The following is a 576716-nucleotide window of genomic DNA, read 5'->3' on the forward strand; positions in this document are numbered from 1 at the left end:
TCCATGCCACTTTTCATCTCAATGCTCCATGAACTCTGTAATCACAATGAACCATGCCCATCATCATGGAGACTTATCAATACATAAGTTTTAAGTTTCTTACTAGTCAGATATATACCTCTGCGGGAAATATGGGGTTTTGAGTCCCTTTCACTGAGGAAAGTGTAGATCTTTTCTATTCCATAGTTGGTTTTTGGAACGGTACATGTATTAATATAAAACTCTGGTTTTATGCATCACCCCACCTCTCCTTCCCCCTTAAGCAGGCATAAGAGTGTTTTCTATGTGTGAGACTCTGTTCTCTTTCCTAACTCAGTTCATGTGTAGCCATGTTTACAGGACCTTCATAAGTGATATCTTATGATAAGTTTATTTTTCTCTGTGACTTATTTCACTTAGAATCATCGTACCTGAATACACTCATTTTGCTGCTACTGGCCTTATGACATTGATTTCATGGCTGAGGGATATTACATCGTATGTAATTACCACAATTTTTTGAACCATTTTTGTCTTTTCTGGGATATTTAAGTTGTACCCAAGTTGAGGTTCTTGTAAGCAGTGCAGCCCACAATTTTGGGGTGGCTCTATCTTATTGATTTTCAGTTTTCCCAAGGTATATTCCCTAGACTTGAAGTGCCCTTGGCTCTGTAGCTCTGTTGTTTACTTGTTTTAGGGACCACAATGCACTCCTCCAGAGAGGCAGTTGGCAATTTACATCCTTCCCATCAGCATAACTAGGCTCCCTGTTCTCTATTGCCTGTCTTGACTTTCTGGCTTTTACAAATTTTGTGGATGTCCCTTTTGACCGGTGGGAAGTGATACTTCATTGTAGTTCAGATTTTCGTTGCCCGCTTGCTTGCTTGGCCAAAAAGGACGTACGGGTTTTCTCCTTAATATATTCAGGAGAAAACACATACGCCCTTTTTGGCCAAGTGCATCATTGTCGAAGTTGTGCCCCTCTTCCTGTGCTTTAAAGGCGATTCCAATGTACCTCTTGAAATCTGTTTCCTGCTATTCTGGCTCGCTTTGAAGACTGCCTCGTTGCCTTCCCTCAACAGATATTTGGACGATTGTTTTCCTTTATTACTCTGCCAGTTTGTGAATTCCTGTGCCCCTGAGCTCCATTTTTCAACTCTTTTTTGTGAGCTGACCGGAAGTCCAAAATTTTGGTTTAGCACCTATACTGGTTCCCGGTAGGTGGCTGAGACTTTGTTTAATTCTTCTTCCTGCCGGGAAATTAGAGTGACATGTGCCCGTCCAAATGCCTAACAGCTATTCTCTCATTGGTTCTCCCTCTTCCCTTTCATCCTCTGCCAAATTGGCAACTTGTTCGAACCAGGAGGTTAAAGGGGCTGTCTCTCCAAGTTGGGAGATTGATAGTAAAACAGTTGGAAATTCAAACCAGAGCACCAGGAGAGGGTCTATTAGTTGAGTTTTAGGAACGTTTTGTATTCACACAGTGTCCATTCTGTACGTTTCCCGTACCTGTTATAACTGTAGTACTATTCCCTACAACCTGGAGAGTTGGGACCCTTGTAATGTGTGCCACACATTATTGCTTTAAATGGTCTGCATTTGCTCACCAATCCTCTCAGTCCCAAGTGTCCAGCCTTATGCCACATCCAGCTGTCGTTTTACATAGGGTCATTCCAGGTTTCATCAGAGCCCCTGAAGGAATTTTAAAGAATTTCCATGTTTTTTTGTTTTCTTTTTGAAATTCGTTTTTATAATGGGTTTTAGCTGATGCTCACTGCCATGTTTATGCCAGTCTAGACACACTTGATTCCCTTACGGAGACATATCAATACATAGATTTTAAGATTCTTACCAGTCAGATATATTCCTCTGTGGGAAATATGGCGTTTTGAGTCCCTTTCACTGAGGAAAGTGTAGGTCTTGCCTCTTCCGTATTTGGTTTTTGGAACGGTACCTGTACTAATATCAAATTCTGGTTTTATGCATCACCCCACCTCTCCTTCCCCCTTAAGCAGGCACAAGAGTGTTTTCTAAATGTGAGGCTCTGTTCTCTTTCCTAACTCAGTTCATGTGTAGCCATGTTTAGAGGACCTTCATAAGTGATATCTTATGATAAATTTATTTTTTTCTGTGACTTATTTCACTTAGAATCATCGTACCTGAATCCAATCATTTTGCCGCTACTGGCCTTATGACATTGATTTCATGGCTGAGGGATATTACATCGTATGTAAATACCACAATTCTTTGAACCATTTTTGTCTTTCCTGGGATATTTAAGGTGTACCCAAGTTGAGGTTCTTGTAAGCAGTGCAGCCCACAATTTTGGGGTGGCTCTATCTTATTGATTTTCAGTTTTCCCAAGGTATATTCCCTAGACTTGAAGTGCCCTTGGCTCTGTAGCTCTGTTGTTTACTTGTTTGAGGGAACACAATGCACTCCTCCAGAGAGGCAGTTGGCAATTTACATCCTGCCCATCAGCATAACTAGGCTCCCAGTTCTCCATTGCCTGTCTTGCCTTTCTGGCTTTTACAAATTTTGCGGATGTCCATTTTGACCGCTGGGAAATGATACTTCATTGTAGTTGAGATTTGCATTACCCGCTTGCTTGCTTGGCCAAAAAGGGCATATGCGTTTTCTCCTGAATTGATTCAGGAGAAAACACATAGGGCATTGCTGGCCAAGTGCATCATTGTTGAAGTTGTGCCCCTGTTCCTGTGCTTTAAAGGTGATTCCAATGTACCTCTTGAAATCTGTTTCCTGCTATTCTGGCTCACTTTCAAATCCGCGTCGTTGCCTTCCCTTAAAAGATTTTTGGACGATTGTTGTCCTTTATTTCTCTGCCAGTTTGTGCATTGCTGTGCCCCTGAGCCACATTTTTCAACTCGTTTTTTGTGAGCTGACCCCAAGTCCAAAATTTTGGTTCAGGACCTATACTGCTTCCCGGCGGGTGTCTGATACTTTGGTTAATTCTTCTTCCTGCCGAAAATTAGAATGACATGTGCCCGTCCAAATGCCTAACAGCTACTCTCTCATTGATTCTCCCTCTTCCCTTTCATCCTCTACAAAATTGGCCACCTGTGAGAACCAGGAGGTTAAAGGGGATGTCTCTCCAAGTTGGGAGATTGATAGTAAAGCAGTTGGAAAGTCAAACCGGAGCACCAGGAGAGGGATTATTAGTTGAGTTTTAGAAACCTTTCGTATTCACAGTGTGTCCATTCTCTAGGTTTCCTGTACATGTTATAGATGTAGTAATATTCCCTTCAACCTGGAGAGTTGGGAACCTTGGAATATGTGCCATGTGTTATTGCTTTAAAGGGTCTGCATTTGCTCACCGAATCTCACCAATCCTCTCTGTCCCAAGTGTCCATCCTTATGCCACATCCAGCTGTCGTTGTAGATAGGGTCATTCTAGGTTTCATCAGAGCCCCTGAAGGAATTGTATAGAATTTCCCTCTTTCTTTGTTTTGTTTTTGAAATTCCTTTTTATAGTGGGTTTGAACTGATTCTCACTGCCATGTTTATGCCAGTCTAGACAAACTTGATTCCCTTACGGAGACATATCAATACATACGTTTTAAGATTCTTATCAGTCAGCTATATTCCTCTGCCGTCAATATGGGGTTTTAAGTCCCTTTCACTGAGGAAAGTGTAGGTCTTGTCTATTCCGTATTTGGTTTTCGGAATGGTACGTGTACTAATATCATACTCTGGTTTTATGCATCACCCCACCTCTCCTTCCCCCTTAAGCAGGCATAAGAGTGTTTTCTATGTGTGAGACTCTGTTCTCTTTCCTAACTCAGTTCATGTGTAGCCATGTTTACAGGACCTTCATAAGTGCTATCTTATGATAAGTTTCTTTTTCTCTGTGACTTATTTCACTTAGAATCATCGTACCTGAATACACTCATTTTGCTGCTACTGGCCTTATGACATTGATTTCATGGCTGACTGATATTCCATCGTACATAAATAACACAATTTCTTGAACCATTTTTGTCTTTCCTGGGATATTTAAGGTGTACCCAAGTTGCGGTTCTTGTAAGCAGTGCAGCCCTAAATTTTGCGGTGGCTCTGTCTTATTGATTTTCAGTTTTCCCATGGTATATTCCCTAGACTGGAAGTGCCCTTGGCTCTGTAGCTCTGTTGTTTACTTGTTTTAGGGAACACAATGCACTCCTCCAGAGAGGCAGTTGGCAATTTACATCCTTCCCATCAGCATAACTAGGCTCCCTATTCTCCATTGCCTGTCTTGCCTTTCTGGCTTTTACACATTTTGCGGATGTCCCGTTTGACCGCTGGGAGGTGATAATTCATTGTAGTTCAGATTTGCATTGCCCGCTTGCTTGCTTGGCCAAAATGGACTTATACATTTTCTCCTGAATATATTCAGGAGAAAACGCATACGCCCTTTCTGGCCAAGTGCATCATTGTCGAATTTGTGCCCCTCTTCCTGTGCTTTAAAGGCGATTCCAATGTACCTCTTGAAATCTGTTTCCTGCTATTCTGGCTCGATTTGAAGTCTGCCTCGTTGCCTTCCCTCAACAGATATTTGGAGAATTGTTGTCCTTTATTACTCTGCCAGTTTGTGCATTGATGTGCCCCTGAGCTCCATTTTTCAACTCGTTTTTTGTGAGCTGACCTCAAGTCCAAATTTGTGATTCAGGACCTATACTGGTTCCTGGCGGGTGGCTGAGACTTTGTTTAATTCTTCTTCCTGCAGGGAAATTAGAGTGACATGTGCCCATCCAAATGACTAACAGCTACTCTCTCATTGGTTCTCCCTCTTCCCTTTCATCCACTGCCAAATTGGCAACCTGTTCGAACCAGGAGTTTAAAGGAGCTGTCTCTCCAAGTTGGGAGAATGATAGTAAAGCAGTTGGAAATTCAAACCAGAGCACCAGGAGAGGGACTATTAGTTGAGTTTTAGAAACCTTTTATATTCACACTGTGTCCATTCTCTAGGTTTCCCGTACATGTTATAACTGTAGTAGTATTCCCTACAACCTGGTGAATTGGGACCCTTGGAATGTGTGCCACGCATTATTGCTTTAAATGGTCTGCATTTGCTCACCAATCCTCTCAGTCCCAAGTGTCCAGCCTAATGCCACATCCAGCTGTCATTGTAGATAATGTCATTCCAGGTTTCATCAGAGCCCCTGAAGGAATTGTAAAGAATTTCTCTGTTTTTTTTTGTTTTGTTTTTGAAATTCCTTTTTATAGTGGGTTTGAGCTGATTCTAACTGCCATGTTTATGCCAGTCTAGACACACTTGATTCCCTTACGGAGACATATCAATACATACGTTTTAAGATTCTTATCAGTCAGCTATATTCCTCTGCCGTCAATATGGGGTTTTAAGTCCCTTTCACTGAGGAAAGTGGAGGTCTTGTCTATTCCGTATTTGGTTTTCGGAATGGTACGTGTACTAATATCATACTCTGGTTTTATGCATCACCCCACCTCTCCTTCCCCCTTAAGCAGGCATAAGAGTGTTTTCTATGTGTGAGACTCTGTTCTCTTTCCTAACTCAGTTCATGTGTAGCCATGTTTACAGGACCTTCATAAGTGCTATCTTATGATAAGTTTCTTTTTCTCTGTGACTTATTTCACTTAGAATCATCGTACCTGAATACACTCATTTTGCTGCTACTGGCCTTATGACATTGATTTCATGGCTGACTGATATTCCATCGTACATAAATAACACAATTTCTTGAACCATTTTTGTCTTTCCTGGGATATTTAAGGTGTACCCAAGTTGCGGTTCTTGTAAGCAGTGCAGCCCTAAATTTTGCGGTGGCTCTGTCTTATTGATTTTCAGTTTTCCCATGGTATATTCCCTAGACTGGAAGTGCCCTTGGCTCTGTAGCTCTGTTGTTTACTTGTTTTAGGGAACACAATGCACTCCTCCAGAGAGGCAGTTGGCAATTTACATCCTTCCCATCAGCATAACTAGGCTCCCTATTCTCCATTGCCTGTCTTGCCTTTCTGGCTTTTACACATTTTGCGGATGTCCCGTTTGACCGCTGGGAGGTGATAATTCATTGTAGTTCAGATTTGCATTGCCCGCTTGCTTGCTTGGCCAAAATGGACTTATACATTTTCTCCTGAATATATTCAGGAGAAAACGCATACACCCTTTCTGGCCAAGTGCATCATTGTCGAATTTGTGCCCCTCTTCCTGTGCTTTAAAGGCGATTCCAATGTACCTCTTGAAATCTGTTTCCTGCTATTCTGGCTCGATTTGAAGTCTGCCTCGTTGCCTTCCCTCAACAGATATTTGGAGAATTGTTGTCCTTTATTACTCTGCCAGTTTGTGCATTGATGTGCCCCTGAGCTCCATTTTTCAACTCGTTTTTTGTGAGCTGACCTCAAGTCCAAATTTGTGATTCAGGACCTATACTGGTTCCTGGCGGGTGGCTGAGACTTTGTTTAATTCTTCTTCCTGCAGGGAAATTAGAGTGACATGTGCCCATCCAAATGACTAACAGCTACTCTCTCATTGGTTCTCCCTCTTCCCTTTCATCCACTGCCAAATTGGCAACCTGTTCGAACCAGGAGTTTAAAGGAGCTGTCTCTCCAAGTTGGGAGAATGATAGTAAAGCAGTTGGAAATTCAAACCAGAGCACCAGGAGAGGGACTATTAGTTGAGTTTTAGAAACCTTTTATATTCACACTGTGTCCATTCTCTAGGTTTCCCGTACATGTTATAACTGTAGTAGTATTCCCTACAACCTGGTGAATTGGGACCCTTGGAATGTGTGCCACGCATTATTGCTTTAAATGGTCTGCATTTGCTCACCAATCCTCTCAGTCCCAAGTGTCCAGCCTAATGCCACATCCAGCTGTCATTGTAGATAATGTCATTCCAGGTTTCATCAGAGCCCCTGAAGGAATTGTAAAGAATTTCTCTGTTTTTTTTTGTTTTGTTTTTGAAATTCCTTTTTATAGTGGGTTTGAGCTGATTCTAACTGCCATGTTTATGCCAGTCTAGACACACTTGATTCCCTTACGGAGACTTATCAGTACATAGGTTTTAAGATTCTTACTAGTCAGATATATTCCTCTGCGAGAAATATGGGGTTTTGAGTCCATTTCACTGAGGAAAGTGTAGGTCTTGTCTATTCCGTATTTGGTTTTTGGAACGGTATGTGTACTAATATCAAACTCTGGTTTTATATATCACCCCACCTATCCTTCCCCCTTAAGTAGACATAGGAGTGTTTACTAAATGTGAGACTCTGTTCTCTTTCCTAACTCAGTTCATGTGTAGCCATGTTTACAGGACCTTCCTAAGTGATATCATATGATAACTTAATTTTTCTCTGTGACTTATTTCACTTAGAATCATCGTACCTGAATACACTCATTTTGCTGCTACTGGCCTTATAACATTGATTTCATGGCTAAGGGATATTCCATCGTACGTAAGTAAAACAATTTCTTGAACCATTTTTGTCTTTCCTAGGATATTTAAATTGTACCCAAGTTCAGGTTCTTGTAAGCAGTGCAGCACTAAATTTTGAGGTGGCTCTGTCTTATTGATTTTCAGTATTCCCAAGGTATATTCCCTAGACTGGAAGTGCCCTTGGCTCTGTAGCTCTGTTGTTTCCTTGTTTTAGGGAACACAATGCACTCCTCCAGAGAGGCAGTTGGCAATTTACATCCTGCCGATCAGCATAACTAGGCTCCCTGTTCTCCAGGGCCTGCCTTGCCATTCTGGTTTTTACACATTTTGCGGATGTCCCTTTTGACCGTTGGGAAGTGATACTTCATTGTAGTTCAGATTTGCATTGCCCGCTTGCTTGCTTGGCCAAAAAGGACGTATGCGTTTTCTCCTGAATTGATTCAGGAGAAAACACATATGGCATTGCTGGCCAAGTGCATCATTGTCGAAGCTGTGCCCCTATTCCTGTGCTTTAAAGGCGATTCCAATGCACCTCTTGAAATCTGTTTCCTGCTATTCTGGCTCACATTCAAGTCCGCCTCGTTTCCTTCCTTCAACAGATTTTCGGGCGATTGTTGTCCTTTACTACTCTGCCAGTTTGTGCGTTGCTCTGCCCCTGAGCTCCATTATTCAACTCGTTTTTTGTGAGCTGACCCCAAGTCCAAAATTTTGGTTCAGGACCTATACTGGTTCCCGGCGGGTGTCAGAGACTTTGGTTAATTCTTCTTCCTGCCAGGAAATTAGAATGACATGTGCCCGTCCAAATGCCTAACAGCTACTCTCTCATTGGTTCTCCCTCTTCCCTTTCATCCTCTACAAATGTGGCCACCTGTGAGAACCAGGAGGTTAAAGGCGCTGTCTCTCCAAGTTGTGAGATTGATAGTAAAGCAGTTGGAGTGTCAAACCGGAGCACCAGGAGAGGGATTATTAGTTGAGTTTTAGAAACCTTTCGTATTCACAGTGTGTCCATTCTCTAGGTTTCCCGTACATGTAATAGATGTAGTAATATTCCCTTCAACCTGGAGAGTTGGGAACGTTGGAATGTGTGCCACGCGTTATTGCTTGAAATGGTCTGCATTTGCTCACCGAATCTCACCAATCCTCTCAGTCCCACGTGTCCAGCCTTATGCCACATCCAGCTGTCGTTGTAGATAGGGTCATTCCAGGTTTCATCAGAGCCCCTGAAGGAATTGTAAAGAATTTCCCTGTTTTTTTGTTTTGTTTTTGAAATTCCTTTTTATAGTGGATTTGAACTGATTCTCACTGCCATGTTTATGCCAGTCTAGACAAACTTGATTCCCTTAAGGAGACATATCAATACATAGGTTTTAAGATTCTTATTAGTCAGATATATTCCTCTGCGGGCAATATGGGGTTTTAAGTCCCTTTCACTGAGGAAAGTGTAGGTCTTGTGTATTCCATATTTGGTTTTTGGAACGGTAACTGTACTAATATCAAACTCTGGTTTTATGCATCACCCCACCTCTCCATCCCGCTTAAGCAGGCATAAGACATTTTCTAAATGTTAGACTCTTTTCTTTTTGCTAACTCAGTTCATGTGTAGCCATGTTTACAGGACCTTCAAAGTGGTATCTTATGATAAGTTTCTTTTTCTCTGTGACTTATTTCACTTAGAATCATCGTACCTGAATACACTCATTTTGAAGCTACTGGCCTTATGACATTGATTTCATGGCTGACTGATATTCCATCGTACGTAAGTAACACAATTTCTTGAACCATTTTTGTCTTTCCTGTGATATTTAAGGTGTACCCAAGTTGACGTTCTTGTAAGCAGTGCATGCCTAAATTTTGCGGTGGCAGTGTCTTATTGATTTTCAGTTTTCCCAAGGTATATTCCCTAGACTGGAAGTGCCCTTGGCTCTGTTGCTCTGTTGTTTCCTTCTTTAGGGAACACAATGCACACTTCCAGAGAGGCAGTTGGCAAATTACATGCTGCCCATCATCATAACTAGACTCCCTGTTCTCCAGGGCCTGTCTTGCCTTTCTGATTTTTACACATTTTGCAGATGTCCCTTTTGACCGGTGGGAAGTGATACTTCATTGTAGTTCAGATTTGCGTTGCCCGCTTGCTTGCTTGGCCAAAAAGGACGTACGCGTTTTCTCCTTAATATATTCAGGAGAAAACACATACACTCTTGCTGGCCAAGTGCATCATTGTCAAAGTTGTGCTCCTCTTCCTGTGCTTTAAAGGCGATTCCAATGTACCTCTTGAAATCTGTTTCCTCTTATTCTGGCTCGTTTTCAAATCCGCATCGTTGCCTTCCCTCAACAGATTTTTGGACGATTGTTGTCCTTTATTACTCTGCCAGTCTGTGCATTGTTGTGCCCCTGAGCTCCATTTTTCAACTCGTTTTTTGTGAGCTGACCGCAAGTCCAAAATTTTGGTTCAGGACCTATACTGGTTCCCGGCGGATGTCTGAGACTTTCGTTAATTCTTCTTCCTGCCGGAAAATTAGAATGACATGTGCCCGTCCAAATGCCTAACAACTACTCTCTCATTGGTTCTCCCTCTTCCCTTTCATTCTCTACCAAATTGGCCACCTGTGCGAACCAGGAGTTTAAATGGGCTGTCTCTCCAAGTTGGGAGATTGATAGTAAAGCAGTTGGAAAGTCAAACCGGAGCACCAGGAGAGGGATTATTAGTTGATTTTTAGAAACCTTTCGTATTCACAGTGTGTCCATTTTCTAGGTTTCCCATACATGTTATAGCTGTAGTAATATTCCCTTCATCATGTAGAGTTGGGACCCTTGGAATGTGTGCCACTCATTATTGCTTTAAAGGGTCTGCATTTGCTCACAGAATCTCACCAATCCTCTCAGTCCCAAGTGTCCAGCCTTATGCCACATCCAGCTGTCGTTGTAGATAGGGTCATTCCAGGTTTCATCAGAGCCCCTGAAGGAATTGTAAAGAATTTCCCTGTTTTTTTGTTTTCTTTTTGAAATTCGTTTTTATAATGGGTTTTAGCTGATTCTCACTGCCATGTTTATGCCAGTCTAGACACACTTGATTCCCTTATGGAGACATATCAATACATAGATTTTAAGATTCTTACCAGTCACATATATTCCTATGCGGGAAATATGGCGTTTTGAGTCCCTTTCACTGAGGAAAGTGTATGTCTTTTCTATTCCGTATTTGGTTTTGTGAAAGGTACCTGTACTAATATCAAACTCTGGTTTTATGCATCACCCCACCTCGCCTTCCCCCTTAAGCAGGCACAAGAGTGTTGTCTAAATGTGAGGCTCTGTTCTCTTTCCTAACTCAGTTCATGTGTAGCCATGTTTACAGGACCTTCATAAGTGATATCTTATGATAAGTTTCTTTTTCTCTGTGACTTATTTCACTTAGAATCATCGTACCTGAATACACTCATTTTGCTGCTACTGGCCTTATGACATTGATTTCATGGCTGACTGATATTCCATCGTACATAAATAACACAATTTCTTGAACCATTTTTGTCTTTCCTGGGATATTTAAGGTGTACCCAAGTTGCGGTTCTTGTAAGCAGTGCAGCCCTAAATTTTGCGGTGGCTCTGTCTTATTGATTTTCAGTTTTCCCATGGTATATTCCCTAGACTGGAAGTGCCCTTGGCTCTGTAGCTCTGTTGTTTACTTGTTTTAGGGAACACAATGCACTCCTCCAGAGAGGCAGTTGGCAATTTACATCCTTCCCATCAGCATAACTAGGCTCCCTATTCTCCATTGCCTGTCTTGCCTTTCTGGCTTTTACACATTTTGCGGATGTCCCGTTTGACCGCTGGGAGGTGATAATTCATTGTAGTTCAGATTTGCATTGCCCGCTTGCTTGCTTGGCCAAAATGGACTTATACATTTTCTCCTGAATATATTCAGGAGAAAACGCATACGCCCTTTCTGAACAAGTGCATCATTGTCGAATTTGTGCCCCTCTTCCTGTGCTTTAAAGGCGATTCCAATGTACCTCTTGAAATCTGTTTCCTGCTATTCTGGCTCGATTTGAAGTCTGCCTCGTTGCCTTCCCTCAACAGATATTTGGAGAATTGTTGTCCTTTATTACTCTGCCAGTTTGTGCATTGATGTGCCCCTGAGCTCCATTTTTCAACTCGTTTTTTGTGAGCTGACCTCAAGTCCAAATTTGTGATTCAGGACCTATACTGGTTCCTGGCGGGTGGCTGAGACTTTGTTTAATTCTTCTTCCTGCAGGGAAATTAGAGTGACATGTGCCCATCCAAATGACTAACAGCTACTCTCTCATTGGTTCTCCCTCTTCCCTTTCATCCACTGCCAAATTGGCAACCTGTTCGAACCAGGAGTTTAAAGGAGCTGTCTCTCCAAGTTGGGAGAATGATAGTAAAGCAGTTGGAAATTCAAACCAGAGCACCAGGAGAGGGACTATTAGTTGAGTTTTAGAAACCTTTTATATTCACACTGTGTCCATTCTCTAGGTTTCCCGTACATGTTATAACTGTAGTAGTATTCCCTACAACCTGGTGAATTGGGACCCTTGGAATGTGTGCCACGCATTATTGCTTTAAATGGTCTGCATTTGCTCACCAATCCTCTCAGTCCCAAGTGTCCAGCCTAATGCCACATCCAGCTGTCATTGTAGATAATGTCATTCCAGGTTTCATCAGAGCCCCTGAAGGAATTGTAAAGAATTTCTCTGTTTTTTTTTGTTTTGTTTTTGAAATTCCTTTTTATAGTGGGTTTGAGCTGATTCTAACTGCCATGTTTATGCCAGTCTAGACACACTTGATTCCCTTACGGAGACTTATCAGTACATAGGTTTTAAGATTCTTACTAGTCAGATATATTCCTCTGCGAGAAATATGGGGTTTTGAGTCCATTTCACTGAGGAAAGTGTAGGTCTTGTCTATTCCGTATTTGGTTTTTGGAACGGTATGTGTACTAATATCAAACTCTGGTTTTATATATCACCCCACCTCTCCTTCCCCCTTAAGTAGACATAGGAGTGTTTACTAAATGTGAGACTCTGTTCTCTTTCCTAACTCAGTTCATGTGTAGCCATGTTTACAGGACCTTCCTAAGTGATATCATATGATAACTTAATTTTTCTCTGTGACTTATTTCACTTAGAATCATCGTACCTGAATACACTCATTTTGCTGCTACTGGCCTTATAACATTGATTTCATGGCTAAGGGATATTCCATCGTACGTAAGTAAAACAATTTCTTGAACCATTTTTGTCTTTCCTAGGATATTTAAATTGTACCCAAGTTCAGGTTCTTGTAAGCAGTGCAGCACTAAATTTTGAGGTGGCTCTGTCTTATTGATTTTCAGTATTCCCAAGGTATATTCCCTAGACTGGAAGTGCCCTTGGCTCTGTAGCTCTGTTGTTTCCTTGTTTTAGGGAACACAATGCACTCCTCCAGAGAGGCAGTTGGCAATTTACATCCTGCCGATCAGCATAACTAGGCTCCCTGTTCTCCAGGGCCTGCCTTGCCATTCTGGTTTTTACACATTTTGCGGATGTCCCTTTTGACCGTTGGGAAGTGATACTTCATTGTAGTTCAGATTTGCATTGCCCACTTGCTTGCTTGGCCAAAAAGGACGTATGCGTTTTCTCCTGAATTGATTCAGGAGAAAACACATATGGCATTGCTGGCCAAGTGCATCATTGTCGAAGCTGTGCCCCTATTCCTGTGCTTTAAAGGCGATTCCAATGCACTTCTTGAAATCTGTTTCCTGCTATTCTGGCTCACATTCAAGTCCGCCTCGTTTCCTTCCTTCAACAGATTTTCGGGCGATTGTTGTCCTTTACTACTCTGCCAGTTTGTGCGTTGCTCTGCCCCTGAGCTCCATTATTCAACTCGTTTTTTGTGAGCTGACCCCAAGTCCAAAATTTTGGTTCAGGACCTATACTGGTTCCCGGCGGGTGTCAGAGACTTTGGTTAATTCTTCTTCCTGCCAGGAAATTAGAATGACATGTGCCCGTCCAAATGCCTAACAGCTACTCTCTCATTGGTTCTCCCTCTTCCCTTTCATCCTCTACAAATGTGGCCACCTGTGAGAACCAGGAGGTTAAAGGCGCTGTCTCTCCAAGTTGTGAGATTGATAGTAAAGCAGTTGGAGTGTCAAACCGGAGCACCAGGAGAGGGATTATTAGTTGTGTTTTAGAAACCTTTCGTATTCACAGTGTGTCCATTCTCTAGGTTTCCCGTACATGTAATAGATGTAGTAATATTCCCTTCAACCTGGAGAGTTGGGAACGTTGGAATGTGTGCCACGCGTTATTGCTTGAAATGGTCTGCATTTGCTCACCGAATCTCACCAATCCTCTCAGTCCCACGTGTCCAGCCTTATGCCACATCCAGCTGTCGTTGTAGATAGGGTCATTCCAGGTTTCATCAGAGCCCCTGAAGGAATTGTAAAGAATTTCCCTGTTTTTTTGTTTTGTTTTTGAAATTCCTTTTTATAGTGGATTTGAACTGATTCTCACTGCCATGTTTATGCCAGTCTAGACAAACTTGATTCCCTTAAGGAGACATATCAATACATAGGTTTTAAGATTCTTATTAGTCAGATATATTCCTCTGCGGGCAATATGGGGTTTTAAGTCCCTTTCACTGAGGAAAGTGTAGGTCTTGTCTATTCCGTATTTGGTTTTTGGAACGGTAACTGTACTAATATCAAACTCTGGTTTTATGCATCACCCCACCTCTCCATCCCGCTTAAGCAGGCATAAGACATTTTCTAAATGTTAGACTCTTTTCTTTTTGCTAACTCAGTTCATGTGTAGCCATGTTTACAGGACCTTCAAAGTGATATCTTATGATAAGTTTCTTTTTCTCTGTGACTTATTTCACTTAGAATCATCGTACCTGAATACACTCATTTTGAAGCTACTGGCCTTATGACATTGATTTCATGGCTGACTGATATTCCATCGTACGTAAGTAACACAATTTCTTGAACCATTTTTGTCTTTCCTGTGATATTTAAGGTGTACCCAAGTTGACGTTCTTGTAAGCAGTGCATGCCTAAATTTTGCGGTGGCAGTGTCTTATTGATTTTCAGTTTTCCCAAGGTATATTCCCAAGACTGGAAGTGCCCTTGGCTCTGTTGCTCTGTTGTTTCCTTCTTTAGGGAACACAATGCACACTTCCAGAGAGGCAGTTGGCAAATTACATGCTGCCCATCATCATAACTAGACTCCCTGTTCTCCAGGGCCTGTCTTGCCTTTCTGATTTTTACACATTTTGCAGATGTCCCTTTTGACCGGTGGGAAGTGATACTTCATTGTAGTTCAGATTTGCGTTGCCCGCTTGCTTGCTTGGCCAAAAAGGACGTACGCGTTTTCTCCTTAATATATTCAGGAGAAAACACATACACTCTTGCTGGCCAAGTGCATCATTGTCAAAGTTGTGCTCCTCTTCCTGTGCTTTAAAGGCGATTCCAATGTACCTCTTGAAATCTGTTTCCTCTTATTCTGGCTCGTTTTCAAATCCGCCTCGTTGCCTTCCCTCAACAGATTTTCGGACGATTGTTGTCCTTTATTACTCTGCCAGTCTGTGCATTGTTGTGCCCCTGAGCTCCATTTTTCAACTCGTTTTTTGTGAGCTGACCGCAAGTCCAAAATTTTGGTTCAGGACCTATACTGGTTCCCGGCGGATGTCTGAGACTTTCGTTAATTCTTCTTCCTGCCGGAAAATTAGAATGACATGTGCCTGTCCAAATGCCTAACAACTACTCTCTCATTGGTTCTCCCTCTTCCCTTTCATTCTCTACCAAATTGGCCACCTGTGCGAACCAGGAGTTTAAATGGGCTGTCTCTCCAAGTTGGGAGATTGATAGTAAAGCAGTTGGAAAGTCAAACCGGAGCACCAGGAGAGGGATTATTAGTTGATTTTTAGAAACCTTTCGTATTCACAGTGTGTCCATTTTCTAGGTTTCCCATACATGTTATAGCTGTAGTAATATTCCCTTCATCATGTAGAGTTGGGACCCTTGGAATGTGTGCCACTCATTATTGCTTTAAAGGGTCTGCATTTGCTCACAGAATCTCACCAATCCTCTCAGTCCCAAGTGTCCAGCCTTATGCCACATCCAGCTGTCGTTGTAGATAGGGTCATTCCAGGTTTCATCAGAGCCCCTGAAGGAATTGTAAAGAATTTCCCTGTTTTTTTGTTTTCTTTTTGAAATTCGTTTTTATAATGGGTTTTAGCTGATTCTCACTGCCATGTTTATGCCAGTCTAGACACACTTGATTCCCTTACGGAGACATATCAATACATAGATTTTAAGATTCTTACCAGTCACATATATTCCTATGCGGGAAATATGGCGTTTTGAGTCCCTTTCACTGAGGAAAGTGTATGTCTTTTCTATTCCGTATTTGGTTTTGTGAAAGGTACCTGTACTAATATCAAACTCTGGTTTTATGCATCACCCCACCTCGCCTTCCCCCTTAAGCAGGCACAAGAGTGTTGTCTAAATGTGAGGCTCTGTTCTCTTTCCTAACTCAGTTCATGTGTAGCCATGTTTACAGGACCTTCATAAGTGATATCTTATGAGAAGTTTCTTTTTCTCTGTGACTTATTTCACTTAGAATCATCGTACCTGAATACACTCATTTTGCTGCTACTGGCCTTATAACATTGATTTCATGGCTGAGGTATATTCCATCGTACATAAATAACACAGTTTCTTGAACCATTTTTGTCTTTCCTAGGATATTTAAGTTGTACCCCAGTTGAGGTTCTTGTAAGCAGTGCAGCACTAAATTTTTAGGTGGCATGTCTTATTGATATTCAGTATTCCCATGGTATATTCCCTACACTGGAAGTGCCCTTGGCTCTGTTGCTCTGTTGTTTCCTTGTTTTAGGGAACACAATGCACTCCTTCAGAGAGGCAGTTGGTAATTTACATCCTGCCCATCAGCATAACTAGGCTCCCGGTTCTCCATTGCCTGTCTTGCCTTTCTGGCTTTTACACATTTTGCGGATGTCCCTTTTGACCGGTGGGAAGTGTTACTTCATTGTAGTTCAGATTTTCATTGCCCACTTGCTTGCTTGGCCAAAAAGAACATATGCCTTTTCTCCTGAATATATTCAGGAGAAAACACATACGGCAGTTCTGGCCAAGTGCATCATTGTTGAATTTGGTCCCCTCTTCCTGTGCTTTAAAGGCGATTCCAATGTACCTCTTGAAATCTGTTTCCTGCTATTCTGGCTCGCTTTCAAGTCCGCCTCGTTGCCTTCCCTCAACAGATTTTTGGACGATTGTTGTCCTTTATTTCTCTGACAGTTTGTGCATTGTTGTATCCCTATGATCCATTTTTCAACTAGTTTTTTGTGAGCTGAGCGCAAGTCCAAAATTTTGGTTCAGGACCTATACTGGTTCCTGGCACGTGGCTGAGACATTGGTTAATTCTTCTTCCACCCTGGAAATTAGAGTGACATGTGACCGTCCAAATGCCTAACAGCTACTCTCTCATTGGTTCTCCCTCTTCCCTTTCATCCTCTGCCAAATTGGCAACCTGTGCGCACCAGGAGGTTAAAGGGGCTGTCTTTCCAAGTTGGGAGATTGATAGTAAAGGAGTTGGAAATTCAAACCAGAGCACCAGGAGAGGGACTATTAGTTGAGTTTTAGAAACCTTTCATATTCACAGTGTGTCCATTCTCTAGGTTTCCCGTACATGTTATAGCTGTAGTAATATTCCCTTCAACCTGGAGAGTTGGGACCCTTGGAATGCGTGCCACACATTATTGCTTTAAATGGTCTGCATTTGCTCCCCGAATCTCACCAATCCTCTCAGTCCCAAGTGTCCAGCCTTATGCCACATTCAGCTGTCATTGTAGATAGGGTCATTCCAGATTTCATCAGAGCCCCTGAAGGAATTGTAAAGAATTTCTCTTTTTTTTTGTTTTGTTTTTGAAATTACTTTTTATAGTGGGTTTGAGCTGATTCTCACTGCCATGTTTATGGCAGTCAAGACAAACTTGTTTCCCTTACGGAGACATATCAATACATAGGTTTTAAGATTCTTATCACTCAGATATATTTCTCTGCGGGAAATATGGGGTTTTGAGTCCCTTTCACTGAGGAACGTGTAGGTCTTGTCTATTCCGAATTTGGTTTTTGGAACGGTACCTGTACTAATATCAAACTCTGGTTTTATGCATCACCCTACCTCTCCTTCCCCCTTAAGCAGGCATAAGACTTTTTTCTAAATGTTAGACTCTGTACTCTTTCCTAACTCAGTTCATGTGTAGCCATGTTTGCAGGACCTTCATAAGTGATATCTTATGATAAGTTTCTTTTTCTCTGTGACTTATTTCACTTAGAATCATCGTACCTGAATACACTCATTTTGAAGCTACTGGCCTTATGACATTGATTTCATGGCTGACTGAAATTCCATCGTACGTAAATAACACAATTTCTTGAACCATTTTTGTCTTTCCTGGGATATTTAAGGTGTACCCAAGTTGCGGTTCTTGTAAGCAGTGCAGCCCTAAATTTTGCGGTGGCTCTGTCTTATTGATTTTCAGTTTTCCCAAGGTATATTCCCTAGACTGGAAGTGCCCTTGGCTCTGTAGCTCTGTTGTTTACTTGTTTTAGGGAACACAATGCACTCCTCCAGAGAGGCAGTTGGCAATTTACATCCTTCCCATCAGCATAACTAGGCTCCCTATTCTCCATTGCCTGTCTTGCCTTTCTGGCTTTTACACATTTTGCGGATGTCCCGTTTGACCGCTGGGAGGTGATAATTCATTGTAGTTCAGATTTGCATTGCCCGCTTGCTTGCTTGGCCAAAATGGACTTATACATTTTCTCCTGAATATATTCAGGAGAAAACGCATACGCCCTTTCTGGCCAAGTGCATCATTGTCGAAGTTGTGCCCCTCTTCCTGTGATTTCAAGGTGATTCCAATGTACCTCTTGAAATCTGTTTCCTGCTATTCTGGCTCGATTTGAAGTTTGCCTCGTTGCCTTCCCTCAACAGATATTTGGACGATTGTTGTCCTTTATTACAATGCCAGTTTGTGAATTGCTGTGCCACTGAGCTCCATTTTTCAACTCGTTTTTTGTGAGCTGACCGCAAGTCCAAAATTGTGGTTCAGGACCTATACTGGTTCCCGGCGGGTCACCGAGACTTTGTTTAATTCTTCTTCCTGCCGGGAAATTAGAGTGACATGTGCCCATCCAATTGCCTAACAGCTACTCTCTCATTGGTTCTCCCTCTTCCCTTTCATCCACTGCCAAATTCGCAACCTGTTCGAACCAGGAGGTTAAAGGGGCTGTCTCTCCAAGTTGGGAGATTGATAGTAAAGCAGTTGGAAATGCAAACCAGAGCACCAGGATAGGGACTATTAGTTGAGTTTTAGAGACCTTTTATATTCACACTGTGTCCATTCTCTAGGTTTCCCGTACATGTTATAACTGTTGTAGTATTCCCTACAACCTGGAGAGTTGGGACCCTTGGAATGTGTGCCACGCATTATTGCTTTAAATGGTCTGCATTTGCTCACCAATCCTCTCAGTCCCAAGTGTCCAGCCTAATGCCACATCCAGCTGTCATTGTAGATAGTGTCATTCCAGGTTTCATAAGATCCCCTGAAGGAATTGTAAAGAATTTCTCTGTTTTTTTGTTTTGTTTTTGAAATTCCTTTTTATAGTGGGTTTGAGCTGATTATAACTGCCATGTTTATGCCAGTCTAGACACACTTGATTCCCTTATGGAGACTTATCAATACATAGGTTTTAAGATTCTTACTAGTCAGATATATTCCTCTGCGAGAAATATGGGGTTTTGAGTCCATTTCACTGAGGAAAGTGTAGGTCTTGTCTATTCCTTATTTGGTTTTTGGAACGGTACGTGTACTAATATCAAACTCTGGTTTTATGCATCACCCCACCTCTCCTTCCCCCTTAAGCAGACATAAGCGTGTTTTCTAAATGTGAGACTCTGTTCTCTTTCTTAACTAAGTTCATGTGTAGCCATGTTTACAGGACCTTCATAAGTGATATTCTTATGATAAGTTTCTTTTTCTCTGTGACTTATTTCACTTAGAATCATCGTACCTGAATACACTCATTTTGCTGCTACTGGCCTTATAACATTGATTTCATGGCTGAGGGATATTCCATCGTACGTAAGTAAAACAATTTCTTGAACCATTTTTGTCTTTCCTAGGATATTTAAGTTGTACCCAAGTTGAGGTTCTTGTAAGCAGTGCAGCACTAAATTTTCAGGTGGCTCTGTCTTATTGATTTTCAGTATTCCCAAGGTATATTCCTTACACTGGAAGTGCCCTTGGCTCTGTAGCTCTGTTGTTTCCTTGTTTTAGGGAACACAATGCACTCCTCCAGAGAGGCAGTTGGCAATTTACATCCTGCCCGTCTGCATAACTAGGCTCCCTGTTCTCCAGGGCCTGCCTTGCCTTTCTGAGTTTTACACATTTTGCGGATGTCCCTTTTGACCGGTGGGAATTGATACTTCATTGTAGTTCAGATTTGCATTGCCCGCTTGCTTGCTTGGCCAAAAAGGACGTATGCGTTTTCTCCTGAATTGATTCAGGTGAAAACACATACGGCATTGCTGGCCAATTGCATCATTGTTGAAGTTGTGCCCCTGTTCCTGTGCTTTAAAGGCGATTCCAATGTACTTCTTGAAATCTGTTTCCTGCTATTCTGGCTCACTTTCAAGTCCGCCTCGTTGCCTTCCCTCAAAAGATTTTTGGACGATTGTTGTCCTTTATTTATCTGACTGTTTGTGCATTGTTGTGCTCCTAAGATCCATTTTTCAACTCGTTTTTTGTGAGCTGACCGCAAGTCCAAAATTTTGGTTCATGACCTATACTGGTTCCCGGCAGGTGTCTGAGACTTTGGTTAATTCTTCTTCCTTCCGGGAAATTAGAGTGACATGTGCCCGTCCAAATGCCTAACAGCTACTCTCTCAATGGTTCTCCCTCTTCCCTTTCATCCGCTGCCAAATTGGCAACCTGTGCGAACCAGGAGGTTAAAGGGGCTGTCTTTCCAAGTTGGGAGATTGATAGTAAAGCAGTTGGAAAGTCAAAGCGGAGCACCATTAGAGGGACTATTAGTTGAGTTTTAGAAACCTTTCATATTCACAGTGTGTCCATTCTGTAGGTTTCCCGTACATGTTATAGCTGTAGTAATATTCCCTTCAACCTGGAGAGTTGGGAACCGTGGAATGTGTGCCACGCATTATGGCTTTAAATGGTCTGCATTTGCTCACCGAATCTCACCAATCCTCTCAGTGCCAAGTGTCCAGCCTTATGCCACATCCAGCTGTCGTTGTAGATAGGGTCATTCCAGGTTTCATCAGAGACCCTGAAGGAATTTTAAAGAATTTCCCAGTTTTTTTGTTTTGCTTTTGAAATTCCTTTTTATAGTGGTTTTGAGCTGATTCTCACTGCCATGTTTATGCCAGTCTAGACACACTTGATTCCCTTTCAGTGACATAACGATACATAGGTTTTAAGATTCTTAGTACTCTGATATATTCCTCTGCGGGGAATATGGGTGTTCAGTCCCGTTCACTGAGGAAGGAGTAGGTCTTGTCTATTCTGTATTTGGATTATGGAACGGTACCTGTGCTAATATCAAACTCTGGTTTTGTACATCTCCGCACCTCTCTTTCCCCTTAAGCAGGCATAAGTGTATTTTCTAAATGTGAGACACTGTTCTCTTTCCTAATTCAGTTCATATGTAGCCATGTTTACATTTCCTTCATAAGTGATATCTTATGTCAGAATGCTCCATGGCTCTTGTCATCATAATGCTCTATGATGCTCTTCATCACAATTATCCATGGTCTTCTCATCACAATGCTCCACAGTCTTGCCATCACATTGCTCCATGCCCTGATCATCACAATGCTCCTTTACCTTTGTCATCACAATCGTCCATGACACGTGTCATCACAATGCTCCATGTTATTGGCATCACAATGGACCATGAGATATGTCATCACAATGATCCCTGACACCTGTCTTCACTATAGTCCATGACGTTGTCATCACAATGTTCTATGCTCTTTTCATCACAATGCACCATGCCCACTCTCATCACAATAATCCATGAAATTTGTGAGACCAATGCTCCATGCCCCTGTCATCACAATGCTCCGTGACTCCATTCATCACTATGCTTCATGATATTTGTCATCACAATGGTCAATGCCCTCGTCATCACAAGGCTCTGTGACCTGTGTAACCACAATGCACCATGAACTTTTCATCACAATGCTCCATGCCTTTCTCAGCACAACACTCAATGACACTTGTCATCACAATGCTCCATGCGCTTGTCAGCAAAATGCTCCACCAGCTTGTCATCACAATGCTCCATGCACTTCTCATCAAAATGCTCTGTCACCACTGATATCACAATGTTCCATTACTAGTCATCACAATACGCCCTCATCCTTGTCATCACAATGTTCCATGACCGCTGTCATCACAATACTACATGCCATTATCATCACAGTGCTCCATGACCCCTGACATCACAATTCTCCATAACCCATGTCATCTAAATGCTCCATGACCTTTTTCGTCACAGTGCTCCATGACCCCTTACCTCACCATGCTCCATAACCCATGTCATCAAAATGCTCCATGACATTTGTCATCACAAATCTCCATGACGCTTGTCATCACAATGCTCGATGCCCTTCTCATAACAATGCTCCATGCCCTTGTCATTACAGTCCTCCATGAACCCTGTACCACAGTGTTCTGGGCCCTTGTCATCACAGTGCGCCAGGCCCACTCTCATCACAATAATCCATGAAATATTTCAGACCAATGCCCCATGGCCTTGTCATCACAATGCTCCATTACCCCTGTCATAACAATGCTCCATGACCCCTGTCATCACAATGCACCATGCCCATCACCATAATATTTCATGCTATTATCATCACAATGAAATCAAAATGCTCAATGACCTCTGTCATCAAAATGCTCCAAACCCTTCTGATCACAATGTTCCATAACACTTGTCATCACAATGCCCCATGAGGCTGGTCATCACAATTATCCATGGTCTTCTCATCACAATGCTCCATGATCTTTGTCATCACAATGCTCAATACACTTAACATCTCAATGCCCCCTGACAGTTGTCATCAGTATGCTCCTTGAACCCTGTCATGACAAGGCTCCATGCATTTTTCATCACAATGATCCATTCCTTTTTCATCACAATGCTCCAAGACCCCTGTAATCAAAATGCACCATGTCCTTGTCATCACAAAGCTCCATGACGCATGTCATCAGAATGCTCCATTGCTTCTCATCACAATGCCCCATGCCCTTGTCATCACAATTCTTCCAAACCCCTGTAATCACAATGCTCCATGCATCTTTTCATCAGAATGCTCCATGACCCTTTTCATCAAAATGCTCCATTAACCCTGACATCACAATGTTCCATAACCCCTGTCATCAAAATGTTCCATGACACTTTTCATCAATTTGCTCCATGACCCTGTCATCACAATGCTCCCTGCCCTTCTCATCACAATGCACCACGACCTTGTCATCAAAATGCTCCATGACTTTTGTCATCACAAAGCTCCATGACCCTTGGCATCACAGTGCTCCATGCCATTTCATCACAATGCTCCACGAAACCTCCCATCACATTGCTCCATGCCCTTGTCACCACAATGCTCCATGACGCTTGTCATCGCAATGCTCGATACTCTTCTCATCACAATGCTCCATGACCTTGTCATTACAATCCTCTATGACACATGTATCACAGTGTTCCGTGCCCTAGTCATCACAATGCTCCATTACCCCTGTCATAATAATGCTCCATGAACCCTGCCATCACAATGTTCCACGGCCTTGTCATCCAAGTCTCCATGAGCCCTGTCATCAAAATACTCCATGAATATTTTCAGCCCAATGCTCCATGACCTTCTCATCACAGTGCTCATTGACCCTTGTCATCACAATGCTCCATGACCCCTCTCATCACAATGATCCATGACACCTGTCATCACAATGCTCCATGCCCTTTGTCTTTACAGTGATCCATGACGCTCTTCATCATAATTATCCATGGTCTTTTCATCACAATGCTCCACGGTCTTGCCATCACAATTCTCCATGCCCTGTTCTTCACAATGCTCCATGTCCCATGTCATTACAATTCTCCAAATCCTTGTCATCACAATGCACCAGGACACTTCTCATCACAATGTTATATGATATTTTCATCACAATTCTCCATGCATTTGTCATCGCAATGCTCTATGACCCCTGTCATAGCAAGCTCCATGCGTTTGTCATCACAATGCTTCATTACATTGTCATCAAAATTCTCAATGGCCCTTGTCATCACAATGCTCCATGTCCTGTCATCACAATGCCCCTTGACCCTTGACATCACAATGTTCCAAGCCCTTGTCATCAAAATGCGCCATTACCTTTGTCATCAGAATCCTCCATGACACTTGGTATCACAATGCTCCATGCCATTGTCATCACAATGGACAATGACATATGTCATCACAATGCTCCCTGACACCTGTATTCACAATACTCCATGAGCTTGTTATCACAATGTTCCATGCACTTGTCATCACAATTTGCCATGCCCACTGTCATCACAATAATCCATGAAACTTGTCAGCCCAATGTTCCATGACCCTATCATCACAAAGTTCCATGCCCTTGTCATCACAATGCTCTATGACCCCTGTCATCACAATGCTCCATGACTCCAGTCATCACAATGCTTCATGACCATTGTCATCACAGTGGTCCATGCCCTCGTCACACAAGGCTCTGTGACCTTTGTCACCACAATGCTCCATGCCCTTGTCATCACAATGCTCCATGCCCACTGTCATCACAATAATCCATAAAACTTTTCAGCCCAATGTTGAATGCCCCTCTCATCACATTGATCCATGCCCTTGTCATCACAATGCTCCAAACCCTTGTGATCACAATGCTCCATAACACTTGTCATCACAACGCCCCATGACGCTCATTATCACAATTATCCATGCACTTCTCATCACAATGTTCCATGACCTTTTTCATCACAATGTTCAATACACTTGTCATCACAATGCTCCCAGACACTTGTCGTCAGTATGCTCCTTGAACCCTGTCATGACAAGGCTCCATGCCTTTTTCATCACAATGATCCATGTCCTTTGCTTCACAATGCTCTAAGACCCCTGTGATCACAATGCTGCATTCACCTTTTCATCAGAATTCTCCATGAGACTTCTCATCACAAGGCTCAGTGGGCTTCTCATCACAATGCTCCAGGACCTTCTCATCACAATGCTCCAGGACCTTGTCATCACAGTGTTCCATTCCCTTGTCAACACAATGCTCCATGACCCCTGCCATTACAAAACTCAATGAACATTTTCAGCCCAATGATCTATGACCTTCTCATCACAATGTTCCATGACCACTGTCATCACAACGCTCCATGGCCACTGACAACACAATGATCCTGGACTCTTTTCATCAAACTGCTCCATGACCCTTGTCATCACAATTATCCATTCCCTTGCCATCCCAGTGCTCCATGACACCTGTAATCACAATGCTCCGTGATGCTTTTCATCACAGTGCTCCATTACCCTTGTCATCAAAATGCTCCATGCATTTGTCAGCAAAATGCTACATGACCTTGTCATCACAATGCTCCATGTGCTTGTCATCAAAATACTCTATTCCCATTGTCATCAAAATCCTCCATGAGCATTGGGTTCACATTGCTTCATGCCATGTCATGACAATGCTCCATGCTACTTGAAATTAAAATGATCCATGACCTCTGTCATGACAATGCTCCATTCTACTTGAAATGAAAATGATCCATGAACTCTGTCATCACAATGCTCCAAACCCTTGTGATCACAATGTTCCATAACACTTGTCATCACAACGCTCCATGATGCCTGTCATCACAGTGCTCAATGACCATTGTCATCACAATGCTCAATACACTTGTCATGACAACGCTCCCTGACACTTGACGTCAGAATGCTCCTTGAAACCTGTCATGGAAAGGTTCCATGCCTTTTTCATCACAATGCACCATGCCTTTTTCATCACAATGCTCCATGCTATTGTCATCACAATACTCCAGAAACTTGTCAACAGAATGCTCCATGCCCACTGTCATCACAATAATCCATGAAACATGTCAGACCAATGTTGCATGCACCTGTCATCACAATGCTCCATGCCCTTGTCATCACAATGCTCCGTGACCCCTGTCATCACAATGCTCCGTGACTCCAGTCATCACAATGCTTCATGACATTTGTCCTCACAATGGTCCATGCCCTCGTCACACAACGCTCTGTGACCTTTGTCACCACAATGCTCCATGCCCTTTTCATCTCAATGCTCCATGCCCACTGTCATCACAATAATCCATGAAACTTTTCACACCAATGTTCCATGCTCCTGTCATCACATTGCTCCATGCCCTTGTCATCACAATGCTCCATGACCACTGTCATCACAATGCTCCGTGACTCCATTCATCACAATGATTCATGACCTTTCTCATCACAGTGGTCCATGCCCTCGTCACACAAGGCTCTGTGATCTTTGTCACCACAATGCTCCATGAAATTTTCATCACAATGCTCTGTGTCCCTTGTCATCACAATGCTCCATGCCTTTGTCAGCACAATGCTCCATGACACTTGTCATCAAAATGCTCCATGCGCTTGTCAGAACAATGCTCCATGACACATGTCATCACAATATGCCATGCTCTTTTCATCACAATGCCCCACATCCTTTTCATCGCTATGCTCCATAAAACTTGTCATCACAATGCTCCATGCATTTCTCAGCAAAATGCTCTCTCACCACATATATCAAAATGTTCCATCACTAGTCATCACAATACTCGTTCACCCCTGTCATCACAATGTTCCATGACCACTGTCATCACAGTGCTCCATGCCCTTATCATCACAATGCTCCATGACCCCTGACGTCACAATGTTCCATAACCCCTGTCACAAAATGCTCCATGACCCATTTCTTCACAATGCTTCAGGACCCCTGACATCACAATGTTCCCTAACCCCTGTCATCAAAATATTCCATGACCCTTTTATTCAAATTGCTCCATGACCCTGTCATCACAATGCTCCCTGCCCTTCTCATCACAATGCACCACGCCCTTGTCATCAAAATGCCCCATGACATTTGTCATCACAAATATCCATGACCCTTGGCATCACAATGCTCCATGCCATTGTCATCACAATGTTCAATGAAATCTCTCATCACATTGCTCCATGCCCTTGTCATCACAATGCTCCATTACACCTGTCATAACAATGCTCCATGACCCCTGCCATCACAATGTTCCACGGCCTTTTCATCACAAGGCTCCATGACGCTTGTCATCACAATGCTCCAAGACCTCTGTAATCACAATTCTCCATGACACTTTTCATCTCAATGCTCCATGAACCCTGTCATCACAATGCACCGTGCCCATCACCATAATATTTCATGCTATTGTCATCACAATGAAATCAAAATGCTCAATGACCTGTGTCATCTCAACGCACCAAACCCTTCTGATCACAATGTTCCATAACACGTGTCATCACAATGCCCCATGAGGCTGGTCATCACAATTATCCATGGTCTACTCATCAGAATGCTCCATGATCTTTGTCATCACAATGCTCAATACACTTGGCATCACAATGCTCCCTGACAGTTGTCATCAGTATGCTCCTTGAACCTTGTCATGACAAGGCTCCATGAATTTTTCATCACAATGATCCATTCCCTTTTCATCACAATGCTCCAAGACCCCTGTAATCACAATGCTCCATGTCCTTGTCATCACAAATCTCCATGACACATGTCATCAGAATGCTCCATTGCCTTCTCATCACAATGCTCCATTCCCTTGAAATCACATTGCTTCAAATCCCCTGTAATCTCAATGCTCCATGCACCTTTTCATCAGAATGCTCCATGGCCTTGTCATCACAATGCTCCATGACACTTGTCATCGCAATGTTCCAAGCCATTGTCATCAAAATGCTCCATTACCTTTGTCATCACAATCCTCCATGACACTTGGTATCACAATGCTCCATGCCATTGTCATCACAATGGACAATAACATATATCATCACAATGCTCCCTGACACCTGTCTTCACAATAATCCATGACCTTGTCATCACAATGTTCCATGCCCTTGTCATCACAGTGCGCCATGCACACTGTCATTACAATAATCCATGAAACATGTCAGACCAATGTTCCATGCCCCTGTCATCACAATGCTCCAGGCCCTTGTCATCACAATGCTCCATGACCCCTGTCATCTCAATGCTCCTTGACTCCAGTCATCACAATGCTTCATGACCTTTATCCTCACAATGGTCCATGCCCTCGTCACACAACGCTCTGTGACCTTTGTCACCAAAATTCTCCATGCCCTTGTCATCTCAATGCTCCATGCCCACTGTCATCACAATAATCCATGGAACATGTCAGACCAATGTTCCATGCCCCTGTCATCACATTGCTCCATGCCCTTGTCATCACAGTGCTCCAAGACCCCTGTCATCACAGTGCCCCGTGACTCCAGTCATCACAATGATTCATGACCTTTCTCATCACAATGGTCCATGCCCTCGTCACACAAGGCTCTGTGATCTTTGTCACCACAATGCTCCATGAAATTTTCATCAAAACGCTCTGTGTCCCTTGTCATCACAATGCTCCATGCCTCTGTCAGCACAATGCTCCATGACACTTGTCATCAAAATGCTCCATGCGCTTGTCAGCACAATGCTCCATGACACATGTCATCACAATGTGCCATGCTCTTTTCATCACAATGCTCCACATCCTTTTCATCGCTATGCTCCATAAAACTTGTCATTACAATGCTCCATGCTCTTCTCATCAAAATGCTCTCTCACCACATATATCACAATGTTCCATCGCTAGTCATCACAATACTCGCTCACCCCTGTCATCACAATGTTCTATGACCACTGTTATCACAGTGCTACATGCCCTTATCATCACAATGCTCCATGACCCCTGACATCACCATGTTCCATAACCCCTGTCACAAAATGCTCCATGACCCATTTCTTCACAATGCTTCATGACCCCTGACATCACAATGTTCCATAACACCTGTCATCAAAATATTCCATGACCCTTTTATTCAAATTGCTCCATGACCCTGTCATCACAATCCTCCCTGCCCTTCTCATCACAATACACCACGCCCTTGTCATCAAAATGCCCCATGACATTTGTCATCACAAAGATCCATGACCCTTGGCATCACAATGCTCCATGCCATTGTCATCACAATGTTCAATGAAATCTCTCATCACATTGCTCCATGCCCTTGTCATCACAATGCTCCATTACACCTGTCATAACAATGCTCCATGACCCCTGCCATCACAATGTTCCACGGCCTTTTCATCACAAGGCTCCATGACGCTTGTCATCACAATGCTCCAAGACCTCTGTAATCACAATTCTCCATGACACTTTTCATCTCAATGCTCCATGAACCCTGTCATCACAATGCACCGTGCCCATCACCATAATATTTCATGCTATTGTCATCACAATGAAATCAAAATGCTCAATGACCTGTGTCATCTCAACGCACCAAACCCTTCTGATCACAATGTTCCATAACACGTGTCATCACAATGCCCCATGAGGCTGGTCATCACAATTATCCATGGTCTACTCATCAGAATGCTCCATGATCTTTGTCATCACAATGCTCAATACACTTGGCATCACAATGCTCCCTGACAGTTGTCATCAGTATGCTCCTTGAACCTTGTCATGACAAGGCTCCATGAATTTTTCATCACAATGATCCATTCCCTTTTCATCACAATGCTCCAAGACCCCTGTAATCACAATGCTCCATGTCCTTGTCATCACAAATCTCCATGACACATGTCATCAGAATGCTCCATTGCCTTCTCATCACAATGCTCCATTCCCTTGAAATCACATTGCTTCAAATCCCCTGTAATCTCAATGCTCCATGCACCTTTTCATCAGAATGCTCCATGGCCTTGTCATCACAATGCTCCATGACACTTGTCATCGCAATGTTCCAAGCCATTGTCATCAAAATGCTCCATTACCTTTGTCATCACAATCCTCCATGACACTTGGTATCACAATGCTCCATGCCATTGTCATCACAATGGACAATAACATATATCATCACAATGCTCCCTGACACCTGTCTTCACAATAATCCATGACCTTGTCATCACAATGTTCCATGCCCTTGTCATCACAGTGCGCCATGCACACTGTCATTACAATAATCCATGAAACATGTCAGACCAATGTTCCATGCCCCTGTCATCACAATGCTCCAGGCCCTTGTCATCACAATGCTCCATGACCCCTGTCATCTCAATGCTCCTTGACTCCAGTCATCACAATGCTTCATGACCTTTATCCTCACAATGGTCCATGCCCTCGTCACACAACGCTCTGTGACCTTTGTCACCAAAATTCTCCATGCCCTTGTCATCTCAATGCTCCATGCCCACTGTCATCACAATAATCCATGGAACATGTCAGACCAATGTTCCATGCCCCTGTCATCACATTGCTCCATGCCCTTGTCATCACAGTGCTCCAAGACCCCTGTCATCACAGTGCCCCGTGACTCCAGTCATCACAATGATTCATGACCTTTCTCATCACAATGGTCCATGCCCTCGTCACACAAGGCTCTGTGATCTTTGTCACCACAATGCTCCATGAAATTTTCATCAAAACGCTCTGTGTCCCTTGTCATCACAATGCTCCATGCCTCTGTCAGCACAATGCTCCATGACACTTGTCATCAAAATGCTCCATGCGCTTGTCAGCACAATGCTCCATGACACATGTCATCACAATGTGCCATGCTCTTTTCATCACAATGCTCCACATCCTTTTCATCGCTATGCTCCATAAAACTTGTCATTACAATGCTCCATGCTCTTCTCATCAAAATGCTCTCTCACCACATATATCACAATGTTCCATCGCTAGTCATCACAATACTCGCTCACCCCTGTCATCACAATGTTCTATGACCACTGTTATCACAGTGCTACATGCCCTTATCATCACAATGCTCCATGACCCCTGACATCACCATGTTCCATAACCCCTGTCACAAAATGCTCCATGACCCATTTCTTCACAATGCTTCATGACCCCTGACATCACAATGTTCCATAACACCTGTCATCAAAATATTCCATGACCCTTTTATTCAAATTGCTCCATGACCCTGTCATCACAATCCTCCCTGCCCTTCTCATCACAATACACCACGCCCTTGTCATCAAAATGCCCCATGACATTTGTCATCACAAAGATCCATGACCCTTGGCATCACAATGCTCCATGCCATTGTCATCACAATGCTCAATGAAATCTCTCATCACATTGCTCCATGCCCTTGTCATCACAGTGCTCCATTACACCTGTCATAACAATGCTCCATGACCCCTGCCATCACAATGTTCCACGTCCTTGGCATCACAAGACTCCATGACCCTTGTCATCACAATGCTCCAAGACCTCTGTAATCACAGTTCTCCATGCCACTTTTCATCTCAATGCTCCATGAACACTGTCATCACAATGCACCATGCCCATCATCATAATGATTCATGCTATTGTCATCACAATGAAATCAAAATGCTCCATGTCCTCTGTCATCACAATGCTCCAAACCCTTCTGATCACAGTGTTCCATAACACTTGTCATCACATTCCCCATGACGCTCGTCATCACAATTATGCAAGGTCTTCTCATCACAATGCTCCATGACCTCGTCAGCACAATGCCCAATACACTTGGCATCACAATGCTCGCTGACACTTGTCATCAGTATGCTCCTTGAACACAGTCATGACAAGGCTCCATGCCTTTTTCATCACAATGATCCATTCCCTTTTCATCACAATGCTCCAAGACCCCTGTTATCACAATGCTCCGTGACTCCCGTCATCACAATGCTTCATGACATTTGTCATCACAATGGTCCATGACCTGGTCACACAAAGCTCTGTGAGCTTTGTCACCACAATGCTCCATGAAATTTTTATCACAATGCTCTGTGACCCTTGTCATCACAAAGCTCCAGGCCTTTGTCAGCACAATGCTCCATGACCCTTGTCATCACAATGCTCGATGCGCGTGTCAGCACAATGCTCCATAACCCATGTCATCACAATGCACCATGCACTTGTCATCACAATTCTCCACATCCTTGTCATCAAAATGCTCCATAAACCTTGTCATCACAATGCTCCATGCACTTCTCCTCAAAATGCCTTCTCACCACTGATATCTCAATGTTCCATCACTATTCATCACAATACTCCCTCACCCCTGTCATCACAATATTCCATGACACCTGTAATCACAATTCTCCATGTCCTTGTCATCACAAATCTCCATGACGCATGTCATCAGAATGCTCCATGGCCTTCTCATCACAATGCTCCATGCCCTTGTCATCACAATGCTCCAACACCCCTGTAATCACAATGCTCCATGCCCCTTTTCATCTCAATGCTCCATGAACCCTGTCATCACAATGCACCGTGCCCATCACCATAATATTTCATGCTATTGTCATCACAATGAAATAAAAATGCTCAATGACCTGTTTCATCACAACGCACCAAACCCTTCTTATCACAGTGTTCCATAACACATGCCATCACAATGCCCCATGATGCTGGTCGTCACAATTATCCATGGTCTTCTCATCAGAATGCTCCATGATCTTTGTCATCACAATGCTCAATACACTTAGCATCACAGTGCTCGCTGACAGTAGTCATCAGTATGCTCCTTGAACCCTCTCATGACAAGGCTCCATGCATTTTTCATCACAATGATGCATTCCCTTTTCATCACAGTGCTCCAAGACACCTGTAATCACAATGCTCCATGTCCTTGTCATCACAAATCTCCATGACGCATGTCATCAGAATGCTCCATTGCCTTCTCATCACAATGCTCCATGCCCTTGAAATCACATTGCTTGAAAACCACTGTAATCTCAATGCTCCATGCACCTTTTCATCAGAATGCTCCATGCCCTTGTCATCACAATGCTCCATGACCCTTGTCATCGCAATGTTCCAAGCCCTTGTCATCAAAATGCTCCATTACCTTTGTCAACACAATCCTCCATGACACTTGGTATCACAATGCTCCATGCCATTGTCATCACAATGGACAAAAACATATATCATCACAATGCTCCGTGACACCTGTCTTCACAATACTCCATGCCCCTGTCATCACAATGCTCCAGGCCCTTGTCATCACAATGCTCCATGAGCCCTGTCATCTCAATGCTCCTTGACTCCAGTCATCACAATGCTTCATGACCTTTGTCCTCACAATGGTCCATGCCCTCGTCACACAACGCTCTGTGACCTTTGTCACCAAAATGCTCCATGCCCTTGTCATCTCAATGCTCCATGCGCACTGTCATCACAATAATCCATGGAACTTGTCAGACCAATGTTCCATGCCCCTGTCATCACATTGCTCCATGCCCTTGTCATCACAATGCTCCAAGACCCCTGTCATCACAGTGCCCCGTGACTCCATTCATCACAATGATTCATGACCTTTCTCATCACAATGGTCCATGCCCTCGTCACACAAGGCTCTGTGATCTTTGTCACCACAATGCTCCATGAAATTTTCATCAAAACGCTCTGTGTTCCTTGTCATCACAATGCTCCATGACACTTGTCATCAAAATGCTCCATGCGCTTGTCAGCACAATGCTCCATGACACATGACATCACAATGTGCCATGCTCTTTTCATCACAATGCTCCACATCCTTTTCATCGCTATGCTCCATAAAACTTGTCATTACAATGCTCCATGCTCTTCTAATCAAAATGCTCTCACCCCACATATATCACAATGTTCCATCGTTAGTCATCACAATACTCGCTCACCCCTGTCATCACAATTTTCTATGACCACTGTTATCACAGTGCTACATGCCCTTATCATCACAATGCTTCATGACCCCTGACATCACAATGTTCCATAACCCCTGTCATCAAAATATTCCATGACCCTTTTATTCAAATTGCTCCATGACCCTGTCATCACAATGCTCCCTGCCCTTCTCAACACAATACACCACGCCCTTGTCATCAAAATGCCCCATGACATTTGTCATCACAAAGATCCATGACCCTTGGCATCACAATGCTCCATGCCATTGTCATCACAATGCTCAATGAAATCTCTCATCACATTGCTCCATGCCCTTGTCATCACAGTGCTCCATTACACCTGTCATCACAATGCTCCAACACCCCTGTAATCACAATGCTCCATGCCCCTTTTCATCTCAATGCTCCATGAACCCTGTCATCACGATGCACCGTGCCCATCACCATAGTATTTCATGCTATTGTCATCACAATGAAATCAAAATGCTCAATGACCTCTGTCATCACAATGCACCAAACCCTTCTGATCACAATGTTCCATAACACTTGTCATCACAATGCCCCATGACGCTGGTCCTCACAATTATCCATGGTCTTCTCATCACCATGCTCCATGATCTTTGTCATCACAATGGTCAATACACTTATCATCACAATGCTCCCTGACAGTTGTCATCAGTATGCTCCTTGAACCCTGTCATGACAAGGCTCCATGCATTTTTCATCACAATGATCCATTCCCTTTTCATCACAATGCTCAAAGACCCCTGTAATCACAATGCTCCCTGTCCTTGTCATCACAAAGCTCCATGACGCATGTCATCAGAATGCTCCATTGCTTCTCATCACAATGCTCCATGCCCTTTTCATCACATTGCTTCAAAACCCCTGTAATCTCAATGCTCCATGCACTTTTTCATCAGAATGCTCCATACCCTTGTCATCACAATGCTCCATGACCCTAGTCATCGCAATGTTCCAAGCCCTTGTCATCAAATTCTCCATTACTTTGTCATCACAATCCTCCATGACATTTGGTATCACAATGCTCCATGCCATTGTCATCACAATGGACAATGACATATGTCATCACAATGCTCCCTGACACCTGTCTTCACAATACTCCATGACCTTGTCATCACAATGTTCCATGCCCTTGTCATCACAATGCGCCATGCCCACTGTCATCACAATAATCCATGAAACATGTCAGACCAATGTTGCATGCCCCTGTCATCACAATGCTCCATGCCCTTGTCATCACAATGCTCCGTGACCCCTGTCATCACAATGCTCCGTGACTCCAGTCATCACAATGCTTCATGACATTTGTCCTCACAATGGTCCATGCCCTCGTCACACAACGCTCTGTGACCTTTGTCACCACAATGCTCCATGCCCATTTCATCTCAATGCTCCATGCCCACTGTCATCACAATAATCCATGAAACTTGTCAGACCAATGTTCCATGCCCCTGTCATCACATTGCTCCATGCCCTTGTCATCACAGTGCTCCATGACCACTGTCACCACAATGCTCCGTGACTCCATTCATCACAATGATTCATGATCTTTCTCATCACAGTGGTCCATGCCCTCCTCACACAAGGCTCTGTGATCTTTGTCACCACAATGCTCCATGAAATTTTCATCACAATGCTCTGTGTCCCTTGTCATCACAATGCTCCATGCCTTTGTCAGCACAATGCTCCATGAAACTTGTCATCAAAATTCTCCATGCACTTTTCAGCACAATGCTCCATGACACATGTCATCACAATGTGCAATGCTCTTTTTCTCACAATGCTCCACATCCTTTTCATCGCTATGCTCCATAAAACTTGTCATCACAATGCTCCATGCATTTCTCAGCAAAATGCTCTCTCACCACATATATCAAAATGTTCCATCACTAGTCATCACAATACTCGCTCACCCCTGTCATCACAATGTTCCATGACCACTGTCATCACAGTGCTCCATGCCCTTATCATCACAATGCTCCATGACCCCTGACGTCACAATGTTCCATAACCCCTGTCACAAAATGCTCCATGACCCATTTCTTCACAATGCTTCATGACCCCTGACATCACAATGTTCCATAACCCCTGTCATCAAAATATTCCATGACCCTTTTATTCAAATTGCTCCATGACCCTGTCATCACAATGCTCCCTGCCCTTCTCATCACAATGCACCACGCCCTTGTCATGAAAATGCCCCATGACATTTGTCATCACAAATATCCATTACCCTTGGCATCACAATGCTCCATGCCATTGTCATCACAATGTTCAATGAAATCTCTCATCACATTGCTCCATGCCCTTGTCATCACAATGCTCCATTACACCTGTCATAACAATGCTCCATGACCCCTGCCATCACAATGTTCCACGGCCTTGTCATCACAAGGCTCCATGACCCTTGTCATCACAATGATCCAAGACCTCTGTAATCACAATTCTCCATGACACTTTTCATCTCAATGCTCCATGAACCCTGTCATCACAATGCACCGTGCCCATCACCATAATATTTCATGCTATTGTCATCACAATGAAATCAAAATGCTCAATGACCTGTGTCATCTCAACGCACCAAACCCTTCTGGTCACAATGTTCCATAACACATGTCATCACAATGCCCTATGATGCTGGTCATCACAATTATCCATGGTCTTCTCATCAGAATGCTCCATGATCTTTGTCATCACAATGCTCAATACACTTGACATCACAATGCTCGCTGACAGTTGTCATCAGTATGCTCCTTGAACCCTGTCATGACAAGGCTCCATGCATTATCATCACAATGATCCATTCCCTTTTCATCACAATGCTCCAAGGCCCCTGTAATCACAATGCTCCATGTCCTTGTCATCACAAATCTCCATGACACATGTCATCAGAATGCTCCATTGCCTTCTCATCACAATGCTCCATTCCCTTGAAATCACAATGCTTCAAATCCCCTGTAATCTCAATGCTCCATGCACCTTTTCATCAGAATGCTCCATGCCCTTGTCATCACAATGCTCCATGACCCTTGTCATCGCAATGTTCCAAGCCATTGTCATCAAAATGCTCCATTACCTTTGGCATCACAATCCTCCATGACACTTGGTATCACAATGCTCCATGCCATTGTCATCACAATGGACAATAACATATATCATCACAATGCTCCCTGACACCTGTCTTCACAATACTCCATGACCTTGTCATCACAATGTTCCATGCCCTTGTCATCACAGTGCGCCATGCACACTGTCATTACAATAATCCATGAAACATGTCAGATCAATGTTCCATGCCCCTGTCATCACAATGCTCCAGGCCCTTGTCATCACAATGCTCCATGACCCCTGTCATCTCAATGCTCCTTGACTCCAGTCATCACAATGCTTCATGACCTTTGTCCTCACAATGGTCCATGCCCTCGTCACACAACGCTCTGTGACCTTTGTCACCAAAATGCTCCATGCCCTTGTCATCTCAGTGCTCCATGCCCACTGTCATCACAATAATCCATGGAACTTGTCAGCCCAATGTTCCATGCCCCAGTCATCACATTGCTCCATGGCCTTGTCATCACAATGCTCCAAGACCCCTGTCATCACAGTGCCCCGTGACTCCAGTCATCACAATGATTCATGACCTTTCTCATCACAGTGGTCCATGCCCTCGTCACACAAGGCTCTGTGATCTTTGTCACCACAATACTCCATGAAAATTTCATCACAATGCTCTGTGTCCCTTGTCATCACAATGCTCCATGCGCTTGTCAGCACAATGCTCCATGACACATGTCATCACAGTGTGCCATGCTCTTTTCATCACAATGCTCCAAATCCTTTTCATTGCTATGCTCCATAAAACTTGTCATTACAATGCTCCATGCTCTTCTCATCAAAATGCTCTCTCACCACATATATCACAATGTTCCATCGCTAGTCATCACAATACTCGCTCACCCCTGTCATCACAATGTTCTATGACCACTGTTATCACAGTGCTACATGCCCTTATCATCACAATGCTCCATGACCCCTGACATCACCATGTTCCATAACCCCTGTCACAAAATGCTCCATACCCATTTCATCACAATGCTTCATGACCCCTGACATCACAATGTTCCATAACCCCTGTCATCAAAATATTCCATGACCCTTTTATTCAAATTGCTCCATGACCCTGTCATCACAATGCTCCCTGCCCTTCTCATCACAATACACCACGCCCTTGTCATCAAAATGCCCCATGACATTTGTCATCACAAAGATCCATGACACTTGGCATCACAAGGCTCCATGCCATTGTCATCACAATGCTCAATGAAATCTCTCATCACATTGCTCCATGCCCTTGTCATCACAGTGCTCCATTACACCTGTCATAACAATGCTCCATGACCCCTGCCATCACAATGTTCCACGTCCTTGGCATCACAAGACTCCATGACCCTTGTCATCACAATGCTCCAAGACCTCTGTAATCACAGTTCTCCATGCCACTTTTCATCTCAATGCTCCATGAACACTGTCATCACAATGCACCATGCCCATCATCATAATGATTCATGCTATTGTCATCACAATGAAATCAAAATGCTCCATGTCCTCTGTCATCACAATGCTCCAAACCCTTCTGATCACAGTGTTCCATAACACTTGTCATCACATTCCCCATGACGCTCGGCATCACAATTATGCAAGGTCTTCTCATCACAATGCACCATGACCTTTGCCACCACAATGCCCAATACACTTGGCATCACAATGCTCGCTGACACTTGTCATCAGTATGCTCCTTGAACACAGTCATGACAAGGCTCCATGCCTTTTTCATCACAATGATCCATTCCCTTTTCATCACAATGCTCCAAGACCCCTGTTATCACAATGCTCCGTGACTCCCGTCATCACAATGCTTCATGACATTTGTCATCACAATGGTCCATGACCTGGTCACACAAAGCTCTGTGAGCTTTGTCACCACAATGCTCCATGAAATTTTTATCACAATGCTCTGTGACCCTTGTCATCACAAAGCTCCATGCCTTTGTCAGCACAATGCTCCATGACCCTTGTCATCACAATGCTCGATGCGCGTGTCAGCACAATGCTCCATAACCCATGTCATCACAATGCACCATGCACTTGTCATCACAATTCTCCACATCCTTGTCATCACAATGCTCCATAAACCTTGTCATCACAATGCTCCATGCACTTCTCCTCAAAATGCCTTCTCACCACTGATATCACAATGTTCCATCACTATTCATCACAATACTCCCTCACCCCTGTCATCACAATATTCCATGACCCCTGTAATCACAATTCTCCATGCCCTTGTCATCACAAAGCTCCATGACGCATTTCATCAGAATGCTCCATGGCCTTCTCATCACAATGCACCATGACCTTGTCATCACAATGCTCCAACACCCCTGTAATCACAATGCTCCATGCCCCTTTTCATCTCAATGCTCCATGAACCCTGTCATCACAATGCACCGTGCCCATCACCATAATATTTCATGCTATTGTCATCACAATGAAATAAAAATGCTCAATGACCTCTGTCATCACAATGCACCAAACCCTTCTGATCACAATGTTCCATAACACTTGTCATCACAATGCCCCATGACGCTGGTCCTCACAATTATCCATGGTCTTCTCATCAGAATGCTCCATGATCTATGTCATCACAATGCTCAATACACTTGGCATCACAATGCTCGCTGACAGTTGTCATCAGTATGCTCCTTGAACCCTGTCATGACAAGGCTCCATGCATTTTTCATCACAATGATCCATTCCCTTTTCATCACAATGATCCAAGACACCTGTAATCACAATGCTCCATGTCCTTGTCCTCACAAATCTCCATGACGCATGTCATCAGAATGCTCCATTGCCTTCTCATCACAATGCTCCATGCCCTTGAAATCACATTGCTTAAAAACCCCTGTAATCTCAATGCTCCATGCACCTTTACATCAGAATGCTCCATGCCCTTGTCATCACAATGCTCCATGACCCTTGTCATTGCAATGTTCCAAGCCCTTGTCATCAAAATACACCATTACCTTTGTCATCACAATCCTCCATGACACTTGGTATCACAATGCTCCATGCCATTGTCATCACAATGGACAATAACATATATCATCACAATGCTCCCTGACACCTGTCTTCACAATACTCCATGACCTTGTCATTACAATGTTCCATGCCCTTGTCATCACAGTGCTCCATGCACAATGTCATCACAATAATCCATGAAACATGTCAGACCAATGTTCCATGCCCCAGTCATCACAATGCTCCAGGCACTTGTCATCACAATGCTCCATGACCCCGGTCATCTCAATGCTCCTTGACTCCAGTCATCACAATGCTTCATGACCTTTGTCCTCACAATGGTCCATGCCCTCGTCACACAACGCTCTGTGACCTTTGTCACCAAAATGCTCCATGCCCTTGTCATCTCAATGCTCCATGCCCACTGTCATCACAATAATCCATGGAACTTGTCAGACCAATGTTCCATGCCCCTGTCATCACATTGCTCCATGGCCTTGTCATCACAATGCTCCAAGACCCCTGTCATCACAGTGCCCCGTGACTCCAGTCATCACATTGATTCATGACCTTTCTCATCACAATGGTCCATGCCCTCGTCACACAAGGCTCTGTGATCTTTGTCACCACAATGCTCCATGAAATTTTCATCACAATGCTCTGTGTCCCTTGTCATCACAATGCTCCATGCCTTTGTCAGCACAATGCTCCATGACACTTGTCATCAAAATGCTCCATGCACTTGTCAGCACAATGCTTCATGACACATGTCATCACAATGTGCCATGCTGTTTTCATCACAATGCTCCACATCCTTTTCAGCGCTATGCTCCATAAAACTTGTGATTACAATGCTCCATGCTCTTCTCATCAAAATGCTCTCTCACCACCTATATCACAATGTTCCATCGCTAGTCATCACAATACTCGCTCACCCCTGTCATCACAACGTTCTATGACCACTGTTATCACAGTGCTACATGCCCTTATCATCACAAGGCTCCATGACCACTGACATCACAATGTTCCATAACCCCTGTAACAAAATGCTCCATACCCATTTCATCACAATGCTTCATGTCCCCTGACATCACAATGTTCCATAACCCCTGTCATCAAAATATTCCATGACACTTGTATTCAAATTGCTCCATGACCCTGTCATCACATTGTTCTCTGCCCTTCTCATCACAATAAACCACGCCCTTGTCATCAAAATGCCCCATGACATTTGTCATCACAAAGATCCATGACCTTTGGCATCACAATGATCCATGCCATTGTCATCACAATGCTCAATGAAATCTCTCATCACATTGCTCCATGCCCTTGTCATCACAGTGCTCCATTACACCTGTCATAACAATCCTCCATGACTCCTGCCATCACAATGTTCCACGGCCTTGGCATCACAAGACTCCATGACCCTTGTCATCACAATGCTGCAAGACCTCTGTAATCACAGTTCTCCATGCCACTTTTCATCTCAATGCTCCATGAACACTGTCATCACAATGCACCATGCCCATCATCATAATGATTCATGCTATTGTCATCACAATGAAATCAAAATGCTCCATGTCCTCTGTCATCACAATGCTCCAAACCCTTCTGATCACAGTGTTCCATAACACTTGTCATCACATTCCCCATGACGCTCGTCATCACAATTATGCAAGGTCTTCTCATCACAATGCTCCATGACCTTTGTCACCACAGTGCCCAATACACTTGGCATCACAATGCTCGCTGACACTTGTCATCAGTATGCTCCTTGCACACAGTCATGACAAGGCTCCATGCATTTTTCATCACAATGATCCATTCCCTTTTCATCACAATGCTCCAAGACCCCTGTTATCACAATGCTCCGTGACTCCCGTCATCACAATGCTTCATGACATTTGTCATCACAATCGTCCATGACCTAGTCACACAAAGCTCTGTGACCTTTGTCACCACAATGCTCCATGAAATTTTTATCACAATGATCTGTGACCCTTGTCATCACAAAGCTCCATGCCTTTGTCAGCACAATGCTCCATGACCCTTGTCATCACAATGCTCGATGTGCGTGTCAGCACAATGCTCCATAACCCATGTCATCACAATGCACCTTGCACATGTTATCACAATGCTCCACATCCTTGTCATCAAAATGCTCCATAAACCTTGTCATCACAATGCTCCATGCATTTCTCAAAATGCCTTCTCACCACTGATATCACAATGTTCCATCACTATTCATCTCAATACTCCCTCACCCCTGTCATCACAATATTCCATGACCCCTGTAATCACAATTCTCCATGCCCTTGTCATCACAAAGCTCCATTACACATGTCATCAGAATGCTCCATGGCCTTCTCATCACAATGCTCAATGCCCTTGTCATCACAATGCTCCAACACCCCTGTAATCACAATGCTCCATGCCCCTTTTCATCTCAATGCTCCATGAACCCTGTCATCACAATGCACCGTGCCCATCACCATAATATTTCATGCTATTGTCATCACAATGAAATCAAAATGCTCAATGACCTCTGTCATCACAATGCACCAAACCCTTCTGATCACAATGTTCCATAACACTTGTCATCACAATGCCCCATGACGCTGGTCCTCACAATTATCCATGGTCTTCTCATCACCATGCTCCATGATCTTTGTCATCACAATGCTCAATACACATATCATCACAATGCTCCCTGACAGTTGTCATCAGTATGCTCCTTGAACCCTGTCATGACAAGGCTCCATGCATTTTTCAACACAATGATCCATTCCCTTTTCATCACAATGCTCAAAGACCCCTGTAATCACAATGCTCCATGTCCTTGTCATCACAAAGCTCCATGACGCATGTCATCAGAATGCTCCATTGCCTTCTCATCACAATGCTCCATGCCCTTGTCATCACATTGCTTCAAAACCCCTGTAATCTCAATGCTCCATGCACTTTTTCATCAGAATGCTCCATACCCTTGTCTTCACAATGCTCCATGACCCTAGTCATCACAATGTTCCAAGCCCTTGTCATCAAAATGCTCCATTACCTTTGTCATCACAATCCTCCATGACACTTGGTATCACAATACTCCATGCCATTGTCATCACAATGGACAATGACATATGTCATCACAATGCTCCCTGACACCTGTCTTCACAATACTCCATGACCTTTTCATCACAATGTTCCATGCCCTTGTCATCACAATGCGCCATGCCCACTGTCATCACAATAATCCATGAAACATGTCAGACCAATGTTCCATGCCCCTGTCATCACAATGCTCCATGCCCTTGTCATCACAATGCTCCGTGACCCCTGGCATCACAATGCTCCGTGACTCCAGTCATCACAATGCTTCATGACAGTTGTCCTCACAGTTGTCCATGCCCTCGTCACACAACGCTCTGTGACCTTTGTCACCACAATGCTCCATGTCCTTTTCATCTCAATGCTCCATGCCCACTGTCATCACAATAATCCATGAAACTTGTCAGACCAATGTTCCATGCCCCTCTCATCACATTGCTCCATGCCCTTGTCATCACAATGCTCCATGACCACTGTCATCACAATGCTCTGTGACTCCATTCATCACAATGATTCATGACCTTTCTCATCACAATGGTCCATGCCCTCGTCACACAAGGCTCTGTGATCTTTGTCACCACAATGCTCCATGAAATTTTCATCACAATGCTCTGTGTCCCTTGTCATCACAATGCTCCATGCCTTTGTCAGCACAATGCTCCATGACACTTGTCATCAAAATGCTCCATGCACTTGTCAGCACAATGCTCCATGACACATGTCATCACAATGTGCAATGCTCTTTTCCTCACAATGCTCCACATCCTTTTCATCGCTATGCTCCATAAAACTTGTCAACACAATGCTCCATGCATTTCTCAGCAAAATGCTCTCTCACCACATATATCAAAATGTTCCATCACTAGTCATCACAATACTCGCTCACCCCTGTCATCACAATTTTTCATGACAACTGTCATCACAGTGCTCCATGCCCTTATCATCACAATGCTCCATGACCCCTGACATCACAGTGTTCCATAACCCCTGTCACAAAATCCTCCATGACCCATTTCTTCACAATGCTTCATGACCCCTGACATCACAATGTTCCATAACCCCTGTCATCAAGATATTCCATGACACTTTTATTCAAATTGCTCCATGACCCTGTCATCACAATGCTCCCTGCTCTTCTCATCACAATGCACCACACCCTTGTCATCAAAATGCCCCATGACATTTGTCATCACAAAGATCCATGATCCTTGGCATCACAATGCTCCATGCCATTGTCATCACAATGTTCAATGAAATCTCTCATCACATTGCTCCATGCCCTTGTCATCACAATGCTCCATTACACCTGTCATAACAATGCTCCATGACCCCTGCCATCACAATGTTCCACGGCCTTGTCATCACAAGGCTCCATGACCCTTGTCATCACAATGCTCCAAGACCTCTGTAATCACAATTCTCCATGACACTTTTCATCTCAATGCTCCATGAACTCTGTCATCACAATGCACCGTGCCCATCACCATAATATTTCATGCTATTGTCATCACAATGAAATCAAAATGCTCAATGACCTGTGTCATCACAACGCACCAAACCCTTCTGATCACAATGTTCCATAACACATGTCATCACAATGCCACATGAAACTGGTCATCACAATTATCCATGGTCTTCTCATCAGAATGCTCCATGATCTTGTAATCACAATGCTCAATACACTTGGCATCACAGTGCTCGCTGACAGTTGTCATCAGTATGCTCCTTGAACCCTGTCATGACAAGGCTCCATGCATTTTTCATCACAATGATCCATTCCCTTTTCATCACAATGCTCCAAGACACCTGTAATCACAATGCTCCATATCCTTGTCATCACAAATCTCCATGACGCATGTCATCAGAATGCTCCATTGCCTTCTCATCACAATGCTCCAAGCCCTTGAAATCACATTGCTTCAAAACCCCTGTAATCTCAATGCTCCATGCACCTTTTCATCAGAATGCTCCATGCCCTTGTCATCACAATGCTGCATGACCCTTGTCATCGCAATGTTCCAAGCCCTTGTCATCAAAATGCTCCATTACCTTTGTCATCACAATCCTCCATGACACTTGGTTTCACAATGCTCCATGCCATTGTCATCACAATGGACAATAACATATATCATCACAATGCTCCCTGACACCTGTCTTCACAATACTCCATGACCTTGTCATCACAATGTTCCATGCCCTTGTCATCACAGTGCGCCATGCACACTGTCATCACAATAATCCATGAAACATGTCAGACCAATGTTCCATGCCCCTGTCATCACAATGCTCCAGGCCCTTGTCATCACAATGCTCCATGACCCCTGTCATCTCAATGCTCCTTGACTCCAGTCATCACAATGCTTCATGACCTTTGTCCTCACAATGGTCCATGCCCTCGTCACACAACGCTCTGTGACCTTTGTCACCAAAATGCTCCATGCCCTTGTCATCTCAATGCTCCATGCCCACTGTCATCACAATAATCCATGAAACTTGTCAGACCAATATTCCATGCCCCTGTCATCACATTGCTCCATGTCCTTGTCATCACAATACTCCATGCGCACTCTCATCACAATCATCCATAAAACTTGTCACATCAATGCTCCATGCACTTGTCATCAAAAGGCTCCTTTACGCGTGTCATAACAATGCTCCATGATCCCTGCCGTCACAATGTTCCACGTCCTCATCATCACAAGGCTCCATAACCCTTGTCATCACAATTCTCCAAGAACCCTGTACTCGCAATGCTCCATGCAATTGTCATCACAAAGTTCCATGACCCATGTCATCACAATGCTCCATGACCCCTGTCATCACAATGCTCCATGACACCTGTCATCACAATTCTCCATGCCCCTTGTCATTACAGTGCTCCATGACTCTCGTCATCACAATTATCCATGGCCTTCTCATCACACTGCTCCACGGAATTGCCATCACTATGCTCAATGCACTGGTCATCACAATGCTCCATGTCCCTTGTCATCACAATTCTCCACGTCCTTGTCATCACAATACTCCATGACACTTCTCATCACAATGTTACGTGGTCTTGTCATCACAGTTCTCCATGCAATTTTCATAGCAATGCTCCATGTCCCCTGTCATAGCAAGCTCCGTGCGCTTTTCATCACAATGCTTCACGACGTTTGCATCAAAATTCTCAATGGCCCTTGTCATCACAATGCTCCATGTCCTTGTCATCACAATGCTCCATGACTCTTTTCTTCACAATTCTAAAAGAAATTGTCATCACAATGCTCCATTACCTTTGTCATCACAATCCTCCATGACACTTGGCATCACAAGGCTCCATTACATTTGTAATCACAATCCCCCATGACACTTGGCATCACAATGCTCCATGCCATTGTCATCACAATGCACCATGACATATGTCATCACAGTGCTCCTTGACACCTGTCTTCACAATACTACATGACCTTGTAATAACTATGTTCCATGCCCTTGTCATCACAATGTGCCCTGTCCACTCTCATCGCAATAATTCATGAAAATTGTCAGACCAATGCTCCATTCCCCTGTCATCACAATGCTCCATGCCCTTGTTATCACAATGCTCCATGACCCCTCACATCATAATGCTCCGTGACACCAGCCATCACAATGCTTTATTAAGTTTTTCATCACAATGGTTAATTCCCTCGTCATCACAATGCTCTGTAACACTTGTCATCACAATGCTCCATCCCATTGTCACCACAATTCTCCATGACCCTTGTCATCACAATGCTCCATGCACTTGTCATCACAATGCTCCACAACCGTGTCATCACAATTTTCCATAAACCTTGTCATCACAATGCTCCATGCACTTCTCATCTAAATGCTCTCTCACCACTGATATCACAATGTTCCATCACCAGTCATCACAATACTCCCTCAACACTGTCATCACAATGTTCCATGACCCCTGTCATCAAAATGCTACATGCCCTTATCATCACAATGCTCCATGACCACTGATATCACAATGTTCCATAACCCCTGTCATCAAAATATCCCTGACCCTTTCCATCAAATTGTTCCATGAACCTGTCATCTGAATGCTCCCTGCCCTACTCATCACAATGCACCACGCCCTTGTCATCAAAATGCTCCATTACATTTGTCATCACAAAGCTCCATGACCCTTGGCATCACAATGCTCCATTCCATTTTCATCACAATGCTCCATGAAACATCTCATAACATTACTCCATGCACTTGTCATCCCAAATCTCCATGACGCTTGTCATCACAATGCTCGATGTCTTTCTCATCACAATGATCCATGCCTTGTCATTACAATCCTCCATGACCCATGTATAACCGTGTTCCCTGCCCTTGTCATCACAATGCTCCATGCCCACACTCATCACAATAACACATGAAACTTTTCAAACCAATGCTCCTTGCCCTTGTCATCACAATGCTCCATTACACCTGTCATAACAATGCTCCATTACCCCTGCCATCACAGTGTTCCACGGCGTTGTCATCACAAGGCTCCATGAACATTGTCATCACAATGCTCCAAGACCCCTGTAATCACAATGCTTCATACCCCATTTCATCACAATTCTCCATGAACACTGTCATCAAAATGCACCATGCCAATCATCATAATGCTTCATGGTATTGTCATCAAAAAGAAATCAAAATGCTCCATGACATCTGTCATCACAGTGCTCCAAACCCTTCTGATCACAATGTTCCAAAACACTTGACATCACAATGCGCCATGACGCTCGTCATCACAATTATCCATGGTCTCCTCATCAAAATGCTCCATGACCTTTGTCAACACAATGCTCAATACACTTGTCATCACAATGCTCCCTGACACTTGTCTTCAGTATGCTACTTGAAACCTGTCATGACAAGGCTCTTTGCCTTTTCCTCAGAATGATCCATGCACTTCTCATCACAATGCACCAAGACCCCTGTAATCACAATGCTCCATGTGCTTGTCATCACAAATCTCCAGAACGCATGCCATCAGAATGCTCCATTGCATTGTCATCACCATGCTCCATGCCCTTGTCATCACAATGCTCCAAGACCCCTCTAATCACAATGCTCCATGCACTTGTCATCGCAATGCTCCATGACCCATGTCATAGCAAGCTCCATGCGCTTGTCATAACTATGCTTCACGACCTTGTCATCAGAATTCTCAATGGCTCTTGTCACCACAATGCTCCAAGCCCTTGTCATCACAATGCTCCATTACCTTTGTCATCACAATCCTCCATGACACTTGGCTTCACAATGCTCCATGACATTGTCATCACAATGCACCAGGACATATGTCATCACAATACTCCCTGATACCTGTCTTCACAATAATCCATGACCTGGTCATAACAATGCTCCATGCCCTTGTCATCACAATGCGACATGCACACTTTCATCACAATAATCCATGATACTTCTCATACCAATACTCCATGCCCCTGTCATCAAAATGCTCCATGCCCTTGTCATCACAATGCTCCGTGACTCCAGTCATCACACTGCTTCTGGACCTTTGTCATCACAATGGTCCATGCCCTTGTAATCACAGGGCTCTGTGCACTTTGTCACCATAATGCTCCATAAACTTATCATCACAATGCTCTGTGACCCTTGTCATCACAATGCTCCATGCCTTTGTCATCACAATGCTCCATGCGCTTGTCAGCACAGTGCTCCATGACCCATGTCATCACAATATGCCATGCGCTTGTCATCACAAAGCTCCACATCTTTGTCATCCCAATGCTCCATAAACCTTGTCATCACAAAGCTCCATGCACTTCTCATTAAAATGCTCTTTCACCACAGATATCAAAATGTTCCGTCACTAGTCATTACAATACTCCCACACCCCTGTCATGACAATGTTCCACGGCCTTGTCATCACAAGGCTCCATGACCCTTGTCATCACAATGCTCCAAGACCCCTGTAATCACACTGCTCCATGCTCTTGTCATCACAAAGCACCATGACGCATGTCATCAGACAGCTCCATGGCCTTCTCATCACAATGCTCCATGCCCTTTTCATCACAATGCTCCATGAACTCTGTCATCACAATGAACCATGCCCATCATCATAATGCTTCATGCTATTGTCATCACAATGAAATCAAAATGCACCATAACCTCTGTCATCACAATGCTCCAAACCATTGTGTTCACAATGTTCCATAACACTTGTCATCACAACTCCCCATGACCCTCATCATCACAATTATCCATGGTCTTCTCATCACAATGCTCCATGACCTTTGTCATCACAATGCTCAATACACTTGTCATCACAATGCTCCCTGACTCTTGTCGTTAGTATGCTCCTTGAACCCTCTCATGACAAGGCTCCATGCTCTTTCATCACAATCATCCATGCCCTATTCTTCACAATGCTCCAAGACCCATGTAATCACAATGCTCCGTGCCCCTTTTCATCAGAATGCTCCATGATACTTGTCATCACAAGGCTCCATGGTCTTCTCCTCACAATGCTCCAGGACCTTGTCATCACAATGCTCCATTCCATTGTCATCACAATGCTCCATGACCCATGCCATCACAATACTCAATGAATACTGTCAGCCCAATGCTCCATGAACTTCTGATCACAATGCTCCATGACCCCTGTCATCACAATGCTCCATGACCCCTGTCATCACAACGCTCCATGACACCAGACAACAAAATGATCCGGGACACTTGTCATCAAAATGCTCCATGACACTTGTCATCACAATGATCCATGCCCTTGCCATCACAATGCTCAATGAGCCCTGTCATCACAATGCTCCATGACTCCAGTCATCACAATGCTTCATGACCTTTGTCATCACAATGATCCAAGCCCTCGTTTTCACAAGGCTCTGTGATATTTGTCACCACAATGCTCCATGAAATTTTCATCATAATGGTCTGTGACCGTTGTCATCACAATGCTCCAAGCCTTTCTCAGTACAATGCTCAATGACCATTGTCATCACAATGCTCCATGCCATAGTCAGCAAAGTGCGCTATGAACCTTGTCATCACAAGGCTCCAAGCCCTTATCATCACAATGCTCCATTACCTTTGTCATCACAAACCTCCATGACACTTGGCATCACAACGCTCCATGGCATTGTCATCACAATGGGCCATGACTTATGTCTTCAAAATGCTCCCAGACACCTGTCTTCAAATACTGCATGACTTTGTCATCACAATGCTCCATGCCCTTGTCATCACAATGCGCCATTCCCACTGTCTTCACAATAATCCATGAAACATGTAAGACCAATGTTCCATGCTCCTGTCATCACAATGCTCCATGCCCCTGTCATCACAATGCTCCATGCCCTTGTCATCACAATGCTCCATGACCCGTTATCACAATGCTCCGTGACTCCTGTCATCACAATGCTTCATGACCTTTCTCATCAAAATGGTCCATGCCCTCGTCATCACAAGTCTCTGTGACATTTGTCACCACAATGCTCCATGAACTTTTCATCACAATTCTCCATGACACTTGTCATCACAATGCTCCATGTGCTTATCAGCACAATGCTGCATGACCCATGTCATCACAATGCACCATGTACTTGTCATCACAATGCTCCACATCCTTGTCATCACAATGCTCCATAAAATTTGTCATCACAATGCTCCATGAACCCTCTCATCAAATTGCTCCATTCACTTGTCATCACAAAGCTCCATGACGCTTGTGATACCAATGCTCGATGCCTTTCTCATCACAATGCTCCATGCCCTTGTCATTACAACCCTCCATGACCCATGTAACACAGTGTTTCGTGACATTGTCATCACAATGCTCCGTGCCCACTCTCATCACAATAAACCATGAAACTCTTCAGACCAATGCTGTTGCCCTTGTCATCACAATGCTCCATTACCCCTGGCATAACAATGCTCCATGACACCTGCCATCACAAGGTTCCACGTCCTTGTCATCACAAGACTCCATGACCCTTGTGATCACAATGCTCCAAGACCCTGTAATCACAATGCACCATGCACTTGTCATTACAAATCTCCATGGCGCATGTCATCATAATGCTCCATGACCTTCTCATTCACAATGCTCCATTCCCTTGTCATCACAATGCTTCAAGACACCTGTAATCACAATGCTGCATGCCCCTTTTCATCTCAATGCTCCATGAACCCTGTCATCAAAATGCACCATGTCCATCATCATAATGCTTCATGCTTTTGTCGTCACAATGAAATCAAAATGCTTCATGACCTCTGTCATCACAATGCTCCAAACCCTTGTGATCACAATGTTCCATAACACTTGTTGTCACAATGCCCCATGACGCTCCTCATCACAGTTATCCATGGCCTTCTCATCACAATGCTCCATGAACTTTGTTAAAACAATGCTCAATACACTTGTCATCACAATGCTCCCAGGCACTTGTCATCAGTATGCTCCTTGAACCCTGTCATGACAAGGCTCCATGCCGTTTTCATCACAATGCTCCAAGAGCCCTGTAATCACAATGCTCCTTGCCCTTATCATCACAAACCTCCATGACGCATGTCATCAGAATGCACTATGGCCTTCTCATCACAATTCTCCATGCCCGTGTTATCACAATGCTCCAAGAACCCTGTCATCACAATACTCCATGAATATTTTCAGCCCAATTCTCTATGATATTCTCATCACAATGCTCCATGACCCCTTTCATCACAATCCTCCATGCTCCTTGAAATCAAAATGATCCCTGACCTCTATCATCACAATGCTCCAAACCCTTGTGATCACATTGTTCCACAACACTTGTCATTGTAACGCTCCATGATACCTGCCATCATAATACTCCATGCCCGTGTCATCACAATGCTCCATGAACTTTGTCATCACAATGCACAATACACTTGCCATCACAATGCTCACTGACACTTGTCATCAGAATGCTCCTTGAACCCTGTCATGAAGAGCTCCATGCCTTTTCCATCACAATGCTCCATGCCCTTTTCTTCACAATGCTCCATGACCCCTGTCATCACAATTCTCCATGCACTTTTCATCGCAGTGCTCCATGTCCCCTCTCATAGCAAGCTCTGTGCGCTTGTCATCACAGTGCTTCACGACGTTGGCATCAAAATTCTCAATGGCCCTTGTCATCAGAATGCTACATGATGCTCGTCATCACAATTACTCATGGTCTTCTCATCACAGTGCTCCACGGTCTTGCCATCACAATGCTCCATGACACTTCTCATCACAATGTTACATGCTCTTGTCATCACAATTCTCCATGCACTTGTCATCGCAATGCTCCATGAACCCTGTCATAGCAAGCTCCATGTGCTTTTCATCACAGTGCTTCACGAACTTGTCATCACAATTCTCAATGGCCCTTGTCATCACAATGCTCCATTACCGTTTTCATCACATTCCTCCATGACACTTGGCTTCACAATGCTCCATGCCATTGTCATCACAATGCACCATGACATAAGTCATCACAGTGCTCCCTGACACCTGTCTTCACAGTACTCATGACCTGGTCATAACAATGCTCCATGCCCTTATCATCACAATGTGCCATGCCCACTATCATCACAATAATCCGTGAAACTTGTCAGACCAATGCTCCATGCCCCTATCATCAAAATGCTCCATGCCTTTGTCATCACAGTGCTCCGTGACTCCAGTCATCACATTGCTTCATGACCTTTGTCATCACAATGGTCCATGCCCTACTCATCACAGTGCTCTTTGAAATTTGTCACCATAATGCTCCATGAACTTTTCATCACAATGCTCTGTGACCTTTGTCATCACAATGCTCCATGCCTTTGTCAGCTGAGTGCTCCATGACCCTTGGCATCACAATGCTCCATGCGCTTGTCAGAACAATGCTCCATCACCCATGTCATCACAATGTGCCATGCACTTGTCATCACAATGTTCCACAACCTTATCATCACAATGCCCCGTAAACATTGTCATCACAAAGCTCCATGCACTTCTCATCAAAATGCTCTTTCACCACTGATATCAAAATGTTCCATCACTAGTCATTGCAATACTCCCTCACCCCTGTCATGACAATATTCCACGGCCTTGTCATCACAAGGCTCCATGACCCTTGTCATCACAATGCTCCAAGACCCCTGTAATCACAATGCTCCATGCCCCTTGTCATCAGTGTGCTCCATGAGACTTGTCATCACAAAGCTCCATGGTCTTCTCATCACAATGCTCCAGCACCTTGTCATGACAATGCTTCACGACCTCCTCATCAAAATTCTGAATGTCCCTTGTCATCATAATGTTCCAAGCCCTAATCATGACAATGCCCATTATCTTTGTCATCACAATCCTCCATGCCCCTGTCATCACAATGCCCCATGCCCTTGTCATCGCAATGGAACATGACATATGTCATCACAATGCTCCCTGACACCTGTCTTCACAATACTCCATGACCTTGCCATCACAATGCTCAATACACTTGTCATCACAATGCTCAATACACTTGTCATCACAATGCTCCCTGACACTTGTCGTCAGTATGCTCCTAGAACCCTGACATGACAAGGCTCCATGCATTTTTCATCACAATGATCCATGCCCTTTTCCTCACAATGCTCCAAGACCCCTGTAATCACAATGCTCCATGCCGTTGTCATCACACAGCTTCATGACGAATGTCTTCAGAATGCTCCATGGCCTTCTCATCACCATGCTCCATGATATTTCCATCAAAATGCTCCACTCCCTTGTCATCAAAATGCCCCATGACCCTTGTCACCACAATACTCCATGAACATTTTCAGCCCAATTCTCTATGACTTTCTCATCACCATGCCCCATGAACCCTGTCATCACAATGCTCCATGACCCATGTCATCACAATGCTCCATGAACCCTGACAACACAATGATCCGGGACTTTTGTCATCAAAATGCTCCATGACACTTGTCATCACAATGATCCATTCGCTTGTCATCACAATGCTCCATTACCGTTGTCATCAAAATGCTCCAAGCCTTTGTCATCACAATGCTCCATTACATTTGTCATCACATTTCTCCATAAGACTTAGCATCACAATGCTCAATGCCATTGTCATCACAATGCACCGTGACATACGTCACCACAATGCCTCCTGACACCTTTCTTCACAGTAATCAATCACCGTGTCATCACAATGCTCTATGCGCTAGTTATCACAATGTGCCATGCCCTCTGTCATCACAATAATCCATGAAACATGTCAGACCAATGCTCCATGCAGCTTTCATCCCAATGCTCCATGCCCTTGTCATCACAATGCTCCATGACCCCTGTCATCACAATGCTCCGTGACTCCAGTCATCACAATGCTTCCTGACATTTGTCATCACAATGTTCCATGCCACTTTTCATCTCAATGCTGCATGAACCCTGTCATCACAATGCACCATGCCCATCATCATAATGCTTCATGCTATTGTCATCAAAATGAAATCAAAATGCTCCATGACCTCTGACACCAAAATGCCCCAAACCCTTGTGATCACAATGTTCCATAACACTTGGCACCACAACGCCCCATTACGCTCATCAACACAATTATCCATGGTCTTCTCATCACAATGCTCCATGACTTTTGTCATCACAATGCTCAATACACTTGTCATCTCAATGCTCCCTGACACTTGCCCTCAGTGTGTTCCTTGAACAGTGTCATGACAAGGCTCCATGCATTTTTCATCACAATGATCCATTCCCTTTTCATCACAATGCTCCAAGACCCCGGTAATCACAATGCTCCATGTGCTTGTCTTCACAAAGCTCCATGACGCATGTCATCAGAATGCTCCATGGCCTTCAAATCACCATGCTCCATGCCCTTGTCATCTCAGTGCTCCAAGACCCCTGTAATTACAATGCTCCATGCTGCTTTTCATCAGAATGCTCCATGAGACATTTCATCACAAGACGCCATGGTCTTCTCAACACAATTCTCCAGGACCTTGTCATCACAATGCTCCATTCCCTTGTCATCACAATGCTCCATGACCCCTGTCATCACAATACTCCATGCACATTTTCAGCCCAATGATCCATGACCTTCTCATCACAATGCACCATGAGCACTGTCATCACAATGCTCCATGACCACTGTCCTTCCGGCGCTCCATGACCCCTCACAACACAATGATCCGGGAATCTTGTCATCAAAAATCTCCATGACACTTGTCATCACAATGATCCATGCCCTTGTCATCCCAATGCTCCATGACACCTTTAATCTGAATGTTCCGTGATGCTTGTCATCACAATGCTCCATGACCCTTGTCATCATACTGCTCCATGACCCCTGTAATCACAATGCTCCATGAAGATTTTCAGCCCAATGCTCCATGACCTTCTCATCACAATGCTCCAAGACCCCTGTAATCACAATGTTCCATGCCCCTTTTCATCTCCGTGCTCCATGAACCCTGTCATCACAATGAACCATGCCCATCAACATAATGTTTCATGCTATTTTCATTACAGTGAAATCAAAATGCTCCATGACATATGTCATCACAATGTTCCAAACCCTTGTGATCACAGTGTTTCATAAAACTTGTCATCACAACGCCCCATGACGCTTGTCATCACAATTATCCATGGTCTTCTCATCACAATGCTCCATGACATTTGTCATCACAATGCTCAATACACTTGTCATCACAATGCTCCCTGACACTTGTCGTTATTATGCTCCTTGATCCCTGTCATGACAAGGCTCCATGCCTTTTTCATCACAATGATCCATGCCCTTTTCTTCACAATGTTCCAAGACCCATGTAATCACAATTCTCCATGCCCCTTTTCATCAGAATGCTCCATGAGACTCGTCAATACAAGGCTCCAATGTTTTCTCATCACAATGCTTCAGTACCTACTCAACACAAGGCTCCATTCCCTTTTCATCACAATGCTCCATGACCCCCGCCTTCACAGTACTCCATGAACATTTTTAGCCGAATGCTCTATGACCTTCTCATAACAATGCTCCATGAACCTGTCATCACAATGCTCCATGACCCCTGACAGCACAATGATCTGGGACTCTTGTCATCAAAATGCTCCATGACACTTGTCATCACAATGATCCATGCCCTTGTCATCCCAATGCTCCATGACCCCTGTAAACACAATGCTCCATGACGCTTGTCATCACAGTGCTCCATGACACTTGTCATCAAAATGCTCCATGCCTTTGTCAGCAAAATGCTTCATGACATTGTCATCACAATGCTCCATGCGCTTGTCATCACAATACTCCATTCCCATTGTCATCAAAATCCTCGGTGAACCTTGGGTTCACATTTCTTCACGCCCTTGTCATTACAATGCTCCATGCTCCTTGAAATGAAAATGATCCATGACCTCTGTCATCATAATGCTACAAACCCTTGTGATCACAATGTTCCTTAAAACTTGTCATCACAACGCTCCATGATGCCTGTCATTACAATGCTGCATGAACTTTGTCATCACAATGCTAAATACACTTGTCAACACAATGCTCCCTGACACTTGTCGTCAGAATGCTCCTTGAACCCTGTAATGAAAAGGCTCCATGCCATTTTCATAACAATGCTCCATGCCCTTTTCATCACAATGCTCCATGCCAGTGTCATCACAATACTCCACAAGCTTGTCATCAGAATGCTCCATCACCCCTGTCATCACAATTATCCATGACACATGTCATCATAATGCTCCATTTCCCTTGTCATTACAGTGCTCCATGATGCTCGTCATCACAATTATCCATGACCTTCTCATCACAATGCTCCACGGTCTTGCGATCACAATGCTCAATGCCCTGGTCATCACAGTGCTCCATGTCCCTTGTCATCACATTTCTCCACGTCCATGTCATCACAGTGCTCAATGACACTTATCGTCACAAAGTCACATGCTATTGTCATCACAATTATCCATGCAATTGTCATCACAATGCTCCATGACACCTGTCATAGCAAGTTCCATGTGCTTGTCATCACAATGTTTCACGACGTTGGCATCAAAATTCTCAATGGCCCTAGTCATCACAATGCTCCATGCTCTTGTCATCACAATGCTCCATGACACTTCTCATCACAATACTCCACATCCTTATCATTGCTATGCTCCATAACACTTGTCATCACAATGCTCCATGCACTTCTCATCAAAATGCTCTCTCACCACATATATCACAATGTTACATCACTAGTCATCACAATAATCCCTCAACCCTCTCATCACAATGTTCCATGACCACTGTCATCACAGTGCTACATGCCCTTATCATCACAATGCTCCATGACCCCTGACATCACAATGTTCCATAACCCCTCTCACAAAATGCTCCATGACCCATTTCATCACAATGCTTCATGACCCCTGACATCACAATGTTCCATAACCCCTGTCATCAAAATATTCCATGACCCTTTTCATCAAATTGCTCCATGACCCTGTCATCACAATGCTCCCTGTCCTTCTCATCTCAATGCACCATGCCCTTGTCGTCAAAATGCTCCATGACCTTTGTTATCACAAAGCTCCATGACTCTTGGCATCACAATGCTCCATGACCCCTGTCATCACAATGTTCCGTGACTCCAGTCATCACAATGCTTCATGAACTTTGTCATCACAATGGTCCATGCCCTCGTAACACAAGGCTCTGTGACCTTTGTCAACACAATGCTCCATGCCCTTGTCATCACAATGATCCATGCTCACTGTCATCACAATAATCCATGAAACTTGTCAGACCAATGGTCCATGCCCTCGTCACACAAGGCTCTGTGATCACTGTCACCACAATGCTCCATGAACTTTTCATCACAATGCTCTGTGTCCCTTGTCATCACAATGCTCCATGCCTTTGTCACCACAATGCTCCATGACACTTGTCATCACAATGCTCCATGCGCTTTTCAGCACAATGCTCCATGACCCCTGTCATCACAATGCTCCGTGACTCCAGTCATCACAGTGCTTCATGACCTATCTCATCACTATGGTCCATGCCCTCGTCACACAAGGTTCTGTGATCTTTGTCACCACAATGCTCCATGAATATTTCATCACAATGCTCTGTGTACCTTGTTATCAAAATGCTCCATGCCTTTGTCAGCACAATGCTCCATGACACTTGTCATCAAAATGCTCCATGCGCTTCTCAGTACAATGCTCTATGACACATGTCATCACAATGCGCCACACACTTGTCATCACAATACTCCATATCCTTATCATTGCTATGCTCCATAACACTTGTCATCACAATGATCTATGCACTTCTCATCAAAATGCTCTCTCACCATATATATCACAATGTTCCATCACTAGTCATCACAATACTCCCTCACCCCTGTCACCACAGTGTTCCAAGACCCCTGTCATCGCACTGCTACATGCCCTTATCATCACAATGCTCCATGAGCCCTGACATCACAATGTTCCATAATTCCTGTCACAAAATGCTCCATGACCCATTTCATCACAATGCTTCATGACCCCTGACATCACAATGTTCCATAACCCCTGTCGTCAAAATATTCAATGACACTTTTATTCAAATTGCTCCATGACCCTGTCATCACAATGCCCCCCGCCCTTCTCATCACAATGCACCACGCCCTTGTCGTCAAAATGCCCTATGACATTTGTCATCACAAAGCTCCATGACCCTTGGCATCGCAGTGCTCCATTCATTGTCATCACAATGCTCAATGAAATATCTCATCACATTGCTCCATGCCCTTGTCATCACAATGCTCCATTACACCTGTCATAAAAATGCTCCATGACCCCTGCCATCACAATGTTCCACGGCCTTGTCATCACGAGGCTCCATGACCCTTGTCATCAAAATGCACCAAGACCTCTGTAATCATAATTCTCCATGCCCCTTTTCATCTCAATGCTCCATGAAACCTGTCATCACAATGCACCATGCACATCATCATAATGATTCATGCTATTGTCATCACAATGAAATTAAAATGCTCCATGACCTCTGTCATCACAATGCTCCAAACCTTTCTGATCACAATGTCCCATAACACTTGTCATCACAATACCACATGACGCTCGTTCATCACAATTATGAAAGGTCTTCTCATCACAATGCTCCATGACCTTTGTCAACACAATGCTCAATACACTTGTCATCACAATGCTCCGTGACACTTGTCATCAGTATGCTCCTTGAACACTGTCATGACAAGGATCCATGCCTATTTCATCACAATGATCCATTTCCATTTCATGACAATGCTCCAAGACCACTGTTATCACAGTGCTCTGTGACTTCAGTCATCACAATCCTTCATGACATTTGTCATCACAATGGTCCATGACCTCGTCACACAAAGCTCTGTGACCTTTGTCACCACATGGCTCCATGAACTTTTAATCACAAGGCTCTGTGATCCTTGTCATCACAAAGCTCCATGCCTTTGTCAGCACAATGCTCCATGACCCTTGTCATCACAATGCTCGATGCGTGTGTCAGCACAATGCTCCATAACCCATGTCATCACAATGCGCCATGCACTTGTCATCACAATGCTCCACATCCTTGCCATCAAAATGCTCCATAAACCTTGTCATCACAATGCTCTATGCACTTCTCCTCAAAATGCTCTCTCACCACTGATATCACAATGTTCCATCACTAGTCATCACAATACTCCCTCACCCCTGTCATCACAATGTTCCATGACCCCTGTCATCCCAATGCTACATGCCCTTATCATCACAATGCTCCATTACACCTGACATCACAATGTTCCATAACCCCGTAATCAAAATGCTCCATGACCCTTTTCATCAAAATGCTCCATGACCACTGACATCACAATTTTCCATAACCCCTGTAATCAAAATGTTCCATGACACTTTTCATCAAATTGTTCCATGACCCTGTCATCACAATGCTCCCTGACCTTCTCATCACAATGCACCACGACCTTGTCATCAAAATGCTCCATGACCTTTGTCATCACAAAGCTCCATGACTCTTGGCATCACAATGCTCCATTCCATTTCATCACAATGCAAAATGAAAGCTCTCATCATATTGCTCCATGCCCTTGTCAGCACAATGCTCCATGACTCTTGTCATCAAAATGCTCGATATACTTCTCATCACAATGCTCCATGCCCTTGTCATTACAATCCTCCATGACACATGTATCACAGTGTTCCGTGCCCTAGTCATCACAATGCTCCATGCCTAATCTCATCACAATAATCTATGAAATTTTCAGAGCAATGTTCCATGCCCTTGTCATCACAATGCTCCATTACCTCTGTCATAACAATGCTCCATGACACCTGCCATCACAATGCTCCTCGGCCTTGGCATCCAAGGCTCCATGACCCTTGTCATCACAATGCTCCAAGACCCCTTTAATCACAATGCTCCATGCCCTTGTCATCACAAATATCCATGACCCATGTCATCAGAATGCTCCATGGCCTTCTCATCACAATGCTCCATGCACTTGTAATCACAATGCTCCAAGACCCCTGTAATCAAAACGCTCCATGCCCCTATTCATCAGAATGCTCCATGAGACTTGTCATCACCAGACTCCATGGTTTTCTCATCACACTGCTTCAGGACCTTGTCATCACAATGCTCCATTCCCTTGTCATCACAATGCTCCTTGACCCCTGTCATCACAATACTCCATGAACATTTTCAGCCCAATGCTCCATGACCTTCTCATCAAAATGCTCCAAGACCCCTGTAATCACAATGCTCCATGCCCCTTGTCATTATAGTGCTCCATGATGTTCGTCATCACAATTATCCGTGATCTTCTCATGACAATGCTCCACGGTCTTGCCATCACAATGCTCCATGCCCTGGTCATCACAATGCTCCATGTCCCATGTCATCACAATTCTCCACGTCCTTGTCATCACAATGCACCATGACACTTCTTATCACAATGTTACATGATCTTGTCATTACAATTCTCCATGCACTTGTCATTGCAATGCTCTATGACCTCTGTCATAGCAAGCTCCATGCGCTTGTCATCACAATGCTTCATGAAGCTGTCATTAAAATTCGCAATGGCCTTTGTCATCACAATGGTCCAAGCACTTGTCATCACAATGCTCCATGACCCTTGTCATCACAGTGTCCCAAGCCCTTGTCATCAAAATGCTCCATTAACTTTGTCATCACAATCGTCCATGACACTTTTTATCACAAAGCTCCGTGCCATTGTCATCACAATGGACAATGACATATGTCATCACAATGCTCCCTGACACCTGTCTTCACAATACTCCATGACCTTGTCATCACAATGTTCCACGCCCTTGTCAACACAATGCTCCATGCCCACTGTCATCACAATAATCCATGAAACTTGTCAGACCAATGTTCCATGCCCCTGTCATCACAATGCACCATGCGCTTGTCATCACAATGCTCCATGACCCCTGTCATCACAATGCTCCGTGACTTCAGACATCACAATGCTTCATGACCTTTGTCATCACAATGGTCCGTTCCCTCGTCACACAAGGCTCTGTGACCTTTGTCACCACAATGCTCCATGTCCTTGTCATCAGAAAGCTCCATGTCGCATGTCATCAGAATGCTCCATTGCCTTCTCATCACAATGCTGCTTGCCCTTGTCATCACAATGCTAAAAAACCCCTGTAATCACAATGCTCCATGCACCTTTTCATCAGAATGCTCCATGACCATTTTCATCAAAATGCTCCATGACCCCTAACATCACAATGTTCCATAACCCCTGTCATCAAAATGTTCCATGACACTTTTCATCAATTTGCTCCATGACCCTGTCATCACAATGCTCCCGGCCCTTCTCATCACAATGCACCATGACCTTGTCATCAAAATGCTCCCTGCCCTTCTCATTACAATGCACCACGACCTTGTCATCAAAATGCTTCATGACCTTTGTCATCACAAAGCTCCATGACCCTTGGCATCACAATGCTCCATGCCATTTCATCACAATGCTACATGAAACCTCTCATCACATTGCTCCATGCCCTTGTCAGAACAATGCTCCATGAAGCTTGTCATCACAATGCTCGATACTCTTCTCATCACAATGCTCCATGCCCTTGTCATTACAATCCCCCATGACACATGTATCACAGTGTTCCGTGCCCTAGTCATCACAATGCTCCATGCCGAATCTCATCACAATAATCCATGAAATTTTCAGACTAATGTTCCATGCCCTTGTCATCACAATGCTCCATTACCCCTGTCATAACAATGCTCCATGAACCCTGCCATCACAATGTTCCACGGCTTTGTCATCCAAGGCTCCATGACCCTTGTCATCACAGGGATCCAAGACCCCTGTAATCACAATTTTCCATGCCCTTGTCATCACAAAGATTCATGACACATGTCATCAGAATGCTCCTAGGCCTTCTCATCAGAATGCTCCATGCCCTTGTCATCACAATGTTCCATAACCCCTGTTATCAAAATGTTCCATGACACTTTTCATCAATTTGCTCCAAGACCCTGTCATCACAATGCTCCCTGCCCTTCTCATCACAATGAACAACGACCTTGTCATCAAAATGCTTCATGACCTCTGTCATCACAATGCACCACACCCTTGTCATCAAAATGCCGCATGACCTTTGTCATCACAAAGCTCCATTACCCCTGTCATAACAATGATCCATGACCCCTGCCATCACAAGGTTCCACGGCCTTGTTATCACAAGCCTCCATGACCCTTGTCATCACAGTGCTCCAAGACCCCTGTAATCACAATGCTCCATGCCCTTGTCATCACAAAGCTCCATGACGCATGTCATCTAAATCCTCCATGGCCTTATCATCACAATGCTCCATGCCCTTGTCATCACAATGCTCCAACAGCCCTGTAATCACAATGCTCCATGTCCCTTTTTATCTCAATGCTCCATGAACCCTGTCATCACAATGCACCGTGTCCATCACCATAATATTTCATGCTATTGTCATCACAATGAAATCAAACTGCTCAATGATCTCTGTCATCACCATGTACCAAACCCTTCTGATCACAATGCTCCATAACACTTGTCATCACAATGCCCCATGAGGATGGTCATCACAATTATCCATGGACTTCTCATCACAATGCTCCATGATCTTTTTCATCACAATGCTCAATACACTTATCGTCACAATGCTCCCTGACAGTTGTCATCAGTATGCTCCTTGAACACTGTCATGACAAGGCTCCATGCATTTTTCATCACAATGATTCATTCCCTTTTCATCACAATGCTCCAAGACCCCTGCAGTCACAATGCTCCATGTACTTGTCATCACAAAGCTCCATGACGCATGTCATCAGAATGCTCCATTGCCTTCTCATCACAATACTCCATGCCCTTGTCATCACAATGCTTCAAAACCCCTGTAATCACAATGCTCCATGCACCTTTTCATCAGAATGCCCCATGACTCTTTTCATCAAAATGCTCCATGACCCCTGACATCACAATGTTCCATAACCCCTCTCATCAAAATGTTCCATGACACTTTTCATCAGTTTGCTCCATAACCCTGTCATCACAATGCTCCCTGCCCTTCTCATCACAATGCACCACGACCTTGTCATCAAAATGCTCCATGACCTTTGTCATCGCAAAGCTCCATGACCCTTGGCATCACAATGCTCCATGCCATTTCATCACAATGCTACATGGAACCTCTCATCACATTGCTCCATGCCCTTGTCAGCACAATGCTCCATGACGCTTGACATCACAATGCTCGATACTCTTCTCATCACGATGCTCCAGGACCTTGTCATTACAATCCCCCATGACACATGTATCACAGTGTTCCATGCCCTAGTCATCACAATGCTCCATGCCGAATCTCGTCACAATAATCCATGAAATTTTCAGACTAATGTTCCATGCCCTTGTCATCACAATGCTCCATTACCCCTGTCATCACAATGCTCCATGAACCCTGCCATCACAATGTTCCACGGCTTTGTCATCCAAGGCTCCATGACCCTTGTCATCACAGGGATCCAAGACCCCTGTAATCATAATTTTCCATGCACTTGTCGTCACAAAGATTCATGACACATGTCATCAGAATGCTCCTAGGCCTTCTCATCACAATGCTCCATGCCCTTGTCATCACAATGTTCCATAACCCCTGTTTTCAAAATGTTCCATGACACTTTTCATCAGTTTGCTCCATGACCCTGTCATCACAATGCTACATGACCACAGTCATCAAAATGATCCATGCCACTTGTCATCAGAATGTTCCATGTGCTTCTCATCCCAATGCTCCATGACCCCTGTAATCGCAATGCTCCTTGACGCTTGTCGTCACAGAGCTCCATGACACTTGTCATCACAATTCTCCATGCCTTTTTCAGCAAAATGCTACAGGACCTTGTCATCACAATGCTCCATGACACTTCCCATCACAATGTTACATGCTCTTGTCATCACAGTTCTCCATGCACTTGTCATCGCAATGCTCCATGACCCCTCTCATAGCAAGCTCCATGTGCTTTTCATCACAATGCTTCAGGAACTTGTCATCAAAATTCTCAATGGCCCTTGTCATCACAATCCTCCATGCCCTTGTCATCAAAATGCTCCATGTCCCTTTTCATCACAGTGCTCCAAACCCCTGTCATCACAATGCTCTATTAACTTTGTCATCACATTCCTCCATGAGACTTGGCATCACATTACACCATGCCATTGTGATCACAATGGACCATGACATATGTCATCACAATGACCCCAGACCCCTGTCTTCACAGTACTCCATGACCTTCTCATCATAATGCTCCATGCTCTTTTCATCAGAATGCGCCTTGCCCACTGTCATCACAATAAACCATGAAAATTTTCAGACCAATGCACCATGCCCCTGTCATCAGAATGCTCCATACCCTTGTCATCACAATGTTCCGTGACTCCAGTCATCACAATGCTTCATGACCTTTGTCATCACAATGGTCCTTGACCTCGTCATCACAAGACTCTGTGACCATTGTCACCACAATGCTCCATGAACTTTTCATCACAATGCTCTGTGACCGTTGTCGTCACAATGTTCCATGACTTTGTCATCACAATGCTCCATGCGCTTCTCAGCACAATGCTCCATGACACATGTCATCAAAATGCGCCATGCAATTGTCATCACAATTCTCCACAGCCTTGTCATCACAATGCTCCATAAACCTTGTCATCACAATGCTCCATAAACCTTCTCATCACAAGGCTCCATGCACTTCTCATCAAAATGCTTTCTCACCACTGATATCACAATGTTCCATCAGTAGTCATCACAATACTCCCTCACCACTGTCATCACAATTTTCCATGACCTCTGTCATCACAATGCCACATGCCATATCATCACAATGCTCCATGACCCCTGACATCAAAATGTTCCATATCCTCTGTCATCAGAATGCTCCATCACCCTTTTCATCACAAGGCTCCAAGACCCCTGACATCACAGTGTTCCATAACCACTGTCATCAAAATGTTCCATGACCCTTTTCATCAAATTGCTCCATGACCCTGTCATCACAATGCACCATGACCATCATCATAATGCTTCATGCTATTGTCATCACAGTGAAATCAATATGCTCCATGACCTCTGTCATCAAAATGCTCCAAACCCTTGTGATCACAATGTTCCATAAGCATTGTCATCACAATGCACCATGACGTTCATCATCACAATTATCCATGGTCTTCTCATCACAGTGCTCCATGACCTTTGTCATCACAATGCTCAATACATTTGTCATCACAATGCTCCCTGACACTTGTCATCAGTATGCTCCTTGAACCCTGTCATGACAAGGCTCCATTCCTTTTTCATCACAATGATCCACACCATTTTCATCACAATGCTCAAAGACCCCTGTAATCACAATGCTCCATGACCCTTAATCACAAAGCTCCATGATGCATGTCATCAGAATGTTCCATGGCCTTCTCATCACAATGCTCCATGTCCTTGTCATCACAGTCCTCCAAGACCCCAGTCATCTCAATGCTCTGTTACTCCAGTCATCACAAGGCTTCATGACATTTGTCATCACAATGGTCCATGTCCTTGTCACACAAGGATCTGTGACCTTTCTCACCACAATGCTCCATGAACTTTTCATCACAATGCTCTCTGATCCTTGTCATCACCATGCTGCATGCCTTTGTCAGCACAATGCTCCATGACCCTTGTCATCACAATGCTCCATGTGCTTGTGAGCACAATGCTCCATAACCCATGTCATCACATTGCGCCATGCGCTTGTCATCACAATGCTCCACATCCTTGTCATTACAGTGCTCCAAAAACCTTATCATCACAATGCTCCATGCACTTCTCATCAAAATGCTCTCTCCCCCCTCTCATCACAATGTTTCATGATCCCTGTCATGACAATGCTGCATGACCTTATCATCACAATGCTCCATGAACCCTGACATCACAATGTTCCATAACCCCTGTCATCAAAATGCTCCATGACCCTTTTCATCAAAATGCTCCATGACCCCTGACATAACAGTGTTCCATAACCACTGTCATCAAAATATTCCATGATACTTTTCATCAAATTGCTCCATGAACCTGTCATCAAAATGCTCCCTGCCCTTCTCATCACAATGCACCACTACCTTGTCATCAAAATGCTCCATGAACTTTGTCATCACAAAGCTCCATGACCCTTGGCATCACAATGCTCCATGCCATTTTCATCACAATGCTTCATGACCCCTGTAATCACAATGCTCCATGCACCTTTTCATCAGAATGCTCCATGAGAATTGTCATCACAAGGCTCCATGGTTTTCTCATTACAGTGCCCCAGGACCTTGTCATCACAATGCTCCATTCCCTTCTCATCACAATGCCCCATTACCCCTGTCATCACAATACTCCATGAACATTTTCAGCCCAGTGCTCCATGACCTTCTTATCACAAAGCTCCATAACCCTGTCATCACAATGCTCCATGACCACTGTCATCACAGAGCTCCATGACCCCTGACAACACGACGATATGGGAATCTTGTCATCAAAATTCTCCATGACCCTTGTCATCACAATGCTCCATGCCCTTGTCATCACAATGCTCCATGAAGACTCTCATCACATTGCTCCACACCATTGTCATTACAGTTCTCCATGATCCATGTATCACAGTGTTCCGTGCCCTTGTCATCACAATGCTCTATGCCCACTCTCATCACAATAATCCATGAAACTTTCAGACCAATGCTCGATGGCCTTGTCATCACAATGCTCCATTGCCCATGTCATAACCATGCTCCATGAACCCTGCCATCACAATATTGTACGGCCTTGTCATGACAAGGATCCAATACACCTGTAATCACGATGCTCCATGCTACTTTTCCTCAGAATGCTCCATGAGAATTGTCACCACAAGGCTCCATGGTCCTCTCATCACAATGCTCCAGTACCTTGTTATCACACTGGGCCATGCCCACTTCATCAAAAGGCTCTGTGAAATTTGTCACCACAATGCTCCATGAAATTTTCATCACAATGCTCTTTTACCCATGTCTTCACCATGCTCCATGCCTTTGTCTGCTCAATGCTCCATGACGCTTGTCAACACAATGCTCGATACACTTTTTATCACAATGCTCCATGCCCTTCTCATTACAATCCCCCATGACACATATATCAAGTGTTCCGTGCCCTAGTCATCACAATGCTCCATGCCGAATCTCATCACAATAATCCATGAAATTTTCAGAACAATGTTCCATGCCCTTGTCATCACAATGCTCCATTACCCCTGTCATAACAATGCTCCATGACTCCTGCCATCACAATGTTCTACGGACTTGTCATCCAAAGCCCCATGACCCTTGTCATCACAGTGCTCCAAGATCTCTGTAATCACAATGCTCCAAGCCCTTGTCATCACAATGATTCATGACGCATGTCATCAGAATGCTCCATGGCCTTCTCATGAAAATGCTCCATGCCCTTGTCATCACAATGCCCCTTGACGCTGGTAATCACAATTATCCCTGGTCTTCTCATCACAATGCTCCATGATCTTTGTCATCACAGTGCTCAATACACTTATCATCACAATGCTCCCGGACACTTATCATCAGTATGCTCCTTGAACACTGTCATGACAAGGCTCCATGCATTTTTCATCACAATGATCCATTCCCTTTTCATCACAATCCTCCAAGACCCCTCTAATCACAATGCTTCATGTCCCTGTCATCACAAAGCTCCATGACGCATGTCATCAGAATGTTCCATGGCCTTCTCATCACAATGCTCCATTCCCTGGTCTTCACAATGCTACAAAACCCCTGTAATCACAATGCTCCATGAACCTTTTTATCAGTATGCTCCATGACACTTGTCATCACAAGGCTCCATGGCCCTCTCATGACAATGTTCCAGGAACTTCTCACCACATTGCTCCATTCCCTTCTCATCAAAATACTCCATGACCCCTGACATCACAGTACTCCATGAACATTTTCAGCCCAATGCTCCATGACCTTCTCATCAAAAAGCTCCATGACCCATGTCATCACAATGCTACATGACCACAGTCATCAAAATGATCCATGCCACTTGTCTTCAGAATGTTCCCTGTGTTTGTCATCCCAGTGCTCCATGACCCATGTAATCACAATGCTCCTTGACGCTTGTCATCTCAGAGATCCATGACACTTGTCAGCACAATTCTCCATGCCTTTGTCAGCAAAATGCTACATGACTTTGTCATCACAATGCTCCATGCACTTGTCATCACAATTCTCCATTACCAGTGTCATCACAATCCTCCGTGAACCTTGGGATCACATTGTTTCATGCCCTTGTCATCACAATGTTCCATGATACTTGAAATCAAAATGATCCATGACCTGTGTCATCACAGTGCTCCAAACACTTGTGATCACAGTGTTCCATAACAATTGTCATCACAACACTCCATGATGCCTGTCATCACAATACACCACGCCCTTGTCTTCACAATGCTCCAACAGCCCTGTAATCACAATGCTCCATGCCCCTTTTCATCTCAATGCTCCATGAACCCTGTCATCACAATGCACCGTGCCCATCACCATAATATTTCATGCTATTGTCATCACAATGAAATCAAAATGCTCAATGACCTCTGTCATCACAATGCACCAAACCATTCTGAACACAATGTTCCATAACACTTGTCATCACAATGCCCCATGACGCTGGCCATCACAATTATCCATGGACTTCTCATCACAATGCTCCATGATCTTTGTCATCACAATGCTCTATACACTTGTCATCACAATGCTCCCTGACACTTTTCGTCAGAATGCTCCTTGAACTCTTTCATGAAAAGGCTCCATTCCTTTTTCATCACAATGCTCCATGCCCTTTTCCTCACAATGCTCCATGCCATTGTCATCACAATACTCCACAAGCTTGTCATCAGAATGCTCCATGACCCTTGTCATCACAATGCTCCATGACCCCTGTCATCACAATGCTCCATGAAACCTGTCATCACAATGCTCAATGCCCCTTGTCATTACAGTGCTCCATGACGCTCATCATCAAAATTATCCATGGTCTTCTCCTCACAATGCTCCACGGTCTTGCCATCACAATGCTCCATGACACTTCTCATCACAGTGTTACATGCTCTTGTCATCACAATTCTCCATGCACTTGTCATCGAAATGCTCCTTGACCCCTGTCATAGTAAGCTCCATATGCTTTTCCTCAGAATGATTCACGAACTTGTCATCAAAATTCTCAATGGCCCTTGTCATCACAATCCTCCATGCCCTTGTCATCAAAATGCTCCATGACCCTTGTCATCACAATGTTCCAAACCCCTGTCATCACAATGCTCCATTAACTTTGTCATCACATTCCTCCATGACACTTGGCATCACAATGCTCCGTGCCATTGTCATCACAATGGACCATGACATATGTCATCACAATGCTCCCAGACCGCTCTCTTCACAGTATTCCATGACCTTCTCATCACAATGCTCCATGCTCTTCTCATCAGAATGTGCCTTGCCCACTGTCATCACAATAAACCATGAAACTTGTCAGACCAATGCACCATGCCCCTGTCATCAGAATGCTCCATACCCTTGTCATCACAGTGTTCCGTTACTCCAGTCATCACAATCCTTCATGACCTTTGTCATCACAATTGTCCTTGAACTCCTCATCACAAGGCTCTGTGACCATTGTCACAATGCTCCATGAACGTTTCATGACAATGCTCTGTGACCGTTGTCATCACAATGTTCCATGCCTTTGTCAGCAGAATGCTCCATGACCCTTGTCATCACAATGTTCCATGCGCTTCTCAGCACAATGCTCCATGACCCATGTCATCAAAATGCGCCATGCAATTGTCAACACAATGCTCCACAGCCTTGTCATCACAATGCTCCATAAACCTTGTCATCACAATGCTCCATAAATCTTGTCATCACAATGCTCCATGCACTTCTCATCAAAATGCTTTCTCACCACTGATATCACAATGTTCCATCACTAGTTATCACAATGCTCCCTCACCACTGTCATCACAATTTTCCATGACTTCTGTCATCACAATGCTACATGCCTTATCATCACAATGCTCCATGACCCGTGACATCAAAATGTTCCATATCCTCTGTCATCAGAATGCTCCATCACCCTTTTCATCACAAGGCTCCAAGACCCCTGAAATCACAATGTTCCATAACCACTGTCATCAAAATGTTCCATGACCCTTTTCATCAAATTGCTCCATGACCCTGTCATCACAATGCACCATGTCCATCATCATAATGCTTCATGCTATTGTCATCACAATGAAATCAATATGCTCCAAGACCTCTGTCATCAAAATGCTCCAAACCCTTGTGATCACAATGTTCCATAACCATTGTCATCACAATGCACAATGACGCTCATCATCACAATTATCCATGGTCTTCTCATCACAGTGCTCCATGACCTTTGTCATCACAATGCTCAATACACTTGTCATCACAATGCTCCCTGACACTTGTCATCAGTATGCTCATTGAACCCTGTCATGACAAGGCTCCATGCCTTTTTCATCACAATGATCCATACCATTTTCATCACAATGCTCCAAGACCCCTGTAATCACAATGCTCCATGACCTTTAATCACAAAGCTCCATGATGCATATCATCAGAATGCTCCATGGCTTTCTCATCACAATGCTCCATGTCCTTGTCATCACAGTCCTCCAAGACCCCAGTCATCTCAATGCTCTGTGACTCCTGTCCTCACAAGGCTTCAAGACATTTGTCATCAAAATGGTCCATGTCCTCGTCACACAAGGCTTTGTAACCTTTCACACCACAATGCTCCATGAACTTTTCATCACAATGCTCTGTGATCCTTGTCATCACCATGCTCAATGCCTTTGTCAGCACAATTCTCCATGAGCCTTGTCATCACAATGCTCCATGCGCTTGTGAGCACAATGCTCCATAACCCATGACATCACAATGCGCCATGCGCTTGTCATCACAATGCTCCACATTCTTGTCATTACAATGCTCCAAAAACCTTGTCATCACAATGCTCCATGCACTTCTCATCAAAATGCTCTCTCCCCCCGTCATCACAATGTTCCATGATCCCTGTCATTACAATGCTACCTGACCTTATCATCACAATGCTCCATGAACCCTGACATCACAATGTTCCATAACCCCTGTCATCAAAATCCTCCATGACCCTTTTCATCACAATGCTCGATGACCCCTGACATAACAGTGTTCCATAACCACTGTCATCAAAATATTCCATGATACTTTTCATCAAATTGCTCCATGACCCTGTCATCAAAATGCTCCCTGCCCTTCTCATCACAATGCACCACGAACTTGTCATCAAAATGCTCCATGAACTTTGTCATCACAAAGTTCCATGACCCTTGGCATCACAATTCTCCATGCCATTTTCATCACAATGCTCATTGACCCCTGTAATCACAATGCTCCATGAACCTTTTCATCAGAATGCTCCATGAGACTTGTCATCACAAGGCTCCATGGTTTTCTCAACACAATGCCCCAGGGCCTTGTCATCACAATACTCCATTCCCTTGTCATCACAATACCCCATTACGTCTGTCATCAGAATACTCCATGAATATTTTCAGCCCAATGCTCCATGACCTTCTTATCACAATGCTCCTTGACCCTGTCATCTCAATGCTCCATGACCACTGTCATCACAGCGCTCCATGACCCCTGACAACACAATGATCTGGGAATCTTGTCATCAAAATGCTCCATGACCCTTGTCATCACAATGCTCCATGCCCTTGTCATCACATTGCTCCATGAAGCCTCTCATCACATTGCTCCATGCCCTTGTCATTACAATCCTATATGACCCATGTATCACAGTGTTCCGTGCCCTTGTCATCACAATGCTCCTTGCCCACTCTCATCACAATAATCCATGAAACTTTTCAGACCAATGCTCGATGCCCTTGTCATCACAATGCTCCATTGCCCATGTCATAACCATGCTCCATGACCCCTGCCATCACAATGTTCTACGGCCTTGTCATCACAAGGATCCAATACCACTGTAATCACAATGCTCCATGCCCCTTTTCATCAGAATGCTCCATGAGAATTGTCATCACAAGGCTCCATGGTCCTCTCATCACTATACTCCATGCCTTTGTCGGCACAATGCTCCATGACCCTTGTCATCACAATTCTCCATGCGCTTGTCCGCACAGTGCCCCATGACATGTGTCATCACAATGCCCCATGTGCTTGTCATCACAATGCTCCACAACCTTGTCAGCACAGTGCTCCATAAAACTTGTCATCACAATGCTCCATGCACTTCACATCAAAATGCTCTCCCACCACTGATATCATAATGTTCCATCACTAGTCATCACAATACTCCCTCACCCCTGTCATCACAATGTTCCAGGACCCCTGTCATCAAAATGCTCCATGACCCTTTTCATCATAATCCTCCATGACCCCTGACATCACAATGTTCCATAACCCCTTTCATCAAAATGTCCCATGACAATTTTCATCAAATTGCTCCATGACCGTTTCATCACAATGATCCCTGCCCTTCTTAACACAGTTCACCACGTGCTTGTCATCAAAATGCTCCATGACCTTTGTCATCACAAAGCTACATGACCCTTGGCATCACAATGCTCCATGCCCTTGTCATCAAAATGCTCCATGAACACTCTCATCACATTGTTCCATGCCCTTGTCATCACAGGCTCCGTGATGCTTTTCATCACAATGCTCGATGCTCTTCTTAACACAATGCTCCATGCCCTTGTCATTACAATCCGCCATGACCCATGTATCACAGTGTTCCGTGCCCTTGTCATCACAATGCTCCATGCCCCTCTCATCACAATAATCCATGAAGCTTTTCAGACCAGTGCTCCATGCCCTTGTCATCAAAATGCTCCATTACCCCTGTTATAACAATGCTCCATGACACATGCCATTACAATATTCCACGGCCTTGTCATCACAAGGCTCCATAACCCTTGTCATTACAATGCTCCATGTCCTTGTCATCAAAAAGCTCCATGACGCATGTCATCAGAATGCTCCATGGCCTTCTCATTCACGATGCTCCATGCCCTTGTCATCACGATTCTCCTAGACCTCTGTAATCACAATGCTCAATTCCCCTTTTCATCTCAAATCTCCATGAACCGTGTCATCACAATGCACCATGCCCATCATCATAATGCTTCATGCTATTGTCATCAAAATGAAATCAAAATGCTCCATGACCTCTGTCATCACAATGCTCCAAATCCTTGTGATCACAATGTTCCATAACACTTGTCATAACAACGCCCCATGATGCTCATCATCACAATTATCCATGGCTTTCTATTCACAATACTCCATGAACTTTGTCATCACAATGCTCAATACACTTGTCATCACAATGCTCGCTGACACTTGTCATCAGTATGCTCCTTGAACCCTGTCATGGCAAGGCTCCATGAATTTTGCATCACAATGATCAATGTCCTTTTCATCACAATGCCCTGTGACCCTTGTCATCACAATGCACCATGCATTTGTCAGCACAATGATCCATGACACTTGTCATCACAATGCTCCGTGTTCTTTTCAGCACAATGCTCCTTGAAACATGTCATCACAATGCACCATGCGCTTGTCATCACAATGCTCCATGCACTTCTCATCAAAATGCTCTCTCACAACTGATATCACAATGTTCCATCACTAGTCTTCACAATACTCCCTCAACCCTGTCATCACAATGTTCCATGACCCCTATTATCACTATGCTACATGCACTTATCATCAAAATGCTCTATGACCAATGACATCACAATGCTCCATAATCCCTGTAATCAAAATGCTCCATTACCATTTTCATCACAATGCTCCATGACCCCTGACATCACAATTCTCCATAACCACTCTCATCAAAATATTCCATGACTTTTTCACCAAATTGCTCCATTACCCTGTCAGCACAATGTTCCCTGCCCTTCTCATCACAACGCACCACGACCTTGTCATCAAAATGCTCCATGACCTTTGTCATCACAAAACTCCATGACATTTGGCATCACAATGCTCCATGCCATTGTCATCACAATGCTCCATGAAGCCTCTCATCACATTGCTCCATGCTCTTGTCATCACAAACTTCCATGTCGCTTGTCATCACAATGCTCGATGCCCTTCTCATCACAATGCTCCATGTCCTTGTCATTACAATCCTCCATGACCCATGTATCAAAGAGTTCTGTGCCCTTGTCATCACAATGCTCCATGCTCACTCTCAGCACAATAATCGATGAAACATTTCAGAACAATGCTCCATGCCCTTTTCATCACAATGCTCCATTACCCCTGTCATAACAATGCACCATGACACCTGCCTTCACAAGTTTCCATGGCCTTGTCATCACAAGACTCCATGACACTTGTCATCACAATGCTCCAAACACTGTAATCACAATTCTGCATACACTTGTCATCACAAAGCTCCATGACGCATGTCATCAGAATGCTCCATGGCCTTCTCATTCTCGATGCTCCATGCCCTTGTCATCACAATGGTCCAAAACACCTGTAATCACAATGCTCCATGCCCCTTTTCATCTCAATGCTCCATGAACCGTGTCATCACAATGCACCATGTGCATCATCATAATGCTTCATGCTATTGTCATCAAAATGAAATCAATATGCTCCATGACCTCTGCCATCACAATGCTCCAAGCACTTGTGATCACAATGTTGCATAACACTTGTCATCACAACGCCCAATGACGCTCATCATCACAGTTATCCATGGGCTTCTATTCACAGTACTCCATTATCTTTGTCATCACAATGCTCAATTCACTTGTCATCACAATGCTCCCTGACAATTGTCGTCAGTATGCTCCTTGAACCCTGTCATGACAAAGATCCATGCATTTTTCAACACAATGATCCATGCCTTTTCCTCACAATGCTCCAAGACCCCTGGAATCACAATGCTCCATGCCATTGTCATCACAAAGCTTCATGACTCATGTCTTCAGAATGCTCCATGGCCTTCTCATCACCATGCTCCATGCCCTTTTAAACACAATGCTCCATTCCCATGTCATCAAAATGCCCCATGACGCCTGTCATCAAAATACTCCATGAACATTTTCAGCCCAATGCTCCATGACCTTCTAATCTCAATGCCCCATGAACCCTGTCATCACAATGCTCCATGACCCCTGTCATCACAATGCTCCGTGACTCCAGTCATCACAAAGCTTCATGACCTTTGTCATCTCAATGGTCCATGCCATTTTCACACAAGGCTCTGTGACCTTTGTCACCACAATGCTCCATGAACTTTTCATCACAATACTCTGTGAACCTTGTCATCAAAATGCACCATGCCTTTGTCAGCACAGTGCTCCATGACCCATGTCATCACAATGCGCCATGCGCTTGTCATCACAAATCTCTATGAGGCTTGTCATTACAACCCTCGATGCACTTCTCATCACAATGCTCCATTTCCTTGTCATTACAATCCTGCATGATCTATGTATCACAGTGTTCCGTGCCGTTGTCATCACAATGCTCCATGCCCTTGTCATCACAATGCTCCATGACCCTTGTCATCACGATGCTCCAAACCCTTGTCATTAAAATGCTCCATTACCTTTGTCATCACTATCCTCCATGACCCTTGGCATCACAATGCTCCATGCCATTGTCATCACAATGGACCATGACATATGTCATCACTATGCTCCCAGACACCTATCTTCACAATACTCCATGACCTTGTCATCACTATGCTCCATGCACTTCACATCAAAATGCTCTCCCACCACTGATATCATAATGTTCCATCACTAGTCATCACAATACTCCCTCACCCCTGTCATCAAAATATTCCAGGACCCTTGTCATCAAAATGCTCCATGACCCTTTTCATCATAATCCTCCATGACCCCTGACATCACAATGTTCCATAACCCCTGTCATCAAAATGTCCCATGACAATTTTCATCAAATTGCTCCATGCCCCTTTCATCACAATGATCCCTGCCCTTCTCAACACAGTTCACCACGTACTTGTCATCAAAATGCTCCATGACCTTTGTCATCACAAAGCTACATGACCCTTGGCATCACAATGCTCCATGCCATTGTCATCAAAATGCTCCATGAACACTCTCATCACATTGTTCCATGCCCTTGTCATCACAGGCTCCGTGATGCTTTTTATCACAATGCTCGATGCTCTTCTTAACACAATGCTCCATGCCCTTGTCATTACAATCCGCCATGACCCATGTATCACAGTGTTCCGTGCCCTTGTCATCACAATGCTCCATGCCCCCTCTCATCACAATAATCCATGAAGCTTTTCAGACCAATGCTCCATGCCCTTGTCATCAAAATGCTCCATTACCCCTGTTATAAAAATGCTCCATGACACCTGCCATTACAATATTCCACGGCCTTGTCATCACAAGGCTCCATAACCCTTGTCATTACAATGCTCCATGTCCTTGTCATCAAAAAGCTCCATGACGCATGTCATCAGAATGCTCCATGGCCTTCTCATACACGATGCTCCATGCCCTTGTCATCACGATTCTCCTAGACCCCTGTAATCACAATGCTCAATGCCCCTTTTCATCTCAAATCTCCATGAACCATGTCATCACAATGCACCATGCCCATCATCATAATGCTTCATGCTATTGTCATCAAAATGAAATCAAAATGCTCCATGACCTCTGTCATCACAATGCTCCAAACCCTTGTGATCACAATGTTCCATAACACTTGTCATAACAACGCCCCATGATGCTCATCATCACAATTATCCATGGTTTTCTATTCACAATACTCCATGAACTTTGTCATCACAATGCTCCATGACCTTGTCATCACCATGAGCCATGCCCACTGTCATCACAATAATCCATGAAACTTGTCAGACCAATGTTCCATGTCCCTGTCATCACAATGCTCCATGCACTTGTAATCACAATGCTCCATGACCCCTGTCATCACAATGCTCCGTGACTCCAGTCATCACAATGCTTTATGACATTTGTCATCACAATGATCCATGCCCGCGTCACACAAGGCTCTGTGACCTTTGTCACCACAATGCTCCATGCCCTTGTCATCAAAATGTGCCATGCCCCTGTCATCACAATGCTCCATGCCCTTGTCATCACAATGCTCCATGACCCTTGTCATCACGAAGCTCTAAGCCCTTGTCATCAAAATGCTCCATTACATTTGTCATCACAATCCTCCATGACACTTGGCATCACAATGCTCCATGCAATTGTCATCGCAATGGACCATGACATATTTCATCACAATGCTCCCTGACACCTGTCTTCACAATACTCCCTGACCTTGTCATCACAATGCTACATGCCCTTGTCATCACAATGTGTCATGCCCACTGTCATCACAATAATCCATGAAACTTGTCAGACCAACGTTCCATGCCCCTGTCATCACAATGCTCCATGCCTTTGTCATCACAATGCTCCATGACCCCTGTCATAACAATGCTCCATGAACCCTGCCATCACAATGCTCCACGGCATTGTTGTCCAAGGCTCCATGACCCTTGTCATCACAATGCTCCAAGACCCCTGTAATCACAATGCTCCATGCCCTTGTCATCACAAAGATCCATGATGCAGGTCAGCAGAATGCTTCACGGACTGCTCATCACAATGCTCCATGCCCTTGTCATCACAGTGCTACAAGACCCCTGTAATAACAGTGCTCCATGCCCCTTTTTATCTCAATGCTCCATGAACCCTGTCATCACAATGCACCATACCAATCATCATAATGCTTCATGCTATTGTCATCACAATGAAATCAATATGCTCCATGACATCTGTCATCACAATGCTAAAAACCCTTCTGATCACAATGTTCCATAACACTTGTCATCACAATGCCCCATGATGCTCGTCATCACAATTATGAATGGTTTAATCATCACAATGCTCCCTGACACTTGTCATCAGTATGCTCCATGAACCCTGTCATGAAAAGGCTCCATGCCTTTTTCATCACAATGATCCATTCCCTTTTCATCACAATGCTCCAAGACCCCTGTAATCACAATGCTCCCTGCCCTTGTCATCACAAAGCTCCATGACACATGTCATCTGAATGCTCCATGGCATTCTCATCACAATGCTCCATGCCTTTGGCATCACAATGCTCCAAGTACACTCTCATCACAATGCTCCATGACTACAGTCATCACAGTGCTTCATGACATTTGTCATCACAATGGTCCATGACCTCGTCACACAAGGCTTTGTGACCTTTGTCACCACAGTGCTCCATGAACTATTCATCACAATGCTCTATGACCCTTGTCATCACAAAGCTCCATGCCATTGTCAGCAAAATGCTCCATGACTCTTGTCAGCACAATGCTCGATGCGCGTGTAAGCACAATGCTCCATAACCCATGTCATCACAATGCTCCCTGCACTTCTCATCACAATGCACCACGCACTTGTTTTCATAATGCTCCATGACCTTTGTCATCACAAATCTCCATGACACTTGGCATCACAATGCTCCATTCCATTGTCATCACAATGCTCCATAAACCCACTCATCACATTGCTCCATGCACTTGTCATCACAATTCTCCCTGAGGCTTGTCATCACAACGCTCGATGCCCTTCTCAGCACAATGCTACATGTCCTTGTCATTACAATCCTGCATGATCTATGTATCACCGTGTTCCGTGCCCTTCTCATAACAATGCTCCATGACCCCTGCCATCACAAGTTTCCACGGCCTTGTCATCACAAGCCTCCATGAACCTTGTCATCACAATGCTCCAAGACCCCTCTAATCACAATTCTCCATGCCATTGTCATCAAAAAGCTCCATGACGCAAGTCATCAGAATGCTCCATGGCCTTCTCATCACAATGCTCCATGCCCTTGTCATCACAATGCTCCAACACCCCTGTAATCACAATGCTCCATGCCCCTTTTCATCTCAATGCTCCATGAACTCTGTCATCACAATTCACCATGCCCATCACCATAATATTTCATGCTGTTGTCATCACACTGAAATCAAAATGCTCAATGACCTCTGTCATCACAATGCTCCAAACCCTTCTGATCACAATGTTCCATAACTCTTGTCCTCACAATGCCCCATGAGGCTGGTCATCACAATTATCAGTGGTCTTCTCATCACAATGCTCCATGATCTTTGTCATCACAATGCTCAATACACTTATCTTCACAATGCTCCTTGAAACTTCTCATCAGTATGCTACTTGAACCCTGTCATGACAAGGCTCCATGCAATTTTCATCACAATGATCCATGTCCTCGTCATCACAAAGCTCCATGATGCATGTCATCAGAATGCTCCATGGCCTTCACATCACAATGCTCCATGCCCTTGTCATCACAATGCTACAAAACCCCTGTAATCACAATGCTCCATGCACCTTTTCATCAGAATGCTCCATGACACTTGTCATCACAAGGCTCCATGGTCCTCTCATCACAATGCTCCAGGACCTTGTCATCACAGTGCTCCATTCCCTTGAAATCACAATGCTCCATGACCCCTGTCATCACAATACTCTATGTACATTTTCAGCCCAATGCTCAATGACCGTCTCATTACAATGCTCCATGACCCATGTCATCACAATGTTCCATAACCACAGTCATCAAAATGCCCCATGACCCCTGTCATCACAATGGTGCATGCCCTCGTCATCAAAAGGCTCTGTGACATTTGTCACCACAATGCTCCATGAAATTTTCATGACAATGTAATCTTACTCATGTCATAACTATGCTCCATGCCTTTGTCAGCACAATGCTCCATGACCCTTGTCATCACAATGCTCCATGTGCTTGTCCGCACAATGCCCCATGACCTGTGTCATCACAATGCGACATGCGCTTGTCATCACCATGCTCCACAACCTTGTCATCACAGTGCTCCATAAACCTTGTCGTCACGATGCTTCATGCTCTTCCCATCAAAAGGCTCTCCCATCACTGATATCATAATGTTCCATCACTAGTCATCACCATACTCCCTCACCCCTGTCATCACAATGTTCCATGAACCCTGTCATCACAATGCTCAATGACACTTTTCATCACAATGCTCCCTGACCCCTGACATCACAATGTTCCATAACCCCTGTCATCAAAATGTCCCATGACACTTTTCATCAAATTGCTCCATGACCCTTTCATCACAATGCTCACTGCCCTTCTCATCACAGTGCACCACGCCCTTGTCATCAAAACCCTCCATGACCTTTGTCATCACAAAGCTCCGTGACCCTTGGCATCACAATGCTCCATGCCATTGTCATCAAAATGCTCCATGAACCCTCTCAACACATTGTTACATGTATTTGTCATCACAGGCTCCATGATGTTTTTCATCACAATGCTCGATGCTCTTCTTAACACAAAGCTCCAAGCCTTGTCATTACAATCCTCCATTACCCATGTATCAGAGTGTTGCGTGAACTTGTCATCACAATGCTCCATTCCCCCTGTCATAACAATGCTCCATGACACCTGCCATCACAAGGTTCCACAGCCCTGTCATCACAAGACTCCATGACCCTTTTCATCACAATGCTCCAAGAACCTGTAATCACAATCCTTCATGCAATTGTCATCAGAAAGCTCCATGACGCATGTCATCAGAATGCTCCATGGGCTTCTCATTCACTATGCTCCATGCCCTTGTCATCACAATGCTCCAACACCCCGGTAATCACAATGCTCCATGCCCCCTTTTAATCTCAATGCTCCAAGAACCCTGTCATCCCATGCACCATGCCCATCATCATAATGCTTCATGCTATTGTCATCACAATGAAATCAATATGCTCCATGACTTCTGTCATCACAATGCTCCAAACACTTGTGATCACAATGTTCCATAACACTTGTCATCACAATGCCCCATGACGCTCCTCATCACAGTTAACCATGGTCTTCTCATCACAATGTTCCATGAACTTTGTCATCACAATGCTCAATACACTTGTCATCACAATGCTCCCTGACAGTGGTCGAGAGTATGCTCCTTGAACCCTGTCATGAAAAGGCTCCATGCCTTTTTCATCACAATGCTCCATGCCCTTTTCATCACAATGTTCCATGCCATTGTCATCACATTACTCCACAAGCTTGTCATCAGAATGGTCCCTGACCCTTGTCATCACAATGATCCATGACACCTGTCATCAAAATGCTCTATGCCCCTTGTCATTACAGTGCTCCATGATGCTCATCATCACAATTACCCATGGTCTTCTCATCACAGTGCTCCACGGTCTTTCCATCACAATGCTCCATGCACTGGTCATCACAATTCTACATGTCCTTATCATCAAAATGCTCCATGACACTTCTCATCACAATGTTACATGATCTTGTCAATACAATTCTCCATACACTTGTACATCACAATGCTCCATGACCCGTGTCATAGCAAGCTCGGTGCACTTTTCATCACATTGCTTCATGACCTTCTCATCAAAATTCTCAATGGCCCTTCTCCTCACATTGCTCCAAGATCTTGTCATCACAGTGCTCCATGACCCTTGTCATCACGATGCTCCAAGTCCTTGTCATCACAATGCTCCATTACTTTGTCATCACAATCCTCCATGACACTTGGCATCACAATGCTCCATGCCATTGTCATCATAATGGACCATGACATATGTCATCACAATGCTTCTTGACAGCTCTCTTCACAATATTCCTTGACCTTGTCGTCACAATGCTCCATGCGCCTGTCATCACAATGCGCCATGCCCACTGTCATCACAATAATCCATAAAAACTGTCATCACAATGCTCCATGCCCTTGTCATCACAATGCTCCATGACCCCTGACATCACAATGCTCCGTGACTCCAGCAACCACAATACTTCATGACTCTTTCATCAAAATGGTCCATGCCCACATCATCACAATGTTCCGTGACCTTTGTCATCACAATGCTACATGCAATTATCATCACAATGCTCCATGACGCCTGATATCACAATGTTCCATAACCCCAGCATCAAAAAGCTCCATGACCCTTTTCATCACAAAGCTCCATGACCCCTGACATCACAATGTTCCATATCCCCTCTCATCAAAATGTTCCATGACAGTTTTCATCAAATTGCTCTATGACCCTTTCATCACAATGCTCCCTGCACTTCTCATCACATTGCACAACGCCCTTGTAATCAAAATGCTCCATGACCTTTGTCATCACAAAGCTCCATGACCCTTGGTATCACAATGCTCCATGCCATTGTCATCACAATGGTCCATGAACCCTTTCATCTCATTGCTTCATGCCCTTGTCATCACAAAGCTCCATGACGCTTGTCATCACAATGCTCGATGACCTTCTATTCACAATGCTCCATGCTCTTGTCATTACAATCCTCCATGACCCATGTATTACAGTGTTCCTTGCCCTTGTCATCACAATGCTCCAAGACCCCTGTAATCACAATGCTCCTTGCCCTGGTCATCACAAAGCTTCATGACGCATGTCATAAGTATGCTCCATGGCCTTCTCATCACAATGCTCCATGCACTCGTCATCACAATGCTTGAAGGCTCCTGTAATCAAAATGCCCCATGCCCCATTTCATCAGAATGCTCCATGAGACTTGTCATCACAAGGCTCCATGGACTTCTCATCACAATGCTCCAGGACCTTTTCATCACAATGCTCCATTCACTTGTCATCACAATACTCCATGAACATTTTCAGCCAATGCTCCATGATCTTCTCATCACACTGCTCCATGACCCCTGTCATCACAATGCTCCATGACCACTGTCATCACAATGCTCTATGACACCTTACAACACAATAATCCGGGACTGTTGTCATCACAATGCTCCATGATCATTGTCATCACAATGCTCAATACACTTGTCATCACAATGCTCCCTGACACTTGTCGTAAGAATGCTCCTTGAACCCTGTCATGAAAAGGCTCCAAGCCTTTTTCATCACAATGCTCCATGCCTTTTTCATCACAATGCTCCATGCCATTGTCATCACATTACTCCACAAGCTTGTCATCAGAATGGTCCATGACCCTTGTCATCACAATGATCCATGACACCTGTCATCACAATGCTCTATGCCCCTTGTCATTACAGTGCTCCATGACGCTCATCATCACAATTACCCATGGTCTTCTCATCACAGTGCTCCACGGTCTTTCCATCACAATGCTCCATGCACTGCTCATCACAATTCTACATGTCCTTATCATCAAAATGCTCCATGACACTTCTCATCACAATGTTACATGATCTTGTCAATACAATTCTCCATGCACTTGTACATCACAATGCTCCATGACCCCTGTCATAGCAAGCTCGGTGCGCTTTTCATCACAATGCTTCACAACCTTCTCATCAAAATTCTCAATGGCCCTTCTCCTCACAATGCTCCAAGATCTTGTCATCACAGTTCTCCATGACCCTTGTCATCACGATGCTCCAAGCCCTTGTCATCACAATGCTCCATTACTTTGTCATCACAATCCTCCATGACACTTGGCATCACAATGCTCCATGCCATTGTCATCATAATGGACCATGACATATGTCATCAAAATGCTCCTTGACACCTGTCTTCACAATATTCCTTGACCTTGTTGTCACAATGCTCCATGCGCCTGTCATCACAATGCGCCATGCCCACTGTCTTCACAATAATCCATAAAAACTGTCAGAGCCATGCTCTGTGCCCCTGTCATCACAATGCTCCATGACCCCTGTCATCACAATGCTCCGTGACTCCAGCAACCACAATACTTCATGACTTTGTCATCAAAATGGTCCATGCCCACATCATCACAATGTTCCGTGACTTTTGTCATCACAATGCTACATGCAATTATCATCACAATGCTCCATGACGCCTGATATCACAATGTTCCATAACCCCAGCATCAAAAAGCTCCATGACCCTTTTCATCACAAAGCTCCATGACCCCTGACATCACAATGTTCCATATCCCCTGTCATCAAAATGTTCCATGACAGTTTTCATCAAATTGCTCTATGACCCTGTCATCACAATGCTCCCTGCCCTTCTCATCACAATGCACAACGCCCTTGTAATCAAAATGCTCCATGACCTTTGTCATCACAAAGCTCCATGACCCTTGGCATCACAATGCTCCATGCCATTGTCATCACAATGCTCCATGAACCCTTTCATCACATTGCTTCATGCCCTTGTCATCACAAAGCTCCATGACGCTTGTCATCACAATGCTTGATGACCTTCTATTCACAATGCTCCATGCTCTTGTCATTACAATCCTCCATGACCCATGTATCACAGTGTTCCTTGCCCTTGTCATCACAATGCTCCAAGACCCCTGTAATCACAATGCTCCATGCCCTGGTCATCACAAAGCTTCATGACGCATGTCATAAGTATGCTCCATGGCCTTCTCATCACAATGCTCCATGCCCTGGTCATCACAATGCTCGAAGGCTCCTGTAATCAAAATGCTCAATGCCCCATTTCATCAGAATGCTCCATGAGACTTGTCATCACAAGGCTCCATGGACTTCTCATCACAATGCTCAAGGACCTTGTCATCACGATGCTCCATTCCCTTGTCATCACAATACTCCATGAACATTTTCAGCCAATGCTCCATGATCTTCTCATCACACTGCTCCATGACCCCTGTCATCACAATGCTCCATGACCACTGTCATCACAATGCTCTATGACCCCTTACAACACAATAATCCGGGACTGTTGTCATCACAATGCTCCATGATCATTGTCATCACAATGCTCAATACACTTGTCATCACAATGCTCCCTGACACTTGTTGTCAGAATGCTCCTTGAAAACTGTCATTAAAAGGCTCCATGCATTTTTCATCACAATGTTCCATGCCCTTTTCATCACAATGCTCCATGCCATTTTCATCACATTACTCCACAAGCTTATCACCAGAATGCTCCATGACCCTTGTCATCACAGTGCTCCATGACGCTCGTCATCACAGTTATTCATGGTCTTCTCATCACAGTGCTCCACGGTCTTGCCGTCACAATGCTACATTCCCTGGTCATAACAATGCTCCATGACCCTTGTCATCACAATGCTCCATGTGCTTGTCCGCACAATGCCCCATGACCTGTGTCATCACAATGTGACATGCGCTTGTCATCACAATGCTCCACAACCTTGTCATCACAGTGCTCCATAAACCTTGTCGTTACAATGCTCCATGCACTTCCCATCAAAAGGCTCTCCCATCACTGATATCATAATGTTCCATCACTAGTCATCACAATACTCCCTCACCCCTGCCATCACAATGTTCCATGACCCCTGTCATCACAATGCTCAATGACACTTTTCATCACAATGCTCCCTGACCCCTGACATCACAATTTTCCATAACCCCTGTCATCAAAATGTCCCATGACACTTTTCATCAAATTGCTCCATGACCCTTTCATCACAATGCTCACTGCCCTTCTCAACACATTCCACCACGCTCTTGTCATCAAAACCCTCCATGACCTTTGTCATCACAAAGCTCCGTGACCCTTGGCATCACAATGCTCCATACCATTGTCATCAAAATGCTCCATGAACCCTCTCAACACATTGTTACATGTCCTTGTCATCACAGACTCCATGATGCTTTTCATCACAATGCTTGATGCTCTTCTTAACACAAAGCTCCAAGCCTTGTCATTACAATCCTCCATGACCCATGTATCACAGTGTTCCGTGCCCTTGTCATCACAATGCTCCATGCCCCCTCTCATCACAATAATCCATGAAAATTTTCAGACCAATGCTCCATGCCCTTGTCATGAAAATGCTCCATTACCACTGTTATAACAATGCTCCATGAAAACTGCCATTACAATGTTCCACGGCCTTCTCATCACAAGGCTCCATGACCCTTTTCATCACAATGCTCCAAGACACCTGTAATCACAATGCTCCATGCCCGTGTCATCACAAAGCTGCATGACACATGTCATCAGAATGCGCCTTCGCCTTCTCATCACAATGCTCCATGACCTGGTCATCGCAATGCTCCAAGACCCCTGTAATCACAATGCTCCATGCCCCTTTTCATCTCAATGCTCCATGAACCCTGTCATCACAATGCACCATGCCCATCATCATAATGCTTCATGCTATTGTCATCACAATGAAATCAAAATGCTCCATGACCTCTGTCATCACAATGCTCCAAACCCTTGTGATCACAATGTTCCATAACACTTGTCATCACAACGCCCCATGACGCTCATCATCACAATTATCCATGGTCTTCTATTCACAATACTCCATGACATTTTTCATCACAATTCTCAATAAACTTGTCATCACAATGCTCCCTGACAATGGTCGTGAATATGCTCCTTGAAACCTGTCATGACAAGGCTCCATGCATTTTTCATCACAATGATCCATGCACTTTTCTTCACAATACTCCAAGACTCCTGTAATCACAATGCTCCATGCCCTTGTCGTCACAAAGCTTCATGAAGCATGTCTTCAAAATGCTTCATGGCCTTCTCATCACCATGCTCCATGCCCTTTTCATCACAATGCAACATTCTCTTGTCATCAAAATGCTCCATGACCCTTGTCATCACAATGATCCATTCCCTTGTCATCACAATGCTCCATAACCCTTGTCATCACAGGGTTCCAAGCCCTTGTCATCACAATGCTCCATTATATTTGTCATCACATTTCTCCATGACACTTGGCATCACAATGCTCCATGCCATTGTCATCACAATGGACCATGACATATGTCACCACAATGCTCCCTGACAACTGTCTTCACAATAATCTACGACCTTGTCATCACAATGCTCCATGCCCCTGTCATCACAATGTTCCATGCCCTTGTCATCACAATGATCCATTCCCTTGTTATCACAATGCTCCATGACCCCTGTAATCACAATGTTCAGTGACGCTTGTCATCACAGTGCTCCATGACCCTTGTCATCAAAATGTCCCATGCATTTGTCAGCAAAATGCTTCATGAACTTCTCATCACAATGCTCCATTCCCATTGTCATCAAAATCCTCGATGAAACTTGGGTTCACATTGCTTGATGCCCTTGTCATCACAGTGTGCCATGGTCCTTGAAATGAAAATGATCCATGACCTCTGTCATCACAATGCTCCATGCCCACTGTCATAGCAATAATCCATGAAACTTGTCAGACCAATGCTCCATGCCGCTGTCATCACAATGCTCCATGCCCTTTTAATCACAATGTTCCATTACTCCTCACATCATAATGTTCCTTGACTCCAGTCATCACAATGCTTTATGACCTTTGTCATCACAATGGTCCATTCCCTCATCATCACAATGCTCTGTAACACTTCTCATCACAATGCTCCATGCCTTTGTCAGCACAATGCTCCATGACCCTTGTAATCACAATGCTCCATGTGCTTCTCAGCACAATGCTCCAAGACACATGTCATCACAATGTGCCACGCACTTGTCATCACAATGCTCCACAACCTTGTCATCACAATGCTCCATAAACCTTTTTATCACAATGCTCCATGCACTTCTCATCTAAATGCTCTCTCACCACTGATATCACAATGTTCCATCACTAGTCATCACAATACTCCCTCACCCCTGTCATCACAATGTTCCATGACCCCTGTCATCAAAATGCTACATGCCCTTATCATCACAATGCTCCATGACCACTGACATCACAATGTTCCATAACCCCTGTCATCAAAATGTTCCTTGACCCTTTTCATCAAATTGCTCCATGACCCTGTCATCACAATGCTCCCTGCCCTTCTCATCACAATGCACCACACACTTGGCATCAAAATGCTCCATGACCTTTGTCATCACAAAGCTCCATGACCCTTGGCATCACAATACTCCATGCCATTGTCATCACAATGCTCCATGAACGCTCTCATCACATTGCTCCCTGCCCTTGTCATCACAATGCTCAATGGCCTTTTCATCACAATGCTCCATGCAATTGTCATCATCATACTCCTCAAGCTTGTCGTCTGAATGCTCCATGAACCTTGTCATCACAATGCTCCATGACCCCTGTCATCACAATGCTCCATGACACCAGTTATCACAATGCTCCATGCCCCTTGTCACTACAGTGCTCCATGACGCCCGTCATCACAATTATCCATGGTCTACTCATCACAATGCTCCCGGGTCTGCCATCACAATGCTCCATGCCCTGGTCATCAGTATTCTCCACGTCCTTGTCATCACAATGCTCTTTGACACATCTCATCACAATTTTACATGCTCTTTTCATCAAAATTCTCCATGCACTTGTCATCGCAATGCTCCATGACCCCTGTCATAGCAAGCTTCATGCGCATGTCATCACAATGCTTCACGAACTTGTCATCAAAATTCTCAATGACCCTTGTCATCACAATGCTCCAAGCCCTTGTCATCACAATGCTCCATTACCTTTGTCATCACAATCCTCCATGACACTTGCCATCACAATGCTCCATGCCATTGTCATCACAATTGTCCATGGCATAGGTCATCACAATGCTCCCTGACACCTGTCTTCACAATTCTGCATGACGTTGTCATCACAATGCTCAATGCCCTTGTCATCACAAGGAGCCATGCCCATTGCCATCACAATAATCCATGAAACATGTCAGACCAATGTTCCATGCCCCTGTCATCACAATGCTCCATGTCATTGTCATCACAATGATCCGTGACTCCAGTCATCAAAATGCTTCATGACCTTGGTCATCACAATGGTCCATGCCCTCATCATCACAAGGCTCTGTGACATTTGTCACCACAATGCTCCATGAACTTTTCATCAAAATGCTTTGTGACACTTGTCATCCCAATGCTCCATGCCTTTCTCAGCACAATGCTCCATGAAACTTGTCATCACAATGCTCCATGGCCCTGTCAGCACAGTGTTCCATGACATTTGTCATCACAATGCTCGAAGCCCTTGTCATCACAATGCTCCATTACCTTTGTCATCACAATCCTCCATGACACTTGGCATCACAATGCTCCATGCCATTGTCATCACAATGGGCCATGACATAGGTGTTCACAATGCTCCCTGACACCTGTCTCCACAAAACTGCATGACCTTGTCATCACAATGCTCCGTGCCCTTGTCATCACAATGCGCCATTCCCACTGTCATCACAATGCCCCATGCCCTTGTCATCGCAATGGAACATGACATATGTCATCACAATGCTCCCTGACACCTGTCTTCACAATACTCCATGACCTTGCCATCACAATGCTCAATACACTTGTCATCACAATGCTCAATACACTTGTCATCACAATGCTCCCTGACACTTGTCGTCAGTATGCTCCTAGAACCCTGACATGACAAGGCTCCATGCATTTTTCATCACAATGATCCATGCCCTTTTCCTCACAATGCTCCAAGACCCCTGTAATCACAATGCTCCATGCCGTTGTCATCACACAGCTTCATGACGAATGTCTTCAGAATGCTCCATGGCCTTCTCATCACCATTCTCCATGATATTTTCATCAAAATGCTCCATTCCCTTGTCATCAAAATGCCCCATGACCCTTGTCACCACAATACTCCATGAACATTTTCAGCCCAATTCTCTATGACTTTCTCATCACCATGCCCCATGAACCCTGTCATCACAATGCTCCATGACCCATGTCATCACAATGCTCCATGAACCCTGACAACACAATGATCCGGGACTTTTGTCATCAAAATGCTCCATGACACTTGTCATCACAATGATCCATTCGCTTGTCATCACAATGCTCCATTACCGTTGTCATCAAAATGCTCCAAGCCTTTGTCATCACAATGCTCCATTACATTTGTCATCACATTTCTCCATAAGACTTGGCATCACAATGCTCAATGCCATTGTCATCACAATGCACCGTGACATACGTCACCACAATGCCTCCTGACACCTTTCTTCACAGTAATCAATGACCGTGTCATCACAATGCTCTATGCGCTAGTTATCACAATGTGCCATGCCCTCTGTCATCACAATAATCCATGAAACATGTCAGACCAATGCTCCATGCAGCTTTCATCCCAATGCTCCATGCCCTTGTCATCACAATGCTCCATGACCCCTGTCATCACAATGCTCCGTGACTCCAGTCATCACAATGCTTCCTGACATTTGTCATCACAATGTTCCATGCCACTTTTCATCTCAATGCTGCATGAACCCTGTCATCACAATGCACCATGCCCATCATCATAATGCTTCATGCTATTGTCATCAAAATGAAATCAAAATGCTCCATGACCTCTGACACCAAAATGCCCCAAACCCTTGTGATCACAATGTTCCATAACACTTGGCACCACAACGCCCCATTACGCTCATCAACACAATTATCCATGGTCTTCTCATCACAATGCTCCATGACTTTTGTCATCACAATGCTCAATACACTTGTCATCTCAATGCTCCCTGACACTTGCCCTCAGTGTGTTCCTTGAACAGTGTCATGACAAGGCTCCATGCATTTTTCATCACAATGATCCATTCCCTTTTCATCACAATGCTCCAAGACCCCGGTAATCACAATGCTCCATGTGCTTGTCTTCACAAAGCTCCATGACGCATGTCATCAGAATGCTCCATGGCCTTCAAATCACCATGCTCCATGCCCTTGTCATCTCAGTGCTCCAAGACCCCTGTAATTACAATGCTCCATGCTGCTTTTCATCAGAATGCTCCATGAGACATGTCATCACAAGACGCCATGGTCTTCTCAACACAATTCTCCATTCCCTTGTCATCACAATGCTCCATGACCCCTGTCATCACAATACTCCATGCACATTTTCAGCCCAATGATCCATGACCTTCTCATCACAATGCACCATGAGCACTGTCATCACAATGCTCCATGACCACTGTCCTTCCGGCGCTCCATGACCCCTCACAACACAATGATCCCGGAATCTTGTCATCAAAAATCTCCATGACACTTGTCATCACAATGATCCATGCCCTTGTCATCCCAATGCTCCATGACACCTTTAATCTGAATGTTCCGTGATGCTTGTCATCACAATGCTCCATGACCCTTGTCATCACACTGCTCCATGACCCCTGTAATCACAATGCTCCATGAAGATTTTCAGCCAAATGCTCCATGACCTTCTCATCACAATGCTCCAAGACCCCTGTAATCACAATGTTCCATGCCCCTTTTCATCTCCGTGCTCCATGAACCCTGTCATCACAATGAACCATGCCCATCATCATAATGTTTCATGCTATTTTCATTACAGTGAAATCAAAATGCTCCATGACATATGTCATCACAATGTTCCAAACCCTTGTGATCACAGTGTTTCATAAAACTTGTCATCACAACGCCCCATGACGCTTGTCATCACAATTATCCATGGTCTTCTCATCACAATGCTCCATGACATTTGTCATCACAATGCTCAATACACTTGTCATCACAATGCTCCCTGACACTTGTCGTTATTATGCTCCTTGATCCCTGTCATGACAAGGCTCCATGCCTTTTTCATCACAATGATCCATGCCCTTTTCTTCACAATGTTCCAAGACCCATGTAATCACAATTCTCCATGCCCCTTTTCATCAGAATGCTCCATGAGACTCGTCAATACAAGGCTCCAATGTTTTCTCATCACAATGCTTCAGTACCTACTCAACACAAGGCTCCATTCCCTTTTCATCACAATGCTCCATGACCCCCGCCTTCACAGTACTCCATGAACATTTTTAGCCGAATGCTCTATGACCTTCTCATAACAATGCTCCATGAACCTGTCATCACAATGCTCCATGACCCCTGACAGCACAATGATCTGGGACTCTTGTCATCAAAATGCTCCATGACACTTGTCATCACAATGATCCATGCCCTTGTCATCCCAATGCTCCATGACCCCTGTAAACACAATGCTCCATGACGCTTGTCATCACAGTGCTCCATTACACTTGTCATCAAAATGCTCCATGCCTTTGTCAGCAAAATGCTTCATGACATTGTCATCACAATGCTCCATGCGCTTGTCATCACAATACTCCATTCCCATTGTCATCAAAATCCTCGGTGAACCTTGGGTTCACATTTCTTCACGCCCTTGTCATTACAATGCTCCATGCTCCTTGAAATGAAAATGATCCATGACCTCTGTCATCATAATGCTACAAACCCTTGGAATCACAATGTTCCTTAACACTTGTCATCACAACGCTCCATGATGCCTGTCATTACAATGCTGCATGAACTTTGTCATCACAATGCTAAATACACTTGTCAACACAATGCTCCCTGACACTTGTCGTCAGAATGCTCCTTGAACCCTGTAATGGAAAGGCTCCATGCCATTTTCATAACAATGCTCCATGCCCTTTTCATCACAATGCTCCATGCCAGTGTCATCACAATACTCCACAAGCTTGTCATCAGAATGCTCCATCACCCCTGTCATCACAATTATCCATGACACATGTCATCATAATGCTCCATTTCCCTTGTCATTACAGTGCTCCATGATGCTCGTCATCACAATTATCCATGACCTTCTCATCACAATGCTCCACGGTCTTGCGATCACAATGCTCAATGCCCTGGTCATCACAGTGCTCCATGTCCCTTGTCATCACATTTCTCCACGTCCATGTCATCACAGTGCTCAATGACACTTATCGTCACAAAGTCACATGCTATTGTCATCACAATTATACATGCAATTGTCATCACAATGCTCCATGACACCTGTCATAGCAAGTTCCATGTGCTTGTCATCACAATGTTTCAAGACGTTGGCATCAAAATTCTCAATGGCCCTAGTCATCACAATGCTCCATGCTCTTGGAATCACAATGCTCCATGACACTTCTCATCACAATACTCCACATCCTTATCATTGCTATGCTCCATAACACTTGTCATCACAATGCTCCATGCACTTCTCATCAAAATGCTCTCTCACCACATATATCACAATGTTACATCACTAGTCATCACAATAATCCCTCAACCGTTTCATCACAATGTTCCATGACCGCTGTCATCACAGTGCTACATGCCCTTATCATCACAATGCTCCATGACCCCTGACATCACAATGTTCCATAACCCCTCTCACAAAATGCTCCATGACCCATTTCATCACAATGCTTCATGACCCCTGACAACACAATGTTCCATAACCCCTGTCATCAAAATATTCCATGACCCTTTTCATCAAATTGCTCCATGACCCTGTCATCACAATGCTCCCTGTCCTTCTCATCTCAATGCACCATGCCCTTGTCGTCAAAATGCTCCATGACCTTTGTTATCACAGAGCTCCATGACTCTTGGCATCACAATGCTCCATGACCCCTGTCATCACAATGTTCCGTGACTCCAGTCATCACAATGCTTCATGAACTTTGTCATCACAATGGTCCATGCCCTCGTAACACAAGGCTCTGTGACCTTTGTCAACACAATGCTCCATGCCCTTGTCATCACAATGATCCATGCTCACTGTCATCACAATAATCCATGAAACTTGTCAGACCAATGGTCCATGCCCTCGTCACACAAGGCTCTGTGATCACTGTCACCACAATGCTCCATGAACTTTTCATCACAATGCTCTGTGTCCCTTGTCATCACAATGCTCCATGCCTTTGTCAGCACAATGCTCCATGACACTTGTCATCACAATGCTCCATGCGCTTTTCAGCACAATGCTCCATGACCCCTGTCATCACAATGCTCCGTGACTCCAGTCATCACAGTGCTTCATGACCTATCTCATCACTATGGTCCATGCCCTCGTCACACAAGGTTCTGTGATCTTTGTCACCACAATGCTCCATGAATATTTCATCACAATGCTCTGTGTACCTTGTTATCAAAATGCTCCATGCCTTTGTCAGCACAATGCTCCATGACACTTGTCATCAAAATGCTCCATGCGCTTCTCAGTACAATGCTCTATGACACATGTCATCACAATGCGCCACACACTTGTCATCACAATACTCCATATCCTTATCATTGCTATGCTCCATAACACTTGTCATCACAATGATCTATGCACTTCTCATCAAAATGCTCTCTCACCATATATATCACAATGTTCCATCACTAGTCATCACAATACTCCCTCACCCCTGTCACCACAGTGTTCCAAGACCCCTGTCATCGCACTGCTACATGCCCTTATCATCACAATGCTCCATGAGCCCTGACATCACAATGTTCCATAATTCCTGTCACAAAATGCTCCATGACCCATTTCATCACAATGCTTCATGACCCCTGACATCACAATGTTCCATAACCCCTGTCGTCAAAATATTCCATGACACTTTTATTCAAATTGCTCCATGACCCTGTCATCACAATGCCCCCTGCCCTTCTCATCACAATGCACCACGCCCTTGTCGTCAAAATGCCCTATGACATTTGTCATCACAGAGCTCCATGACCCTTGGCATCGCAATGCTCCATTCATTGTCATCACAATGCTCAATGAAATATCTCATCACATTGCTCCATGCCCTTGTCATCACAATGCTCCATTACACCTGTCATAAAAATGCTCCATGACCCCTGCCATCACAATGTTCCACGGCCTTGTCATCACGAGGCTCCATGACCCTTGTCATCAAAATGCACCAAGACCTCTGTAATCATAATTCTCCATGCCCCTTTTCATCTCAATGCTCCATGAAACCTGTCATCACAATGCACCATGCCCATCATCATAATGATTCATGCTATTGTCATCACAATGAAATTAAAATGCTCCATGACCTCTGTCATCACAATGCTCCAAACCTTTCTGATCACAATGTCCCATAACACTTGTCATCACAATACCACATGACGCTCGTTCATCACAATTATGAAAGGTCTTCTCATCACAATGCTCCATGACCTTTGTCAACACAATGCTCAATACACTTGTCATCACAATGCTCCGTGACACTTGTCATCAGTATGCTCCTTGAACACTGTCATGACAAGGATCCATGCCTATTTCATCACAATGATCCATTTCCATTTCATGACAATGCTCCAAGACCACTGTTATCACAGTGCTCTGTGACTTCAGTCATCACAATCCTTCATGACATTTGTCATCACAATGGTCCATGACCTCGTCACACAAAGCTCTGTGACCTTTGTCACCACATGGCTCCATGAACTTTTAATCACAAGGCTCTGTGATCCTTGTCATCACAAAGCTCCATGCCTTTGTCAGCACAATGCTCCATGACCCTTGTCATCACAATGCTCGATGCGTGTGTCAGCATAATGCTCCATAACCCATGTCATCACAATGCGCCATGCACTTGTCATCACAATGCTCCACATCCTTGCCATCAAAATGCTCCATAAACCTTGTCATCACAATGCTCTATGCACTTCTCCTCAAAATGCTCTCTCACCACTGATATCACAATGTTCCATCACTAGTCATCACAATACTCCCTCACCCCGTCATCACAATGTTCCATGACCCCTGTCATCCCAATGCTACATGCCCTTATCATCACAATGCTCCATTACACCTGACATCACAATGTTCCATAACCCCTGTAATCAAAATGCTCCATGACCCTTTTCATCAAAAAGCTCCATGACCACTGACATCAAAATGTTCTATAACCTCTGTCATCAAAATATTCCATGACCCTTTTCATCAAATTGTTCCATGACCCTGTCATCACAATGCTCCCTGCCTTTCTCATCACAATGCACCACGCCCTTGTCATCAAAATGCTCCATGACCTTTGTCATCACAAAGGTCCATGACACTTGGCATCACAATGCTCCATTCCATTGTCATCACAATGTTCCATGAACCCTCTCATCACATTGCTCCAGGCACTTGTCATCCAAATCTCCATGACGCTTGTAATCACAATGCTCGATGCCCTTCTCATCACAATGCTCCATGCCCTTGTCATTACAATCCTGCATGATCGATGTATCACAGTGTTCCGTGCCCTTGTCATCACAATGCTCCATGCCCACACTCATCACAAAAATCCATGAAAATTTTCAGACCAATGCTCCATTCCCTTGTCATCACAAAGCTCCATTACCCCTGTCATAACAATGCTCCATGACCCCTGCCATCAAAAGGTTCCACGGCCTTGTCATCACAAGCCTCGATGACCGTTGGTATCAAAATGCTCCAAGACCCCTGTAATCACAATGCTCCATGCCCTTGTCATCACAAAGCTCCATGACGCATGTCATCAGAATGTTCCATGGCCTTCTCATCACAATGGTCCTTGCCCTTGTAATCACAATGTTCCAACACCACTGTAATTACCATGCTCCATGCTCCTTTTCATCTCAATGCTCCATGAACCCTGTCATCACAATGAACCGTGCCCATCACCATAATATTTCATGCTATTGTCATCACAATGAAATCAAAATGCTCAATGACCACTGTCATCAAAATGCACCAAAATCTTCTGATCAAAAGGTTCCATAACACTTCTCATCACAATGCCCCATGACGCTGGTCATCACAATGATCCATGCCCTTTTCATCACTATGTTCCAAGACCCCTGTAATCACAATGCTCCATGAGCTTGTCATCACAAAGCTCCATGACGCATGTCATCAGAATTCTCCATTGCCTTCTCATCACAATGCTCCATGCCCTTGTCATCACAATGCTTCAAAACCCCTCTAATCACAATGCTCCATGACCGTTTTCATCAGAATGCTTCATGACCCTTTTCATCACAATGCTCCATGACCCTTGACATCACAATTTTCCATAACCCCTGTAATCAAAATGTTCCATGACACTTTTCATCAATTTGCTCCATGACCCTGTCATCACAATGCTCCCTGACCTTCTCATCACAATGCACCACGACCTTGTCATCAAAATGCTCCATGACCTTTGTCATCACAAAGCTCCATGACTCTTGGCATCACAATGCTCCATTCCATTTCATCACAATGCAAAATGAAAGCTCTCATCATATTGCTCCATGCCCTTGTCAGCACAATGCTCCATGACTCTTGTCATCAAAATGCTCGATATACTTCTCATCACAATGCTCCATGCCCTTGTCATTACAATCCTCCATGACACATGTATCACAGTGTTCCGTGCCCTAGTCATCACAATGCTCCATGCCTAATCTCATCACAATAATCTATGAAATTTTCAGAGCAATGTTCCATGCCCTTGTCATCACAATGCTCCATTACCTCTGTCATAACAATGCTCCATGACACCTGCCATCACAATGCTCCTCGGCCTTGGCATCCAAGGCTCCATGACCCTTGTCATCACAATGCTCCAAGACCCCTTTAATCACAATGCTCCATGCCCTTGTCATCACAAATATCCATGACCCATGTCATCAGAATGCTCCATGGCCTTCTCATCACAATGCTCCATGCACTTGTAATCACAATGCTCCAAGACCCCTGTAATCAAAACGCTCCATGCCCCTATTCATCAGAATGCTCCATGAGACTTGTCATCACCAGACTCCATGGTTTTCTCATCACACTGCTTCAGGACCTTGTCATCACAATGCTCCATTCCCTTGTCATCACAATGCTCCTTGACCCCTGTCATCACAATACTCCATGAACATTTTCAGCCCAATGCTCCATGACCTTCTCATCAAAATGCTCCAAGACCCCGGAATCACAATGTTCCATGCCCCTTGTCATTATAGTGCTCCATGATGTTCGTCATCACAATTATCCGTGATCTTCTCATGACAATGCTCCACGGTCTTGCCATCACAATGCTCCATGCCCTGGTCATCACAATGCGCCATGTCCCATGTCATCACAATTCTCCACGTCCTTGTCATCACAATGCACCATGACACTTCTTATCACAATGTTACATGATCTTGTCATTACAATTCTCCATGCACTTGTCATTGCAATGCTCTATGACCTCTGTCATAGCAAGCTCCATGCGCTTGTCATCACAATGCTTCATGAAGCTGTCATCAAAATTCGCAATGGCCTTTGTCATCACAATGGTCCATGCACTTGTCATCACAATGCTCCATGACCCTTGTCATCACAGTGTCCCAAGCCCTTGTCATCAAAATGCTCCATTAACTTTGTCATCACAATCGTCCATGACACTTTTTATCACAAAGCTCCGTGCCATTGTCATCACAATGGACAATGACATATGTCATCACAATGCTCCCTGACACCTGTCTTCACAATACTCCATGACCTTGTCATCACAATGTTCCACGTCCTTGTCAACACAATGCTCCATGCCCACTGTCATCACAATAATCCATGAAACTTGTCAGACCAATGTTCCATGCCCCTGTCATCACAATGCTCCATGCACCTTTTCATCAGAATGCTCCATGACCATTTTCATCAAAATGCTCCATGACCCCTAACATCACAATGTTCCATAACCCCTGTCATCAAAATGTTCCATGACACTTTTCATCAATTTGCTCCATGACCCTGTCATCACAATGCTCCCGGCCCTTCTCATCACAATGCACCACGACCTTGTCATCAAAATGCTCCCTGCCCTTCTCATTACAATGCACCACGACCTTGTCATCAAAATGCTTCATGACCTTTGTCATCACAAAGCTCCATGACCCTTGGCATCACAATGCTCCATGCCATTTCATCACAATGCTACATGAAACCTCTCATCACATTGCTCCATGCCCTTGTCAGAACAATGCTCCATGAAGCTTGTCATCACAATGCTCGATACTCTTCTCATCACAATGCTCCATGCCCTTGTCATTACAATCCCCCATGACACATGTATCACAGTGTTCCGTGCCCTAGTCATCACAATGCTCCATGCCGAATCTCATCACAATAATCCATGAAATTTTCAGACTAATGTTCCATGCCCTTGTCATCACAATGCTCCATTACCCCTGTCATAACAATGCTCCATGAACCCTGCCATCACAATGTTCCACGGCTTTGTCATCCAAGGCTCCATGACCCTTGTCATCACAGGGATCCAAGACCCCTGTAATCACAATTTTCCATGCCCTTGTCATCACAAAGATTCATGACACATGTCATCAGAATGCTCCTAGGCCTTCTCATCAGAATGCTCCATGCCCTTGTCATCACAATGTTCCATAACCCCTGTTATCAAAATGTTCCATGACACTTTTCATCAATTTGCTCCAAGACCCTGTCATCACAATGCTCCCTGCCCTTCTCATCACAATGAACAACGACCTTGTCATCAAAATGCTTCATGACCTCTGTCATCACAATGCACCACACCCTTGTCATCAAAATGCCGCATGACCTTTGTCATCACAAAGCTCCATTACCCCTGTCATAACAATGATCCATGACCCCTGCCATCACAAGGTTCCACGGCCTTGTTATCACAAGCCTCCATGACCCTTGTCATCACAGTGCTCCAAGACCCCTGTAATCACAATGCTCCATGCCCTTGTCATCACAAAGCTCCATGACGCATGTCATCTAAATCCTCCATGGCCTTATCATCACAATGCTCCATGCCCTTGTCATCACAATGCTCCAACAGCCCTGTAATCACAATGCTCCATGTCCCTTTTTATCTCAATGCTCCATGAACCCTGTCATCACAGTGCACCGTGTCCATCACCATAATATTTCATGCTATTGTCATCACAATGAAATCAAACTGCTCAATGATCTCTGTCATCACCATGTACCAAACCCTTCTGATCACAATGCTCCATAACACTTGTCATCACAATGCCCCATGAGGATGGTCATCACAATTATCCATGGACTTCTCATCACAATGCTCCATGATCTTTTTCATCACAATGCTCAATACACTTATCGTCACAATGCTCCCTGACAGTTGTCATCAGTATGCTCCTTGAACACTGTCATGACAAGGCTCCATGCATTTTTCATCACAATGATCCATTCCCTTTTCATCACAATGCTCCAAGACGCCTGCAGTCACAATGCTCCATGTACTTGTCATCACAAAGCTCCATGACGCATGTCATCAGAATGCTCCATTGCCTTCTCATCACAATACTCCATGCCCTTGTCATCACAATGCTTCAAAACCCCTGTAATCACAATGCTCCATGCACCTTTTCATCAGAATGCCCCATGACTCTTTTCATCAAAATGCTCCATGACCCCTGACATCACAATGTTCCATAACCCCTCTCATCAAAATGTACCATGACACTTTTCATCAGTTTGCTCCATAACCCTGTCATCACAATGCTCCCTGCCCTTCTCATCACAATGCACCACGACCTTGTCATCAAAATGCTCCATGACTTTGTCATCGCAAAGCTCCATGACCCTTGGCATCACAATGCTCCATGCCATTTCATCACAATGCTACATGAAACCTCTCATCACATTGCTCCATGCCCTTGTCAGCACAATGCTCCATGACGCTTGACATCACAATGCTCGATACTCTTCTCATCACGATGCTCCATGACCTTGTCATTACAATCCCCCATGACACATGTATCACAGTGTTCCGTGCCCTAGTCATCACAATGCTCCATGCCGAATCTCGTCACAATAATCCATGAAATTTTCAGACTAATGTTCCATGCCCTTGTCATCACAATGCTCCATTACCCCTGTCATAACAATGCTCCATGAACCCTGCCATCACAATGTTCCACGGCTTTGTCATCCAAGGCTCCATGACCCTTGTCATCACAGGGATCCAAGACCCCTCTAATCATAATTTTCCATGCACTTGTCTTCACAAAGATTCATGACACATGTCATCAGAATGCTCCTAGGCCTTCTCATCACAATGCTCCATGCCCTTGTCATCACAATGTTCCATAACCCCTGTTTTTAAAATGTTCCATGCCACTTTTCATCAGTTTGCTCCATGACCCTGTCATCACAATGCTACATGACCACAGTCATCAAAATGATCCATGCCACTTGTCATCAGAATGTTCCATGTGCTTCTCATCCCAATGCTCCATGACCCCTGTAATCACAATGCTCCTTGACGCTTGTCGTCACAGAGCTCCATGACACTTGTCATCACAATTCTCCATGCCTTTTTCAGCAAAATGCTACAGGACCTTGTCATCACAATGCTCCATGACACTTCCCATCACAATGTTACATGCTCTTGTCATCACAGTTCTCCATGCACTTGTCATCGCAATGCTCCATGACCCCTCTCATAGCAAGCTCCATGTGCTTTTCATCACAATGCTTCAGGAACTTGTCATCAAAATTCTCAATGGCCCTTGTCATCACAATCCTCCATGCCCTTGTCATCAAAATGCTCCATGTCCCTTTTCATCACAGTGCTCCAAACCCCTGTCATCACAATGCTCTATTAACTTTGTCATCACATTCCTCCATGAGACTTGGCATCACATTACACCATGCCATTGTGATCACAATGGACCATGACATATGTCATCACAATGACCCCAGACCCCTGTCTTCACAGTACTCCATGACCTTCTCATCATAATGCTCCATGCTCTTTTCATCAGAATGCGCCTTGCCCACTGTCATCACAATAAACCATGAAAATATTCAGACCAATGCACCATGCCCCTGTCATCAGAATGCTCCATACCCTTGTCATCACAATGTTCCGTGACTCCAGTCATCACAATGCTTCATGACCTTTGTCATCACAATGGTCCTTGACCTCGTCATCACAAGACTCTGTGACCATTGTCACCACAATGCTCCATGAACTTTTCATCACAATGCTCTGTGACCGTTGTCGTCACAATGTTCCATGACTTTGTCATCACAATGCTCCATGCGCTTCTCAGCACAATGCTCCATGACACATGTCATCAAAATGCGCCATGCAATTGTCATCACAATTCTCCACAGCCTTGTCATCACAATGCTCCATAAACCTTGTCATCACAATGCTCCATAAACCTTCTCATCACAAGGCTCCATGCACTTCTCATCAAAATGCTTTCTCACCACTGATATCACAATGTTCCATCAGTAGTCATCACAATACTCCGTCACCACTGTCATCACAATTTTCCATGACCTCTGTCATCACAATGCCACATGCCATATCATCACAATGCTCCATGACCCCTGACATCAAAATGTTCCATATCCTCTGTCATCAGAATGCTCCATCACCCTTTTCATCACAAGGCTCCAAGACCCCTGACATCACAGTGTTCCATAACCACTGTCATCAAAATGTTCCATGACCCTTTTCATCAAATTGCTCCATGACCCTGTCATCACAATGCACCATGACCATCATCATAATGCTTCATGCTATTGTCATCACAGTGAAATCAATATGCTCCATGACCTCTGTCATCAAAATGCTCCAAACCCTTGTGATCACAATGTTCCATAAGCATTGTCATCACAATGCACCATGACGTTCATCATCACAATTATCCATGGTCTTCTCATCACAGTGCTCCATGACCTTTGTCATCACAATGCTCAATACATTTGTCATCACAATGCTCCCTGACACTTGTCATCAGTATGCTCCTTGAACCCTGTCATGACAAGGCTCCATTCCTTTTTCATCACAATGATCCACACCATTTTCATCACAATGCTCAAAGACCCCTGTAATCACAATGCTCCATGACCCTTAATCACAAAGCTCCATGATGCATGTCATCAGAATGTTCCATGGCCTTCTCATCACAATGCTCCATGTCCTTGTCATCACAGTCCTCCAAGACCCCAGTCATCTCAATGCTCTGTTACTCCAGTCATCACAAGGCTTCATGACATTTGTCATCACAATGGTCCATGTCCTTGTCACACAAGGATCTGTGACCTTTCTCACCACAATGCTCCATGAACTTTTCATCACAATGCTCTCTGATCCTTGTCATCACCATGCTGCATGCCTTTGTCAGCACAATGCTCCATGACCCTTGTCATCACAATGCTCCATGTGCTTGTGAGCACAATGCTCCATAACCCATGTCATCACATTGCGCCATGCGCTTGTCATCACAATGCTCCACATCGTTGTCATTACAGTGCTCCAAAAACCTTATCATCACAATGCTCCATGCACTTCTCATCAAAATGCTCTCTCCCCCCTCTCATCACAATGTTTCATCATCCCTGTCATGACAATGCTGCATGACCTTATCATCACAATGCTCCATGAACCCTGACATCACAATGTTCCATAACCCCTGTCATCAAAATGCTCCATGACCCTTTTCATCAAAATGCTCCATGACCCCTGACATAACAGTGTTCCATAACCACTGTCATCAAAATATTCCATGATACTTTTCATCAAATTGCTCCATGAACCTGTCATCAAAATGCTCCCTGCCCTTCTCATCACAATGCACCACTACCTTGTCATCAAAATGCTCCATGAACTTTGTCATCACAAAGCTCCATGACCCTTGGCATCACAATGCTCCATGCCATTTTCATCACAATGCTTCATGACCCCTGTAATCACAATGCTCCATGCACCTTTTCATCAGAATGCTCCATGAGAATTGTCATCACAAGGCTCCATGGTTTTCTCATTACAGTGCCCCAGGACCTTGTCATCACAATGCTCCATTCCCTTCTCATCACAATGCCCCATTACCCCTGTCATCACAATACTCCATGAATATTTTCAGCCCAGTGCTCCATGACCTTCTTATCACAAAGCTCCATAACCCTGTCATCACAATGCTCCATGACCACTGTCATCACAGAGCTCCATGACCCCTGACAACACGACGATATGGGAATCTTGTCATCAAAATTCTCCATGACCCTTGTCATCACAATGCTCCATGCCCTTGTCATCACAATGCTCCATGAAGACTCTCATCACATTGCTCCACACCATTGTCATTACAGTTCTCCATGATCCATGTATCACAGTGTTACGTGCCCTTGTCATCACAATGCTCTATGCCCACTCTCATCACAATAATCCATGAAACTTTTCAGACCAATGCTCGATGGCCTTGTCATCACAATGCTCCATTGCCCATGTCATAACCATGCTCCATGAACCCTGCCATCACAATATTGTACGGCCTTGTCATGACAAGGATCCAATACACCTGTAATCACGATGCTCCATGCTACTTTTCCTCAGAATGCTCCATGAGAATTGTCACCACAAGGCTCCATGGTCCTCTCATCACAATGCTCCAGTACCTTGTTATCACACTGGTCCATGCCCACTTCATCAAAAGGCTCTGTGAAATTTGTCACCACAATGCTCCATGAAATTTTCATCACAATGCTCTTTTACCCATGTCTTCACCATGCTCCATGCCTTTGTCTGCTCAATGCTCCATGACGCTTGTCAACACAATGCTCGATACACTTTTTATCACAATGCTCCATGCCCTTCTCATTACAATCCCCCATGACACATATATCAAGTGTTCCGTGCCCTAGTCATCACAATGCTCCATGCCGAATCTCATCACAATAATCCATGAAATTTTCAGAACAATGTTCCATGCCCTTGTCATCACAATGCTCCATTACCCCTGTCATAACAATGCTCCATGTCTCCTGCCATCACAATGTTCTACGGACTTGTCATCCAAAGCCCCATGACCCTTGTCATCACAGTGCTCCAAGATCTCTGTAATCACAATGCTCCAAGCCCTTGTCATCACAATGATTCATGACGCATGTCATCAGAATGCTCCATGGCCTTCTCATGAAAATGCTCCATGCCCTTGTCATCACAATGCCCCTTGACGCTGGTAATCACAATTATCCCTGGTCTTCTCATCACAATGCTCCATGATCTTTGTCATCACAGTGCTCAATACACTTATCATCACAATGCTCCCGGACACTTATCATCAGTATGCTCCTTGAACACTGTCATGACAAGGCTCCATGCATTTTTCATCACAATGATCCATTCCCTTTTCATCACAATCCTCCAAGACCCCTCTAATCACAATGCTTCATGTCCCTGTCATCACAAAGCTCCATGACGCATGTCATCAGAATGTTCCATGGCCTTCTCATCACAATGCTCCATGCCCTGGTCTTCACAATGCTACAAAACCCCTGTAATCACAATGCTCCATGAACCTTTTTATCAGTATGCTCCATGACACTTGTCATCACAAGGCTCCATGGCCCTCTCATGACAATGTTCCAGGAACTTCTCACCGCATTGCTCCATTCCCTTCTCATCAAAATACTCCATGACCCCTGACATCACAGTACTCCATGAACATTTTCAGCCCAATGCTCCATGACCTTCTCATCAAAAAGCTCCATGACCCATGTCATCACAATGCTACATGACCACAGTCATCAAAATGATCCATGCCACTTGTCTTCAGAATGTTCCCTGTGTTTGTCATCCCAGTGCTCCATGACCCCTGTAATCACAATGCTCCTTGACGCTTGTCATCTCAGAGATCCATGACACTTGTCATCACGGTGCTCCATGCCTTTGTCAGCAAAATGCTACATGACTTTGTCATCACAATGCTCCATGCACTTGTCATCACAATTCTCCATTACCAGTGTCATCACAATCCTCCGTGAACCTTGGGATCACATTGTTTCATGCCCTTGTCATCACAATGTTCCATGATACTTGAAATCAAAATGATCCATGACCTGTGTCATCACAGTGCTCCAAACACTTGTGATCACAGTGTTCCATAACAATTGTCATCACAACGCTCCATGATGCCTGTCATCACAATACACCACGCCCTTGTCTTCACAATGCTCCAACAGCCCTGTAATCACAATGCTCCATGCCCCTTTTCATCTCAATGCTCCATGAACCCTGTCATCACAATGCACCGTGCCCATCACCATAATATTTCATGCTATTGTCATCACAATGAAATCAAAATGCTCAATGACCTCTGTCATCACAATGCACCAAACCATTCTGAACACAATGTTCCATAACACTTGTCATCACAATGCCCCATGACGCTGGCCATCACAATTATCCATGGACTTCTCATCACAATGCTCCATGATCTTTGTCATCACAATGCTCTATACACTTGTCATCACAATGCTCCCTGACACTTTTCGTCAGAATGCTCCTTGAACTCTTTCATGAAAAGGCTCCATTCCTTTTTCATCACAATGCTCCATGCCCTTTTCCTCACAATGCTCCATGCCATTGTCATCACAATACTCCACAAGCTTGTCATCAGAATGCTCCATGACCCTTGTCATCACAATGCTCCATGACCCCTGTCATCACAATGCTCCATGAAACCTGTCATCACAATGCTCAATGCCCCTTGTCATTACAGTGCTCAATGACGCTCATCATCAAAATTATCCATGGTCTTCTCCTCACAATGCTCCACGGTCTTGCCATCACAATGCTCCATGACACTTCTCATCACAGTGTTACATGCTCTTGTCATCACAATTCTCCATGCACTTGTCATCGAAATGCTCCTTGACCCCTGTCATAGTAAGCTCCATATGCTTTTCCTCAGAATGATTCACGAACTTGTCATCAAAATTCTCAATGGCCCTTGTCATCACAATCCTCCATGCCCTTGTCATCAAAATGCTCCATGACCCTTGTCATCACAATGTTCCAAACCCCTGTCATCACAATGCTCCATTAACTTTGTCATCACATTCCTCCATGACACTTGGCATCACAATGCTCCGTGCCATTGTCATCACAATGGACCATGACATATGTCATCACAATGCTCCCAGACCGCTCTCTTCACAGTATTCCATGACCTTCTCATCACAATGCTCCATGCTCTTCTCATCAGAATGTGCCTTGCCCACTGTCATCACAATAAACCATGAAACTTGTCAGACCAATGCACCATGCCCCTGTCATCAGAATGCTCCATACCCTTGTCATCACAGTGTTCCGTTATTCCAGTCATCACAATCCTTCATGACCTTTGTCATCACAATGGTCCTTGAACTCCTCATCACAAGGCTCTGTGACCATTGTCACAATGCTCCATGAACGTTTCATGACAATGCTCTGTGACCGTTGTCATCACAATGTTCCATGCCTTTGTCAGCAGAATGCTCCATGACCCTTGTCATCACAATGTTCCATGCGCTTCTCAGCACAATGCTCCATGACCCATGTCGTCAAAATGCGCCATGCAATTGTCAACACAATGCTCCACAGCCTTGTCATCACAATGCTCCATAAACCTTGTCATCACAATGCTCCATAAACCTTGTCATCACAATGCTCCATGCACTTCTCATCAAAATGCTTTCTCACCACTGATATCACAATGTTCCATCACTAGTCATCACAATGCTCCCTCACCACTGTCATCACAATTTTCCATGACTTCTGTCATCACAATGCTACATGCCTTATCATCACAATGCTCCATGACCCGTGACATCAAAATGTTCCATATCCTCTGTCATCAGAATGCTCCATCACCCTTTTCATCACAAGGCTCCAAGACCCCTGAAATCACAATGTTCCATAACCACTGTCATCAAAATGTTCCATGACCCTTTTCATCAAATTGCTCCATGACCCTGTCATCACAATGCACCTTGTCCATCATCATAATGCTTCATGCTATTGTTATCACAATGAAATCAATATGCTCCATGACCTCTGTCATCAAAATGCTCGAAACCCTTGTGATCACAATGTTCCATAACCATTGTCATCACAATGCACAATGACGCTCATCATCACAATTATCCATGGTCTTCTCATCACAGTGCTCCATGACCTTTGTCATCACAATGCTCAATACACTTGTCATCACAATGCTCCCTGACACTTGTCATCAGTATGCTCATTGAACCCTGTCATGACAAGGCTCCATGCCTTTTTCATCACAATGATCCATACCATTTTCATCACAATGCTCCAAGACCCCTGTAATCACAATGCTCCATGACCTTTAATCACAAAGCTCCATGATGCATATCATCAGAATGCTCCATGGCTTTCTCATCACAATGCTCCATGTCCTTGTCATCAGAGTCCTCCAAGACCCCAGTCATCTCAATGCTCTGTGACTCCTGTCCTCACAAGGCTTCAAGACATTTGTCATCAAAATGGTCCATGTCCTCGTCACACAAGGCTTTGTAACCTTTCACACCACAATGCTCCATGAACTTTTCATCACAATGCTCTGTGATCCTTGTCATCACCATGCTCAATGCCTTTGTCAGCACAATTCTCCATGAGCCTTGTCATCACAATGCTCCATGCGCTTGTGAGCACAATGCTCCATAACCCATGACATCACAATGCGCCATGCGCTTGTCATCACAATGCTCCACATTCTTGTCATTACAATGCTCCAAAAACCTTGTCATCACAATGCTCCATGCACTTCTCATCAAAATGCTCTCTCCCCCCGTCATCACAATGTTCCATGATCCCTGTCATTACAATGCTACCTGACCTTATCATCACAATGCTCCATGAACCCTGACATCACAATGTTCCATAACCCCTGTCATCAAAATCCTCCATGACCCTTTTCATCACAATGCTCGATGACCCCTGACATAACAGTGTTCCATAACCACTGTCATCAAAATATTCCATGATACTTTTCATCAAATTGCTCCATGACCCTGTCATCAAAATGCTCCCTGCCCTTCTCATCACAATGCACCACGAACTTGTCATCAAAATGCTCCATGAACTTTGTCATCACAAAGTTCCATGACCCTTGGCATCACAATTCTCCATGCCATTTTCATCACAATGCTCCATGACCCCTGTAATCACAATGCTCCATGTACCTTTTCATCAGAATGCTCCATGAGACTTGTCATCACAAGGCTCCATGGTTTTCTCATCACAATGCCCCAGGACCTTGTCATCACAATACTCCATTCCCTTGTCATCACAATATCCCATTACGTCTGTCATCAGAATACTCCATGAATATTTTCAGCCCAATGCTCCATGACCTTCTTATCACAATGCTCCTTGACCCTGTCATCACAATGCTCCGTGACCACTGTCATCACAGCGCTCCATGAACCCTGACAACACAATGATCTGGGAATCTTGTCATCAAAATGCTCCATGACCCTTGTCATCACAATGCTCCATGCCCTTGTCATCACATTGCTCCATGAAGCCTCTCATCACATTGCTCCATGCCCTTGTCATTACAATCCTATATGACCCATGTATCACAGTGTTCCGTGCCCTTGTCATCACAATGCTCCTTGCCCACTCTCATCACAATAATCCATGAAACTTTTCAGACCAATGCTCGATGCCCTTGTCATCACAATGCTCCATTTCCCATGTCATAACCATGCACCATGACCCCTGCCATCACAATGTTCTATGGCCTTGTCATCACAAGGAACCAATACCACTGTAATCACAATGCTCCATGCCCCTTTTCATCAGAATGCTCCATGAGAATTGTCATCACAAGGCTCCATGGTCCTCTCATCACTATGCTCCATGCCTTTGTCGGCACAATGCTCCATGACCCTTGTCATCACAATTCTCCATGCGCTTGTCCGCACAGTGCCCCATGACCTGTGTCATCACAATGCGCCATGTGCTTGTCATCACAATGCTCCACAACCTTGTCAGCACAGTGCTCCATAAACCTTGTCATCACAATGCTCCATGCACTTCACATCAAAATGCTCTCCCACCACTGATATCATAATGTTCCATCACTAGTCATCACAATACTCCCTCACCCCTGTCATCACAATGTTCCAGGACCCCTGTCATCAAAATGCTCCATGACCCTTTTCATCATAATCCTCCATGACCCCTGACATCACAATGTTCCAAAACCCCTTTCATCAAAATGTCCCATGATAATTTTCATCAAATTGCTCCATGACCGTTTCATCACAATGATCCCTGCCCTTCTTAACACAGTTCACCACGTGCTTGTCATCAAAATGCTCCATGACCTTTGTCATCACAAAGCTACATGACCCTTGGCATCACAATGCTCCATGCCCTTGTCATCAAAATGCTCCATGAACACTCTCATCACATTGTTCCATGCCCTTGTCATCACAGGCTCCGTGATGCTTTTCATCACAATGCTCGATGCTCTTCTTAACACAATGCTCCATGCCCTTGTCATTACAATCCGCCATGACCCATGTATCACAGTGTTCCGTGCCCTTGTCATCACAATGTTCCATGCCCCCTCTCATCACAATAATCCATGAAGCTTTTCAGACCAGTGCTCCATGCCCTTGTCATCAAAATGCTCCATTACTCCTGTTACAACAATGCTCCATGACACCTGCCATTACAATATTCCACGGCCTTGTCATCACAAGGCTCCATAACCCTTGTCATTACAATGCTCCATGTCCTTGTCATCAAAAAGCTGCATGATGCCTGTCATCAGAATGCTCCATGGCCTTCTCATTCACGATGCTCCATGCCCTTGTCATCACGATTCTCCTAGACCTCTGTAATCACAATGCTCAATTCCCCTTTTCATCTCAAATCTCCATGAACCGTGTCATCACAATGCACCATGCCCATCATCATAATGCTTCATGCTATTGTCATCAAAATGAAATCAAAATGCTCCATGACCTCTGTCATCACAATGCTCCAAATCCTTGTGATCACAATGTTCCATAACACTTGTCATCACAACGCCCCATGATGCTCATCATCACAATTATCCATGGCTTTCTATTCACAATACTCCATGAACTTTGTCATCACAATGCTCAATACACTTGTCATCACAATGCTCGCTGACACTTATCATCAGTATGCTCCTTGAACCCTGTCATGGCAAGGCTCCATGAATTTTGCATCACAATGATCAATGTCCTTTTCATCACAATGCCCTGTGACCCTTGTCATCACAATGCACCATGCCTTTGTCAGCACAATGATCCATGACACTTGTCATCACAATGCTCCGTGTTCTTTTCAGCACAATGCTCCTTGAAACATGTCATCACAATGCACCATGCGCTTGTCATCACAATGCTCCACATCCTTGTCATCACAATGCTCCATGCACTTCTCATCAAAATGCTCTCTCACCACTGATATCACAATGTTCCATCACTAGTCTTCACAATACTCCCTCAACCCTGTCATCACAATGTTCCATGACCCCTATTATCACTATGCTACATGCACTTATCATCAAAATGCTCTATGACCAATGACATCACAATGCTCCATAATCCCTGTAATCAAAATGCTCCATTACCATTTTCATCACAATGCTCCATGACCCCTGACATCACAATTCTCCATAACCACTCTCATCAAAATATTCCATGACTTTTTCACCAAATTGCTCCATGACCCTGTCAGCACAATGTTCCCTGCCCTTCTCATCACAACGCACCACGACCTTGTCATCAAAATGCTCCATGACCTTTGTCATCACAAAACTCCATGACATTTGGCATCACAATGCTCCATGCCATTGTCATCACAATGCTCCATGAAGCCTCTCATCACATTGCTCCATGCTCTTGTCATCACAAACTTCCATGTCGCTTGTCATCACAATGCTCGATGCCCTTCTCATCACAATGCTCCATGTCCTTGTCATTACAATCCTCCATGACCCATGTATCAAAGAGTTCTGTGCCCTTGTCATCACAATGCTCCATGCTCACTCTCAGCACAATAATCGATGAAACATTTCAGAACAATGCTCCATGCCCTTTTCATCACAATGCTCCATTACCCCTGTCATAACAATGCACCATGACACCTGCCTTCACAAGTTTCCATGGCCTTGTCATCACAAGACTCCATGACACTTGTCATCACAATGCTCCAAACACTGTAATCACAATTCTGCATACACTTGTCATCACAAAGCTCCATGACGCATGTCATCAGAATGCTCCATGGCCTTCTCATTCTCGATGCTCCATGCCCTTGTCATCACAATGGTCCAAAACACCTGTAATCACAATGCTCCATGCCCCTTTTCATCTCAATGCTCCATGAACCGTGTCATCACAATGCACCATGTGCATCATCATAATGCTTCATGCTATTGTCATCAAAATGAAATCAATATGCTCCATGACCTCTGCCATCACAATGCTCCAAGCACTTGTGATCACAATGTTGCATAACACTTGTCATCACAACGCCCAATGACGCTCATCATCACAGTTATCCATGGGCTTCTATTCACAGTATTCCATTATCTTTGTCATCACAATGCTCAATTCACTTGTTATCACAATGCTCCCTGACAATTGTCGTCAGTATGCTCCTTGAACCCTGTCATGACAAAGATCCATGCATTTTTCAACACAATGATCCATGCCTTTTCCTCACAATGCTCCAAGACCCCTGGAATCACAATGCTCCATGCCATTGTCATCACAAAGCTTCATGACTCATGTCTTCAGAATGCTCCATGGCCTTCTCATCACCATGCTCCATGCCCTTTTAAACACAATGCTCCATTCCCATGTCATCAAAATGCCCCATGACCCCTGTCATCAAAATACTCCATGAACATTTTCAGCCCAATGCTCCATGACCTTCTAATCTCAATGCCCCATGAACCCTGTCATCACAATGCTCCATGACCCCTGTCATCACAATGCTCCGTGACTCCAGTCATCACAAAGCTTCATGACCTTTGTCATCTCAATGGTCCATGCCATTTTCACACAAGGCTCTGTGACCTTTGTCACCACAATGCTCCATGAACTTTTCATCACAATACTCTGTGAACCTTGTCATCAAAATGCACCATGCCTTTGTCAGCACAGTGCTCCATGACCCATGTCATCACAATGCGCCATGCGCTTGTCATCACAAATCTCTATGAGGCTTGTCATTACAACCCTCGATGCACTTCTCATCACAATGCTCCATTTCCTTGTCATTACAATCATGCATGATCTATGTATCACAGTGTTCCGTGCCATTGTCATCACAATGCTCCATGCCCTTGTCATCACAATGCTCCATGACCCTTGTCATCACGATGCTCCAAACCCTTGTCATTAAAATGCTCCATTACCTTTGTCATCACTATCCTCCATGACCCTTGGCATCACAATGCTCCATGCCATTGTCATCACAATGGACCATGACATATGTCATCACTATGCTCCCAGACACCTATCTTCACAATACTCCATGACCTTGTCATCACTATGCTCCATGCACTTCACATCAAAATGCTCTCCCACCACTGATATCATAATGTTCCATCACTAGTCATCACAATACTCCCTCACCCCTGTCATCAAAATATTCCAGGACCCTTGTCATCAAAATGCTCCATGACCCTTTTCATCATAATCCTCCATGACCCCTGACATCACAATGTTCCATAACCCCTGTCATCAAAATGTCCCATGACAATTTTCATCAAATTGCTCCATGCCCCTTTCATCACAATGATCCCTGCCCTTCTCAACACAGTTCACCACGTACTTGTCATCAAAATGCTCCATGACCTTTGTCATCACAAAGCTACATGACCCTTGGCATCACAATGCTCCATGCCATTGTCATCAAAATGCTCCATGAACACTCTCATCACATTGTTCCATGCCCTTGTCATCACAGGCTCTGTGATGCTTTTCATCACAATGCTCGATGCTCTTCTTAACACAATGCTCCATGCCCTTGTCTTTACAATCCGCCATGACCCATGTATCACAGTGTTCCGTGCCCTTGTCATCACAATGCTCCATGCCCCCTCTCATCACAATAATCCATGAAGCTTTTCAGACCAATGCTCCATGCCCTTGTCATCAAAATGCTCCATTACCCCTGTTATAAAAATGCTCCATGACACCTGCCATTACAATATTCCACGGCCTTGTCATCACAAGGCTCCATAACCCTTGTCATTACAATGCTCCATGTCCTTGTCATCAAAAAGCTCCATGACGCATGTCATCAGAATGCTCCATGGCCTTCTCATTCACGATGCTCCATGCCCTTGTCATCACGATTCTCCTAGACCTCTGTAATCACAATGCTCAATGCCCCTTTTCATCTCAAATCTCCATGAACCATGTCATCACAATGCACCATGCCCATCATCATAATGCTTCATGCTATTGTCATCAAAATGAAATCAAAATGCTCCATGACCTCTGTCATCACAATGCTCCAAACCCTTGTGATCACAATGTTCCATAACACTTGTCATAACAACGCCCCATGATGCTCATCATCACAATTATCCATGGTTTTCTATTCACAATACTCCATGAACTTTGTCATCACAATGCTCCATGACCTTGTCATCACCATGAGCCATGCCCACTGTCATCACAATAATCCATGAAACTTGTCAGACCAATGTTCCATGTCCCTGTCATCACAATGCTCCATTCACTTATAATCACAATGCTCCATGACCCCTGTCATCACAATGCTCCGTGACTCCAGTCATCACAATGCTTTATGACATTTGTCATCACAATGATCCATGCCCGCGTCACACAAGGCTCTGTGACCTTTGTCACCACAATGCTCCATGCCCTTGTCATCAAAATGTGCCATGCCCCTGTCATCACAATGCTCCATGCCCTTGTCATCACAATGCTCCATGACCCTTGTCATCACGAAGCTCTAAGCCCTTGTCATCAAAATGCTCCATTACATTTGTCATCACAATCCTCCATGACACTTGGCATCACAATGCTCCATGCAATTGTCATCGCAATGGACCATGACATATTTCATCAAAATGCTCCCTGACACCTGTCTTCACAATACTCCCTGACCTTGTCATCACAATGCTACATGCCCTTGTTATCACAATGTGTCATGCCCACTGTCATCACAATAATCCATGAAACTTGTCAGACCAACGTTCCATGCCCCTGTCATCACAATGCTCCATGCCTTTGTCATCACAATGCTCCATGACCCCTGTCATAACAATGCTCCATGAACCCTGCCATCACAATGCTCCACGGTCTTGTTGTCCAAGGCTCCATGACCCTTGTCATCACAATGCTCCAAGACCCCTGTAATAACAATGCTCCATGCCCTTGTCATCACAAAGATCCATGATGCAGGTCATCAGAATGCTTCACGGACTTCTCATCACAATGCTCCATGCCCTTGTCAGCACAGTGCTACAAGACCCCTGTAATAACAGTGCTCCATGCCCCTTTTTATCTCAATGCTCCATGAACCCTGTCATCACAATGCACCATGCCCATCATCATAATGCTTCATGCTATTGTCATCACAATGAAATCAATATGCTCCATGACATCTGTCATCACAATGCTAAAAACCCTTCTGATCACAATGTTCCATAACACTTGTCATCACAATGCCCCATGATGCTCGTCATCACAATTATGAATGGTTTAATCATCACAATGCTCCCTGACACTTGTCATCAGTATGCTCCATGAACCCTGTCATGAAAAGGCTCCATGCCTTTTTCATCACAATGATCCATTCCCTTTTCATCACAATGCTCCAAGACCCCTGTAATCACAATGCTCCCTGCCCTTGTCATCACAAAGCTCCATGACACATGTCATCTGAATGCTCCATGGCATTCTCATCACAATGCTCCATGCCTTTGGCATCACAATGCTCCAAGTACACTCTCATCACAATGCTCCATGACTACAGTCATCACAGTGCTTCATGACATTTGTCATCACAATGGTCCATGACCTCGTCACACAAGGCTTTGTGACCTTTGTCACCACAGTGCTCCATGAACTATTCATCACAATGCTCTATGACCCTTGTCATCACAAAGCTCCATGCCTTTGTCAGCACAATGCTCCATTACCCTTGTCATCACAATGCTCGATGCGCGTGTCAGCACAATGTTCCATAACCCATGTCATTACAATGCACCATGCACTTGTCATCACAATGCTCCACATCCTTGTCATCAAAATGCTCCATAAACCTTGTCATCACAACGCTCCGTGCACTTCTCCTCAAAATGCCTTCCCACCACTGATATTACAATGTTCAATCACTAGTCATCACAATACTCCCTCATCCCTGTCATCACAATATTCCATGACCCCTGTAGTCACAATTCTCCATGCCCTTGTCATCACAAAGCTCCATGATGCATGTCATCAGAATGCTCCATGGCCTTCTCATCACAATGCTCCATTCCTTTGTCATCACAATGCTCGAACACAACTGTAATCACAGTGCTCCATGCCCCTTTTCATCTCAATGCTCCATGAACCGTGTCATCACAATGCACCGTGCCCATCACCATAATATTTCATGCTATTGTCATCACAATGAAATCAAAATGCTCAATGACTTCTGTCATCACAATGCACCAAACCCTTCTGATCACAATGTTGCATAATACTTGACATCACAATGCCCCGTGACGCTGGTCATTCACAATTATCCATGGTCTTCTCATCACAAGGCTCCATGATCTTTGTCATCACAATGCTCAATACACTTATCATCACAATGCTCCCTGACAGTTGTCATCAGTATGCTCCTTGAACCCAGTCATGACAAGGCTCCATGCATTTTTCATCACAATGATCCATTCCCTTTTCATCACAATGCTCCAAGACCCCTGTAATCACAATGCTCCATGTCCTTGTCATCACAAAGCTCCAATACGCATGTCATTAGAATGCTCCATTGCCTTCTCATCACAATGCTCCATGCCCTTGTAATCACATTCCTTCAAAACCCCTGTAATCTCAATGCTCCATGCACCTTTTCATCAGAATGCTCCATGACCATTTTCATCAAAATGCTCCATGATCCCTGACATCGCAATGTTCCATAACCCCTGTCATCAAAATGTTCCATGACACCTTTGAACAATTTGCTCCATGACCCTGTCATCACAATGCTCCCTGACCTTCTCATCGCAATGCACCACGAACTTGTCATCAAAATGCTCCATGACCTTTGTCATCACAAAGCTCCATGACCATTGGCTTCACAATGCTCCATGACATTTCATCACAATGCTACATGAAACCTCTCATCATATTGCTCCATGCCCTTGTCACCACAATGCTCCATAACACTTGTCATCACAATGCTCGATACTCTTCTCATCACAATGCTCCATGCCCTTGTCATTACAATCCTCCATGACACATGTATCACAGTGTTACGTGCCCTAGTCATCACAATGATCCATGCCGAATCTCATCACAATAATCTATGAAATTTTCAGACCAATGTTCCATGCTCGTGTCATCACAATGCTCCATTACCCCTGTCATAACAATGCTCCATGACCCCTGACATCACAATGTTCCACCGCCTTGGCATCCAACGCTCCTTGACCCTTGTCATCACAATGCGCCAAGACCCCTGTAATCACAATGCTCCATGCCCCTGTCATCACAAAGATCCATGACACATGTCATCAGAATGCTGCATGGCCTTCTCATCACTATGCTCCATGGCCTTGTCATCACAATGCTCCAAGACCCCTGTAATCACAATGCTCCATGCCCCTATTCATCAGAATGCTCCATTAGACTTGTCATCACAAGGCTCCATGGTCTTATCATCACACTGCTCCAGGACCTTGTCATCACAATGCTCCATTTTCTTGTCATCACAATGCTCCTTGACCACTGTAATGACACTACTCCATGAACATTTTCAGGCCAATGCTCCATGACGGTCTCATCACAATGCTCCATTACCCTTGTCATCACAATGCTCCATGACCCCTCTAATCACAATGCTCCATGACACCTGTCATCACAATGCTCCATGCCCCTTGTCATTACAGTGATCCATGAAGCTCTTCATCATAATTATCCATGGTCTTCTCATCACAATGCTCCACGGTCTTGCTATCACAATTCTCCATGCCCTGTTCATCACATTGCTCCATGTCCTAAGTCATTACAATTCTCCAAGTCCTTGTCATCACAATGCTTCGTGACACTTCTCATCACAATGTTACATGATCTTGTCATCACAATTCTCCATGCACTTGTCATCGCAATGCTGTATGACCCCTGTCATAGCAAGCTCCATGCACTTGTCATCACAATGCTTCACGACGTTGTCATCAAAATTCTCAGTGGCTCTTGTCATCACAATGCTCCATGCCCTTGTCATCACAATGCTCCATGACCCTTGTCCTCACAATGTTCCAAGCCCTTGTCATCAAAATGCTCCATTACCTTTGTCATCACACTCCTCCATGACACTTGGTATCACAATGCTCCATGCCATTGTCATCACAATGGACAATGACATATGTCATCACAATGCTCCCTGACACCTGTCTTCACAATACTGCATGACCTTGTCATCACAATGTTCCATGCCCTTATCATCACAATGCGCCATGCCCACTGTCATCACAATAATCCATAAACTTGTCAGAGCAATGCACCATGACCCCTGTAATCACAAAGCCCCGTGACTCCAGTCATCACAATGTTTCATGACCTTTGTCATCACAGTGGTCCATGTCCTCTTCAAACAAGGCTCTGTGATCTTTTACACCATAATGCTCCATGAAGGTTTCATCACAATGCTCTGTGTCCCTTGTCATCAAAATGCTCCATTTCTTTTTAACCAAAATGCTCCATTCCCTTGTCATCAAAATGCTCCATGCCCACCGTCATCACAATAATCCATGAAACTTGTCAGACCAATGTTCAATGCCCCTGTCATCACATTGCTCCATGCCCTTGTCATCACAATGCTCCATGACCACTTTCATCACAATGCTCCGTGACTCCAGTCATCACAATGCTTCATGACCTATCTCATCACTATGGGCCATGCACTCGTCACACAAGGCTCTGTGATCTTTTTCACCACAATGCTCCATGAATATTTCATCACAATGCTCTGTGTCCCTTGTCATCAAAATTCTCCATGCCTTTGTCAGCACAATGCTCCTTGACCCATGTCATCACAATGCGCCATGCGCTTGTCATCACAATACTCCACATCCTTATCATTGCTATGCTCCATAACACTTGTCATCACAATGCTCCATGCACTTCTCATCAAAATGCTCTCTCACCACATATATCACAATGTTACATCACTAGTCATCACAATACTCCCTCACCCCTGTCATCACAGTGTACCATAGCCCCTGTCACAAAATGCTCCATGACCCATTTCATCACAATGCTTCTTGACCCCTGACATCACAATGTTCCAAAAACACTGTCATCAAAATATTCCATCACCCTTTTCATCAAATTGCTCCATGACCCTGTCATCACAATGCTCCCTGTTCTTCTCATCTCAATGCACCATGCCCTTGTCGTCAAAACGCCCCATGATCTTTGTCATCGCAAAGCTCCATGACACTTTGCATCACAATGCTCCATGCCATTGTCATCACAATGCTCAATGAAATCTCTCATCACATTGCTCCATGCCCTTGTCATCACAATGCTCCATTACACCTGTAATAACAATGCTCCATGACCCCTGCCATCACAATGTTCCACGGCCTTGTCATCACATGGCTCCATGACCCTTGTCATCAGAATGCACCAAGACCTCTGTAATCAAAATTTTCCATGCCCCTTTTCATCTCAATGCTCCATGAACACTGTCATCACAATGCACCATGCCTATCACCATAATGATTCATGCTATTGTCATCACAATGAAGTTAAAATGCTCTTTGACCTCTGTCATCACAATGCTCCAAACCCTTCTGATCACAATGTTCCATAACACTTGTCATCACATGCCTCATGACGCTCGTCATCACAATTATGCTAGGTCTTCTCATCACAATGCTCCATGACCTTTGTCACCACAATGCTCAATACACTTGGCATCACAATGCTGCCTGACACTTGTCATCAGTATGCTCCTTGAACACTGTCATGACAAGGCTCCATGCCTTTTTCATCACAATGATCCATTCCCTTTTCATCACAATGCTCCAAGACCCCTGTTATCACAGAGCCCCGTGACTCCAGTCATCATGATGCTTCATGACATTTGTCATCACAATGGGCCATGACCTCGTCATACAAAGCTCTGTGACCTTTGTCACCACAGTGCTCCATGAAATTTTTATTACAATGCTCTGTGACACTTGTCATCACAATGCTCGATGTGCGTGTCAGCACAATGCTCCTTAACACATGTCATCGCAATGCACCATGCACTTGTCATCACAATGCTCCACATCCTTGTCATCAAAATGCTCCATAAACCTTGTCATCACAATGCTCCATGCACTTCTCCTCAAAATGCCGTCTCACACCTGATATCACAATGTTCCATCACTAGACATCACAATACTCCCTCACCCCTGTCATCAAAATATTTCATGACCCCTGTAATCACAATTCTCCATGCCCTTGTCATCACAAAGCTCCATGACGCATGCCATCAGAATGATCCATGCCCTTCTCATCACAATGCTCCATGCCCTTGTCATCTCAATGCTCCATTCGCTTGTCAGTACAATGTTCCAAGACACATGTCATCAAAATGTGCCATGCACTTGTCATCACAATGCTCCACAACCTTGTCATCACAATGTTCCATGCACTTCTCATCTAAATGCTCTCTCACCACTGATATCACAATGTCCCATCACCAGTTATCACAATACTCCCTCAACACTGTCATCACAATGTTCCATGACTCCTGTCATCAAAATGCTACATGCCCTTATCATCACAATGCTCCATGACCACTGACATCACAATGTTCCATAACCCCTGTCAACAAAATATTCCCTGACCCTTTCCATCAAATTGTTCCATGAACCTGTCATCAGAATGCTCCCTGCCCTACTCATCACAATGCACCACGCCCTTGTCATCAAAATGCTCCATTACATTTGTCATCACAAAGCTCCATGACCCTTGGCATCACAATGCTCCATTCCATTGTCATCACAATGCTCCATGAAACATCTCACACATTACTCCATGCACTTGTCCTCCCAAATCTCCATGACGCTTGTCATCACAATGCTCGATGCCTTTCTCATCACAATGATCCATGTCTTGTCATTACAATCCTCCATGACCCATGTATCACCGTGTTCCCTGCCCTTGTCATCACAAAGCTCCATGACCACACTCATCACAATAATACATGAAACTTTTCAAACCAATGCTCCATGCCCTTGTCATCACAATGCTCCATTACCCCTGTCATAACAATGCTCCATTACCCCTGCCATCACAATGTTCCACGGCGTTGTCATCACAAGGCTCCATGAACATTGTCATCACAATGCTCCAAGACCCCTGTAATCACAATGTTCCATGCCCCTTTTCATCTCAATTCCCCATGAACACTGTCATCAAAATGCAGCATGCCCTTCATCATAATTCTTCATGCTATTGTCATCACAAAGAAATCAAAATGCTCCAAGACATCTGTCATCACAATGTTCCAAATCCTTCTGATCACAATGTTCCATAACACTTGTCATCACAATGCGCCATGACGCTCGCCATCACAGTTATCCATGGTCTCCTCATCAAAATGCTCCATGACCTTTGTCAACACAATGCTCAATACACTTGTCATCACAATGCTCCCTGACACTTGTCTTCAGTATGCTACTTGAAACCTGTCATGACAAGGCTCTTTGCCTTTTCCTCACAATGATCCATGCACTTTTCATCACAATGCTCCAAGACCCCTGTAATCACAATGCTCCATGTGCTTGTCATCACAAATCTCCAGGACGCATGTCTTCAGAATGCTCCATGGCATTGTCATCACCATGCTCCTTGCCCTTGTCATCACAATGCTCCAAGACCCCTCTAATCACCATGCTCCATGCACTTGTCATCGCAATGCTCCATGACCCATGTCATAGCAAGCTCCATGCGCTTGTCATAACTATGCTTCACGACCTTGTCATCAGAATTCTCATTGGCAATTGTCACCAAAATGCTCCAAGTCCTTGTCATCACAATGCTCCATTACATTTGTCATCACAATGCACCAGGACATATGTCATCACAATACTCCCTTATACCTGTCTTCACAATAATCCATGACCTGGTCATAAAAATGCTCCATGCCCTTGTCATCACAATGCGACATGCACACTTTCCTCACAATAATCCATGATACTTCTCAGACCAATGCTCCATGACCCTGTCATCACAATTCTCCATGCCCTTGTCATCACAATGCTCCGTGACTCCAGTCATCACACTCCTTCTTGACCTTTGTCATCACAATGGTCCATGCCCTCGTAATCACAGGGCTCTGTGAACTTTGTCACCATAATGCTCCATGAACTTATCATCACAATGCTCTGTGACCCTTGTCATCACAATGTTCCATGCCTTTGTAAGCAGAGTGCTCCATGTCCCTTGTCATCACAATGCTCCATGCGCTTGTCAGCACAATGCTCCATGACCCATGTCATCACAATATGCCATACGCTTGTCATCACAGTGTTCCACATCTTTGTCATCCCAATGCTCCATAAACCTTGTCATCACAAAGCTCCCTGCACTTCTCATTAAAATGCTCTTTCACCACAGATATCAAAATGTTCCGTCACTAGTCATTACAATACTCCCATACCCCTGTCATGACAATGTTCCACGGCCTTGTCATCACAAGGCTCCATGACCCTTGTCATCAGAATGCTCCAAGACCCCTGTAATCACACTGCTCCATGCTCTTGTTATCACAAAGCACTATGACGCATGTCATCAGACAGCTCCATGGCCTTCTCATCACAATGCTCCATGCACTTTTCATCACAATGCTCCATGAACTCTGTCATCAAAATGAACCATGCCCATCATCATAATGCTTCATGCTATTGTCATCACAATGAAATCAAAATGCACCATAACCTCTGTCATCACAATGCTCCAAACCATTGTGTTCACAATGTTCCATAACACTTGTCATCACAACTCCCCATGACGCTCATCATCACAATTATCCATGGTCCTCTCATCACAATGCTCCATGACCTTTGTCATCACAATGCTCAATACACTTGTCATAACAATGCTCCCTGACACTTGTCGTTAGTATGCTCCTTGAACCCTCTCATGACAAGGCTCCATGATGTTTCATCACAATCATCCATGCCCTATTCTTCACAATGCTCCAAGACCCATGTAATCACAATGTGCCATGCCCCTTTTCATCAGAATGCTCCATGATACTTGTCATCACAAGGCTCCATGGTCTTCTCCTCACAATGCTCCAGGACCTTGTCATCACAGTGCCCCATTCCATTGTCATCACAATGCTCCATGACCCATGCCATCACAATACTCAATGAATACTGTCAGTCCAATGCTCCATGAACTTCTGATCACAATGCTCCATGACCCCTGTCATCACAATGCTCCATGACCCCTGTCATCACAACGCTCCATGACACTTGTAATCACAATGATCCATGCCCTTGCCATCACAATGCTCCATGAGCCCTGTCATCACGATGCTCCATGACTCCAGTCATCACAACGCTTCATGACCTTTGTCATCACAATGGTCCATGCCCTCGTCACACAAGGCTCTGTGATCCTTGTCACCACAATGCTCCATGAAATTTTCATCACAATGCTATGTGACCCTTGTCATCACAAAGCTCCATGCCTTTGTCAGCTCAATGCTCCATGACCCCTGTCATCACAATGCTCCCTGTCTCCAGTCATCACAATGCTTCATGACATTTGTCCTCACAATGGTCCATGTCCTCGTCACACAAGGCTCTGTGACCATGGTCACCACAATGCTCCATGCCATTTTCATCACAATGCTCCATGCCCTTGTCATCACAATTCTCCATGACCCTTGTCATCACAATGTTCCAAGCCCTTGTCATCAAAATGCTCCATTACCGTTGTCATCACAATCCTCCATGACACTTAGCATCACAACGCTCCATGGCATTGTCATCACAATGGGCCATGACTTATGTCTTCAAAATGCTCCGAGACACCTGTCTTCAAATACTGCATGACCTTGTCATCACAATGCTCCATGCCATTGTCATCACAATGGACAATGACATATGTCATCACAATGCTCCCTGACACCTGTCTTCACAATACTCCATGACCTTGTCATCACAAGGATCCATGACCCTTGTCATCACAATGCACCATGCCCATCATCCTAATGCTTCATGCTATTTTCAACACAGTGAAACCAAAATGCTCCATGACCTGTGTCATCACAGTGCTCCAAACACTTGTGATCACGATATTCCATAACACTTGTCATCACAATGCCCCATGATGCTCGTCATCACAATTATCCATGGTCTTCTCATCACAATGCTCCATGACTTTTGTCATCACAATTCTCAATACTCATGCCATCATAATGGTCCCTGACCCTTGTCGTCAGTATGCTCCTTGAACCCTGTCATGACAAGGCTCCATGCCTTTTTCATCACAATGATCCATGCCCTTTTCATCACAAAGCTCCAAGTCACCCGTATTCACAATGCTCCATGCCCTTGTCTTCACAAAACTCCATGATGAATGTCATCGGAATGCTCCATGGCCTTCTCATAACAATGCTCCATGCCCTTGTCATCACAATGCTCCAAGACCCCTGTAATCACAATGCTCCATGCCCCTTTTTATCAGAATGCTCCATGAGACTTGTCATCACAAGGCTTTATGGTCTTCTCATCACAATGCTCCATTACATTTGTCATCACAACCCTCCATGACACTTGGCATAACAATGCTTCATGCCATTGTCTTCACAATGCACCATGACATATGTCATCACAATGTTCCCTGACACCTGTCTTCACAATATTACATGACCTTGTCATAACAATGCTCCATTCCCTTGTCATCACAATGCGACACGCCCACTGTCATAGCAATAATCCATGAAACTTGTCAGACCAATGCTCCATGCACCTGTCATTCCAGTGCTCCATGCCCTTGTAATCACTATGCTCCATGACCCCTCACATCATAATGCTCCATGAATCCACTCATCACAATGATTTATGATCTTTGTCATCTCAATGGTTAATTCCCTCATCATCACAATGCTCTGTAACACGTGTCATCACAATGCTCCATGCCTTTGTCAGCACAATGCTCCATGGTCATTGTCATCACAAGGCTCCATGCGCTTGTCAGCACAATGCTCCAAGACACAAGTCATCACCATATGCCATGCACTTGTCATCTAAATGCTCCACAACCTTATCATCAAAATGCTCCATAAACCTTGTCATCACAATTCTCCATGCACTTCTCATCTAAATGCTCTCTCACCACTGATATCACAATGTTCCATCACTAGTGATCATAATTCTCCCTCACCCCTTTCATCACAATGTTCCATGACCCGTGTCATCAAAATACTACATGTGCTTATCATCACAATGCTCAATGACCATTGACGTCACACTGTTCCATAACCCCTATCATCAAAATGTTCCCTGACCCTTTTCATCAAATTGCTCCATGAACCTGTCATCACAATGCTCCCTGCCCTTCTCATCACAATGCACAATGCTCTTGTCATAAAAATGCTCATTGACTTTTGTCCTCACAAATCTCCATGACCCTTGGCATCACAATGCTCCATGCCATTGTCATCAAATTGTTCCATGAACCCTATCATCACATTGCTCCTTGCCCTTGTCATCACAAAGCTCCATGACGCTTGTCATCACAATGCTCGATGCCTTTCTCATCACAATGATCCATCCCCTTGTCATTACAATACTCCATAACCCATGTATCACCGTGTTCTGGGCCCTTGTCATCACAATGCTCGGTGCCATTCTCATCACAATGATCCATGCCCTTGTCATTTCAATCCTCCATAACCCGTGTATCACCGTGTTCTGTGCCCTTGTCATCACAATGCTCCATGACCACTCTCGTCACAATAATCCATGAAACTTTTCAAACCAATGCTCCATGTCCTTGTCATCACAATGCTCCATTACCCCTGTCATAACAATGCTCCATGAGCCGTGCCATCACAATGTACCACGGTGTTGTCATGACAAGGCTCCATGACCCTTGTCATAACAATGCACCAAGACCCCTGTAAACCCAAGGCTCCATGTCCCTTTTCATCTCAATTCTCCGTGAACACTGTCATCATAATGCACCATGCCCATCATCATAAAGCTTCATGCTATTGTCATCACAATGAAATCAAAATGCTCCATGACCTCTGTCATCACAATGGTCCAATCCCTTGTGATCACAATGTTCCATAACACTTGTCATCACAATGCCCCATGACGCTGGTCATCACAATTATCCATGGTCTTCTCATCACAATGCTCCATGACCTTCGTCATCACAGTGCTCCCTGACACTTGTCATCAGTATTCTCCTTGAAGCCTGTCATGACAAGGCTCCATGCCTTTTCCTCACAATGATCCATGGACTTTTCATCACAATGCACCAAGACCCCTGTAATCACAATGCTCCGTGCATTTTTCATCACAAAGCTCCATGACACATGTCATCAGAATGCTCCTGGAATTGTCATCACCATGCTCCATGCCCTTGTCATCCCAATGCTCCAAGAATCCTGTAATCAAAATGCTCCATGCCCTTTTTCATCAGAATGTTCCATGAGACTTGTCATCACAGTGCTATATTCCCTTGTCATCACAATGCTCCAAGACCCCTGCCACCACAATACTCAATGAATATTTTCAACCCAATACTCCATGAACTTCTCATCACAATGCTCCATGACCCCTGGCATCACAATGTTCCATGATCACTGTCATCACAACGCTCCATGACACCAGACAACACAAAGATGCGGGACTCTTGTCTTCAAAATGCTCCATGACCCTTGTCATCACAATGATCCATGTCTTTGCCATCCCAATGCTCCATGACCCCTGTAAAAACAATGCTCCATGACCATTGTCATCAAAATGCTCCATGCATTTGTCAGCAAAATGCTACATAACCTTGTCATCACAATGCTCCATGCGCTTGTCATCACAATACTCCGTTCCCATTGTCATCAAAATCCTCCATTAACCTTGGGTTCACATTGGTTCATGCCCTTGTCATCACAATGCTCCATGCTCCTTGAAATGAAAATGATACATGACTTCTGTCATCACAATGTTCCATAACAATTGTCATCACAATGCTGCATGATGCCTGTCATCACAATGCTCCATGACCTTTGTCATCACAATGCTCAATACACTTGTCATCACAGTGTTCCCTGACACTTGTCGTCAGAATGCTCCTTGAACACTGTCATGAAAAGGCTCCATGCCTTTTTCATCACAATGTTCCATGCCCTTTTCATCACAATGATCCATGCCATTGTCATTACATTACTCCACAAGCTTGTCATCAGAATGGTCCATGACCTTTGTCATCACAATGATCCATGACACCTGTCATCACAATGCTCCATGACCCCTGTCATCACAATGCTCCGTGACTCCAGTCATAACAATGATTCATGACCTTTGTCATCAAAACGCTCCATGCCCTCGTCATCACAAGTCTCTGTGACCTTTGTCACCACAATGCTCCATGAACTTTTGATCACAATGCTCCGTGACCCTTGTCATCACAATGCTCCATGCCTTTCTCAGCACAATGCTCCATGACCCTTTTCATCACAATGCTCCATGCGCTAGTCAGCACAGTGCTTCATAACACATGTCATAACAATGCACCACGCGCTTGTCATTACAATGCTCCACAACCTTGTCATCACAACGCTCCATAAACTTTGTCATCACAATGCTCCATACTCTTCTCATCAAAATGCTCTCTCACCACTGATATCACAGTGTTCCATCACTAGTCATCACAATACTCCCTCAGCCCTGTCATCACAATGTTCCATGACCCATGTAATCACAATGCTACATGCCTTTATCACCACATTGTTCGATGACCCCTGATATCACAACGTTCCATAATCCCTGTCATCTAAATGCTCCATGACGCTTTTCATCACAATGCTCCATGACCCCTGACATCACAATGTTCCATCACCCCTCTTATCAAAATGTTCGATGACACTTTTCATCAAATTGCTCCATGACCCTGTCATCACAATGCACCCTGCCCTTCTCAACATAATGCACCACGCACTTGTCAACAAAATGCTCCATGACCTTTGTCATCACAAAGCTTCATGATCCTTGGCATCACAATGCTCCATGCCATTGTCATCACAGTGCTTCCTGAAGCCTCTCATCACATTGCTTCCATGTCCTTGTCATCACAAAGCTCCACGATGCTTGTCATCAAAATGCTCGATGCCCTTCTCATCACAATGCTCCATGCCCTTGTCATTACAATCCTCCATGACCCATGTAACACAGTGTTGTGTGACCTTGTCATCACAATGCACCATGCCCACTCTCATCACAATAATACATGAAACTTTTCAGACCAATGCTCCATACGCTTGTAATCACAATGCTCCATTACCCCTGTCACAACAATGCTCCATGACCCCTGCCATCACAGTGTTTCCCAGCCTTGTCATCACAATGCTCCATGACACTTGTCATCACAATGCTCCAAGACCCTGTAATCACAATGTTCCATGCCCTTGTCATCACAAAGCTCCATGATGCGTGTCATCAGAATGCTCCATGGCCTTCTCATCACAATGCTCCATGCCCTTGTCATCACAATGCTCCAAGACCCCTGTAATCACAGTTCTCCATGCCCCTTTTCATCTCAATTTTCCATGAACCCTGTCATCACAATGCACCATGCCCATCATCATAATGCTTCATGCTATTGTGATCGCAATGAAATCAAAATGCTCCATGACATCTGTCATCACAATGCTCCAAACCGTTGTGATCACAATGTTCATAACACTTGTCTTCACAATGCCCCATGATTCTCGTCATCACAATTATCCACGGTCTTCTCATCACAATACTCCATGACCTTTGTCATCACAATGCTCAATACACTGGTCATCACAATGCTCCCTGACACTTGTCATCAGTATACTCCTTGAACCCTGTCATGACAAGGCTACATGCTTTTTCATCACAATGATCCATGCCGTTTTCATCACAATGCTCCAAGACCCCTGTAATCACAATGCTCCATGCCCTGGTCATCACAGTGCTTCATGACGCATGTCATCAGAATGCTCCATGGCCTTCTCATCACAATGCTCCATGCCCTTGTCATCACAATGCTCCAAGGCTCCTTTAATCACAATGCTCCATGCCCCATTTCATCAGAATGCTCCATGAGACTTGTCATCACAAAGCTCCATAGTCTTCTCATCACAATGCTCCAGGATCTTGTCATCACGATGCTCCATTCCATTGTCATCACAATGCTCCATGACCCCTGTCATCACAATACTCCATGAACATTTTCAGCCCAATGCTCCATGAACTTCTCATCACAAATCTCCATGACCCTTGTCATCACAATGCTCCATGACCACTTTCATCACAATGCTCCATGACCCCTTACAACACAATAATCCGGGACTTTTATCATCAAAATGCTCACTGACCCTTGTCATCACAATGATCCGTGCCCTTGCCATCCCAATTCTCCATGCCCGCTGTAATCACAATGCTCCGTGATGCTTGTCTTCACAGTGCTCCATGAAACTTGTCATCACGATGCTCCATGCCTTTGTCAGCAAAATGCTACATGACATTGTCATCACAATGCCCCATGCGCTTGTCATCAAAATCCTCCATGAAACTTTGGATCACATTGCCTCATGCCCTTGTCATCACAATGCTCCATGCTCCTTGAAATCAAAATGATCCATGACCTGTCATCACAATGCTCCAAAACCTTGTAATCACAATGTTCCATAACCCTTGACATCACAATGATCCATGATGCCTGTCATCACAATACTCCATGCCATTTTCATCACAATGCTCCATGACCATCGTCATCACAATGCTCAATACACTTGTCATTACAGTGCTCCCTGACACTTATGGTCAGTATGCTCCTTGAACCCTCTCATGACAAGGCTCCATGCTTTTCCATCACAATCATCCATGCCCTATTCATCACAATGCTCCAAGACCCATGTAATCACAATATGCCATGCCCCTTTTCATCAGAATGTTCCATGATACTTGTCATCACAAGGCTACATGGTCTTCTCCTCACAATGCTCCAGGACCTTGTCATCACAATTCTCCTTTCCACTGTCACCACAATGCTCCATGACCCCTGCCATCATAATACTCAATGAATATTTTCAGCCCAATGCTCCATGAAATTCTGATCACAATGCTCCATGACCCCTGTCATCACAATGTTCCATGACCACAGTCATCACTACGCTCCATGACACCAGACAACACAATGATCCGGGACCCTTGTAATCAAAACGCTCCATGACACTTGTCATCAGAATGATCCATGCCCTTGCCATCCCAATGCTTCATGACCCCCAGTAATCACAATGCTCCATGACGCATGTCATCACAGTGCTCCATGACACTTGTCATCAAAATGCTCCATGCATTTGTCAGCAAAATACTACATTACATTTTCATCACAATGCTCCATGCCTTTGTCAGCACAATGCTCCATGACAGGTTTCATCACAATGCTCCATGCCCCTGTCAGCATAGTGCTCCGTGACCCTTGTCATCACAATGCTCCATTACCTTTGTCATCACAAACCTCTGTGACAATTGGCATCACAATACTCCATGGCATTTTCATCACAATGGGCCACGACTTATGTCTTCACAATGCTCCCAGACACCTGTCTTCACAATAATTCATTACCTTGGCATCACCATGCTCCATGCCCTTGTCATCACAATGCACCATTCCCACTGTCATTGCAGTAATCCATGAAACTTGTAAGACCAATGTCCCATGCCCCTGTCTTCACAATGCTCCATGCACTTGTCTTCACAATGCTCCATGACCCGTCATCACAATGCTCCATGACCCCTTTCATCACAATGCTCCATGCTCCTTGAAATCAAAATAATCCATGACCTCTGTCATCACAATGCTCCAAAACCTTGTGATCACATTGTTCCACAACACTTGTCATCACAACGCTCCATGATGCCTGTCATCACAATACTCCATCCCCGTGTCATCACAATGCTCCATGAGCTTTGTCATCACAATGTTCAATACACTTGTCATCACAGTGCTCCCTGACACTTGTTGTCAGAATGCTCCTTGAACCCTGTCATGAAAAGGCACCATGCATTTTTCATCACAATGCTCCATGCCCTGTTCATCACAATGATCCATGCCATTGTCATCACAATACTCCACAAGCTTGTCACCATTATGTTGCATGACCCTTGTCATCACAATTCTCCATGACCCCTGTCATCACAATGCTCCGTGACTCCAGTCATCACAGTGCTTCATGAACTTTGTCATCACAATGGTCCATGCCCTCATCATCACAATTTTCTGTGACCTTTGTCACCTCAATGCTCCATGAACTTTTCAACACAATGCTCTCTGACCATTGTCATCACAATGCTCTATGCCTTTCTCAGCACAATGCTCCATGACCCTTGTCATCACAATGCTCCATGTGCTTCTCAGCACATTGCTCCATGACCCATGTTATCAAAATGTGCCATGCGGGTGTCATCACTGTGCTCCCCAATATTGTCATCACAATGCTCCATAAAACTTGTCATCAATATGCTCCAGGCACTTCTCAACAAAATGCTCTCTCACAACTGATATCACTGTGTTCCATCACAAGTCATCACAATACTCCCTCACCCCTGTCATCACAATGTTCCATGACCCCTGTCATCACATTGCTACATGCACATATCATCACAATGTTCGATGACCCCTGACATCTCAATGTTCCATAACCCCTGTCATCAAAAACTTCCATGACATGTTTCATCAAATTGCTCCATGACCCTGTCATCACAATGCTCCCTTCCCTTCACAACACAATGCACCACGAACTTGTCATCAAAATGCTCCATGACATTTGTCATCACACATCTCCATGACAATTGGCATCACAATGCTCCATGTCATTGTGATCACAAGGCTCCATGAACGCTCTCATCACATTTTTCCATGCCCTTGTCATCACAAGGCTCCATGACGCTTGCCATCACAATGCTCGATGCCCTTCTCATCACAATGCTCCATGTCCTTGTCATTATAATCCTCCATGACCCATGTATCACAGTGTTCCTTGCCCTTGTCATCAGAATGCTCCATGCCCACTCTCATCACAATAATCCATGAAACTTTTCAGACCAATGCTCCATGCCCTAGTCATCACAGTGCTCCATTACACCTGTCATAAGAATGCTCCATGACCCCTGCTATCACAATGATCCACGGCCTTTTAATCACAAGGCTCCATGGCTCTTGTCATCACAATACTCCAAGACCCCTGTAATTACAATGCTCCATGCAGTTGTCATCACAAAGCTCCTTGACGCATGTCATCAGAATGCTCCATGGCCTTCTCATCACAATGTTCCATGCCCTTGTCATCACAACGCTCCAAGTCCCCTGTATTCACAATGCTCCATGCCCTTGTCATCACAATGTTCCAAGACCCCTGTAAACACAATGCTCCATGCCTCTTTTCATCAGTATGGTCCATGAGACTTGTCATCACAAGGCTCCATGGTCTTCTCAACACAATGATCCAGGACTTTGTCATCACAATGCTTCACGACCTTCTCATCAAGATTCTAAATGGCCCTTGTGATCATAATGTTCCAAGCCCTAATCATCACAATGTCCCATTATCTTTGTCATCACATTCCTCCATGACACTTGGCATCACAATGCCCCACGCCATTGTCATTGCAATGGAACATGACATATGTCATCACAATGCTCCCTGACACCTGTCTTCACAATACTCCATGACCTTTTCATCACAATACTCCATACCCTTGTCACCACAATCCGCCATGCCGAATGTCATCAAAATAATCCATGAAACTTGTCAGACCAATGCTCCATGCCCTTCTTATCACAATGCTCCATGCCCTTGTCATCACAATTCTTCATGACCCCACACATCATAATTCTCCGTGAATCCAGTCATCACAATGCTTTATGACCTTTGTCATCACAATGGTCCATTCCCTCATCATCACAGTTCTCTGTAACACGTTTCATCACAATGTTCCATGCCGTTGTCAGCATAATGCTCCATGACCCTTGTCATCACAATGATCCATGCGCTTGTCAGCACCATGCTCCACAACCTTATCTTCACAACACTCCATAAACCTTGTCATCACAATGCTCCTTGCACTTCTCATCTAAATGCTCTCTCACCACTGATATAACAATATTCCATTACTACTCATCTCAATACTCCCTCACCCCTTTCATCACAATGTTCCCTGACCCCTATCATCAAAATGCTACATGCCCTTATCATCATAATGCTCCATGACCACTGACATCTCAATGTTCCATAACCCTGTTATGAAAATGTTCCCTGACGATTTTCATCAAATTGCTCCATGACCCTGTCATCACAATGCTCCCTGCCCTTCTCATCACAATGCACAACGCTCTTGTCATCAAAATGCTCCATGACCTTTGTCATCACAAACTCCATAACCCTTGGCATCACAATGCTCCATGCCATTGTCATCACAATGCTCCATGAAACCTATCATCACATTGTTCCTTGCTCTTGTCATCACAAAGCTCCATGATGCTTGTCATCACAATGCTCGATGCCTTTCTCATCACAGTGATCCATGCCCTTGTCATTACAATCCTCCATGACCCATGAATCACCATCGTTCTGTGCCCTTGTCTTCACAATGCTCCATGCCCACTCTCATCATAATAATCCATGAAACTTTTCAAACAAATATTCCATGCCCTTGTCATCACAATGCTCCATTACCCCTGTCATAACAATGCTCCATGACCCCTGCCATCACAATGTTCCACGGTGTTGTCATCACAAGGCTCCATGACACTTGTCATAACAATTCTCCAAGACCCCTGTAATCACAGTGCTCCATGCCCCTTTTCATAAGAATGCTCCATGAGACTTGTCATCACAATGCTCCATGGTCTTCTCATCACAATGCTCCAGGACATTGTCATCCGAATGCTCCATTCCCTTGTCATCACAATGATCCATGACCCCTGCCATCACAATACTCAAGGAATATTGTCAGCTCAGTGCTCCATGAAATTCTCATCACAATGCTCCATGAACCCTGTCATCACAATGCTCCATGACCACTGTCATCACAACGCTCCATGACCCCAGAAAACACAATGATCTGGGAATCTTGTCATGGAAATGCTCCATGACCCTTTTCATCACAATGATCCATGCCCTTGCCATCCCAATGCTCCATGACCCCTGTAATCACAATGCTCCATGTCGCTTGTCATCACAATGCTCCATGACACTTGTCATCGAAATGCTCCATGCATTTGTCAGCAAAATGCTACATGACCTTGTCATCACAATGCTCCATGCGATTGTCATCACAATACTCCATTCCCATTGCATCAAAATCCTCCATGAACCTTGGGTTCACATTGCTTCATGCCCTTGTCATCACAATGATCCATGCTCCTTGAAATGAAAATGATACATGACTTCTCTCATCACAATGCTCCAAAGCCTTGTGATCACAGTGTTCATAACACTTGTCATCATAACGCATCATGATGCCTGTCATCACAATGCTCAATGAAATTTGTCATCACAATGCTCAATACACTTGTCATCACAATGCTCCCTGAGACTTGTCATCAGAATGCTCCTTGAACACTGTCATGAAAAGGCTCCATGCCTTTTTCATCTCAATGTTCCATGCCCTTTTCATCAAAATGCTCCATGCCATTGTCATCACATTACTCCACAAGCTTGTCATCAGAATGGTCCATGACACTTGTCATCACAATGATCCATGACACCTGTCATCACAATGCTCCATGCCCCTTGTCATTACAGTGCTCCATGACGATCCTCATCACAATTATCCGTGGTCTTCTCATGACAATGCTCCACGGTCTTGTCATCCCAATGCTCCATGACCTGGACATAACAATTCTACATGTCCTTTTCATCACAATGCTCCATGACACTTCTCATCAAAATGTTACATGCTCTTGTCAATACAATTCTCCATGCACTTTTCATCGCAATGCTCCATGACCCCTCTCATAGCAAGCTCCATACGCTTGTCATCACAATGCTTCACGACCTTGTCATCAAAATTCTCAAAATCCCTTGTCATCACAATGCTCCATGATGTTGTCATCACAATGCTTCATGACCTTGTCATCATGAAGCTCCAAGCCCTTGTCATCACAATGCTCCATTACCTTTGTCATCACAATCCTCCATGACACTTGGCATTCCAATGCCCCATGCCATTCTCATCACAATGGACCATGACATATATCATCCCAATACTCCCTGACACCTGTCTTCACAATACTGTATGACCTTGTCATCACAATGCTCCATGCCCTTGTAATCACAATGTGCCATGCCCACTGTCATCACAATAATCCATAAAACTTGTCAGAGCAATGCTCTATGCTCATGTCATCACAATGCTCCATTCCCGTGTCATCACAATGCTCCGTGACTCCAGTCATCACAGTGCTTTATGAACTTTGTCATCACAATGGTCCATGCTTTCATCATCACAAGTCTCTGTGACTTTGTCACCACAATGCTCCATGAACTTTTCATAACAATGCTCTCTGAACCTTGTCATCAAAATGCTCTATGCCTTTCTCTGCACAGTGCTCCATCCCCCTTTTCATCACAATGCTCCATGTGCTTGTCAGCACATTGCTCCATGACCCATGTTATCACAATGTGCCATGCGCTTGTCATCACAGTGCTCCACAACCTTGTCATCACAATGCTCCATAAACCCTTGTCATCACAATGCTCCATGCACTTCTCAACAAAATGCTCTCTCACAACTAATATCACTATGTTCCATCACTAGTCATCACAATACTTCCTCACCCCTGTCATCACAATGTTCCATGACCCCTGACATCACAATGTTCCATAACCCATATCATCAAAATCTTCCATGACACTTTTCATCAAATTGCTCCTCGACTCTGTCATCACAATGCTCCCTTCCCTTCACAACACAATGCACCACGCCCTTGTCATCAAAATGCTCCATGACATTTGTCGTCACATATCTCCATGAACCTTGGCATCACAATGCTCCATGCCATTGTCATCACGATGCTCCATGAACCCTCTGATCTCATTGTTCCATGCTCTTGTCATCACAAAGCTCCATGACATTTGTCATCACAATGCTCGATGCCCTTCTCATCACAATGCTCCATGCCCTTGTCATTACAATCCTCCATGACCCATGTATCACAGTGTTCCCTGCCCTTGTCATCACAATGCCCCATGCCCACTCTCATCACAATAATCCATGAAATTTTCAGAACAATGCTCCATGCCCTTGTCATCACAATGATCCATGACGCCTGATATCACCATGTTCCATAACCCCTGACATCAAAATGCTTCATGACCCTATTCATCACAAAGCTCCATGACCCATGACATCACAATGTTCCATATCCCCTGTCATCAAAATGATCCATGACCCTTTTCATCAAATTGTTCCATGACCCTGTCATCACAATGTTCCCTGCCCTTCTCATCACAATGCACAACGCCATTGTCATCAAAATGCTCCATGACCTTTGTCATCACAAAGGTCCATGACTCTCGTCATCACAATTTTCCATGGTCTTCTCTTCACAATGCTCCATGACCATTGTCATCACAATGCTCAATTCACTGGTCATCACAATGCTCCATGACCCTGTCATCACAATGCTCCATGAACCTGTCATCACGATGCTCCGTGACTCGTCATAACAATGATTCATGATCTTTGTCATCACAATGGTCCATACCCTCATCATCACAAGTCTCTGTGACTTTGTCACCGCAATGCTCCATGAAATTTTCATCACAATGCTCTCTGACACTGGTCATCACCATATTCTATGCCTTCCTCAGCACAATGCTCCCTAACCCTTGTCATAAGAGTGCTCGATGTGCTTGTCAGCACATTGCTCCATGACCCATGTTATCACAATGCGAAATGCACTTGTCATCAAAATGTAACCAAGTTGAGGTTCTTGTAAGCAGTGCAGCCCTATATTTTGGGGTGGCTCTGTCTTATTGATTTTCAGTTTTCCCAAGGTATATTCCCTAGACTGGAAGTGCCCTTGGCTCTGTAGCTCTGGTGTTTCCTTGTTTTAGGGAACACAGTGCACTCCTTCAGAGAGCCAGTTGGCAATTTACATCCCGCCAATCATCATAACTAGGCTCCCTGTTCTACAGGGCCTGTCTTGCCTTTCTGTTTTTACACATTTTGTGGATGTCCCTGTTCACCTGTGGGAAATGAAACTTCTTAGAAGTGCAGATTTGCATTGCCCGCTTTGTTGCTTGGCCAAATGGGCCTATGCGTTTTCTCCTGAATATATTCAGGAGAAAACACATATGCACTTCTTGGACAAGTGCATCATTGTCGAAGTTGTGCCCCTCTTCCTGTGCTTTAAAGGCGATTCCAATGTACCTCTTGAAATCTGTTTCCTGCTATTCTGCCTTATTTTCAAGCCCGCCTCATTGTCTTCCCTCAACAGATTTTTGGACGAGAGTTGTCCTTTATTACTCTGCCAGTTTTTGAAATGCTGTGCCCCGGAGCTCCATTGTTCAGCTCGTTTTTTGTGAGCAGACCTCAAATCCACAATACTGGTTCAGGACATATACTGGTTCCTGGCGGGTGGCTGAGACTTTGGTTAATTTTTCTTCCTTAACTGAATTTAGAGTGACAAATGCCAGTCCAAATGCCTAACAGCTACTCTCTCATTGGTTCTCCCTCTTCACTTTCATCCTCTGCCAAATTGGCAACTTCTGCGAACCAGGAGGTTAAAGGGGCTGTCTCTGCAAGTTGGGAGATTGATAGTAAAGCAGTTGGAAATTCAAACCGGAGCACCAGGAGAGGTAGTATTAGTTGAGTTTTAGAAACCTTTCGTATTCACAATGTGTCCATTCTATATGTTTCCCGTACATGTTATAGCTGTAGTAATATTCCCTTGAACCTGGAGAGTTGGGTCCCTTGGAATATGTGCCACTCATTATTGCTTTAATTGGTCTGCATTTGCTCACTGAATCTCACCAAACCGCTCAGTCCCAAGTGTCCAGGCTTATGCCACATCCAGCTGTCCTTGTAGACAGGGCCATTCCAGGTTTCATCAGAGCCCCTTTAGTAATTGTAAAGAATTTCCGTGTTTTTTTGTTTTGTTTTTGAAATTCCTTTTTATAGTGGGTTTGAGCTGATTCTCACTGCCATGTTTATGCCAGTCTAGACCCACTTGATTCCTTTATGGAGACATATCAATACATAGGTTTTAAGACTCTTACTAGTCAGATATATTCCTCTACGGGAAATATGGGGTTTTGAGTCCCTTTGACTGAGGAAGGTGTAGGTCTTGTCTATTCCATATTTGGTTTTTGGAACGGTAGCTGTACTAATATCAAACTCTGGTTTTATGCATCACCCAACCTCTCCTTCCCCCTAAGCAGGCATAAGAATGTTTTTTAAATGTTAGACTCTGTTCTCTTTCCTAACTCAGTTGACGTGTAGCCATGTATACAGGATCGTCATAAGTGATATCTTATGATAAGTTTCTTTTTCACTGTGACTTATTTCACTTAAAATCATCGTACCTGAATCCACTCATTTTGCTGCTACTGGCCTTATGACATTGATTTCATGGCTGAGGGATATTCCATCGTACGTAATTACCAGAATGTCTTCAACCATTTTTGTCTTTCCTTGGATATTTTAGGTGTACCCAAGTTGAGATTCTTGTAAGCAGTGCAGCCCTAAATTTTGGGGTGGTCCTGTCTTATTGATTTTCAGTTTTCCCAAGGTATATTTCCTAGAAATGAAGTGCCCTTGGCTCTGTAGCTCTGTTGTTTACTTCTTTTAGGGAACACAATGCACTCCGCCAGAGAGGCAGTTGGCAATTTACATCCCGCCCATCAGCATAACTAGGCTCCCTGTTCTCCAAGGCCTGTCTTGCCTTTCTGGTTTTTACACATTTTGTGGATGTCCCTGTTCACCTCTTGGAAATGATGCTTTTTGTAGTGCAGATTTGCATTGCCTGCTTGGTTGCTTGGCCAAATGGGCATATGCGTTTTCTCCTGAATATATTCAGGAGAATACGCATATGCACTTTTTGCCAAATGCATCATTGTCGAAGTTGTGGCCCTCTTCCTGTGATTTATAGGCTATTCCAATGTACATCTTGAAATCTGTTTCCTGCTATTCTGCCTCGCTTTCAAGTCCGCCTCGTTGCCTTCCCTCAACAGATTTTTGGACGACAGTTGTCCTTTATTAATCTGCCAGTTTGTGAATTGCTGTGTTGCTGTGCTCCATTTTTCAACTCGTTTTTTGTGAGCTGACCGGAAATCCACAATTTTGGTTCAGCACCTATACTGGTTCCCGGCGGGTGGCTGAGACTTTGATTAATTCTTCTTCCGACCGGGAAATTAGAGTGACATGTGCCCGTCCAAATGCCGAACAGCTGCTCTGTCATAGGTTCTCCCTCTTCCCTTTCATCCTCTGCCAAATTGGCAACCTGTTCGAACCAGGAGGTTAAAGGGTCTGTCTCTCCAATTTGTAAGATTAATAACAAAGCAGTTGGAAAGTAGAACTGGAGCACCAGGAGAGGGACTGTTAATTGAGTTTTAGAAACCTTTTGTATTCACAGTGTGTACATTCTCTAGGTTTCCCGTACATGTTATATCTGTAGTAATATTCCCTTCAACCTGGAGAGTTGGGACCCATGGAATGTGTGCCACGCATTATTGGTTTAAAGGGTCTGCATTTGCACACCCAAGCACACCAAACATCTCAATCCCAAGTGTCAAGCCTTATGACACATCGACCTGTCGTTGTAGATATGGTCATTCCAGGTTTTATGGGAGTCCCTGAAGGAAATGTAAAGAATTTCCTGTTTTTTTGTTTTATTTTTGAAATTCATTTTTATGGCGGTTTTCAGCTGATTCCCACTGCCATGTTTATGACAGTCTAGACACACTTTATTGCCTTAAGTAGACATATCAATACATAGGTTTTAAGATTCTTACTAGTCAGATATATTCCTCTGTGGGAAATATGGGGATTTCAGTCCCTTTCACTGAGGAAAGTGTAGGTCTTTTCTATTCCGTATTTGGTTTTTGGAACGGTACCTGTAATAATGTCAAACTCTGGTTTTATGCATCACCCCACCTCTCCTTCCCCCTTAAGCAGGCATAAGAGTGTTTTCTAAATGTGGGACTCTGTTCTCTTTCCTAACTCAGTTGATATGTAGCCATGTTTACAGGACCTTCATAAGTGATATCTTATGATAAGTTCCTTTTTCAGTGTGACTTATTTCACGTAGAATCATCTTACCTGAATCCACTTATTTTGCTGCTACTGGCCTTATGACATTGATATCATGGCTGAGCGATATTCCGCTGTATGTAACTACCACAATTTCTTCAACTACTTTTGTCTTTCCTGTCATATTTAAGGTGTACCCAAGTTGAGGTTCTTGTAAGCAGTGCAGCCCTAAATATTGGGGTGGCTCTGTCTTACTGATTTTCAGTTTTCCCAAGGTATATTTCCTAGAAAGGAATTGCCCTTGGCTCTGTAGCTCTGCTTTTTACTTGTATTAGGGAACACAATGCACTCCTCCAGAGAGGCAGTTGGGTGTTTACATCCCGCCCATCAGCATAACTAGGCTCCCTGTTCTCCAGGGCCTGTCTTGCCTTTCTGGTTTTTACACATTTTGTGGATGTCCCTGTTCACCTGTGGGAAATGATGCTTCTTTGTAGTGCAGATTTGCAGTGCCCGCTTGGTTGCTTGGCCAAATGTGCCTATGCTTTTTCTCCTGAATATATTCAGGAGAAAACGCATATGCACTTTTTGGCCAAGTGCATCATTGTCGAAGTTGTGCCCCTCTTCCTGTGCTTTAAAGGTGATTCCAATGTATGTCTTGAAATCTGTTTCCTGCTATTCTGGCTTGCTTTCAAGTCTGCCTCGTTGCCTTCCCTCAACAGATTTTTTGTCGATAGTTGTCCTTTATTACTCTGCCAGTTTGTGAATTGTTGTGCCCCTGAGCTCCATTTTTCAACTTGTTTTTTGTGAGCTGACCGCAAGTCAAAAATTTTGGTTCAGGACCTATACTGGTTCCTGGCGGGTTGCTGAGATATTGGTTAATTCTTCTTCCTGACGGAAAGTTAGAGAGACATGTGCCCGTCCAAATGCCTAACAGCTACTCTCTCACTTGTTCTCCCTTTTCCCTTTCATCTTCTGCCAAATTGGCAACTTCTGCGAACCAGGATGTAAAAGGGGCTGTCTCTCCAATTTGGGAGATTGATAGTAAAGCAGTTGGAAAGTCAAACCGGAGCACCAGGACAGGGACTATTAGTTGAGTTTTAGAATCATTTCGTATTCACAGTGTGTCCATTCTCTAGGTTTCCCGTACATGTTATAGCTGTAGTAATATTCCCTTCAACCTGGAGAGTTGGGACCCTTGGAATGTGTGCCACGCATTATTGCTTTAAATGGTCTGCATTTGCTCACTGAATCTCACCAAACCTCTCAGTCCCAAGTGTCCAGGATAATGCCACATACAGCTGTCCTTGTACAGAGGGCCATTCCTGGTTTCATCAGAGCCTCTGTAGGAATTATAAAGAATTTCCCCGTTTTTTTCTTTTGTTTTTGAAATTCCTTTTTATAGTGGGTTTGAGCTGATTCTCACTGCCATGTTTATGCCAGTCTAGACCCACTTGATTCCCTTATGGAGACATATCAATACGTAGGTTTTAAATTCTTACTAGTCAGATATATTCCTCTGCCTGAAATATGGCGTTTTGAGTCCCTTTCACTGTGAAAGGTGTAGGTCTTGTCTATTCCATATTTGGTTTTTGGAATGGTAGCTGTATGAATATCAAACTCTGTTTTTATTCATCACACCTCCTCTCCTTTCCCCTTAAGCAAGCATAAGAGTGTTTTCTAAATGTGAGACTCTGTTCTCTTTCCTAACTCAGTTCATGTGTAGCCATGTTTACAGGACCCTCATAAGTGATATCTTATGAAAAGTTTCTTTTTCTGTGTGACTTATTTCACTTAGAATCATCGTACCTGAAACCACTCATTTTGCTGCTACTGGCCTTATGACATTGATTTCATGGCTGAGGGATATTCCGTCGTACGTAAGTACCACAATTTCTTGCACCAATTTTGTCTTTCCTGGGATATTTAAGTAGTACCCAAGTTGAGGTTCTTGTAAGCAGTGCAGCCCTAAATTTTGGGGTGGCTGTGTCTTATTGATTTTCAGTTTTCCCAAGGTATATTCCCTACACTGTAAGTGCGCTTTGCTCTGTAGCTCAGTTGTTTACTTGTTTTAGGGAACACAATGCACTCCTCCAGAGAGGCAGTTGGCAATTTACATCCTACCCACCAGCATTTATAGGCTCCCTCTTCTCCAGGACCTGTCTTGCCTTTCTAGTTTTTACACATTTTGCGGATGTCCCTTTTGACTGGTGGGAAGTGATACTTCTTTGTACTGCAGAATTGCATTGCTCGCTTGCTTGCTTGGCCAAAAAGGGCGAATGCCTTTCCTCCTGAATATATTCAGGTGGAAACACATACGCCCTTTTTGGGCAAGTGCTTCATAGTCGAAATTGTGCCCCTCTTCCTGTGCTTTAAATGTGATTCCAATGTACCTCTTGAAACATGTTTCCTGATATTCTGGCTCAATTTCAAGTCCACATCGTTGCCTTGCCTCAACAGATTTTTGGACGATAGTTGCCCTTTATTACTCTGCCAGTTTTTGAATTGCCGTGCCCCTGAGCTCCATTCTTCAAGTCGTTTTTTGAGAGCTGACCGCATGTCCAAAATTTTGGTTCAGGATCTATACTGGTTCCCGGCGGGTGGCTGAGACTTTGGTTAATTCTTCTTTCTGCCGGGAAATTAGAGTGACATATGCCTGTCCAAATGCCTAACAGCTACTCTCTCATTGGTTCTCCATCTTTCCTTTCATCCTCTGCCTAACTTGCAACCTGTGAGAACCAGGAGTTTAAAGGGGCTGTCTCTCCAAGTTGGGAGATTGATAGTAAAGCAGTTGGAAATTCAAACCGAAGCACCAGGAGAAGGACTATTAGTTGAGTTTTAGAAACCTTTCATATTCACATTGTGTCCATTCTCTTGGTTTCCCGTACATGTTATAGCTGTAGTAATATTCCCTTCAACCTGGAGAGTTGGGATCCTTGGAATGTGTACCACGCATTATTGCTTTAAGTGGTCTGCATTTGCTGACCGAATCTCACCAATCCTCTCAGTCCCAAGTGTCCAGCCTTGTGCCACATACAGCTGTCGTTGTAGATAGGGTCATTCCAGGTTTCATCAGAGCCCCTGAAGGAATTGTAAAGAATTTCCCTATTTTTTCTGTTTTGTTTTTGAAATTCCTTTTTATGGTGTGTTTGAGATGATTCTCACTGCCATGTTTATGACTGTCTAGTCACACTTGATTCCTTACGGAGACATATCAATGAACACGTTTTAAGATTCTTACTAGTCAGATATATTCCTCTGCGGGAAATATGGGGTTTTCAGTCCCTTTCACTGAGGAAGGTTTAGGACTTGTATAATCCGTAGTTGGTTTTTGGAACGGTACCTGTACTAATATCAAACTCTGGTTTTATGCATCACCCCACCTCTCCTTTCCCCTTAAGCAGGCATAAGAATGTTTATTAAATGTGAGACTCTGTTCTGTATCCTAACTCAGTTCATGTGTAGCCATGTTTACAGGACTTCATAAGTGATATCTTATGATGAGACTCTTTTTCTCTGTGACTTATTTCACTTAGAATCATCGTACCTGAATCCAATCATTTTGCTGCTACTGGCCTTATGACATTGATTTCATGGCTGAGGGATATTCCATCATACGTAAGTACCACAATTTCTTGAACCATTTTTGTCTTTCCTGGGGTATCTAAAGTGTACCCAAGTTGAAGTTCTTGTAAGCAGTGCAGCCCTAAATTTTGGGGTGGCTCTGTCTTATTGATTTTCAGTTTTCCCAAGGTATATTCCCTAGACTGGAAGTGCCCTTGGATCTGTAGCTCTGTTGTTTACTTGTTTTAGGGAACACAATGCACTCCTCCAGAGAGGCAGTTGGCAATTTACATCAGGCCCATCAGCATAACTAGGCTCCCTGTTCTCCAGGGCCTGTCTTGCCTTTCTGGTTTTTACACATTTTGTGGATGTCCCTGTTCACATGTGGGAAATGATGCTTCTTTGTAGTGCAGATTTGCATTGCCCGCTTGGTTGCTTGGCCAAATGGGCATATGCGTTTTCTCCTGAATATATTCAGGAGAAAACGCATACGCCCTTTTTGGGCAAGGGCATCATTGTCGAAGTTGTGCCCCTCTTCCCGTGTTTTAAAGGCGATTCCAATGTACCTCTTGAAATCTGTTTCCTGCTATTCTGGCTCGCTTTGAAGTCCTCCTCGTTGCCTTCCCTCAACAGATTTTTGCACGATAGTTGTCCTTTATTACTCTGCCAGTTTGTGAATTGCTGTGCCCCGGAGCTCCATTTTTCAACTCGTTTTTTTGTGAGCTGACGGCAGGTCCAAAATTTTGGTGCAGAACCTAGCCTGGTTCCCAGCAGTTGGCTGAGACTTTGGTTAATTCTTCTTCTTGCCAGGAAATTAGAGTGACATATGCCAGTCCAAATGCCTAACAGCTCCTCTCTCATTAGGGCTACCTCTTCCCTTTCGTCCTCTGACAAATTTACAACCTGTGCGAACCAGGAGGTTAAAGGGGCTTTCTCTCCAAGTTGGGAGATTGATAGTAAAGCAGTTGGAAATTCAAACCGGAACACCAGGAGAGGAACTATTAGTTGAGTTTTAGAAACCTTTCGTATTCACTGTGTGTCCATTCTCTATGTTTCCCAAACATGTTATAGCTGTAGTAATATTCCCTTCAACCTGGAGAGTTGGGAGCCTTGGAATGTGTGCCACTCATTATTGCTTTAAATGGTCTGCATTTGCTCACCGAATCTCACCAATCGTCTCAGTCGCAGGTGTCCAGCCTTATGCCACATCCAGCTGTCATTTTAGATAGGGTCATTCCAGGTTTCATGAGAGCCCCTGAAGGAATTGTAAAGAATTTCCCTGTTTTTTTGTTTTGTTATTGAAATTCCTTTTTATAGTGGGTTTGAACTGATTCTCAGTGCCATGTTTATGCGAGTATAGAGACACTTGATTCCCTTATGGAGACTTATCAGTACATTGGTTTTAAGATTCTTACTAGTCAGATATATTCCTCTGCGGGAAATATGGGTTTTTGAGTCCCTTTCACTGAGGAAGGTGTAGGCCTTGTCTATTCCGTAGTTGGTTTTTGGAACGGTACCTGTACTAATATCAAATTCTGGTTTTATTAATCACCCCACCTCTCCTTCCCCATTAAGCAGGCATAAGAGTGTTTTCTAAATGTGAGACTCTGTTCTCTTTCCTAACTCAGTTCATGTGTATCCAGCCATGTTTACAGTACCTTCATAAGTGATATCTTATGATAAGTTTCTTTTTCTCTGTGACTTATTTCACTTAGAATCATCGTACCTGTATCCACTCATTTTGCTGCTAGTGGCCTTATGACATTGATTTCATGGCTGAGGGATAATCCATCGTACGTAAGTAACACAATTTCTTGAACCATTTTTGTCTTTCCTGGGATATTTTAGGTGGACCCAAGTTGAGGTTCTTGTAAGCAGTGTAGCCGTAAATTTTGGGGTGGCTCTGTCTTATTGATATTCAGTTTTCCCAAGGTATATTCCCTAGATTGGAAGTGCCCTTGGCTCTGTAGTTCTGTTGTTTAGTTGTTTTAGGGAACACAATGCATTCCTCCAGAGAGGCAGTTGTCAATTTACATCCTGCCCATCAGCAAAACTAGGCTCCCTGTTCTCGAGGGCCTGTCTTGCCTTTCTGTTTTTTTACAAATTTTGTGGCTGTCCCTTTTGACCGGTGGGAAATGATACTTCTTTGTAGTGCAGATTTGCATTGCCCGCTTGCTTGCTTGGCCAAAATGGGCGTATGCGTTTTCTCCTGAATATATTGAGGAGAAAATGCATATGCCCTTTTTAGCCAAGTGCATCACTGTCGAAGTTGTGCCTCTCTTCCTGTGCTTTAAAGGTGATTCCAATGTACCTCTTGAAATCTGTTTCCTGCTATTCTGGCTCGCTTTCCAGTCCGCCTCATTGCCTTCCCTCAACAGATTTTTGGATGATAGTTTCCATTATTACTCTGCCAGTTTGTGAATTGCTGTGCCCCTGAGCTCCATTTCTCAACTCGTTTTTTGTGAGCTGACCGCAAGTCCAAAATTTTGGTTCAGGACCTATATTGGTTCCAGGAGGGTGGCTGAGACTTTGGTTAATTCTCCTTCCTTCCGGGAAATTAGAGTGATATGTGCCCGTCCAAATGCCTAACAGCTACTCTCTCATTGGTTCTCCCTCTTCCCTTACATCCTCTGCTAAATTGGCAACCTGTGAGAACCAGGAGGTTAAAGGGGCTGTCTCTCCAAGTTGGGAGATTGATAGTAAAGCAGTTGGAAAGTCAAACCGGAGCGCCAGGAGAGGGACTATTAGTTGAGTTGTAGAAACCTTTCGTATTCACAGCGTGTCCATTCTCTAGGTCTCCCATACATGTTATAGCTGTAGTAATATTCCCTTCAAACTGGAGAGCGGGGACCCTTGGAATTTGTGCCACACATTATTGCTTTAAATGGTCTGCATTGGCTCACTGAATCTCATCAATTCTCTCAGTCCCAAGTGTCCAGCCTTATGCCACATCCAGCTGTCGTTGTAGATAGGGTTATTTAGGGTTTCATCAGAGTCCCTGTAGGAATTGTAAAGAATTTCCCTGTTTTTTGTTTTGTTTTTCAAATTCCTTTTTATAGTGGGTTTGAGCTGATTCTCACTGCCATGTTTATGCCGGTCTAGACACACTTGATTCCCTTTGAGAGACATATCAATAGATTGGTTTTAAGATACTTACTAGTCAGATATATTCCTCTGTGGGAAATATGGGCTTTTGCGTCCCTTTCACTGAGGAAAGTGTAGGTTTTGTCTATTCGATAGTTGGTTTTTGGAACGGTTCCTGTACTAATATCAAACTCTGGTTTTATGCATCACCCCACCTTTCCTTCACCTTTAAGCAGGCACAGGAGTGTTTTCTAAATGTGAGACTCTGTTCTCTTTCCTAACTCAGTCCATGTGTATCCAGCCATGTTTACAGGACATTCATAAGTGATATCTTATAAGTTTCTTTTTCTCTGTGACTTATTTCACTTAGAATCATCGTACCTGAATCCACTCATTTTGCTGCTACTGGCCTTATGACATTGATTTCATGGCTGAGGGATATTCCATCGTACGTAAGTAACACAATTTCTTGAACCATTTTTGTCTTTCCTGGGATATTTTAGGTGGACACAAGTTGATGTTCTTGTAAGCAGTGCAGCCGTAAATTTTGGGGTGGCTATGTCTTATTGATTTTCAGTTTTCCCAAGGTATATTCCCTAGACTGGAAGTGCCCTTGGCTCTGTAGCTCTGTTGTTTACTTGTTTTAGGGAACACAAAGCATTCCTCCAGAGAGGCAGTTGTCAATTTACATCCTGCCCATCAGCATAACTAAGCTCCCTGTTCTCGAGGGCCTGTCTTGCCTTTCTGTTTTTTTACACATTTTGTGGCTGTCCCTTTTGACCGGTGGGAAGTTATACTTCTTTGTTGTGCAGATTTGCATTGCCCGCTTGCTTGCTTGGCCAAAAAGGGCGTATGCGTTTTCTCCTGAATATATTCAGGAGAAAATGCATACACCCTTTTTGGCCAAGTGCATCAATGTCGAAATTCTGCCCCTCTTCCTGTGTCTTAAAGGTGATTCCAATGTACCTCTTGAAATCTGTTTCCTACTATTCTGGCTGGCTTTCAAGTCCACCTCGTTGCCTTCCCTCAACAGATTTTTGGAAGATTGTTGTCCTTTATTACTCTCCCAGTTTGTGAATTGCTGTGCCCCTGAGCTCCATTTTTCAACTCGTTTTTTGTGAGCTGATCGCAAGCCCCAAATGTTGGTTCAGGAACTATACTGCATCCCGGCGGTTGGCTGAGACTTTGGTTAATACTTCTTCGTGCCGGGAAATTAGAGTGACATGTGCCCGTCCAAATGCCTAACAGCTACTCTCTCATTGGTACTCCCTCTTCCCTTTCATCCTTTGCCAATTTGGCAACCTCTGCGAACCAGGAGGTTAAAGGGGCTGTCTCTCCATGTTGGGAGATTGATAGTAAAGCAGTTGGAAAATGAAACCGGAGCAAGAGGAGAGGGACTATTAGTTGTGTTTTAGAAACCTTTCGTATTCACAGTGTGTCCATTCTCTAGGTTTCCCATACATGTTATAGTTGTAATAATATTCCATTCTATCTGGAGAGTTGGGACCCAAGGAATGGGTGCCACGCATTATTGCTTTAAAGGGTCTGCATTTGCTCAACGAATCTGACCAATCTTCTCAGTCCCAAGTGTCCAGCCATATGCCACATCCAGCTGTCATTGTAGATAGGGTCATTCCAGGTTTCATCAGAGCCCCTGAAGGAATTGTAAGGAACTTCCCTGTTTTTTTGTTTTGTTTTTAAATTCCTTTTTATCGTGGGTTTCAGCTGATTCTCCCTGCCATGTGTATGCCAGTCTAGGCACACTTGATTCCCTTACGGAGACATATCAATACATAGGTTTTAAGATTCTTACTAGTCAGATATATTCTTCTGCAGAGAATAGGGGTGTTGAGTCCCGTTCACTGAGGAAGGAGTAGGTCTTGTCTATTCTTTATTTTGATTATGGAATGGTTCCTGTGTTAATATCAAACTCTGGTTTTATGCATCTCCCCACCTCTCCTTTCCCCGTAAGCAGGCATAAGTATGTTTTCTATATGTGAGAATCTGTTCTCTTTACTAATTCAATTCATGTGTACACATGTTTATATTTCCTTCATAAGTGATATCTTATGTCAGAATACTCCATGGCTCTTGTCATCATAATGCTCCATGATGCTTGTCACCACGATTATCCATGGTCTTCTCATCACAATGCTCCACTGTTTTTCCATCACATTGCTCCATGTACCTTGTCATCACAATTCTCCACATCTTTGTCCTCACAATATTCCATGAAATTTCTCATCACAATGTTACATGCTCTTGTCATCGCAATGCTCCTTGAAGCTTGTCATAGCAAGCTCCATATGCTTGTCATCACAATGCTTGATGACATTGTTATAAAAATTCTCAATTTCCCTTGACATCACAATGCTCCCTGCCATTGTCATCACAATACTCCATGACACTTGTCATCACAATACTCCAAGCCCTTGTCATCACAATGCTCCATGAACCATTTCATCACAATGCTCATGACCCCTGACATCAAAATATTCCATGATCCTTTTATTCAAATTGCTCCATCACCCTCTCATCACAATGCTCCCTGCCCTTCGCATCACAATGCACCAGGCACTTGTCATCACAAAGCTCCATGACTCTTGGCATCACAATGCTCCATGACATTGTCATCACAATGCTCAATGAAATCTCTCATCATATTGCTCCATGCCCTTGTCATCACAATGCTCCATTACACCTGTCATAACAATGCTCCATGACCACTGCCATCACAGTGCTCCACGGCCTTGTCATCACAAGTCTCCATGACCCATGTCAACACATTGCTCCCAGACCTCTGTAATCACAATTCTCCATGCCACTTTTCATCTCAATGCTCCATGAACCCTGTCATCAAAATGCACCATGCCCATCATCATCATGATTCATGCTATTGTCATCACAATGAAATCAAAATGCTCCATGTCCTCTGTCACCACAATGCTCCAAAGCCTTCTGATCACAATGTTCCATAACACTTGTCATCACATGCCCCATGACGCTCATCATCACCATTATGCTAGGTCTTCTCATCACAATGCTGCGTGATGTTTGTCACAACAATGCTCAATACACTTGGCATCACAATGCTCGCTGACACTTGTCATCAGTATGCTCCTTGAACACTGTAATGACAAGGCTCCATGACCTTTTCATCACAATGATCCATTCCCTTTTCATCACAATGCTCCAAGACCACTGTTATCACAATGCTCTGTGACTCCAGTCATCACAATGCTTCATGACATTTGTCATCACAATGGTCCATGACATCGTCACACAAAGCTCTGTGACCTTTGTCACCACATTGCTCCATGAAATTTTTATCACAATGCTCTGTGACCCTTGTCATCACAAAGCTCCATGCCTTTGTCAGCACAATGCACCATGCCCTTGTCATCTCAATGATCCCTGCCCACTGTCTACACAATAGTCCATGAAACTTGTCAGACCAATGTTCCATGCCCCTGTCATCACATTGCTCCATGCCCTTGTCATCACAGTGCTCCATGAACCCTGTCATCACAATGCTCCGTGACTCCAATCATCACAATGAGTCATGACCTTTCTCATCACAATGGTCCAAGCCCTCGTCACACAAGGCTCTATGATCTTTGTCACCACAATGCTCCATGAAATTTTCATCACAGTGCTCTGTGTCCCTTGTCATCACAATGTTCCATGCCTTTGTCAGCACAATGCTCCATGACACTTGTCATCAAAATGCTCCATGCGCTTGTCAGCACAATGCTCCATGACACATGTCATCACAATGTGCCATGCTCTTTTCATCACAATGCTCCACATCCTTTTCATCGCTATGCTACATAAAACTTGTCATCACAATGATCCATGCACTTCTCATCAAAATTCTCTCTCACCACATATATCACAACATTCCATCACTAGTCATCACAATCCTCGCTCACCCCTCCCATCACAATGTTCCACGGCCTTGTCATCACAAGGCTCCATGATCCTTGTCATCACAATGCTCCAAGACATCGGTAATCACAATTCTCCATGGCACTTTTCATCTCAATGCTCCATGAACACTGTCATCACAATGGACCATGCCCATCATCATAATCATTCATGCTATTGTCATCACAATGAAATCAAAATGTTCCATGTCCTCTGTCATCACAATGCTCCAAACCCTTCTGATCACAGTGTTCCATAACACTTGTCATCACATGCCCCATGACGCTCGTCATCACAATTATGCAAGGTCTTCTCATCACAATGCTCCATGACCTTTGTCACCACAGTGCTCAATACACTTGGCTTCACAATGCTCGCTGACACTTGTCATCAGTTTGCTCCTTGAACACAGTCCTGACAAGTCTGCATGCCTTTTTCATCACAATGATCCATTCCCTTTTCATCAAAATGCTCCAAGACCCCTGTTATCACAATGCTCCGTGACTGCAGTCATCACAGTGCTTCATGACATTTGTCATCACAATGCTCCAAGACCACTGTTATCACAATGCTCCGTGACTCCAGTTATCAAAATGCTTCATGACATTTGTCATCACAATGGTCCATGACCTCGTCACACAAAGCTCTGTGACCTTTGTCACCACATTGCTCCATGAAATATTTATCAAAATGCTCTGTGACACTTGTCATCACAAAGCTCCATGCCTTTGTCAGCACAATGGTCCGTGACCCTTGTTATCACAATGCTCGATGCGCGTGTCATCACAATGCTCCATAACACATGTCATCACAATGCACCATGCACTTGTCATCACAATGCTCCACATCCTTGTTATCAAAATGCTCCATAAACATTGTCATCACAATGATCCATGCACTTCTCCACAAAATGCCTTCTCACCACTGATATCACAATGTTCCATCACTAGTCATCACAATACTCCCTCACCCCTGTCATCACAATATTCCATGACCCCTGTAATCACAATTCTCCATGCCCTTGTCATCACAAAGCTCCATGACGCATGTCATCAGAATGCTCCATGGCCTTCTCATCACAATGCTCCATGCCCTTGTCATCATAATGCTCCAACACCCATGTAATCACAATGCTCCATGCCCCTTTTCATCTCAATGCTCCATGAACCCTGTCATCACAATGCACCGTGCCCATTACCATAATATTTCATGCTATTGTCAACACAATAAAATCAAAATGCTCAATGACCTCTGACATCACAATGCACCAAGCCCTTCTGATCACAATGTTCCATTACACTTGTCATCACAATGTCCCATGACGCTGGTCATCACAATTATGCATGGTCTTCTCATCACAATGCTCCATGATCTTTGTCATCACAATGCTCAATACACTTATCATCACAATGCTCCGTGACAGTTGTCATCAGTATGCTCCTTGAAGCCTGTTATGACAAGGCTCCATGCATTTTTCATCACAATGATCCATTCCCTTTTCATCACAATGCTCCAAGACCCCTGTAATCAAAATGCTCTATGTACTTTTCATCACAAAGCTAGATGACGCATGTCATCAGAATGCTCCATTGCCTTCTCATCACAATACTCCATGCCCTTGTCATCACATTGCTTCAAATCCCCTGTAATCTCAATGCTCCATGCACCTTTTCATCAGAATGGTCCATGCCCTTGTCAACACAATGATCCATGACCCTTGTCATTGCAATGTTCCAAGCCCTTGTCATCAAAATGCTCCATTACATTTGTCATCACAATCCTCCATGACACTTGGTATCACAATGCTCCATGCCATTGTCATCACAATGGACAATGACATATGTCATCACAATGCTCCCTGACACCTGTCTTCACAATACTCCATGACCTTGTCATCACAATGTTCCATGCCCTTGTCATCAAAATGTGCCATGCCCTGTGTAATCACAATAATCCATGAAACATGTCAGACGAATGTTTGATGCCCCTGTCATAACAATGCTCCATGCCCTTGTCATCACAATGCTCCATGACCCCTGTCAGCACAATGCTCCGTGACTCCAGTCATCACAATGATTCATGACCTTTGTCCTCACAGTGGTCCATGCCCTCGTCACACAAGGCTCTGTGACCTTTGTCACCACAATGGTCCATTCCCACTCTCATCACAATAATGCATGAAACTTGTCAGACCAGTGTTCCATGAACCTGTCATCACATTGCGCCATGCCCCTGTCATCACAATGCTCCATGTCCCCTGTCATCACAGTGCTCCGTGACTCCAGTCATCACAATGATTCATGACCTTTCTCATCACAGTGTTCAATGCCCTCGTCACAAAAGGCTCTGTGATCTTTGTCACCACAATGCTCCATGAAATTTTCATCATAATGCTCTTTGTCCCTTGTCATCACAATGCTCCATGCCTTTGTCAGCACAATGCTCCATGACACATGTCATCAAAATGTTCCATGTGCTTGTCAGCACAATGCTCCATGACACATGTCATCACAATGTGCCATGCACTTTTCATCACAATGCTCCGCATCCTTTTCATCGCTATGCTCCATAAAACTTGTCATCACAGTGCTCCATGCACTTCTCATCGAAATGCTCTCTCACCACATATATCACACTGTTCCATCACTAGTCATCACAATACTCGCTCACCCCTGTCATCACAATGTTCCATGACCACTCTCATCACAGTGCTACATGCCCTTATCATCACAATGCTCCATGACCCCTGACATCTCAGTGTTCCATAACCCCTGTCACAAAATGCTCCATGACCCATTTCATCACAATGCTTCATGAACCCTGACATCACAATGTTCCATAACCGCTGTCTTCAAAATATTCCATGACCCTTTTATTCAGGTTTCTCCATGACCATGTCATCACAATGCTCCCTGCCCTTCACATCACAATTCACCACGCCCTTGTCTTCAAAATGTCCAATGACATTTGTCATCACAAACTCCATGACCCTTGGCATCACAATGTTCAATGAAATCTCTCATCACATTGCTCCATGACCTTGCCATCACAAAGCTCCATTACACCTCTCATAACAATGCTCCATGACCCCTGACATCACAATGTTCCACGGTCTTGTGATCACAAGGCTCCATGACCCTTGTCATCGCAATGCTCCAAGACCAATGTAATCACAATTCTCCATGCCACTTTTCATCTCAATGCTCCATGAACACTGTCGTCACAATGCACCATGCCCATCATCATAATGATTCATGCTATTGTCATCACAATGAAATCAAAATGCTCCATGTCCTCTGTCATCACAATGCTCCAAACCCTTCTGATCACAATGTTCCATAACCCTTGTTATCACATGCCACATGACGCTCATCATCACAATTATGCAAGGTCTTCTCATCACAATGCTCCATGACCTTTTTCACCACAATTCTCAATACACATGGCATCACAATGCTCACTGACACTTGTCAACAGTATGCTCCTTGAACACTGTCATGACAAGGCTCCATGCATTTTTCATCAGAATGATCCATTCCCTTTTCATCACAATGCTCCAAGTCCCCTGTTATCACTATACTCCGTGACTCCAGTCATCACAATGCTTCATGACATTTGTCATCACAATGGTCCATGACCTCGTAACACAAAGCTGTGTGACCTCTGTCACCACAATGCTCCATGAAATTTTTATCACAATGCTCTGTGACCCTTGTCATCTCGAAGCTCCATGCCTTTGTCAGCACAATGCTCGATGACCCTTGTCTTCACAATGCTCGATGCGCGTGTCAGCACAATGCTCCATAACCCATGTCATCACAATGCACCATGCACTTGTCATCACAATGCTCCACATCCTTGTCATCAAAATGCTCCATAAAACTTGTCATCTCAATGCTCCATGCACTTCTCCTCAAAATGGCTTCTCAACACTGATATCACAATGTTCCCTCACTAGTCATCACAATACTCCCTCACGGCTGTCATCACAATATTCCATGACCCCTGTAATCAAAATTCTCCATGCCCTTGTCTTCACAAAGCTCCATGACGCATGTCATCAGAATGCTCCATGGCCTTCTCAACACAATGCTCCATGCCCTTGTCATCACAATGCTCCAACACGCCTGTAATCACAATGCTCCATGCCCCTTTTCATCTCAATGCTCCATGAAACTTCTCAACACAATGCACCGTGCCCATCACCATAATATTTCTTGCTATTGTCATCACAATGAAATCAAAATGCTGAATGGCCTCTGTCATCACAATGCACCAAACCCTTCTGATCACAATGTTCCATAACACTTGTCATCACAATGCCCCATGACGCTGGTCATCACAATTATCCATGGTCTTCTCATCACAATGCTCCATGATCTTTGTCATCACAATGCTCAATACACTTATCATCACAATGCTCCCTGACAGTTGTCATCAGTATGCTCCTTGAAGCCTGTCATGACAAGGCTCCATGCATTTTTCATCACAATGATCCATTCCCTTTTCATCACAATGCTCCAAGACCCCTGTAATCACAATGCTCTATGTCCTTGTCATCACAAAGCTCCATGAAGCATGTCATCAGAATGCTCCATTGCCTTCTCATCAAAATGCTCCATGCCCTTGTAATCACATTGCTTCCAAACCCCTGTAATCTCAATGCTCCATGCACCTTTTTATCAGAATGCTCCATGCCCTTATCATCACAATGCTCCATGACCATTGTCATCACAATGTTCCAAGCCCTTGTCATCAAAATGCTCCATTACCTTTGTCATCACAATCCTCCATGTCACTTGGTATCACAATGCTCCATGCCATTGTCATCACAATGGACAATGACATATGTCATCACAATGCTCCCTGACACCTGTCTTCACAATAATCCATGACCTTGTCATCACAATGTTCCATGTCCTTGTCATCACAATGCGCCATGCCCACTGTCATCACAATAATCCATGAAACATGTCACACCAATGTTCCATGCCCCTGTCATCACAATGCTCCATGCCCTTGTCATCACATTGCTCCATGACCCCTGTCATCACAATGCTCCGTGACTCCAGTCATCACAATGCTTCATGACATTTGTCCTCACAATGGTCCATGCCCTCGTCACACAAGGCTCTGTGACCTTTGTCACCACAATGCTCCATGCCCTTGTCATCTCAATGCTCCATGCCCACTGTCATCACAGTAATCCATTAAACTTGTCAGACCAAAGTTCATTGCCCCTCTCATCACAGTACTCCATGCCCTTGTCATCACAATGTTCCAACACCAGTGTAGTCACAATGCTCCATGCCCCTTTTCATCTCAATGCTCCGTGAACCCTGTCCTCACAATGCACCGTGCCCATCACCATAATATTTCATGTTATTGTCATCACAATGAAATCAAAATGCTCAGTGACTTCTCTCATTACAATGCACAAAACCCTTCTTATCACAATGTTCCATAACACTTGTCATCACAATGCCCCATGACGGTGGTCATCACAATTATCCATGGTCTTCTCATCACAATGCTCCATGATCTTTGTCATCACAATGCTCCATAAACCTTGTCATCACAATGCTCCCTGACAGTTGTCATCAGTATGCTCCTTGAACACTGTCATGACAAGGCTCCATGCATTTTTCATAACAATGATCCATTCCCTTTTCATCACAATGCTCCAAGACCCCTGTAATCACAATGCTCCATGTACTTGTCATCACAATGCTCCATGACGCATGTCATCAGAATGCTCCATTGCCTTCTCATCATAATGCTCCATGCTCTTGTAATCACATTGCTTCAAAACCCCTGTAATCTCAGTGTTCCATGCACCTTTTCATCAGAATGCTCCATGCTCTTTTCATCCCAATGCTCCATAACACTTGTCATCGCAATGTTCCAAGCCCTTGTCATCAAAATGCTCCATTACCTTTGTCATCAGAATCCTCCATGACACTTGGTATCACAATGCTCCATGCCATTGTCATCACAATGGACAATGACATATGTCATCACAATGCTCCCTGACACCTGTCTTCACAATACTCCATGACCTTGTCATCATAATATTCTATGCCCTTGTCATCACAATGTGCCATGCCCACTGTCATCACAATAAACCATGAAATTTGTCAGACCAAAGTTCCATGCCCCTGTCATCACATTGCTCTATGCCCTTGTCATCACAATGCTCCATGACCCCTGTCATCACAGTGCTCCGTGACTCCAGTCATCACAATGATTCATGACCTTTCTCATCACAATGGTCCATGCACTCGTCACACAAGGCTCTGTGATCTTTGTCACCACAATGCTCCATGCCCTTGTCATCTCAATGCTCCATGCCCACTGTCAACACAATAATCCATGAAATTTGTCAGACCAATGTTCCATGCCCCTGTCATCACATTGCTCCATGCCCTTGTCAGCACAATGCTCCATGACACATGTCATCACACTGCGCCATGCTCTTTTCATCACAATGCTCCACATCCTTTTCATCGCTATGCTCCATAAAACTTGTCATCACAATGCTCCATGCACTTCTCATCAAAATGCTCTCTCACCACATATATCACAATGTTCCATCACTAGTCATCACAATAATCGCTCAGCCCTGCCATCACAATGTTCCACGGCCTTGTCATCACAAGGCTCCATGATTCTTGTCATCACAATGCTCCAAGACCTCTGTAATCACAATTCTCCATGGCACTTTTCATCTCAATGCTCCATGAACCCTGTCATCACAATGCACCGTGCCCATCAGCATAATATTTCATTCTATTGTCATCACAATGAAATCAAAATGCTCCATGTCCTCTGTCATCACAATGCTCCAAACCCTTCTGATCACAGTGTTCCATAACACTTGTCATCACATGCCCCATGACGCTCGTCATCACAATTATGCAAGGTCTTCTCATCACAATGCTCCATGATCTTTGTCACCACAATGCTCAATACACATGGCATCACAATGCTCGCTGACACTTGTCATCAGTATGCTCCTTGAACACTGTCATGACAAGGCTCCATGCCTTTTTCATCACAATGATCCATTCCCTTTTCATGACAATGCTCCAAGACCCCTTTTATCATAATGCTCCGTGACTCCAGTCATCACAATGCTTCATGACATTTGTCATCACAGTGGTACATGACCTCGTCACACAAAGCTCTGTGACCTTTGTCACCACAATGCTCCATGAAATTTTTATCATAATGCAATGTGACATTTGTCATCACAAAGCTCCATGCCTTTGTCAGCACAATGCTCCATGACCCTTGTCATCACAATGCACGTGTCAGCACAGTGCTCCATAACCCATGTCATCACAATGCACCATGCACTTGTCATCACAATTCTCCACATCCTTGTCATCCAAATGCTCCATAAACCTTGTCATCCCAATCCTCCATGCACTTCTCCTCTAAATGCTCTCTCACCACATATATCACAATGTTCCATCACTAGTCATCACAATACTCGCTCACCCCTGTCATCACAATGTTCCATGACCACTGTCATCACAGTTCAACATGCTCTTATGATCAAAATGCTCCATGACCCCTGACATCACAATGTTCCATAACCCCTGTCACAAAATGCTCCATGACCCATTTCATCACAATGCTTCATGACCCCTGACATCACAATGTTCCATAACCACTGTCATCAAAATATTCCATGACCCTTTTATTCAAATTGCTCCATGACCCTGTCATCACAATGCTCCCTGCCCTTCTCATCACAATGCACCACGCCCTTGTCATCAAAATGCCCCATGACATTTCTCATCACAAAGCTCCATGACCCTTGGCATCACAATGCTCCATGTCATTGTCATCACAATGCTCAATGAAATCTCTCATCACATTGCTCCATGCCCTTGTCATGACAATGCTCCATTACACCTGTCATAACAATGCTCCATGACCCCTGCCATCACAATGTTCCACGGCCTTGTCATCACAAGGCTCCATGATCCTTGTCATCACAGTGCTCCAAGACCTATGTAATCACAATTCTCCATGCCACTTTTCATCTCAATGCTCCATGAACACTGTCATCACAATGCACCATGCCCATCATCATAATGATTCATGCTATTGTCATCACAATGAAATCAAAATGCTCCATGTCCTCTGTCATCACAATGCTCCAAACCCTTCTGATCACAATGGTCCATAACACTTGTCATCACATGCCCCATGACGCTCCTCATCAAAATTTTGCAAGGTTTTATCATCATAATGCTCCATGACCTTTGTCACCACAATGCTCAATACACTTGGCATCACAATGCTCGCTGACACTTGTCATCAGTATGCTCCTTGAACACTGTCATGACAAGGCTCCATGCCTTTTTCATCACAATGATCCATTCCCTTTTCATCACAATACTCCAAACCCCTGTGATTACAATGCTCCGAGACTCCAGTCATCACAATGCTTCATGACATTTGTCATCACAGTGGTCTATTACCTCGTCACACAAAGCTCTGTGACATTTGTCACCACAATGCTCCATGAAATTTTTATCACAATGCTCTGTGACCCTTTTCATCACAAAGCTCCATGCCTTTTTCATCACAATGCTCCATGTCCATGTCATCACAGAGCTCCATGAACCCTGTCATCACAATGCTCCGTGACTTCAGTCATCACAATGCTTAATGAATTTGTCCTCACAATGGTCCATGCCCTCGTCACACAAGGCTCTGTGACCTTTGTCACCACAATGCTCCATGCCCTTGTCATCTCAATGCTCCATGCCCACTGTCATCACAAAAATCCATGAACCTTGTCAGACCAATGTTCCATGCCCCTGTCATCACATTGCTCCATGCCCTTGTCATCACAATGCTCCATGACCCCTGTCATTACAGTGCTCCGTGACTCCAGTCATCACAATGATTCATCACCTTTCTCATCACAATGGTCCATGCCCTCGTCACACAAGGCTCTGTGATCTTTGTCACCACAATGCTCCATGAAATTTTCATCACAATGCTCTCTGTCCCTTGTCATCACAATGCTCCATGCCTTTGTCAGCACAATGCCCCATGACAATTGTCATCAAAATGCTCCATGCACTTGTCAGCACAATGCTCCATGACACATGTCATCACAATGCGCCATACTCTTTTCATCACAATTCTCCACATCCTTTTCATCGCTATGCTCCATAAAACTTGTCATCACAATGTTCCATGCACTTCTCATCAAAATGCTCTCTCACCACATATATCACAATGTTCCATCACTAGTCATCACAATACTCGCTCACCCCTGCCATCACAATGTTCCACGGCCTTGTCATCAAAAGGCTCCATGATCCTTGTCATCACAATTCTCCAAGACATCTGTAATCATAATTCTCCATGGCACTTTTCATCTCAATGCTCCATGAACACTGTCATCAAAATGCACCATGCCCATCATCATAATCATTCATGCTATTGTCATCACAATGAAATCAAAATGCTCCATGTCCTCTGTCATCACAATGCTCCAAAACCTTCTGATCACAATGTTCCATAACACTTGTCATCACATGCCCCATGACGCTAGTCATCACAATTATGCAAGGTCTTCTCATCACAATGCTCCATGACCTTTGTCACCACAATGCTCAATACACATGGCATCACAATGCTCGCTGACACTTGTCATCAGTATGCTCCTTGAACACTGTCATGACAAGGCTCCATGCCTTTTTCTTCACAATGATCCATTCCCTTTTCATGACAATGCTCCAAGACCCCTGTTATCACAATGCACCGTGACTCCAGTCATCACAATGCTTCATGACATTTGTCATCACAATGGTCCATGACCTCTTCACACAAAGCTCTGTGACCTTTGTCACCACAATGCTCCATGTAATTTTTATCACAATGCTCTGTGACCCTTGTCATCACAAAGCTCCATGCCTTTGTCAGCACAATGCTCCATGACCCTTGTCATCACAAATCTCGATGCGCGTGTCAGCACAATGCTCCATAACCCATGTCATCACAATGCACCATGCACTTGTCATCACAATGCTCCACATCCTTGTCATCAAAATGCTCCATAAACCTTGTCATCCCAATGCTCCATGCACTTCTCCTTAAAATGCTTTCTCACCACTGATATCACAATGTTCCATCACTAGTCATCACAATACTCCCTCACCCCTGTCATCACCATATTCCATGACCCTTGTAATCACAATTCTCCATGCACTTGTCATCACAAGGCTGCATGACGCATGTCATCAGAATGCTCCATGGCCTTCTCATCGCAATGTTCCATGCCCTTGTCATCACAATGCTCCCACACCCCTGTAATCACAATGCTCCATGCCCCTTTTCATCTCAATGCTCCATGAACCCTGTCATCACAATGCACCGTGCCCATCACCATAATATTTCATGCTATTGTCATCACAATGAAATCAAAATGCTTAATGACCTCTGTCATCACAATGCACCAAACCCTTCTGATCACAATGTTCCATAACACTTGTCATCACAATGCCCCATGACGCTGGTCATCACAATTATCCATGGTCTTCTCATCACAATGCTCCATGATCTTTGTCATCACAATGCTCAATACACTTATTATCACAATGCTCCCTGACAGTTGTCATCAGTATGCTCCTTGAACCCTGTCATGACAAGTCTCCATGTATTTTTCATCACAATGATCCATTCTCTTTTCATCACAATGCTCCAAGACCCGTGTAATCACAATGCTCTCTGTCCTTGTCATCACAAAGCTCCATGACGCATGTCATCAGAATGCTCCATTGCCTTCTCATCACAATGCTCCATGCCCTTGTAATCACATTGCTTCAAAACCCCTGTAATCTAAATGCTCCATGCACCTTTTCATCAGAATGCTCCAAGCCCTTGTCATCACAATGCTCCATAACAAATGTCATCGCAAAGTTCCAAGGCCTTGTCATCAAAATGCTCCATTACATTTGTCATCACAATCCTCCATGACACTTGGTATCACAATGCTCCATGCCATTGTCATCACAATGGACAATGACATATGTCATCACAATTCTCGCTGACACCTGTCTTCACAATACTCCATGACCTTGTCATCATAAAGTTCCATGCCCTTGTCATCACAATGCGCCATGCCCACTGTCATCACAATAAACCATGAAACATGTCAGACCAATGATTCATGACCCTGTCATCACAATGCTCCATGCCCTTGTCATCAAAATGCTCCATGACCCCTTTCATCACAATGCTCCGTGACTCCAGTCATCACAATGCTTCATGACCTTTGTCCTCACAATGGTCCATGCCCTCGTCACACAAGGCTCTGTGACCTTTGTCACCACAATGCTCCATGCCCTTGTCATCTCAATGCTCCATGCCCACTGTCATCACAATAATCCATGAAACTTGTCAGACCAATGTTCCATGACCCTGTCATCATATTGCTCCATGCCACTGTCTTCACAATGCTCCATGACCCCTGTCATCAGAGTGCTCCGTGAGTCCAGCCATCACAATGATTCATGACCTTTCTCATCACAGTGGTCCATTCCCTCGTCACACAAGGCTCTGTGATCTTTGTCACCACAATGCTCCATGAAATTTTCATCACAATTCTCTGTGTCCCTTGTCATCACAATGCTCCATTCCTTTTTCAGCACAATGCTTCAAGACACTTGTCATCAAAATGCTCCATGCGCTTCTCAGCACAATGCTCCATGACACATGTCATCACAATGTGCCATGCTCTTTTCCTCAAAATGCTCCACATACTTTTCATCGCTATGCTCCATAAAACTTGTCATTACAATGCTCCATGCACTTCTCATCAAAATGCTCTCTCACCACATATATCACAATGTTCCATCACTAGTCATCAAAATACTCGCTCACCCCTGTCATCACAATGTTCCATGACCACTGTCATCACATTGCTCCATGCCCTTGTCATCACAATGCTCCATTACACCTGTCATAACAATGCTTCATGACCCCTGCCATCACAATGTTCCACGGCCTTGTCATCACAAGGCTCCATGATCCTTGTCATCAGAATGCTCCAAGACCTCTGTAATCACAATTCTCCATGCCACTTTTCATCTCAATGCTCCATGAACACTGTCATCACAATGCACCATGCCCATCATCATAATGATTCATGCTATTGTCATCACAATGAAATCAAAATGCTCCATGTCCGCTGTCATCACAATGCTCCAAACCCTTCTGATCACAATGTTCCATAACACTTGTCATCACATGCCCCATGACGCTCGTCATCACAATTATGCAAGGTCTTCTCATCATAATGCTCCATGACCTTTGTCACCACAATGCTCAATACACTTGGCATCACAATGCTTGCTGACACTTGTCATCAGTATGCTCCTTGAACACTGTCATGACAAGGCTCCATGCCTTTTTCATCACAATGATCCATTCCCTTCTCATCACAATGCTCCAAGACCCCAGTTATCACAATGCTCCATGACTCCAGTCATCACAATGCTTCATGACATTTGTCATCACAATGGTCCATGACCTCGTCACACAAAGCTCTGTGACCTTTGTCACCACAATGCTCCATGAAATTTTTATCACAATGCTCTGTGAACCTTGTCATCACAAAGTTCCATGCCTTTTTCATCACAGTGCTCCATGTCCTTGTCATCACAATGCTCAAAGAACCCTGTCATCACAATGCTCCGTGACTTCAGTCATCACAATGCTTCATGAATTTGTCCTCACAATGGTCCATGCCCTCGTCACACAAGGCTCTGTGACCTTTGTCACCACAATGCTCCATGCCCTTGTCATCTCAATGCTCCATGCTCCCTGTCATCACAATAAGCCATGAAATTTGTCAGACCAATGTTCCATGCCCCTGTCATCACATTGTTTCATGCCCTTGTCATCACAATGCTCCATGACCCCTGTCATCACAGTGCTCCATAACTCCATTCATCACAATGATTCATGACATTTGTCATCAAAATGGTCCATGACCTCGTCACACAAAGCTCTGTGACCTTTGTAACCACAATGCTCCATGAAATTTTTATCACAATGCTCTGTGACCCTTGTCATCACAAAGCTCCATGCCTTTGTCAGCACAATTCTCCATGACCCTTGTCATCACAATGCTCGATGCGTGTGTCAGCACAATGCTCCATAACCCATGTCATCACAATGCACCATACACTTGTCATCACAATGCTCCACATCCTTGTCATCATAATGCTGCATAAACTTTGTCATCTCAATGCTCCATGCACTTCTCCTCAAAATGCCTTCTCACCACATATATCACAATGTTCCTTCACTAGTAATCACAATACTCCCTCAACCCTGTCATCACAATATTCCATGAAACCTGTAATCACAATTCTCCATGCCCTTGTCATCACAAAGCTCATTGACGCATGTCATCAGAATGCTCCATTGCCTTCTCATCACAATGCTCCAAGACCCCTGTAATCACAATGCTCCATGTCCTTGTCATCACAAAGCTCCATGACGCATGTCATCAGAATGCTCCATTGCCTTCTCATCACAATGCTCCATGCCCTTGTAATCACATTGCTTCAAAACCGCTGTAATCCCAATGCTCCATGCACCTTTTCATCAGAATGCTCCATGCCCTTGTCATCACAATGCTCCATGACCCTAGTCATCGCAATGTTCCAAGCCCTTGTCATCAAAATGCTCCATTACCTTTGTCATCACAATCCTCCATGACACTTGGTATCACAATGCTCCATGCCATTGTCATCACAATGGACAATGACATATGTCATCACAATGCTCCCTGACACCTGTCTTCACAATACTCCATGACCTTGTCATCACAATGTTCCATGCCCTTGTCATCACAATGCGCCATGCCCACTGTCATCACAATAATCCATGAAACATGTCAGACCAAAGTTCCATGCCCCTGTCATCACAATGATCCATGCCCTTGTCATCACAATGCTCCATGACCTCTGTCATCACAATGTACTGTGACTCCAGTCATCACAATACTTCATGACATTTGTCCTCACAATGGTCAATGTAGTCGTCACACAAGACTCTGTGACCATTGTCACTACAAAGCTCCATGCCCTTGTCATCTCAATGCTCCATGCCCACTGTCATCACAATAATCCATGAAACTTGTCAGACCAATGTTCCATGCCCCTGTCATCATATTGCTCCACGCCCCTGTCTTCACAAAGCTCCATGACCCCTGTCATCACAGTGCTCCGTGAGTCCAGTCATCACAATGATTCATGACCTTTCTCATCACAATGGTCCATGCCCTCGTCACACAAGGCTCTGTGATCTTTTTCACCACAATGCTCCATGAAATTTTCATCACAATGCTCTGTGCCCCTTCTCATCACAATGCTCCATGCCTTTGTCAGCACAATGCTTCATGACACTTGTCATCAAAATGCTCCATGCGCTTGTCAGCACAATGCTCCATGACACATGTCATCACAATGTGCCATGCTCTTTTCCTCAAAATGCTCCACATCCTTTTCATCGCTATGCTCCATAAAATTGTCATCACAATGCTCCATGCACTTCTCATCAAAATGCTCTCTCACCACATATATCACAATGTTCCATCACTAGTCATCACAATACTCGCTCAAACCTGTCATCACAATGTTCCATGACCACTGTCATCAGAGTGCTACATGCACTTATCATCACAATGTTCCATAACCCCTGTCACAAAATGCTCCATGACCCATTTCTTCACAATTCTTCATGACCCCTGACATCAAAATGTTCCATAACCCCTGTCATCAAAATATTCCATGACACTTTTATTCAAATTTCTCCATGAACCTGTCATCACAATGCTCCCTGCCCTTCTCAACACAATGCACCACGCCCTTGTCATCAAAATGCCCCATGACATTTGTCATCACAAATCTCCATGACCCTTGGCATCACAATGCTCAATGCCATTGTCATCAAAATGTTCAATGAAATCTCTCATCACATTGCTCGATGATCTTCTCATCACAATGCTCCATTACACCTGTCATAACAATGCTCCATGATCCCTGCCATCACAATGTTCCACGGACTTGTCATCACAAGGCTCCATGACCCTTGTCATAACAATGCTCCAAGACCTCTGTAGTCACAATTCTCCATGCTACTTTTCATCCCAATGCTCCATGAACACTCTCATCACAATGCATCATGCCCATCATCATAATGATTCATGCTATTGTCATCACAATGAAATCAAAATGTTCCATGTCCTCTGTCATCAAAATGCTCCAAACCCTTCTGATCACAGTGTTCCATAACACTTGTCATCACATTCCCCATGACGCTCGTCATCACAAATATGCAAGGTCTTCTCATCACAATGCTCCATGACCTTTTTCACTACAATGATCAATACACGTGGCATCACAATGCTCGCTGACACTTGTCATCAGTATGCTCCTTGAACACTGTCATGACAAGGCTCCATGTCTTTTTCATCACAATGATCCATTCCCTTTTCATGACAATGCTCCAAGACCCCTGTTATCACAATGCTCCGTGACTCCAGTCACAACAATGTTTCATGACATTTGTCATCACAATGGTCCATGACCTCGTCACACAAAGCTCTGTGTACCTTTGTCACTACAATGCTCCATGAAATTTTTATCACAATGCTCTCTGACCCTTGGCATCACAAAGCTCCTTGGCTTTGTCAGGTCCATGAAATTTTTATCACAATGCTCTCTGACCCTTGGCATCACAAAGCTCCTTGCCTTTGTCAGCACAATGCTCCATGACCCTTGTCATCACAATGCTCGATGCGCGTGTCAGCACAATGTTCATAACCTAAGTCATCACAATGCACCATGCACTTGTCGTCACAGTGCTCCACATCCTTGTCATCAAAATGCTCCATAATCCTTGTCATCACAATGCTCCATGCACTTCTCCTCAAAATGCCTTCTCACCACTGATATCACAATGTTCCATCACTAGTCATCACAATACTCCCTCACCCCTGTCATCACAATATTCCATGACCCCTGTAATCACAATTCTCCATGCCTTTGTCATCACAAAGCTCCATGACGCATGTCATCTGAATGCTCCATGGCCTTCTCATCACAATGCTCCATGCCCTTGTCATCACAATGCTCCAACACCCCTGTAATCACAATGCACCATGCCCCTTTTCATCTCAATGCTCCATGAACCCTGTCATCACAATGCACCGTGCCCATCACCATAATATTTCATGCTATTGTCATCACAATGAAATCAAAATGCTCAATGACCATGTCATCACAATGCACCAAACCCTTCTGACCACAATGTTCCATAACACTTGTCATCACAATGTCCCATGACTCTGGTCATCACAATTATCCATGGTCTTCTCATCAAAATGCTCCATGATCTTTGTCATCACAATGCTCAATACACTTATCATCACAATGCTCCCTCACAGTTGTCATCAGTATGCTCCTTGAAGCCTGTCATGACAAGTCTCCATGCATTTTTCATCACAATGATCCATTCCCTTTTCAACACAATGCTCCAAGACCCCTGTAATCACAATGCTCCATGTCCTTGTCATCACAAAGCTCCATGACGCATGTCATCAGTATGCTCCATTGCCTTCTCATCACAATGCTCCATGCCCTTGTAATCTCATTGCTTCAAAACCCCTGTAATCTCAATGCTCCATGCACCTTTTCATCAGAATGCTCCATGCCCTTGTCATCACAATGCTCCATAACAATTGTCATCGCAATGTTCCAAGGCCTTGTCATCAAAATGCTCCATTACCTTTGTCATCACAATCCTCCATGTCACTTGGTATCACAATGCTCCATGCCATTCTCATCACAATGGACAATGACATATGTCATCACAATGCTCCCTGACACCTGTCTTCACAATACTCCATGACCTTGTCATCATAGTGTTCCATGCCCTTGTCATCACAATGCGCCATGCCCACTGTCATCACAATAAACCATGAAACATGTCAGACCAATGTTCCATGCCCCTGTCATCACAATGCTCCATGCCCTTGTCATCACAATGCTCCATGACCCCTGTCATCACAATGCTCCGTGACTCCAGTCATCACAGTGCTTCATGACCTTTGCCCTCACAATGGTCCATGCCCTCGTCACACAAGGCTCTGTGACCTTTGTCACCACAATGCTCCATGCCCTTGTCATCTCAATGCTCCATGCCCACTGTCATCACAATAATCCATGAAACTTGTCAGACCAATGTTCCATGCCCCTTTCATCATATTGCTCCATGCCCCTGTCTTCACAATGCTCCATGACACCTGTCATCACAGTGCTCCGTGAGTCCAGTCATCACAATGATTCATGACCTTTCTCATCACAATGGACCATGTCCTCGTCACACAAGGCTCTGTGATCTTTGTCACCACAATGCTCCATGAAATTTTCATCACAATGCTCTGTGTCCCTTGTCATCACAATGCTCCATGCCTTTGTCAGCACAATGCTTCATGACACTTGTCATCAAAATGCTCCATGCGCTTGTCAGCACAATGCTCCATGACACATGTCATCACAATGTGCCATTCTCTTTTCCTCACAATGCTCCAAATCCTTTTCATCGCTATGCTCCATAAAACTTGTCATTACAATGCTCCATGCACTTCTCATCAAAATGCTCTCTCACCACATATATCACAGTTTTCCATCACTAGTCATCACAATACTCGCTCACCCCTGTCATCACAATGTTCCATGACCACTGTCATCACAATGTTCCATAACCCCTGTCACAAAATGCTCCATGACACATTTCTTCACAATGCTTCATGACCCCTGACATCACAATGTTCCATAACCCCTGTCATCAAAATATTCCATGAACCTTTTAGTTAAATTGCTCCATGACCCTGTAATCACAATGCTCCCTGCGCTTCTCATCACAATGCACCACGCCCTTGTCATCAAAATGCCCCATGACATTTGTCATCACAAAGCTCCGTGTCCCTTGGCCTCACAATGCTCCATGCCATTGTCATCACAATGCTCAATGAAATCTCTCATCACATTGCTCCATGCCCTTGTCATCACAATTCTCCATTACACCTGTCATAACAATGCTCCATGACCCCTGCCATCACAATGTTCCACGGCCTTGTCATCACAAGGCTCCATGATCCTTGTCATCACAATGTTCCAAGACCTCTGTAATCACAATTCTCCATGCCACTTTTCATCTCAATGCTCCATGAAGACTGTCATCACAATGCACCATGCCCATTTTCATAATGATTCATGCTATTGTCATCACAATGAAATCAAAATGCTCCATGTCCTCTGTCATCACAATGCTCCAAACCCTTCTGATCACAATGTTCCATAACACTTGTCATCACATGCCCCATGACGCTCGTCATCACAATTATGCAAGGTCTTCTCATCATAATGCTCCATGACATTTGTCACCACAATGCTCAATACACTTGGCATCACAATGCTCGCTGACACTTGTCATCAGTATGCTCCTTGAACACTGTCATGACAAGGCTCCATGCCTTTTTCATTACAATGATCCATTCCCTTTTCATCACAATGCTCCAAGACCCCTGTTATCACAATGCTCCATGACTCCAGTCATAACAATGCTTCATGACATTTGTCATCACAATGGTCCATGACCTCGTCACACAAAGCTCTTTGACCTTTGTCACCACAATGCTCCGTGAAATTTTTATCAAAATGCTCTGTGACCCTTGTCATCACAAATCTCCATGCCTTTTTCATCACAATGCTCCATGTCTTTGTCACCACAATGCTCCATGAACCCTGTCATCACAATGCTCCGTGACTTCTGTCATCACAATGCTTCATGAATTTGTCCTCACAATGGTCCATTCCCTCGTCACACAAGGCTCTGTGACCTTTGTCACCACAATGCTCCATGCCCTTGTCATCTCAATGCTCCATGCCCACTGTCACCACAATAATTAATGAAATTTGTCAGACCAATGTTCCATGCCCCTGTCATCACTTTGCTCCATGCCCTTGTCATCACAGTGCTCCATGACACCTGTCATCAGAGTGCTCCGTGACTCCAGTCATCACAATGATCCATTCCCTTTTCATCTCAGTGCTCCAAGACAGCTGTTATCACAATGCTCCGTGACTCCAGTTATCACAAAGCTTCATGACATTTGTCATCACAATGGTCCATGACCTCGTCACACAAAGCACTGTGACCTTTGTCACCACAATGCTCCATGAAATTTTTATCGCAATGCTTTGTGACCCTTGTCATCACAAAGCTCCATGCCTTTTTCATCACAATGCTCCATGTCCTTGTCATCACAATGCTCCAAGAACCCTGTCATCACAATGCTTTGTGACTTCAGTCATCACAGTGCTTCATGAATTTGCCCTCACAATGGTCCATGCCCTCGTCACAAAGGCTCTGTGACATTTGTCACCACAATGCTCCATGCCCTTGTCATCTCAATGCTCCATGCCCCCTCTCATCACAATAATCCATGAAATTTGCAAGAACAATGTTCCATGCCCCTGTCATCACATTGCTCCATGCCCTTGTCATCACAATGCTCCATGACCGCAGTCATCACAGTGCTCCGTGACTCCAGTCATCACAATGATTCATGACATTTGTAATCACAATGGTCCATGACCTCGTCACACAAAGCTCTGTGACCTTTGTAACCACAATGCTCCATGAATTTTTTATCACAATGCTCTGTGACCCTTGTCATCACAAAGCTCCATGCCTTTGTCAGCACAATGCTCCATGACCCTTGTCATCACAATGCTCGATGCGTGTGTCAGCACAATGCTCTATAACCCATGTCATCACAATGCACCATACACTTGTCATCACAATGCTCCACATCATTGTCATCAAAATGCTCCATAAACTTTGTCATCTCAATGCTCCATGCACTTCTCCTCAAAATGCCTACTCACCACAGCTATCACAATGTTCCATCACTAGTAAACACAATACTCCCTCAACCCTGTCATCACAATATTCCATGAACCCTGTAATCACAATTCTCCATGCCCTTGTCATCACAAAGCTCATTGACGCATGTCATCAGAATGCTCCATTGCCTTCTCATCACAATGCTCCAAGACCCCTGTAATCACAATGCTCCATGTCCTTGTCATCACAAAGCTCCATGACGCATGTCATCAGAATGCTCCATTGCCTTCTCATCACAATGCTCCATGCCCTTGTAATCACATTGCTTCAAAACCACTGTAATCTCAATGCTCCATGCACCTTTTCATCAGAATGCTCCATGCCCTTGTCATCACAATGCTCCATGACCCTTGTCAACGCAATGTTCCAAGCCCTTGTCATCAAAATGCTCCATTACCTTTGTCATCACAATCCTCCATGACACTTGGTATCACAATGCTCCATGCCATTGTCATCACAATGGACAATGACATATGTCATCACAATGCTCCCTGACACCTGTCTTCACAATAATCCATGACCTTGTCATCACAATGTTCCATGCCCTTGTCATCACAATGCGCCATGCCCACTGTCATCACAATAATCCATGAAACATGTAAGACCAATGTTCCAAGCCCCTGTAATCACAATGCTCCATGCCCTTGTCATCACAATGCTCCATGACCCCTGTCATCACAATGCTCCAAAAACCCTGTAATTACAATGCTCCATGCCCCTTTTCATCTCAATGCTCCATGAACCCTGTCATCACAATGCACCGTGCCCATCACCATAATATTTCATGCTATTGTCATCACAATGAAATCAAAATCCTCAATGTCCTCTGTCATCACAATGCACCAAACCCTTCTGAACACAATGTTCCATAACACTTGTCATAACAATGAACCATGACTCTGGTCATCACAATTATCCATGGTCTTCTCATCACAATGCTCCATGATCTTTGTCATCACAATGATCAATACACTTATCATCACAATGCTCCCTGACAGTTGTCATCAGTATGCTCCTTGAAGCCTGTCATGACAAGGCTCCATGCATTTTTCATCACAATGATCCATTCCCTTTTCATCACAATGCTCCAAGACCCCTGTAATCACAATGCTCCATGTCCTTGTCATCACAAAGCTCCATGACGCATGTCATCAGAATGCTCCATTGCCTTCTCATCACAATGCTCCATGCCCTTGTAATCACATTGCTTCAAAACCCCTGTAATCTCAATGCTCCATGCACCTTTTCATCAGAATGCTCCATGCCCTTGTCATCACAATGCTCCATAACAATTGTCATCGCAATGTTCCAAGGCCTTGTCATCAAAATGCTCCATTACCTTTTTCATCACAATCCTCCATGACACTTGGTATCACAATGCTCCATGCCGTTGTCATCACAATGGACAATGACATATGTCATCACAATGCTCCCTGACACTTGTCTTAACAATACTCCATGACCTTGTCATCATAATGTTCCATGCCCTTGTCATCAAAATGCGCCATGCCCACTGTCATCACAATAAACCATGAAACATGTCAGACCAATGTTTCATGCCCCTGTCATCACAATGCTCCATGCCCTTGTCATCATAATGCTCCATGACCCCTGTCATCACAATGCTCCGTGAGTCCAGTCATCACAATGATTCATGACCTTTCTCAACACAATGGTCCATGCCCTCGTCACACAAGGCTCTGTGATCTTTGTCACCACAATGTTCCATGAAATTTTCATCTCAATGCTCTGTGTCCCTTGTCATCACAATGCTCCATGCCTTTGTCAGAACAGTTCTTCATGACACTTGTCATTATAATGCTCCATGCGCTTGTCAGCACAATGCTCCATGACACATGTCATCACAATGTGCCATACTCTTTTCCTCACAATGCTCCACATCCTTCTCATCGCTATGCTCCATAAAACTTGTCATCACAATGCTCCATGCACTTCTCATCAAAATGCTCTCTCACCACATATATCACAATGTTCCATCACTAGTCATCACAATACTCGCTCACCCCTGTCATCACAATGTTCCATGACCACTGTCATCACAGTTCTACATGCCCTTATCATCACAATGCTCCATGACCCCTGACATCACAATTTTCCATAACACCTGTCACAAAATGCTCCATGACCCATTTCATCACAATGCTTCATGACCCCTAACATCACAATGTTCCATAACCCCTGTCATCAAAATATTCCATGACACTTTTAGTCAAATTGCTCCATGACCCCGTCATCTCAATGCTCCCTGCGCTTCTCATCACAATGCACCACGCCCTTGTCATCAAAATGCCCCATGACATTTGTCATCACAAACCTCCATGACCCTTGGCCTCACAATGCTCCATGCCATTGTCATCACAATGCTCAATGAAATCTCTCATCACATTTCTCCATGCACTTGTCATCACAATGCTCCATTACACCTGTCATAACAATGCTCCATCACCCCTGCCATCACAATGTTCCACGGCCTTGTAATCACAAGGCTCTATGATCCTTGTCATCACAATTCTCCAAGACCTCTGTATTCACAATTCTCCATGCCACTTTTCATCTCAATGCTCCAAGAACACTGTCATCACAATGCACCATGCCCGTCATCATAATGATTCATGCTATTGTCATCACAATGAAATCAAAATGCTCCATGTCCACTGTCATCACAATGCTCCAAACCCTTCTGATCACAATGTTCCATAACACTTGTCATCACATGCCCCATGACGCTCGTAATCACATTTATGAAAGGTGTTCTCATCACAATGCTCCATGACCTTTGTCACCACAATGCTCAATACACTTGGCATCACATTGCTCGCTGACACTTGTCATCAGTATGCTCCTTGAACACGGTCATGACAAGGCTCCATGCCTTTTTCATCACAATGATCCATTCCATTTTCATCACAATGCTCCAAGACACCTGTTATCACAATGCTCCGTGACTCCAGTAATCACAATGCTTCATGACACTTGTCATCACTATGGTCCATGACCTCGTCACACAAAGTTCTGTGACCTTTGTCACCACAATGCTCCATGAAATTTTTATCACAATGCTCTGTGACCCTTGTCATCACAAAGCTCCATGCCTTTGTCAGCACAATGCTCCATGACACTTGTCATCACAATGCTTGATGCGCGTGTCAGCACAATGCTTCATGATATATGTCATCACAATGTTCCATAACCCCTGTCATCAAAATATTCCATGACACTTTTCATCAAATTGGTCCATGACCCTGTCATCACAATGCTCCCTGCCCTTCTCATCACAATGCACTACGACCTTGTCATCAAAATGCTCCATGTCCTTTGTCATCACAAAGCTCCATGACACTTGGCATCACAGTGCTCCATGCCATTTCATCACAATGCTACTTGAAACCTCTCATCACATTGCTCCATGGCATTGTCACCTCAGTGCTCCATGACGCTTGTCATCAAAATGCTCGATACTCTTCTCATCACAATGCTCCATGCCCTTGTCATTACAATCCTCCATGACACATGTATCACAGTGTTCCGTGCCCTAGTCATCACAATGCTCCATGCCCAATCTCATAACAATAATCCATTAAATTTTCAGACCACTGTTCCATGCCCTTGTCATCACAATGCTCCATTACCCCTGTCATAACAATGCTCCATGACCCCTGCCATCACAATGTTTCACCGCCTTGTCATCCAAGGCTCCATGACCCTTGTCATCCAAGGCTCCATGACACTTGTCATCACAATGCTCCATGCCCTTGTCATCACAATGCTGAAGACCCCTGTAATCACAATGCTCCATGCCGCTATTCATCAGAATGCTCCATGAGACATGTCATCACAAGGCTCCATGGTCTTCTCATCACACAGCTCCAGGACCCTGTCATCACAATGATCCATTCACTTGTCATCACAATGCTCCATGAAGCCTCTCATCACAATGCTCCATGACACCTGTCATCACAGTGCTCCATGCCCCTTGTCATTACAGTGATCCATGACACTCTTCATCATAATTATCCATGCACTTTTCATCACAATGCTCCACGGTCTTGCTATCACAATTCTCCATGCCCTCTTCATCATAATGCTCCATGTCCCATGTCATTACAATTCTCCACGTCCTTGTCATCACAATGCTTCATGACACTTCACATCACAATGTTACATGATCTTGTCATCACAATTCTTCATGCACTTGTCATCGCAATGCTCTATGACCCCTGTCATAGCAAGCTCCATGCGCTTGTCATCACAATGCTTCACGACATTGTCATCAAAATTCTCAATGGCCCATGTCATCACAATGATCCATTCCATTTTCATCACAATGCTCCAAGACCCCTGTTATCACAATGCTCCGTAACTCCAGTCATCCCAATGCTTCATGACATTTGTCATCACAATGGTCCATGACCTCGTCACACAAAGCTCTGTGACATTTGTCACCACAATGCTCCATGAAATTTTTATCACAATGCTCTTTGACCCTTGTCATCACAAAGCTCCATGCATTTGTCAGCAGAATGCTCCATGACCCTTGTCAGCACAATGCTCGATGCGCATGTCAGCACAATGCTCCATAAACCATGTCATCACAATGCACCATGCACTTGTCATCACAATGCTCCACATCCTTGTCATCAAAATGCTCCATAAACCTTGTGATCACAATGCTCCATACACTTCTCCTCAAAATGCCTTCTCACCACTGATATCACAATGTTCCATCACTAGGCATCAAAATACTCCCTCACCCCTGTCATCACAATATCCCATGACCCCTGTAATCACCATTCTTCATGCCCTTGTCATCACAAAGCTCCATGACACATGTCATCAGAATGCTCCATGGCCTTCTCATCACAATGCTCCATGCCCTTGTCATCACAATGCTCCAACACCCCTGTAATCACAATGCTCCATGCCCCTTTTCATCTCAATGCTCCATGAACCCTGTCATCACAATGCACCGTGCCCATCACCATAATATTTCATGCTATTGTCATCACAATGAAATCAAAATGCCCAATGACCTCTGTCATCACAATACACCAAACCCTTCTGATCACAATGTTCCATAACACTTGTCATCACAATGCCCCATGACGCTGGTCATCACAATTATCCATGGTCTTCTCATCACAATGCTCCATGATCTTTGTCATCACAATGCTCAATACACTTATCATCAAAATGCTCCCTGACAGTTGTCATCAGTATGCTCCTTGAACCCTGTCATGACAAGGCTCCATGCAATTTTCATCACAATGATCCATTCCCTTTTCATCACAATGCTCCAAGACCCCTGTAATCACAATGCTCCATGTCCTTGTCATCACAAAGCTCCATGGCACATGTCATCAGAATGCTCCATTGCCTTTTCATCACAATGATCCATGCCCTTGTAATGACATTGCTTCAAAACCCCTGTAATCTCAAGGCTCCAAGCACCTTTTCATTAGAATGCTCCATGCCCTTGTCATCACAATGCTCCATGACTCTTGTCATCGCAATGTTCCAAGCCCTTGTCATCAGAATGCTCCATTACCTTTGTCATCACAATCCTCCATGACACTTGGTGTCACAATGCTCCATGACATTGTCATCACAGTGGACAATGACATATGTCATCACAATGCTCCCTGACACCTGTCTTCACAATACTCCATGACCTTGTCACCACAATGTTCCATGCCCTTGTCATCACAATGCGCCATGCCCAGTGTCATCACAATAATCCATGAAACATGTCAGAACAATGTTCCATTCCCCTGTCATCACAATGATCCATGCCCTTGTCATCACAATGCTCCATGACCCCTGTCATCACAATGCTCCGTGACTCCAGTCATCACAATGATTCATGACCTTTGTCCTCACAATGGTCCAAGCACTCGTCACACAAGGCTCTCTGATCTTTGTCACCACAATGCTCCATGCCCTTGTCATCTCAATTCTCCATAACCATTGTTATCACAGTAATCCATGAAACTTGTCAGACCAATGTTCCATGCCCCTATCATCATATTGCTCCATGCCCCTGTCTTCACAATGCTCCATGACCCCTGTCATCACAATGCTCCGTGACTCCAGTCATCACAATGATTCATGACCTTTCTCATAACAATGGTCCATGCCCTCATCACACAAGGCTCTGTGATCTTTGTCACCACAGAGCTCCAGAAATTTTCATCACAATGCTCTCTGTCCCTTGTCATCAAAATGCTCCATTCCTTTGTCAGCACAATGCTCCATGACACTTGTCATCAAAATGCTCCATGCGCTTGTCAGCACAATGCTCCATGACACATGTCATCACAATCTGCCATGCTCTTTTCCTCAAAATGCTCCACATCCTTTTCATCGCTATGCTCCATAAAACTTGTCATCACAATGCTCCATGCACTTCTCAGCAAAGTGCTCTCTCACCACATATATCACAATGTTCGATCACTAGTCATCACAATACGCGCTCACCCCTGTCATCACAATGTTCCGTGACCACTGTCATCACAGTGGTAGATGCCCTTGTCTTCACAATGTTCCATAACCCCTGTCACAAAATGCTCCATGACCCATTCCTTCACAATGCTTCATGACCCCTGATATCACAATATTCCATAACCCCTGTCATCAAAATATTCCATGACACTTTTATTCAAATTGCTCCATGACCCTGTAATCACAATGCTCCCTGCCCTTCTCATCACAATGCACCACGCACTTGTCATCAAAATGCCCCATGACATTTGTCATCACAAACCTCCATGACCCTTGGCATCACAATGCTCCATGCCATTGTCATCACAATGCTCAATAAAATCTCTCATCACATTGCTCCATGCCCTTGTCATCACAATGCTCCATTACACCTGTCATTACAATGCTCCATGACCCCTGCCATCACAATGTTCCACGGCCTTGTCATCACAAGGCTCCATGACCTTGTTATCACAATGCTCCAAGACCTCTGTAATCACATTTCTCCATGCCACTTTTCATCTCAATGCTCCATGAACACTGTCATCACAATGCACCATGCCCTTCATCATAATGATTCATGCTATTGTCATCTCAATGAAATCAAAATGCTCCATGTCCTCTGTCATCACAATGCTCCAAACCCTTCTGATCACAATGTTCCATAACACTTGTCATCAGATGCCTCATGACGCTCATCATCACAATTATGCAAGGTCTTCTCATCACAATGCTCCATGACCTTTGTCACCACAATGCTCAATACACTTGGCATCACAATGCTCGCTGACACTTGTCATCAGTATGCTCCTTGAACACTGTCATGACAAGGCTCCATGCCTTTTTCATCACAATGATCCATTCCCTTTTCATGACAATGCTCCAAGACCCCTGTTATCACAATGCTCCGTGACTCCAGTCATCACAATGCTTCATGATATTTTCATCACATTGTTCCCTCACCTCGTCACACAAAGCTCTGTGACATTTGTCACCACAATGCTCCATGAAACTTTAATCACAATGCTCTGTGACCCTTGTCATCACAATGCTTGATGCGCGTGTCAGCACAATAATCCATAACCCATGTCATCAGAATGCACCATGCACTTTTCATCACAATGCTCCACATCCTTGTCATCAAAATGCTCCATAAACCTTGTGATCACAATGCTCCATGCACTTCTCCTCAAAATGCCTTCTCACCACAGATATCACAAGGTTCCATCACTAGTCATCACAATACTCCTCACCCCTCTCAACACAATATTCCATGACCACTGTAATCACAATTCTCCATGCCCTTGTCATCACAAAGCTCCATGACTCATGTCATCAAAATGCTCCATGGCCTCCTCATCAGAATGATCCATGCCCTTGTCATCACAATGCACCAACACCCTTGTAATCACAATGCTCCATGCCCCATTTCATCTCAATGCTGCATGAACCCTGTCATCAAAATGCACCGTGCCCATCACCATAATATTTCATGCTATTGTCATCACAACGAAATCAAAATGCTCAATGACCTCTGTCATCACAATGCACCAAACCACTCTGATCACAATGTTCCATAACACTTGTCATCACAATGCCCCATGACGCAGGTCATCACAATTATACATGGTCTTCTCATCACAATGCTCCATGAGGTTTTTCATCACAATGATCAATACACTTATCATCACAGTGATACCTGACAGTTGTCATCAGTATGCTCCTTGAAGCCTGTCATGACAAGGCTCCATGCATTTTTCATCACAATGATCCATTCACTTTTCATCACATTGCTCCAAGTCCCCTGTAATCACAATGCTCCATGTCCTTGTCATCACAAATCTCCATGATGAATGCCATCAGAATGCTCCATTGCCTTCTCATCACAATGTTCCATGCCCTTGTAATCACATTGCTTCAAAACCCCTGTAATCTCAATACTCCATGCACCTTTTCATCAGAATGCTCCATGCCCTTGTCATCACAATGCTCCATGACTCTTGTCATCGCAATGTTCCAAGCCCTTGTCATCAAAATGCTCCATTACCTTTGTCATCACAATCCTCCATGACACTTGGTATCACAATGCTCCATGCCATTGTCATCACAATGGACAATGACATATGTCATCACAATGCTCCCTGACACCTGTCTTCACAATACTCCATGACCTTGTCATCACAATGTTCCATGCCCTTGCCATCACAATGCGTCATGCCCACTGTCATCACAATAATCCATGAAACATGTCAGACCAATGTTCCATGCCCCTGTCATCACAATGCTCCATGCCCTTGTCATCACAATGCTCCGTGACACCTGTCATCACAATGCTCCGTGACTCCAGTCATCACAATGCTTCATGACCTTTGTCCTCACAATGGTCCAAGCCCTCATCACACAAGGCTCTGTGACCTTTGTCACCACAATGCTCCATGCCATTGTCATCTCAATGCTCCATGGCCACTGTCATCACAATAATCCATGAAACATGTCAGACCAATGTTCCATGACCCTGTCATCATATTGCTCCATGCCCTTGTCATCACAATGCTCCATGACCCCTGTCATCACAGTGCTCCGTGACCACAGTCACCAAAATGATTCATGACATTTCTCATCACAATGGTCCATGTCCTCGTCTCACAAGGCTCTGTGATCTGTGTCACCACAATGCTCCATGAAATTTTAATCACAATTCTCTGTGTACCTTGTCATCAGAGTGCTTCATGCCTTTGTCAGCACAATGCTCCATGACACTTGTCATCAAAATGCTCCATGCGCTTGTCAGCACAATGCTCCATGACACATGTCATCACAATGTGCCATGCTCTTTTCCTCACAATGCTCCACATCCTTTTCAACGCTATGCTCCATAAAACTTGTCATCACAATGCTCCATGCACTTCTCAGCAAAGTGCTCTCTCACCGCATATATCACAATGTTCGATCACTAGTCATCACAATACGCGCTCACCCCTGTCATCACAATGTTCCGTGACCACTGTCATCACAGTGCTAGATGCCCTTGTCTTCACAATGTTCCATAACCCCTGTCACAAAATGCTCCATGACCCATTTCTTCACAATGCTTCATGACCCCTGACATCGCAATATTCCATAACCCCTGTCATCAAAATATTCCATGACACTTTTATTCAAATTGCTCCATGACCCTGTCATCACAATGCTCCCTGCCCTTCTCATCACAATGCACCACGCCCTTGTCATCAAAATGCCCCATGACATTTGTCATCACAAACCTCCATGACCCTTGGCATCACAATGCTCCATGCCATTGTCATCACAATGCTCGATGAAATCTCTCATCACATTCCTCCATGCCCTTCTCATCACAATGCTCCATTACACCTGTCATTACAATGCTCCATGACCCCTGCCATCACAATGTTCCACGGCCTTGTCATCACAAGGCTCCATGACCTTGTTATCACAATGCTCCAAGACCTCTGTAATCACAATTCTCCATTGCCCCTTTTCATCTCAATTCTCCATGAACACTGTCATCACAATGCACCCTGCCCATCATCATAATGATTCATGCTATTGTCATCTCAATTAAATCAAAATGCTCCATGTCCTCTGTCATCACAATGCTCCAAACCCTTCTGATCACAATGTTCCATAACACTTGTCATCACATGCCTCATGACGCTCATCATCACAATTATGCAAGGTCTTCTCATCACAATGCTCCATGACCTTTGTCACCACAATGCTCAATACACTTGGCATCACAATGCTCGCTGACACTTGTCATCAGTATGCTCCGTGAACACTGTCATGACAAGGCTCCATGCCTTTTTCATCACAATGATCCATTCCCTTTTCATGACAATGCTCCAAGACGCCTGTTATCACAATGCTCCGTGACTCCAGTCATCACAATGCTTCATGATATTTTCATCACAGTGTTCCCTCACCTCGTCACACAAAGCTCTGTGACCTTTGTCACCACAATGCTCCATGAAATTTTTATCACAATGCTCTGTGACCCTTGTCATTACAAAGCTTGATGCGCGTGTCAGCACAATGCTCCATAACCCATGTCATCAGAATGCTCCATTGCCTTTTCATCACAATGCTCCATGCCCTTGTAATCACATTGCTTCAAAACCCCTGTAATCTCAATGCTCCAGGCACCTTTTCATTAGAATGCTCCATGCCCTTGTCATCACAATGCTCCATGACTCTTGTCATCGCAATGTTCCAAGCCCTTGTCATCAGAATGCTCCATTACATTTGTCATCACAATCCTCCATGACACTTGGTATCACAATGCTCCATGCCATTGTCATCACAGTGGACAATGACATATGTCATCACAATGCTCCCTGACACCTGTCTTCACAATATTCCATGACCTTGTCATCACAATGTTCCATGCCCTTGTCATCACAATGTGCCATGCCCACTGTCATCACAATAATCCATGAAACATGTCAGATCAATGTTCCATGCCCTTGTCATCACAATGATCCATGCCCTTGTCATCACAATGCTCCATGACCCCTGTCATCACAATGCTCCGTGACTGCAGTCATCACAATGCTTCATAACCTTTGTCCACACAATGGTCCAAGCCCTCGTCACACAAGGCTCTGTGACCTTTGTCTCCACAATGCTCCATGCCCTTGTCATCTCAATTCTCCATACCCACTGTCATCACAATAATCCATGAAAGTTGTCAGACCAATGTTCCATGCCCCTGTTATTATATTGCTCCATGCCCCTGTGTTTACAATGCTCCATGACGCCTGTCATCACAGTGCTCTGTGACTCCAGTCATCACAATGATTCATGCCTTTCTCATCACAATGGTCCATGCCCTCGTCACACAAGGCTCTGTGATCTTTTTCACCACAATGCTCCATGAAATTTTCATCACAATGCTCCGTGTCCCTTGTCATCACAATGCTCCATTCCTTTGTCAGCACAATGCTCCATGACACTTGTCATCAAAATGCTCCATGCACTTGTCAGCACAATGCTCCATGACACATGTCATCACAATGTGCCATGCTCCTTTCCTCACAATGCTCCACATCCTTTTCATCGCTATGCTCCATAAAACTTGTCATCACAATGCTCCATGCACTTCTCATCAAAATGCTCTCTCACCATATATATCACAATGTTCCATCAATAGTCATCACAATACTCGCTCACCCCTGTCATCACAATGTTCCATGACCACTGTCATCACAGTGCTACATGCCCTTATCTTCAAAATGTTCCATAACCCCTGTCACAAAATGCTCCATGACCCATGTCTTAACAATGCTTCATGACCCCTGACATCACAATATTCCATAACCACTGTCATCAAAATATTCCATGACACTTTTATTCAAATTGCTCCATGACCCTGTCATCACAATGCTCCCTGCCCTTCTCATCACCATGCACCACTCCCTTGTCATCAAAATGCCCCATGACATTTGTCATCACTAAGCTCCATGACCCTTGGCATCACAATGCTCCATGCCATTGTCATCACAATGCTCAATTAAATCTCTCATCACATTGTTCCATGCCCTTGTCATCATAATGCTCCATTACACCTGTCATAACAATGCTCCATGACCCCTGCCATCACAATGTTCCACGGCCTTGGCATCACAAGGCTCCATGACCCTTGTCATCACAATGCTCCAAGACCTCTGTAATCACATTTCTCCATGCCACTTTTCATCTCAATGCTCCATGAACACTGTCATCACAATGCACCATGCCCTTCATCATAATGATTCATGCTATTGTCATCACAATGAAATCAAAATATTCCATGTCCTCTGTCATCACAATGCTCCAAACCCTTCTGATCACAATGTTCCATAACACTTGTTATCACATGCCCCATGACGCTCGTCATCACAATTATGCAAGGTCTTCTCATCACATTGCTCCATGCCCCTTGTCATTACAGTGATCCAAGACGCTCTTCATCATAATTATCCATGGTCTTTTCATCACAATGCTCCACGGTCTTGCTATCACAATTCTCCATGCCCTGTTCATCCCAATGCTCCATGTCCCAAGTCATTACAATTCTCCACGTTCTTGTCATCACAATGCTTCATGACACTTCTCATCACAATGTTACACGATATTGTCATCACAATTCTCCATGCAATTGTCATCGCAATGCTGCATGACCCCTGTCATAGCAAGCTCCATGTGCTTGTCATCACAATGCTTCACGACGTTGTCATCAAAATTATCAATGGCCCTTGTCATCACAATGCTCCATGCCCTTGTCATCACAATGCTCCATGAACCTAGTCATCACAATGTTCGAATCCCTTGTCATCAAAATGCTCCATTACCTTTGTCATCACAATCCTCCATGAAACTTGGTATCACAATGCTCCATACCATTGTCATCACAATGGACAATGACATATGTCATCACAATGCTCCTTGACACCTGTCTTCACAATATTCCATGACCTTGTCATCACAGTGTTAAATGCCCTTGTCATCACAATGCGCCATGCCCACTCTCTTCACAATAATCCATAATCTTCTCAGAGCAATGCTCCCTGACCCCTGTCATCACAATGCTCCATGACACAATTCATCACAACGCACCGTGACTCCAGTCATCACAATGCTTCATGACCTATCTCATCACTATGGTCCATACCCTCGTCACACAAGGCTCTATGATCTTTTTACCACAATGCTCCGTGAATATTTCATCACAATACTCTGTGTCCCTTGTCATCAAAATGCTCCATGCCTTTGTCAGCCCAATGCTCCATGACTCTTGTCATCAAAATGCTCCTTGTGCTTGTCAGCACAATGCTCCATGACCCCTGTCATCACAGTGCTCCGTGACTCCAGTCATCACAATGCTTCATGACCTTTGTCCTCACAATGGTCCATGCTCTTGTCACACAAGGCTCTGTGACATTTGTCACCACAATGCTCCATGCCCTTGTCATCACAATGCGCCATGCCCACTGTCATCACAATAATCCATGAAACATGTCAGACCAATGTTCCATGCCCCTGTCATCACATTGCTCCATGTCCTTGTCATCACAATGCTCCATGACCCCTGTCATCACAATGCTCCGTGACTCCAGTCATCACAAAATTTCATGACCTTTGTCCTCACAATGGTCCATGCCCTCGTCACACAAGGCTCTGTGATCTTTGTCACCACAATGCTCCATGAAATTTTCATCACAATGCTCTGTGTCCCTTGTCATCACAATGCTCCATGCCTTTGACAGCACAATGCTCCATGACACTTGTCATAAAAATGCTCCATGCGCATGTCAGCACAATGCTCCATGACACATGTCATCACAATGTGCCATGCTCTTTTCATCACAATGCTCCACATCCTTTTCATCGCTATGCTCCATAAAACTTGTCATCACAATGCTCCATGCACTTCTCATCAAAATGCTCTCTCACCACATATATCACAAAGTTCCATCACTAGTCATCACAATACTCGCTCACCCATGTCATCACAATGTTCCATGACCTCTGTCATCACAGTGCTCCATGCCCTTATTATCACAATGCTCCTTGACCACTGACATCACAATTTTCCATAACCAATGTCACAAAATGCTCCATGACCCATTTCATCACAATGCTTCATGACCCCTGACATCACAATGTTCCATAACCCCTGTCATCAAAATATTCCATGGCTCTTTTATTCAAATTGCTCCATGACCCTGTCATCACAATGCTCCATTCCATTGTCATCACAATGATCAATGAAATCTCTCATCACATTGCTCCAAGCCCTTGTCATCACAATGCTCCATTACACCTGTCATAGCAATGCTCCATGACCCCTGCCATCATAATGGTCCGCGGCCTTGTCATCACAAGGCTCCATGACCCTTGTCATCACAATGCTCCAAGACCTCTGTAATCACAATTCTCCATGCCACTTTTCATCTCAATGTTCCATGAACACTGTCATCACAATGCACCATGCCCATCATCATAATGATTGATGCCCTTGTCATCATAATGAAATCAAAATGCTCCATGTCCTCTGTCATCACAATGCTCCAAACCCTTCTGATCACAATGTTCCCTAACACTTGTCATCACATGCCCCATGACGCTCGTCATCACAATGATGCAAGGATTTCTCATCACAAAGCTCCATGACCTTTGTCACCACAATGCTCAATACACTTGGCATCACAATGCTCGCTGACACTTGTCATTAGTATGCTCCTTGAACACTGTCATGACAAGGCCCCATGGCTTTTTCATCACAATGATCCATTCCCTTTTCATCACAATGCTCCAAGACACCAGTTATCACAATGCTCCGTGACTCCAGTCATCAAAATGGTCCATGACCTCGTCACAGAAAGCTCTGTGATCTTTGTCACCACAATGCTCTATGAAATTTTTATCACAATGCTCTGTGACCATTGTCATCACAAAGCTCCATACCATTGTCAGCACAATGCTCCATGACCCTTGTCATCACAATGCTCGATGAGCGTGTCAGCACAATGCTCCATAACCCATGTCATCACAATGCACCATGCACTTGTCATCACAATGCTCCACATCCTTGTCATCAAAATGCTCCATAAACCTTGTCATCACAATGCTTCATGCACTTCTCCTCAAAATGCTTTCTCACCGCTGATATCACAATGTTCCATCACTAGTCATCACAATACTCCCTCACCCCTGTCATCACAATATTCCATGAACCCTGTAATCACAATTCTCCATGCCCTTGTCATCACAAAGCTCCATGACGCATGTCATCAGAATGCTCCATTGCCTTCTCACCACAATGCTCCATGCCCTTGTCATCACAATGCTCCAACACCCCTGTAATCACAATGCTCCATGCCCCTTTTCATCTCAATGCTCCATGAACCCTGTCATCACAATTCACAGTGCCGATCACCATAATATTTCATGCTATTGTCATCACAATTAAATCAAAATGCTCAATGACCTCTGTCATCACAATGCACCAAACCCTTCTGATCACAATGTTCCATGACACTTGTCATCACAATGCCACATGACGCTTGTCATCACAATTATCCATGGTCTTCTCATCACAATGTTCCATGATCTTGTCATCACAATGCTCAATACACTTATCATCACATTGCTCCCTGACAGTTGTCATCAGTATGCTCCTTGAACCCAGTCATGACAAGGCTCCATGCATTTTTCATCACAATGATCCATTCCCTTTTCATCACAATGGTCCAAGATCCCTCTAATCACAATGCTCCATGTCCTTGTCATCACAAAGCTCTATGATGCATGTCATCAGAATGCTCCATTGCCTTCTCATCACAGTGCTCCATGCCCTTGTAATCACATTGCTTCAAAACCCCTGTAATCTCAATGCTCCTTGCAAATTTTCATCAGAATGCTCCATGCCCTTGTCATCACAATGCTCCATGATCCTTGTCATCGCAATGTTCCAAGCCCTTGTCATCAAAATGCTCCATTAACTTTGTCATCACAATCCTCCATGACACTTGGTATCACAATGCTCCATGCCATTGTCATCACAATGGACAATGACATATGTCATCACAATGCTCCCTGACAACTGTCTTCACAATACTCCATGACCTTGTCATCACAATGATCCATGCCCTTGTCATCACAATGCACCATGCCCACTGTCATCACCATAATCCATGAAACATGTCAGACCACTGTTCCATGCACCTGTCATCACAATGCTCCATGCCCTTGTCATCACAATGCTCCATGACCCCTGTCATCACAATGCTCCGTGACTCCAGTCATCACAATGATTCATGACCTTTGTCCACACAGTGGTCCAGGCCCTCGTCACACAAGGCTCTGTGAACTTTGTCACCACAATGCTCCATGACCCCTGTAATCACAATGCTCCGTGACTCCAGTCATCACAATGCTTCATGACCTTTGTCCTCACAATTGTCCATGCCCTCGTCATACAAGGATCTGTGACCTTTGTCACCACAATGCTCCATGCCCTTGTCATCTCAATGCTCCATGCCCATGTCATCACAATAATCCATGAAACATGTCAGACCAATGTTCCATGCCCCTGTCATCACATTGCTCCATGACCTTGTCACCACAATGCTCCATGACACTTGTCATCACAGTGTTCTATACTCTTCTCATCACAATGCTCCATGCCCTTGTGATTACAATCCTCCATGACACATGTATCACAGTGTTCCGTGCCCTAGTCATCACAATGTTCCATGCCGAATGTCATCAGAATAATCCATGAAATTTTCAGACAAATGTTCCATGCCCTTGTCATCACAATGCTCCATTACACCTGGCATAACAATGCTCCATGACCCCTGCCATCACAGTGTTCCACCGTCTTGGCATCCAAGGCTCAAAGACCTTTGTCATCACAATGCTCCAAGACCCCTGTAATCACAATGCTCCATGCCCCTGTCATCACAAAGATCCATGACACATGTCATCAGAATGCTCCATGGCCTTCTCATCCCTATGCTCCATGACCATGTCATCACAATGCTCCAAGACCCCTTTAATCACAATGCTCCATGCCCCTATTCATCAGAATGCTCCATTAGACTTTTCATCACAAGGCTCCATGGTCTTCTCATCACACTGCTCCAGGACCTTGTCATCAAAATGTTCCATTCCATTGTCATCACAATGCTCCTTGACCACTGTAATCACAATACTCCATGAACATTTTCAGGCCAATGCTCCATGACCCCTCTCATCACAATGCTCCATGACACCTGTCATCACAATGCTCCATGCCCCTTGTCATTACAGTGATCCATGACGCTCTTCATCATAATTATCCATGGTCTTTTCATCACAATGCTCCACGGTCTTGCTATCACAATTCTCCTTGCCCTGTTCATCAAAATGCTCCATGTCCCAAGTCATTACAATTCTCCACGTCCTTGTCATCACAATGCTTCGTGACACTTCTCCTCACAATGTCACATGATCTTGTCATCACAATTCTCCATGCACTTGTCATCACAATGCTGTATGACCACTGTCATAGCAAGCTCCATGCGCTTGTCATCACAATGCTTCACAAAGTTGTCATCAAAATTCTCAATGGCCCTTGTCATCACAATGCTCCATGCCCTTGTCATCACATTGCTCCATGAACCTAGTCATCACAATGTTCGAAGCCCTTGTCATCAAAATGCTCCATTACCTTTGTCATCACAATCCTCCATGACACTTCGTATCACAATGCTCCATACCATTTTCATCACAATGGACAATGACATATGTCATCACAATGCTCCCTGACACCTGTCTTCACAATACTCCATGACCTTGTCATCACAATGTTCCATGCCCTTGCCAACACAATGCGCCATGCCCACTCTCATCACAATAATCCATAATCTTCTCAGAGCAATGCTCCCTGACCCCTGTCATCACAATGCTCCATGACTCCAGTCATCACAATGCTTCATGACCATTGTCATCACAGTGGTCCATGTCCTCTTCAAACAAGGCTCTGTGATCTTTTACACCACAATGCTCCATGAATATTTCATCACAATGCTCTGTGTCCCTTGTCATGAAAATGCTCCATGCCTTTGTCACCACAATGCTCCATGCCCTTGTCATCACAATGCTCCATGCCCACTGTCATCACAATAATCCATGAAACTTGTCAGAACAATGTTCCATGGCCCTTTCTTCACATTGCTCCATGCCCTTGTCATCACAATGCTCCATGACCCCTTTCATCACAACGCTCCCTGACTCCAGTCATCACAATGCTTCATGACCTATCTCAACAATATGGTCTATGCCCTCGTCACACAAGGCTCTATGATCTTTTTCACCACAATGCTCCATGAATATTACATCACAATGCTCTGGGTCCCTTGTCATCAAAATGCTCCATGCCTTTGTCAGCTCAATGCTCCATGACACTGGTCATCAAAATGCTCCATGTGCTTGCCAGCACAATGCTCCATGACCCCTGTCATCACAATGCTCCTTGACTCCAGTCATCACAATGCTTCATGACCTTTGTCCTCACAATGGTCCATGCCCTCGTCACCAAGGCTCTGTGACCTTTGTCACCACAATGCTCCATGCCCTTGTCATCACAATGCGCCATGCCCACTATCATCACAATAATCCATGAAACATGTCAGACCAATGTTCCATGCCCCTGTCATCACATTGCTCCATGTCCTTGTCATCACAATGCTCCATGACCCCTGTCATCACAATGCTCCGTGACTCTAGTCATCAGAAAATTTCATGACCTTTGTCCTCACAATGGTCCATGCCCTCGGCAGACAAGGCTCTGTGATCTTTGTCACCACAATGCTCCATGAAATTTTCATCACAATGCTCTGTGTCCCTTGTCATCACAATGCTCCATGCCCTTGTCATTACAATCCTCCATGACACATGTATCACAGTGTTCCGTGCCTTAGTCATCACAATGTTCCATGCCGAATCTCATCAAAATAATCCATGAAATTTTCAGACCAACGTTCCATGACCTTGTCATCACAATGCTCCATTACCCCTGTCATAACAATGCTCCATGACCCCTGCCATCACAATGTTCCACCGCTTTGGCATCCAAGGCTCCATGACCCTTGTCATCACAATGCTCCAAGACCCCAGTAATCACAATGCTCCATGCCCCTGTCATCACAAAGATCCATGACACATGGTATCAGAATGCTCCATGGCTTTCTCATCACAATGCTCCATGACCTGGTCATCACAATGCTCCAAGAACCCTGTAATCACAATGCTCCATGCCCCTATTCATCAGAATGCTCCATTAGATTGTCATCACAAGGCTCCATGGTCTTCTCATCACACTGCTCCAGGACCTTGTCATCAAAATGCTCTATTCCCTTGTCATCACAATGCTCCTTGACCACTGTAATCACAATACTCCATGAATATTTTCAGGCCAATGCTCCATGACCTTTTCATCACAATGCTCCATTACCCTTGTCATCACAATGCTCCATGAACCTAGTCATCACAATGTTCCAAGCCCTTGTCATCAAAAAGCTCCATTACCTTTGTCATCACAATACTCCATGACATTTGGTATCACAATGCTCCATGCCATTGTCATCACAATGGACAATGACATATGTCATCACAATGCTCCCTGACACCTGTCTTCACAATACTGCATGACCTTGTCATCACAATGTTCCATGCCCTTGTCATCACAATGCGCCATGCCCACTATCATCACAATAATCCATAATCTTGTCAGAGCAATGCTCCATGACCCCTGTCATCACAATGCTCCATGACTCCAGTCATCACAATACTCCTTGACTCCAGTCATCACAATGCTTCATGACCTTTGTCATCACAGTGGTCCATGCTTTCTTCAAAGAAGGCTCGGTGATCTTTTACACCACAATGCTCCATGAATATTTCATCACAATGCTCTGTGTCACTTGTCATGAAAATTCTCCATGCCTTTGTCACCACAATGCTCCATGCCCTTGTCATCACAAAGCTCCATGCCCACTGTCATCACAGTAATCCATGAAATTGTCAGACCAATGTTCCATGCCCCTGTCTTCACATTGCTCCATGCCCTTGTCATCACAATGCTCCATGTCCCCTTTCATCACAATGCTCCGTGACTCCAGTCATCACAATGCTTCATGACCTATCTCATCACTATGGTCCATGCCCTCGTCACACAAGGCTCTGTGATCATTTTCACCAAAATGCTCCATGAATATTTCATCACAATTCTCTGTGTCCCTTGTCATCAAAATGCTCCATGCCTTTGTCAGCACAATGCTCCATGACCCATGTCATCACAATGCGCCATGCGCTTGTCATCACAATACTCCACATCCTTAACATTGCTATGCTCCATAACACTTGTCCTCACAATGCTCCATGCACTTTTCATCAAAATGCTCTCTCACCACATATATCACAATGTTACATCACTAGTCATCACAATACTCCTTCACCACTGTCCTCACAGTTTTCCATGACCCCTGTCATCACAGTGCTACATGCCCTTATCATCACAATGCTCCATGACCCCAGACATCACAATGTTCCATAACCCCTGTCACAAAATGCTCCATGACCCATTTCATCACAATGCTTCATGACCTCTGACATCACAATGTTCCATAATCCCTGTCATCAAAATATTCCATGACACTTTTCATCAACTTGCTCCATGACCCTGTCATCACAATGATCCCTGTCTTTCTCATCTCAATGCACCATGCCCTTGTCGTCAAAATGCCCCATGACCTTTGTCATCACAAAGCTCCATGACACTTGGCATCACAATGCTCCATGCCATTGGCATCACAATGCTCCTTGCCATTGTCATCACAATGCTCAATGAAATCTCTCATCACATTGATCCATGCCCTTGTCATTACAATGCTCCATTATACCTGTCATAACAATGCTCCATGACCCCTGCCATCACAATGTTCCTCGGCCTTGTTATCACATGGCTCCATGACCCTTGTCAACACAATGCACCAAGACCTCTGTAATGACAATTCTCCATGCCCCTTTTCATCTCAATGCTCCATGAACACTGTCATCACAATGCACCATGACCATCACAATAATGATTCATGCTATTGTCATCACAATGTAATTAAAATGCTCTATGACCTCTGTCATCACAATGCTCCAAACCCTTCTGATCACAATGTTCCATAACACTTGTCATCACATGCCCCATGACGCTCGTCATCACAATTATGCAAGGTCTTCTCATCACAATGCTCCATGACCTTTGTCACCACAATGCTCAATACACTTGGCATCACAATGCTCGCTGACACTTGTCATCAGTATGCTCCTTGAACACTGTCATGACAAGGCTCCATGCCTTTTTCATCACAATGATCCATTCCCTTTTCTTCACAATGCTCCAAGACCCATTTTGTCACAAAGCTCCGTGACTCCAGTCATCACAATGCTTCATGACATTTGTCATCACAGTGTTCCATGACCTCGTCATACAAAGCTCTGTGACATTTGTCACCACAATGCTCCATGAAATTTTTATCACTATGCTCTGTGACCCTTGTCATCACCAAGCTCCATGCCTTTTTCAGCACAATGCTCCATGACCCTTGTCATCACAATGGTCGATTCGTGTGTCAGCACAATGCTCCATAACCCATGTCATCACAATTCACCATGCACTTGTCATCACAATGCTCCACATCCTTGTAATTAAAATGCTCCATAAACCTTGTCATCACAATGCTCCATGCACTTCCCTTCAAAATGCTTTCACACCACTGATATCACAATGTTCCATCACTAGTCATCACAATACTCCCTCACCCCTGTCACCACAATATTCCATGACCCCTGTAATCACAATTCTCCATGCACTTGTCATCACAAAGCTCCATGACGCATCTCATCAGAATGCTCCATGGCCTCCTCATCACAATGCACCAACACCCCTGTAATCACAATTCTCCATGCCCCTTTTCATCTCTATGCTCCAAGAACCCTGTCATCACAATGCACCCTGCCCATCACCATAATATTTCATGCTATTGTCATCACAACGAAATCAAAATGCTCATGACCCCTGTCATCACAATGCACCAAACCCTTCTGATCACAATGTTCCATAACACTTGTCATCACAATACCCCATGACGCTGGTCATCACAATTATCCATGGTCTTCTCATCACAATGCTCCATGATCTCTGTCATCACAATGCTCAATACACTCATCATCACAATGTTCCCTGACAGTTGTCATCAGTATGCTCCTTGAACCCTGTCATGACAAGGCTCCATGCATTTTTCGTCACAATGATCCATTCCCATTTCATCACAATGCTCCAAGACCCCTGTAACCACAATGCTCCATGACCTTGTCATCACAATGCTCAATACACTTGTCATCACAATGCTCCCTGACACTTGTCATCAGTATGCTCCTTGAACCCTGTCATGACAAGGCTCCATGCCTTTTCCATCACAATGATTCATGCCCTTTTCATCACAGTGCTCCAAGACCCCTGTAATCACAATGCTCCATGCCCTTGTCGTCAAAAAGCTCCATGATGCATGTCATCAGAACGCTCTATGGTCTTCTCATCCAAATGCTCCATGCCCTTGTCATCCCAATTCTCCAAGACCCTTGTAATCACAATGCTCCTTGCCCCTTTTCATCAGAATGCTCCATGAGATTTGTCATCACAAGACTCCATGGTCTTCTCAACACAGTGCTACAGGACCTTGTCATCACAGTGCTCCATGACCCCTGTCTTCACAATACTCCATGAACATTTTCAGCCCAAAGATCCATGACCTTCTCATCTCACTTCTCCATTACCCTTGTCATCACAATTCTCCATGACCTCTGTCATCACAACGCTCCATGACCCCTGACAACACAGTGATACGGGACTCTTGTCATCAAAATGCTCCATAACCCTTGTCATCACAATGATCCATGCCCTTGTCATCCCAATGCTCCATGATCCATGTAATCACAATGCTCCGTGAGGATTGTCATCACAGTGCTCCGTGACCCTTGTCATCACAATGCTCCATGCCTTTGTCAGCACAATGCTATATGGCCTTGTCATCACAATCCTCCATGACCCCTGGGATAACATTGCAACATGCTCTTGTCATCTCTGTCTTTATTTTCTGTTTTTTACAGATTTTCGGATGTCCCTTTTGACCGGTGGGAAGTGACAATTCTTTGTAGTGTGGATTTGTATTGCGGGGTTGCTTGATTGGCCAGAAAGGGCGTATGCCTTTTCTCCTGAATATATTCAGCAGAAAATGCATATGCCCTTTTTGGCCAAGTGCATCATTGTCGAAGTTGTTACGCTTTTCCTGTGCTTTAAAGGCGATTCCAGTTTAACTCTTGAAATATGTTTTCTGCAATTCGGCCTCATTTTCAAGTCTGCTTCATTGCCTTCCCTCAACAGATTTTTGGAAGAGAGTTGTCCTTTATAACTCTGCAGGTTTGTGAATTGCTGTGCCCCTGAGCTCCAATTTTCAACTCGTGTTTTTGTGAGCTGACCGCACATCTACAATTTTGCTACAGGACCTATACTGGTTCCGGGGGTGCAGGCTGACGCTTTGGTTAATTCTTCCTTCCAGAGGGGAAATTAGAGTGACATGTGTCCGTCCAAATGCCTACAGCTACTCTCTGATTGGTTCTCCCTCTTTCCTTTCATCCACTGCACAATTTGCAAACTGTGCGAAACTGTAGCTTATAGGGGCTGACTCTCCAAGTTGGGAGATTGATAGTAAAGCAGTTGGAATGCCAAACTGGAGCACAAGGAGAGGAAAAATTAGGAGCCTTTTAGAAATCTTTTGCCATCACAGGGTGTCCATTCTCTAGGATTCCCATACATGTTATAACTGTAGTGATATTCCCTTCTACCTGGAGAGTTGGCACCCATGGAATGGGTGGCATGCATTACTGCTTTAAAGGATCTGCATTTTCTCACCCAATCTCAGAAACCCTCTCAGCCCCAAGTGTCCAGCCTTATGTCTCATCTAGCTGTCTTTGCAGATAGGGTCGTTCCAGATTTCATCAGAACCCCTGAAGGAATTGTGTAAGAATTTCGCTGTTTTTATTTGTTTTGTTTTTGAAATTCATTTTTATAATGGGGTTGAGCTGATTTTCACCGACGTGTTTATGCCTCTCTAGACACACTTGATTCCCTTATGGAGACATATGAATATATAGGTTTTAAGATTCTTACTAGTCAGATATATTCCTCTGTGTGGAATAGGGGTGTTTAGTCCCGTTCACAGAGGAAGGTGTAGGATTTGTCTATTCTGTATTTGCTTCATGGAATGGTACCAGTGCTAATATCAAAGTCTGGTTTTATGCATCACCCCACCTCTCCTTTCCCCTTATCAGGCATAAGAGTGTTTTCTCAATGTGAGACTCTGTTCTCTTTCCTAACTCAGTTCATGTGTAGCCATGTTTACAGGACCTTCATAAGTGATATCTTATGATAAGTTTCTTTTTCTGTGTGACTTATTTCACTTAGAATCATCGTACCTAAATCCACTCATTATGCTGCTACTGGCTTTATGACATTGATTTCATGTCTGAGTGATATTTCGTTGTACAAAATTACCACAAGTTCTTTATGCAATTTTCTCTTTCCTGGAATACTTAAGTTGTACTGAAGTTGAGGTTCTTGTATGCAGAGCAGGCTTAAATATTGGGGTGCCTGTGTCTTGTTGATATTTAGTCTTCCCAAGTTGTATGCCCATGAGTGGATGTGCCCTATGCTCGGTAGCTTTGTATTTTAGATGTTTTAGGAAACAGCATACACTTCTTCAGAGTGGGTCTTGGATATTTATACCACACCCATCAGCATGACTAGCTCCCTGTTCTCTATGGCCTCTCCTGCATTTCTGGTTTGTACACATTTTTTGGATGGCCTTTCTGAGCAGTGGAAATTGAGACTTCTTTGTTGTGCGGATTTGCATTTCCCGCTTGCTTGGTTGGCCAAAAACTCTGTATGTGTTTTTTTCCTGAAGATATTCATGAAAAAAACGCATACACCCTTTTGCCCAACTGCATCATGTTAGAAATTCTGCTGCTTTTCATATGCTTTAAATGTGAGTCCAATCTACGTTTTGAAATCTGTTTCCTGCAATTCTGCCTCTCATTCAGATCCTCTTCGTTGCCTTACCTGAATATATTTTTGGACGTTGGTTATCATTTTTATCTTTGAATGTCTTTGAATTGTTTGCTCCTGAGCCCCATTTTGCAACTCGTATTTTTTTTGAGCTGGTCGCCAAACCATTGTATTGCTTCCGGCCCTATTCTGGTTCTGGGGAGGCAGGCTGAGCCTTTGGTTAATTCTTCTTCCTAATGGGAAATTAGAGTGGCAATGGCCTGTCAAAACTCCTACAGCTAGTCTCTCATTGGTTCCCCCTCTTCCCGTTTATCCTCTGCACAAATTGCAAACTGTGTGAAACAGGAGGTTAAAGGTGCTGATTCTCCAAGTGGGGAGATTGTTAGTAATGTGGCTGGAATGGCGAACCCCAGCACCAGGAGATCAAAAATGAGGTGTATTTTAGACACCTTTCCTGGTCACACGGTGTACATTCATCTCGGTTTCCCAGGCATGTTTTCGCTGTCGGAAGATTCCCTTGAACCTGCAGATTTGGGACCCAAGGAATGGGAATCAGGCAGTATTACTTTAAAAGGTCTGCCTTTACTCACCTAGCCTCTCTAACATCTCTTAGCGTGCATAGCTTCCTGCCTTATATATCATCCTGCTGTGGGTCTACATGTGTTCAATCCATGTTACATCGTAGCCCTTCAACAAAAGTTGTAAGAAGTTTTGTCTGTCTCACTGTTTTTATAAATATTTTTAAATTTATTTTTATATTGGTTACAGCTGATTTTCAAAGCTCTGTTTTTTGCTGCTGTACATCCACTTGATTCATGTACTGTGAGACAACAATAAATTCTTTTTCAGATGCTTACCAGTCATTTATATTATTTTCCAGTGACTTGAGTGCGCTGAGTGCAGTTCTTTGAGGTACCGTGTAGGCCTTGTCAGTTATTCAATTTGGTACTTGGAATGGTGTCTTTGCTAATTTCAGCCTCCCGGATAATACCTCACCCTTCCCCACCTTTTCCATTTAGCAGCCATATGTTTATTTTCTACATATTTGACTATGTTTCTATTTTGTAATTTATTTCATGTGTAGCCATTTTTGATTCCACCTTTAAGTGACATCTTATGATATGTGTCTTTTTCTTTCTGTCATATGTCACTTATAATGATCATATGTAACTCCTCCAGAGTTGTTACAACTGGCCTTATTTCATTGATTTCTGGATGAGTAATATTCCACTCTACATAAGTACCCCAACTCTTTTATCCATTTTATCCTTCCAGGGACATTTAGGTTATATCCAAGTTGAGGCCCTTTTTAACAGACAGGTGGTAAACGTTGGGGTGCCTGTTTTCTGTCGATTTTTGTTTTCCCCAAGGTATACGCCCATGAGTGCAAGTGCCCTATGCTCTGTAGCTCATTTTTTCGATGTTTTAGCAAACACAATACACTTCTCCAGAGTGGCTGTTGGCAAATTACATTTGCACTATCAGCCTCACAGGGCTCCCTTTTCTCCTCACCCTGTCCTACATTTCTGGTGTTTACACTATATATGGATGGCCCTTCTGACTGATGTGAAGTGATACATTTTGTAGTATAGATTTCCAGTGCCCACCTGTTTGGTTGGATAAAATGTGTGTATGGCCTTTACTTGAATATATTCAGAAAGAAATGCATACGCCCTTTTTGGCCAACTGCATCATTGGCGATGTTCAGCCCCTTTTCTTTTGCTTTAATGGGGAGTCCTTTCCACCTCTTCAAATCTGTTTCCTGACAATCTCCCTTGCTTACAAGTCCTTTTCTGTGACTTACCTCAAGACATTTTTTGATGATAGATATTTTCAACTCTGCAGTTTCATGAATTTTAGTGCCCCTGAGTTCCATTTTTCAACTTGTGTTTTTGGAAACTGGACAGAAAACAGCGGGATTTCCTCTAGCCCTATTCTGTTTCCGTTGGCAATTCTAGCCTTTGATGAATTTGTCTTCCGGATTGGAAATTAGAGTGGCATGTGCCTGTCTGAACACCTAGGACTTGTCTCTAAATTTTTCTCATCCTTCCGCTTCATCCTCTGGACAAATTCCAAACTGTGTGCAACAGGATGTTGACGGTGCTGATATCCCCAAGTGAGGAGATTGTTAGGAAAGATGCTGGAGGTGTGAACCCGAGCACCAGGCGGTGAGGAGATGAGGTGCCTTTTCCAAACTGTTTCCGATCAAACGGTGTACCATCCTCTAGGTGTGACAGGCATGTTTTAGCCATAGGAATGGTCCCGTGCATGTATGGAGAACACCAGGAATTTTTCCATTCAGTGCCTCCCCGAACCCCAAACTGGGGAATTTTTAAGCTACGGCTACACATATGTCCATTAAGGGCCTTGGGAAATAGGCAGAGTCCAAACTTTAGATGATTGAAATCTTCGGGATCAGAAGTGCTCACCATCGGCCTTGCTTAGTTTATATTTTATCTGTCATTGATAGATGATGTCAATAAAAATATCTATTCTTTTTCAGATTATTTCCCCTTATAGGTTATTGCAAAATATTCAGTGTAGTTCCCTGTGCTATACAGTAGTTCCTTGTTGATGATCTGTTTTATACATAGCAGTGTGTATGTGTTAATCCCAAAATGTTAATTTATGCCTTATCCTACGTTTCCACTTTGGTAATAATAAATTATAAGATTTTATACTTCTCAGAAATGGGGAAGCTGAAAGAGAGGTATCATTTTCAATGGAAAAGCATTCAAAACAAGATTGAAGCTTTAGCCAAGAGTATTCGATGTACATCCTTGGGAATAAATCACTTCATTTCTCTAATGTTGACCTAACAAATAAGACAGACGTCTTCACTGAACTTGCTTATAATAAAGTGATGGAAATATCAAATGTAAGTCTTAGAAACATCTTATTTTACCCGAGCCTTATACACTGCTCTATGTTAACTACAGTTTGGCTCACACATCTGTTCATTGAAGTTACAATGTTCTCAATTTCTGTTACTGATCCTCCAGAGTGGACCCCAAGAGGAGTCCCTGTGCCCAGTGTCATTGGAGCCAACAGATCAAGACTGAGTTTGGTTCACAAGCAAAGGAAACTTTATATTTTGAAAACAGAATGGAGAGGTGAGAGCGTGCACTACCCCGCGGGCTGTGGGCTGGGCTGCTGTGTAGGGATCCCGGCAGCGTCAGCAGGAGGGAGGGGATGGAGCTCTCGAGGGCTGGGTTGGCTGAAGCTCAGGCTCTATGTCGCGGAGTCTGCATGGGACCCCACTAGCTGAGGTGTCAGCCCAGCCATTCGGCACTAGGAAATCGGGTCTGAAGTGCCGGGTGTGGGACCTCTGCATGCGGCACCCTAGGAGCACGTGAAATTAGACAAAGCACAAAGGAAAAACAGGTTAGACTTTATTTTATTGCCCAGATTCTCTTTTTATCTCCCAAGAATTTTTAATGAACGTTGCCGGTGATGAACACCTCCTCTGCTTTTTGTCCCGTTCCTCATTCTTGGGGTGCTGAGGGTGCAGACCCCTCTTTTGTAACTGCTTCATGCTGAGGTGGGAGACCGCATACACGGGGGGAGGGGCAAAACTTATCCCCAGCAGCCTCCAGGTGAGGTTGATTGTCCCAAGGCTTCCTGCCTCACTGCTCGTCCACCTGAGCACCAGCATTGGAAGTGTTATACATTCTAATGACCTTTAAGGGTCCAGGAAAGACATGCAGAGAGATGCTGCTGTGGCAGGTTTCACCCCACCCCACATTTGTTCGGCGACCTTAGGCTGACGGTTTTTGCCAGCCTAGATGCTCTGACCAGTAGTCTGTGCTTTCTTTAATTAGGTCCCTGAATTAATGTATAAACAGCACCATGTGTCAGAGCCCTGCCCGCATAACTCCCAGACAGTCCATGGTCAGTGGTGATCCAGGACCATGACGTCCACTGAGTCAACAGCCTTTTGAAGAAGCCAGCAGTCCAGCCGGTCATATTGGCCACCATCACCGTGGTTTCTGTAGGGTTTTCTATGGTGAAAGCGTGATATAGGTTTCCCCCGCCAAGCTTATTAGCTCCCGTCTGGGTGCAGTAAGTCCTGCAAGCAGTAGTCTGCTCTTTTGGGGCACAGACTTGTTTTCTGAGAGAAACTCCAGGTCAAGTGATGGTCACACGAGACATCTTGGGGGCCCATTGCGCCCGTTTGTCTCTCTGGAGGTTGGAGTTGGAGGGCCTCCTCACTCGAGGTCAGTGTGTCCACAGAGCGACCGCTGCAACTTCAGGGCATGATGGGTGGTTAGGATCACCACGTGGTGTCCTTTTCCCTTAGGAGGGAGCTGGCCTTACAGGCTGCTGATTTCCACCTTTTTAGATACCCCAGTATCCTGGCCTGATGGGGCGGTGGGCAAAGCCCTTGGTGACCATAGTTTGTGATACGTGAAGGGCATTCTTGTGTTGCTCCATTTCAAGTGGTCCCAGTTTTTGCACTAAGGCTCCAAGGGCGATTAATATTTGACCGGGTATGTAAAGGTCAAAGGGTTTAGCTAAATTAGGGAGTTCCTGGGCAAGGGCCTGAATTGACTGCTCTTTCCATTCTTGAAAGGCTGCTTCTGGATACTATTAAAAAGGATCATCATCTTTTCGTGTCTGTGTTTCATGTAGAGGCCCAGCTATTAGACTGTAGTTAGGGATCCAGATGTAGAAAACCTTGGCATCCCCAGGAACCCCTAAGCTGTCTTCTAGTTTTAGAACAGGTAAGGCTGCAAATGGCTTCTTCCCTATCCTGGGATGCGTTTCTCCGAATATCTTTGAGAATGAAGCCCAGGCATGTCACCTTAGCCTGGGATATTTGAGCCTTTTTCTTGGACACCTTCTATCCTTTCTTGGCTAGGTAGTTCAGAGGCGTCTTTTGTAGGCCTGGCGATCAGAATGTCATCTGCATATTGAAGGAGGGTTCCCTTTTACAGAGGTAGAACTTTTAGGTCTTTAGAGGACATTTCCCCAATGATGGTGTGGGGATTTTTGAACCATTGGGGCAGGACGGCCCAGCATTATTGCTTTTGTTGCATGTTGTGTCCTGCCACTCACAAGCCAAAAATTCTTGTGACTCTGAGATGAGTGGAATACAGAAGAAGGCATCATTAAAGTCTAATACAGAATACCATGGCCTGGTGGATGGTAGACTGACCAGCAGGGTGTAGGAAATAGGAGCTACTTGATGTATATCCTCGGTGGCTTCACTGACTTTCTTGATATACATTACCAGGTCTCCAGCAGCCCATGGGGCTCTCGTGGTCAGGCCAATCCCAGGATATGGAGCTCACCTGGGCTGCACCTCCACCCCCACAGCCCACTGGGCTCTCGTGGTCAAGTCCCTCCCAGGGTATGGAGCTCACCTGTGCAGATACCCAGCAGCCCATGGGGCTCTCATATTCAGGCCCTTCCCAGGATATGGATCTCCCTTTGGGCAGGTACCCCAGAAGGGCTGGAAACACAGGAACCGTGCACATAGCCCACCTTGCAGAGAACCCCCAGCTCACCTGTCACTCACAGCTGACACAGAACACCTCAGAGCAGGACTTGAACTAACAAACAGCAGCTCTGACAGGTCTGTGACCCCAGGTATCACTCTGTGCGTCCTCTCTCTGCCTGGTCTTAAAGACACTTCCCCTGCAGCCAGGGCACCAGGCCTCTATCTCCACCCACCATCACTCCTCTCCCTGACTCCTGGGTTCCTCTCATTAGGATAGGGTCTTCTTGAAGTTGTTTTCCACTCATGGACCAGATAAAATGATAAGAAAACAAGCCGCAGCTGCAGCCCCTTGTCTATCCTGACTCTCAAGAGCCCACACCTTTTCCTTGGGCCTGGCCCGTTTAGCAAGGCTCATTTTTTGCAACTGTGAGTCCCTGAGGAGTGAGGATTGGCTGATTTGGGCAGCCTGACACTGCCTGCCAGCCCTCCCCAGGTGTGCCTGTTTTGAGATCAATATAAGCACCTCTCCAGTCAGCAAGAGCTCCTGTAGCTGTGCCTGACGCCATATTCTCTGCCCCATCAGGAGTGTCAGGGCTGGCGTGGTGGGAGGGAGTGAGAGGCCGTGGCTTTGTGGGTGGCCCAGTGTGAGTGGGGCTCTGCTGGACTTCCTGCAGGAGTTGCCAGGCTGCCACCTGCTAAAGAAGAGGATGTGTCACCCATACCTGCCACTGGAATTTCTCCCCAGACAGAGGTGAGGAAGTAAAAAAGCAGTGGGGGCCGGGCAGGAGGGGTATCTCAGGCAGGGAAATGGAAAGCTTCCCGAAGAGCATCTGGGACCAGGACCATCCTGGCTGGCCTGCTGGCACCAAGTCGGCCTGCATGCTGTCGCTGGTGTGGCTCCACAGCCCTTCCTCTAGGCTTGCAAGTTCTTGTACATATTCAGGTGTTTTACCTGGAAAGGGTGGGAAGATTTCAGCTGCAGCAGGACTGGGGAACAGCTCACATTTACTCACAGACGCCTCGACATAGTCCCCCAGCTTTGCAATGAGGATGTTCCTTGTGGGGGGAAGCGCTGCTGACTGCATGGGAGATGATTTCTCACTTCTGACCAACTTAAGAATTTGTTACCACTGGAACAATTGCCCTGATACGATTTTCCTCTGTATAACTGGTGGGTTCTGTTTTTTTTTTTTTTTTCCTTTTTTTCTTTTTGGTTCAAGGTAGGTTTTATTTATTCCTCTTTTTTTTTAATTTAGAGATATAAACATGGAAATAATGCATTTATATAAAGACGTCTATATGAAGGGAAAACCTTTTTTTCTGTTTTATTTTATTAAATGTTATTTATTTATTTTTATTTTTTTAAAATTTATTTATTTCTTTTATACAGCAGGTTCTTATTGGATATCTATGTTTTACATATAAGTGTGCACATGTGAATCCCAGTCTCCCAATTCATCCCACCACCACCCTCCCATGGTGTTCCCCCCTTGGTGTCCATATGTTTGTTCTCTACATCTGTGTCTCTATCTCTGCCCTGCAAACCGGTTCATCTGTACCATTTTTCTAGGTTCCACATATATGCATTAATATACAATATTTGTTTTTCTCTTTCTGACTTACTTCACTCTGTATGACAGTCTCTAGATCCATCAAGGTCTCTACAAATGACCCAATTTCATTCCTATGTATGGCTGAGTAATATTCCATTGTATATATGTACCACATCTTTATCCATTCGTCTGTCTGTGGGCACTTAGGTTGCTTTCATTACCTCGCTATTGTAAATAGTGCTGCAATGAACATTGTGGTGAATGTGTCTTTTTGATTTATGGTTTTCTCTCGGTATATGCCCAGTAGTGGGATTGCTGGATTATATGGTAATTCTATTTTTAGTTTTTTAAGGAACCTCCATTCTGTTCTCCATAGAGACTGTATCGATTTACATTCCCAACAATAGTGGAAGAAGGTTCCTTTTCTCCACACCCTCTCCAGCATTTGTTGTTTGTAGATTTTCTGATGATGCCCATTCTAACAGGTGTGACGTGATACCTCATTGTAGTTTCGATTTCCATTTCTCTAATAATTAGTGATGTTGAGCAGATTTTCATGTGCATGTTTGCCATCTCTATGTCTTCTTGGAAGAAATGTCTATTTAGATCTGCTTCCATTTTTGTATTGGGTTTTTGTCTTATTAACGTTGAGCTGCATGAGCTGTTTATATATATTGGAGATTAATCATTTGTCCATTGATTCGTTTGCAAATATATTCTGCCATTCTGAGTGTTGTCTTTTCATCTTGTTTGTAGTTTCCTTTGCTTTGCAAAAGCTTTTACGTTTCATTAGGTCCCATCTGTTTAGCTTCTTTTTTTTTTATTTCATTACTATAGGAGATGGATCAAAAAAAGATCTTGCTGTGATTTATGTCAGAGTATTCATCGTAAGTTTTCCTCTCAGAGTTTTATACTGTCCGGTCTTACATTAAGGTCTCTAATCGATTTTGAATATATTTTTATGTATGGTGTTGGGGAGTGTTCTAATTTCATTCTTTTACATATAGCTGTCCATAATTCCCAGCACCACTGACTGAAGAAACTCTCTTTTCTCCATTGTAAAGTCTTGCCTCCTTTGTCATAGATTAGTTGAGCATAGGTGTGTAGGTTTATCCCTGGGCTTTCTTTTTTTTTCCTTTTCCACCTTTATTGGAGTATAATTGCTTTACAATGGAGTGTTAGTTTCTGCTGTATAACAAAGTGAATCAGCTATACATATACAAATATCAGCAGATCCCCTCCCTCTTGCATCTCCCTCCCACACTCCATATCCCACCCCTTTAGGTGGTCACAAATCACCGAGCTGATCTCCCTGTTCTATGTGGCTGCTTCCCAGTAGCTATCAGTATTACATGTGGTAATGTATTTATGTCCATGCCACTCTCTCACTTCGTCCCATCTTACCCATCCGCCTTCCAGTGTCCTCAAGTCCTTTCCCTATGTCTGTGTCCTTAATCCTGTCCTGCCACTAGGGTCTTCAAAATCTTTTTTTTTTCCTCATTAGATTCCGTATATCTCTGTTAAGATACATTATTTGTTTTTCCCTTTCTGACTTACTTCACTGTTTAGGACAGATTCTAAGTCCATCCACCTCAGTGCAAATAACTCAGTTTTGCTTCTTTTTATGGCTGAGTGATATTCCATTGTATATATGTGCCATATCATCTTTATCCATTCATCTGTCGATGGACACTTAGGTTGCTTCCATGTCCTGGCTATTGTAAATAGAGTTGCAATGAACATTTTTGTACATAACTCTTTTGAATTATGGTTTTCACAAGGCAAATGACCAGTAGTTGGATTGTTGTGTCGTATGGTACTTCTATTGTTAGTTATTTAAATGAACCTCCGTACTGTTCTCCCTAGTGCCCATATCAATTTACATTCCCACCCACAGTGCAAGTGTGTTCCCTTTTCTCCAATAAAGGCCTCTCCAGCATTTATTGTTTTGTAGATTTTTTTGATGATTGCCACTCTGACTGCTGTGAGGTGATACCTCACGATAGTTTTGATTTGCATTTCTCTAATGATTAGTTATGTTCAGCATCCTTTCATGTGTTTCTTGGCAATCTGTATATCTTCTTTGGAGAAATGTCTATTTAGGTCTTCTGCCCGTTTTTGGATTGGGTTGTTTGTTTTTGTGATATTGAGCTACATGAGGTGCTTGTAAAGTTTGGAGATTAATCCTTTGTCAATTGCTTCATTTGAAAATATTTTCTCCCATTCTGAGGGTTGTTTTTGCATCTTGTTTATGTTTTCCTGTACTGTGTAAAAGCTTTTAAGTTTCATTAGGTCCCATTTGTTGATTTCTGTTTTTATTTCCATTTCTCTAGGAGGTGGGTCAAAAAGGATCTTGCTGTGATTTATGTCATAGAGTGTTCTGCCTATGGTTTCCTCTAAGTGTTTTATAGTGTCTGGTCTTATATTTAGATCTCTGATCAATTTAGAGTTTATTTTTGTGTATGGCGTTATGGAGTGTTCTAATTTCATTCTTTTATGTGTAGGCGTCCAGTTTTCCCAGCACCAATTACTGAAGAGACTGTCTTTTCTCCATTGTATATCCTTAGCTCCTTTGTCATAGGTGAGATAGGCATAGGTATGTAGGTTTATCTCTGCACTTTCTGTCCTGTTCCATTGATCTGTGTTTATGCCAATCTGCATACACTTGATTCCATTATGGAGACATATAAATACATAGGTTTCAAGATTATTACCAGTCAGATATATTCCTCTTCAGTGAATAGGGTGTTTTGTGTCCAGTTCATTGAGAAAGGAGTTGGTCTTGTCTATTACATATTTGGTATATGGAATGGTATCTGTGCTAATTTCAAACTCTGCTTTTACACATCACCCCACATCACCTTTCCCCTTAAGGAGGCATAAGTGTGTTTTCTAAATGTGTAACTCTGTTCTCTTTTGAAATTCAGTTCATGTGTAGCCATGTTTACATTCCCTCTATAAGTGATATATTACAATAAGTTTCTTTTTCTTTGTGGCTCATTTCAATTAGCATCATCGTACCTAAAGCCACTCGTTATGCTGCTATTGGCCTTATGACATTGATTTTATGTCTGAGTGACATTCCATTGTATATAAGTACCACAACATATTTATCCATTTTTTTTCCCTTTCCTGGGATATTTAAAGTGTACCGCAGTCGAGGTTCTTGTAAACAGAGCAGCCCTAAACTTTGGGCTGGCTGTGTGTTGTGGATTTTTAGTTTTCCCAAAATACACGCACATGAGTGGAAGTGTCCTATGCTCTGTAGCTCTGTTTTAGAAAACAACATACAGTTCTCCAGAGAGGCTGTTGGAAATTTACATCCTGTCCATCGGCATAACCAGGCTCCCTTTTCTCCATGGCCTGTCCTGTATTTGTTGTTTTTACACAATTTGCGGATGGCCCTTTTGACCGGAGGTAAGTGACACTTCTATGTAGTGTAGATTTGCAATGCCTGATGGCTTGCTTGGCCAAAAAGGGCGTATGCATTTTTTCCCGAATATATTCAAGAAAATACACATACTCCCTTTTCGGCCAAGGGCAACATTGTCGAAGATCTGTCGCTTTTCATGTGCTTTAAAGACGACTCCAATCTACCTCTTGAAATCTGTTTCCTTCAATTCTGCCTTGCTTTCAAATCCTCTTCACTGCCTTACCTCAATATATTTCTGGATGATAGTTGTCCTTTATAACTCTGCAAGTTTGTGAATTGCTGTGCCCCTGCTTTCCATTTTTCAACTCGCTTATTTGTGAGCTGGCTGCAATACCGCAGGATGGCTTTAGGCCCTAGTCTGGTTATGCGGTTGCAGGCTGAGCCTGTTTTTATTTATTTTTCCTGATGGGAAACTGAAGAGATATGTGCCCATCTAAACACCTACAGCTAATGTCTCATTTGTTTCCCCTCTTCATGTTCATCCTCTGCACAATTTGCAAACTGTGCACAACAGGAGGGTAAAGGCAGTGACACTCCAAGTGGGGAGATTTTTAGTAATGCAGATGGAATGGCAAAGCCGAGCACGAGGAAAGGAAAAATGAGGTACCTTTTAGAAAACTTTCCCGATTACACAGTGTACCATCCACTGGGTTTCCCATGCATGTTTTAACTGTAGGAAGATTCCCTTAAACATGGAGAGTTGGGGCCACTAGAATGGGTAGCACACAGTATTGCTCTAAGTGGTGTTCCTTTGCTCACACAACCTCAGCAATCTTGTCAGACCCAAGTGTCCAGTCTTATGTCTCATCCAGCTGTGGGTGTAAAGGTGGTCAATCCAGGTTGCATTACAGGCCCTGAATGTAATTTTTAAGACATTCTATCTGTTTCGCTGTTTTTGCATTTTGCTTTTGAAATTTATTTTTATAAGGGGGTTTAGCTGAATTTCAGTGCTGTGTTCATGCCATTATACACACACATGATTCCTTTATGGAGACATGAGAATACATATGTTTAAAAATTGTTACTGGTCAGATATATTCCTCTGCAATCAATAGGGGTTGTTGAGTCCAGTTCATTGTGCCGGGAGTAGGTGCTGTCTATTACATACTTCATTTATGGAACGGTATCTCTGCTAATTTTGGACGGTAGATTTATGTATCCCCCCACCTCGCCTTTCCCCTTAATCAGGCAGAAGTTTGTTTTCTAAATGTGTGACTCTGTTGTTTTTGTAATTCAGTTCATGTGTAGCCTTGGGTACATTCACGCTATGAATGATAGCTTATGATAATTTTCATTATTCTGTTCTCTTTCCTAACTGAGTACATGTGTAGCCACGTCTCCAGGACCTTCATAAGTGATACCTTATGATAAGTTTCTTTTTCTGTGTGACTTATTTCATTTAGAATCATCGTACCTGAATCCAGTTGTGCCCCTCTTCCTGTGCTTTAAAGGAGATTCCAATGTACCTCTTGAAATCTGTTTCCTGCTATTGTGTCTCAATTTCAAGTCCACCTCGTTGTCTTCCCTCAACAGATTTTTGGACGATAGTTGTCCTTTATTACTCTGCCAGTTTTTGAACTATTGTGCCCCTGAGCTCGATATATCAACTCGTTTTTTGTGAGTTGACCACAAGTCCAAAATTTTGGTTCGCTGTTTCCCGGCGGGTGGCTGAGCCTTTGGTTAATTCTTCTTCCTGCCGGGAAATTAGAGTGACATGTGACCTTCCAAATGCCTAACAGCTACTCTCTCATTGGTTCTCCCTCTTCCCTTTCATCCTCTGCCAAATTGGCAAGCTGGGTGAACCAGGAGGTTAAAGGGGATGTCTCTCCAAGTTGGGAGATTGAGAGTAAAGCAGTTGGAAAGTCAAACAGGAGCACCAGGAGAGGGACTGTTAGTTGAGTTTTAGAAACTTTTTGTATTCAGAGTGTGTCCATTCTCTTGATTTCCCATGCATGTTATAGCTGTAGTAATATTCCCTACAACCTGGAGAGTTGGAACCCTTGGAATGTGTGCCACGCATTATTGCTTTAAATGGTCTACATTTGCTCACCGAATCTCACCAATCCTCTCAGTCCCAAGTGTCCTGCCTTATGCCACATCCAGGTGTCGTTGTAGATAGGGTCATTCCAGGTTTCATCAGAGCCCCTGAAGGAATTGTAAAGAATTTCCCTGTTTTTTTGTTTTGTTTTTGAAATTCCTTTTTATAGTGGGTTTGAGCTGATTCTCACTGCCATGTTTATGCCAGTCTAGACACACTTGATTCCCTTACGGAAACATATCAATACATAGGTTTTAAGATTCTTACTAGTCAGATATATTCCTCTGCGGGAAATATGGGGTTTTGAGTCCCTTTCACTGAGGAAGGTGTAGGTCTTGACTATTCCGTAGTTGGTTTTTGGAACGGGAACTGTACAAATATCAAACTCTGGTTTTAAGCATCACCACACCTATCTTACTACCTTGAGCGCGCATAAGAGTGTTTTCTCAATGTGAGACTCTGTTCTCTTTCCTAACTCAGTTCATGTGTAGCCATGTTAACAGGACCTTCATAAGTGATATCTTATGATAAGTTTCTTTTTCTCTGTGACTTATTTCACTTAGAATCATCGTACCTGAATCCACTCATTTTGCCGCTACTGGCGTTATGACAGTGATTTCATGGCTGAGTGCTATTCCATCGTACGTAAGTAACACAATTTCTTGAACCATTTTTGTCTTTCCTGGGATATTTAAGGTGTACCCAAGTTGAGGTGCTTGTAAACAGTGCAGCCATAAATTTTGGGGTAGCTCTGTCTTATTGATTTTCAGTTTTACCAAGGTATATTCCCTAGACTGGAAGTGCCCTTGCCTCTGTAGCTCTGTTGTTTACTTGTTTTAGGGAACACAATGCACTCCTCCAGAGAGGCAGTTGGCAATTTACATCCTGCCCATCAGCATAACTAGGCTCCCTGTTCTCCAGGGCCTGTCTTGCGTTTCTGGTTTTTACACATTTTGCGGATGTTCCTTTTGACACGTGGGAAGTGATACTTCTTTGTAGTGCTGATTTGCATTGACCGCTTGCTTGCTTGGCCAAAAAGGGCGTATGCTTTTCTCGTGAAAATATTCAGGAGAAAACGCATAAGCCCTTTTTGGCCAAGTGCATCATTGTCGAAATTGTGCCCCTCTTCCTGTGCTTTAAAGGCGATTCCAATGTACCTCTTGATATCTGTTTCCTGCTATTCTTCCTTGATTTCAAGTCCGCCTCATTGCTTTCCCTCAAGAGATTTTTGGACGATAGTTCTCCTTTATTAATCTGCCGGTTTGTGAATTGCTGTGCCCCGGAGCTTGATTTTTCAACACGTTTTATGTGAGCTGACCGCAAATCCACAATTTTGCTTCAGGACCTATACTGTTTCCCAGCGGGTGGCTGAGACTTTGGTTAATTCTTCTTCCTGCCAGGAAATTAGAGTGACATGTGGCCGTCCAAATACCTAAGAGCTACTCTCTCATTGGTTCTCCATCTTCCCTTTCATCCTCTGCCAGATTGGCAACCTGTGCGAACCAGGAGGTTAAAGGGGCTGTCTCTCCAAGTTGGTAGATTGATAGTAAAGCAGTTGGAAATTCAAATCAGAGCACCAGGAGAGGGACAATTAGTTGAGTTTTAGAAACCTTTTGTATTCACATTGTGTCCATTCTCTAGGTTTCCCGTACATGTTATAGCTAGGTAATATTCCCTTCAAAATGGAGAGTTGGGACCCTTTGAATGTGTGCCTCGCATAATTGCCTTAAATGGTCTGCATTTGTTCACCGAATCTCACCAATCCTCTCAGTCCCAAGTGTCCGGCCTTATGCCACTTCCAAGTGTCGTTGTAGATAGGGTCATTCCAGGTTTCATCAGAGCCCCTGAAGGAATTGTAAAGAATTTCCCTGTTTTTTTGTTTTGTTATTGAAATTCCTTTTTATAGTGGGTTTGAGCTGATTCTCACTGCCATGTTTATGCGATTCTAGACACACTTGATTCCCTTACGGAGACTTATCAGTACATTGGTTTTAAAATTCTTACTAGTCAGATATATTCCTCTGCGGGAAATATGGGTTTTTGAGTCCCTTTCACTGAGGAAGGTGTAGGCATTGTCGATTCCATAGTTGGTTTTTGGAACGGTATTTGTACTAATATCAAACTCTGGTTTTATGCATCACCCCACCTCTCCTTCCCCCATAAGCAGGCATAAGTGTGTTTTCTAAATGTGAGACTCTGTTCTCTTCCGTAACTCAGTTCATGTGTAGCCATGTGTGCGGGATAGTCATAAGTGATATCTTATGAAAAGTTTCTTTTTCTGTGTGACTTATTTCACTTAGAATCATCGTACCTGAATCCACTCATTTTGCTGCTCCTCCGCTTATGACATGGATTTCACGGCTGAGACATATTCCATCGTACGTAAGTAACACAATTTCTTGAACCATTTTTGTCTTTCCTGGGATATTTAATGTTTACCCAAGTTGAGGTTCTTGTAAGCAGTGCAGCCCTAAATATTGGGGTGGCTCGGTCTTATTGATTTTCACTATTCCCAAGGTATATTCCCTACACTGGAAGTGCCCTTGGCTCTGTAGCTCTGTTGTTTACCTGTTTTAGGGAAGACAGTGCACTCCTCCAGAGAGGAAGTTGGTAGTTTACATACCGCCCATCAGCATAACAATGCTTCCTGTTCTCCAGAGCCTGTCTTGCCTTTCTGGTTTTTACACATTTTGCGGATGTCCCTTTCAAGGAGTGGGAAGTGATACTTCTTTGTAGTGCAGATTTGCTTTGCCCGCTAGCTTGCTTGGCCAAAAAGTGTGTATGCGTTTTCTCCTGAATATATTCAGGAGAAAACGCATACGCTCTTTTTGGCCAAGTGCATCATTGTCGAAATTGTGCCCCTCTTCCTGTGCTTTAAAGGCGATTCCAATGTACCTCTTGATATCTGTTTCCTGCTATTCTTCCTTGATTTCAAGTCCGCCTCATTGCTTTCCCTCAAGAGATTTTTGGACGATAGTTCTCCTTTATTAATCTGTCGGTTTGTGAATTGCTGTGCCCCGGAGCTCAATTTTTCAACACGTTTTATGTGAGCTGACCGCAAATCCACAATTTTGCTTCAGGACCTATACTGTTTCCCAGCAGGTGGCTGAGACTTTGGTTAATTCTTCTTCCTGCCAGGAAATTAGAGTGACATGTGGCCGTCCAAATATCTAAGAGCTACTCTCTCATTGGTTCTCCCTCTTCCCTTTCATCCTCTGCCAGATTGGCAACCTGTGCGAACCAGGAGGTTAAAGGGGCTGTCTCTCCAAGTTGGTAGATTGATAGTAAAGCAGTTGGAAATTCAAACCAGAGCACCAGGAGAGGGACAATTAGTTGAGTTTGAGAAACCTTTTGTATTCACATTGGGTCCATTCTCTAGGTTTCCCGTACATGTTATAGCTGTAGTAATATTTCCTTCAACCTGGAGAGTTGGGACCCTTGGAATGTGTGCCACGCATTATTGCTTTAAAAGGTCTGCATTTGCTTACCCAATCTCACCAATCCTCTCAGTCCCAGGTGTCCAGCCTTATGCCACATCCAGCTGTCGTTGTAGATAGGGTCAATCTAGGTTTCATCAGAGCCCCTGAAGGAATTGTAAAGAATTTCCCGGTTTTTTTTTTTTTTTGGTTGTTTTTGAAATTCCTTTTTATAGTGGGTTTGAGCTGATTCTCACTTCCGTGTTAATGCGAGTCTAGACACACTTGTTTCCCTTATGAGACATATCAATATATAGGTTTTAAGATTATTACTAGTCAGATATATTCCTCTGCGGGAAATATGGGGTTTTGAGTCCCTTTCACTGAGGAAGGTGTAGGTCTTGTCTATTCCATATTTGGTTTTTGGAATGTTACCTGTACGAATATCAACCTCTGGTTTTATGCATCACCCCTCGTCTCCTTTCCCCTTAAGAAGGCATAAGAGTGTTTTCTACATGAGAGGCTCTTTTCTCTTTCTTAACTCTGTTCATGTATAGCCATGTTTACAGGACCTTCATAAGTGATATCTTATGATAAGTTTCTTTTTCTCTGTGACTTATTTCACTTAGAATCATCGTACATGAATCGACTCATTTTGCTGCTACTGGCCTTATGACATTTATTTCATGGCTGAGGGATAATCCATCGTACGTAAGTACCAAAATTTCTTGAACCAATTTTGTCTTTCCTTGGATATTTAAGGTGTACCCAAGTTGAGGTTCTTGTAAAGAGTGCAGCCCTAAATTTTGAGGTGGCTGTGTCTTATTGATTTTCAGTTTTCCCAAGGTATATTCCCTAGACTGGAAGTGCCCTTCGCTCTGTAGCTCTGTTGTTTAATTTTTTTAGGGAACACATTTCACTCCTCCAGAGAGGCGGTTGGCAATTTACATCCTGACAATCAGCATAACTACGCTCCCTGTTCTCCAAGGCCTGTCTTGCCTTTCTGGTTTTTACACATTTTGCAGATGTCCCTTTTGACCGCTGGGAAGTGATACTTCTTTGTACTGCAGAATTTCATTACCCGCTTGTTTGCTTGGCCAAAAAGGGCGTATGCATTTCCTCCTTGTTATATTCAGGAGGAAACGCATACGCCCTTTTAGGGCAAGTGCATCATGGTCGAAATTGTGCCCCTCTTCCTGTGCTTTAAAAGCGATTCCAATGTACCTCTTGAAATCTGTATCCTGCTATTCTGACTCCCTTTCAAGTTCACCTCGTTGCCTTCCATCAACAGATTTTTGGACGATAGTTTCCCTTTAATACTCTGCCAATTTGTGAATTGCTCTGCCCCTGAGCTCCATTTTTCAACTCGTTTTTTGTGGGCTGACCGCAAGTCCAAAATTTTGCTTCAGGATCTATACTGGTTCCCGGCATGTGGCTGAGACTTTGGTTAATTCTTCTTCCTGCCGGGAAATTAGAGTGACATGTGCCCGTCCAAATGCCTAACAGCTACTCTCTCATTGGTTCTCCATCTTTCCTTTCATCCTCTGCCTAATTTGCAACCTGTGAGAACCAGGAGGTTAAAGGGGCTGTCTCTCCAAGTTGGGAGATTGATAGTAAAGCAGTTGGAAATTCAAACCGAAGCACCAGGAGAGGGACTATTAGTTGAGTTTTAGAAACCTTTCGTATTCACATTGTGTCCATTCCCTTGCTTTCCCGTACATGTTATTGTTGTAGTAATATTCCCTTCAACCTGGAGAGTTGGGATCCTTGGAATGTGTGCCACGCATTATTGCTTTAAATGGTCTGCTTTTGCTGACCCAATCTCACCAATCCTCTCAGTCCCAAGTGTCCAGCCTTATGCCACATCCAGCTGTCGTTGTACTTAGGGTCATTCCAGGTTTCATCAGAGCCCCTGAAGGAATTGTAAAGAAATTCCCTATTTTTTTGTTTAGTTTTGAAATTCCTTTTTATAGTGAGTTTGAGCTGATTTTCACTGCCATGTCTATGCCAGTCTAGACACATTTGGTTCCCTTACGGAGACATATCAATACATAGGTTTTAAGGTTCTAACTAGTCAGATATATTCCTCTGCGGGAAATATGGGGTTTTGAGTCCCTTTCACTGACGAACGTGTAGGACTTGTATAATCCGTAGTTGGTTTTTGGAACCGTACCTGTACTAATATCACACTCTGGTTTTATGCATCACCCCACCACTCCTTCCCCCTTAAGCAGGCATAAGAGTGTTTTCTAAATGTGAGACTCTGTTCTCTTTCGTAACTCAGTTCATGTGTATCCATGTTTACAGGACTTTCATAAGTGATATCTTATGATAAGTTTCTTCTTCTCTGTGACTTATTTCACTTAGAATCATCGTACCTGAATCCACTCATTTTGCTGCTACTGGCCTTATGACATTGATTTCATGGCTGAGGGGTATTCAATTGTACGTAAGTAACACAATTTCTTGAACCATTTTTGTCTTTCCTGGGATATTTAAGGTGTACCCAAGTTGAGGTTCTTGTAAGCAGTGCAGCCCTCAATTTTGTGTTTGCTCTGTCTTATTGATATTCAGTTTTCCCAAGGTATCTTCCCTAGACTGGAAGTGCCCTTGGCTCTGTAGCTTTGTTGTTTACTTGTTTTAGGGAACACAATGCACTCCTTCAGAGAGGCAGTTGTCAATTTACATCCTGCCCATCAGCATAACTAGGCTCCCTGTTCTCGAGGGCCTTTCTTGCCATTCTGGTTTTTACACATTTCACGGATGTCCCTTTTGACCGGTGGGAAGTGATACTTCTTTGTAGTGCAGATTTGCATTTCCCGCTTGCTTGCATGGCCAAAAAGGGCGTATGCATTTTCTCATGAATATATTCAGGAGAAAATGCATGTGCCCTTTTTGGCCAAGTGCATCATTGTCGAAGTTGTGCCCCTCTTCCTGTTCTTTAAAGGTGATTCCAATGTACCTCTTGAAATCTGTTTCCTGCTATTCTGGCTCACGTTCAAGTCCACCTCGTTGCCTACCCTCAACAGATTTCTGGACGATAGTTGTCCTTTATTACTCTGCCAGTTTTTGAATTGCTGTCCCCCTGAGCTCCATTTTTCAACTCTTTTTTTGTGAGCTGACGGCAGGTCTAAAACTTTGGTTCAGGAATTATACTGTTTCCCGGCGGGTGGCTGAGACTTTGGCTAATTCTTCTACCTGCTGGGAAATTAGAGTAACATGTGCCCGTCCAAATGCCTAACAGCTACTCTCTCATTGGTTCTCCCTCTTCCTTTTCATCCTCTGCCAAATTCGCAACCTGTGCGAACCAGGATGTTAAAGGGGCTGTCTCTCCAAGTTGGGAGATTGATAGTAAAGCAGTTGGAAAGACAAACCGGAGCACCAGGAGAGGGACTATTAGTTGAGTTTTAGAAACCTTTCATATTCACAGTGTGTCCATTCTCTAGGTTTCCCATACATGTTATAGCTGTAGTAATATTCCCTTCAACCTGGAGATTTGGGACCCTTGGAATGTGTGCCACGCATTATTGCATTAAATGGTCTGCATTTGTTCACCGAATCTCACCAATCCTCTCAGTCCCAAGTGTCCGGCCTTATGCCACTTCCAAGTGTCGTTGTAGATAGGGTCATTCCAGGTTTCATCAGAGCCCCTGAAGGAATTGTAAAGATTTTCCCTGTTTTTTTGTTTTGTTATTGAAATTCCTTTTTATAGTGGGTTTGAGCTGATTCTCACTGCCATGTTTATGCGATTCTAGACACACTTGATTCCCTTACGGAGACTTATCAGTACACTGGTTTTAAGATTCTTACTAGTCAGATATATTCCTCTGCGGGAAAAATGGGTTTTTGAGTCCCTTTCACTGAGGAAGGTGTAGGCCTTGTCTATTCCGTAGTTGGTTTTTGGAACGGTACTTGTACTAATATCAAACTCTGGTTTTATGCATCACCCCACCTCTGCTTCCCCCGTAAGCAGGCATAAGTGTGTTTTCTAAATGTGAGACTCTGTTCTCTTCCCTAACTCAGTTCATGTGTAGCCATGTGTGCGGGATAGTCATAAGTGATATCTTATGAAAAGTTTCTTTTTCTGTGTGACTTATTTTACTTAGAATCATCGTACCTGAATCCACTCATTTTGCTGCTCCTGCGCTTATGACATGGATTTCACGGAGGAGAGATATTCCATCGTACGTAAATAACACAATTTCTTGAACCATTTTTGTCTTTCCTGGGATATTTAAGGTGTACCCAAGTTGAGGTTCTTGTAAACAGTGCAGCCATAAATTTTGGGGTAGCTCTGTCTTATTGATTTTCAGTTTTACCAAGGTATATTCCCTAGACTGGAAGTGCCCTTGCCTCTGTAGCTCTGTTGTTTACCTGTTTTAGGGAAGACAGTGCACTCCTCTAGAGAGGAAGTTGGTAGTTTACATACCGCCCATCAGCATAAAAATGCTTCCTGTTCTCCAGAGCCTGTCTTGCCTTTCTGGTTTTTACACATTTTGCGGATGTCACTTTTGAGCAGTGGGAAGTGATACTTCTTTGTAGTGCAGATTTGCATTGCCCGCTTGCTTGCTTGGCCAAAAAGTGTGTATGCGTTTTCTCCTGCATATATTCAGGAGAAAACGCATACGCTCTTTTTGGCCAAGTGCATCATTGTCGAAATTGTGCCCCTCTTCCTGTGCTTTAAAGGCGATTCCAATGTACCTCTTGATATCTGTTTCCTGCTATTCTTCCTTGATTTCAAATCCGCCTCATTGCTTTCCCTCAAGAGATTTTTGGACGATAGTTCTCCTTTATTAATCTGCCGGTTTGTGAATTGCTGTGCCCCGGAGCTCGATTTTTCAACACGTTTTATGTGAGCTGACCGCAAATCCACAATTTTGCTTCAGGATCTATACTGTTTCCCAGCGGGTGGCTGAAACTTTGGTTAATTCTTCTTCCTGCCAGGAAATTAGAGTGACATGTGGCCGTCCAAATACCTAAGAGCTACTCTCTCATTGGTTCTCCCTCTTCCCTTTCATCCTCTGCCAGATTGGCAACCTGTGCGAACCAGGAGGTTAAAGGGGCTGTCTCTCCAAGTTGGTAGATTGATAGTAAAGCAGTTGGAAATTCAAACCAGAGCACCAGGTGAGGGACAATTAGTTGAGTTTTAGAAACCTTTTGTATTCAAATTGTGTCCATTCTCTAGGTTTCCCGTACATGTTATAGCTAGGTAATATTCCCTTCAAAATGGAGAGTTGGGACCCTTTGAATGTGTGCCTCGCATAATTGCTTTAAATGGTCTGCATTTGCTCACCGAATCTCACCAATCCTCTCAGTTGCAAGTGTCCAGCCTTATGCCACATCCTGCTGTCGTTGTAGATATGGTCATTCCACGTTTCTTCAGAGCCCCTGAAGGAATTGTAAAGAATTTCCCTGTTTTTTTGTTTTGTTTTTGAAATTCCTTTTTGTAGTGGGTTTGAGCTGATTCTCACTGCCATGTTTATGCCAGTCTAGACACACTGGATTCCCTTACGGAGACATATTGATACATAGGTTTTAAGATTCTTAATAATCAGATATATTCCTCTGCGGGAAATATGGGATTTTGAGTCCCTTTCACTGAGGAAGGTGTAGGTCATGTCTATTCTTTATTTGGTTTTTGGAACGGTACCTGTACTAATATCAAACTCTGGTTTTATGCATCACCCCACCTCTCCTTCCCCCTTAAGCAGGCATAAGAATGTTTTCTAAATGTGAGACTCTGTTTTCTTTCCTATCTCAGTGAATGAGTAGCCATGATTACATGACCTTCATAAGTGATATCTTATGATAAGTTTCTTTTTCTCTGTGACTTATTTCACTTAGAATCATCGTACCTGAATCCACTCATTTTGCTGCTACTGGCCTTATGACTTTGATTTCATGGCTGAGGGATATTGCATCGTATGTAACTACCACAATTTCTTCAACCACTTTTCTCTTTCCTGGGATATTTAAGGTGTACCCAAGTTTAGATTCTTGTAAGCTGTGCAGCCCTATATTTTGCGGTGGCTCTGTCTTATTGATTTTCAGTTTTCCCAAGGTATATTCTCTAGACTGGAAGTGCCCTTGGCTCTGTAGCTCTGGTGTTTACTTGTTTTAGGGAACACAATGCACTCCTCCAGAGCAGTAGTTGGCAATTTACATCCTGACCATCAGCATAACTAGGCTTCCTGTTCTACAGGGCCTGTATTGCCTTTCTGGTTTTACACATTTTGTGGATGTCCCTGTTCGCCTGTGGGAAAAAATACTTCTTAGTAGTGCAGATTTGCATTGCCCGCTTGGTTGCTTGGCCAAATGGGCCTATGCGTTTTCTCCTGAATATATTCAGGTGAAAACGCATATGCACTTTTTGGCCAAGTGCATCATTGTCGAAGTAGTGCCCCTCTTCCTGTGCTTTAAAGGCGATTCCAATGTACCTCTTGAAATCTGTTTCCTACTATTGGGGCTCGCTTTCAAGTACACCTCGTTGCCTTCCCTCAACAGATTTTTGGAAGATTGTTGTCCTTTATTACTCTGCCAGTTTGTGAATTGCTGTGCCCCTGAGCTCCATTTTTCAACTCGTTTTTTGTGAGCTGACCGCAAGTCCCAAATGTTAGTTCAGGACCTATACTGGTTCCCGGCGGTTGGCTTTGACTTTGGTTTATTCTTCTTCGTGCTGGGAAATTAGAGTGACATGTGCCCGTCCAAATGCCTAACAGCTACTCTCTCATTGGTACTCCCTCTTCCCTTTCATCATTTGCCAATTTGGCAACCTGTGCGAACCAGGAGGTTAAAGGGGCTGTCTCTCCAAGTTGGGAGATTGATAGTAAAGCAGTTGGAAAGTGAAACCGGAACACGAGGAGGGGGACTATTAGTTGAGTTTTAGAAACCTTTTGTATTCACTGTGGGTCCATTCTCTAAGTTTCCCGTACATGTTATAGCTGTAGTAATATTCCCTTTTATTTGGAGAGTTGGAACCCAAGGAATGGGTGCCACGCATTATTGCTTTATAGGGTCTGCATTTGCTCAACCAATCGGACTAATCATCTCAGTCTCAAGGTTCCAGCCTTATGCCATATCCAGCTGTTGTTGTAGATATGGTCATTCCACGTTTCATCAGATCCCCTGAAGGAATTGTAAAGAATTTCCTTGTTTTTTTGTTTTGTTTATAAATTCCTTTTTATCGTGGGTTTCCGCTGATTTTCACTGCCATGTTTATGCCAGTCTAGACACACTTGATTCCCTTACGGAGACATATCAATACGTAGGTTTTAAGATTCTTACTAGTCAGATATATTCCTCTGCAGAGAATAGGGGTGTTGAGTCCCGTTCACTGAGGAAGGAGTTGGTCTTGTCTGTTCTGTATTTGGATTATGGAATGGTACTAGTGCTAATATCAAACTCTGGTTTTATGCATCTCGCCACATCTCATTTCCCCGTAAGCAGGCATAAGTATGTTTTCTATATGTGAGACACTGTTCTCTTTACTAATTCAGTTCATGTGTACCCATGTTTACATTTCCTTCATAAGTGATATCATATGTCAGAATGCTCCATGGCTCTTGTCATCATAATGCTACATGATGCTTGTCACCACGATTATCCATGGTCTTCTCATCACAATGCTCCACGGTCTTGCCATCACATTGCTCAATGTCCCTTGTCATCACAATTCTCCACCTCTTTGTCACCACAATATTCCATGACATTTCTCATCAAAATGTTACATGCTCTTGTCATCACAATTCTCCGTGCACTTGTCATCGCAATGTTCCCTGAACCCTGTCATAGCAAGCTCCATATGCTTGTCATCACAATGCTTCATGACATTGTTATAAAAATTATCAATGTCCCTTGACATCACAATGCTCCCTGACATTGTCATCACAATTCTCCATGACACTTGTCATCACAATGCTCCAAGCACTTGTCATCACAATGCTCCATGACCCTTGTCATCACAATGCTCCAGGACGTCTGTAATCACAATTCTCCATGCCCCTTTTCATCTCAATGCTCCATGAACACTGTCGTCACAATGCACCATGACCCTTGTCATCGCAATGTTCGAAGCCCTTGTCATCAAAATGCTCCATTACCTTTGTCATCACAATCCTCCATGACACTTGGTATCACAATGCTCCATGCCATTGTCATCACAATGGACAATGACATATGTTATCACAATGCTCCCTGACACCTGTCTTCACAATACTCCATGACCTTGTCATCACAATGTTCCATGCCCTTGTCATCACAATGTGCCATGCCCTCTGTCATCACAATAATCAATGAAACATGTCAGACCAATGTTCCATGACCCTGTCATCACAATTCTCCATGCCCTTGTCATCACAATTCTCCATGACCCCTGTCATCACAATGCTCCGTGACTCCATTCATCATATTGCTCCATGCCCTTGACATCACAATGGTCCAGGCACTCTTCACACAAGACTCTGTGACCTTTGTCACCACAATGAACCATGAAATTTTCATCACAATGCTCTGTGACCTTTGTCATCATAAAGCTCCATGACCCTTGGCATCACAATGCTCCATGCCATTGTCATCACAATGCTCAATGAAATCTCTCATCACATTGCTCCATGCCCTTGTCATCACAATGCTCCATTACACCTGTCATAACTATGCTCCATGAACCCTGCCATCACAATGTTCCACGGCCTTGTCATCACAAGGCTCCATGACCCTTGTCATCACAATGCTCCAAGACCTCTGTAATCACAATTCTCCATGCCACTTTTCATCTCAATGCTCCATGAACACTGTCGTCCCAATGCACCCTCCCCATCATCAAAATGATTCATGCTATTGTCATCACAATGAAATCAAAATGCTCCATGTCCTCTGTCATCACAATGCTCAAAACCCTTCTGATCACAATGTTCCATAGCACTTGTCATCACATGCCCCATGACGCTCGTCATCACAATTATGCAAGGTCTTCTCATCACAATACTCCATGACATTTTTCACCACAATGCTCAATACCCTTGGCACCACAATGCTCGCTGACACTTGTCATCAGTATGCTCCTTGAACACTGTCATGACAAGGCTCCATGCCTTTTTCATCACAATGATCCATTCCCTTGTCATCACAATGCTCCAAGACCCACGTTATCAAAATGCTCCGGGACTCCAGTCATCACAATGCTTCATGACATTTGTCATCACAATGGTCCATGACCTCGTCACACAAAGCTCTCTGACCATTGTCACCACAATGCTACATGAAATTTTTATCACAATGCTCTGTGACCTTTGTCATCACAAAGCTCCATGCCTTTGTCAGCACAATGCTCCATGACACTTGTCATCACAATGCTCGATGCGCATGTCAGCACAACGCTCCATAACCCATGTCATCACAATGCACCATGCACTTGTCATCACAATGCTCCATAAACATTGTCATCACAATGCTCCATGCACTTCTCCTCAAAATGCCTTCTCACCAATGATATCACAATGTTCCATCACTAGTCATCACAATACTCCCTCACCCCTGTCATCACAATATTCCATGACCCCTGTAATCACAATTCTCCATGCCCTTGTCATCACAAAGCTCCATGACGCATGTCATCAGAATGCTCCATGGCCTTCTCATGACAATTCTCCATGCCCTTGTCATCACAATGCTCCAACACCCCTGTAATCACAATGCTCCATGCCTCATTTCATCTCAATGCACCATGAACCCTGTCATCACAATGCACCGTGCCCATCACCATATTATTTCATGCTATTGTCATCACAATGAAATCAAAATGTTCAATGACCTCTGTCATCACAATGCACCAAACCCTTCTGATCACAATGTTCCATAACACTTGTCATCACAATGCCCCATGACGCTGGTCATCACAATTATCCATGGTCTTCTCATCACAATGCTCCATGATCTTTGTCATCACAATTCTCAATACACTTATCATCACAATGCTCCCTGACAGTTGTCATCAGTATGCTCCTTGAACCCTGTCATGACAAGCCTCCATGCATTTTTCATCACAATGATCCATTCCCTTTTAATCACAATGCTCCAAGACCCCTATAATCACAATGCTTCATGTCCTTGCCATCAGAAAGCTCCATGACGCATGTCATCAGAATGCTCGATTTCCTTCTCATCATAATGCTCCATGCCCTTGTAATCACATTGCTTCAAAACCCCTGTAATCTCAATGCTCCATGCACCTTTTCATCAGAATGCTCCATGCCCTTGTCATCACAATGCTCCATAACCCTTTTCATCGCAATTTTCCAAGCCCTTGTCATCAAAATGCTCCATTACCTTTGTCATCCCAATCCTCCATGACACTTGGTATCACAATGCTCCATGCAATTGTCATCACAATGGACAATGACATATGTCATCAAAATGCTCCCTGACACCTGTCTTCACAATAATCCATGACCTTGTCTTCACAATGTTCCATGCCCTTGTCATCACAATGCGCCATGCCAACTGTCATCACAATAATCCATGAAACATGTCAGACGAATGTTCCATGCCCCTGTCATCACATTGCTCCATGCCCTTGTCATCACAATGCTCCATGACCCCTGTCATCACAATGCTCCGTGACTCCAGTCATCACAATATTTCATGACCTTTTTCCTCACAATGGTCCATGCCCTCGTCACACAAGACTCTGTGACCTTTGTCACCACAATGCTCCATCCCCTTTTCATCTCAGTGCTCCATGCCCACTGTCATCACAATAATCCATGAAACTTGTCAGACCAATGTTCCATGCCCCTGTCATCATATTGCTCCATGCCTCTGTCATCACAGTGCTCCGTGAGTCCAGTCATCACAATGATTCATGATCTTTCTCATCACAATGGTCCATGCCCTCGTCACACAAGGCTCTGTGATCTTTGTCACCACAATGCTCCATGAAATTTTCATCACAATGCTCTGTGTCCCTTGTCAGCACATTGCTCCAACACCACTGTAATCACAATGCCCCATGCCCCTTTTCATCTCAATGCTCCATGAACCCTGTCATCACAATGCACCATGCCCATCACCATAATATTTCATGCTATTGTCATCACAATTAAATCAAAATGCTCAATGACCTCTGTCATCACAATGCACCAAACCCTTCTGATCACAATGTTCCATAACACTTGTCATCACAATGCCCCATGACGCTGGTCATCACAATTATCCATGGTCTTCTCATCACGATGCTCTATGATCTTTGTCATCACAATGCTCAATACACTTATCATCACAATGCTCCCTGACAGTTGTCATCAGTATGCTCCTTGAAACCTGTCATGAAAAGGCTCCATGCATTTTTCATCACAATGATCCATTCCCTTTTCATCACAATGCTCCAAGACCCCTGTAATCACAATGCTCCATGTCCTTGCCATCAGAAAACTCCATGACGCATGTCATCAGAATGCTCCATTGCCTTCTCATCATAATGCTCCATGCCCTTGTAATCACATTGCTTCAAACCCCCTGTAATCTCAATGCTCCATGCACCTTTTCATCAGAATGCTCCATGCCCTTGTCATCACAATGCTCCATAACACTTTTCATCGCAATGTTCCCAGCCCTTGTCATCAAAATGCTCCATTACCTTTGTCATCACAATCCTCCATGACACTTGGTATCACAATGCTCCATGCAATTGTCATCACAATGGACAATGACATATGTCATCACAATGCTCCCTAACACCTGTCTTCACAATACTCCATGACCTTGTCTTCACAATGTTCCATGCCCTTGTCATCACAATGCGCCATGCACACTCTCATCACAATAATCCATGAAACATGTCAGACGAATGTTCCATGCCCCTGTCATCACATTGCTCCATGCCCTTGTCATCACAATGCTCCATGACCCCTGTCATCACAATGCTCCGTGACTCCAGTCATCACAATACTTCATGACCTTTTTCCTCACAATGGTCCATGCCCTCGTCACACAAAACTCTGTGACCTTTGTCACCACAAGGCACCATCCCCTTTTCATCTCAATGCTCCATGCCCACTGTCATCACAATAATCCATGAAACTTGTCAGACCAATGTTCCATGCCCCTGTCATCATATTGCTCCATGCCCCTGTCATCACAGTGCTCCGTGAGTCCAGTCTTCACAATGATTCATGATCTTTCTCATCACAATGGTCCATGCCCTCGTCAAACAAGGCTCTGTGATCTTTGTCCCCACAATGCTCCATGAAATTTTCATCACAATGCTCTGTGTCCCTTGTCAGAATAATGCTCCATGACACTTGTCATCAAAATGTTCCATGCGGTTGTCAGCACAATGCTCCATGACACGTCATCACAATGTGCCATGCTCTTTTCCTCACAATGCTCCACATCCTTTTCATCGCTATGCTCCAAAAAAGTTGTCATCACAATGCTCCATACACTTCTCATCAAAATGCTCTCTCACCACATATATCAAAATGTTCCATCACTAGTCATCACAATACTCGCTCACCCCTGTCATCAAAATGTTCCATGACCGCTGTCATCACAGTGCTACATGCCCTTATCATCACAATGCTCCATGACCCCTGACATCACAATGTTCCATAACCCCTGTCACAAAATGTTCCATGACCCATTTCTTCACAATGCTTCATGACCCCTGACATCACAATATTCCATAAACCCTCTCATCAAAATATTCCATGACCCTTTTATTCAAATTGCTCCATGACCCTGTCATCACAATGCTCCCTGCCTTTCTCATCACAATGCACCACGCCCTTGTCATCAAAATGCCCCATGACATTTGGCATCACAAATCTCCATTACCCTTGGCATCACAATGCTCCATTCCATTGTCATCACAATGTTCAATGAAATCTCTCATCACATTGCTCCATGCCTTTGTCATCACAATTCTCCATTACACCTGTCATAACAATGCTCCATGACCCCTTCCATCACATTGTTCCACGGCCTTGTCATCACAAGGCTCCATGACCCTTGTCATCACAATGCTCCAAGACCTCTGTAATCACAATTCTCCATGCCACTTTTCATCTCAATGCGCCATGAACACTGTCATCACAATGCTCCATGCTCATCATCATAATGATTCATGCTATTCTCATCACAATGAAATCAAAATGTTCCATGTCTTCTGTCATCACAATGCTCCAATCCCTTCTGATCACAATGTTCCATAACACTTGTCATCACATGCCCCATGACACTCGTCATCACAATTATGCAAGTTCTTCTCATAACAATACTCCATGACATTTTTAAACACAATGCTCAATACACTTGGCATCACAGTGCTCCCTGACACTTGTCATCAGTATGCTCCTTGAACACTGTCATGACAAGTCTCCATGCCTTTTTCATCACAATGATCCATTCCCTTTTCATCACAATGCTCCAAGACCACCGTTATCACGATGTTCTGTGACTCCAGTCATCACAATGCTTCATGACATTTGTAATCACAATGGTCCATGACCTCATCACACAAAGCTCTGTGACCTTTGTCACCACAATGCTCCATGAAATTTTTATCACAATGCTCTGTGACCCTTGTCATCACAAAGCTCCATGCCTTTGTCAGCACAATGCTCCATGACCCTTGTCATCCCAATGCTCGATGCGCGTGTCAGCACAATGCTCCCTAAACCATGTCATCACAATGCACCATGCACTTGTCATCACAATGCTCCACATCCTTGTCATCAAAATGCTCCAGAAACCTTGTCATCAAAATGCAGCATGCACTTCTCCTCAAAATGCCTTCTCACCACTGATATCACAATGTTCCATCACTAGACATCACAATACTCCCTCACCCCTGTCGTCACAATATTCCATGACCCCTGTAATCACAATTCTCCATGCCCGTGTCATCACAAAGCTCCATGACACATGTCCTCAGAATGCTCCATGGCCTTCTCATCACAATGCTCCATGCCCTTGTCATCACAATGCTCCAACACCCCTGTAATCACAATGATCCATGCCCCTTTTCATCTCAATGCTCCATGAACCCTGTCATCACAATGCACCGTGCCCATCACCATAATATTTCATGCTATTTTCATCACAATGAAATCAAAATGCTCAATGACCTCTGTCATCACAATGCACCAAACCCTTCTGATCACAATGTTCCGTAACACTTGTCATCACAATGCCCCATGACACTGGTCATCACAATTATCCATGGTCTTCTCATCACAATGCTCCATGATCTTTGTCATCACAATGCTCAATACACTTATCATCACCATGCTCCCTGACAATTTTCATCAGTATGCTCCTTGAAGCCTGTCATGACAAGGCGCCATGCATTTTTCATCAAAATGATCCATTCCCTTTTCATCACAATGCTCCAAGACCCCTGTAATCACAATGCTCCATGTACTTGTCATCACAAAGCTCCATGACGCATGTCATCAGAATGCTCCATTGCCTTCCCATCATAATTCTCCATGCCCTTGTAATCACATTGCTTCAAAACCCCTGTAATCTCAATGCTCCATGCATCTTTTCATCAGAATGCTCCATGCCATTGTCATCAAAATGCTCCATAACCCTTGTCATTCCAGTGTTCCAAGCCCTTGTCATCAAAATGCTCCATTAACTTTGTCATCACAATCCTCCATGACACTAGGTATCAGAATGCTCCAAGCCATTGTCATCACAATGTACAATGACATATGTAATCACCATGATCCCTGACACCTGTCTTCACAATACTCCATGACCTTGTCATCACAATGCGCCATGCCCACTGTCATCACAATAATCCATGAAACATGTCACACCAATGTTTCATTCCCGTGTCATCACATTGCTCCATGCCCTTGTGATCACAAAATTCCATGACCCCTGTCATCACAATGCTCCGTGACACCAGTCATCACAATGATTCATGACCTTTCTCATCACAATGGTCCATGCCCTCCTCACACAAGGCTCTGTGATCTTTGTCACCACAATGCTCCATGCCCTTGTCATATCAATGCTCTATGCCCACTGTCATCAAAATAATCCATGAAACTTGTCAGACCAATGTTCCATGCCCCTGTCATCACATTGCTCCATGCCCTTGTCATCACAATGCTCCATGACCCCTGTCATCACAATGCTCCGTGACTCCAGTCATCACAATGATTCATGACCTTTCTCATCACAATGTTCCATGCCCTCGTCACACAAGGTACTGTGATCTTTGTCACCACAATGCTCCATGAAATTTTCATCACAATGCTCTGTGTCCCTTGTCATCACAATGCTCCATGCCTTTGTCAGCACAATGCTCCAATGCACTTGTCATCAAAATGCTCCATGCGCTTGTCAGCACAATGTCCCATGACACATGTCATCACAATGTGCCAAGCTCATTTCATCCCAGTGCTCCACATTCTTTTCTTCACTATGCTCCATAAAACTTGTCATCACAATGCTCCATGCACTTCTCATCAAAATGCTCTCTCACCACATATATCACAATGTTCCATCACTAGTCATCACAATACTCGCTCACCCCTGTCATCACAATGTTCCATGACCACTCTCATCACAGTGCTACATGCCCTTATCATCACAATGCTCCATGACCCCTGACATCACAATGTTCCATAACCCCTGTCACAAAATGCTCCATGACCCATTTCATCACAATGCTTCATGACCCCTGACATCACAATGTTCCATAACCCCTGTCATCAAAATATTCCATGACCTTTTTATTCAAATTACTCCAAGACACTGTCATCACAATGCTCCCTGCCCTTCTAATCACAATGCACCACGCCCTTGTCATCAAAATGCCCCATGACATTTGTCATCACAAATCTCCATGACCCTTGGTATCACAATGCTCCCTGCCCTTGTCATCACAATGCACCACACCGTTGTCATCAAAATGCTCCATGACCTTTGTCATCACAAAAGTCCATGACCCTTGGCTTCACAATGCTCCATTCCATTGTCATCACTATGCTCCATGAACCCTCTCATCACATTGCTCCATGCACTTGTCATCCAAATCTCCACGACGCTTGTCATCACAATGGTCATGCCCACACTCATCACAAAAATCCATGAAAATTTTCAGACCAATGCCCCATTCCCTTGTCATCACAAAGCTCCATTACCCCTGTCATAAAAATCCTCCATGACCCCTGCCATCACAAGGTTCCACCGCCTTGTCATCACAAGCCTCGATGACCCTTGGTATCAAAATGCTCCAAGACCCCTGTAATCACAATGCTCCATGCCCTTGTGATCACAAATCTCCATGACACATGTCATCAGAATGTTCCATGGCCTTCTCATCACAATGATCCATGCCCTTTTAATCACAATGCTCCAACACCACTGTAATTACAATGCACCATGCTCTTTTTCATCTCAATGCTCCATGAATCCTGTCATCACAATGAACCGTGCCCATCACCATAATATTTCATGCTTTTGTCATCACAATGAAATCAAAATGCTCAATGACCACTGTCATCACAATGCACCAAACACTTCTGATCAAAATGTTCCATAACACTTCTCATCACAATGCCCCATGACGCTGGTAATCACAATGATCCATGCCCTTTTCATCACAATGCTCCAAGGACCCTGTAATCACAATGCTCCATGTGCTTGTCATCACAAAGCTCCATGACGCATGTCATCAGAATGCTCCATTGTCTTCTCATCACAATGCTCCATGCCCTTGTCATAACAATGCTTCAAAACCCCTGTAATCTCAATGCTTCATGCACCTTTTCATCAGAATGCTCCATGACCCTTTTCATCACAATGCTCCATGACCCCTGACATCACAATGTTCCATAACCCCTGTCATCAAAATGTTCCATGACACTTTTCATCAATTTGCTCCATGACCCTGTCATCACAATGCTCCCTGCCCTTCTCATCACAATGCACCACGACCTTGTCATTAAAATGCTCCATGACATTTGTCATCACAATGGACAATGACATATGTCATCACAATGCTCCCTGACACCTGTCTTCACAATACTCCATGACCTTGTCATCAGAATGTTCCATGCCCTTGTCATCACAATGCGCCATGCCCACTGTCATCACAATAATCCATGAAACATGTCAGACCAATGTTCCATACCCCTGTCATCACAATGCACCATGCCCTTGTCATCACAATGCTCCATGACTTCAGTCATCACAATGCTTCATGACCTTTGTCATCACAGTGGTCCATTCCCTCGTCACAAAAGGCTCTGTGACCTTTGTCACCACAATGCTCCATGTCCTTGTCATCACAAAGCTCCATGACACATGTCATCAGAATGCTCCATTGACTTCTCATCACAATGCTCCTTGCCCTTGTCATCACAATGCTTCAAATTCCATGTAGCCTCAATGCTCCATGAACCTTTTCATCAGAATGCTCCATGACCATTTTCATCAAAATGCTCCATGATGTTTGTCATCACAAACCTCCATGACCCTTGGCATCACAATACTCCATGCCATTTCATCACAATGCTACATAAAACCTCTCATCACATTGCTCCATGACCTTTGTCATCACAAAGGACAATGACCCTTAGCATCACAATGCTCGATACTCTTCTCATCACAATGCTCCATGCCCTTGTCATTACAATCCTCAATGACACATGTATCACAGTGTTCCGTGCCCTAGTCATCACAATGTTCCATGCCGAATCTCATCACAATAATCCATGAAATTTTCAGACGAATGTTCCATGCCCTTGTCATCACAATGCTCCATTACCCCTGTCATAACAATGCTCCATGACCCCTGCCATCACAATATTCTACCGCATTGGCATCCAAGGCTTCATGACCCTTGTCATCACAATGTTCCAAGCCCTTGTCATCAAAATTCTCCATTACCTTTGTCATCACAATCCTCCATGACACTTGGTATCACAATGCTCCATGCCATTGTCATCACAATGGACAATGAATTATCTCATCACCATGCTCCCTGACACCTGTCTTCACATTACTCCTTGACCTTGTCATCACAATGTTCCATGCCCTTGTCTTCAAAATGCCCCATGCCCACTGTCATCACAATAATCCATGAAATATGTCAGACCAATGTTCCATGCCCCTGTCATCACAATGCTCCATGCCCTTGTCATCACAATGCTCCATGACCCCTGTCATCACAATGCTCCTTGACTCCAGTCATCACAATGATACATGACCTTTGTCCACACAATGGTCCATGCCCTCGTCACACAAGGCTCTGTGATCTTTGTCACCACAATGCTCCATGAAATTTTCATCACAATGCTCCGTGTCCCTTGTCAGCACAATGTTCCATGCCTTTGTCAGCACAATGCTCCATGACACTTGTCATCAAAATGCTCCATGCACTTGTCAGCACAATGCTCCACGACACATGTCATCACAATGTGCCATGCTCTTTTCATCACAATGCTCCACATCCTTTTCATCGCTATGCTCCATAAAACTTGTCATCACAATGCTCCATGCACTTCTCATCAAAATGCTCTCTCACCATATATATCAAAATGTTCCATGACTAGTCATCACAATACTCGCTCAGGCCTGTCATCACAATATTCCATGACCACTGTCATCACAGTGCTACATGCCCATATCATCACAATGCTCCATGACCCCTGACATCACAATGCTCCATGTCCCTGTCATCAAAAAGCTCCATGACACATGTCATCAGAATGCTCCATTGCCTTCTCATCACAATGCTCCATGCACTTGTAATCACATTGCTCCAAACCCCTGTAATTCAATGCTCCATGCACCATTTCATCAGAATGCTTCATGACCCATTTCATCAAAATGCTGCATGACCCCTGAAATCACAATGTTCCATAACCCCTGTCATCAAAATGTTCCATGACACTTTTCATCAATTTGCTCCATGACCCTGTCATCACAATGTTCCCTGCCCTTCTCATCACAATGCACCACTTACTTGTCATCAAAATGCTCCATGACCTTTGTCATCACAAAGCTCCATGACCCTTGGCATCACAATACTCCATGCCATTTCATCACAATGCTACATGAAACCTCTCATCACATTGCTCCATGCCCTTGTCACCACAATGCTCCATGACGCTTGTCATCACAATGCTCGATACTCTTCTCATCACAATGCTCCATGCCCTTGTCATTACAATCCTCCATGACACATGTATCAAAGTGTTCCGTGCCCTAGTCATCACAATGTTCCATGCCAGATCTCATCACAATGCTCAATGCTCTTCTTAACACAATGCTCCAAGGCTTGTCATTACAATCCTTCATGACCCATGTATCACAGTGTTCCGTACCCTTGTCATCACAATGCTCCATGCCCCCTCTCATCACAATAATCCATGAAAATTTTCAGACCAATTCTGCATGCCCTTGTCAAGAAAATGCTCCATTACTACTGTTATAACAATGCTCCATGAAAACTGCCATTAAAATGTTCCACGGGCTTCTCATCACAAGGCTCCATGACCCTTGTCATCACAATGCTCCAAGACACCTGTAATCACAATGCTCCATGCCCCTTTTCATCTCAATGCTCCCTGCACCCTGTCATCACAATGCACCATGCCCATAATCATAATGCTTCATGCTATTGTCATCACAATGAAATCAAAATGCTCCATGACCTCTGTCATCACAATGCTCCAAACCCTTTTGATCACAATGTTCCATAACATTTGTCATCACAACGCCCCATGACGCTCATCATCACAATTATCCATGGTCTTCTATTCACAATACTCCATGACCTTTTTCATCACAATTCTCAATAAACTTGTCATCACAATGCTCCCTGACAATGGTCGTGAATATGCTCCTAGAAACCTGTCATGACAAGGCTCCATGCATTTTTCATCACAATGATCCATGCACTTTTCATCACAATACTCCAAGACTCCTGTAATCACAATGCTCCATGCCCTTTTCATCACACAGCTTCATGTAGCATGTCTTCAAAATGCTCCATGGCCTTCTCATCACCATGTTCCATGCCCTTGTCATCACAATGCTCCATTCCCTTGTCATCAAAATGCTCCATGAACCCTGTCATCACAATGCACCGTGCCCATCCCCATAATATTTCATGCTAATGTCATCACAATGAAATCAAAATGCTCAATGACCTCAGTCATCACAATGAACCAAACACTTCTGATCAAAATGTTCCATATCACTTGTCATCACAAAGCCCCATGACGCTGGTCATCACAATGATCCATGCCCTTTTCATCACAATGCTCCAAGACCCCTGTAATCACAATGCTCCATGTCATTGTCATCACAAAGCTCCATGACGCATGTCAACAGAATGCTCCATTGCGTTCTCATCACAATGCTCCCTGCCCTTGTCATCACAATGCTTCAAAACCCATGTATTCACAATGCTCCATGCACCTTTTCATCAGAATGCTCAATGACCCTTTTCCTCAAAATGCTCCATGACCCCTGACATCACAATGTTTCATAACCCCTGTTATCACAATGTTCCATGACGCTTTTCATCAATTTGCTCCATGATCCTGTCATCACAATGCTCCCTGCCTTTCTCATCACATTGCACCACCACCTTGTCATCAAAATGCTCCATGACCTTTGTCATCACAAAGCTCCATGACGCATGTCAACAATGCTCCGTTGCGTTCTCATCACAATGCTCCTAGCCCTTGTCATCACAATGCTTCAAAACCCATGTAATCACAATGCTCCATGCACCTTTTCATCAGAATGCTCCATGACCCTTTTCCTCAAAATGCTCCATGACCCCTGACATCACAATGTTTCATAACCCCTGTTATCACAATGTTCCATGATGCTTTTCATCAATTTGCTCCATGATCCTGTCATCACAATGCTCCCTGCCTTTCTCATCACAGTGCACCACAACCTTGTCATCAAAATGCTCCATGACCTTTGTCATCACAAAGCTCCATGACCCTTGGCATCACAATGCTCCATGCCATTTCATCACAATGCTACATGTAACCTCTCATCACATTGCTCCATGCCCTTGTCAGCACAATGCTCCATGACACTTGTCATCACAAAGCTCGATACACTTCTCATCACATGGCTCCATGCCCTTGTCATTACAATCCTCCATGACACATGTATCACAGTGTTCCATTCCCTAGTCATCACAATGCTCCATGCTGAATATCATCACAATAATCCATGAAATTTTCAGACCAATGTTCCATGCCCTTGTAATCACAATGCTCCATTAGCCCTGTCATAACAATGCTCCATGCCACCTGCCAACACAATGTTCCACGGCCATGTCATCCAAGGCTCCCTGGCCCTTGTCATCACAATGCTCCAAGACCACTGTAATCACAATGCTCCATGCCCTTGTCATCACAAAGATCCATGACACATGTCATCAGAATGCTCCATGGACTTCTCATCACAATGATCCATGCCCTTGTAATCACAATGCTCCAAGGCAACTGTAATCACAATGCTCCATGCCCCTATTCATCAGAATGCTCGATGAGACTTGTCATCACATGACTCCATGGTTTTCTCATCACACTCCTCCAGGAACTTGTCATCGCAGTGCTCCATTCCCTTGTCATCACAATGCTCCTTTACCCCTGTCATCACAATACTCCATGAACATTTTCAGCACAATGCTCCATGACCTTCCAATCGCAATGCTCCATGACCCTTGTCAGCACATTGCTCCATGACCCCTCTCATCAGAATGCTCCATGTCCCAAGTCATCAAAATTCTCCACGTCTTTGTCATCACAATGCACCATGACACTTCTTATCACAATGTTACATGATCTTGTCATCACTATTCTCCATGCACTTGTCACTGCAATGCTCTATGACCCCTCTTATAGCAAGCTCTATGCGTTTGTCATCACAATGCTTCACGATGTTGTCATCAAAATTCTCAATGGCCCTTGTCATCACAATGCTCCATGCCCTTGTCATCACAATGCTCCATGACCATTGTCATCACAATGTCCCAAGCCCTTGTCATCAAAATGCTCCATTACCTTTGTCATCTCAATCCTCCATGACACTTGGTATCACAATGCTCCATGCCATTGTCATCACAATGGACAATGACATATGTCATCACAATGCTCCCTGACACCTGTCTTCACAATACTCCATAACCTTGTCATCACAATGTTCCATGCCCTTGTCATCACAATGTGCCATGCCCCCTGTCATCACAATAATCCATGAAACTTGTCAGACCAATGTTCCATGCCCCTGTCATCACAATGCTCCATGCCCTTGTCATCACAATGCTCCATGACCCCTGTCATCACAGTGCTCCGTGACTTCAGTCATCACAATGCTTCATTAACTTTGTCATCACAATGGTCCATGCCTTCGTCACACATGGCACTGTGACCTTTGTCACCACAATGCTCCATGTACTTGTCATCACAAAGCTCCATGACGCATGTCATCAGAATGCTCCATTGCCTTCTCATCTCAATGCTCCTTGCCCTTGTCATCATAATGCTTCAAAACCCCTGTTATCACAATGCTCCATGCACCTTTTCATCAGAATGCTTCATGACCCTTTTCATCAAAATGCTCCATGACCCCTGACATCACAATGTTCCATAACCCCTGTAATCAAAATGTTCCATGACACTTTTCATCAGTTTGCTCCATGACCCTGTCATCACAATGCTCCGTGCACTTCTCATCACAATGCACCACGATATTGTCATCAAAATGCTCCATGACATTTGTCATCACAAACTCCATGACCCTTTGCATCACAATGCTCCATGCAATTTCATCACAATGCTACATGAAACCTCTCATCCCTTTGCTCCATGCTCTTGTCATCACAATGATCAATGACGCTTGTCATCACAATGCTCGATACTCTTCTCATCACAATGCTCCATGCCCTTTTCATTACAATCTCCCATGACACATGTATCACAGTGTTCCATGCCCTAGTCATCACAAAGCGCCATGCCGAATCTCATCACAATAATCCATGAAATTTTCAGACAAATGTTCCATTCCCTTGTCATCACAATGCTCCATTAGCCCTGTCATAACAATGCTCCATGACCCCTGCCATCACAATATTCCACGGCCTTGTCATCCAAGGCTCCATGACTCTGGTCATCACAGTGCTCCAAGACCCCTGTAATCACAATTTCCCATGCCCTTGTCATCAAGAATATTCATGACGCATGTTATCAGAATATTGCATGGCCTTCTCATCACAAAGCTCCATGCCCTTGTCATCACAATGCTCCAAGACCCCTGTAATCACAATGCTCCATGCCCCTTGTCATTACAGTGCTCCATGACGCTCGTTATCACAATTATCCGTGATCTTCTCATCACAATTCTCCACGGTCTTGCCATCACAATTCTCCATGCCCTGGTCATCACAATGCTCCATGTCCCATGTCATCACAATTCTCCACGTCCTTGTCATCACAATGCTCCATGACACTTCTTATCACAATGTTACATGATCTTTTCATCACAATTCTCCATGCACTTGTCATCACAATGCTCTATAACCCCTGTCATAGCAGGCTCCATGCACTTGTCATCAAAATGCTTCACGACTTTGTCATCAAAATTCTCAATGGCCCTTGTCATCACAATGCTCCATGACACTTGTCATCACAATGTCCCAAGCCATTGTCATCAAAATGTTCCATTACCTTTGTCATCACAATCCTCCATGACACTTGGTATCACAATGCTCCATGCCATTGTCATCACAATGGACAATGACATATGTCATCACAATGCTCCCTGACACCTGTCTTCACAGTACTTCATGACCTTGTCATCACAATGTTCCATGCCCTTGTCATCACAATGTGCCATGCCCACTCTCATCACAATAATCCATGAAACTACTCAGACCAATGTTCCATGCCCCTGTCATCACAATGCTCCATGCCCTTGTCATCACAATGCTCCATGACCACTGTCATCACAATGCTCCGTGACTCCAGTCATCACAATGCTTCATGACCTTTGTCATCACAATGTTCCATGCCCTTGTCATCACAATGCTCCATGCCCACTGTCATCACAATAATCCATGAAACTTGTCAGACCAATGATCCATGACCTCTTCACACAAGGCTCTGTGATCTTTGTCACCACAATGCTCCATGAACTTTTCATCACAATGATCTTTGTTCCTTGTCATCACGATGCTGCATGCCTTAGTCAGCACAATGCTCCATGACCCTTGTCATCACAATGCTCCAAGTCGCGTGTAATCACAATGCTCTATGCATTTGTCATCACAAAGCTCCATGACGCATGTCATCAGAATGCTCCATGGCCATCTCATCACAGTGCTCAATGTCATTGTTGTCACAGTGCCCCAACACCCCTGTAATCACAATGCTCCATGCCCCTTTTCATCTCAATGCTCCATGAATCCTGTCATCACAATGCATCGTGCCCATCACCATAATATTTCTTGCTATTGTCATCACAATGAAATCAAACTGCTCAATGAACTCTGTCATCATAATGCACCAAACCCTTCTGATCACAATGTTCCATAACACTTGTCATCACAATGCCCCATGACGCTGGTCATCACAATTATCCATTGTCTTCTCATCACAATGCTCCATGATCTTTGTCGTCACAATGCTCAATAAACTTATCATCACAATGCTCCATGACAGTTGTCATCAGTATGCTCCTTGAATCCTGTCATGACAAGGTTCCATGCATTTTTCATCACAATGATCCATTCCCTTTTCATCACAATGCTCCAAGACCCATGTAATCACAATGCTCCATGTCCTTGTCATCACAAAGCTCCATGACGCATGTCATCAGAATGCTCCATTGCCTTCTCATCACAATGCTCCATGCCCTTGTAATTACATTGCTCCAAAACCCCTGTAATCTCAATGCTCCATGCCCCATTTCATCAGAATGCTCCATGCCCTTGTCATCGCAATGTTCCAAGCACTTGTCATCAAAATGCTCCATTACCTTTGTCATCACAATCCTCCATGACACTTGGTATCACAATCCTCCATGCCATTGTCATCACCATGGACAACGACATATGTCATCACAACGCTCCCTGACACCTGTCTTCACAATACTCCATGACCTTGTCATCACAATGTTCCATGCCCTTGTCTTCACAATGCCCTATGCCCACTGTCATCAAAATAATCCATGAAACATGTCAGACCAATGTTCCAGGCCCCTGTCATCACAATGCTCCATGCACTGCTCATCACAATGCTCCATGACCCCTGTCATCACAATGCTCCGTGACTCCAGTCATCACAATGCTTCATGACATTTGTCCTCACAATGGTCCATGCCCTCGTCACACAAGGCTCTGTGACCTTTGTCACTACAATGCTCCATGCCCTTGTCATCTCATTGCTCCATGCCCACTGTCATCACAATAATCCATGAAACTTGTCAGACCAATGTTCCATGCCCCTGTCATCACATTGCTCCATGCCCTTGTCATCACAATGCTCCATGACCACTGTCATCACAATGCTCCGTGACTCCAGTCATCACAAAGATTCATGACCTTTGTCCTCACAATGTTCCATGCCCTCGTCACACAAGGCTTTGTGATCTTTGTCACCACAATGCTCCATGAAATTTTCATCACAATGCTCTGTGTCCCTTGTCATCACAATGCTCCATGCCTTTGTCAGCACAATGCTCCATGACACTTGTCATCGAAATGCTCCATGCACTTGTCAGGACAATGCTCAATTGACATGTCATCACAATGTGCCATGCTCTTTTCATCACAATGCTCCACATCCATTTCATCGCTATGCTCCATAAATCTTGTCATCACAATGCTCCATGCACTTCTCATCAAAATGCTCTCTCACCACATATATCACAATGTTCCATCACTAGTCATCACAATATTCGGTCACCCCTGTCATCACAATGTTCCATGACCACTGTCATCACAGTGCTACATGCCCTTATCATCACAATGTTCCCTGAACCCTGACATCACAATGTTCCATAACCCCTGTTACCAAATGCTCCATGACCCATTTCTTCACACTGCTTAATGACCCCTGACATCACAATGTTCCATAACCCCTGTCATCAAAATATTCCATGACTCTTTTATTCAAATTGTTCCATGACCCTGTCATCACAATGTTCCCTGCACTTCTCATCACAATGCACCACGCCCTTGTCATCAAAATGCCCCATGACATTTGTCATCACAAAGCTCCCTGACCCTTGGCATCACAATGCTCCATGCCCTTGTCATCACAATGCTCCATGACCATTGTCATCGCAATGTACCATGCCCTTGTCATCAAATTCCTCCATTACATTTGTCATAACAATCCTCAATGACACTTGGTATCACTATGCTCCATGCCATTGTCATCACCTTGGACAATGACATATGTCATCACAATACTCCCTGACACCTGTCTTCACAATACTCCATGACATTGTCATCACAATGTTCCATGCCCTTGTCATCACAATGCGCCATGCCCACTGTCATCACAATAATCCATGAAACATGTCAGACCAATGTTCCATGCCACTTTAATCACAATGTTCCATGCCCTTGTCATCACAATGCTCCATGACCCCTGTCATCACAATGCTCCGTGACTCCATTCATCACAATGCTTCATGACCTTTGTCCTCACAATGGTCCATGCCCTCGTCACACAAGGCTCTGTGACCTTGTCACTACAATGCTCCATGCCCTTGTCATCTCAATGTTAAATGTCCACTGTCATCACAGTAATCCATGAAACTTGTCAGACCAATGTTCCATGCCCCTGTCATCACATTGCTCCATGCCATTGTCATCACAATGCTCCATGACCCCTGTCATCACAGTGCTCCGTTACTCCAGTCATCACAATGATTCATGACCTTTCTCATCTCAATGGACCATGCCCTCGTCAAACAAGGCTCTGTGATCTTTGTCACCACAATGCTCCATGAAATTTTCATCACAATGCTCTGTGTCCCTTGTCATCACAATGCTCCATGCCTTTGTCAGCACAATGATCCATGACACTTGTTATCAAAATGTTCCATGCGCTTGTCAGCACAATGCTCCATGACACATGTCATCACAATGTGCCATGCTCTTTTCATCACAATGCTCCACATCCTTTTCATCGCTATGCTCCATAAAACTTGTCATCACAATGCTCCATGCACCTCACATCAAAATGCTCTCTCACCACATATATCACAATGATCCATCACTAGTCATCACAATACTCGCTCACCCCTGTCATCAAAATGTTCCATGACCACTGTCATCACAGTGCTACATGCCCTTATCATCACAATGCTCCATGACCCCTGACATCAAAATGTTCCATAACCCCTGTCACAAAATTCTCCATGACCCATTTCATCACAATGCTTCATGACCCCTGACATCACAATGTTCCATAACCCGTGTCATCAAAATATTCCATGACACTTTTATTCAAATTGCTCCATGACCCTGTCATCACAATGCTCCCTGCCCTTCTCATCACAATGCACCACGCCCTTGTCATCAAAATGCCCCATGACATTTGTCATCACAAAGCTCCATGACCCTTGGCATCACAATGCTCCATGCCATTGTCATCACAATGCTCAATGAAATCTCTCATCACATTGCTCCATGCCCTTGTCATCACAATGCTCCATTACACCTGTCATAACAATGCTCCATGACCCCTGCCATCACAATGTTCCACGGCCTTGTCATCACAAGACTCCATGACCCTTGTCATCACAATGCTCCAAGACCTCTGTAATCACAATTCTCCATGCCACTTTTCATCTCAATGCTCCATGAACACTGTCATCAAAATGAAACATGCCCATCATCATAATGATTCATGCTATTGTCATCACAATGAAATCAAAATGCTCCATGTCCTCTGTCATCACAATGCTCCAAACCCTTCTGATCACAATGTTCCATAACACTTTTCATCACATGCCCCATGACGCTCATCATCACAATTATGCAAGGTCTTCTCATCACAATGCTCCATGTCCTTTTTCACCACAGTGCTCAGTACACTTGGCATCACAATGCTCGCTGACACTTGGCATCAGTATGCTCCTTGAACACTGTCATGACAAGGCTCCATGCCTTTTTCATCACAATGCTACAAGACCCCTGTTATCACAATGCTCCATAACTCCAGTCATCACAATGCTTCATGACATTTGTCATCACAATGGTCCATGACCTGGTCACACAAAGCTCTGTGACCTTTGTCACCACAATGCTCCATGGAATTTTTATCAAAATGCTCTGAGACCCTTGTCATCACAAAGCTCCATGCCTTTGTCAGCACAATGCTCCGTGACCCTTGTCATCACAATGCTCGATGTGCATATCAGCACAATGCTCCATAACCCATGTCATCACAATGCACCATGCAATTGTCATCACAATGCTCCACATCCTTGTCATCAAAATGCTCCATAAACCTTGTCATCACAATGCTCCTTGCACTCCTCCTCAAAATGCCTTCTCACCACTGATATCACAATATTCCATCACTAGTCATCACAATACTCCCTCTCCCCTGTAATCACAATACACCCTCACCCCTGTAATCACAATGCTCCATGCCCCTTTTCATCTCAATGCTCCATGAACCCTGTCATCACAATGCACCGTGCCCATCACCATAATATTACATGCTATTGTCATCACAGTGAAATCAAAATTCTCAATGACCTCTGTCATCACAGTGCACCAAACCCTTCTGATCACAATGTTCCATAACACTTGTCATCACAATGCCCCATGACGCTGGTCATCACAATTATCCATGGACTTCTCATCACAATGCTCCATGATCTTTGTCATCACAATGCTCAATACACTTATCATCACAATGCTCCCTGACAGTTTTCATCAGTATGCTCCTTGAACCCTGTCATGACAAGCCTCCATGCATTCTTCATCACAATGTTCCATTCCCTTTTCATCACAATACTCCAAGACCCCTGTAATCACAATGCTCCATGTCCTTGTCATCACAAAGCTCCATGACGCATGTCATCAGAATGCTCCATTGCCTTCTCATCACAATGCTCCATGCCCTTGTAATCACATTGCTTCAAAACCCCTGTAATCTCAATGCTCCATGCACCTTTTCATCAGAATGCTCCATGACCTTGTCTTCACAATGCCTCATGACCCTTGTCATCACAATGTTCCAAGCCCTTGTCATCAAAATGCTCCATTACCTTTGCCATCACAATCCTCAATGACACTTTGTATCACAATGCTCCATGCCATTGTCATCACAGTGGACAATGACATATGTCATCACAATGATCCCTGACACCTGTCTTCACAATACTCCATGACCTTGTCATCACAATGTTCCATGCCCTTGTGATCACCTGCGCCATGCCCACTGCCATCACAATAATCCATGAAATATCTCAGACCAATGTTCCATGCCCCTGTCATCACAGTGCTCCATGACCCTGTCATCACAATGCTCCATGCCCTTGTCATTACAATCCTCCATGACACATGTATCACAGTGTTCCGTGCCCTAGTCAACACAATGTTCCCTGCCGAATCTCATCACAATAATCCATGAAATTTTCAGACCAATGTTCCATGCCCTTGTCATCACAATGCTCCATTACCCCTGTCATAACAATGCTCCATGACACCTGCAATCACAATATTCCACCGCCTTGTCATCCAAGGCTCCATGACCCTTGTCATCACGATGCTCCAAGACCCCTGTAATCACAATGCTCCATGCCCTTGTCATCACAAAGATCCATGACACATGTCATCAGACTGCTCCATGGCCTTCTCATCACAATGCTCAATGCCCTTGTCATCACAATGCTCCAAGACCCCTGTAATCACAATGCTCCATGCCCCAATTCATCAAAATGCTCCAGGAGACTTGTCATCACAAGGCTCCATGGTCTTCTCATCACACTGCTCCAGGATCTTGTCATCATAAGGCTCCATTCCCTTGTCATCACAATGCTCCTTTACCACTGTCATCACAATACTCCATGAATATTTTCAGGCCAATGCTCCATGACCTTCTCATCACAATGCTCCATGACCCTTGTCATCACAATGCTCCAAGAACCCTGTAATCACAATGCTCCATGTCCTTGTCATCACAAAGCTCCATAACGCATGTCATCAGATTGCTCCATTGCCTTCTCATCACAATGCTCCATGCCCTTGTCATCACATTGCTTCAAAACCCCTGTAATCTCAATGCTCCATGCACCTTTTCATCAGAATGCTCCATGCCCTTGTCATCACAATGCTCCATTACCATTGTCATCGCAATGTTCCAAGCCCTTGTCATCAAATTGCTCCATTACATTTGTCATCACAATCCTCAATGACACTTGGTATCACAATGCTCCATGACATTGTCATCACAATGGACAATGACATATGTCATCACAATGCTCCCTGACACCTGTCTTCACAATACTCCATGACATTGTCATCACAATGTTCCATGCCCTTGTCATCACAATGTGCCATGCCCACTGTCATCACAATAATCCATGAAACATGTCAGACCAATGCTCCATGCCCCTGTAATCACAATGCTCCATGCCTTTGTCATCACAATGCTCCATGACCCCTGTCATCACAATGCTCCGTGACTCCATTCATCACAATGATTCATGACCTTTGTCCACACAATGGTCCATGCCCTCGTCACACAAGGCTCTGTGACCTTGTCACTACAATGCTCCATGCCCTTGTCATCTCAATGCTAAATGCCCACTGTCATCACAGTAATCCAAGAAAATTGTCAGACCAATGTTCCATGCCCCTGCCATCACATTGCTCCATGCCATTGTCATCACAATGCTCCATGACCCCTGTCATCACAGTGCTCTGTTACTCCAGTCATCACAATGATTCATGACCTTTCTCATCTCAATGGACCATGCCCTCTTCACACAAGGCTCTGTGATCTTTGTCACCACAATGCTCCATGAAATTTTCATCACAATGCTCTGTGTCCCTTGTCATCACAATGCTCCATGCCTTTGTCAGCACAATGCTCCATGACACTTGTTATCAAAATGCTCCATGCGCTTGTCAGCACAATGCTCCTTGACACATGTCATCACAATGTGCCATGCTCTTTTCATCACAATGCTCCACATCCTTTTCATCGCTATGCTCCATAAAACTTGTCATCACAATGCTCCATGCACTTCTCATCAAAATGCTCTCTCACCACATATATCACAATGTTCCATCACTAGTCATCACAATACTCGCTCACCACTGTCATCACAATGTTCCATGACCACTGTCATCACAGTGCTACATGCCCTTATCATCACAATGCTCCATGACCCCTGACATCACAATGTTCCATAACCCCTTTCACAAAATTCTCCATGACACATTTCATCACAATGCTTCATGACACCTGACATCACAATGTTCCATAACAGGTGTCATCAAAATATTCCATGACACTTTTATTCAAATTGCTCCATGACCCTGTCATCACAATGCTCCCTGACCTTCTCATCACAATGCACCACGTCCTTGTCATCAAAATGCCCAATGACATTTGTCATCACAAAGCTCCATGACCCTTGTCATCACAATGATCCATTACACCTGTCATAACAATGCTCCATGAACCCTGCCATCACAATGTTCCACGGCCTTGTCATCACAAGGCTCCATGACCCTTGTCATCACAATGCTCCAAGACCTCTGTAATCACAATTCTCCAAGCCACTTTTCATCTCAATGCTCCATGAACACTGTCATCACAATGAACCATGCCCATCATCATAATGATTCATGGTATTGTCATCACAATGAAATCAAAATGCTCCATGTCCTCTGTCATCACAATGCTCCAAACCCTTCTGATCACAATGTTCCATAACACTTTTCATCACATGCCCAATGACGCTCATCATCACAATTATGCAAGGTCTTCTCATCAGAATGCTCCATGTCCTTTTTCACCACAGTGCTCAGTACAATTGGCATCACAATGCTCGCTGACACTTGTCATCAGTATGCTCCTTGAACACTGTCATGACAAGGCTCCATGCCTTTTTCATCACAATGATCCATTCCCTTTTCATCACAATGCTCCAAGACCCCGGTTATCACAATGCTCCATGACTCCAGTCATCACAATGCTTCATGACATTTGTCATCACAATGGTCCATGACCTCGTCACACAAAGCTCTGTGACCTTTGTCACCACAATGCTCCATGAAATTTTTATCACAATGCTCTGTGAACCTTGTCATCACAAAGTTCCATGCCTTTTTCATCACAGTGCTCCATGTCCTTGTCATCACAATGCTCAAAGAACCCTGTCATCACAATGCTCCGTGACTTCAGTCATCACAATGCTTCATGAATTTGTCCTCACAATGGTCCATGCCCTCGTCACACAAGGCTCTGTGACCTTTGTCACCACAATGCTCCATGCCCTTGTCATCTCAATGCTCCATGCTCCCTGTCATCACAATAAGCCATGAAATTTGTCAGACCAATGTTCCATGCCCCTGTCATCACATTGTTCCATGCCCTTGTCATCACAATGCTCCATGACCCCTGTCATCACAGTGCTCCATAACTTCATTCATCACAATGATTCATGACATTTGTCATCAAAATGTTCCATGACCTCGTCACACAAAGCTCTGTGACCTTTGTAACCACAATGCTCCATGAAATTTTTATCACAATGATCTGTGACCCTTGTCATCACAAAGCTCCATGCCTTTGTCAGCACAATTCTCCATGACCCTTGCATTCACAATGCACCATACACTTGTCATCACAATGCTCCACATCCTTGTCATCAAAATGCTGCATAAACTTTGTCATCTCAATGCTCCATGCACTTCTCCTCAAAACGCCTTCTCACCACATATATCACAATGTTCCATCACTAGTAATCACAATACTCCCTCAACCCTGTCATCACAATATTCCATGAAACCTGTAATCACAATTCTCCATGCCCTTGTCATCACAAAGCTCATTGACGCATGTCATCAGAATGTTCCATTGCCTTCTCATCACAATGCTCCAAGACCCCTGTAATCACAATGCTCCATGTCCTTGTCATCACAAAGCTCCATGACGCATGTCATCAGAATGCTCCATTGCCTTCTCATCACAATGCTCCATGCCCTTGTAATCACATTGCTTCAAAACCCCTGTAATCTCAATGCTCCATGCACCTTTTCATCAGAATGCTCCATGCCCTTGTCATCACAATGCTCCATGACCCTTGTCATCGCAATGTTCCAAGCCCTTGTCATCAAAATGCTCCATTACCTTTGTCATCACAATCCTCCATGACACTTGGTATCACAATGCTCCATGCCATTGTCATCACAATGGACAATGACATATGTCATCACAATGCTCCCTGACACCTGTCTTCACAATACTCCATGACCTTGTCATCACAATGTTCCATGCCCTTGTCATCACAATGCGCCATGCCCACTGTCATCACAATAATCCATGAAACATGTCAGACCAATGTTCCATGCCCCTGTCATCACAATGATCCATGCCATTGTCATCACAGTGCTCCATGACCCCTGTCATCACAATGTTCTGTGACTCCTGTCATCACAATACTTCATGACATTTGTCCTCACAATGGTCAATGTAGTCGTCACACAAGACTCTGTGACCATTGTCACTACAAAGCTCCATTCCCTTGTCATCTCAATGCTCCATGCCCACTGTCATCACAATAATCCATGAAACTTGTCAGACCAATGTTCCATGCCCCTGTCATCATATTGCTCCATGCCCCTGTCTTCACAAAGCTCCATGACCCCTGTCATCACAGTGCTCCGTGAGTCCAGTCATCACAATGATTCATGACCTTTCTCATCACAATGGTCCATGCCCTCGTCACACAAGGCTCTGTGATCTCTTTCACCACAATGCTCCATGAAATTTTCATCACAATGCTCTCTGTCCCTTCTCATCACAATGCTCCATGCCTTTGTCAGCACAATGCTTCATGACACTTGTCATCAAAATGCTCCATGCGCTTGTCAGCACAATGCTCCTTGACACATGTCATCACAATGTGCCATGCTCTTTTCCTCAAAATGCTCCACATCCTTTTCATCGCTATGCTCCATAAAATTGTCATCACAATGCTCCATGCACTTCTCATCAAAATGCTCTCTCACCACATATATCACAATGTTCCATCACTAGTCATCACAATACACGCTCACCCCTGTCATCACAATGTTCCATGACCACGGTCATCAGAGTGCTACATGCACGTATCATCACAATGTTCCATAACCCCTGTCACAAAATGCTCCATGACCCATTTCTTCACAATTCTTCATGACCCTTGACATCAAAATGTTCCATAACCACTGTCATCAAAATATTCCATGACCCTTTTATTCAAATTTCTCCATGAACCTGTCATCACAATGCTCCCTGCCCTTCTCAACACAATGCACCACGCCCTTGTCATCAAAATGCCCCATGACATTTGTCATCACAAATCTCCATGACCCTTGGCATCACAATGCTCAATGCCATTGTCATCAAAATGTTCAATGAAATCTCTCATCACATTGCTCCATGCCCTTGTCATCACAATGCTCCATTACACCTGTCATAACAATGCTCCATGATCCCTGCCATCACAATGTTCCACGGACTTGTCATCACAAGGCTCCATGACCCTTGTCATAACAATGCTCCAAGACCTCCGTAGTCACAATTCTCCATGCTACTTTTCATCCCAATGCTCCATGAACACTCTCATCACAATGCACCATGCCCATCATCATAATGATTCATGCTATTGTCATCACAATGAAATCAAAATGTTCCATGTCCTCTGTCATCAAAATGCTCCAAACCCTTCTGATCACAGTGTTCCATAACACTTGTCATCACATGCCCCATGATGCTCGTCATCACAAATATGCAAGGTCTTCTCATCACAATGCTCCATGACCTTTTTCACTACAATGATCAACACACGTGGCATCACAATGCTCGCTGACACTTGTCATCAGTATGCTCCTTGAACACTGTCATGACAAGGCTCCATGTCTTTTTCATCACAATGACCCATTCCCTTTTCATGACAATGCTCCAAGACCCCTGTTATCACAATGCTCCGTGACTCCAGTCATCACAATGTTTCATGACATTTGTCATCACAATGGTCCATGACCTCGTCACACAAAGCTCTGTGACCTTTGTCACCACAATGCTCCATGAAATTTTTATCACAATGCTCTCTGACCCTTGGCATCACAAAGCTCCTTGGCTTTGTCAGGTCCATGAAATTTTTATCACAATGCTCTCTGACCCTTGGCATCACAAATCTCCTTGCCTTTGTCAGCACAATGCTCCATGACCCTTGTCATCACAATGCTCGATGCGCGTGTCAGCACAATGTTCATAACCTAAGTCATCACAATGCACCATGCACTTGTCGTCACAGTGCTCCACATCCTTGTCATCAAAATGCTCCATAATCCTTGTCATCACAATGCTCCATGCACTTCTCCTCAAAATGCCTTCTCACCACTGATATCACAATGTTCCATCACTAGTCATCACAATACTCCCTCACCACTGTCATCACAATATTCCATGACCCCTGTAATCACAATTCTCCATGCCTTTGTCATCACAAAGCTCCATGACGCATGTCATCTGAATGCTCCATGGCCTTCTCATCACAATGCTCCATGCCCTTGTCATCACAATGCTCCAACACCCCTGTAATCACAATGCACCATGCCCCTTTTCATCTCAATGCTCCATGAACCCTGTCATCACAATGCACCTTGCCCATCACCATAATATTTCATGCTATTGTCATCACAATGAAATCAAAATGCTCAATGACCATGTCATCACAATGCACCAAACCCTTCTGATCACAATGTTCCATAACACTTGTCATCACAATGTCCCATGACTCTGGTCATCAAAATTATCCATGGTCTTCTCATCAAAATGCTCCATGATCTTTGTCATCACAATGCTCAATACACTTATCATCACAATGCTCCCTCACAGTTGTCATCAGTATGCTCCTTGAAGCCTGTTATGACAAGTCTCCATGCATTTTTCATCACAATGATCCATTCCCTTTTCATCACAATGCTCCAAGACCCCTGTAATCACAATGCTTCATGTCCTTGTCATCACAAAGCTCCATGACGCATGCCATCAGAATGCTCCATTGCCTTCTCATCACAATGCTCCATGCCCTTGTAATCACATTGCTTCAAAACCCCTGTAATCTCAATGCTCCATGCACATTTTCATCAGAATGCTCCATGCCCTTGTCATCACAATGCTCCATAACAATTGTCATCGCAATGTTCCAAGGCCTTGTCATCAAAATGCTCCATTACCTTTGTCATCACAATCCTCCATGACACTTGGTATCACAATGCTCCATGCCATTCTCATCACAATGGACAATGACATATGTCATCACAATGCTCCCTGACACCTGTCTTCACAATACTCCATGACCTTGTCATCATAATGTTCCATGCCCTTGTCATCACAATGCGCCATGCCCACTGTCATCACAATAAAACATGAAACATGTCAGACCAATGTTCCATGCCCCTGTCATCACAATGCTCCATGCCCTTGTCATCACAATGCTCCATGACCCCTGTCATCACAATGCTCCGTGACTCCAGTCATCACAATGCTTCATGACCTTTGCCCTCACAATGGTCCATGCCCTCGTCACACAAGGCTCTGTGACCTTTGTCACCACAATGCTCCATGCCCTTGTCATCTCAATGCTCCATGCCCACTGTCATCACAATAATCCATGAAACTTGTCAGACCAATGTTCCATGCCCCTTTCATCATATTGCTCCATGCCCCTGTCTTCACAATGCTCCATGACCCCTGTCATCACAGTGCTCCGTGAGTCCAGTCATCACAATGATTCATGACCTTTCTCAACACAATGGACCATGTCCTCGTCACACAAGGCTCTGTGATCTTTGTCACCACAATGCTCCATGAAATTTTCATGACAATGCTCTGTGTCCCTTGTCATCACAATGCTCCATGCCTTTGTCAGCACAATGCTTCATGACATTTGTCATCAAAATGCACCATGCGCTTGTCAGCACAATGCTCCATGACACATGTCATCACAATGTGCCTTTCTCTTTTCCTCACAATGCTCCAAATCCTTTTCATCGCTATGCTCCATAAAACTTGTCATCACAATGCTCCATGCACTTCTCATCAAAATGCTCTCTCACCACATATATCACAGTTTTCCATCACTAGTCATCACAATACTCGCTCACCCCTGTCATCACAATGTTCCATGACCACTGTCATCACAATGCTACATGCCCTTATCATCACAATGCTCCATGACCCCTGACATCACAATGTTCCATAACCCCTGTCCCAAAATGCTCCATGACCCATTTCATCACAATGCTTCATGACCCCTGACATCACAATGTTCCATAACCCCTGTCATCAAAATATTCCATGAACCTTTTAGTTAAATTGCTCCATGACCCTGTCATCACAATGCTCCCTGCGCTTCTCATCACAATGCACCACGCCCTTGTCATCAAAATGCCCCATGACATTTGTCATCACAAATCTCCGTGACCCTTGGCCTCACAATGCTCCATGCCATTGTCATCACAATGCTCAATGAAATCTCTCATCACATTGCTCCATGCCCTTGTCATCACAATGCTCCATTACACCTGTTATAACAATGCTCCATGACCCCTGCCATCACAATGTTCCACGGCCTTGTCATCACAAGGCTCCATGATCCTTGTCATCACAATGCTCCAAGACCTCTGTAATCACAATTCTCCATGCCACTTTTCATCTCAATGCTCCATGAACACTGTCATCACAATGCACCATGCCCATTTTCATAATGATTCATGCTATTGTCATCACAATGAAATCAAAATGTTCCATGTCCTCTGTCATCACAATGCTCCAAACCCTTCTGATCACAATGTTCCATAACACTTGTTATCACATGCCCCATGACGCTCGTCATCACAATTATGCAAGGTCTTCTCATCATAATGCTCCATGACCTTTGTCACCACAATGCTCAATACACTTGGCATCACAATGCTTGCTGACACTTGTCATCAGTATGCTCCTTGAACACTGTCATGACAAGGCTCCATGCCTTTTTCATTACAATGATCCATTCCCTTTTCATCACAATGCTCCAAGACCCCTGTTATCACAATGCTCCATGACTCCAGTCATAACAATGCTTCATGACATTTGTCATCACAATGGTCCATGACCTCGTCACACAAAGCTCTTTGACATTTGTCACCACAATGCTCCGTGAAATTTTTATCACAATGCTCTGTGACCCTTGTCATCACATATCTCCATGCCTTTTTCATCACAATGCTCCATGTCTTTGTCACCACAATGCTCCATGAATCCTGTCATCACAATGCTCCGTGACTTCTGTCATCACAATGCTTCATGAATTTGTCCTCACAATGGTCCATTCCCTCGTCACACAAGGCTCTGTGACCTTTGTCACCACAATGCTCCATGCCCTTGTCATCTCAATGCTCCATGCCCACTGTCACCACAATAATTAATGAAATTTGTCAGACCAATGTTCCATGCCCCTGTCATCACTTTGCTCCATGCCCTTGTCATCACAGTGCTCCATGACCCCTGTCATCAGAGTGCTCCGTGACTCCAGTCATCACAATGATCCATTCCCTTTTCATCTCAATGCTCCAAGACAGCTGTTATCACAATGCTCCGTGACTCCAGTTATCACAATGCTTCATGACATTTGTCATCACAATGGTCCATGACCTCGTCACACAAAGCTCTGTGACCTTTGTCACCACAATGCTCCATGAAATTTTTATCACAATGCTTTGTGACCCTTGTCATCACAAAGCTCCATGCCTTTTTCATCACAATGCTCCATGTCCTTGTCATCACAATGCTCCAAGAACCCTGTCATCACAATGCTCTGTGACTTCAGTCATCACAGTGCTTCATGAATTTGTCCTCACAATGGTCCATGCCCTCGTCACACAAGGCTCTGTGACATTTGTCACCACAGTGCTCCATGCCCTTGTCATCTCAATGCTCCATGCCCCCTCTCATCACAATAATCCATGAAATTTGCCAGAACAATGTTCCATGCCCCTGTCATCACATTGCTCCATGCCCTTGTCATCACAATGCTCCATGACCGCAGTCATCACAGTGCTCCGTGACTCCAGTCATCACAATGATTCATGACATTTGTAATCACAATGGTCCATGACCTCGTCACACAAATCTCTGTGACCTTTGTAACCACAATGCTCCATGAATTTTTTATCACAATGCTCTGTGACCCTTGTCATCACAAAGCTCCATGCCTTTGTCAGCACAATGCTCCATGACCCTTGTCATCACAATGCTCGATGCGTGTGTCAGCACAATGCTCCATAACCCATGTCATCACAATGCACCATACACTTGTCATCACAATTCTCCACATCCTTGTCATCAAAATGCTCCATAAACTTTGTCATCTCAATGCTCCATGCACTTCTCCTCAAAATGCCTACTCACCACAGCTATCACAATGTTCCATCACTAGTAATCACAATACTCCCTCAACCCTGTCATCACAATATTCCATGAACCCTGTAATCACAATTCTCCATGCCCTTGTCATCACAAAGCTCATTGACGCATGTCATCAGAATGCTCCATTGCCTTCTCATCACAATGCTCCAAGACCCCTGTAATCACAATGCTCCATGTCCTTGTCATCACAAAGCTCCATGACGCATGTCATCAGAATGCTCCATTGCCTTCTCATCACAATGCTCCATGCCCTTGTAATCACATTGCTTCAAAACCCCTGTAATCTCAATGCTCCATGCACCTTTTCATCAGAATGCTCCATGCCCTTGTCATCACAATGCTCCATTACCCTTGTCATCGCAATGTTCCAAGCCCTTGTCATCAAAATGCTCCATTACCTTTGTCATCACAATCCTCCATGACACTTGGTATCACAATGCTCCATGTCATTGTCATCACAATGGACAATGACATATGTCATCACAATGCTCCCTGACACATGTCTTCACAATAATCCATGACCTTGTCATCACAATGTTCCATGCCCTTGTCATCACAATGCGCCATGCCCTCTGTCATCACAATAATCCATGAAACATGTAAGACCAATGTTCCATGCCCCTGTAATCACAATGCTCCATGCCCTTGTCATCACAATGCTCCATGACCCCTGTCATCACAATGCTCCAACAACCCTGTAATCACAATGCTCCATGCCCCTTTTCATCTCAATGCTCCATGAACCCTGTCATCACAATGCACCGTGCCCATCACTATAATATTTCATGCTATTGTCATCACAATGAAATCAAAATCCTCAATGTCCTCTGTCATCACAATGCACCAAACCCTTCTGACCACAATGTTCCATAACACTTGTCATAACAGTGAACCATGACTCTGGTCATCACAATTATCCATGGTCTTCTCATCACAATGCTCCATGATCTTTGTCATCACAATGATCAATACACTTATCATCACAATGCTCCCTGACAGTTGTCATCAGTATGCTCCTTGAAGCCTGTCATGACAAGGCTCCATGCATTCTTCATCACAATGATCCATTCCCTTTTCATCACAATGCTCCAAGACCCCTGTAATCACAATGCTCCATGTCCTTGTCATCACAAAGCTCCATGACGCATGTCATCAGAATGCTCCATTGCCTTCTCATCACAATGCTCCATGCCCTTGTAATCACATTGCTTCAAAACCCCTGTAATCTCAATGCTCCATGCACATTTTCATCAGAATGCTCCATGCCCTTGTCATCACAATGCTCCATAACAATTGTCATCGCAATGTTCCAAGGCCTTGTCATCAAAATGCTCCATTACCTTTTTCATCACAATCCTCCATGACACTTGGTATCACAATGCTCCATGCCATTGTCATCACAATGGACAATGACATATGTCATCACAATGCTCCCTGACACTTGTCTTCACAATACTCCATGACCTTGTCATCATAATGTTCCATGCCCTTGTCATCAAAATGCGCCATGCCCACTGTCATCACAATAAACCATGAAACATGTCAGACCAATGTTTCATGCCCCTGTCATCACAATGCTCCATGCCCTTGTCATCATAATGCTCCATGACCCCTGTCATCACAATGCTCCGTGAGTCCAGTCATCACAATGATTCATGACCTTTCTCATCACAATGGTCCATGCCCTCGTCACACAGGGCTCTGTGATCTTTGTCACCACAATGCTCCATGAAATTTTCATCTCAATGCTCTGTGTCCCTTGTCATCACAATGCTCCATGCCTTTGTCAGAACAGTTCTTCATGACACTTGTCATCAAAATGCTCCATGCGCTTGTCAGCACAATGCTCCATGACACATGTCATCACAATGTGCCATACTCTTTTCCTCACAATGCTCCACATCCTTCTCATCGCTATGCTCCATAAAACTTGTCATCACAATGCTCCATGCGCTTCTCATCAAAATGCTCTCTCACCACATATATCACAATATTCCATCACTAGTCATCACAATACTCGCTCACCCCTGTCATCACAATGTTCCATGACCACTGTCATCACAGTGCTACATGCCCTTATCATCACAATGCTCCATGACCCCTGACATCAAAATGTTCCATAACCCCTGTCACAAAATGCTCCATGACCCATTTCATCACAATGCTTCATGACCCCTGACATCACAATGTTCCATAACCGCTGTCATCAAAATATTCCATGACACTTTTAGTCAAATTGCTCCATGACCCCGTCATCTCAATGCTCCCTGCGCTTCTCATCACAATGCACCATGCCCTTGTCATCAAAATGCCCCATGTCATTTGTCATCACAAAGCTCCATGTCCCTTGGCCTCACAATGCTCCATGCCATTGTCATCACAATGCTCAATGAAATCTCTCATCACATTTCTCCATGCCCTTGTCATCACAATGCTCCATTACACCTGTCATAACAATGCTCCATGACCCCTGCCATCACAATGTTCCACGGCCTTGTAATCACAAGGCTCTATGATCCTTGTCATCACAATACTCCAAGACCTCTGTAATCACAATTCTCCATGCCACTTTTCATCTCAATGCTCCATGAACACTGTCATCACAATGCACCATGCCCATCATCATAATGATTCACGCTATTGTCATCACAATGAAATCAAAATGCTCCATGTCCACTGTCATCACAATGCTCCAAACCCTTCTGATCACAATGTTCCATAACACTTGTCATCACATGCCCCATGACGCTCGTAATCACAATTATGAAAGGTGTTCTCATCACAATGCTCCATGACCTTTGTCACCACAATGCTCAATACACTTGGCATCACATTGCTCGCTGACACTTGTCATCAGTATGCTCCTTGAACACTGTCATGACAAGGCTCCATGCCTTTTTCATCACAATGATCCATTCCATTTTCATCACAATGCTCCAAGACACCTGTTATCACAATGCTCCGTGACTCCAGTCATCACAATGCTTCATGACACTTGTCATCACTATGGTCCATGACCTCGTCACACAAAGTTCTGTGACCTTTGTCACCACAATGCTCCATGAAATTTTTATCACAATGCTCTGTGACCCTTGTCATCACAAAGCTCCATGCCTTTGTCAGCACAATGCTCCATGACACTTGTCATCACAATGCTTGATGCGCGTGTCAGCACAATGCTTCATGATATATGTCATCACAATGTTCCATAACCCCTGTCATCAAAATATTCCATGACACTTTTCATCAAATTGGTCCATGACCCTGTCATCACAATGCTCCCTGCCCTTCTCATCACAGTGCACTACGACCTTGTCATCAAAATGCTCCATGTCCTTTGTCATCACAAATCTCCATGACACTTGGCATCACAGTGCTCCATGCCATTTCATCACAATGCTACTTGAAACCTCTCATCACATTGCTCCATGGCCTTGTCACCTCAGTGCTCCATGACGCTTGTCATCAAAATGCTCGATACTCTTCTCATCACAATGCTCCATGCCCTTGTTATTACAATCCTCCATGACACATGTATCACAGTGTTCCGTGCCCTAGTCATCACAATGCTCCATGCCCAATCTCATAACAATAATCCATTAAATTTTCAGACCACTGTTCCATGCCCTTGTCATCACAATGCTCCATTACCCCTGTCATAACAATGCTCCATGACCCCTGCCATCACAATGTTTCACCGCCTTGTCATCCAAGGCTCCATGACCCTTGTCATCCAAGGCTCCATGACCCTTGTCATCACAATATTCCATGCCCTTGTCATCACAATGCTCCAAGACCCCTGTAATCACAATGCTCCATGCCCCTATTCATCAGAATGCTCCATGAGACATGTCATCACAAGGCTCCATGGTCTTCTCATCACACAGCTCCAGGACTTGTCATCACAATGATCCATTCACTTGTCATCACAATGCTCCATGAAGCCTCTCATCACAATGCTCCATGACACCTGTCATCACAGTGCTCCATGCCCCTTGTCATTACAGTGATCCATGACACTCTTCATCATAATTATCCATGCACTTTTCATCACAATGCTCCACGGTCTTGCTATCACAATTCTCCATGCCCTCTTCATCACAATGCTCCATGTCCCATGTCATTACAATTCTCCACGTCCTTGTCATCACAATGCTTCATGACACTTCACATCACAATGTTACATGATCTTGTCATCAGAATTCTTCATGCACTTGTCATCGCAATGCTCTATGAACCCTGTCATAGCAAGCTCCATGTGCTTGTCATCACAATGCTTCACGACATTGTCATCAAAATTCTCAATGGCCCATGTCATCACAATGCTCCATGCCCTTTTCATCACAATGCTCCATGACCCTTGTCATCACAATGTTCCAAGCCCTTGTTATCACAAAGCTCCGTGACTCCAGTCATCACAATGCTTTATGATATTTGTCACCACAATGGTCCATGACATCGTCACACAAAGCTCTGTGATCTTTGTCACCACAATGCTCCATGAAATTTTTATCACAATGCTCTGTGACCGTTGTCATCACAAAGCTCCATGCCTTTGTCAGCACAATGCTCCATGACCCTTGTCATCACAATGCTCGATGCGCGTGTCAGAACAATGCTCCATAACACATGTCATCACAATGCACCATGCACTTGTCATCATAATGCTCCACATCCTTGTCATCAAAATGCTCCATAAACCTTTTCATCACAATGCTCCATGCACCTCTCCTCAAAATGCCTTCTCACCACTGATATCACAATGTTCCATCACTAGTCATCACAATACTCCCTCACCCCTGTCATCACAATATTCCATGACCCCTGTAATCACAATTCTCCATGCCCTTGTCATCACAAAGCTCCATGACGAATGTCATTAAAATGCTCCATGGCCTTCTCATCACAATGCTCCATGCCCTTGTCATCACAATGCTCCAACACCCTGTAATCACAATGCTCCATGCCCCTTTTCATCTCAATGCTCCATGAACCCTATCATCACAATGTACCGTGCCCATCACCATAATATTTCATGCTATTGTCATCACAATGAAATCAAAATGCTCAGTGACCTCTGTCATCACAATGCACCAAACCCTTCTGATCACAATGTTCCATAACACATGTCATCACAATGCTCCATTGCCTTCTCATCACATTGCTCCATGCCCTTGTCAGCACAATGCTCCATGACGTGTGTCATCACCATGCTCGATACTCCTCTCATCACAATGCTCCATCCCTTGTCATTACAATCCTCCATGACACATGTATCACAGTGTTCCGTGCCCTAGTCATCACAATGTTCCATGCCGAATCTCATCACAATAATCCATGAAATTTTCAGACCAATGTTCCATGCCCTTGTCATCACAATGCTCCATTACCCCTGTAATAACAATGCTCCATGACACCTGCCATCACAATGTTCCACCGCCTTGGCATCCAAGGCTCCATGACCCTTGTCATCACAATGCTCCAAGACCCCTGTGATCACAATGCTCCATGCACTTGTCATCGCAATGCTCCAAGACCCCTGTGATCACAATGCTCCATGCACTTGTCATCACAAAGATCCATGACACATGTCATCAGAATCCTCCGAGGCCTTCTCATCACAATGCTCCATGCCCTTGTTCATCAGAATGCTCCAAGACCCCTGTAATCACAATGCTACATGCCCCTATTCATCAGAATGCTCCATGAGACTTTTCATCACAAGGCTCCATGGTCTTCTCATCACACTGCTCCAGGACCTTGTCATCACAATGCCCCATTCCCTTGTCATCACAATGCTCCTTTACCACTGTCATCACAATATTCCATGAACATTTTCAGGCCAATGCTCCATGACCTTCTCATCACAGTGCTCCATGACCCTTGTCATCACAATGCTCCATGACCCCTCTCATCACAATGCTCCATGACACCTGTCATCACAATGCTCCATGTCCCTTGTCATTACAGTGATCCATGACGCTCTTCATCATAATTATCCATGGTCTTTTCATCACAATGCTCCACGGTCTTGCTATCACAATTCCCCATGCCCTGTTCATCACAATGCTCCATTTCCCATTTCATTACAATTCTCCACGTCCTTGTCATCACAATGCTTCGTGACACTTCTCATCACAATGTTACATGATCTTGTCATCACAATTCTCCATGCACTTGTCTTCGCAATGCTCTATGACCCCTGTCATAGCAAGCTCCATGTGCTTGTGATCACAATGCTTCACGACGTTGTCATCAAAATTATCAATGGCCCTTGTCATCAGAATGCTCCATGCCCTTGTCATCACAATGCTCCATGACCCCTTTCATCACAATGCTCCGTGACTCCAGTCATCTCAATGCTTCATGACCTATATCATCACAATTGTCCATGCCCTCGTCACACAAAGCTCTGTGATCTTTTGCACCACAAAGCTCCATGAATATTTCATCACAATGCTCTGTGTCCCTTGTCATCAAAATGCTCCATGCCATTGTCAGCACAATGCTCCATGACATATGTCATCAAAATGCTCCATGCGCTTGTCAGCACAATGCTCCTTGACCCATGTCATGAAAATGTGCCATGCACTTGTCATCACAATACTCCACATCCTTATCATTGCTATGATCCATAACACTGGTCATCACAATGCTCCATGCACTTCTCATCAAAATGCTCTCTGACCACATATATCACAATGTTACATCACTAGTCATCACAATAGTCCCTCAGCCCTGTCATCACAGTGTCCCATGACCCCTGTCATCACAGCGCTACATGCCCTTATCATCACAATGCTCCATGAACGCTGTCATCACATTGCTACATGCTCTTATCATCACAATGCTCCATGACACCTGACATCACAATGTTCCATAACCCCTGTCACAAAATGCTTCATGACACATTTCATCACAATGCTTCATGACCCCTGACATCACAATGTTCCATAACCCCTGTCATCAAAATATTCCATGACCCTTTTCATCAAATTGCTCCATGACCCTGTCATCACAATGCTCCCTGTCCTTCTCATATCATTGCACCATGCCCTTGTCATCAAAATGCCCCATGACATTTGTCATCACAATGCTCCATGACACTTGGCACCACAATGCTCCATGCCATTGTCATCACAATGCTCAATGAAATCTCTCATCACATTGCTCCATGCCCTTGTCATCACAATGCTCCATTACACCTGTCATAACAATGCTCCATGACCCCTGCCATCACAATGTTCCACGGCCATGTCATCACAAGGCTCCATGACCCCTGTCATCACAATGCACCAAGACCTCTGTAATCACAATTCTCCATGCCCCTTTTCATCTCAATGCTCCATAACCCATGTCATCACAATGCACCATTCACTTGTCATCACAATTCTCCACATCATTGTCATCAAAATGCTCCATAAATCTTGTCATCACAATGCTCCATGCACTTCTCCTCAAAATGCTTTCTCACCACTGATATCACAATGTTCCATCACTAGTCATCAAAATACTCCCTCACACCTGTCATCACAATATTCCATGACCCCTGTAATCACAATTCTCCATGCCCTTGTCATCACAAAGCTCCATGACGCATGTCATCAGAAAACTCCATGGCCTTCTCATCACAATGCTCCATGCCCTTGTCATCACAATGCTCCAACACCCCTGTAATCACAATGCTCCATTCCCCTTTTCATCTCAATGTTCCATGAACCCTGTCATCACAATGCACCGAGCCCATCACCATAATATTTCATGCTATTGTCATCACAATGAAATCAAAATGCTCAATGACCTCTGTCATCACAATGCACCAAACCCTTCTGATCACAATGTTCCATAACACTTGTCATCACAATGCCCCATGACGCTGGTCATCACAATTATCCATGGCCTTCTCATCACAACGCTCCATGATCTTTGTCATCACAATGCTCAATACACTCATCATCACAATGCTCCCTGACAGTTGTCATCAGTATGCTCCTTGAACCTTGTCATGACAAGGCTCCATGCATTTTTCATCACAATGATCCATTCCATTTTCATCACAATGCTCCAAGACCCCTGTAATCACAATGCTCCATGTCCTTGTCATCACAAAGCTCCATGACGCATGTCATCAGAATGCTCCATTGCCTTCTCTTCAAATTGCTCCATGCCCTTGTAATCACATTGCTTCAAAACCCCTGTAATCTCAATGCTCCATGCACCTTTTCATGAAATGCTCCATGACCCTTTTCATCAGAATGCTCCATGACACATTTCATCAAAATGCTCCATGACCCCTGACATCACAATGTTCCATAAACCCTGTCATCAAAATGTTCCATGACACTTTTCATCAATTTTCTCCATGACCCTGTCATCAAAATGCTCCCTGCCCTTCTCATCACAATACACCACGACTTTGTCATCAAAATGCTCCATGACGTTTGTCATCACAAAGCTCCATGACCCTTGGCATCACAATGCTCCATGCCATTTCATCACAATGCTACATGAAACCTCTCATCACATTGCTCCATGCCCTTGTCACCACAATGCTCCATGACGCTTGTCATCACAATGCTCGATAATCTTCTCATCACAATGCTCTATCCCTTGTCATTACAATCCTCCATGACACATGTATCACAGTTTTCCGTGCCCTAGTCATCACAATGTTCCATGCCGAATCTCATCACAATAATCCATGAAATTTTCAGACCAATGTTCCATGCCCTTGTCATCACAATGCTCCATTACCCCTGTCATAACAGTGCTCCATGACACCTGCCATCACAATGTTCCACCGCCTTGGCATCCAATTCTCCATGACCCTTGTCATCACAATGCTCCAAGACACCTGTGATCACAATGCTCCATGCCCTTGTCATCACAAAGATCCATGACACATGTCATCAGAATGCTCCATGCCCACTCTCATCAAAATAATCCATAAATCTTGTCAGAGCAATGCTCCAAGACCCCTGCCATCACAATGCTCTGTGACTCCAGTCATCACAATGTTTCATGACATTTGTCATCACAATGGTCCATGACCTCGTCACACAAAGCACTGTGATCTTTGTCACCACAATGCTCCATGAAATTTTTATCACAATGCTCTCTGACCCTTGGCATCACAAAGCTCCTTGCCTTTGTCAGCACAATGCTCCATGACCCTTGTCATCACAATGCTCGATGCGCGTGTCAGCACAATGCTCCATAACCTATGTCATCACAATGCACCATGCACTTGTCATCACAATGCTCCACATCCTTGTCATCAAAAGGCTCCATATACCTTCTCATCACAATGCTCCATGCACTTCTCCTCAAAATGCCTTCTCACCACTGATATCAGAATGTTCCATCACTAGTCATCACAATACGCCCTCACCCCTGTCATCACAATATTCCATGACCCCTGTAATCACAATTCTCCATGCCCTTGTCATCACAAAGCTCCATGACGCATGTCATCAGAATGCTCCATGGCCTTCTCATCAAAATGCTCCATGCCCTTGTCATCACAATGCTCCAAAATCCCTGTAATCACAATGCTCCATGCCCCTTTTCATCTCAATGCTCCATGAACCCTGTCATCACAATGCACCGTGCCCATCACCATAATATTTCATGCTATTGTCATCACAATGAAATCAAAATCCTCAATGACCTCTGTCATCACAATGCACCAAACCCTTCTGACCACAATGTTCCATAACACTTGTCATCACAATGCCCCATGATGCTGGTCATCACAATTATCCATGGTCTTCTCATCACAATGCTCCATGATCTTTGTCATCACAATGCTCAATACACTTATCATCACAATGCTCCCTGACAGTTGTCATCAGTATGCTCCTTGAAGCCTGTCATGACAAGGCTCCATGCATTTTTATCACAATGATCCATTCCCTTTTCATAACAATGCTCCAAGACCCCTGTAATCACAATGTTCCATGTCCTTGTCATCACAAAGCTCCATGACGCATGTCATCAGAATGCTCCACTTCTTTCTCATCACAATGATCCATGCCCTTGTAATCACATTGCTTCAAAACCCCTGTAATCTCAATGCTCCATGCACCATTTCATCAGAATGCTCCATGCCTTTGTCAGCACAATGCTCCATGACACTTGTCATCAAAATACTCCATGCGCTTGTCAGCACAATGCTCCATGACACATGTCATCACAATGTGCCATACACTTTTCATCACAATGCTCCACATCCTTTTCATCGCTATGCATCATAAAACCTGTCATCACAATGCTCCTTGCACTTTTCATCAAAATGCTTTCTCACCACATATATCACAATGTTCCATCACTAGTCATCACAATACTCGCTCACCCCTGTCATCACAATGTTCCATGACCACTGTCATCACAGTGCTACATGCCCTTATCATCACAATGCTCCATGACCCCTGACATCAAAATGTTCCATAACCCCTGTCACAAAATGCTCCATGACCCATTTCTTCACAATGCTTCATGACCCCTGACATCACAATATTCCATAACCCCTCTCATCAAAATATTCCATGACACTTTTATTCAAATTGCTCCATGACCTTGTCATCACAATGCTCACTGCCCTTCTCATCACAATGCACCATGCCCTTGTCATCAAAATGCCCCATGACATTTGTCATCACGAAGCTCCATGACCCATGGCATCACAATGCTCCATACCATTGTCATCACAGTGCTCAATGAAATATCTCATCACATTGTTCCATGCCCTTGTCATCACAATGCTCCATCACACCTGTCATAACAATGCTCCATGACCCCTGCCATCACAATGTTCCACGGCTTTGTCATCACAAGGCTCCATGACCCTTGTCATCACAATGCTCGAAGACCTCTGTAATCACAATTCTCCATGCCACTTTTCATCTCAATGCTCCAAGATCACTGTCCTCACAATGCACCATGCCCATCGTCATAATGATTCATGCTACTGTTATCACAATGAAATCAAAATGCTCCATGTCCTCTGTCATCGCAATGCGCCAAACCCTTCTGACCACAATGTTCCATAACACTTGTCATCACATGCCCCATGACGCTCGTCATCACAGTTATGCAAGGTCTTCTCATCACAATGCTCCATGACCTTTGTCACCACAATGCTCAATACACATGGCATCACAATGCTCGCTGACACTTGTCATCAGTATGTTCCTTGAACACTGTCATGACAAGGCTCCATGCCTTTTTCATCACAATGATCCATTCCATTTTCATCACAATGCTCCAAGACCACTGTTATCACAATGCTCCGTAACTCCAGTCATCCCAATGCTTCATGACATTTGTCATCACAATGGTCCATGACCTCGTCACACAAAGCTCTGTGACATTTGTCACCACAATGCTCAATGAAATTTTTATCACAATGCTCTTTGACCTTTGTCATCACAAAGCTCCATGCCTTTGTCAGCACAATGCTCCATGACCCTTGTCAGCACAATGCTCGATGCGCATGTCAGCACAATGCTCCATAAACTTTGTCATCACAATGCACCATGCACTTGTCATCAGAATGCTCCACATCCTTTTCATCAAAATGCTCCATAAACCTTGTGATCACAATGCTCCATACACTTCTCCTCAAAATACCTTCTCACCACTGATATCACAATGTTCCATCACTAGTCATCAAAATACTCCCTCACCCCTGTCATCACAATATCCCATGACCCCTGTAATCACCATTCTTCATGCCCTTGTCATCACAAAGCTCCATGACACAGGTCATCAGAATGCTCCATGGCCTTCTCATCACAATGCTCCATGCCCTTGTCATCACAATGCTCCAACACACCTGTAATCACAATGCTCCATGACCCTTTTCATCTCAATGCTCCATGAACCCTGTCATCACAATGCACCGTGCCCATCACCATAATATTTCATGCTATTGTCATCACAATGAAATCAAAATGCTCAATGACCTCTGTCATCACAATGCACCAAACCCTTCTGATCACAATGTTCCATAACACTTGTCATCACAATGCCCCATGACGCTGGTCATCACAATTATCCATGGACTTCTCATCACAATGCTCCATGATATTTGTCATCACAATGCTCAATACACTTATCATCAAAATGCTCCCTGACAGTTGTCATCAGTATGCTCCTTGAAGCCTGTCATGACAAGGCTCCATGCAATTTTCATCACAATGATCCATTCCCTGTTCATCACAATGCTCCAAGACCCCTGTAATCACAATGCTCCATGTCCTTGTCATCACAAAGCTCCATGGCACATGTCATCAGAATGCTCCATTGCCTTTTCATCACAATGATCCATGCCATTGTAATCACATTGCTTCAAAACCCCTGTAATGGGCTTCCCTGGTGGCGCAGTGGTTGAGAGTCCGCCTGCCGATGCAGGGGACGTGCGTTCGTGCCCCGGTCTGGGAGGATCCCGCATGCCGCGGAGCGGCTGGGCCCGTGGGCCATGGCCGCTGAGCCTGCGCGTCCGGAGCCTGTGCTCCGCAACGGGAGACGCCACAACAGGAGAGGCCCACGTACAGCAACAAAACCCCTGTAATCTCAAGGCTCCAAGCACCTTTTCATTAGAATGCTCCATGCCCTTGTCATCACAATGCTCCATGACTCTTGTCATCGCAATGTTCCAAGCCCTTGTCATCAGAATGCTCCATTACCTTTGTCATCACAATCCTCCATGACACTTGGTGTCACAATGCTCCATGACATTGTCATCACAGTGGACAATGACATATGTCATCACAATGCTCCCTGACACCTGTCTTCACAATACTCCATGACCTTGTCACCACAATGTTCCATGCCCTTGTCATCACAATGCGCCATGCCCACTGTCATCACAATAATCCATGAAACATGTCAGACCAATGTTCCATGCCCCTGTCATCACAATGATCCATGCCCTTGTCATCACAATGCTCCATGACCCCTGTCATCACAATGCTCCGTGACTCCAGTCATCACAATGATTCATGACCTTTGTCCTCACAATGGTCCATCCCTCGTCACACAAGGCTCTGTGATCTTTGTCACCACAATGCTCCATGCCCTTGTCATCTCAATTCTCCATACCCACTGTCATCACAGTAATCCATGAAACTTGTCAGACCAATGTTCCATGCCCCTATCATCATATTGCTCCATGCCCCTGTCTTCACAATGCTCCATGACCCCTGTCATCACAATGCTCCGTGACTCCAGTCATCACAATGATTCATGACCTTTCTCATAACAATGGTCCATGCCCTCATCACACAAGGCTCTGTGATCTTTGTCACCACAGTGCTCCAGAAATTTTCATCACAATGCTCTCTGTCCCTTGTCATCAAAATGCTCCATTCCTTTGTCAGCACAATGCTCCATGACACTTGTCATCAAAATGCTCCATGCGCTTGTCAGCACAATGCTCCATGACACATGTCATCACAATGTGCCATGCTCTTTTCCTCACAATGCTCCACATCCTTTTCATCGCTATGCTCCATAAAACTTGTCATCACAATGCTCCATGCACTTCTCAGCAAAGTGCTCTCTCACCACATATATCACAATGTTCGATCACTAGTCATCACAATATGAGCTCACGCCTGTCATCACAATGTTCCGTGACCACTGTCATCACAGTGCTAGATGCCCTTGTCTTCACAATGTTCCATAACCCCTGTCACAAAATGCTCCATGACCCATTTTTTCACAATGCTTCATGACCCCTGACATCACAATATTCCATAACCCCTGTCATCAAAATATTCCATGACACTTTTATTCAAATTGCTCCATGACCCTGTCATCACAATGCTCCCTGCCCTTCTCATCACAATGCACCACGCCCTTGTCATCAAAATGCCCCATGACATTTGTCATCACAAAGCTCCATGACCCTTGGCATCACAATGCTCCATGCCATTGTCATCACAATGCTCAATGAAATCTCTCATCACATTGCTCCATGCCCTTGTCATCACAATGCTCCATTACACCTGTCATTACAATGCTCCATGACCCCTGCCATCACAATGTTCCACGGCCTTGTCATCACAAGGCTCCATGACCTTGTTATCACAATGCTCCAAGACCTCTGTAATCACAATTCTCCATGCCCCTTTTCATCTCAATTCTCCATGAACACTGTCATCACAATGCACCCTGCCCATCATCATAATGATTCATGCTATTGTCATCTCAATGAAATCAAAATGCTCCATGTCCTCTGTCATCACAATGCTCCAAACCCTTCTGATCACAATGTTCCATAACACTTGTCATCAGATGCCTCATGACGCTCATCATCACAATTATGCAAGGTCTTCTCATCACAATGCTCCATGACCTTTGTCACCACAATGCTCAATACACTTGGCATCACAATGCTCGCTGACACTTGTCATCAGTATGCTCCTTGAACACTGTCATGACAAGGCTCCATGCCTTTTTTATCAAAATGATCCACTCCCTTTTCATGACAATGCTCCAAGACCCCTGTTATCACAATGCTCCGTGACTCCAGTCATCACAATGCTTCATGATATTTTCATCACATTGTTCCCTCACCTCGTCACACAAAGCTCTGTGACCTTTGTCACCACAATGCTCCATGAAACTTTAATCACAATGCTCTGTGACCCTTGTCATCACAATGCTTGATGCGCGTGTCAGCACAATGCTCCATAACCCATGTCATCAGAATGCACCATGCACTTTTCATCACAATGCTCCACATCCTTGTCATCAAGATGCTCCATTAACCTTGTGATCACAATGCTCCATGCACTTCTCCTCAAAATGCCTTCTCACCACAGATATCACAAGGTTCCATCACTAGTCTTCACAATACTCCTCACCCCTCTCAACACAATATTCCATGACCACTGTAATCACAATTCTCCATGCCCTTGTCATCACAAAGCTCCATGACTCATGTCATCAAAATGCTCCATGGCCTCGTCATCAGAATGATCCATGCCCTTGTCATCACAATGCACCAACACCCTTGTAATCACAATGCTCCATGCCCCTTTTCATCTCAATGCTGCATGAACCCTGTCATCAAAATGCACCGTGCCCATCACCATAATATTTCATGCTATTGTCATCACAACGAAATCAAAATGCTCAATGACCTCTGTCATCACAATGCACCAAACCACTCTGATCACAATGTTCCATAACACTTGTCATCACAATGCCCCATGACGCAGGTCATCACAATTATACATGGTCTTCTCATCACAATGCTCCATGAGGTTTTTCATCACAATGATCAATACACTTATCATCACAGTGCTACCTGACAGTTGTCATCAGTATGCTCCTTGAAGCCTGTCATGACAAGGCTCCATGCATTTTTCATCACAATGATCCATTCACTTTTCATCACATTGCTCCAAGTCCCATGTAATCACAATGCTCCATGTCCTTGTCATCACAAATCTCCATGATGAATGCCATCAGAATGCTCCATTGCCTTCTCATCACAATGCTCCATGCCCTTGTAATCACATTGCTTCAAAACCCCTGTAATCTCAATGCTCCATGCACCTTTTCATCAGAATGCTCCATGCCCTTGTCATCACAATGCTCCATGACTCTTGTCATCGCAATGTTCCAAGCCCTTGTCATCAAAATGCTCCATTACTTTTGTCATCACAATCCTCCATGACACTTGGTATCACAATGCTCCATGCCATTGTCATCACAATGGACAATGACATATGTCATCACAATGCTCCCTGACACCTGTCTTCACAATACTCCATGACCTTGTCATCACAATGTTCCATGCCCTTGCCATCACAATGCGTCATGCCCACTGTCATCACAATAATCCATGAAACATGTCAGACCAATGTTCCATGACCCTGTCATCATATTGCTCCATGCCCTTGTCATCACAATGCTCCATGACCCCTGTCATCACAGTGCTCCGTGACCACAGTCACCAAAATGATTCATGACATTTCTCATCACAATGGTCCATGTCCTCGTCACACAAGGCTCTGTGATCTGTGTCACCACAATGCTCCATGAAATTTTAATCACAATTCTCTGTGTACCTTGTCATCAGAGTGCTTCATGCCTTTGTCAGCACAATGCTCCATGACACTTGTCATCAAAATGCTCCATGCGCTTGTCAGCACAATGCTCCATGACACATGTCATCAAAATGTGCCATGCTCTTTTCATCACAATGCTCCACATCCTTTTCATCGCTATGCTCCATAAAACTTGTCATCACAATGCTCCATGCACTTTTCATCAAAAAGCTCTCTCACCACATATATCACAATGTTCCATCACTAGTCATCACAATACTCGCTCACCCCTGTCATCACAATGTTCAATGACCACTGTCATCACAGTGCTACATGCCCTTATCATCACAATGCTCCATGACCCCTGACATCACAATGTTCCATAACCCCTGTCACAAAATGCTCCATGACCCATTTCATCACAATGCTTCATGACCCCTGACATCACAATTTTCCATAACCACTGTCTTCAAAATATTCCATGACACTTTTATTCAAATTGCTCCATGAACCTGTCATCACAATGCTCCCTGCCCTTCTCATCACAATGCACCACGCCCTTGTCATCAAAATGCCCCATGACATTTGTCATCACAAAGCTCCATGACCCTTGGCATCACAATGCTCCATGCCATTGTCATCACAATGCTCCATGAAATCTCTCATCACAATGTTCCACGGCCTTGTCATCACAAGGCTCCATGACCCTTGTCATCACAATGCTCCTAAACCTCTGTAATCACAATACTCCATGCAACTTTTAATCTCAATTCTCCATGAACACTGTCATCACAATGCACCATGCCCATCATCATGATGATTCATGCTATTGTCATCACAATGAAATCAAAATTCTCCATGTCCTCTGTCATCACAATGCTCCAAACCCTTCTGATCACAATGTTCCATAACACTTGTCATCACATGCCCCATGACGCTCGTCATCACAATTATGCAAGGTCTTCTCATCACAATGCTCCATGACCTTTGTCACCACAATGCTCAATACACTTGGCATCACAATGCTCGCTGACACTTGTCATCAGTATGCTCCTTGAACACTGTCATGACAAGGCTCCATGCCTTTTTCATCACAATGATCCATTCCCTTTTCATGACAATGCTCCAAGACCCCTGTTATCACAATGCTCCGTGACTCCAGTCATCACAATGCTTCATGATATTTTCATCACAATGTTCCCTCACCTCGTCACACAAAGCTCTGTGACCTTTGTCACCACAATGCTCCATGAAATTTTTATCACAATGTTCTGTGACCCTTGTCATTACAATGCTCAATGCGTGTGTCAGCACAATGCTCCATAACCCATGTCATCAGAATGCACCATGCACTTTTCATCACAATGCTCCACATCCTTGTTATCAAAATGCTCCATAAACCTTGTGATCACAATGTTCCATGCACTTCTCCTCAAAATGCCTTCTCACCACTGATATCACAAGGTTCCATCACTGGTCATCACAATACTCCTCACCCCTCTCATCACAATATTCCATGACCCCTGTAATCACATTTCTCCATGCCCTTGTCATCACAAAGCTCCATGACGCATGTCATCAGAATGCTCCATGGCCTCCTCATCACAATGCTCCATGCCCTTGTCATCACAATGCTCCAACACCCTTGTAATCACAATGCTCCATGCCCCTTTTCATCTCAATGCTCCATGAACCCTGTCATCAAAATGCACCGTGCCCATCACCATAATATTTCATGCTATTGTCATCACAACGAAATCAAAATGCTCAATGACCTCTGTCATCACAATGCACCAAACCACTCTGATCACAATGTTCCATAACACTTGTCATCACAATGCCCCATGACGCAGGTCATCACAATTATCCATGGTCTTCTCATCACAATGCTCCATGAGGTTTGTCATCACAATGATCAATACACTTATCATCACAATGCTCCCTGACAGTTGTCATCAGTATGCACCTTCAATCCTGTCCTGACAAGGCTCCATGTATTTTTCATCACAATGATCCATTCCCTTTTCATCACATTGCTCCAAGACCCCTGTAATCACAATGCTCCATGTCCTTGTCATCACAAATCTCCATGATGCATGTCATCAGAATGCTCCATTGCCTTCTCATCACAATGCTCAATGCCCTTGTAATCACATTGCTTCTAAACCCCTGCAATCTCAATGCTCCATGCACCTTTTCATCAGAATGCTCCATGCCCTTGTCGTCACAATGCTCCATGACTCTTGTCATCGCAATGTTCCAAGCCCTTGTCATCAAAATGCTCCATTACCTTTGTCATCACAATCCTCCATGACACTTGGTATCACAATGCTCCATGCCATTGTCATCACAATGGACAATGACATATGTCATCACAATGCTCCCTGATACCTGTCTTCACAATACTCCATGACCTTGTCATCACAATGTTCCATGCCCTTGTCATCACAATGCGTCATGCCCACTGTCATCACAATAATCCATGAAACATGTCAACCAATGTTCCATGCCCCTGTCATTACAATGCTCCATGCCCTTTTCATCTCAATGCTCCATGACCCCTGTCATCACAATGCTCCGTGACTCCAGTCATCAAAATGCTTCATGACATTTGTCCTCACAATGGTCCAAGCCCTCGTCACACAAGGCTCTGTGACCTTGGTCACCACAATGCTCCATGCCATTGTCATTTCAATGCTCCATGGCCACTGTCATCACAATAATCCATGAAACATGTCAGACCAATGTTCCATGACCCTGTCATCATATTGCTCCATGCCCTTGTCATCACAATGCTCCATGACCCCTGTCATCACAGTGCTCCGTGACCGCAGTCACCACAATGATTCATGACTTTTCTCATCACAATGGTCCATGTCTTCGTCACACAACGCTCTGTGATCTTTGTCACCACAATGCTCCATGAAATATTAATCACAATTCTCTCTGTACCTTGTCATCACAGTGCTTCATGCCTTTGTCAGCACAATGCTCCATGACACTTGTCATCAAAATGCTCCATGCGCTTGTCAGCACAATGCTCCATGACACATGTCATCACAATGTGCCATGCTCTTTTCATCACAATGCTCCACATCCTTTTCATCGCTATGCTCCATAAAACTTGTCATCACAATGCTCCATGCACTTCTCATCAAAATTCTCTCTCACCACATATATCACAATGTTCCATCACTAGTCATCACAATACTCGCTCACCCCTGTCATCACAATGTTCCATGACCACTTTCATCACAGTGCTACATGCCCTTATCATCACAATGCTCCATGTCCCCTGACATCACAATGTTCCATAACCCCTGTCACAAAATGCTCCATGACCCATTTCATCACAATGCTTCATGACCCCTGACATCACAATGTTCCATAACCCCTGTCTTCAAAATAATCCATGACACTTTTATTCAAATTGCTCCATGACCCTGTCATCACAATGCTCCCTGCCCTTCTCATCACAATGCACCACGCCCTTGTCATCAAAATGCCCCATGACAACTGTCATCAGAAAGCTCCATGACCCTTGGCATCACAATGCTCCATGCCATTGTCATCACAATGCTCAATGAAATCTCTCATCAAATTGCTCCATGCCCTTGTCATCACAATGCTCCATTACACCTGTCATTACAATGATCCATGACCCCTGCCATCTCAATGTTCCACGGCCTTGTCATCACAAGGCTCCATGACCCTTGTCATCACAATGCTCCAAGACCACTGTAATCTCAATTCTCCATGCCACTTTTCATCTCAATTCTCCATGAACCCTGTCATCACAATGCACCGTGTCCATCACCATAATATTTCATGCTATTGTCATCACAATTAAATCAAAATGCTCAATGACCACTGTCATCACAATGCACCAAACCCTTCTGATCACAATGTTCCATAACACTTGTCATCACAATGCCACATGACGCTTGTCATCACAATTATCCATGGTCTTCTCATCACAATGTTCCATGATCTTGTCATCACAATGCTCAATACACTTATCATCACATTGCTCCCTGACAGTTGTCATCAGTATGCTCCTTGAACCCTGTCATGACAAGGCTCCATGCATTTTTCATCACAATGATCCATTCCCTTTTCATCACAATGGTCCAAGATCCCTCTAATCACAATGCTCCATGTCCTTGTCATCACAAAGCTCTATGATGCATGTCATCAGAATGCTCCATTGCCTTCTCATCACAGTGCTCCATGCCCTTGTAATCACATTGCTTCAAAACCCCTGTAATCTCAATGCTCCTTGCAAATTTTCATCAGAATGCTCCATGCCCTTGTCATCACAATGCTCCATGATCCTTGTCATCGCAATGTTCCAAGCCCTTGTCATCAAAATGCTCCATTAACTTTGTCATCACAATCCTCCATGACACTTGGTATCACAATGCTCCATGCCATTGTCATCACAATGGACAATGACATATGTCATCACAATGCTCCCTGACACCTGTCTTCACAATACTCCATGACCTTGTCATCACAATGATCCATGCCCTTGTCATCACAATGCACCATGCCCACTGTCATCACCATAATCCATGAAAAATGTCAGACCACTGCTCCATGCCCCTGTCATCACAATGCTCCATGCCCTTGTCATCACAATGCTCCATGCCCTTGTCATCACAATGCTCCAACACCCCTGTAATCACAATGCTCCATGCCCCTTTTCATCTCAATGCTCCATGAACCCTGTCATCACAATTCACCGTGCCGATCACCATAATATTTCATGCTATTGTCATCACAATTAAATCAAAATGCTCAATGACCACTGTCATCACAATGCACCAAACCCTTCTGATCACAATGTTCCATAACACTTGTCATCACAATGCTACATGACGCTTGTCATCACAATTATCCATGGTCTTCTCATCACAATGTTCCATGATCTTTGTCATCACAATGCTCAATACACTTATCATCACATTGCTCCCTGACAGTTGTCATCAGTATGCTCCTTGAACCCTGTCATGACAAGGCTCCATGCATTTTTCATCACAATGATCCATTCCCTTTTCATCACAATGGTCCAAGATCCCTCTAATCACAATGCTCCATGTCCTTGTCATCACAAAGCTCTACGATGCATGTCATCAGAATGCTCCATTGCCTTCTCATCACAGTGCTCCATGCCCTTGTAATCACATTGCTTCAAAACCCCTGTAATCTCAATGCTCCTTGCAAATTTTCATCAGAATGCTCCATGCCCTTGTCATCACAATGCTCCATGATCCTTGTCATCGCAATGTTCCAAGCCCTTGTCATCAAAATGCTCCATTAACTTTGTCATCACAATCCTCCATGACACTTGGTATCACAATGCTCCATGCCATTGTCATCACAATGGACAATGACATATGTCATCACAATGCTCCCTGACAACTGTCTTCACAATACTCCATGACCTTGTCATCACAATGATCCATGCCCTTGTCATCACAATGCACCATGCCCACTGTCATCACCATAATCCATGAAACATGTCAGACCACTCTTCCATGCCCCTGTCATCACAATGCTCCATGCCCTTGTCATCACAATGCTCCATGACCCCTGTCATCACAATGCTCCGTGACTCCAGTCATCACAATGATTCATGACCTTTGTCCACACAATGGTCCAGGCCCTCGTCACACAAGGCTCTGTGAACTTTGTCACAACAATGCTCCATTACCCCTGTAATCACAATGCTCCGTGACTCCAGTCATCACAATGCTTCATGACTTTTTTCCTCACAATTGTCCATGCCCTCGTCATACAAGGCTCTGTGACCTTTGTCACCACAGTGCTCCATGCCCTTGTCATCTCAATGCTCCATGCCCATGTCATCACAATAATCCATGAAACATGTCAGACCAATGTTCCATGCCCCTGACATCACATTGCTCCATGACCTTGTCACCACAATGCTCCATGACACTTGTCATCACAGTGTTCTATACTCTTCTCATCACAATGCTCCATGCCCTTGTCATTACAATCCTCCATGACACATGTATCACAGTGTTCCGTGCCCTAGTCATCACAATGTTCCATGCCGAATGTCATCACAATAATCCATGAAATTTTCAGACAAATGTTCCATGCCCTTGTCATCACAATGCTCCATTACACCTGGCATAACAATGCTCCATGACCCCTGCCATCACAGTGTTCCACCGTCTTGGCATCCAAGGCTCAAAGACCCTTGTCATCACAATGCTCCAAGACCCCTGTAATCACAATGCTCCATGGGCCTGTCATCACAAAGATCCATGACACATGTCATCAGAATGCTCCATGGCCTTCTCATCCCTATGCTCCATGACCTTGTCATCACAATGCTCCAAGACCCCTTTAATCACAATGCTCCATGCCCCTATTCATCAGAATGCTCCATTAGACTTTTCATCACAAGGCTCCATGGTCTTCTCATCACACTGCTCCAGGACCTTGTCATCAAAATGTTCCATTCCATTGTCATCACAATGCTCCTTGACCACTGTAATCACAATACTCCATGAACATTTTCAGGCCAATGCTCCATGACCCCTCTCATCACAATGCTCCATGACACCTGTCATCACAATGCTCCATGCCCCTTGTAATTACAGTGATCCATGACGCTCTTCATCATAATTATCCATGGTCTTTTCATCACAATGCTCCACGGTCTTGCTATCACAATTCTCCTTGCCCTGTTCATCAAAATGCTCCATGTCCCAAGTCATTGCAATTCTCCACGTCCTTGTCATCACAATGCTTCGTGACACTTCTCCTCACAATGTCACATGATCTTGTCATCACAATTCTCCATGCACTTGTCATCACAATGCTGTATGACCACTGTCATAGCAAGCTCCATGCGCTTGTCATCACAATGCTTCACAACGTTGTCATCAAAATTCTCAATGGCCCTTGTCATCACAATGCTCCATGCCCTTGTCATCACATTGCTCCATGAACCTAGTCATCACAATGTTCGAAGCCCTTGTCATCAAAATGCTCCATTACCTTTGTCATCACAATCCTCCATGACACTTCGTATCACAATGCTCCATACCATTGTCATCACAATGGACAATGACATATGTCATCACAATGCTCCCTGACACCTGTCTTCACAATACTCCATGACCTTGTCATCACAATGTTCCATGCCCTTGCCAACACAATGCGCCATGCCCACTCTCATCACAATAATCCATAATCTTCTCAGAGCAATGCTCCCTGACCCCTGTCATCACAATGCTCCGTGACTCCAGTCATCACAATGCTTCATGACCATTGTCATCACAGTGGTCCATGTCCTCTTCAAACAAGGCTCTGTGATCTTTTACACCACAATGCTCCATGAATATTTCATCACAATGCTCTGTGTCCCTTGTCATGAAAATGCTCCATGCCTTTGTCACCACAATGCTCCATGCCCTTGTCATCACAATGCTCCATGCCCACTGTCATCACAATAATCCATGAAACTTGTCAGACCAATGTTCCATGGCCCTTTCTTCACATTGCTCCATGCCCTTGTCATCACAATGCTCCATGACCCCTTTCATCACAACGCTCCCTGACTCCAGTCATCACAATGCTTCATGACCTATCTCAACAATATGGTCTATGCCCTCGTAACACAAGGCTCTATGATCTTTTTCACCACAATGCTCCATGAATATTACATCACAATGCTCTGGGTCCCTTGTCATCAAAATGCTCCATGCCTTTGTCAGCACAATGCTCCATGACACTGGTCATCAAAATGCTCCATGTGCTTGCCAGCACAATGCTCCATGACCCCTGTCATCACAATGCTCCTTGACTCCAGTCATCACAATGCTTCATGACCTTTGTCCTCACAATGGTCCATGCCCTCGTCACCAAGGCTCTGTGACCTTTGTCACCACAATGCTCCATGCCCTTGTCATCACAATGCGCCATGCCCACTATCATCACAATAATCCATGAAACATGTCAGACCAATGTTCCATGCCCCTGTCATCACATTGCTCCATGTCCTTGTCATCACAATGCTCCATTACCCCTGTCATCACAATGCTCCGTGACTCCAGTCATCAGAAAATTTCATGACCTTTGTCCTCACAATGGTCCATGCCCTCGTCAGACAAGGCTCTGTGATCTTTGTCACCACAATGCTCCATGAAATTTTCATCACAATGCTCTGTGTCCCTTGTCATCACAATGCTCCATGCCCTTGTCATTACAATCCTCCATGACACATGTATCACAGTGTTCCGTGCATTAGTCATCGCAATGTTCCATGCCGAATCTCATCAAAATAATCCATGAAATTTTCAGACCAACGTTCCATGACCTTGTCATCACAATGCTCCATTACCCCTGTCATAACAATGCTCCATGACCCCTGCCATCACAATGTTCCACCGCTTTGGCATCCAAGGCTCCATGACCCTTGTCATCACAATGCTCCAAGACCCCAGTAATCACAATGCTCCATGCCCCTGTCATCACAAAGATCCATGACACATGGTATCAGAATGCTCCATGGCTTTCTCATCACAATGCTCCATGACCTGGTCATCACAATGCTCCAAGAACCCTGTAATCACAATGCTCCATGCCCCTATTCATCAGAATGCTCCATTAGATTGTCATCACAAGGCTCCATGGTCTTCTCATCACACTGCTCCAGGACCTTGTCATCAAAATGCTCTATTCCCTTGTCATCACAATGCTCCTTGACAACTGTAATCACAATACTCCATGAATATTTTCAGGCCAATGCTCCATGACCTTCTCATCACAATGCTCCATTACCCTTGTCATCACAATGCTCCATGACCCCTCTCATCACAATGCTCCATGACACCTGTCATCACAATGCTCCATGCCCCTTGTCATTACAGTGATCCATGACGCTCTTCATCATCATTATCCATGGTCCTTTCATCACAATGCTCCACGGTCTTGCTATCACAGTTCTCCATGCCCTGTTCATAACAATGCTCCATGTCCCAAGTCATTACAATTCTCCACGTCCTTGTCATCACAATGCTTCGTGACACTTCTCATCACAATTCTACATGATCTTGTCATCACAATTCTCCATGCACTTGTGATCGCAATGCTGTATGACCACTGTCATAGCATGCTCCATGCGCTTGTCATCACAATGCTTCACGACGTTGTCATCAAAATTCTCAATGGCCCTTGTCATCACAATGCTCCATACCCTTGTCATCACAATGCTCCATGAACCTAGTCATCACAATGTTCCAAGCCCTTGTCATCAAAAAGCTCCATTACCTTTGTCATCACAATACTCCATGACATTTGGTATCACAATGCTCCATGCCATTGTCATCACAATGGACAATGACATATGTCATCACAATTCTCCCTGACACCTGTCTTCACAATACTGCATGACCTTGTCATCACAATGTTCCATGCCCTTGTCATCACAATGCGCCATGCCCACTATCATCACAATAATCCATAATCTTGTCAGAGCAATGCTCCATGACCCCTGTCATCACAATGCTCCATGACTCCAGTCATCACAATACTCCTTGACTCCAGTCATCACAATGCTTCATGACCTTTGTCATCACAGTGGTCCATGCTTTCTTCAAAGAAGGCTCGGTGATCTTTTACACCACAATGCTCCATGAATATTTCATCACAATGCTCTGTGTCACTTGTCATGAAAATTCTCCATGCCTTTGTCACCACAATGCTCCATGCCCTTGTCATCACAAAGCTCCATGCCCACTGTCATCACAGTAATCCATGAAATTGTCAGACCAATGTTCCATGCCCCTGTCTTCACATTGCTCCATGCCCTTGTCATCACAATGCTCCATGTCCCCTTTCATCACAATGCTCCGTGACTCCAGTCATCACAATGCTTCATGACCTATCTCATCACTATGGTCCATGCCCTCGTCACACAAGGCTCTGTGATCATTTTCACCAAATGCTCCATGAATATTTCATCACAATTCTCTGTGTCCCTTGTCATCAAAATGCTCCATGCCTTTGTCAGCACAATGCTCCATGACCCATGTCATCACAATGCGCCATGCGCTTGTCATCACAATACTCCACATCCTTAACATTGCTATGCTCCATAACACTTGTCCTCACAATGCTCCATGCACTTTTCATCAAAATGCTCTCTCACCACATATATCACAATGTTACATCACTAGTCATCACAATACTCCTTCACCACTGTCCTCACAGTTTTCCATGACCCCTGTCATCACAGTGCTACATGCCCTTATCACCACAATGCTCCATGACCCCAGACATCACAATGTTCCATAACCCCTGTCACAAAATGCTCCATGACCCATTTCATCACAATGCTTCATGACCTCTGACATCACAATGTTCCATAATCCCTGTCATCAAAATATTCCATGACACTTTTCATCAACTTGCTCCATGACCCTGTCATCACAATGATCCCTGTCTTTCTCATCTCAATGCACCATGCCCTTGTCGTCAAAATGCCCCATGACCTTTGTCATCACAAAGCTCCATGACACTTGGCATCACAATGCTCCATGCCATTGGCATCACAATGCTCCTTGCCATTGTCATCACAATGCTCAATGAAATCTCTCATCACATTGATCCATGCCCTTGTCATTACAATGCTCCATTATACCTGTCATAACAATGCTCCATGACCCCTGCCATCACAATGTTCCTCGGCCTTGTTATCACATGGCTCCATGACCCTTGTCAACACAATGCACCAAGACCTCTGTAATGACAATTCTCCATGCCCCTTTTCATCTCAATGCTCCATGAACACTGTCATCACAATGCACCATGACCATCACAATAATGATTCATGCTATTGTCATCACAATGTAATTAAAATGCTCTATGACCTCTGTCATCACAATGCTCCAAACCCTTCTGATCACAATGTTCCATAACACTTGTCATCACATGCCCCATGACGCTCGTCATCACAATTATGCAAGGTCTTCTCATCACAATGCTCCACGACCTTTGTCACCACAATGCTCAATACACTTGGCATCACAATGCTCGTTGACACTTGTCATCAGTATGCTCCTTGAACACTCTCATGACAAGGCTGCATGCCTTTTTCATCACAATGATCCATTCCCTTTTCTTCACAATGCTCCAAGACCCATTTTGTCACAAAGCTCCGTGACTCCAGTCATCACAATGCTTCATGACATTTGTCATCACAGTGTTCCATGACCTCGTCATACAAAGCTCTGTGACATTTGTCACCACAATGCTCCATGAAATTTTTATCACTATGCTCTGTGACCCTTGTCATCACCAAGCTCCATGCCTTTTTCAGCACAATGCTCCATGACCCTTGTCATCACAATGGTCGATTCGTGTGTCAGCACAATGCTCCATAACCCATGTCATCACAATGCACCATGCACTTCTCATCACAATGCTCAACATCCTTGTAATTAAAATGCTCCATAAACCTTGTCATCACAATACTCCATGCACTTCCCTTCAAAATGCTTTCACACCACTGATATCACAATGTTCCATCACTAGTCATCACAATACTCCCTCACCCCTGTCACCACAATATTCCATGACCCCTGTAATCACAATTCTCCATGCACTTGTCATCACAAAGCTCCATGACGCATCTCATCAGAATGCTCCATGGCCTCCTCATCACAATGCACCAACACCCCTGTAATCACAATGCTCCATGCCCCTTTTCATCTCTATGCTCCATGAACCCTATCATCACAATGCACCCTGCCCATCACCATAATATTTCATGCTATTGTCATCACAACGAAATCAAAATGCTCAATGACCTCTGTCATCACAATGCACCAAACCCTTCTGATCACAATGTTCCATAACACTTGTCATCACAATACCCCATGACGCTGGTCATCACAATTATCCATGGTCTTCTCATCACAATGCTCCATGATCTCTGTCATCACAATGCTCAATACACTCATCATCACAATGTTCCCTGACAGTTGTCATCAGTATGCTCCTTGAACCCTGTCATGACAAGGCTCCATGCATTTTTCGTCACAATGATCCATTCCCATTTCATCACAATGCTCCAAGACCCCTGTAACCACAATGCTCCATGACCTTGTCATCACAATGCTCAATACACTTGTCATCACAATGCTCCCTGACACTTGTCATCAGTATGCTCCTTGAACCCTGTCATGACAAGGCTCCATGCCTTTTCCATCACAATGATTCATGCCCTTTTCATCACAGTGCTCCAAGACCCCTGTAATCACAATGCTCCATGCCCTTGTCGTCAAAAAGCTCCATGATGCATGTCATCAGAACGCTCTATGGTCTTCTCATCCAAATGCTCCATGCCCTTGTCATCCCAATTCTCCAAGACCCTTGTAATCACAATGCTCCTTGCCCCTTTTCATCAGAATGCTCCATGAGATTTGTCATCACAAGACTCCATGGTCTTCTCAACACAGTGCTACAGGACCTTGTCATCACAATGCTCCATGACCCCTGTCTTCACAATACTCCATGAACATTTTCAGCCCAAAGATCCATGACCTTCTCATCTCACTTCTCCATTACCCTTGTCATCACAATTCTCCATGACCTCTGTCATCGCAACGCTCCATGACCCCTGACAACACAGTGATACGGGACTCTTGTCATCAAAATGCTCCATAACCCTTGTCATCACAATGATCCATGCCCTTGTCATCCCAATGCTCCATGATCCATGTAATCACAATGCTCCGTGAGGATTGTCATCACAGTGCTCCGTGACCCTTGTCATCACAATGTTCCATGCCTTTGTCAGCACAATGCTATATGGCCTTGTCATCACAATCCTCCATGACCCCTGGGATCACATTGCAACATGCTCTTGTCATCTCTGTCTTTATTTTCTGTTTTTTACAGATTTTCGGATGTCCCTTTTGACCGGTGGGAAGTGACAATTCTTTGTAGTGTGGATTTGTATTGCGGGGTTGCTTGATTGGCCAGAAAGGGCGTATGCCTTTTCTCCTGAATATATTCAGCAGAAAATGCATACGCCCTTTTTGGCCAAGTGCATCATTGTCGAAGTTGTTACGCTTTTCCTGTGCTTTAAAGGCGATTCCAGTTTAACTCTTGAAATATGTTTTCTGCAATTCGGCCTCATTTTCAAGTCTGCTTCATTGCCTTCCCTCAACAGATTTTTGGAAGAGAGTTGTCCTTTGTAACTCTGCAGGTTTGTGAATTGCTGTGCCCCTGAGCTCCAATTTTCAACTCGTGTTTTTGTGAGCTGACCGCACATCTACAATTTTGCTACAGGACCTATACTGGTTCCGGGGGTGCAGGCTGACGCTTTGGTTAATTCTTCCTTCCGGACGGGAAATTAGAGTGACATGTGTCCGTCCAAATGCCTACAGCTACTCTCTGATTTGTTCTCCCTCTTTCCTTTCATCCACTGCACAATTTGCAAACTGTGCGAAACTGTAGCTTATAGGGGCTGACTCTCCAAGTTGGGAGATTGATAGTAAAGCAGTTGGAATGCCAAACTGGAGCACAAGGAGAGGAAAAATTAGGAGCCTTTTAGAAATCTTTTGCCATCACAGGGTGTCCATTCTCTAGGATTCCCATACATGTTATAACTGTAGTGATATTCCCTTCTACCTGGAGAGTTGGCACCCATGGAATGGGTGGCATGCATTACTGCTTTAAAGGATCTGCATTTTCTCACCCAATCTCAGAAGTCCTCTCAGCCCCAAGTGTCCAGCCTTATGTCTCATCTAGCTGTCTTTGCAGATAGGGTCGTTCCAGATTTCATCAGAACCCCTGAAGGAATTGTGTAAGAATTTCGCTGTTTTTATTTGTTTTGTTTTTGAAATTCATTTTTATAATGGGGTTGAGCTGATTTTCACCGACGTGTTTATGCCGGTCTAGACACACTTGATTCCCTTATGGAGACATATGAATATATAGGTTTTAAGATTCTTACTAGTCAGATATATTCCTCTGTGTGGAATAGGGGTGTTGAGTCCCGTTCACAGAGGAAGGTGTAGGATTTGTCTATTCTGTATTTGCTTCATGGAATGGTACCAGTGCTAATATCAAAGTCTGGTTTTATGCATCACCCCACCTCTCCTTTCCCCTTATCAGGCATAAGAGTGTTTTCTCAATGTGAGACTCTGTTCTCTTTCCTAACTCAGTTCATGTGTAGCCATGTTTACAGGACCTTCATAAGTGATATCTTATGATAAGTTTCTTTTTCTGTGTGACTTATTTCACTTAGAATCATCGTACCTAAATCAACTCATTATGCTGCTACTGGCTTTATGACATTGATTTCATGTCTGAGTGATATTTCGTTGTACAAAATTACCACAAGTTCTTTATGCAATTTTCTCTTTCCTGGAATACTTAAGTTGTACTGAAGTTGAGGTTCTTGTATGCAGAGCAGGCTTAAATATTGGGGTGCCTGTGTCTTGTTGATATTTAGTCTTCCCAAGTTGTATGCCCATGAGTGGATGTGCCCTATGCTCGGTAGCTTTGTATTTTAGATGTTTTAGGAAACAGCATACACTTCTTCAGAGTGGGTCTTGGATATTTATACCACACCCATCAGCATGACTAGCTCCCTGTTCTCTATGGCCTCTCCTGCATTTCTGGTTTGTACACATTTTTTGGATGGCCTTTCTGAGCAGTGGAAATTGAGACTTCTTTGTTGTGCGGATTTGCATTTCCCGCTTGCTTGGTTGGCCAAAAACTCTGTATGTGTTTTTTTCCTGAAGATATTCATGAAAAAAACGCATACACCCTTTTGCCCAACTGCATCATGTTAGAAATTCTGCTGCTTTTCATATGCTTTAAATGTGAGTCCAATCTACGTTTTGAAATCTGTTTCCTGCAATTCTGCCTCTCATTCAGATCCTCTTCGTTGCCTTACCTGAATATATTTTTGGACGTTGGTTATCATTTTTATCTTTGAATGTCTTTGAATTGTTTGCTCCTGAGCCCCATTTTGCAACTCGTATTTTTTTTGAGCTGGTCGCCAAACCATTGTATTGCTTCCGGCCCTATTCTGGTTCTGGGGAGGCAGGCTGAGCCTTTGGTTAATTCTTCTTCCTAATGGGAAATTAGAGTGGCAATGGCCTGTCAAAACTCCTACAGCTAGTCTCTCATTGGTTCCCCCTCTTCCCGTTTATCCTCTGCACAAATTGCAAACTGTGTGAAACAGGAGGTTAAAGGTGCTGATTCTCCAAGTGGGGAGATTGTTAGTAATGTGGCTGGAATGGCGAACCCCAGCACCAGGAGATCAAAAATGAGGTGTATTTTAGACACCTTTCCTGGTCACACGGTGTACATTCGTCTCGGTTTCCCAGGCATGTTTTCGCTGTCGGAAGATTCCCTTGAACCTGCAGATTTGGGACCCAAGGAATGGGAATCAGGCAGTATTACTTTAAAAGGTCTGCCTTTACTCACCTAGCCTCTCTAACATCTCTTAGCGTGCATAGCTTCCTGCCTTATATATCATCCTGCTGTGGGTCTACATGTGTTCAATCCATGTTACATCGTAGCCCTTCAACAAAAGTTGTAAGAAGTTTTGTCTGTCTCACTGTTTTTATAAATATTTTTAAATTTATTTTTATATTGGTTACAGCTGATTTTCAAAGCTCTGTTTTTTGCTGCTGTACATCCACTTGATTCATGTACTGTGAGACAACAATAAATTCTTTTTCAGATGCTTACCAGTCATTTATATTATTTTCCAGTGACTTGAGTGCGCTGAGTGCAGTTCTTTGAGGTACCGTGTAGGCCTTGTCAGTTATTCAATTTGGTACTTGGAATGGTGTCTTTGCTAATTTCAGCCTCCCGGATAATACCTCACCCTTCCCCACCTTTTCCATTTAGCAGCCATATGTTTATTTTCTACATATTTGACTATGTTTCTATTTTGTAATTTATTTCATGTGTAGCCATTTTTGATTCCACCTTTAAGTGACATCTTATGATATGTGTCTTTTTCTTTCTGTCATATGTCAATTATAATGATCATATGTAACTCCTCCAGAGTTGTTACAACTGGCCTTATTTCATTGATTTCTGGATGAGTAATATTCCACTCTACATAAGTACCCCAACTCTTTTATCCATTTTATCCTTCCAGGGACATTTAGGTTATATCCAAGTTGAGGCCCTTTTTAACAGACAGGTGGTAAACGTTGGGGTGCCTGTTTTCTGTCGATTTTTGTTTTCCCCAAGGTATACGCCCATGAGTGCAAGTGCCCTATGCTCTGTAGCTCATTTTTTCGATGTTTTAGCAAACACAATACACTTCTCCAGAGTGGCTGTTGGCAAATTACATTTGCACTATCAGCCTCACAGGGCTCCCTTTTCTCCTCACCCTGTCCTACATTTCTGGTGTTTACACTTTATGTGGATGGCCCTTCTGACTGATGTGAAGTGATACATTTTGTAGTATAGATTTCCAGTGCCCACCTGTTTGGTTGGATAAAATGTGTGTATGGCCTTTACTTGAATATATTCAGAAAGAAATGCATACGCCCTTTTTGGCCAACTGCATCATTGGCGATGTTCAGCCCCTTTTCTTTTGCTTTAATGGGGAGTCCTTTCCACCTCTTCAAATCTGTTTCCTGACAATCTCCCTTGCTTACAAGTCCTTTTCTGTGACTTACCTCAAGACATTTTTTGATGATAGATATTTTCAACTCTGCAGTTTCATGAATTTTAGTGCCCCTGAGTTCCATTTTTCAACTTGTGTTTTTGGAAACTGGACAGAAAACAGCGGGATTTCCTCTAGCCCTATTCTGTTTCCGTTGGCAATTCTAGCCTTTGATGAATTTGTCTTCCGGATTGGAAATTAGAGTGGCATGTGCCTGTCTGAACACCTAGGACTTGTCTCTAAATTTTTCTCATCCTTCCGCTTCATCCTCTGGACAAATTCCAAACTGTGTGCAACAGGATGTTGACGGTGCTGATATCCCCAAGTGAGGAGATTGTTAGGAAAGATGCTGGAGGTGTGAACCCGAGCACCAGGCGGTGAGGAGATGAGGTGCCTTTTCCAAACTGTTTCCGATCAAACGGTGTACCATCCTCTAGGTGTGACAGGCATGTTTTAGCCATAGGAATGGTCCCGTGCATGTATGGAGAACACCAGGAATTTTTCCATTCAGTGCCTCCCCGAACCCCAAACTGGGGAATTTTTAAGCTACGGCTACACATATGTCCATTAAGGGCCTTGGGAAATAGGCAGAGTCCAAACTTTAGATGATTGAAATCTTCGGGATCAGAAGTGCTCACCATCGGCCTTGCTTAGTTTATATTTTATCTGTCATTGATAGATGATGTCAATAAAAATATCTATTCTTTTTCAGATTATTTCCCCTTATAGGTTATTGCAAAATATTCAGTGTAGTTCCCTGTGCTATACAGTAGTTCCTTGTTGATGATCTGTTTTATACATAGCAGTGTGTATGTGTTAATCCCAAAATGTTAATTTATGCCTTATCCTACGTTTCCACTTTGGTAATAATAAATTATAAGATTTTATACTTCTCAGAAATGGGGAAGCTGAAAGAGAGGTATCATTTTCAATGGAAAAGCATTCAAAACAAGATTGAAGCTTTAGCCAAGAGTATTCAATGTACATCCTTGGGAATAAATCACTTCATTTCTCTAATGTTGACCTAACAAATAAGACAGACGTCTTCACTGAACTTGCTTATAATAAAGTGATGGAAATATCAAATGTAAGTCTTAGAAACATCTTATTTTACCCGAGCCTTATACACTGCTCTATGTTAACTACAGTTTGGCTCACACATCTGTTCATTGAAGTTACAATGTTCTCAATTTCTGTTACTGATCCTCCAGAGTGGACCCCAAGAGGAGTCCCTGTGCCCAGTGTCATTGGAGCCAACAGATCAAGACTGAGTTTGGTTCACAAGCAAAGGAAACTTTATATTTTGAAAACAGAATGGAGAGGTGAGAGCGTGCACTACCCCGCGGGCTGTGGGCTGGGCTGCTGTGTAGGGATCCCGGCAGCGTCAGCAGGAGGGAGGGGATGGAGCTCTCGAGGGCTGGGTTGGCTGAAGCTCAGGCTCTATGTCGCGGAGTCTGCATGGGACCCCACTAGCTGAGGTGTCAGCCCAGCCATTCGGCACTAGGAAATCGGGTCTGAAGTGCCGGGTGTGGGACCTCTGCATGCGGCACCCTAGGAGCACGTGAAATTAGACAAAGCACAAAGGAAAAACAGGTTAGACTTTATTTTATTGCCCAGATTCTCTTTTTATCTCCCAAGAATTTTTAATGAACGTTGCCGGTGATGAACACCTCCTCTGCTTTTTGTCCCGTTCCTCATTCTTGGGGTGCTGAGGGTGCAGACCCCTCTTTTGTAACTGCTTCATGCTGAGGTGGGAGACCGCATACACGGGGGGAGGGGCAAAACTTATCCCCAGCAGCCTCCAGGTGAGGTTGATTGTCCCAAGGCTTCCTGCCTCACTGCTCGTCCACCTGAGCACCAGCATTGGAAGTGTTATACATTCTAATGACCTTTAAGGGTCCAGGAAAGACATGCAGAGAGATGCTGCTGTGGCAGGTTTCACCCCACCCCACATTTGTTCGGCGACCTTAGGCTGACGGTTTTTGCCAGCCTAGATGCTCTGACCAGTAGTCTGTGCTTTCTTTAATTAGGTCCCTGAATTAATGTATAAACAGCACCATGTGTCAGAGCCCTGCCCGCATAACTCCCAGACAGTCCATGGTCAGTGGTGATCCAGGACCATGACGTCCACTGAGTCAACAGCCTTTTGAAGAAGCCAGCAGTCCAGCCGGTCATATTGGCCACCATCACCGTGGTTTCTGTAGGGTTTTCTATGGTGAAAGCGTGATATAGGTTTCCCCCGCCAAGCTTATTAGCTCCCGTCTGGGTGCAGTAAGTCCTGCAAGCAGTAGTCTGCTCTTTTGGGGCACAGACTTGTTTTCTGAGAGAAACTCCAGGTCAAGTGATGGTCACACGAGACATCTTGGGGGCCCATTGCGCCCGTTTGTCTCTCTGGAGGTTGGAGTTGGAGGGCCTCCTCACTCGAGGTCAGTGTGTCCACAGAGCGACCGCTGCAACTTCAGGGCATGATGGGTGGTTAGGATCACCACGTGGTGTCCTTTTCCCTTAGGAGGGAGCTGGCCTTACAGGCTGCTGATTTCCACCTTTTTAGATACCCCAGTATCCTGGCCTGATGGGGCGGTGGGCAAAGCCCTTGGTGACCATAGTTTGTGATACGTGAAGGGCATTCTTGTGTTGCTCCATTTCAAGTGGTCCCAGTTTTTGCACTAAGGCTCCAAGGGCGATTAATATTTGACCGGGTATGTAAAGGTCAAAGGGTTTAGCTAAATTAGGGAGTTCCTGGGCAAGGGCCTGAATTGACTGCTCTTTCCATTCTTGAAAGGCTGCTTCTGGATACTATTAAAAAGGATCATCATCTTTTCGTGTCTGTGTTTCATGTAGAGGCCCAGCTATTAGACTGTAGTTAGGGATCCAGATGTAGAAAACCTTGGCATCCCCAGGAACCCCTAAGCTGTCTTCTAGTTTTAGAAGAGGTAAGGCTGCAAATGGCTTCTTCCCTATCCTGGGATGCGTTTCTCCGAATATCTTTGAGAATGAAGCCCAGGCATGTCACCTTAGCCTGGGATATTTGAGCCTTTTTCTTGGACACCTTCTATCCTTTCTTGGCTAGGTAGTTCAGAGGCGTCTTTTGTAGGCCTGGCGATCAGAATGTCATCTGCATATTGAAGGAGGGTTCCCTTTTACAGAGGTAGAACTTTTAGGTCTTTAGAGGACATTTCCTCAATGATGGTGTGGGGATTTTTGAACCATTGGGGCAGGACGGCCCAGCATTATTGCTTTTGTTGCATGTTGTGTCCTGCCACTCACAAGCCAAAAATTCTTGTGACTCTGAGATGAGTGGAATACAGAAGAAGGCATCATTAAAGTCTAATACAGAATACCATGGCCTGGTGGATGGTAGACTGACCAGCAGGGTGTAGGAAATAGGAGCTACTTGATGTATATCCTCGGTGGCTTCACTGACTTTCTTGATATACATTACCAGGTCTCCAGCAGCCCATGGGGCTCTCGTGGTCAGGCCAATCCCAGGATATGGAGCTCACCTGGGCTGCACCTCCACCCCCACAGCCCACTGGGCTCTCGTGGTCAAGTCCCTCCCAGGGTATGGAGCTCACCTGTGCAGATACCCAGCAGCCCATGGGGCTCTCATATTCAGGCCCTTCCCAGGATATGGATCTCCCTTTGGGCAGGTACCCCAGAAGGGCTGGAAACACAGGAACCGTGCACATAGCCCACCTTGCAGAGAACCCCCAGCTCACCTGTCACTCACAGCTGACACAGAACACCTCAGAGCAGGACTTGAACTAACAAACAGCAGCTCTGACAGGTCTGTGACCCCAGGTATCACTCTGTGCGTCCTCTCTCTGCCTGGTCTTAAAGACACTTCCCCTGCAGCCAGGGCACCAGGCCTCTATCTCCACCCACCATCACTCCTCTCCCTGACTCCTGGGTTCCTCTCATTAGGATAGGGTCTTCTTGAATTTGTTTTCCACTCATGGACCAGATAAAATGATAAGAAAACAAGCCGCAGCTGCAGCCCCTTGTCTATCCTGACTCTCAAGAGCCCACACCTTTTCCTTGGGCCTGGCCCGTTTAGCAAGGCTCATTTTTTGCAACTGTGAGTCCCTGAGGAGTGAGGATTGGCTGATTTGGGCAGCCTGACACTGCCTGCCAGCCCTCCCCAGGTGTGCCTGTTTTGAGATCAATATAAGCACCTCTCCAGTCAGCAAGAGCTCCTGTAGCTGTGCCTGACGCCATATTCTCTGCCCCATCAGGAGTGTCAGGGCTGGCGTGGTGGGAGGGAGTGAGAGGCCGTGGCTTTGTGGGTGGCCCAGTGTGAGTGGGGCTCTGCTGGACTTCCTGCAGGAGTTGCCAGGCTGCCACCTGCTAAAGAAGAGGATGTGTCACCCATACCTGCCACTGGAATTTCTCCCCAGACAGAGGTGAGGAAGTAAAAAAGCAGTGGGGGCCGGGCAGGAGGGGTATCTCAGGCAGGGAAATGGAAAGCTTCCCGAAGAGCATCTGGGACCAGGACCATCCTGGCTGGCCTGCTGGCACCAAGTCGGCCTGCATGCTGTCGCTGGTGTGGCTCCACAGCCCTTCCTCTAGGCTTGCAAGTTCTTGTACATATTCAGGTGTTTTACCTGGAAAGGGTGGGAAGATTTCAGCTGCAGCAGGACTGGGGTACAGCTCACATTTACTCACAGACGCCTCGACATAGTCCCCCAGCTTTGCAATGAGGATGTTCCTTGTGGGGGGAAGCGCTGCTGACTGCATGGGAGATGATTTCTCACTTCTGACCAACTTAAGAATTTGTTACCACTGGAACAATTGCCCTGATACGATTTTCCTCTGTATAACTGGTGGGTTCTGTTTTTTTTTTTTTTTCCTTTTTTTCTTTTTGGTTCAAGGTAGGTTTTATTTATTCCTCTTTTTTTTTTAATTTAGAGATATAAACATGGAAATAATGCATTTATATAAAGACGTCTATATGAAGGGAAAACCTTTTTTTCTGTTTTATTTTATTAAATGTTATTTATTTATTTTTATTTTTTTAAAATTTATTTATTTCTTTTATACAGCAGGTTCTTATTGGATATCTATGTTTTACATATAAGTGTGCACATGTGAATCCCAGTCTCCCAATTCATCCCACCACCACCCTCCCATGGTGTTCCCCCCTTGGTGTCCATATGTTTGTTCTCTACATCTGTGTCTCTATCTCTGCCCTGCAAACCGGTTCATCTGTACCATTTTTCTAGGTTCCACATATATGCATTAATATACAATATTTGTTTTTCTCTTTCTGACTTACTTCACTCTGTATGACAGTCTCTAGATCCATCAAGGTCTCTACAAATGACCCAATTTCATTCCTATGTATGGCTGAGTAATATTCCATTGTATATATGTACCACATCTTTATCCATTCGTCTGTCTGTGGGCACTTAGGTTGCTTTCATTACCTCGCTATTGTAAATAGTGCTGCAATGAACATTGTGGTGAATGTGTCTTTTTGATTTATGGTTTTCTCTCGGTATATGCCCAGTAGTGGGATTGCTGGATTATATGGTAATTCTATTTTTAGTTTTTTAAGGAACCTCCATTCTGTTCTCCATAGAGACTGTATCGATTTACATTCCCAACAATAGTGGAAGAAGGTTCCTTTTCTCCACACCCTCTCCAGCATTTGTTGTTTGTAGATTTTCTGATGATGCCCATTCTAACAGGTGTGACGTGATACCTCATTGTAGTTTCGATTTCCATTTCTCTAATAATTAGTGATGTTGAGCAGATTTTCATGTGCGTGTTTGCCATCTCTATGTCTTCTTGGAAGAAATGTCTATTTAGATCTGCTTCCATTTTTGTATTGGGTTTTTGTCTTATTAACGTTGAGCTGCATGAGCTGTTTATATATATTGGAGATTAATCATTTGTCCATTGATTCGTTTGCAAATATATTCTGCCATTCTGAGTGTTGTCTTTTCATCTTGTTTGTAGTTTCCTTTGCTTTGCAAAAGCTTTTACGTTTCATTAGGTCCCATCTGTTTAGCTTCTTTTTTTTTTATTTCATTACTATAGGAGATGGATCAAAAAAAGATCTTGCTGTGATTTATGTCAGAGTATTCATCGTAAGTTTTCCTCTCAGAGTTTTATACTGTCCGGTCTTACATTAAGGTCTCTAATCGATTTTGAATATATTTTTATGTATGGTGTTGGGGAGTGTTCTAATTTCATTCTTTTACATATAGCTGTCCATAATTCCCAGCACCACTGACTGAAGAAACTCTCTTTTCTCCATTGTAAAGTCTTGCCTCCTTTGTCATAGATTAGTTGAGCATAGGTGTGTAGGTTTATCCCTGGGCTTTCTTTTTTTTTCCTTTTCCACCTTTATTGGAGTATAATTGCTTTACAATGGAGTGTTAGTTTCTGCTGTATAACAAAGTGAATCAGCTATACATATACAAATATCAGCAGATCCCCTCCCTCTTGCATCTCCCTCCCACACTCCATATCCCACCCCTTTAGGTGGTCACAAATCACCGAGCTGATCTCCCTGTTCTATGTGGCTGCTTCCCAGTAGCTATCAGTATTACATGTGGTAATGTATTTATGTCCATGCCACTCTCTCACTTCGTCCCATCTTACCCATCCGCCTTCCAGTGTCCTCAAGTCCTTTCCCTATGTCTGTGTCCTTAATCCTGTCCTGCCACTAGGGTCTTCAAAATCTTTTTTTTTTCCTCATTAGATTCCGTATATCTCTGTTAAGATACATTATTTGTTTTTCCCTTTCTGACTTACTTCACTGTTTAGGACAGATTCTAAGTCCATCCACCTCAGTGCAAATAACTCAGTTTTGCTTCTTTTTATGGCTGAGTGATATTCCATTGTATATATGTGCCATATCATCTTTATCCATTCATCTGTCGATGGACACTTAGGTTGCTTCCATGTCCTGGCTATTGTAAATAGAGTTGCAATGAACATTTTTGTACATAACTCTTTTGAATTATGGTTTTCACAAGGCAAATGACCAGTAGTTGGATTGTTGTGTCGTATGGTACTTCTATTGTTAGTTATTTAAATGAACCTCCGTACTGTTCTCCCTAGTGCCCATATCAATTTACATTCCCACCCACAGTGCAAGTGTGTTCCCTTTTCTCCAATAAAGGCCTCTCCAGCATTTATTGTTTTGTAGATTTTTTTGATGATTGCCACTCTGACTGCTGTGAGGTGATACCTCACGATAGTTTTGATTTGCATTTCTCTAATGATTAGTTATGTTCAGCATCCTTTCATGTGTTTCTTGGCAATCTGTATATCTTCTTTGGAGAAATGTCTATTTAGGTCTTCTGCCCGTTTTTGGATTGGGTTGTTTGTTTTTGTGATATTGAGCTACATGAGGTGCTTGTAAAGTTTGGAGATTAATCCTTTGTCAATTGCTTCATTTGAAAATATTTTCTCCCATTCTGAGGGTTGTTTTTGCATCTTGTTTATGTTTTCCTGTACTGTGTAAAAGCTTTTAAGTTTCATTAGGTCCCATTTGTTGATTTCTGTTTTTATTTCCATTTCTCTAGGAGGTGGGTCAAAAAGGATCTTGCTGTGATTTATGTCATAGAGTGTTCTGCCTATGGTTTCCTCTAAGTGTTTTATAGTGTCTGGTCTTATATTTAGATCTCTGATCAATTTAGAGTTTATTTTTGTGTATGGCGTTATGGAGTGTTCTAATTTCATTCTTTTATGTGTAGGCGTCCAGTTTTCCCAGCACCAATTACTGAAGAGACTGTCTTTTCTCCATTGTATATCCTTAGCTCCTTTGTCATAGGTGAGATAGGCATAGGTATGTAGGTTTATCTCTGCACTTTCTGTCCTGTTCCATTGATCTGTGTTTATGCCAATCTGCATACACTTGATTCCATTATGGAGACATATAAATACATAGGTTTCAAGATTATTACCAGTCAGATATATTCCTCTTCAGTGAATAGGGTGTTTTGTGTCCAGTACATTGAGAAAGGAGTTGGTCTTGTCTATTACATATTTGGTATATGGAATGGTATCTGTGCTAATTTCAAACTCTGCTTTTACACATCACCCCACATCACCTTTCCCCTTAAGGAGGCATAAGTGTGTTTTCTAAATGTGTAACTCTGTTCTCTTTTGAAATTCAGTTCATGTGTAGCCATGTTTACATTCCCTCTATAAGTGATATATTACAATAAGTTTCTTTTTCTTTGTGGCTCATTTCAATTAGCATCATCGTACCTAAAGCCACTCGTTATGCTGCTATTGGCCTTATGACATTGATTTTATGTCTGAGTGACATTCCATTGTATATAAGTACCACAACATATTTATCCATTTTTTTCCCTTTCCTGGGATATTTAAAGTGTACCGCAGTCGAGGTTCTTGTAAACAGAGCAGCCCTAAACTTTGGGCTGGCTGTGTGTTGTGGATTTTTAGTTTTCCCAAAATACACGCACATGAGTGGAAGTGTCCTATGCTCTGTAGCTCTGTTTTAGAAAACAACATACAGTTCTCCAGAGAGGCTGTTGGAAATTTACATCCTGTCCATCGGCATAACCAGGCTCCCTTTTCTCCATGGCCTGTCCTGTATTTGTTGTTTTTACACAATTTGCGGATGGCCCTTTTGACCGGAGGTAAGTGACACTTCTATGTAGTGTAGATTTGCAATGCCTGATGGCTTGCTTGGCCAAAAAGGGCGTATGCATTTTTTCCCGAATATATTCAAGAAAATACACATACTCCCTTTTCGGCCAAGGGCAACATTGTCGAAGATCTGTCGCTTTTCATGTGCTTTAAAGACGACTCCAATCTACCTCTTGAAATCTGTTTCCTTCAATTCTGCCTTGCTTTCAAATCCTCTTCACTGCCTTACCTCAATATATTTCTGGATGATAGTTGTCCTTTATAACTCTGCAAGTTTGTGAATTGCTGTGCCCCTGCTTTCCATTTTTCAACTCGCTTATTTGTGAGCTGGCTGCAATACCGCAGGATGGCTTTAGGCCCTAGTCTGGTTATGCGGTTGCAGGCTGAGCCTGTTTTTATTTATTTTTCCTGATGGGAAACTGAAGAGATATGTGCCCATCTAAACACCTACAGCTAATGTCTCATTTGTTTCCCCTCTTCATGTTCATCCTCTGCACAATTTGCAAACTGTGCACAACAGGAGGGTAAAGGCAGTGACACTCCAAGTGGGGAGATTTTTAGTAATGCAGATGGAATGGCAAAGCCGAGCACGAGGAAAGGAAAAATGAGGTACCTTTTAGAAAACTTTCCCGATTACACAGTGTACCATCCACTGGGTTTCCCATGCATGTTTTAACTGTAGGAAGATTCCCTTAAACATGGAGAGTTGGGGCCACTAGAATGGGTAGCACACAGTATTGCTCTAAGTGGTGTTCCTTTGCTCACACAACCTCAGCAATCTTGTCAGACCCAAGTGTCCAGTCTTATGTCTCATCCAGCTGTGGGTGTAAAGGTGGTCAATCCAGGTTGCATTACAGGCCCTGAATGTAATTTTTAAGACATTCTATCTGTTTCGCTGTTTTTGCATTTTGCTTTTGAAATTTATTTTTATAAGGGGGTTTAGCTGAATTTCAGTGCTGTGTTCATGCCATTATACACACACATGATTCCTTTATGGAGACATGAGAATACATATGTTTAAAAATTGTTACTGGTCAGATATATTCCTCTGCAATCAATAGGGGTTGTTGAGTCCAGTTCATTGTGCCGGGAGTAGGTGCTGTCTATTACATACTTCATTTATGGAACGGTATCTCTGCTAATTTTGGACGGCAGATTTATGTATCCCCCCACCTCGCATTTCCCCTTAATCAGGCAGAAGTTTGTTTTCTAAATGTGTGACTCTGTTGTGTTTGTAATTCAGTTCATGTGTAGCCTTGGGTACATTCACGCTATGAATGATAGCTTATGATAATTTTCATTATTCTGTTCTCTTTCCTAACTGAGTACATGTGTAGCCACGTCTCCAGGACCTTCATAAGTGATACCTTATGATAAGTTTCTTTTTCTGTGTGACTTATTTCATTTAGAATCATCGTACCTGAATCCAATTATTTTGCTGCTACTGGCCTTATGACATTGATTTCATGGCTGAGGGATATTCCATCTTACGTAAGTAACACAATTTCTTGAACCATTTTTGTCTTTCCTGGGATATTTAAGGTGTACCCAAGTTGAGGTTCTTGTAAACAGTGCAGCCCTAAATTTTGAGGTGGCTCTGTCTTATTGATATTCAGTATTCCCAAGGTATATTCCCTAGACAGGAAGTGCCCTTGGCTCTGTAGCTCTGTTATTTACTTGTTTTAGGGAACACAATTCACTCCTCCAGTGAGGAAGTTGGCAATTTACATCCAGCCATTCAGCATAACTAGGCTCCCTGTTCTCCAGGGCCTGTCTTGCCTTTCTAGTTTTTACACATTTTGCGGATATCCCTTTTGACTGGTGAGAAGTGATACTTCTTTGTAGTGCAGTTTTGCAATGCCCGCTTGATTGGCCAGAAAGGGCGTATGAGTTTTCTCCTGAATATATTCAGGAGAAAACGCATACGCCCTTTTAGGCCAAGTGCATCATGGTCGAAGTTGTGCCCCTCTTCCTGTGCTTTAAAGGAGATTCCAATGTACCTCTTGAAATCTGTTTCCTGCTATTGTGTCTCAATTTCAAGTCCACCTCGTTGTCTTCCCTCAACAGATTTTTGGACGATAGTTGTCCTTTATTACTCTGCCAGTTTTTGAACTATTGTGCCCCTGAGCTCGATATATCAACTCGTTTTTTGTGAGTTGACCACAAGTCCAAAATTTTGGTTCAGGACATATACTGTTTCCCGGCGGGTGGCTGAGACTTTGGTTAATTCTTCTTCCTGCCGGGAAATTAGAGTGACATGTGACCTTCCAAATGCCTAACAGCTACTCTCTCATTGGTTCTCCCTCTTCCCTTTCATCCTCTGCCAAATTGGCAAGCTGGGTGAACCAGGAGGTTAAAGGGGATGTCTCTCCAAGTTGGGAGATTGAGAGTAAAGCAGTTGGAAAGTCAAACAGGAGCACCAGGAGAGGGACTGTTAGTTGAGTTTTAGAAACTTTTTGTATTCAGAGTGTGTCCATTCTCTTGATTTCCCATGCATGTTATAGCTGTAGTAATATTCCCTTCAACCTGGAGAGTTGGGACCCTTGGAATGTGTGCCACGCATTATTGCTTTAAATGGTCTACATTTGCTCACCGAATCTCACCAATCCTCTCAGTCCCAAGTGTCCTGCCTTATGCCACATCCAGCTGTCATTGTAGATAGGGTCATTCCAGGTTTCATCAGAGACCCTGAAGGAATTGTAAAGAATTTCCCTGTTTTTTTGTTTTGTTTTTGAAATTCCTTTTTATAGTGGGTTTGAGCTGATTCTCACTGCCATGTTTATGCCAGTCTAGACACACTTGATTCCCTTACGGAAACATATCAATACATAGGTTTTAAGATTCTTACTAATCAGATATATTCCTCTGCGGGAAATATGGGGTTTTGAGTCCCTTTCACTGAAGAAGGTGTAGGTCTTGACTATTCCGTAGTTGGTTTTTGGAACGGGAACTGTACTAATATCAAACTCTGGTTTTATGCATCACCACACCTCTCTTACTACCTTGAGCGGGCATAAGAGTGTTTTCTCAATGTGAGACTCTGTTCTCTTTCCTAACTCAGTTCATGTGTAGCCATGTTAACAGGACCTTCATAAGTGATATCTTATGATAAGTTTCTTTTTCTCTGTGACTTATTTCACTTAGAATCATCGTACCTGAATCCACTCATTTTGCCGCTACTGGCGTTATGACAGTGATTTCATGGCTGAGTGCTATTCCATCGTACGTAAGTAACACAATTTCTTGAACCATTTTTGTCTTTCCTGGGATATTTAAGGTTTACCCAAGTTGAGGTGCTTGTAAACAGTGCAGCCATAAATTTTGGGGTAGCTCTGTCTTATTGATTTTCAGTTTTACCAAGGTATATTCCCTAGACTGGAAGTGCCCTTGCCTCTGTAGCTCTGTTGTTTACTTGTTTTAGGGAACACAATGCACTCCTCCAGAGAGGCAGTTGGCAATTTACATCCTGCCCATCAGCATAACTAGGCTCCCTGTTCTCCAGGGCCTGTCTTGCGTTTCTGGTTTTTACACATTTTGCGGATGTTCCTTTTGACACGTGGGAAGTGATACTTCTTTGTAGTGCTGATTTGCATTGACCGCTTGCTTGCTTGGCCAAAAAGGGCGTATGCTTTTCTCCTGAAAATATTCAGGAGAAAACGCATAAGCCGTTTTTGGCCAAGTGCATCATTGTCGAAATTGTGCCCCTCTTCCTGTGCTTTAAAGGCGATTCCAATGTACCTCTTGATATCTGTTTCCTGCTATTCTTCCTTGATTTCAAGTCCGCCTCATTGCTTTCCCTCAAGAGATTTTTGGACGATAGTTCTCCTTTATTAATCTGCCAGTTTGTGAATTGCTGTGCCCCGGAGCTCGATTTTTCAACACGTTTTATGTGAGCTGACCGCAAATCCACAATTTTGCTTCAGGACCTATACTGTTTCCCAGCGGGTGGCTGAGACTTTGGTTAATTCTTCTTCCTGCCGGGAAATTAGAGTGACATGTGGCCGTCCAAATACCTAAGAGCTACTCTCTCATTGGTTCTCCCTCTTCCCTTTCATCCTCTGCCAGATTGGCAACCTGTGCGAACCAGGAGGTTAAAGGGGCTGTCTCTCCAAGTTGGTAGATTGATAGTAAAGCAGTTGGAAATTCAAATCAGAGCACCAGGAGAGGGACAATTAGTTGAGTTTTAGAAACCTTTTGTATTCACATTGTGTCCATTCTCTAGGTTTCCCGTACATGTTATAGCTAGGTAATATTCCCTTCAAAATGGAGAGTTGGGACCCTTTGAATGTGTGCCTCGCATAATTGCCTTAAATGGTCTGCATTTGTTCACCGAATCTCACCAATCCTCTCAGTCCCAAGTGTCCGGCCTTATGCCACTTCCAAGTGTTGTTGTAGATAGGGTCATTCCAGGTTTCATCAGAGCCCCTGAAGGAATTGTAAAGAATTTCCCTGTTTTTTTGTTTTGTTATTGAAATTCCTTTTTATAGTGGGTTTGAGCTGATTCTCACTGCCATGTTTATGCGATTCTAGACACACTTGATTCCCTTACGGAGACTTATCAGTACATTGGTTTTAAAATTCTTACTAGTCAGATATATTCCTCTGTGGGAAATATGGGTTTTTGAGTCCCTTTCACTGAGGAAGGTGTAGGCCTTGTCGATTCCATAGTTGGTTTTTGGAACGGTATTTGTACTAATATCAAACTCTGGTTTTATGCATCACCCCACCTCTCCTTCCCCCATAAGCAGGCATAAGAGTGTTTTCTAAATGTGAGACTCTGTTCTCTTCCGTAACTCAGTTCATGTGTAGCCATGTGTGCGGGATAGTCATAAGTGATATCTTATGAAAAGTTTCTTTTTCTGTGTGACTTATTTCACTTAGAATCATCGTACCTGAATCCACTCATTTTGCTGCTCCTCCGCTTATGACATGGATTTCACGGCTGAGACATATTCCATCGTACGTAAGTAACACAATTTCTTGAACCATTTTTGTCTTTCCTGGGATATTTAATGTTTACCCAAGTTGAGGTTCTTGTAAGCAGTGCAGCCCTAAATTTTGGGGTGGCTCGGTCTTATTGATTTTCACTATTCCCAAGGTATATTCCCTACACTGGAAGTGCCGTTGGCTCTGTAGCTCTGTTGTTTACCTGTTTTAGGGAAGACAGTGCACTCCTCCAGAGAGGAAGTTGGTAGTTTACATACCGCCCATCAGCATAACAATGCTTCCTGTTCTCCAGAGCCTGTCTTGCCTTTCTGGTTTTTACACATTTTGCGGATGTCCCTTTCAAGGAGTGGGAAGTGATACTTCTTTGTAGTGCAGATTTGCATTGCCCGCTAGCTTGCTTGGCCAAAAAGTGCGTATGCGTTTTCTCCTGAATATATTCAGGAGAAAACGCATACGCTCTTTTTGGCCAAGTGCATCATTGTCGAAATTGTGCCCCTCTTCCTGTGCTTTAAAGGCGATTCCAATGTACCTCTTGATATCTGTTTCCTGCTATTCTTCCTTGATTTCAAGTCCGCCTCATTGCTTTCCCTCAAGAGATTTTTGGACGATAGTTCTCCTTTATTAATCTGTCGGTTTGTGAATTGCTGTGCCCCGGAGCTCGATTTTTCAACACGTTTTATGTGAGCTGACCGCAAATCCACAATTTTGCTTCAGGACCTATACTGTTTCCCAGCGGGTGGCTGAGACTTTGGTTAATTCTTCTTCCTGCCAGGAAATTAGAGTGACATGTGGCCGTCCAAATACCTAAGAGCTACTCTCTCATTGGTTCTCCCTCTTCCCTTTCATCCTCTGCCAGATTGGCAACCTGTGCGAACCAGGAGGTTAAAGGGGCTGTCTCTCCAAGTTGGTAGATTGATAGTAAAGCAGTTGGAAATTCAAACCAGAGCACCAGGAGAGGGACAATTAGTTGAGTTTTAGAAACCTTTTGTATTCACATTGGGTCCATTCTCTAGGTTTCCCGTACATGTTATAGCTGTAGTAATATTTCCTTCAACCTGGAGAGTTGGGACCCTTGGAATGTGTGCCACGCATTATTGCTTTAAAAGGTCTGCATTTGCTTACCCAATCTCACCAATCCTCTCAGTCCCAGGTGTCCAGCCTTATGCCACATCCAGCTGTCATTGTAGATAGGGTCAATCTAGGTTTCATCAGAGCCCCTGAAGGAATTGTAAAGAATTTCCCGGTTTTTTTTTTTTTTTGGTTGTTTTTGAAATTCCTTTTTATAGTGGGTTTGAGCTGATTCTCACTTCCGTGTTAATGCGAGTCTAGACACACTTGTTTCCCTTATGAGACATATCAATATATAGGTTTTAAGATTATTACTAGTCAGATATATTCCTCTGCGGGAAATATGGGGTTTTGAGTCCCTTTCACTGAGGAAGGTGTAGGTCTTGTCTATTCCATATTTGGTTTTTGGAATGTTACCTGTACGAATATCAACCTCTGGTTTTATGCATCACCCCTCGTCTCCTTTCCCCTTAAGAAGGCATAAGAGTGTTTTCTACATGAGAGGCTCTTTTCTCTTTCTTAACTCTGTTCATGTGTAGCCATGTTTACAGGACCTTCATAAGTGATATCTTATGATAAGTTTCTTTTTCTCTGTGACTTATTTCACTTAGAATCATCGTACATGAATCGACTCATTTTGCTGCTACTGGCCTTATGACATTTATTTCATGGCTGAGGGATAATCCATCGTACGTAAGTACCAAAATTTCTTGAACCAATTTTGTCTTTCCTTGGATATTTAAGGTGTACCCAAGTTGAGGTTCTTGTAAAGAGTGCAGCCCTAAATTTTGAGGTGGCTGTGTCTTATTGATTTTCAGTTTTCCCAAGGTATATTCCCTAGAATGGAAGTGCCCTTCGCTCTGTAGCTCTGTTGTTTAATTTTTTTAGGGAACACATTTCACTCCTCCAGAGAGGCGGTTGTCAATTTACATCCTGACAATCAGCGTAACTACGCTCCCTGTTCTCCAAGGCCTGTCTTGCCTTTCTGGTTTTTACACATTTTGCAGATGTCCCTTTTGACCGCTGGGAAGTGATACTTCTTTGTACTGCAGAATTTCATTACCCGCTTGCTTGCTTGGCCAAAAAGGCCGTATGCATTTCCTCCTTGTTATATTCAGGAGGAAACGCATACGCCCTTTTTGGGCAAGTGCATCATGGTCGAAATTGTGCCCCTCTTCCTGTGCTTTAAAAGCGATTCCAATGTACCTCTTGAAATCTGTATCCTCCTATTCTGACTCCCTTTCAAGTTCACCTCGTTGCCTTCCATCAACAGATTTTTGGACGATAGTTTCCCTTTAATACTCTGCCAATTTGTGAATTGCTCTGCCCCTGAGCTCCATTTTTCAACTCGTTTTTTGTGGGCTGACCGCAAGTCCAAAATTTTGCTTCAGGATCTATACTGGTTCCCGGCATGTGGCTGAGACTTTGGTTAATTCTTCTTCCTGCCGGGAAATTAGAGTGACATGTGCCCGTCCAAATGCCTAACAGCTACTCTCTCATTGGTTCTCCATCTTTCCTTTCATCCTCTGCCTAATTTGCAACCTGTGAGAACCAGGAGGTTAAAGGGGCTGTCTCTCCAAGTTGGGAGATTGATAGTAAAGCAGTTGGAAATTCAAACCGAAGCACCAGGAGAGGGACTATTAGTTGAGTTTTAGAAACCTTTCGTATTCACATTGTGTCCATTCCCTTGCTTTCCCGTACATGTTATTGTTGTAGTAATATTCCCTTCAACCTGGAGAGTTGGGATCCTTGGAATGTGTGCCACGCATTATTGCTTTAAATGGTCTGCTTTTGCTGACCCAATCTCACCAATCCTCTCAGTCCCAAGTGTCCAGCCTTATGCCACATCCAGCTGTCGTTGTACATAGGGTCATTCCAGGTTTCATCAGAGCCCCTGAAGGAATTGTAAAGAAATTCCCTATTTTTTTGTTTAGTTTTGAAATTCCTTTTTATAGTGAGTTTGAGCTGATTTTCACTGCCATGTCTATGCCAGTCTAGACACATTTGGTTCCCTTACGGAGACATATCAATACACAGATTTTAAGGTTCTAACTAGTCAGATATATTCCTCTGCGGGAAATATGGGGTTTTGAGTCCCTTTCACTGACGAACGTGTAGGACTTGTATAATCCGTAGTTGGTTTTTGGAACCGTACCTGTACTAATATCACACTCTGGTTTTATGCATCACCCCACCACTCCTTCCCCCTTAAGCAGGCATAAGAGTGTTTTCTAAATGTGAGACTCTGTTCTCTTTCGTAACTCAGTTCATGTGTATCCATGTTTACAGGACTTTCATAAGTGATATCTTATGATAAGTTTCTTCTTCTCTGTGACGTATTTCACTTAGAATCATCGTACCTGAATCCACTCATTTTGCTGCTACTGGCCTTATGACATTGATTTCATGGCTGAGGGGTATTCAATTGTACGTAAGTAACACAATTTCTTGAACCATTTTTGTCTTTCCTGGGATATTTAAGGTGTACCCAAGTTGAGGTTCTTGTAAGCAGTGCAGCCCTCAATTTTGTGTTTGCTCTGTCTTATTGATATTCAGTTTTCCCAAGGTATCTTCCCTAGACTGGAAGTGCCCTTGGCTCTGTAGCTTTGTTGTTTACTTGTTTTAGGGAACACAATGCACTCCTTCAGAGAGGCAGTTGTCAATTTACATCCTGCCCATCAGCATAACTAGGCTCCCTGTTCTCGAGGGCCTTTCTTGCCATTCTGGTTTTTACACATTTCACGGATGTCCCTTTTGACCGGTGGGAAGTGATACTTCTTTGTAGTGCAGATTTGCATTTCCCGCTTGCTTGCATGGCCAAAAAGGGCGTATGCATTTTCTCATGAATATATTCAGGAGAAAATGCATGTGCCCTTTTTGGCCAAGTGCATCATTGTCGAAGTTGTGCCCCTCTTCCTGTTCTTTAAAGGTGATTCCAATGTACCTCTTGAAATCTGTTTCCTGCTATTCTGGCTCGCGTTCAAGTCCGCCTCGTTGCCTACCCTCAACAGATTTCTGGACGATAGTTGTCCTTTAGTACTCTGCCAGTTTTTGAATTGCTGTCCCCCTGAGCTCCATTTTTCAACTCTTTTTTTGTGAGCTGACGGCAGGTCTAAAACTTTGGTTCAGGAATTATACTGTTTCCCGGCGGGTGGCTGAGACTTTGGCTAATTCTTCTACCTGCTGGGAAATTAGAGTAACATGTGCCCGTCCAAATGCCTAACAGCTACTCTCTCATTGGTTCTCCCTCTTCCTTTTCATCCTCTGCCAAATTCGCAACCTGTGCGAACCAGGATGTTAAAGGGGCTGTCTCTCCAAGTTGGGAGATTGATAGTAAAGCAGTTGGAAAGACAAACCGGAGCACCAGGAGAGGGACTATTAGTTGAGTTTTAGAAACCTTTCATATTCACAGTGTGTCCATTCTCTAGGTTTCCCATACATGTTATAGCTGTAGTAATATTCCCTTCAACCTGGAGATTTGGGACCCTTGGAATGTGTGCCACGCATTATTGCATTAAATGGTCTGCATTTGTTCACCGAATCTCACCAATCCTCTCAGTCCCAAGTGTCCGGCCTTATGCCACTTCCAAGTGTCGTTGTAGATAGGGTCATTCCAGGTTTCATCAGAGCCCCTGAAGGAATTGTAAAGAATTTCCCTGTTTTTTTGTTTTGTTATTGAAATTCCTTTTTATAGTGGGTTTGAGCTGATTCTCACTGCCATGTTTATGCGATTCTAGACACACTTGATTCCCTTACGGAGACTTATCAGTACACTGGTTTTAAGATTCTTACTAGTCAGATATATTCCTCTGCGGGAAAAATGGGTTTTTGAGTCCCTTTCACTGAGGAAGGTGTAGGCCTTGTCTATTCCGTAGTTGGTTTTTGGAACGGTACTTGTACTAATATCAAACTCTGGTTTTATGCATCACCCCACCTCTGCTTCCCCCGTAAGCAGGCATAAGTGTGTTTTCTAAATGTGAGACTCTGTTCTCTTCCCTAACTCAGTTCATGTGTAGCCATGTGTGCGGGATAGTCATAAGTGATATCTTATGAAAAGTTTCTTTTTCTGTGTGACTTATTTTACTTAGAATCATCGTACCTGAATCCACTCATTTTGCTGCTCCTGCGCTTATGACATGGATTTCATGGAGGAGAGATATTCCATCGTACGTAAATAACACAATTTCTTGAACCATTTTTGTCTTTCCTGGGATATTTAAGGTGTACCCAAGTTGAGGTTCTTGTAAACAGTGCAGCCATAAATTTTGGGGTAGCTCTGTCTTATTGATTTTCAGTTTTACCAAGGTATATTCCCTAGACTGGAAGTGCCCTTGCCTCTGTAGCTCTGTTGTTTACCTGTTTTAGGGAAGACAGTGCACTCCTCTAGAGAGGAAGTTGGTAGTTTACATACCGCCCATCAGCATAAAAATGCTTCCTGTTCTCCAGAGCCTGTCTTGCCTTTCTGGTTTTTACACATTTTGCGGATGTCACTTTTGAGCAGTGGGAAGTGATACTTCTTTGTAGTGCAGATTTGCATTGCCCGCTTGCTTGCTTGGCCAAAAAGTGTGTATGCGTTTTCTCCTGCATATATTCAGGAGAAAACGCATACGCTCTTTTTGGCCAAGTGCATCATTGTCGAAATTGTGCCCCTCTTCCTGTGCTTTAAAGGCGATTCCAATGTACCTCTTGATATCTGTTTCCTGCTATTCTTCCTTGATTTCAAATCCGCCTCATTGCTTTCCCTCAAGAGATTTTTGGACGATAGTTCTCCTTTATTAATCTGCCGGTTTGTGAATTGCTGTGCCCCGGAGCTCGATTTTTCAACACGTTTTATGTGAGCTGACCGCAAATCCACAATTTTGCTTCAGGATCTATACTGTTTCCCAGCGGGTGGCTGAAACTTTGGTTAATTCTTCTTTCTGCCAGGAAATTAGAGTGACATGTGGCCGTCCAAATACCTAAGAGCTACTCTCTCATTGGTTCTCCCTCTTCCCTTTCATCCTCTGCCAGATTGGCAACCTGTGCGAACCAGGAGGTTAAAGGGGCTGTCTCTCCAAGTTGGTAGATTGATAGTAAAGCAGTTGGAAATTCAAACCAGAGCACCAGGTGAGGGACAATTAGTTGAGTTTTAGAAACCTTTTGTATTCAAATTGTGTCCATTCTCTAGGTTTCCCGTACATGTTATAGCTAGGTAATATTCCCTTCAAAATGGAGAGTTGGGACCCTTTGAATGTGTGCCTCGCATAATTGCTTTAAATGGTCTGCATTTGCTCACCGAATCTCACCAATCCTCTCAGTTGCAAGTGTCCAGCCTTATGCCACATCCTGCTGTCGTTGTAGATATGGTCATTCCACGTTTCTTCAGAGCCCCTGAAGGAATTGTAAAGAATTTCCCTGTTTTTTTGTTTTGTTTTTGAAATTCCTTTTTGTAGTGGGTTTGAGCTGATTCTCACTGCCATGTTTATGCCAGTCTAGACACACTGGATTCCCTTACGGAGACATATTGATACATAGGTTTTAAGATTCTTAATAATCAGATATATTCCTCTGCGGGAAATATGGGATTTTGAGTCCCTTTCACTGAGGAAGGTGTAGGTCATGTCTATTCTTTATTTGGTTTTTGGAACGGTACCTGTACTAATATCAAACTCTGGTTTTATGCATCACCCCACCTCTCCTTCCCCCTTAAGCAGGCATAAGAATGTTTTCTAAATGTGAGACTCTGTTTTCTTTCCTATCTCAGTGAATGAGTAGCCATGATTACATGACCTTCATAAGTGATATCTTATGATAAGTTTCTTTTTCTCTGTGACTTATTTCACTTAGAATCATCGTACCTGAATCCACTCATTTTGCTGCTACTGGCCTTATGACTTTGATTTCATGGCTGAGGGATATTGCATCGTATGTAACTACCACAATTTCTTCAACCACTTTTCTCTTTCCTGGGATATTTAAGGTGTACCCAAGTTTAGATTCTTGTAAGCTGTGCAGCCCTATATTTTGCGGTGGCTCTGTCTTATTGATTTTCAGTTTTCCCAAGGTATATTCTCTAGACTGGAAGTGCCCTTGGCTCTGTAGCTCTGGTGTTTACTTGTTTTGGGGAACACAATGCACTCCTCCAGAGCAGTAGTTGGCAATTTACATCCTGACCATCAGCATAACTAGGCTTCCTGTTCTACAGGGCCTGTATTGCCTTTCTGGTTTTACACATTTTGTGGATGTCCCTGTTCGCCTGTGGGAAAAAATACTTCTTAGTAGTGCAGATTTGCATTGCCCGCTTGGTTGCTTGGCCAAATGGGCCTATGCGTTTTCTCCTGAATATATTCAGGTGAAAACGCATATGCACTTTTTGGCCAAGTGCATCATTGTCGAAGTTGTGCCCCTCTTCCTGTGCTTTAAAGGCGATTCCAATGTACCTCTTGAAATCTGTTTCCTACTATTGGGGCTCGCTTTCAAGTACACCTCGTTGCCTTCCCTCAACAGATTTTTGGAAGATTGTTGTCCTTTATTACTCTGCCAGTTTGTGAATTGCTGTGCCCCTGAGCTCCATTTTTCAACTCGTTTTTTGTGAGCTGACCGCAAGTCCCAAATGTTGGTTCAGGACCTATACTGGTTCCCGGCGGTTGGCTGAGACTTTGGTTTATTCTTCTTCGTGCTGGGAAATTAGAGTGACATGTGCCCGTCCAAATGCCTAACAGCTACTCTCTCATTGGTACTCCCTCTTCCCTTTCATCATTTGCCAATTTGGCAACCTGTGCGAACCAGGAGGTTAAAGGGGCTGTCTCTCCAAGTTGGGAGATTGATAGTAAAGCAGTTGGAAAGTGAAACCGGAGCACGAGGAGGGGGACTATTAGTTGAGTTTAGAAACCTTTCGTATTCACTGTGGGTCCATTCTCTAAGTTTCCCGTACATGTTATAGCTGTAGTAATATTCCCTTTTATTTGGAGAGTTGGAACCCAAGGAATGGGTGCCACGCATTATTGCTTTATAGGGTCTGCATTTGCTCAACCAATCAGACTAATCGTCTCAGTCTCAAGGTTCCAGCCTTATGCCACATCCAGCTGTTGTTGTAGATATGGTCATTCCACGTTTCATCAGAGCCCCTGAAGGAATTGTAAATAATTTCCTTGTTTTTTTGTTTTGTTTATAAATTCCTTTTTATCGTGGGTTTCCGCTGATTTTCACTGCCATGTTTATGCCAGTCTAGACACACTTGATTCCCTTACGGAGACATATCAATACGTAGGTTTTAAGATTCTTACTAGTCAGATATATTCCTCTGCCGAGAATAGGGGTGTTGAGTCCCGTTCACTGAGGAAGGAGTTGGTCTTGTCTGTTCTGTATTTGGATTATGGAATGGTACTAGTGCTAATATCAAACTCTGGTTTTATGCATCTCGCCACATCTCGTTTCCCCGTAAGCAGGCATAAGTATGTTTTCTATATGTGAGACACTATTCTCTTTACTAATTCAGTTCATGTGTACCCATGTTTACATTTCCTTCATAAGTGATATCTTATGTCAGAATGCTCCATGGCTCTTGTCATCATAATGCTACATGATGCTTGTCACCACGATTATCCATGGTCTTCTCATCACAATGCTCCACGGTCTTGCCATCACATTGCTCAATGTCCCTTGTCATCACAATTCTCCACCTCTTTGTCACCACAATATTCCATGACATTTCTCATCAAAATGTTACATGCTCTTGTCATCACAATTCTCCGTGCACTTGTCATCGCAATGTTCCCTGAACCCTGTCATAGCAAGCTCCATATGCTTGTCATCACAATGCTTCATGACATTGTTATAAAAATTATCAATGTCCCTTGACATCACAATGCTCCCTGCCATTGTCATCACAATTCTCCATGACACTTGTCATCACAATGCTCCAAGCACTTGTCATCACAATGCTCCAGGACCCTTGTCATCACAATGCTCCAGGACGTCTGTAATCACAATTCTCCATGCCCCTTTTCATCTCAATGCTCCATGAACACTGTCGTCACAATGCACCATGACCCTTGTCATCGCAATGTTCGAAGCCCTTGTCATCAAAATGCTCCATTACCTTTGTCATCACAATCCTCCATGACACTTGGTATCACAATGCTCCATGCCATTGTCATCACAATGGACAATAACATATGTTATCACAATGCTCCCTGACACCTGTCTTCACAATACTCCATGACCTTGTCATCACAATGTTCCATGCCCTTGTCATCACAATGTGCCATGCCCTCTGTCATCACAATAATCAATGAAACATGTCAGACCAATGTTCCATGACCCTGTCATCACAATGCTCCATGCCCTTGTCATCACAATTCTCCATGACCCCTGTCATCACAATGCTCCGTGACTCCATTCATCATATTGCTCCATGCCCTTGTCATCACAATGGTCCAGGCACTCTTCACACAAGACTCTGTGACATTTGTCACCACAATGCACCATGAAATTTTCATCACAATGCTCTGTGACCTTTGTCATCATAAAGCTCCATGACCCTTGGCATCACAATGCTCCATGCCATTGTCATCACAATGCTCAATGAAATCTCTCATCACATTGCTCCATGCCCTTGTCATCACAATGCTCCATTACACCTGTCATAACTATGCTCCATGAACCCTGCCATCACAATGTTCCACGGCCTTGTCATCACAAGGCTCCATGACCCTTGTCATCACAATGCTCCAAGACCTCTGTAATCACAATTCTCCATGCCACTTTTCATCTCAATGCTCCATGAACACTGTCGTCCCAATGCACCATCCCCATCATCAAAATGATTCATGCTATTGTCATCACAATGAAATCAAAATGCTCCATGTCCTCTGTCATCACAATGCTCAAAACCCTTCTGATCACAATGTTCCATAGCACTTGTCATCACATGCCCCATGACGCTCGTCATCACAATTATGCAAGGTCTTCTCATCACAATACTCCATGACATTTTTCACCACAATGCTCAATACCCTTGGCACCACAATGCTCGCTGACACTTGTCATCAGTATGCTCCTTGAACACTGTCATGACAAGGCTCCATGCCTTTTTCATCACAATGATCCATTCCCTTGTCACCACAATGCTCCAAGACCCACGTTATCAAAATGCTCCGGGACTCCAGTCATCACAATGCTTCATGACATTTGTCATCACAATGGTCCATGACCTCGTCACACAAAGCTCTCTGACCATTGTCACCACAATGCTCCATGAAATTTTTATCACAATGCTCTGTGACCTTTGTCATCACAAAGCTCCATGCCTTTGTCAGCACAATGCTCCATGACACTTGTCATCACAATGCTCGATGCGCATGTCAGCACAACGTTCCATAACCCATGTCATCACAATGCACCATGCACTTGTCATCACAATGCTCCATAAACATTGTCATCACAATGCTCCATGCACTTCTCCTCAAAATGCCTTCTCACCAATGATATCACAATGTTCCATCACTAGTCATCACAATACTCCCTCACCCCTGTCATCACAATATTCCATGACCCCTGTAATCACAATTCTCCATGCCCTTGTCATCACAAAGCTCTATGACGCATGTCATCAGAAAGCTTCATGGCCTTCTCATCACAATGCTCCATGCCCTTGTCATCACAATGCTCCAACACCCCTGTAATCACAATGCTCCATGCCTCTTTTCATCTCAATGCACCATGAACCCTGTCATCACAATGCACCGTGCCCATCACCATATTATTTCATGCTATTGTCATCACAATGAAATCAAAATGTTCAATGACCTCTGTCATCACAATGCACCAAACCCTTCTGATCACAATGTTCCATAACACTTGTCATCACAATGCCCCATGACGCTGGTCATCACAATTATCCATGGTCTTCTCATCACAATGCTCCATGATCTTTGTCATCACAATTCTCAATACACTTATCATCACAATGCTCCCTGACAGTTGTCATCAGTATGCTCCTTGAACCCTGTCATGACAAGCCTCCATGCATTTTTCATCACAATGATCCATTCCCTTTTAATCACAATGCTCCAAGACCCCTATAATCACAATGCTTCATGTCCTTGCCATCAGAAAGCTCCATGACGCATGTCATCAGAATGCTCGATTTCCTTCTCATCATAATGCTCCATGCCCTTGTAATCACATTGCTTCAAAACCCCTGTAATCTCAATGCTCCATGCACCTTTTCATCAGAATGCTCCATGCCCTTGTCATCACAATGCTCCATAACCCTTTTCATCGCAATTTTCCAAGCCCTTGTCATCAAAATGCTCCATTACCTTTGTCATCCCAATCCTCCATGACACTTGGTATCACAATGCTCCATGCAATTGTCATCACAATGGACAATGACATATGTCATCAAAATGCTCCCTGACACCTGTCTTCACAATACTCCATGACCTTGTCTTCACAATGTTCCATGCCCTTGTCATCACAATGCGCCATGCCAACTGTCATCACAATAATCCATGAAACATGTCAGACGAATGTTCCATGCCCCTGTCATCACAATGCTCCATGACCCCTGTCATCACAATGCTCCGTGACTCCAGTCATCACAATATTTCATGACCATTTTCCTCACAATGGTCCATGCCCTCGTCACACAAGACTCTGTGACCTTTGTCACCACAATGCTCCATCCCCTTTTCATCTCAATGCTCCATGCCCACTGTCATCACAATAATCCATGAAACTTGTCAGACCAATGTTCCATGCCCCTGTCATCATATTGCTCCATGCCTCTGTCATCACAGTGCTCCGTGAGTCCAGTCATCACAATGATTCATGATCTTTCTCATCACAATGGTCCATGCCCTCGTCACACAAGGCTCTGTGATCTTTGTCACCACAATGCTCCATGAAATTTTCATCACAATGCTCTGTGTCCCTTGTCAGCACATTGCTCCAACACCACTGTAATCACAATGCCCCATGCCCCTTTTCATCTCAATGCTCCATAAACCCTGTCATCACAATGCACCATGCCCATCACCATAATATTTCATGCTATTGTCATCACAATTAAATCAAAATGCTCAATGACCTCTGTCATCACAATGCACCAAACCCTTCTGATCACAATGTTCCATAACACTTGTCATCACAATGCCCCATGACGCTGGTCATCACAATTATCCATGGTCTTCTCATCACGATGCTCCATGATCTTTGTCATCACAATGCTCAATACACTTATCATCACAATGCTCCCTGACAGTTGTCATCAGTATGCTCCTTGAACCCTGTCATGACAAGGCTCCATGCATTTTTCATCACAATGATCCATTCCCTTTTCATCACAATGCTCCAAGACCCCTGTAATCACAATGCTCCATGTCCTTGCCATCAGAAAACTCCATGACGCATGTCATCAGAATGCTCCATTGCCTTCTCATCATAATGCTCCATGCCCTTGTAATCACATTGCTTCAAACCCCCTGTAATCTCAATGCTCCATGCACCTTTTCATCAGAATGCTCCATGCCCTTGTCATCACAATGCTCCATAACACTTTTCATCGCAATGTTCCAAGCCCTTGTCATCAAAATGCTCCATTACCTTTGTCATCACAATCCTCCATGACACTTGGTATCACAATGCTCCATGCAATTGTCATCACAATGGACAATGACATATGTCATCACAATGCTCCCTAACACCTGTCTTCACAATACTCCATGACCTTGTCTTCACAATGTTCCATGCCCTTGTCATCACAATGCGCCATGCCCACTCTCATCACAATAATCCATGAAACATGTCAGACGAATGTTCCATGCCCCTGTCATCACATTGCTCCATGCCCTTGTCATCACAATGCTCCATGACCCCTGTCATCACAATGCTCCGTGACTCCAGTCATCACAGTACTTCATGACCTTTTTCCTCACAATGGTCCATGCCCTCGTCACACAAGACTCTGTGACCTTTGTCACCACAAGGCACCATCCCCTTTTCATCTCAATGCTCCATGCCCACTGTCATCACAATAATCCATGAAACTTGTCAGACCAATGTTCCATGCCCCAGTCATCATATTGCTCCATGCCCCTGTCATCACAGTGCTCCGTGAGTCCAGTCTTCACAATGATTCATGATCTTTCTCATCACAATGGTCCATGCCCTCGTCAAACAAGGCTCTGTGATCTTTGTCCCCACAATGCTCCATGAAATTTTCATCACAATGCTCTGTGTCCCTTGTCAGCAAAATGCTCCATGACACTTGTCATCAAAATGTTCCATGCGGTTGTCAGCACAATGCTCCATGACACGTCATCACAATGTGCCATGCTCTTTTCCTCACAATGCTCCACATCCTTTTCATCGCTATGCTCCAAAAAAGTTGTCATCACAATGCTCCATACACTTCTCATCAAAATGCTCTCTCACCACATATATCAAAATGTTCCATCACTAGTCATCACAATACTCGCTCACCCCAGTCATCACAATGTTCCATGACCGCTGTCATCACAGTGCTACATGCCCTTATCATCACAATGCTCCATGACCCCTGACATCACAATGTTCCATAACCCCTGTAACAAAATGTTCCATGACCCATTTCTTCACAATGCTTCATGACCCCTGACATCACAATATTCCATAAACCCTCTCATCAAAATATTCCATGACCCTTTTATTCAAATTGCTCCATGACCCTGTCATCACAATGCTCCCTGCCTTTCTCATCACAATGCACCACGCCCTTGTCATCAAAATGCCCCATGACATTTGGCATCACAGATCTCCATTACCCTTGGCATCACAATGCTCCATTCCATTGTCATCACAATGTTCAATGAAATCTCTCATCACATTGCTCCATGCCTTTGTCATCACAATTCTCCATTACACCTGTCATAACAATGCTCCATGACCCCTTCCATCACATTGTTCCACGGCCTTGTCATCACAAGGCTCCATGACCCTTGTCATCACAATGCTCCAAGACCTCTGTAATCACAATTCTCCATGCCACTTTTCATCTCAATGCGCCATGAACACTGTCATCACAATGCTCCATGCTCATCATCATAATGATTCATGCTATTCTCATCACAATGAAATCAAAATGTTCCATGTCTACTGTCATCACAATGCTCCAATCCCTTCTGATCACAATGTTCCATAACACTTGTCATCACATGCCCCATGACACTCGTCATGACTATTATGCAAGTTCTTCTCATAACAATACTCCATGACATTTTTAAACATAATGCTCAATACACTTGGCATCACAGTGCTCCCTGACACTTGTCATCAGTATGCTCCTTGAACACTGTCATGACAAGTCTCCATGCCTTTTTCATCACAATGATCCATTCCCTTTTCATCACAATGCTCCAAGACCACCGTTATCACGATGCTCTGTGACTCCAGTCATCACAATGCTTCATGACATTTGTAATCACAATGGTCCATGACCTCATCACACAAAGCTCTGTGACCTTTGTCACCACAATGCTCCATGAAATTTTTATCACAATGCTCTGTGACCCTTGTCATCACAAAGCTCCATGCCTTTGTCAGCACAATGCTCCATGACCCTTGTCATCCCAATGCTCGATGCGCGTGTCAGCACAATGCTCCATAAACTATGTCATCACAATGCACCATGCACTTGTCATCACAATGCTCCACATCCTTGTCATCAAAATGCTCCAGAAACCTTGTCATCAAAATGCTGCATGCACTTCTCCTCAAAATGCCTTCTCACCACTGATATCACAATGTTCCATCACTAGACATCACAATACTCCCTCACCCCTGTCATCACAATATTCCATGACCCCTGTAATCACAATTCTCCATGCCCTTTTCATCACAAAGCTCCATGACACATGTCCTCAGAATGCTCCATGGCCTTCTCATCACAATGCTCCATGCCCTTGTCATCACAATGCTCCAACACCCCTGTAATCACAATGCTCCATGCCCCTTTTCATCTCAATGCTCCATGAACCCTGTCATCACAATGCACCGTGCCCATCACCATAATATTTCATGCTATTTTCATCACAATTAAATCAAAATGCTCAATGACCTCTGTCATCACAATGCACCAAACCCTTCTGATCACAATGTTCCATAACACTTGTCATCACAATGCCCCATGACGCTGGTCATCACAATTATCCATGGTCTTCTCATCACAATGCTCCATGATCTTTGTCATCACAATGCTCAATACACTTATCATCACCATGCTCCCTGACAATTGTCATCAGTATGCTCCTTGAAGCCTGTCATGACAAGGCGCCATGCATTTTTCATCAAAATGATCCATTCCCTTTTCATCACAATGCTCCAAGACCCCTGTAATCACAATGCTCCATGTACTTGTCATCACAAAGCTCCATGACGCATGTCATCAGAATGCTCCATTGCCTTCCCATCATAATTCTCCATGCCCTTGTAATCACATTGCTTCAAAACCCCTGTAATCTCAATGCTCCATGCATCTTTTCATCAGAATGCTCCATGCCATTGTCATCAAAATGCTCCATAACCCTTGTCATTCCCGTGTTCCAAGCCTTTGTCATCAAAATGCTCCATTAACTTTGTCATCACAATCCTCCATGACACTAGGTATCAGAATGCTCCAAGCCATTGTCATCACAATGGACAATGACATATGTAATCACCATGATCCCTGACACCTGTCTTCACAATACTCCATGACCTTGTCATCACAATGCGCCATGCCCACTGTCATCACAATAATCCATGAAACATGTCACACCAATGTTTCATTCCCGTGTCATCACATTGCTCCATGCCCTTGTGATCACAAAATTCCATGACCCCTGTCATCACAATGCTCCGTGACACCAGTCATCACAATGATTCATGACCTTTCTCATCACAATGGTCCATGCCCTCGTCACACAAGGCTCTGTGATCTTTGTCACCACAATGCTCCATGCCCTTGTCATATCAATGCTCTATGCCCACTGTCATCAAAATAATCCATGAAACTTGTCAGACCAATGTTCCATGCCCCTGTCATCACATTGCTCCATGCCCTTGTCATCACAATGCTCCATGACCCCTGTCATCACAATGCTCCATGACTCCAGTCATCACAATGATTCATGACCTTTCTCATCACAATGTTCCATGCCCTCGTCACACAAGGTTCTGTGATCTTTGTCACCACAATGCTCCATGAAATTTTCATCACAATGCTCTGTGTCCCTTGTCATCACAATGCTCCATGCCTTTGTCAGCACAATGCTCCAATGCACTTGTCATCAAAATGCTCCATGCGCTTGTCAGCACAATGCCCCATGACACGTCATCACAATGTGCCAAGCTCATTTCATCCCAGTGCTCCACATTCTTTTCTTCACTATGCTCCATAAAACTTGTCATCACAATGCTCCATGCACTTCTCATCAAAATGCTCTCTCACCACATATATCACAATGTTCCATCACTAGTCATCACAATACTCGCTCACCCCTGTCATCACAATGTTCCATGACCACTCTCATCACAGTGCTACCTGCCCTTATCATCACAATGCTCCATGACCCCTGACATCACAATGTTCCATAACCCCTGTCACAAAATGCTCCATGACCCATTTCATCACAATGCTTCATGACCCCTGACATCACAATGTTCCATAACCCCTGTCATCAAAATATTCCATGACCTTTTTATTCAAATTACTCCAAGACACTGTCATCACAATGCTCCCTGCCCTTCTAATCACAATGCACCACGCCCTTGTCATCAAAATGCCCCATGACATTTGTCATCACAAATCTCCATGACCCTTGGTATCACAATGCTCCCTGCCCTTGTCATCACAATGCACCACACCGTTGTCATCAAAATGCTCCATGACCTTTGTCATCACAAAAGTCCATGACCCTTGGCTTCACAATGCTCCATTCCATTGTCATCACTATGCTCCATGAACCCTCTCATCACATTGCTCCATGCACTTGTCATCCAAATCTCCACGACGCTTGTCATCACAATGGTCATGCCCACACTCATCACAAAAATCCATGAAAATTTTCAGACCAATGCCCCATTCCCTTGTCATCACAAAGCTCCATTACCCCTGTCATAAAAATCCTCCATGACCCCTGCCTTCACAAGGTTCCACCGCCTTGTCATCACAAGCCTCGATGACCCTTGGTATCAAAATGCTCCAAGACCCCTGTAATCACAATGCTCCATGCCCTTGTGATCACAAATCTCCATGACGCATGTCATCAGAATGTTCCATGGCCTTCTCATCACAATGATCCATGCCCTTTTAATCACAATGCTCCAACACCACTGTAATTACAATGCACCATGCTCTTTTTCATCTCAATGCTCCATGAATCCTGTCATCACAATGAACCGTGCCCATCACCATAATATTTCATGCTTTTGTCATCACAATGAAATCAAAATGCTCAATGACCACTGTCATCACAATGCACCAAACACTTCTGATCAAAATGTTCCATAACACTTCTCATCACAATGCCCCATGACGCTGGTAATCACAATGATCCATGCCCTTTTCATCACAATGCTCCAAGGACCCTGTAATCACAATGCTCCATGTGCTTGTCATCACAAAGCTCCATGACGCATGTCATCAGAATGCTCCATTGTCTTCTCATCACAATGCTCCATGCCCTTGTCATAACAATGCTTCAAAACCCCTGTAATCTCAATGCTTCATGCACCTTTTCATCAGAATGCTCCATGACCCTTTTCATCACAATGCTCCATGACCCCTGACATCACAATGTTCCATAACCCCTGTCATCAAAATGTTCCATGACACTTTTCATCAATTTGCTCCATGACCCTGTCATCACAATGCTCCCTGCCCTTCTCATCACAATGCACCACGACCTTGTCATTAAAATGCTCCATGACATTTGTCATCACAATGGACAATGACATATGTCATCACAATGCTCCCTGACACCTGTCTTCACAATACTCCATGACCTTGTCATCAGAATGTTCCATGCCCTTGTCATCACAATGCGCCATGCCCACTGTCATCACAATAATCCATGAAACATGTCAGACCAATGTTCCATACCCCTGTCATCACAATGCACCATGCCCTTGTCATCACAATGCTCCATGACTTCAGTCATCACAATGCTTCATGACCTTTGTCATCACAGTGGTCCATTCCCTCGTCACAAAAGGCTCTGTGACCTTTGTCACCACAATGCTCCATGTCCTTGTCATCACAAAGCTCCATGACACATGTCATCAGAATGCTCCATTGACTTCTCATCACAATGCTCCTTGCCCTTGTCATCACAATGCTTCAAATTCCATGTAGCCTCAATGCTCCATGAACCTTTTCATCAGAATGCTCCATGACCATTTTCATCAAAATGCTCCATGATGTTTGTCATCACAAACCTCCATGACCCTTGGCATCACAAACTCCATGCCATTTCATCACAATGCTACATGAAACCTCTCATCACATTGCTCCATGACCTTTGTCATCACAAAGGACAATGACCCTTAGCATCACAATGCTCGATACTCTTCTCATCACAATGCTCCATGCCCTTGTCATTACAATCCTCCATGACACATGTATCACAGTGTTCCGTGCCCTAGTCATCACAATGTTCCATGCCGAATCTCATCACAATAATCCATGAAATTTTCAGACGAATGTTCCATGCCCTTGTCATCACAATGCTCCATTACCCCTGTCATAACAATGCTCCATGACCCCTGCCATCACAATATTCTACCGCATTGGCATCCAAGGCTTCATGACCCTTGTCATCACAATGTTCCAAGCCCTTGTCATCAAAATTCTCCATTACCTTTGTCATCACAATCCTCCATGACACTTGGTATCACAATGCTCCATGCCATTGTCATCACAATGGACAATGAATTATCTCATCACCATGCTCCCTGACACCTGTCTTCACATTACTCCTTGACCTTGTCATCACAATGTTCCATGCCCTTGTCTTCAAAATGCCCCATGCCCACTGTCATCACAATAATCCATGAAATATGTCAGACCAATGTTCCATGCCCCTGTCATCACAATGCTCCATGCCCTTGTCATCACAATGCTCCATGACCCCTGTCATCACAATGCTCCTTGACTCCAGTCATCACAATGATACATGACCTTTGTCCACACAATGGTCCATGCCCTCGTCACACAAGGCTCTGTGATCTTTGTCACCACAATGCTCCATGAAATTTTCATCACAATGCTCTGTGTCCCTTGTCAGCACAATGTTCCATGCCTTTGTCAGCACAATGCTCCATGACACTTGTCATCAAAATGCTCCATGCACTTGTCAGCACAATGCTCCACGACACATGTCATCACAATATGCCATGCTCTTTTCATCACAATGCTCCACATCCTTTTGATCGCTATGCTCCATAAAACTTGTCATCACAATGCTCCATGCACTTCTCATCAAAATGCTCTCTCACCACATATATAAAAATGTTCCATCACTAGTCATCACAATACTCGCTCAGGCCTGTCATCACAATATTCCATGACCACTGTCATCACAGTGCTACATGCCCATATCATCACAATGCTCCATGACCCCTGACATCACAATGCTCCATGTCCCTGTCATCACAAAGCTCCATGACACATGTCATCAGAATGCTCCATTGCCTTCTCATCACAATGCTCCATGCCCTTGTAATCACATTGCTCCAAACCCCTGTAATTCAATGCTCCATGCACCATTTCATCAGAATGCTTCATGACCCATTTCATCAAAATGCTGCATGACCCCTGAAATCACAATGTTCCATAACCCCTGTCATCAAAATGTTGCATGACACTTTTCATCAATTTGCTCCATGACCCTGTCATCACAATGTTCCCTGCCCTTCTCATCACAATGCACCACTTACTTGTCATCAAAATGCTCCATGACCTTTGTCATCACAAAGCTCCATGACCCTTGGCATCACAATACTCCATGCCATTTCATCACAATGCTACATGAAACCTCTCATCACATTGCTCCATGCCCTTGTCACCACAATGCTCCATGACGCTTGTCATCACAATGCTCGATACTCTTCTCATCACAATGCTCCATGCCCTTGTCATTACAATCCTCCATGACACATGTATCAAAGTGTTCCGTGCCCTAGTCATCACAATGTTCCATGCCGGATCTCATCACAATGCTCAATGCTCTTCTTAACACAATGCTCCAAGGCTTGTCATTACAATCCTTCATGACCCATGTATCACAGTGTTCCGTACCCTTGTCATCACAATGCTCCATGCCCCCTCTCATCACAATAATCCATGAAAATTTTCAGACCAATTCTGCATGCCCTTGTCATGAAAATGCTCCATTAATACTGTTATAACAATGCTCCATGAAAACTGCCATTAAAATGTTCCACGGGCTTCTCATCACAAGGCTCCATGACCCTTGTCATCACAATGCTCCATGACACCTGTAATCACAATGCTCCATGCCCTTATCATCACAAAGCTCCATGATGCATGTCATCAGAATGCGCCTTCGCCTTCTCATCACAATTCTCCATGACCTGGTCATCACAATGCTCCAAGACCCCTGTAATCACAATGCTCCATGCCCCTTTTCATCTCAATGCTCCCTGCACCCTGTCATCACAATGCACCATGCCCATAATCATAATGCTTCATGCTATTGTCATCACAATGAAATCAAAATGCTCCATGACCTCTGTCATCACAATGCTCCAAACCCTTTTGATCACAATGTTCCATAACATTTGTCATCACAACGCCCCATGACGCTCATCATCACAATTATCCATGGTCTTCTATTCACAATACTCCATGACCTTTTTCATCACAATTCTCAATAAACTTGTCATCACAATGCTCCCTGACAATGGTCGTGAATATGCTCCTAGAAACCTGTCATGACAAGGCTCCATGCATTTTTCATCACAATGATCCATGCACTTTTCATCACAATACTCCAAGACTCCTGTAATCACAATGCTCCATGCCCTTTTCATCACACAGCTTCATGTAGCATGTCTTCAAAATGCTCCATGGCCTTCTCATCACCATGCTCCATGCCCTTGTCATCACAATGCTCCATTCCCTTGTCATCAAAATGCTCCATGAACCCTGTCATCACAATGCACCGTGCCCATCCCCATAATATTTCATGCTAATGTCATCACAATGAAATCAAAATGCTCAATGACCTCAGTCATCACAATGAACCAAACACTTCTGATCAAAATGTTCCATATCACTTGTCATCACAATGCCCCATGACGCTGGTCATCACAATGATCCATGCCCTTTTCATCACAATGCTCCAAGACCCCTGTAATCACAATGCTCCATGTCATTGTCATCACAAAGCTCCATGACGCATGTCAACAGAATGCTCCGTTGCGTTCTCATCACAATGCTCCCTGCCCTTGTCATCACAATGCTTCAAAACCCATGTATTCACAATGCTCCATGCACCTTTTCATCAGAATGCTCAATGACCCTTTTCCTCAAAATGCTCCATGACCCCTGACATCACAATGTTTCATAACCCCTGTTATCACAATGTTCCATGACGCTTTTCATCAATTTGCTCCATGATCCTGTCATCACAATGCTCCCTGCCTTTCTCATCACATTGCACCACCACCTTGTCATCAAAATGCTCCATGACCTTTGTCATCGCAAAGCTCCATGACGCATGTCAACAGAATGCTCCGTTGCGTTCTCATCACAATGCTCCTAGCCCTTGTCATCACAATGCTTCAAAACCCATGTAATCACAATGCTCCATGCACCTTTTCATCAGAATGCTCCATGACACTTTTCCTCAAAATGCTCCATGACCCCTGACATCACAATGTTTCATAACCCCTGTTATCACAATGTTCCATGATGCTTTTCATCAATTTGCTCCATGATCCTGTCATCACAATGCTCCCTGCCTTTCTCATCACAGTGCACCACAACCTTGTCATCAAAATGCTCCATGACCTTTGTCATCACAAAGCTCCATGACCCTTGGCATCACAATGCTCCATGCCATTTCATCACAATGCTACATGTAACCTCTCATCACATTGCTCCATGCCCTTGTCAGCACAATGCTCCATGACACTTGTCATCACAAAGCTCGATACACTTCTCATCACATGGCTCCATGCCCTTGTCATTACAATCCTCCATGACACATGTATCACAGTGTTCCATTCCCTAGTCATCACAATGCTCCATGCTGAATATCATCACAATAATCCATGAAATTTTCAGACCAATGTTCCATGCCCTTGTAATCACAATGCTCCATTAGCCCTGTCATAACAATGCTCCATGCCACCTGCCAACACAATGTTCCACGGCCATGTCATCCAAGGCTCCCTGGCCCTGGTCATCACAATGCTCCAAGACCACTGTAATCACAATGCTCCATGCCCTTGTCATCACAAAGATCCATGACACATGTCATCAGAATGCTCCATGGACTTCTCATCACAATGATCCATGCCCTTGTAATCACAATGCTCCAAGGCAACTGTAATCACAATTCTCCATGCCCCTATTCATCAGAATGCTCGATGAGACTTGTCATCACATGACTCCATGGTTTTCTCATCACACTCCTCCAGGAACTTGTCATCGCAGTGCTCCATTCCCTTGTCATCACAATGCTCCTTTACCCCTTTCATCACAATACTCCATGAACATTTTCAGCCCAATGCTCCATGACCTTCCAATCGCAATGCTCCATGACCCTTGTCAGCACATTGCTCCATGACCCCTCTCATCAGAATGCTCCATGTCCCAAGTCATCAAAATTCTCCACGTCTTTGTCATCACAATGCACCATGACACTTCTTATCACAATGTTACATGATCTTGTCATCACTATTCTCCATGCACTTGTCACTGCAATGCTCTATGACCCCTCTTATAGCAAGCTCTATGCGTTTGTCATCACAATGCTTCACGATGTTGTCATCAAAATTCTCAATGGCCCTTGTCATCACAATGCTCCATGCCCTTGTCATCACAATGCTCCATGACCATTGTCATCACAATGTCCCAAGCCCTTGTCATCAAAATGCTCCATTTACCTTTGTCATCTCAATCATCCATGACACTTGGTATCACAATGCTCCATGCCATTGTCATCACAATGGACAAGGACATATGTCATCACAATGCTCCCTGACACCTGTCTTCACAATACTCCATAACCTTGTCATCACAATGTTCCATGCCCTTGTCATCACAATGCGCCATGCCCCCTGTCATCACAATAATCCATGAAACTTGTCAGACCAATGTTCCATGCCCCTGTCATCACAATGCTCCATGCCCTTGTCATCACAATGCTCCATGACCCCTGTCATCACAGTGCTCCGTGACTTCAGTCATCACAGTGCTTCATTAACTTTGTCATCACAATGGTCCATGCCTTCGTCACACATGGCACTGTGACCTTTGTCACCACAATGCTCCATGCACTTGTCATCACAAAGCTCCATGACGCATGTCATCAGAATGCTCCATTGCCTTCTCATCTCAATGCTCCTTTCCCTTGTCATCATAATGCTTCAAAACCCCTGTTATCACAATGCTCCATGCACCTTTTCATCAGAATGCTTCATGACGCTTTTCATCAAAATGCTCCATGACCCCTGACATCACAATGTTCCATAACCCCTGTAATCAAAATGTTCCATGACACTTTTCATCAGTTTGCTCCATGACCCTGTCATCACAATGCTCCGTGCACTTCTCATCACAATGCACCACGATATTGTCATCAAAATGCTCCATGACATTTGTCATCACAAACTCCATGACCCTTTGCATCACAATGCTCCATGCAATTTCATCACAATGCTACATGAAACCTCTCATCCCATTGCTCCATGCACTTGTCATCACAATGATCAATGACGCTTGTCATCACAATGCTCGATACTCTTCTCATCACAATGCTCCATGCCCTTTTCATTACAATCTCCCATGACACATGTATCACAGTGTTCCATGCCCTAGTCATCACAAAGCGCCATGCCGAATCTCATCACAATAATCCATGAAATTTTCAGACAAATGTTCCATTCCCTTGTCATCACAATGCTCCATTAGCCCTGTCATAACAATGCTCCATGACCCCTGCCATCACAATATTCCACGGCCTTGTCATCCAAGGCTCCATGACCCTGGTCATCACAGTGCTCCAAGACCCCTGTAATCACAATTTCCCATGCCCTTGTCATCAAGAATATTCATGACGCATGTTATCAGAATATTGCATGGCCTTCTCATCACAAAGCTCCATGCCCTTGTCATCACAATGCTCCAAGACCCCTGTAATCACAATGCTCCATGCCCCTTGTCATTACAGTGCTCCATGACGCTCGTTATCACAATTATCAGTGATCTTCTCATCACAATGCTCCACAGTCTTGCCATCACAATTCTCCATGCCCTGGTCATCACAATGCTCCATGTCCCATGTCATCACAATTCTCCTCGTCCTTGTCATCACAATGCTCCATGACACTTCTTATCACAATGTTACATGATCTTTTCATCACAATTCTCCATGCACTTGTCATCACAATGCTCTATAACCCCTGTCATAGCAGGCTCCATGCACTTGTCATCAAAATGCTTCACGACGTTGTCATCAAAATTCTCAATGGCCCTTGTCATCACAATGCTCCATGACACTTGTCATCACAATGTCCCAAGCCATTGTCATCAAAATGTTCCATTACCTTTGTCATCACAATCCTCCATGACACTTGGTATCACAATGCTCCATGCCATTGTCATCACAATGGACAATGACATATGTCATCACAATGCTCCCTGACACCTGTCTTCACAGTACTTCATGACCTTGTCATCACAATGTTCCATGCCCTTGTCATCACAATGTGCCATGCCCACTCTCATCACAATAATCCATGAAACTAGTCAGACCAATGTTCCATGCCCCTGTCATCACAATGCTCCATGCCCTTGTCATCACAATGCTCCATGACCACTGTCATCACAATGCTCCGTGACTCCAGTCATCACAATGCTTCATGACCTTTGTCATCACAATGTTCCATGCCCTTGTCATCACAATGCTCCATGCCCACTGTCATCACAATAATCCATGAAACTTGTCAGACCAATGATCCATGACCTCTTCACACAAGGCTCTGTGATCTTTGTCACCACAATGCTCCATGAACTTTTCATCACAATGATCTTTGTTCCTTGTCATCACGATGCTGCATGCCTTAGTCAGCACAATGCTCCATGACCCTTGTCATCACAATGCTCCAAGTCGCGTGTAATCACAATGCTCTATGCATTTGTCATCACAAAGCTCCATGACGCATGTCATCAGAATGCTCCATGGCCATCTCATCACAGTGCTCAATGCCATTGTTATCACAGTGTCCCAACACCCCTGTAATCACAATGCTCCATGCCCCTTTTCATCTCAATGCTCCATGAATCCTGTCATCACAATGCACCGTGCCCATCACCATAATATTTCTTGCTATTGTCATCACAATGAAATCAAACTGCTCAATGAACTCTGTCATCATAATGCACCAAACCCTTCTGATCACAATGTTCCATAACACTTGTCATCACAATGCCCCATGACGCTGGTCATCACAATTATCCATGGTCTTCTCATCACAATGCTCCATGATCTTTGTCGTCACAATGCTCAATAAACTTATCATCACAATGCTCCATGACAGTTGTCATCAGTATGCTCCTTGAATCCTGTCATGACAAGGTTCCATGCATTTTTCATCACAATGATCCATTCCCTTTTCATCACAATGCTCCAAGACCCATGTAATCACAATGCTCCATGTCCTTGTCATCACAAAGCTCCATGACGCATGTCATCAGAATGCTCCATTGCCTTCTCATCACAATGCTCCATGCCCTTGTAATTACATTGCTCCAAAACCCCTGTAATCTCAATGCTCCATGCCCCATTTCATCAGAATGCTCCATGCCCTTGTCATCGCAATGTTCCAAGCACTTGTCATCAAAATGCTCCATTACCTTTGTCATCACAATCCTCCATGACACTTGGTATCACAATCCTCCATGCCATTGTCATCACCATGGACAACGACATATGTCATCACAACGCTCCCTGACACCTGTCTTCACAATACTCCATGACCTTGTCATCACAATGTTCCATGCCCTTGTCTTCACAATGCCCTATGCCCACTGTCATCAAAATAATCCATGAAACATGTCAGACCAATGTTCCAGGCCCCTGTCATCACAATGCTCCATGCACTGCTCATCACAATGCTCCATGACCCCTGTCATCACAATGCTCCGTGACTCCAGTCATCACAATGCTTCATGACATTTGTCCTCACAATGGTCCATGCCCTCGTCACACAAGGCTCTGTGACCTTTGTCACTACAATGCTCCATGCCCTTGTCATCTCATTGCTCCATGCCCACTGTCATCACAATAATCCATGAAACTTGTCAGACCAATGTTCCATGCCCCTGTCATCACATTGCTCCATGCCCTTGTCATCACAATGCTCCATGACCACTGTCATCACAATGCTCCGTGACTCCAGTCATCACAAAGATTCATGACCTTTGTCCTCACAATGGTCCATGCCCTCGTCACACAAGGCTTTGTGATCTTTGTCACCACAATGCTCCATGAAATTTTCATCACAATGCTCTGTGTCCCTTGTCATCACAATGCTCCATGCCTTTGTCAGCACAATGCTCCATGACACTTGTCATCGAAATGCTCCATGCACTTGTCAGGACAATGCTCAATTGACATGTCATCACAATGTGCCATGCTCTTTTCATCACAATGCTCCACATCCATTTCATCGCTATGCTCCATAAATCTTGTCATCACAATGCTCCATGCACTTCTCATCAAAATGCTCTCTCACCACATATATCACAATGTTCCATCACTAGTCATCACAATATTCGCTCACCCCTGTCATCACAATGTTCCATGACCACTGTCATCACAGTGCTACATGCCCTTATCATCACAATGTTCCATGAACCCTGACATCACAATGTTCCATAACCCCTGTTACCAAATGCTCCATGACCCATTTCTTCACACTGCTTCATGACCCCTGACATCACAATGTTCCATAACCCCTGTCATCAAAATATTCCATGACCCTTTTATTCAAATTGCTTCATGACCCTGTCATCACAATGTTCCCTGCACTTATCATCACAATGCACCACGCCCTTGTCATCAAAATGCCCCATGACATTTGTCATCACAAAGCTCCCTGACCCTTGGCATCACAATGCTCCATGCCCTTGTCATCACAATGCTCCATGACCATTGTCATCGCAATGTACCATGCCCTTGTCATCAAATTCCTCCATTACATTTGTCATCACAATCCTCAATGACACTTGGTATCACAATGCTCCATGCCATTGTCATCACCTTGGACAATGACATATGTCATCACAATACTCCCTGACACCTGTCTTCACAATACTCCATGACATTGTCATCACAATGTTCCATGCCCTTGTCATCACAATGCGCCATGCCCACTGTCATCACAATACTCCATGAAACATGTCACACCAATGTTCCATGCCACTTTAATCACAATGCTCCATGCCCTTGTCATCACAATGCTCCATGACCCCTGTCATCACAATGCTCCGGACTCCATTCATCACAATGCTTCATGACCTTTGTCCTCACAATGGTCCATGCCCTCGTCACACAAGGCTCTGTGACCTTGTCACTACAATGCTCCATGCCCTTGTCATCTCAATGCTAAATGCCCACTGTCATCACAGTAATCCATGAAACTTGTCAGACCAATGTTCCATGCCCCTGTCATCACATTTCTCCATGCCATTGTCATCACAATGCTCCATGACCCCTGTCATCACAGTGCTCCGTTACTCCAGTCATCACAATGATTCATGACCTTTCTCATCTCAATGGACCATGCCCTCGTCACACAAGGCTCTGTGATCTTTGTCACCACAATGCTCCATGAAATTTTCATCACAATGCTCTGTGTCCCTTGTCATCACAATGCTCCATGCCTTTGTCAGCACAATGATCCATGACACTTGTTATCAAAATGTTCCATGTGCTTGTCAGCACAATGCTCCATGACACATGTTATCACAATGTGCCATGGTCTTTTCATCACAATGCTCCACATCCTTTTCATCGCTATGCTCCTTAAAACTTGTCATCACAATGCTCCATGCACCTCTCATCAAAATGCTCTCTCACCACATATATCACAATGATCCATCACTAGTCAACACAATACTCGCTCACCCCTGTCATCAAAATGTTCCATGACCACTGTCATCACAGTGCTACATGCCCTTATCATCACAATGCTCCATGACCCCTGACATCACAATGTTCCATAACCCCTGTCACAAAATTCTCCATGACCCATTTCATCACAATGCTTCATGACCCCTGACATCACAATGTTCCATAACCCGTGTCATCAAAATATTCCATGACCCTTTTATTCAAATTGCTCCATGACCCTGTCATCACAATGCTCCCTGCCCTTCTCATCACAATGCACCACGCCCTTGTCATCAAAATGTCCCATGACATTTGTCATCACAAAGCTCCATGACCCTTGGCATCACAATGCTGCATTCCATTGTCATCACAATGCTCAATGAAATCTCTCATCACATTGCTCCATGCCCTTGTCATCACAATGCTCCATTACACCTGTCATAACAATGCTCCATGACCCCTGCCATCACAATGTTCCACGGCCTTGTCATCACAAGACTCCATGACCCTTGTTATCACAATGCTCCAAGACCTCTGTAATCACAATTCTCCATGCCACTTTTCATCTCAATGCTACATGAACAGTGTCATCAAAATGAAACATGCCCATCATCATAATGATTCATGCTATTGTCATCACAATGAAATCAAAATGCTCCATTTCCTCTGTCATCACAATGCTCCAAACCCTTCTGATCACAATGTTCCATAACACTTTTCATCACATGCCCCATGACGCTCATCATCACAATTATGCAAGGTCTTCTCATCACAATGCTCCATGTCCTTTTTCACCACAGTGCTCAGTACACTTGGCATCACAATGCTCGCTGACACTTGGCATCAGTATGCTCCTTGAACACTGTCATGACAAGGCTCCATGCCTTTTTCATCACAAAGTTCCATTACCTTTTCATCACAATGCTACAAGACCCCTGTTATCACAATGCTCCATGACTCCAGTCATCACAATGCTTCATGACATTTGTCATCACAATGGTCCATGACCTGGTCACACAAAGCTCTGTGACCTTTGTCACCACAATGCTCCATGAAATTTTTATCAAAATGCTCTGTGACCGTTGTCATCACAAAGATCCATGCCTTTGTCAGCACAATGCTCCATGACCCTTGTCATCACAAAGCTCCATGCCTTTGTCAGCACAATGCTCCGTGACACTTGTCATCACAATGCTCGATGTGCATATCAGCACAATGCTCCATAACCCATGTCATCACAATGCACCATGCAATTGTCATCACAATGCTCCACATCCTTGTCATCAAAATGCTCCATAAACCTTGTCATCACAATGCTCCTTGCACTCCTCCTCAAAATGCCTTCTCACCACTGATATCACAATATTCCATCACTAGTCATCACAATACTCCCTCTCCCCTGTCATCACAATACTCCCTCACCCCTGTAATCACAATGCTCCATGCCCCTTTTCATCTCAATGCTCCATGAACCCTGTCATCACAATGCACCGTGCCCATCACCATAATATTTCATGCTATTGTCATCACAGTGAAATCAAAATTCTCAATGACCTCTGTCATCACAATGCACCAAACCCTTCTGATCACAATGTTCCATAACACTTGTCATCACAATGCCCCATGACGCTGGTCATCACAATTATCCATGGACTTCTCATCACAATGCTCCATGATCTTTGTCATCACAATGCTCAATACACTTATCATCACAATGCTCCCTGACAGTTTTCATCAGTATGCTCCTTGGACCCTGTCATGACAAGCCTCCATGCATTTTTCATCACAATGTTCCATTCCCTTTTCATCACAATACTCCAAGACCCCTGTAATCGCAATGCTCCATGTCCTTGTCATCACAAAGCTCCATGACGCATGTCATCAGAATGCTCCATTGCCTTCTCATCACAATGCTCCATGCCCTTGTAATCACATTGCTTCAAAACCCCTGTAATCTCAATGCTCCATGCACCTTTTCATCAGAATGCTCCGTGACCTTGTCTTCACAATGCTCCATGACCCTTGTCATCACAATGTTCCAAGCCCTTGTCATCAAAATGCTCCATTACCTTTGCCATCACAATCCTCAATGACACTTTGTATCACAATGCTCCATGCCATTGTCATCACAGTGGACAATGACATATGTCATCAAAATGATCCCTGACACCTGTCTTCACAATACTCCATGACCTTGTCATCACAATGTTCCATGCCCTTGTGATCACCTGCGCCATGCCCACTGCCATCACAATAATCCATGAATTATCTCAGACCAATGTTCCATGCCCCTGTCATCACAGTGCTCCATGCCCCTGTCATCACAATGCTCCATGCCCTTGTCATTACAATCCTCCATGACACATGTATCACAGTGTTCCGTGCCCTAGTCATCACAATGTTCCCTGCCGAATCTCATCACAATAATCCATGAAATTTTCAGACCAATGTTCCATGCCCTTGTCATCACAATGCTCCATTACCCCTGTCATAACAATGCTCCATGACACCTGCCATCACAATATTCCCCCGCCTTTTCATCCAAGGCTCCATGACCCTTGTCATCACGATGCTCCAAGACCCCTGTAATCACAATGCTCCATGCCCTTGTCATCACAAAGATCCATGACACATGTCATCAGACTGCTCCATGGCCTTCTCATCACAATGCTCAATGCCCTTGTCATCACAATGCTCCAAGACCCCTGTAATCACAATGCTCCATGCCCCAATTCATCAAAATGCTCCAGGAGACTTGTCATCACAAGGCTCCATGGTCTTCTCATCACACTGCTCCATGATCTTTGTCATCATAAGGCACCATTCCCTTGTCGTCACAATGCTCCTTGACCACTGTCATCACAATACTCCATGAATATTTCAGGCCAATGCTCCATGACCTTCTCATCACAATGCTCCATGACCCTTGTCATCACAATGCTCCAAGAACCCTGTAATCACAATGCTCCATGTCCTTGTCATCACAAAGCTCCATAACGCATGTCATCAGATTGCTCCATTGCCTTCTCATCACAATGCTCCATGCCCTTGTCATCTCATTGCTTCAAAACCCCTGTAATCTCAATGCTCCAGGCACCTTTTCATCAGAATGCTCCATGCCCTTGTCATCACAATGCTCCATGACCATTGTCATCGCAATGTTCCAAGCCCTTGTCATCAAATTGCTCCATTACATTTGTCATCACAATCCTCAATGACACTTGGTATCACAATGCTCCATGACATTGTCATCACAATGGACAATGACATATGTCATCACAATGCTCCCTGACACCTGTCTTCACAATACTCCATGACATTGTCATCACAATGTTCCATGCCCTTGTCATCACAATGCGCCATGCCCACTGTCATCACAATAATCCATGAAACATGTCAGACCAATGCTCCATGCCCCTGTAATCACAATGCTCCATGCCCTTGTCGTCACAATGCTCCATTACACCTGTCATAACAATGCTCCATGACCCCTGCCATCACAATGTTCCACGGCCTTGTCATCACAAGGCTCCATGACCCTTGTCATCACAATGCTCCAAGACCTCTGTAATCACAATTCTCCAAGCCACTTTTCATCTCAATGCTCCATGAACCCTGTCATCACAATGAACCATGCCCATCATCATAATGATTCATGGTATTGTCATCACAATGAAATCAAAATGCTCCATGTCCTCTGTCATCACAATGCTCCAAACCCTTCTGATCACAATGTTCCATAACACTTGTCATCACATGCCCCATGACGCTCATCATCACAATTATGCAAGGTCTTCTCATCACAATGCTCCATGTCCTTTTTCACCACAGTGCTCAGTACAATTGGCATCACAATGCTCGCTGACACTTGTCATCAGTATGCTCCTTGAACACTGTCATGACAAGGCTCCATGCCTTTTTCATCACAATGATCCATTCCCTTTTCATCACAATGCTACAAGACCCCTGTTATCACAATGCTCCATGACTCCAGTCATCACAATGCTTCATGACATTTGTCATCACAATGGTCCATGACCTGGTCACACAAAGCTCTGTGACCTTTGTCACCACAATGCTCCATGAAATTTTAATCAAAATGCTCTGTGACCCATGTCATCACAAAGCTCCATGCCTTTGTCAGCACAATGCTCCATGACCCTTGTCATCACAATGCTCGATGCGCGTGTCAGCACAATGCTCCATAACCCATGTCATCACAATGCACCATGCACTTGTAATCACAATGCTCCACATCCTTGACATCAAATGCTCCATAAACCTTGTCATCACAATGCTGCAAACCCTTGTGATCACAGTGTTCCATAACACTTGTCATCACAACGCCCCATGACGCTTGTCTTCACAATTATCCATGGTCTTCTCATCACAATGTTCCATGACCTTTGTCATCACAATGCTCAATACACTTGTCATCACAATGCTCCCAGACTCTTGCCATCAGTATGCTCCTTGAACACTGTCATGACTAGGCTCCATGCCTTTTTCATTACAATGATCCATGACATTTTCATCACAATGCTCCAAGACCCGTGTAATCACAATGCTCCTTGCCCTGGTCATCACAAAGCTCCATGACACATGTCATCAGAATGCTCCTTGGACATCTCTCACAATGCTCCATGCCCTTGTAATTACAATGCTCCAAGACCCCTGTGATCAAAATGCTCCATGCCCCTTTTCATCAGAATGCTCCATGAGACTTCTCATCACAAGTCTCCATGGTCTTCTCATCAGAGTTCTCCAGGACCTTGTCATCACAATGCTCCATGACCCATTTCATCAGAATACTCCATGAATATTTTCAGCTCAATGCTCCATGATCTTCTCATTACAATGCTCCATGACCCCTGTCATCACAATGCTCCATGCTCCTTGATATCAAAATGATCCATGACCTCTGTCATCACAGTGCTCCAAACCCTTGTGATCACATTGTTCCATAACACTTGTCATCACAACGCTCCATGATGCCTGTCATCACAATACTCCATGCCCTTGTCATCACAATGCTCCATGACCTTTGTCATCACAATGCTCAATACACTTGTCATCACAATGCTCCCTGACACTTGTCGTCAGAATGCTTCTCGAACCCTGTCATGGAAAGGCTCTATGCCTTTTTCATCACAATGCTCCATGCCCTTTTCATCACAATGCTCCATGCCATTGTCATCACAATACTCCACAAGCTTGTCATCAGAATGCTCCATGACACTTGTCATCACAATGCTCCATGACCCCTGTCATCACAAAGCTCCATGACACCTGTCATCACAATTCTCCATGCCCCTTGTCATTACAGTTCTCCATGACGCTCGTCATCACAATTATCCATGGTCTTCTAATCACAATGTTCCACCGTCTTGCAATCACAATGCTCCATGACCCTTGAAATCACAATGTTACATGCTCTTGTAATCACATTCTCCATGCACTTGTCATCGCAATGCTCCATGACCCCTGTCATAGCAAGCTCCATGTGCTTTTCATCACAGTGCTTCACGAAATTGTCATCAAAATTCTCAAAAGCCCTTGTCATCACAATGCTCCATGCCCTTTTCATCACAAGGCTCCATGACCATTGTCATCACAATGCTCCAAGCCCTTGTCATCACAATGCTCCATTACCTTTGTCATCACAATCCTCCACTACAATTGGCATCACAATTCTCCATGCCATTGTCATCACAATGGAACATGACATATGCCATCACAATGAACCCTGACACCTGTCTTCACAATACTCCATGACCTTGTCATCGCTATGCTCCATGCCCTTGTCATCACAATGCGCCATGCCGACTGTCATCACAATAATCCATGAAACTTGCCAGACCAATGTTCCATGCCACTGTAATCACAATGCTCCATTCCCTTGTCATCACAATGCTCTGTGACTCCAGTCATCACAATACTTCATGACATTTTTCATCACAATGATCCATGCCCTCGTCATCACAAGGCTCTGTGAACTTTGTCACCACAATTCTCCATGATCTTTTCATCCCAATGCTCTCTGAGCCTTGTCATAACAACGCTCCATGCCATTGTCAGCACAGTGCTCCATGACCCTTGTTATCACAATGCTCCATGCGCTTGTCAGAACAATGCTCCATGACCCATGTCATCACAGTGTGCCATGCACTTGTCATCACAATGCTCCCCAAACTTGTCATCACAATGCTCCATAAACATTGTCATCACAAAGCTCCATGCACTTCGAATCAAAATGCTCTCTCACCACTGATATCTCAATTTTCCATCACTAGTCATCACAATACTCCCTCACCCCTGTCATCACAATGTTTCACGGCCTTGTCATCACAAGGCTCCATGACCCGAGTAATCACAATGCTCCATACCCCTTTTCATCTCAATGCCCCATGAACCCTGTCATCACAACGAACCATGCCCATCATCATAATGCTTCATGCTATTGTCATCACAACGAAATCAAAATGCTCCATGACCTCTGTCTTCACAATGCTCCCAACCCTTGTGATCACAATGCTCCATAACACTTGTCATCACAACGCCCCATGAGGCTCGTCATCACAATTGTCCATGCACTTCTCATCACAATGTGCCATGACCTTTGTCATCACAATGCTCAATACACTTGTCATCACAATGCTCCCTGACACTTGTCAGTATGCTCCTTGAACCCTGTCATGACAAGGCTCCATGCCTTTTTCATGATAATGATCCATGCCGTTTTCATCACAATGCTCCAAGACCCCTGTAATCACAATGCTCCATGCCCTGGTCATCACAAAGCTCCATGACGAATGTCATCAGAATGCTCCTTAGACATCTCTCACAATGCTCCATGCCCTTTTCATCACAATGCTCCAAGACCCCTGTAATCACAATGCACCATGCCCGTTTACATCAGAATGCTCCATGAGACTTCTCATCACAAGTCTCCATGGTCTTCTCATCACAATGCTCCAGGACCTTGTCATCACAATGCTCCATGACCCCTTTCATCAGAATACTCCATGAACATTTTCAGCTCAATGCTCCATGATCTTCTCATCACAATGCTCCATGACCCCTGTCATCACTATGCTCCATGCTCCTTGATATCAAAATGATCCATGACCTCTGTCATCACAGTGCTCCAAACCCTTGTGATCACATTGTTACATAACACTTGTCATCACAACGCTCCATGATGCCTGTCATCACAATACTCCATGCCCTTGTCATCACAATGCTCCATGACCTTTGTCATCACAATGCTCAATACACTTGTCATCACAATGCTCCCTGACACTTGTCGTCAGAATGCTTCTCGAACCCTGTCATGAAGAGGCTGTATGCCTTTTTCATCACAATGCTCCATGCCCTTTTCATCACAATGCTCCACGCCATTGTCATCACAATACTCCATAAGCTTGTCATCAGAATGCTCCATGACACTTGTCATCACAATGCTCCATGACGCTTGTCATCACAGTGCTCCATGACACTTGTCATCAAAATTCTCCATGCCTTTGTCCGCAAAATGCTTCATGACATTGTCATCATAATGCTCCATGCGCTTCTCATCACAATACTCCATTCCCATTGTCATCAAAATCCTCGGTGAATCTTGGGTTCACATTCCTTCATGCCCTTGTCATTACAATGCTCCATGCTCCTTGAAATGAAAATGATCCATGACCTCTGTCATCACAATGCTACAAACCCTTGTGATCACAATGTTCCATAAGACTTGTCATCACAACGCTCCCTGACACTTGTCGTCAGAATGCTTCTCGAACACTGTCATGGAAAGGCTCTATGCCTTTTTCATCACAATGCTCCATGCCCTTTTCATCACAATGCTCCATGCCATTGTCATCACAATACTCCACAAGCTTGTCATCAGAATGCTCCATGACCCTTGTCATCACAATGCTCCATGACCCCTGTCATCACAAAGCTCCATGACACCTGTCATCACAATTCTCCATGCCCCTTGTCATTACAGTTCTCCATGACGCTCGTCATCACAATTATCCATGGTCTTCTAATCACAATGTTCCACTGTCTTGCAATCACAATGCTCCATGACCCTTGAAATCACAATGTTACATGCTCTTGTAATCACATTCTCCATGCACTTGTCATCGCAATGCTCAAAGACCCCTGTCATAGCAAGCCTCATGTGCTTTTCATCACAGTGCTTCACGAACTTGTCATCAAAATTCTCAAAAGCCCTTGTCATCACAATGCTCCATGCCCTTTTCATCACAATGCTCCATGACCATTGTCATCACAATGCTCCAAGCCCTTGTCATCACAATGCTCCATTACCTTTGTCGTCACAATCCTCCACGACAATTGGCATCACAATTCTCCATGCCATTGTCATCACAATGGAACATGACATATGCCATCACAATGAACCCTGACACCTGTCTTCACAATACTCCATGACCTTGTCATCACTATGCTCCATGCCCTTGTCATCACAATGCGCCATGCCGACTGTCATCACAATAATCCATGAAACTTGCCAGACCAATGTTCCATGCCACTGTCATCACAATGCTCCATTCCCTTGTCATCACAATGCTCTGTGACTCCAGTCATCACAATACTTCATGACATTTTTCATCACAATGATCCATGCCCTCGTCATCACAAGGCTCTGTGAACTTTGTCACCACAATTCTCCATGATCTTTTCATCCCAATGCTCTCTGAGCCTTGTCATAACAACGCTCCATGCCTTTGTCAGCACAGTGCTCCATGACCCTTGTTATCACAATGCTCCATGCGCTTGTCAGAACAATGCTCCATGACCCATGTCATCACAGTGTGCCATGCACTTGTCATCACAATGCTCCCCAAACTTGTCATCACAATGCTCCATAAATATTGTCATCACAAAGCTCCATGCACTTCGAATCAAAATGCTCTCTCACCACTGATATCTCAATTTTCCATCACTAGTCATCACAATACTCCCTCACCCCTGTCATCACAATGTTACACGGCCTTGTCATCACAAGGCTCCATGACCCGAGTAATCACAATGCTCCATACCCCTTTTCATCTCAATGCTCCATGAACCCTGTCATCACAACGAACCATGCCCATCATCATAATGCTTCATGTTATTGTCATCACAACGAAATCAAAATGCTCCATGACCTCTGTCTTCACAATGCTCCCAACCCTTGTGATCACAATGCTCCATAACACTTGTCATCACAACGCCCCATGAGGCTCGTCATCACAATTGTCCAGGCACTTCTCATCACAATGTGCCATGACCTTTGTCATCACAATGCTCAATACACTTGTCATCACAATGCTCCCTGACACTTGTCGTCAGTATGCTCCTTGAACCCTGTCATGACAAGGCTCCATGCCTTTTTCATGATAATGATCCATGCCTTTTTCATCACAATGCTCCAAGACTCCTGTAATCACAATGCTCCATGCCCTGGTCATCACAAAGCTCCATGACGAATGTCATCAAAATGCTCCTTAGACATCTCTCACAATGCTCCATGCCCTTTTCATCACAATGTTCCAAGACCCCTGTAATCACAATGCACCATGGCCTTTACATCAGAATGCTCCATGAGACTTCTCATCACAAGGCTCCATGGTCTTCTCATCACAATGCTCCAGGACCTTGTCATCACAATGCTCCATGACCCCTTTCATCAGAATACTCCATGAACATTTTCAGCTCAATGCTCCATGATCTTCTCATCACAATGCTCCATGACCCCTGTCATCACTATGCTCCATGCTCCTTGATATCAAAATGATCCATGACCTCTGTCATCACAGTGCTCCAAACCCTTGTGATCACATTGTTCCATAACACTTGTCATCACAACGCTCCATGATGCCTGTCATCACAATACTCCATGCCCTTGTCATCACAATGCTCCATGACCTTTGTCATCACAATGCTCAATACACTTGTCATCACAATGCTCCCTGACACTTGTCGTCAGAATGCTTCTCGAACCCTGTCATGAAGAGGCTGTATGCCTTTTTCATCACAATGCTCCATGCCCTTTTCATCACAATGCTCCACGCCATTGTCATCACAATACTCCACAAGCTTGTCATCAGAATGCTCCATGACACTTGTCATCACAATTCTCCATGACCCCTGTCATCACAATGCTCCAGGCCCCTTGTCATTACAGTTCTCCATGACGCTCGTCATCACAATTATCCATGGTCTTCTCATCACAATGCTCCACCGTCTTGCCATCACAATGCTCCATTACACTTCAAATCACAATGTTACATGCTCTTGTAATCACATTCTCCATGAACTTGTCATCGCAATGCTCCATGACCCCTGTCATAGCAAGCTCCATGTGCTTTTCATCACAGTGCTTCACGAAGTTGTCATCAAAATTCTCAAAAGCCCATGTAATCACAATGTTCCATGCCCTTTTCATCACAATGATCCATGACCATTGTCATCAAAATGCTCCATTACTTTTGTCATCACAATCATCCATGACACTTGTAATCACAATTCTCCATGCCGTTGTCAACACAATGCACCATGACATAGGTCATCACAATGCTCCCTGACACCTGATTTCACAATACTCCATAACCTTTTTTCACAGTGTTCCATGCCCTTGTCATCACAATGTGCAATGCCCACTGTCATCACAATAATCCATGAAATATTTCAGACCGATGCTCTATGCCCCTGTCATCACAATGATCCATGCACTTGTCATCACAATGCTCCATGACACCTGTCATCACAATGCTCCATGTCTCCAGTCATCACAATGCTTCAAGACTTTGTCATCAGAATGGTCCATGCCCTCATCATCACAAGTCTCTGTGACCTTTGTCACCACAGTGCTCCATAAATATTTCATCACAATGCTCTGTGACCCTTGGCATCACAATGCTCCATGCACTTCTCATGAAAATGCTCTCTCACCACTGATATCACAATGTTCCATCACTAGTCATCACCATACTCCTTCACCCCTGTCATCACAATGTTCCATGACCCCTATCATCACAATGCTACATGCCGTTATCATCACAATACACCACTCGCTTGTCATCAAAATGCTCCATGACCTTTGTCATCACAAAGCTCCATGACCCTTGGCATCACAATGCTCCATGCCATTGTCATACAATGCTTCATGAAGCCTCTCATCACATTGCTCCATTCCCTTATCATCGCAAAGCTCCATGACGCTTGTCATCACAATTCTCGATGCCCTTCTCATCACAATGCTCCATGATCTTGTCATTGCAATCCTCCATGACCCATGTATCACAGTGTTCCGTGTCCTTTTCATCACAATGCTCCATGCCCACTATCATCACAATAATCCATGAAAATTTTCAGACAAATGCTCCATGCCCTTGTCATCACAAAGCTCCATGACACATGTCATCACAATGCTCCATGGCCTTCTCATTCACAATGCTCCATGCCCTTGCCATCACAATGCTCCAAGACACCTGTAATCACAATGCTCCATGTCCCTTTTCATCTCAATGATCCATGAACCCTGTCATCACACTGCACCATACCCATCATCATAATGCTTCATGCTATTGTCATCACAATGAAATCAAAATGCTCCATGACCTCTGTCATCACAATGCTCCAAACCCTTGTGATCACAATGTTCCATAACACTTGTCATCACAACGCCCCATGACGCTTGTCTTCACAATTATCCATGGTCTTCTCATCACAATGTTCCATGACCTTTGTAATCACAATGCTCAATACACTTGTCATCACAATGCTCCCAGACTCTTGCCATCAGTATGCTCCTTGAACACTGTCATGACAAGGATCCATGCCTTTTTCATTACAATGATCCATGCCTTTTTCATCACAATGCTCCAAGACCCGTGTAATCACAATGATCCTTGCCCTGGTCATCACAAATCTCCATTACACATGTCATCAGAATGCTCCTTGGACATCTCTCACAAAGCTCCATGCCCATGTAATTACAATGCTCCAAGACCCCTGTGATCACAATGCTCCATGCCCCTTTACATCAGAATGCTCCATGAGACATCTCATCACACGGCTCCATAGTCTTCTCATCACAATGTTGCAGGACCTTGTCATCACAATGCTCCATGACCCCTTTCATCAGAATACTCCATGAACATTTTCAGCTCAATGCTCCATGATCTTCTCATCACAATGCTCCATGACCCCTGTCATCATATGCTCCATGCTCCTTGATATCAAAATGATCCACGACATTAGTCATCACAGTGCTCCAAACCGTTTTGATCACATTGTTCCATAACACTTGTCATCACAACGCTGCATGATGCCTGTCATCACAATACTCCATGCCCTTGTCATCATAATGCTCCATGACCTTTGTCATCACAATGCTCAATACACTTGTCATCACAATGCTCCTTGACACTTGTCATAAGAATGCTTCTCGAACCCTGTCATGAAGAGGCTGTATGCCTTTTTCATCACACTGCTCCATGCCCTTTTCATCACAATGCTCCACGCCATTGTCATCACAATACTCCACAAGCTTGTCATCAGAATGCTCCATGACACTTGTCATCACAATTCCCCATGACCCCTGTCATCACAAAGCTCCATGACACCTGTCATCACAATTCTCCATGCCCCTTGTCATTACAGTTCTCCATGACGCTCGTCATCACAATTATCCATGGTCTTCTCATCACAATGCTCCACCGTCTTGCAATCACAATGTTCCATGACCCTTGAAATCACAATGTTACATGCTCTTGTAATCACATTCTCCATGCACTTGTCATCGCAATGCTCCATGACCCCTGTCATAGCAAGCCTCATGTGCTTTTCATCACAGTGCTTCACGAACTTGTCATCAAAATTCTCAAAAGCCCTTGTCATCACAATGCTCCATCCCCTTTTCATCACAATGCTCCATGCCCTTTTCATCACAATGATCCATCACCATTATCATCAAAATGCTCCATTACATTTGTCATCACAATCATCCATGACATTTGTCATCACAATGCTCCATGCCGTTGTCATCACAATGCACCATGACATAAGCCATCACAATGCTCCCTGACACCTGACTTCACAATACTCCATGACCTTTTCTTCACAGTGTTCCATGCCCTTGTCATCACAATGTGCAATGCCCACTGTCATCACAATAATCCATGAAATTTTTCAGACCGATGCTCCATGCCCCTGTCATCACAATGATCCATGCACTTGTCATCACAATGCTCCATGACACCTGTCATCATAATGCTCCTTGTCTCCAGTTATCACAATCCTTCAAGACTTTGTCATCAGAATGGTCCATGCCCTCATCATCACAAGTCTCTGTGACCTTTGTCACCACAATGCTCCATGAATATTTCATCACAATGCTCTGTGACCCTTGGCAACAGAATGCTCAATGCACTTCTCATGAAAATGCTCTCTCACCACTGATATCACAATGTTCCATCACTAGTCATCAACATACTCCTTCACCCCTGTCATCACAATGTTCCATGACCCCTATCATCACAATGCTACATGTCGTTATCATCACAATGCACCACTACCTTGTCATCAAAATGCTCCATGACCTCTGTCATCACAAAGCTCCATGACCCTTGGCATCACAAAGCTCCATGCCATTGTCATCACAATGCTTCATGAAGCCTCCCATCACATTGCTCCATGCCCTTGTCATCGCAAAGCACCATGACGCTTGTCATGACAATGCTCGATGCCCTTCTCATCACAATGCTCCATGACCTTGTCATTACAATCCTCCATGACCCATGTATCACAGTGTTCCGTGTCCTTTTCATCACAATGCTCCATGCCCACTCTCATCACAATAATCCATGAAAATTTTCAGACAAATGCTCCATGCCCTTGTCATCACAAAGCTCCCTGACGCATGTCATCAGAATGCTCCATGGCCTTCACATTCACAATGCTCCATGCCCTTGCCATCACAATGCTCCAAGACACCTGTAATCACAATGCTCCATGTCCCTTTTCATCTCAGTGATCCATGAACCCTGTCATCACACTGCACCATGCCCATCATCATAATGCTTCATGCTATTGTCATCACAATGAAATCAAAATGCTCCATGACCTCTGTCATCACAATGCTCAAAACCCTTGTGATCACAATGTTCCATAACACTTGTCATCACAACGCCCCATGACGCTCCTCTGCACAATTATCCATGGTCTTCTCATCACAATGTTCCATGACATTTGTCATCACAATGCTCAATACACTTGTCATCACAATGCTCCCTGACTCTTGCCATCAGTATGCTCCTTGAACACAGTCATGAAAATGCTCCATGCCTTTTTCATTACAATGATCCATGCCTTTTTCATCACAATGCTCCAAGAACCCTGTAATCACAATGCTCCTTGCCCTGGTCATCACAATGCTCCATGCCCCTTTTCATCAGAATGCTCCATGAGACTTCTCATCACAAGGCTCCATGGTCTTCTCATCAGAGTGCTCCAGGACCTTGTCATCACAATGCTCCATGACCCCTTTCATCAGAATACTCCATGAACATTTTCAGCTCAATGCTCCATGATCTTCTCATCACAATGCTCCATGACCCTTGTCATGAAAATGCTCCATGACCCCTCTCATCACAATGATTCATGACACCTGTCACCACAATGCTCCATGCCCCTTGTCATTACAGTGATCCATGACGCTCTTCATCATAATTATCCATGGTCTTTTCATCACAATGCTCCACTGTCTTGCCATCACAATTCTCCATGCCCTGTTCATCACAATGCTCCATGTCCCATGTCATTACAATTCTCCACGTCCTTGTCATCACAATGCTTCGTAACACTTCTCATCACAATGTTACATGATCTTGTCATCACAATTCTCCATGCACTGGTCATCGCAATGCTCTATGACCCCTGTCATAGCAAGCTGCATTCACTTATCATCACAATTCTTCATGACGTTGTCATCAAAATTCTCAATGGCCCTTGCCATCACAATGCTCCATGCCCTTGTCATCACAATGCTCCATGACCCTTGTCATCACAATGTTCCAAGCACTTGTCATCACAGTGCTCCTTGACCACTGTTATTACAATACTCCATGAACATTTTCAGGCCAATGCTCCATGACTTTCTCATCACAATGCTCCATGACCCCTCTCATCACAATGCTCCATGACACCTGTCATCAAAATGCTCCATGCCCCTTGTCGTTACAGTGATCCATGATGCTCTTCATCATATTTATCTATGGTCTTTTCATCACAATGCTCCAGGGTCTTGCTATCACCATTCTACATGCACTGTTCATCACAATGCTCCATGTCCAATGTCATTACAATTCTCCACGTCCTTGTCATCACAATGCTTCGTGACACTTCTCATCACAATGTTACATGATCTTGTCATCACAATTCTCCATGCACTTGTCATCGCAATGCTCTATGACCCCTGTCATAGCAAGCTCCATGCGATTGTCATCACAATGCTTCACGACGTTGTCATCAAAATTCTCAATGGCCCTTGTCATCACAATGCTCCATGCCCTTGTCATCACAATGCTCCATGACACTTGTCATCACAATGTTCCACGCCCTTGTCAACAAAATGCTCCATTACCTTTGTCATCAGAATCCTCCATGACACTTGGTATCACAATGCTCCATGCCATTGTCATCACAATGGACAATGATATATGTCATCACAATGCTCACTGACACCTGTCTTCACAGTACTCCATGACCTTGTCATCACAATATTCCATGCCCTTGTCATCACAGTGCGACATGCCCACTCTCATCACAATAATCCATAAATCTTGTCAGAGCAATGCTCCATGATCCTTGTCATCACAATGCTCCGTGACACCAGTCATCACAATGATTCATGACCTTTGTCCTCACAATGGTCCAGGCCCTCGTCACACAAGGCTCTGTGATCTTTTTCACCACAATGCTCCATGAAATTTTCATCACAATGCTCTGTGTGCCTTGTCATCACAGTTCTCCATGCCTTTGTCAGCACAATGCTCCATGACACGTGTCATCAAAATGCTCCATGCGCTTGACAGCACAATGCTCCATGACACATGTCATCACAATGTGCCATGCTCTTTTCATCACAATGCTCCACATCCTTTTCATCGCTATGCTCCATAAAACTTGTCATCACAATGCTCCATGCACTTCTCTCAAAATGCTCTCTCAACACATATATCACTATGTTCCATCATTAGTCATCACAATACTTGCTCACCCCTGTCATCACAAAGTTCCATGACCACTGTCATCAGAGTGCTACATGCCCTTATCATCACAATGCTCCATGACCCCTGACATCACAATGTTCCATAACCCCTGTCACAAAATGCTCCATGACCCATTTCATCACAATGCTCAAAGACCCCTCTAATCAAAATGCTCCATTGCCTTCTCATCACAGTGCTCCATGCCCCTGTATTCACATTGCTTCAAAACCCCTGTAATCTCAATGCTCCATGCACCTTTTCATCAGAATGCTCCATGCCCTTGTCATCACAATGCTCCATGACCATTGTCATCGCAATGTTCCAAGCCCCTGTCATTAAAAGTCTCCATTACCATTGTCATCACAATCCTCCATGACACTTGGTATCACAATGTTCCATGCCATTGTCATCACAATGGACAATGACATATGTCATCACAATGTTCCCGGACACCTGTGTTCACAATAATCCATGACCTTGTCATCACAATGTTCCATGCCCATGTTATCAAAATGCGCCATGCCCACTGTCATCACAATAATTCATGAAACATGTCAGACCAATGTTCCATGCCCCTGTCATCACATTGCTCCATGACCTTGTCATCACAATGCTCCATGACCCCTGTCATCACAATGCTCCGTGACTCCAGTCATCACAATGATTCAGGAAATTTCTCATCACAGTGGTCCATGCCCTCGTCACACAAGGCTCTGTGATCTTTGTCACCACAATGCTCCATGAAATTTTCATCACAATGATCTGTGTCCCTTGTCATCACAATGCTCCATGCCTTTGTCAGCACAATGCTCCATAACACTAGTCATCAAAATACTCCATGCGTTTGTCAGCACAATGCTCCCTGACACATGTCATCACAATGTGCCATGCTCTTTTCATCACAATGCTCCACATCCTTTTCATCGCTATACTCCATAAAACTTGTCATCACAATGCTCCATGCACTTCTCATCCAAATGCTCTCTCACCACATATATCACAATGTTCCATCATTAGTCATCACAATACTCGCTCAACCCTGTAATCACAATGTTCAATGACCACTGTCATCACAATGCTACATGCCCTTATCATCACAATGCTCCATGACCCCTGACATCACAATGTTACAGGGCCTTGTCATCAGAAGGCTCCATGACCCTTGTCATCACAATGCTCCACGACCTCTGTAATCACAATTCTCCATGCCACTTTTCATCTCAATGCTCCATGAACACTGTCATCAAAATGCACCATGACAATCATCATAATGATTCATGCTATTTTCATCACAATGAAATCATAATGCTCCATGTGCTCTGTCATCACAATGCTCCAAACCCTTCTGATCACAATGTTCCATAACACTTGTCATCACATGCCCCATGACGCTCGTCATCACAATTATGCAAGGTCTTCTCATCACAATGCTCCATGACCTTTGTCACCACAATGCTCAATACACTTGGCATCACAATGCTCGCTGACACTTGTCATCAGTATGCTCCTTGAACACTGTCATGACAAAGCTCCATGCATTTTTCATCAAAATGTTCCATTCCCTTTTCATCACAATGCTACAAGACCCCCGTTATCACAATGCTCCGTGACTCCAGTCATCACAATGCTTCATGACCTTTTTCATCACAATGGTCCATGACCTGGTCACACAAAGCTCTGTGACATTTGTCACCACAATGCTCCAGGAAATTTTTATCACAATGCTCTGTGACACTTGTCATCACAAAGCTCCATGCCTTTGTCAGCACAATGCTCCATGACCCTTGTCATCACAAAGCTCGATGCGCGTGTCAGCACAATGCTCCATAACTGATGTCATCACAATGCTCCACATCCTTGTCATCAAAATGCTCCATAAACTTTGTCATCACAGTGCTCCTTGCACTTCTCCTCAAAATGACTTCTCACCACTGATATCACAATGTTCCATCACTAGTCATCACAATACTCCCTCACCCATGTCATCACAATATTCCATGACCCCTGTAATCACAATTCTCCATTCCCTTGTCCACACAAAGCTCCATGACGCATGTCATCAGAATTCCCCATGGCCTTCTCATCACAATGCTCCATGCCCTTGTCATCACAATGCTCCAACAACCCTGTAATCACAATGCTCCATGCCCCTTTTCATCTCAATGCTCCATGAACCCTGCTATCACAATGCACCGTGCCCATCACCATAATATTTCATGCTATTGTCATCACAATGAAATCAAAATGCTCAATGACCTCTGTCATCACAATGCACCAAACCATTCTGATCACAATGTTCCATAACACTTATGATCACAATGCCCCATGACGCTGGTCATCACAATTATCCATGGTCTTCTCATCACAAGGCTCCATGATCTTTGTCATCACAATGCTCAATACACTTATCATCACAATGCTCCCTGACAGTTGTCATCAGTATGCTCCTTGGACCCTGTCATGACAAGGCTCCATGCATTTTTCATCACAATGATCCATTCGCTTTTCATCACAATGCTCCAAGACCCCTGTAATCACAATGCTCCATGCCCTTGTCATCACAAAGCTCCATGACGCATGTCATCAGAATGCTCCATTGCCTTCTCATCACAATTCTCCATGCCCTTGTCATCACATTGCTTCAAAACCCCTGTAATCTCAATGCTCCATGCACCTTTCATCAGAATGCTCCATGCCCTTGTCATCACAATGCTCCATGACCCTTGTCATCGCAATGTTCCAAGGCCTTGTCATCAAAATGCTCCATTACATTTGTCTTCACAATACTCCATGACCTTGTCACCACAATGTTCCATGCCTTTGTCTTCACAATGCACCATGCCCACTGTCTTCACAATAATCCATGAAAGATGTCAGGCCTATGTTCCATGCCCCTGTCAACACAATGCTCCATGCCCTTGTCATTACAATGCTCCATGACCCCTGTCATCACAATGCTCCGTGACTCCAGTCATCACAGTGCTTCATGACCTTTGTCCTCACAATGGTCCATGCCCTCGTCACACAAGACTCTGTGACCTTTGTCACCACAATGCTCCATGCCCTTGTCATCTCAATGCTCCATGCCCACTGCCATCACAATAATCCATGAAACTTGTCAGACCAATGTTCCATGCCCCTGTCATCACATTGCTCCATGCCCTTTTCATCACAATGCTCCATGACCCCTGTCATCACAATGCTCCGTGACTCCAGTCATCTCAATGATTCATGACCTTTCTCATCACAATGATCCATGCCCTCGTCACACAAGGCTCTGAGATCTTTGTCACCACAATGCTCCATGAAATTTTCATCACAATGCTGCACTTCATTTTCATCGCTATGCTCCATAAAATTGTCACCACAATCCTCCATGCACTTCTCAACAAAATGCTCTCTCACCACATATATCAAAATGTTCCATCACTAGTCATCACAATACACCCTCACTCCTGTCATCACAGTGTTCCATGACACCTTTCATAACAGTGCTACATGCCCTTATCTTCACAATGCACCATGACCACTGAAATCACAATGTTCCATAAACCCTGTCACAAAATGCTCCATGACCCATTTCATCACAATGCTTCATGAACCCTGACATCACAATGATCCATGCCCTTTTCATCATAATGCTCCAAGACCCCTGTAATCACAATGCTCCATGTCCTTTTCATCAGAAAGCTCCATGACGCATGTCATCAGAATGCTCCATGGCCTTCTCATCACAATGCTCCATGCCCTGTTCTTCACAATGCTACAAAACCCCTCTAATCACAATGTTCCATGAACCTTTTTATCAGTATGCTCCATGACAGTTGTCATCACAAGGCGCCATGGCCCTCTCATCACAATGCTCCAGGACCTTCTCATCGCATTAATCCATTCCCTTCTCATCACAATTCTCCATGACCCCTGTCATCACAGTACTCCATGAATATTTTCAGCCCAATGCTCCATGACCTTCTCTTCACAATGCTCCATGACCCTTGTCATCACAATGCTACATGACCCCAGTCATCAAAATGATCCATGCCACTTGTCATCAGAATATTCCATGCGCTTGTCATCCCCATGCTCCATGACCCCTGTAATCACAATGGTCCTTGACGCTTGTCGTCACAGAGCTCCATGACACTTGTCATCACGGTGCTCCATGCCTTTGTCAGCAAAATGCTACATGACCTTGTCATCACAATGCTCCATGCACTTGTCCTCACAATTCTCCATTACCAGTGTCATCACAATCCTCCATGAACATTGGGATCACATTGCTTCATGCCCTTGTCATCACAATGCTCCATGATTCTTGAAATCAAAATGATCCATGACCTCTGTCATAACAATGCTCCAAACACTTGTGATCACCATGTTCCATAACACTTGTCATCACAACGCTCCATGATGCCTGCCATCACAATACTCCATGCCCTTGTCATCACAATGCTCCATTAACTTTGTCATCACAATGCTCAATACACCTGTCATCACAATGCTCCCTGACACTTTTCCTCAGAATGCTCCTTGAACCCTGTCATGAAAATGCTCCATGCTGTTTTCATCACAATAGTCCATGCCCTTTTTCTCACAATGCTCCATGCAATTGTCATCACAATACTCCACAAGCTTGTCATCAGAATGCTCCAAGACCCTTGTCATCACAGTGCTCCATGATCCCTGTCATCACAATGCTCCATGACACCTGTCATCACAATGTTCCATGCCCCCTTGTCATTACAGTGCTCCATGACGCTCGTCATCACAAATATCCATGATCTTCTCATAACAATGCTCCACGGTCTTTCCATCACAATGATCCATGACACTTCTCATCACAATGTTACATGCTCTTGTCATCACAATTCTCCATGCACTTGTCATTGCAATGCTCAATGACCCCTATCATAGCAAGCTCCATGTGATTTTCATAACAATGCTTAACGAACTTCTCATCAGAATTCTCAATGGCCCTTGTCATCACAATCCTCCATGCCCTTGTCATCAGAATGCTCCATGACCCTTGTCCTCACAATGCTCCAAACCCCTGTCATCACAGTGCTCCATTAACTTTGTCATCACATTCCTCCATGACACTTGGAATCACAATGCTCCATGCCATTGTCATCAAAATGGACCATGTCATATGTCATCACAATGCTCCCTGACCCCTGTCTTCACAGTACTCCATGATCTTCTCATCACAATGCTCCATGACCTTGTCATCAGAATATGCCATGCCCACTGTCATCACAATAAACCATGAAACATGTCAGAACAATGCACCATGCCCGTGTCATCACAATGCTCCATACCCTTGTCATCACAATGCTCCGTGACTCCAGTCATCACAATGCTTCATGACCTTTTTCATCACAATGGTCCATGCCCTCGTCATCACAAGGCTCTGTGACCATTGTCACCACAATCCTCCATGAATTTTTCATCACAATGCTCTGTGATCATTGTCATCACAATGCTCCATGCCTTTGTCAGCAGAGTGCTCCATGACCCTTGTCTTCACAATGCTCCATTCGGTTCTCAGCACAATGCTCCATGATCCATGTCATCAAAATGCGCCATGCACTTGTCATCACAATTTTCCACAGCCTCGTCATCACAATGCTCCATAAATCTTGTCATCACAATGCTCCATAAACTTTGTTATCACAATGCTCCATGCACTTCTCGTCAAAATGCTCTCTCAGCACTGATATCACAATGTTCCATCACTAGTCATCACAATACTCCCTCACCACAGTCATCACAATTTTGCATGACCTCTGTCATCACAATGCTACATGCCCTTATCATCACAATGCTCCATGACCACTGACATCAAAATGTTCCCTATCCTCTGTCATCAAAATGCTCCATCACTCTGTTCATCACAACGCTCCAAGACCCCTGAAATCACAATGTTCCATAACCACTGTCATCAAAATATTCCATGACACTTTTCATCAAATTGCTCCATGACCCTGTCATCAAAATGCACCATGTCCATCGTCATCATGCTTCATGCTATTGTCATCACAATGAAATCAATATGCTCCATGACCTCTGTCATCAAAATGCTCCAAACCCTTGTGATCACAATGTTCCATAACCATTGTCATCACAATGCACCATGACATAGGACATCACAATACTCCTTAACACCTGACTTCACAGTACTCCATGACCTTTTATTCACAGAGCTCCATGCCGTTGTCATCACAATGCACCATGCCCGTGTCATCACAATGCTCCATACCCTTGTCATCCCAATGCTCCGTGACTCCAGTCATCACAATGCTTCATGACCTTTTTCATCACAATGGTCTATGCCCTCATCATCACAACTCTCTGTGACCTTTGTCACCACATGTGCTCCATGAACTTTTCATCACAATGCTCTGTGACCCTTGGCATCACAATGCTCCATGCCTTTGTCAGCACAATGTTCCATGACACTTGTCATCACAATGCTCCATGAGATTGTCACCACAATGCTCCTTGACCGATGTGATCACAATGTGCCATGGTGTTGTCATCACAATGCTCCACATTCTTGTCATCACAATGCTCCATAAACATTGTCATCACAATGCTCCATGCACTTCTCATGAAAATGCTCTCTCACCACTGATATCACAATGTTCCATCACTAGTCATCACAATACTCCCCCATCCCTGTCATCACAATGCTCCACGGCCTTGTCATCACAAGGCTCCATGACCCGAGTAATCACAGTGCTCCATACCACTTTTCATCTCAATGTTCCATGAACCCTGTCATCAAAACGAACCATGCCCTTCATCATAATGCTTCATGCTATTTTCATCACAATGAAATCAAAATGCTCCATGACCTCTGTCATCACAATGCTCCAAACCCTTGTGATCACAATGTTCCGTAACACTTGTCATCACAACGACCCATGAGGCTCGTCATATCAATTATCTATGCACTTCTCATCACAATGTTCCATGACCTTTGTCACCACAATGCTCAATACACTTGTCATCACAATGCTCCCTGACACTTGTCATCAGTATGCTCCTTGAACCTTGTCATGACAAGGCTCCATGCCTTTTTCCTCACAATGATCCATGCCCTTTTCATCATAATGCTCCAAGGCCACTGTAATCACAATGCTCCATGCCCCTTTTCATCAGAATGCTCCATGAGACTTCTCATCACAAGGCTCCGTGGCCTTCTCATGAAAATGCTCCAGGACCTTGTCATCACAATGCTCCATGACCCTTTTAATCAGAATACTCCATGAACATTTTCACCTCAATGCTCCATGATCTTCTCATCACAATGCTCCCTGACCCCTGTCATCACAGTGCTCCATGCTCCTTGATATCAAAATGATCCATGACCTCTGTCATCACAGTGCTCCAAACCCTTGTGATCACATTGTTCCATAACACTTGTCATCACAACGCTCCATGATGCCTGTCATCACAATACTCCATGCACTTGTCATCACAATGCTCCATGAACTTTGTTATCACAATGCTCAATACACTTGTCATCACAATGTTCCCTGACCCTTGTCGTCAGAATGCTTCTAGAACCCTGTCATGAAAAGGCTCTATGCCTTTTTCATCACAATGCTCCATGCCCTTTTCATCACAATGCTCCATGCCATTGTCATCACAATACTCCACAAGCTTGTCATCAGAAGGCTCCATGACCCTTGTTATCACAATGCTCCATGACACCTGTCATCACAATGCTCCAGGCCCCTTGTAATTACAGTTCTCCATGATGCTCGTCATCACAATTATCCATGGTCTTCTCATCACAATGCTCCACCGTCTTGCCATCACAATGCTCCATGACACTTCAAATCACAATTTTACATGCTCTTGTAATCACATTCTCCATGCACTTGTCATCGCAATGCTCCATGACCCCTGTCATAGCAAGCTCCATGTGCTTTTCATCACAGTGCTTCACGAACTTGTCCTCAAAATTCTCAAAAGCCCTTGTCATCACAATGCTCCATGCCCTTTTCATCACAATGCTCCATGACCATTGTCATCACAATGCTCCATTACCTTTGTCATCACAATCCTCCATGACACTTGTCATCACAATGCTTCATGCCATTGTCATCACAATGCACCATGACATAGGTCATCACAATGCTCCCTGACACCTGACTTCACAATTCTCCATGACCTTTTCTTCACAATGCTCCATGCCCTTGTCATCACAATGTTCAATGCCCACTGTCATCACAATAATCCATGAAATTTTTCAGACCGATGCTCCATGCCCCTGTCATCACAATGCTCCATGCACTTGTCATCACAATCCTCCATGACACCTGTCATCACAATGCTCCGTGACTCCAGTCATCACAATGCTTCAAGAATTTGTCATCACAATGGCCCATGCCCTCATCCTCACAAGTCTCTGTGACTTTTGTCAAGACAATGCTCCATGAACTTTTCATCACAATGCTCTGTGACCCTTGGCATCACAATGTTCCATGCCTTTGTCAGCACAATATTCCATGACACTTGTCATCACAATGCTCCAAGACCTTGTCATCACAATGCTCCATGCCCTTGTCATCACAATGCGCCATGCCGACTGTCATCACATTAATCCATGAAACTTGTCAGACAAATGCTCCATGCCCCTGACTTCACAATGCTCCATTCCCTTGTCATCACAATGCTCTGTGACTCCAATCTTCACAGTGCTTCATGACCTTTGTCATCACAATGTTCCATGCCCTCGTCATCACAAGGCTCTCTGAACATTGTCACCACAATGCTCCATGAACTTTTCATCCAAATGATCTCTGAGCCTTGTCATCACAATGTTCCATGCATTTGTCAGCACAATGCTCCATGACCCTTGTCATCACAATGCTCCATGCGCTTGTCAGTACAATGCTCCATGACCCATGTCATCACAGTGCACCATGCACTTGTCATCACAATACTCCATAAAAATTGTCATCACAAAGCTCCATGCACTTCGAATCAAAATGCTCTCTCACCACTGATATCACAATTTTCCATCACTAGTCAGCACAATACTCCCTCACCCCTGTCATCACAATGTTCCACGGCCTAGTCATCACAAGGCTCCTCACCCGAGTAATCACATTGCTCCATACCACTTTTCATCTCAATGCACCATGAACCCTGTCATCACAACGAACCATGCCCATCATCATAATGCTTCATGCTATTGTCATCACAATGAAATCAAAATGTTCCATGACCTCTGTCATCACAATGCTCCAAACCCTTGTGATCACAATGCTCCATAACACTTGTCATCATGACGCCCCATGAGGCTCGTCATCACAATTATCCATGCACTCCTCATCAAAATGTTCCATGACCTTTGTCATCACAATTCTCTATACACTTGTCATCACAATGCTCCTTGACACTTGTCGTCAGTATGCTCCTTGAACCCTGTCATGACAAGGCTCCATGCCTTTTTCATCACAATGATCCATGCTGATTTCATCACAATGCTCCAAGACCCCTGTAATCACAATGCTCCATGCCCTGGTCATCACAAAGCTCCATGACGCATGTCATCAGAATGCTCCTTGGACATCTCTCACAATGCTCCATGCACTTGTAATCACAATGCTCCAAGACCCCTGTAATCACAATGCTCCATGCCCCTTTTCATCAGAATGCTCCATGAGACTTCTCATCACAAGGCTCCATGGTCTTCTCATCACAATGCTCCAGGACCTTGTTATCACAATGCTCCATGACCCCTTTCATCAGAATACTCCATGAACATTTTCAGCTCAATGCTCCATGAACTTCTCATCACAATGCTCCATGATGCCTGTCATCACAATACTCCATGCCCCTGTCAGCAGAATGCTCCAAGAACTTTGTCATCACAATGCTCAATACATTTTTCATCACAGTGTTCCCTGACACTTGTCGTCAGAATGCTTCTCGAACCCTGTCATGAAAAGGCTCTACGCCTTTTTCATCACAATGCCCCATGCCCTTTTCATCACAATGCTCCATGCTATTGTCATCACAATACTCCACAAGCTTGTCATCAGAATGCTCCATGAACCATGTCATCACAATTCTCCATGACCCTTGTCATCACAATGATCCATGCCCATGTCATCACAATGCTCCATGCACTTGTCATCACAATGCTCCATGACACCTTTCAACACAATGCTCCGTGACTCCAGTCATCACAATGCTTCAAGACTTTGTCATCACAATGGTTCATGCCCTCATCATCACAAGTCTCTGTGACCTTTGTCACCTCAATGCTCCATGAACTTTTCATCACAATGCTCTGTGACCCTTGGCATCACAATGCTCCATGCCTTTGTCAGCACAATGTTCCATGACACTTTTCATCACAATGCTCCATGAGCTTGTCAGCACAATGCTCCATTACCGATGTGATCACAGTGTGCCATGCGGTTGTCATCACAATGCTCCACATCCTTGTCATCACAATGCTCCATAAACATTGTCATCACAATGCTCCATACACTTCTCATGAAAATGCTCTCTCACCACTGATATCACAATGATCCATCACTACTCATCACAATACTCCCTCACCCCTGTCATCACAATGTTCCATGACCCCTATCATCACAATGCTACATGCAATTATCATCACAATGCACCACTCCCTTGTCATCAAAATGCTCCATGACCTTTGTCATCACAAAGCTCCATGACACTCGGCATCACAATACTCCATGCCATTGTCATCACAATGCTTCATGAAGCCTCTCATCACATTGCTCCATGCCCTTCTCATGACAATGCTCCATGACGCTTGTCATCACAATGCACGATGCCCTTCTCATCACAATGCTCCATGACCTTGTCATTAAAATCCTCCATGACCCATGTATCACAGTGTTCCGTGTCCTTGTCATCACAATCCTCCATGCCCAATCTCATCACAATAATCCAAGAAAATTTTCAGACAAATGCTCCATGCCCTTGTCATCACAAAGCTCTATGACGCATGTCATCAGAATGCTCCATGGCCTTCTCATTCACAATGTTCAATGCCCTTGTCATCAGAATGCTCCAAACACATGTAATCACAATGCTCCATGTCCCTTTTCATTTCAATGATCTATGAACCCTGTCATCACAATGCAACATGCCCATCATCATAATGCTTCATGCTATTGTTATCACAATGAAATGAAAATGCTCCATGACCTCGGTCATCAAAATGCTCCAAACCCTTGTGATCACAACGTTCCATAACACTTGTCATCACAACGCTCCATGATGCCTGTCATCACAATACTCCATTCCCTTGTCAGCACAATGCTCCATGACCTTTGTCATCACAATGCTCAATACACTTGTCATCACAATGCTCCCTGACTCTTGACGTCAGAATGCTTCTCGAACCCTGTCATGAAAAGGCTCTATGCCTTTTTCATCACAATGCTCCATTCCCTTTTCATCACAATGCTCCATGCCATTGTCATCACAATACTCCACAAGCTTGTCATCAGAATGTTCTATGACCCTTGTCATCACAATGCTCCATGACCCCTGTCATCACAATGCTCCATGACACCTGTCATCACAATGCTCCATGCCCCTTGTCATTACAGTTCTCCATGACGCTCGTCATCACAATTATCCATGGTCTTCTCATCACAATGCTCCACCGTCTTGCCATCACGATGCTCCATGACACTTCAAAGCACAATGTTACATGCTCTTGTAATCACATTCTCCATGCACTTGTCATCACAATGCTCCATGACACCTGTCATAGCAAGCTCCATGTGCTTTTCATCACAGTGCTTCACGAACTTGTCATCAAAATTCTCAAAAGCGCTTGTCATCACAATGCTCCATGCCCTTTTCATCACAATGTTACATGACCATTGTCATCAAAATGCTCCAAGCACTTTTCATCACAATGCTCAATTACCTTTGTCTTCACAATCCTCCATGACAATTGGCATCACAATTCTCCATGCCATTGTCATCACAATGGAACATGACATATGACATCACAATGAACCCTGACACCTGTCTTCACAATACTCCATGACCTTGTCATCGCAATGCTCCATGCCCTTGTCATCACAATGCACCATGCCGACTGTCATCACAGTAATCCATGAAACTTGTCAGACCAATGCTCCATGCCCCTATCATCATAATGCTCCATTCCCTTGTCATCACAATGCTCTGTGACTCCAGTCATCACAATGCTTCATGACCTTTGTCATCACAATGGTCCATGCCCTCGTCATCACAAGGCTCTGTGAAATTTGTCACCACAATGCTCCATGAACTTTTCATCCCAGTGCTCTCTGAGCCTTGTCATCACAATGCTCCATGCCTTTGTCAGCACAATGCTCCATGACCCTTGTCATCACAATCCTACATGCCCTTTTCATCACAATGCTCCAAGACCCCTGTAATCACAATGCTCCATGCCCATTTTCATCAGAATGCTCCATGAGATTTCTCATCACAAGGCTCCATGGTCTTCTCATCAGAGTGCTCCAGGACCTTGTCATCACAATGCTCTATGACCCCTTTCATCAGAATACTCTATGAACATTTTCAGCTCAATGCTCCATGATCTTCTCATCACAATGCTCCATGACCCCTGTCATTACAATGCTCCATGACACCTGTCATCACAATGCTCCAGGCCCCTTGTCATTACAGTTCTCCATGACGCTCGTCATCACAATTATCCATGGTCTTCTCATCACAATGCTCCACCGTCTTGCCATCTCAATGCTCCATGGCACTTCTCATCACAATGTTCCATGACCTTTGTCATCACAATGCTCAATACACTTGTCATCACAATACTCCCTGACTCTTGCCATCAGTATGCTCCTTGAACCCTGTCATGACAAGGCTCCATGCCTTTTTCATCACAATGATCCATGCCCTTTTCATCACAATGCTCCAAGACCCCTCTAATCACAATGCTCCTTGCCCTGGTCATCACAAAGCTCCATGACGCATGTCATCAGAATGCTCCTTGGACATCTCTCACGATGCTCCATGCCCTTGTAATCACAATGATCCAAGACCCCTGTAATCACAATGCTCCATGCCCCTTTTCATCAGAATGCTCCATGAGACTTCTCATCACAAGGATCCATGGTCTTCTCATCAGAGTGCTCCAGGGCCTGGTCATCACAATGCTCCATGACCCCTTCCATCTGAATACTCCATGAATATTTTCAGCTCAATGATCCATGAACTTCTCATCACAATGCTCCATGACCCCTGTCATCACAATGCTCCATGCTCCTTGATATCAAAATGATCCATGACCTCTGTCATCACAGTGCTCCAAACCCTTGTGATCACATTGTTCCATAACACTTGTCATCACAACGCTCCATGATGCCTGTCATCACAATACTCCATGCACTTGTCATCACAATGCTCCATGAACTTTGTTATCACAATGCTCAATACACTTGTCATCACAATGTTCCCTGACCCTTGTCGTCAGAATGCTTCTAGAACCCTGTCATGAAAAGGCTCTATGCCTTTTTCATCACAATGCTCCATGCCCTTTTCATCACAATGCTCCATGCCATTGTCATCACAATACTCCACAAGCTTGTCATCAGAAGGCTCCATGACCCTTGTTATCACAATGCTCCATGACCCCTGTCATCACAATGCTCCATGACACCTGTCATCACAATGCTCCAGGCCCCTTGTAATTACAGTTCTCCATGATGCTCGTCATCACAATTATCCATGGTCTTCTCATCACAATGCTCCACCGTCTTGCCATCACAATGCTCCATGACACTTCAAATCACAATTTTACATGCTCTTGTAATCACATTCTCCATGCACTTGTCATCGCAATGCTCCATGACCCCTGTCATAGCAAGCTCCATGTGCTTTTCATCACAGTGCTTCACGAACTTGTCCTCAAAATTCTCAAAAGCCCTTGTCATCACAATGCTCCATGCCCTTTTCATCACAATGCTCCATGACCATTGTCATCACAATGCTCCATTACCTTTGTCATCACAATCCTCCATGACACTTGTCATCACAATGCTTCATGCCATTGTCATCACAATGCACCATGACATAGGTCATCACAATGCTCCCTGACACCTGACTTCACAATTCTCCATGACCTTTTCTTCACAATGCTCCATGCCCTTGTCATCACAATGTTCAATGCCCACTGTCATCACAATAATCCATGAAATTTTTCAGACCGATGCTCCATGCCCCTGTCATCACAATGCTCCATGCACTTGTCATCACAATCCTCCATGACACCTGTCATCACAATGCTCCGTGACTCCAGTCATCACAATGCTTCAAGAATTTGTCATCACAATGGCCCATGCCCTCATCCTCACAAGTCTCTGTGACTTTTGTCAAGACAATGCTCCATGAACTTTTCATCACAATGCTCTGTGACCCTTGGCATCACAATGTTCCATGCCTTTGTCAGCACAATATTCCATGACACTTGTCATCACAATGCTCCAAGACCTTGTCATCACAATGCTCCATGCCCTTGTCATCACAATGCGCCATGCCGACTGTCATCACATTAATCCATGAAACTTGTCAGACAAATGCTCCATGCCCCTGACTTCACAATGCTCCATTCCCTTGTCATCACAATGCTCTGTGACTCCAATCTTCACAGTGCTTCATGACCTTTGTCATCACAATGTTCCATGCCCTCGTCATCACAAGGCTCTCTGAACATTGTCACCACAATGCTCCATGAACTTTTCATCCAAATGATCTCTGAGCCTTGTCATCACAATGTTCCATGCATTTGTCAGCACAATGCTCCATGACCCTTGTCATCACAATGCTCCATGCGCTTGTCAGTACAATGCTCCATGACCCATGTCATCACAGTGCACCATGCACTTGTCATCACAATACTCCATAAAAATTGTCATCACAAAGCTCCATGCACTTCGAATCAAAATGCTCTCTCACCACTGATATCACAATTTTCCATCACTAGTCAGCACAATACTCCCTCACCCCTGTCATCACAATGTTCCACGGCCTAGTCATCACAAGGCTCCTCACCCGAGTAATCACATTGCTCCATACCACTTTTCATCTCAATGCACCATGAACCCTGTCATCACAACGAACCATGCCCATCATCATAATGCTTCATGCTATTGTCATCACAATGAAATCAAAATGTTCCATGACCTCTGTCATCACAATGCTCCAAACCCTTGTGATCACAATGCTCCATAACACTTGTCATCATGACGCCCCATGAGGCTCGTCATCACAATTATCCATGCACTCCTCATCAAAATGTTCCATGACCTTTGTCATCACAATTCTCTATACACTTGTCATCACAATGCTCCTTGACACTTGTCGTCAGTATGCTCCTTGAACCCTGTCATGACAAGGCTCCATGCCTTTTTCATCACAATGATCCATGCCGATTTCATCACAATGCTCCAAGACCCCTGTAATCACAATGCTCCATGCCCTGGTCATCACAAAGCTCCATGACGCATGTCATCAGAATGCTCCTTGGACATCTCTCACAATGCTCCATGCACTTGTAATCACAATGCTCCAAGACCCCTGTAATCACAATGCTCCATGCCCCTTTTCATCAGAATGCTCCATGAGACTTCTCATCACAAGGCTCCATGGTCTTCTCATCACAATGCTCCAGGACCTTGTTATCACAATGCTCCATGACCCCTTTCATCAGAATACTCCATGAACATTTTCAGCTCAATGCTCCATGAACTTCTCATCACAATGCTCCATGATGCCTGTCATCACAATACTCCATGCCCCTGACAGCAGAATGCTCCAAGAACTTTGTCATCACAATGCTCAATACATTTTTCATCACAGTGTTCCCTGACACTTGTCGTCAGAATGCTTCTCGAACCCTGTCATGAAAAGGCTCTACGCCTTTTTCATCACAATGCCCCATGCCCTTTTCATCACAATGCTCCATGCTATTGTCATCACAATACTCCACAAGCTTGTCATCAGAATGCTCCATGAACCATGTCATCACAATTCTCCATGACCCTTGTCATCACAATGATCCATGCCCATGTCATCACAATGCTCCATGCACTTGTCATCACAATGCTCCATGACACCTTTCAACACAATGCTCCGTGACTCCAGTCATCACAATGCTTCAAGACTTTGTCATCACAATGGTTCATGCCCTCATCATCACAAGTCTCTGTGACCTTTGTCACCTCAATGCTCCATGAACTTTTCATCACAATGCTCTGTGACCCTTGGCATCACAATGCTCCATGCCTTTGTCAGCACAATGTTCCATGACACTTTTCATCACAATGCTCCATGAGCTTGTCAGCACAATGCTCCATTACCGATGTGATCACAGTGTGCCATGCGGTTGTCATCACAATGCTCCACATCCTTGTCATCACAATGCTCCATAAACATTGTCATCACAATGCTCCATACACTTCTCATGAAAATGCTCTCTCACCACTGATATCACAATGATCCATCACTACTCATCACAATACTCCCTCACCCCTGTCATCACAATGTTCCATGACCCCTATCATCACAATGCTACATGCAATTATCATCACAATGCACCACTCCCTTGTCATCAAAATGCTCCATGACCTTTGTCATCACAAAGCTCCATGACACTCGGCATCACAATACTCCATGCCATTGTCATCACAATGCTTCATGAAGCCTCTCATCACATTGCTCCATGCCCTTCTCATGACAATGCTCCATGACGCTTGTCATCACAATGCACGATGCCCTTCTCATCACAATGCTCCATGACCTTGTCATTAAAATCCTCCATGACCCATGTATCACAGTGTTCCGTGTCCTTGTCATCACAATCCTCCATGCCCAATCTCATCACAATAATCCAAGAAAATTTTCAGACAAATGCTCCATGCCCTTGTCATCACAAAGCTCTATGACGCATGTCATCAGAATGCTCCATGGCCTTCTCATTCACAATGTTCAATGCCCTTGTCATCAGAATGCTCCAAACACATGTAATCACAATGCTCCATGTCCCTTTTCATTTCAATGATCTATGAACCCTGTCATCACAATGCAACATGCCCATCATCATAATGCTTCATGCTATTGTTATCACAATGAAATGAAAATGCTCCATGACCTCGGTCATCAAAATGCTCCAAACCCTTGTGATCACAATGTTCCATAACACTTGTCATCACAACGCTCCATGATGCCTGTCATCACAATACTCCATTCCCTTGTCAGCACAATGCTCCATGACCTTTGTCATCACAATGCTCAATACACTTGTCATCACAATGCTCCCTGACTCTTGACGTCAGAATGCTTCTCGAACCCTGTCATGAAAAGGCTCTATGCCTTTTTCATCACAATGCTCCATTCCCTTTTCATCACAATGCTCCATGCCATTGTCATCACAATACTCCACAAGCTTGTCATCAGAATGTTCTATGACCCTTGTCATCACAATGCTCCATGACCCCTGTCATCACAATGCTCCATGACACCTGTCATCACAATGCTCCATGCCCCTTGTCATTACAGTTCTCCATGACGCTCGTCATCACAATTATCCATGGTCTTCTCATCACAATGCTCCACCGTCTTGCCATCACGATGCTCCATGACACTTCAAAGCACAATGTTACATGCTCTTGTAATCACATTCTCCATGCACTTGTCATCGCAATGCTCCATGACACCTGTCATAGCAAGCTCCATGTGCTTTTCATCACAGTGCTTCACGAACTTGTCATCAAAATTCTCAAAAGCGCTTGTCATCACAATGCTCCATGCCCTTTTCATCACAATGTTACATGACCATTGTCATCAAAATGCTCCAAGCACTTTTCATCACAATGCTCAATTACCTTTGTCTTCACAATCCTCCATGACAATTGGCATCACAATTCTCCATGCCATTGTCATCACAATGGAACATGACATATGACATCACAATGAACCCTGACACCTGTCTTCACAATACTCCATGACCTTGTCATCGCAATGCTCCATGCCCTTGTCATCACAATGCACCATGCCGACTGTCATCACAGTAATCCATGAAACTTGTCAGACCAATGCTCCATGCCCCTGTCATCATAATGCTCCATTCCCTTGTCATCACAATGCTCTGTGACTCCAGTCATCACAATGCTTCATGACCTTTGTCATCACAATGGTCCATGCCCTCGTCATCACAAGGCTCTGTGAAATTTGTCACCACAATGCTCCATGAACTTTTCATCCCAATGCTCTCTGAGCCTTGTCATCACAATGCTCCATGCCTTTGTCAGCACAATGCTCCATGACCCTTGTCATCACAATCCTACATGCCCTTTTCATCACAATGCTCCAAGACCCCTGTAATCACAATGCTCCATGCCCATTTTCATCAGAATGCTCCATGAGATTTCTCATCACAAGGCTCCATGGTCTTCTCATCAGAGTGCTCCAGGACCTTGTCATCACAATGCTCTATGACCCCTTTCATCAGAATACTCTATGAACATTTTCAGCTCAATGCTCCATGATCTTCTCATCACAATGCTCCATGACCCCTGTCATTACAATGCTCCATGACACCTGTCATCACAATGCTCCAGGCCCCTTGTCATTACAGTTCTCCATGACGCTCGTCATCACAATTATCCATGGTCTTCTCATCACAATGCTCCACCGTCTTGCCATCTCAATGCTCCATGGCACTTCTCATCACAATGTTCCATGACCTTTGTCATCACAATGCTCAATACACTTGTCATCACAATACTCCCTGACTCTTGCCATCAGTATGCTCCTTGAACCCTGTCATGACAAGGCTCCATGCCTTTTTCATCACAATGATCCATGCCCTTTTCATCACAATGCTCCAAGACCCCTCTAATCACAATGCTCCTTGCCCTGGTCATCACAAAGCTCCATGACGCATGTCATCAGAATGCTCCTTGGACATCTCTCACGATGCTCCATGCCCTTGTAATCACAATGATCCAAGACCCCTGTAATCACAATGCTCCATGCCCCTTTTCATCAGAATGCTCCATGAGACTTCTCATCACAAGGATCCATGGTCTTCTCATCAGAGTGCTCCAGGGCCTGGTCATCACAATGCTCCATGACCCCTTCCATCTGAATACTCCATGAATATTTTCAGCTCAATGATCCATGAACTTCTCATCACAATGCTCCATGACCCCTGTCATCACAATGCTCCATGCTCCTTGATATCAAAATGATCCATGACCTCTGTCATCACAGTGCTCCAAACCCTTGTGATCACATTGTTCCATAACACTTGTCATCACAACGCTCCATGATGCCTGTCATCACAATACTCCATGCACTTGTCATCACAATGCTCCATGAACTTTGTTATCACAATGCTCAATACACTTGTCATCACAATGTTCCCTGACCCTTGTCGTCAGAATGCTTCTAGAACCCTGTCATGAAAAGGCTCTATGCCTTTTTCATCACAATGCTCCATGCCCTTTTCATCACAATGTTCCATGCCATTGTCATCACAATACTCCACAAGCTTGTCATCAGAAGGCTCCATGACCCTTGTTATCACAATGCTCCATGACCCCTGTCATCACAATGCTCCATGACACCTGTCATCACAATGCTCCAGGCCCCTTGTCATTACAGTTCTCCATGATGCTCGTCATCACAATTATCCATGGTCTTCTCATCACAATGCTCCACCGTCTTGCCATCACAATGCTCCATGACACTTCAAATCACAATTTTACATGCTCTTGTAATCACATTCTCCATGCACTTGTCATCGCAATGCTCCATGACCCCTGTCATAGCAAGCTCCATGTGCTTTTCATCACAGTGCTTCACGAACTTGTCCTCAAAATTCTCAAAAGCCCTTGTCATCACAATGCTCCATGCCCTTTTCATCACAATGCTCCATGACCATTGTCATCACAATGCTCCATTACCTTTGTCATCACAATCCTCCATGACACTTGTCATCACAATGCTTCATGCCATTGTCATCACAATGCACCATGACATAGGTCATCACAATGCTCCCTGACACCTGACTTCACAATTCTCCATGACCTTTTCTTCACAATGCTCCATGCCCTTGTCATCACAATGTTCAATGCTCACTGTCATCACAATAATCCATGAAATTTTTCAGACCGATGCTCCATGCCCCTGTCATCACAATGCTCCATGCACTTGTCATCACAATCCTCCATGACACCTGTCATCACAATGCTCCGTGACTCCAGTCATCACAATGCTTCAAGAATTTGTCATCACAATGGCCCATGCCCTCATCCTCACAAGTCTCTGTGACTTTTGTCAAGACAATGCTCCATGAACTTTTCATCACAATGCTCTGTGACCCTTGGCATCACAATGTTCCATGCCTTTGTCAGCACAATATTCCATGACACTTGTCATCACAATGCTCCAAGACCTTGTCATCACAATGCTCCATGCCCTTGTCATCACAATGCGCCATGCCGACTGTCATCACATTAATCCATGAAACTTGTCAGACAAATGCTCCATGCCCCTGACTTCACAATGCTCCATTCCCTTGTCATCACAATGCTCTGTGACTCCAATCTTCACAGTGCTTCATGACCTTTGTCATCACAATGTTCCATGCCCTCGTCATCACAAGGCTCTCTGAACATTGTCACCACAATGCTCCATGAACTTTTCATCCAAATGATCTCTGAGCCTTGTCATCACAATGTTCCATGCATTTGTCAGCACAATGCTCCATGACCCTTGTCATCACAATGCTCCATGCGCTTGTCAGTACAATGCTCCATGACCCATGTCATCACAGTGCACCATGCACTTGTCATCACAATACTCCATAAAAATTGTCATCACAAAGCTCCATGCACTTCGAATCAAAATGCTCTCTCACCACTGATATCACAATTTTCCATCACTAGTCAGCACAATACTCCCTCACCCCTGTCATCACAATGTTCCACGGCCTAGTCATCACAAGGCTCCTCACCCGAGTAATCACATTGCTCCATACCACTTTTCATCTCAATGCACCATGAACCCTGTCATCACAACGAACCATGCCCATCATCATAATGCTTCATGCTATTGTCATCACAATGAAATCAAAATGTTCCATGACCTCTGTCATCACAATGCTCCAAACCCTTGTGATCACAATGCTCCATAACACTTGTCATCATGACGCCCCATGAGGCTCGTCATCACAATTATCCATGCACTCCTCATCAAAATGTTCCATGACCTTTGTCATCACAATTCTCTATACACTTGTCATCACAATGCTCCTTGACACTTGTCGTCAGTATGCTCCTTGAACCCTGTCATGACAAGGCTCCATGCCTTTTTCATCACAATGATTCATGCCGATTTCATCACAATGCTCCAAGACCCCTGTAATCACAATGCTCCATGCCCTGGTCATCACAAAGCTCCATGACGCATGTCATCAGAATGCTCCTTGGACATCTCTCACAATGCTCCATGCACTTGTAATCACAATGCTCCAAGACCCCTGTAATCACAATGCTCCATGCCCCTTTTCATCAGAATGCTCCATGAGACTTCTCATCACAAGGCTCCATGGTCTTCTCATCACAATGCTCCAGGACCTTGTTATCACAATGCTCCATGACCCCTTTCATCAGAATACTCCATGAACATTTTCAGCTCAATGCTCCATGAACTTCTCATCACAATGCTCCATGATGCCTGTCATCACAATACTCCATGCCCCTGTCAGCAGAATGCTCCAAGAACTTTGTCATCACAATGCTCAATACATTTTTCATCACAGTGTTCCCTGACACTTGTCGTCAGAATGCTTCTCGAACCCTGTCATGAAAAGGCTCTACGCCTTTTTCATCACAATGCCCCATGCCCTTTTCATCACAATGCTCCATGCTATTGTCATCACAATACTCCACAAGCTTGTCATCAGAATGCTCCATGAACCATGTCATCACAATTCTCCATGACCCTTGTCATCACAATGATCCATGCCCATGTCATCACAATGCTCCATGCACTTGTCATCACAATGCTCCATGACACCTTTCAACACAATGCTCCGTGACTCCAGTCATCACAATGCTTCAAGACTTTGTCATCACAATGGTTCATGCCCTCATCATCACAAGTCTCTGTGACCTTTGTCACCTCAATGCTCCATGAACTTTTCATCACAATGCTCTGTGACCCTTGGCATCACAATGCTCCATGCCTTTGTCAGCACAATGTTCCATGACACTTTTCATCACAATGCTCCATGAGCTTGTCAGCACAATGCTCCATTACCGATGTGATCACAGTGTGCCATGCGGTTGTCATCACAATGCTCCACATCCTTGTCATCACAATGCTCCATAAACATTGTCATCACAATGCTCCATACACTTCTCATGAAAATGCTCTCTCACCACTGATATCACAATGATCCATCACTACTCATCACAATACTCCCTCACCCCTGTCATCACAATGTTCCATGACCCCTATCATCACAATGCTACATGCAATTATCATCACAATGCACCACTCCCTTGTCATCAAAATGCTCCATGACCTTTGTCATCACAAAGCTCCATGACACTCGGCATCACAATACTCCATGCCATTGTCATCACAATGCTTCATGAAGCCTCTCATCACATTGCTCCATGCCCTTCTCATGACAATGCTCCATGACGCTTGTCATCACAATGCTCGATGCCCTTCTCATCACAATGCTCCATGACCTTGTCATTAAAATCCTCCATGACCCATGTATCACAGTGTTCCGTGTCCTTGTCATCACAATCCTCCATGCCCAATCTCATCACAATAATCCAAGAAAATTTTCAGACAAATGCTCCATGCCCTTGTCATCACAAAGCTCTATGACGCATGTCATCAGAATGCTCCATGGCCTTCTCATTCACAATGTTCAATGCCCTTGTCATCAGAATGCTCCAAACACATGTAATCACAATGCTCCATGTCCCTTTTCATTTCAATGATCTATGAACCCTGTCATCACAATGCAACATGCCCATCATCATAATGCTTCATGCTATTGTTATCACAATGAAATGAAAATGCTCCATGACCTCGGTCATCAAAATGCTCCAAACCCTTGTGATCACAATGTTCCATAACACTTGTCATCACAACGCTCCATGATGCCTGTCATCACAATACTCCATTCCCTTGTCAGCACAATGCTCCATGACCTTTGTCATCACAATGCTCAATACACTTGTCATCACAATGCTCCCTGACTCTTGACGTCAGAATGCTTCTCGAACCCTGTCATGAAAAGGCTCTATGCCTTTTTCATCACAATGCTCCATTCCCTTTTCATCACAATGCTCCATGCCATTGTCATCACAATACTCCACAAGCTTGTCATCAGAATGTTCTATGACCCTTGTCATCACAATGCTCCATGACACCTGTCATCACAATGCTCCATGCCCCTTGTCATTACAGTTCTCCATGACGCTCGTCATCACAATTATCCATGGTCTTCTCATCACAATGCTCCACCGTCTTGCCATCACGATGCTCCATGACACTTCAAAGCACAATGTTACATGCTCTTGTAATCACATTCTCCATGCACTTGTCATCGCAATGCTCCATGACACCTGTCATAGCAAGCTCCATGTGCTTTTCATCACAGTGCTTCACGAACTTGTCATCAAAATTCTCAAAAGCGCTTGTCATCACAATGCTCCATGCCCTTTTCATCACAATGTTACATGACCATTGTCATCAAAATGCTCCAAGCACTTTTCATCACAATGCTCAATTACCTTTGTCTTCACAATCCTCCATGACAATTGGCATCACAATTCTCCATGCCATTGTCATCACAATGGAACATGACATATGACATCACAATGAACCCTGACACCTGTCTTCACAATACTCCATGACCTTGTCATCGCAATGCTCCATGCCCTTGTCATCACAATGCACCATGCCGACTGTCATCACAGTAATCCATGAAACTTGTCAGACCAATGCTCCATGCCCCTGTCATCATAATGCTCCATTCCCTTGTCATCACAATGCTCTGTGACTCCAGTCATCACAATGCTTCATGACCTTTGTCATCACAATGGTCCATGCCCTCGTCATCACAAGGCTCTGTGAAATTTGTCACCACAATGCTCCATGAACTTTTCATCCCAATGCTCTCTGAGCCTTGTCATCACAATGCTCCATGCCTTTGTCAGCACAATGCTCCATGACCCTTGTCATCACAATCCTACATGCCCTTTTCATCACAATGCTCCAAGACCCCTGTAATCACAATGCTCCATGCCCATTTTCATCAGAATGCTCCATGAGATTTCTCATCACAAGGCTCCATGGTCTTCTCATCAGAGTGCTCCAGGACCTTGTCATCACAATGCTCTATGACCCCTTTCATCAGAATACTCTATGAACATTTTCAGCTCAATGCTCCATGATCTTCTCATCACAATGCTCCATGACCCCTGTCATTACAATGCTCCATGACACCTGTCATCACAATGCTCCAGGCCCCTTGTCATTACAGTTCTCCATGACGCTCGTCATCACAATTATCCATGGTCTTCTCATCACAATGCTCCACCGTCTTGCCATCTCAATGCTCCATGGCACTTCTCATCACAATGTTCCATGACCTTTGTCATCACAATGCTCAATACACTTGTCATCACAATACTCCCTGACTCTTGCCATCAGTATGCTCCTTGAACCCTGTCATGACAAGGCTCCATGCCTTTTTCATCACAATGATCCATGCCCTTTTCATCACAATGCTCCAAGACCCCTCTAATCACAATGCTCCTTGCCCTGGTCATCACAAAGCTCCATGACGCATGTCATCAGAATGCTCCTTGGACATCTCTCACGATGCTCCATGCCCTTGTAATCACAATGATCCAAGACCCCTGTAATCACAATGCTCCATGCCCCTTTTCATCAGAATGCTCCATGAGACTTCTCATCACAAGGATCCATGGTCTTCTCATCAGAGTGCTCCAGGGCCTGGTCATCACAATGCTCCATGACCCCTTCCATCTGAATACTCCATGAATATTTTCAGCTCAATGATCCATGAACTTCTCATCACAATGCTCCATGACCCCTGTCATCACAATGCTCCATGCTCCTTGATATCAAAATGATCCATGACCTCTGTCATCACAGTGCTCCAAACCCTTGTGATCACATTGTTCCATAACACTTGTCATCACAACGCTCCATGATGCCTGTCATCACAATACTCCATGCACTTGTCATCACAATGCTCCATGAACTTTGTTATCACAATGCTCAATACACTTGTCATCACAATGTTCCCTGACCCTTGTCGTCAGAATGCTTCTAGAACCCTGTCATGAAAAGGCTCTATGCCTTTTTCATCACAATGCTCCATGCCCTTTTCATCACAATGTTCCATGCCATTGTCATCACAATACTCCACAAGCTTGTCATCAGAAGGCTCCATGACCCTTGTTATCACAATGCTCCATGACCCCTGTCATCACAATGCTCCATGACACCTGTCATCACAATGCTCCAGGCCCCTTGTCATTACAGTTCTCCATGATGCTCGTCATCACAATTATCCATGGTCTTCTCATCACAATGCTCCACCGTCTTGCCATCACAATGCTCCATGACACTTCAAATCACAATTTTACATGCTCTTGTAATCACATTCTCCATGCACTTGTCATCGCAATGCTCCATGACCCCTGTCATAGCAAGCTCCATGTGCTTTTCATCACAGTGCTTCACGAACTTGTCCTCAAAATTCTCAAAAGCCCTTGTCATCACAATGCTCCATGCCCTTTTCATCACAATGCTCCATGACCATTGTCATCACAATGCTCCATTACCTTTGTCATCACAATCCTCCATGACACTTGTCATCACAATGCTTCATGCCATTGTCATCACAATGCACCATGACATAGGTCATCACAATGCTCCCTGACACCTGACTTCACAATTCTCCATGACCTTTTCTTCACAATGCTCCATGCCCTTGTCATCACAATGTTCAATGCCCACTGTCATCACAATAATCCATGAAATTTTTCAGACCGATGCTCCATGCCCCTGTCATCACAATGCTCCATGCACTTGTCATCACAATCCTCCATGACACCTGTCATCACAATGCTCCGTGACTCCAGTCATCACAATGCTTCAAGAATTTGTCATCACAATGGCCCATGCCCTCATCCTCACAAGTCTCTGTGACTTTTGTCAAGACAATGCTCCATGAACTTTTCATCACAATGCTCTGTGACCCTTGGCATCACAATGTTCCATGCCTTTGTCAGCACAATATTCCATGACACTTGTCATCACAATGCTCCAAGACCTTGTCATCACAATGCTCCATGCCCTTGTCATCACAATGCGCCATGCCGACTGTCATCACATTAATCCATGAAACTTGTCAGACAAATGCTCCATGCCCCTGACTTCACAATGCTCCATTCCCTTGTCATCACAATGCTCTGTGACTCCAATCTTCACAGTGCTTCATGACCTTTGTCATCACAATGTTCCATGCCCTCGTCATCACAAGGCTCTCTGAACATTGTCACCACAATGCTCCATGAACTTTTCATCCAAATGATCTCTGAGCCTTGTCATCACAATGTTCCATGCATTTGTCAGCACAATGCTCCATGACCCTTGTCATCACAATGCTCCATGCGCTTGTCAGTACAATGCTCCATGACCCATGTCATCACAGTGCACCATGCACTTGTCATCACAATACTCCATAAAAATTGTCATCACAAAGCTCCATGCACTTCGAATCAAAATACTCTCTCACCACTGATATCACAATTTTCCATCACTAGTCAGCACAATACTCCCTCACCCCTGTCATCACAATGTTCCACGGCCTAGTCATCACAAGGCTCCTCACCCGAGTAATCACATTGCTCCATACCACTTTTCATCTCAATGCACCATGAACCCTGTCATCACAACGAACCATGCCCATCATCATAATGCTTCATGCTATTGTCATCACAATGAAATCAAAATGTTCCATGACCTCTGTCATCACAATGCTCCAAACCCTTGTGATCACAATGCTCCATAACACTTGTCATCATGACGCCCCATGAGGCTCGTCATCACAATTATCCATGCACTCCTCATCAAAATGTTCCATGACCTTTGTCATCACAATTCTCTATACACTTGTCATCACAATGCTCCTTGACACTTGTCGTCAGTATGCTCCTTGAACCCTGTCATGACAAGGCTCCATGCCTTTTTCATCACAATGATTCATGCCGATTTCATCACAATGCTCCAAGACCCCTGTAATCACAATGCTCCATGCCCTGGTCATCACAAAGCTCCATGACGCATGTCATCAGAATGCTCCTTGGACATCTCTCACAATGCTCCATGCACTTGTAATCACAATGCTCCAAGACCCCTGTAATCACAATGCTCCATGCCCCTTTTCATCAGAATGCTCCATGAGACTTCTCATCACAAGGCTCCATGGTCTTCTCATCACAATGCTCCAGGACCTTGTTATCACAATGCTCCATGACCCCTTTCATCAGAATACTCCATGAACATTTTCAGCTCAATGCTCCATGAACTTCTCATCACAATGCTCCATGATGCCTGTCATCACAATACTCCATGCCCCTGTCAGCAGAATGCTCCAAGAACTTTGTCATCACAATGCTCAATACATTTTTCATCACAGTGTTCCCTGACACTTGTCGTCAGAATGCTTCTCGAACCCTGTCATGAAAAGGCTCTACGCCTTTTTCATCACAATGCCCCATGCCCTTTTCATCACAATGCTCCATGCTATTGTCATCACAATACTCCACAAGCTTGTCATCAGAATGCTCCATGAACCATGTCATCACAATTCTCCATGACCCTTGTCATCACAATGATCCATGCCCATGTCATCACAATGCTCCATGCACTTGTCATCACAATGCTCCATGACACCTTTCAACACAATGCTCCGTGACTCCAGTCATCACAATGCTTCAAGACTTTGTCATCACAATGGTTCATGCCCTCATCATCACAAGTCTCTGTGACCTTTGTCACCTCAATGCTCCATGAACTTTTCATCACAATGCTCTGTGACCCTTGGCATCACAATGCTCCATGCCTTTGTCAGCACAATGTTCCATGACACTTTTCATCACAATGCTCCATGAGCTTGTCAGCACAATGCTCCATTACCGATGTGATCACAGTGTGCCATGCGGTTGTCATCACAATGCTCCACATCCTTGTCATCACAATGCTCCATAAACATTGTCATCACAATGCTCCATACACTTCTCATGAAAATGCTCTCTCACCACTGATATCACAATGATCCATCACTACTCATCACAATACTCCCTCACCCCTGTCATCACAATGTTCCATGACCCCTATCATCACAATGCTACATGCAATTATCATCACAATGCACCACTCCCTTGTCATCAAAATGCTCCATGACCTTTGTCATCACAAAGCTCCATGACACTCGGCATCACAATACTCCATGCCATTGTCATCACAATGCTTCATGAAGCCTCTCATCACATTGCTCCATGCCCTTCTCATGACAATGCTCCATGACGCTTGTCATCACAATGCTCGATGCCCTTCTCATCACAATGCTCCATGACCTTGTCATTAAAATCCTCCATGACCCATGTATCACAGTGTTCCGTGTCCTTGTCATCACAATCCTCCATGCCCAATCTCATCACAATAATCCAAGAAAATTTTCAGACAAATGCTCCATGCCCTTGTCATCACAAAGCTCTATGACGCATGTCATCAGAATGCTCCATGGCCTTCTCATTCACAATGTTCAATGCCCTTGTCATCAGAATGCTCCAAACACATGTAATCACAATGCTCCATGTCCCTTTTCATTTCAATGATCTATGAACCCTGTCATCACAATGCAACATGCCCATCATCATAATGCTTCATGCTATTGTTATCACAATGAAATGAAAATGCTCCATGACCTCGGTCATCAAAATGCTCCAAACCCTTGTGATCACAATGTTCCATAACACTTGTCATCACAACGCTCCATGATGCCTGTCATCACAATACTCCATTCCCTTGTCAGCACAATGCTCCATGACCTTTGTCATCACAATGCTCAATACACTTGTCATCACAATGCTCCCTGACTCTTGACGTCAGAATGCTTCTCGAACCCTGTCATGAAAAGGCTCTATGCCTTTTTCATCACAATGCTCCATTCCCTTTTCATCACAATGCTCCATGCCATTGTCATCACAATACTCCACAAGCTTGTCATCAGAATGTTCTATGACCCTTGTCATCACAATGCTCCATGACACCTGTCATCACAATGCTCCATGCCCCTTGTCATTACAGTTCTCCATGACGCTCGTCATCACAATTATCCATGGTCTTCTCATCACAATGCTCCACCGTCTTGCCATCACGATGCTCCATGACACTTCAAAGCACAATGTTACATGCTCTTGTAATCACATTCTCCATGCACTTGTCATCGCAATGCTCCATGACACCTGTCATAGCAAGCTCCATGTGCTTTTCATCACAGTGCTTCACGAACTTGTCATCAAAATTCTCAAAAGCGCTTGTCATCACAATGCTCCATGCCCTTTTCATCACAATGTTACATGACCATTGTCATCAAAATGCTCCAAGCACTTTTCATCACAATGCTCAATTACCTTTGTCTTCACAATCCTCCATGACAATTGGCATCACAATTCTCCATGCCATTGTCATCACAATGGAACATGACATATGACATCACAATGAACCCTGACACCTGTCTTCACAATACTCCATGACCTTGTCATCGCAATGCTCCATGCCCTTGTCATCACAATGCACCATGCCGACTGTCATCACAGTAATCCATGAAACTTGTCAGACCAATGCTCCATGCCCCTGTCATCATAATGCTCCATTCCCTTGTCATCACAATGCTCTGTGACTCCAGTCATCACAATGCTTCATGACCTTTGTCATCACAATGGTCCATGCCCTCGTCATCACAAGGCTCTGTGAAATTTGTCACCACAATGCTCCATGAACTTTTCATCCCAATGCTCTCTGAGCCTTGTCATCACAATGCTCCATGCCTTTGTCAGCACAATGCTCCATGACCCTTGTCATCACAATCCTACATGCCCTTTTCATCACAATGCTCCAAGACCCCTGTAATCACAATGCTCCATGCCCATTTTCATCAGAATGCTCCATGAGATTTCTCATCACAAGGCTCCATGGTCTTCTCATCAGAGTGCTCCAGGACCTTGTCATCACAATGCTCTATGACCCCTTTCATCAGAATACTCTATGAACATTTTCAGCTCAATGCTCCATGATCTTCTCATCACAATGCTCCATGACCCCTGTCATTACAATGCTCCATGACACCTGTCATCACAATGCTCCAGGCCCCTTGTCATTACAGTTCTCCATGACGCTCGTCATCACAATTATCCATGGTCTTCTCATCACAATGCTCCACCGTCTTGCCATCTCAATGCTCCATGGCACTTCTCATCACAATGTTCCATGACCTTTGTCATCACAATGCTCAATACACTTGTCATCACAATACTCCCTGACTCTTGCCATCAGTATGCTCCTTGAACCCTGTCATGACAAGGCTCCATGCCTTTTTCATCACAATGATCCATGCCCTTTTCATCACAATGCTCCAAGACCCCTCTAATCACAATGCTCCTTGCCCTGGTCATCACAAAGCTCCATGACGCATGTCATCAGAATGCTCCTTGGACGTCTCTCACGATGCTCCATGCCCTTGTAATCACAATGATCCAAGACCCCTGTAATCACAATGCTCCATGCCCCTTTTCATCAGAATGCTCCATGAGACTTCTCATCACAAGGATCCATGGTCTTCTCATCAGAGTGCTCCAGGGCCTGGTCATCACAATGCTCCATGACCCCTTCCATCTGAATACTCCATGAATATTTTCAGCTCAATGATCCATGAACTTCTCATCACAATGCTCCATGACCCCTGTCATCACAATGCTCCATGCTCCTTGATATCAAAATGATCCATGACCTCTGTCATCACAGTGCTCCAAACCCTTGTGATCACATTGTTCCATAACACTTGTCATCACAACGCTCCATGATGCCTGTCATCACAATACTCCATGCACTTGTCATCACAATGCTCCATGAACTTTGTTATCACAATGCTCAATACACTTGTCATCACAATGTTCCCTGACCCTTGTCGTCAGAATGCTTCTAGAACCCTGTCATGAAAAGGCTCTATGCCTTTTTCATCACAATGCTCCATGCCCTTTTCATCACAATGTTCCATGCCATTGTCATCACAATACTCCACAAGCTTGTCATCAGAAGGCTCCATGACCCTTGTTATCACAATGCTCCATGACCCCTGTCATCACAATGCTCCATGACACCTGTCATCACAATGCTCCAGGCCCCTTGTAATTACAGTTCTCCATGATGCTCGTCATCACAATTATCCATGGTCTTCTCATCACAATGCTCCACCGTCTTGCCATCACAATGCTCCATGACACTTCAAATCACAATTTTACATGCTCTTGTAATCACATTCTCCATGCACTTGTCATCGCAATGCTCCATGACCCCTGTCATAGCAAGCTCCATGTGCTTTTCATCACAGTGCTTCACGAACTTGTCCTCAAAATTCTCAAAAGCCCTTGTCATCACAATGCTCCATGCCCTTTTCATCACAATGCTCCATGACCATTGTCATCACAATGCTCCATTACCTTTGTCATCACAATCCTCCATGACACTTGTCATCACAATGCTTCATGCCATTGTCATCACAATGCACCATGACATAGGTCATCACAATGCTCCCTGACACCTGACTTCACAATTCTCCATGACCTTTTCTTCACAATGCTCCATGCCCTTGTCATCACAATGTTCAATGCCCACTGTCATCACAATAATCCATGAAATTTTTCAGACCGATGCTCCATGCCCCTGTCATCACAATGCTCCATGCACTTGTCATCACAATCCTCCATGACACCTGTCATCACAATGCTCCGTGACTCCAGTCATCACAATGCTTCAAGAATTTGTCATCACAATGGCCCATGCCCTCATCCTCACAAGTCTCTGTGACTTTTGTCAAGACAATGCTCCATGAACTTTTCATCACAATGCTCTGTGACCCTTGGCATCACAATGTTCCATGCCTTTGTCAGCACAATATTCCATGACACTTGTCATCACAATGCTCCAAGACCTTGTCATCACAATGCTCCATGCCCTTGTCATCACAATGCGCCATGCCGACTGTCATCACATTAATCCATGAAACTTGTCAGACAAATGCTCCATGCCCCTGACTTCACAATGCTCCATTCCCTTGTCATCACAATGCTCTGTGACTCCAATCTTCACAGTGCTTCATGACCTTTGTCATCACAATGTTCCATGCCCTCGTCATCACAAGGCTCTCTGAACATTGTCACCACAATGCTCCATGAACTTTTCATCCAAATGATCTCTGAGCCTTGTCATCACAATGTTCCATGCATTTGTCAGCACAATGCTCCATGACCCTTGTCATCACAATGCTCCATGCGCTTGTCAGTACAATGCTCCATGACCCATGTCATCACAGTGCACCATGCACTTGTCATCACAATACTCCATAAAAATTGTCATCACAAAGCTCCATGCACTTCGAATCAAAATGCTCTCTCACCACTGATATCACAATTTTCCATCACTAGTCAGCACAATACTCCCTCACCCCTGTCATCACAATGTTCCACGGCCTAGTCATCACAAGGCTCCTCACCCGAGTAATCACATTGCTCCATACCACTTTTCATCTCAATGCACCATGAACCCTGTCATCACAACGAACCATGCCCATCATCATAATGCTTCATGCTATTGTCATCACAATGAAATCAAAATGTTCCATGACCTCTGTCATCACAATGCTCCAAACCCTTGTGATCACAATGCTCCATAACACTTGTCATCATGACGCCCCATGAGGCTCGTCATCACAATTATCCATGCACTCCTCATCAAAATGTTCCATGACCTTTGTCATCACAATTCTCTATACACTTGTCATCACAATGCTCCTTGACACTTGTCGTCAGTATGCTCCTTGAACCCTGTCATGACAAGGCTCCATGCCTTTTTCATCACAATGATCCATGCCGATTTCATCACAATGCTCCAAGACCCCTGTAATCACAATGCTCCATGCCCTGGTCATCACAAAGCTCCATGACGCATGTCATCAGAATGCTCCTTGGACATCTCTCACAATGCTCCATGCACTTGTAATCACAATGCTCCAAGACCCCTGTAATCACAATGCTCCATGCCCCTTTTCATCAGAATGCTCCATGAGACTTCTCATCACAAGGCTCCATGGTCTTCTCATCACAATGCTCCAGGACCTTGTTATCACAATGCTCCATGGCCCCTTTCATCAGAATACTCCATGAACATTTTCAGCTCAATGCTCCATGAACTTCTCATCACAATGCTCCATGATGCCTGTCATCACAATACTCCATGCCCCTGTCAGCAGAATGCTCCAAGAACTTTGTCATCACAATGCTCAATACATTTTTCATCACAGTGTTCCCTGACACTTGTCGTCAGAATGCTTCTCGAACCCTGTCATGAAAAGGCTCTACGCCTTTTTCATCACAATGCCCCATGCCCTTTTCATCACAATGCTCCATGCTATTGTCATCACAATACTCCACAAGCTTGTCATCAGAATGCTCCATGAACCATGTCATCACAATTCTCCATGACCCTTGTCATCACAATGATCCATGCCCATGTCATCACAATGCTCCATGCACTTGTCATCACAATGCTCCATGACACCTTTCATCACAATGCTCCGTGACTCCAGTCATCACAATGCTTCAAGACTTTGTCATCACAATGGTTCATGCCCTCATCATCACAAGTCTCTGTGACCTTTGTCACCTCAATGCTCCATGAACTTTTCATCACAATGCTCTGTGACCCTTGGCATCACAATGCTCCATGCCTTTGTCAGCACAATGTTCCATGACACTTTTCATCACAATGCTCCATGAGCTTGTCAGCACAATGCTCCATTACCGATGTGATCACAGTGTGCCATGCGGTTGTCATCACAATGCTCCACATCCTTGTCATCACAATCCTCCATGCCCAATCTCATCACAATAATCCAAGAAAATTTTCAGACAAATGCTCCATGCCCTTGTCATCACAAAGCTCTATGACGCATGTCACCAGAATGCTCCATGGCCTTCTCATTCACAATGTTCAATGCCCTTGTCATCAGAATGCTCCAAACACATGTAATCACAATGCTCCATGTCCCTTTTCATTTCAATGATCTATGAACCCTGTCATCACAATGCAACATGCCCATCATCATAATGCTTCATGCTATTGTTATCACAATGAAATGAAAATGCTCCATGACCTCGGTCATCAAAATGCTCCAAACCCTTGTGATCACAATGTTCCATAACACTTGTCATCACAACGCTCCATGATGCCTGTCATCACAATACTCCATTCCCTTGTCAGCACAATGCTCCATGACCTTTGTCATCACAATGCTCAATACACTTGTCATCACAATGCTCCCTGACTCTTGACGTCAGAATGCTTCTCGAACCCTGTCATGAAAAGGCTCTATGCCTTTTTCATCACAATGCTCCATTCCCTTTTCATCACAATGCTCCATGCCATTGTCATCACAATACTCCACAAGCTTGTCATCAGAATGTTCTATGACCCTTGTCATCACAATGCTCCATGACCCCTGTCATCACAATGCTCCATGACACCTGTCATCACAATGCTCCATGCCCCTTGTCATTACAGTTCTCCATGACGCTCGTCATCACAATTATCCATGGTCTTCTCATCACAATGCTCCACCGTCTTGCCATCACGATGCTCCATGACACTTCAAAGCACAATGTTACATGCTCTTGTAATCACATTCTCCATGCACTTGTCATCGCAATGCTCCATGACACCTGTCATAGCAAGCTCCATGTGCTTTTCATCACAGTGCTTCACGAACTTGTCATCAAAATTCTCAAAAGCGCTTGTCATCACAATGCTCCATGCCCTTTTCATCACAATGTTACATGACCATTGTCATCAAAATGCTCCAAGCACTTTTCATCACAATGCTCAATTACCTTTGTCTTCACAATCCTCCATGACAATTGGCATCACAATTCTCCATGCCATTGTCATCACAATGGAACATGACATATGACATCACAATGAACCCTGACACCTGTCTTCACAATACTCCATGACCTTGTCATCGCAATGCTCCATGCCCTTGTCATCACAATGCACCATGCCGACTGTCATCACAGTAATCCATGAAACTTGTCAGACCAATGCTCCATGCCCCTGTCATCATAATGCTCCATTCCCTTGTCATCACAATGCTCTGTGACTCCAGTCATCACAATGCTTCATGACCTTTGTCATCACAATGGTCCATGCCCTCGTCATCACAAGGCTCTGTGAAATTTGTCACCACAATGCTCCATGAACTTTTCATCCCAATGCTCTCTGAGCCTTGTCATCACAATGCTCCATGCCTTTGTCAGCACAATGCTCCATGACGCTTGTCATCACAATCCTACATGCCCTTTTCATCACAATGCTCCAAGACCCCTGTAATCACAATGCTCCATGCCCATTTTCATCAGAATGCTCCATGAGATTTCTCATCACAAGGCTCCATGGTCTTCTCATCAGAGTGCTCCAGGACCTTGTCATCACAATGCTCTATGACCCCTTTCATCAGAATACTCTATGAACATTTTCAGCTCAATGCTCCATGATCTTCTCATCACAATGCTCCATGACCCCTGTCATTACAATGCTCCATGACACCTGTCATCACAATGCTCCAGGCCCCTTGTCATTACAGTTCTCCATGACGCTCGTCATCACAATTATCCATGGTCTTCTCATCACAATGCTCCACCGTCTTGCCATCTCAATGCTCCATGGCACTTCTCATCACAATGTTCCATGACCTTTGTCATCACAATGCTCAATACACTTGTCATCACAATACTCCCTGACTCTTGCCATCAGTATGCTCCTTGAACCCTGTCATGACAAGGCTCCATGCCTTTTTCATCACAATGATCCATGCCCTTTTCATCACAATGCTCCAAGACCCCTCTAATCACAATGCTCCTTGCCCTGGTCATCACAAAGCTCCATGACGCATGTCATCAGAATGCTCCTTGGACATCTCTCACGATGCTCCATGCCCTTGTAATCACAATGATCCAAGACCCCTGTAATCACAATGCTCCATGCCCCTTTTCATCAGAATGCTCCATGAGACTTCTCATCACAAGGATCCATGGTCTTCTCATCAGAGTGCTCCAGGGCCTGGTCATCACAATGCTCCATGACCCCTTTCATCTGAATACTCCATGAATATTTTCAGCTCAATGATCCATGAACTTCTCATCACAATGCTCCATGACCCCTGTCATCACAATGCTCCATGCTCCTTGATATCAAAATGATCCAAGACCTCTGTCATCACAGTGCTCCAAACCCTTGTGATCACATTGTTCCATAACACTTGTCATCACAGCACTCGATGATGCCTGTCATCACAATACTCCATGCCCTTGTCATCACAATGCTCCATGACCTTTGTCATCACAATGCTCGATACACTTGTCATCACAATGTTCCCTGACACTTGTCGTCAAAATGCTTCTCGAACACTTTCATGAAATGGCTCTATGCCTTTTTCATCACAATTCTCCATGCCCTTTTCATCACAATGCTCCATGCCATTGTCATCACAATACTCCGCAAGCTTGTCATCAGAATGCTCCATGACCCTTGTCTTCACAATGCTCCATGACCCCTGTTATCACAATGCTCCATGACACCTGTCATCACAGTGCTCCAGGCCCCTTGTCATTACACTTCTCCATGACGCTGGTCATCACAATTATGCATGGAATTCTCATCACAATGCTCCACCGTCTTGCCATCACAGTGCTCCATGACACTTCAAATCACAATGTTTCATGCTCTTGTAATCACATTCTCCATGCACTTGTCATAACAATGCTCCATGACCCATGTCATCACAATGCTCCGTGACTCCAGTCATCACAATGGTCCATGCCCTCATCCTCACAAGTCTCTGTGACATTTGTAACCACCATGCTCCATGAACTTTTCATCACAATGCTCTGTGACCCTTGGCATCACAATGCTCCATGCCATTGTCATCACAATGCTTCATGAAGCCTCTCATCACATTGCTCCATGCCCTTGTCATCACAAAGCTCCATGACGCTTGTCATCACAATGCTCGATGCCCTTCTCATCACAATGCTCCAAGACCCCTGTAATCGCAATGCTCCATGACCCCTCACATCATAATGCTCCGTGACTCCAGTCATCACAATGCTTTCTGACCTTTGTCATGAAAATGGTCCATTCCCTCGTCATGACAATGCTCTGTAACACTTGTCATCACAATGCTCCATGCTTTGTCAGCACAATGCTCCATGAACCTTGTCATCACAATCCTACATGCGCTTCTCAGCACAATGCTCCAAGACACATGTCATCACAATGTGCTATGCACTTGTCATGACAATGCTCCACAACCTTGTCATCACAATGCTCCATAAAAGTTGTCATCACAATGCTCCATGCACTTCTCATCTAAATGCTCTCTCACCACTGATTTCACAATGTTCCATCACTAGTCATCACAATACTCCCTCACCCCTGTCATCACAATGTTCCATAACCCCTGTCATCAAAATGCTACATGCCCTTATCATCACAATGCTCCATGACCACTGACATCACAATTTTCCATAACCCTTGTCATCAAAATGTTCCCTGACACTTTTTATCAAATTGTTCCATGACCCTTTCATCACAATGCTCCCTGCCCTACTCATCACAATGCACCACACTCTTGTCATCAAAATGCTCCATGAACTTTGTCAACACCAAGCTCCATGACCCTTGTCATCACAATGCTCCATGCCCTTGTCAGCACAGTGCTCTATGACCCTTGTCATCACAATGCTCCAAGTCCTTGTCATCACAATGCTCCATTACATTTGTCATCACAAACCTCCATGACAATTGGCATCACAATGCTCCATGGCATTGTCATCACAATGGGCCATGACTTATGTCTTCACAATGCTCCCAGACACCTGTCTTCACAATATTGCATGACCTTGTCATCACAATGCTCCATGCCCTTGTCATCACAATGCGCCATTCCCACTCTCATCGCAATAATGCATGAAACTTCTAAGACCAATGCTCCATGCACCTGTCATCACAATGCTCCTTGCCCTTGTCATCACAATGCTCCATGAGCCGTCATCACAATGCTCCGTGTCTCCTGTCATCAAAATGCTTCATGACCTTACTCAACACAATGGTCCATGCCCTCGTCATCACAAGTCTCTGTGACTTTTGTCACCACAATGCTCCATGAACTTTTCATCACAATGCTCTGTGACCCTTGTCATCACAATGCTCTATGCGTTTCTCAGCACAATGCTCCATGACTCTTGTCATCACAATGCTCCATGAGCTTTTTAGCACAATGCTCCATGACCCATGTCATCACAATGCACCATGTGCTTGTCATCACAATGCTCCACATCCTTGTCATCACAATGCTGCATAAGCTTTGTCATCACAGTGCTCCATGCACTTCTCATCAAAATGCTCTCTCACCACTGATATCAGAATGTTCCATCACTAGTCATCCCAATACTCCATCACCCCTGTCATCACAGTGTTGCATGACACCTGTCATCAAAATGCTACATGCAATTATCATCACAATGTTATATGTTCTTGTCATCACAATTCTCCATGCACTTGTCATCACAATGCTCTGTGACCCTTGGCATCACAATGCTCCATGCCATTGTCATCACAATGCTTCATGAAGCCTCTCATCACATTGCTCCATGCCCTTGTCATCACAAAGCTCCATGACGCTTGTCATCACAATGCTCGATGCCCTTCTCATCACAATGCTCCAAGACCCCTGTAATCGCAATGCTCCATGACCCCTCACATCATAATGCTCCGTGACTCCAGTCATCACAATGCTTTCTGACCTTTGTCATGAAAATGGTCCATTACCTTTGTCATCACAATCCTCCATGACACTTGTCATCACAATGCTTCATGCCATTGTCATCACAATGCACCATGACATAGGTCATCACAATGCTCCCTGACACCTGACTTCACAATTCTCCATGACCTTTTCTTCACAATGCTCCATGCCCTTGTCATCACAATGTTCAATGCCCACTGTCATCACAATAATCCATGAAATTTTTCAGACCGATGCTCCATGCCCCTGTCATCACAATGCTCCATGCACTTGTCATCACAATCCTCCATGACACCTGTCATCACAATGCTCCGTGACTCCAGTCATCACAATGCTTCAAGAATTTGTCATCACAATGGCCCATGCCCTCATCCTCACAAGTCTCTGTGACTTTTGTCAAGACAATGCTCCATGAACTTTTCATCACAATGCTCTGTGACCCTTGGCATCACAATGTTCCATGCCTTTGTCAGCACAATATTCCATGACACTTGTCATCACAATGCTCCAAGACCTTGTCATCACAATGCTCCATGCCCTTGTCATCACAATGCGCCATGCCGACTGTCATCACATTAATCCATGAAACTTGTCAGACAAATGCTCCATGCCCCTGACTTCACAATGCTCCATTCCCTTGTCATCACAATGCTCTGTGACTCCAATCTTCACAGTGCTTCATGACCTTTGTCATCACAATGTTCCATGCCCTCGTCATCACAAGGCTCTCTGAACATTGTCACCACAATGCTCCATGAACTTTTCATCCAAATGATCTCTGAGCCTTGTCATCACAATGTTCCATGCATTTGTCAGCACAATGCTCCATGACCCTTGTCATCACAATGCTCCATGCGCTTGTCAGTACAATGCTCCATGACCCATGTCATCACAGTGCACCATGCACTTGTCATCACAATACTCCATAAAAATTGTCATCACAAAGCTCCATGCACTTCGAATCAAAATACTCTCTCACCACTGATATCACAATTTTCCATCACTAGTCAGCACAATACTCCCTCACCCCTGTCATCACAATGTTCCACGGCCTAGTCATCACAAGGCTCCTCACCCGAGTAATCACATTGCTCCATACCACTTTTCATCTCAATGCACCATGAACCCTGTCATCACAACGAACCATGCCCATCATCATAATGCTTCATGCTATTGTCATCACAATGAAATCAAAATGTTCCATGACCTCTGTCATCACAATGCTCCAAACCCTTGTGATCACAATGCTCCATAACACTTGTCATCATGACGCCCCATGAGGCTCGTCATCACAATTATCCATGCACTCCTCATCAAAATGTTCCATGACCTTTGTCATCACAATTCTCTATACACTTGTCATCACAATGCTCCTTGACACTTGTCGTCAGTATGCTCCTTGAACCCTGTCATGACAAGGCTCCATGCCTTTTTCATCACAATGATTCATGCCGATTTCATCACAATGCTCCAAGACCCCTGTAATCACAATGCTCCATGCCCTGGTCATCACAAAGCTCCATGACGCATGTCATCAGAATGCTCCTTGGACATCTCTCACAATGCTCCATGCACTTGTAATCACAATGCTCCAAGACCCCTGTAATCACAATGCTCCATGCCCCTTTTCATCAGAATGCTCCATGAGACTTCTCATCACAAGGCTCCATGGTCTTCTCATCACAATGCTCCAGGACCTTGTTATCACAATGCTCCATGACCCCTTTCATCAGAATACTCCATGAACATTTTCAGCTCAATGCTCCATGAACTTCTCATCACAATGCTCCATGATGCCTGTCATCACAATACTCCATGCCCCTGTCAGCAGAATGCTCCAAGAACTTTGTCATCACAATGCTCAATACATTTTTCATCACAGTGTTCCCTGACACTTGTCGTCAGAATGCTTCTCGAACCCTGTCATGAAAAGGCTCTACGCCTTTTTCATCACAATGCCCCATGCCCTTTTCATCACAATGCTCCATGCTATTGTCATCACAATACTCCACAAGCTTGTCATCAGAATGCTCCATGAACCATGTCATCACAATTCTCCATGACCCTTGTCATCACAATGATCCATGCCCATGTCATCACAATGCTCCATGCACTTGTCATCACAATGCTCCATGACACCTTTCAACACAATGCTCCGTGACTCCAGTCATCACAATGCTTCAAGACTTTGTCATCACAATGGTTCATGCCCTCATCATCACAAGTCTCTGTGACCTTTGTCACCTCAATGCTCCATGAACTTTTCATCACAATGCTCTGTGACCCTTGGCATCACAATGCTCCATGCCTTTGTCAGCACAATGTTCCATGACACTTTTCATCACAATGCTCCATGAGCTTGTCAGCACAATGCTCCATTACCGATGTGATCACAGTGTGCCATGCGGTTGTCATCACAATGCTCCACATCCTTGTCATCACAATGCTCCATAAACATTGTCATCACAATGCTCCATACACTTCTCATGAAAATGCTCTCTCACCACTGATATCACAATGATCCATCACTACTCATCACAATACTCCCTCACCCCTGTCATCACAATGTTCCATGACCCCTATCATCACAATGCTACATGCAATTATCATCACAATGCACCACTCCCTTGTCATCAAAATGCTCCATGACCTTTGTCATCACAAAGCTCCATGACACTCGGCATCACAATACTCCATGCCATTGTCATCACAATGCTTCATGAAGCCTCTCATCACATTGCTCCATGCCCTTCTCATGACAATGCTCCATGACGCCTGTCATCACAATGCTCGATGCCCTTCTCATCACAATGCTCCATGACCTTGTCATTAAAATCCTCCATGACCCATGTATCACAGTGTTCCGTGTCCTTGTCATCACAATCCTCCATGCCCAATCTCATCACAATAATCCAAGAAAATTTTCAGACAAATGCTCCATGCCCTTGTCATCACAAAGCTCTATGACGCATGTCATCAGAATGCTCCATGGCCTTCTCATTCACAATGTTCAATGCCCTTGTCATCAGAATGCTCCAAACACATGTAATCACAATGCTCCATGTCCCTTTTCATTTCAATGATCTATGAACCCTGTCATCACAATGCAACATGCCCATCATCATAATGCTTCATGCTATTGTTATCACAATGAAATGAAAATGCTCCATGACCTCGGTCATCAAAATGCTCCAAACCCTTGTGATCACAATGTTCCATAACACTTGTCATCACAACGCTCCATGATGCCTGTCATCACAATACTCCATTCCCTTGTCAGCACAATGCTCCATGACCTTTGTCATCACAATGCTCAATACACTTGTCATCACAATGCTCCCTGACTCTTGACGTCAGAATGCTTCTCGAACCCTGTCATGAAAAGGCTCTATGCCTTTTTCATCACAATGCTCCATTCCCTTTTCATCACAATGCTCCATGCCATTGTCATCACAATACTCCACAAGCTTGTCATCAGAATGTTCTATGACCCTTGTCATCACAATGCTCCATGACACCTGTCATCACAATGCTCCATGCCCCTTGTCATTACAGTTCTCCATGACGCTCGTCATCACAATTATCCATGGTCTTCTCATCACAATGCTCCACCGTCTTGCCATCACGATGCTCCATGACACTTCAAAGCACAATGTTACATGCTCTTGTAATCACATTCTCCATGCACTTGTCATCGCAATGCTCCATGACACCTGTCATAGCAAGCTCCATGTGCTTTTCATCACAGTGCTTCACGAACTTGTCATCAAAATTCTCAAAAGCGCTTGTCATCACAATGCTCCATGCCCTTTTCATCACAATGTTACATGACCATTGTCATCAAAATGCTCCAAGCACTTTTCATCACAATGCTCAATTACCTTTGTCTTCACAATCCTCCATGACAATTGGCATCACAATTCTCCATGCCATTGTCATCACAATGGAACATGACATATGACATCACAATGAACCCTGACACCTGTCTTCACAATACTCCATGACCTTGTCATCGCAATGCTCCATGCCCTTGTCATCACAATGCACCATGCCGACTGTCATCACAGTAATCCATGAAACTTGTCAGACCAATGCTCCATGCCCCTGTCATCATAATGCTCCATTCCCTTGTCATCACAATGCTCTGTGACTCCAGTCATCACAATGCTTCATGACCTTTGTCATCACAATGGTCCATGCCCTCGTCATCACAAGGCTCTGTGAAATTTGTCACCACAATGCTCCATGAACTTTTCATCCCAATGCTCTCTGAGCCTTGTCATCACAATGCTCCATGCCTTTGTCAGCACAATGCTCCATGACCCTTGTCATCACAATCCTACATGCCCTTTTCATCACAATGCTCCAAGACCCCTGTAATCACAATGCTCCATGCCCATTTTCATCAGAATGCTCCATGAGATTTCTCATCACAAGGCTCCATGGTCTTCTCATCAGAGTGCTCCAGGACCTTGTCATCACAATGCTCTATGACCCCTTTCATCAGAATACTCTATGAACATTTTCAGCTCAATGCTCCATGATCTTCTCATCACAATGCTCCATGACCCCTGTCATTACAATGCTCCATGACACCTGTCATCACAATGCTCCAGGCCCCTTGTCATTACAGTTCTCCATGACGCTCGTCATCACAATTATCCATGGTCTTCTCATCACAATGCTCCACCGTCTTGCCATCTCAATGCTCCATGGCACTTCTCATCACAATGTTCCATGACCTTTGTCATCACAATGCTCAATACACTTGTCATCACAATACTCCCTGACTCTTGCCATCAGTATGCTCCTTGAACCCTGTCATGACAAGGCTCCATGCCTTTTTCATCACAATGATCCATGCCCTTTTCATCACAATGCTCCAAGACCCCTCTAATCACAATGCTCCTTGCCCTGGTCATCACAAAGCTCCATGACGCATGTCATCAGAATGCTCCTTGGACGTCTCTCACGATGCTCCATGCCCTTGTAATCACAATGATCCAAGACCCCTGTAATCACAATGCTCCATGCCCCTTTTCATCAGAATGCTCCATGAGACTTCTCATCACAAGGATCCATGGTCTTCTCATCAGAGTGCTCCAGGGCCTGGTCATCACAATGCTCCATGACCCCTTCCATCTGAATACTCCATGAATATTTTCAGCTCAATGATCCATGAACTTCTCATCACAATGCTCCATGACCCCTGTCATCACAATGCTCCATGCTCCTTGATATCAAAATGATCCATGACCTCTGTCATCACAGTGCTCCAAACCCTTGTGATCACATTGTTCCATAACACTTGTCATCACAACGCTCCATGATGCCTGTCATCACAATACTCCATGCACTTGTCATCACAATGCTCCATGAACTTTGTTATCACAATGCTCAATACACTTGTCATCACAATGTTCCCTGACCCTTGTCGTCAGAATGCTTCTAGAACCCTGTCATGAAAAGGCTCTATGCCTTTTTCATCACAATGCTCCATGCCCTTTTCATCACAATGTTCCATGCCATTGTCATCACAATACTCCACAAGCTTGTCATCAGAAGGCTCCATGACCCTTGTTATCACAATGCTCCATGACCCCTGTCATCACAATGCTCCATGACACCTGTCATCACAATGCTCCAGGCCCCTTGTCATTACAGTTCTCCATGATGCTCCACAATTCTCCATGCACTTGTCATCACAATGCTCTGTGACCCTTGGCATCACAATGCTCCATGCCATTGTCATCACAATGCTTCATGAAGCCTCTCATCACATTGCTCCATGCCCTTGTCATCACAAAGCTCCATGACGCTTGTCATCACAATGCTCGATGCCCTTCTCATCACAATGCTCCAAGACCCCTGTAATCGCAATGCTCCATGACCCCTCACATCATAATGCTCCGTGACTCCAGTCATCACAATGCTTTCTGACCTTTGTCATGAAAATGGTCCATTACCTTTGTCATCACAATCCTCCATGACACTTGTCATCACAATGCTTCATGCCATTGTCATCACAATGCACCATGACATAGGTCATCACAATGCTCCCTGACACCTGACTTCACAATTCTCCATGACCTTTTCTTCACAATGCTCCATGCCCTTGTCATCACAATGTTCAATGCCCACTGTCATCACAATAATCCATGAAATTTTTCAGACCGATGCTCCATGCCCCTGTCATCACAATGCTCCATGCACTTGTCATCACAATCCTCCATGACACCTGTCATCACAATGCTCCGTGACTCCAGTCATCACAATGCTTCAAGAATTTGTCATCACAATGGCCCATGCCCTCATCCTCACAAGTCTCTGTGACTTTTGTCAAGACAATGCTCCATGAACTTTTCATCACAATGCTCTGTGACCCTTGGCATCACAATGTTCCATGCCTTTGTCAGCACAATATTCCATGACACTTGTCATCACAATGCTCCAAGACCTTGTCATCACAATGCTCCATGCCCTTGTCATCACAATGCGCCATGCCGACTGTCATCACATTAATCCATGAAACTTGTCAGACAAATGCTCCATGCCCCTGACTTCACAATGCTCCATTCCCTTGTCATCACAATGCTCTGTGACTCCAATCTTCACAGTGCTTCATGACCTTTGTCATCACAATGTTCCATGCCCTCGTCATCACAAGGCTCTCTGAACATTGTCACCACAATGCTCCATGAACTTTTCATCCAAATGATCTCTGAGCCTTGTCATCACAATGTTCCATGCATTTGTCAGCACAATGCTCCATGACCCTTGTCATCACAATGCTCCATGCGCTTGTCAGTACAATGCTCCATGACCCATGTCATCACAGTGCACCATGCACTTGTCATCACAATACTCCATAAAAATTGTCATCACAAAGCTCCATGCACTTCGAATCAAAATACACTCTCACCACTGATATCACAATTTTCCATCACTAGTCAGCACAATACTCCCTCACCCCTGTCATCACAATGTTCCACGGCCTAGTCATCACAAGGCTCCTCACCCGAGTAATCACATTGCTCCATACCACTTTTCATCTCAATGCACCATGAACCCTGTCATCACAACGAACCATGCCCATCATCATAATGCTTCATGCTATTGTCATCACAATGAAATCAAAATGTTCCATGACCTCTGTCATCACAATGCTCCAAACCCTTGTGATCACAATGCTCCATAACACTTGTCATCATGACGCCCCATGAGGCTCGTCATCACAATTATCCATGCACTCCTCATCAAAATGTTCCATGACCTTTGTCATCACAATTCTCTATACACTTGTCATCACAATGCTCCTTGACACTTGTCGTCAGTATGCTCCTTGAACCCTGTCATGACAAGGCTCCATGCCTTTTTCATCACAATGATCCATGCCGATTTCATCACAATGCTCCAAGACCCCTGTAATCACAATGCTCCATGCCCTGGTCATCACAAAGCTCCATGACGCATGTCATCAGAATGCTCCTTGGACATCTCTCACAATGCTCCATGCACTTGTAATCACAATGCTCCAAGACCCCTGTAATCACAATGCTCCATGCCCCTTTTCATCAGAATGCTCCATGAGACTTCTCATCACAAGGCTCCATGGTCTTCTCATCACAATGCTCCAGGACCTTGTTATCACAATGCTCCATGGCCCCTTTCATCAGAATACTCCATGAACATTTTCAGCTCAATGCTCCATGAACTTCTCATCACAATGCTCCATGATGCCTGTCATCACAATACTCCATGCCCCTGTCAGCAGAATGCTCCAAGAACTTTGTCATCACAATGCTCAATACATTTTTCATCACAGTGTTCCCTGACACTTGTCGTCAGAATGCTTCTCGAACCCTGTCATGAAAAGGCTCTACGCCTTTTTCATCACAATGCCCCATGCCCTTTTCATCACAATGCTCCATGCTATTGTCATCACAATACTCCACAAGCTTGTCATCAGAATGCTCCATGAACCATGTCATCACAATTCTCCATGACCCTTGTCATCACAATGATCCATGCCCATGTCATCACAATGCTCCATGCACTTGTCATCACAATGCTCCATGACACCTTTCAACACAATGCTCCGTGACTCCAGTCATCACAATGCTTCAAGACTTTGTCATCACAATGGTTCATGCCCTCATCATCACAAGTCTCTGTGACCTTTGTCACCTCAATGCTCCATGAACTTTTCATCACAATGCTCTGTGACCCTTGGCATCACAATGCTCCATGCCTTTGTCAGCACAATGTTCCATGACACTTTTCATCACAATGCTCCATGAGCTTGTCAGCACAATGCTCCATTACCGATGTGATCACAGTGTGCCATGCGGTTGTCATCACAATGCTCCACATCCTTGTCATCACAATCCTCCATGCCCAATCTCATCACAATAATCCAAGAAAATTTTCAGACAAATGCTCCATGCCCTTGTCATCACAAAGCTCTATGACGCATGTCACCAGAATGCTCCATGGCCTTCTCATTCACAATGTTCAATGCCCTTGTCATCAGAATGCTCCAAACACATGTAATCACAATGCTCCATGTCCCTTTTCATTTCAATGATCTATGAACCCTGTCATCACAATGCAACATGCCCATCATCATAATGCTTCATGCTATTGTTATCACAATGAAATGAAAATGCTCCATGACCTCGGTCATCAAAATGCTCCAAACCCTTGTGATCACAATGTTCCATAACACTTGTCATCACAACGCTCCATGATGCCTGTCATCACAATACTCCATTCCCTTGTCAGCACAATGCTCCATGACCTTTGTCATCACAATGCTCAATACACTTGTCATCACAATGCTCCCTGACTCTTGACGTCAGAATGCTTCTCGAACCCTGTCATGAAAAGGCTCTATGCCTTTTTCATCACAATGCTCCATTCCCTTTTCATCACAATGCTCCATGCCATTGTCATCACAATACTCCACAAGCTTGTCATCAGAATGTTCTATGACCCTTGTCATCACAATGCTCCATGACCCCTGTCATCACAATGCTCCATGACACCTGTCATCACAATGCTCCATGCCCCTTGTCATTACAGTTCTCCATGACGCTCGTCATCACAATTATCCATGGTCTTCTCATCACAATGCTCCACCGTCTTGCCATCACGATGCTCCATGACACTTCAAAGCACAATGTTACATGCTCTTGTAATCACATTCTCCATGCACTTGTCATCGCAATGCTCCATGACACCTGTCATAGCAAGCTCCATGTGCTTTTCATCACAGTGCTTCACGAACTTGTCATCAAAATTCTCAAAAGCGCTTGTCATCACAATGCTCCATGCCCTTTTCATCACAATGTTACATGACCATTGTCATCAAAATGCTCCAAGCACTTTTCATCACAATGCTCAATTACCTTTGTCTTCACAATCCTCCATGACAATTGGCATCACAATTCTCCATGCCATTGTCATCACAATGGAACATGACATATGACATCACAATGAACCCTGACACCTGTCTTCACAATACTCCATGACCTTGTCATCGCAATGCTCCATGCCCTTGTCATCACAATGCACCATGCCGACTGTCATCACAGTAATCCATGAAACTTGTCAGACCAATGCTCCATGCCCCTGTCATCATAATGCTCCATTCCCTTGTCATCACAATGCTCTGTGACTCCAGTCATCACAATGCTTCATGACCTTTGTCATCACAATGGTCCATGCCCTCGTCATCACAAGGCTCTGTGAAATTTGTCACCACAATGCTCCATGAACTTTTCATCCCAATGCTCTCTGAGCCTTGTCATCACAATGCTCCATGCCTTTGTCAGCACAATGCTCCATGACGCTTGTCATCACAATCCTACATGCCCTTTTCATCACAATGCTCCAAGACCCCTGTAATCACAATGCTCCATGCCCATTTTCATCAGAATGCTCCATGAGATTTCTCATCACAAGGCTCCATGGTCTTCTCATCAGAGTGCTCCAGGACCTTGTCATCACAATGCTCTATGACCCCTTTCATCAGAATACTCTATGAACATTTTCAGCTCAATGCTCCATGATCTTCTCATCACAATGCTCCATGACCCCTGTCATTACAATGCTCCATGACACCTGTCATCACAATGCTCCAGGCCCCTTGTCATTACAGTTCTCCATGACGCTCGTCATCACAATTATCCATGGTCTTCTCATCACAATGCTCCACCGTCTTGCCATCTCAATGCTCCATGGCACTTCTCATCACAATGTTCCATGACCTTTGTCATCACAATGCTCAATACACTTGTCATCACAATACTCCCTGACTCTTGCCATCAGTATGCTCCTTGAACCCTGTCATGACAAGGCTCCATGCCTTTTTCATCACAATGATCCATGCCCTTTTCATCACAATGCTCCAAGACCCCTCTAATCACAATGCTCCTTGCCCTGGTCATCACAAAGCTCCATGACGCATGTCATCAGAATGCTCCTTGGACATCTCTCACGATGCTCCATGCCCTTGTAATCACAATGATCCAAGACCCCTGTAATCACAATGCTCCATGCCCCTTTTCATCAGAATGCTCCATGAGACTTCTCATCACAAGGATCCATGGTCTTCTCATCAGAGTGCTCCAGGGCCTGGTCATCACAATGCTCCATGACCCCTTTCATCTGAATACTCCATGAATATTTTCAGCTCAATGATCCATGAACTTCTCATCACAATGCTCCATGACCCCTGTCATCACAATGCTCCATGCTCCTTGATATCAAAATGATCCAAGACCTCTGTCATCACAGTGCTCCAAACCCTTGTGATCACATTGTTCCATAACACTTGTCATCACAGCACTCGATGATGCCTGTCATCACAATACTCCATGCCCTTGTCATCACAATGCTCCATGACCTTTGTCATCACAATGCTCGATACACTTGTCATCACAATGTTCCCTGACACTTGTCGTCAAAATGCTTCTCGAACACTTTCATGAAATGGCTCTATGCCTTTTTCATCACAATTCTCCATGCCCTTTTCATCACAATGCTCCATGCCATTGTCATCACAATACTCCGCAAGCTTGTCATCAGAATGCTCCATGACCCTTGTCTTCACAATGCTCCATGACCCCTGTTATCACAATGCTCCATGACACCTGTCATCACAGTGCTCCAGGCCCCTTGTCATTACACTTCTCCATGACGCTGGTCATCACAATTATGCATGGAATTCTCATCACAATGCTCCACCGTCTTGCCATCACAGTGCTCCATGACACTTCAAATCACAATGTTTCATGCTCTTGTAATCACATTCTCCATGCACTTGTCATAACAATGCTCCATGACCCATGTCATCACAATGCTCCGTGACTCCAGTCATCACAATGGTCCATGCCCTCATCCTCACAAGTCTCTGTGACATTTGTAACCACCATGCTCCATGAACTTTTCATCACAATGCTCTGTGACCCTTGGCATCACAATGCTCCATGCCATTGTCATCACAATGCTTCATGAAGCCTCTCATCACATTGCTCCATGCCCTTGTCATCACAAAGCTCCATGACGCTTGTCATCACAATGCTCGATGCCCTTCTCATCACAATGCTCCAAGACCCCTGTAATCGCAATGCTCCATGACCCCTCACATCATAATGCTCCGTGACTCCAGTCATCACAATGCTTTCTGACCTTTGTCATGAAAATGGTCCATTCCCTCGTCATGACAATGCTCTGTAACACTTGTCATCACAATGCTCCATGCTTTGTCAGCACAATGCTCCATGAACCTTGTCATCACAATCCTACATGCGCTTCTCAGCACAATGCTCCAAGACACATGTCATCACAATGTGCTATGCACTTGTCATGACAATGCTCCACAACCTTGTCATCACAATGCTCCATAAAAGTTGTCATCACAATGCTCCATGCACTTCTCATCTAAATGCTCTCTCACCACTGATTTCACAATGTTCCATCACTAGTCATCACAATACTCCCTCACCCCTGTCATCACAATGTTCCATAACCCCTGTCATCAAAATGCTACATGCCCTTATCATCACAATGCTCCATGACCACTGACATCACAATTTTCCATAACCCTTGTCATCAAAATGTTCCCTGACACTTTTTATCAAATTGTTCCATGACCCTTTCATCACAATGCTCCCTGCCCTACTCATCACAATGCACCACACTCTTGTCATCAAAATGCTCCATGAACTTTGTCAACACCAAGCTCCATGACCCTTGTCATCACAATGCTCCATGCCCTTGTCAGCACAGTGCTCTATGACCCTTGTCATCACAATGCTCCAAGTCCTTGTCATCACAATGCTCCATTACATTTGTCATCACAAACCTCCATGACAATTGGCATCACAATGCTCCATGGCATTGTCATCACAATGGGCCATGACTTATGTCTTCACAATGCTCCCAGACACCTGTCTTCACAATATTGCATGACCTTGTCATCACAATGCTCCATGCCCTTGTCATCACAATGCGCCATTCCCACTCTCATCGCAATAATGCATGAAACTTCTAAGACCAATGCTCCATGCACCTGTCATCACAATGCTCCTTGCCCTTGTCATCACAATGCTCCATGAGCCGTCATCACAATGCTCCGTGTCTCCTGTCATCAAAATGCTTCATGACCTTACTCAACACAATGGTCCATGCCCTCGTCATCACAAGTCTCTGTGACTTTTGTCACCACAATGCTCCATGAACTTTTCATCACAATGCTCTGTGACCCTTGTCATCACAATGCTCTATGCGTTTCTCAGCACAATGCTCCATGACTCTTGTCATCACAATGCTCCATGAGCTTTTTAGCACAATGCTCCATGACCCATGTCATCACAATGCACCATGTGCTTGTCATCACAATGCTCCACATCCTTGTCATCACAATGCTGCATAAGCTTTGTCATCACAGTGCTCCATGCACTTCTCATCAAAATGCTCTCTCACCACTGATATCAGAATGTTCCATCACTAGTCATCCCAATACTCCATCACCCCTGTCATCACAGTGTTGCATGACACCTGTCATCAAAATGCTACATGCAATTATCATCACAATGTTATATGTTCTTGTCATCACAATTCTCCATGCACTTGTCATCACAATGCTCTGTGACCCTTGGCATCACAATGCTCCATGCCATTGTCATCACAATGCTTCATGAAGCCTCTCATCACATTGCTCCATGCCCTTGTCATCACAAAGCTCCATGACGCTTGTCATCACAATGCTCGATGCCCTTCTCATCACAATGCTCCAAGACCCCTGTAATCGCAATGCTCCATGACCCCTCACATCATAATGCTCCGTGACTCCAGTCATCACAATGCTTTCTGACCTTTGTCATGAAAATGGTCCATTACCTTTGTCATCACAATCCTCCATGACACTTGTCATCACAATGCTTCATGCCATTGTCATCACAATGCACCATGACATAGGTCATCACAATGCTCCCTGACACCTGACTTCACAATTCTCCATGACCTTTTCTTCACAATGCTCCATGCCCTTGTCATCACAATGTTCAATGCCCACTGTCATCACAATAATCCATGAAATTTTTCAGACCGATGCTCCATGCCCCTGTCATCACAATGCTCCATGCACTTGTCATCACAATCCTCCATGACACCTGTCATCACAATGCTCCGTGACTCCAGTCATCACAATGCTTCAAGAATTTGTCATCACAATGGCCCATGCCCTCATCCTCACAAGTCTCTGTGACTTTTGTCAAGACAATGCTCCATGAACTTTTCATCACAATGCTCTGTGACCCTTGGCATCACAATGTTCCATGCCTTTGTCAGCACAATATTCCATGACACTTGTCATCACAATGCTCCAAGACCTTGTCATCACAATGCTCCATGCCCTTGTCATCACAATGCGCCATGCCGACTGTCATCACATTAATCCATGAAACTTGTCAGACAAATGCTCCATGCCCCTGACTTCACAATGCTCCATTCCCTTGTCATCACAATGCTCTGTGACTCCAATCTTCACAGTGCTTCATGACCTTTGTCATCACAATGTTCCATGCCCTCGTCATCACAAGGCTCTCTGAACATTGTCACCACAATGCTCCATGAACTTTTCATCCAAATGATCTCTGAGCCTTGTCATCACAATGTTCCATGCATTTGTCAGCACAATGCTCCATGACCCTTGTCATCACAATGCTCCATGCGCTTGTCAGTACAATGCTCCATGACCCATGTCATCACAGTGCACCATGCACTTGTCATCACAATACTCCATAAAAATTGTCATCACAAAGCTCCATGCACTTCGAATCAAAATGCTCTCTCACCACTGATATCACAATTTTCCATCACTAGTCAGCACAATACTCCCTCACCCCTGTCATCACAATGTTCCACGGCCTAGTCATCACAAGGCTCCTCACCCGAGTAATCACATTGCTCCATACCACTTTTCATCTCAATGCACCATGAACCCTGTCATCACAACGAACCATGCCCATCATCATAATGCTTCATGCTATTGTCATCACAATGAAATCAAAATGTTCCATGACCTCTGTCATCACAATGCTCCAAACCCTTGTGATCACAGTGCTCCATAACACTTGTCATCATGACGCCCCATGAGGCTCGTCATCACAATTATCCATGCACTCCTCATCAAAATGTTCCATGACTTTTGTCATCACAATTCTCTATACACTTGTCATCACAATGCTCCTTGACACTTGTCGTCAGTATGCTCCTTGAACCCTGTCATGACAAGGCTCCATGCCTTTTTCATCACAATGATCCATGCCGATTTCATCACAATGCTCCAAGACCCCTGTAATCACAATGCTCCATGCCCTGGTCATCACAAAGCTCCATGACGCATGTCATCAGAATGCTCCTTGGACATCTCTCACAATGCTCCATGCACTTGTAATCACAATGCTCCAAGACCCCTGTAATCACAATGCTCCATGCCCCTTTTCATCAGAATGCTCCATGAGACTTCTCATCACAAGGCTCCATGGTCTTCTCATCACAATGCTCCAGGACCTTGTTATCACAATGCTCCATGACCCCTTTCATCAGAATACTCCATGAACATTTTCAGCTCAATGCTCCATGAACTTCTCATCACAATGCTCCATGATGCCTGTCATCACAATACTCCATGCCCCTGTCAGCAGAATGCTCCAAGAACTTTGTCATCACAATGCTCAATACATTTTTCATCACAGTGTTCCCTGACACTTGTCGTCAGAATGCTTCTCGAACCCTGTCATGAAAAGGCTCTACGCCTTTTTCATCACAATGCCCCATGCCCTTTTCATCACAATGCTCCATGCTATTGTCATCACAATACTCCACAAGCTTGTCATCAGAATGCTCCATGAACCATGTCATCACAATTCTCCATGACCCTTGTCATCACAATGATCCATGCCCATGTCATCACAATGCTCCATGCACTTGTCATCACAATGCTCCATGACACCTTTCAACACAATGCTCCGTGACTCCAGTCATCACAATGCTTCAAGACTTTGTCATCACAATGGTTCATGCCCTCATCATCACAAGTCTCTGTGACCTTTGTCACCTCAATGCTCCATGAACTTTTCATCACAATGCTCTGTGACCCTTGGCATCACAATGCTCCATGCCTTTGTCAGCACAATGTTCCATGACACTTTTCATCACAATGCTCCATGAGCTTGTCAGCACAATGCTCCATTACCGATGTGATCACAGTGTGCCATGCGGTTGTCATCACAATGCTCCACATCCTTGTCATCACAATGCTCCATAAACATTGTCATCACAATGCTCCATACACTTCTCATGAAAATGCTCTCTCACCACTGATATCACAATGATCCATCACTACTCATCACAATACTCCCTCACCCCTGTCATCACAATGTTCCATGACCCCTATCATCACAATGCTACATGCAATTATCATCACAATGCACCACTCCCTTGTCATCAAAATGCTCCATGACCTTTGTCATCACAAAGCTCCATGACACTCGGCATCACAATACTCCATGCCATTGTCATCACAATGCTTCATGAAGCCTCTCATCACATTGCTCCATGCCCTTCTCATGACAATGCTCCATGACGCTTGTCATCACAATGCTCGATGCCCTTCTCATCACAATGCTCCATGACCTTGTCATTAAAATCCTCCATGACCCATGTATCACAGTGTTCCGTGTCCTTGTCATCACAATCCTCCATGCCCAATCTCATCACAATAATCCAAGAAAATTTTCAGACAAATGCTCCATGCCCTTGTCATCACAAAGCTCTATGACGCATGTCATCAGAATGCTCCATGGCCTTCTCATTCACAATGTTCAATGCCCTTGTCATCAGAATGCTCCAAACACATGTAATCACAATGCTCCATGTCCCTTTTCATTTCAATGATCTATGAACCCTGTCATCACAATGCAACATGCCCATCATCATAATGCTTCATGCTATTGTTATCACAATGAAATGAAAATGCTCCATGACCTCGGTCATCAAAATGCTCCAAACCCTTGTGATCACAATGTTCCATAACACTTGTCATCACAACGCTCCATGATGCCTGTCATCACAATACTCCATTCCCTTGTCAGCACAATGCTCCATGACCTTTGTCATCACAATGCTCAATACACTTGTCATCACAATGCTCCCTGACTCTTGACGTCAGAATGCTTCTCGAACCCTGTCATGAAAAGGCTCTATGCCTTTTTCATCACAATGCTCCATTCCCTTTTCATCACAATGCTCCATGCCATTGTCATCACAATACTCCACAAGCTTGTCATCAGAATGTTCTATGACCCTTGTCATCACAATGCTCCATGACACCTGTCATCACAATGCTCCATGCCCCTTGTCATTACAGTTCTCCATGACGCTCGTCATCACAATTATCCATGGTCTTCTCATCACAATGCTCCACCGTCTTGCCATCACGATGCTCCATGACACTTCAAAGCACAATGTTACATGCTCTTGTAATCACATTCTCCATGCACTTGTCATCGCAATGCTCCATGACACCTGTCATAGCAAGCTCCATGTGCTTTTCATCACAGTGCTTCACGAACTTGTCATCAAAATTCTCAAAAGCGCTTGTCATCACAATGCTCCATGCCCTTTTCATCACAATGTTACATGACCATTGTCATCAAAATGCTCCAAGCACTTTTCATCACAATGCTCAATTACCTTTGTCTTCACAATCCTCCATGACAATTGGCATCACAATTCTCCATGCCATTGTCATCACAATGGAACATGACATATGACATCACAATGAACCCTGACACCTGTCTTCACAATACTCCATGACCTTGTCATCGCAATGCTCCATGCCCTTGTCATCACAATGCACCATGCCGACTGTCATCACAGTAATCCATGAAACTTGTCAGACCAATGCTCCATGCCCCTGTCATCATAATGCTCCATTCCCTTGTCATCACAATGCTCTGTGACTCCAGTCATCACAATGCTTCATGACCTTTGTCATCACAATGGTCCATGCCCTCGTCATCACAAGGCTCTGTGAAATTTGTCACCACAATGCTCCATGAACTTTTCATCCCAATGCTCTCTGAGCCTTGTCATCACAATGCTCCATGCCTTTGTCAGCACAATGCTCCATGACCCTTGTCATCACAATCCTACATGCCCTTTTCATCACAATGCTCCAAGACCCCTGTAATCACAATGCTCCATGCCCATTTTCATCAGAATGCTCCATGAGATTTCTCATCACAAGGCTCCATGGTCTTCTCATCAGAGTGCTCCAGGACCTTGTCATCACAATGCTCTATGACCCCTTTCATCAGAATACTCTATGAACATTTTCAGCTCAATGCTCCATGATCTTCTCATCACAATGCTCCATGACCCCTGTCATTACAATGCTCCATGACACCTGTCATCACAATGCTCCAGGCCCCTTGTCATTACAGTTCTCCATGACGCTCGTCATCACAATTATCCATGGTCTTCTCATCACAATGCTCCACCGTCTTGCCATCTCAATGCTCCATGGCACTTCTCATCACAATGTTCCATGACCTTTGTCATCACAATGCTCAATACACTTGTCATCACAATACTCCCTGACTCTTGCCATCAGTATGCTCCTTGAACCCTGTCATGACAAGGCTCCATGCCTTTTTCATCACAATGATCCATGCCCTTTTCATCACAATGCTCCAAGACCCCTCTAATCACAATGCTCCTTGCCCTGGTCATCACAAAGCTCCATGACGCATGTCATCAGAATGCTCCTTGGACGTCTCTCACGATGCTCCATGCCCTTGTAATCACAATGATCCAAGACCCCTGTAATCACAATGCTCCATGCCCCTTTTCATCAGAATGCTCCATGAGACTTCTCATCACAAGGATCCATGGTCTTCTCATCAGAGTGCTCCAGGGCCTGGTCATCACAATGCTCCATGACCCCTTCCATCTGAATACTCCATGAATATTTTCAGCTCAATGATCCATGAACTTCTCATCACAATGCTCCATGACCCCTGTCATCACAATGCTCCATGCTCCTTGATATCAAAATGATCCATGACCTCTGTCATCACAGTGCTCCAAACCCTTGTGATCACATTGTTCCATAACACTTGTCATCACAACGCTCCATGATGCCTGTCATCACAATACTCCATGCACTTGTCATCACAATGCTCCATGAACTTTGTTATCACAATGCTCAATACACTTGTCATCACAATGTTCCCTGACCCTTGTCGTCAGAATGCTTCTAGAACCCTGTCATGAAAAGGCTCTATGCCTTTTTCATCACAATGCTCCATGCCCTTTTCATCACAATGTTCCATGCCATTGTCATCACAATACTCCACAAGCTTGTCATCAGAAGGCTCCATGACCCCTGTCATCACAATGCTCCATGACACCTGTCATCACAATGCTCCAGGCCCCTTGTCATTACAGTTCTCCATGATGCTCGTCATCACAATTATCCATGGTCTTCTCATCACAATGCTCCACCGTCTTGCCATCACAATGCTCCATGACACTTCAAATCACAATTTTACATGCTCTTGTAATCACATTCTCCATGCACTTGTCATCGCAATGCTCCATGACCCCTGTCATAGCAAGCTCCATGTGCTTTTCATCACAGTGCTTCACGAACTTGTCCTCAAAATTCTCAAAAGCCCTTGTCATCACAATGCTCCATGCCCTTTTCATCACAATGCTCCATGACCATTGTCATCACAATGCTCCATTACCTTTGTCATCACAATCCTCCATGACACTTGTCATCACAATGCTTCATGCCATTGTCATCACAATGCACCATGACATAGGTCATCACAATGCTCCCTGACACCTGACTTCACAATTCTCCATGACCTTTTCTTCACAATGCTCCATGCCCTTGTCATCACAATGTTCAATGCCCACTGTCATCACAATAATCCATGAAATTTTTCAGACCGATGCTCCATGCCCCTGTCATCACAATGCTCCATGCACTTGTCATCACAATCCTCCATGACACCTGTCATCACAATGCTCCGTGACTCCAGTCATCACAATGCTTCAAGAATTTGTCATCACAATGGCCCATGCCCTCATCCTCACAAGTCTCTGTGACTTTTGTCAAGACAATGCTCCATGAACTTTTCATCACAATGCTCTGTGACCCTTGGCATCACAATGTTCCATGCCTTTGTCAGCACAATATTCCATGACACTTGTCATCACAATGCTCCAAGACCTTGTCATCACAATGCTCCATGCCCTTGTCATCACAATGCGCCATGCCGACTGTCATCACATTAATCCATGAAACTTGTCAGACAAATGCTCCATGCCCCTGACTTCACAATGCTCCATTCCCTTGTCATCACAATGCTCTGTGACTCCAATCTTCACAGTGCTTCATGACCTTTGTCATCACAATGTTCCATGCCCTCGTCATCACAAGGCTCTCTGAACATTGTCACCACAATGCTCCATGAACTTTTCATCCAAATGATCTCTGAGCCTTGTCATCACAATGTTCCATGCATTTGTCAGCACAATGCTCCATGACCCTTGTCATCACAATGCTCCATGCGCTTGTCAGTACAATGCTCCATGACCCATGTCATCACAGTGCACCATGCACTTGTCATCACAATACTCCATAAAAATTGTCATCACAAAGCTCCATGCACTTCGAATCAAAATGCTCTCTCACCACTGATATCACAATTTTCCATCACTAGTCAGCACAATACTCCCTCACCCCTGTCATCACAATGTTCCACGGCCTAGTCATCACAAGGCTCCTCACCCGAGTAATCACATTGCTCCATACCACTTTTCATCTCAATGCACCATGAACCCTGTCATCACAACGAACCATGCCCATCATCATAATGCTTCATGCTATTGTCATCACAATGAAATCAAAATGTTCCATGACCTCTGTCATCACAATGCTCCAAACCCTTGTGATCACAATGCTCCATAACACTTGTCATCATGACGCCCCATGAGGCTCGTCATCACAATTATCCATGCACTCCTCATCAAAATGTTCCATGACCTTTGTCATCACAATTCTCTATACACTTGTCATCACAATGCTCCTTGACACTTGTCGTCAGTATGCTCCTTGAACCCTGTCATGACAAGGCTCCATGCCTTTTTCATCACAATGATCCATGCCGATTTCATCACAATGCTCCAAGACCCCTGTAATCACAATGCTCCATGCCCTGGTCATCACAAAGCTCCATGACGCATGTCATCAGAATGCTCCTTGGACATCTCTCACAATGCTCCATGCACTTGTAATCACAATGCTCCAAGACCCCTGTAATCACAATGCTCCATGCCCCTTTTCATCAGAATGCTCCATGAGACTTCTCATCACAAGGCTCCATGGTCTTCTCATCACAATGCTCCAGGACCTTGTTATCACAATGCTCCATGGCCCCTTTCATCAGAATACTCCATGAACATTTTCAGCTCAATGCTCCATGAACTTCTCATCACAATGCTCCATGATGCCTGTCATCACAATACTCCATGCCCCTGTCAGCAGAATGCTCCAAGAACTTTGTCATCACAATGCTCAATACATTTTTCATCACAGTGTTCCCTGACACTTGTCGTCAGAATGCTTCTCGAACCCTGTCATGAAAAGGCTCTACGCCTTTTTCATCACAATGCCCCATGCCCTTTTCATCACAATGCTCCATGCTATTGTCATCACAATACTCCACAAGCTTGTCATCAGAATGCTCCATGAACCATGTCATCACAATTCTCCATGACCCTTGTCATCACAATGATCCATGCCCATGTCATCACAATGCTCCATGCACTTGTCATCACAATGCTCCATGACACCTTTCATCACAATGCTCCGTGACTCCAGTCATCACAATGCTTCAAGACTTTGTCATCACAATGGTTCATGCCCTCATCATCACAAGTCTCTGTGACCTTTGTCACCTCAATGCTCCATGAACTTTTCATCACAATGCTCTGTGACCCTTGGCATCACAATGCTCCATGCCTTTGTCAGCACAATGTTCCATGACACTTTTCATCACAATGCTCCATGAGCTTGTCAGCACAATGCTCCATTACCGATGTGATCACAGTGTGCCATGCGGTTGTCATCACAATGCTCCACATCCTTGTCATCACAATCCTCCATGCCCAATCTCATCACAATAATCCAAGAAAATTTTCAGACAAATGCTCCATGCCCTTGTCATCACAAAGCTCTATGACGCATGTCACCAGAATGCTCCATGGCCTTCTCATTCACAATGTTCAATGCCCTTGTCATCAGAATGCTCCAAACACATGTAATCACAATGCTCCATGTCCCTTTTCATTTCAATGATCTATGAACCCTGTCATCACAATGCAACATGCCCATCATCATAATGCTTCATGCTATTGTTATCACAATGAAATGAAAATGCTCCATGACCTCGGTCATCAAAATGCTCCAAACCCTTGTGATCACAATGTTCCATAACACTTGTCATCACAACGCTCCATGATGCCTGTCATCACAATACTCCATTCCCTTGTCAGCACAATGCTCCATGACCTTTGTCATCACAATGCTCAATACACTTGTCATCACAATGCTCCCTGACTCTTGACGTCAGAATGCTTCTCGAACCCTGTCATGAAAAGGCTCTATGCCTTTTTCATCACAATGCTCCATTCCCTTTTCATCACAATGCTCCATGCCATTGTCATCACAATACTCCACAAGCTTGTCATCAGAATGTTCTATGACCCTTGTCATCACAATGCTCCATGACCCCTGTCATCACAATGCTCCATGACACCTGTCATCACAATGCTCCATGCCCCTTGTCATTACAGTTCTCCATGACGCTCGTCATCACAATTATCCATGGTCTTCTCATCACAATGCTCCACCGTCTTGCCATCACGATGCTCCATGACACTTCAAAGCACAATGTTACATGCTCTTGTAATCACATTCTCCATGCACTTGTCATCGCAATGCTCCATGACACCTGTCATAGCAAGCTCCATGTGCTTTTCATCACAGTGCTTCACGAACTTGTCATCAAAATTCTCAAAAGCGCTTGTCATCACAATGCTCCATGCCCTTTTCATCACAATGTTACATGACCATTGTCATCAAAATGCTCCAAGCACTTTTCATCACAATGCTCAATTACCTTTGTCTTCACAATCCTCCATGACAATTGGCATCACAATTCTCCATGCCATTGTCATCACAATGGAACATGACATATGACATCACAATGAACCCTGACACCTGTCTTCACAATACTCCATGACCTTGTCATCGCAATGCTCCATGCCCTTGTCATCACAATGCACCATGCCGACTGTCATCACAGTAATCCATGAAACTTGTCAGACCAATGCTCCATGCCCCTGTCATCATAATGCTCCATTCCCTTGTCATCACAATGCTCTGTGACTCCAGTCATCACAATGCTTCATGACCTTTGTCATCACAATGGTCCATGCCCTCGTCATCACAAGGCTCTGTGAAATTTGTCACCACAATGCTCCATGAACTTTTCATCCCAATGCTCTCTGAGCCTTGTCATCACAATGCTCCATGCCTTTGTCAGCACAATGCTCCATGACGCTTGTCATCACAATCCTACATGCCCTTTTCATCACAATGCTCCAAGACCCCTGTAATCACAATGCTCCATGCCCATTTTCATCAGAATGCTCCATGAGATTTCTCATCACAAGGCTCCATGGTCTTCTCATCAGAGTGCTCCAGGACCTTGTCATCACAATGCTCTATGACCCCTTTCATCAGAATACTCTATGAACATTTTCAGCTCAATGCTCCATGATCTTCTCATCACAATGCTCCATGACCCCTGTCATTACAATGCTCCATGACACCTGTCATCACAATGCTCCAGGCCCCTTGTCATTACAGTTCTCCATGACGCTCGTCATCACAATTATCCATGGTCTTCTCATCACAATGCTCCACCGTCTTGCCATCTCAATGCTCCATGGCACTTCTCATCACAATGTTCCATGACCTTTGTCATCACAATGCTCAATACACTTGTCATCACAATACTCCCTGACTCTTGCCATCAGTATGCTCCTTGAACCCTGTCATGACAAGGCTCCATGCCTTTTTCATCACAATGATCCATGCCCTTTTCATCACAATGCTCCAAGACCCCTCTAATCACAATGCTCCTTGCCCTGGTCATCACAAAGCTCCATGACGCATGTCATCAGAATGCTCCTTGGACATCTCTCACGATGCTCCATGCCCTTGTAATCACAATGATCCAAGACCCCTGTAATCACAATGCTCCATGCCCCTTTTCATCAGAATGCTCCATGAGACTTCTCATCACAAGGATCCATGGTCTTCTCATCAGAGTGCTCCAGGGCCTGGTCATCACAATGCTCCATGACCCCTTTCATCTGAATACTCCATGAATATTTTCAGCTCAATGATCCATGAACTTCTCATCACAATGCTCCATGACCCCTGTCATCACAATGCTCCATGCTCCTTGATATCAAAATGATCCAAGACCTCTGTCATCACAGTGCTCCAAACCCTTGTGATCACATTGTTCCATAACACTTGTCATCACAGCACTCGATGATGCCTGTCATCACAATACTCCATGCCCTTGTCATCACAATGCTCCATGACCTTTGTCATCACAATGCTCGATACACTTGTCATCACAATGTTCCCTGACACTTGTCGTCAAAATGCTTCTCGAACACTTTCATGAAATGGCTCTATGCCTTTTTCATCACAATTCTCCATGCCCTTTTCATCACAATGCTCCATGCCATTGTCATCACAATACTCCGCAAGCTTGTCATCAGAATGCTCCATGACCCTTGTCTTCACAATGCTCCATGACCCCTGTTATCACAATGCTCCATGACACCTGTCATCACAGTGCTCCAGGCCCCTTGTCATTACACTTCTCCATGACGCTGGTCATCACAATTATGCATGGAATTCTCATCACAATGCTCCACCGTCTTGCCATCACAGTGCTCCATGACACTTCAAATCACAATGTTTCATGCTCTTGTAATCACATTCTCCATGCACTTGTCATAACAATGCTCCATGACCCATGTCATCACAATGCTCCGTGACTCCAGTCATCACAATGGTCCATGCCCTCATCCTCACAAGTCTCTGTGACATTTGTAACCACCATGCTCCATGAACTTTTCATCACAATGCTCTGTGACCCTTGGCATCACAATGCTCCATGCCATTGTCATCACAATGCTTCATGAAGCCTCTCATCACATTGCTCCATGCCCTTGTCATCACAAAGCTCCATGACGCTTGTCATCACAATGCTCGATGCCCTTCTCATCACAATGCTCCAAGACCCCTGTAATCGCAATGCTCCATGACCCCTCACATCATAATGCTCCGTGACTCCAGTCATCACAATGCTTTCTGACCTTTGTCATGAAAATGGTCCATTCCCTCGTCATGACAATGCTCTGTAACACTTGTCATCACAATGCTCCATGCTTTGTCAGCACAATGCTCCATGAACCTTGTCATCACAATCCTACATGCGCTTCTCAGCACAATGCTCCAAGACACATGTCATCACAATGTGCTATGCACTTGTCATGACAATGCTCCACAACCTTGTCATCACAATGCTCCATAAAAGTTGTCATCACAATGCTCCATGCACTTCTCATCTAAATGCTCTCTCACCACTGATTTCACAATGTTCCATCACTAGTCATCACAATACTCCCTCACCCCTGTCATCACAATGTTCCATAACCCCTGTCATCAAAATGCTACATGCCCTTATCATCACAATGCTCCATGACCACTGACATCACAATTTTCCATAACCCTTGTCATCAAAATGTTCCCTGACACTTTTTATCAAATTGTTCCATGACCCTTTCATCACAATGCTCCCTGCCCTACTCATCACAATGCACCACACTCTTGTCATCAAAATGCTCCATGAACTTTGTCAACACCAAGCTCCATGACCCTTGTCATCACAATGCTCCATGCCCTTGTCAGCACAGTGCTCTATGACCCTTGTCATCACAATGCTCCAAGTCCTTGTCATCACAATGCTCCATTACATTTGTCATCACAAACCTCCATGACAATTGGCATCACAATGCTCCATGGCATTGTCATCACAATGGGCCATGACTTATGTCTTCACAATGCTCCCAGACACCTGTCTTCACAATATTGCATGACCTTGTCATCACAATGCTCCATGCCCTTGTCATCACAATGCGCCATTCCCACTCTCATCGCAATAATGCATGAAACTTCTAAGACCAATGCTCCATGCACCTGTCATCACAATGCTCCTTGCCCTTGTCATCACAATGCTCCATGAGCCGTCATCACAATGCTCCGTGTCTCCTGTCATCAAAATGCTTCATGACCTTACTCAACACAATGGTCCATGCCCTCGTCATCACAAGTCTCTGTGACTTTTGTCACCACAATGCTCCATGAACTTTTCATCACAATGCTCTGTGACCCTTGTCATCACAATGCTCTATGCGTTTCTCAGCACAATGCTCCATGACTCTTGTCATCACAATGCTCCATGAGCTTTTTAGCACAATGCTCCATGACCCATGTCATCACAATGCACCATGTGCTTGTCATCACAATGCTCCACATCCTTGTCATCACAATGCTGCATAAGCTTTGTCATCACAGTGCTCCATGCACTTCTCATCAAAATGCTCTCTCACCACTGATATCAGAATGTTCCATCACTAGTCATCCCAATACTCCATCACCCCTGTCATCACAGTGTTGCATGACACCTGTCATCAAAATGCTACATGCAATTATCATCACAATGTTATATGTTCTTGTCATCACAATTCTCCATGCACTTGTCATCGCAATGCTCCATGACACCTGTCATAGCAAGCTCCATGTGCTTTTCATCACAGTGCTTCAAAACCTTGTCATCTAAATTCTCAATGGCCCTTGTCATCACAATGCTCCATGCTCTTGTCATTTCAATGCTCCATGACCATTGTCATAAAAATGCTCCAAACCCTTGTCATCTAAATTCTCAATTTTCCTTGTCATCACAATGCTCCATGCCCTTGTCATCAGAAAGCTCCATGACACATGTCATCAGAATGCTCCATGGCTTTCCCATCACAATGCTCCATGCACTTGTCATCACAATACTCCAAGACACCTGTATTCACAATGCTCCATGCCCCTTTTCTTCTCAATGCTCCGTGAACCCTGTCATCACAATGCACCATGCCCATCATCATACTGCTTCATGCTATTGTCATCACAATGAAATCAAAATGCTCCATGACCTCTGTCATCACAATGCTCCAAACCGTTGTGATCACAATGTTCATAAAACTTGTCATAACAACGCCCCATGACTCCCGTCATAACAATTATCCATGGTCTTCTCATCACAATGCTCCATGACCTTTGTCATCACAATGCTCAATACACTTGTCATCACAATGCTCCCTGACACTTATCATCAGTATGCTCCTTGAAACTTGTCATGACAAGGCCCCATGCTTTTTCATCACAATGATCCATGCCCTTTTCATCACAATGCTCCATGCCAATGTCATCACAATACTCCACAAGCTTATCATCAGAATGCTCCATGAACCTTGTCATCACAATGCTCCATGACCCCTGTCATCACATTTTTCCATGACCCCTGTCAACACAGTGATCCATGACACCTGTCTTCAGAATGCTCCATGTCCCTTGTCATTACAGTGCTCCATGATGCTCATCATCAAAGTTATTCATGGTCTACTCATCACAGTGCTCCACGGTCTTGCCATCACAATGCTCCCTTCCCTGGTAATAACAATGCTCCATGTCCCTTGTCATCACAATTCTCCATGTGCTTGTCATCACAATGCTCCATGACATTTCTCATCACAATGTTACATGCTCTTCTCATCACAATTCTCCATGAACTTGTCTTCGCAATGCCCCATGACCCCGTCATAGCAAGCTCCATGCCTTTGTCATCAAAATGCTTCAAAACCTTGTCATAAAAATTCTCAATGTCCGATGTCATCACAATGCTCCATGCCCTTGTCATCACAATTTTCCATGACCCTTGTTATCACAATGCTCCAAGCCGTTGTCATCACAATGCTCCATTACCTTTGTCATCACAATCCTCCATTACACTTGGCATCACAATGCTCCATGCCATTGTCATCTCAATGGACCATGACATATGTCATCACAATGCTCCCTGTCACCTGTCTTCAGAGTATACCATGACCTTGTCATCACAATGCTCCATGCCCTTGTCATCAAAATGTGCCATGCCCACTGTCATCACAATAATCCATCAAACTTGTCAGTCCAATGTTCCATGCCACTGTCATCACAATGCTATATGCCCTTGTCATCACAAAGCTGCATGACGCATGTCATCAGAATGTTCCATTGCATTCTCATCACAATGGTCCATGCCCTTGTCATCACAATGCTCCTAGACCACTTTAATCACAATGCTCCCTGCCCCTTTTCATCTCAATGCTCCATGAACCCTGTCATCACAATGCTCCAAACGCTTGTGATCACAATGTTCCATAACACTTGTCATCACAACGCCCCATGATGCTCGTCATCACAATTATCCATGGTTTTCTCATCATGATGCTCCATGACCTTTGTCATCACAATGCTCAATACACTTGTCATCACAATGCTCCCTGACACTTGTCGTCACTATGCTCCTTGAACCCTGTCATGACAAGTCTCCATGCATTTTCCGTCACAATGATCCATGCCCTTTTCATCACCATGCTCCAAGACCCCTGAAATCACAATGCTGCGTGCCCTTGTCATCACAAAGCTCCATGACGCATGTCATCAGAATGCTCCATGGCCTTCTCATCACAATCCTCCATGATTCCTGTCATCACAATGCTCGATGACCATGGTTATCACAGTGCTCAATACACTTGTCATCACAATGCTCCCTGACACTTGACGTCAGAATGCTCCTTGATCCCTGTCATGAAAAGTTTACATGTCTTTTTCATCACAATGCTCCGTGCCTTTTTCATCAAAATGCTCCATGCCATTGTCATCACAATACTCCACAAGCATGTCATCAGAATGCTCCATGACCCTTGTCATCACAATGATCCATGACACATATCATCACAATTCTCCATGCCCCTTGTCACTACAGTGCTCGATGACACTCGTCAACAAAATGCTCCATGGTCTTGCGATCACAATGCTCCACAGTCTTGCTATCACAATGCTCCATGCCCTGGACATCACAATGCTCCCTGTCCCTTGTCATCACAATGCTCCATGACACTTCTCATCACCATGTTACATGCTCTTGTCATCACAATCCTCCATGACACATGGCATCACAATGTTCCATGACATTGTCATCAAAATGGACCATGACATATGTCATTACAATGCTCCCTGACACCTGCCTTCACAATACTCCATGACCTTGTCATCACAATGCTCCATGCCCTTGTCATCACAATGCTCCATGTCCTTGTCTGCACAATGCACCATGCCCCCACTCATCACAATAATCCTTGAAAGTTGTCAGACCAGTTCTCCATGCACCTCTCATCACAATGCTCCATGCCATTGTCATCACAATGCTCCATGACTCCAGTCATCACAATGCTTCATGACCTTTGTCATCACAATGGTCCATGCCCTCGTCATCACACGTCTCTGTGACCATTGTCACCACAATGCTCCATGAACTTTTCATCACAACGCTCCATGACCCTTGTCATCATAATGTTCCATGCCTTTGTCAGCACAATGCTCCATGACTCTTGTCATCACAATGCTCCATGTGCTTCTCAGCACAATGCTCCATGACTCATGTCATCACAATGAGCCATGCGCTTGTCATCACAATGCTCCCCAAACTTGTCATCACAATGCTCCATAAAACTTGTCATCACAATGCTCCATACACTTCTCATCAAAATGCTCTCTCACCAATGATATCACAATGTTCCATCACTAGTCATTAAAATACTCCCTCACCCCTGTCATCACAATGATCCATGACCCCTGTCATCACAATGCTATATGCCCTTATCATCACAATGTTCCATTACCCCTAACATCACTATGTTCCATAACCCCTGTCATCAAATGCTCCATGACCCTTTTCATCACAATGCTCCATGACCCCTGACATCACAATGTTCCATAACCCCTGTCATCAAAATGTTCGATGAACCTTTTCATCAAATTGTTCCATGACACTGTCATCACAATGCACCCTGCCCTTCTCGTCACAATGCACCACGCCCTTGTCATCAAAATGCTCCATGACATTTGTCATCACAAAGCTCCATGACCATTGGCATCACAATGTTCCATGCCATTGTCATCACAATGCTTCATGAAGCCTCTCATCACATTTCTCCATGTCCTGGTCATCACAAAGCTCCACGATGCTTGTCATCAAAATGCTCCATGCCCTTCTCAACACAATGCTCCATGCCCTTGTCATTACAATACTCCATGACCCATGTATCACAGTGTTCCATGCCCTTGTCATCACAATGCTCCATGCCCTATCTCATCACAATAATCCATAAAACTTTTCAGACCAAAGCTCCATGCCCTTGTAATCACAATGCTCCATTACACCTTCATGACAATGCTCCATTACCCCAGCCATCAAAATGATCCACGGCCTTGTCATCACAAGGCTCCATAACCCTTGTCATCAAAATGATCCATGACCCCTGTAATCACAATTCTCCATGCCTTTGTCTTTACAAAACTCCATGACACATGTCACCAGAATGCTCCATGGCCTTCTCATCACAATGCTCCATACCCTTGCCATCACAATACTCCATTAGCCCTGTCATAACAATGCTCCATGACCCATGACAACACAATGATCCGGGACTCTTGTCATCAAAATGCTCCATGACACTTGTCATCACAATGCTCCGTGCCCTTGTCATCCAAATGCTCCATGACCCCAGTAATCAGAATGCTCCGTGACGCTTGTCATCACAGTGCTCCATGACCCTTGTCATCACAATGCTCCATGCCTTTGTTAGCAAAATGCTACATGACCTTCCCATCAAAATGCTCCATGTGCTTGTCATCAAAATACTCCATTACCTTTGTCATCACAATCCTCCATGAACCTTGGGATCACATTGCTTCATGCCCTTGTCATCACAATGGTCCATTCTACTTGAAATCAAAATGATCTATGACTTCTGTCATCACAATGCTCCAAGCGCTTGTGATCACAATGTTCCATAACACTTGTCATCACAACACTCCATTATGCCTATCATCACAATACTCCATGCCCTTGTCATCACAATGCTCCCTGACTTTTGTCCTCACAATGCTCAATACACTTGTCTTCACAATGCTCCCGGACACTTGTCATCAGAATGCTCCTTAAACCCTGTCATGGAAAGGCTCCATGCCTTTTTCATCACAATGCTCCATGCCCTTGTCATCACAAAGCTCCATGACGCTTGTCATCACAATGCTCGATGCCCTTCTCATCACAGTGCTCCAGGCCCTTGTCATTACAATCCTCCATGACCCATGTATCACAGGGTTCCTTGCCCTTGTCATCACAATGCTCCATGCCAACACTCATCGCAATAATCCATGGAAATTTTCAGACCAATTCTCCATGCCCTTGTCATCACAATGCTCCATTATACTTGTCATAACAATGCTCCATGAACCCTGCCATCAAAATATTGCACGGCCTTGTCATCAAAAGGCTCCATGACCCTTGTCATCACAATGCTCCCAGACCCCTGTAATCACAATGCTCCATGCCCTTGTCATCACAAAGCTCCATGACCCATGTCATCAGAGTGCTCCACGGCCTTCTCATCACAATGCTCCATGCCCTTGTCATCACAATGCTCCAAAAACACTGTATTCACAATGCTCCATACACTTGTCACCACAAAGCTCCATAACGCATGTCAGCAGAATGCTCCTTGTCCTTCTCATCACAATGCTCCATGCCCTTGTCATCACAATGTTCCAAGACCCCTGTAATCACAATGCTCCATGCCCCTTTTCATCAGTATGCTCCATGACACTTGTCCTCACAAGGCTCCATGGTTTTCTCATCACAATGCTCCAGGACCTTGTCATCACAATGTCTCAGTACCTTCTCATCAAAATTCTCAATGGCCCTTGTCATCATAATGTTCCAAGCCTTAATCATCATAATGCCCCATTATCTTTCTCATCACAATCCTCCATGACACTTGGCATCGCAATGTCCCATGCCATTGTCATCGCAATGGACCAAGACATATGTCATCACATGCTCCCTGATACCTGTCTTCACAATACTCTGTGACCTTGTCATCACAATGCTCCATGCCCTTGTCATCACAATCCGCCATGCCCACTGTCATCACAATAATCCATGAAAATTGTCAGAACAATGTTCCATGCCCCTTTCATCACAATGCTCCCTGCCCTTGTCATCACAATGCTCCGTGACTCCAATCATCACAATGCTTCATGACCTTAGTCATCACAATAGTCCATGCCCGCGTCATCACAATGCTCCATGACCCTTGTCATCTCAATGCTCCTTGCCTTTGTCAGCACAATACTCCAGGACCCTTGTCATCACAATGTGCCACATGCTTTTCATCACAATAGTCCATAACCTTGTGATCACAATGCCCCAAAAACATTGTCATCACAATGCTCCATGCACTTCTCATCAAAATGCTCTCTCACCACTTATATCACAATGTTCCATCACTAGTCATCACAATACTCGCTCACCCCTATCATCACAATGTTCCAGGACCCCGTCATCACAATGCTACATGCACTTATCATCACAATGTGCCATGACTCATGATATCACAATGTGCCAAAACACCTGTCATCAAAATGTTCCATGACCCTTTTCATCAAATTGCTCCATGACCCTGTCATCACAATGCTCCCTGCCCTTCTCATCACAATGCACAACGCCCTTGTCATCAAAATGCTCCATGACATTTGTCATCTCAAAGCTCGATGAACCTTGGCATCAAAATGCTCCATGTCATTGTCATCACAATGCTCCATGAACCCTCTCATCACATTGATCCATGGAATTGTCATCACAAAGCTCCATGACGCTTGTCATCACAATGCTCGATGCCTTTCTCATGACAATGCTCCAAGCCCTTGTCATTACAATCCTCCATGACCAATGTATCACAGTGTTCCATGACCTTGTCATCACAATTCTCCATGCCCACTCTCATCAAAATAATCCATGAAACTTTTCAGACCAATGCTCATTGCCCTTCTCATCACAAAGCTCCATTATACCTGACATAGCAATGCTCCATGACCCCCGCCATCACATTGCTCTACAGCCATGTCATCACAATGCTCCATGACACTTGTCATCACAATGCTCCATGCTCTTGTCATTTCAATGCTCCATGACCATTGTCATCACAATGCTCCAAGCCCTTGTCATCTAAATTCTCAATGGCCCTTGTCATCACAATGCTCCATGCCCTTGTCATCAGAAAGCTCCATGACGCATGTCATCAGAATGCTCCATGGCTTTCCCATCACAATGCTCCATGCACTTGTCATCACAATGCTCCAAGACACCTGTAATCACAATGCTCCATGCCCCTTTTCTTCTCAATGCTCCGTGAACCCTGTCATCACAATGCACCATGCCCATCATCATACTGCTTCATGCTATTGTCATCACAATGAAATCAAAATGCTCCATGACCTCTGTCATCACAATGCTCCAAACCGTTGTGATCACAATGTTCATAAAACTTGTCATAACAACGCCCCATGACTCCCGTCATAACAATTATCCATGGTCTTCTCATCACAATGCTCCATGACCTTTGTCATCACAATGCTCAATACACTTGTCATCACAATGCTCCCTGACACTTATCATCAGTATGCTCCTTGAAACTTGTCATGACAAGGCCCCATGCTTTTTCATCACAATGATCCATGCCCTTTTCATCACAATGCTCCATGCCAATGTCATCACAATACTCCACAAGCTTATCATCAGAATGCTCCATGAACCTTGTCATCACAATGCTCCATGACCCCTGTCATCACATTTTTCCATGACCCCTGTCAACACAATGCTCCATGACACCTGTCTTCAGAATGATCCATGACCCTTGTCATTACAGTGCTCCATGATGCTCGTCATCACCGTTATTCATGGTCTACGCATCACAGTGCTCCACGGTCTTGCCATCACAATGTTCCCTTCCCTGGTAATAACAATGCTATATGTACCTTGTCATCACAATTCTCCATGTCCTTGTCATCACAATTCTCCATGACACTTCTCATCACAATGTTGCATGCTCTTCTCATCACAATTCTCCATGAACTTGTCTTCGCAATGCCCCATGACCCCTGTCATAGCAAGCTCCATGCCTTTGTCATCAAAATGCTTCAAAACCTTGTCATAAATATTCTCAATGTCCGTTGTCATCACAATGCTCCATGCCCTTGTCATCACAATGTTCCATGACCCTTGTTATCACAGTGCTCCAAGCCGTTGTCATCACAATGCTCCATTACCTTTGTCATCACAATCCTCCATTACACTTGGCATCACAATGCTCCATGCCATTGTCATCTCAATGGACCATGACATATGTCATCACAATGCTCCCTGTCACCTGTCTTCAGAGTATTCCATGACCTTGTCATCACAATGCTCCATGTCCTTGTCATCACAATGTGCCATGCCCACTGTCATCACAATAATCCATCAAACTTGTCAGTCCAATGTTCCATGCCACTGTCATCACAATGCTATATGCCCTTGTCATCACAAAGCTGCATGACGCATGTCATCAGAATGCTCCATTGCATTCTCATCACAATGGTGCATGCCCTTGTCATCACAATGCTTCTAGACAACTTTAATCACAATGCTCCATGCCCCTTTTCATCTCAATGCTCCATGAACCCTGTCATCACAATGCTCCAAACCCTTGTGATCACAATGTTCCATAACACTTGTCATCACAACGCCCCATGACGCTCGTCATCACAATTATCCATGGTTTTCTTATCATGATGCTCCATGACCTTTGTCATCACAATGCTCAATACACTTGTCATCACAATGCTCCCTGACACTTGTCGTCACTATGCTCCTTGAACCCTGTCATGACAAGTCTCCATGCATTTTCCGTCACAATGATCCATGCCCTTTTCATCACCATGCTCCAAGACCCCTGAAATCACAATGTTGCATGCCCTTGTCATCACAAAGCTCCAAGACGCATGTCATCAGAATGCTCCATGGCCTTCTCATCACAATCCTCCATGATGCCTGTCATCACAATGCTCGATGACCATGGTTATCACAGTGCTCAATACACTTGTCATCACAATGCTCCCTGACACTTGATGTCAGAATGCTCCTTGATCCCTGTCATGAAAAGTTTCCATGTCTTTTTCATCACAATGCTCCATGCCTTTTTCATCACAATGCTCCATGCCATTGTCATCACAATACACCACAAGCATGTCATCAGAATGCTCCATGACCCTTGTCATCACAATGATCCATGACACCTATCATCACAATTCCCCATGCCCCGTGTCACTACAGTGCTCGATGACACTCGTCAACAAAATGCTCCATGGTCTTGCGATCACAATGCCCCACGGTCTTGCCATCACAATGCTCCATGCCCTGGACATCACAATGCTCCTTGTCCCTTGTCATCACAATGCTCCATGACACTTCTCATCACCATGTTACATGCTCTTGTCATCACAATCCTCCATGACACATGGCATCACAATGCTCCATGCCATTGTCATCAAAATGGACCATGACATATGTCGTTACAATGCTCCCTGACACCTGTCTACACAATACTCCATGACTTGTCATCCCAGTGCTCCATGCGATTGTCAGCACAATGCTCATTGACACATGTCATCACAATGTGCCATGCTCTTTTCATCACAATGCTCCACATCCTTTTCATCGCTGTGCTCCATAAAAATGTTCATCATAATGCTCCATGAACTTCTCATCAAAATGTTCTCTCACCACATATATCACAATGTTCCATCACTAGTCATCACAATACTCGCTCACGCCTGTCATCACAATGTTCCATGATCACTGTCATCACAGTGCTACATGCCCTTATCATCACAATGCTCCATGTCCCCTGACATCACAATGTACCATAACCCCGTCACAAAATGCTCCATGACCCATTTCATCACAATGCTTCATGACCCCTGACATCACACTGTTCCATAACCACTGTCATCAAAATATTCCATGACACTTTTATTCAAATTGCTCCATGACCCTCTCATCACAATGCTCCCTGCCCTTCTCATCACAATGCACCACGCCCTTGTCATCAAAATGCCCCATGACATTTGTCATCACAAAGCTCCATAACCCTTGGCATCACAGTGTTCCATGCCATTGTCATCACAATGCTCAATGAAATCTCTCATCACATTGCTCAATGCACTTGTCATCACAATGCTCCAAAACCGCTGTAATCACAATACTCCATGTACTTTTCATCACAAAGCTCCATGACGCATGTTATCTGAATGCTCCATTGCCTTCTCATCACAATGCTCCATGCCCTTGTAATCACATTGCTTCAAAACCCCTGTAATCTCAATGCTCCATGCAACTTTTCATCAGAATGCTCCATGCCCTTGTCATCACAATGCTCCATGAACCCTGTCATCACAATGCTCCGTGACTCCAGTCATCACAATGCTTCATGACCTTTGCCCTCACAATGGTCCATGCCCTCGTCACACAAGGCTCTGTGACCTTTGTCACCACATTGCTCCATGCCCTTGTCATCTCAATGCTCCATGCCCACTGTCATCACAATAATCCATGAAACTTGTCAGACCAATGTTCCATGCACCTCTCATCACATTGCTCCATGTCCTTGTCATCACAATGCTCCATTACCCCTGTCATCACAATGCTCCGTGACTACCGTCATCACAATGATTCAAGACCTGTGTCCTCACAATGGTCCATGCCCTCGTCACACAAGGCTCTCTGATCTTTGTCACCACTATGCTCCATGAAATTTTCATCAAAAGGCTCTGTGTACCTTGTCATCCCAATGCTCCATGCCTTTGTCAGCACAATGCTCCATGACACTTGTCATCAAAATGCTCCATGCGTTTGTCAGCACAATGCTCCATGACACATGTCATCACAATATGAAATGCTCTTTTCATCCCAGTGCTCCACATCCTTTTCATCGCTGTGCTCCATAACACTTGTCATCACAATGCTCCATCCACTTCTCATCAAAATGCTCTCTCACCATATATATCACAATGTTCCATCACTAGTCATCACAATACTCACTCACTCCTGTCATCACAATGTTCCATGACCACTGTCATCACAGTGCTACATGCCCTTATCATCACAATGCTCCATGACCCCTGACATCACAATGTTCCATAACCCCTGTCACACAATGCTCCATGACCCATTTCATCACAATGCTTCATCACCACTGACATCACAATTTTCCATAACCCCTGTCTTCAAAATATTCCATGACACTTTTATTCAAATTGCTCCATGACCCTCTCATCACAATGCTCCCTGCCCTTCTCATCACAATGCACCACGCCCTTGTCATCAAAATGGCCCTTGACATTTGTCATCACAAAGCTCCATGACGCTTGGCATCACAGTGCTCCATGCCATTGTCATCACAATGATAATGAAATCTCTCATCACATTGCTCCATGCCCTTGTCATCACAATGCTCCATTACACCTGTCATAACAATGCTCCATGACCCCTGCCATCACAATGTTCCACGGCCTTGTCATCACAAGGCTCCATGACCCTTGTTATCACAATGCTCCAAGACCTCTGTAATCACAATTCTCCATGCCACTCTTCATCTCAATGCTCCATGAACACTGTCATCACAATGCACCATGCTCAACACCTTAATATTTCATGCTATTGTCATCAAAATGAAATCAAAATGCTCCATGTCCTCTGTCATCACAACGCTCCAAACCCTTCTGATCACAATGTTCCATAACACTTGTCATCACATGCCCCATGACGCTCGTCATCAAAATTATGCAAGGTCTTCTCATCACAATGCTCCATGACCTTTGTCACCACAATGCTCAATACACTTGGCATCACAATGCTCGCTGACACTTGTCATCAGTATGCTCCTTGAACCCTGTCATGACAAGGATCCATGCATTTTTCATCACAATGACCCATTCCCTTTTCATCACAATGCTCCAAGACCCCTATAATCACAATGCTCCATGTCCCTGTCATCACAAAGCTCCATGACACATGTCATCTGAATGCTCCATTGCCTTCTCATCACAATGCTCCATGCCCTTGTAATCACATTGCTTCAAAACCCCTGTAATCTCAATGCTTCATGCAACTTTTCATCAGAATGCTACATGCCCTTGTCATCACAATGCTCCATGTCCCCTGTCATCACAATGCTCCGTGACTCCAGTCATCACAATGCTTCATGACCTTTGCCCTCACAATGGTCCATGCCCTCGTCACACAAGGCTCTGTGACCTTTGTCACCACATTGCTCCATGACCTTGTCATCTCAATGCTCCATGCCCACTGTCATCACAATAATCCCTGAAACTTGTCAGACCAATGTTCCATGCCCCTGTCATCACATAGCTCCATGTCCTTGTCATCACAATGCTCCATGACCACTGTCATCACAATGCTCCGTGACTCCAGTCATCACAATGATTCAACACCTGTGTCCTCACAATGGTCCATGCCCTCGTCACACAAGGCTCTGTGATCTTTGTCACCACAATGCTCCATGAAATTTTCATCACAAGGCTCTGTGTCCCTTGTCATCCCAATGCTCCATGCCTTTGTCAGCACAATGCTCCATGACACTTGTCATCAAAATGCTCCATGCGCTTGTCAGCACAATGCTCCATGACACATGTCATCACAATATGCCATGCTCTTTTCATCACAGTGCTCCACATCCTTTTCATCGCTGTGCTCCATAACACTTGTCATCACAATGCTCCATCCACTTCTCATCAAAATGCTATCTCACCACATATATCACAATGATCCATCACTAGTCATCACAATACTCACTCACTCCTGTCATCACAATGTTCCATGACCACTGTCATCACAGTGCTACATGCCCTTATCATCACAATGCTCCATGACCCCTGACATCACAATGTTCCATAAACCCTGTCACACAATGCTCCATGACCCATTTCATCACAATGCTTCATCACCACTGACATCACAATTTTCCATAACCCCTGTCTTCAAAATAATCCATGACACTTTTATTCAAATTGCTCCATGACCCTCTCATCACAATGCTCCCTGCCCTTCTCATCACAATGCACCACGCCCTTGTCATCAAAATGCCCCTTGACATTTGTCATCACAAAGCTCCATGACCCTTGGCATCACAGTGCTCCATGCCATTGTCATCACAATGTTCAATGAAATGCCTCATCACATTGCTCCATGCCCTTGTCATCAGAATGCTCCATTACACCTGTCATAACAATGCCCCATGACCCCTGCCATCACAGTGTTCCACGGGTTGTCATCACAAGGCTCCATGACCCTTGTTATCACAATGCTCCAAGACCTCTGTAATCACAATTCTCCATGCCACTCTTCATCTCAATGCTCCATGAACACTGTCATCACAATGCACCATGCCCAACACCATAATATTTCATGCTATTGTCATCACAATAAAATCAAAATGCTCCATGTACTCTGTCATCACAATGCACCAAACCTTTCTGTTCACAATGTTCCATAACACTTTTCATCACAATGCCCCATGACGCTGGTCATCACAATTATCCATGGTCTTCTCATCACAATGCTCCATGACCTTTGTCACCACAATGCTCAATACACTTTTCCTCACAATGCTCCCTGACAGTTGTCATCAGTTTCCTCCTTGAACCCTGTCATGACAAGGCTTCATGCATTTTTCATCTCAATGATCCATTCCCTTTTCATCACAATGCTCCAAGACCCCTGTAATAACAATGCTCCATGTCCTTGTCATCACAAAGCTCCATGACGCATGTCATCAGAATGTTCCATTGCCTTTTCATCAAAATGCTCCATGCCCTTGTAATCGCATTGCTTCCAAACCCCTGTAATCTCAATGCTCCATGCACCTTGTCATAACAAAGCTCCATGACCCTTGTCATCGCAATGTTCCAAGCCCTTGTCTTCAAAATGCTCCATTACCTTTGTCATCACAAAGCTCCATGACCCTTGGCATCACAATACTCCATGCCATTTCATCACAATGCTACATGAAACCTCTCATCATATTGCTCCATGCCCTTGTCACCACAATGCTCCATGAAGCTTGTCATCACAATGCTCGATACACTTCTCATCACAATGCTCCATGCCCTTGTCATTACAATCCTCCATGACACATGGATCACAGTGTTCCGTGCGCTAGTCATCACAATGTTCCATGCCAAAACTCATCAAAATAATCCATGCAATTTTCAGACCATTGTTCCATGCCCTTGACATCACAATGCTCCATTACCCCTGTCATAACAATGCTCCATGACACCTTCCATCACAATGTTCCACCGCCTTGGAACCCAAGGCTCCATGACCCTTGTCATCACAATGTTCCAAGCCCTTGACTTCAAAATGCTCCATTACCTTATTCATCACAATCCTCCATGACACTTGGTATCACAATGCTCCATGCCATTGTCATCACTATGGACAATGACATATGTCATCACAGTGCTCCCTGACACCTGTCTTCACATTACTCCATGACCTTGTCATCACAATGTTCCATGCCATTGTCATCACAATGCGCCATGCCCACTGTCATCAAAATAATCCATGAAACATGTCAGACCAATGTTCCATGCCCCTGTCATCACAATGATCCATGCCTTTGTCATCACAATGCTCCATGACCCCTGTCATCACAATGCTCCGTGACTCCAGTCATCACAATGCTTCATGACCTTTGTCCTCACAATGGTCCATGCCCTCATCACACAAGGCTCTGTGACATTTGTCAACACAATGCTCCATGTCCATGTCATCTCAAAGCTCCATGCCCACTGTCATCACAATAATCCATGAAATTGTCAGACCAATATTCCATGCCCCTGTCATCACATTGCTCCATGCCCTTGTCATCACAATGCTCCATGCCACTCTCATAACAGTGTTCCTTGACTCCAGTAATCACAATGATTCATGCCCTTTCTCCTCAGAGTGGTACATGCCCTCGTCACACAAGGCTCTGTGATCTTTGTCACCACAATGCTCCATGAAATTTTCATCACAATTCTCTGTGTCCCTTGTCATCACAATACTCCATGCCTTTGTCAGCACAATGCTCCATGACACATGTCATCACAATGTGCCAAGCCGTTTTCATCACAATGCTCCACATCCTTTTCATCGCTATGCTTCATATAACTTGTCATCACAATGCTCCATGCTCTTCTCATCAAAATGCTCTCTCACCACATATATCACAATGTTCCATCACTAGTCATCACAATACTCGCTCAACCCTGTCATCCCAATGTTCCATGACCACTGTCATTACAGTGCTTCATGCCCTTATCATCACAATGCTCCATGACCTCTGACATCACAATGCTCCATGTCCCTGTCATCACAAAGCTCCATGACACATGTCATCAGAATGCTTCATTGCCTTCTTATCACATTGCTCCTTGCCCTTGTAATCACATTACTCCAAATCCCTGTAATTCAATGCTCCATGCACCTTTTCATCAGAATGCTTCATGACCCTTTTCATCAAAATGCTGCATGACCCCTGACATCACAATGTTCCATAACCCCTGTCATCAAAATGTTCCATGACACTTTTCATCAATTTGCTCCATGACACTGTCATCACAATGCTCCCTGCCCTTCTCATCACAATGCACCATGACCTTGTCATCAAAATGCTCCATGACCTTTGTCATCACAAAGGTCCATCACCCTTGGCATCACAATACTCCATGCCATATCATCACAATGCTACATGAAACCTTTCATCACATTGCTCCATGCGCTTTTCACCACAATGCTCCATGACGCTTGTCATCACATTGCTCGATACACTTCTCATCAAAATGCTCCATGCCCTTGTCATTACAATCCTCCATGACACATGTATCACAGTGTTCCGTGCCCTAGTCATCACAATGTTCCATGCCGAATCTCATCACAATAATCCATGAAATTTTCATACCAATGTTCCATGCCCTTGTCATCACAATGCTCCATTACTCCTGTCATAACAATGCTCTATGACCCCTGCCATCACAATGTTCCACCGCCTTGGCATCCAAGGCTCCATGACACTTGTCTTCACAATGCTCCAAGACCCCTGTAATCACAATGCTCCATGCCATTGTCATCACAAACATAAATGACACATGTCATCAGAATCCTCCATGGCCTTCTCATAACAATGCTCCTTGCCCTTGTCATCACAATGCTCCAAGACCCCTGTAATCACAATGTTCGATGCCCCTATTCATCAGAATGCTCCATGAGAATTGTAATCACAAGGCTCCATGGACTTCTCATCACACTGCTCCAGAAACTTGTCATCACAAAGCTCCATTCCCTTGTCATTACAATGCTGCTTGAACACTGTCATCACAATACTCCATGAACATTTTCAGGCCAATGCTCCATGACCTTCTCATCACAATGCTCCATGACACTTGTCATCACAATGCTCCATGACCACTCTCATCACAATGCTCCATGACACCTGTCATCACAATGCTACATGCCCCTTGTCATTACAGTGCTCCATGACGCTCGTCATCACAATTATCCGTGATCTTCTCATCACAGTGCTCCACGGTCTTGCCATCACAATGCTCCATGCCCAGGTCATCACAATGCTTCATGTCCCATGTCATCACAATTCTCCACATCCTTGTCATCACAATGCTCCGTGACACTTCTTATCACAATGTTACATGATCTTGTCATTACAATTCTCCATGCATTTGTAATTGCAATGCTCTATGTCCCCTGTCATAGCAAGCTCCATGCGCTTGTCATCACAATGCTTCGCGACGTTGTCATCAAAATTCTCAATGGCCCTTGTCATCACAATGCTCCATGACCCTTGTCATCACAATGCTCCATGGCCCATGTCATCACAATGTTCCAAGCCCTTGTCATCAAAATGCTCCATTACCTTTGTCATCAGAATCCTCCATGACACTTGGTATCACAATGCTCCATGCTATTGTCATCACAATGGACAATGACATATGTCATCACAATGCTCCCTTACACCTGTCTTCACAATAATCCATGAACTTGTCATCACAATGTTCCATGCTCTTGTCATCACAATGCGCCATTCCCACTCTCATCACAATAATCCATAAATCTTGTGATCACAATGCTCCATGACCCCTGTCATCACAATGCTCCGTGACTCCAGTCATCACAATGCTTCATGACCTTTGTCATCACAGTGGTACATGCCCTCTTCAAACAAGGCTCTGTGATCTTTTTCACCACAATGCTCCATGAATATTTCATCTCAATGCTCTGTGTCCCTTGTCATTAAAATGCTCCAGGCCTTTGTCACCACAATGCTCCATGCCCTAGTCATCACAATGCACCATGCGCTTGTCATCACAATACTCCACATCCTTATCATTGCTATGCTCCATAACACTTGTCATCACAATGCTCCATGCACTTCTCATCAAAATACTCTCTCACCACATATATCACAATGTTCCATCAATAGTCATCACAATACTCGCTCACCCCTGTCATCACAATGTTCCATAACCCCTGTCATCAAAATGTTCCATTACCTTTGTCATCACAATCCTCCATGACACTTGGTATCACAATGCTCCATGCCATTGTCATCACAATGGACAATGACATATGTCATCACAATGCTCCCTGACACCTGTTTCACAATATTCCATGACCTTGTCATCACAATGTTCCATGCCCTTGTCATCACAATGCGCCATGCCCACTGTCATCACAATAATCCAGGAAACTTGTCAGACAAATATTCCATGCCACCGTCATCACAATGCTCCATGCCCTTGTCATCACAATGGTCCATCACCCCTGTTATCACAATGCTCCGTGACTCCAGTCATCACAATGCTTCATGACCTTTGTCATCACAATGGTCCATGCCCTCGTCACACAAGGATCTGTGACCTTTGTCAACACAATGCTCCATGCCCTTGTCATCACAATGATCCATGCTCACTGTCATCACAATAATCTATGAAACTTGTTAGACCAATGTTCCATGCCCTCGTCACACAAGGCTCTGTGATCTTTGTCACCACAATGCTCCATGAACTTTTCATCACAATGCTCTCTCTCCCATGTCATCACAATGCTCCGTGCGTTTGTCAGCACAATGCTCCATGACACTTGTCATCAAAATGCTCCATGCGCTTTTCAGCACAATGCTCCATGACCCCTGTCATCACAATGCTCCGTGACTCCAGTCATCACAATGCTTCATGACCTATCTCTTCACTATGGTCCATGACCTCATCACACAAGGCTCTCTGATCTTTGTCACCACAATGCTCCATGAATATTTCATCACAATGCTCTGTGTACCTTGTCATCAAAATGCTCCATGCCTTTGTCAGCACAATGCTCCATGACACTTGTCATCAAAATGCTCCATGCGCTTGTCAGCACAATGCTCTATGACACATGTCATCGCAATGTGCCAAGCACTTGTCATCACAATACTCCATATCCTTATAATTGCTATGTTCCTTAACATTTGTCATCACAATTATCCATGCACTTCTCATCAAAATGCTCTCTCACCATATATATCACACTGTTCCATCACTAGTCATCACAATACTCCCTCACCCCTGTCACCACAGTGTTCCATGACCCCTGTCATCACACTGTTACATGCCCTTATCATCACAATGCTCCATGGACCCTGACATCACAATGTTCCATAACCCCTGTCACAAAATGCTCCATTACCCATTTCATCACAATGCTTCATGACCCCTGACATCACAATGTTCCATAACCCCTGTCATCAAAATATTCCATGACACTTTTATTCAAATTGCTCCATGACGCTGTCATCACAATGCTCCCTGCCCTTCTCATCACAATGCACCACGCCCTTGTCTTCAAAATGCCCCATGACCTTTGTCATCACAAAGCTCAATGACCCTTTGCATCGCAATGCTCCTTCTCATTGCCATCACAATGCTCAATCAAATATCTCATCACATTGCTCCATGCCCTTGTCATCACAATGCTCCATTACACCTGTCATAACAATGCTCCATGACCCCTGCCATCACAATGTTCCACGGCCTTGTCATCACAAGGCTCCATGACCCTTGTCATCAAAATGCACCAAGACCTCTTTAATCATAATTCTCCATGCCCCTTTTCATCTCATTGCTCCATGAACCCTGTCATCACAATGCACCATGCCCATCATCATAATTCTTCATGCTATTGTCATCACAATGAAATTAAAATGCTCCATGACCTCTGTCATCAAAATGCTCCAAACCTTTCTGATCACAATGTCCGATAACGCTTGTCATCACAATACCACATGACGCTCGTCATCACAATTATGAAAGGTCTTCTCCTCACAATGCTCCATGACCTTTGTCAACACAATGCTCAATACACTTGGCATCACAATGCTCCGTGACACTTGTCATCAGTATGCTCCTTGAACACTGTCATGACAAGGATCCATGCCTATTTCATCACAATGATCCATTCCCATTTCATGACAATGCTCGAAGACCACTGTTATCACAGTGCTCTGTGACTTCAGTCTTCACAATGCTTCATGACATTTGTCATCACAATGGTCCATGACCTCGTCACACAAAGCTCTGTGACCTTTGTCAGCACATGGCTCCATGAACTTTTAATCACAATGCTCTGTGATCCTTGTCATCACAAAGCTCCATGCCTTTGTCAGCACAATGCTCCATAACCCTTGTCATCACAATGCTCGATGCGTGTGTCAGCACAATGCTCCATAACCCATGTCATCACAATGCGCCATGCACTTGTCATCACAATGCTCCACATCCTTGCCATCAAAATGCTCCATAAACCTTGTCATCACAGTGCTCCATGCACTTCTCCTCAAAATGCTCTCTCACCACTGATATCACAATGTTCCATCCCTAGTCATCACAATACTTCCTCACCCCTGTCATCACAATGTTAAATGACCCCGTCATCACAATGCTACATGCCCTTATCATCACAATGCTCCATGACACCTGACATCACAATGTTCCATAACCCCTGTAAACAAAATGCTCCATGATCCTTTTCATCACAAAGCTCCATGACCACTGACATCACAATGTTCTATAACCCATGTCATCAAAATATTCCATCACCCTTTTCAACAAATTGTTCCATGACCCTGTCATCACAATGCTTCCTGCCCTTCTCATCACAATGCACCACGCCCTTGTCATCAAAATGCTCCATTACCTTTGTCATCACAAAGGTCCATGACCCTTGGCATCACAATGCTCCATTCCATTGTCATCACAATGTTCCATGAACCCTGTCATCACATTGCTCCATGCACTTGTCATCCAAATCTCAATGACGCTTGTAATCACAATGCTCGATGCCCTTCTCATCACAATGCTCCCTGCCCTTGTCATTACAATCCTGCATGATCGATGTATCACAGTGTTCCATACCCTTGTCATCACAAAGCTCCATTACACCTGTCATAAAATTGCTCCATGACCCCTGCCATCACAAGGTTCCACGGCCTTGTCATCACAAGCCTCGATGACCCTTGGTATCAAAATGCTCCAAGACCCCTGTAATCACAATGTTCCATGCCCTTGTCATCACAAAGCTCCATGACGCATGTCATCAGAATTTTCCATGCCCTTCTCAACACAATGGTCCTTGCCCTTGTAATCACAATGTTCCAGCACCACTGTAATTACAATGCTCCATACTCCTTTTTATCTCAATGCTCCATGAACCCTGTCATCACAATGAACCGTGCCCATCACCATAATATTTCATGCTATTGTCATCACAATGAAATCAAAATTCTCAATGACCACTGTCATCACAATGCACCAAACCCTTCTCATCAAAATGTTCCATAACACTTCTCATCACAATGCCCCATGACGCTGGTCATCACAATGATGCATGCCCTTTTCATCACAATGCTCCAAGACAATGCAATCACAATGCTCCATGTACTTGTCATCACAAAGCTCCATGACGCATGTCATCAGAATGCTCCATTGCCTTCTCATCACAATACTCCATGCCCTTGTCATCACAATGCTTCAAAACCCCTGTAATCACAATGCTACATGCACCTTTTCATCAGAATACTCCATGACCCTTTTCAAGAAAATGCTCCATGACCCCTGACATCACAATGTTCCATAACCCCTCTCATCAAAATGCTCCATGACACTTTTCATCAGTTTGCTCCATGACCCTGTCATCACAATGCTCCCTGCCCTTCTCATCACAATGCACCATGACCTTGTCATCAAAATGCTCCATGACCTTTGACATCACAAATCTCCATGAACCTCGGCAGCACAATACTCCATGCCATTTTATCACAATGCTACGTGAAACCTCTCATCACATTGCTCCATGAGCCTTTGCATCACAATTCTCCATGCCATTTTATCACAATGCTACATGAAACCTCTCGTCACATTGCTCCATGCCCTTGTCAGCACAATGCTCCATGACACTTCTCATCACAATGCTTCAAAACCCCTGTAATCTCAATGCTCCATGCACCTTTTCATCAGTATGCTCCATGACCCTTGTCATCACAAGGCTCCATGGCCCTCTCATCACAATGCTCCAGGACATTCTCATCACATTGCTCCATTCCCTACTCATCACAATGCTACATGACCACAGTCATCAAAATGATCCATGCCACTTGTCATCAGAATGTTCCATGTGCTTCTCATCCCAATGCTCCATGACCCCTGTAATCACAATGCTCCTTGACGCTTGTCGTCTCAGAGCTCTATGACACTTGTCATCACAATTCTCCATGCCTTTGTCAGCAAAATGCTACATGACCTTGTCATCACAATGCTCCATGGAATTGTCATCACAATTCTCCATTACCAGTGTCTTCACAATCCTCCGTGAACCTTGGGATAACATTGTTTCATGCCCTTGTCATCACAATGCTTCGTGATTCTTGAAATCAAAATGTTCCATGACCTGTGTCATCACAATGGTCCAAATTCTTGTGATCACAATGTTCCATAACGGTTGTCATCACAACGCTCCATGATGCCTGTCATCACAATACTCCATGCCCTTGTCATCACAATGCTCCATTAACTTTGTCATCACAATGCTCAATACCCTTGTCATCACAATGCTCCCTGACACTTTTCGTCAGAATGCTCCTTGAACCCTGTCATGAAAAGGCCCCATGACTTTTTCATCACAATGCTCCATGCCCTCTTCATCACAATGCTCCATGCCATTGTCATCACAATACTCCACAAGCTTTTCATCAGAATGCTCCATGACACTTGTCATCACAATGCTCCATGACCCATGTCATCACAATGCTCCATGACACCTCTCATCACAATGCTCCATGCCCCTTGTCATTACAGTGCTCCATGACGCTCGTCATCAAAATTATCCATGGTCTTCTCATCACAATGCTCCACGGTCTTGCCATCACAATGCTCCATGACACTACTCATCACAATGTTACATGCTCTTTTCATCAAAGTTCTCCATGCACTTGTCATCGCAATGCTCCATGACCCCTGTCATAGCAAGCTCCATGTGCTTTTCATCACAATGCTTCAGGAAATTGTCATCAAATTTCTCAATGGCCCTTGTCATCACAATCCTCAATGCCCTTTTCATCAAAATGCTCCATGACCCTTTTCATCACAGTGCTCCAAACCCCTGTCATCACAATGCTCTATTAACTTTGTAATCACATTCCTCCATGACACTTGGCATCACATTACACCAGGCCATTGTCATCACAATGGACCATGACATATGTCATCACAATGACACCAGACCCCTGTCTTCAGAGTACTCCATGACCTTCTCATCATAATGCTCCATGCTCTTCTCATCAGTATGCGCCTTGCCCACTGTCATCACAATAAACCACGAAAATTTTCAGACCAATGCACCATGCCCCTGTCATCAGAATGCTCCATACCCTTGTCATCACAATGTTCCGTGACTCCAGTCATCACAATGCTTCATAACCTTTGTCATCACAATGGTCCTTGACCTCGTCATCACAAGACTCTCTGACCATTGTCACCACAATGCTCCATGAACTTTTCATCACAATGCTCTGTGACCGTTGTCGTCACAGCGTTCCATGCCTTTGTCATCACAATGCTCCATGTGCTTCTCAGCACAATGCTCCAAGACCCATGTCATCAAAATGTGCCATGCAATTGTCACCACAATGCTCCACAGCCTTGTCATCACAATGCTCCATAAACCTTGTCATCACAATGCTCCATAAACCTTGTCATCACAATGCTCCATTCACTTCTCATCAAAATGCTTTCTCACCACTGATATCACAATGTTCCATCAGTAGTCATCACAATACTCCCTCACCAAAGTCATCACAATTTTCCATGACCTCTGTCATCACAATGCCACATGCCATATCATCACAATGCCCCATGACCCCTGACATCAAAATGTTCCATATCCTCTGTCATCAGAATGCTCCATCACCCTTTTCATCACAATGCTCCAAGACCCCTGACATCACAGTGTTCCATAACCACTGTCATCAAAATGTTCTATGACACTTTTCATCAAATTGCTCCATGACCCTGTCATCACAATGCACCATGTCCATCATCATAATGCTTCATGCTATTGTCATCACAGTGAAATCAATATGCTCCATGACCACTGTCATCAAAATGCTCCAAACCCTTGTGATCACAATGTTCCATAACCATTGTCATCACAGTGCACCATGACGTTCATCCTCACAATTATCCATTGTCCTCTCATCACAGTGCTCCATGACCTTTGTCATCACAATGCTCAATACACTTGTCATCACAATGCTCCCTGACACTTGTCATCAGTATGCTCCTTGATCCCTGTCATGACAAGGCTCCATTCCTTTTTCATCACAATGAACCATACTATTTTCATCACAATGCTCCAAGACCCCTGTAATCACAATGCTCTATGACCTTTAATCACAAATCTCCATGATGCATGTCATCAGAATGCTCCATGGCCTTCTTATCACAATGCTCCATGTCCTTGTCATCACAGTGCTCCAAGACCCCAGTCATCTCAATGCTCTGTTACTCCAGTCATCACAAGGCTTCATGACATTTGTCATCACAATGGTCTATGTCCTCGTTACACAAGGCTCTGTGACCTTTCTCAACACAATGCTCCATGAACTTTTCATCACAATGCTCTCTGATCCTTGTCATCACCATGCTGCATGCGTTTGTCAGCACAATGCTCCATGACCCTTGTCATCACAATGCTCCATGCGCTTGTGAGCACAATGCTCCATAACCCATGTCATCACATTGAGCCATGCGCTTGTCATCACAATGCTCCACATCCTTGTCATTACAGTGCTCCAAAAAGCTTATCATCACAATGCTCCGTGCACTTCTCATCAAAATGCTCTCTCCCCCCTGTCATCACAATGTTCCATCATCCCTGTCATGGCAATGCTGCATGACCTTATCATCACAATGCTCCATGAACCCTGACATCACAATGTTCCATAACCCCTGTCATCAAAATGCTCCATGACCATATTCATCACAATGCTCCATGACCCCTGACATAACAGTGTTCCATAACCACTGTCATCAAAATATTCCATGATACTTTTCATCAAATTGCTCCATGAACCTGTCATCAAAATGCTCCCTGCCCTTCTCATCACAATGCACCACGATCTTGTCATCAAAATGCTCCACGAACTTTGTCATCACAAAGCCACATGACAATTGGCATCACAATTCTCCATGCCATTTTCATCACAATGCTTCATGACCCCTGTAATCACAATGCTCCATGCACCTTTTCATCAGAATGCTCCATGAGACTTGTCATCACAAGGCTCCATGGTTTTCTCATTACAATGCCCCAGGACCTTGTCATCACAATGCTCCATTCCCTTGTCATCACAATGCCCCATTACACCAGTCATCACAATACTCCATGAACATTTTCAGCCCAGTGCTCCATGACCTTCTTATCACAAAGCTCCATGACCCTGTAATCACAATGCTCCATGACCACTGTCATCACAGAGCTCCATGACCCCTGACAACACGATGATATGGAATCTTGTCATCAGAATGCTCCATGACCCTTGTCATCACAATGCTCCATGCCCTTGTCATCACAATGCTCCATGAAGCCTCTCATCACATTGCTCCATGCCATTGTCATTACAGTTCTCCATGATCCATGTATCACAGTGTTCCGTGCCCTTCTCATCACAATGCTCTATGCCCTCTCTCATCACAATAATCCATGAAACTTTTCAGACCAATGCTCGATGCCCTTGTCATCACAATGCTCCATTGCCCATGTCATAACCATGCTCCATGAACCCTGCCATCACAATATTCTACGGCCTTGTCATCACAAGGATCCAATACACCTGTAATCACAATGCTCCATGCCACTTTTCATCAGAATGCTCCATGAGAATTGTCACCACAAGGCTCCATGGTCCTCTCATCACAATGCTCCAGTACCTTGTTATCACACTGGTCCATGCCCACTTCATCAAAAGGCTCTGTGAAATTTGTCACCACAATGCTCCATGAAATTTTCATCACAATGCTCTTTTACCCATGCCTTCACCATGCTCCATGCCTTTGTCAGCACAATGCTCCATGACGCTTGTCAACACAGTGCTCGATACACTTTTCATCACAATGCTCCATGCCCTTGTCATTACAATCCTCCATGACACATTTATCAAGTGTTCCGTGCCGTAGTCATCACAATGCTCCATGCTGAATCTCATCAGAATAATCCATGAAATTTTCAGACCAATGTTCCATGTCCTTGTCATCACAATGCTCCATTACCCCTGTCATAAAAATGTTCCATGACCCCTGCCATCACAATGTTCCACGGCCTTGTCATCCAAAGCTCCATGACCCTTGTCATCACAGTGCTCCAAGACCTCTGTAATCACAATGCTCCATTCCCTTGTCATCACAATGATTCATGACGCATGTCATCAGAATGCTCCATGGCCTTCTAATGAAAATGCTCCATGTCCTTGTCATCACAATGCTCCAAGAACCCTGTAATCACAATGCTCCATGCCCCTTGTCATTACAGAGCTCCATGACGCTCGTCATCACAATTATCCGTGATCTTCTCATCACAATGCTCCACGGTCTTGCCATCACAATGCTCCATGCCCTGGTCATCACACTGTTCCATGTCCCATGTCATCACAATTCTCCACGTCCTTGTCATCACAATGCTCCATGACAGTTCTTATCACAATGTTACATGATATTGTCATCACAATTCTCCATGCACTTGTCATCGCAATGCTCTATGACCCCTGTCATAGCAAGCTCCATGCGCTTGTCATCACAATGCATCACGACGTTGTCATCAAAATTCTCAATGGCCCTTGTCATCACAATGTTCCAAGCCCTTGTCATCACAATGCTCCATGATGCTTGTAATCACAATATCCCAAGCCCTTGTCATCAAAATGCTCCATTACCTTTGTCATCACAATCCTCCATGACACTTGGTATCACAATGCTCCATGCCATTGTCATCACAATGGACAATGACATATGTCATCACAATGCTCCCTGACACCTGTCTGCACAGTACTCCATGACCTTGTCATCACAATGTTCCATGCCCTTGTCATCACAATGCGCCATGCCCACTCTCATCACAGTAATCCATAAATCTTGTCATCACAATGCTCCATGCCCCTTGTCATTACAGTGATCCATGACGCTCTTCATCATAATTATCCATAATCTTTTCAATACAAGGCTCCACGGTCTTTCTATCACAATTCTCCGTGCCCTGTTCATCACAATGCTCCATGCCCTTGTCATCACAATGCTCCATGAAGCCTCTCATCACATTTCTCCACGCCATTGTAATTACAGTTCTCCATGATCCATGTATCACAGTGTTCCGTGCCCTGGTCATCACAATGCTCTATGCCCACTCTCATCACAATAATCCATGAAACTTTTCAGACCAATGCTCGATGCCCTTGTCATCACAATGCTCCTTTGCCCATGTCATAACCATGCTCGATGAACCCTGCCATCACAATATTCTACGGCCTTGTCATCACAAGTATCCAATACACCTGTAATCACAATGCTCCATGCCCCTTTCCATCAGAATGCTCCATGAGAATTGTCATCACAAGGCTCCATGGTCATCTCAACACAATGCTCCAGTACCTTGTTATCACACTTGTCCATGCCCAATTCATCAAAAGGCTCTGTGAAATTTGTCACCACAATGCTCCATGAAATTTTCATCACAATGCTCTTTTACCCATGCCTTCACCATGCTCCATGCCTTTCTCAGCACAATGCTCCATGACGCTTGTCAACACAATGCTCGATAAACTTCTTATCACAATGCTCCATGCCCTTGTCATTACAATCCCCCATGACACATGTATCAAGTGTTCCATGCCCTAGTCATCACAATGCTCCATGCCGAATCTCATCACAATAATCCATGAAATTTTCAGACCAATGTTCCATGCCCTTGTCATCACAATGCTCCATTACCCCTGTCATAACAATGCTCCATGACCCCTGCCATCACAATGTTCCACGGCCTTGTCATCCAAAGCCCCATGACCCTTGTCATCACAGTGCTCCAAGACGCCTTTAATCACAATGCTCCATGCCCTTGTCATCACAAAGATTCATGACGCATGTCATCAGAAGGCTCCGTGGCCTTCTCATCAAAATGCTCCATGCCCTTGTCATCACAAAGCTCCAAGACCCCTGTAATCACAATGCTCCATGCCCCTTGTCATCACAGTGTTCCATGACGCTCTTCATCACAATTATCCGTGATCTCCTCATCACAATGCTCCACGGTCTTGCCATCACAATGCTCCATGCCCTGGTCATCACAATGCTCCACGTCCTGTGTCATCACAATTCTCCACGTCCTTGTCATCACAACGCTCCATGAGAGTTCTCATCACAATGTTACATGAACTTGTCATCACAATTCTCCATGCACTTGTCATTGCAATGCTCTATGACCACTGTCATAGCAAGCTCCATGTGCTTGTCATCACAATGCTTCACGACATTGTCATCAAAATTCTCAATGGCACTTGTCATCACAATGCTCCATGACCCTTGTCATCACAATGTCCCAAGCCCTTGTCATCAAAATTCTCCATTACCCTTGTCATCACAATCCTCCATGACACTTGGTATCACAATGCTCCATGCCATTGTCATCACAATGGACAATGACATATGTCATCATAATGCTCCCTGACACCTGTCTTCACAATACTCCATGACCTTGTCATCACAATGTTCCATGACTCCAGTCATCACATTGCTTCATGACATTTGTCATCACAATGGTCCATGCCCTTGTCATCACAATGCTCCATGCCCACTGTCATCACAATAATCCATGAAAGTTGTCAGACCAATGATCCATGCCCTCTTCACCCAAGGCTCGGTGATCTGTGACACCACAATGCTCCATGAAATATTCATCATAATGCTCTGTGTCACTTGACATCACAATGCTCCATGCCTTTGTCAGCACAATGCTCCAGGACACTTGTCATCAAAATGCTCCATGCGCTTCTCAGCACAATGCTCCATAACCCATGTCATCACAATGTGCTATGCGCTTGTCATCACAATGCTCCACAAGTTTTTCAACGCTCTGCTCCATTAAACTTGTCATCACAATGCTCCATGCACTGCTCATCAAAATGCTCTCTCACCACATATATCACAATGTTCAATCACTAGTCATCACAATACTCCCTCACCCCTGTCATCACAATGTTCCATGAACCCAGTCATCACAGTGCTACATGCCCTTAACATCACAATACTCCATGACCCCTGACATCACAATGTTCCATAACCCCTGTCACAAAATTCTCCATGAGCCATTTCATCACAATGATTCATGACCCCTGGCATCACAATGTTCAATAATCACTGTCATCAAAATGTTCCATGACCTTTTTCATCAAATTGCTCCATGACGCTGTCATCACAATGCTCCCTGCCCTTCTCATCACAATGCAATACGCCCTTGTCATCAAAATGCCCCATGACCTTTGTCATCACAAAGCTCCATTATCCCTGTCATAACAATGATCCATGACCCCTGCCATCACAAGGTTCCACGGACTTGTCATCACAAGCCTCCATGACCCTTGTCATCACAATGCTACAAACCACTGTAATCACAATGCTGCATGCCCTTGTCATCACAATGCTCCAACAGACCTGTAATCACAATGCTCCATGCCCCTTTTCATCTCAATGCTCCATGAACAGTGTCATCAAAATTCACCGTGTCCATCACCATAATATTTCATGATATTGTCATCACAATGAAATCAAACTGCTCAATGACCTCTGCCATCACAATGCACCAAACCCTTCTGATCACAATGTTCCATAACACTTGTCATCACAATGCCCCATGACGCTGGTCATCACAATTATCTATGGACTTCTCATCACAATGCTCCATGATCTTTGTCATCACAATGCTCAATACACTTATCATCACAATGCTCCCTGACACTTCTCATCAGTATGCTCCTTGAACACTGTCATGACAAGGCTCCATGCATTTTTCCTCACAATGATCCATTCCATTTTCATCACAATGCTCCAAGACCCCTGCAATCACAATGATCCATGTCCTTGTCATCACAAAGCTCCATGACGCATGTCATCAGAATGCTCCATTGCCTTCTCATCACAATACTCCATGCCCTTGCCATCACAATGCTTCAAAACCACTGTAATCACAATGCTCCATGCACATTTTCATCACAATGCTCCATGACCCTTTTCATCAAAATGCTCCATGACCCCTGACATCACAATTTTCCATAACCCCTGTAATCAAAATGTTCCATGACACTTTTCATCAATTTGCTCCATGACCCTGTCATCACAATGCTCCCTGCCCTTTTCATAAAAATGCACCACGACCTTGTCATCAAAATGCTCCATGACCTTTGTCATCACAAAACTCCATGACACTTGGCATCACAATGCTCCATGCCATTTCATCACAATGCTACATGAAACCTCTCATCACATTGCTCCATGCCCTTGTCAGCACATTGCTCCATGACGCTTCTCATCACAATGCTAGATACTCTTCTCATCACAATGCTCCATGCTCTTGTCATTACAATCCTCAATGACACATGTATCACAGCGTTCCATGCCCTAGTCATCACAATGCTCCATGCCGAAACTCATCACAATAATCCATGAAATTTTCAGACCAATGATTCATGCCCTTGTCATCACAATGCTCCATTACACCTGTCATAACAATGCTCCATGACCCCTGCCATCACAAGGTTCCACGGCCATGTCATCCAAGGCTCCATGACCCTTGTAATCACAATTCTCCAAGACCCCTGTAATCACAATGCTCCATGCCCTTGTCGTCACAAAGATCCATGACGCATGTCATCAGAATGCTCCATGGTCTTCGAATCACAATGCTCCATTCCCTTCTCATCACAATGCTCCAAGACCCCTCTAATCACAGTGCTCCATACCACTTTTCATCTCAATGCTCCATGAACACTGTCATCACAATGCACCATGCCCATCATCATAATGCTTCATGCTATTGTCATCACAATGAAATCAATATGCTCCATTACCTCTGTCATTACAATGTTCTAATCCCTTGTGATCACAATGTTCCATAACACTTGTCATCACAATGCTCCTTGACGCTGGTAATCACAATTATCCATGGTCTTCTCATCACAATGCTCCATGACCTTTTTCATCACAATGCTCAATACACTTATCATCACAATGCTCCCGGACACTTATCATCAGTATGCTCCTTAAACACTGTCATGACAAGGCTCCGTGCATTTTTAATCACAATGATCCATTCCCTTTTCATCACAATCCTCCAAGACCCTTCTAATCACAATGCTCCATGTCCCTGTCATCACAAAGCTCCATGACGCATGTCATCAGAATGTTCCATGGCCTTCTCATCACAATGCTCCATGCCCTGGTTTCACAATGCTACAAAACCCCTGTAATCACAATGCTCCATGAACCTTTTTATCAGTATGCACCATGACACTTGTCATCACAAGGTGCCATGGCCCTCTCATCACAATGCCCCAGGATCTTCTCATCGCATTGCTCCATTCCCTTCTCATCACAATGCTCCATGACCCCTGTCATCACAGTACTCCATGAACATTTTCAGCCCAATGCTCCATGACCTTCTCATCAAAAAGCTCCATGACCCATGTCATCACAATGCTACATGACCACAGTCATCAAAATGATCCATGCCACTTGTCATCAGAATGTTCCCTGTGTTCGTCATCCCAATGCTCCATGACCCCTGTAATCACAATGCTCCTTGACCCTTGTAATCTCAGAGCTCCATGACACTTGTCATCACAATTCTCCATGCCTTTGTCAGCAAAATGCTACATGACTTTGTCATCACAATGCTCCATGCACTTTTCATCTCAATTCTCCATTACCAGTGTCATCACAATCCTCCGTGAATCTTGGGATCACATTATTTCATGCCCTTGTCATCACAATGTTCCATGATACTTGAAATCAAAATGATCCATGACCTGTGTCATCACAGTGCTCCAAACACTTGTGATCACAATGTTCCATAACAATTGTCATCACAACGCTCCATGATGCCTGTCATCACAATACTCCATGCCCTTGTCTTCACAATGCTCCAACAGCCCTGTAATCACAATGCTCCATGCCCCTTTTCATCTCAATGCTCCATGAACCCTGTCATCACAATGCACCGTGCCCATCACCATAATATTTCATGCTATTGTCATCACAATGAAATCAAAATGCTCAATGACCTCTGTCATCACAATGCACCAAACCATTCTGAACACAATGTTACATAACACTTGTCATCACAATGCCCCATGACGCTGGTCATCACAATTATCCATGTACTACTCATCACAATGCTCCATGATCTTTGTCATCACAATGCTCAATACACTTGTAATCACAATGCTCCCTGACACTTTTCGTCAGAATGCTCCTTGAACCCTTTCATGAAAAGGCTCCATGCATTTTTCATCACAATGCTCCATGCCCTTTTCCTCACAATGCTCCATGCCATTGTCATCACAATACTCCACAAGCTTGTCATCAGAATGCTCCATGACCCTTGTCATCACAATGCTCCATGACCCCTGTCATCACAGTGCTGCATGACACCTGTCATCACAATGCTCCATGCCACTTGTCATTACTGTTCTCCATGACGCTCATCATCAAAATTATCCATGGTCTTCTCATCACAATGCTCCACGGTCTTGCCATCAAAATGCTCCATGACACTTCTCATCACAGTATTACATGCTCTTGTCATCACAATTCTCCATGCACTTGTCATTGAAATGCTCCATGACACCTGTCATAGTAAGCTCCATGTGCTTTTCCTCAGAATGCTTCACGAACTTGTCATCAAAATTCTCAAAGGCCCTTGTCATCACAATCCTCCATGCCCTTGTCATCAAAATGCTCCATGACCCTTGTCATCACAATGTTCCAAACCCCTGTCATCACAATGCTCCATTAACTTTGTCATCACATTCCTCCATGACACTAGGCTTCACAATGCTCCATGCCATTGTCATCACAATGGACCATGACATATGTCATCACAATGCTCCCAGACCGCTCTCTTCACAGTACTCCCTGACCTTCTCATCACAATGCTCCATGCTCTTCTCATTAGAATGCGCCTTGACCACTGTCATCACAATAAACATTGAAACTTGTCAGACCAATGCACCATGCCCCTGTCATCAGAATGCTCCATACCCTCGTCATCACAGTGTTCCGTTATTCCAGTCATCACAATCCTTCATGACCTTTGCCCTCACAATGGTCCTTGAGCTCCTCATCACAAGGCTCTGTGACCATTGTCACAATGCTTCATGAACTTTTCAGCACAATGCTCTGTGACCGTTGTCATCACAATGTTCCATGCCTTTGTCAGCAGAATGCTCCATGACCCTTGTCATCACAAGGCTCCATGCGCTTCTCAGCACAATGCTCCATGACCCATGTCATCAAAATGCGCCATGCACTTGTCATCACAATGCTCCACAGCCTTGTCATCACAATGCTCCATAAACCTTGTCATCACAATGCTCCATGCACTTCTCATCAAAATGCTTTCTCACCACTGATATCACAATGTTCCATCACTAGTCATCACAATACTCCCTCCCCACTGTCATCACAATTTTCCATGATTTCTGTCATCACAATGCTACAAGCCTTATCATCACAATGCTCCATGACCCCTGACATCAAAATGTTCCATATCCTCTGTCATCAGAATGCTCCATCAATCTTTTCATCACAAGGCTCCAAGACCCCTGACATCACAATGTTCCATAACCACTGTCATCAAAATGTTCCATGACACATTTCATCAAATTGCTCCATGACCCTGTCATCACAATGCACCATGTCCATCATCATAATGCTTCATGCTATTGTCATCACAATGAAATCAATATGCTCCATGACCTCTGTCATCAAAATGTTCCAAACCCTTGTGATCACAATGTTCCATAACCATTGTCATCACAATGCACCATGACGCTCATCATCACAATTATACATGGTCTTCTCATCACAGTGCTCCATGACCTTTGTCATCACAATGCTCATTACACTTGTCATCACCATGCTCCCTGACACTCGTCATCAGTATGCTCATTGAACCCTGTCATGACAAGGCTCCATGCCTTTTTCATCACAATGATCCATACCATTTTCACACAATGCTACAAGACCCCTGTAATCACAATGCTCCATGACCTTTAATCACAAAGCTCCATGATGCATGTCATCATAATGCTCCATGGCTTTCTCATCACAATGCTCCATGTCCTTGTCATCACAGTCCTCCAAGACCCCAGTCATCTCAATGCTCTGTGACTCCTGTCATCACAAGGCTTCATGACATTTGTCATCACAATGGTCCATGTCCTCGTCACACAAGGCTCTGTAACCTTTCACACCACAGTGCTCCTTGAAATTTTCATCACAATGCTCTGTGGTCCTTGTCAAGACCATGCTCCATGCCTTTGTCAGCACAATTCTCCATGAGCCTTGTCATCACAATGCTCCATGCGCTTGTGAGCACAATGCTCCATAACCCATGTCATCACAATGCGCCATGCGCTTGTCATCACAATGCTCCACATTCTTGTCATTACAATGCTCCAAAAACCTTGTCATTACAATGCTCCATGCACTTCTCATCAAAATGCTCTCTCCCCCCGTCATCACAATGTTCCATGATCCCTGTCATTACAATGCTACATGACCTTATCATCACAATGCTCCATGAACCCTGACATCAGAATGTTCCATAACCACTGTCATCAAAATCCTCCATAACCCTTTTCACCACAATGCTCCATGACCCCTGACATAACAGTGTTCCATAACCACTGTCATCAAAATATTCCATGATACTTTTCATCAAATTGCTCCATGAACCTGTCATCAAAATGCTCCCTGCCCTTCTCATCACAATGCACCACAATCTTGTCATCAAAATGCTCCATGAGCTTTGTCATCACAAAGCTCCATGACCCTTGGCATCACAATGCTCCATGCCATTTTCATCACAATGCTTCATGACCCCTGTAATCACAATGCTCCATGCACCTTTTCATCAGAATGCTCCATGAGACTTGTCATCACAAGGCTCCATGGTTTTCTCATCACAATGCCCCAGGACCTTGTCATCACAATACTCCATTCCCTTGTCATCACAATACCCCATTACCCCTGTCATCACAATACTCCATGAATATTTTCAGCCCAATGCTCCATGACCTTCTTATCACAATGCTCCTTGACCCTGTCATCACAATGCTTCATGACCACTGTCATCACAGCGCTCCATGACCCCTGACAACACAATGATCTGGGAATCTTGTCATCAAAATGCTCCATGACCGTTGTCATCACAATGCTCCATGCCCTTGTCATCATATTGCTCCATGAAGCCTCTCATCACATTGCTCCATGCCCTTGTCATTACAATCCTACATGACCCATGTATCACAGTGTTCCGTGCCCTTGTCATCACAATGCTCCTTGCCCACTCTCATCACAATAATCCATGAAACTTTTCAGACCAATGCTCGATGCCCTTGTCATCACAATGCTCCATTGCCCATGTCATAACCATGCTCCATGACCGCTGCCATCACAATGTTCTACGGCCTTGTCATCACAAGGATCCAATACCACTGTAATCACAATGCTCCATGCCCCTTTTCATCAGAATGCTCCATGAGAATTGTCATCACAAGGCTCCATGGTCCTCTCATCACAATGCTCAAGGACCTTGTCATCACAATGGTCCATGCCCACGTCATCAAAAGGCTCTGTGAAATTTGTCACCACAATGCTCCATGAAATTTTCATCACAGTGCTCTTTTACCCATGTCGTCACTATGCTCCATGCCTTTGTCAGCACAATTCTCCATGACAATTTTCATCACAATGCTCCATGCTCTTGTCCGCACAATGCCCCATGACCTGTGTCATCACAATGCGCCATGTGCTTGTCATCACAATGCTCCACAACCTTGTCATCACAGTGCTCCATAAACCTTGTCATCACAATGCTCCATGCACTTCACATCAAAATGCTCTCCCCTCACTGATATCATAATGTTCCATCACTAGTCATCACAATACTCCCTCACCCCTGTCATCACAATGATCCAGGACCCCTGTCATCAAAATGTTCCATGATCCTTTTCATCATAATCCTCCATGACCCCTGACATCACAATGTTCCATAACCACTGTCATCAAAATGTCCCATGACAATTTTCATCAAATTGCTCCATGACCCTTTCATCACAATGATCCCTGTCCTTCTGAACACAGTTCACCACGTGCTTGTCATCAAAATGCTCCATGACCTTTGTCATCACAAAGCTACATGACCCTTAGCATCACAATGCTCCATGCCTTGTCATCAAAATGCTCCATGAACACTCTCATCACATTGTTCCATGCCCTTGTCATCACAGGCTCCGTGATGCTTTTCATCACAATGCTCGATGCTCTTCTTAACACAATGCTCCATGCCCTTGTCATTACAATCCGCCATGACCCATGTATCACAGTGTTCCGTGCCCTTGTCATCACAATGCTCCATGCCCCCTCTCATCACAATAATCCATGAAGCTTTTCAGACCAATGTTCCATGCCCTTGCCATCAAAATGCTCCATTACTCCTGTTATAACAATGCTCCATGACACCTGCCATTAAAATATTCCACGGCCTTGTCATCACAAGGCTCCATAACCCTTGTCATTACAATGCTCCAAGTCCTTGTCATCAAAAAGCTCCATGACGTATGTCATCAGAATGCTCCATGGCCTTCTCATTCACGATGCTCCATGCCCTTGTCATCACAATTCTCCTAGACCTCTGTAATCACAATGATTAATGCCCCTTTTCATCTCAAATCTCCATGAACCGTGTCATCACAATGCAACATGCCCATCATCATAATGCTTCATGCTATTGTCATAAAAATGAAATCAAAATGCTCCATGACCTCTGTCATCACAGTGCTCCAAACCCTTGTGATCACAATGTTCCATAACACTTGTCATCACAACGCCACATGATGCTCATCATCACAATTATCCATGGCCTTCAATTCACAATACTCCATGAACTTTGTCATCACAATGCTGAATACACTTGTCATCACAATGCTCGCTGACACTTGTCATCAGTATGCTCCTTGAACCCTGTCATGACAAGGCTCCATGAATTTTGCATCAAAATGATCAATGTCCTTTTCATCACAATGCCCTGTGACCCTTGTCATCACAATGCACCATGCCTTTGTCAGCACAATGATCCATGACACTTGTCATCACAATGCTCCATGTGCTTTTCAGCACAATGCTCCTTGAAACATGTCATCACAATGCACCATGCTCTTGTCATCACAATGTTCCACATCCTTGTCATCACAATGCTCCATAAACCTTGTCATCACAATGCTCCATGCACTATTCATCAAAATGCTCTCTCACTACTGATATCACAATGTTCCATCACTAGTCTTCACAATACTCCCTCACCCCTGTCATCACAATCTTCCATGAGCCCTATCATCAATATGCTACATGCACTTATCATCATAATGCTCCATGACCAATGACATCACAATGCTCCATAATCCCTGTCATCAAAATGCTCCATTACCATTTTCATCACAATGCTCCATGACCCCTGACATCACAATTTTCCATAAGCACTCTCATCAAAATATTACATGACTTTTTCACCAAATTGCTCCATGACCCTGTTAGCATAATGTTCCCTGCCCTTCTCATCACAACACACCAAGACCTTGTCATCAAAATGCTCCATGACCTTTGTCGTCACAAAACTCCATGACACTTGGCATCACAATGCTCCATGCCATTGTCATCACAATGCTCCATGAAGCCTCTCATCACATTGCTCCATGCCCTTGTCATCACAAACCTCCATGTCGCTTGTCATCACGATGTTCGATGCCCTTCTCATCACAATGCTCCATGTCCTTGTCATTACAATCCTCCATGACCCATGTATCAAAGTGTTCTGTTCCCTTGTCATCACAATGCTCCATGCCCACTCTCATCAAAATAATCGATGAAACATTTCAGAACAATGTTCCATGCCCTTTCCATCTCAATGCTCCATTACCCCTGTCATAACAATGCTCCATGACACCTGCCTTCACAAGTTTCCACGGCCTTGTCATCACAAGACTCCATGACACTTGTCATCACAATGCTCCAAACACTGTAATCACAGTTCTGCATACACTTGTCATCACGAAGCTCCATGCCGCATGTCATCAGAATGCTCCATGGCCTTCTCATTCACGATGATCCATGCCCTTGTCATCACAATGGTCCAAAACACCTGTAATCACAATGATCCATGCCACTTTTAATCTCAATGCTCCATGAACCGTGTCATCACAATGCACCATGCACATCATCATAATGCTTCATGCTATTGTCATCAAAATGAAATCAATATGCTCCATGACCTCTGTCATCACAATGCTCCAAACACTTGTGATCACAATGTTGCATAACACTTGTCATCACAACGCCCAATGACGCTCATCATCACAGTTATCCATGGGCTTCTATTCACAGTACTCCATTAACTTTGTCATCACAATGCTCAATACACTTGTCATCACAATGCTCCCTGACACTTGTCGTCAGTATGCTCCTTGAGCCCTGTCATGACAAAGCTCCATGCATTTTTCAACACAATGATCCATGCCCTTTTCCTCACAATGCTCCAAGACCCCTGGAATCACAATGCTCCATGACATTGTCATCACAAAACTTCATGACTCATGTCTTCAGAATGCTCCAGGGCCTACTAATCACCATGTTCCATGCTCTTTTAATCACAATGCTCCATTCCCATGTCATCAAAATGCCCCATGACCCCTGTCATCACAATACTCCATGAACATTTTCAGCCCAATGCTCCATGACCATCTAATCACAATGCCCCATGAAACCTGTCATCACAATGCTCCATGACCCCTGTCATCACAATGTTCCGTGACTCCAGTCATCACAAAACTTCATGACCTTTGTCATCTCAATGGTCCATGCCATTGTCGCACAAGGCTCTGTGACCATTGTCACCACGATGCTCCATGAACTTTTCATCACAATACTCTGTGACCCTTGTCATCAAAATGCACCATGCCTTTGTCAGCACAGTGCTCCATGACCCATGTCATCACAATGCGCCATGCGCTTGTCATCACAAATCTCCATGAGGCTTGTCATCACAACGATCGATGCACTTCTCATCACAATGCTCCATACCCTTGTCATTACAATCCTGCATGATCTATGTATCACAGTGTTCTGTGCCGTTGTCATCACAATGCTCCATACCCTTGTCATCACAATGCTCCATGACCCTTGTCATCACGATGCTCCAAACCCTTGTCATCAAAATGCTCCATTACCTTTGTCATCACTATCCTCCATGACTCTTGGCATCACAATGCTCCATTCCATTGTCATCACAATGGAACATGACATGTGTCATCACTATGCTCCCAGTCACCTGTCTTCACAATACTCCATGACCTTGTCATCACAATGCTCCATGCCCTTGTCATCACAATGATCCATGCCCACTGTCATCACAATAATCCATGAAACCTGTCAGACCAATGTTCCATTTCCCTGTCATCACAATGCTCCATGCACTTGTCATCACAATGCTCCATGACTCCAGTCATCACAATGCTTTATGACATTTGTCATCACAATGATCCATGACCTCGTCACACAAGGCTCTGTGACGTTTGTCACCACAATGCTCCATGCTCTTGTCATCTCAATGTGCCATGCCCCTGTCATCACAATGCTCCATGCCCTTGTCATCACAATGCTCCATGACCCTTGTCATCACGATGCTCTAAGCCCTTGTCATCAAAACGCTCCATTACGTTTGTCATCACAATCCTCCTTGACACTTGGCATCACAATGCTCCATGCAATTGTCATCGCAATGGACCATGACATATTTCATCAAAATGCTCCCTGACACCTGTCTTCACAATACTCCCAGACCTTGTCATCACAATGCGTCATGCCCACTGTCATCACAATAATCCATGAAACTTGTCAGACCAACGTTCCATGCCCCTGTCATCAAAATGCTCCATGCCTTTGTCATCACAATGCTCCATGACCCCTGCAATAACAATGCTCCATGATCCCTGCCATCACAATGTTCCACGGCCTTGTTATCCAAGGCTCCATGACCCTTGTCATCACAATGCTCCAAGACCACTCTAATCACAATGCTCCATGCTCTTGTCATCACAAAGCTCCATGACGCATGTCATCAGAATGCTCCATGGCCTTCTCATCACAATGCTCCATGCCCTTGTCATCACAATGCTGCAAGACCCCTGTAATCACAGTGCTCCATTCCCCTTTTCATCTCAATGCTCCATGAACTCTGTCATCACAATGCACCATGCCCATCACCACAATATTTCATGCTGTTGTCATCACAATGAAATCAAAATGCTCAATGACCTCTGTCATCACAATGCTCCAAACCCTTCTGATCCCGATGTTCCATAACTCTTGTCATCACAATGCCCCATGAGGCTGGTCATCACAATTATCAGTGGTCTTCTCATCACAATGCTCCATGATCTTTGTCATCACAATGCTCAATACACTTATCTTCACAATGCCCCTTGAATCTTCTCATCAGTATGCTACTTGAACCCTGTCATGACAAGGCTCCATGCAATTTTCATCACAATGATCCATGTCCTTGTCATCACAAAGCTCCATGATGCATGTCATCAGAATGCTCCATGGCCTTCACATCACAATGCTCCATGCCCTTTTCATCACAATGTAACAAAACCCCTGTAATCACAATGCTCCATGCACCTTTTCATCAGAATGCTCCATGACACTTGTCATCACAAGGCTCCATGGTCCTCTCATCACAATGCTCCAGGACCTTGTCATCACAGTGCTCCATTCCCTTGTCATCACAATGCTCCATGACCCCTGTCATCACAATACTCTATGTACATTTTCAGCCCAATGCTCAATGACCGTCTCATTACAATGCTCCATGACTCATGTCATCACAATGCTCCATGACCACAGTCATCAAAATGCTCCATGACCCCTGTCATCACAATGGTGCATGCCCTCGTCATCAAAAGGCTCTGTGACATTTGTCACCACAATGCTCCATGAAATTTTCATGACAATGTTCTCTTACTCATGTCATCACTATGCTCCAAGCCTTTGTCAGCACAATGCTCCATGACCCTTGTCATCACAATGCTCCATGTGCTTGTCCGCACAATGCCCCAATACCTGTGTCATCACAATGCGACATGCGCTTGTCATCACAATGCTCCACAACCTTGTCATCACAGTGCTCCATAAACCTTGTCGTCACAATGCTCCATGCACTTCCGATCAAAATGCTCTCCCATCTCTGATATCATAATGTTCCATCACTAGTCATCATAATACTTCCTCACCCCTGTCATCACAATGTTCCATGACACCTGTCATCACAATGCTCAATGACACTTTTCATCACAATGCTCCCTGACCCCTGACATCACAATGTTCCATAACCCCTGTCATCAAAATGTCCCATGACTCTTTTCATCAAATTGCTCCATGACAGTTTCATCACAATGCTCACTGCCCTTCTCATCACAGTGCACCACGCCCTTGTCATCAAAACCCTCCATGACGCATGTCATCAGAATGCGCCTTCGCCTTCTCATCACAATGCTCCATGACCTGGTCATCGCAATGCTCCAAGACCCCTGTAATCACAATGATCCATGCCCCTTTTCATCTCAATGCTCCATGAACCCTGTCATCACAATGCACCAATCCCATCATCATAATGCTTCATGCTATTGTCATCACAATGAAATCAAAATGCTCCATGACCTCTGTCATCACAATGCTCCAAACCCTTGTGATCACAATGTTCCACAACACTTGTCATCACAATGCCCCATGACGCTCATCATCACAATTATCCATGGTCTTCTATTCACAATACTCCATGACATTTTTCATCACAATTCTCAATAAAATTGTCATCACAATGCTCCCTGACAATGGTCGTGAATATGCTCCTTGAAACCTGTCATGACAAGGCTCCATGCTTTTTTCATCACAATGATCCATGCACTTTTCTTCACAATACTCCAAGACTCCTGTAATCACAATGCTCCATGCCATTGTCATCACAAAGCTTCATGAAGCATGTCTTCAAAATGCTCCATGGCCTTCTCATCACCATGTTCCATGCCCTTTTCATCACAATGCTCCATTCCCTTGTCATCAAAATGCTCCATGACCCCTGTCATCACAATACTCCATGAATATTTACAGCCCAATGCTCCATGACCTTCACTTCACAATGCCCCATGAAACCTGTCATCACTATGCTCCATGACCACTGTCATAACAACGATCCATGACCCCTGAAAACACAATGATCCTGGACTCTTGTCATCAAAATGCTCCATGACCCTTGTCATCACAATGATCCATTCCCTTGTCATCACAATGCTCCATAACCCTTGTCATCACAAGGCTCCAAGCCCTTGTCATCACAATGCTCCATTATATTTGTCATCACATTTCTCCATGACACTTGGCATCACAATGCTCCATGCCATTGTCATCACAATGGACCATGACATATGTCACCACAATGCTCCCTGACAACTGTCTTCACAATATTCTATGACCTTGTCATCACAGTGCTCCATGCCCTTGTCATCACAATGATCCATTCCCTTGTTATCACAATGCTCCATGACCCCTGTAATCACAATGTTCAGTGACGCTTGTCATCATAGTGCTCCATGACCCTTGTCATCAAAATGTTCCATGCATTTGTCAGCAAAATGCTTCATGAACTTGTCATCACAATGCTCCATTCCCATTGTCATCAAAATCCTCGATGAAACTTGGGTTCACATTGCTTGATGCCCTTGTCATCACAATGCGCCATGGTCCTTGAAATGAAAATGATCCATGACCTCTGTCATCACAATGCTCCATGCCCACTGTCATAGCAATAATCCATGAAACTTGTCAGACCAATGCTCCATGCCGTTGTCATCACAATGCTCCATGCCCTTTTAATCACAATGCTCCATTACCCCTCACATCATAATGTTCCTTGACTCCAGTCATCACAATGCTTTATGACCTATGTCATCACAATGGTCCATTCCCTCATCATCACAATGCTCTGTACCACTTCTCATCACAATGCTCCATGACCCTTGTCATCACAATGCTCCAAGTGCTTCTCAGCACAATGCTCCAAGACACATGTCATCACAATGAGCCATGCACTTGTCATCACAATGCTCCACAACCTTGTCATTACAATGCTCCATAAACCTTTTTATCACAATGCTCCATGCACTTCTCATCTAAATGCTCTCTCACCACTGATATCACAATGTTCCATCACTAGTCATCACAATACTCCCTCACCCCTGTCATCACAATGTTCCATGACCCTTGTCATCAAAATGCTACATGCCCTTATCATCACAATGCTCCATGACCACTGACATCACAATGTTCCATGACCCCTGTCATCAAAATGTTCCCTGACCCTTTTCATCAAATTGCTCCATGACCCTGTCATCATAATGCTCCCGGCCCTACTCATCACAATGCACCACGCACTTGTCATCAAAATGCTCCATGACCTTTGTCATCACAAAGCTCCATGACCCTTGGCATCACAATACTCCATGCCACTGTCAACACAATGCTCCATGAACACTCTCATCACATTGCTCCTTGCCCTTGTCATCACAATGCTCAATGGCCTTTTCATCACAATGCTCCATGCAATTGTCATCATCATACTCCTCAAGCTTGTCGTCCGAATGCTCCATGAACATTGTCATCACAATGATCCATGACCCCTGTCATCACAATGCTCCATGACACCAGTTATCACAATGCTCCATGCTCCTTGTCACTACAGTGCTCCATGACGCCCGTCATCACAATTATCCATGGTCTACTCATCACAATGCTCCCCGGTCTTGCCATCACAATGCTCCAGGCCTTGGTCATCAGTATTCTCCACGTCCTTGTCATCACAATGCTCTTTGACACATCTCATCACAATTTTATATGCTATTTTCATCAAAATTCTCCATGCACTTGTCATCGCAATGCTCCATGACCCCTGTCATAGCAAGCTTCATGCGCATGTCATCACAATGCTTCACGAACTTGTCATCAAAATTCTCAATGGCCCTTGTCATCACAAAGCTCCAAGCCCTTGTCATCACAATGCTCCATTACCTTTGTCATCACAATCCTCCATGACACTTGGCATCACAATGCTCCATTCCATTGTCATCACAATTGTCCATGGCATAGGTCATCACAATGCTCCCTGACACCTGTCTTCACAATTCTGCATGACGTTGTCATCACAATGCTCAATGCCCTTGTCATCACAAGGAGCCATGCCCATTGCCATCACAATAATCCATGAAACATGTCAGACAAATGTTCCATGCCCCTGTCATCACAATGCTCCATGCCATTGTCATCACAATGATCCGTGACTCCAGTCATCAAAATGCTTCAAGACCTTGGTCATCACAATGGTCCATGCCCTCGTCATCACAAGGCTCTGTGAAATTTGTCACCACAATGCTCCATGAACTTTTCATCAAAATGCTTTGTGACACTTGTCATCACAATGCTCCATGCCCTTGTCAGCACAGTGTTCCATGACCTTTGTCATCACAATGCTCCAAGCCCTTGTCATCACAATGCTCCATTACATTTGTCATCACAATACTCCATGACACTTGGCATCACAATGCTCCATGCCATTTTCATCACAATGGGCCATGACATCGGTGTTCACAATGCTCCCTGACACCTGTCTTCACAAAACTTCATGAGCTTGTCATCACAATGCTCTGTGCCCTTGTCATCACAATGCGCCATTCCCACTGTCATCACAATAATCCATGAAACTTGTCTGACCAATGTTCCATGCCCCTGTCATCACAATGCTCCATGCCCTTGTCATCACAATGCTCCATGACCCCTGTCATCACAATGCTCTGTGACTCCTTTCATCACAAAGCTTCATGACATTTCTCATTAAAATGGTCCATGCCCTCGTCATCACAAGTCTCTGTGGCCTTTGTCACCACAATGCTCCATGAACTTTTCATCACAATGCTCTGTGACCCTTGTCATCACAATGCTCTATGCCTTTCTCAGCACAATGCTCCATGACCCTTGTCATCACAATGCTCCATGCGATTCTCAGCACAATAATCCATGACCCATGTCATCACAACGTGCCATGTGCTTGTCATCACAATGCTCCACATCCTTTTCATCACAATGCTGCTTAAACCTTGTCATTACAGTGTTCCATGCACTTCTCATCAAAATGCTCTCTCACCACAGATATCACAATGTTCCATCACTATTCATTCCAATACTCCATCACCCCTGTCATCACAATGTTCCATGACCCCGTCATTAAAATGCTACATGCACTTATCATCAAAATGTTCGATGACCCCTGACATCACAATATTCCATAACCCCTGTCATCAAAATGCTCCATGACACATTTCATCACAAAGCTCCATGACACCTGACATCACAATATTCCATAACCACTCTAATCAAAATGTTCCATGACCCTTTTCACCAAATTGCTCAATGACCCTGTGATCACAATGCTCCCTGCCCTTCTCATCACAATGCACGTCACCCTTGTCATCAGAATGCTCCATGACATTTGTCATCACAAAGCTCCATAACCCTTGGCATCACAATGCTCCATGCCATTTTCGTCACAATGCTCCATGAACCCTCTCATCACATTGTTCCATGCCCTTGTCATCACAAAGCTCCATGACGATTGTCATCACAATGCTCGATGCATTTCTCATCACAATGCTCCATGCCCTTGTCGTTACAGTCCTCCATCACCCATGTATCACAGTGTTGCGTGAACTTTTCATCACAATGCTCCATTCCCCCTGTCATAACAATGCTCCATGACACCTGCCATCACAAGGTTCCACAGCCCTGTCATCATAAGACTCCATGACCCTTTTCATCACAATGCTCCAAGAACCTGTAATCACAATCCATCATGCAATTGTCATCAGAAAGCTCCATGACGCATGCCATCTGAATGCTCCATGGACTTCTCATTCACTATGCTCCATGCCCTTGTCATCACAATGGTCCAAGACCCCTGTAATCACAATGCTCAATGCCCCTTTTAATCTCAATGCTCCAAGAACCCTGTCATCCCATGCACCATGCCCATCATCATAATGCTTCATGCTATTGTCATCACAATGAAATCAATATGCTCCATGACTTCTGTCATCACAATGTTCCATAACACTTGTCATCACAATGCCCCATGACGCTCCTCATCACAGTTAACCATGGTCTTCTCATCACAATGCTCCATGAACTTTGTCATCACAATGCTCAATACACTTGTCATCACAATGCTCCCTGACATTTGTCGAGAGTATGCTCCTTGAACCCTGCCATGACAAGGCTCCATGCCTTTTTCATCACAATGATCCATGCCCTTTTCATCAAAATGCTCAAAGTCCCCTGTAATCACAATGCTCCATTCCCCTTTTCATCACAAACATCCATGACACATGTCATCAGAATGCTCCATGGCCTTCTCATCACAATGCTCCATGCCCTTGTTATCACAGTGCTCCAAGAACCCTGTCATCACAATACTCCATGAATATTTTCAGCCAAATGCTCCATGACCTTCTCATCACAATGCTCCATGATCCCTGTCATCACAACGCTCCGTGCTCCTTGAAATCAAAATGATCCATGACTTCTGTCATCACAATGCTCCAAACACTTGTGTTCACATTGTTCCACAACACTTGTCATCACAACGCTCCATGATGCCTGTCATCACAATACTCCATGCCCTTGTCATCACAATGCTCCATGACCTTTGTCATCACAATGCTCAATACACTTGTCATCACAATGCTCCCTGACACTTGTCGTCAGAATGCTCCTTGAACGCTGTCATGAAAAGCCTCCATGCCTTATACATCACAATGCTCCATGCTCTTTTCATCACAATGTTCCATGCCATTGTCATCATATTACTCCACAAGGTTGTCATCAGAATGCTCCATAACCCTTGTCATCACAATGCTCCATGACCCCTGTCATCACAATGCTCCATGACCCCTGTCATCACAATGCTCCATGCCCCTTGTCATTACAGTGCTGCATGACGCTTGACATCACAATTATCCATGGTCTTCTCATCACAGTGCTCCACGGTCTTGCCATCACAATGCTCCATGACACTTCTCATCACAATGTTACATGATCTTGTCATCACAATTCTCCATGCACTTGTCATCGCAATGCTCCATGACCCCTGTCATAGCAAGCTCCAAGTGCTTTTCATCACAGTGCTTCACGACATTGTCATCAAAATTCTCAATGGCCGTTGTCATCACCGTGCTCCATGCCCTTGTCATCACAGTGCTCCATGACCATTGTCATCAAAAGGCTCCAAGCCCTTTTCATCACAATGCTCCATTACATTTGTCATCACAATCCTCCATGACACTTGGCTTCACAATGCTCCATGCCATTGTCATCACAATGCACCAAGACATATGTCATCACAATGCCCCCTGACACCTGTCTGCACAATAATTCATGACCTTCTCATAACAATGCTCCATGCCCTTGTCATCACAATGTGCCATGCCCACTGTCATCTCAATAATCTATGAAACTTTTCAGACCAATGTTCCATGCCCCTGTTATCACAATGCTCCATGCCCTTGTCATCACAATGCTCCGTGATTCCAGTCATCACAATGCTTCATGACCTTTGGCATCAAAATGGTCCATGCCCTCGTCATCACAGGGCTCTCTGAAATTTGTCACCATAATGCTCCATGAACTTTCCATTCACAATGCTCTGTGACCCTTGCCATCACAATGCTCCATGCCTTTGTCAGCAGAGTGCTCCAGGACCCTTGTTATCACAATGCTCCATGCGCTTGTTATCAAAATTTTCCACAAACTTGTCATAAAAATGCTCCATAAAACTTGTCATCACCATGCTCCATGTACTTCTCATCAAAATGCTCTCTCACCACTGATATCAAAATGTTCCATCACTAGTCATCACAATACTCCCTCACCCCTGTCATGACAATGTTCCACGGCCTTGTCATCACAAGGCTCCATGACCCTTTTCATCAAAATGCTCCAAGACCCCTGTAGTCATAATGCTCCATGCTATTGTCATCACAAAGCTCCATGACGCATGTCATCAATCTGCTCCATGGCCTTCTCATCACAATGCTCCATGCCCTTGTCATCACAATGCTCCAAGACACCTGTAATCAAAATGCTCCATGCCACTTTTCATCTCAATGATCCATGAACTCTGTAATCACAATGAACAATGCCCATCATCAAAATGCTTCATGCTTTTGTCATCACAATGAAATCAAAATGCTCCATAACCTCTGTCAACACAATGCTCCAAACCCTTGTGATCACAATGTTCCATAACACTTGTCATCACAACGCCCCATGATGCTCATCATCACAATTATCCATGGTCTTCTCATCACAATTCTCCATGTCCTTTGTCATCACAATGCTCAATACACTTGTCATCACAATGCTCCCTGACACTTGTCGTCAGTATGCTCCTTGAACCCTGTCATGACAAGGCTCCATGCCTTTTGCATCACAATCACCCATGCCATTTTCATCACAATTCTCCAAGATCCATGCAATCACAATGCTCCACACCACTTTTCATCAGAATGCTCCATGACACTTGTCATCACAAGGCTCCATGGTCTTCTCCTCACAATGCTCCAGGACCTTGTCATCACAATGCTCCATTCCATTGTCATCGCAATGCTCCATGACCACTGCCATCGCAATACTCAATGAATATTGTCAGCCCAATGCTCCATGAACTTCTCAACACAGTGCTCCATGACCCCTGTCATCACAATGCTCCATGACACCTGTCATCCCAGTGCTCCATGCACCTTGTCATTAGTGCTCCATGACGCTCATCATCAAAATTATCCATGGTGTTCTCATCACAATGCTCCACGGTCTTGCCATCACAATGCTCCATGACACTTCTCATCACAGTGTTACATGCTCTTGTCATCACAATTCTCCATGAACTTGTCGTCGAATTGCTCCATGACCCATGTCATAGTAAGCTCCATGTGCTTTTCCTCCGAATGCTTCACGAACTTGTCATCAAAATTCTCAATGGCCCTTTTCATCACAATCCTCCATGCCCTTGTCATCAAAATGCTCCATGACCATTGTCATCACAATGCTCAAAACCCCTGTCATCACAATGCTCCATTAACTTTGTCATTACATTCCTCTATGACACTTGCAATCACAGTGCTCCGTGCCATTGTCATCACAATGGACCATGACATATATCATCACAATGCTCCCAGACCGCTGTCTTCACAGTATTCCATGACCTTCTCATCACAATGCTCCATGCTCTTCTCATCAAAATGCGCCTTGCCCACTGTCATCACAATAAACCATGAACCTTGTCAGACCAATGCACCATGCCCCTGTCATCAGAATGCTCGAAACCCTTGTCATCACAGTGTTCCGTGACTCCAGTCATCACAATCCTTCATGACATTTGTCATCACAATGGTCCTTGAACTCCTCATCACAAGGCTCTGTGACCATTGTCACAATGCTCCATGAACTTTTCATCACAATGCTCTGTGACCTTTGTCATCACAATGTTCCATGCCTTTGTCAGCACAATGCTCCATGACCCTTGTCATCACAATGCTCCATGCGCTTCTCAACACAATGCTCCATGACCCATGTCATCAAAATGCGCCATGCACTTGTCATCACAATGCTCCAAAGCCTTGTCATCACAATGCTTCATAAACCTTGTCATCACAATGCTCCATGCACTTCTCATCAAAATGCTTTCTCACCACTGATATCACAATGTTCCATCACTAGTCATCACAATATTCCCTCACCACTGTCATCACAATTTTCCATGACCTCTGTCATCGCAATGCTCCATGCCTCATCATCACAATGCTCCATGACCCCTGACATCAAAATGTTCCATATCCTCTGTCATCAGAATGCTCCATCACCCTTTTCATCGGAAGGCTCCAAGACCCCTGACATCACAATGTTCCATAAGCACTGTCATCAAAATGTTCCATGACACTTTTCATCAAATTGCTCCATGAGCCTGTCATCACAATGCACCATGTCCATCATCATAAAGCTTCATGCTATTGTCATCACAATGAAATCAATATGCTCCATGACCTCTGTCATCAATATGCTCCAAACCCTTGAGATCACAATGTTCCATAACCATTGTCATCACAATGCACCATGACGCTCATCATCACAATTATACATGGTCTTCTCATCACAGTGCTCCATGACCTTTGTCATCACAATGCTCAATACACTTGTTATCACAATGCTCCCTGACACTTGTCATCAGTATGCTCATTGAACCCTGTCATGACAAGGCTCCATGCCTTTTTCATCACAGTGATCCATACCATTTTCATCACAATGCTCCAAGACCCCTGTAATCACAATGCTCCATGATCTTTAATCACAAAGCTCCATGATATATGTCATCAGAATGCTCCATTGCCTTCTCATCACAATGCTCCATGTCCTTGTCATCACAGTGCTCCAAGACCCCAGTCATCTCAATGCTGTGTGACTCCTGTCATCACAAGGCTTCATGACATTTGTCATCACAATGGTCCATGTCCTCGTCACACAAGGCTCTGTAACCTTTCGCACCACAATGCTCCATGAACTTTTCATCACAATGCTCTGTGATCCTGGTCATCACCATGCTCCATGCCTTTGTCAGCACAATTCTCCCTGAGCCTTGTCATCACAATGCTCCATGCGCTTGTGAGCACAATGCTCCATAACACATGTCATCACAATGTGCCATGCGCTTCTCATCACAATGCTCCACATTCTTTTCATTACAGTGCTCCAAAAACCTTGTCATTACAATACTCCATGCACTTCTCATCAAAATGCTCTCTCCCCCCGTCATCACAATGTTCCATGATCCCTGTCATTACAATGCTACATGACCTTATCATCACAATGCTCCATGAACACTGACATCACAATGTTCCATAACCCCTGTCATCAAAATCCTCCATGACCCTTTTCATCACAATGCTCGATGACCCCTGACATAACAGTGTTCCATATACACTGTCATCAAAATATTCCATGATACTTTTCATCAAATTGCTCCATGACCCTGTCATCAAAATGCTCCCTGCCCTTCTCATCACAATGCACCACGACCTTGTCATCAAAATGCTCCATGAACTTTGTCATCACAAAGCTCCATGACACTTGGCATCACAATGCTCCAGGCCATTTTCATCACAATGCTCCATGACCCCTGTAATCACAATGCTCCATGCACCTTTTCATCAGAATGCTCCATGAGATTTGTCATCACAAGGCTCCATGGTTTTCTCATCACAATGCCCCAGCACCTTGTCATCAAAATACTCCATTCCCTTGTCATCACAGTGCCCAATTACCCCTGTCATCACAGTACTCCATGATTATTTTCAGCCCAATGCCCATTGACCTTCTTATCACAATGCTCCTTGACCCTGTCATCACAATGCTCCATGACCACTGTAATCACAGCGCTCCATGACCCCTGACAACACAATGATCTGGGAATCTTGTCATCAAAATGCTCCATGACCCTTGTCATCACAATGCTCCATGCCCTTGTCATCACATTTCTCCATTAAGCCTCTCATCACATTGCTCCATGCCCTTGTCATTACAATCCTACATGACCCATGTATCACAGTGTTCCGTGCCCTTGTCATCACAATGCTCCTTGCCCACTCTCATCACAATAATCCATGAAAATTTTCAGACAAATGCTCTATGCCCTTGTCATCACAATGCTCCATTGCCCATGTCATAACCGTGCTCCATGACCCCTGCCATCACAATGTTCTACGGCCTTGTCATCACAAGGATCCAATACCACTGTAATCACAATGCTCCATGCCCCTTTTCATCAGAATGCTCCATGAGAATTGTCATCACAAGGCTCCATGGTCCTCTCATCACAATGCTCCAGGACCTTGTCATCACAATGGTCCATGCCAACGTCATCAAAAGGCTCTGTGTAATTTGTCACCACAATGCTCCATGAAATTTTCATCACAATGCTCTTTTACCCATGTCATCACTATGCTCCATGCCTTTGTCAGCACAATTCTCCATGACAATTTTCATCACAATGCTCCATGTGCTTGTCCGCACAATGCCCCATGACCTGTGTCATCACAATGTGCCATGTGCTTGTCATCACAATGCTCCACAACCTTGTCATCACAGTGCTCCATAAACCTTGTCATCACCATGCTCCATGCACTTCACATCAAAATGCTCTCCCACCACTGATATCATAATGTTCCATCACTAGTCATCACAATACTCCCTCACCCCTGTCATCACAATGTTCCAGGACCCCTGTCATCAAAATGCTCCATGAACCTTTCCATCATAATCCTCCATGACCCCTGACATCACAATGTTCCATAACCCCTTTCATCAAAATGTCCCATGACAATTTTCATCAAATTGCTCCATGACCCTTTCATCACAATGATCCCTGCCCTTCTCAACACAGTTCACCACGTGCTTATCATCAAAATGCTCCATGACATTTGTCGTCACAAAGCTACATGACCCTTGGCATCACAATTCTCCATGCCATTGTCATCAAAATGCTCCATGAACACTCTCATCACATTGTTCCATGCCCTTGTCATCACAGTCTCCGTGATGCTTTTCATCACAATGCTCGATGCTCTTCTTAACACAATGCTCCATGCCCTGGTCATTACAATCCACCATGACCCATGTATCACAGTGTTCCGTGCCCTTGTCATCACAGTGCTCCATGCCCCCTCTCATCACAATAATCCATGAAGCTTTTCAGACCAATGCTCCATGCCCTTGTCATCAAAATGCTCCATTACCCCTGTTATAACAATGCTCCATGACACCTGCCATTACAATATTCCACGCCCTTTTCATCACAAGGCTCCATAACCCTTGTCATTACAATGCTCTATGTCATCGTCATCAAAAAGCTCCATGACGCAAGTCATCAGAATGCGCCATGACATTCTCATTCACGATGCTCCATGCCCTTGTCATCACAATTCTCCTAGACCTCTGTAATCACAATGCTCAATGCCCCTTTTAATCTCAAATCTCCATGAACCGTGTCATCACAATGCAACATGCCCATCATCATAATGCTTCATGCTATTGTCATCAAAATGAAATCAAAATGCTCCATGACCTCTGTCATCACAATGCTCCAAACCCTTGTGATCACAATGTTCCATAACACTTGTCTTCACAATGCCCCATGATGCTCATCATCACAATTATCCATGGCTTTCTATTCACAATACTCCATGAACTTTGTCATCACAATGCTCAATACACTTGTCATCACAATGCTCGCTGACACTTGTTATCAGTATGCTCCTTGAACCCTGTCATGACAAGGCTCCATTAATTTTGCATCACAACGATCAATGTCTTTTTCATCACAATGCCCTGTGACCCTTGTCATCACAATGCACCATGCCTTTGTCAGCACAATGATCCATGACACTTGTCATCACAATGCTCCATGTGCTTTTCAGCACAATGCTCCTTGAAACATGCCATCACAATGCACCATGCACTTGTCATCACAATGCTTCATATCCTTGTCATCCCAATGCTCCATAAACCTTGTCATCACAATGCTCCATGCACTTCTCATCAAAATGCTCTCTCACCACTGATATCACAATGTTCCATCACTAGTCTTCACAATACCTCCTCAATCCTGTCATCACAATGTTCCATGACCCCTATCATCACTATGCTACATGCACTTATCGTCAAAATGCTCCATGACCAATGACATCACAATGCTCCATAATCCCTGTCATCAAAATGCTCCTTTACCATTTTCATCACAATGCTCCATGACCCCTGACATCACAATTTTCCATAACCACTGTCATCAAAATATTCCATGACTTTTTCACCAAATTGCTCCATGACGCTGTTAGCACAATGTTCCCTGCCCTTCTCATCACAACGCACCACGACCTTGTCATCAAAATGCTCCATGACCTTTGTCATCACAAAACTCCATGACACTTGGCATCACAATGCTCCATGCCATTGTCATCACAATGCTCCATGAAGCCTCTCATCACATTGCTCCATGCCCTTGTCATCACAAACCTCCATGTCGCTTGTCATCACAATGCTCGATGCCCTTCTCATCACAATGTTCCATGTCCTTGTCATTACAATCCTCCATGACCCATGTATCAAAGTGTTCTGTGCCCTTGTCATCACAATGCTCCATGCCCACTCTCATCACAATAATCGATGAAACATTTCAGAACAATGCTCCATGCCCTTTTCATCACAATGCTCCATTACCCCTGTCATAACAATGTCCATGACACCTGCCTTCACAAGTTTCCACGGCCTTATCATCACAAGACTCCATGACACTTGTCATCACAATGCTCCAAACACTGTAATCACAATTCTGCATACACTTGTCATCACAAAGCTCCATGACACATGCCATCAGAATGCTCCATGGCCTTCTCATTCACGATGCTCCATGCCCTTGTCATCACAATGGTCCAAAACACCTGTAATCACAATGCTCCATGCCCCTTTTCACCTCAATGCTCCATGAACCGTGACATCACAATGCACCGTGCACATCATCATAATGTTTCATGCTATTGTCATCAAACTGAAATCAATAGGCTCCATGACCTCTGTCATCACAATGCTCCAAACACTTGTGATCACAATGTTGCATAACACTTGTCATCACAATGCCCAATGACGTTCATCATCACAGTTATCCATGGCCTTCTATTCACAGTACTCCATTACCTTTGTCATCACAATGCTCAATACACTTGTCATCAAAATGCTCCCTGACACTTGTCGTCAGTATGCTCCTTGAACCCTGTCATGAGAAAGCTCCATGCATTTTTCAACACAATGATCCATGCCCTTTTCCTCACAATGCTCCAAGACCCCTGGAATCACAATGCTCCATGCCATTGTCATCACAAAGCTTCATGACTCATGTCTTCAGAATGCTCCGTGGCCTTCTCATCACCATACTCCATGCCCTTTTAATCACAATGCTCCATTCCCATGTCATCAAAATGTCCCATCACCCCTGTCATCACAATACTCCATGAACATTTTCAGCCCAATGCTCCATGACCTTCTAATCACAATGCCCCATGAACCCTGTCATCACAATGCTCCATGACCCCTGTCATCACAATGCTCCGTGAGTCCAGTCATCACAATGCTTCATGACATTTCTCCTCACAATGGTCCATGCCCTCGTCACACAAGGCTCTGTGACCTTGGTCACCACAATGCTCCATGAACTTTTCATCACAATACTCTGTGACCCTTGTCATCAAAATGCACCATGCCTTTGTCAGCACAGTGCTCCATGACCCATGTCATCACAATGCGCCATGCACTTGTCATCACAAATCTCCTTGAGGCTTGTCATCACAATTCTCCTCCTCTTTGTCATCACAATGTTCCATGACACTTCTCATCACAATGTTACATGCTCTTGTCATCACAATTCTCCATGCACTTGTCATCGCAATGCTCCCTGAACCCTGTCATAGCAAGCTCCATATCCTTGTCATCACAATGCTTCATGACATTCTTATAAAAATTCTCAATGTCCCTTTTCATCACAATGCTCCATGACCCCTGACCTCACAATGCTCCATAACACATGTCATCACAAGGCTCCATGACCCTTGTCATCACAAGGCTCCAAGACCCTTGTACTCACAGTTCTTCATGCCCTTGTCATCACAAAGATCCATGATGGATGTCATCAGTATGCTCCATGGCTTTCTCATCGCAATGCTCCTTTCCCTTGTCATCCGAATGTTCCAAGACCCCTGTAATCACAATGCTCCATGCCCATTTACATCAGAATGCTCCATGAGACTTGTCATCATAAGGCTCCATGGTTTTCTCATCACAATGCTCCAGGACCTTGTCATCACAATGCTCCATTCCCTTGTCATCACAATGCTCCATGACTGCTGTCATCACAATACTCCATGAACATTTTCAGCCCAATGTTCCATGACATTCTCATCACAATGCTCCATGACCCCTGTCATCACAATGCTCCATAACCACTGTCATCACAGTGCTCCATAACCCCTGACAAAACAGTGATCCGGGACTCTTGTCATCAAAATGCTCCATGGCACTTGTCATCACAATGATCCTGCCCTTGTCATCCCAATGCTCCATGAACCGGTAATCACACTGCTCCGTGACGCATGTCATCACAGTGCTCCATGACACTTGTCATCACAGTGCTCCATGCCTTTGTCATCAAAATGCTCCATAACCTTGTCATCACAATCCTCCATGCCCTTCTCATCACAATGCACCACGACCTTGTCATCAAAATGCTCCATGACCTTTGTCATGACAAAGCTCCATGACCATTGGCATCACAATGCTCCATGATCCTTTAAATCAAAATGATCAATGACCCCTGTCATCACAATGCTCCAAACCGTTGTGATCACTATGTTCCATAATTCTTGTCATCACAACGCTCAATGATGCCTGTCATCACAATACACCATGCACTTGTCATCACAATGCTCCATGACCTTTGTCACCACAATTCTCAATACACTTGTCATCAAAATGCTCCCTAACACTTGTCGTCAGAATGCTCCTTGAACCCTGTCATGAAAAGGCTCCATGCCTTTTTCATCACAATGCTCCATGCCATTTTCATCACAATGCTCCATGCCATTGTCATCACAATACTCCACAAGCTTGTCATCAGAATGCTCCATGACCCTTGTCATTACAATGCTCCATGACCGCTGTCATCAGAATTCTCTATAACACCTGCCATCACAATTTTCCATGCCCCTTGTCATTACAGTGCTCCATGACACTCGTCATCACAATTATCCATGGTCTTCTCATCACAATGCTCCACGATCTTGCAATCACAATGCTGCATGCCTTGGTCATCACAATGCTCCATGTCTTTTGTGATCACAGTAGTCCACGTCCTTGGAATCACTATGCTCCATGATACTTCTCCTCACAGTGTTAAATGCTTTGTCATCACAATTCTCTATGCACTTTTCATCGCAGTGCTCCATGACCCATGTCATAGCCAGCTCCATGTGGTTGTCATCACAATGCTTCATGAATTGTCATCAAAATTATCAATGGCCCTTGTTATTACAATGCTCCATGCCCTTGTCAACACAATGCTCCAAGCCCTTCTCATCACAATGCTCCATTACCTTTGTCATCACAATCCTCCATGACACTTGGTATCACAATGCTCCATGGCATTGTCATCACAAGGGACCATGACATATGTCATCACAATGCTCCCTGACACCGGTCTTCACAATAATCCATGACCTTGTCATCACAATGATCCATGCCCTTGTCATAACAATGCACCATGCCCACTGTCATCACAATAATCCATGAAACATGTCAGACCAATGCTCCATGCCCCTGTCATCACAATGCTCCATTCCCTTGTCATCACAATGTTCTATGACACCTGTCATCACAATACGCCATGAATATTTTCAGCCCAATGTTCCATGACCTTCGCATCACAATGCTTCATGACCCATGTCATCAAAATGCTCCATGACCACTGTCATCAAAATGCTCCATGACCATTGTCATCACATTGATCCATGCCCTAGTCATCCCAGTGTTCCATGGCCCCTGTAATCACAATGCTCTGTGACGCTTGTCATCACATTGCTCCGTGACCCTTGTCATCACAATGCTCCATGCTTTGTCAGCAAAATGCTACATGACATTGTCATCACAATGCTCCATGCGCTTGTCATCATAATTCTCCATTAGCATTGTCATCAAAATCCTCCATGAACCTTGGGATCACATTGCTTCAAGCCCTTGTCATCAAAATGCTCCATGTTCCTTGAAATCAAAATGATCCATGACCTCTGTCATCACAATGCTCCAAACACTTGAGATCACAATGTTCCATAACACTTGTCATCACAACACACTTTGATGCCTGTCATCACAATTATCCATGGACTTCTCATGACAATGCTCCATGAACTTTGTCATCACAATGCTCAATACACTTATCATCACAATGCTCCCTGTCATTTCTCGTCAGAATGCTCCTTGAACCGTGTCATGAAAAGGCTCCATGCACTTTTCATCACAATGCTCCATGCTATTGTCATCACAACACTTCACAAGCTTGTCATCAGTGTCCTCCATGACCCTTGTCATCACAGTGCTCCATGACATTTGTCATCACAATGCTCCACGCCCATGTCACTACAGTGCTCCATGACGCTCGTCATCACAATAATCCATGGTTTTCTCAGCACAATGCTCCACGGTCTTGCCATCACAATGCTCCATGACACTTCTCATCACAATGTTACATGATCTTGTCATCACAATTCTCCATGCACTTGTCATCGCAATGCTCCGTGACCCGTCATAGCAAGCTCCATGTGCTTTTCATCACAATGCTTCATGAACTTGTCATCAAAATACTCAATGGCGCTTGTCATCACAATGCTCCATGCCATTTACATCACAATGCTCCATGCCCTTGTCATCACACTGCTCCATGACACCTGTCATCACAGTGCTCCGTGACCCCAGTCATCACAATGATTCATGACCTTTCTCATAACAGTGGTCCATGCCCCCGTCACACAAGGCTCTGTGATCTTTGTCACCATAATGCTCCATGAAATTTTTATCACAATGCTCATTGACCCTAGTCATCACAAAGCTCCATGCTATTGTCAGCACAATGCTCCATGAAATATTTATCACAATGCTCTGTGACCCTTGTCATCACAAAACTCCATGACTTTGTCAGCACAATGCTCCATAACCCATATCATCACAATGCACCATGCACTTGTCATCACAATGCTCCACATCCTTGTCATCAAAATGCTCCATAAACCTTGTCATCACAATGCTCCATGCACTTCTCCTCAAAATGCCTTCTCACCACTGATATCACAATGTTCCATCACTAGTAATCACAATACTCCCACACCCCTGTCATCACAATATTCCTTGAACACTGTAATCACAAATCTCCATGCCCTTGTCATCACAAAGCTCCATGACGCATGTCATCAGAATGCTCCATGGCCTTCTCATCACAATGCTCCATGCCCTTGTCATCACAATGCTCCAACACCCCTGTCATCACAAAGCTCCATGACGCATGACATCAGAATGCTCCATGGCCTTCTCATCACAATGATCCATGCCCTTGTCATGACAAGGCTCCAACACCCCTGTAATCACAATGCTCCATGCCCCTTTTCATCTCAATGCTCCATGAACCCTGTCATCAAAATGCACCGTGCCCATCTCCATAATATTTCATGCTATTTTCATCACAATGAAATCAAAATGCTCAATGACCTCTGTCATCACAATGCACCAAACCCTTCTGATCACAATGTTCCATAACACTTGTCATCACAATGCCCCATGACGCTGGTCATCACAATAATCCATGGTCTTCTCATCACAATGCTCCATCATCTTTGTCATCACAATGCTCAATACACTTATCATCACAATGCTCCCTGACAGTTGTCATCAGTATGCTCCTTGAACCCTGTCATGACAAGGCTCCATGCATTTTTCATCACAATGATCCATTCTGTTTTCATCACAATGCTCCAAGACCCCTTTAATCACAATGCTCCATGCACTTGTCATCACAATGCTGAAAGAAATCTCTCATCACATTGCTCCATGCCCTTGTCATCAAAATGATCCATGACCCTTGTCATCACAATGTTCCAAGCCCTTCTCATCAAAATGCTCCATTACCTTTGTCATCACAATCCTCCATGACACTTGGTATCACAATGCTCCATGCCATTGTCATCACAATGGACAATGACATATGTCATCACAATGCTCCCTGACACCTGTCTTCACAATATTCCATGACCTTGTAATCACAATGTTCCATGCCCTTGTCATCACAATGTGCCATGCCCACTCTCATCACAATAATCCATGAAACATGTCAGACCAATGTTCCATGTGCCTGTCATCACAATGCTCCATGCCCTTGTCATGAAAATGCTCCATGACCCCTGTCATCACAATGCTCCGTGACTCCAGTCATCACAATGATTCATGACCTTTCTCATCACAATGGTCCATGCCCTCGTCACACAAGGCTCTGTGATCTTTGTCACCACAATGCTCCATGAATTTTTCATCAAAATGCTTTGTGTCCCTTGTCATCACAAGGCTCCATGCCTTTGTCAGCACAATGCTCCATGACACTTGTCATCAAAATGATCCTTGCGCTTGTCAGCACAATGCTCCATGACTCAGGTCATCTCAATCTGCCATGCCCTTTTCTTCACAATGCTCCATGACCCCAGACATCACAATGTTCCATAACCCCTGTCATCAAAATATTCCATGACCTTTTTATTCAAATTGCTCCATGACCCTGTCATCCAAATGCTCCCTGCCCTTCTCATCACAATGCACCACGCCCTTGTCATCAAAATGCCCCATGACATTTGTCATCACAAAGCTCCATGACCCTTGGCCTCACAATGCTCCATGCCATTGTCATCACAATGCTCAATGAAATCTCTCATCACATTGCTCCATGCCCTTGTCATCACAATGCTCCATTACACCTGTCATAACAATGATCCATGACCTCTGCCATCACAATGTTCCACGGCCTTGTCATCACAAGGCTCCATGACCTTTGTCATCACAATGCTCCAAGACCTCTGTAATCACAATTTTCCATGCCACTTTTCATCTCAATGCTCCATGAACACTGTCATCACAATGCACCATGCCCATCATCATAATGATTCATGCTATTGTCATCACAATGAAATCAAAATGCTCCATGTCCTCTGTCATCACAATGCTCCAAACCCATCTGATCACAATGATCCATAACACTTGTCATCCCATGCCCCATGACGCTCGTCATCACAATTATGCAAGGTCTTCTCATCACAATGCTCCATGAGCTTTGTCACCACAATGCTCAATACACTAGGCATCACAATGCTCGCTGACACTTGTCATCAGTATGCTCCTTGAACACTGTCATGACAAGGATCCATGCCTATTTCATCACAATGATCCATTCCCTTTTCATCACAAAGCTCCAAGACCACTGTTATCACAATGCTCTGTGACTTCAGTCATCACAATGCTTCATGACATTTGTCATCACAATGGTCCATGAACTCGTCACACAAAGCTCTGTGACCTTTGTCACCAAAATGCTCCATGAACTTTTAATCACAATGCTCTGTGACACTTGGCATCACAATGCTCCATGCCTTTGTCAGCACAATGCTCCATGACCTTTGTCATCACAATGCTCCATGAGCTTGTCAGCACACTGTTCCATGACCGATGTCATCACAAGGTGCCATGCGCTTGTCAACACAATGCTTCACATCTTTGTTATCACAATGCACCATAAAACTTATCATCACAATACTCCATGCACTTCTCATGAAAATGCTCTCTCACCACTGATATCACAATGTTCCATCACTAATCATCACAATACTACCTAACCCCTTTCATCACAATGTTCCATGACCCCAGTCATCACAATGCTACATGCCCTTATCGTCACAATGTACCACTCCCTTGTCATCAAAATGCTACATGCCCTTGTCATCACAATGCTCCATGACCCCTGTCATCACAATGCTCCATGACCACAGTCATCACAACGATCCATCACCCCTGACAACACAATGATCCGGGACACTTGTCATCAAAATGCTCCATGACCCTTGTCATCACAATGATCTATGCCCTTGTTATCCCAATGCTCCATGACCCCTGTAATCACAATGTTCAGTGACGCTTGTTATCACAGTGCTCCATAACCCTTGTCATCAAAATGTTCCATGCATTTGTCAGCAAAATGCTTCATGAACTTGTCATCACAATGCTCCATTCCCATTGTCATCAAAATCCTCGATGAAACTTGGGTTCACATTGCTTGATGCCCTTGTCATCACAATGCGCCATGGTCCTTGAAATGAAAATGATTCATGACCTCTGTCATCACAATGCTCCATGCCCACTGTCATAGCAATAATCCATGAAACTTGTCAGACCAATGCTCCATGCCCCTGTCATCACAATGCTCCATGCCCTTGTAATCACAATGCTCCATTACACCTCACATCATAATATTCCTTGACTGCAGTCATCACAATGCTTTATGACATTTGTCATCACAATGGTCCATCCCCTCGTCATCACAATGCTCTGTAAGACTTGTCATCACAATGCTCCATGACTTTGTCAGCACAGTGCTCCATGACCCTTGTCATCACAATTCTCCATGTGCTTCTCAACACAATGCTCCGAGACACATGTCATCACAATGTGCCATGCACTTATCATCACAATGCTCCACAACCTTGTCATCACAATGCTCCATAAACATTTTTATCACAATGCTCCATGAACTTCTCATCTAAATGCTCTCTCACCACTGATATCACAATGTTCCATTACTAGTCATCACAATACACCCTCACCCCTGTCATCACAATGTTCCATGATCCCTGTCATCAAAATGCTACATGCCGTTATCATCACAATGCTCCATGACCACTGACATCACAATGCTCCATGACCACTGTCATCAAAATGTTCCCTGACCCTTTTCATCAAATTTCTCCATGACCCTGTCATCACAATGCTCCTTGCCCTTCTCATCACAATGCACCATGCACTTGTCATCAAAATGCTCCATGACCTTTGTCATCACAAAGCTCCATGACCCTTGGCATCACAATTCTCCATGCCATTGTAATCACAATGCTCCATGAACACTCTCATCACATTGCTCCTTGCCCTTGTCATCACAATGCTCCATGACCCCTGTCATCACAATGCTCCATGACACCATTTATCACAATGCTCCATGCCACTTGTCACTACAGTGCTCCATGACGCCCGTCATCACAATTATCCATGGTCTACACATCACAATGCTCCCCGGTCTTGCCATCACATTGCTCCCTGCCCTGTTCACAAGTATTCTCCACGTCCTTGTCATCACAATGCTCTTTGACACATCTCATCACAATTTTACATGCTCTTTTCATCAAAATTCTCCATGCCCTTGTCATTGCAATGCTCCATGATCCCTGTCATAGCAAGCCTCATGCACTTGTCATCACAATGCTTCACGAATTTGTCATCAAAATTCTCAATGGCCCTTGTCATCACAATGCTCCAAGCCCTTGTCATCACAATGCTCAATTACCTTTGTCATCACAATCCTCCATGACACTTGGCATCACAATGCTTCATGCCAATGTCATCACAATTGTCCATGACATAGGTCATCACAATGCTCCCTGACACCTGTCTTCACAATTCTGCATGACTTTGTCATCAAAATGCTCCATGCCCTTGTCATCACAAGGAGCCATGCCCATTGCCATCACAATAATCCATGAAACTTGTCAGACCAAAGATCCATGCCCCTGTCATCACAATGCTCCATGCCATTGTCATCACAATGATCCATGACTCCAGTCATCAAAATGCTTCATGACCTTGTTCATCACAATGGTCCCTGCCCTCGTCATCACAAGGCTCTGTGACATTTGTCACCACAATGCTCCATGAACTTTTCATCAAAATGATGTGTGACACTTGTCATCACAATGCTCCATGCCTTTCTCAGCACAATGCTCCATGAACCTTGTCATCACAATGCTCCATGCCCTTGTCAGCACAGTGCTCCATGACCTTTGTCATCACAATGCTCCAAGCCCTTGTCATCACAATGCTCCATTACCTTTGTCATCACAATCCTCCATGACACTTGGAATCACAATGCTCCATGCCATTGTCATCACAATGGGCCATGACTTAGGTCTTCACAATGCTCCCTGACACCTGTCTTCATAATACTGCATGATTTTGTCATCACAATGCTCCGTGCCATTGTCATCACAATGCACCATTCCCACTCTCATCACAATAATCCATGAAACTTGTAAGACCAATGCTCCATGTCCCTGTCATCACAATGCTCCATGCCCTTGTCATCACAATGCTCCATGAACCCTGTCATCACAATGCTCTGTGACTCCAGTCATCACAATGCTTCATGACCTTTCTCATCAAAATGGTCCATGCCCTCGTCATCACAAGTCTCTGTGACTTTGTCACCACAATGCTCCATGAACTTGTCATCACAATGCTCTGTGACCCTTGTCATCACAATGCTCTATGCCTTTCTCAGCACAATGCTCCATAACCCTTGTCATCACAATGCTCCATGCGCTTCTCAGCACAATACTCCATGACCCACGTCATCACAACGTGCCATGTGCCTGTCATCACAATGCTCCACATCCTTTTCATCACAATGCTGCTTAAACTTTGTCATTACAGCACTCCATGCACTTCTCATCAAAATGCTCTCTCACCATTGATATCACAATGTTCCATCACTATTCATTCCAATACTCCATCACCCCTGTCATCACAATGTTCCATGACCCCTGTCATTAAAATGCTACATGCACTTATCATCACAATGTTCGTTGACCCCTGACATCACAATATTCCATAACCCCTGTCATCAAAATGCTCCATGACACTTTTCATCACAAAGCTCCATGAGCCCTGACATCACAATATTCCATAACCACTGTAATCAAAATGTTCCATGACCCTTTTTACCAAATTACTCAATGACCCTGTCATCACAATGCTCCCTGCCCTTCTCATCACAATGCATGTCACACTTGTCATCAGAATGCTCCATGACATTTGTCATCACAAAGCTCCATAACCCTGGACATCACAATGCTCCATGCCATTGTCATCACAATGCTCCATGAACCCTCTCATCACATTGCTCCATGCCGTTGTCATCACAAAGCTCCATGACGTTTGTCATCACAATGCTCCATGCCCACTCTCATCACAGTAATCCATGAAACTTTTCAGACCAATGCTCCATGCCCTTGTCATCACAATGCTCCATTCCCCCTATCATAACAATGCTCCATGACACCTGCCATAACAAGGATCCACAGCCATGTCATCACAATACTCCATGACCCTTTTCATCACAATGCTCCAATACCCTGTAATCCCAATGCTCCATGCAATTGTCATCAGAAAGCTCCATGACGAATGTCATAAGAATGCTCCGTGGACTTCTCATTAACTATGCTCCTTGCCCTTGTCATCACAATGCTCCAAGACCCATGTAATCACAAGGCTCCATGTCCCTTTTCATCTCAATGCTCCAATAACCCTGTCATCCCATGCACCATGCCCATCATCATAATGATTCATGCTATTGTCATCACAATGAAATCAATATGCTCCATGACTTCTGTCATCACAAAGCTCCAAACACTTGTGATCACAATGTTCCATAACACTTGTCATCACAATGCCCCATGAGGCTCCTCATCACAGTTAACCATGGTCTTCTCATCACAATGCTCCACGAAGTTTGGCATCACAATGCTCAATACAATTGTCATCACAATGCTCCCTGACATTTGTCGAGAGTATGCTCCTTGAACCCTGCCCTGACAAGGCTCCATGCCTTTTTCATCACAATGATCCATGCCCTTTTCATCACAATGCTCAAAGACCCCTGTAATCACAATGCTCCATTCCCCTTTTCATCACAAACATCCATGACACATGTCATCAGAATGCTCCATGGCCTTCTCATCACAATGCTCCATGCCCTTGTTATCACAGTGCTCCAAGACCCCTGTCATCACAATACTCCATGAATATTTTCAGCCCAATGCTCCATGATCTTCTCATCACAATGCTCCATGATCCCTGTCATCACAACGCTCCGTGCTCCTTGAAATCAAAATGATCCATGACCTCTGTCATCACAATGCTCCAAACCCCTGTGATCACATTGTTCCACAACACTTGTCATCACAACGCTCCATGATGCCTGTCATCACAATACTCCATGCCCGTGTCATCACAATGCTCCATGACTTTTGTCATCACAATGCTCAATACACTTGTCATCACAATGCTCCCTGACACTTGTCATCAGAATGCTCCATGAACGCTGTCATGAAAAGCCTCCATGCCTTTTACATCACAATGCTCCATGCCCTTTTCATCACAATGCTCCATGCCATTGTCATCACATTACTCCACAAGCTTGTCATCAGAATGCTCCACGATCCTTGTCATCACAATGCTCCATGCCCCTTGTCATTACAGTGCTGCATGATGCTCGACATCACAATTATCCATGGTCTTCTCATCACAGTGCTCCACGGTCTTGCCATCACAATGCTCCATGACACTTCTCATCACAATGTTACATGATCTTGTCATCACAATTCTCCATGCACTTGTCATCGCAATGCTCCATGAACCCTGTCATAGCAAGCTCCAAGTGCTTTTCATCACAGTGCTTCACGACATTGTCATCAAATTTCTCAATGGCCGTTGTCATCACAGTGCTCCATGCCCTTGTCATCACAGTGCTCCATTACCATTGTCATCAAAAAGCTCCAAGCTCTTGTCATCACAATGCTCCATTACATTTGTCATCACAATCCTCCATGACACTTGGCTTCACAATGCTCCATGCCATTGTCATCACAATGCACTAAGACATATATCATCACAATGCTCCCTGACACCTATCTGCACAGTACTCCATGACCTTCTCATAACAATGCTGCATGCCCTTGTCATCACAATGCGCCATGCCCACTGTCATCTCAATAATCCATGAAACTTGTCAGACCAATGCTCCATGGCCCTGTCATCACAATGCTCCATGCCCTTGTCATCACAATGCTCCAAGACAACTGTAATCAAAATGCTTCATGCCACTTTTCATCTCAATGCTCCATGCACTCTGTAATCACAATGAACCATGACCATCATCATGGAGAATTATCAGTACATAGGTTTTAAGATTCTTACTAGTCAGATATATTCCTCTGCGAGAAATATGGGGTTTTGAGTCCATTTCACTGAGGAAAGTGTAGGTCTTTTGTATTCCGTATTTGGTTTCTGGAACGGTACCTGTACTAATATCAAACTCTGGTTTTATGCATCACCCCACCTCTCCTTCCCCCTTAAGCAGGCACAAGAGTGTTTTCTAAATGTGAGACTCTGTTCTCTTTCCTAACTCAGTTCATGTGTAGCCATGTTTACAGGACCTTCATAAGTGATATCTTATGATACGTTTCTTTTTCTCTGTGACTTATTTCACTTAGAATCATCGTACCTGAATCCACTCATTTTGCTGCTACTGGCCTTATAACATTGATTTCATGGCTGAGGGATATACCATCGTACGTAAGTAACACAATTTCTTGAACCATTTTTGTCTTTCCTGGGATATTTAAGGTGTACCCAACTTGAGGTTCTTGTAAGCAGTGCAGCCCTAAATTTTGCGGTGGCTCTGTCTTATTGATTTTCAGTTTTCCCAAGGTTTATTCCCTAGACTGGAAGTGCCCTTGGCTCTGTTGCTCTGTTGTTTCCTTGTTTTAGGGAACAAAATGGACTCCTCCAGAGTGGCAGTTGGCAATTTACATCCTGCCCATCATCATAACTAGGCTCCCTGTTCTCCAGGACCTGTCTTGCCTTTCTGGTTTTTACACATTTTGCGGATGTCCATTTTGACCGGTGGAAAGTGATACTTCATTGTAGTTCAGATTTGCATTGCCCGCTTGCTTGCTTGGCCAAAAAGGACGTATGCGTTTTCTCCTTAATATATTCAGGAGAAAACACATACGCTCTTGCTGGCCAAGTGAATCATTGTTGAAGTTGTGCCCCTCTTCCTGTGCTTTAAAGGTGATTCCAATGTACCTCTTGAAATTTGTTTCCTGCTATTCTGGCACGCTTTCAAGTCCACCTCTTTGCCTTCCCTCAACAGATTTTTGGACGATTGTTGTCCTTTATTACTCTGCCAATTTGTGCATTGTTGTGCCCCAGAGCTCCATTTTTCAACTCGTTTTTTGTGAGCTGACCGCAAGTCCAAAATTTTGGTTCAGAGCCTATATTGGTTCCCGGCAGGTGTCTGAGACTTTGGTTAATTCATTTTCCTGCCAGAAAATTAAAATGACATGTGCCGTCCAAATGCCTAACAGCTACTCTCTCATTCGATCTCCCTCTTCCCTTTCATCCTCTGCCAAATTGGCCACCTGTGCGAACCAGGAGGTTAAATGGGCTGTCTCTCCAAGTTGGGAGATTGATAGTAGAGCTGTTGGAAAGTCAATCTGGAGCACCAGGATAGGGATTATTAGTTGAGTTTTAGAAACCTTTCATATTCACAGTGTGTCCATTCTCTAGGTTTCCCGTACATGTTATAGCTGTAGTAATATTCCCTTCATCCTGTAGTGTTGGGACGCTTGGAATGTGTGCCATGAATTATTGCTTTAAAGGGTCTGCATTTGCTCACTGAATCTCACCAATCTTCTCAGTCCCAAGTGTCCAGCCTTATGCCACATCCAGCTGTCGTTTTAGATAGGGTTATTCCAGGTTTCATCAGAGCCCCTGAAGGAATTGTAAAGTATTTCCCTGTTTTTTTGTTTTCTTTTTGAAATTCGTTTTTATAATGGGTTTTAGCTGATTCTCACTGTCATGTTTATGCCAGTCTAGACACACTAGATTCCCTTACGGAGAAATATCAATACATAGATTTTAAGATTCTTACCAGTCAGATATATTCCTCTGCGGGAAATATGGCGCTTTGAGTCCCTTTCACTGAGGAAAGTGTAGGTCTTGTCTATTCCGTATTTGGTTTTTGGAACGGTACCTATACTAATATCAAACTCTGGTTTTATGCATCACCCAACCTCTCCTTCCCCCTAAAGCAGGCACAAGAGTGTTTTCTAAATGTGAGGCTCTGTTCTCTTTCCTAACTGAGTTCATGTGTAGCCATGTTTAGAGGACCATCATAAGTGATATCTTATGATAAATTTATTTTTCTCTGTGACTTATTTCACTTAGAATCATCGTACCTGAATCCACTCATTTTGCTGCTACTGGCCTTAAGACACTGATTTCATGGCTGAGGGATATTACATCGTGTGTAAATACCACAATTTTTTGAACCATTTTTGTCTTTCATGGGATATTTAAGGTGTACCCAAGTTGAAGTTCTTGTAAGCAGTGCAGCCCTGAATTTTGGGGTGGGTCTATTTTATTGATTTTCAGTTTTCCGAAGGCATATTCCCTAGACTGGTAGTGCCCTTGGCTCTGTAGCTCTGTTGTTTACTTGTTTTAGGGAACACAATGCACTCCTCCAGAGAGGGAGTTGGCAATTTATATCCTGCCCATCAGCATAACTAGGCTCCCTGTTCTCCATTGCCTGTCTTGCCTTTCTGGCTTTTACACATTTTGCGGATGTCCCTTTTGACACGTGGGAAGTGATACTGCGTTGTAGTGCAGATTTGCATTGCCCGCTTGCTTGCTTGGCCAAAAAGGACGTATGCGTTTCCTCCTGATTATATTCAGGAGGAAACGCATACGCCCTTTTTGGCCAAGTGCATCATTGTCGAAGTTGTGCACCTCTTCCTGTGCTTTAAAGGCGATTCCAATGTACCTCTTGAAATCTGTTTCCTGCTATTCTGGCTCGCTTTGAAGTCTGCCTCGTTGCCTTCCCTCAACAGATATTTGGACGATTGTTTTCCTTTATTACTGTGCCAGTTTGTGAATTGCTGTGCCCCTGAGCTCCATTTTTCAACTCCTTTTTTGTGAGCTGACCGCAAGTCCAAAATTTTTGTTCAGCACCTATACTGTTTCCCGGCGGGTGGCTGAGACTTTGTTTAATTCTTCTTCCTGCCGGGAAATTAGAGTGACATGTGCCCGTCCAAATGCCTTACAGCTACTCTCTCATTGGTTCTCCCTCTTCCCTTTCATCTTCTGCCAAATTGGCAACCTGTTCGAACCAGGAGGTTAAAGGGGCTGTCTCTCCAAGTTGGTAGATTGATAGTAAATCAGTTGGAAAGTCAAACCGGAGCACCAGGAAGGGGACTATTAGTTGAGTTTTAGAAACCTTTTGTATTCACACTGTGTCCATTCTCTAGGTTTCCCGTACTTGTTATAGCTGTAGTAATATTCCCTTCAACCTGGAGAGTTGGGACCCTTGGAATGTGTGCCACACATTACTGCTTTAAAAGGTCTGCATTTGCTCACCGAATCTCACCAATCCTCTCAGTCCCAAGTGTCCCTCCTTATGCCACATCCAGCTGTCGTTGTAGATAGGGTCATTCCAGGTTTCATGAGAGCCCCTGAAGGAAATGTAAAGAATTTCCCGGTATTTTTTTTTTTTTGGTTGTTTTTGAAATTCCTTTTTATAGTTGTTTTGAGCTGATTCTCACTGCCATGTTAATGCCAGTCTAGACACACTTGATTCCCTTATGGAGACATATCAATATATAGGTTTTAAGATTATTACTAGTCAGATATATTCCTCTGAGGGAAATATGGGGTTTTGTGTCCCTTTCACTGAGGAAGGTGTAGGTCTTGACTATTCGATAGTTGGTTTTTGGAACGGTAGTTGTGCGAATATCAAACTCTGGTTTTATGCATCACACCTCCTCTCCTTTCCCCTTAAGCAGGCATAAGAGTGTTTTCTAAATGACAGGCTCTTTTCTCTTTAGTAACTCTGTTCATGTGTAGCCATGTTTACAGGACCTTCATAAGTGATATCTTATGATAAGTTTCTTTTTCTCTGTGACTTATTTCACTTAGAATCATCATACCTGAATCCACTCATTTTGCTGCTACTGGCCTTATAACATTGATTTCATGGCTGAGGGATAATCCGTCGTACGTTAGTACCAAAATTTCTTGAACCAATTTTGGCTTTCCTGGGATATTTAAGGTGTACCCAAGTTGAGGTTCTTGTAAACAGTGCAGCCCTAAATTTTGGGGTGGCTCTGTCTTATTGATTTTCAGTTTTCCCAATGTATAGTCCGAACACTGGAATTGCCCTTGGCTCTGTAGCTCTGTAGTATAATTTTTTTAGGGAGCACATTGCACTCCTCCAGAGAGGCGGTTGGCAGTTTACATCCTGCCCATCAGCATAACTAGGCTCCCTATTCTCCAGGGCCTGTCTTGCCTTTCTGGTTTTTACACATTTTGCCGATGTCCCTTTTGACCGCTGGGAAGTGATACTTCTTTGTACTACAGAATTGCATTACCCGCTTGCTTGCTTGGCCAAAAAGGGCGTATGCGTTTCCTCCTGATTATATTCAGGAGAAAACGCATACGACCTTTTTGGCCAAGTGCATCATTGTCGAAATTGTGCCCCTCTTCCTGTGCTTTGAAGGCGATTCCAATGTACCTCTTGAAATCTGTTTCCTGCTATTCTGGCTCGCATTCAAGTCCGCCTCGTTGCCTTCCCTCAACAGATTTTTGGACGATAGTTGTCCTTTATTACTCTGCCATTTTGTGAATTGCTGTGTCCCTGAGCTCCATTTTTCACCTCGTTTTTTGTGAGCTGACCGCAAGTCCAAAATTTTGGTTCAGGATCAATACTGGTTCCCGGCGGTTGACTGAGACTTTGATTAATTCTTCTTCCTGCCGGGAAATTGGAGTGACATGTGCCCGTTCAGATGCATAACAGCTATTCTCTCATTGGATTTCCATCTTCCCTTTCATCCTCTGCCAAATTGGCAACCTGTGAGAACCAGGAGGTTAAAGGGGCTGTCTCTCCAAGTTGGGAGATTGATAGTAAAGCAGGTGGAAATTCAAACCAGAGCACCAGGAGAGGGACTTTTTGTTGAGTTTTAGAAAACTTTCATATTCACAGTGTGTCCATTCTCTAGGTTTCCCGTACATGTTATAGCTGTAGTAATATTCCCTTCAACTTGGAGAGTTGGGAACCTTGGAATGTGAGCTACGCATTATTGCTTTAAATGGCCTGCATTTGCTCACCATATCTCACCAATCCTCTCAGTCCCAAGTGTCCAGGCATATGCCACATCTAGATGTCGTTGTAGATAGGGTCATTCCAGGTTTCATCAGAGACCCTGAAGGAATTGTAAATAATTTCACTGTTTTTTGGTTTTGTTTTTGAAATTCCTTTTTATAATATGTTTGAGCATATTCTCACTGCCATGTTTATGCCAGTCTAGACACACTTGATTCCCTTATGGAGACATATCAATACATAGGTTTTAGGATTCTTACTAGTCAGATATATTCCTCTGCGGGAAATATTGGGTTTGGAGTCCCTTTCACTGAGGAAGGTGTAGGTCTTGACTCTTCCATAGCTGGTTTTTGGAACGGTACCCGTATTCCTATCAAACTCTGGTTTTGTGCATCACCCCACCTCTCCTTCCCCCTTAAGCAGGCATAAGAGTGTTTTCTAAATGTGAGACTCTGTTCTCTTTCCTAACTCAGTTCATGTGTAGCCATGTTTACAGGACCTTCATAAGTGATATCTTATGATAAGTTCCTTTATGTTTGTGACTTATTTCACTTAGAATCATCGTACCTGAATCCACTCATTTTGCTGCTAGTGGCCTTATGACATTGATTTCATGGCTGAGGGCTATTCCATCGTACATAAGTAACACAGTTTCTTGAACCATTTTTGTCTTTCGTGGGAAATTTAAGGTGTACCCAATTTGAGGTTCTTGTAAGCAGTGCAGCCCTAAATTTTGGAGTGGTTCTGTCTTATTGATTTTCAGTTTTCCCAAGGTATATTCCCTAGACTGGAATTGCCCTTGGCTCTGTAGCTCTGTTGTTTACTTGTTTTAGGGAACACAATGCACTCCTCCAGGGAGGCAGTTGGCAATTTACATCCCGCCCAACAGCATAACTAGGCTCCCTGTTCTCCAGGGCCTGTCTTGCCTTTCTGGTTTTTACACATTTTGCGGATGTCCCTTTTGACCGGTGGGATGTGATACTTCTTTGTAGTGCAGATTTGCATTGCCCGCTTGCTTGCTTGGCCAAAAAGGGAGTATGTGATCTCTCCTGAATATATTCAGGAGAAAACAGATACACCCTTTTTGGCCAAGTGCATCACTGTCGAAGATGTGCCCCTCTTCCTGTGCTTTAAAGGAGATTCCAATGTACCTCTTGAAATCTGTTTCCTGCTATTCTGGCTCGCTTTCAAGTCCACCTCGTTGCCTTCGCTCAACAGGTTTTTGGACTATGGTTGTCGTTTATTTCTCTGACACTTTGAGAATTGCTGTGCCCCTGAGCTCAATTTTCCAACTTGTTTTTTGTGAGCTGACCGCAACTCCAAAATTTTGGTTCAGGACCTATACTAGTTCCCGGCGGGTGGCTGAGACATTGGTTAATTCTTCTTCCTGCTTGGAAATTAGAGTGACATGTGCCCGTCCAAATGCCTAACAGCTACTCTCTCATTGGTTCTCCCTCTTCACTTTCATCCTCTGCCAAATTGGCAACCTGTGAGAACCAGGAGGTTAAAGGGGCTGTCTCTCCAAGTTGGGAGATTGATAGTAAAGCAGTAGGAAATTGTAGCCGGAGAAACAAGAGAGGGACTATTAGTTGATTTCTAGAAACCTTTCGTATTCACAGTGTGTCCATTCTCTAGGTTTCCCGTACATGTTATAGCTGTAGTAATATTCCCTTCAACCTGGAGAGTTGGGACCCTTGGAATGTGTGTCACGCATTATTGCTTTAAAATGTCTGCATTTGCTCACCCAATCTAACCAATCCTCTCTGTCCCAAGTGTCCAGCCTTATGCCACATCCAGTTGTCGTTGTAGATAGGGTCATTCCAGGTTTCATCAGAGCCCCTGAAGGAATTGTACAGAATTTCCCTGTATTTTTTTTTGTTTGTTTTGTTTTTGAAATTCCTTTTTATGGTGGGTTTGAGCTGATTCTCACTGACATGTTTATGCCAGTCTAGACACACTTGATTCCCTTATGCAGACATATAAATATATAGGTTTTAAGATTCTTACTAGTCAGATATATTCCTCTTCAGGAAATATGGGGGATTGAGTCCCTTACACTGAAGAAGGTGTAGGTCTTGTCTATTCCATATTTGGTTTTTGGAATAGTACCTGTACGGATATCAAACTCTGGTTTTATGCATCACCCCTCCTCTCCTTTCCCCTGAAGCAGGCATAAGAGTGTTTTCTAAATGTAAGACTCTGTTCTCTTTCCTAACTCAGTTCATGTGTAGCCATGTTTACAGGACCTTCATAAGTGATATCTTATGATAAGTTTCTTTATGTTTGTGACTTATTTCACTTAGAACCATCGTACCTGAATCCACTCATTCTGCTGCTACTGGCCTTATGACATTGATTTCATGGCTGAGGGATATTCCATCATACATAAGTAACACAGTTTCTTGAACCATTTTTGTCTTTCCTGGGATATTTAAGGTGTACCCAAGTTGAGGTTCTTGTAAGCAGTGCAGCCCTAAATTTTGGGGTGGCTCTGTCTTATTGATTTTCAGTATTCCCAAGGTATATTCCCTAGACTGGAAGTGCCCTTGGCTCTGTAGCTCGGTTGTTTACTTGATTGAGGGAACACAGTGCACTCCACCAGAAAGGCAGTTGGCAATTTACATCCTGCCCATCAGCATAACTAGGCTCCCTGTTCTCCAGGGCCTGTCTTGCCTTTCTGTTTTTTACACATTTGCGGATGTCCCTTTTGACCGGTGGGAAGTGATACTTCTTTGTAGTGCAGATTTGCATTGCCCGCTTGCTTGCTTGGCCAAAAAGGGCGTATGGGTTTTCCCATGAATATATCCAGGAGAAAACCCATACGCCCTTTTTGGCCAAGTGCATCATTGTCGAAGTTGTGCCCTCTTCCTGTGCTTTAAAGGAGATTCCAATGTACCTCTTGAAATCTGTTTCCTGGTATTCTGGCTCGCTTTCAAGTCCACCTCGTTGCCTTCACTCAACAGATATTTGGATGATAGTTGTCATTTATTACTCTGCCAGTTTGTGAATTGCTGTGCCCCTGAGCTCCATTTTTCTACTCGTTTTTTGTGAGCTGACGGCAAGACCAAAATTTGGGTTCAGGATCTATACTGGTTCCTGGCGGGTGGCTGAGACTTTGGTTAATTCTTCTTCCTGCCGGGAAATTAGAGTGACATGTGCCCGTCCAAATTCCTAACAGCTACTCTCTCATTGGTTCTCCCTCTTCAATTTCATCCTCTGCCAAATTGGCAAATTGTGCGAACCCGGAGGTTAAAGGGGCTGTCTCTCCAAGTTGGGAGATTGATAGTAAAGCAGTAGGAAATTCTAGCCGGAGAAACAGGAGAGGGACTATTAGTTGAATTCTAGAAACCTTTCGTATTCACAGTGTGTCCATTCTCTAGGTTTCCCGTACATGTTATAGCTGTAGTAATATTCCCTTCAACCTGGAGAGTTGGGAACCTTGGAATGTGTGCCACGCATTATTGCTTTAAAATGTCTGCATTTGCTCACCCAATCTAACCAATCCTCTCTGTCCCAAGTGTCCAGCCTTATGCCACATCCAGCTGTCATTGTAGATAGGGTCATTCCAGGTTTCATCAGAGCCCCTGGAGGAATTGTAAAGAATTTTCCTGTTTTTTTTTGTTTGTTTTTTTTTGAAATTCCTTTTTATAGTGGGTTTGAGCTGATTCTCACTGACATGTTTATGCCAGTCTAGACACACTTGATTCCCTTATGGAGACATATCAATATATAGGTTTTAAGATTCTTACTAGTCAGATATATTCCTCTGCGGGAAATATGGGGGATTGAGTCCCTTTCACTGAAGAAGGTGTAGGTCTTGTCTATTCCATATTTGGTTTTTGGAATAGTACCTGTACGGATATCAAACTCTGGTTTTATGCATCACCCCACCTCTCCTTCCCCCTTAAGCAGGCATAAGAGTGTTTTCTAAATGTGAGTCTCTGTTCTCTTTCCTAACTCAGTTCATGTGTAGCCATGTTTACAGGACCTTCATAAGTGATATCTTATGATAAGTTTCTTTTTCTCTGTGACTTATTTCACTTAGAATCATCGTACCTGAATCCACTCATTGTGTTGCTACTGGCCTCATGACATTGATTGCATGGCTGTGGGATATTCCATCTTCCGTAAGTAATACTATTACTTAAACCATTTTTGCCTTTCCCAGGATATTTACGGTGTACCCAAGTTGAGGTTCTTGTAAGCAGTGCAGCCCTAATTTGGGGTGGCTCTGTCTTATTGATTTTCAGTTTTCCCAAGGTATATTCCCTAGACTGGAAGTGCCCTTGGTTCTGTAGCTCTCTTGTTTACTTGTTTTAGGGAACACAGTGAACTCCTCCACAAAGGCAGTTGGTAATTTACATCCCGCCCATCAGCATAACTAGGCTCTCTGTTCTCCATGGCCTGTCTTGCCTTTCTGGTTTTCACACATTTTGCGGATATCCCTTTTGACCGGTGGGAAGTGATACATTTTGTAGTGCAGATTTGCATTGCCCGCTTGCTTGCTTGGCCAAAAAGGGCGTATGCGTTTTCTCCTGAATATATTCAGGAGAAAACGCATACGCCCTTTTTGGCCAAGTGCATCATTGTCGAAGTTTTGCCCTTCTTCCTGTGCTTTGAAGGCGATTGCAATGTACCTCTTGAAATCTGTGTCCTGCTATTCTGGATCGGTTTCAAGTCTGCCTCATTGCCTTCCCTCAACAGATTTTTGGACGATAGTTGCCCTTTATTACTCTGCCAGGTTTTGAATTATTGTGCAACTGAGCTCGATTTATCAACTCGTTTTTTGTGAGCTGACCGAAAGTCCAAAATTTTGGTTCAGGACCTATACTCTTTCCCGGCGCGTGGCTGAGACTTGGGTTAATTCTTCTTCCTGCCGGGAAATTAGAGAGACCTCTGCCCGTCCAAATGCCTAACAGCTACTCTCTCATTGGTTCTCCCTCTTCCCTTTCATCCTCTGCCAAATTGGCAAGCTGTGTGAACCAGGAGGTTAAAGGGGATGTCTCTCCAAGTTGGGAGGTTGAGAGTAAAGCAGTTGGAAAGTCAAACAGGAGCACCAGGAGAGGGACTGTTAGTTGAGTTTTAGAAACTTTTTGTATTCAGAGTGTGTCCATTCTCTAGGTTTCCCATACATGTTATAGCTGTAGTAATATTCCCTTCAACCTGGAGAGTTGGAACACTTGGAATGTGTGCCACGCATTATTGCCTTAAATGGTCTGCATTTGCTCACAGAATCTCACCGATCCTCTCAGTCCCAAGTGTCCAACCTTGTGCCACATCCAGGTGTCGTTGTAGATAGGATCATTCCAGGGTTCATCAGAGCAACTGAAGGAATTGTAAAGAATTTCCGTGTTTTTTTGTTTTGTTTTTGAAATTCCTTTTTAAAGTGGGTTTGAACTGATTCTCACTGCCATGTTTATGCCAGTCTAGACCCACATGATTTCCTTACAGAGACATATCAATACATAGGTTTTAAGATTCTTACTAGTCAGATATATTCCTCTGTGGGAAATATGGGGTTTTGAGTCCCGTTCACTGAGGAAGGTGTAGGTCTTGTCTATTCCGCAGTTGGTTTTTGGAACGGTACCTGTATTCCTATCAAACTCTGGTTTTGTGCATCACCCCACCTCTCCTTCCCCCTTAAGCAGGCATAAGAGTGTTTTCTAAAGGTGAGACTCTGTTCTCTTTCCTAACTCAGTTCATGTGTAGCCATGTTTACAGGACCTTCATAAGTGATATCTTATGATAAGATTCTTTATGTTTGTGACTTATTTCATTTAGAACCATCGTACCTGAAGCCACTCATTCTGCTGCTACTGGCCTTATGACATTGATTTCATGACTGAGGGATATTCCATCATATGTAAGTAACACAATTTCTTGAACAATTTTTGTCATTCCTCAGATATTTAATGTGTACCCAAGTTGAGGTTCTTGTAAGCAGTGCAGCCCTAAATTTTGGGGTGGCTCTGTCTTATTGATTTTCAGTTTTCCCAAGGTATATTCCCTAGACTGGAATTGCCCTTGGCTCTGTAGCTCTGTTGTTTACTTGTTTTAGGGAACACAATGCACTCCTCCAGAGAGGCAGTTGGCAATTTACATCCCGCCCAACAGCATAACTAGGCTCCCTGTTCTCCAGGGCCTGTCTTGCCTTTCTGGTTTTTACATATTTTGCGGATGTCCCTTTTGACTGGTGGGATGTGATACTTCTTTGTAGTGCAGATTTGCATTGCCCGCTTGCTTGCTTGGCCAAAAAGGGAGTATGTGATCTCTCCTGAGTATATTCAGGAGAAAACGCGTACACCCTTTTTGGCCAAGTGCATCATTGTCGAAGATGTGCCCCTCTTCCTGTGCTTTAAAGGAGATTCCAATGTACCTCTTGAAATCTGTTTCCTGCTATTCTGGCTCGCTTTCAAGTCCGCCTCGTTGCCTTCGCTCAACAGGTTTTTGGACTATAGTTGTCGTTTATTTCTCTGACACTTTGAGAATTGCTGTGCCCCTGAGCTCCATTTTCCAACTTGTTTTTTGTGAGCTGACCGCAACTCCAAAATTTTGGTTCAGGACCTATACTAGTTCCCGGCGGGTGGCTGAGACATTGGTTAATTCTTCTTCGTGCTTGGAAATTAGAGTGACATGTGCCCGTCCAAATGCCTAACAGCTACACTCTCATTGGTTCTCCCTCTTCACTTTCATCCTCTGCCAAATTGGCAACCTGTGAGAACCAGGAGGTTAAAGGGGCTGTCTCTCCAAGTTGGGAGATTGATAGTAAAGCAGTAGGAAATTCTAGCCGGAGAACCAGGAGAGGGACTATTAGTTGATTTCTAGAAACCTTTCGTATTCACAGTGTGTCCATTCTCTAGGTTTCCCGTACATGTTATAGCTGTAGTAATATTCCCTTCAACCTGGAGAGTTGGGACCCTTGGAATGTGAGTCATTCCTTTTTATAGTGGGTTTGAGCTGATTCTCACTGACATGCTTATGCCAGTCTAGACACACTTGATTCCCTTATGGAGACATATCAATATATAGGTTTTAAGATTCTTACTAGTCAGATATATTCCTCTGCGGGAAATATGGGGGATTGAGTCCCTTTCACTGAAGAAGGTGTAGGTCTTGTCTATTCCATATTTGGTTTTTGGAATAGTACCTGTACGGATATCAAACTCTTGTTTTATGCATCACCCCACCTCTCCTTCCCCCTTAAGCAGGCATAAGAGTGTTTTCTAAATGTGAGTCTCTGTTCTCTTTCCTAACTCAGTTCATGTGTAGCCATGTTTACAGGACCTTCATAAGTGATATCTTATGATAAGTTTCTTTTTCTCTGTGACTTATTTCACTTAGAATCATCGTACCAGAATCCACTCATTTTGTTGCTACTGGCCTCATGACATTGATTGCATGGCTGTGGGATATTCCATCTTCCGTAAGTAATACAATTTCTTAAACCATTTTTGTCTTTCCCGGGATATTTACGGTGTACCCAAGTTGAGGTTCTTGTAAGCAGTGCAGCCCTAATTTGGGGTGGCTCTGTCTTATTCATTTTCAGTTTTCCCAAGGTATATTCCCTAGACTGGAAGTGCCCTTGGTTCTGTAGCTCTCTTGTTTACTTGTTTTAGGGAACACAGTGAACTCCTCCACAAAGGCAGTTGGTAATTTACATCCCACCCATCAGCATAACTAGGCTCTCTGTTCTCCAGGGCCTGTCTTGCCTTTCTGGTTTTTACACATTTTGTGGATATCCCTTTTGACCGGTGGGAAGTGATACATTTTGTAGTGCAGATTTGCATTGCCCGCTTGCTTGCTTGGCCAAAAAGGGTGTATGTGTTTTCTCCTGAATATATTCAGGAGAAAACGCATACACCCTTTTTGGCCAAGTGCATCATTGTCGAAGTTTTGCCCTTCTTCCTGTGCTTTGAAGGCGATTGCAATGTACCTCTTGAAATCTGTGTCCTGCTATTCTGGATCGGTTTCAAGTCTGCCTCATTGCCTTCCCTCAACAGATTTTTGGACGATAGTTGCCCTTTATTACTCTGCCAGGTTTTGAATTATTGTGCAACTGAGCTCGATTTATCAACTCGTTTTTTGTGAGCTGACCGAAAGTCCAAAATTTTGGTTCAGGACCTATACTCTTTCCCGGCGCGTGGCTGAGACTTGGGTTAATTCTTCTTCCTGCCGGGAAATTAGAGAGACCTCTGCCCGTCCAAATGCCTAACAGCTACTCTCTCATTGGTTCTCCCTCTTCCCTTTCATCCTCTGCCAAATTGGCAAGCTGTGTGAACCAGGAGGTTAAAGGGGATGTCTCTCCAAGTTGGGAGGTTGAGAGTAAAGCAGTTGGAAAGTCAAACAGGAGCACCAGGAGAGGGACTGTTAGTTGAGTTTTAGAAACTTTTTGTATTCAGAGTGTGTCCATTCTCTAGGTTTCCCATACATGTTATAGCTGTAGTAATATTCCCTTCAACCTGGAGAGTTGGAACACTTGGAATGTGTGCCACGCATTATTGCCTTAAATGGTCTGCATTTGCTCACAGAATCTCACCGATCCTCTCAGTCCCAAGTGTCCAACCTTGTGCCACATCCAGGTGTCGTTGTAGATAGGATCATTCCAGGGTTCATCAGAGCAACTGAAGGAATTGTAAAGAATTTCCGTGTTTTTTTGTTTTGTTTTTGAAATTCCTTTTTAAAGTGGGTTTGAACTGATTCTCACTGCCATGTTTATGCCAGTCTAGACCCACATGATTTCCTTACAGAGACATATCAATACATAGGTTTTAAGATTCTTACTAGTCAGATATATTCCTCTGTGGGAAATATGGGGTTTTGAGTCCCGTTCACTGAGGAAGGTGTAGGTCTTGTCTATTCCGCAGTTGGTTTTTGGAACGGTACCTGTATTCCTATCAAACTCTGGTTTTGTGCATCACCCCACCTCTCCTTCCCCCTTAAGCAGGCATAAGAGTGTTTTCTAAATGTGAGACTCTGTTCTCTTTCCTAACTCAGTTCATGTGTAGCCATGTTTACAGGACCTTCATAAGTGATATCTTATGATAATTTCTTTTTCTCTGTGACATATTTCACTTAGAATCATCGTACCTGAATCCACTCATTCTGTTGCTACTGGCCTCATGACATTGATTGCATGGCTGTGGGATATTCCATCTTCCGTAAGTAATACAATTTCTTAAACCATTTTTGTCTTTCCCGGGATATTTACGGTGTACTCAAGTTGAGGTTCTTGTAAGCAGTGCAGCCCTAATTTGGGGTGGCTCTGTCTTATTGATTTTCAGTTTTCCCAAGGTATATTCCCTAGACTGGAATTGCCCTTGGCTCTATAGCTCTGTTGTTTACTTGTTTTAGGGAACACAGTGAACTCCTCCACAAAGGCAGTTGGCAATTTACATCCCGCCCAACAGCATAACTAGGCTCCGTGTTCTCCAGGGCCTGTCTTGCCTTTCTGGTTTTTACACATTTTGCGGATGTCCCTTTTGACTGGTGGGATGTGATACTTCTTTGTAGTGCAGATTTGCATTGCCCGCTTGCTTGCTTGGCCAAAAAGGGAGTATGTGATCTCTCCTGAATATATTCAGGAGAAAACACATACACCCTTTTTGGCCAAGTGCATCATTGTCGAAGATGTGCCCCTCTTCCTGTGCTTTAAAGGAGATTCCAATGTACCTCTTGAAATCTGTTTCCTGCTATTCTGGCTTGGTTTCAAGTCCGCCTCGTTGCCTTCGCTCAACAGGTTTTTGGACTATAGTTGTCGTTTATTTCTCTGACACTTTGAGAATTGCTGTGCCCCTGAGCTCCATTTTCCAACTTGTTATTTGTGAGCTGACCGCAACTCCAAAATTTTGGTTCAGGACCTATACTAGTTCCCGGCGGGTGGCTGAGACATTGGTTAATTCTTCTTCCTTCTTGGAAATTAGAGTGACATATGCCCGTCCAAATGCCTAACAGCTTCTCTCTCATTGGTTCTCCCTCTTCACTTTCATCCTCTGCCAAATTGGCAACCTGTGAGAACCAGGAGGTTAAAGGGGCTGTCTCTCCAAGTTGGGAGATTGATAGTAAAGCAGTAGGAAATTCTAGCCGGAGAACCAGGAGAGGGACTATTAGTTGATTTCTAGAAAACTTTCGTATTCACAGTGTGTCCATTCTCTAGGTTTCCCGTACATGTTATAGCTGTAGTAATATTCCCTTCAACCTGGAGAGTTGGGACCCTTGGAATGTGTGTCACGCATTATTGCTTTAAAATGTCTGCATTTGCTCACCCAATCTAACCAATCCTCTCTGTCCCAAGTGTCCAGCCTTATGCCACATCCAGTTGTCGTTGTAGATAGGGTCATTCCAGGTTTTATCAGAGCCCCTGAAGGAATTGTAAAGAATTTCCCTGTATTTTTTTTGTTTTGTTTTGTTTTTGAAATTCCTTTTTATAGTGGGTTTGAGCTGATTCTCACTGACATGTTTATGCCAGTCTAGACATACTTGATTCCCTTATGGAGACATATCAATATATAGGTTTTAAGATTCTTACTACTCAGATATATTCCTCTGCGGGAAATATGGGGGATTGAGTCCCTTTCACTGAAGAAGGTGTAGGTCTTGTCTATTCCATATTTGGTTTTTGGAATAGTACCTGTACGGATATCAAACTCTGGTTTTATGCATCACCCTTCCTCTCCTTTCCCCTGATGCAGGCATAAGAGTGTTTTCTAAATGTAAGACACTGTTCTCTTTCCTAACTCAGTTCATGTGTAGCCATGTTTACAGGACCTTCATAAGTGATATCTTATGATAAGTTTCTTTATGTTTGTGACTTATTTCACTTAGAACCATCGTACCTGAATCCACTCATTCTGCTGCTACTGGCCTTATGACATTGATTTCATGGCTGAGGGATATTCCATCGTACGTAAGTAACACAGTTTCTTGAACCATTTTTGTCTTTCCTGGGATATTTAAGGTGTACCCAAGTTGAGGTTCTTGTAAGCAGTGCAGCCCTAAATTTTGGGGTGGCTCTGTCTTATTGATTTTCAGTATTCCCAAGGTATATTCCCTAGACTGGAAGTGCCCTTGGCTCTGTAGCTCGGTTGTTTACTTGATTGAGGGAACACAGTGCACTCCACCAGAAAGGCAGTTGGCAATTTACATCCTGCCCATCAGCATAACTAGGCTCCCTGTTCTCCAGGACCTGTCTTGCCTTTCTGTTTTTTACCCACTTGCGGATGTCCCTTTTGACCGGTGGGAAGTGATACTTCTTTGTAGTGCAGATTTGCATTGCCCGCTTGCTTGCTTGGCCAAAAAGGGCATATGGGTTTTCCCATGAATATATTCAGGAGAAAAACCATACGCCCTTTTTGGCCAAGTGCATCATTGTCGAAGTTGTGCCCTCTTCCTGTGCTTTAAAGGAGATTCCAATGTACCTCTTGAAATCTGTTTCCTGCTATTCTGTCTCGCTTTCAAGTCCACCTCGTTGCCTTCACTCAACAGATGTTTCGATGATAGTTGTCATTTATTACTCTGCCAGTTTGTGAATTGCTGTGCCCTTGAGCTCCATTTTTCTACTCGTTTTTGGTGAGCTGACGGCAAGACCAAAATTTTAGTTCAGGACCTATACTGGTTCCTGGCGGGTGGCTGAGACTTTGGTTAATTCTTCTTCCTGCCGGGAAATTAGAGTACATGTGCCCGTCCAAATGCCTAACAGCTACTCTCTCATTGGTTCTCCCTCTTCACTTTCATCCTCTGCCAAATTGGCAAACTGTGCGAACCAGGAGGTTAAACTGGCTGTCTCTCCATGTTGTGAGATTGATAGTAAAGCAGTAGGAAATTCTAGCCGGAGAAACAGGAGAGGGACTATTAGTTGAATTCTAGAAACCTTTCGTATTCACAGTGTGTCCATTCTCTAGGTTTCCCGTACATGTTATAGCTGTAGTAATATTCCCTTCAACCTGGAGAGTTGGGACCCTTGGAATGTGTGCCTCGCATTATTGCTTTAAAATGTCTGCATTTGCTCACCCAATCTAACCAGTCCTCTCTGTCCCAAGTGTCCAGCCTTATGCCACATCCAGCTGTCGTTGTAGATATGGTCTTTCCAGGTTTCATCAGAGCCCCTGAAGGAATTGTAAAGAATTTTCCTGTTTTTTTTTTTGTTTTGTTTTTGAAATTCCTTTTTATAGTGGGTTTGAGCTGATTCTCACTGACATGTTTATGCCAGTCTAGACACACTTGATTCCCTTATGGAGACATATCAATATATAGGTTTTAAGATTCTTACTAGTCAGATATATTCCTCTGCGGGAAATATGGGGGATTGAGTCCCTTTCACTGAAGAAGGTGTAGGTCTTGTCTATTCCATATTTGGTTTTTGGAATAGTACCTGTACGGATATCAAACTCTGGTTTTATGCATCACCCCACCTCTCCTTCCCCCTTAAGCAGGCATACGAGTGTTTTCTAAATGTGAGTCTCTGTTCTCTTTCCTAACTCAGTTCATGTGTAGCCATGTTTACAGGACCTTCATAAGTGATATCTTATGATAAGTTTCTTTTTCTCTGTGACTTATTTCACTTAGAATCATCGTACCTGAATCCACTCATTTTGTTGCTACTGGCCTCATGACATTGATTGCATGGCTGTGGGATATTCCATCTTCCGTAATACAATTTCTTAAACCATTTTTGTCTTTCCCGGGATATTTACGGTGTACCCAAGTTGAGGTTCTTGTAAGCAGTGCAGCCCTAATTTGGGGTGGCTCTGTCTTATTGATTTTCAGTTTTCCCAAGGTATATTCGCTAGACTGGAAGTGCCCTTGGTTCTGTAGCTCTCTTGTTTACTTGTTTTAGGGAACACAGTGAACTCCTCCACAAAGGCAGTTGGTAATTTACATCCTGCCCATCAGCATAACTAGGCTCTCTGTTCTCCAGGGCCTGTCTTGCCTTTCTGGTTTTTACACATTTTGCGGATATCACTTTTGACCGGTGGGAAGTGATACATTTTGTAGTGCAGATTTGCATTGCCCGCTTGCTTGCTTGGCCAAAAAGGGCGTATGTGTTTTCTCCTGAATATATTCAGGAGAAAACGCATACGCCCTTTTTGGCCAAGTGCATCATTGTCGAAGTTTTTCCCTTCTTCCTGTGCTTTGAAGGCGATTGCAATGTACCTCTTGTAATCTGTGTGCTGCTATTCTGGATCTGTTTCAACTCTGCCTCATTGCCTTCCCTCAACAGATTTTTGGACGATAGTTGCCCTTTATTACTCTGCCAGGTTTTGAATTATTGTGCAACTGAGCTCGATTTATCAACTCGTTTTTTGTGAGCTGACCGAAAGTCCAAAATTTTGGTTCAGGACCTATACTCTTTCCCGGCGTGTGGCTGAGACTTGGGTTAATTCTTCTTCCTGCCGGGAAATTAGAGAGACCTCTGCCCGTCCAAATGCCTAACAGCTACTCTCTCATTGGTTATCCCTCTTCCCTTTCATCCTCTGTCAAACTGGAAAGCTGTGCGAACCAGGAGGTTAAAGGGGATGTCTCTCCAAGTTGGGAGATTGAGAGTAAAGCAGTTGGAAAGTCAAACAGGAGCACCAGGAGAGGGACTGTTAGTTGAGTTTTAGAAACTTTTTGTATTCAGAGTGTGTCCATTCTCTAGGTTTCCCATACATGTTATAGCTGTAGTAATATTCCCTTCAACCTGGAGAGTTGGAACACTTGGAATGTGTGCCACGCATTATTGCATTAAATGGTCTGCATTTGCTCACCGAATCTCACCGATCCTCTCAGTCCCAAGTGTCCAACCTTGTGCCACATCCAGGTGTCGTTGTAGATAGGATCATTCCAGGGTTCATCAGAGCAACTGAAAGAATTGTAAAGAATTTCCGTGTTTTTTTGTTTTGTATTTGAAATTCCTTTTTAAATTGGGTTTGAACTGATTCTCACTGCCATGTTTATGCCAGTCTAGACCCACATGATTCCCTTACAGAGACATATCAATACATAGGTTTTAAGATTCTTACTAGTCAGATATATTCCTCTATGGGAAATATGGGGTTTTGAGTCCCGTTCACTGAGGAAGGTGTAGGTCTTGTCTATTCTGTAGTTGGTTTTTGGAACGGTACCCGTATTCCTATCAAACTCTGGTTTTGTGCATCACCCCACCTCTCCTTCCCCCTTAAGCAGGCATAAGAGTGTTTTCTAAATGTGAGACTCTGTTCTCTTTCCTAACTCAGTTCATGTGTAGCCATGTTTACAGGACCTTCATAAGTGATATCTTATGATAAGATTCTTTATGTTTGTGACTTATTTCACTTAGAAGCATCGTACCTGAATCCACTCATTCTGCTGCTACTGGCCTTATGACATTGATTTCATGACTGAGGGATATTCCATCATATGTAAGTAACACAATTTCTTGAACAATTTTTGTCATTCCTCAGACATTTAATGTGTACCCAAGTTGAGGTTCTTGTAAGCAGTGCAGCCCTAAATTTTGGGGTGGCTCTGTCTTATTGATTTTCAGTTTTCCCAAGGTATATTCCCTAGACTGGAATTGCCCTTGGCTCTGTAGCTCTGTTGTTTACTTGTTTTAGGGAACACAATGCACTCCTCCAGAGAGGCAGTTGGCAATTTACATCCCGCCCAACAGCATAACTAGGCTCCCTGTTCTCCAGGGCCTGTCTTGCCTTTCTGGTTTTTACACATTTTGCGGATGTCCCTTTTGACTGGTGGGATATGATACTTCTTTGTAGTGCAGATTTGCATTGCCCGCTTGCTTGCTTGGCCAAACAGGGAGTATGTGATCTCTCCTGAATATATTCAGGAGAAAACGCATACACCCTTTTTGGCCAAGTGCATCATTGTCGAAGATGTGCCCCTCTTCCTGTGCTTTAAAGGAGATTCCAATGTACCTCTTGAAATCTGTTTCCTGCTATTCTGGCTCGCTTTCAAGTCCGCCTCGTTGCCTTCGCTCAACAGGTTTTTGGACTATAGTTGTCGTTTATTTCTCTGACACTTTGAGAATTGCTGTGCCCCTGAGCTCCATTTTCCAACTTGTTTTTTGGGAGCTGACCGCAACTCCAAAATTTTTGTTAAGGACCTATACTAGTTCCCGGCGGGTGGCTGAGACATTGGTTAATTCTTCTTCCTGCTTGGAAATTAGAGTGACATGTGCCCGTCCAAATGCCTAACAGCTACTCTCTCATTGGTTCTCCCTCTTCACTTTCATCCTCTGCCAAATTGGCAACCTGTGAGAACCAGGAGGTGAAAGGGGCTGTCTCTCCAAGTTGGGAGATTGATAGTAAAGCAGTAGGAAATTCTAGCCGGAGAACCAGGAGAGGGACTATTAGTTGATTTCTAGAAACCTTTCATATTCACAGTGTGTCCATTCTCTAGGTTTCCCGTACATGTTATAGCTGTAGTAATATTCCCTTCAACCTGGAGAGTTGGGACCCTTGGAATGTGTGTCACGCATTATTGCTTTAAAATGTCTGCATTTGCTCACCCAATCTAACCAATCCTCTCTGTCCCAAGTGTCCAGCCTTATGCCACATCCAGTTGTCGTTGTAGATAGGGTCATTCCAGGTTTCATCAGAGCCCCTGAAGGAATTGTAAAGTATTTCCCTGTATTTTTTTTGTTTCGTTTTGTTTTTGAAATTCTTTTTTATAGTGGGTTTGAGCTGATTCTCACTGACATGTTTATGCCAGTCTAGACACACTTGATTCCCTTATGGAGACATATCAATATATAGGTTTTAAGATTCTTACTAGTCAGATATATTCCTCTGCGGGAAATATGGGGGATTGAGTCCCTTTCACTGAAGAAGGTGTAGGTCTTGTCTATTCCATATTTGGTTTTTGGAATAGTACCTGTACGGATATCAAACTCTGGTTTTATGCATCACCCCTCCTCTCCTTTCCCCTGAAGCAGGCATAAGAGTGTTTTCTAAATGTAAGACTCTGATCTCTTTCCTAACTCAGTTCATGTGTAGCTATGTTTACAGGACCTTCATAAGTGATATCTTATGATAAGTTTCTTTATGTTTGTGACTTATTTCACTTAGAACCATCGTACCTGAATCCACTCATTCTGCTGCTACTGGCCTTATGACATTGATTTCATGGCTGAGGGATATTCCATCGTACGTAAGTAACACAGTTTCTTGAACCATTTTTGTCTTTCCTGGGATATTTAAGGTGTACCCAAGTTGAGGTTCTTGTAAGCAGTGCAGCCCTAAATTTTGGGGTGGCTCTGTCTTTTTGATTTTCAGTATTCCCAAGGTATATTCCCTAGACTGGAAGTGCCCTTGGCTCTGTAGCTCGGTTGTTTACTTGATTGAGGGAACACAGTGCACTCCACCAGAAAGGCAGTTGGCAATTTACATCCTGCCCATCAGCATAACTAGGCTGCCTGTTCTCCAGGGCCTGCCTTGCCTTTCTGTTTTTTACCCATTTGCGGATGTCCCTTTTGACCGGTGGGAAGTGATACTTCTTTGTAGTGCAGATTTGCATTGCCCGCTTGCTTGCTTGGCCAAAAAGGGCATATGGGTTTTCCCATGAATATATTCAGGAGAAAACCCATACGCCCTTTTTGGCCAAGTTCATCATTGTCGAAGTTGTGCCCTCTTCCTGTGCTTTAAAGGAGATTCCAATGTACCTCTTGAAATCTGTTTCCTGGTATTCTGTCTCGCTTTCAATTCCACATCGTTGCCTTCATTCAACAGATGTTTGGATGATAGTTGTCATTTATTACTCTGCCAGGTTTTGAATTATTGTGCAACTGAGCTCGATTTATCAACTCGTTTTTTGTGAGCTGACCGAAAGTCCAAAATTTTGGTTCAGGACCTATACTCTTTCCCGGCGCATGGCTGAGACTTGGGTTAATTCTTCTTCCTGCCGGGAAATTAGAGTACATGTGCCCGTCCAAATGCCTAACAGCTACTCTCTTATTGGTTCTCCCTCTTCACTTTCATCCTCTGCCAAATTGGCAAACTGTGCGAACCAGGAGGTTAAACTGGCTGTCTCTCCATGTTGGGAGATTGATAGTAAAGCAGTAGGAAATTCTAGCCGGAGAAACAGGAGAGGGACTATTAGTTGAATTCTAGAAACCTTTCGTATTCACAGTGTGTCCATTCTCTAGGTTTCCCGTACATGTTATAGCTGTAGTAATATTCCCTTCCACCTGGAGAGTTGGGACCCTTGGAATGTGTGTCACGCATTATTGCTTTAAAATGTCTGCATTTGCTCACCCAATCTAACCAATCCTCTCTGTCCCAAGTGTCCAGCCTTATGCCACATCCAGCTGTCGTTGTAGATAGGGTCATTCCAGGTTTCATCAGAGCCCCTGGAGGAATTGTAAAGAATTTTCCTGTTTTTTTTTGTTTGTTTTTTTTTGAAATTCCTTTTTATAGTGGGTTTGAGCTGATTCTCACTGACATGTTTATGCCAGTCTAGACACACTTGATTCCCTTATGGAGACATATCAATATATAGGTTTTAAGATTCTTACTAGTCAGATATATTCCTCTGCGGGAAATATGGGGGATTGAGTCCCTTTCACTGAAGAAGGTGTAGGTCTTGTCTATTCCATATTTGGTTTTTGGAATAGTACCTGTACGGATATCAAACTCTGGTTTTATGCATCACCCCACCTCTCCTTCCCCCTTAAGCAGGCATAAGAGTGTTTTCTAAATGTGAGTCTCTGTTCTCTTTCCTAACTCAGTTCATGTGTAGCCATGTTTACAGGACCTTCATAAGTGATATCTTATGATAAGTTTCTTTTTCTCTGTGACTTATTTCACTTAGAATCATCGTACCTGAATCCACTCATTGTGTTGCTACTGGCCTCATGACATTGATTGCATGGCTGTGGGATATTCCATCTTCCGTAAGTAATACTATTACTTAAACCATTTTTGCCTTTCCCAGGATATTTACGGTGTACCCAAGTTGAGGTTCTTGTAAGCAGTGCAGCCCTAATTTGGGGTGGCTCTGTCTTATTGATTTTCAGTTTTCCCAAGGTATATTCCCTAGACTGGAAGTGCCCTTGGTTCTGTAGCTCTCTTGTTTACTTGTTTTAGGGAACACAGTGAACTCCTCCACAAAGGCAGTTGGTAATTTACATCCCGCCCATCAGCATAACTAGGCTCTCTGTTCTCCATGGCCTGTCTTGCCTTTCTGGTTTTCACACATTTTGCGGATATCCCTTTTGACCGGTGGGAAGTGATACATTTTGTAGTGCAGATTTGCATTGCCCGCTTGCTTGCTTGGCCAAAAAGGGCGTATGCGTTTTCTCCTGAATATATTCAGGAGAAAACGCATACGCCCTTTTTGGCCAAGTGCATCATTGTCGAAGTTTTGCCCTTCTTCCTGTGCTTTGAAGGCGATTGCAATGTACCTCTTGAAATCTGTGTCCTGCTATTCTGGATCGGTTTCAAGTCTGCCTCATTGCCTTCCCTCAACAGATTTTTGGACGATAGTTGCCCTTTATTACTCTGCCAGGTTTTGAATTATTGTGCAACTGAGCTCGATTTATCAACTCGTTTTTTGTGAGCTGACCGAAAGTCCAAAATTTTGGTTCAGGACCTATACTCTTTCCCGGCGCGTGGCTGAGACTTGGGTTAATTCTTCTTCCTGCCGGGAAATTAGAGAGACCTCTGCCCGTCCAAATGCCTAACAGCTACTCTCTCATTGGTTCTCCCTCTTCCCTTTCATCCTCTGCCAAATTGGCAAGCTGTGCGAACCAGGAGGTTAAAGGGGATGTCTCTCCAAGTTGGGAGATTGAGAGTAAAGCATTTGGAAAGTCAAACAGGAGCACCAGGAGAGGGACTGTTAGTTGAGTTTTAGAAACTTTTTGTATTCAGAGTGTGTCCATTCTCTAGGTTTCCCATACATGTTATAGCTGTAGTAATATTCCCTTCAACCTGGAGAGTTGGAAAACTTGGAATGTTTGCCACGCATTATTGCCTTAAATGGTCTGCATTTGCTCACCGAATCTCACCGATCCTCTCAGTCCCAAGTGTCCAACCTTGTGCCACATCCAGGTGTCGTTGTAGATAGGATCATTCCAGGGTTCATCAGAGCAACTGAAGGAATTGTAAAGAATTTCCGTGTTTTTTTTGTTTTGTTTTTGAAATTCCTTTTTAAAGTGGGTTTGAACTGATTCTCACTGCCATGTTTATGCCAGTCTAGACCCACATGATTCCCTTACAGAGACATATCAATACATAGGTTTTAAGATTCTTACTAGTCAGATATATTCCTCTGTGGGAAATATGGGGTTTTGAGTCCCGTTCACTGAGGAAGGTGTAGGTCTTGTCTATTCCGTAGTTGGTTTTTGGAACGGTACCCGTATTCCTATCAAACTCTGGTTTTGTGCATCACCCCACCTCTCCTTCCCCCTTAAGCAGGCATAAGAGTGTTTTCTAAAGGTGAGACTCTGTTCTCTTTCCTAACTCAGTTCATGTGTAGCCATGTTTACAGGACCTTCATAAGTGATATCTTATGATAAGATTCTTTATGTTTGTGACTTATTTCATTTAGAACCATCGTACCTGAAGCCACTCATTCTGCTGCTACTGGCCTTATGACATTGATTTCATGACTGAGGGATATTCCATCATATGTAAGTAACACAATTTCTTGAACAATTTTTGTCATTCCTCAGATATTTAATGTGTACCCAAGTTGAGGTTCTTGTAAGCAGTGCAGCCCTAAATTTTGGGGTGGCTCTGTCTTATTGATTTTCAGTTTTCCCAAGGTATATTCCCTAGACTGGAATTGCCCTTGGCTCTGTAGCTCTGTTGTTTACTTGTTTTAGGGAACACAATGCACTCCTCCAGAGAGGCAGTTGGCAATTTACATCCCGCCCAACAGCATAACTAGGCTCCCTGTTCTCCAGGGCCTGTCTTGCCTTTCTGGTTTTTACATATTTTGCGGATGTCCCTTTTGACTGGTGGGATGTGATACTTCTTTGTAGTGCAGATTTGCATTGCCCGCTTGCTTGCTTGGCCAAAAAGGGAGTATGTGATCTCTCCTGAGTATATTCAGGAGAAAACGCGTACACCCTTTTTGGCCAAGTGCATCATTGTCGAAGATGTGCCCCTCTTCCTGTGCTTTAAAGGAGATTCCAATGTACCTCTTGAAATCTGTTTCCTGCTATTCTGGCTCGCTTTCAAGTCCGCCTCGTTGCCTTCGCTCAACAGGTTTTTGGACTATAGTTGTCGTTTATTTCTCTGACACTTTGAGAATTGCTGTGCCCCTGAGCTCCATTTTCCAACTTGTTTTTTGTGAGCTGACCGCAACTCCAAAATTTTGGTTCAGGACCTATACTAGTTCCCGGCGGGTGGCTGAGACATTGGTTAATTCTTCTTCGTGCTTGGAAATTAGAGTGACATGTGCCCGTCCAAATGCCTAACAGCTACACTCTCATTGGTTCTCCCTCTTCACTTTCATCCTCTGCCAAATTGGCAACCTGTGAGAACCAGGAGGTTAAAGGGGCTGTCTCTCCAAGTTGGGAGATTGATAGTAAAGCAGTAGGAAATTCTAGCCGGAGAACCAGGAGAGGGACTATTAGTTGATTTCTAGAAACCTTTCGTATTCACAGTGTGTCCATTCTCTAGGTTTCCCGTACATGTTATAGCTGTAGTAATATTCCCTTCAACCTGGAGAGTTGGGACCCTTGGAATGTGAGTCATTCCTTTTTATAGTGGGTTTGAGCTGATTCTCACTGACATGCTTATGCCAGTCTAGACACACTTGATTCCCTTATGGAGACATATCAATATATAGGTTTTAAGATTCTTACTAGTCAGATATATTCCTCTGCGGGAAATATGGGGGATTGAGTCCCTTTCACTGAAGAAGGTGTAGGTCTTGTCTATTCCATATTTGGTTTTTGGAATAGTACCTGTACGGATATCAAACTCTTGTTTTATGCATCACCCCACCTCTCCTTCCCCCTTAAGCAGGCATAAGAGTGTTTTCTAAATGTGAGTCTCTGTTCTCTTTCCTAACTCAGTTCATGTGTAGCCATGTTTACAGGACCTTCATAAGTGATATCTTATGATAAGTTTCTTTTTCTCTGTGACTTATTTCACTTAGAATCATCGTACCAGAATCCACTCATTTTGTTGCTACTGGCCTCATGACATTGATTGCATGGCTGTGGGATATTCCATCTTCCGTAAGTAATACAATTTCTTAAACCATTTTTGTCTTTCCCGGGATATTTACGGTGTACCCAAGTTGAGGTTCTTGTAAGCAGTGCAGCCCTAATTTGGGGTGGCTCTGTCTTATTCATTTTCAGTTTTCCCAAGGTATATTCCCTAGACTGGAAGTGCCCTTGGTTCTGTAGCTCTCTTGTTTACTTGTTTTAGGGAACACAGTGAACTCCTCCACAAAGGCAGTTGGTAATTTACATCCCACCCATCAGCATAACTAGGCTCTCTGTTCTCCAGGGCCTGTCTTGCCTTTCTGGTTTTTACACATTTTGTGGATATCCCTTTTGACCGGTGGGAAGTGATACATTTTGTAGTGCAGATTTGCATTGCCCGCTTGCTTGCTTGGCCAAACAGGGTGTATGTGTTTTCTCCTGAATATATTCAGGAGAAAACGCATACACCCTTTTTGGCCAAGTGCATCATTGTCGAAGTTTTGCCCTTCTTCCTGTGCTTTGAAGGCGATTGCAATGTACCTCTTGAAATCTGTGTCCTGCTATTCTGGATCGGTTTCAAGTCTGCCTCATTGCCTTCCCTCAACAGATTTTTGGACGATAGTTGCCCTTTATTACTCTGCCAGGTTTTGAATTATTGTGCAACTGAGCTCGATTTATCAACTCGTTTTTTGTGAGCTGACCGAAAGTCCAAAATTTTGGTTCAGGACCTATACTCTTTCCCGGCGCGTGGCTGAGACTTGGGTTAATTCTTCTTCCTGCCGGGAAATTAGAGAGACCTCTGCCCGTCCAAATGCCTAACAGCTACTCTCTCATTGGTTCTCCCTCTTCCCTTTCATCCTCTGCCAAATTGGCAAGCTGTGTGAACCAGGAGGTTAAAGGGGATGTCTCTCCAAGTTGGGAGGTTGAGAGTAAAGCAGTTGGAAAGTCAAACAGGAGCACCAGGAGAGGGACTGTTAGTTGAGTTTTAGAAACTTTTTGTATTCAGAGTGTGTCCATTCTCTAGGTTTCCCATACATGTTATAGCTGTAGTAATATTCCCTTCAACCTGGAGAGTTGGAACACTTGGAATGTGTGCCACGCATTATTGCCTTAAATGGTCTGCATTTGCTCACAGAATCTCACCGATCCTCTCAGTCCCAAGTGTCCAACCTTGTGCCACATCCAGGTGTCGTTGTAGATAGGATCATTCCAGGGTTCATCAGAGCAACTGAAGGAATTGTAAAGAATTTCCGTGTTTTTTTGTTTTGTTTTTGAAATTCCTTTTTAAAGTGGGTTTGAACTGATTCTCACTGCCATGTTTATGCCAGTCTAGACCCACATGATTTCCTTACAGAGACATATCAATACATAGGTTTTAAGATTCTTACTAGTCAGATATATTCCTCTGTGGGAAATATGGGGTTTTGAGTCCCGTTCACTGAGGAAGGTGTAGGTCTTGTCTATTCCGCAGTTGGTTTTTGGAACGGTACCTGTATTCCTATCAAACTCTGGTTTTGTGCATCACCCCACCTCTCCTTCCCCCTTAAGCAGGCATAAGAGTGTTTTCTAAATGTGAGACTCTGTTCTCTTTCCTAACTCAGTTCATGTGTAGCCATGTTTACAGGACCTTCATAAGTGATATCTTATGATAATTTCTTTTTCTCTGTGACATATTTCACTTAGAATCATCGTACCTGAATCCACTCATTCTGTTGCTACTGGCCTCATGACATTGATTGCATGGCTGTGGGATATTCCATCTTCCGTAAGTAATACAATTTCTTAAACCATTTTTGTCTTTCCCGGGATATTTACGGTGTACTCAAGTTGAGGTTCTTGTAAGCAGTGCAGCCCTAATTTGGGGTGGCTCTGTCTTATTGATTTTCAGTTTTCCCAAGGTATATTCCCTAGACTGGAATTGCCCTTGGCTCTATAGCTCTGTTGTTTACTTGTTTTAGGGAACACAGTGAACTCCTCCACAAAGGCAGTTGGCAATTTACATCCCGCCCAACAGCATAACTAGGCTCCGTGTTCTCCAGGGCCTGTCTTGCCTTTCTGGTTTTTACACATTTTGCGGATGTCCCTTTTGACTGGTGGGATGTGATACTTCTTTGTAGTGCAGATTTGCATTGCCCGCTTGCTTGCTTGGCCAAAAAGGGAGTATGTGATCTCTCCTGAATATATTCAGGAGAAAACACATACACCCTTTTTGGCCAAGTGCATCATTGTCGAAGATGTGCCCCTCTTCCTGTGCTTTAAAGGAGATTCCAATGTACCTCTTGAAATCTGTTTCCTGCTATTCTGGCTTGGTTTCAAGTCCGCCTCGTTGCCTTCGCTCAACAGGTTTTTGGACTATAGTTGTCGTTTATTTCTCTGACACTTTGAGAATTGCTGTGCCCCTGAGCTCCATTTTCCAACTTGTTATTTGTGAGCTGACCGCAACTCCAAAATTTTGGTTCAGGACCTATACTAGTTCCCGGCGGGTGGCTGAGACATTGGTTAATTCTTCTTCCTTCTTGGAAATTAGAGTGACATATGCCCGTCCAAATGCCTAACAGCTTCTCTCTCATTGGTTCTCCCTCTTCACTTTCATCCTCTGCCAAATTGGCAACCTGTGAGAACCAGGAGGTTAAAGGGGCTGTCTCTCCAAGTTGGGAGATTGATAGTAAAGCAGTAGGAAATTCTAGCCGGAGAACCAGGAGAGAGACTATTAGTTGATTTCTAGAAAACTTTCGTATTCACAGTGTGTCCATTCTCTAGGTTTCCCGTACATGTTATAGCTGTAGTAATATTCCCTTCAACCTGGAGAGTTGGGACCCTTGGAATGTGTGTCACGCATTATTGCTTTAAAATGTCTGCATTTGCTCACCCAATCTAACCAATCCTCTCTGTCCCAAGTGTCCAGCCTTATGCCACATCCAGTTGTCGTTGTAGATAGGGTCATTCCAGGTTTTATCAGAGCCCCTGAAGGAATTGTAAAGAATTTCCCTGTATTTTTTTTGTTTTGTTTTGTTTTTGAAATTCCTTTTTATAGTGGGTTTGAGCTGATTCTCACTGACATGTTTATGCCAGTCTAGACATACTTGATTCCCTTATGGAGACATATCAATATATAGGTTTTAAGATTCTTACTACTCAGATATATTCCTCTGCGGGAAATATGGGGGATTGAGTCCCTTTCACTGAAGAAGGTGTAGGTCTTGTCTATTCCATATTTGGTTTTTGGAATAGTACCTGTACGGATATCAAACTCTGGTTTTATGCATCACCCTTCCTCTCCTTTCCCCTGATGCAGGCATAAGAGTGTTTTCTAAATGTAAGACACTGTTCTCTTTCCTAACTCAGTTCATGTGTAGCCATGTTTACAGGACCTTCATAAGTGATATCTTATGATAAGTTTCTTTATGTTTGTGACTTATTTCACTTAGAACCATCGTACCTGAATCCACTCATTCTGCTGCTACTGGCCTTATGACATTGATTTCATGGCTGAGGGATATTCCATCGTACGTAAGTAACACAGTTTCTTGAACCATTTTTGTCTTTCCTGGGATATTTAAGGTGTACCCAAGTTGAGGTTCTTGTAAGCAGTGCAGCCCTAAATTTTGGGGTGGCTCTGTCTTATTGATTTTCAGTATTCCCAAGGTATATTCCCTAGACTGGAAGTGCCCTTGGCTCTGTAGCTCGGTTGTTTACTTGATTGAGGGAACACAGTGCACTCCACCAGAAAGGCAGTTGGCAATTTACATCCTGCCCATCAGCATAACTAGGCTCCCTGTTCTCCAGGACCTGTCTTGCCTTTCTGTTTTTTACCCACTTGCGGATGTCCCTTTTGACCGGTGGGAAGTGATACTTCTTTGTAGTGCAGATTTGCATTGCCCGCTTGCTTGCTTGGCCAAAAAGGGCATATGGGTTTTCCCATGAATATATTCAGGAGAAAAACCATACGCCCTTTTTGGCCAAGTGCATCATTGTCGAAGTTGTGCCCTCTTCCTGTGCTTTAAAGGAGATTCCAATGTACCTCTTGAAATCTGTTTCCTGCTATTCTGTCTCGCTTTCAAGTCCACCTCGTTGCCTTCACTCAACAGATGTTTCGATGATAGTTGTCATTTATTACTCTGCCAGTTTGTGAATTGCTGTGCCCTTGAGCTCCATTTTTCTACTCGTTTTTGGTGAGCTGACGGCAAGACCAAAATTTTAGTTCAGGACCTATACTGGTTCCTGGCGGGTGGCTGAGACTTTGGTTAATTCTTCTTCCTGCCGGGAAATTAGAGTACATGTGCCCGTCCAAATGCCTAACAGCTACTCTCTCATTGGTTCTCCCTCTTCACTTTCATCCTCTGCCAAATTGGCAAACTGTGCGAACCAGGAGGTTAAACTGGCTGTCTCTCCATGTTGTGAGATTGATAGTAAAGCCGTAGGAAATTCTAGCCGGAGAAACAGGAGAGGGACTATTAGTTGAATTCTAGAAACCTTTCGTATTCACAGTGTGTCCATTCTCTAGGTTTCCCGTACATGTTATAGCTGTAGTAATATTCCCTTCAACCTGGAGAGTTGGGACCCTTGGAATGTGTGCCTCGCATTATTGCTTTAAAATGTCTGCATTTGCTCACCCAATCTAACCAGTCCTCTCTGTCCCAAGTGTCCAGCCTTATGCCACATCCAGCTGTCGTTGTAGATATGGTCTTTCCAGGTTTCATCAGAGCCCCTGAAGGAATTGTAAAGAATTTTCCTGTTTTTTTTTTTTGTTTTGTTTTTGAAATTCCTTTTTATAGTGGGTTTGAGCTGATTCTCACTGACATGTTTATGCCAGTCTAGACACACTTGATTCCCTTATGGAGACATATCAATATATAGGTTTTAAGATTCTTACTAGTCAGATATATTCCTCTGCGGGAAATATGGGGGATTGAGTCCCTTTCACTGAAGAAGGTGTAGGTCTTGTCTATTCCATATTTGGTTTTTGGAATAGTACCTGTACGGATATCAAACTCTGGTTTTATGCATCACCCCACCTCTCCTTCCCCCTTAAGCAGGCATAAGAGTGTTTTCTAAATGTGAGTCTCTGTTCTCTTTCCTAACTCAGTTCATGTGTAGCCATGTTTACAGGACCTTCATAAGTGATATCTTATGATAAGTTTCTTTTTCTCTGTGACTTATTTCACTTAGAATCATCGTACCTGAATCCACTCATTTTGTTGCTACTGGCCTCATGACATTGATTGCATGGCTGTGGGATATTCCATCTTCCGTAATACAATTTCTTAAACCATTTTTGTCTTTCCCGGGATATTTACGGTGTACCCAAGTTGAGGTTCTTGTAAGCAGTGCAGCCCTAATTTGGGGTGGCTCTGTCTTATTGATTTTCAGTTTTCCCAAGGTATATTCGCTAGACTGGAAGTGCCCTTGGTTCTGTAGCTCTCTTGTTTACTTGTTTTAGGGAACACAGTGAACTCCTCCACAAAGGCAGTTGGTAATTTACATCCTGCCCATCAGCATAACTAGGCTCTCTGTTCTCCAGGGCCTGTCTTGCCTTTCTGGTTTTTACACATTTTGCGGATATCACTTTTGACCGGTGGGAAGTGATACATTTTGTAGTGCAGATTTGCATTGCCCGCTTGCTTGCTTGGCCAAAAAGGGCGTATGTGTTTTCTCCTGAATATATTCAGGAGAAAACGCATACGCCCTTTTTGGCCAAGTGCATCATTGTCGAAGTTTTTCCCTTCTTCCTGTGCTTTGAAGGCGATTGCAATGTACCTCTTGTAATCTGTGTGCTGCTATTCTGGATCTGTTTCAACTCTGCCTCATTGCCTTCCCTCAACAGATTTTTGGACGATAGTTGCCCTTTATTACTCTGCCAGGTTTTGAATTATTGTGCAACTGAGCTCGATTTATCAACTCGTTTTTTGTGAGCTGACCGAAAGTCCAAAATTTTGGTTCAGGACCTATACTCTTTCCCGGCGTGTGGCTGAGACTTGGGTTAATTCTTCTTCCTGCCGGGAAATTAGAGAGACCTCTGCCCGTCCAAATGCCTAACAGCTACTCTCTCATTGGTTATCCCTCTTCCCTTTCATCCTCTGTCAAACTGGAAAGCTGTGCGAACCAGGAGGTTAAAGGGGATGTCTCTCCAAGTTGGGAGATTGAGAGTAAAGCAGTTGGAAAGTCAAACAGGAGCACCAGGAGAGGGACTGTTAGTTGAGTTTTAGAAACTTTTTGTATTCAGAGTGTGTCCATTCTCTAGGTTTCCCATACATGTTATAGCTGTAGTAATATTCCCTTCAACCTGGAGAGTTGGAACACTTGGAATGTGTGCCACGCATTATTGCATTAAATGGTCTGCATTTGCTCACCGAATCTCACCGATCCTCTCAGTCCCAAGTGTCCAACCTTGTGCCACATCCAGGTGTCGTTGTAGATAGGATCATTCCAGGGTTCATCAGAGCAACTGAAAGAATTGTAAAGAATTTCCGTGTTTTTTTGTTTTGTATTTGAAATTCCTTTTTAAATTGGGTTTGAACTGATTCTCACTGCCATGTTTATGCCAGTCTAGACCCACATGATTCCCTTACAGAGACATATCAATACATAGGTTTTAAGATTCTTACTAGTCAGATATATTCCTCTATGGGAAATATGGGGTTTTGAGTCCCGTTCACTGAGGAAGGTGTAGGTCTTGTCTATTCTGTAGTTGGTTTTTGGAACGGTACCCGTATTCCTATCAAACTCTGGTTTTGTGCATCACCCCACCTCTCCTTCCCCCTTAAGCAGGCATAAGAGTGTTTTCTAAATGTGAGACTCTGTTCTCTTTCCTAACTCAGTTCATGTGTAGCCATGTTTACAGGACCTTCATAAGTGATATCTTATGATAAGATTCTTTATGTTTGTGACTTATTTCACTTAGAAGCATCGTACCTGAATCCACTCATTCTGCTGCTACTGGCCTTATGACATTGATTTCATGACTGAGGGATATTCCATCATATGTAAGTAACACAATTTCTTGAACAATTTTTGTCATTCCTCAGACATTTAATGTGTACCCAAGTTGAGGTTCTTGTAAGCAGTGCAGCCCTAAATTTTGGGGTGGCTCTGTCTTATTGATTTTCAGTTTTCCCAAGGTATATTCCCTAGACTGGAATTGCCCTTGGCTCTGTAGCTCTGTTGTTTACTTGTTTTAGGGAACACAATGCACTCCTCCAGAGAGGCAGTTGGCAATTTACATCCCGCCCAACAGCATAACTAGGCTCCCTGTTCTCCAGGGCCTGTCTTGCCTTTCTGGTTTTTACACATTTTGCGGATGTCCCTTTTGACTGGTGGGATATGATACTTCTTTGTAGTGCAGATTTGCATTGCCCGCTTGCTTGCTTGGCCAAACAGGGAGTATGTGATCTCTCCTGAATATATTCAGGAGAAAACGCATACACCCTTTTTGGCCAAGTGCATCATTGTCGAAGATGTGCCCCTCTTCCTGTGCTTTAAAGGAGATTCCAATGTACCTCTTGAAATCTGTTTCCTGCTATTCTGGCTCGCTTTCAAGTCCGCCTCGTTGCCTTCGCTCAACAGGTTTTTGGACTATAGTTGTCGTTTATTTCTCTGACACTTTGAGAATTGCTGTGCCCCTGAGCTCCATTTTCCAACTTGTTTTTTGGGAGCTGACCGCAACTCCAAAATTTTTGTTAAGGACCTATACTAGTTCCCGGCGGGTGGCTGAGACATTGGTTAATTCTTCTTCCTGCTTGGAAATTAGAGTGACATGTGCCCGTCCAAATGCCTAACAGCTACTCTCTCATTGGTTCTCCCTCTTCACTTTCATCCTCTGCCAAATTGGCAACCTGTGAGAACCAGGAGGTGAAAGGGGCTGTCTCTCCAAGTTGGGAGATTGATAGTAAAGCAGTAGGAAATTCTAGCCGGAGAACCAGGAGAGGGACTATTAGTTGATTTCTAGAAACCTTTCATATTCACAGTGTGTCCATTCTCTAGGTTTCCCGTACATGTTATAGCTGTAGTAATATTCCCTTCAACCTGGAGAGTTGGGACCCTTGGAATGTGTGTCACGCATTATTGCTTTAAAATGTCTGCATTTGCTCACCCAATCTAACCAATCCTCTCTGTCCCAAGTGTCCAGCCTTATGCCACATCCAGTTGTCGTTGTAGATAGGGTCATTCCAGGTTTCATCAGAGCCCCTGAAGGAATTGTAAAGTATTTCCCTGTATTTTTTTTGTTTCGTTTTGTTTTTGAAATTCTTTTTTATAGTGGGTTTGAGCTGATTCTCACTGACATGTTTATGCCAGTCTAGACACACTTGATTCCCTTATGGAGACATATCAATATATAGGTTTTAAGATTCTTACTAGTCAGATATATTCCTCTGCGGGAAATATGGGGGATTGAGTCCCTTTCACTGAAGAAGGTGTAGGTCTTGTCTATTCCATATTTGGTTTTTGGAATAGTACCTGTACGGATATCAAACTCTGGTTTTATGCATCACCCCTCCTCTCCTTTCCCCTGAAGCAGGCATAAGAGTGTTTTCTAAATGTAAAACTCTGATCTCTTTCCTAACTCAGTTCATGTGTAGCTATGTTTACAGGACCTTCATAAGTGATATCTTATGATAAGTTTCTTTATGTTTGTGACTTATTTCACTTAGAACCATCGTACCTGAATCCACTCATTCTGCTGCTACTGGCCTTATGACATTGATTTCATGGCTGAGGGATATTCCATCGTACGTAAGTAACACAGTTTCTTGAACCATTTTTGTCTTTCCTGGGATATTTAAGGTGTACCCAAGTTGAGGTTCTTGTAAGCAGTGCAGCCCTAAATTTTGGGGTGGCTCTGTCTTTTTGATTTTCAGTATTCCCAAGGTATATTCCCTAGACTGGAAGTGCCCTTGGCTCTGTAGCTCGGTTGTTTACTTGATTGAGGGAACACAGTGCACTCCACCAGAAAGGCAGTTGGCAATTTACATCCTGCCCATCAGCATAACTAGGCTGCCTGTTCTCCAGGGCCTGCCTTGCCTTTCTGTTTTTTACCCATTTGCGGATGTCCCTTTTGACCGGTGGGAAGTGATACTTCTTTGTAGTGCAGATTTGCATTGCCCGCTTGCTTGCTTGGCCAAAAAGGGCGTATGGGTTTTCCCATGAATATATTCAGGAGAAAACCCATACGCCCTTTTTGGCCAAGTTCATCATTGTCGAAGTTGTGCCCTCTTCCTGTGCTTTAAAGGAGATTCCAATGTACCTCTTGAAATCTGTTTCCTGGTATTCTGTCTCGCTTTCAATTCCACATCGTTGCCTTCATTCAACAGATGTTTGGATGATAGTTGTCATTTATTACTCTGCCAGGTTTTGAATTATTGTGCAACTGAGCTCGATTTATCAACTCGTTTTTTGTGAGCTGACCGAAAGTCCAAAATTTTGGTTCAGGACCTATACTCTTTCCCGGCGCATGGCTGAGACTTGGGTTAATTCTTCTTCCTGCCGGGAAATTAGAGTACATGTGCCTGTCCAAATGCCTAACAGCTACTCTCTTATTGGTTCTCCCTCTTCACTTTCATCCTCTGCCAAATTGGCAAACTGTGCGAACCAGGAGGTTAAACTGGCTGTCTCTCCATGTTGGGAGATTGATAGTAAAGCAGTAGGAAATTCTAGCCAGAGAAACAGGAGAGGGACTATTAGTTGAATTCTAGAAACCTTTCGTATTCACAGTGTGTCCATTCTCTAGGTTTCGCGTACATGTTATAGCTGTAGTAATATTCCCTTCCACCTGGAGAGTTGGGACCCTTGGAATGTGTGTCACGCATTATTGCTTTAAAATGTCTGCATTTGCTCACCCAATCTAACCAATCCTCTCTGTCCCAAGTGTCCAGCCTTATGCCACATCCAGCTGTCGTTGTAGATAGGGTCTTTCCAGGTTTCATCAGAGCCCCTGAAAGAATTGTAAAGAATTTTCCTGTTTTTTTTTTGTTTGTTTTGTTTTTGAAATTCCTTTTTATAGTGGGTTTGAGCTGATTCTCACTGACATGTTTATGCCAGTCTAGACACACTTGATTCCCTTATGGAGACATATCAATATATAGGTTTTAAGATTCTTACTAGTCAGATATATTCCTCTGCCGGAAATATGGGGGATTGAGTCCCTTTCACTGAAGAATGTGTAGGTCTTGTCTATTCCATATTTGGTTTTTGTAATAGTACCTGTACGGATATCAAACTCTGGTTTTATGCATCACCCCACCTCTCCTTCCCCCTTAAGCAGGCATAAGAGTGTTTTCTAAATGTGAGTCTCTGTTCTCTTTCCTAACTCAGTTCATGTGTAGCCATGTTTACAGGACCTTCATAAGTGATATCTTATGATAAGTTTCTTTTTCTCTGTGACTTATTTCACTTAGAATCATCGTACCTGAATCCACTCATTTTGTTGCTACTGGCCTCATGACATTGATTGCATGGCTGTGGGATATTCCATCTTCTGTAAGTAATACAATTTCTTAAACCATTTTTGTCTTTCCCGGTATATTTACGGTGTACCCAAGTTGAGGTTCTTGTAAGCAGTGCAGCCCTAATTTGGGGTGGCTCTGTCTTATTGATTTTCAGTTTTCCCAAGGTATATTCCCTAGACTGGAAGTGCCCTTGGTTCTGTAGCTCTCTTGTTTACTTGTTTTAGGGAACACAGTGAACTCCTCCACAAAGGCAGTTGGTAATTTACCTCCCGCCCATCAGCATAACTAGGCTCTCTGTTCTCCAGGGCCTGTCTTGCCTTTCTGGTTTTTACACATTTTGCGGATATCCCTTTTGACCAGTGGGAAGTGATACATTTTGTAGTGCAGATTTGCATTGCCCGCTTGCTTGCTTGGCCAAAAAGGGCGTATGTGTTTTCTCCTGAATATATTCAGGAGAAAACGCATACGCCCTTTTTGGCCAAGTGCATCATTGTCGAAGTTTTGCCCTTCTTCCTGTGCTTTGAAGGCGATTGCAATGTACCTCTTGAAATCTGTGTCCTGCTATTCTGGATCGGTTTCAAGTCTGCCTCATTGCCTTCCCTCAACAGATTTTTGGACGATAGTTGCCCTTTATTACTCTGCCAGGTTTTGAATTATTGTGCAACTGAGCTCGATTTATCAAATCGTTTTTTGTGAGCTGACCGAAAGTCCAAAATTTTGTTTCAGGACCTATACTCTTTCCCGGCGTGTGGCTGAGACCTGGGTTAATTCTTCTTCCTGCCGGGAAATTAGAGAGACCTCTGCCCGTCCAAATGCCTAACAGCTACTCTCTCATTGGTTCTCCCTCTTCCCTTTTATCCTCTGCCAAATTGGCAAGCTGTGCGAACCAGGAGGTTAAAGGGGATGTCTCTCCAAGTTGGGAGATTGAGAGTAAAGCAGTTGGAAAGTCAAACAGGAGCACCAGGAGAGGGACTTTAGTTGAGTTTTAGAAACTTTTTGTATTCAGAGTGTGTCCATTCTCTAGGTTTCCCATACATGTTATAGCTGTAGTAATATTCCCTTCAACCTGGAGAGTTGGAACACTTGGAATGTGTGCCTCGCATTATTGCCTCAAATGGTCTGCATTTGCTCACCGAATCTCACCGATCCTCTCAGTCCCAAGTGTCCAACCTTGTGCCACATCCAGGTGTCGTTGTAGATAGGATCATTCCAGGGTTCATCAGAGCAACTGAAGGAATTGTAAAGAATTTCCGTGTTTTTTTGTTTTGTTTTTGAAATTCCTTTTTAAAGTGGGTTTGAACTGATTCTCACTGCCATGTTTATGCCAGTCTAGACCCACATGATTCCCTTACAGAGACATATCAATACATAGGTTTTAAGATTCTTACTAGTCAGATATATTCCTCTGTGGGAAATATGGGGTTTTGAGTCCCGTTCACTGAGAAAGGTGTAGGTCTTGTCTATTCCGTAGTTGGTTTTTGGAACGGTACCCGTATTCCTATCAAACTCTGGTTTTGTGCATCACCCCACCTCTCCTTCCCCCTTAAGCAGGCATAAGAGTGTTTTCTAAATGTGAGACTCTGTTATCTTTCCTAACTCAGTTCATGTGTAGCCATGTTTACAGGACCTTCATAAGTGATATCTTATGATAAGATTCTTTATGTTTGTGCCTTATTTCACTAGAACCATCGTACCTGAATCCACTCATTCTGCTGCTACTGGCCTTATGACATTGATTTCATGACTGAGGGATATTCCATCATATGTAAGTAACACAATTTCTTGAACAATTTTTGTCATTCCTCAGATATTTAATGTGTACCCAAGTTGAGGTTCTTGTAAGCAGTGCAGCCATAAATTTTGGGGTGGCTCTGTCTTATTGATTTTCAGTTTTCCCAAGGTATATTCCCTAGACTGGAATTGCCCTTGGCTCTGTAGCTCTGTTGTTTACTTGTTTTAGGGAACACAATGCACTCCTCCAGAGAGGCAGTTGGCAATTTACATCCCGCCCAACAGCATAACTAGGCTCCCTGTTCTCCAGGGCCTGTCTTGCCTTTCTGGTTTCTACACATTTTGCTGATGTCCCTTTTGACCGGTATGATGTGATACTTTTTGTAATGCAGATATGCATTGACCGCTTGCTTGCTTGGCCAAAAAGGGAGTATGTGATCTCTCCTGAGTATATTCAGGAGAAAACGCATACACCCTTTTTGGCCAAGTGCATCATTGTCGAAGATGTGCCCCTCTTCCTGTGCTTTAAAGGAGATTCCAATGTACCTCTTGAAATCTGTTTCCTGCTATTCTGGCTCGCTTTCAAGTCCGCCTCGTTGCCTTCGCTCAACAGGTTTTTGGACTAGAGTTGTCGTTTATTTCTCTGACACTTTGAGAATTGCTGTGCCCCTGAGCTCCATTTTCCAACTTGTTTTTTGTGAGCTGACCGCAACTCCAAAATTTTGGTTCAGGACCTATACTAGTTCCCGGCGGGTGGCTGAGACATTGGTTAATTCTTCTTCCTGCTTGGAAATTAGAGTGACATGTGCCCGTCCAAATGCCTAACAGCTACTCTCTCATTGGTTCTCCCTCTTCACTTTCATCCTCTGCCAAATTGGCAACCTGTGAGAACCAGGAGGTTAAAGGGGCTGTCTCTCCAAGTTGGGAGATTATAGTAAAGCAGTAGGAATTTCTAGCCGGAGAAACAGGAGAGGGACTATTAGTTGATTTCTAGAAACCTTTCGTATTCACAGTGTGTCCATTCTCTAGGTTTCCCGTACATGTTATAGCTGTAGTAATATTCCCTTCAACCTGGAGAGTTGGGACCCTTGGAATGTGTGTCACGCATTATTGCTTTAAAATGTCTGCATTTGCTCACCCAATCTAACCAATCCTCTCTGTCCCAAGTGTCCAGCCTTATGCCACATCCAGTTGTCATTGTAGATAGGGTCATTCCAGGTTTCATCAGAGCCCCTGAAAGAATTGTAAAGAATTTTCCTGTTTTTTTTTTGTTTGTTTTGTTTTTGAAATTCCTTTTTAAAGTGGGTTTGAACTGATTCTCACTGCCATGTTTATGCCAGTCTAGACCCACATGATTCCCTTACAGAGACATATCAATACATAGGTTTTAAGATTCTTACTAGTCAGATATATTCCTCTGTGGGAAATATGGGGTTTTGAGTCCCGTTCACTGAGGAAGGTGTAGGTCTTGTCTATTCCGTAGTTGGTTTTTGGAACGGTACCCGTATTCCTATCAAACTCTGGTTTTGTGCATCACCCCACCTCTCCTTCCCCCTTAAGCAGGCATTAGAGTGTTTTCTAAATGTAAGACTCTGTTCTCTTTCCTAACTCAGGTCATGTGTAGCCATGTTTACAGGACCTTCATAAGTGATATCTTATGATAAGATTCTTTATGTTTGTGACTTATTTCACTTAGAACCATCGTACCTGAATCCACTCATTCTGCTGCTACTGGCCTTATGACATTGATTTCATGACTGAGGGATATTCCATCATATGTAAGTAACACAATTTCTTGAACAATTTTTGTCATTCCTCAGATATTTAATGTGTACCCAAGTTGAGGTTCTTGTAAGCAGTGCAGCCCTAAATTTTGGGGTGGCTCTGTCTTATTGATTTTCAGTTTTCCCAAGGTATATTCCCTAGACTGGAATTGCCCTTGGCTCTGTAGCTCTGTTGTTTACTTGTTTTAGGGAACACAATGCACTCCTCCAGAGAGGCAGTTGGCAATTTACATCCCGCCCAACAACATAACTAGGCTCCCTGTTCTCCAGGGCCTGTCTTGCCTTTCTGGTTTTTACACATTTTGCGGATGTCCCTTTTGACTGGTGGGATGTGATACTTCTTTGTAGTGCAGATTTGCATTGCCCGCTTGCTTGCTTGGCCAAAAAGGGAGTATGTGATCTCTCCTGAGTATATTCAGGAGAAAACACATACACACTTTTTGGCCAAGTGCATCATTGTCGAAGATGTGCCCCTCTTCCTGTGCTTTAAAGGAGATTCCAATGTACCTCTTGAAATCTGTTTCCTGCTATTCTGGCTCGCTTTCAAGTCCGCCTCGTTGCCTTCGCTCAACAGGTTTTTGGACTATAGTTGTCGTTTATTTCTCTGACACTTTGAGGATTGCTGTGCCCCTGAGCTCCATTTTCCAATTTGTTTTTTGTGAGCTGACCGCAACTCCAAAATTTTGGTTCAGGACCTATACTAGTTCCCGGCGGGTGGCTGAGACATTGGTTAATTCTTCTTCGTGCTTGGAAATTAGAGTGACATGTGCCCGTCCAAATGCCTAACAGCTACTCTCTCATTGGTTCTCCCTCTTCACTTTCATCCTCTGCCAAATTGGCAACCTGTGAGAACCAGGAGGTTAAAGGGGCTGTCTCTCCAAGTTGGGAGATTGATAGTAAAGCAGTAGGAAATTCTAGCTGGAGAACCAGGAGAGGGACTATTAGTTGATTTCTAGAAACCTTTCGTATTCACAGTGTGTCCATATTCTTGGTTTCCCGTACATGTTATAGCTGTAGTAATATTCCCTTCAACCTGGAGAGTTGGGATCCTTGGAATGTGTGTCATTCCTTTTTATAGTGGGTTTGAGCTGATTCTCACTGACATGCTTATGACAGTCTAGACACACTTGATTCCCTTATGGAGACATATCAATATATAGGTTTTAAGATTCTTACTAGTCAGATATATTCCTCTGCGGGAAATATGGGGGATTGAGTACCTTTCACTGAAGAAGGTGTAGGTCTTGTCTATTCCATATTTGGTTTTTGGAATAGTACCTGTACGGATATCAAACTCTGGTTTTATGCATCACCCCACCTCTCCTTCCCCCTTAAGCAGGCATAAGAGTGTTTTCTAAATGTGAGTCTCTGTTCTCTTTCCTAACTCAGTTCATGTGTAGCCATGTTTACAGGACCTTCATAAGTGATATCTTATGATAAGTTTCTTTTTCTCTGTGACTTATTTCACTTAGAATCATCGTACCTGAATCCACTCATTTTGTTGCTACTGGCCTCATGACATTGATTGCATGGCTGTGGGATATTCCATCTTCCGTAAGTAATACAATTTCTTAAACAATTTTTGTCTTTCCCGGGATATTTACGGTGTACCCAAGTTGAGGTTCTTGTAAGCAGTGCAGCCCTAATTTGGGGTGGCTCTGTCTTATTGATTTTCAGTTTTCCCAAGGTATATTCCCTAGACTGGAAGTGCCCTTGGTTCTGTAGCTCTCTTGTTTCCTTGTTTTAGGGAACACAGTGAACTCCTCCACAAAGGCAGTTGGTAAATTACATCCCGCCCATCAGCATAACTAGGCTCTCTGTTCTCCAGGGCCTGTCTTGCCTTTCTGGTTTTTACACATTTTGCGGATATCCCTTTTGACCGGTGGGAAGTGATACATTTTGTAGTGCAGATTTGCATTGCCCGCTTGCTTGCTTGGCCAAAAAGGGCGTATGTGTTTTCTCCTGAATATATTCAGGAGAAAACGCATACGCCCTTTTTGGCCAAGTGCATCATTGTCGAAGTTTTGCCCTTCTTCCTGTGCTTTGAAGGTGATTGCAATGTACCTCTTGAAATCTGTGTCCTGCTATTCTGGATCGGTTTCAAGTCTGCCTCATTGCCTTCCCTCAACAGATTTTTGGACGATAGTTGCCCTTTATTACTCTGCCAGGTTTTGAATTATTGTGCAACTGAGCTCGATTTATCAACTCGTTTTTTGTGAGCTGACCGAAAGTCCAAAATTTTGTTTCAGGACCTATACTCTTTCCCGGCGTGTGGCTGAGACCTGGGTTAATTCTTCTTCCTGCCGGGAAATTAGAGAGACCTCTGCCCGTCCAAATGCCTAACAGCTACTCTCTCATTGGTTCTCCCTCTTCCCTTTCCTCCTCTGCCAAATTGGCAAGCTGTGCGAACCAGGAGGTTAAAGGGGATGTCTCTCCAAGTTGGGAGATTGAGAGTAAAGCAGTTGGAAAGTCAAACAGGAGCACCAGGAGAGGGACTGTTAGTTGAGTTTTAGAAACTTTTCGTATTCACAGTGTGTCCATTCTCTAGGTTTCCCATACATGTTATAGCTGTAGTAATATTCCCTTCAACCTGGAGAGTTGGGACCCTTGGAATCTGTGTCACGGATTATTGCTTTAAAATGTCTGCATTTGTTCACACAATCTAACCAATCCTCTCTGTCCCAAGTGTCCAGCCTTATGCCACATCCAGTTGTCGTTGTAGATAGGGTCATTCCAGGTTTCATCAGAGCCCCTGAAGGAATTGTAAAGTATTTCCCTGTATTTTTTTTGTTTCGTTTTGTTTTTGAAATTCTTTTTTATAGTGGGTTTGAGCTGATTCTCACTGACATGTTTATGCCAGTCTAGACACACTTGATTCCCTTATGGAGACATATCAATATATAGGTTTTAAGATTCTTACTAGTCAGATATATTCCTCTGCGGGAAATATGGGGGATTGAGTCCCTTTCACTGAAGAAGGTGTAGGTCTTGTCTATTCCATATTTGGTTTTTGGAATAGTACCTGTACGGATATCAAACTCTGGTTTTATGCATCACCCCTCCTCTCCTTTCCCCTGAAGCAGGCATAAGAGTGTTTTCTAAATGTAAGACTCTGTTCTCTTTCCTAACTCAGTTCATGTGTAGCCATGTTTACAGGACCTTCAGAAGTGATATCTTATGATAAGTTTCTTTATGTTTGTGACTTAATTCACTTAGAACCATCGTACCTGAATCCACTCATTCTGCTGCTACTGGCCTTATGAAATTGACTTCATGGCTGAGGGATATTCCATCGTACGTAAGTAACACAGTTTCTTGAACCATTTTTGTCTTTTCTGGGATATTTAAGGTGTACCCAAGTTGAGGTTCTTGTAAGCAGTGCAGCCCTAAATTTTGGGGTGGCTCTGTCTTATTGATTTTCAGTATTCCCAAGGTATATTCCCTAGACTGGAAGTGCCCTTGGCTCTGTAGCTCGGTTGTTTACTTGATTGAGGGAACACAGTGCACTCCACCAGAAAGGCAGTTGGCAATTTACATCCTGCCCATCAGCATAACTAGGCTCCCTGTTCTCCAGGGCCTGTCTTTCCTTTCTGTTTTTTACCCATTTGCGGATGTCCCTTTTGACCGGTGGGAAGTGATACTTCTTTGTAGTGCAGATTTGCATTGCCCGCTTGCTTGCTTGGCCAAAAAGGGCGTATGAGTTTTCCCATGAATATATTCAGGAGAAAACCCATACGCCCTTTTTGGCCAAGTGCATCATTGTCGAAGTTGTGCCCTCTTCCTGTGCTTTGAAGGAGATTCCAATGTACCTCTTGAAATCTGTTTCCTGATATTCTGTCTCGCTTTCAAGTCCACCTCGTTGCCTTCACTCAACAGATGTTTGGATGATAGTTGTCATTTATTACTCTGCCAGTTTGTGAATTGCTGTGCCCCTGAGCTCCATTTTTCTACTCGTTTTTGGTGAGCTGACGGCAAGACCAAAATTTTGGTTCAGGACCTATACTGGTTCCTGGCGGGTGGCTGAGACTTTGGTTAATTCTTCTTCCTGCCAGGAAATTAGAGTACATGTGCCCGTCCAAATGCCTAACAGCTACTCTCTCATTGGTTCTCCATCTTCACTTTCATCCTCTGCCAAATTGGCAAACTGTGTGAACCAGGAGGTTAAACTGGCTGTCTCTCCAATTTGGGAGATTGATAGTAAAGCAGTAGGAAATTCTAGCCGGAGAAACAAGAGAGGGACTATTAGTTGAATTCTAGAAACCTTTCGTATTCACAGTGTGTCCATTCTCTAGGTTTCCCGTACATGTTATAGCTGTAGTAATATTCCCTTCAACCTGGAGAGTTGGGACCCTTGGAATGTGTGCCACGCATTATTGCTTTAAAATGTCTGCATTTGCTCACCAAATCTAACCAATCCTCCCTGTCCCAAGTGTCCAGCCTTATGCCACATCCAATTGTCGTTGTAGATAGGGTCTTTCCAGGTTTCATCAGTGCCCCTGAAGGAATTGTAAAGAATTTTCCTATTTTTTTTTGTTGTTGTTGTTTTGTTTTTGAAATTCCTTTTTATAGTGGGTTTGAGCTGATTCTCACTGACATGTTTATGCCAGTCTAGACACACTTGATTCCCTTATGGAGACATATCAATATATAGGTTTTAAGATTCTTACTAGTCAGATATATTCCTCTGCGGGAAATATGGGGGATTGAGTCCCTTTCACTTAAGAAGGTGTAGGTCTTGTCTATTCCATATTTGGTTTTTGGAATAGTACCTGTACGGATATCAAACTCTGGTTTTATGCATCACCCCACCTCTCCTTTCCCCTTAAGCAGGCATAAGAGTGTTTTCTAAATGTGAGTCTCTGTTCTCTTTCCTAACTCAGTTCATGTGTAGCCATGTTTACAGGACCTTCATAAGTGATATCTTATGATAAGTTTCTTTTTCTCTGTGACTTATTTCACTTAGAATCATCGTACCTGAATCCACTCATTTTGTTGCTACTGGCCTCATGACATTGATTGCATGGCTGTGGGATATTCCATCTTCCGTAAGTAATACAATTTCTTAAACCATTTTTGTCTTTCCCGGGATATTTACGGTGTACCCAAGTTGAGGTTCTTGTAAGCAGTGCAGCCCTAATTTGGGGTGGCTCTGTCTTATTGATTTTCAGTTTTCCCAAGGTATATTCCCTAGACTGGAAGTGCCCTTGGTTCTGTAGCTCTCTTGTTTACTTGTTTTAGGGAACACAGTGAACTCCTCCACAAAGGCAGTTGGTAATTTACATCCCACCCATCAGCATAACTAGGCTCTCTGTTCTCCAGGGCCTGTCTTGCCTTTCTGGTTTTTACACATTTTGCGGATATCCCTTTTGACCGGTGGGAAGTGATACATTTTGTAGTGCAGATTTGCATTGCCCGCTTGCTTGCTTGGCCAAAAAGGGCGTATGTGTTTTCTCCTGAATATATTCAGGAGAAAACGCATACGCCCTTTTTGGCCAAGTGCATCATTGTCGAAGTTTTGCCCTTCTTCCTGTGCTTTGAAGGCGATTGCAATGTACCTCTTGAAATCTGTGTCCTGCTATTCTGGATCGGTTTCAAGTCTGCCTCATTGCCTTCCCTCAACAGATTTTTGGACGATAGTTGCCCTTTATTACTCTGCCAGGTTTTGAATTATTGTGCAACTGAGCTCGATTTATCAACTCGTTTTTTGTGAGCTGACCGAAAGTCCAAAATTTTGGTTCAGGACCTATACTCTTTCCCGGCGCGTGGCTGAGACTTGGGTTAATTCTTCTTCCTGCCGGGAAATTAGAGAGACCTCTGCCCGTCCAAATGCCTAACAGCTACTCTCTCATTGGTTCTCCCTCTTCCCTTTCATCCTCTGCCAAATTGGCAAGCTGTGTGAACCAGGAGGTTAAAGGGGATGTCTCTCCAAGTTGGGAGATTGAGAGTAAAGCAGTTGGAAAGTCAAACAGGAGCACAAGGAGAGAGACTGTTAGTTGAGTTTTAGAAACTTTTTGTATTCAGAGTGTGTCCATTATCTAGGTTTCCCATACATATTATAGCTGTAGTAATATTCCCTTCAACCTGGAGAGTTGGACATTTGGAATGTGTGCCACGCATTATTGTCTTAAATGGTCTGCATTTGCTCACCAAATCTCACCGATCCTCTCAGTCCCAAGTGTCCAACCTTGTGCCACATCCAGGTGTCGTTGTAGATAGGATCATTCTAGGGTTCATCAGAGCAACTGAAGGAATTGTAAAGAATTTCCGTGTTTTTTGGTTTTGTTTTCGAAATTCCTTTTTAAAGTGGGTTTGAACTGATTCTCACTGCCATGTTTATGCCAGTCTAGACCCACATGATTCCCTTAAAGAGACATACCAATACATAGGTTTTAAGATTCTTACTAGTCAGATATATTCCTCTGTGGGAAATATGGGGTTTTGAGTCCCGTTCACTGAGGAAGGTGTAGGTCTTGTCTATTCCGTAGTTGGTTTTTGGAACGGTACCCGTATTCCTATCAAACTCTGGTTTTGTGCATCACCCCACCTCTCCTTCCCCCTTAAGCAGGCATAAGAGTGTTTTCTAAATGTGAGACTCTGTTCTCTTTCCTAACTCAGTTCATGTGTAGCCATGTTTACAGGACCTTCATAAGTGATATCTTATGATAAGATTCTTTATGTTTGTGACTTATTTCACTTAGAACCATCGTACCTGAATCCACTCATTCTGCTGCTACTGGCATTATGACATTGGTTTCATGACTGAGGGATATTCCATCATATGTAAGTAACACAATTTCTTGAACAATTTTTGTCATTCCTCAGATATTTAATGTGTACCCAAGTTGAGGGTCTTTTAAGCAGTGCAGCCCTAAATTTTGGGGTGGCTCTGTCTTATTGATTTTCAGTTTTCCCAAGGTATATTCCCTAGACTGGAATTGCCCTTGGCTCTGTAGCTCTGTTGTTTACTTGTTTTAGGGAACACAATGCACTCCTCCAGGGAGGCAGTTGGCAATTTACATCCCGCCCAACAGCATAACTAGGCTCCCTGTTCTCCAGGGCCTGTCTTGCCTTTCTGGTTTTTACACATTTTGCGGATGTCCCTTTTGACTGGTGGGATGTGATACTTCTTTGTAGTGCAGATTTGCATTGCCCGCTTGCTTGCTTGGCCAAACAGGGAGTATGTGATCTCTCCTGAATATATTCAGGAGAAAACACATACACCCTTTTTGGCCAAGTGCATCATTGTCGAAGATGTGCCCCTCTTCCTGTGCTTTAAAGGAGATTCCAATGTACCTCTTGAAATCTGTTTCCTGCTATTCTGGCTCGCTTTCAAGTCTGCCTCGTTGCCTTCGCTCAACAGGTTTTTGGACTATAGTTGTCGTTTATTTCTCTGACACTTTGAGAATTGCTGTGCCCCTGAGCTCCATTTTCCAACTTGTTTTTTGTGAGCTGACCGCAACTCCAAAATTTTGGTTCAGGACCTATACTAGTTCCCGGCGGGTGGCTGAGACATTGGTTAATTCTTCTTCCTGCTTGGAAATTAGAGTGACATGTGCCCGTCCAAATGCCTAACAGCTACTCTCTCATTGGTTCTCCCTCTTCACTTTCATCCTCTGCCAAATTGGCAACCTGTGAGAACCAGGAGGTTAAAGGGGCTGTCTCTCCAAGTTGGGAGATTGATAGTAAAGCAGTAGGAAATTCTAGCCGGAGAACCAGGAGAGGGACTATTAGTTGATTTCTAGAAACCTTTCATATTCACAGTGTGTCCATTCTCTAGGTTTCCCGTACATGTTATAGCTGTAGTAATATTCCCTTCAACCTGGAGAGTTGGGACCCTTGGAATGTGTGTCACGCATTATTGCTTTAAAATGTCTGCATTTGCTCACCCAATCTAACCAATCCTCTCTGTCCCAAGTGTCCAGCCTTATGCCACATTCAGTTGTCGTTGTAGATAGGGTCATTCCAGGTTTCATTAGAGCCCCTGAAGGAATTGTAAAAAATTTCGCGGTTTTTGTTTGTTTGTTTGTTTTTGAAATTCATTTTTATAGTGGGTTTGAGCTGATTCTCACTGACATGTTTATGCCAGTCTAGACACACTTGATTCCCTTATGGAGACATATCAATATATAGCTTTTAAGATTCTTACTAGTCAGATATATTCCTCTGTGGGAAATATGGGGGATTGAGTCCCTTTCACTGAAGAAGGTGTAGGTCTTGTCTATTCCATATTTGGTTTTTGGAATAGTACCTGTACGGATATCAAACTCTGGTTTTATGCATCACCCCTCCTCTCCTTTCCCCTGAAGCAGGCATAAGAGTGTTTTCTAAATGTAAGACTCTGTTCTCTTTCCTAACTCAGTTCATGTGTAGCCATGTTTACAGGACCTTCATAAGTGATATCTTATGATACGTTTCTTTATGTTTGTGACTTATTTCACTTAGAACCATCGTACCTGAATCCACTCATTCTGCTGCTACTGGCCTTATGACATTGATTTCATGGCTGAGGGATATTCCATCGTACGTAAGTAACACAGTTTCTTGAACCATTTTTGTCTTTCCTGGGATATTTAAGGTGTACCCAAGTTGAGGTTCTTGTAAGCAGTGCAGCCCTAAATTTTGGGGTGGCTCTGTCTTATTGATTTTCAGTATTCCCAAGGTATATTCCCTAGACTGGAAGTGCCCTTGGCTCTGTAGCTTGGTTGTTTACTTGATTGAGGGAACACAGTGCACTCCACCAGAAAGGCAGTTGGCAATTTACATCCTGCCCATCAGCATAACTAGGCTCCCTGTTCTCTAGGGCCTGTCTTGCCTTTCTGTTTTTTACCCATTTGCGGATGTCCCTTTTGACCGGTGGGAAGTGATACTTCTTTGTAGTGCAGATTTGCATTGCCCGCTTGCTTGCTTGGCCAAAAAGGGCGTATGGGTTTTCCCATGAATATATTCAGGAGAAAACCCATACACCCTTTTTGGCCAAGTGCATCATTGTCGAAGTTGTGCCCTCTTCCTGTGCTTTAAAGGAGATTCCAATGTACCTCTTGAAATCTGTTTCCTGGTATTCTGTCTCGCTTTCAAGTCCACCTCGTTGCCTTCACTCAACAGATGTTTGGATGATAGTTGTCATTTATTACTCTGCCAGTTTGTGAATTGCTGTGCCCCTGAGCTCCATTTTTCTAATCGTTTTTTTGTGAGCTGACGGCAAGAACAAAATTTTGGTTCAGGACCTATACTGGTTCCTGGCGGGTGGCTGAGACTTTGGTTAATTCTTCTTCCTCCCGGGAAATTAGAGTGACATGTGCCCGTCCAAATGCCTAACAGCTACTCTCTCATTGGTTCTCCCTCTTCACTTTCATCCTCTGCCAATTTGGCAAGCTGTGCGAACCAGGAGGCTAAAGGGGCTGTCTCTCCAAGTTGGGAGATTGATAGTAAAGCAGTAGGAAATTCTAGCCGGAGAAACAGGAGAGGGACTATTAGTTGAATTCTAGAAACCTTTCGTATTCACAGTGTGTCCATTCTCTAGGTTTCCCGTACATGTTATAGCTGTAGTAATATTCCCTTCCACCTGGAGAGTTGGGACCCTTGGAATGTGTGCCACGCATTATTGCTTTAAAATGTCTGCATTTGCTCACCCAATCTAACCAATCCTCTCTGTCCCAAGTGTCCAGCCTTATGCCACATCCAGCTGTCGTTGTAGATAGGGTCTTTCCAGGTTTCATCAGAGCCCCTGAAGGAATTGTAAAGAATTTTCCTGTTTTTTTTTTTGTTTTGTTTTGTTTTTTAAATCCTTTTTATAGTGGGTTTGAGCTGATTCTCACTGACATGTTTATGCCAGTCTAGACACACTTGATTCCCTTATGGAGACATATCAATATATAGGTTTTAAGATTCTTACTAGTCAGATATATTCCTCTGCGGGAAATATGGGGGATTGAGTCCCGTTCACTGAAGAAGGTGTAGGTCTTGTCTATTCCATATTTGGTTTCTGGAATAGTACCTGTACGGATATCAAACTCTGGTTTTATGCATCACCCCACCTCTCCTTCCCCTTTAAGCAGGCATAAGAGTGTTTTCTAAATGTGAGTCTCTGTTCTCTTTCCTAACTCAGTTCATGTGTAGCCATGTTTACAGGACGTTTATAAGTGATATCTTATGATACGTTTCTTTATGTTTGTGACTTATTTCACTTAGAACCATCGTACCTGAATCCACTCATTCTGCTGCTACTGGCCTTATGACATTGATTTCATGGCTGAGGGATATTCCATCGTACGTAAGTAACACAGTTTCTTGAACCATTTTTGTCTTTCCTGGGATATTTAAGGTGTACCCAAGTTGAGGTTCTTGTAAGCAGTGCAGCCCTAAATTTTGGGGTGGCTCTGTCTTATTGATTTTCAGTATTCCCAAGGTATATTCCCTAGACTGGAAGTGCCCTTGGCTCTGTAGCTTGGTTGTTTACTTGATTGAGGGAACACAGTGCACTCCACCAGAAAGGCAGTTGGCAATTTACATCCTGCCCATCAGCATAACTAGGCTCCCTGTTCTCTAGGGCCTGTCTTGCCTTTCTGTTTTTTACCCATTTGCGGATGTCCCTTTTGACCGGTGGGAAGTGATACTTCTTTGTAGTGCAGATTTGCATTGCCCGCTTGCTTGCTTGGCCAAAAAGGGCGTATGGGTTTTCCCATGAATATATTCAGGAGAAAACCCATACACCCATTTTGGCCAAGTGCATCATTGTCGAAGTTGTGCCCTCTTCCTGTGCTTTAAAGGAGATTCCAATGTACCTCTTGAAATCTGTTTCCTGGTATTCTGTCTCGCTTTCAAGTCCACCTCGTTGCCTTCACTCAACAGATGTTTGGATGATAGTTGTCATTTATTACTCTGCCAGTTTGTGAATTGCTGTGCCCCTGAGCTCCATTTTTCTAATCGTTTTTTTGTGAGCTGACGGCAAGAACAAAATTTTGGTTCAGGACCTATACTGGTTCCTGGCGGGTGGCTGAGACTTTGGTTAATTCTTCTTCCTCCCGGGAAATTAGAGTGACATGTGCCCGTCCAAATGCCTAACAGCTACTCTCTCATTGGTTCTCCCTCTTCACTTTCATCCTCTGCCAATTTGGCAAGCTGTGCGAACCAGGAGGCTAAAGGGGCTGTCTCTCCAAGTTGGGAGATTGATAGTAAAGCAGTAGGAAATTCTAGCCGGAGAAACAGGAGAGGGACTATTAGTTGAATTCTAGAAACCTTTCGTATTCACAGTGTGTCCATTCTCTAGGTTTCCCGTACATGTTATAGCTGTAGTAATATTCCCTTCCACCTGGAGAGTTGGGACCCTTGGAATGTGTGCCACGCATTATTGCTTTAAAATGTCTGCATTTGCTCACCCAATCTAACCAATCCTCTCTGTCCCAAGTGTCCAGCCTTATGCCACATCCAGCTGTCGTTGTAGATAGGGTCTTTCCAGGTTTCATCAGAGCCCCTGAAGGAATTGTAAAGAATTTTCCTGTTTTTTTTTTTTGTTTTGTTTTGTTTTTTAAATCCTTTTTATAGTGGGTTTGAGCTGATTCTCACTGACATGTTTATGCCAGTCTAGACACACTTGATTCCCTTATGGAGACATATCAATATATAGGTTTTAAGATTCTTACTAGTCAGATATATTCCTCTGCGGGAAATATGGGGGATTGAGTCCCGTTCACTGAAGAAGGTGTAGGTCTTGTCTATTCCATATTTGGTTTCTGGAATAGTACCTGTACGGATATCAAACTCTGGTTTTATGCATCACCCCACCTCTCCTTCCCCTTTAAGCAGGCATAAGAGTGTTTTCTAAATGTGAGTCTCTGTTCTCTTTCCTAACTCAGTTCATGTGTAGCCATGTTTACAGGACGTTTATAAGTGATATCTTATGATACGTTTCTTTATGTTTGTGACTTATTTCACTTAGAACCATCGTACCTGAATCCACTCATTCTGCTGCTACTGGCCTTATGACATTGATTTCATGGCTGAGGGATATTCCATCGTACGTAAGTAACACAGTTTCTTGAACCATTTTTGTCTTTCCTGGGATATTTAAGGTGTACCCAAGTTGAGGTTCTTGTAAGCAGTGCAGCCCTAAATTTTGGGGTGGCTCTGTCTTATTGATTTTCAGTATTCCCAAGGTATATTCCCTAGACTGGAAGTGCCCTTGGCTCTGTAGCTTGGTTGTTTACTTGATTGAGGGAACACAGTGCACTCCACCAGAAAGGCAGTTGGCAATTTACATCCTGCCCATCAGCATAACTAGGCTCCCTGTTCTCTAGGGCCTGTCTTGCCTTTCTGTTTTTTACCCATTTGCGGATGTCCCTTTTGACCGGTGGGAAGTGATACTTCTTTGTAGTGCAGATTTGCATTGCCCGCTTGCTTGCTTGGCCAAAAAGGGCGTATGGGTTTTCCCATGAATATATTCAGGAGAAAACCCATACACCCATTTTGGCCAAGTGCATCATTGTCGAAGTTGTGCCCTCTTCCTGTGCTTTAAAGGAGATTCCAATGTACCTCTTGAAATCTGTTTCCTGGTATTCTGTCTCGCTTTCAAGTCCACCTCGTTGCCTTCACTCAACAGATGTTTGGATGATAGTTGTCATTTATTACTCTGCCAGTTTGTGAATTGCTGTGCCCCTGAGCTCCATTTTTCTAATCGTTTTTTTGTGAGCTGACGGCAAGAACAAAATTTTGGTTCAGGACCTATACTGGTTCCTGGCGGGTGGCTGAGACTTTGGTTAATTCTTCTTCCTCCCGGGAAATTAGAGTGACATGTGCCCGTCCAAATGCCTAACAGCTACTCTCTCATTGGTTCTCCCTCTTCACTTTCATCCTCTGCCAAATTGGCAAGCTGTGCGAACCAGGAGGCTAAAGGGGCTGTCTCTCCAAGTTGGGAGATTGATAGTAAAGCAGTAGGAAATTCTAGCCGGAGAAACAGGAGAGGGACTATTAGTTGAATTCTAGAAACCTTTCGTATTCACAGTGTGTCCATTCTCTAGGTTTCCCGTACATGTTATAGCTGTAGTAATATTCCCTTCCACCTGGAGAGTTGAGACCCTTGGAATGTGTGCCACGCATTATTGCTTTAAAATGTCTGCATTTGCTCACCCAATCTAACCAATCCTCTCTGTCCCAAGTGTCCAGCCTTATGCCACATCCAGCTGTCGTTGTAGATAGGGTCTTTCCAGGTTTCATCAGAGCCCCTGAAGGAATTGTAAAGAATTTTCCTGTTTTTTTTTGTTTTGTTTTGTTTTTTAAATCCTTCTTATAGTGGGTTTGAGCTGATTCTCACTGACATGTTTATGCCAGTCTAGACACACTTGATTCCCTTATGGAGACATATCAATATATAGGTTTTAAGATTCTTACTAGTCAGATATATTCCTCTGCGGGAAATATGGGGGATTGAGTCCCGTTCACTGAAGAAGGTGTAGGTCTTGTCTATTCCATATTTGGTTTTTGGAATAGTACCTGTACGGATATCAAACTCTGGTTTTATGCATCACCCCACCTCTCCTTCCCCTTTAAGCAGGCATAAGAGTGTTCTCTAAATGTGAGTCTCTGTTCTCTTTCCTAACTCAGTTCATGTGTAGCCATGTTTACAGGACCTTCATAAGTGATATCTTATGATAAGTTTCTTTATGTTTGTGACTTATTTCACTTAGAACCATCGTACCTGAATCCACTCATTCTGCTGCTACTGGCCTTATGACATTGATTTCATGGCTGAGGGATATTCCATCGTACGTAAGTAACACAGTTTCTTGAACCATTTTTGTCTTTCCTGGGATATTTAAGGTGTACCCAAGTTGAGGTTCTTGTAAGCAGTGCAGCCCTAAATTTTGGGGTGGCTCTGTCTTATTGATTTTCAGTATTCCCAAGGTATATTCCCTAGACTGGAAGTGCCCTTGGCTCTGTAGCTTGGTTGTTTACTTGATTGAGGGAACACAGTGCACTCCACCAGAAAGGCAGTTGGCAATTTACATCCTGCCCATCAGCATAACTAGGCTCCCTGTTCTCTAGGGCCTGTCTTGCCTTTCTGTTTTTTACACATTTGCGGATGTCCCTTTTGACCGGTGGGAAGTGATACTTCTTTGTAGTGCAGATTTGCATTGCCCGCTTGCTTGCTTGGCCAAAAAGGGCGTATGGGTTTTCCCATGAATATATTCAGGAGAAAACCCATACACCCTTTTTGGCCAAGTGCATCATTGTCGAAGTTGTGCCCTCTTCCTGTGCTTTAAAGGAGATTCCAATGTACCTCTTGAAATCTGTTTCCTGGTATTCTGTCTCGCTTTCAAGTCCACCTCGTTGCCTTCACTCAACAGATGTTTGGATGATAGTTGTCATTTATTACTCTGCCAGTTTGTGAATTGCTGTGACCCTGAGCTCCATTTTTCTAATCGTTTTTTTGTGAGCTGACGGCAAGAACAAAATTTTGGTTCAGGACCTATACTGGTTCCTGGCGGGTGGCTGAGACTTTGGTTAATTCTTCTTCCTCCCGGGAAATTAGAGTGACATGTGCCCGTCCAAATGCCTAACAGCTACTCTCTCATTGGTTCTCCCTCTTCACTTTCATCCTCTGCCAAATTGGCAAGCTGTGCGAACCAGGAGGCTAAAGGGGCTGTCTCTCCAAGTTGGGAGATTGATAGTAAAGCAGTAGGAAATTCTAGCCGGAGAAACAGGAGAGGGACTATTAGTTGAATTCTAGAAACCTTTCGTATTCACAGTGTGTCCATTCTCTAGGTTTCCCGTACATGTTATAGCTGTAGTAATATTCCCTTCCACCTGGAGAGTTGGGACCCTTGGAATGTGTGCCACGCATTATTGCTTTAAAATGTCTGCATTTGCTCACCCAATCTAACCAATCCTCTCTGTCCCAAGTGTCCAGCCTTATGCCACATCCAGCTGTCGTTGTAGATAGGGTCTTTCCAGGTTTCATCAGAGCCCCTGAAGGAATTGTAAAGAATTTTCCTGTTTTTTTTTGTTTTGTTTTGTTTTTTAAATCCTTTTTATAGTGGGTTTGAGCTGATTCTCACTGACATGTTTATGCCAGTCTAGACACACTTGATTCCCTTATGGAGACATATCAATATATAGGTTTTAAGATTCTTACTAGTCAGATATATTCCTCTGCGGGAAATATGGGGGATTGAGTCCCGTTCACTGAAGAAGGTGTAGGTCTTGTCTATTCCATATTTGGTTTTTGGAATAGTACCTGTACGGATATCAAACTCTGGTTTTATGCATCACCCCACCTCTCCTTCCCCTTTAAGCAGGCATAAGAGTGTTTTCTAAATGTGAGTCTCTGTTCTCTTTCCTAACTCAGTTCATGTGTAGCCATGTTTACAGGACCTTCATAAGTGATATCTTATGATACGTTTCTTTATGTTTGTGACTTATTTCACTTAGAACCATCGTACCTGAATCCACTCATTCTGCTGCTACTGGCCTTATGACATTGATTTCATGGCTGAGGGATATTCCATCGTACGTAAGTAACACAGTTTCTTGAACCATTTTTGTCTTTCCTGGGATATTTAAGGTGTACCCAAGTTGAGGTTCTTGTAAGCAGTGAAGCCCTAAATTTTGGGGTGGCTCTGTCTTATTGATTTTCAGTATTCCCAAGGTATATTCCCTAGACTGGAAGTGCCCTTGGCTCTGTAGCTTGGTTGTTTACTTGATTGAGGGAACACAGTGCACTCCACCAGAAAGGCAGTTGGCAATTTACATCCTGCCCATCAGCATAACTAGGCTCCCTGTTCTCTAGGGCCTGTCTTGCCTTTCTGTTTTTTACCCATTTGCGGATGTCCCTTTTGACCGGTGGGAAGTGATACTTCTTTGTAGTGCAGATTTGCATTGCCCGCTTGCTTGCTTGGCCAAAAAGGGCGTATGGGTTTTCCCATGAATATATTCAGGAGAAAACTCATACACCCTTTTTGGCCAAGTGCATCATTGTCGAAGTTGTGCCCTCTTCCTGTGCTTTAAAGGAGATTCCAATGTACCTCTTGAAATCTGTTTCCTGGTATTCTGTCTCGCTTTCAAGTCCACCTCGTTGCCTTCACTCAACAGATGTTTGGATGATAGTTGTCATTTATTACTCTGCCAGTTTGTGAATTGCTGTGCCCCTGAGCTCCATTTTTCTAATCGTTTTTTTGTGAGCTGACGGCAAGAACAAAATTTTGGTTCAGGACCTATACTGGTTCCTGGCGGGTGGCTGAGACTTTGGTTAATTCTTCTTCCTGCCGGGAAATTAGAGTGACATGTGCCCGTCCAAATGCCTAACAGCTACTCTCTCATTGGTTCTCCCTCTTCACTTTCATCCTCTGCCAAATTGGCAAGCTGTGCGAACCAGGAGGTTAAAGGGGCTGTCTCTCCAAGTTGGGAGATTGATAGTAAAGCAGTAGGAAATTCTAGCCGGAGAAACAGGAGAGGGACTATTAGTTGAATTCTAGAAACCTTTCGTATTCACAGTGTGTCCATTCTCTAGGTTTCCCGTACATGTTATAGCTGTAGTAATATTCCCTTCCACCTGGAGAGTTGGGACCCTTGGAATGTGTGCCACGCATTATTGCTTTAAAATGTCTGCATTTGCTCACCCAATCTAACCAATCCTCTCTGTCCCAAGTGTCCAGCCTTATGCCACATCCAGCTGTCGTTGTAGATAGGGTCTTTCCAGGATTCATCAGAGCCCCTGAAGGAATTGTAAAGAATTTTCCTGTTTTTTTTTTGTTTTGTTTTGTTTTTTAAATCCTTTTTATAGTGGGTTTGAGCTGATTCTCACTGACATGTTTATGCCAGTCTAGACACACTTGATTCCCTTATGGAGACATATCAATATATAGGTTTTAAGATTCTTACTAGTCAGATATATTCCTCTGCGGGAAATATGGGGGATTGAGTCCCGTTCACTGAAGAAGGTGTAGGTCTTGTCTATTCCATATTTGGTTTCTGGAATAGTACCTGTACGGATATCAAACTCTGGTTTTATGCATCACCCCACCTCTCCTTCCCCTTTAAGCAGGCATAAGAGTGTTTTCTAAATGTGAGTCTCTGTTCTCTTTCCTAACTCAGTTCATGTGTAGCCATGTTTACAGGACGTTTATAAGTGATATCTTATGATACGTTTCTTTATGTTTGTGACTTATTTCACTTAGAACCATCGTACCTGAATCCACTCATTCTGCTGCTACTGGCCTTATGACATTGATTTCATGGCTGAGGGATATTCCATCGTACGTAAGTAACACAGTTTCTTGAACCATTTTTGTCTTTCCTGGGATATTTAAGGTGTACCCAAGTTGAGGTTCTTGTAAGCAGTGCAGCCCTAAATTTTGGGGTGGCTCTGTCTTATTGATTTTCAGTATTCCCAAGGTATATTCCCTAGACTGGAAGTGCCCTTGGCTCTGTAGCTTGGTTGTTTACTTGATTGAGGGAACACAGTGCACTCCACCAGAAAGGCAGTTGGCAATTTACATCCTGCCCATCAGCATAACTAGGCTCCCTGTTCTCTAGGGCCTGTCTTGCCTTTCTGTTTTTTACCCATTTGCGGATGTCCCTTTTGACCGGTGGGAAGTGATACTTCTTTGTAGTGCAGATTTGCATTGCCCGCTTGCTTGCTTGGCCAAAAAGGGCGTATGGGTTTTCCCATGAATATATTCAGGAGAAAACCCATACACCCATTTTGGCCAAGTGCATCATTGTCGAAGTTGTGCCCTCTTCCTGTGCTTTAAAGGAGATTCCAATGTACCTCTTGAAATCTGTTTCCTGGTATTCTGTCTCGCTTTCAAGTCCACCTCGTTGCCTTCACTCAACAGATGTTTGGATGATAGTTGTCATTTATTACTCTGCCAGTTTGTGAATTGCTGTGCCCCTGAGCTCCATTTTTCTAATCGTTTTTTTGTGAGCTGACGGCAAGAACAAAATTTTGGTTCAGGACCTATACTGGTTCCTGGCGGGTGGCTGAGACTTTGGTTAATTCTTCTTCCTCCCGGGAAATTAGAGTGACATGTGCCCGTCCAAATGCCTAACAGCTACTCTCTCATTGGTTCTCCCTCTTCACTTTCATCCTCTGCCAATTTGGCAAGCTGTGCGAACCAGGAGGCTAAAGGGGCTGTCTCTCCAAGTTGGGAGATTGATAGTAAAGCAGTAGGAAATTCTAGCCGGAGAAACAGGAGAGGGACTATTAGTTGAATTCTAGAAACCTTTCGTATTCACAGTGTGTCCATTCTCTAGGTTTCCCGTACATGTTATAGCTGTAGTAATATTCCCTTCCACCTGGAGAGTTGGGACCCTTGGAATGTGTGCCACGCATTATTGCTTTAAAATGTCTGCATTTGCTCACCCAATCTAACCAATCCTCTCTGTCCCAAGTGTCCAGCCTTATGCCACATCCAGCTGTCGTTGTAGATAGGGTCTTTCCAGGTTTCATCAGAGCCCCTGAAGGAATTGTAAAGAATTTTCCTGTTTTTTTTTTTGTTTTGTTTTGTTTTTTAAATCCTTTTTATAGTGGGTTTGAGCTGATTCTCACTGACATGTTTATGCCAGTCTAGACACACTTGATTCCCTTATGGAGACATATCAATATATAGGTTTTAAGATTCTTACTAGTCAGATATATTCCTCTGCGGGAAATATGGGGGATTGAGTCCCGTTCACTGAAGAAGGTGTAGGTCTTGTCTATTCCATATTTGGTTTCTGGAATAGTACCTGTACGGATATCAAACTCTGGTTTTATGCATCACCCCACCTCTCCTTCCCCTTTAAGCAGGCATAAGAGTGTTTTCTAAATGTGAGTCTCTGTTCTCTTTCCTAACTCAGTTCATGTGTAGCCATGTTTACAGGACCTTTATAAGTGATATCTTATGATACGTTTCTTTATGTTTGTGACTTATTTCACTTAGAACCATCGTACCTGAATCCACTCATTCTGCTGCTACTGGCCTTATGACATTGATTTCATGGCTGAGGGATATTCCATCGTACGTAAGTAACACAGTTTCTTGAACCATTTTTGTCTTTCCTGGGATATTTAAGGTGTACCCAAGTTGAGGTTCTTGTAAGCAGTGCAGCCCTAAATTTTGGGGTGGCTCTGTCTTATTGATTTTCAGTATTCCCAAGGTATATTCCCTAGACTGGAAGTGCCCTTGGCTCTGTAGCTTGGTTGTTTACTTGATTGAGGGAACACAGTGCACTCCACCAGAAAGGCAGTTGGCAATTTACATCCTGCCCATCAGCATAACTAGGCTCCCTGTTCTCTAGGGCCTGTCTTGCCTTTCTGTTTTTTACCCATTTGCGGATGTCCCTTTTGACCGGTGGGAAGTGATACTTCTTTGTAGTGCAGATTTGCATTGCCCGCTTGCTTGCTTGGCCAAAAAGGGCGTATGGGTTTTCCCATGAATATATTCAGGAGAAAACCCATACACCCATTTTGGCCAAGTGCATCATTGTCGAAGTTGTGCCCTCTTCCTGTGCTTTAAAGGAGATTCCAATGTACCTCTTGAAATCTGTTTCCTGGTATTCTGTCTCGCTTTCAAGTCCACCTCGTTGCCTTCACTCAACAGATGTTTGGATGATAGTTGTCATTTATTACTCTGCCAGTTTGTGAATTGCTGTGCCCCTGAGCTCCATTTTTCTAATCGTTTTTTTGTGAGCTGACGGCAAGAACAAAATTTTGGTTCAGGACCTATACTGGTTCCTGGCGGGTGGCTGAGACTTTGGTTAATTCTTCTTCCTCCCGGGAAATTAGAGTGACATGTGCCCGTCCAAATGCCTAACAGCTACTCTCTCATTGGTTCTCCCTCTTCACTTTCATCCTCTGCCAAATTGGCAAGCTGTGCGAACCAGGAGGCTAAAGGGGCTGTCTCTCCAAGTTGGGAGATTGATAGTAAAGCAGTAGGAAATTCTAGCCGGAGAAACAGGAGAGGGACTATTAGTTGAATTCTAGAAACCTTTCGTATTCACAGTGTGTCCATTCTCTAGGTTTCCCGTACATGTTATAGCTGTAGTAATATTCCCTTCCACCTGGAGAGTTGGGACCCTTGGAATGTGTGCCACGCATTATTGCTTTAAAATGTCTGCATTTGCTCACCCAATCTAACCAATCCTCTCTGTCCCAAGTGTCCAGCCTTATGCCACATCCAGCTGTCGTTGTAGATAGGGTCTTTCCAGGTTTCATCAGAGCCCCTGAAGGAATTGTAAAGAATTTTCCTGTTTTTTTTTTGTTTTGTTTTGTTTTTTAAATCCTTCTTATAGTGGGTTTGAGCTGATTCTCACTGACATGTTTATGCCAGTCTAGACACACTTGATTCCCTTATGGAGACATATCAATATATAGGTTTTAAGATTCTTACTAGTCAGATATATTCCTCTGCGGGAAATATGGGGGATTGAGTCCCGTTCACTGAAGAAGGTGTAGGTCTTGTCTATTCCATATTTGGTTTTTGGAATAGTACCTGTACGGATATCAAACTCTGGTTTTATGCATCACCCCACCTCTCCTTCCCCTTTAAGCAGGCATAAGAGTGTTTTCTAAATGTGAGTCTCTGTTCTCTTTCCTAACTCAGTTCATGTGTAGCCATGTTTACAGGACCTTCATAAGTGATATCTTATGATACGTTTCTTTATGTTTGTGACTTATTTCACTTAGAACCATCGTACCTGAATCCACTCATTCTGCTGCTACTGGCCTTATGACATTGATTTCATGGCTGAGGGATATTCCATCGTACGTAAGTAACACAGTTTCTTGAACCATTTTTGTCTTTCCTGGGATATTTAAGGTGTACCCAAGTTGAGGTTCTTGTAAGCAGTGCAGCCCTAAATTTTGGGGTGGCTCTGTCTTATTGATTTTCAGTATTCCCAAGGTATATTCCCTAGACTGGAAGTGCCCTTGGCTCTGTAGCTTGGTTGTTTACTTGATTGAGGGAACACAGTGCACTCCACCAGAAAGGCAGTTGGCAATTTACATCCTGCCCATCAGCATAACTAGGCTCCCTGTTCTCTAGGGCCTGTCTTGCCTTTCTGTTTTTTACCCATTTGCGGATGTCCCTTTTGACCGGTGGGAAGTGATACTTCTTTGTAGTGCAGATTTGCATTGCCCGCTTGCTTGCTTGGCCAAAAAGGGCGTATGGGTTTTCCCATGAATATATTCAGGAGAAAACTCATACACCCTTTTTGGCCAAGTGCATCATTGTCGAAGTTGTGCCCTCTTCCTGTGCTTTAAAGGAGATTCCAATGTACCTCTTGAAATCTGTTTCCTGGTATTCTGTCTCGCTTTCAAGTCCACCTCGTTGCCTTCACTCAACAGATGTTTGGATGATAGTTGTCATTTATTACTCTGCCAGTTTGTGAATTGCTGTGCCCCTGAGCTCCATTTTTCTAATCGTTTTTTTGTGAGCTGACGGCAAGAACAAAATTTTGGTTCAGGACCTATACTGGTTCCTGGCGGGTGGCTGAGACTTTGGTTAATTCTTCTTCCTCCCGGGAAATTAGAGTGACATGTGCCCGTCCAAATGCCTAACAGCTACTCTCTCATTGGTTCTCCCTCTTCACTTTCATCCTCTGCCAAATTGGCAAGCTGTGCGAACCAGGAGGTTAAAGGGGCTGTCTCTCCAAGTTGGGAGATTGATAGTAAAGCAGTAGGAAATTCTAGCCGGAGAAACAGGAGAGGGACTATTAGTTGAATTCTAGAAACCTTTCGTATTCACAGTGTGTCCATTCTCTAGGTTTCCCGTACATGTTATAGCTGTAGTAATATTCCCTTCCACCTGGAGAGTTGGGACCCTTGGAATGTGTGCCACGCATTATTGCTTTAAAATGTCTGCATTTGCTCACCCAATCTAACCAATCCTCTCTGTCCCAAGTGTCCAGCCTTATGCCACATCCAGCTGTCGTTGTAGATAGGGTCTTTCCAGGATTCATCAGAGCCCCTGAAGGAATTGTAAAGAATTTTCCTGTTTTTTTTTTGTTTTGTTTTGTTTTTTAAATCCTTTTTATAGTGGGTTTGAGCTGATTCTCACTGACATGTTTATGCCAGTCTAGACACACTTGATTACCTTATGGAGACATATCAATATATAGGTTTTAAGATTCTTACTAGTCAGATATATTCCTCTGCGGGAAATATGGGGGATTGAGTCCCGTTCACTGAAGAAGGTGTAGGTCTTGTCTATTCCATATTTGGTTTTTGGAATAGTACCTGTACGGATATCAAACTCTGGTTTTATGCATCACCCCACCTCTCCTTCCCCTTTAAGCAGGCATAAGAGTGTTTTCTAAATGTGAGTCTCTGTTCTCTTTCCTAACTCAGTTCATGTGTAGCCATGTTTACAGGACCTTCATAAGTGATATCTTATGATAAGTTTCTTTTTCTCTGTGACTTATTTCACTTAGAATCATCGTACCTGAATCCACTCATTTTGTTGCTACTGGCCTCATGACATTGATTGCATGGCTGTGGGATATTCCATCTTCCGTAAGTAATACAATTTCTTAAACCATTTTTGTCTTTCTCGGGATATTTATGGTGTACCCAAGTTGAGGTTCTTGTAAGCAGTGCAGCCCTAATGTGGGGTGGCTCTGTCTTATTGATTTTCAGTTTTCCCAAGATATATTCCCTAGACTGGAAGTGCCCTTGGTTCTGTAGCTCTCTTGTTTACTTCTTTTAGGGAACACAGTGAACTCCTGCACAAAGGCAGTTGGTAATTTACATCCCGCCCATCAGCCTAACTAGGCTCTCTGTTCTCCAGGGCCTGTCTTGCCTTTCTGGTTTTTACACATTTTGCAGATATCCCTTTTGACCGGTGGGAAGTGATACATTTTGTAGTGCAGATTTGCATTGCCCGCTTGCTTGCTTGGCCAAAAAGGGCATATGTGTTTTCTCCTGAATATATTCAGGAGAAAACGCATACGCCCTTTTTGGCCAAGTGCATCATTGTCGAAGTTTTGCCCTTCTTCCTGTGCTTTGAAGGCGATTGCAATGTACCTCTTGAAATCTCTGTCCTGCTATTCTGGATCGGTTTCAAGTCTGCCTCATTGCCTTCCCTCAACAGATTTTTGGACGATAGTTGCCCTTTATTACTCTGCCAGGTTTTGAATTATTGTGCAACTGAGCTCGATTTATCAACTCGTTTTTTGTGAGCTGACCGAAAGTCCAAAATTTTGGTTCAGGACCTATACTCTTTCCCGGCACGTGGCTGAGACTTGGGTTAATTCTTCTTCCTGCCGGGAAATTAAAGAGACCTCTGCCCGTCCAAATGCCTAACAGCTACTCTCTCATTGGTTCTCCCTCTTCCCTTTCATCCTCTGCCTAATTGGCAAGCTGTGCGCACCAGGAGGTTAAAGGGGATGTCTCTCCAAGTTGGGAGATTGAGAGTAAAGCAGTTGGAAAGTCAAACAGGAGCACCAGGAGAGGGACTGTTAGTTGAGTTTTAGAAACATTTGGATTCAGAATGTGTCCATTCTCTAGGTTTCCCATACATGTTATAGCTGTAGTAATATTCCCTTCAACCTGGAAAGTTGGAACACTTGGTATGTGTGCCACGCATTATTGCCTTAAATGGTCTGCATTTGCTCACCGAATCTCACCGATCCTCTCAGTCCCAAGTGTCCAACCTTGTGCCACATCCAGGTGTCGTTGTAGATAGGATCATTCCAGGGTTCATCAGAGCAACTGAAGGAATTGTAAAGAATTTCCGTGTTTTTTTGTTTTGTTTTTGAAATTCCTTTTTAAAGTGGGTTTGAACTGATTCTCACTGCCATGTTTATGCCAGTCTAGACCCACATGATTCCCTTACAGAGACATATCAATACATAGGTTTTAAGATTCTTACTAGTCAGATATATTACTCTGTGGGAAATATGGGGTTTTGAGTCCCGTTCACTGAGGAAGGTGTAGGTCTTGTCTATTCCGTAGTTGGTTTTTGGAACGGTACCCGTATTCCTATCAAACTCTGGTTTTGTGCATCACCCCACCTCTCCTTCCCCCTTAAGCAGGCATAAGAGTGTTTTCTAAATGTGAGACTCTGTTCTCTTTCCTAACTCAGTTCATGTGTAGCCATGTTTACAGGACCTTCATAAGTGATATCTTATGATAAGATTCTTTATGTTTGTGACTTATTTCACTTAGAACCATCGTACCTGAATCCACTCATTCTGCTGCTACTGGCCTTATGACATTGATTTCATGACTGAGGGATATTCCATCATATGTAAGTAACACAATTTCTTGAACAATTTTTGTCATTCCTCAGATATTTAATGTGTACCCAAGTTGAGGTTCTTGTAAGCAGTGCAGCCCTAAATTTTGGGGTGGCTCTGACTTATTGATTTTCAGTTTTCCCAAGGTATATTCCCTAGACTGGAATTGCCCTTGGCTCTGTAGCTCTGTTGTTTACTTGTTTGAGGGAACACAATGCACTCCTCCAGGGAGGCAGTTGGCAATTTACATCCCGCCCAACAGCATAACTAGGCTCCCTGTTCTCCAGGGCCTGTCTTGCCTTTCTGGTTTTTACACATTTTGCGGATGTCCCTTTTGACCGGTGGGATGTGATACTTCTTTGTAGTGCAGATTTGCATTGCCCGCTTGCTTGCTTGGCCAAACAGGGAGTATGTGATCTCTCCTGAATATATTCAGGAGAAAACGCATACACCCTTTTTGGCCAAGTGCATCATTGTCGAAGATGTGCCCCTCTTCCTGTGCTTTAAAGGAGATTCCAATGTACCTCTTGAAATCTGTTTCCTGCTATTCTGGCTCGCTTTCAAGTCTGCCTCGTTGCCTTCGCTCAACAGGTTTTTGGACTATAGTTGTCGTTTATTTCTCTGACACTTTGAGAATTGCTGTGCCCCTGAGCTCCATTTTCCAACTTGTTTTTTGTGAGCTGACCGCAACTCCAAAATTTTGGTTCAGGACCTATACTAGTTCCCGGCGGGTGGCTGAGACATTAGTTAATTCTTCTTCCTGCTTGGAAATTAGAGTGACATGTGCCCGTCCAAATGCCTAACAGCTACTCTCTCATTGGTTCTCCCTCTTCACTTTCATCCTCTGCCAAATTGGCAACCTGTGAGAACCAGGAGGTTAAAGGGGCTGTCTCTCCAAGTTGGGAGATTATAGTAAAGCAGTAGGAATTTCTAGCCGGAGAAACAGGAGAGGGACTATTAGTTGATTTCTAGAAACCTTTCGTATTCACAGTGTGTCCATTCTCTAGGTTTCCCGTACATGTTATAGCTGTAGTAATATTCCCTTCAACCTGGAGAGTTGGGACCCTTGGAATGTGTGTCACGCATTATTGCTTTAAAATGTCTGCATTTGCTCACCCAATCTAACCAATCCTCTCTGTCCCAAGTGTCCAGCCTTATGCCACATCCAGTTGTCATTGTAGATAGGGTCATTCCAGGTTTCATCAGAGCCCCTGAAGGAATTATAAAGAAATTCCCTGTATTTTTTTTGTTTTGTTTTGTTTTTGAAATTCCTTTTTAGAGTGGGTTTGAGCTGATTCTCACTGACTTGTTTATGCCAGTCTAGACACACTTGATTTCCTTATGGAGACATATCAATATATAGGTTTTAAGATTCTTACTAGTCAGATATATTCCTCTGCGGGAAATATGGGGGATTGAGTCCCTTTCACTGAAGAAGGTGTAGGTCTTGTCTATTCCATATTTGGTTTTTGGAATAGTACCTGTACGGATATCAAACTCTGGTTTTATGCATCACCCCACCTCTCCTTCCCCCTTAAGCAGGCATAAGAGTGTTTTCTAAATGTGAGTCTCTGTTCTCTTTCCTAACTCAGTTCATGTGTAGCCATGTTTACAGGACCTTCATAAGTGATATCTTATGATAAGTTTCTTTTTCTCTGTGACTTATTTCACTTAGAATCATCGTACCTGAATCCACTCATTTTGTTGCTACTGGCCTCATGACATTGATTGCATGGCTGTGGGATATTCCATCTTCCGTAAGTAATACAATTTCTTAAACCATTTTTGTCTTTCCCGGGATATTTACCGTGAACCCAAGTTGAGGTTCTTGTAAGCAGTGCAGCCCTAATTTGGGGTGGCTCTGTCTTATTGATTTTCAGTTTTCCCAAGGTATATTCCCTAGACTGGAAGTGCCCTTGGTTCTGTAGCTCTCTTGTTTACTTGTTTTAGGGAACACAGTGAACTCCTCCACAAAGGCAGTTGGTAATTTACATCCCGCCCATCAGCATAACTAGGCTCTCTGTTCTCCAGGGCCTGTCTTGCCTTTCTGGTTTTTACACATTTTGCGGATATCCCTTTTGACCGGTGGGAAGTGATACATTTTGTAGTGCAGATTTGCATTGTCCGCTTGCTTGCTTGGCCAAAAAGGGCGTATGTGTTTTCTCCTGAATATATTCAGGAGAAAACACATACGCCCTTTTTGGCCAACTGCATCATTGTCGAAGTTTTTCCCTTCTTCCTGTGCTTTGAAGGCGATTGCAATGTACCTCTTGAAATCTGTGTCCTGCTATTCTGGATCGGTTTCAATTCTGCCTCATTGCCTTCCCTCAACAGATTTTTGGACGATAGTTGCCCTTTATTACTCTGCCAGGTTTTGAATTATTGTGCAACTGAGCTCGATTTATCAACTCGTTTTTTGTGAGCTGACCGAAAGTCCAAAATTTTGGTTCAGGACCTATACTCTTTCCCGGCGTGTGGCTGAGACCTGGGTTAATTCTTCTTCCTGCCGGGAAATTAGAGAGACCTCTGCCCGTCCAAATGCCTAACAGCTACTCTCTCATTGGTTATCCCTCTTCCCTTTCATCCTCTGCCAAACTGGCAAGCTGTGCGAACCAGGAGGTTAAAGGGGATGTCTCTCCAAGTTGGGAGATTGAGAGTAAAGCAGTTGGAAAGTCAAACAGGAGCACCAGGAGAGGGACTGTTAGTTGAGTTTTAGAAACTTTTTGTATTCAGAGTGTGTCCATTCTCTAGGTTTCCCATACATGTTATAGCTGTAGTAATATTCCCTTCAACCTGGAGAGTTGGAACACTTGGAATGTGTGCCACGCATTATTGCCTTAAATGGTCTGCATTTGCTCACCGAATCTCACTGATCCTCTCAGTCCCAAGTGTCCAACCTTGTGCCACATCCAGGTGTCGTTGTAGATAGGATCATTCCAGGGTTCATCAGAGCAACTGAAGGAATTGTAAAGAATTTCCGTGTTTTTTTGTTTTGTTTTTGAAATTCCTTTTTAAAGTGGGTTTGAACTGATTCTCACTGCCATGTTTATGCCAGTCTAGACCCACATGATTCCCTTACAGAGACATATCAATACATAGGTTTTAAGATTCTTACTAGTCAGATATATTCCTCTGTGGGAAATATGGGGTTTTGAGTCCCGTTCACTGAGGAAGGTGTAGGTCTTGTCTATTCCGTAGTTGGTTTTTGGAACGGTACCCGTATTCCTATCAAACTCTGGTTTTGTGCATCACCCCACCTCTCCTTCCCCCTTAAGCAGGCATTAGAGTGTTTTCTAAATGTAAGACTCTGTTCTCTTTCCTAACTCAGGTCATGTGTAGCCATGTTTACAGGACCTTCATAAGTGATATCTTATGATAAGATTCTTTATGTTTGTGACTTATTTCACTTAGAACCATCGTACCTGAATCCACTCATTCTGCTGCTACTGGCCTTATGACATTGATTTCATGACTTAGGGATATTCCATCATATGTAAGTAACACAATTTCTTGAACAATTTTTGTCATTCCTCAGATATTTAATGTGTACCCAAGTTGAGGTTCTTGTAAGCAGTGCAGCCCTAAATTTTGGGGTGGCTCTGTCTTATTGATTTTCAGTTTTCCCAAGGTATATTCCCTAGACTGGAATTGCCCTTGGCTCTGTAGCTCTGTTGTTTACTTGTTTTAGGGAACACAATGCACTCCTCCAGAGAGGCAGTTGGCAATTTACATCCCGCCCAACAACATAACTAGGCTCCCTGTTCTCCAGGGCCTGTCTTGCCTTTCTGGTTTTTACACATTTTGCGGATGTCCCTTTTGACTGGTGGGATGTGATACTTCTTTGTAGTGCAGATTTGCATTGCCCGCTTGCTTGCTTGGCCAAAAAGGGAGTATGTGATCTCTCCTGAGTATATTCAGGAGAAAACACATACACACTTTTTGGCCAAGTGCATCATTGTCGAAGATGTGCCCCTCTTCCTGTGCTTTAAAGGAGATTCCAATGTACCTCTTGAAATCTGTTTCCTGCTATTCTGGCTCGCTTTCAAGTCCGCCTCGTTGCCTTCGCTCAACAGGTTTTTGGACTATAGTTGTCGTTTATTTCTCTGACACTTTGAGGATTGCTGTGCCCCTGAGCTCCATTTTCCAATTTGTTTTTTGTGAGCTGACCGCAACTCCAAAATTTTGGTTCAGGACCTATACTAGTTCCCGGCGGGTGGCTGAGACATTGGTTAATTCTTCTTCGTGCTTGGAAATTAGAGTGACATGTGCCCGTCCAAATGCCTAACAGCTACTCTCTCATTGGTTCTCCCTCTTCACTTTCATCCTCTGCCAAATTGGCAACCTGTGAGAACCAGGAGGTTAAAGGGGCTGTCTCTCCAAGTTGGGAGATTGATAGTAAAGCAGTAGGAAATTCTAGCCGGAGAACCAGGAGAGGGACTATTAGTTGATTTCTAGAAACCTTTCGTATTCACAGTGTGTCCATATTCTTGGTTTCCCGTACATGTTATAGCTGTAGTAATATTCCCTTCAACCTGGAGAGTTGGGATCCTTGGAATGTGTGTCATTCCTTTTTATAGTGGGTTTGAGCTGATTCTCACTGACATGCTTATGACAGTCTAGACACTCTTGATTCCCTTATGGAGACATATCAATATATAGGTTTTAAGATTCTTACTAGTCAGATATATTCCTCTGCGGGAAATATGGGGGATTGAGTACCTTTCACTGAAGAAGGTGTAGGTCTTGTCTATTCCATATTTGGTTTTTGGAATAGTACCTGTACGGATATCAAACTCTGGTTTTATGCATCACCCCACCTCTCCTTCCCCCTTAAGCAGGCATAAGAGTGTTTTCTAAATGTGAGTCTCTGTTCTCTTTCCTAACTCAGTTCATGTGTAGCCATGTTTACAGGACCTTCATAAGTGATATCTTATGATAAGTTTCTTTTTCTCTGTGACTTATTTCACTTAGAATCATCGTACCTGAATCCACTCATTTTGTTGCTACTGGCCTCATGACATTGATTGCATGGCTGTGGGATATTCCATCTTCCGTAAGTAATACAATTTCTTCAACCATTTTTGTCTTTCCCGGGATATTTACGGTGTACCCAAGTTGAGGTTCTTGTAAGCAGTGCAGCCCTAATTTGGGGTGGCTCTGTCTTATTGATTTTCAGTTTTCCCAAGGTATATTCCCTAGACTGGAAGTGCCCTTGGTTCTGTAGCTCTCTTGTTTCCTTGTTTTAGGGAACACAGTGAACTCCTCCACAAAGGCAGTTGGTAAATTACATCCCGCCCATCAGCATAACTAGGCTCTCTGTTCTCCAGGGCCTGTCTTGCCTTTCTGGTTTTTACACATTTTGCGGATATCCCTTTTGACCGGTGGGAAGTGATACATTTTGTAGTGCAGATTTGCATTGCCCGCTTGCTTGCTTGGCCAAAAAGGGCGTATGTGTTTTCTCCTGAATATATTCAGGAGAAAACGCATACGCCCTTTTTGGCCAAGTGCATCATTGTCGAAGTTTTGCCCTTCTTCCTGTGCTTTGAAGGTGATTGCAATGTACCTCTTGAAATCTGTGTCCTGCTATTCTGGATCGGTTTCAAGTCTGCCTCATTGCCTTCCCTCAACAGATTTTTGGACGATAGTTGCCCTTTATTACTCTGCCAGGTTTTGAATTATTGTGCAACTGAGCTCGATTTATCAACTCGTTTTTTGTGAGCTGACCGAAAGTCCAAAATTTTGTTTCAGGACCTATACTCTTTCCCGGCGTGTGGCTGAGACCTGGGTTAATTCTTCTTCCTGCCGGGAAATTAGAGAGACCTCTGCCCGTCCAAATGCCTAACAGCTACTCTCTCATTGGTTCTCCCTCTTCCCTTTCCTCCTCTGCCAAATTGGCAAGCTGTGCGAACCAGGAGGTTAAAGGGGATGTCTCTCCAAGTTGGGAGATTGAGAGTAAAGCAGTTGGAAAGTCAAACAGGAGCACCAGGAGAGGGACTGTTAGTTGAGTTTTAGAAACTTTTTGTATTCAGAGTGTGTCCATTCTCTAGGTTTCCCATACATGTTATAGCTGTAGTAATATTCCCTTCAACCTGGAGAGTTGGAACACTTGGAATGTGTGCCACGCATTATTGCCTTAAATGGTCTGCATTTGCTCACCGAATCTCACTGATCCTCTCAGTCCCAAGTGTCCAACCTTGTGCCACATCCAGGTGTCGTTGTAGATAGGATCATTCCAGGGTTCATCAGAGCAACTGAAGGAATTGTAAAGAATTTCCGTGTTTTTTTGTTTTGTTTTTGAAATTCCTTTTTAAAGTGGGTTTGAACTGATTCTCACTGCCATGTTTATGCCAGTCTAGACCCACATGATTCCCTTAAAGAGACATATCAATACATAGGTTTTAAGATTCTTACTAGTCAGATATATTCCTCTGTGGGAAATATGGGGTTTTGAGTCCCGTTCACTGAGGAAGGTGTAGGTCTTGTCTATTCCGTAGTTGGTTTTTGGAACGGTACCCGTATTCCTATCAAACTCTGGTTTTGTGCATCACCCCACCTCTCCTTCCCCCTTAAGCAGGCATTAGAGTGTTTTCTAAATGTAAGACTCTGTTCTCTTTCCTAACTCAGGTCATGTGTAGCCATGTTTACAGGACCTTCATAAGTGATATCTTATGATAAGATTCTTTATGTTTGTGACTTATTTCACTTAGAACCATCGTACCTGAATCCACTCATTCTGCTGCTACTGGCCTTATGACATTGATTTCATGACTGAGGGATATTCCATCATATGTAAGTAACACAATTTCTTGAACAATTTTTGTCATTCCTCAGATATTTAATGTGTACCCAAGTTGAGGTTCTTGTAAGCAGTGCAGCCCTAAATTTTGGGGTGGCTCTGTCTTATTGATTTTCAGTTTTCCCAAGGTATATTCCCTAGACTGGAATTGCCCTTGGCTCTGTAGCTCTGTTGTTTACTTGTTTTAGGGAACACAATGCACTCCTCCAGAGAGGCAGTTGGCAATTTACATCCCGCCCAACAGCATAACTAGGCTCCCTGTTCTCCAGGGCCTGTCTTGCCTTTCTGGTTTTTACACATTTTGCGGATGTCCCTTTTGACTGGTGGGATGTGATACTTCTTTGTAGTGCAGATTTGCATTGCCCGCTTGCTTGCTTGGCCAAAAAGGGAGTATGTGATCTCTCCTGAGTATATTCAGGAGAAAACACATACACACTTTTTGGCCAAGTGCATCATTGTCGAAGATGTGCCCCTCTTCCTGTGCTTTAAAGGAGATTCCAATGTACCTCTTGAAATCTGTTTCCTGCTATTCTGGCTCGCTTTCAAGTCCGCCTCGTTGCCTTCGCTCAACAGGTTTTTGGACTATAGTTGTCGTTTATTTCTCTGACACTTTGAGGATTGCTGTGCCCCTGAGCTCCATTTTCCAATTTGTTTTTTGTGAGCTGACCGCAACTCCAAAATTTTGGTTCAGGACCTATACTAGTTCCCGGCGGGTGGCTGAGACATTGGTTAATTCTTCTTCGTGCTTGGAAATTAGAGTGACATGTGCCCGTCCAAATGCCTAACAGCTACTCTCTCATTGGTTCTCACTCTTCACTTTCATCCTCTGCCAAATTGGCAACCTGTGAGAACCAGGAGGTTAAAGGGGCTGTCTCCCCAAGTTGGGAGATTGATAGTAAAGCAGTAGGAAATTCTAGCCGGAGAACCAGGAGAGGGACTATTAGTTGATTTCTAGAAACCTTTCGTATTCACAGTGTGTCCATATTCTAGGTTTCCCGTACATGTTATAGCTGTAGTAATATTCCCTTCAACCTGGAGAGTTGGGACCCTTGGAATCTGTGTCACGGATTATTGCTTTAAAATGTCTGCATTTGTTCACACAATCTAACCAATCCTCTCTGTCCCAAGTGTCCAGCCTTATGCCACATCCAGTTGTCGTTGTAGATAGGGTCATTCCAGGTTTCATCAGAGCCCCTGAAGGAATTGTAAAGTATTTCCCTGTATTTTTTTTGTTTCGTTTTGTTTTTGAAATTCTTTTTTATAGTGGGTTTGAGCTGATTCTCACTGACATGTTTATGCCAGTCTAGACACACTTGATTCCCTTATGGAGACATATCAATATATAGGTTTTAAGATTCTTACTAGTCAGATATATTCCTCTGCGGGAAATATGGGGGATTGAGTCCCTTTCACTGAAGAAGGTGTAGGTCTTGTCTATTCCATATTTGGTTTTTGGAATAGTACCTGTACGGATATCAAACTCTGGTTTTATGCATCACCCCTCCTCTCCTTTCCCCTGAAGCAGGCATAAGAGTGTTTTCTAAATGTAAGACTCTGTTCTCTTTCCTAACTCAGTTCATGTGTAGTCATGTTTACAGGACCTTCAGAAGTGATATCTTATGATAAGTTTCTTTATGTTTGTGACTTATTTCACTTAGAACCATCGTACCTGAATCCACTCATTCTGCTGCTACTGGCCTTATGAAATTGACTTCATGGCTGAGGGATATTCCATCGTACGTAAGTAACACAGTTTCTTGAACCATTTTTGTCTTTTCTGGGATATTTAAGGTGTACCCAAGTTGAGGTTCTTGTAAGCAGTGCAGCCCTAAATTTTGGGGTGGCTCTGTCTTATTGATTTTCAGTATTCCCAAGGTATATTCCCTAGACTGGAAGTGCCCTTGGCTCTGTAGCTCGGTTGTTTACTTGATTGAGGGAACACAGTGCACTCCACCAGAAAGGCAGTTGGCAATTTACATCCTGCCCATCAGCATAACTAGGCTCCCTGTTCTCCAGGGCCTGTCTTTCCTTTCTGTTTTTTACCCATTTGCGGATGTCCCTTTTGACCGGTGGGAAGTGATACTTCTTTGTAGTGCAGATTTGCATTGCCCGCTTGCTTGCTTGGCCAAAAAGGGCGTATGAGTTTTCCCATGAATATATTCAGGAGAAAACCCATACGCCCTTTTTGGCCAAGTGCATCATTGTCGAAGTTGTGCCCTCTTCCTGTGCTTTGAAGGAGATTCCAATGTACCTCTTGAAATCTGTTTCCTGATATTCTGTCTCGCTTTCAAGTCCACCTCGTTGCCTTCACTCAACAGATGTTTGGATGATAGTTGTCATTTATTACTCTGCCAGTTTGTGAATTGCTGTGCCCCTGAGCTCCATTTTTCTACTCGTTTTTGGTGAGCTGACGGCAAGACCAAAATTTTGGTTCAGGACCTATACTGGTTCCTGGCGGGTGGCTGAGACTTTGGTTAATTCTTCTTCCTGCCAGGAAATTAGAGTACATGTGCCCGTCCAAATGCCTAACAGCTACTCTCTCATTGGTTCTCCATCTTCACTTTCATCCTCTGCCAAATTGGCAAACTGTGTGAACCAGGAGGTTAAACTGGCTGTCTCTCCAATTTGGGAGATTGATAGTAAAGCAGTAGGAAATTCTAGCCGGAGAAACAAGAGAGGGACTATTAGTTGAATTCTAGAAACCTTTCGTATTCACAGTGTGTCCATTCTCTAGGTTTCCCGTACATGTTATAGCTGTAGTAATATTCCCTTCAACCTGGAGAGTTGGGACCCTTGGAATGTGTGCCACGCATTATTGCTTTAAAATGTCTGCATTTGCTCACCAAATCTAACCAATCCTCCCTGTCCCAAGTGTCCAGCCTTATGCCACATCCAATTGTCGTTGTAGATAGGGTCTTTCCAGGTTTCATCAGTGCCCCTGAAGGAATTGTAAAGAATTTTCCTATTTTTTTTTGTTGTTGTTGTTTTGTTTTTGAAATTCCTTTTTATAGTGGGTTTGAGCTGATTCTCACTGACATGTTTATGCCAGTCTAGACACACTTGATTCCCTTATGGAGACATATCAATATATAGGTTTTAAGATTCTTACTAGTCAGATATATTCCTCTGCGGGAAATATGGGGGATTGAGTCCCTTTCACTGAAGAAGGTGTAGGTCTTGTCTATTCCATATTTGGTTTTTGGAATAGTACCTGTACGGATATCAAACTCTGGTTTTATGCATCACCCCACCTCTCCTTTCCCCTTAAGCAGGCATAAGAGTGTTTTCTAAATGTGAGTCTCTGTTCTCTTTCCTAACTCAGTTCATGTGTAGCCATGTTTACAGGACCTTCATAAGTGATATCTTATGATAAGTTTCTTTTTCTCTGTGACTTATTTCACTTAGAATCATCGTACCTGAATCCACTCATTTTGTTGCTACTGGCCTCATGACATTGATTGCATGGCTGTGGGATATTCCATCTTCCGTAAGTAATACAATTTCTTAAACCATTTTTGTCTTTCCCGGGATATTTACGGTGTACCCAAGTTGAGGTTCTTGTAAGCAGTGCAGCCCTAATTTGGGGTGGCTCTGTCTTATTGATTTTCAGTTTTCCCAAGGTATATTCCCTAGACTGGAAGTGCCCTTGGTTCTGTAGCTCTCTTGTTTACTTGTTTTAGGGAACACAGTGAACTCCTCCACAAAGGCAGTTGGTAATTTACATCCCACCCATCAGCATAACTAGGCTCTCTGTTCTCCAGGGCCTGTCTTGCCTTTCTGGTTTTTACACATTTTGCGGATATCCCTTTTGACCGGTGGGAAGTGATACATTTTGTAGTGCAGATTTGCATTGCCCGCTTGCTTGCTTGGCCAAAAAGGGCGTATGTGTTTTCTCCTGAATATATTCAGGAGAAAACGCATACGCCCTTTTTGGCCAAGTGCATCATTGTCGAAGTTTTGCCCTTCTTCCTGTGCTTTGAAGGCGATTGCAATGTACCTCTTGAAATCTGTGTCCTGCTATTCTGGATCGGTTTCAAGTCTGCCTCATTGCCTTCCCTCAACAGATTTTTGGACGATAGTTGCCCTTTATTACTCTGCCAGGTTTTGAATTATTGTGCAACTGAGCTCGATTTATCAACTCGTTTTTTGTGAGCTGACCGAAAGTCCAAAATTTTGGTTCAGGACCTATACTCTTTCCCGGCGCGTGGCTGAGACTTGGGTTAATTCTTCTTCCTGCCGGGAAATTAGAGAGACCTCTGCCCGTCCAAATGCCTAACAGCTACTCTCTCATTGGTTCTCCCTCTTCCCTTTCATCCTCTGCCAAATTGGCAAGCTGTGTGAACCAGGAGGTTAAAGGGGATGTCTCTCCAAGTTGGGAGATTGAGAGTAAAGCAGTTGGAAAGTCAAACAGGAGCACCAGGAGAGAGACTGTTAGTTGAGTTTTAGAAACTTTTTGTATTCAGAGTGTGTCCATTATCTAGGTTTCCCATACATATTATAGCTGTAGTAATATTCCCTTCAACCTGGAGAGTTGGACATTTGGAATGTGTGCCACGCATTATTGTCTTAAATGGTCTGCATTTGCTCACCAAATCTCACCGATCCTCTCAGTCCCAAGTGTCCAACCTTGTGCCACATCCAGGTGTCGTTGTAGATAGGATCATTCTAGGGTTCATCAGAGCAACTGAAGGAATTGTAAAGAATTTCCGTGTTTTTTGGTTTTGTTTTCGAAATTCCTTTTTAAAGTGGGTTTGAACTGATTCTCACTGCCATGTTTATGCCAGTCTAGACCCACATGATTCCCTTAAAGAGACATATCAATACATAGGTTTTAAGATTCTTACTAGTCAGATATATTCCTCTGTGGGAAATATGGGGTTTTGAGTCCCGTTCACTGAGGAAGGTGTAGGTCTTGTCTATTCCGTAGTTGGTTTTTGGAACGGTACCCGTATTCCTATCAAACTCTGGTTTTGTGCATCACCCCACCTCTCCTTCCCCCTTAAGCAGGCATAAGAGTGTTTTCTAAATGTGAGACTCTGTTCTCTTTCCTAACTCAGTTCATGTGTAGCCATGTTTACAGGACCTTCATAAGTGATATCTTATGATAAGATTCTTTATGTTTGTGACTTATTTCACTTAGAACCATCGTACCTGAATCCACTCATTCTGCTGCTACTGGCATTATGACATTGGTTTCATGACTGAGGGATATTCCATCATATGTAAGTAACACAATTTCTTGAACAATTTTTGTCATTCCTCAGATATTTAATGTGTACCCAAGTTGAGGGTCTTGTAAGCAGTGCAGCCCTAAATTTTGGGGTGGCTCTGTCTTATTGATTTTCAGTTTTCCCAAGGTATATTCCCTAGACTGGAATTGCCCTTGGCTCTGTAGCTCTGTTGTTTACTTGTTTTAGGGAACACAATGCACTCCTCCAGGGAGGCAGTTGGCAATTTACATCCCGCCCAACAGCATAACTAGGCTCCCTGTTCTCCAGGGCCTGTCTTGCCTTTCTGGTTTTTACACATTTTGCGGATGTCCCTTTTGACTGGTGGGATGTGATACTTCTTTGTAGTGCAGATTTGCATTGCCCGCTTGCTTGCTTGGCCAAACAGGGAGTATGTGATCTCTCCTGAATATATTCAGGAGAAAACACATACACACTTTTTGGCCAAGTGCATCATTGTCGAAGATGTGCCCCTCTTCCTGTGCTTTAAAGGAGATTCCAATGTACCTCTTGAAATCTGTTTCCTGCAATTCTGGCTCGCTTTCAAGTCTGCCTCGTTGCCTTCGCTCAACAGGTTTTTGGACTATAGTTGTCGTTTATTTCTCTGACACTTTGAGAATTGCTGTGCCCCTGAGCTCCATTTTCCAACTTGTTTTTTGTGAGCTGACCGCAACTCCAAAATTTTGGTTCAGGACCTATACTAGTTCCCGGCGGGTGGCTGAGACATTGGTTAATTCTTCTTCCTGCTTGGAAATTAGAGTGACATGTGCCCGTCCAAATGCCTAACAGCTACTCTCTCATTGATTCTCCCTCTTCACTTTCATCCTCTGCCAAATTGGCAACCTGTGAGAACCAGGAGGTTAAAGGGGCTGTCTCTCCAAGTTGGGAGATTGATAGTAAAGCAGTAGGAAATTCTAGCCGGAGAACCAGGAGAGGGACTATTAGTTGATTTCTAGAAACCTTTCATATTCACAGTGTGTCCATTCTCTAGGTTTCCCGTACATGTTATAGCTGTAGTAATATTCCCTTCAACCTGGAGAGTTGGGACCCTTGGAATGTGTGTCACGCATTATTGCTTTAAAATGTCTGCATTTGCTCACCCAATCTAACCAATCCTCTCTGTCCCAAGTGTCCAGCCTTATGCCACATTCAGTTGTCGTTGTAGATAGGGTCATTCCAGGTTTCATTAGAGCCCCTGAAGGAATTGTAAAAAATTTCGCGGTTTTTGTTTGTTTGTTTGTTTTTGAAATTCATTTTTATAGTGGGTTTGAGCTGATTCTCACTGACATGTTTATGCCAGTCTAGACACACTTGATTCCCTTATGGAGACATATCAATATATAGCTTTTAAGATTCTTACTAGTCAGATATATTCCTCTGTGGGAAATATGGGGGATTGAGTCCCTTTCACTGAAGAAGGTGTAGGTCTTGTCTATTCCATATTTGGTTTTTGGAATAGTACCTGTACGGATATCAAACTCTGGTTTTATGCATCACCCCACCTCTCCTTCCCCCTTAAGCAGGCATAAGAGTGTTTTCTAAATGTGAGTCTCTGTTCTCTTTCCTAACTCAGTTCATGTGTAGCCATGTTTACAGGACCTTCATAAGTGATATCTTATGATACGTTTCTTTATGTTTGTGACTTATTTCACTTAGAACCATCGTACCTGAATCCACTCATTCTGCTGCTACTGGCCTTATGACATTGATTTCATGGCTGAGGGATATTCCATCGTACGTAAGTAACACAGTTTCTTGAACCATTTTTGTCTTTCCTGGGATATTTAAGGTGTACCCAAGTTGAGGTTCTTGTAAGCAGTGCAGCCCTAAATTTTGGGGTGGCTCTGTCTTATTGATTTTCAGTATTCCCAAGGTATATTCCCTAGACTGGAAGTGCCCTTGGCTCTGTAGCTTGGTTGTTTACTTGATTGAGGGAACACAGTGCACTCCACCAGAAAGGCAGTTGGCAATTTACATCCTGCCCATCAGCATAACTAGGCTCCCTGTTCTCTAGGGCCTGTCTTGCCTTTCTGTTTTTTACCCATTTGCGGATGTCCCTTTTGACCGGTGGGAAGTGATACTTCTTTGTAGTGCAGATTTGCATTGCCCGCTTGCTTGCTTGGCCAAAAAGGGCGTATGGGTTTTCCCATGAATATATTCAGGAGAAAACCCATACACCCTTTTTGGCCAAGTGCATCATTGTCGAAGTTGTGCCCTCTTCCTGTGCTTTAAAGGAGATTCCAATGTACCTCTTGAAATCTGTTTCCTGGTATTCTGTCTCACTTTCAAGTCCACCTCGTTGCCTTCACTCAACAGTTGTTTGGATGATAGTTGTCATTTATTACTCTGCCAGTTTGTGAATTGCTGTGCCCCTGAGCTCCATTTTTCTAATCGTTTTTTTGTGAGCTGACGGCAAGAACAAAATTTTGGTTCAGGACCTATACTGGTTCCTGGCGGGTGGCTGAGACTTTGGTTAATTCTTCTTCCTCCCGGGAAATTAGAGTGACATGTGCCCGTCCAAATGCCTAACAGCTACTCTCTCATTGGTTCTCCCTCTTCACTTTCATCCTCTGCCAATTTGGCAAGCTGTGCGAACCAGGAGGCTAAAGGGGCTGTCTCTCCAAGTTGGGAGATTGATAGTAAAGCAGTAGGAAATTCTAGCCGGAGAAACAGGAGAGGGACTATTAGTTGAATTCTAGAAACCTTTCGTATTCACAGTGTGTCCATTCTCTAGGTTTCCCGTACATGTTATAGCTGTAGTAATATTCCCTTCCACCTGGAGAGTTGGGACCCTTGGAATGTGTGCCACGCATTATTGCTTTAAAATGTCTGCATTTGCTCACCCAATCTAACCAATCCTCTCTGTCCCAAGTGTCCAGCCTTATGCCACATCCAGCTGTCGTTGTAGATAGGGTCTTTCCAGGTTTCATCAGAGCCCCTGAAGGAATTGTAAAGAATTTTCCTGTTTTTTTTTTTTTGTTTTTTTTGTTTTTTAAATCCTTTTTATAGTGGGTTTGAGCTGATTCTCACTGACATGTTTATGCCAGTCTAGACACACTTGATTCCCTTATGGAGACATATCAATATATAGGTTTTAAGATTCTTACTAGTCAGATATATTCCTCTGCGGGAAATATGGGGGATTGAGTCCCGTTCACTGAAGAAGGTGTAGGTCTTGTCTATTCCATATTTGGTTTCTGGAATAGTACCTGTACGGATATCAAACTCTGGTTTTATGCATCACCCCACCTCTCCTTCCCCTTTAAGCAGGCATAAGAGTGTTTTCTAAATGTGAGTCTCTGTTCTCTTTCCTAACTCAGTTCATGTGTAGCCATGTTTACAGGACCTTTATAAGTGATATCTTATGATACGTTTCTTTATGTTTGTGACTTATTTCACTTAGAACCATCGTACCTGAATCCACTCATTCTGCTGCTACTGGCCTTATGACATTGATTTCATGGCTGAGGGATATTCCATCGTACGTAAGTAACACAGTTTCTTGAACCATTTTTGTCTTTCCTGGGATATTTAAGGTGTACCCAAGTTGAGGTTCTTGTAAGCAGTGCAGCCCTAAATTTTGGGGTGGCTCTGTCTTATTGATTTTCAGTATTCCCAAGGTATATTCCCTAGACTGGAAGTGCCCTTGGCTCTGTAGCTTGGTTGTTTACTTGATTGAGGGAACACAGTGCACTCCACCAGAAAGGCAGTTGGCAATTTACATCCTGCCCATCAGCATAACTAGGCTCCCTGTTCTCTAGGGCCTGTCTTGCCTTTCTGTTTTTTACCCATTTGCGGATGTCCCTTTTGACCGGTGGGAAGTGATACTTCTTTGTAGTGCAGATTTGCATTGCCCGCTTGCTTGCTTGGCCAAAAAGGGCGTATGGGTTTTCCCATGAATATATTCAGGAGAAAACCCATACACCCATTTTGGCCAAGTGCATCATTGTCGAAGTTGTGCCCTCTTCCTGTGCTTTAAAGGAGATTCCAATGTACCTCTTGAAATCTGTTTCCTGGTATTCTGTCTCGCTTTCAAGTCCACCTCGTTGCCTTCACTCAACAGATGTTTGGATGATAGTTGTCATTTATTACTCTGCCAGTTTGTGAATTGCTGTGCCCCTGAGCTCCATTTTTCTAATCGTTTTTTTGTGAGCTGACGGCAAGAACAAAATTTTGGTTCAGGACCTATACTGGTTCCTGGCGGGTGGCTGAGACTTTGGTTAATTCTTCTTCCTCCCGGGAAATTAGAGTGACATGTGCCCGTCCAAATGCCTAACAGCTACTCTCTCATTGGTTCTCCCTCTTCACTTTCATCCTCTGCCAAATTGGCAAGCTGTGCGAACCAGGAGGCTAAAGGGGCTGTCTCTCCAAGTTGGGAGATTGATAGTAAAGCAGTAGGAAATTCTAGCCGGAGAAACAGGAGAGGGACTATTAGTTGAATTCTAGAAACCTTTCGTATTCACAGTGTGTCCATTCTCTAGGTTTCCCGTACATGTTATAGCTGTAGTAATATTCCCTTCCACCTGGAGAGTTGGGACCCTTGGAATGTGTGCCACGCATTATTGCTTTAAAATGTCTGCATTTGCTCACCCAATCTAACCAATCCTCTCTGTCCCAAGTGTCCAGCCTTATGCCACATCCAGCTGTCGTTGTAGATAGGGTCTTTCCAGGTTTCATCAGAGCCCCTGAAGGAATTGTAAAGAATTTTCCTGTTTTTTTTTGTTTTGTTTTGTTTTTTAAATCCTTCTTATAGTGGGTTTGAGCTGATTCTCACTGACATGTTTATGCCAGTCTAGACACACTTGATTCCCTTATGGAGACATATCAATATATAGGTTTTAAGATTCTTACTAGTCAGATATATTCCTCTGCGGGAAATATGGGGGATTGAGTCCCGTTCACTGAAGAAGGTGTAGGTCTTGTCTATTCCATATTTGGTTTTTGGAATAGTACCTGTACGGATATCAAACTCTGGTTTTATGCATCACCCCACCTCTCCTTCCCCTTTAAGCAGGCATAAGAGTGTTTTCTAAATGTGAGTCTCTGTTCTCTTTCCTAACTCAGTTCATGTGTAGCCATGTTTACAGGACCTTCATAAGTGATATCTTATGATACGTTTCTTTATGTTTGTGACTTATTTCACTTAGAACCATCGTACCTGAATCCACTCATTCTGCTGCTACTGGCCTTATGACATTGATTTCATGGCTGAGGGATATTCCATCGTACGTAAGTAACACAGTTTCTTGAACCATTTTTGTCTTTCCTGGGATATTTAAGGTGTACCCAAGTTGAGGTTCTTGTAAGCAGTGCAGCCCTAAATTTTGGGGTGGCTCTGTCTTATTGATTTTCAGTATTCCCAAGGTATATTCCCTAGACTGGAAGTGCCCTTGGCTCTGTAGCTTGGTTGTTTACTTGATTGAGGGAACACAGTGCACTCCACCAGAAAGGCAGTTGGCAATTTACATCCTGCCCATCAGCATAACTAGGCTCCCTGTTCTCTAGGGCCTGTCTTGCCTTTCTGTTTTTTACCCATTTGCGGATGTCCCTCTTGACCGGTGGGAAGTGATACTTCTTTGTAGTGCAGATTTGCATTGCCCGCTTGCTTGCTTGGCCAAAAAGGGCGTATGGGTTTTCCCATGAATATATTCAGGAGAAAACCCATACACCCTTTTTGGCCAATTGCATCATTGTCGAAGTTGTGCCCTCTTCCTGTGCTTTAAAGGAGATTCCAATGTACCTCTTGAAATCTGTTTCCTGGTATTCTGTCTCGCTTTCAAGTCCACCTCGTTGCCTTCACTCAACAGATGTTTGGATGATAGTTGTCATTTATTACTCTGCCAGTTTGTGAATTGCTGTGCCCCTGAGCTCCATTTTCCTAATCGTTTTTTTGTGAGCTGACGGCAAGAACAAAATTTTGGTTCAGGACCTATACTGGTTTCTGGCGGGTGGCTGAGACTTTGGTTAATTCTTCTTCCTCCCGGGAAATTAGAGTGACATGTGCCCGTCCAAATGCCTAACAGCTACTCTCTCATTGGTTCTCCCTCTTCACTTTCATCCTCTGCCAAATTGGCAAGCTGTGCGAACCAGGAGGCTAAAGGGGCTGTCTCTCCAAGTTGGGAGATTGATAGTAAAGCAGTAGGAAATTCTAGCCGGAGAAACAGGAGAGGGACTATTAGTTGAATTCTAGAAACCTTTCGTATTCACAGTGTGTCCATTCTCTAGGTTTCCCGTACATGTTATAGCTGTAGTAATATTCCCTTCCACCTGGAGAGTTGGGACCCTTGGAATGTGTGCCACGCATTATTGCTTTAAAATGTCTGCATTTGCTCACCCAATCTAACCAATCCTCTCTGTCCCAAGTGTCCAGCCTTATGCCACATCCAGCTGTCGTTGTAGATAGGGTCTTTCCAGGTTTCATCAGAGCCCCTGAAGGAATTGTAAAGAATTTTCCTGTTTTTTTTTGTTTTGTTTTGTTTTTTAAATCCTTTTTATAGTGGGTTTGAGCTGATTCTCACTGACATGTTTATGCCAGTCTAGACACACTTGATTTCCTTATGGAGACATATCAATATATAGGTTTTAAGATTCTTACTAGTCAGATATATTCCTCTGCGGGAAATATGGGGGATTGAGTCCCGTTCACTGAAGAAGGTGTAGGTCTTCTCTATTCCATATTTGGTTTTTGGAATAGTACCTGTACGGATATCAAACTCTGGTTTTATGCATCACCCCACCTCTCCTTCCCCTTTAAGCAGGCATAAGAGTGTTTTCTAAATGTGAGTCTCTGTTCTCTTTCCTAACTCAGTTCATGTGTAGCCATGTTTACAGGACCTTCATAAGTGATATCTTATGATACGTTTCTTTATGTTTGTGACTTATTTCACTTAGAACCATCGTACCTGAATCCACTCATTCTGCTGCTACTGGCCTTATGACATTGATTTCATGGCTGAGGGATATTCCATCGTACGTAAGTAACACAGTTTCTTGAACCATTTTTGTCTTTCCTGGGATATTTAAGGTGTACCCAAGTTGAGGTTCTTGTAAGCAGTGAAGCCCTAAATTTTGGGGTGGCTCTGTCTTATTGATTTTCAGTATTCCCAAGGTATATTCCCTAGACTGGAAGTGCCCTTGGCTCTGTAGCTTGGTTGTTTACTTGATTGAGGGAACACAGTGCACTCCACCAGAAAGGCAGTTGGCAATTTACATCCTGCCCATCAGCATAACTAGGCTCCCTGTTCTCTAGGGCCTGTCTTGCCTTTCTGTTTTTTACCCATTTGCGGATGTCCCTTTTGACCGGTGGGAAGTGATACTTCTTTGTAGTGCAGATTTGCATTGCCCGCTTGCTTGCTTGGCCAAAAAGGGCGTATGGGTTTTCCCATGAATATATTCAGGAGAAAACTCATACACCCTTTTTGGCCAAGTGCATCATTGTCGAAGTTGTGCCCTCTTCCTGTGCTTTAAAGGAGATTCCAATGTACCTCTTGAAATCTGTTTCCTGGTATTCTGTCTCGCTTTCAAGTCCACCTCGTTGCCTTCACTCAACAGATGTTTGGATGATAGTTGTCATTTATTACTCTGCCAGTTTGTGAATTGCTGTGCCCCTGAGCTCCATTTTTCTAATCGTTTTTTTGTGAGCTGACGGCAAGAACAAAATTTTGGTTCAGGACCTATACTGGTTCCTGGCGGGTGGCTGAGACTTTGGTTAATTCTTCTTCCTGCCGGGAAATTAGAGTGACATGTGCCCGTCCAAATGCCTAACAGCTACTCTCTCATTGGTTCTCCCTCTTCACTTTCATCCTCTGCCAAATTGGCAAGCTGTGCGAACCAGGAGGTTAAAGGGGCTGTCTCTCCAAGTTGGGAGATTGATAGTAAAGCAGTAGGAAATTCTAGCCGGAGAAACAGGAGAGGGACTATTAGTTGAATTCTAGAAACCTTTCGTATTCACAGTGTGTCCATTCTCTAGGTTTCCCGTACATGTTATAGCTGTAGTAATATTCCCTTCCACCTGGAGAGTTGGGACCCTTGGAATGTGTGCCACGCATTATTGCTTTAAAATGTCTGCATTTGCTCACCCAATCTAACCAATCCTCTCTGTCCCAAGTGTCCAGCCTTATGCCACATCCAGCTGTCGTTGTAGATAGGGTCTTTCCAGGATTCATCAGAGCCCCTGAAGGAATTGTAAAGAATTTTCCTGTTTTTTTTTTGTTTTGTTTTGTTTTTTAAATCCTTTTTATAGTGGGTTTGAGCTGATTCTCACTGACATGTTTATGCCAGTCTAGACACACTTGATTCCCTTATGGAGACATATCAATATATAGGTTTTAAGATTCTTACTAGTCAGATATATTCCTCTGCGGGAAATATGGGGGATTGAGTCCCGTTCACTGAAGAAGGTGTAGGTCTTGTCTATTCCATATTTGGTTTTTGGAATAGTACCTGTACGGATATCAAACTCTGGTTTTATGCATCACCCCACCTCTCCTTCCCCTTTAAGCAGGCATAAGAGTGTTTTCTAAATGTGAGTCTCTGTTCTCTTTCCTAACTCAGTTCATGTGTAGCCATGTTTACAGGACCTTCATAAGTGATATCTTATGATAAGTTTCTTTTTCTCTGTGACTTATTTCACTTAGAATCATCGTACCTGAATCCACTCATTTTGTTGCTACTGGCCTCATGACATTGATTGCATGGCTGTGGGATATTCCATCTTCCGTAAGTAATACAATTTCTTAAACCATTTTTGTCTTTCTCGGGATATTTACGGTGTACCCAAGTTGAGGTTCTTGTAAGCAGTGCAGCCCTAATGTGGGGTGGCTCTGTCTTATTGATTTTCAGTTTTCCCAAGGTATATTCCCTAGACTGGAAGTGCCCTTGGTTCTGTAGCTCTCTTGTTTACTTCTTTTAGGGAACACAGTGAACTCCTGCACAAAGGCAGTTGGTAATTTACATCCCGCCCATCAGCCTAACAAGGCTCTCTGTTCTCCAGGGCCTGTCTTGCCTTTCTGGTTTTTACACATTTTGCAGATATCCCTTTTGACCGGTGGGAAGTGATACATTTTGTAGTGCAGATTTGCATTGCCCGCTTGCTTGCTTTGCCAAAAAGGGCGTATGTGTTTTCTCCTGAATATATTCAGGAGAAAACGCATACGCCCTTTTTGGCCAAGTGCATCATTGTCGAAGTTTTGCCCTTCTTCCTGTGCTTTGAAGGCGATTGCAATGTACCTCTTGAAATCTCTGTCCTGCTATTCTGGATCGGTTTCAAGTCTGCCTCATTGCCTTCCCTCAACAGATTTTTGGACGATAGTTGCCCTTTATTACTCTGCCAGGTTTTGAATTATTGTGCAACTGAGCTCGATTTATCAACTCGTTTTTTGTGAGCTGACCGAAAGTCCAAAATTTTGGTTCAGGACCTATACTCTTTCCCGGCACGTGGCTGAGACTTGGGTTAATTCTTCTTCCTGCCGGGAAATTAAAGAGACCTCTGCCCGTCCAAATGCCTAACAGCTACTCTCTCATTGGTTCTCCCTCTTCCCTTTCATCCTCTGCCTAATTGGCAAGCTGTGCGCACCAGGAGGTTAAAGGGGATGTCTCTCCAAGTTGGGAGATTGAGAGTAAAGCAGTTGGAAAGTCAAACAGGAGCACCAGGAGAGGGACTGTTAGTTGAGTTTTAGAAACATTTGGATTCAGAATGTGTCCATTCTCTAGGTTTCCCATACATGTTATAGCTGTAGTAATATTCCCTTCAACCTGGAAAGTTGGAACACTTGGTATGTGTGCCACGCATTATTGCCTTAAATGGTCTGCATTTGCTCACCGAATCTCACCGATCCTCTCAGTCCCAAGTGTCCAACCTTGTGCCACATCCAGGTGTCGTTGTAGATAGGATCATTCCAGGGTTCATCAGAGCAACTGAAGGAATTGTAAAGAATTTCCGTGTTTTTTTGTTTTGTTTTTGAAATTCCTTTTTAAAGTGGGTTTGAACTGATTCTCACTGCCATGTTTATGCCAGTCTAGACCCACATGATTCCCTTACAGAGACATATCAATACATAGGTTTTAAGATTCTTACTAGTCAGATATATTACTCTGTGGGAAATATGGGGTTTTGAGTCCCGTTCACTGAGGAAGGTGTAGGTCTTGTCTATTCCGTAGTTGGTTTTTGGAACGGTACCCGTATTCCTATCAAACTCTGGTTTTGTGCATCACCCCACCTCTCCTTCCCCCTTAAGCAGGCATAAGAGTGTTTTCTAAATGTGAGACTCTGTTCTCTTTCCTAACTCAGTTCATGTGTAGCCATGTTTACAGGACCTTCATAAGTGATATCTTATGATAAGATTCTTTATGTTTGTGACTTATTTCACTTAGAACCATCGTACCTGAATCCACTCATTCTGCTGCTACTGGCCTTATGACATTGATTTCATGACTGAGGGATATTCCATCATATGTAAGTAACACAATTTCTTGAACAATTTTTGTCATTCCTCAGATATTTAATGTGTACCCAAGTTGAGGTTCTTGTAAGCAGTGCAGCCCTAAATTTTGGGGTGGCTCTGACTTATTGATTTTCAGTTTTCCCAAGGTATATTCCCTAGACTGGAATTGCCCTTGGCTCTGTAGCTCTGTTGTTTACTTGTTTGAGGGAACACAATGCACTCCTCCAGGGAGGCAGTTGGCAATTTACATCCCGCCCAACAGCATAACTAGGCTCCCTGTTCTCCAGGGCCTGTCTTGCCTTTCTGGTTTTTACACATTTTGCGGATGTCCCTTTTGACCGGTGGGATGTGATACTTCTTTGTAGTGCAGATTTGCATTGCCCGCTTGCTTGCTTGGCCAAACAGGGAGTATGTGATCTCTCCTGAATATATTCAGGAGAAAACGCATACACCCTTTTTGGCCAAGTGCATCATTGTCGAAGATGTGCCCCTCTTCCTGTGCTTTAAAGGAGATTCCAATGTACCTCTTGAAATCTGTTTCCTGCTATTCTGGCTCGCTTTCAAGTCCGCCTCGTTGCCTTCGCTCAACAGGTTTTTGGACTATAGTTGTCGTTTATTTCTCTGACACTTTGAGAATTGCTGTGCCCCTGAGCTCCATTTTCCAACTTGTTTTTTGTGAGCTGACCGCAACTCCAAAATTTTGGTTCAGGACCTATACTAGTTCCCGGCGGGTGGCTGAGACATTAGTTAATTCTTCTTCCTGCTTGGAAATTAGAGTGACATGTGCCCGTCCAAATGCCTAACAGCTACTCTCTCATTTGTTCTCCCTCTTCACTTTCATCCTCTGCCAAATTGGCAACCTGTGAGAACCAGGAGGTTAAAGGGGCTGTCTCTCCAAGTTGGGAAATTGATAGTAAAGCAGTAGGAAATTCTAGCCGGAGAACCAGGAGAGGGACTATTAGTTGATTTCTAGAAATCTTTCGTATTCACAGTGTGTCCATTCTCTAGGTTTCCCGTACATGTTATAGCTGTAGTAATATTCCTTTCAACCTGGAGAGTTGGGACCCTTGGAATGTGTGTCACGCATTATTGCTTTAAAATGTCTGCATTTGCTCACCCAATCTATCCAATCCTCTCTGTTCCAAGTGTCCAGCCTTATGCCACATCCAGTTGTCGCTGTAGATAGGGTTATTCCAGGTTTCATCAGAGCCCCTGAAGGAATTGTAAAGAATTTCCCTGTATTTTTTTTTGTTTTGTTTTTGAAATTCCTTTTTATAGTGGGTTTGAGCTGATTCTCACTGACATGTTTATGCCAGTCTAGACACACTTGATTCCCTTATGGAGACATATCAATATATAGGTTTTAAGATTCTTACTAGTCAGATATATTCCTCTGCGGGAAATATGGGGGATTGAGTCCCTTTCACTGAAGAAGGTGTAGGTCTTGTCTATTCCATATTTGGTTTTTGGAATAGTACCTGTACGGATATCAAACTCTGGTTTTATGCATCACCCCTCCTCTCCTTTCCCCTGAAGCAGGCATAAGAGTGTTTTCTAAATGTAAGACTCTCTTCTCTTTCCTAACTCAGTTCATGTGTAGCCATGTTTACAGGACCTTCATAAGTGATATCTTATGATACGTTTCTTTATGTTTGTGACTTATTTCACTTAGAACCATCGTACCTGAATCCACTCATTCTGCTGCTACTGGCCTTATGACATTGATTTCATGGCTGAGGGATATTCCATCGTACGTAAGTAACACAGTTTCTTGAACCATTTTTGTCTTTCCTGGGATATTTAAGGTGTACCCAAGTTGAGGTTCTTGTAAGCAGTGCAGCCCTAAATTTTGGGGTGGCTCTGTCTTATTGATTTTCAGTATTCCCAAGGTATATTCCCTAGACTGGAAGTGCCCTTGGCTCTGTAGCTCGGTTGTTTACTTGATTGAGGGAACACAGTGCACTCCACCAGAAAGGCAGTTGGCAATTTACATCCTGCCCATCAGCATAACTAGGCTCCCTGTTCTCCAGGGCCTGTCTTGCCTTTCTGTTTTTTACCCATTTGCGGATGTCCCTTTTGACCGGTGGGAAGTGATACTTCTTTGTAGTGCATATTTGCATTGACCGCTTGCTTGCTTGGCCAAAAAGGGCGTATGGGTTTTCCCATGAATATATTCAGGAGAAAACCCATACGCCCTTTTTGGCCAAGTGCATCATTGTCGAAGTTGTGCCCTCTTCCTGTGCTTTAAAGGAGATTCCAATGTACCTCTTGAAATCTGTTTCCTGGTATTCTGTCTCGCTTTCAAGTCCACCTCGTTGCCTTCACTCAACAGATGTTTGGATGATAGTTGTCATTTATTACTCTGCCAGTTTGTGAATTGCTGTGCCCCTGAGCTCCATTTTTCTAATCGTTTTTTTGTGAGCTGACGGCAAGAACAAAATTTTGGTTCAGGACCTATACTGGTTCCTGGTGGGTGGCTGAGACTTTGGTTAATTCTTCTTCCTGCTTGGAAATTAGAGTGACATGTGCCCGTCCAAATGCCTAACAGCTACTCTCTCATTGGTTCTCCCTCTTCACTTTCATCCTCTGCCAAATTGGCAAGCTGTGCGAACCAGGAGGTTAAAGGGGCTGTCTCTCCAAGTTGGGAGATTGATAGTAAAGCAGTAGGAAATTCTAGCCGGAGAAACAGGAGAGGGACTATTAGTTGAATTCTAGAAACCTTTCATATTCACAGTGTGTCCATTCTCTAGGTTTCCCGTACATGTTATAGCTGTAGTAATATTCCCTTCCACCTGGAGAGTTGGGACCCTTGGAATGTGTGCCACGCATTATTGCTTTAAAATGTCTGCATTTGCTCACCCAATCTATCTAATCCTCTCTGTTCCAAGTGTCCAGCCTTATGCCACATCCAGTTGTCGTTGTAGATAGGGTTATTCCAGGTTTCATCAGAGCCCCTGAAGGAATTGTAAAGAATTTCCCTGTATTTTTGTTTTGTTTTGTTTTTGAAATTCCTTTTTATAGTGGGTTTGAGTTGATTCTCACTGACATGTTTATGCCAGTCTAGACACACTTGATTCCCTTATGGAGACATATCGATATATAGGTTTTAAGATTCTTACTACTCAGATATATTCCTCTGCGGGAAATATGGGGGATTGAGTCCCGTTCACTGAAGAAGGTGTAGGTCTTGTCTATTCCATATTTGGTTTTTGGAATAGTACCTGTACGGATATCAAACTCTGGTTTTACGCATCACCCCACCTCTCCTTCCCCCTTAAGCAGGCATAAGAGTGTTTTCTAAATGTGAGTCTCTGTTCTCTTTCCTAACTCAGTTCATGTGTAGCCATGTTTACAGGACCTTCATAAGTGATATCTTATGATAAGTTTCTTTTTCTCTGTGACTTATTTCACTTAGAATCATCGTACCTGAATCCACTCATTTTGTTGCTACTGGCCTCATGACATTGATTGCATGGCTGGAGGATATTCCATCTTCCGTAAGTAGTACAATTTCTTAAACCATTTTTGTCTTTCCCGGGATATTTACGGTGTACCCAAGTTGAGGTTCTTGTAAGCAGTGCAGCCCTAATTTGGGGTGGTTCTGTCTTATTGATTTTCAGTTTTCCCAAGGTATATTCCCTAGACTGGAAGTGCCCTTGGTTCTGTAGCTCTCTTGTTTACTTGTTTTAGGGAACACAGTGAACTCCTCCACAAAGGCAGTTGGTAATTTACATCCCACCCATCACCATAACTAGGCTCTCTGTTCTCCAGGGCCTGTCTTGCCTTTCTGGTTTTTACACATTTTGTGGATATCCCTTTTGACCGGTGGGAAGTGATACATTTTGTAGTGCAGATTTGCATTGCCCGCTTGCTTGCTTGGCCAAAAAGGGCGTATGTGTTTTCTCCTGAATATATTCAGGAGAAAACGCATACGCACTTTTTGGCCAAGTGCATCATTGTCGAAGTTTTGCCCTTCTTCCTGTGCTTTGAAGGCGATTGCAATGTACCTCTTGAAATCTGTGTCCTGCTATTCTGGATCGGTTTCAAGTCTGCCTCATTGCCTTCCCTCAACAGATTTTTGGACGATAGTTGCCCTTTATTACTCTGCCAGGTTTTGAATTATTGTGCAACTGAGCTCGATTTATCAACTCGTTTTTTGTGAGCTGACCGAAAGTCCAAAATTTTGGTTCAGGAACTATACTCTTTCCCGGCGCGTGGCTGAGACTTGGGTTAATTCTTCTTCCTGCTGGGAAATTAGAGAGACCTCTGCCCGTCCAAATGCCTAACAGCTACTCTCTCATTGGTTCTCCCTCTTCCCTTTCATCCTCTGCCAAATTGGCAATCTGTGCGAACTAGGGGGTTAAAGGGGATGTCTCTCCAAGTTGGGAGATTGAGAGTAAAGCAGTTGGAAAGTCAAACAGGAGCACCAGGAGAGGGACTGTTAGTTGAGTTTTAGAAACTTTTTGTATTCAGGGTGTGTCCATTCTCTAGGTTTCCCATACATGTTATAGCTGTAGTAATATTCCCTTCAACCTGGAGAGTTGGAACACTTGGAATGTGTGCCACGCATTATTGCCTTAAATGGTCTGCATTTGCTCACCGAATCTCACTGATCCTCTCAGTCCCAAGTGTCCAACCTTGTGCCACATCCAGGTGTCGTTGTAGATAGGATCATTCCAGGGTTCATCAGAGCAACTCAAGGAATTGTAAAGAATTTCCGTGTTTTTTTGTTTTGTTTTCGAAATTCCTTTTTAAAGTGGGTTTGAACTGATTCTCACTGCCATGTTTATGCCAGTCTAGACCCACATGATTCCCTTACAGAGACATATCAATACATAGGTTTTAAGATTCTTACTAGTCAGATATATTCCTCTGTGGGAAATATGGGGTTTTGAGTCCCGTTCACTGAGGAAGGTGTAGGTCTTGTCTATTCCGTAGTTGGTTTTTGGAACGGTACCCGTATTCCTATCAAACTCTGGTTTTGTGCATCACCCCACCTCTCCTTCCCCCTTAAGCAGGCATAAGAGTGTTTTCTAAATGTGAGACTCTGTTCTCTTTCCTAACTCAGTTCATGTGTAGCCATGTTTACAGGACCTTCATAAGTGATATCTTATGATAAGATTCTTTATGTTTGTGACTTATTTCACTTAGAACCATCGTACCTGAATCTACTCATTCTGCTGCTACTGGCCTTATGACATTGATTTCATGACTGAGGGATATTCCATCATATGTAAGTAACACAATTTCTTGAACAATTTTTGTCATTCCTCAGATATTTAATGTGAACCCAAGTTGAGGTTCTTGTAAGCAGTGCAGCCCTAAATTTTGGGGTGGCTCTGTCTTATTGATTTTCAGTTTTCCCAAGGTATATTCCCTAGACTGGAATTGCCCTTGGCTCTGTAGCTCTGTTGTTTACTTGTTTTAGGGAACACAATGCACTCCTCCTGAGAGGCAGTTGGCAATTTACATCCCGCCCAACAGCATAACTAGGCTCCGTGTTCTCCAGGGCCTGTCTTGCCTTTCTGGTTTTTACACATTTTGCGGATGTCCCTTTTGACCGGTGGGATGTGATACTTCTTTGTAGTGCAGATTTGCATTGCCCGCTTGCTTGCTTGGCCAAACAGGGAGTATGTGATCTCTCCTGAATATATTCAGGAGAAAACGCATACACCCTTTTTGGCCAAGTGCATCATTGTCGATGATGTGCCCCTCTTCCTGTGCTTTAAAGGAGATTCCAATGTACCTCTTGAAATCTGTTTCCTGCTATTCTGGCTCGCTTTCAAGTCCGCCTCGTTGCCTTCGCTCAACAGGTTTTTGGACTATAGTTGTCGTTTATTTCTCTGACACTTTGAGAATTGCTGTGCCCCTGAGCTCCATTATCCAACTTGTTTTTTGTGAGCTGACCGCAACTCCAAAATTTTGGTTCAGGACCTATACTAGTTCCCGGCGGGTGGCTGAGACATTGGTTAATTCTTCTTCCTGCTTGGAAATTAGAGTGACATGTGCCCGTCCAAATGCCTAACAGCTACTCTCTCATTGGTTCTCCCTCTTCACTTTCATCCTCTGCCAATTTGGCAAGCTGTGCGAACCAGGAGGTTAAAGGGGCTGTCTCTCCAAGTTGGGAGATTGATAGTAAAGCAGTAGGAAATTCTAGCCAGAGAAACAGGAGAGGGACTATTAGTTGAATTCTAGAAACCTTTCATATTCACACTGTGTCCATTCTCTAGGTTTCCCGTACATGTTATAGCTGTAGTAATATTCCCTTCCACCTGGAGAGTTGGGACCCTTGGAATGTGTGTCACGCATTATTGCTTTAAAATGTCTGCATTTGCTCACCCAATCTATTCAATCCTCTCTGTTCCAAGTGTCCAGCCTTATGCCACATCCTGTTGTCGTTGTAGATAGGGTTATTCCAGGTTTCTTCAGAGCCCCTGAAGGAATTGTAAAGAATTTCCCTGTATTTTTTTTTTGTTTGTTTTGTTTTTGAAATTCCTTTTTATAGTGGGTTTGAGCTGATTCTCACTGACATGTTTATGCCAGTCTAGACACACTTGATTCCCTTATGGAGACATATCAATATATAGCTTTTAAGATTCTTACTAGTCAGATATATTCCTCTGCGGGAAATATGGGGGATTGAGTCCCTTTCACTGAAGAAAGTGTAGGTCTTGTCTATTTCATATTTGGTTTTTGGAATAGTACCTGTACGGATATCAAACTCTGGTTTTATGCATCACCCTTCCTCTCCTTTCCCCTGAAGCAGGCATAAGAGTGTTTTCTAAATGTAAGACTCTGTTCTCTTTCCTAACTCAGTTCATGTGTAGCCATGTTTACAGGACCTTCATAAGTGATATCTTATGATAAGTTTCTTTATGTTTGTGACTTATTTCACGTAGAACCATCGTACCTGAATCCACTCATTCTGCTGCTACTGGCCTTATGACATTGATTTCATGGCTGAGGGATATTCCATCGTATGTAAGTAACACAGTTTCTTGAACCATTTTTGTCTTTCCTGGGATATTTAAGGTGTACCCAAGTTGAGGTTCTTGTAAGCAGTGCAGCCCTAAATTTTGGGGTGGCTCTGTCTTATTGATTTTCAGTATTCCCAAGGTATATTCCCTAGACTGGAAGTGCCCTTGGCTCTGTAGCTCGGTTGTTTACTTGATTGAGGGAACACAGTGCACTCCACCAGAAAGGCAGTTGGCAATTTACATCCTGCCCATCAGCATAACTAGGCTCCCTGTTCTCCAGGGCCTGTCTTGCCTTTCTGTTTTTTACCCATTTGCGGATGTCCCTTTTGACCGGTGGGAAGTGATACTTCTTTGTAGTGCAGATTTGCATTGCCCGCTTGCTTGCTTGGCCAAAAAGGGTGTATGGGTTTTCCCATGAATATATTCAGGAGAAAACCCATACACCCTTTTTGGCCAAGTGCATCATTGTCGAAGTTGTGCCCTCTTCCTGTGCTTTAAAGGAGATTCCAATGTACCTCTTGAAATCTGTTTCCTGGTATTCTGTCTCGCTTTCAAGTCCACCTCGTTGCCTTCACTCAACAGGTGTTTGGATGATAGTTGTCATTTATTACTCTGCCAGTTTGTGAATTGCTGTGCCCCTGAGCTCCATTTTTCTACTCGTTTTTGTGAGCTGACGGCAAGAACAAAATTTTGGTTCAGGACCTATACTGGTTCCTGGCGGGTGGCTGAGACTTTGGTTAATTCTTCTTCCTGCCGGGAAATTAGAGTGACATGTGCCCGTCCAAATGCCTAACAGCTACTCTCTCATTGGTTCTCCCTCTTCACTTTCATCCTCTGCCAAATTGGCAAGCTGTGCGAACCAGGAGGTTAAAGGGGCTGTCTCTCCAAGTTGGGAGATTGATAGTAAAGCAGTAGGAAATTCTAGCCAGAGAAACAGGAGAGGGACTATTAGTTGAATTCTAGAAACCTTTCGTATTCACAGTGTGTCCATTCTCTAGGTTTCCTGTACATGTTATAGCTGTAGTAATATTCCCTTCCACCTGGAGAGTTGGGACCCTTGGAATGTGTGCCACGCATTATTGCTTTAAAATGTCTGCATTTGCTCACCCAATCTAACCAATCCTCTCTGTCCCAAGTGTCCAGACTTATGCCACATCCAGCTGTCATTGTAGATAGGGTCTTTCCAGGTTTCATCAGAGCCCTTGAAGTAATTGTAAAGAATTTTCCTGTTTTTTTTTTGTTTTGTTTTGTTTTGTTTTTGAAATTCCTTTTTATAGTGGGTTTGAGCTGATTCTCACTGACATGTTTATGCCAGTCTAGACACACTTGATTCCCTTATGGAGACATATCAATATATAGCTTTTAGGATTCTTACTAGTCAGATATATTCCTCTGCGGGAAATATGGGGGATTGAGTCCCGTTCACTGAAGAAGGTGTAGGTCTTGTCTATTCCATATTTGGTTTTTGGAATAGTACCTGTACGGATATCAAACTCTGGTTTTATGCATCACCCCACCTCTCCTTCCCCCTTAAGCAGGCATAAGAGTGTTTTCTAAATGTGAGTCTGTTCTCTTTCCTAACTCAGTTCATGTGTAGCCATGTTTACAGGACCTTCATAAGTGATATCTTATGATAAGTTTCTTTTTCTCTGTGACTTATTTCACTTAGAATCATCGTACCTGAATCCACTCATTTTGTTGCTACTGGCCTCATGACATTGATTGCATGGCTGGAGGATATTCCATCTTCCGTAAGTAGTACAATTTCTTAAACCATTTTTGTCTTTCCCGGGATATTTACGGTGTACCCAAGTTGAGGTTCTTGTAAGCAGTGCAGCCCTAATTTGGGGTGGTTCTGTCTTATTGATTTTCAGTTTTCCCAAGGTATATTCCCTAGACTGGAAGTGCCCTTGGTTCTGTAGCTCTCTTGTTTACTTGTTTTAGGGAACACAGTGAACTCCTCCACAAAGGCAGTTGGTAATTTACATCCCACCCATCAGCATAACTAGGCTCTCTGTTCTCCAGGGCCTGTCTTGCCTTTCTGGTTTTTACACATTTTGTGGATATCCCTTTTGACCGGTGGGAAGTGATACATTTTGTAGTGCAGATTTGCATTGCCCGCTTGCTTGCTTGGCCAAAAAGGGCGTATGTGTTTTCTCCTGAATATATTCAGGAGAAAACGCATACGCCCTTTTTGGCCAAGTGCATCATTGTCGAAGTTTTTCCCTTCTTCCTGTGCTTTGAAGGCGATTGCAATGTACCTCTTGAAATCTGTGTCCTGCTATTCTGGATCGGTTTCAAGTCTGCCTCATTGCCTTCCCTCAACAGATTTTTGGACGATAGTTGCCCTTTATTACTCTGCCAAGTTTTGAATTATTGTGCAACTGAGCTCGATTTATCAACTCGTTTTTTGTGAGCTGACCGAAAGTCCAAAATTTTGGTTCAGGAACTATACTCTTTCCCGGCGTGTGGCTGAGACTTGGGTTAATTCTTCTTCCTGCTGGGAAATTAGAGAGACCTCTGCCCGTCCAAATGCCTAACAGCTACTCTCTCATTGGTTCTCCCTCTTCCCTTTCATCCTCTGCCAAATTGGCAATCTGTGCGAACTAGGGGGTTAAAGGGGATGTCTCTCCAAGTTGGGAGATTGAGAGTAAAGCAGTTGGAAAGTCAAACAGGAGCACCAGGAGAGGGACTGTTAGTTGAGTTTTAGAAACTTTTTGTATTCAGAGTGTGTCCATTCTCTAGGTTTCCCATACATGTTATAGCTGTAGTAATATTCCCTTCAACCTGGAGAGTTGGAACACTTGTAATGTGTGCCACGCATTATTGCCTTAAATGGTCTGCATTTGCTCACCGAATCTCACCGATCCTCTCAGTCCCAAGTGTCCAACCTTGTGCCACATCCAGGTGTCGTTGTAGATAGGATCATTCCAGGGTTCATCAGAGCAACTCAAGGAATTGTAAAGAATTTCCGTGTTTTTTTGTTTTGTTTTCGAAATTCCTTTTTAAAGTGGGTTTGAACTGATTCTCACTGCCACGTTTATGCCAGTCTAGACCCACATGATTCCCTTACAGAGACATATCAATACATAGGTTTTAAGATTCTTACTAGTCAGATATATTCCTCTGTGGGAAATATGGGGTTTTGAGTCCCGTTCACTGAGGAAGGTGTAGGTCTTGTCTATTCCGTAGTTGGTTTTTGGAACGGTACCCGTATTCCTATCAAACTCTGGTTTTGTGCATCACCCCACCTCTCCTTCCCCCTTAAGCAGGCATAAGAGTGTTTTCTAAATGTGAGACTCTGTTCTCTTTCCTAACTCAGTTCATGTGTAGCCATGTTTACAGGACCTTCATAAGTGATATCTTATGATAAGATTCTTTATGTTTGTGACTTATTTCACTTAGAACCATCGTACCTGAATCTACTCATTCTGCTGCTACTGGCCTTATGACATTGATTTCATGACTGAGGGATATTCCATCATATGTAAGTAACACAATTTCTTGAACAATTTTTGTCATTCCTCAGATATTTAATGTGAACCCAAGTTGAGGTTCTTGTAAGCAGTGCAGCCCTAAATTTTGGGGTGGCTCTGTCTTATTGATTTTCAGTTTTCCCAAGGTATATTCCCTAGACTGGAATTGCCCTTGGCTCTGTAGCTCTGTTGTTTACTTGTTTTAGGGAACACAATGCACTCCTCCTGAGAGGCAGTTGGCAATTTACATCCCGCCCAACAGCATAACTAGGCTCCGTGTTCTCCAGGGCCTGTCTTGCCTTTCTGGTTTTTACACATTTTGCGGATGTCCCTTTTGACCGGTGGGATGTGATACTTCTTTGTAGTGCAGATTTGCATTGCCCGCTTGCTTGCTTGGCCAAACAGGGAGTATGTGATCTCTCCTGAGTATATTCAGGAGAAAACGCATACACCCTTTTTGGCCAAGTGCATCATTGTCGATGATGTGCCCCTCTTCCTGTGCTTTAAAGGAGATTCCAATGTACCTCTTGAAATCTGTTTCCTGCTATTCTGGCTCGCTTTCAAGTCCGCCTCGTTGCCTTCGCTCAACAGGTTTTTGGACTATAGTTGTCGTTTATTTCTCTGACACTTTGAGAATTGCTGTGCCCCTGAGCTCCATTATCCAACTTGTTTTTTGTGAGCTGACCGCAACTCCAAAATTTTGGTTCAGGACCTATACTAGTTCCCGGCGGGTGGCTGAGACATTGGTTAATTCTTCTTCCTGCTTGGAAATTAGAGTGACATGTGCCCGTCCAAATGCCTAACAGCTACTCTCTCATTGGTTCTCCCTCTTCACTTTCATCCTCTGCCAATTTGGCAAGCTGTGCGAACCAGGAGGTTAAAGGGGCTGTCTCTCCAAGTTGGGAGATTGATAGTAAAGCAGTAGGAAATTCTAGCCAGAGAAACAGGAGAGGGACTATTAGTTGAATTCTAGAAACCTTTCATATTCACACTGTGTCCATTCTCTAGGTTTCCCGTACATGTTATAGCTGTAGTAATATTCCCTTCCACCTGGAGAGTTGGGACCCTTGGAATGTGTGTCACGCATTATTGCTTTAAAATGTCTGCATTTGCTCACCCAATCTATTCAATCCTCTCTGTTCCAAGTGTCCAGCCTTATGCCACATCCTGTTGTCGTTGTAGATAGGGTTATTCCAGGTTTCTTCAGAGCCCCTGAAGGAATTGTAAAGAATTTCCCTGTATTTTTTTTTTTTTGTTTTGTTTTTGAAATTCCTTTTTATAGTGGGTTTGAGCTGATTCTCACTGACATGTTTATGCCAGTCTAGACACACTTGATTCCCTTATGGAGACATATCAATATATAGGTTTTAAGATTCTTACTAGTCAGATATATTCCTCTGCGGGAAATATGGGGGATTGAGTCCCTTTCACTGAAGAAAGTGTAGGTCTTGTCTATTTCATATTTGGTTTTTGGAATAGTACCTGTACGGATATCAAACTCTGGTTTTATGCATCACCCTTCCTCTCCTTTCCCCTGAAGCAGGCATAAGAGTGTTTTCTAAATGTAAGACTCTGTTCTCTTTCCTAACTCAGTTCATGTGTAGCCATGTTTACAGGACCTTCATAAGTGATATCTTATGATAAGTTTCTTTATGTTTGTGACTTATTTCACGTAGAACCATCGTACCTGAATCCACTCATTCTGCTGCTACTGGCCTTATGACATTGATTTCATGGCTGAGGGATATTCCATCGTATGTAAGTAACACAGTTTCTTGAACCATTTTTGTCTTTCCTGGGATATTTAAGGTGTACCCAAGTTGAGGTTCTTGTAAGCAGTGCAGCCCTAAATTTTGGGGTGGCTCTCTCTTATTGATTTTCAGTATTCCCAAGGTATATTCCCTAGACTGGAAGTGCCCTTGGCTCTGTAGCTCGGTTGTTTACTTGATTGAGGGAACACAGTGCACTCCACCAGAAAGGCAGTTGGCAATTTACATCCTGCCCATCAGCATAACTAGGCTCCCTGTTCTCCAGGGCCTGTCTTGCCTTTCTGTTTTTTACCCATTTGCGGATGTCCCTTTTGACCGGTGGGAAGTGATACTTCTTTGTAGTGCAGATTTGCATTGCCCGCTTGCTTGCTTGGCCAAAAAGGGCGTATGGGTTTTCCCATGAATATATTCAGGAGAAAACCCATACACCCTTTTTGGCCAAGTGCATCATTGTCGAAGTTGTGCCCTCTTCCTGTGCTTTAAAGGAGATTCCAATGTACCTCTTGAAATCTGTTTCCTGGTATTCTGTCTCGCTTTCAAGTCCACCTCGTTGCCTTCACTCAACAGGTGTTTGGATGATAGTTGTCATTTATTACTCTGCCAGTTTGTGAATTGCTGTGCCCCTGAGCTCCATTTTTCTACTCGTTTTTTGTGAGCTGACGGCAAGAACAAAATTTTGGTTCAGGACCTATACTGGTTCCTGGCGGGTGGCTGAGACTTTGGTTAATTCTTCTTCCTGCCGGGAAATTAGAGTGACATGTGCCCGTCCAAATGCCTAACAGCTACTCTCTCATTGGTTCTCCCTCTTCACTTTCATCCTCTGCCAAATTGGCAAGCTGTGCGAACCAGGAGGTTAAAGGGGCTGTCTCTCCAAGTTGGGAGATTGATAGTAAAGCAGTAGGAAATTCTAGCCAGAGAAACAGGAGAGGGACTATTAGTTGAATTCTAGAAACCTTTCGTATTCACAGTGTGTCCATTCTCTAGGTTTCCTGTACATGTTATAGCTGTAGTAATATTCCCTTCCACCTGGAGAGTTGGGACCCTTGGAATGTGTGCCACGCATTATTGCTTTAAAATGTCTGCATTTGCTCACCCAATCTAACCAATCCTCTCTGTCCCAAGTGTCCAGACTTATGCCACATCCAGCTGTCATTGTAGATAGGGTCTTTCCAGGTTTCATCAGAGCCCTTGAAGTAATTGTAAAGAATTTTCCTGTTTTTTTTTTTGTTTTGTTTTGTTTTGTTTTTGAAATTCCTTTTTATAGTGGGTTTGAGCTGATTCTCACTGACATGTTTATGCCAGTCTAGACACACTTGATTCCCTTATGGAGACATATCAATATATAGCTTTTAAGATTCTTACTAGTCAGATATATTCCTCTGCGGGAAATATGGGGGATTGAGTCCCTTTCACTGAAGAAGGTGTAGGTCTTGTCTATTCCATATTTGGTTTTTGGAATAGTACCTGTACGGATATCAAACTCTGGTTTTATGCATCACCCCACCTCTCCTTCCCCCTTAAGCAGGCATAAGAGTGTTTTCTAAATGTGAGTCTCTGTTCTCTTTCCTAACTCAGTTCATGTGTAGCCATGTTTACAGGACCTTCATAAGTGATATCTTATGATAAGTTTCTTTTTCTCTGTGACTTATTTCACTTAGAATCATCGTACCTGAATCCACTCATTTTGTTGCTACTGGCCTCATGACATTGATTGCATGGCTGGGGGATATTCCATCCCTCGTAAGTAATACAATTTCTTAAACCATTTTTGTCTTTCCCGGGATATTTACGGTGTACCCAAGTTGAGGTTCTTGTAAGCAGTGCAGCCCTAATTTGGGGTGGCTCTGTCTTATTGATTTTCAGTTTTCCCAAGGTATATTCCCTAGACTGGAAGTGCCCTTGGTTCTGTAGCTCTCTTGTTTACTTGTTTTAGGGAACACAGTGAACTCCTCCACAAAGTCAGTTGGTAATTTACATCCCACCCATCAGCATAACTAGGCTCTCTGTTATCCAGGGCCTGTCTTGCCTTTCTGGTTTTTACACATTTTGCGGATATCCCTTTTGACCGGTGGGAAGTGATACATTTTGTAGTGCAGATTTGCATTGCCCGCTTGCTTGCTTGGCCAAAAAGGGCGTATGTGTTTTCTCCTGAATATATTCAGGAGAAAACGCATACGCCCTTTTTGGCCAAGTGCATCATTGTCGAAGTTTTGCCCTTCTTCCTGTGCTTTGAAGGCGATTGCAATGTACCTCTTGAAATCTGTGTCCTGCTATTCTGGATCGGTTTCAAGTCTGCCTCATTGCCTTCCCTCAACAGATTTTTGGACGATAGTTGCCCTTTATTACTCTGCCAGGTTTTGAATTATTGTGC

Source organism: Hyperoodon ampullatus (genome assembly GCF_949752795.1).
Source record: "Hyperoodon ampullatus genome assembly, contig: SUPER_X_unloc_1, whole genome shotgun sequence".
Taxonomy (NCBI): domain Eukaryota; kingdom Metazoa; phylum Chordata; class Mammalia; order Artiodactyla; family Ziphiidae; genus Hyperoodon; species Hyperoodon ampullatus.